General features: G+C 45.1%; 9 protein-coding genes and 3 long non-coding RNA genes across 79 annotated transcripts; 6 read left to right on the forward strand and 6 right to left on the reverse strand.

Annotated features, from left to right (window-relative positions):
* Positions 1 to 18211: 18211 nt before the first annotated feature.
* Rnf4 (ring finger protein 4) lies at positions 18212 to 39486 on the reverse strand. 3 transcript variants are annotated; one of them, NM_019182.2, is made up of 8 exons: positions 39365 to 39486; positions 32176 to 32333; positions 30194 to 30320; positions 27478 to 27557; positions 21920 to 21929; positions 21436 to 21595; positions 20891 to 20939; positions 20142 to 20399 (listed from the first exon to the last, which is right to left on the reverse strand). In NM_019182.2, exons 2-8 carry the CDS (start codon positions 32182 to 32184, stop codon positions 20250 to 20252), a joined length of 585 nt encoding a protein of 194 aa, NP_062055.1. In that variant the 5' UTR covers positions 32185 to 32333; positions 39365 to 39486; the 3' UTR covers positions 20142 to 20249. The 3 variants fall into 3 exon arrangements, 2 of the variants coding, with proteins under 2 accessions (XP_063129062.1, NP_062055.1); XR_010057355.1 differs by lacking the exons at positions 21920 to 21929; positions 39365 to 39486 and having other exon boundaries at positions 18212 to 20399; positions 27466 to 27557; positions 32176 to 32316; XM_063272992.1 differs by lacking the exons at positions 21920 to 21929; positions 39365 to 39486 and having other exon boundaries at positions 18212 to 21595; positions 27466 to 27557; positions 32176 to 32316.
* Positions 18212 to 85101, reverse strand: Cfap99 (cilia and flagella associated protein 99). 15 transcript variants are annotated; one of them, XM_063273837.1, is made up of 22 exons: positions 84890 to 85101; positions 77388 to 77516; positions 73507 to 73651; positions 72431 to 72525; positions 68568 to 68680; positions 67135 to 67312; positions 64750 to 64830; positions 64494 to 64568; positions 63448 to 63519; positions 63134 to 63222; positions 61645 to 61849; positions 51455 to 51596; positions 51082 to 51233; positions 49352 to 49557; positions 47318 to 47486; positions 46410 to 47172; positions 39359 to 45495; positions 32176 to 32333; positions 30194 to 30320; positions 21436 to 27557; positions 20891 to 20939; positions 18212 to 20399 (listed from the first exon to the last, which is right to left on the reverse strand). In XM_063273837.1, the coding sequence occupies exons 2-16, from the start codon at positions 77499 to 77501 to the stop codon at positions 47053 to 47055; spliced, it is 1956 nt and encodes a 651-aa protein (XP_063129907.1). In that variant the 5' UTR covers positions 77502 to 77516; positions 84890 to 85101; the 3' UTR covers positions 18212 to 20399; positions 20891 to 20939; positions 21436 to 27557; positions 30194 to 30320; positions 32176 to 32333; positions 39359 to 45495; positions 46410 to 47052. The 15 variants fall into 15 exon arrangements, with proteins under 15 accessions (XP_063129907.1, XP_063129906.1, XP_038948755.1 ...); XM_063273836.1 differs by having other exon boundaries at positions 39359 to 44394; positions 45338 to 47172; XM_039092827.2 differs by adding an exon at positions 78055 to 78155 and having other exon boundaries at positions 39359 to 47172.
* On the forward strand, positions 47406 to 64103 carry LOC103693090 (uncharacterized). Of its 2 annotated transcripts, XR_005493371.2 has the most exons (3): positions 47406 to 47545; positions 49498 to 49737; positions 63335 to 64103. It is a non-coding gene; the product is annotated as an uncharacterized LOC103693090 (long non-coding RNA). The 2 variants fall into 2 exon arrangements; XR_595877.4 differs by lacking the exon at positions 63335 to 64103 and having other exon boundaries at positions 49498 to 50808.
* Positions 85102 to 85344: 243 nt separating the features above from the next.
* Positions 85345 to 170954, forward strand: Zfyve28 (zinc finger FYVE-type containing 28). 5 transcript variants are annotated; one of them, XR_005492958.2, is made up of 14 exons: positions 85425 to 85558; positions 127026 to 127166; positions 132563 to 132700; positions 134213 to 134415; positions 135291 to 135380; positions 136416 to 136505; positions 142516 to 142617; positions 148590 to 149894; positions 165112 to 165147; positions 166101 to 166252; positions 166906 to 167022; positions 168159 to 168263; positions 169041 to 169187; positions 169736 to 169781. XR_005492958.2 is itself a non-coding variant. In XM_006251256.5 (14 exons), the coding sequence occupies exons 1-14, from the start codon at positions 85520 to 85522 to the stop codon at positions 169865 to 169867; spliced, it is 2754 nt and encodes a 917-aa protein (XP_006251318.1). In that variant the 5' UTR covers positions 85425 to 85519; the 3' UTR covers positions 169868 to 170935. The 5 variants fall into 5 exon arrangements, 4 of the variants coding, with proteins under 4 accessions (NP_001100697.1, XP_006251318.1, XP_006251320.1 ...); XM_006251256.5 differs by having other exon boundaries at positions 169084 to 169187; positions 169736 to 170935; NM_001107227.1 differs by lacking the exon at positions 165112 to 165147 and having other exon boundaries at positions 85345 to 85558; positions 169084 to 169187; positions 169736 to 170954.
* Positions 170955 to 179115: 8161 nt separating this feature from the next.
* Positions 179116 to 193138, forward strand: Mxd4 (Max dimerization protein 4). Of its 2 annotated transcripts, NM_001394732.2 has the most exons (6): positions 179129 to 179348; positions 179430 to 179529; positions 182589 to 182618; positions 188003 to 188117; positions 189250 to 189412; positions 189878 to 193138. In NM_001394732.2, exons 1-6 carry the CDS (start codon positions 179285 to 179287, stop codon positions 190033 to 190035), a joined length of 630 nt encoding a protein of 209 aa, NP_001381661.2. In that variant the 5' UTR covers positions 179129 to 179284; the 3' UTR covers positions 190036 to 193138. The 2 variants fall into 2 exon arrangements, with proteins under 2 accessions (XP_017454805.1, NP_001381661.2); XM_017599316.2 differs by lacking the exon at positions 182589 to 182618 and having other exon boundaries at positions 179116 to 179348.
* Positions 193139 to 196505: 3367 nt separating this feature from the next.
* LOC120096643 (uncharacterized) lies at positions 196506 to 197132 on the reverse strand. Its single transcript, XR_005493374.2, has 2 exons — positions 196998 to 197132; positions 196506 to 196898 (listed from the first exon to the last, which is right to left on the reverse strand). It is a non-coding gene; the product is annotated as an uncharacterized LOC120096643 (long non-coding RNA).
* A 251-nt stretch (positions 197133 to 197383) lies between these two features.
* Haus3 (HAUS augmin-like complex, subunit 3) lies at positions 197384 to 369360 on the forward strand. Of its 25 annotated transcripts, XM_063273601.1 has the most exons (28): positions 197437 to 197517; positions 198028 to 198079; positions 198388 to 199428; positions 200345 to 200784; positions 203340 to 203568; positions 218411 to 218555; positions 238732 to 238811; positions 241459 to 241947; positions 248149 to 248339; positions 251575 to 251687; positions 264542 to 264699; positions 267087 to 267155; positions 268342 to 268402; positions 269083 to 269147; positions 275291 to 275374; positions 275942 to 276037; positions 280115 to 280171; positions 281981 to 282034; positions 283367 to 283432; positions 312526 to 312583; positions 313500 to 313577; positions 314438 to 314552; positions 340201 to 340283; positions 347995 to 348126; positions 362228 to 362338; positions 363021 to 363099; positions 367690 to 367751; positions 369028 to 369360. In XM_063273601.1, the coding sequence occupies exons 3-28, from the start codon at positions 198520 to 198522 to the stop codon at positions 369216 to 369218; spliced, it is 4215 nt and encodes a 1404-aa protein (XP_063129671.1). In that variant the 5' UTR covers positions 197437 to 197517; positions 198028 to 198079; positions 198388 to 198519; the 3' UTR covers positions 369219 to 369360. The 25 variants fall into 25 exon arrangements, 17 of the variants coding, with proteins under 17 accessions (XP_063129676.1, XP_063129672.1, XP_063129679.1 ...); XM_063273606.1 differs by lacking the exon at positions 198028 to 198079 and having other exon boundaries at positions 197384 to 197517; positions 199237 to 199428; XM_063273602.1 differs by having other exon boundaries at positions 197386 to 197517; positions 198028 to 199428.
* Positions 369361 to 372976: 3616 nt separating this feature from the next.
* Nat8l (N-acetyltransferase 8-like) lies at positions 372977 to 379612 on the reverse strand. The gene is made up of 3 exons (NM_001191681.1): positions 379246 to 379612; positions 377920 to 378084; positions 372977 to 375723 (listed from the first exon to the last, which is right to left on the reverse strand). Exons 1-3 carry the CDS (start codon positions 379610 to 379612, stop codon positions 375356 to 375358), a joined length of 900 nt encoding a protein of 299 aa, NP_001178610.1. The 3' UTR covers positions 372977 to 375355.
* Positions 379613 to 385044: 5432 nt separating this feature from the next.
* Nicol1 (NELL2 interacting cell ontogeny regulator 1) lies at positions 385045 to 386561 on the reverse strand. 2 transcript variants are annotated; one of them, NM_001401543.1, is made up of 4 exons: positions 386517 to 386561; positions 386187 to 386329; positions 385943 to 386031; positions 385045 to 385156 (listed from the first exon to the last, which is right to left on the reverse strand). In NM_001401543.1, the coding sequence occupies exons 2-4, from the start codon at positions 386305 to 386307 to the stop codon at positions 385091 to 385093; spliced, it is 276 nt and encodes a 91-aa protein (NP_001388472.1). In that variant the 5' UTR covers positions 386308 to 386329; positions 386517 to 386561; the 3' UTR covers positions 385045 to 385090. The 2 variants fall into 2 exon arrangements, with proteins under 2 accessions (NP_001388472.1, NP_001388473.1); NM_001401544.1 differs by having other exon boundaries at positions 386442 to 386561.
* A 39256-nt stretch (positions 386562 to 425817) lies between these two features.
* Positions 425818 to 449894, forward strand: Nelfa (negative elongation factor complex member A). The gene is made up of 11 exons (NM_001008339.1): positions 425818 to 426086; positions 436795 to 436966; positions 437845 to 438006; positions 444668 to 444757; positions 446053 to 446183; positions 446271 to 446340; positions 446778 to 446866; positions 447610 to 447721; positions 448537 to 448808; positions 448957 to 449056; positions 449170 to 449894. Exons 1-11 carry the CDS (start codon positions 425877 to 425879, stop codon positions 449352 to 449354), a joined length of 1593 nt encoding a protein of 530 aa, NP_001008340.1. The 5' UTR covers positions 425818 to 425876; the 3' UTR covers positions 449355 to 449894.
* Positions 449895 to 450074: 180 nt separating this feature from the next.
* Nsd2 (nuclear receptor binding SET domain protein 2) lies at positions 450075 to 528214 on the reverse strand. Of its 20 annotated transcripts, XM_039092432.2 has the most exons (27): positions 528074 to 528214; positions 527226 to 527295; positions 524348 to 524392; positions 518700 to 518741; positions 515337 to 515370; positions 512957 to 513068; positions 502201 to 502826; positions 499769 to 499931; positions 493058 to 493224; positions 491987 to 492469; positions 486214 to 486358; positions 482688 to 482806; positions 479141 to 479222; positions 477923 to 478047; positions 467763 to 467894; positions 466839 to 466962; positions 465838 to 466038; positions 464879 to 465058; positions 464364 to 464520; positions 464031 to 464236; positions 462423 to 462526; positions 461835 to 462104; positions 460180 to 460296; positions 456355 to 456496; positions 455986 to 456092; positions 454230 to 454434; positions 452533 to 453119 (listed from the first exon to the last, which is right to left on the reverse strand). In XM_039092432.2, the coding sequence occupies exons 7-27, from the start codon at positions 502795 to 502797 to the stop codon at positions 452848 to 452850; spliced, it is 4098 nt and encodes a 1365-aa protein (XP_038948360.1). In that variant the 5' UTR covers positions 502798 to 502826; positions 512957 to 513068; positions 515337 to 515370; positions 518700 to 518741; positions 524348 to 524392; positions 527226 to 527295; positions 528074 to 528214; the 3' UTR covers positions 452533 to 452847. The 20 variants fall into 20 exon arrangements, with proteins under 20 accessions (NP_001178481.2, XP_038948360.1, XP_038948362.1 ...); NM_001191552.2 differs by lacking the exon at positions 512957 to 513068 and having other exon boundaries at positions 450075 to 453119; positions 528074 to 528212; XM_039092434.2 differs by lacking the exon at positions 524348 to 524392.
* Positions 456492 to 477106, forward strand: LOC134481859 (uncharacterized). Of its 2 annotated transcripts, XR_010057723.1 has the most exons (3): positions 456492 to 457090; positions 459942 to 461494; positions 467653 to 477106. It is a non-coding gene; the product is annotated as an uncharacterized LOC134481859 (long non-coding RNA). The 2 variants fall into 2 exon arrangements; XR_010057722.1 differs by having other exon boundaries at positions 459942 to 477106.
* Positions 528215 to 558566: the final 30352 nt, after the last annotated feature.

The following is a 558566-nucleotide window of genomic DNA, read 5'->3' on the forward strand; positions in this document are numbered from 1 at the left end:
GATACTTAAAGGAGCGCTTCCTCAATCCATCGTCCGTGCTTTTCATCATTTCCCATTCACCACATAGCAGGAGGACTTTAGATGAGCCCAGAACTATGGGCCACTACCTAGAAACCTTGCTCCTTGGAGCCTGGCTTTTCTATTGCCTACAAGGACCCAAACTAAAGGGCTTCCGCGCTTCCTACCTATTTTTGGTCCCATCAGTGGAACCAAATGTTATCTGTCGAGCTTAGCATTACGACTTATAGACATGCACTCCTGAACCTGTCCATTTCCCATTACCTCCTATTAATCCTGGCCCAGTACAGCAATTTTGACCCAATTTTCACCCCAACCTGAGCAGCCCAATGTGATCAACCCCGTTTCACTGACTACTTTCCCAATAGAATGAAGGTCCCTCACCCAAACAGGTCTTGGATAGCCCTGACACTAAAATGGGTAGGATGCCAGGCTGGACCTCCCTCAGTACTCCCTAGGTGGGCAGTGTCAGGACTGCCCCTTCCCTCCCAGTTTCATCTAAGGAGTCCAGTTGAATGCCTCCCTTCTCCCATAACCCCTTTGCTTTCTTCTGTTCTTGGAGCATTGGCATGGAGTTGAAATTTTTAAGTGTCATCGTCATCAGTATCTTAGAGGACACGAGGATATAGAACTGCTTGCCTACTACACCATAAACCCAACCCCTTCCAGGCAAGGGGCTGGGCATGCAGCACTCCAGCATTTGCTAGGTGAATGAATGACATAATGACCATTTGTCCAACAGTGCACACGGTGCTGCCATGTCTCAGTTCACACATACAGTCTCCTGAGAGGTGCTATTAGCCATATTCTATGGATAAGAAACAGGTTTATAGATGCTAAGGACGTTGCCCAAAGCCACTCTAGTTTTCAGAGTCAAGGCCAGGATTCAAGCCAAGGTATAACTTTAGGTACCAACACAGTGTATATACAAAGACATTTTGTTTCTAGAGCAAATGAATTCACAGAATCTCTAAGCCTCTATAAGGCTGAAGAGGGTTTTTTTGGTTTGGTTTGGTTTTTGTTTTGTTTGCTTGGTTAGTTGGTTGAGTTTTTATTTGTTTTGGTTTTGTGTTTTTGCTTTTGTTTCTGTTTTTCAGACAGCATCTCACCATGTACTTATGGATGGCCTTGAACTTGATATGTAGACTAGACTACTCTCAGAGATCCTCATGCGTCTCAGCCTTCCAAGTTCTGGGACTAAAAGTTTGTGCCACTGCCTGTTTCATTTTTATTCCAAACACCTGGGAGAGCCATGCAAGGCTTTAAGCATAGAATGCCATGGAGATACAAACTTCCTTTTATATATTTTTTTAATTTTATGTGAATAAATATTTGCTTATGTCTGTATGTGCATGCACCACATGTATACCTGAAGCCAACAGGAGGCAGAATATCATATTATATGCATAATATAATGTAACATATATGTAACATAAGTTATATTATATACTACACTTAAAATATATGATTTGTGCAATATATATATACATATATATATGTATATCGCCTAAAATATATAGGCAGACCCAGGTAGTAATGGCACATGCCTTTTATCCCAGCACTTGGGAGGCAGAGACAGGCAGATCTCTGTGAATTTGAGGCCATCCAGGTCTACAGAGTAAGTTCCAGGACAGCCAAAGCTACCCAGAGAAACCCTGTCTCCAGGGGAAAAAAAGATAAGATTCAAAAAGCAGAAGATAAATCAACTTAAACATCATAACTATGAGCTATAATTTCTCTATGAAATCTAGAGAGTGTTCTTTAAAATGTTTCAACAAGTTATTAGCATAAAATTAGCTACCTTTGAAGTCCTGATCCTCCTGCCTCAGCTTCTGTAATTCTAGGATTAGATATAAAAGTCTTTTCACATTAAGTTTTTGGAGCTTCTATATGTTTTATGCTTTTAGCATATGTCTGTTGAGATTCACCATCTTTAAAGTACTTAAGAGCCACTCAAGGCTTATAAATATCATACTCAGGAATCTTTTTTTTTTTTTTTTTGGTTCTTTTTTTCGGAGCTGGGGACCGAACCCAGGGCCTTGTGCTTCCTAGGTAAGCGCTCTACCACTGAGCTAAATCCCCAGCCGCGGAATCTCTTATTTTTAATCTCCCTTTGAAACAGAATCTTACTGTGTCACCTAAATTGGCCTTAAACTCATGCTCCAATTCTCTTAGCCTCTGAAGTTATAGACATGTGTCACTGTACCTGTTTGTATCTGGTTTCTTTAAGAAAACAAACAAAAACAAACAAACAAAAAAAAAAACAAAAAACAGTTTTAACTATTCCAGATCATGTGTATTTGATATGATTGGTTTTTTTTTTTTTTTTTTTTTGGTTCTTTTTTTTGGAGCTGGGGACTGAACCCAGGGCCTTGCGCTTGCTAGGCAAGTGCTCTACCAGTGAGCTAAATCCCCAACCCCCTATGCTACAAAAGTATTGGGTTTGAGATAAAGCCCAGAGTGGCCTAGAAATTGCAGTCATTTTATGCTGGGGGTTTACAGAACCATCCTGCTTAGCTATTTGGCTTCCTTAAAAAAACACTTACACATGTGTTTGTGTGTTGTGGTTATTCTGCCTGCATGTATGTCTATGCACAGTGTGCACATCATACCCATGGAGGCAAGAGGAGGACATGGGTCTCCTGGGACTGCAGTTAGAGACACTTGGGATGCACCATTTGAGTACTGAGCATTAAACCCAGGTCCTCGGCTGGAGAGATGGCTCAGTGGTTAAGAGCACTGACTGCTCTTCCAGAGGTCCTGAGTTCAATTCCCAGCAACCACATGGTGGCTCACAACCATCTGTAATGGGATCTGATGCCCTCTTCTGGTGTGTCTGAGGACAGAGACAGTGTACTCACATACATACAATAAATAAATCTTTAAAAAAAAAAAAAAAAAAACCCAGGTCCTCTGCAAGGGAAGTGTCCTTGTCACTTTTCTACAGACATAATACCGAGCATGACCAAATATCTTATTTAAAAAAAAAAACAAAACAAAAAACGGGGTTGGGGATTTGGCTCAGTGGTAGAGCGCTTGCCTAGTAAGCGCAAGGCCCTGGGTTTGGTCCCCAGCTCCGAAAAAAAGAATAGAAAAACACACACACACACACACACACACACACACACACACACACACACACAGAAAAGACAAAAGCAAAACAAAAATTTGGAGCTTCCATTGCAGAGAGGTAGTGTAGGCTTCGATTTCCAAACCTACTTTAATAAGGGTTCTCATACACTTCAACTTCCCCTCTATCCCACCAACCAAAGGTAGGGAAGAAAGATGGCCAATAAGACAAGGAAGGAAGGGAGCCATGTCCTAGCTCCAGCAAGCAGCAGAAATTTGGCAGCTTCGGCCATATGTATCTGGCTTTGTAGTGAAAAGAAGGAGACTACTGGGACAATTGATGCTAGCTAGCTAGAGCTAAGAAACTTGCTATGATAAGAAGAGACCAGCATCACCCAGGTGAAATCTTCTGGGAAGTGTTTTCTCAGAGCACAAAGAAGCTGTGTTCCAGAGATAATCAAGGTTGTACCTGGTGCTGCAGCTGTACTGGTTTTGTACTGGTGTACCATCACCCAGATGGTACTGGTTTTAAAGCATGAAGGGGTCATGAAGAGCAGCTGAGGCTGGGCACTGTGAGAGCCAAGGAAGGCCATTGGTGAAGGTGCAGCCTCAGTTGTAGTTGACAGCCCAAGACTGACAGGGTCATGACAAGGTTTGAGGCTTGGCACCATGAAGAGAGCCTATGAAAGGCTATTGGTGAAGCCTAGTTGCAATGGAAGACCCCAGTGTATTGGAGATGCCAGTACCATGGGATGGTCACCAAGGGAAGCAGCAGCAGTGGAGTGGTGTCAATCAGAGCCTAGAGTGCTACAGAGGGCAGAGCTGGAGAAGTGACCCATGCCCTTTAGAGGAGCCCAGAAGATCAAGTGTAGATCCCAGACTATAGAAAAGGATGTGGGGGTTGGGGATTTAGCTCAGTGGTAGAGCACTTGCCTAGGAAGCGCAAGGCCCTGGGTTCAGTCCCCAGCTCCGAAAAAAAGAACCAAAAAAAAAAAAAAGGATGTGAAGTTTAAGTTGCCTTAGGGACCCCAAGATGTTTGAGATGCTGGAGCTGTAGGATATCTCCTGAGAAAAGCTGCTAACAGGGAGTGGAAACAGCTCAGGAGAGAGAAGTTTGTTGCAGTCAACAAGATGAAAAAGGAGTTGGAGATGTGAAAACCTCAGACATGGAGATGTTTGGAGTTTGCATAGCTCATCTCCTGTCTTGCTTTGGGGATTACAGTTAAATGATTGGATGAATCTCAGAAGGCACTTTAAACTTTGGATTTTTAACATTGTTGAGACTGCTATAGACTATAGGGTCTATGGAATTTGGACTAAATATATTTTTTATTATGCTATGTGTAGTTATGGCCCTCAAAGACTCCTTTGAACAAGCCTATGGGACGAGGGAGTGGAATAAGAGGGTTTGTATAAGCTTGGGCCAGGGAGTGGCACTATTAGGAAGTGTAGCCTTGGTTGGAGTAGGTGTGTCATGGGCTTTGAGACCCTCATCCTAGCTGCCTGGAAGCCAGTCTTCTCCTGTTTGCCTTCAGATGGAGATGTAGAACTCTCAGCTCTTCCTGCACCATGCCTGCCTGGATGCTGCCATGTTCTGGCCTTAATGATAATGGACTGAACCTCTGAACCTATAAGTCAGCCCCAACTAAATGTTGTCCTTACAAGAAAAAAAAAAAGACATGGAGGATGTGGACCTGTTTAGAAGTAGTTCTTTGAGGATATTCCAATCTTCCTAGTTAGGTTATATCAGCAGTCCAGTCCAAAACATCAAACACAAATCAGTAGCCTCAGTCCATTCCAATCGGCAAACACCAAACATAAATCAGTAGCATGGCTCAATCCAGAAAAAAAGTGTAAGACTCTGCTGAGTTAGCAGGAGTCCATGGAAATAGCAAAAAGCAGCCAGAATACCACAAGAAGTTCTCTACAACATCATGAGAAGCAAGATCAGAAAAGATCAGTGAAGTGTTGCAAGGTGTGCAAATGCAAGACCATCATCAGCAAAGACCAGCAAAGCATTCCAAAGCAAATCAATGCAACAGTGATGTTCACTGTGTGTGTTGGATTCTATTTTATACTCTTTCCAAACATCAGACATCCTCTCACTTTTCTATTTAAGCAAAGCATCCTCTCATAAGACAGCTTCATGAAAAACATCACATGACACAACTAAGTCTCCAAATAAGCCAGAAAATTCCACTTCAAGGTAGAGTCCATGATCCTCTTGGCTGAGAGCACGGCAGCAGACACAGACAGACAGGTATCACTGGAACAGTAGCTAAGAGCTTACATCTTGACCAGCTATCATGAAGCAGAGAGCTAACTGGGAAAGGGTTGGGCTTTTGAAGCCTCAAAGCACAACCCCATTGGTAGCCCTCTTCCAACAAGGTTATATCTCCTAATCCTTCCCAAACAGTTCCACTAACTAGGGACCAAGGATTCAAAATTATGACCCTATAGGGGCCATTCTCATTAAAACCAAGACAAGCAGTAAGTTCTGACAACCACTGAGCCACCTCTCCAGCCTTGTTGATTTTTAAAGTTTATTTCATGTGTCATGTGTGCACACATGCATGCACATACCCACATGACCTATACACTTGCTCAGTAGACAACTTTTAGGAATTGGTTCTCTCCTTATACCACATGAATCCAAGGGACTCAAACGTAAATCCTCAGGCTTGGCAGCAAGCCATCTCAGCAACCCAGTCTGACAAGTTTTTAGATTGTGTCAAAATATACTCTATCGAAACTTACTACGTTGTTTTTTTCATTTTTTGTGGGTTTTTTTGTGTTTTATTTTGTTAATGTGTATGGGAATTTTGCCTCCATGCATTTCTGTGTACCATCATAGAAGCCAGAAGAAGGCATCAGGTCCTCTCAAACTGGAGTTACAGTTGTAAGCTACATGTGGTGTTGAACTTGAACCGTGGTTGTTGGGGTGCACTGTGTGAAGGCTGCCTTTGTATTCAATTGTTAATTCTGTACCAGCAGAGAGCTGAGTACTGGCTGGATTTGGGCATTGTTATTCTTCCGGCTCATACACCTTCCTCACTTCTGATTGGCTGAAGAAAGTACTGAGGTCAATAGGTGAAGTAGGAAGGGAAAGCAGAACATCTGGGCAGAGAGAAGAATTTAGAGGAGATAAGATTGGCCAGTGTAACTAGGAAGTTAGATGTACTGGGAGTGAGAGAGAGGTAACAGGCCAGGTGGCAGGATGTGGATTAGAACAATTGAGCTAATTAAGTTAGACAAGCTAGCTGAGAGGTAGCCTAAGCTAAGGCCCACGCTGTAATAAAGATTAACAAGTCTCTGTCATTATTCGAACGCTGGCGGGTCTAAGGCCAGCAATACCTGGTCTTCTGGAAGAGCAGTTAGAGCTCTTAACTGCTGAGCCATTTCTCTATCCCACTTGCTCCTTTAATCTTGAAATGTAAAATTCACCGACATGAACTACATTCAGAAGGCTGTAAAACTATCACTGTCCATTTCTGTGTTTTCTTTATTCAACACAGAAACTCCGTATCATTACAGAGGTGGTTTTTGTTTGTGTTATTTTCTATTTATTTATTCATTTTATTTATGAATGCTCTATCTGCATGTACACCTGCATGCCAGAAAAGGGGATCAGGTAACATTACAGATGGTTGTGAGCCACCATGTGGCTGCTAGGAACTGAACTCAGGACTCTGGAAGAGCAGCCAATGAGCTAAGCCATTTGAACTACTGCGCAGGTCAACCCCACAGTGTTTCCTTCTATTGGGGCTCCTTTAACTATTATGCTAATTTTTCTCTACAAATTTGCCTATTCTGTGTATCATTCTTCTTTACTTTTAATTTAAAGGTTGAGAGAAGGCCGAATGCATCCTCTTGTTTCCATCCCATAAATGGTGGAATCACAGGCCTGTGCTATCTACCATGCTGGGGAGGATTTCATCTTTTATTTATCCAATCATCTGCTGGTGGATATTGGGGTTACCACCATCAAAACACTGTGAATGCTAGGAACATTTGCGTACAAGTACATCCAGTCTTTTGATGGATATACATAGATGTATTCTACTGACCCATAGCTGTAGCCTGTAACTTTAATTATTTCAAACCACACTTTTAATGATGGTTCTTAAATGCTTTAACCTCCCTTTCGTCCCACCACCACTACCAGAGGTAATGGGAATAAAAGGATGGGGGCAAGTGGACTTGTTTAGAAAGATTCTTTGGAGCAACTTCCGTCTGTGCTGTCTGGAAATCGGCAGTTCCGTTCACAGGTTAGCAGGCAGTGGCAGCTCGATCCACTTACAAACACCTCATGGATACACCAGGAATCCAGTTCAGTAGAGCAGGGTTAGCAAAGGTAGTGACACGACCTAGCAGAGACAGCCAGGCCTCGGCTGGCTCGAGTCAGCAGGAGGGACCAGCAGGAACACCGAGAGTTCTCCACTGTGTCTTTCTCAGGGAAACAAAGACTCAAGACCCACGTGTGTTGCACAGTGTCTTGGTCAGGGTTTCTCTTCCTGCCCAAACATCATGACCAAGAAGCAAGTTGGGGAGGGAAGGGTTTATCAGCTTACACTTCCACATTGCTGTTCATCACCAAAGGAAGTCAGGACTGGAACACAAGCAGGTCAGGAAGCAGGAGCTGATGCAGAGGCTTGTGGAGGGATGTTTCTTACTAGTCTTGCCCTGGCTTGCTCAGCTTGCTCTCCTATAGAACCCAAGATCACCAGCCCAGGGATGGCACCATACACGGTGGGTCCTTCCGCCTTGATCACTAGTTGAGAAAATGCCTTACAGCTGGATCTCATGAAAGCATTTCCACAACTGAGGCTCCTTTCTCTGTGCTAACTCCAGCTTGTTTGTCAAGCTGACACACCAAACTACCCAGTACACACAGCTAGCTAGCTGTACCAGCAAGCCAAGCCCCATGAGGTCTTATTTTATACCCTCCAAACATCACATGTCTTCCACATGCCTTGCCTCAGCACATGCATATGATCAGCCCAAGACCTTGGAAGCTGCAACAAACTGCAGCATACCACCAGAAGTTATTTGGTGCATTTCTCTCTATGGAGTCCCAGCAAATGTAGCTCAACTACGAAATGTAAGGTGGATTAATACATGTATATCATTAGCAAAGGATCTTTCATCACGTGTCCTTTCACATGCTTGCTTTAGCAAAACATTCTCTCTCCTGTGTCTGCTTCAGCAAAACGTTCCATCACCAGTCTGCCTTAGCCTTTCACTCCTGTGTCCACGTTCCTGCACGTGTTTACCTCAGCAAAACATCATCCAACTGACTTTTAAAAATTTTTTTTAAGATTTTATTTATTGTATATGAGTACACTGTAGCTGCCTTCAGACACACCAGAAGAGGGCATCAGATCCCATTACAAATGGTTGTAAGCTACCATTTGTTTGTGGTTGCTGGGATTTGAACTCAAGACCTCAGGAAGCACAGTCGGTGCTCCTAACCACTGAGCCATCTCTCCAGCTGACTTTTTTTTTCTTTTCTTTTTTTTTCGGAGCAGGGGACCGAACCCAGGGCCTTGCACTTGTTAGGCAAGCGCTCTACCACTGAGCTAAATCCCTAACCCCCACAACTGACTTTTTAAAGAACCCTTTAAGTTTCCACTTCAGCAGCCTAATAATTAGGCTGCATGAAAAAACTAAAAAAAAAAAAAAAGGGCTGGAGAGATGGCTCAGTGGTTAAGAGCACTGACTGCTCTTCCGGAGGTCCTGAGTTCAAATCCCAGCAACCACATGGTGGCTCACAACCATCTCTAATGAGATCTAATGCCCTCTTCTGGTGTGTCTGACAGCTACAATGTATTCATATAAATAAAATAAAATCTTAAAGAAAACAAAAGGGAGGGGTTGGGGGATGTTGGCCTGGAAACCGGGAAAGGGAATAACAATTGAAATGTAAATAAGAAATACCCAAGTTAATTAAAGATAAAAAAAAAGAAAAAGAAAAAGACAAAAACAAAAACAAACATAAAAACAAAAGCCCCAGAAATTGGAGGTCTCTATTTCTAGTGCAAATATAAAATAAGGAATCTGCTCTTGAGAACGGTCATGTGCTGATCTCATATAGGCTAAGCTGTGAAATAGACTCTGAAAATCTAACCTACAAAAAAGACTGAGGCCAAACCAGCTGCGTAAAAGAAACAAAACCCAGCAGAGCTGTTTGGAACAGGTTTAGACCAACTGAGTCATTTAGAAAGGACACTTTTCAACTAGTTGAGCTGCATATAGACCGTGTAGTGTGCTGCAGGTCTCCAGTGTTTTTGAGATGTTTGTTACCTGTGGGGTAGGCTTGGATGATAGTTTTCAGTCATTTCTGCTCCTGTAAGTAATACATCACCCATATGTCTGTAAGTAACCGCAATAAAACTCATTGGTTCACCAACTAGGTTGGACTAAAGTAGTCTCCATAGTTTTGTCTGCTGTGGAATCCCTATCTTTTGGGAAGTAGACATATGTTGCATCTCCCCAGAAAAAAGTTTTGTCACACAACTGGCACCCAAAGAGGGACACAACAGAACCAAAGATAAGTCGGGGAAGAATGAGTATATTAACCTGGCTATGAGCAGCAAGACAAGCAACTAAAGCAAAGCAGCCCGAGGAGGAAGCATCCAAAGAGAAAATTTGACACAGTTGTGCTTTTCTGTGGGGTTTTTGTTAATGGACCTTTGTGCTATGACAGTGGTTGCATAGGTCTTCCTATGGTTAGTGAGACGTGCAACTAAAGCTGAACTGTCAGGATTAGGTGGGTATTTGGGAGGAATCCCAGGATAAAGCTATGAGTGGGGTCCACCATGTGTATGGAGACACTCTGAAAACAACAAAGAGTCTAGAGAAAATCTTTTGGTCTTTGAGATTAGTACACAAGTTAAGATTGTCAGTAAGCAGCAGCAGAGCTTATCTGGCTTCGGTTGCGTGTAGCTAGAAATGCATCTGAGGCCAAGAAGGCATTCAGTCAGAACTTGTTTGTGTAAAGGAGCAGCTGTAACAAGAGAGATACATCTAGTGTCCTCTATGTTAGCCTCTGATTTGGAAAGTAAATTAGATAAACAAGAGGATGACGGTAGTGGTAAAAGCTTTGAGAGAGGGTTGGGGATTTAGCTCAGTGGTAGAGCGCTTGCCTAGCAAGCACAAGGCTCTGGGTTCGGTCCTCAGCTCAAAAAAAAAAAAAAAAAAAAAAAAAAAAAAAAAAAAAAAAAAAAGCATTGAGAGAGCCTTCAACTCCAACCTTTAGTAAAATGGAGAGAGAGAGAATTTGAGAGAATGAGAATCTACAATTCACCATACAGAAGGGGCCTCTTACAATGGTCTGGTACAAGGTGATCATGAACTGCTGAAATTAGAAAAAATTTTTAAACAGTGAAAGAGCCTGTTGCCTATTGTAAGGTGTAGGACATGGGAGCAGATGGAATTCGTCTGATTGTAGTGGAGTCCAAAAGAACTAAGTAATGTAACTACATATCCACCTTTAAGGCAAAGGCTACATTTATGACCTGAGACAATATGCAGAGTCAGTCCCTAGTGGACTGGCTTATTAAATCATTAGGAACACTTGGTTGTCTCCACCTGAGGTCCCCCACAAATAGCATGGGTTAGAAACCACAGAGGAGAAACAGCCACTAAGGAAGAATCTAAAAATAAGAAAAGCTTTGTTTGCACCCCAGTTCATTGGGCCGCAAAGAACTATGTTCATAAGAGTTAAAGAACAGGTTGATCCAATAGGGACTCAAGGATGTCATAGAGTTTCAATGGCTTCACTGAGTGAGCCCTTTGAGGGGGCAAGACTTTATAAAGAAGAAAGGCATTGGCAGACCTCAGTGTCTTAGGCCAACACATAAAATGTGTCTGTAAAGTAAAAGAAACTAGAAAAGATTTTTAAAAAATGGCAAAGCAGGGTTGGGGATTTAGCTCAGTGGTAGAGCACTTGCTTAGGAAGCGCAAGGCCCTGGGTTCGGTCCCCAGCTCCAAAAAGAAAAAAAAAAAAAAAGAAAAAAGAAAAAAGAAAAAAAATGGGGGTTGGGGATTTAGCTCAGTGGTAGAGCACTTGCCTAGCAAGTGCAAGGCCCTGGGTTCGGTCCTCAGCTCCGGAAAAAAAAAAAATGGCAAAGCAGAGAAATAGGTTCAGATGTGGTGAATTTATGTTGACCTGATAAAAAGTCAAATTCTGTGCTAAGGAACTTCTAGAAGAAGCTGGAGGAACAGTTCACAACATCCATCAGTGATGAAAACAGGTAAGATCAAGTCTGTTTCAGCAATGGATAATTATACCCCTAAAGGAAGAAGGGTACATTTTTCTCCCACAAGAGGTCGTGCAAGGGTAGAGATGGTTCGCCCAGTCAGAAACTGTAGTATTATGTGAAGCATCAATTCTCATTAAAAACCTGATGGCCTATTTAGCAGAAGGCAGGAAGGCTGGGAGTTCCAGTAGAGGGATTGTTACCTGGAGCTAGTCAGAGGGGGAAGATTCGTCCTGGACTCTGAGGAAACCGAGGAGAGGTAACTATCCCTGAGGCAGACACAGAATAGTTTGAGTTACAAGCTAGTTGGAGAATGAGCCAAAGCTCATGGCCTAGGCATTGATTCATAAACAAGCCTACGAGTCGTTACCTGGGAACTGAGATGCAGCTGGAGAAGCCAGCAGGTAGGAGAACCTCCCCCCCAGGTATGGTGGACAGAGGGACAACAGCTACAACATATCCACAGTGCCAACCCTGGGAGCCATCAGCTACAACAGGGGATGGCAGGGTCACACTCACCTTTGGCCCTGAGTAGAGCTGAGTAGATTGTCAGGTCCACTAAGTTGATCAGAACTAGTAATTTAAAAAATGTAGGGAGGCTCTGTGAAAGAGCTCCAGGATAGGGATATGTAATGGCTCAGAGGACATTTCTGAGAGTTACAGGGAGTGAATTAAGTTAGGACTTCCCATCCATGATTTGTCCCCAAACTTTGATCTGTGGAGAAAACAATTAATACAAATGGATGGAACTTTTCCATTAGACCTTGACTATTACGTTCAACTTTACTGTCTTCTTAGTTGTGAATCATTGAGATCGCCTGACTTTGAGAATAGGTGAAAACAGATGTTCTGAGTGCTTCACCAAGGTTATCTTTGTTTTGGCTGAATTTTGTTAAGGGATTGTAGTTCAGCATGTTGACTTGTCCTGCCTCTCCCCAAATACATCCACCATTTATTATATAGATGACATGATGCTAACCTCTGAGCGTTTTACAGATTTCAAAAGCCACTGGAGAGACAATCAGGTGCAATGATACTTCTGGTTACCTTACAATCCTACTGGGGCTAATTAAAAAGAAAAAAATTCGAAATGGTATGTGATTTAAAAGGAACACTCCCAGAGGCCATAAGGTTACTGACTGAAAACAACAGTGCCAGGGGTGGGCTTACCTCCCTGGGAGTTGTTAGGCAGGAAAGCCCCTGAGGTCCCAGAAATCAAGGGCTATAGCTACAGCTGTTGGTTCTATGGCAGAACTAGATAGTAAGACCCTATGGCTAAAGACATCACACAATTTGATTGCAGGGCATGGAAAAGTAAGCTAGAAATTCCCATCAGGGGCCATGCTGGTTGCTAGTGGAGAACTGTCACTAATATTTTTGCTCAGCTCTGGACCCTGAGTGCTAAAAGATCAACATGCCAGGTAAGAGGTAGTTGCTTTTATAATAATGGCTCTGTTATCATGACTTCTGACTGAATTTATGGCCTACTCCACAAGAGGGAATTGATAGCTAGTACTGTACATCAGGCCAAAGACCTGGGGCCAGAGATGTTGAAAGTCCCAATGGGAAAACTATTTCATTGTTTTCCTAAATGGATATGATGTACCTGTCAAACTGCCTTCTAAACATGTGCTCCCATAGATCACTAGTGTCAACCTCAACTCACAACCACTGGTGATCCTCTTAACCAGTGGCTGTGGCTATGAACAGTGGTTATAATCCTAAAGTCAGTGGTTCTCAACCTGTGGGTCACAAACCTTTTAGGGGTCAAGCAGCTCTTCTACAGGGGTCACCTGTTTTCACAGGAAAACAGATATTTACATAATGATTCATAACAGTAGCAAAATTATTTATGAAGTAGCACAAAACAATTTTAGGGTGGGGGCTCACTGTAACATGAGGAACTGTATTAAAGGGTCACGACGTTAGGAAAGTTGAGAATCACTGTCATAGGTAAATATCTATAGTTACCCCTCTAAGGATCAAATATCATTACAAAAGGGGGAAAAATAAGGAAAAAAAGAGAGAGAGAGAGAAAGTAAGTGGTGGAGTGCAGTACAGTACAGTATGACAGTTTTTTTAAAAGATTTATTATTTTATATTACTACACTGTAGCTGTTTTCAGACACAACAGAAGGAGGGCATCAGATTCCAATTTGGATGGTTGTGAGCCACCATGTGGTTGCTGGGAACTGAACTCAGGACCTCTTAAAGAGCAGTCAGTGCTGTTAACCACTGAGCCATTTCTCCGGCCCCCAGTATGACAGTTTTGAAGAAGACTGAACCATTCCATCCTGCAGGGAAGCTTTTTTTTTTTTTTTAAAGATTTATTTATTATATATGAGTACACTGTAGATGTCTTCAGACACACCAGAAAAGGGCATCAGATCTCATTACAGATGGTTGTGAGCCACCATGTGGTTGCTGGGAATTGAACTCAGGACCTCAGGAAGGGCAGTCAGTGCTGTTAACCGCTGAGCCATCTCTCCAGCCCGCAGGGAAGCTTTTTAAGCATGAACGTGAACAACTTAAAACACCTTCAGAAAGTCCCTGAAACCAACCAGATTCACTAGGCCCCTCCCTTTCAGACAAACCAAGTTGTGAAATAGACTCACACAAACTAAGCTTTAAAAAAAAATACTGAGGCCAAACCAGCTAAGCTGTCTGAAGAGGTTGACAAATGAAGTCACTTAGGATACTTCAATATGTTGAGCTGCCTATGGACTGTATTGTGTGCTCCGGGTTCCCAGTGTTTGTGACATGTCACCCATGCTGAGGGAGCTCTAGTGATGCAGCTATCTTTCAGTCATTTCTGCTCCTGTAAAGTAACCAATCTTCCATATTCCTGTAACCCCAACTATTTGCTCAGTTCTGGACCCTGAGTATTAAAACACAACATGCCGGGCTGGAGAGATGGCTCAGCGGTTAAGAGCACTGACTACTCTTCCAGAGGTCCTGAGTTCAAATCCCAGCAACCACATGGTGGCTCACAACCATCTGTAACAGGGATCCGATGCCCTCTTCTGGTGTGTCTGAAGACAGCTACAGTGTATTCATATACATGAAATAAACAAAATCTTAAAAAAAAGAAAAAAAAATCACAACATGCCATGTTCACCAACGTGGTTTGACTTTGGTGGTATCCATACTTCTGTCTGTTTTGGGATCCTGATCTGTGGTAAGTAGACGTGTGTTGCATCTACCAGAAAGTTTTGTCACACCATCCCATGTACTGTAAACCTGGGCTGAACAAGAAAGTAAGCTAAGCACCAGATTCCTCACTTTCTGGTTTCTGTGGAAGCATTGTCAAGAGCCATCTCCTGAGCCTACTTCTGTAATTTCCTTGGTATGATAAACTATATCCTGTGAGAAGTAAACTCTGAAATTGCACAATTAGAACATGCTTGTTTATTTGCATACTTTGGTGAACTAGTCCTTCAACAATTTATGAGTAGTATTACATGTATATGGGTACACGGGCCTGTGCATACATGTAGAGACCAGAATGTGTCAGGTATCTTCCATCATTCCCCAACTTACTCCCTTGAGATATGGTATCTCATTAAACTTATGAGCGAGACAGAGCAGCCAGCAAGCCTCAGATTCTTTTGTCCTAGCCCATCACATTGAGTTACAGAACAAACACACATTCCTATTTATGGGTGATAGATCTGAAGGTTCTCATGCTTACACAACATGCACTCTTATTCACCCATCTTTCCAACTCCTATGTCCATCTCCTTAAACTATTTTAGTTGTTACATCTTCTAGACACTGGTCCTTAATAGATAACTTGCCTTTTTGCTTATTTAGGGACAAGGTCTCACTGTAGTACAAATTACCCTGCAACTCACTACTGGTCTTGAATGTATGGTTGTCCTGCCTTCCGATTCAAATGCTAGGATTGCAGGTGTACACCAACACTCCAAAGTAAACATTTTGTTTTGTCTTTCCACTAATTTTAAATTGTGTGTCTGCATGTGGGTATATACACAAGCACTGGTGCCTGCGGAGATCTGAGATGTCAAAATCTCGGGAAGGAGAGTTACAGATGTGATCTGCCTGATGAGTGCTGGAAGTTGAACCCAGGTGCTCTAGCAGAACAGGCAGTGCTCTTAACTTCTGTGCCATAACTGAGCCTTCTTTTCATTCTATTGGTATTATCTTGTGGTATCGGCTTGTTTTTTTTTTTAAAAGACTTATTTATTGTATGTATATAAGTACACTGTAGCTATCTTCCGACACATCAGACCAGGGCATCTCATTACAGATGACTATGAGGCACCATGTGGTTGCAGAGAACTGAACTCAGGTCCTCTAGAAGAGTAGTGAGTTCCCTTAACCACTGAGCCATCCTCCATGGATCTTGGTTTTTGGTTTTTTTTTGTTTTTTTTTTAAAGATTTATTTATTTATTATATATAAGTACACTGTAGCTGTCTTCAGATACACCAGAAGAGGGCATCGGATCTCTTTACAGATGGTTGTGAGCCACCATGTGGTTGCTGGGAATTGAACTCATGACCTCTGGAAGAGCAGTCAGGTGCTCTTAACCGCTGAGCCATCTCTCCAGCCCTTGGTTTTTGTTTTTTGAGACAGGATTTCTCCCTGTAATAGCTCTAGCTGTACTGGAACCCCCTTAGTGGAACAGGTCTTGGACTCAGAAAGATCTTCCTCTGTCTGCTAGGATTAGAGATGTGGGCCACCATGCCTGGCTGGCTGATAGTCTAACTTTGTTTTTTTCATTTGCTCCCAAGACATTTCCTGTTACACTCAGAGTCCTTGCTATGCAAGCATGAGGACTTGAGAGTCTGTACCAATATGCATAGTTGTATTTGTAACCACAGCTTTGGAATAGGGTTTGGGGAAGGAACAGGCAGATCCAGCCTGCTGTTAAACCAGCCTAGTTGTATCTGAAGCTTCTGAGGAACCTTGTCTCAAGGCAGTAAGGTGGATGGTGTTAAAGACTACATAGTTCATCCCTCTATGGTACATCTATATACTCATGTACACACAAATCTTCTCTTTCTCAGAGTCCAGAGGATATCAGGTCACTTTTCCAGTTGGTGGAAACTGTGGGTGCTGGAAACTAAACTCTAGTACTTGTAGTGACAGATTTCAAATTATGGTTTCTTTTTTGGTTTTTTTTTTTTTTTCGGAGCTGGGGACCGAACCCAGGGCCTTGCGCTTCCTAGGTAAGCGCTCTACCACTGAGCTAAATCCCCAGCCCCAAATTATGGTTTCTTTAAGGACAGGAATATAGTTTCATCTTAAACCCAGGTGTGGGATACCGGGCTGCTTCAGACTGTCCACAGCAGTTGATTCTATCTGCCTCATGTTCTAGCAAGGGTGTGACTTTGCCAGCTGCAGATAGTTTCTAGGATTGTGTGATGTTCAAAATTCTGAGGGTTTACAGCTGCTAGAGCCCTGAGTGGTGGGGTGGGTTGTTGGTTGCATTGTTAAGTAGCCAGGCTCAAAGAAACAATAAATTACATTTCCAGTTGATGAAGATCCAACTTGACCCAATCATGCTACTAATCAGCAGGAAGTAGTCCAAGGAGAATTTAGCAAAACAAGTCTGAGAGTTGAGGACAAACCATTTAGTTGTAGATCTGTACCTAACTGTAGATTAAAATAGACACAGCAAAGCCAATTAACAAAACTAAGCTACGGACATCTTTTTGTAGTGTGCCTTAAGGATTCCTCCTTTTCTACACCAAGCTAAGTTAAGGCCAGCCTCCCACTAGGCTTCCCCTCTCCGTTGAAGAGTGTCTGTTTAGGCCTCCTTCACTTAGCTCTTAGCTTAAAGAAGGACTTATCTGTGAGTCTATGTGTGCTGGGGACTGCTACTGGAATTTGTGGTCTATCACTAGCATCAGGTACATATAAGTCTAAAGGGTCTACTACCTCTTGCTGACAAGTTTCTTTCAACACCTTGCCACAGTGGTGGGTTTGGGAGGGCTGTGCTTGAACTCTTTCCTGTGTTCTTTTTGGGTATTTAATGATCCTTTCACAGGAGTCACCTAAGACCAGAAAACAGGTATTTACATGATTCATAACAATGGCAAAATTAAAGTTGTGAAGTAGTAACAAAATAATTTCAGGGTGGGGGGGTCACAACATGAACTGTACTGAGGGGTCGCAGCATTAGGAAGGTTGGGAAGCACTGTGTTGAGTGTCTCCTGGACTGCATCTTCTGATTTCCCATTGGATCCAAAGACTGTATCCTCTAGTAAACACACTCAGAGAAGCAATATAGCTGTCTCATCATCAACCACAGCCAAGCATGACACAGGAGTAGTGAGGAAGCAGTAGACAGCACAATGCAGCAGCTCTTTTAAGGAGACATGCACACCGTTTCCTTACACCTGCTTCTCTGACAGGGCTTTTCTATGGCAGTGAGTATGGACCATATACTTTGGAATTGACTTTCCTGCCTCTAGCACAAATTCCCTAAGTGGTCGGGGCAGTTTACACTGCAGTATCCCAAAGGCAACCTTGGTCATGTTTGTTCACAAAGTCTCCAGAACTTTCATTTCCAGCCAGCAACACTTCTCAGAGTAAACTACTCTTTTTGTTGTTGTTATTGCTTCTTTGTCAAGACGGGGTTTATCTGTATAGACCAGGTTGGCTTCAAACTCAGAGGTACACCTCCCTCTGCCTCTGAAGCGCTAGGATTAAGAGTGTGCACTGCCACGGCCCCAAAATAAACTATTTTTGGACTCTGCCAGGCCTGAGATGTGGTTCTGTTACCTTTTGGATGAGCTGAAATTCTCCCGCCCATACCAGGCACAAATCACACTGAACGAACAGCACACACTTTAGCAAAGAGTTCCAAAGAATAACTGAATAAATAAAAGATACTTGGTTCAAATTGTTTATTTCCATCTTTAATACTAGTCCAAAACAGACTGATACCCATGAGCATAGTTTAAATGTAACAAAGAAAAGAGTTAAACTATATACATTAAGGAAAAAGGAAAGAAAACCTTTTTTTATACCAACCTTTTCCTATTAATGCAGTTTCTGATTAGAACTAAACATGTCTCTTTCTCAATTTAATTTAGGATGAAGTAATAGAACTTTTATGATCAACTTCATAAACTGTCTTTAAGGAGAAAACGAATTTTTAAGTGGGTGTCACCATATTTACCAGTGAACTGGCTGCATGGTTGCCTTGTCTCCTTGAAGTCTGGCTATCATTAGAACTAACAAGATCAAGTCCATGAGGCCCTCGGGGAACTCAATGGCTGTGACATCCAAGGGGAGGGCACATACCATACATCACAATGATGAAAGTTAATGCTCTTACCCTCTGAGTCCATGTAAAAAAACTTATTACTCTCATTCAAACTAACTGAAGTCAAACAGTTAAAAAGTCAGAATGAAGAATAAAACTATTTTCTTTTCACAGAGAGGAGGGACACTCCTTCAGCTCCATTTAAAGTGAATTCTGTGCTGAGTCCCTGCTCCTTCAGAACAGTAAACTGAAAGTCAGTTATTGCTAGCAAAGCTCCAGTGGTCTCTTTCCTACCTCAAAGATGTTCCACACAAAAAGGCTATTGGTTTGACTTGAAGCCCTCTGAGGAAGTAGTGTGGAGGTGGAGGCAGGCTGGCATTCAAAGCCTATCCTATCCTTTATGAGCTACCCTGTCCTGGTGTCCCCAGTGGCAACTGACCACCTTTGCTATCTCCGAGAGCACCAGAGCAGAGATTGTTATGTGGTCCCACTGGGAAGAGGAGGCACCACGCTTTGCTGACCAAAACCTACTGAGCAGTCAAAGTCCAGAGGATCAAAGCTCAACTGGCCAGAAGAGCAGCTTTGGAAATATCTATCTATTCAAGGGGTGTGGGAAAGCCAGGGCAGTGGTAGGTTGAGTAGGGCAAGACCTCTGACACATGGGCAACAGTGACTTAGGCAAAAGCATGTAAGTGAACAGCTGATAAGGCCATTGTTACTGCTACCACCTCCTGGTATCTATGCTTGGGCAGACATTAGGCAGTGGGAACTGAAAAACTGAGGGTTGGAGGGCATTGTAGACAACACAGGACACATCTTAGCAGAAAAGAAAAGACACTCAAATACTTGCTTGTCCTATTAGCTTTGAATGCTCTGTGCCAGGCAAAGAACTTTGGAGCATGGGTAGGGTTCCTGAGAACAGTTGGTGAATAGAGATGGGGTGGGATGGGCACTGCTCCCACAGGCAACACTGGGCTGAGGATACTAGCAGTGCTACATCTTCCAGATTGCTGAAGAGCAAGTGAAGAACAGGCTTTATTGCACTTTCTCATTCTTAGGAAACAGGTTGCCCTGCAGAGTCTCTTGATTTGCAGAAAACACTGCACATCAATGATAAGTTTCAGGCATAATCACAGGTCACCTCTGCTCTCATGGGAAGGAAAACTAAGTCCACCAGCTAGGCTGTTTCACGGGCAGTTTATGTACTGGTATCCTTGGACTAGATGGACTGTCTGGCCAGGTCACTGTTTGGCAGGCAGAATAGCTAACTGGCAGGTGCCTTGGGAATGTTCTGCACCCACAAGAACTGGGGCAAACTTTCCCAACAGGGAAACTTCTTGACCAACACATAAGCTCCACAAAGAGGCTAGAGCCATGATGCTCAACTGCAATATGCCTGACTCCTTTTTTCCAACTCTGGGTTCAGACCACCCAGAGGGGCAGAGATGCTGAGCTGATCTGGGAGGATCCCTGGATCGTGCTCCATAGCATCAAACTGGAGATAACAAAAGGATGTAAGGGGTTGGAAAACAAAAGACCAGTTTACATCAGACATTGATTTTTGAAAGTCTTTTTGAGCTCAGGAAACTGGAGGCAGATACCATGCAGAAAAGCCAGCCCGGTTGTCTGTCCATTGGTCTATCCTGAGCAGTTGTGAACATTTCATATATAAATGGGATGGTACCGTTTATGGTTGATCTTTTTCCTACAAGTTGGGCAAGTGTTAGCATTCTTAAGGGAATCACGGAGGCACTGGCTACAGAAGACGTGGCCACATTCTGTAGAAACAATGAGACGCCCATTCTGCACAATCTAGAAGACATTAAAAGAACAGCCTTTAATAAAGATTTAAAAAAACAAAAAAAAACAAAAAACCAGCCTTAAAGTATCCCCTTTTCTACAAGGAGACCAGTAAAACAAAGGAGCTGGGTTATACCAGAAAAGGCAGAGGCATATACAACAGTCTCATTGGACAGGACTTCGCCAAGTGCAGTAGTACAAAGTGATTATGAGGAACCTCAAAAAAAAGCCAGCAGCGGGGTTGGGGATTTGGCTCAGCGGTAGAGCGCTTGCTTAGCAAGCACAAGGCCCTGTTCGGCCCCCAGCTCCGAAGAAAAAAAAAAAAAAAAAGCCAGCAGCTTCTAGTTAAAGCTGGAGTGGAAACATCAATTTGCACAAGGGCTAAAGATAAAATGTGCCACCACCACCGACACATACACTTGCAAATTAGCCTCATGACAGGTATCAAATTCCACACAATGCACAAATCCTCCAAGTTCTTTTGAGTGAAGTAGGTTGCTTACCTCAGAGTATCCATCCATGCAGATCGGACAACTGACGGTGCCCGAGGGCCTAAAATCACAATGCTTTGCATCAGTTTCTAAGTAAAGTACTCAATTATACCCTGTAAAGCAACTTCAAATACACAGTCTATATCTTCTACCAAATCTCTCATTTTTGCTGAGTTAGGACAGGCACCCAAAAAACAAAGGTAAAGTAACTGTAGGTTTGGGCTCCAACGGCCATTGAAAAAGGGAATGAGAGAAGGTCTAAATAAAAGATGTGGTTAAGTAGGCTTGCCCACCTCTTTTACTTCCAGCACTGTTGCTAGTGGCACCTGTAACACCTTATAGCCACCCCCATCTGTGACAACCTGGTAACTGTGGATACGTCTGGCTCCTGCTCTATCTACCAACTGTCTATCCTGAGCAGACAGCTGAGCCCAACCCTGTATTCCCAATGTGCTCACCTGCTTGGAAGATTGTGCTCTGGAGCAAGAGCTAACATACCTGTTTGCATATGCAGTAACCCTGGCCTCTACCCAACACAGTAACACAGAGCACTTTACCTAAGTCCAGTAGTTCCTTCATCCTTGGTGCTTCGAGGAGTATGGGTAGTCACGTATACATCTTTGTCCTTAGACAGTTCTTCATCATCACTGCTCACCACACAGCTGTCAGCATGGTCTTGGCGCAACCTCCTCCCATTTCTCCTTGGCCTTCTCCTTTCTAAGGAAAAAGTCACATTTTCAGCCACCTTCACCTAATCCCATTTACTCTTATGCCTCTGAAGACCTTCTCTCCCCTTGAGCTCTCCAGAGAGAAACTGCTACATAGTAGCTCTGCCCTCAGGTCCTATCAAGGCATAGAGGCCCATCATCACTTGCCTTCTTAGAATAAAGCTCAGCCCCTGGTAGCATGGCAGAGATTGTCAGTAAAACAGCAAGTCTGACCAAAGGCATCTTCCTGCCGAAAGGTCTTGGAAGGACAGCCTGCAATGCTATGGCATTTATTCATAACAACCCAGAGAAAAAAGAAATTAAACCAGCTTACCTTCAACAATCTGAAGATGGAGGGCAGGGGAGGGAAAAAGAGAAGAGTGTGTTATAAACATTCTGACATTTTCTCTGATAAAACACACCTTGCATCTAGTATATATGTATGGCTTCCCAGTGCTCCCTTACTCCCAGGGAAGGGAGATGATGTACGTGTACTTCTACAGACCACCTATAGACATCTCCAGGTCAGTGCATCTGTGAGTCAACATGCCTCTCTGAGAATAATCAGCAAAGCTCATTGCTACCAACAGACAATAACAGCCTTTGGAGAAGGATTTGTGCTATTAACATCATAAAAGATCAATTAGGTATTATCGTGAGTCAGCCTTTTGTTAACAAGAACTAGACAAACACTTGTTAGGTAGCTCAGAACACACATTAATGTAGCCAAAGATGATCTTGGTTTCAGACCCAACTTTGCCTTTCACCAAGTGCTGGATTTGAGGTGTGTACCACCACATTCAGTTTTTACACTGACAATTTCTACCAATTCAACTCAGATTACTGCCACATTCTAGAAAAGGAGAACATTCAAGTCATGGGAGGAATGGCTGTAAGTTTTTCCTTTTCACCATACAGGATGCAGCACTTCTGAAAAGCACAAAACATGAGTCCCCTAGTGTCCATCCAACCCTGTGTCACTCCGTCATACCCTTCATCTGGACTCCTTTGCAGCAAAACTGTTGGCCTTAACTGGCTGTGGTGGTGCAAGGCTTCTTAATACTTTTAACACTACCACTTAGGAGGCAGAGGCAAGTGGATAGGAGTTCAAGGCCAGTCTGGTCTATATACCAAGTTCCAAGGCAGCCAGGACTACAGAGAAACCCTGTCTCAAAGTCCCAAGGTCAGTTCCCACCTTCCACATTTTATCTGAAGGACTCAGCTCAGAGAAAGGTAGCCCACACCACCGTCTCCTTAAGCCCAAAGATTCTAGTACAGGGGTGAACTCTGCTGCCTGCTCTTCAGTCTAGAGCAGCACATATAAAAGCTCACCTGGTAGGCTGATATTAGTAAGTCCTAAGTTATTTCAGAATCAAGTCTGGAGCTTCTTCTAGGCTTTTTAATACCAACTCACCACCCGTCTACACACACGTGCACGCGCATACACAGTTATTGCTGTTTGGTTAAACTAAATATAATGGCCAATCACAAACAGAAATCAAGAGTAAGGTAAGAGTGGCAAGCACCAGAAATGCCAGCACTGGGAAGCAAAGACAGAAGGCCCAGGAGACAGCTAAAGGGAATTTTTTCTTTTTTTTTGGTTCTTTTTTTCGGAGCTGGGGACCGAACCCAGGGCCTTGCGCCTCCTAGGTAAGCGCTCTACCACTGAGCTAAATCCCCAGCCCCAGCTAAAGGGAATTTAAACATAGGTTACATGAGACACCCTCAAAACAAACAAAAAAACTAGATTAAAAAAATCCTCTCGGGGCTGGAGAGATGGCTCAGCAGTTAAGAGCACTGACTGCTCTTCCAGAGGTCCTGAGTTCAAATCCTAGCAACCACATGGTGGCTCACAACCATTTGTAATGAGGTCAGATGCCCTCTTCTGGTATATCTGAAGACAGTGACAATGTACTTATATATAATAAATAAATCTTTAAAAAAAAAAATCCTCTCTCTGCTCCTGAAGACTAAAGATGGTGACTGGAAATGTGGAGACAGTTTCATCACTAGGGTAAAAGTCCCTAGAAAACTATAGGCTGGCACAATGGAAGTCTTCCCAAAGTCTCTTCTAAGGCCCCAAAAAGGGAAGATCTAGCAACAGTGTTGGTATGCCCAGAATCTGGTTAGTAGAGCCACTGTTGCCCAGGGTAGATTACTGACTAGAGCAGATATACTGCAAAGAACACTACATTCTCAGTTCCCTAGGAGCTATGGTATACAAACTGATTCTCAATACTATGTAAGAGTCAGAAGAATTTCAGTGCTAGGCTGTGCTCAATTCAGGGCCAGACCTGGACTCTGAGCCATCAATCAGGAATATATGCTCTACTATCTCTAGGACCAGGAAGCTGTGGTTAGGCAGCCACCACTATACCTCAAAAGTGTCCAATGCTGTAAATCCCCCCAATCTCCTAGGATAGCACAATGCTTGCTAGGCATGGGAGAATAAAGCAAGGCAAAGAGTTAGCAGGGTATCAGGGATGTTTAATGGAAGAGAGATGAACAAGTACAACACAAACTTGGAACTCTGACCTACTAAGGGGCCTTTAAAAGAAGAAAAAGTCACTATACATGGACTGACCCTGGACTCTGACCTCATAGGTAGCAATGAATATCCTAGTAAGAGCACCAGTGGAAGGGGAAGCCCTGGGTCCTGCTAAGACTGAACCCTCAGTGAACTAGATTTTTGGGGAGAGGATGGGGAGGGGAACACCCATAATGAAGGGGAGGGATTAGGGGGATGTTTGCCCAGAAACCGGGAAAGGGAATAACACTTGAAATGTAAGAAATACTCAAGTTAATAATAATAATAATAAGAAGAAGAAGAAGAAGGAGGAGGAGGAGGAGGAGGAGGAGGAGGAGGAGGAGAAGAAGAAGAAGAAGAAGAAGAAGAAGAAGAAGAAGAAGAGAAGAAGAAGAAGAAGAAGAAGAAGAAGAAGAAGAAGAAGAAGAAGAAGAAGAAGAAGAAGAAGAAGAAGAAGAAGAAGAAGAAGAAGAAGAAGTCGTCAGGTGGGGTGTGCCAGTTTAAACATGGAAAATTAAAACTCTTCATCAAGGGGTTGGGAGTTTAGCTCAGTTGTAGAGTGCTTGCCTAGCAAGTGCAAGGCCCTGGGTTCGGTCCCTAGCTCCGAAACGAAACAAAAAACACGACAAAAAACAAAAACAAAAAAAAACCCTCTTCATCAAGACAAAAAAAAAAATCTGTTGATAATTTTTTTCCCTTTCATGTTCAAATGGAAAACCACACTAATTTATAGTGACAAGCCAGGTAAGATTTCTGTGTTGCATTTTGGGCTCTATATTACTGTTAAGGTCCTGGTCTAAGGTGGCCTCCTTAGGGAGAGCAATGGCCATCTCTGGCTAGGAGAAATAAAGGCCACAGAGACACCCAGTATTGTTGGAATGAGTGAACCAAATTAACGTGTAAAGAATGGATATCAGCCCAAATTGGGGGTGGAGATATATTAATATTTATTTTCTGTCAGAGTATTCTATCTATCTGGTGCCAGAAGATGGCACCAGATCTCATTATAGATGATTGTGACCTACCTAAGTGGTTGCTGGAAATTGAACTCAGGACCTTTGGAAGAATAGTCAGTGGTGCTCTTAACTGCTGACCCATCTCTCCAGCCCAAGGGGCATATTTTTATGTATATGCAACCTGAAGTGAATTGGCTAATTGTACTAAGATGTTACTATCACTGTCAAGTGTCCGGATACTTTTGCCAGTTCACTGTCAAGTGTCCGGATACTTTTGCCAGTGTTATAATAGTAATCAGTGTTTGTACAGGAGGCACATTTTTTGTGTGCTCATTACACTGTTGTACGTTAGAGTTTTCTAAACTAAGCTCAGTGAAAAAGCACTTTCATGGCGTGTATGGATCCCCAATTCAACTTCCAGTTGCTATGATGAGACTCTCAATGCAACTATTTATTCATTTCTTTTAACTTTTTGGGGTTTTGGACTCCTTTAGAGTTGGAACAGCACAAAAGGAATCTGCTTTCAGGGTTCAGGATATGTTGAAAATTTCCCCCAAATTGTGTTCAAGAATTCCTATCCCAGAGATACACCAAGGCTCAATCAGTGCACTCAACTTGTCTGCTCTAATAGTTTTTGGTACTATCAGCAAGTTCATCTAAATGACCTCCCTCTTACTGTGCTTCAGTAGGAGTCTAAAGACAGTACAGGATACCTCACAAATATGGCTATCTAGGCCTTTAGTTAATATTAGTAATTTAATCAATTTAATGGCCTCTGATAAAATCATTATAATCAACAAATGGAGAGTGATTGGAAAAAAAGAGCTGTGAAATCCATGCAATTCTTTTATGTCTGAAACAAACACTAGGAAATTTCTGTAATAAATCCAAGAGTAAATAAATCAGAAAAACCCAAGCCTCCTGTCTTCACACTACTGCCATTTGGCATTAACATGTACTCCTGTCCGTTAGGTCACTGTCTGCAAAGTTCCCTCACCCCACTCTTCCTACCCCAGGCTCATTCGAGGACTCCTCTGCTCATATCTGTCCTTATAAATGGAAAGGTAGGAAAGCCAAGGAAGAAACCTGTGCAGCAAAAGCAGTCCAGAGGAAGGTACAAAAGGGAAAATACTGATCTGCCCCCTAGAAGGTAACTACTTTCTTGGAAGTAGATCCCTCCCCAGCTCCCTTGTCAGGACCTAGCCAGGTACATGATCAACATTCAAGAAAAGAGATTTGGAAAAAAAAAAAGAGAGAGAGATTTGGAGCTTTCTGAGCCCTTTCCCAGTTCACCAGCTCCTTCCTATCCTTGAGAATATTTTTTTAAAAGATTTATTTATTTTTATATGAGTACACTCTAGCCATCCACAGACACACCAAAAGAGGGCATCAGATCCCATTACAGATGGTTGTGAGCCACCATGTGGTTGCTGGGAATTGAACTCAGGACCTCTGGAAGAACAGCCAGTACTCTTAACCACTGAGCCATCTCTCCAGCCCGAGAATGTTTTTCCTCAATAAACTGTATCTATTTCTATTACTTTGAGATGGGAAAAAGAGGAAGAAAAAGGATTTGGTGCCACTTTCCAGCATTATTCAGCAAATGGAGTGTAGGGAACTCTATGGAATTGACAAGGAATAAAGTAAGAGTCAATGTATAGTTTTGTTGTAGAGGTGGCCACTTAACTTGTTCTTGTTTTGTTCGACAGTTCTAGTCCACTTTCAGGGAAGTCATTGATTACATGGGAGTCAATGTCCCTTAAATTCACCATAGACTTTGTGAGAATACCAGGGATATTAGTACAACTTAGTGATTTCTAACTAAAACCACACCATCTCTTCCGTGGAAGCGCTATAGCATCAATGTTCTTTTCTTTTCCCCCTTTGGAGACAATGTTTAACCACATAAGCCAGAAACTCTGCCCCTCAAAAGTTCAGATCACAGGCATGTACCACAAGACCTGGTTATTTACCCTTTCAACTTGTTTTTTTTTGAGACAGGGTTTCTCTTTGTAGCCCTGGCTATCCTGGACCTCTAGACCAGTGTGGTCTCAGAACTGTTTGCCTCTGCTTCTCAAGTGCTAAGATTAAAGACATGGGTCACCATGCACCTGGCTTTTCTGTGTTATCTTTTTAAAAAACATTTATTTGTTTATATGAGTACACTATGGTTGTCTTCAGACACACCAGAAGAGGGCATCAGATCTTATTACAGATGGCTGTGAGCCACCATGTGGTTGCTAAGGAATTGAACTCAGGACTCTTGAAGAGTAGAGTACTCAGTGTTCTGAACCTCTGAGCCATCTCTATAGCCCCTTTCACAATCTTTCCAACCCTGACCAGTGTCCCAGACATCAAATGGGCCTAGAACTCCTATCCAAACCAGCCAACTCTCACCCAAATGCTTACCACAACAGAGTCATTGTGAGTCAGGTCCACAACCACAGGCTCTAAAGATTCACAGGTGAGGTCCACGATTTCATCTCCAACTTCAAAATAAAGCAAAATATTAGGATAGTAAGGCTGTACTCTGTAGGCGTGGTTGGTATTACACAGTATAGACTTGTGTCAGAGTATAAAAACCCTGACCCAAAAAAAAAACAAAAAAAAAAAAAAACAAAAACCAAAAAACAAAAAACTAACCCCCTCTCAAAAATGATATTGAAAAAATGCCCCTCTAGCATTTTGCTAAGTGGGCTGCATGAATTGTAGAAGTCCTAGAGGTGTCACCCAACAAAGTAGTTCTGTCCCACCTGCAGTCATGCCAGGCGCCACCACAATTTCATTAATTAGGGAGGGCATGCAAAAAAGCTTAAGTATTTTTCTTCCTGATTGCCAGTAACATTAAAAAATATGAGGTTTAGAATTTTATCCACAGTATGGGTCTAACACAGAAACTTGTTTTATCTGCTTCTATTGAATTTCCCAGTGTTAGTTGTGGTGGCACACATTGTAATGCCAGCACCCGACAGGCAGATCTGTTTGACTTCAAGGACAGCTTGGTCTACACATAGCAAGGTCCAGACTACTGAAGGCTATGTAGTTACAGTAAAGACTGTCTGTCTGCCTGCTTCTTCCCCACACTCCATACCTATATACACACAGATATTCAATGCTCTTTAGACCAATTACCTCTCACTCTTCACGAAAAGGAATGGCTGCTACTTAATGATCATAATTTATGGGTCCATAAACTTATGGGTCTTTTCTTTTTCAAGACAGGGATTCTCTTGTGTAGTCCTGGCAATCCTCGAACTCAAAGAGATCCACCTGCCTCTGACTCCTGAGTGCTGGGATTAAAAGTTTGCACCACCACCCAGCTATAAGCCATTCTTTTTTTGGCAGATACAACTGGCTCTTCCAAAAGGTACCAACAGGCAGCTTGTGAATACCATCTTGCAAAGGTGACAGGACTGCCAACAGTATGACAAATGCCACCTTGGAAGCAGCTGCAAGTCCTGACATTGAGTCCATGTTTGTGTTCAGTGTCACAGTAAGAGAAAGGGACCTCCTTTGGGTATAGAGGTCCAGAGTCCTAATCTGTAGGTAAAGAGTGAAGATTTTGAGGAATTCACTGTAAGAAGTGAAACTGAATCCAAACAGAAAATGAACACTACCCTGGGAAGTCCAGGAAACCCATCTTACATGAAGTAGCTTCTTTTTAACTCTAAGATCACTGAAATCAAGTTCCTATTCCCTTAATCATTTTTCTCTTTGCAGTGCTAAGGACTGAACAAAGGTCTTGTGCATGAAAGATATGCTGTACATTACTAGGCTATGCCTGTAGCCCGCTGCTACATGAGTTATAAAAAAACAACAGAGCAAAAGGGTTTGATCCAAGCCACCTGACACTTCTGAGAAAGCACAAGAAAATCCAATCTGGCCTCTGCCTAAACCAAGCTTTAACAATGATAGCTGCTGACAAGTTTGTCTTTATAAGTTTTCTCTTAATGAAACCTAGGGCTGGAGAGATGACTCTGAGGTAAAGAGCACTGAATGCTCCTTCAGAGGTCCTGAGTTCAATTCCCAGAAACCACATGGTGGCTTACCACCATCTGTAACAGGATCTCATACCCTCTTCTCCTGTGTCTGAAGACAGCTACAGTGTACCCACATACATGATATAAATAAATCTTAAAAAAAAAAAGGGGGGGCTGGGGATTTAGCTCAGTGGTAGAGCACTTACCTAGGAAGCGCAAGGCCCTGGGTTCGGTCCCCAGCTCCGAAAAAAAGAACCAAAAAAAAAAAAAAAAAAAAAAAAAAAAAGAAAAGAAAAGAAAAGAAAACAAAGTCCAAAAGAGGAAACTCTCAAGTATTTCACCAAGCTAAGCAGGGTGAAGTTCATGAGCCAAGTGACTGCTTCAAAACCCATTAAGATACCACAATACCTTACTCATTGTTGCTGTAAGCAGTGAATAGTAAGTCAGTCTTAAGACACGCACATAAAGGGCTGGAGAGATGGCTCAGCGGTTAAGAGCACCCGACTGCTCTTCCAGAGGTCATGAGTTCAAGTCCCAGCAACCACATGGTGGCTCACAACCATCTGTAATGAGGTCTGATGCCCTCTTCTGGTGTATCTGAAGACAGCTACAGTGTACTTATATATAATAAATAAATAAATCTTAAAAAAAAAAAAAAAAGACACGCACATAAAGAAAGTACAAGAGTTTCCAACAGCTAGCATTTGTAGCATACAATCTGTCATACATGGTCCCAAAGGCTTTGTGGTACAAATTCAACTTGCCATATATACTAACATCATTCCCGACATCAGTTCCAGGGAATATAATGTTTCTTCTGACCTCCATAGGCACCAGGGACACATGTAGGGAAGACATAGAAGCTAAACACTCATACATATAACATGGACAGAAAAAAAGGTGTGGGGGCTGGGGATTTAGCTCAGTGGTAGAGCGCTTGCCTAGGAAGCGCAAGGCCCTGGTTCGGTCCCCAGCTTGGGGAAAAAAAAGAACCAAAAAAAAAAAAAAAAAAAAAAAAAAAGTGTGACTTCCCCTAAGGCCTCAAGTTGGCATTAGCATAAGCTGGTCCAATTCCCATGCATGTCCACTATATCGCACCATGCCCACTTGTCAACATTACAGTCTAGTGTTTCTGGCTCTCTTACCGGTTTCCACAAGTTCTATGGGTTCTGCTTCCAAGGAAATCTCAGGGGTTGAAGTTGTTTCCCGAGTTCGCTTCTGGGTTTGTCTAGAATTCACAGCTCCACCACGCCGCTTTCTTTGAGGATTTCTCTAAGGTCATCAAGGGAGAAGGAAGCAGTCGCATCAGCCCCAGATTTGACGGGGTTTCAGGAAGAATAAAAAACAGGGGAACGGTCCAACTTGGTTGCCCTCTTACTTGTCTGTGTCTGCCCACACAAGCATGCACACCCACCCACACAGGAGGTGTAATTTATCTTTATAAAACCTGTGGTACTTATTCTATCCTGAGTTCAGGTACTTGCTGGTTTATGTCAGTCTCCCCTCAGCTTTCTTGTATCTCTTATACTATCACTATTTCCCAAAATTCTTTCTCTTCCTGCCAGTGTCCCACTTCCTATGTCCTGCCTCAGCTCATTGGCCATCGGCTTTTTTTTTCCCCTTCTTTCTTTTTTTTTTTTTTGGAGCCGAGGACCGAACCCAGGGCCTTGTGCTTTCTAGGCAAGCGCTCTACCACTGACCTAAATCCCCAACCCTGGCCATCGGCCTTTTTTATCAACAAATAATGTTTGTAAGAAATTCTGAAGAAGGGGCTGGGGATTTAGCTCAGTGGTAGAGCGCTTACCTAGGAAGCGCAAGGCCCTGGGTTCGGTCCCCAGCTCCGGAAAAAAAAAAAAAAAAAGAAATTCTGTAACCATGCATGGCTAAATTCACTATTTAAAAAAAAAAAAAAAAAAACATTTATCATGTGCATGCATGTACTTGTGGCTACTATGCACATACAACAGAGGACAACTTTCAGCAATCAATTTTCTCCTTCTACCATGTGGGGCATGGAGTAAAACTCAGGTTGTTAGGCTTTTCAGTAAGCCCCTTAACTTGATTACCACCTTTCCACGCCATAACTAATTAATATATGTAATATATAAAAATAAAAATAGCTTTTACTTTAATAAGTTTAATAAACTTAGTAAAGTTACATTTATACCAAATTATTTAGAATAAGCAGAATTTGTTAACAAATACTGGATCTGCATGCACATCTATGTCAATACCTGAACCCAAGTGAATCCAGACTGTACCTGCCTTACACCGAACCAAGGATGATGATAAGTGAACCAAGGATGATCAAAAGTGAAAAATCATTCTTTAATTAAAAAAATTTTAAGTTGGGCTAGAGAGATGGCTCAGTGGTTAAGAGCACTGACTACTCTTCCAGAGATCCTGAGTTCAAATCCTAGCAATCACATGGTGGCTCACAACGACCTGTGATGGGATCAGATGCCCTCTTCAGGTGTGTATATACAGTAGACTTATATACAATAAATAAATCTTTAAAAAAATTGTTTTATTATACATATACAAGTATTTTGCCTGTATGTACATATCTATGTACCACTTGAAAACCAGAAGGGGTTATTATCTCCTGAACTGGTGTTACAGATAATTCGGAGCAGACATGTGAGTGCTGGGAATTGAATCCAGGTCCCATGGAGAAGCAGCAAGCGCAGTATGAGCCAGCCCCCTAGACCCAGTTTCTGATCGTTGTAAATAGTAGTTAATACATTTATAAAGGATAAAGTCTGATCTCAGTGAATTCTTGAATTTGGCCTTGAACTTAAAATTCTGATCTTGCCTCAATTAATCAATAGATTATAGGTTTATTTACCATCTACTTAGATTATAGACAAGTGTATATCTCAACACAGATTTTTCAGTTATGCTGGGAAATGTAATCAGGGCTTTGTGCTAAGCAACAGAGACACATCCTCGGGTGTTTTCATTTATTTTTAGAGACAGAGCACTGTGCAATTCAGACTGTCATCAACTTCCAGTCTTTGTAGTTCAACTTCCCAATGTCTAGAATTCGAGACCGGTACTATCTTTAATATGCTGTAAGGGAACAAGGTAGTTACTGTTGGTAATAAAATATATGAAGAAAACTTACTGTACTCATTGTGCTCTCTGGCTTCAATCCACAGAATAGGAAGTGATCTACACCAAGGTTTATGGTGTGGTAGAATGTTCTCAATCTCTCATGCCCACTGAATACTCATCCTGTGGTTCACAATTTGGAGCCAACTAGATGTTCAGAATGTCTAAATTCTGAAAAACAAAAGATACCAACTTGATAAATGTTGCTATTTGTACTGTTGAAAAAACTCACATATATACATACACCATACACAATTTACCAGTTTTTTTCTGCTACCTGGATGCTTTCCTGAACATTTTATTTAATTTGTATCCTTACCCTACATTCATTTTAGAAGGAAGATATTGTTGAATATAGAATTATGTAATCCCAAAGTATACAACCCAAACTATCATAGCATCTTCTGCTCAAGCTCCTTTTAAGTGCTTGGGATTGAATGGAAGGCTTCCTGTATTCTAACACTGAGCTATATACTCCTGTATTCCCTCCAGGCCTCCTTTTTCTAGTTGCTTCAAATGTAGTAAAAGTATTGTGGTTAACTCCAGGAGCTTAAAGACAAGTAAGTTTTAGGTGCTTAACTGGAATACACCAGCTCCTTAGCAACCAGGAAAGGGACTAGAGCTTCCTAAGCCAATCAGTCTCCCATGACTTCACCATCCTCCCAAGGACCTGAGGGGCTAAGATGCAGTAAATTTTTGCAAGTTTCCCAACAGACTATTCAGACCATAGTAATTGCTAGATTCCAGTGTACATTATCCTTCTCATCTTAGGAAGTTTCTTACATATGAGTGACCATCTATGAAATGTATCCCTCACCCCGCATAAATTTTCTCACAGGCATTATCTTATTTCAGAAGAATATAACAAAAATATCTTGACAATGAATGAGCTAAAAAGGAAAGGAAAGCCTCATGGATTAGAGGACTTGCGGTGAAAGGAAGAGGAAGGACTTGAGTTAAACTTCTACAATACCCACATAAAAGCCAGACATGGCACCATACCTGTAACCTCAGTGCCCAGCCACCTCAGTTCAAAAAACACTTCAGATTTAGTAAGACTTCAGATTTAGTTTCAAAAAAGGTGAAGGGCAACATAGGAAGACTGTCCTCCTTTGGCCTCTACATGGGCAAAATACAAAACACACACTGTGCATGCAAAAGGGAAAAAAGAGCTGTTTGCTGAGTGCTGAGAAATAATGGGACACACATATTTTGACTGTTCCATTAGCCTCTTGATTCACTCTATGATATTTAGGCTTCTAAGACTGGCTACTACGCATTGCCCTAACCTGTATGCTTCTTACCAATCTGAGACCAAGTCTCCTAAAAACCCACTAAAGCTTCGCTAGGAGCTTTCCTCAAGTCTTTTCATACTCCACATTACTGGTGACCATACCAGTTACATTCCAAATCTGTTTTTTTTCTTCAGAGATAACCAAAGCCAAGTCTGAGAACTCTATGACAGAAACCAGTCTTTGAGAATCTAACTAGAGAATCCAGGCAGAAAGGGGCATCCATTACATCAATCTGAAGATGTAGAAAGGAAGTGTGAATTCAGAGGTTATATCAGAATATCCTCACCAACTGCAAAGGGTTGGGGGTATCAGAATATTGATAACCAATAAATACCAGAACCCACATTTTTTGTTTTCTGGGATTTTTCCCCCATCTTTCAGTGGTGATGGAATGTAGCCCACAGCTTTAGTCCTACTCCATCTCTGAGTTACCTTCCTAATTTCCAAGAAGCTAAACGTATAAGTGTGTATATGTGTGTGTATACAGGTTTTTGGTTTTTTTTTTTTTGATTCTTTTTTTTTTCAGAGCTGGGGACCGAACCCAGGGCCTTGCGCTTCCTAGGCAAGCGCTCTACCACTGAGCTAAATCCCCAACCCCGGTTTTTGGTTTTTTAAAAATGTTTCTTTGTACCCCTGTTTGTCCTGGAACTGGAAGAGATCTACCTACATATGTCTCCAGAGGTCTGATTAAAGGTGTGTGTCATCATGCCTGGCAGAGAACCTATACAACTGTTATGCTGAGACCAAAATTAGAAGTATCATAGAAGAAAACTGTAACATGGAAATTTAGTGTCAGGGAACTCTTAATTCCTTTCTTCCAACAATCTTCCAGCACAATGAACTCAACAAGAGCCCCACCATCCTTTGGGGCAAAGGAAGCCCTCAATGTGACAGGACTTATCTACTTTCCACCTCCCTAGTATTTTGCATATTAACAGAAGCTATGATAATTGTATGAGGGCAAATTCCTTTGAGAGTGAGTATCCTTACCATTAAAAGATCTATAGAACACTGACCACTCCGGGGGAAAGGACAGACAGCCAGGCATTTCCAAACCTCTAAGAATGAGAAACATTCGGGCTGGAGAGATGGCTCAGAGGTTAAGAGCGCTGTCTGCTCTTCCAGAGGTCCTGAGTTCAATTCCCAGCAACCACATGGTGGCTCACAACCACTTATAATCAGGTCTGGTGCCCTCTTCCGGCCTGCAGGAATACACGCAGGCAGAAAGCTGTATGATGTATACATAATAAATAAATTTATTAAAAAAAAAAAAAAAGAATGAGAAACATTCATTCAAAGGTACCCAGCTGTTCAGTCCAGGAGAGTGATTCCATAAAACCAGTAAGGCAAAGAATGTTGTTAAATATACCTATAATCCTCAAATTTGGAAGAATGAACCAGAAAGATTAAGATAGAGACCAGCCTGGAATCTTACATAGCAAACCTTAAACAAAACAAAGGGGTTGGGGATTTAGCTCAGTGATAGAGCACTTGCCTAGCAAGCGCAAGGCCCTGGGTTCAGTCCCCAGCTCTGGAAAAAAAGAAAAAGAAAGAAAACAACAACAACAACAAAACAAAAAGAAAAACAAAAACAAAATATCACAAAACCAAGAGATAGCAAACTAAATCAGTTTAGACCAAAAACTAAAACCAAAACCTCCAGAATGTTACAAATATTGTATGTGAGGAATTCAGGCAGAATGTCCCTGGAAAATTGAAGAGAATCAGAATAAGGTAGAGATTCAGAATGAGTGAAAATTAGGAACAAAAACCTCAAGTTGCTTGTTTTCTCTCACTTCCAACAGGTAATCTACATTCTCTATTGGCTGTCTCCTGCTGCCACTTGTTCTCATTTTCACAAGGTAATAAATAGGGTTACAATATTCAGCTATTAACAGTTCCTTATAAAAACATAGTATTACAGGCCCAATACTCAACAACTTGGCCAATGACTTTTAAAAACATGTAGTAGTGGGGTTGGGGATTTAGCTCAGCGGTAGAGCGCTTGCCTAGCAAGCGCAAGGCCCTGGGTTCGGTCCTCAGCTCCGGAAAAAAAAGAAAAGAAAGAAAAAAAAATGTAGTAGTACCCTTCTCCAAATGTCATCTGGCTAACAAAATTAACTATGATACTGTCAGCTTTGCTTGTGGGATTGAGTCTTAGATGGTCTCCCACATTCAAGTTATTGTGAAACCTGCATAACCCTGGCTCTAAAACAAAGCAACAGAAGTACCTTATGTAACTCAGTTTAGCTTGGAGTAACTTTCTGATTTTTCCTTCTATTTTTCAATGAAGCTGTGAATAGAAACAACTTCCTACTTCTCCCTATTGTATCAACACCACTAAAACAAACATGATTCCAAACATGTCTGTATGTCACTTTCCAGTATCCAGTGAGTAGGTATCACTCATTCACTCAGGGATCTTTTCCAAGACAGTGCTTTACATAGTGGAGGCAGGCAGGTCTCAAAGTTTGAGGCCAGTCAGGAATACACAGTTGAGGTCCTATCTCAGAATAATAAATTTAAAAACTATCATATGGGGGGCTGGAGAGATGGTTCAGTGGTTAAGAGCACTGACAGCTCTTCCAGAGGTCCTGAGTTCAATTCCCAGGAACCACATGGTGGCTCCCAACCATCTGTTATGGGATCTGATGCCCTCTTCTTGTGTGTCTGAAGACAGCAACAGTGTGTGTGTGTGTCTGTGTGTGTGTGTGTCTGTGTGTGTGTGTGTCTGTGTGTGTGTGTGTCTGTGTGTGTGTGTGTCTGTGTGTGTGTGTGTGCGCGCGCGCACTTAAAACCAACCATATGGGCACACATAGTATATATATGTGCCATATAGTGTGTGTAATGTAAAACTCAGAGGATAACTGTGGATTTAGTTCTTCCATCCACCTTTACATAGTGCAATGGCTATTCTTGGCTGTCAACTTGACTACATATGGAATTACAAAACCCAAATGTCTGGGTATGCCTGCAAGGAATCTTTTTCTTTTTGAGACAGCGTTTCTCTGTGTAGCTCTAGCTATCCTGAATTCCCTCAGTAGACCATACTATACTGGCCTCAAACTCAAGAGATCCACCTGCTTCTGCCTCCCAAGTGCTTGGGATTAAAGGCCTGCACCACCACTGTCCATCCATATCTCTAATCAAATACTCCACTGCATTTAGTATACTTGTCAAAACCAAAAAATAAGGTTGTGTTTTTCTTAATGAAACTGCATTTAAATTATGTTGCTCATTAGATGCTTTGAAGAGATAGCAAGTTAACTGGGGAGAAATGGCAGGAAAGGTATTTTAATTTGAACCTAGGGCTTAACACATGCTAATACGTGAACTATCACTGAGCTACATATCTCCATTATATAAGAATCTGAGTTCAGATTCCAATATACAAATGCTTAGGCACAGCAGAGTGCTCACCTGTAAACCCTACTGAGTGAGTGTGTTTGTTGGGGAGATGGGGTAGACAGGAAGCCTAAGGCCTAGAGACCTGGTCTCTGGAGGCATATGTACCCCACACCCACAGAGAGGAGAGTGAGGCTAACTCACTTGCCCAGAACTCATTCCTCAGCCCAGTTATTTGTGATCCTCTTGCCTCAGCTTCTTGAATAGACAGGATTACAAGCATTAGCCACCAGTTTGGCTATACTTTATTTCTTGAGGGATATGAAGAGTTTCAGATCTGGGGGGGGGGGGGATGGATTCTTTCAATATATGTAAAATTATAGTCTCTATCAGGAAACAAAGAGGCAAGGTAGTAAGATTCTTACAGGCTCTGATGCTATATAATCCCATGATCTCAGTTACACCAGAAGCTGAGTCAGGAGGACTGCCAAATTCAAAGCCTGCCAGGATTATCAAAGAAGTTCAAGGACAGCCTAGGTAACTTAGGGAAATGCTATCTATCTCAAAAAGTAAAATGAGGAGTTGGTTTACCATACATAGCAGGTAAAACATTTGCTATATAGAGACCTGATAAATTAATTGAAACCGAAGTAATCTCATAAAAAAACAGAAAGAGGGGGTTGGGGATTTAGCTCAGTGGTAGAGCGCTTGCCTAGGAAGCGCAAGGCCCTGGGTTCGGTCCCCAGCTCCGAAAAAAAGAACCAAAAAAAAAAAAAAAAAAAAAAAAAAAAACAAACCAGAAAGAGTAGACTTAGCAAGTTGTCTTCTCACCACCAAACACACATCAAGGCACACGGGTGCTCACATCATATACACACATCAGTATTGGCAATGAATACAAAGAGGGCCAGAGATGTAACTCAGCAGTAGAGGAGCTGCCTAACATGCATCAAGCTCTATGTTCAATCTCCAGTCCCAACAAAACAATACCCCTTGACTGTTCAGGAATGAAATAAACATACTCACCAAGAAATCAACTTTCCTTAGGGGAAAAACAAAACAACCAAATAAGCAAGGAAACAAACAAAACCAGAACTGTTTTTGCAATGGGAGTCTCGGAGTAGCCCAGGCTAGCCTCGATTCCACATAGAACCCAACAAGAATGACCTTAGATTCCTGATTCTACTTCCCCTACCTCTGAAAGGCTGGAATCACAAGCACTCTTCAAAGTATTTAGAAAATTGTTATAAGAGGTCCCCTGATAGAAAAAAAAAAAAACTCATTATTTGAGAACTGTAAAAAATGTAGTCAACCGTGTCTTTAATCCCAGCACTTGGGAACCAGAGGCAGGGGGATTTCTGAGTTTGAGGCCAGCCAGGTCTACAGAGTGAGTTCCATGACAACCAGGGCTACACATAGAAACCCTGTCTGGAAAAGCCCCCACCCAAAAAGTGATTAGCACTGTTTAAAAATGAGGCTTTTTAGAAAATTATAGCTGCGGGCTCAAGTATAAATACAAAGGTTAAGCAAGACGACTTTGCACTCATTTCATATCGAACTCACACGTACACCGGATCCCAAGTGTTTTCTCCATCCATTAAAAAGAAAAAGCACCAGGTGTGTGTAGGGTCTGGGTTGGAGAAGTTCCCTCTCACTATTGTCAGGAACAAGAGTCAATCTGCAGGCTGAAAGACCTCAGACTACCTAGCTTTTGTAGACCTCAGTCTCCCCAATCACTTGGGCAACCTAAACGGAGGGCCAGACCGAAGAAATGAAGCTTAAAACGCCCATGGGTAAAAACGAGTTTTTTAAAAAAAGGGGGCAGAAACGCCCAGCCCAGATCTGAACTCCTCCCCCCTCGAATCAAAATGTGGACAATGGCGTCCACAGGAAACAGTGTTAAAGGTTAAGGATCATGTGGTTTCCTATTCCTGAGTATATATGTGCCCTGAGGGAAGACCCCGAGAGGGCTTAAGGGCTGGGCTCTAAGTCTCAAACGCACGCCTTACTAACCATAGGGGGCCGAAAGCGGCTTCTGGAAGCCCAAACCCCATTCAGTTCCAAGGCCCGCAAGCGTCCTCGGCTCTCTCGCAGCTTAGATAAGGCCCGCCACGCGGCCTGGGTGCCCCAGCAAACTCGCAGGCCTCAAGAAGGCGGGGCGCGACGCCAACACACAAAGGCTGCGTCGTCAGCAAGGAACAAAAACCTAGCTCAGGTTTTCGCCGATCCGCCCGCCCAGCCAAATGGGTGACCTTGGGCGCCCCCCCTCCCCTCGTTGAGCCTCAGTTTCCCTTCCTACTTTGCAAAAAAGGTTCTCCGGCCAGGCTGTGGGTTGGTGAGCGGAGCCCCACACAGAGATTTCCCTACTTCCGATGAGTGCGGCGCTCCATGTTCCGACAATCGCGCGCTCTCCCGGACAGTAGGCAGAGGGCCCAACCCCAAGAGGCGCGGCTCCGCGACAGGCGGGCGGGCACCAACCCCAAGGCAGGCCAAGAGGCCGCCCGCGCTCCACGCCCGCACAGCCCGCACCCGCCGCCTCCATCCTGCGAAGCTTACCCTTACTTGGAGTTGGTGTTATCAGCCAAACGCCTTGGCCACCGCGCTCGAGCAAGGACGCACCTAATCCAGCAGCCGCTGAGGAGACCCGCTCAAGCAAGACTCCACCGTCTCACGAAGACCCACTTCCGCTCGTCCGGCACCGGCCCGCCCTCTCCCGCCTTTACTCTCGTGCTCTACCGGTTTAGGAAGGAGAAGTTGCAATTTTATTGGGTGAGAAAACCATCTATTACCACTTTGAAATGCACCTTCTTCCGGCCACGCCCCCGCTTGCTTGCGGGAGCTTCCACTTCCCGCGAGAGTACCGCCGGTCGCGCTCCTCCCACGAGAACTTGGCGGAGTCGTTGCTGGGGCATCCTCGTGAGCTTGCCTACTGGTTGTTTTACTTTTCGTTTGACTTCTGACCTGTTTTACTATAGCCCTCCGGCTGCACCTAGCACTAAGCCACAATCCCTATCAGTCATTCCATACCCTTCTCAGTCTCCTTTGTCGTTAATGAGGCCTACGGGAGACTCGCATAAGGTCCCAATTTTCTGCTGATCCACAGGCAACCAGACCCGGATTTGCACCGTAAATGCCAGACTCTGAGTGGGCATGTCGGTTCCCGGCTCTCCTTCTCACGGGTACCATCATCCGGAGGCCAGGGGCTCACCTATAGGTTTGGGAGGCCTACCTGGAGGAAGCTTGAACACTAGACGGAAGAGAACGTCCAGCTAGACATTTTGTGTGCTAAAGCCGGGGGAGAGTAGAGCTGTGCAAGTCCAGGAGACTGCTGGTTAGCCGCCCAGTGTGTCAGGAGCAGAGGCGAGGGGTGAGGAAGGCACGGCTCAAATGAGAACTCAAACACCACTGAAGAATGGCTAAGAAGGGCAGGCCTCAGGCAAGACCTTGGCCTGGAATTGGGTCTGAGGGCATCTCGTGTTGTAGATGAATCTCCCTTACCTCAATCTGAAAACCAGTATAATGATTTTAGGCAAATCTCAATATCCTTTTTACTTCTGTGAAAGAATGTGAGGGCTAACAGGTAATATATGTGCATGCTAGGTCCTGCTGCAGGGCAGCAAAACAGAATGCTGCTAGAACGCTGTTTTTCTTGAGCACCTGCCCCTGGGCTAGGTTGAGGCATGGGTTTAGCAACTGGAAAATGATCTATCCATAGATAAATAGTAACTAGAAAGAAAGGGATGGGGACCCTCAGACTATCTGAAGATTGTCCTAAATGTGGTTGAATTGCTTCTATGGGGGTATACATCCTGGGAGATTTGATTAGCATGGCAAAGCAGATTAAAACCGGACTGTTAGTATTTGCAATATTACAACCTCTGAGGTCTTGTGGAATTATATGAATATATATATATATATATGAATGATAAAGTGTATGAAAAAAGTGTATGATAAATAACACATCTGACTCCAGTGTAAAATGTGTTTTGATGTTTTGAGCATGTTTTCTAAATGTTATAAATTGGAATAAAGAGAACTTACATTTGTAAGAAAAATGTAGATTTTTTTTATTAAAAAAAAAGTTTTGAATACTTAAGTGACACCAGAACAGGAATACACCAAAACAAGAATACTATACCTTATAGGTTAAAGGTTCTGTTTGCAGTAAAACAGTTCTAACTTTCTAGCAGACAGTGGTGGCCCACACCTTTAATCCAAGCACTCAGGAGGGAGAGGCAGGCAGATCTCTTTAAGTGTGAGCCAAGCCTAGTCTATAGGCTAGTTCAAAGACAGCCAAGGCTATACAGAAACTCTGCCTCAAACAAAACAAAACAAAAAAACAAAAACAAAAAATCAAAAAAGTTTTATTTGTCCTATGTTAAGTCCTTGCAAGTTAAAGTTTCTATCTGTAATTAGTAAGTTTCTGTTTCTTAGATCTGATGTGAACTGCTTGCAACCCCATTCACACGACTTATAAAGATCCTTACCCTTGCTCCATCCCTTTAAAGGTATCTTTCCTCATTTTGTGAATTTGTGTTTTTCCGGTGTATGTGTGTGTGAGGATATTGGATTCCCTGGAGCTGGAATTGCAGTTGTGAGCAGCCAGTTCACATCTTTCCAGCTCTCGTTTATCTAACAGTGTAACAGTCAGCTCTCTTGCCCCTCTGAACACATCTCTCCCAGACGCTGCTTTCTCAAATCCTAGACACCTACCTGGCTAGTCTGAGGCACACCTTAAAGGAAAACCCAAAATAGCAGGGGTTCCCTTTTGACCTTGATTAGGTGGCACAAACCACACCTGTTTTCACAGAGAACCCCTCTAATAGGTGAGGAAAAAAGTTCAAGGGACTGCTTTGACTTAGTATGAAAAACAGAAGCAAAGGACCTCATAGATTTAATTTTTTAAGATGAGGAAAAAGGGGGAAGATCGGGTCGGGGATTTAGCTCAGTGGTTAGAGCGCTGGCCTAGCAAGCGCAAGGCCCTGGGTTCGGTCCCCAGCTCCAGAAAAAAAAAATTTAAAAAAAAAAAAAAAACAAAAGGGGGAAGATCTGTGTTAGAATGGGCTAGGAAGTGGTAGTATAATTGGGCATATTTTGTTTGTTTGTTTGAATGGAAAGGGATTTTTTTTATATTCTTTCCAATAGTGTTTCTCTGTCTACCCCCAGCTGTCCTGGAATTTGCTCTGTAGACCAGGCTGGCCTCCAGCTCAGACATGGGCCTGCCTTTGCCTCCCAAGTACTATTAAAGGCAGTGCCACCACACCCACTGTAGGTTTTATATTTGTCATCTTTTGGTTTTTTGAGATAGGGTTTGTTACATAGAACAGATTGGTTTCTAACCCGAGGTCTCTTGTCTCAACTTCCTGAATTCTTGGAATATTTGAGATTTTACACATTTTTTAGTTTACTTTTTTTGAGGCTGGATCTCATGTAGTCTGGAACTCAATTTGTAGACCATGCTGGCCTCAAACTTCTGTCTGCCTTTGCCTCCCAAGTGCTGGGATTAAAGACATGTGTCACATCACCTGGCTTGTTTACTTACTGAGTGCACATACATGTACCACAGAGCACATGTAGCAGTCAGAGGCGGGCTGGTCTGAGTCAGCTCTTTCCTTAAACTGTGTGGGTCCTGTACGGTCTGAGGATATGGAAGCTTCTAAGAAGTGTTTGTGGTCCAGGAAGGTGTTCTGGGGTTGGTAAATGCAAGTTCTGAAGGTTAAAGGATGTGAGAAAAAACAAACGTGGATGATGATAGGAAAGTGATAAGATATATGGGAGGAATGAAAATTGAGGGTCTAGGATGGTGTTTTGATGTTGGTAAATGCAAGTTATAAAGGATCTTTTTATAAATTTAAAAAGATTCTTGTAAGCTTCAGGGAATCCACTCAAATCCACTTCCTATAGGTCAAATGGACTCCAGATAAGTATTGTCAATCAACAGCCTGTTTCTCTCTTCCAGGTGAGATCTTTTCCCTGGTCCCAAGACCTCCCCACCCCTCCTCCAAATACTAAGACTATGGGCCTAAAAGTTTCAAATGAACATCCTCCCCAAACTCCTTAACTTTACCTTCTGCCCTTAACATACATACATACATACATACATACATACATACATGTTCTAGCATCTTGCCAAGTCCACATATTTCCTCAGAACCTGCATCCAGGAGGACATATCCAAAGCAATTACTCTCAGGTGTTCTCTGGCCCAGCCTTACAACAGCCTGCTTCAACTGGGCACGCACACTCCTATCCCCAGATGGTCTCACAGCCTGGACAGCTATGAAACAACCAGCTCTTCCCAGACTTGGCCAACATCCCAGCTTTTGTCCCCCACCCCCACCCCATGGCAACACCCCAATGTCAGTAGGAGTAGTCACAGATGATTGTCTCCCCTTATTTATTTTCTATCAACAAAAAAGTCTGGGATGTTTGGTTTCAGACCATGGGACAAGGGACTGAGGTGCATATTTAACTTAGCAAAGCAGACCTGCCCTCCAGGTTCTCCCGGCATCCCTCAGTCCCCACCTGTCATACCCTGCCCAACCCTGAACTCTCCAGCCTCGGGGCTGGGCTGCCCTTCCCCCAGAGGCTCTTCCCTATATAATCTAGACATTTTGGTTTCTTCTGTTTTCTCTCGATGCTTGCTCTTTCTCAGTTTCTCTCTTCTCTCTTCCCTCTTCCCTCTCCCTCCCTTCCCATGGTGACTTCTCTGGTATCAGTTCTTAGGCCCAGTGAACCCCCACCCCCTAGAGCAGCTTCCCCTAGAGCATGCATATATAATCTGGCTTGAATTGGCTCATTTCAGCACTGGAGAAATAATTTATCAGGTCCCAAGGATTGAACTCAGGGTTGAACAAGGATTGACCTCCTGAGCCGTCTGTTAGCTTCTTGTTTGGTTTTGAGACAGTGTCTCTATCTTTATAGTTTAGGCTGTCATGAAACTGTGTAGCCCAGGCCAGATTAAGATTTACCCACACACATGCTGAGATCACAGCATATGCTACACCTGGCTTTGGGTAAATTTAATATGCTGAAGATGTATTAGTGAAAGTCAACTACAAATAATTTCATGCTCAGAAACAAGTTTTCTCTGAACATCACTTGACAGTGAACTTGCTCCCTCACAAATAGTGTCTCCTTGTTTTAAACATTAGCTTGTGGAGAAAAACTGGCATTATCAGTGCTTCCATAGGTTCACACATGTGAACCACCAAGAAAGGTCCAGAAAAAGCATTCACAGCACCCTGTGGGCCTTAGATCTCGGGCTGACCAGCCACCATGTCAAAAAATGCATATAAGGAGAAGGCAGTGGGTCTTTAATATTGTGGTGTTTGAATAGGTACAGCCCCCCTGTTTAAGTGCTTGAACCATAGGGAGTGGCACTATTAGGAAGTGCAGTCTTATTGGAGGAGGTCTGTCACCGTGGGGGTGGACTTTGAGGTTTTATATGCACAAGCTATGCTCAGTGTTGCACACAGTCTCCTGCTGCCTGCAAATCAAGATGTAGAAGTCCCAGCTCCGTCTCCAGCACCATGCCTGTCTGCACACTGCCATGTTTCCTCCCACGACAATAATGGACTGAACCTCTGAAACTGTAAGACAGCCTCAATTAAATGCTTTCCTTTATAAAAGTTGCTGTGGTCATGGTGTCTTTTCTAGCAATAAAACCCTAAGACAAATAGGAATGCCCTGACTAGAAGGTATATTACTTCACATTTACTTCTGAACAAATATCTCAGATCTCCATACTTTAACAGCATGTCTTTAATCAGTCTACAAGAAGAGCAAAATGCTTGCTCTGTCTGTCCCAATCTATTGGTTGTAGCATGGTCTAGGATGGACTCTCAGGGACAGCTAGCACTCCTTCACATGGTATCATCTCAGCAGGGCACCCTGATCATGTTCACCTGAGGCCAGACAGGCTTCCAAGAGAGCAAGCAGGGCCTCAAGGCCGCCTGACGACTGAATCTAAACTGGCACACTGACACTTGTATGCTATTGGCCAAAGAAAGTTATGGTGCCAGGGATGGTTCAGATGCTGAGGGGTAAACTGCCTCTGTGTTGTAATTTTCTTCTCAATGGGGGAGGGGCATGGCAGGAGAGGTCACGTGCCATGGAGCATCTGTAGACATCACTGGATAACTTTGTGCAGTTGGTTCTCTCCTTCCACTTGAACGTGGGTTCCAGAGAGCTCAGGTTGTCAGGTTTGTATAACAACAAAAAAACTGAGCCATCCTGCTTGCCCTCTCTCTTGTTTTGGTTTTTGTGGGTTTTCTCTATGTTGTGCTGGCAGTCTGGTACTCAGTCTGTAGACCAGACTAGCCTGGAACTCACAGAGGTCCACTGCCAATCCTCTACCTCTTTTTTGTTTGTTTGTTTGTTTTGTTTTTCGAGACAGGGTATCTTTGGGTATCCCCAGCTATCCTGGAACTTGCTTTGTAGACCATGCTGGCCTCGAACTCATAGAGATCTGCCTGTCTCTGCCTCCCAAGTGCTAAGCTTAAAGGTGTGTGCTACCACTGCCCAGCACTCTACCTCTTTTAATGCAGGTTTTGCTACGTAGTTGGACTATCTTGAAACATGCTACATTGTCCATGCTGGTCTCAGCTCTTGCTTCTGTTTCCCGCCTCTTCTTCCCAAGTGCTCAGATTATATGAGTGCATTGCCAGGCCCAGCAAGACCAGGGTATGAAGCTGCAAGGCAGTGGATATTGATATGTTAACATCTGGCCACGGTTCTATCACACACAGCAGCCACTTGCCACAACATTAGTAGCTGTGGAGCAAACACCCTAGGTGCTCTTGCGCTGTCTCTGAGCAGCAGCTCAGTCCAGAAAAACAAGGCAAAGGGAGACCTTGCTGACTGCCAAACTGCACTGAGGCTAGGACCACCCCCTTTGCTGGGCTGGCCAGAGGCTGGCCTTAAAGTGAGAGGTAATCCCCATGGCCAGTATTTGCTTTAGGATGCCATGCACACTTGCTTCTCTGCAGGGGCTGGACCAACAAGAGCTGGTTCAACCTAGAACAGTGACAATGGTCATCTTCCCAGTTAGCCTGGTGACAGCACTCATGTTCAACACATCCTAAATCCTGCCTTTGTCTTTCCTCAAACCACTAGCATCATTCCTCCATTTTAAATGAGTTTGAATCACACAAAATCTGTTTTAAAAAATGTGATTCTTATTTAAATAAAACTGAATCTGCCTCCAATTCTAATTCAACAGGGAGACAAGGATTCCTTTGTTCCTGAGCAGCCCCTAAACACCTCCCACTCCCCTGCCAGGGTTCTACAAGAGCCTTGGAATTCTGTTAGTTCTACAATACTTGAATAGAACTCTGAGACTTTAATTTGTTTCTGTCAATGCTAAGAAACTTTCTTGGCCTCAAGTACCCCCGGGGAACAGCCTTATCTCCTGAGGGACCTCTGCAGGCCTAAGGAGGATGGGGGGGGGTGTCATCTCTCTCCTGAATATCTACCCATCTAGTAGTTTCCCCCTGCCTTATTCCCTCCCCAAGACTTATCACCATCTTCTTCCTAAAAACCAAACATCACAATGCAGCTTTATTCGTCCGGCTACGTTTCACCAGCAGGCATTCATTCCACACACCTGTTATTAAAGTCCAGCTTCCCCCAGCACAGAACAGCACCAAGGCCAGGAACTTAGAACTCATCTGATCTGCCCTGTTGAGCCGTTGTCCCCAAGGTCTCCTATTTTGTTGAATTCGGCCTCTTGATGACAATGGTGAGAGGACCCTGAGAAGTACCTGCAGTTAGCTTAAGCCAGAGTCACTTCTTTAAGGACAGGTGGCCTCATTAGCAGAACAGGAGACAAGTGGGGTATAGTTGCTGCGTGAAGTGATCTCTGATGATCCACGTGAGACATGAGAAGAGCCAGTCCAGAGCCTATGCTTAAGAAGCTGACGGCATTGGCCATCTCACACTTGTGTGAGGGTCCCAGACATATCCTCTGGCTCTGGGTGGAGAGAGGCGCTTCCTGTCTTAAGGAAAGACATGCAAGGCATAGGAAAGAGCCAAGTTCAGCATATAAAAACGTGGCAGCCAGTTGCAGTCCAGAGGAAGAGTACATTTGTTTAGAATTTCTAAATGCCACCACACCTTTTTTTCTGGAGCAAACATATAGGGGCAGGCTTTGTGGCAGGGGTGCAGGAAGGGAGCCACTGTCGGAGGAGTAGGGGTGGGGGCTGACGTCGGCAGCCGCACGCAGTGTAGGCGTGGGGCTGCCGGCTGGCTCAGGAGGCTTCTAGGTGATGATGGGTAGGGTGGCAGGGGCGATTTGCTTCTTGCCTTTCCCTCAGCCTGCGCTCGCGACTCTGATCCATCTCCACCCAGTGCTGTAACATCTCCTGCGCCTGCGAGCGAGCGGTTAGTGAGTGGGCGGGCAGTCAGTCGATGGAGGAGGCACTGCGTCTTGCACCCAGGCGCTTAGGCATCAGCTTTCCCACGCAACAGCCCCCAACTTCTCAGACCCGAAAGGTTGCTTCCCTCTCAGCTCACCCGCAGTTGTGGGCGTTGGGTCCTAGGCGGTGACACGACCTGCTGCGGTGCTGCTGTCTGCCTGCGGCGTTCAGCTGCCCTCTCCTCCATTTTGCGCTTCAGCTCCAGCACACGCTCATCCTGGGAGGGTGTCGCCAGGCTTGTCGCCTGGGCCTTCTTTTCCTCCCACCTGGACCACAACACCACAACAGCACTAGCTTAGAAGAAGACTGAGTAACGCCCAGGAAGGTTGGTTTTATTTATTTATTTATTTATTTTGATCCGGCCAGTACACTTACCCTTTTAATCTTTCAACTTTTTTTTAAAAAATTTTAATTGCATTCTAATTGTGTATACAATTGGTGTGAACATTCTTTTTGCCTCACACCACTCCCTCTGGCTCTCTCATGTCCCCCAACCCCAGGCGACAGCTGCTGGTACTGTACATTTCTACACACCCCCTCCTTAGTATGGGTCACTTTACCTGTCCAATGGCAGGTCTTCCTGCCTGGAGCGTTCATCACTGTATACATCACAGCATGGGGGGCATGGGGGTGGGGGTGGGGGCATGAACACACGATTTCCTTGCTTTTCAGCTCTTGCTCAACTGTCCTGACCCTGTTCCTCATCAACAATTCTCATTAAATTCCTGTGGTAGAGGCTGGCTGTTCGAGTGGGGATGGAATCCAAGAACTTTGAATCTTGACAGGCACTCCAACACCAACTAGTGCATTTGGGGTCTGCCAGGGTGAGGCCAGCATCTGGAAACTGGTGCGTTTCCTGAGACATGTGTCACTCTAGAGTTGGGTGTGGCCAGCGAGTCCTTTCTGAGCAGTGGCATTGCTTCCTCTGAAGTCCAGCCAGGGCAGCAGGTGCTCAGAGGACTAAGAGTGAGGCATTCTCTTCCGCTGGCCATGAATTAGGGCCCTTCCTCTGACCACCCCTCCCCAGTCACATGAAGGTACTTCCTCTGGAACCGTGGGTACTGTTGTAATAGGCCCGGTTACCACCTCCCCAGGAACCGTTGTGACCACAATACCAACCTGGTTTCTATTGGACACTGGCCTAGATACAGATGTTCTCAAACAAATAAAAGGTCTGAGCATATATACACACAATTAAATGTGATATAGACACTAGTTTGAAAAGAAAAAATAGCAAAGAATGTTTTAAAAGTCCTAGCAGTGGGGTTGGGGATTTAGCTCAGTGGTAGAGCGCTTGCCTAGCAAGCACAAGGCCCTGGGTTCGGTCCCCAGCTCCGAAAAAAAGAAAAGAAAAAAAAAAAAGTCCTAGCAGTCTTGGGATAATGGGAGAAGTGTGAGTTCAGGCAGGTGTTTGAATGATATTGAGAATTTTGCTTATTTTAGATAGTTATGTCATGATGTTATGGTTTGTGTAGGACAACCTACTTTTTTTTTCTTTTAGAAAATACCACAGGGGCCTAAAAGATGACTCAGTGGTCAAGAGCACTAGCTGTTCTTCCAGAGAACCCAGGTTCAATTCCCAGCACCCACATGGAGGCTCACCACTGTCTGTAACTCTTGTTCAAGGGGATCAATCCAACACCTTCACACAGACACACATGCAGGCAGAACACCAATGCACATAAAATAGAAAGAAATTAAAAGAAAAGAAAATACACACTACAGTTTCTATACTTAGTGTAGAAAATACACTGCTGAAGTATACAGTACAGGCAGCCATCTCTATGGTAACTGTTTCTATGGCAACCATTTCTGTGGTAACCATTTCTATGGTAAGCATTTCTAAATGACTTTGAAGACAGAAACAGCTAGCTAACTAGGTAAAGCACATACAGCATAAAGGTTGTGCTTGCAACATTGATGATGTTGTGTGTCATGGACATGAAAGCCATTGCCACAGAACTGATGATTCTTCCATAAAATGAAAATGGTTACGGTTACTGTAGAGGATTGTCTGGCAGGGACTGGTGGTTGTAGCAAGGGTACCCACAGAGAAAGGTGTATAGCAGGCTTGTTGCTCCTTCACTCCTCCCACACATGGAGGTGCCTTCCCTGGGACCATGGTACCCACCTCAAGGCTGCGGTCCTGCCCATGGCTGCACGGCACAGTGAGATTTGCTCCACTGTGTTCTGTAGCATTTGGCTTTTGGCTCGTTTGCTCTGGATGATTTGATCCCGCTTCTCCTCTTGCTCTCGTTTCTGGGACTCTTTGAGCAGGGCCAGCCGTTCTCGAAGTTCCACAACAGACATCTCACCTTCCAGACCATATCCTGGGATCTTCCAAATGATAGGAGAGACCTCAGAGCTGGCAGCTGCACAAGCCACTTGCCCTTAATGTCCAAGAAGACTTTTCCTCTGCTTCAGTCTGCCTGTGAAGCCCACATCAGCAGCTCCAGCCTAGAGCCCTTCAGTAGAACTGGACTTCTCAACTGGATACACCTTGCCCTTTGTGTCTAGGTGAGACCCAGCAGTCAATTTGAAGAGTCTCCCAGACCTGCCCTCATGTTCCTGTGAACCTAGCTCTTCTCTGCTTTCTCATGCAGGCTGCCGCCTCCTCCACCTCTCTTCTTAGCCCTTGGCTTTTTCTGGCTCTGGACTTTTATACACTTGGGTGCACCTTGCTCTCATCTGGAGAGTTCAGGGACCTTACCCTTCTACATGCAGCTCCCCAAATGTCTACCTCCATGCAGTTTAGCTCTCTCCCCTTCAGAGATCCATCTCTGATAGGTAGCTCTTTCCTCAATAAAAACATTCCATCCTGCAGGTAAGAGGGAGGCTCCTAGGACTCAGGAAGCAAAGGAAACTTACAAGGCTTAGAAGCTTAGGAAGTTATAGGATTCACAAGGCCTGGGGGTGGGCTGGGCTATGGTTATATAGCAAAGATGCTTGCTGGAAAGAGAAAATTCTTGGGCAAGTGCTGTATGGTAATTTCCTCTAAAGGCAAGCAACCAGTCCAGGAGGTATGTGAGGGGAGGCTCGTGAGAATCAAGATTCTCCCCTGCTTTATAAAATGAGTGCACAGCTGCTGAGGAGGAGATACTGACCAATAGGGCTGTCAGAGGAAATTCTCAGACCTGTCAACCTGTCAGGTTGCCTGCAGATTGTGCAGAGAGCTCTTGGGATGCAGCTTTCATGAGCTGTTATCTGTGTTGGGGTAGGTTTTCAGTGACAATAATGCATATGAGCCCTCCTGGTGCCTGTAAGTAACCCCCTGCTGTACCACTGGTAGGAACCCCAACAAATATTGGTTCACTGGGTTGGATTTCATTACCTTGGTCTGTCCAGGGTTCCCTTTCATGGTAAGTAGATGAGTGTTGCATTTCCTCAGGAAAAAGCTCTCATACAACAGCAGGCTGAACTGCCTGCAGATTGTACAGGGAGCCCCTGGGGTGCAGCTTTTCTGAGTTGTTCCTCCAACTGGGGTGAATATTTTGGTAAGCTCACCTTTGAGACATCTGTGCCTCCATAATTAACCCTTCCCCATGCTCCTATATGCAGTCTAAATAAACTCACTGGATCACTAGTTTAGATTAGGGTTGAATTGTTTCATTGGTCTGTGCTTGGTACCATATCAAGGTTAGTGGAAAGGTCAGAGAAGAAACTCACCGCCTGTCTTGCTGTAGCACATCCCATAAGCTGAATTCACCCATAGCTAAATCCAACTACCATACTGGGTACCCAAGTGACTAGGGGATTATGGGTAGAAGAAGACCAACCTTTGGCCTTGATGGGAATTCTGTACATGCTGTACCACACAAGGAGGTACCCTGATGTTGAGATCTCCAAGGGCCACAGTCTCACCTCGGTAAGGTCCACCAGCTTCTCCTTGCGTGTGGGCTGTGTCTCCAGTGCACGCAGCTGAGCAATGAGCTCACAGCGTCGCTTCTGCTCCTCTTTGGCTGCCTTTGTGCTATTCTGTAGCAACTCCCGGCTCTCCTCTATCACCTCCTGAACTTGGGAACAAAGTGGGGTGCTGATGAGGACAATGAATGGTCTAGTGGACATTGGACAGGGAATATACCTCCCAGGAGTGTCTTCTTCAGCCCTTGTCCCCTACCCAGTCCTAGCCTACCCTCCAGGGGCAACACTGCTCACTGAATAAAGTAGCATGTTTGTAATCAAGGAGGACGTAGGGAATGGGGAAGGCCTTGTGGCATCTGACTCCCTGAAGTACCTATCTGCTGCCGGCCCTTCACAAGCTTCATCTGGACTATCTTGACATTCTTCTGTGCCTCCATGACCTGCTCCACCAGCTCTTTCATGGCCTTCTCCTCCTGCAGGCGCCTCTCAGCACACTGTAGCATTAGCTCGGCCGACTGCTCAGACAGAGGAACCGAAACAGTGAGAACCGGACTGGGCTGGGTCTCCCCTTTAATCCAGTCCTAGCCTACACCAGAATTTAGAAGGGCAACCAGCCAGCCCTGCCCTGAGTTCATCCCAGAGCCATCAGCCCCTGGAGAACCTAGTTCCTTTTGAAGTTGGGCCTACTGGGGGAAGTTCCACCTCGTGTCCTTCTTCCTTCTTCCCAGGGTTGTCCTGGGGTTGAGTCTCCACTATTTTGTTGTAGCAGCTCTAGAACCTGATAAAGTAATGTGCTCATAATGAGGAGAGCCTAGTGGGGAGGGTCCAGTAAGAAGCATATGTGCTTAAGATGTCAAAGTGCCTGGGTTTGATCTCCAGAACCAAAGGAAGTGGTGGTACGAGGTTGTTATGTTTTGAGGCACCCTCAAGTAGCCTACATTCCCTTGGTTATCCAAGGGATGACCTTGAGGTCCTGATCTTCCTAGTTTTACACAGGAGTGCTGAATTACATGTGTGTCCCACAACTGCCTGGCTGGATAGTTATTGTTCATCCCGAAGATTGAAATTCAGGGTTTCTTCATGCCCTCTCACTGATTTAAACCCTCTGCCCCACTTTTGGAAGGTCACGATTAAGTTGGAGAAATGCTTATATGGAAATATAAGGTATTAGAGACTGACTGTCTAGCAGGGCTGGTGCATGCCTTTAGTCCCAGCACTTGGGGAGGCAGAGGCAGGTGGATCTCTGTGAGTTTGAAGCCAGCCTAGTCTACAGAGTGAGTTCCGGGACAGCCAGAAATATACAACCTTGTCTCAAACAAACAAACAAAAACTAGCAATGGCAACAATAACAAAAGCCAAAGCACACACAGAGAAAGTTGCTAATAGAATATATAGTCACTTATATTATTATATTTATATTATATATAGTGATCTCACCAGGTGGTGCTGGGAATCTAACATGGGTCCTCTGGAAAAGCAGCCAGTGTTCTTAACCACTGAACCACCTCTCCAGGACCAACCACCAGCTTTTACAATGTGTAGACCATTGGCATAGCAACCAAGAAGCCTCTGGTCATTGTTTTAACCCTGAGATCAACTTCATCTTGCCTGCAATCACAATCACGTTGGAGTCCAAAACAACAGGTCTAATGTCTAAACGGTCTGTTGCAACTCTAAGTCAGGTCTTTCCTGGCCTGGGCCCCTAAAACAGATACAGAGATTTTTCATGGGACCTGAGGTAAGTTCTCCCACAGCTTCAGTTAAATCTTTTCTTTAAAATGTTTTTTGTTGTTTGTTTCGTTTCCTTTGCCAGGCCACTTCCTCAGCTGCACTGACCACAATGAGCAGCTTGGGCAAGGGCTCAAGAACGGGAGTCACCATCAGTGACGGGAACTGAGAGTCAGCCGAGCAGAGGGACTGGTGGGGAAGATGAGGCGCTGGGGCTGGGGTGGGCAAGGGGATTGGTGAGACACATGTGACAGATCCACAGAAAGACGTTTGTTTTGTTATTGCCTGGAAAGTGAGTGGCAAATCATGTTGCTGGCTGAGTCTAGGGGTAGATACCTGGCTGTCTCCTCTGATGGAAGCCTCAGACGTGGGTTCTGCCTGGCGTTGGTGAAGGGCAAGAGGCAATGAACACATCCTTGGTCCAGCTCTTGAGTTCCACCCCAGATCCCCTCAGCACAACAGGATAGTATCCAAATAAGGGGCGTTCTTCCCGGGGCTGGGGATTTAGCTCAGCGGTAGAGCGCTTGCCTAGCAACCGCAAGGCCCTAGGTTCGGTCCCCAGCTCCGAGAAAAAAAAATTACTGTTGTTGGGTGTGGTGGCACACACCTTTATTTATTTATTTATTTATTTATTTATTTATTTATTTGGTTCTTTTTTTTGGAGCTGGGGACCAAACCCAGAGCCTTGTGCTCTGCCCCTGAGCTAAATCCCCAACCCCTGGCACACGCCTTTAATCCCAGCACTTGGGAGGCAGAGGCAGGCAGATCTCTGAGTTTGAGGCCAGTCTAGTTTACAGAGCAAATTCTAGGATGGCCAGGGTTATGCAGAGAAACTGTCTCGAAAGACAAACAAGAAGATCATTGTTTTTTGGTTTTTTTGTTTTTTGTTTTTTGTTTTTTGTTTTTTCTTTTTTTCGGAGCTGGGGACTGAACCCAGGGCCTTGCGCTTGCTAGGCAAGTGCTCTACCGCTGAGCTAAATCCCCAACCCCAGAAGATCATTGTTATAGCCATGATTTTAAACACATCTTTTCCACACTTGTTGATAAGAGTTCCTGATTTTGGTCACCATGAATGAAACCAGAGCTGGTACTTGGTCCCCATGGTGAGGCACAGGGACTTATTGGAGAATAATCAGGTCATTTTTAAAGATAATGTTCCCCTGTGTAGTACAATCTGACCTTCAAGTCCTAGCCTTCCTGCCTCAGCCTCCTGTGAGGTAAAGTTGAGATATGCATTGCCACATCTAGTTATTAACTGGGTCTTAAGCACAGAAACCCAAGGTAGGCCCAAGAATCTTATCTCTCAGTATAGAGGAGGCTTCTGAAGGCTCTGGAGCAGTGCAAATGCATCAGAGATAAGTCAAAGGGTGCTGTGGCCAGATGGGAGTAAGGGGACCTTGCCCTGAACAAAAAGCTGTAGTTGATTGCCACATGCTAGAACTATAAAAAACAAAACAAAGCAAAACAAAAAAAGACCATCAGTACGGTGCACAGTGCACAAGAAAAATCAAATTCAATTTTATTTTCAAATATCCATCTAGTGTGGCTTTCATTAGGCAAACATTTTAGCCACAGGAATAAATGTGTGTCCTGGACATGCTCAGAACCAACAGCAAGCCCCCTGGGTATACATAGTTAGGCTGCAGGACAGTTCTGGGTCTGGGATGACAGCCTCCTGTGACCTGACTGTGAAGACAGTTACGTTGTGGAAGTTCAGGGTTTGCCCCTCACATGCCCCTTAGGGTTGGCTGGCTGTCACTCTCATCCTTGGGTTCTACCTGTAGCCACTTACTCATAAAACCTTTGGGTGTCAGGAGAGACCTTGTTAGGTTGTTTCTAAGCCTGGAGAGGAAGCCTGTGAGAGCTTCCGGTGTGTGGCCAGGAAGACACAGATGTAGCAGACACTCCTGACTCAGTACCCAGAAAGCCACTCTTGATTCAACACCCAGATGACAGACCTTTCTGGAGTTACTTGTCAAATGTAGGAGATGGGACAGTAAAGCTAGCTACTGTGAAGGTAGAGGTGACTGTTGAACTGTTGAGGGAAGAGGTGACTTCAGTAGCCATCAAAACCTAACCTCCCTCCATTACATCCATGGGAAAGCCCAGGTGGGTGGGACCTGGGTGCTACTTCCTTCCTAACACTGCTTTTCCCACCATTAGCTTCTTCTGAACTGCTCTTTGCCCACAGTTAAAGAGATATGTATGGAAATATAACTAGAACCCTGGCCTTAGCAGGAATGACACCACCCTCCTCACCCCCCCCCACCCCCGCCACGGATAGTAGAGGTCACCTAGGAAACCTGGATTTTGGCACCTACCTATTGAAACACAGAGGCACCCTTCCAACCCTGCCACACTGGTTTGCGGGAGCCAGCCAAAGTGGAAAGTTTAAAGATGACCCGCAGTCTCGTTATATCATGCCCCCAAATGCTCAGGTTTCAGTAAAATCCACTTATCACAGAAACCCAGGGCGGTCTTAAAATAAACAAGGAGATGGTGACTAGACTTCAACAGTAAGGTGACAGCTGTTAGGGCTTGAGATAAAATAGCCTCAACAAAAGAAAACAAAACAAACAAACAAAAAAAAAACAAAAGAAAACAAAAATGAAAAACAAAGCAAAACAAACAAAAAGAACGTAGCAAATATAAAATACATGAAAAGCCAAATAGAAATGTTATCATGGAAAAACAAATTTCAGTAGGGTTGTTTACAGAAATGTCCCCCACACACTCGTGTCTGAGTATTTGGAGACACTCTTTTGGGAAGTTTTAGAGTCTAGACTGTGGCCTAGCTAGCAGAAGCTGGTCACTGTAGGCAGGCCCTAACATGGCAGCCAATCGGTATGGCCCAAGCTTTCTGCTTCCTTCCACTCACACTCCTGTGATGGAGTTGGCTTCCTCACTGTGGTGAACTTTAGCCTTGAAGCCAAAACTCCAAAATCAATCTTAAATGTCCACTAACTGGGGGCTGGAGAGATGGCTCAGTGGTTAAGAGCACTGACTGCTCTGCCAGAGGTCCTGAGTTCAAATCCCAGCAACCACATGGTGGCTCACAACCATCTGTAAAGAGATCTGATGCCCTCTTCTGGTGTGTCTGAAGACAGTTACAGTGTACTTATAATAAATAAATAAATAAAAATGTCCACTAACTGGCCCATAAGTCAAGGCTTGGTCCCCAGCCCATGGCAGTGTTAGGAGCTGGCCTAATGGGAAAAGGTAGGTTAGGAGGGGAAAGGGGTCCTCTTTATCTTTTTTTTTTTAAAGACTTATTCATTTATTATATATAAGTACACTGTAGCTGTCTTCAGACACACCAGAAGAGGGCATCGGATCTCTTTACAGATGGTTGTGAGCCACCATGTGGTTGCTGGGAATTGAACTCAGGACCTCTGGAAGAGCAGTTGGGTGCTCTTAACCCCTGAGCCATCTCTCCAGCCCTATCTTTTTTTTTTTTTTAAAGACTTATTCATTTATTATATATAAGTACACTGTAACTGTCTTCAGACACACCAGAAGAGGGCATCGGATCTCTTTACAGATGGTTGTGAGCCACCATGTGGTTGCTGGGAATTGAACTCAGGACCTCTGGAAGAGCAGTTGGGTGCTCTTAACCCCTGAGCCATCTCTCCAGCCCTATCTTTTTTTTTTTTTTAAAGACTTATTCATTTATTATATATAAGTACACTGTAACTGTCTTCAGACACACCAGAAGAGGGCATCGGATCTCTTTACAGATGGTTGTGAGCCACCATGTGGTTGCTGGGAATTGAACTCACGACCTCTGGAAGAGTAGTCGGTGCTCTTAACCGCTGAGCCATCTCTCCAGCCCCCCTCTTTATCTTTTGCTTCCTATAGTTTTGCTACACCATGAGCTTTTACCCCATGTAGAGCTACAGACCCAAAAGAATGGAGTCAGTGTACTGCAAACTGAAAACATTTAAGTCAATTTTTTTTTCTTTTGAAGTTGATTATCTAGGTATTTTGTTACAGTAATAGAAAACTGGCTAATACACAAATAAATATTTTGAACAATAACTTTTTTTTTTTTTGGTTCTTTTTTTCGGAGCTGGGGACCAAACCCAGGGCCTTGCGCTTCCTAGGTAAGCGCTCTACCACTGAGCTAAATCCCCAGCCCCTTGAACAATAACTTAAAAAGCTAGGTGTGGTGATACTGGTCTCTAATCCCAGCAAATGGGAGGTAGAGGTAAGTGGCTCTATGTGAGTTTGAGGCCAGCTTGACCTAAATAGAAAGTTCCAGGCCATGCAGGGCTACGTAGTAACCCCAATGAGAAGTGATCTGCTCGGCCCCCGAGTGCTGGGACTACTAGGTTTCTTGACAGCATATCCCTTGCTGAGTTGTTGGTTTTGTCTGTGACGTTGTCTTGCTGTGTGTTCTGTACATGGTGGGCACTTGAGAAGAATGCGGGGTCTTGATGCGGTCTATGAAGTCCATGTCTTCTGCCTCAGTAATAGTACTATTGAGTTCTGTTCACGCTAATTTTCTGTCAAGTTGGTCTGGGACTGAAGTTTATTCACTGACCAGTACTGGAGTGGTGTGAAGATGTGACTCTGTCCTTTCTTGCCTGCCTAGGGTACCTTCTGATTGGTTAAAATAAAAAGCCTATGGCCGGGGTTGGGGATTTAGCTCAGTGGTAGAGCGCTTGTCTAGCAAGCGCAAAGCCTATGGCCTGCAGTAAGGTGAGACTTCTGAACAGCAGCCTCTGAGAAAGGAGTCAGGTATGGGAAGATTAGCCACTGAGACAAAGAGGAAGTTGGATGTAGAAACTGAGAAGTGGTAGCCAGCCATGTGAGTGGTCATAGAAAGGCTCATGGTTACAAAACGGCCTAGCCAAATTGATGAGTCTTGGGTTCAGGTAGAAACCTTGTCCTAAAAATGAATGTGGAAGGCCCATAAAATGGCAGAGTGGGTAAAGGCACGTGCATCTTAAGCCTAGCCAACTGAGTTTGGTCCCTGTGACTACATAAGGCTAGATGGAGAAGTGACTCCACAAACATGTCTTCTGACTTTCACATGCCTACTGGGGCACATCCTTTTGCCTAAAATAATTATAGAGAAGTGAAAGTTAAAAAAAATAAGTGACGGGGTTGGGGATTTAGCTCAGTGGTAGAGCACTTGCCTAGCAAACACAAGGCTCTGGGTTCGGTCCCCAGCTCCGACAAAAAGAAAAAAGAAAAAAAAAAAAGTGACAATGTTGACCTCTGACCTCTACATACATGTGTACACACAGGCACCTGCATTCACAGGTACATAAACTCATATTAGCAAGTATATAAGACACACACACACACCATACATATGTACAAATAAACAACAAAATAAACAAGAGATTTAACATAGCTAAAAACATTATTAATAAGATGGGATTCTGAAAAAAAACTTCAGTAACCTATAGGAAGGTAAGGAAAAGAAACCGGAAAAAAAGAGGAAGAGATGACTCAGTGGGTGAAGTGCTGTGGACAGACCTGATGATCCGATTTCAGACTTCAGAATCCCACAAGGCAGTAGAAGATAACTAAGTCCTCAGAGTTATTCCCTGACCTTTACCCTCATGCTCTGCATAAAAACCCAGGAATGGTGGACAAGCACTACTAAAATAATTGTGCTATTTTGGTCTGTACATACTAATTAATACATTAGAAAACAAGGTTAGGGGTTAGGGATTTAGCTCAGTGGTAGAGCGCTTGCCTAGCAAGCGCAAGGCCCTGGGTTCGATCCCCAGCTCCAAAAAAAGAAAAAAAAAAAGAAAAAGAAAACAAGATTAAACACAAAACACAAATATATAAGAAACTCATTCCAAATACGCTATAAAGAAGCTAAACGCCACAGGATAGAAAATATGCCCTGTGCTAGAGCCTACTTTGGGATTCCAGCATAGAGCATATACTCAAAACCAGCTGAGACACACGGCTCATGAACTGAACAACTATTGGATTCTTGGACTTTCTGTCGGTAGACAGCCATGACTGGACTTGCTGGAGCACAGCCTGAAAGTCATTATAATAAATTCCCTTATAGATAGTTAAATAGGCAGGTAGGTAGGTAGGTAGGTAGGTAGGTAGATAGATAGATAGATAGATAGATAGATAGATAGATAGATAGATACATACATACATACATACATACATACATACATACATACATACATACATAGTCTACCAGAGAACCCTAACTATGTTCTATTCAGGTTCTATATACTAGATTCTATTTAGAGAACCCTGACTAATATAAACAGACTCTCACTATGTATCCCTGGCTGGCCTGCAACTGGCTATGTAGACCAGGATGGCCTTGAACTCACAGAGATCCACCAGTCTCTGCCTCCCGAGGACTGGGATTAAAGGTGTGTCTTTGTTACTGAGAGTAATTTTACTGTTGGGACCTGGCCCAAGATGATAAGGTGAAGAATTTCAGAATGTGGCCTAGAGACTGTTTTTGTGGTATTTTGGAGAAAAATGTGGCTGCCTTTTGCCATTGTCCAAAGAATGTGCCTCAGGTTAAGGTGAAAAGGAAGTCTCAAATCAGCCTGGTGTAAATTCTGTTGTGTAGTTCTAAAATTCACTCTTTTTTTTTTTTTTTTTTTTTGGTTCTTTTTTTCGGAGCTGGGGACCGAACCCAGGGCCTTGAGCTTCCTAGGTAAGTGCTCTACCACTGAGCTAAATCCCCAGCCCCCTAAACTTCACTCTTATGAAAAGCATTTTAATGAAAAAAAAGGAAGCTGAGAAAGGAAAAATACAAAGTATATGGTTCGATTATTAAAGGGAAGTGAAATACAGCTGAATCCTGTGTTCAAGAATAAATTGAATTAAGGGAGTAGTGACCTTGGGGCAAGATGGCACCCAACTAAATTAACTACAGGCAACTTAGTACAAACCTTTAATCCCCGGAGGCAAAGATAAGCAGATCTCTGAGTTCAAGGCCAGCCTAGAACAGAGCAAGTTCTAGATGAAGAAAAACTTAAATCCAGGTGTGGTGGTACACACCTTTAATCCCAGGAAACGGCATACAGATCTCTAAATTCAAGGTCAATCTACAGAGCAAGATCCAGGACAGCCAAGCTTAGGCAGTGAAGGAGTTAGGAAAGATGAGGCTAGTGATAATGTAATAGAACAAGGAGGCCATGTTGTTGCAGCTCCTGCAAGCAGCAGAACTCAGCAGCTTCTGCCATGTGTCTCTGGCTTTATATTTAAGAGGAGAAGGAGATAATTGATGCTGGTTAGCTGGAGCTAAGAAAGAGAGCGGTATCACTGAGGTGAAATCTTCAGGGAAGTTTTCTGAGAGCACAAAGAAGCTGTGTTCCAGAGAAAGCCAAGGTTGTACCTCATGCCGCGACTGAACCGGGTAGTGTGTAAGTGGCACTGGTTTTGAAGGCAAGAAGGGGTCATGGAGAACAGCTGAGGTTGGGCACTGTGAGAGGCCATGGAAGGCCACTGGTGAAGTTGCAGCCTCAGTTGCAATTGATGGCCCAGGACTGAAGGGGTCATACAAAAGAGTTGAGGCTTGGCACCATGAAAAAAGCCTAGGAGAGAGGTTACTGGTGAGGTCTAGATGCAATGGAAGACCCCAGTGTATTGGAGATGCCAGTACCATGGAATGATCACCAAGAACAGCAGTGGCAGTGGAGTGAATCAACCTGAAGTTAAACTGCTACAGAGGACAGAGCTGGAGAAGTGAAGCCTGCCCTTTGCGGGGATCAAGTGTAGATCCAAGACACTGAAACAAGGTGTAACACTGAAGCTGCCTTAGAGACCCAAAGATGTTAAAGATGCCAGAGCCTCCAGCTGTCTGCTGAGGAAAGTTGCTAGCAGGGAGTGGAACCAGCTCAGGAGAAAGAAGTTTGTTGCAGTCAACAAAGATGAAAAGGGAGTTGAAGATCTGAAGATCCCTTTAACATCAGACATGGAGATGGCGGAGTGTGAAGTTTGCCCAGCTGGTTGCCGGTCTTAATTTGGGGATTACAGTTAAGTGATTGGATGGATCTTGAAGAGACTTTGAACTTTAGACTTTTAACTTTGTTGATACTGCTATAGACTATGGGGACTTTGGAAGTTGAACTAAATGTACTTTTTATTATGCTAAGTTTAGGTATGGTCTCCATAGACTCCAGTGTTTAAACAAACCTATGGAGGTCAGGGAGTAGCACTATTAGAAGGTGTGGCCTTGTTGGAGGAAGAGTGTCACTGTGGGTTGGGCTTGGAGACCCTCCTCCTAGCTGCCTGAGGATGCTCAGTCTGTTCCTGGCTTCCTTCAGGTGAAGATGTAGAACTCAGCTCCTCCTCCACTATGCCTGTCTGGACGCTGCCATGTTCCCACTTTGATGATAATGGACTGAACCTCTGAACCTGTAAGCCAGACCCAATTAAATGTTGTCCTTTATAAAACTTGCATTGCTCATGGTGTCTGTTCACAGCAATAAAACCCTAACTAAGACAATGGATGACCTCCAAGTCCAGCCTTTGAGCTCTGGTTCTCAGTGAGACACATTCCAGGAGAGAAGAAGCTGAAACCGTTGGCCATGGGTGGCCCCTTCACACCAAGTCCATCAGCCCAGATAACATGGATGGCCCCTTCACACAAGAATAAGCACCTATCAGCCCAGCTAACATGAAAGTCTTATGGACCCCTGGCTGTTGAGGCAGGGATAAAGAAACCATGTCTCTGAAGGTCTTAGTGGGTGGTAACCCGGGGTCACTGCTGCTGCCAGACTAGAGCTAGACATAGCACAGGTGCATGATTTCTCCGATGGCCACAGCTCATGACTCTCAGAAGTCACAATGTGACCACTCCTGGCCACTCTACACAGTGTGCATCACCTCTTCCTTCTGCTTGTCAGCCTTCTGCTTGTTTTCCTGCACGAGGTTCTGCCGGGCCAAGATGGCCTCCTCGTGGCTCAGCTTTCCCTGCAGCCGCCGGCACTCGCCTGCAGCCAGCTGCTCCTCCAGGTCCTTTGCCTGCATCTTCTTCTGCCACTCAAGGAACTCAGAAAAGTCCCCAGCCCCATCCACAAGTTTGTCAACTCTGGGGAAAGAGAGACAGAGGGGCAGCTATTTTTCCTCTTGTGTTCAGGACCACTAGGAGGCTGCTGGTCCTTCTCTCAGGAATGGCATACTTCAAAGAACTTTCAGCCATATCATTCACCCCCATCCACCACCTACCTGTTTCCATCTGCAGTCTCTCCTGTGTACCCACCCACCTACCAGTCATCTCCCTGCCCTCCCTTCATCTACTTCTCTGGCTGTTCTTGCTCGCTCTGTCTGTCTGTCTGTCTGTTTGTCTGTCTGTCTGTCTGTCTACTTACCAATTCTGCCCACACTTTGTTGCTCATATACTCATCTTTCCAGTCAGCCACCTGAGCTCTCTACCACAGTCCAACTTGTGGACACGAAAGGATACTCATGGGTGGGGTCCGAGGAGCAGAAAAATAAAACAACAAATGTATTAGAGGATTACAATTGGCATCTTGATGTGTGCAGTCTGGAGGACAGAGCCCTTGGCCTAAGACATTTAGCATCACCTCTAGGTAGAAGCTCCCCAGCTGCTGTCCATTGCTGGAGCATACTTGCTGGCTGGTGAAGAGAAATTGTGTCCTGGTTTGAGATGGTGGTGTTGAGTGAAAACAGGAGACAAAACAGTAGGATCGGGTTGTGTGCTCACTGTGTGCTGACTAGTGGGGAGAAATGTGTTACTGACAGCTTAGGGAAAACTAAGGTGACTTGGCTTGTTTATTTTGAGACAATCTCTTGCTGTAGTCCAAGCTAGCTTAGAACTCTCCATCCTCCTGCCTCAGCCTTCGGAGAGCTAAGATTAACATGTGGATCACCAAGGGGTTGGGGATTTAGCTCAGTGGTAGAGCGCTTGCCTAGCAAGTGCAAGGCCCTAGGTTTGGTCCCCAGCTCTGAAAAAAAAAAATGAAAAAAAAAAAGAAAAAAAAAAAAAACCAAAACCAAAACCAAAACCATGTGGATCACCAGACAGGTGGTGGTGGTGCACGCCTTTAATCCCAGCACTGGAGAGGCAGAGGAGGCGGCATCTCGGAGTTCAAGGCCAGTGAGTGAGTTCCAGGACAGCCTGGGTTGTACAAAAAGACCCTGTCTCCACAAAATCAAACCAAAGCAAATGAACAAACAGAAATTGGACCGCCATGCCACGCCCTGGCCTTGCTTATTTCTCAGCATAATCAGCGCTGCTCCCTCCTCTCTGCGGAGCATCCTAATGACAGGCTCCTACTCGAGGCTTTCTCTCAAGGGTAACATTCTTGAGGGTGGGAGGGAAAGAATTAGATAACTCCATCTGCCCCCTCACCTCTGCAGCTCCTTCTCCACCTGCCGCTGGTATAAGGCCCCTTCTCGAAGGATGGTGGCTGTGTTCAGCTTGACCGGTAACTTGTTAGGCTGTGGGAGAGGGGAGGGATGGATGGTAGGTGTCTCAGAAGCAAGTGTCCTGCTGTCAGCTATCAAGCCCTTCCAACATGTCCCCCACCTAGGCATTTCTCTCTGCTTCAAGGGTGAAGCTGCCTGTGAGGTCCTCGATCCTCCACCCCCCACTCAGAGCCTTCCTTGGGTAAGGCAGGTGGGGAGACCCACGATGAGACCTGCTGGACCGGGAGACCCTCTCACCTTGTAGAAGGTCAGATTTGGAGTCCTGCGTATGCTGGGTACGGACTGATGCCACAGCTTCTTCTCTACTTCCTGCAAATCAGGCAGAGGGAGTCTGGCCTCTGGGCCTCCCCAGAACCCCTGGAAAGGCCACCTACTCCTCTCCTCTGTCCCCACTCAGCTCCCCACGCATATGTGCCTACCCTCAGGATATCATCAGTCTTCTGTTGCACTCTAAGCCTTGCTAGGGTGCTGGCTTTTCTGAGCAGGAACATGGAAAGGAAAGGGTGAGCCAGACCTAGGTACAGGGGTCCCTAGAAAGGATGGCTAGCCTTCTCCAGATTCAGGATCCCTTTCCTCGGTTATCCACCAGGACTGAGTTTTTGCTGGCCACATTCCTTTTCTTGGGCTAAATGACTGCAGCCTGCCGCTGACTGGGTGGGGTACATAGCCCAGGCACTTCCCAAATGATAGATCCCAGGGTAGATTAGCTGCCCCAGATGGCCCTGCTCCTAAGTGAGTTTCTCTGGAGGACAACTCTTCTTTGTATTGGTCCCTAGTCACCTTTATTTTAGTTTATTTTTTAAGACAGAAACTCACTATGTCGACCAGGCTGGCCTCAAACTCAAAAAGATGTGGATTGTTCCTGCCTGCCGGAATTAAAGCGGTTCACCACACCCAGCCTTTCTTGTCTTTCTGTGTGGGTTTGAGGAGATGCTTCAGTGGGTAGAGGCACTTGCTGCTGAGCCTAAGGCTGAGTTCAATCCCTAGGACCCATAGGGTAGGAGAGAATCCATTTATGAAGCTGTTCTCTAATCTTCCCAAGAGTGCTGTGACACATGAGGCTGCAAGGCAAGGGTGACCTGAACTACTGATCCTTCTCTCTCTGCCTCTGTGTGAGGATTACAGCACCTGCTACCACACCAGGTTTACGTTGTGCTAGAGATCCGACCCAAGGCTTCACGAACGCCAGGCAGATACTCTGCCAACTGAACGACATCCTAGGCCCCAGAAGGAAGAGGTTTATGGTATGAAGTAAATACTACCGTGAAGAAGCTTGACATTACCTGTGCTTGTGGCTCCTTCTGTAACCGGGGCATGGCACACCGTAGCTCTTCCATGTTCGCTTTCAGCAGCAGCTCCTGCCAGGACAGCACGTTGTCCTTCCCCGCCCAGCTGAAGCCCTGGGTCCTCAGGCCATTGTGTGTGTGGGTTTGATGGAAGAATGTATGTACTGTCTAAGGTTCCCCACCTTCTCCCTTTCCCCTATTCTTAACAGCCTGATGGGGGTCTGTAGGGAGACAGGGGGTCCCACATGGCCACCTCAGCTGTCCGGCGGTTGTGTGTCTTGATCATCTGCAGAAGCTTCTGCTCCTTGGGCTCCTGATAGGTACTCTGAGGGACCTGGTGGAGTGGCAGAGGGGTGAGTCTGGGCTGAGTGACCATAGAAGAGAGGGTCAGACCAGCAGCAGGCATGGGGTCTAGAGTTAAGTATGGGCTGAGGTGGACAGAGGGAGCTGTAAGGGAAGGGCACTGAGGGCATGCCATTAGATGGATGAGATAGCTAGGGTAGTCAAGGTGTGGGGGGAGGCAGCCAGCTCTTAGGACGCAAGGGGTTAGCAGAGGGTCGGAGAGTGTCAGACATGGGCGCCAAGTACTGACAAGGCTGTGGATTCTTACAAGCACTGAAGTGGACCTCCTAGGTAAGCTGCCTGTGAACGGACCTTAAGGCTTTGGTCGGTCCTCTCAAAGGAGATTCTCAATGCCCCTACCGTAGCTGTGTCCACCAGGGTGAGGGGCCATCCTGTCAGCCTTGAACCCAAGATTCCTGAACCTGACCCCCGAGTCCTCGCCTTCTTTCTTCTCTGCATGTTGTACAGATACAGCCAATTCAACTCCTACAAACACACGCCCTCATCTTCCTCCAACCGTCCTGTCCCCAGGCTTGATGATCCTCACTGGAGACCCTGGTGCTGTCTTTTCATTGCCCACACTAAGGCCTCTTTCTCTGTGGCTGTGTTCCTCACACCCATAGCCATCTCCAGCCTTGTCCACCTGCTTCAAAACGTTCTTCTTTCTTCCTGGCAGCTAGGAGGAGCTGTGTGGCTTCCAGCCCACCTGATTGTGTGTCCTATCTCTGCTCCTCACAGCTGGAGTCTCATCTCTTGCCTTCTTCCCTTCCTTGCTGCTCTGTGACCTCTCCTGGCTGCCCTCCAACTTTGGGCATGGAAGGCCTGGGGCTAGCGCATATTATTGGCTCACACTCAGGAGGGGGAAGGGAGTCATGGCCATGGGTCAGAGCATGGAGGGTGTTGCATATGGGCTTTGCAAATACAGAGGTGAGCTCAGGGAAGCTATGTCACAGTGAGGGGACAAGCAGAACTGTCCCTCAGCCAAGCAGAACAAACAGAGGGAGAGGCAGCTGGCAGGACTGGTTCTTGAGGAATTGGCAGTAAAAACATCAGAGACCCTGAAGATGGGGTAACTGTGGAGTTGCTTAGCGACAAAGCCCTGGTGACCTATCTACCCATCCATCCATCTGATTACTCATCATCTATCTACTACCCATATAGCTGTTTCTCCATCTCTCCACTCATCCATCTGCATCCATCCTGCAAGTATTTACTGAATGTCCTCTCTAAGCCACCTGTGTTGGGAATATGACAAATAAAATGGACGTAGAGCCAGATGGTGAGGTAAACAGTAGCCAGAGGTATGGAGAAAAGACAGGTCAAGAAGAAAACCGAGCGGGGACCCAGCGGAACTGAAGCCTCATGAAAAAGCTTCTGGAGTTGAGAGATGTTCAGTGAGTCCTGAGAGATGGGAGAGCCAGGCTGAGAGGTGGATGCTCCATCTCTAGTCCTTCATTCTGTGAGGACCGCACTGACCTAGGAGGTCCACGTCAATGCTTTTGAGAATCCACAGCCTAGTCAGGATTCAGCACCCAGAAAGACGGTGAACAGTTCAAGCAGGCATGAGGCCTGAGCTGGACCAACCAGACTTTTCTGAATAGTTCCCGTCCTAGACAATGTTCAGTGTAGACACAAGGCCTGGATTAATTTCTTTAAAACTGAAATGAGACTAAGTTAGTCTAAAGATGAAATTCACTTACAGAGGAGACTAGGGTACAGGCAGTCACAGAGAAATAGAGCTGGAACCCTGATCAACCTCTACCTGAAGCCTATCTCTAATACTAGTTCTCTATTGTCTAAGCCAGTTTGAGCTGCACTTTTCTGTACTTGCAGTTCAGAACATCCTGACTGCTAAGTTAGAGACAAACAGGAGATCGAGAGGCCTCCAGCAGAGGAGGTAGACATGAGCTTCCCTGAGAAGGAGCTCATCATTTCTGGGGCTCATGCTGACACGCCTCATGCTGACACACCTCATGCAAAGCAGAGACAGTGTGACTTTCAAGTGTACTATCTTATGGGGAGGGTGAACACCATGGCTAATGGTGAACTCTAAGCATAATCCAGACAGGTCTGAACCGATGGCTAGGCAGTGTATCCCGTAGCACCTCCTGTTTAGGTCCAGAATATGACAGGCCAAATTCCCTCAGTGTGTGTGTGGGATGTGGATGGATTGGGGGTTACCGAATGTTCCCGTCCAGTCCAGTCCACCCTTGACCTTGGAGAAGCCTAATGACCTTTACAGCCTGTTCTCCCAGTCTGAACATCCTGGTGATACAGGAACAAATGTCCAACTCACAGGTTTTGACTTGGGGATAGTGGGGACAGGCTCAGGCATTGTAATGGCGCGGGGCCTTGGGACAGTCAGGTTGAATTCCTTGGGCACTGTGAGTTTGGCCTTGGTCTTCAAGAGAGGAATATGATCGGATGGCCCTCCCTCCAGTTGTTTGATCAGCTCCTGGATCTCTGGCTGCCATCTGGAAGGGAGAAGTGGAGAAGGTCTTAGAGTCACATCCTAAGCAGGTCACCAAGAAGCTGGCCCCTGGGATCTGAAGGACCCCAAGTGCTCGGCTGTCCTTCAGGGTGAGTTTTTCACTGATTACCTTGTGGGCACAGTTCAACCACACCTCAGTACATGCATTAAGTTTCTCTTTACACGGAGACCCAGGGGACAGAGGCACTGGGAGGCTGAAACGTCTCCACTGTGGGGATGTGGGGATCTCTGAGAGTGAGCAGGAACTGGGGTGTGGAGCGAGTCTGGGCAGTGCATGTGATACTGGTGGAGGTAGCTGGAAGCAGAGGAAAGAAACTGGGAATGGGACAGGGATGTTCTGGAGCTTCACTGTTGATGGCAGGGGAGTGGAACTGTGTGGGTTGGGTGGAGTGAGGGTCACATCGTGCTAAGGGACAGCCAACTGTCCTTGTGGAGCAGGGGTTTCAGAAGGGTCTTGGTAGGTGGTCCAGAGGTCTACAAACCCCCTTTCACTACCCAAACCTTGAGTGGATCCAGCCCACCATCATCAGCCTATTCAGTGTTTCCTCCTGTGGGGCTCATCAAGGGTGACTTGAAATACTTTTCTGCCTTATCCTCAACCAGGACAACCCAGCGCAAGTGAGGCTGCCATGAGGGTTTCCAGCGAGGGGCTCTCAGAAGGCCATGGCTGGACTTGGCCTCCTAGAGTAGGTATGGGGAAGCAGCTGTAGGCTTGGTCCCAGAGAGGGCTGGGAGGCCTGTGCTAAGTGTGGAACTAGCAGTCCCCCCATTTTGGGAGCTTAATTGCTAACAGTGGGGATCAGTTGGGACAGAACAACTCTCCTTGGTAAAGGATTAGCTCGGAGGACCCCCACTTTGGGACCACAGCCTCCTAAACACAATTGGTACATAAACAATTGGCTTGGGCCCAGCCTATCTGTCTGCCTGTCCCCAGGAAGACAAGATGATGTTCCTTCTCAGAAGGGAGGAATCTGGGAGATTCCCTTGCCTTCTCAGAAGGGAGGAATCTGGGAGATTCCCTACTTCATCTTGCTGTCCCTGCCACAGACTGTGGTAGGTAGATTTACTACACCTCTGACCTCTCATCCTAACCTGCAGCATGATCTAGCCTCTCACAAGACTTCGGTGAGCAGGAAAGGGATGAGGAGACCCCTGCCTCATGCTCTGAGGCACCTGGAGTGGACACAAGATGATTTTCAGAGACCCAAATGCCACAGCTGACCCCACAGCTGACCCACCTCATCAGAGGGTTAATCCAGTTCTCTGTCACATGGTCCGTTTCGTAGATGAGGCTCCACTCGTCTTTGATCCATGAGCACAGGTTCAAGGGGTTAAAGAAGAATCTGAGGAACTGAGGCAGGAAACCCTGAGCAGCTCAACAGTGCTCTACCACCCACTGCTCCTCCAGCCCCTCACAGGAGCCAGAACAGACGTGATACTGTTGTGATGCCCACTGACGGACACTCATCAAGCTTCTAGTCCTGGAATGCCCCTTGCTCACTCCTGGGCAAGATGCTGCAGGGAGACATGGAGGGCTGCCTGCCATCACCCGCCCTGCCCCATTACATGGGCATCTATAATTCCGGGAGAACTATTTCCTGTGCCCCGTAACCCTGCCACTATAGCATTGCTGGGGCAGGGTGGGGAGAGCCCTCAGACCTAGGAAGGTGGGTTTCACTCAGTCCCACAGTGAGTGTCGGATCTCAGCACCAGGACTGAGGCTCCAGCCCTAGTCAGGGGCTGCACAGTGTGAAGCCTATGATGCCTTCAGACGGCTCAGAGCCAGTCCTAGGAGATTACTAGTGCTACAAGCTTCCCCTGGCGGCTTCTCAGCTTTTGGTTTTCAAATCTGAAGTTTTGGCCCAGGGCCAGTGCCTTCCAGCTTCTTGATGGAGTCAGCTGCTGTAGGGAGCCGGAAGGTGACTTTACACAGCATAGAGCTGTCAGCAGGTCAGGAGGGATGGGCTCAGTCCTATGAGGGTCCCTGCTGTCTGGGACAGTCTCAGGTCTTCAGCCCCCAACTGAGGGATGACCAGGCTTGAATGCCCTGCAGCTGCTCTTAGAGGGACCCAAGAAGCTGCAAACATACCCAAGCCCAGAGGGTATAGTCCAGTTTAGAGGATTCCTGAAGACTATTTGATGCAGACCTTTCAGAAGCAATCAGAAGGGGCAGCCAAAAGCTATGGTTACATTTATGCCATTATCCTGTTTGCAGGACCAAGGACCACATGTCAAAGCCCAGGACAGCTTTGTAATGACACAAAACATGCAGCTAGTTCTTGGAAGTCCCAAATGTACTTGGGGGATGACTTTGGAAGTGCGTGACCACTGAGAGGACCATGCTGAGCAAGTTTATGACCATTCCGTGCCTCTGGTCACACTGCCTCCCCGTGTAAGCACTGTCCTCCCCAGCTTCATCCTTACCAGCCTCGAGCTTCCTTGTGGCCTGTAACACTGTTCTTCACAGAGGCTTCCAAGGCCTCCTTCTAGAGCTTTCTACAGCTCCCCACATGGCAGCCTGCCCACTCTCCTCACTCATCCCTGTGGCCTCTCCCACCTTCTTGGCCCTTGCCCATGACCAGTGTCCTGTCACCCTTTTCTAATCTCTCAGCTGTCAGCCATGCACCTGAAGGTGAGACTGGCTTCTACAGCTGCCCTCTGGGGTTCCTGCCTCCTTCCTGCTGGCTCAATCCAATTTGGGCACATCCTGTGTTTTTTTCTTCCCATTTCCTCATTCCTCCCCTCATGCTCACATGAGCATCTCGGCAGAGCCAAAGCCATCTTTCTCACTGGGATGTGGTAGGACAGTACTATTAGAGACCACGCAAGAGTGAGAAATGGGAGTGGGGGCGCGGCTGGAGAGATGGCTCAGTGGTTAAGAGATGGCTCTGACTGCTCTTCCAGAGGCCCTGAGTTCAAATCCCAGCAACCACATGTTGGCTCACAACCATCTGTAATGGGATCGATGCCCTCTTCTGGTGTGTCTGAAGACAATGACAGTGGACAGTGTACTTACATAAACCAAATAAATGCATCTTTAAAAATATGTATAAGTATATAAAATAATATATAATTTGATATTAAATATATGAAATAATAATTTTTAAAGTAGGGAATGGAGCTTCCCATGGGTCTAAGAAAGCCCTCTGATTTGGGAGGAGGAGATGGCTCACTAGTTAAGAGCAAATATGGCTTTTACAAAAGACCAGAGTTCTGTTCCCAGCACCCATGTCAAGTTGGTCTATAACTCTACTCCAGTTGACCAAGGCTCAGGAAACTCTGAGGGCTCCCAAATGTGCGCATATCTATACACTGATATATATACATATATCTTCAATCCCAGCAATGGAGAGGCAGATCTCTCTAAATTTGAGGCTAGCATTATTTATATATTGAGTTCTGGGGCAGCCAAACTACATAATGAGATTCTATATAAAAAAGGAAAAAAAGGGGTTGGGGATTTAGCTCAGTGGTAGAGCGCTTGCCTAGCAAGTGCAAGGCCCTGGGTTTGGTCCTCGGCTCTGAAAAAAAGAAAAAGGAAAAAGAAAAAAAAAAAAAGGAAAAAGAAGGCTTTTACCATCTGGCAGGTTTTGGTGCACAGGTGTGGGGTTCCTGGGTGCTAGAACTTCTAGCTCTTCCACCTGCATCCCCTTTGGAAGCCACAGACCAAGAAACGGCCTTCCAACCAACCGAGGCCGGAGATGCTCACAGCTATGTAAGACCAGAACACAGCAGCAGCAGCTCTTGAGACAGACCACACTACTGCCAACTTCACATGGCTTCTTCTAATCTCCAAAACAGGTAGAGGGACCCTAATGGGACCAGACTCGCCCAGTGGGGCACGGAGTATGGAGGGGGGAAGAGGAAGGCCTTGTACTGGCCACCATCCAACCTCTGCTGCTCTGGTCCCCGGAGTTTTCTTTCTCTTTGGACCTCACACAGGCTAAGGAATTATTATATGGCTGAGGTTTCGCTTCGGTCCTTCTCTTTTTTTCATTTCTCCTTTGACACAGTGACTCAGGCTAGCCCTCCTCGCTCGGCCTCCAGAGCACCTGGGATTACAGGGGTCAAGGCCTGGCTCACATGAAGGTTTTGTGGGTTATTGGCACGAGTCTGCAGAGCTCCATGGGGTGGTCAGTGACCAGGTTCTGGCCTGGGGTCACTATTGTGGGTTGTCCTGGTGTTGCTCATGTTCTGCTGACTCTGCTTCCTCAAGAGGGGCTGCCCCACAACGAGGAGTACATCACATACTCAGGTGATTTCATGTGAACCTTCTCCCCATTCTAACTGGTCAAACAAGGCTGGAGCCTGTGCTTGGGCAATGGAAAGGAGAGGTGGGGCTGGAGGTCTTGGAGGGACTGTGGCCGAAGGAGACGGGAGGGAGGAAGAGGAGACGGAGGCCAGTGTGGCGCAGAACCATATGGCTTCGAGGAATCGCAAGTAGCAAGGGTCTCAGAGCTGGGGAATGAATTAGTAAAGTGGTAGGTCTGCCCAATCTAAGCGTATAGCTTTCAATTATAACTGGGTTGTGTGTGTTTTTATATGGGCTTATTGGGGTAAGAAACTACTGCAAATGGTCACTGCACATCCCGAGAACAAACAGTATGTGGTCTGTACCCCCAAGCGTTTGGTGAGTCACCACTGCGGGACCAGGGCAGGAGGTAAGGTGGAAGTTTGCTCAGTAGTCATTTTGGATTCCAGCACAAGGCAGCAGAGACTGAGCCAAGTACAGGTCATGCTGAGTGTGGCGCTGGCCAGGGCAGTCCCAAAGCATCCCTCCAAAGATGCCATCGATTTTACTTCTTGCTCATAAGAATGAGGTCTTTGCTTTTTGCTTGAAATAGTTCTGGTTGTTTATCTGTCATGGGATACTTATGTTTATATGCAGGTAGGAAAGCCTGTCACTCACAAACCAACCAGACAGACTTCCCAAAGGCAGGCAACATTGTCCTGGGGGGGGGGGGTGTCAGCTGGTATTAACCAGTTTCTCCAGCCAGAGGATGAAAGGTGGGACAGGTCAGACACACATCTGGCTCTGGTTCTTGTTTCCCCGGGCTGGCAGCCTCATCCACAGTACAGTGGTGGGGACAGTGGGGCTCACCTTGCAAATCTTACCCACAGGCTGGGACTTGATGATGCTGCAGAAGAGCTGGAAGCCGAGCTCATCCAGCTGGAAGGTGGCCAGGTAGCAGATCACTGAGGAGAGAGGTGGTGTGAGGAGTGCCCAGCTGCCCTGCAGAGGGGCTCTGTGTGTGACCTTGGGAGAATGCTGCAGCTGCTCAGAGTCTTGCTGGACCTCATTCTGTCAGGGCACATAAAGACAGGCCCACATGGCAACTAGCGCTTCATGCTCAGTGATCATAGACCCTGGCTGCTCCGGGCTTTTAGCCTTCACACACACGGCACCGCATGTGGTCAATTCTCAGAAATCCTGGGATCTCTCCGGGCTAAGGTGATATCATCTCCACTTCTGTCCATTTTGTGAGCTGAGTCACTTTGAGCCTTTGGGTGTGGAGGCTCCTCTGAGAAGGTGGCTCATTCTCTATCGGAGCCAGGCAGTTAGGGCCAGCCCAGCTTTGCGTCCAGCGCCCGTCTCAGCCCACCAGTATGCAGTAGCCCTTAGCTCTCCACTTCCCTAGGCCGCAGCAAGGCCAACAGTAGATCCCAGGGCTAGATCCCTATCTGCTCTATGGGTAGCCCTAGCCAGCGACCACAGACACTGTGTTCTGTAAGTGTGGACAGTGAACAAAGGTGTCTCTCATATTGAATCTCTCCCTGGATATCCAGAATAGCATAGGCCTATTCTCTTCACAGGCGACAGACTATTTTGGCCTAAGCTGCCCTCAGGGGCATTTTCTCCCAGGTAAGTGGCTGGGAGTCCAGAGTTTGCAGGGGGCAGCAGGATCCATGTCTGCTTCCCCTAGGCCCCAGTTTCCCCATCTGTGAAGTGAGAAAATACATCTAAGCTGGGCCAGACACTTATGGGCACCCAGGAATCAAGGAGGGAAAGAACTAAGGCAGATACAGGAGGAGCTGCTGTGTCCTGAAGCTTGCCTGCTTGCTGGCCTCTTTCAAGTCAGCCTGTCAAGGGTCTGTGGCTAACTTCCTCTCGAGTCCCTCTCTGCAGTGGGCAGCGGGCCTGGGCCTCATGGACATGTGGAGAGCGGATACACGCACCCTCAAAGAGGCTGTAGTCAGACCACAGGCAGAGCCGGCCATCCCGTGCGTAGAAGGCATCCACCACGATGGTCAGTAGCTTCTGGTATTCAAGGCAGCCAGACAGAACCTCCAAAACAAACCCAAGCTTCTGGGGGGTCAGAGTCTGAAAAGGAAAGCCAAGAGAGAGAGCCCTCTAGGACCAGGAGATCAAGGACAAAGGTAAGGGACAGATACTCCCACATGGCTGAATAGAGGCCAGATAGTTCAGCTGCCCTAGAAAAGTGGACAATGACCACAGTGATGGGGAAGGCAGGACCTCCAGGGTGAATGGAGGCAAAGTGGTTCTAAAGACAAAATGAGCACGGAAAGCAATGAGACGGTACAAACACACAAGGACAAGTGTTGTGCAAATATTCTCCTACATGAGGATGGGTGAATCCACAGAGACAGACAGAACGGCAAGCAGGTGGCAGGGGAGGGGACAGGGAGCCAGGCAGCTGGTATTTCCTGGGGATGGAGTTTCAGGTCAGGAACATTAGAGGTTATGGAGATGGGTGGATGTGATGGCTATACAACCCCATGAATGGGCTTTGTGCCACGTGAAAATAATCAAAACTTGGTCAAAAGTATGTCTTGTGCATTTCAACACAACTTCATTTCTAATGAGGAATAAAACATTCTCCAAAAGGATGCTGCACGATTAAGGGAGATCTGCGAGAGCTTGTCTTGAATACAAAGCGGGATGGGAAGTGCTAGTTAGTCGCAGTGGGAGTTCTGTTCCCCAGGCCAGGCCTAGTGGTTGGTACACACCTTTAATCCCAGGACTTCGGGTGGAGGCAGGCTGAGTTCCAGGCCAGCCAGGACCACAGAGGAACCATCAACCATCAGGGTGCAACCATTGCCCCATCGCCCCACCTCTAAGCAGTGCACTGCAAGACCTTCACCACAGAAGCCTCTGGGGGACAATTCAGACCCAAATGAAGGGGTGACCTCTGTGTGTGTGTGTGTGTGTGTGTGTGTGTGTGTGTGTGTGTGTGTGATACATGTTAATTATTTTTAAAAGTAATTAGGGGTTTCAAAATGAGGTTTGAAAAGTAATTAAGTTTTGGTGGAAAAGGAAAATGAGGTGGTGTCTATAGTGCTAACACTGAGAGGGTTGGTGGACGCTCGATGCTGAGCCTTTCCATAAAGCAATTCAGGGAACGGGCTTCACACTTTAAATCATGACCCTTAACAGAGACCCTTAACTTCTGGGAACTTAAGGGAACCTTCCACAACCTGAAAGTGTTCATGTGCACACATCAGGGGAAGAGGTCTGGACAGCAGCATGGACAGGAAGCAGGGGCCAGCAGCAGGGTGACCAAAGGGTCAAGCATCATTGCTCCATCCCACAGACCAGTATGATGCAGTCATTAAAACAACCTATGCTAAGATTTACAAGAGGATGGCAAAGTAGCACAAACCACAGTGAAACTATGGGCTATGACTCTATGTCCATTGAATGCATCTGCCCCTTCTCTCTGCTCCTCTGCACTCATATTTCCTCACAGTTGGCCACCTCTTTAAACTTCTCCCTTTCTCATATTGCTGCAAACCCCAAAGCTATCTGGCTGCCTGTGTTCTTGTTAGTCCAGCCCCACAGCATCTTTTTATGCTAATACCCATTTGTTCACAGTCTGGGCTCAGACAAGACATTTTTCTGTTCACAACCAACCTCCCCATGGGCTAGCCACACAGACCGAGCAGCCAGGTCTGAAGGTTAGGCACACAGGCCCTGTTGGCCTTCCTGTCTATTCACTCCCAGTGACAGGTCCGGACCCTGGGCTGTTGGGGTCTCCTCTTGGTAGGTCCCTCTGCCCAGGAAGCCCTATCCTTCATCCTGCTGCTTCTCAAAGTTGGACTCTTTGCCACTTCCTGGCCGCCATGCTCTGTGCTGCCAGCCAAGCTGGCCCAGGTGAACGCAGGCAAATGCAGCTGAACCCATGCTCTGTGCTGCCAGCTGTAACTTAGCTTCATTTACTAGTACATCCAAATAAGGTCATATCCACATTAAGACGTTTCATGTACTTAAGGTATACAGTCTGCCTCTCATATGCCCTGTCCTGAAGCCTCTGTCAGCCTCTGCCTAGCGGTCTAGAGGTTGTGTAACTTTCTGGCAGGTGGCATCTCTGGCCTTGACCTGACAGTCAGTATATTACAGCAGGTTTCTGACGGCTGGAGATGAAAAGTATTGTTCAAACTGGGTCAGTACCCAGGGCCCCAAACCATGTTGGCTTCAGAAGGGCTTTGGCAGAACCTCAAAGACCAACGTCTGAAGCAGGAGCTGCCTCTGTGCCTGAGGTAGAGATCAGCTCCCTCCACTGCCGCCCGCTCACCGGATGGCGTCATGGTGCTAGGCTTCCCATAGAAAGGCACACAGATGGTCACCACTTTGTGAATTGCCAAGTTACAGCCAGGACCCATTTATGTTAACCTATTGGTTGTTAACCGAGAAAGTGCCTCAAACTAATTATCAACTGCTAAAACTCACTTTTCTGCAATGGTCATCAAAGACGAACAATACTAACTTCTCTCTGCCTTGCTTGAAAGAAAAGGCTCTTCTTCTAGAGAGCCCTGAATGACTCAGCAGTTCAGGGAGCATGTCAGGGAGTCCAAGTGGGTGGGGGGAGTGGCGAGGACAGCGGAGGAACAACTGGATGGCATAAAAAGGACCAGAAGGCAGTATGGCCAGTGGAGGGGACATGAGGATAGGTGGGTGAGCTGGGAAGGCACAGAGGAGCAGAGAGGCTCTGCAGAGAGGACACCTCTGTGTCATGTCTGTGGGGACATGAGAGTAGAGGAGGGCAGTGCTCCAACAGAGAGGCAAGAGGGAGCTTTTGCGGTGCATAGGACGAGGGCTATACCAGGGCTGAGGTGGGGTATGGGGATAGGGGATGCCTCACCTGAGTGAAGAAAGGACACAGTTCTTGATGACTGAGGTGAGCTGTCTGGGGGCCCATGGGGACCGAGAGACTATATATGCTCTAGACCAGACATATATGCTACTTACCATTGGATGAAACAGTCTAGGGTTCGGGAGAGAGGTCCGTGCTGGATGGAGGAACTGTACCTATCAGCAGGTAGGGCGACTCTCTCCTGAGTACCCTGACAAGGAGAGGCTGAGGCCTCTGTGGGAAGGAGACTCAGAACAGTTAGTGTTCAGAGAGGCAATCAGAATGCTACAGAGCTGCTGTGTAGGAAGGCAACCTGGGCAGAGTCGGATGGGGGTGGGGGCGTGCTCTGGAGATTTAACCATCCGGAACTCACTCGGAAGTGTAGCTGTTACTGTGACAGGATCAAGTGGAATATTCCAGAGCCATGCTCTGCCTGTCTGCCTGTCTCACCTTTTGCAGTGGGACATGCTGCTGCTGTCTGGATGGCTCAGCTTCCAGAACCTTGAGAGCTACATTCTGTACGGTTTTCCCAGCCTCAGGCCTGTTATAGCAATGCTTATAGACTAAGGGTGGAAGCACTCAGTAGGGCCCAGACTCTCTACTGGAGGCCTCTTCAGCTAGACACAACACACCTTGAACTGTGGCCTTAGGTAGGTCTCTGCCTCCTTCACTGCTCCTGTCCAGTCACAGTTCTTCCTATGAGGGGCTGCCTGCTATAATCCATCAGGGAAGTCCTGCAGCTCAGGGTAGAGCTAGGTCTCATGTGCATTTTGGATGCTGGGACCCTTCTCATGGCAAAGGGTTTCTACAGAAGGACCGCTGCCCTTCTAGAGAGCCTTGCCTGACACTTCTCCCCAGAGGCAGGAATGGATCTCACGCTGTTCACTAGAAAGTGAAGTGTGGACAACACATAATGTCACTGACGTGGTCTCCCAGGACCCTGTGTCTCTGCCACCCTGACCGTACCTGCTGTAAGGAGGTGAACACTGTCTCCAGGAATTGCTCAGGATTGTCCTTCTCAGGCTTAAATTTGTCAAGCTGCTTTATCACAGTCTCAATGCATTTTTCATAGTAGGCCATCTTTGGAGGAGGGTCCTAAAAGAAACCAACATGAGTCACATCCTTCACAGCCTCTGAGTTGCCCGTTTAGCTGTGGGCAGGAGTGGTCGAAGGCCCCTTACCTACACCAACAGGAAGCCCATGAGGGTTCTGGGTTGAACAGTGAGATTTTGGAGGTAGGGGTTTGGACTCAGGTGAACTCAAACTCACTATTTGATTAGTTCATCTCAGGCCTCTGTCTGTTAGGCCTTGGTGAGCCCACAGTTAAGTCATTGACTGCTCAGCCCTAGCCTTAGACCTCTCTGCCCGAGGTTTCAAGGCAGCCAGCAACACCCAGCTGTGTGCAGGGTGACTCCTGGGATGGGCTCAGGTCAGAAAGCAGGCCAGGTGGGTGGCTGGTTCAGCAGGTTCTACCCAGAGCAGGCAAAGATGACAGACCCAGGAAAGGCTGTGGGGTTCTTAGGCGCTGTGGCATGTGAATAACATGGCCCATGCTCACACACACAATAAACAGAAACGGTAAGACACATTTGGCTAAAATAAAAAAAAAAAAATAGAGGAGAACTGAACCCACCCTGCATCCACCCCTCTGTTTCCTCACTGCACTTGTGATATGGCCGGCTGCTTCAGGTTCCTGCCGCCTCAATCTCCGCTCAGGATGGGCCGCGCCTTGAACTGTGAGATTAAATAAAACCTTTTCTCCCTCAAGTTGCTTTTGTTAGTACTTATCATAGTAACAGGAAAAGAAAGCAAGGTCCTCAGTGTGGAGGCCAGTCCTGGCCAGCCACGCTGGGCCTAGCGCAGATCTTTGAAGATCAAGGAGCTACTCTAAACACCAATGAGAGTTTAAGAAAGACAGACAAGAGAAAGAGGACAGGAATATGCTCAGAACAGAAGGATGTCCAGTCAGGGCACGTCAATGCTCTTGGTAGGCATCAGGATTAGATCCAGGGGGTCATCTGCCAAAGGTCCTGCTTGACCCCTGAGCAAGTCCAGAGAGGAGCAGGCATAGTCTGGGAAGCTGAGGTTGAATCCAAGGGAATGTGATTGTGGAGGAGATGCAGATGGCTCTGTGTGAGGGCTCTCATCCTAATGCTGCAACCCTTTAAACCCCAACCATAAAACCATTTTATTGCTATTCCATAGCTGCAATTCTGCTACTGCTACGAATTGTAAGTATCAGGATATCTGACGTGTGATCCTGTCAAAAGGCTGTCCTACCTCCAAAGGGGTTGAGACACACAGATTGAGAATTGCTGCTCCAGGGTCACAAGATGAGGAAGCCAGAGGAAGACAATGGGGTTTTCCTGCTGTCTTTGTGGGGGAAGCCTCTCTGTGGAGGAGCTGCCTGGGAAGCTTCACTGAATAGTTAGAGGGGGAAGGCTGGGATCACTGAGGGCCAGAGCCCCCATGTAACCTGGCTGCATTCTGGGGCAGGGCGACCACCATGGGGCTCGACAGGGTTGCCGACACACAGGTAACACCAGCCTCCCTGAGAAAGGCCTCATGGAGTCTGGAAACTGGTTTGAAGCCCTGGTACCATTAATAGGCTCTAGGGGTGCACCAAGGATGTTCCATGGGCACCCAGGAAAGGCATAACTTAGACTCCTTTTCCTATGCCTAGAAACCCTCAGGGCCATCTCATGGTAGATTCCTCATGGGTCAGTGGGGCTTTGATAAGAAGCTGGAGGAGATAGTAGTCTTCTGTCTTAGACAATGTCAGATTCAATCCACCACACACATCCACACCTGCCAAATGCAGCCAGCTATGGCGTTGGATATAGCGAGAGGTCTGGGGTCGACCTGCACCCTGTGAAACCTACCTTCCTGGAGACTGAGCACTGGATGGTAGGAGAATGACTCTGAGGGCTCTTAGCATCCTCTCCCTCTCTGGTCACTCAAATTACCTTTACTGAGCTTCCTGGTGAGAGATTTGAATGCTGAGAGAAGGCTTCTGGGAAGTCCTGCCCACTCTGCTCCCCATTGCATGATCACTCTGAATGAGCAATAGATGGGCTTCATGCACAGTGGCCATTCTACCCTCTCTTTGAATATAGCTTCTCTTCGGAGGGACAGAGAAGGCCAGACATTTAAGTCTGCTGACATGGGTAGATTCAAGCACAAGAGGCCAGGATCATTTTCTGGGACTTGCTCTGTAGACTGGGAGACTTGCAGTTTCCCTTCTGGCTGTGTGTGTGTGTCTATGTGTGTGTGTGTGTGTGTGTGTGTGTGTGTGTGTGTGTGTGTGTGTATGTGTGTGTGTATGTGTGTGTGTGTGTATCTCCATGCTGAGTGAGCATAGTGATCTGGTGTGATTCTAGGTGTTGGAACTAGAGCCCCTGTCTGAGACCATACCTGCCAGGCAGTGCCCTGGAGGTCAGTTCCTGCCCTGGCTCTGCCCCTCCTCTGGCCAGTTCTGCAAGCCCTGATGTCATTGGCTATGCACGACCTTTGCCCTCTTTATCTGGAACGGTTCTTGGGGCCCTTTGTCCCACTCTGGATCTCTCCTAAGAGGAAAACAATCTCAGACACTCCAGGAATCTTGGCTAAGGGCAGCCCGTGGGTGTGGGGAGGTCCTTCCTCGTGTGTGTGTGTGTGTGTGTGTGTGTGTGTGTGTTTGTGTGTGTGTGTGTGTTGCAGGGGATAGGAGGGAAGCTGGACTCCTGGAAGCACTATTTATCAAGTTCTTCAACTGCTAGTTGTTGGTGTCTTGGTGGCAAACATGGTGCTGTCAAGTGGCTCTAAAGAGAACATTAGTTCTGATTTTCCATCTCTATAGTTTTCAGTATGTGCCCCAGCAAAACAGTTTTTCCCAGCCAGGTGCAGCTAATGGACAAAAGGCGTGTCTAGACACAGCAAGGACTGGCTCTTACTGCCCATGCCTCTGACAGCGTCAGAGTCCTTGCTGGGGGTGGCAGGGTGCAGGCTGCCGACTCTTCCGGTGTGGGTGACTCGTGTGCAGGGAATCTTTTTCCCCTGGCCTCACTTTTGAGATAGAGGATGCTTCTAGGTGAAGTCTTAATTCCATTCACTTGATCTCTCAGCCCAGTCCCTCCCAAGGCACCAAGACTAGCTGAGGTTCCTGAGGGCGTTGGGTGGGGTGGGAGCAGCAGTGGCTGCAGGGCTTTGGCCCTGGCTGCTCTGGGAGAAGTGGAGAGGTAAGGTCTTAAGAGTCTATTCCCAGGTTCTGTTGCTGTGGGACCTGGAGGGGTCTCTCAGTATGTCCCAAGCTTCAGTCCAAAGTCTCCTCTTTCACTGGGGTCTTTCACTGGCTTAGAAGCCTCTTTGCATATGGTTCCCGAACCTCAAGTCCTCCACCCTTTCTCTACTCCACAAGCTTAGGAATCTCTCAACATTGAGTTAATGCTCACGCACCTGAGGCCTGCCTTCTTCGCTCTGATGTCAACTAAACGCTCATTAAGTCTTGGCTAAGGTGGTGAGCAGGTCCCTGCCTCCCACCTGAACCTGGCCTCGGTCTAGAGTGATCTAAGAAAGATGAACACAAAAGTAGAAAAAAAGGTGTAACTAAAACAAAGTTATCTGATCTGAAAGACAGTCACAGGTGGCCAGGATAAAACTGGCCGGAAGAGCACACTGACTGAACCTAGGACTCTGTCATCTAGGCTTCTGTCACAGAGCTTCATCCAGACTAGACTGACTTTTTTTTAAAAAAAAAAAAAAAGAAAGAAAGAAAGAAAAAAAAAAAGTCAGGGTTGGAGAGATGGCTCAGTGGTTAAGAGCACTGGCTGCTCTTCCAAGAGGTTCTGAGTTCAATCCCCAACAACCACATGGTGGCTCACAACCATCTGTAATGGGATCTGATGCCCTCTTCTGGCATGCAGGTGTACATGCAGGCAGAGAACTGTGCATTGACTGCATTCATCCCACACAATGACTTTATAAAATTATCTGCTTTTCTAAACGTTTGAGTTCTTTATACTATACATTTCAGTTTCATTGTCCCATTTAACAGGGGGATAGATGTTCGGATAGTATTTTCTAAGGAAACAAGAGAACAAAGTGCAGGTTGAGGAGTTTGGGGTGGGGAATCTGGTTCCCTATGCACAAAGAGATTTCCTTTCTGTGAGAGCCTGGGGTCTGGTCTCAAAAGTCTCACTTGCTGTCAAAGATGTGAGATAAAGAAGAACAGTACACACATAGCCCAGGACCCAGAGCGGAGAACAGGCAGGCGAACCCTGTGTTAGAGGGCTGGGGTGGGGCTCAGGCAGGAAGCACTAGCCTAAAACGCCAGGTCTTGGATTCCATTATTAGCACCATCAGCACCAAGGAAAACAGAACAGAACACAGACCAAATATTCTGGACATGGTGCTGAGTGGCTGCTCTTCCCCACAGGTTCAGGGCAGCAGTCAGTGAAGGCAAGGCAGCCACGGTAGGAGAAGACTGGCCAATGACCATGACACGTGCAGAATGTGAAAGGAAATGAGATGCATGCATCCCATGCACAAAGGAAAACAGAGATGGCTGCATTCCGGAGCTCAGCTCCCCTTCTCGGGAGTCATCATATACAGCCCAGGATCCCTAGTAGGATCCCCGACTCCTGGAGTGGTCCTGCCCACAGTTAAGAAAGGTGAGACTTTCCACACAGTTAATCACTCTCCCACCCAGGCGGGCATGTCCCGAGGTCTTTCAGGTGGTCTAGATCCTGTTGACACACTAGCCATCATTAGATACTCTGATGGAAATATTAGATTTTCCTTTTTTTTCCAGGAAGTTTCTAATATGGAGGCCAAGGTCTTGGGCTGAATTTATGTGGATGGGTTGCCCAGGGTGCCAGGGAGCAAAGACTGCTTCTTGCTTCCCTGCTGTGGAGCCAGAATCCCTCAGCAGAAAGGGTGGGTCAAGCGCCCTAGGCTGATCTGAGTCAAGGAGGATTGAAGAAATCAATTCAAGCCCTCTCCAGACCAGAATGGACCTCGGTAGAAAGATTCAAAAAGAATGAATGGAAGAACCAAACTGAAGGTGGGAGGGAGCTCCTGGGGGCCTAGTCTGCTTCTAACTATCCAGCCTGACCCCTCTGCTCACTGTGGGGTGAAGGTTGCCTTGTAGGAATCTGCACCCCCACCTGTGGCAAAGAGCCGGTGCACCCTGAGGGTGGGTAGACCCTGAACCCCCTCAGAAACTCACCTAAAGCTTGATCAAAGCTATCATGTCTATGGCTACAGAACAGGCACAGGCTCGGCCAACTATGAGGCATGCTTCGAGTCCCTCAACTTTACTTATTTCCAACTTATTTTTGGTTTTATTTTTGTCTTGTTTATTGTTGTTTTGGGGAAGGTGGTCTTGATATATAGTAGAGGATGGCCTCAAACTCTCCATCCTCCTGCCTCTGCTTCCTTAGTGCTGGGATCACATGCCCACATAGTCACACCTAGACTCAGCTTTACTTAAAAGAATGTATTTGTCTGTGTGCTTGCTTTGCGAGGGAGAGACAGAACCCACTCATGCACTGGGTTCTGGTCCAACACTGAGGCACATCCAAGTGCCTCAGCTTTTAGTTTACAGGTGAGCATTGAGACCTGGTTCTTGATCGATTTCCTCTATATGTGGCTCTTTAACTCCCTTCTCCAGTAAGGGCTCAATGGTCTGGCACTTTAGGTACCCTGGAAGGCAGGCTGAAGCAAGCAAGGAGGGTTCATTTCTATCAGATACAACCCACTACTACAGTCTCAGCCACGCCATCTCTCACGTATGTTTGAAAATGTCTTCTTTCCCCGGAACTATGGCTGCTCTGCTAAGTGTTTTGTCTTACCCCGTCGAGGTTTTGTCTTTTACTGTGTATCATAATGCTAAGTGCGGTGGGGGGGGGTTGGGAGTTGGGAGTTGTGGAGTCTGCACACAGACCTAAGTGACCCCGCCCCCCACATTATTTCTGATTGGTAAAGAAAGATGTCAACAGTCAATAGCTGGGCAGAAGAGTCATAGGTGAGGTTTAGGTTTCCTGGGCTTGGGGTCAGAGGAGGAGGAGGAGGAAGAAGAAGGTGCAGGAGGAAGGAGGAGAAGCCACCATGGGTTAGGTGAGCCCTAAAAATGTGTCCCTGAGGGCTGGCCAATTGGAGGTAAGAGCAGCCCAGATGACACATAGTAAGTAATAGTTCGTGGGTATCAATAGGAAAGTAGATTCTAATTGCACATAAGGTAGGTATCTGCCCAGCTCTTGTGCTGTTTAAGGCTTACTGTAGATATAAAGGTTGTGTGTTTCTTTTATCTGGGAACTAAATGGTTAAAGGCTGCTTAGAAACCTCAGGATGGAATTAAAACTTTCTACAACAAGCTATGAAGCCACTCCTTGCAGCTTTCTCTTTCCTCCTGAATAACAAACCCTGACTCTCGCTTGGACCTATTGCTACCCAACTGGTTGGTGACATTTCTCAGCCTCCTCGGAAGCTGGCTATGGCTACGTGTACAAGTCCTTCCATCTCTGAGAAATACTAGAGGATACACTTTGGGAGCGTTAGCCTGAAGTGTAGGACATTCCTTTCTTCTCTTTTCCAGTGGGCTAATGGCTTTAGGAGGTGACAGCTAGAACCAGGGCAGCTGCATGTATCACACACATGCAGGGCCTATGAAGTCCAGAAAAGGGGTTTGGTTATTTGGAAATGGAGTAACAGAAAGTTGTGAGCAGTCATGGAGGTTGCTAGGAAGTGAACCTGGAGTCTTGCCAAGAGCACCCAGCATTCTCAATCACAGCGCCATCTCCAGTCCCATGCCTAGCTTTTTTTTTTTTTTTTTTTCTTTTTTCCTGTGAGTTCTGGCATGCTGAGCCTCCTTCTTCTAACAGGGCAGACACTTTACTGACTGAGTTATCTTCCCAGCCTCAGAAGCAGTTTTTATGATGGGAGAGCATACTGTTGTGGACATGTTGACTCTAAGGTGATCTGTTAGTTGTACAAATAGTGAGGGACAGGCAAACAGGTCTGAATCCAAGTTGGAGCGAAAAATGTTTGTTTGTGAAACCGCGTGGCTGCCTGGAACTACACAGAAATGGATGGAGAGCAGCTTACAAGGAGTAAGAAGTGAGCTACAAAGCTGAGCAGGTCCAGGGCTGAAAGGCTAAGGGAAGATGCTGGAGCTGCTAGAGGGTGCACACACTGTATTATCTGGGTCACCTGTTGTTAAAAGTAGGAGGGGGCTGGGTTCGGTCCCCAGCTCCGAAAAAAAGAACCAAAAAAAAAAAAAAAAAAGTAGGAGGGGGGGAGGGGGGATATAAATCGGAGGTGGTGGAAAGCGCATTTTATTTTAGGACGTGGGAAGAAGAGCGCAAAGGAAGCCTGCTAAGGCCAGAAAATCAGCAAAGATTTAAGAACTGGAGAAAACGAGTTAGCGAGAAGTGAGGATGGGCTGCGCCTGGCTCCCTATGGCGGTCCCTCACCTTAACCTGCTCGCCTACCTGCGGGCCTCTTGGCCTCCTTAGGCCTCCACCTGCCCCCGCGTCGTCTCTCCAGGCACCGCGGGCGGGAGCGCTCACTGGCCAGCTCCTGCACCCGCAGATCGCCTAAGCATCGTTTAGGCGCCGTCACCTAGCAACGCCGCTCAGGCCCTGCCCGCGGTGGGCGCTGGGACTTGTAGTCCTGAGCCGCCCTCCCTTGGTGCGCGTCTCGGGTGGGGTGCGGCTTGGCGCTGGGCGGGGATTGGCGGCCTCACCCGGCTCGCCCCATCCACCACTTGCTGCGGGCCGGGGGCGTGCGGCGCCTCCGGCGCATGTGCGGTCGTGACCAGCGGAGGCGCCGAGTGCTCGCAAGCCGTGAAGCATCGCGCACCCTGTGCCCGCGCCTTTCCGCGCGCCCGCCCGCTCGCGGGTTTGGGTCGGCCGCGCGCCGCTCGCTGAGCATCCTTCCGGCCGCGCACCTGCCCCGCGCACCTGCAGCCAGCTGCTCGGCGCTCTGTGCAGCGCTCAGGATCCGCTTGCTCAGGCAGGTCCCGGCCCTGCCTGCGTGTCCGCTCCGCGCCGCAGCCGGACCGGGGCGCAGCGCTGCAGAGGGCGAGGGCCGCCCGGAGCGTGGCCCGAGCCGGCGCGGCGATGATGAACAGATTCCGAAAGTGGCTGTATAAACCCAAGGTGAGCGGCTCCAGCTGCGGACCATGTCCCGGCGTCGCGCTTTTCCCCCTCCAGGTCCCTTACCCTGCAGGTCCCTCCTCGATTAGACAGACCTCGTTTCCCTGGCCCTGTATGAATCCCTCTCTCCGGTTCCTGCGATACCCTGTCCCTGCATTCCGCGACTTGGACAGACCATGAACCTGGCATGCATTGACCGCTCTTTTCCAATACCAGACAGGGCTCTTTCTTTCGGGCCTGGGTGTACTGGCCTGTTTCTTCTCGTCTGGGTACTAGATGGGCACCAGCCCGCACCCAGCGGTCCCAGACTGCGTGCTCAGAGCCCCTACTTCTCTTGGTTCCCTCTTGCCTCACCGCAGATGCTCCTTCATCTTTTCGCACCACAATTATTCTGGCCTAGAATAGTGGGTCTCCCAGCTTCCCTTCGCACTTGTGAACCGACCTTCTCACTCCCCTTTCTCCAATCCCTAGGCTTTGGTCAGACCCTTTCTTCCCTTATCTTTGAGGTCCCTCGCGCCGCGATCCGGTCCTCTATCCCAAACCGGGTTAATTGGATCTTGGTTCAGTTTGCATCCCTATCCTCGTCCGGTAGCCGCCTGCACCCTTTTGGATCTCCGACCAGTCCTCTGTCCAGTCTCCAGATGAGGCTCCTGGAGCCTGCAGCTTCTGTGGGCCGGAGGTGCGATTCACTAGCTAGTTCGGGTCCGGGCGGCGCGCCCTGAGCCTCGGCAGCCGCACCAGTCGCACTGCGGGCGCTGCGTCCCGCTGCCTGCCTGCCTGGGGCTGTCGTCTGGGAGCCGGACCCGGTGCGCTCTGCTCCGGGGTGGGCGACGCAATGCTAGGATCCAGCGAAGATCCAGGACACATCTGCAGCGCCCAAAGCTGCCTGTTGGGGGTCGGCGGAGTCTGGGGGACGCCAACGCTGGAGGTCTTCAGAGGGTCACGACCTGGGTGGGGTCACTGCAAAGACTAAGGGCGGGAGCAGTGCAGCCTCCTTCTCATTGGCCCACCCAAGCCACTGACCCTTCTCCCGCCGTGACTAGCCACATTTCTTGGTTTAGGGTTTCTTCTGTCCCAGACTCTGTGAATGGTCTCTGAGGTGGAGCGAGCGTTCTGGAGAGACAGCTAGTGTTTGGAAGACTGGCATTCGAGGCTTGGGGGACGTTCAGAGACCTGAAACTCTTATGTTTTTTTGTCTGCCAAGGTCGGGAAGTTTTTCCTCGGGTTAGAGAGTGTTGGGGTGAAGGCTTACAAAGCATGGGGCCGCCCTTGATCAGCCTTGGACTGACCAGAAGGTATTCTGGATTCTTGTTCGCTGGTGCAGCAGCGCTTCGCGCTCCTGTCTTCCTGGTAGCCGGCAAATATGGTGAGGGTGGGAGGGGGCGACCCTTGCAATGGGTGGGGGCGACCCTTGCAATGGGTGTGGTTTGAGTCTTTCTTGCTTTTAGCCACGCCCTAGGCGTCTGGCCCTCTCTTTGCTGCAATCCCTTCAGTGTGCTCAGTCCTGCCTGCGGTTGATTAGTGGGTCTGCTAGCGGCTGCAGCCGCTCCTGCCCTGCTTATCTGTACAAGGAGTGGTTTTCCCCACTGAGTGAGTTTTTAGCGCAAGCAAAACCAAACCAAACAACAACAACAAGACAAGTTTCAGTGCTGAAAAAGTCGCTGCAGGGGTGGGATTTACTTTTTCAATAACAAATGTCAGGGGAGCAGGTGGCACTGTTAGCATGCCAAGCTACATCCCTGTCTCTCAGAACGCTTGTGGAGCGCTCGGGCCTCCAGGTGCCATTTCCAGCAGAGCCACGGTGGGAAAGGTGTGTTCTGTGACCCTCCTCACTGTTGGAAAGGAAGGAGCAGTGCCTATGTACCGGTTGGTTATCGCCTATACCTAATTCACAGTGGCCTTCCTTTGAAGTTGTGCTTTCTAGGTGCAGACCATGGCAAGTGGAGCGCTGAGTTAGTAACTCTGGGTGATTCAGCCCAAAGCCGTGTACTTTTTAGAAGGGAAGAGATAGGTTAGATTGCCCCCCCCCCCAGCCCTCACAGCTGTTCTGTTCCTCATTGTCATTTCTCTGTCTGATACTGTCCTTGACCTCTGGACTTGAGCCACATCTCTGTCTGAGATCTTGCTCTGGCTATGACTTTCCCCCGGAGCTGGTGCCCTGAGGCCAGTCTAATCGTGAGGCATCTCTTCTTTGAGATCTGTCCTTGAACGTCAGTGTCTTGATTGTTTGAAGCATTTGGACTGTGTTAATGTCTTCCTAGTAGTTTTTTTCAAACCAAAGTTTAGATTTTTTTTTTTGGCCTCCGATTATGAACGATTATGTTTCTCCTTCCTACTGATTTGAATACGTTTTGACACAAGTGAGTTGAGAGTCGGTCCTGAGATGATTCTGGGCCTGGCAGAGTTAAATGTTAGCAGTGTGGGATGTCTGGGGGAGATTGCTTCAGACATGATCCCCTTTCACTTCCTATTTAGATACACTGCTTAAACAACATTTAAACGTAACTACTGCTTTGGTTTACATTTGGGGCTGGGGACCGAACCCAGGACCTTGCGCTTCCTAGGCAAGCGCTTTACCACTGAGCCAAATCCCCAACCCCCTGCTTTGGTTTAAAACTGAACACATACAGACCGTGTTCATAACTTGTGGTAGAAATATTTTGAAAAATGTTGTTATTCCTACAGTTCACCAAAAGCAAGGCTTAGATTATTTCCTCAGTGACAAAAGCTTTGGTTTCCAAAGCACTAAAATCTATTTGAGTTGGAGGGAAAACATACCCAGTGACAAATATAATAATGTTAAAATGATGTCTCAAAGCGTTATATCCTCATTGATTTTCTCAAAGTCAGCCTTTGAACAGCTTTCTTTTTCCTTGCTGAAGCACTCTCAGACTCCTGTGACCCTGGGTTTGGGTTTTCTCATGGTGTCTGTGAGAAAAAGGCTGTGGCTAAGGCTCAGAGGCTGAGCTGTCCATGTTGCTTAGAGAGTGCAGGTAAAGTCTTCCTCAGAAAGAATGTATGCTTCAGAAAGGTGAGGCAGTTGGTGACTGTCTCTGAAACAAAGGTCCAAGCTTGACTTTTGCTTGGCTGTAGCTTTCTCTGACTGACTGGGATGATATTGCCGGTTACCAAGAGGGAGGAAGTTGTCCTAAGAGGATAAGGGCTCTAGGCTGAGGCCCTGCCTGTGCTGGAATTCTTGGCTGTCATGGGCGAGCCTATTGTTGTACATGGAAGAACTGATTGGCAGGCAGTGCTGCTTGTCAGGGGTATGGGAGCGGTGGGCGTGGTATCTAGTTTCTGCACTTAGGCATGCACCCCACAGAGAGCCTTCTTGTCTCAGCTCCAAACCACTGCCAGGGGAGTGGCTATTGCCCCGCAGGCCGCTCCTTTCCAGTGGAGTTTTCTTGAAGTCCTTCACTGCCACTTCGTGATGTGGAGAAGCTGTTTGCAAACACTTAGGGTCAGATTACAGATGAGATGGCCCTCACCAAGGGAAGCCAGTGAGACTTGCTGGGTGTGTTTTCTATTAACAATAGTTTTTTAAAAAAATATTTATTTATTTATTTAGTGTGCAGGGGTCTGTGCTTGCCACCGTTCATACATGGAAGTCGAAGGACAACTTTCTCCATGTGACATATGTAGATAGAATTCAGGTCTTCAGGCTTAGTGGCAAGCGCCTTTCACATTGAGCCATCTTGCCAGCCCTTTTAATTAATTAATATGTATATATTATATGTGTGTATATATGTATGTGTGTACGTGTGTGTGGGGTGTGTATGTGTGTTTGTTGTGTGAGCATGTGTGTCTGTGTGTCTGTGTGGTGTGTCTGTGTATATGAATGTGTGAGTGTGTAGGAGTGTGTGTGTATGTGAATGTGTGTGGTGTGTGTGTGGTATGTGTGTATGTGTGTGAGTGTGAGAGTGTGTGTGTGTGTCTGTGTGGTGTGTCTGTGTGTGTGGGTGTGTGTGAGTGTGTAAGAGTGTGTGTGTGTCTGTATGGTGTGTGTGTGTATGTGTGTGTGTGGTGTGTGTGTGGTATGTGTGTGTATGTGTGTGTGTGGTGTGTGTGGTATGTGTGTATGTGTGTGAGTGTGTATGAGTGTATGTGTCTGTGTGGTGTGTCTGTGTGTGTGGGTGTGTGTGAGTGTGTATGAGTGTGTGTGTGTCTGTGTGGTGTGTCTGTGTGTGTATGAGTGTGTGTGTGTATGAGTGTGTGTGTGTGTGTGTGTGTGTGTGTGTGTGTGTTTGGGCCAAACATTGACCTTGATCATCCTCTTTGATTGCTTTCTGCTCTGAATTTTGAGATAGGGAGTCTCGGTGAGCCTGGACTTGATGTTTTGACTAGACTTTCTGTCCACGGAACCCTGAGGACCGTCTTGGCCCCCTTCTCCCAGCAGAATAGTTGGAGGTGTTCAGTTCTATACCTGGCTTTTATGTGGTGCTGGGAAACCAAACTCAGGACTTCATGGTTGCACAACAAACTCTTTCCCTCCTGCCATATTCCATAGCCTTAGTTGACCAGGGTCTAGATCCACAGTGAGGGGCCTTTCAAGTTCTCACGCAAATGCCAGCCCACCCTACCACAGACCATCCTGTTGGCTGCCTATCATTGACCAACTTCCTCCCCACATGCCCCACTCCTACCCCATGTTTCTTGACTAATGGCCCACCTGTGTGTTACCTGGAAGGTGGTAGGTGGGGGCAAGTCTGGGGTTGGGGCAGGAGGATAGTGGTTCCCAGCACCTGCCTTCATCTCCCACCCCTTCCAGAGCCTTTCTTCAAACTCATCATGCTCAGGCTGTTCTAGGGCAGGGTAGGGAGCGTAAAGTGGCTTTTTAGGTCTCCTCCATGCAGGGCTCTCAGCAGGAAGCTGGTCTCACTTCCCAGGCTTTCCTGTGGTTTCTGTAGTGGGGAGTGTGGGGTCTCACTGCTCCTGTTGTGAATCTGCAGGGTGAGAGAGAGGCCGCACAGGACCAGTATTGGTTTCTGAGGCACTCTGTCGGTGCCCAGGCTCCATTCCCATCAGAGCAGCAGACTTACTGGAAATGTGTGACATGATTTCTGTTAAATGGGCAAGTCATGGCTGGAAGTCCTAAGCTCCACTTAATTGATATTTGGAGTTGGCATCCGGGAAGGTCATGTGGGGGAAGGGAGCCAGGGGTGTGCACACTGTGAGGCAGTGGTTACACTCATTCAGCCTTAAGAAGAGAGCTGATGTTTGAGGTGACTTAGTGCCTGCACTGAGAGCCACTGGGATAGCAGTACAGAGATAGACACTGAGAGCCCACCAGTGCAGCATACTTCTGTCTGGTGGGGACTCACAGTGACGTGGGGCAGGCGCCTTCTGTGCCCTGCAGAGGTGACAGTGAGCCAACCCCAGCTCAAAGAGAAAGAAATGATTGGAATTCTGGGAATTATAAGTTTTTTTTTTCTTTTATTTTAAGTTGTCCTGAGTCTTTGTCCTGGCCATGGCTTCTGTGACTATAGCGCTGGGTCCAGAGACAAGGCAGCAGGTGCTTCCCCACTAGGACCTGAGTGAGGATCCTTTACCCATCTCTCCCACCTCTCTCTGTGCCTTGGTTCCCCTAGGCGTTAGGTGGAGGTGATGGGACCTGCCAGGCACAGCTGTTGGGAGTAAAGGCCCCAATGGCTGCCAGTATGAACAGAATTCATGGTCAGGGTAAGAGGGCGTGGCCTCACTGCAGGAGCCCCAGAGGCTGTGAGAGACCCTTCAGCTGCTTCTCTCAGGTCCGTGTGAGGCTGAGTGTCCACAGTTGCACACTGCCCTGCCCTTCCATTCTTAGCGCTGAGAGCAGACCCTGGAACTGGCAGGTTCAGACAGGGATCCTGAAGGCCTTAGCCATGGAGACCTGTAGCACATGAGACCCACAAGGCACATCCTTTCCCCATGGGTGAGGATGCTGGCTGCCAAGTTTTGTCCTAAGCAGGCACCACCTTCCTGTAATTGGGATGGCTATGGCTGAAAGGCAGCCACCAAGACAGCCACGGGCCACCCTGTCAAGCTGGGTCCCAAGTCTCTCAGGTCATCCTTTGATGGCTGTGTCCCTTGCTTGGTGGCTGGAGGCTCAGGGTCTGGGAGGACCCCAGAGCCACAGGGTGGCAGGTCTTAAGGGGTAAGGAGTCTGGTGTTAGTGAGAGCTTAGCTTCTTTCCATTTCTCCAATCTGGTTGGCCATGCTGAGCCACATGGTAGGTGGCAGAGGCAGACTTCTGTTGACTAAACACAGAGGTTTGGTGTTGTCTTAGCAGTTAGATGATCCCCGTGGACTTCGTTTTTACAAATGATGTCTAGGAAAGGACCAGTGAGCTTGACGCAGGCTCACAGCCATGCCGAGGCAGAGCTGAGGCCTGTCAAACCCCAAAGCTGAAACCCTCGCTGTCCTTCCCATGTCAGCCAAGTCCCATTTTCTGCGGGAAGGAAGTGCGGCTGTTGTCGGCTTTTAAATGGATCCCATTTGGCGAGACAATTACTTCTGTGCTTTCCACAGTTGGGTTGCAAAGAAACTTAGATATTGATGGGCAATCCAAGTGTTCAAAGGGGAAAGACAAAAACGAATAGATTTTTTTTCTCAAGTGATCTGAATAGATTAAGGAGTAGAATAGAACATCTTCTATTATGGTAATTCATGTAGAGTAATTGGATGGGATGAATGGATGGTTTTCCCCTTACTGTATTTGAAGCTCTTCCTTGTCTCACTGTTTTCATGCTGGGTGGAGGTCCTCCCAGCCCCGCTTGGCTCGTACTGGGTCTCTGTCATGGTCAGTTTCTCTAGCGGAGCCCCACCCCGCATGCCAACCGGACAGGGCGCCGCGCTGTCTTCTCAGGGAGTTGGGGGGCAGTAAACGTCAGTGTGTGAGAGTGTTCCAGTTATTTTTAGGGATATTACGACTAAGAAAACCACGTATGATCATTATTAACTGCGTGAATGCCAGTCAGGCTCTTATAAAAACTGCATCCATGTTCTTAGTGATGTTACAAATAGTAAATAGCCAAAAGGTCAACAGGTCAGGTGCCTGTGAGTAGGCAAGGGTGGATCCCTGGGACTGAACTCAGGTCACCAGGGTTGGTGGAAAGTACATTTTCACTATTGTGAAATAGCCATCTTGCTGGCCCCATAGCACTTTTTGAGGTGAATGGATAACCATGGTAAAGGTGTGCAGAGTCTTGGTTCTGGTTTTCCAGCTGACTGTCCCCTCCTCTGGAAATGATTGTTGCCATTCCTGATGGGGGCGGGTCACCTGTAGCAACTCGGAGGAGGGTCCTTGCCTCCCCGCTTATCCACTCTTTCTGCTTGGGCAGCGCTGGGCCTTCACCTAGGGCTTCTAAAAGATGCAAGTGCGCTGGTGATGTGTCTTGGATCAATTGTTGTGGGCTTAATCCCATCAAATCTCTACAGCCACACTCATAAGTTGCTCAATTGAGTGTAGCTTAGCTCTGTTGCAGTTTGTCAGGGAGTAGGGCAGGAATGGAAGGTGCTGGCTCCATAGGAAATCTGGGGGTTGTTGGCTCATGTGGGCCTGACCCCGAGGGAGGGGGCAGGGCTCACATAGGTGGACCTTCAGCTGGGATAGTGGAAGGACAGACAGCAGTCAGCAGAATGAAGGTAAATGGCTTAGAGCCTCCCTGCAGGGGCACCTGAGATGTAGGTGGGTCTGGCTGAATTGCTCTGTCTGGAGCACTAGGGTTGAGGTGGGACCACAGAGGAATCAGCTTTGCTTTTGGGGTGGTTCCTGATAGACTGGGAACCTGGGCAGGGGTGGGTGGGGTCTAGACATGGAAGAGGGATAGTTAGGGATGCCGTTTGTAGAATGGGGGGCATGGACGAACTGGTTGATAGGATAGGAGTTGGAGTTTGGACTGGGATGTTTGAGGGACCAGGGGTCGATACTGCAGATGGACAGCCCAACCACAAATGGTCTGAGGAAAAGGCACAGGACAGTTATAGGTTTAGATTTTTTAAAATCTATTTTAACAAGGGTTCTCAGATGCTTTGACCCCATTTCTATCCCACTATCCAGCAGTAAGGGGAAGGAGATGGTAAATAGGACAGTGGGGATGCAGACCTGTTTAGATGTAGTTTTGGGGGCATTTCCAATCTCTGTTGTCAGGATACTAGCAGTCCAGTTCAGTAGTGTCACCAAACACAAATCGTCACCATCATCACCATCATCACCACCATCACCACCACCACCACCACCACCACCACCACCACCACCACCACCACCACCACCACCACCATCATCATCATATCATCAGCAGCAGCAGCAGCATAATCCAGTGGAAACTGCCAGGCCTCCACCAAATCTGCATGAGTCAGCAGAGTGACCAGAACCAGCAGAGATGCCAGGAGTTCCCCGCTGTGCCTCTCTCAACGAAGTGCAGATCAGTGAAAATTCGAGACCAACAAAGCATTGCAAGGCTAGCCATGCAAGCCGGCTGTCACTGTCCGTTGGGTCCTACTTACACTCTCTCCAAACATCATGCGTCCTTTCAGGGGTCCTGCTTCAGCTAAACATCACATGAGTCTGCTTCAGGAAAGCCTCACATGACACAACTAGAAATTTCCACTTCAGACGGGTTCTAAGTACTGAGCTGGCAGGAAGAAGGTTAGTCTTCTAGATCCAGGAGTGAGAGCCAGCTAAAGCCCGCATAGGTCTGGTGACATAGGTCTGGTGGGGGCGGGGGCGGGGGTGGTTCCTATAAAACTCCATATGAACAGCATAGCTAGTGAGTGAAGCTTCTACTGTGCAGGATAGTGGAGCCAGGCACCACAGGATGATGGAGGCTGGCAGGATGGCTTCTACTGGAAACACAATTGAGATTTCCCCCACCGCCCACCTCCAGTACTTGGAATGGAACCCAGGATCTGTGTGTGCATGCTGGGGTGCACTCTACTGCAGAGCTACACTCCAAGCACCGGAGATCTTCTGAGGGGAGATTTTAGGTAGTAGAGCAAAGGTGGCATTGCATATCCCAGGCTCAGCACGGAAATCACACAGCACAGCATCACTGTGGTGGCACTCACGGGGCCAGTCCTTGCTGGGTTGGGGCTGCCAGTCACCAAAATGTGTGTACACAGAAATGTCCTGGGAACCATTTGGAGTGTTGTCTTGGGCTGAGGGATGGGAGGTTAGAGTTGGGGAGCCCTTTCAGAGTGCGTCAAACGGGATTTCAGGAGAGAGAACAGAGTGGAGAAGGAGGTGCTTTAACCTGTCGCTGGGAGTTTCATGAGGTGAATGATGGAGTTGGGGTAAGGGGTACCAAGCAGGTCCATGTGTGGGAATGTGGGTAAGACACAGCAGCTTCTTAAAGAGACAAGGCTTATGTGGCTTACAGTTTTGGAGGTTTAAATCCATGTTGGTTAGTTTGTGTCAGCTTGACACAAGCTAGGGTAATCTGGGAAGAGGGAACCTCCATTGAGAAAATGTCCCCATCAGATTGGCTTGTAGGCAAACTTGTGAGGTGTTTCTTGTTGTGAGAGGGCCCAGCCCATTGTGGGTGGAGTCATCCTGGACAAATGGGTTGTCTAAGGAACAAGCTGAGCAGGCAACATTTCCCCAAGCTTCTGTTTCAGTTCCTGCCTTGAGTTCCTGTCTTAACTTCTCTGGGTGATGGATTATAAACTGTAAGGTGAAATAAACGCTCTTCTCACCAAGTTGCTTTTGGTCATAGTGTTTATTATCATAGTAACAGAAGGCAAAGAAGAACTAGAGTAAGACCCCATTGGTTTAACCACTGATGAGAGTTGTGAATGACAGGCGCTTTATGGTGTGTGTGTGTGTGTGTGTGTGTGTGTGTGTGTGTGTGTAGGGACTTTCATTGCCAATCATGCAGTCAGAGAGGCTACTGTCTATATAGGCTTAGATTTTTCGAAACCTACTTTACTAAGGGTTCTTAAATGCTTCAACCTCCCTTCTAGCCCACCAGAGGTAGGGGAGAAGAAAGGTTACTAGGGAACTAGGGTCGTGGACCTGTTTAGAAATAGTTCTTTGGGGCTTTTCCCATCTTCACTGTCAGTAATCCAGTTCACTAGGCAATCACCACTCATGATATAGCAAAGGCAGTTCAGTCTAGAAACTATGAGGCTCTGTTGATTGGCCTGAGTCTTTGGAAGCAGCAAGAAGCCGCTAGAATATCATGAAAAGTCCTCTGGTGAGTTACTCTTTGTGAAGTCACAACAAGCAAAGATCAGCAAGGCAGCATAAAGCAAACCAATACAAAAGCACTGTCATTGAGGACTCGTGAGGTGGAACAAGGCCAACCAACATTCAAGCCTTGTCCCACTGTCGGGGTGTGTGTGTGTCATATTTCTATTCTTTCTAAGGTGTCTGCTTCAGCAAAATGTCCTCTCATCTGTGTCTGCTTTAGCAAAACATCCCTTTATCTGTCTGCCCCAGCAAAAACATCATATGGCATATTGAGTTTCCAAAGAAACCAGAAATTTCCATTTGAACTCTCCTGTCAGTGGTCCCGATGACTTAAGGACCTCCCAGCAAGTCCCACCTCTTAAAGGTCTCATCTCTCATGTTTTCAGTTGCCATGGATACTTGGAGGACACTACCCATACCTAAACCTTCACATTGCAGAACACAGAAATCTAAGGAGACAGAGGGAAAGACGCTGGGCTGGTAAAAGTTTGTCTCCTCTTGTGTTAACAGCTGGGTTGGGTAAAGAAAGACTAGAGGCCCAGAGGTCTGTGGGTGAGATCTTTTTGGGCTAGAGGAACAGAGTCCTGGTCTCAGCTAAGCTGTAGTTTTGAAAGAAGACTGGAATGGAAGACAGTTTTAGATGAAGATAAAAAAAAAAAAAAAAAAACCACCCCCAAATCCTTGCTGAAAAAGCCCTGGAAAATAGTCTCCAAAAGAAATCAAAGTCAGAAGGAAGGAGTGGGAGGCAAGAAGTGCTGGTGGGCTGGGTTGCCTGAGTGCATGTGGGCACAACCAAATAGCAGTTGCTGTGTGGAATGATGGGAGCCCGTGCCTCTCAAGAATGAGATGAAGGCCTGATGGGTTTGAGCAGGTGTGGGATGTCTAAGATGGCCGACTGCAGACCATGATTTCATTGTATGAATTAATGCAGGGCAAAGACTGGGATAACGGGTGCGGTAACTTCCGGAGAGGGGAGGGAGATGCTGTCAACTGAAGCAGCAAGGAAGGGGCAGGGCAGTAAGGCAGAGCATGGTGAATCAGAAGAAACAGCAGTGCTGTGAACTAACCACACAGCCATTGGCTGTTACAGATGTGAGCAATGCTAGCCCACCTGGCCAGACTCTTGGATGGTGTTTCAAAATCCTACTGAGAGCTGTAGGCTGCAGATGATCCCTGCAGTCTACAGAGTGATGGTGCTTGCCCCTTCCCTAAGCAAAGGAGCGAGTCTTTGTTAGTGTTGGCAAACTGACTGCCTGCTACAGTGCTTGGTGCACATGTGTGTGTGTGCATCTGTGCCTGTGTGCATCTCTGTGTATGTGCTTCTCTCTCTCTCTCTCTCTCTCTCTCTCTCTCTCTCTCTCTCTCTGTGTGTGTGTGTGTGTGTGTGTGTGTGTGTGTGTGTCTATGTGTGCTCATTGGCCTTCTGGGGGAGCTGGCTCTGAGAGAGATGTTGGTCTGCAGGACATCTGCTGAAGCCTTTCAGAAGGAAGGAAGAGGCAAGGTTCAGTATCATGAAAGTGGGGCTTCAGTGTAGGCTTAAGGGAGGCCTCAGCTGACCCAGTAGTTTCTAGAAGGTGAGATGACTCTTCAGGGTAGCCTACATCTGGACCAGGCTTCTCTACCTTTTTTTTTTTTCGGAGCTGAGGACTGAATCCAGGGCCTTGCGCTTGCTAGGTAAGCGCTCTACCACTGAGCTAAATCCCCAACCCCCCCACCTCTATACTTTCTTAAAAATTTTTATTTATTTATTTATTATGTATAAGTACACACTGTAGCTGTTGTGAGCCACTATGTGGTTGCTGGGATTTGAACTCAGGAATCCTGGCAGAGTAATCTGTGTTCTTAACCACTGAGCCATCTCTCCAGCCCACTTCTCTACTTTTGATTGACAGGTTGTAGATGGGGCTACCATGCAGGAGGTCTTCCCTAACTGGGGATCGGTGGCAGTATTGGCTACAACACTAAAACGCTACTTTGTAGTGTTGGTTACAACACTAGAAGCTCCTGGGAACAAGGCCTTTGTTGTAGACACGATCTGCACAAGCATGCTGTGTCACCTGTCCTTGTTACCGCTGGAATATTTCTCAAGGATATTGACCTCACTGCCTCTTGCGTTGACTTGAGGATTCTGAAAAGGCCAGGCTGACCTGAAACCCAGCAGGAGTTTATCAGATCAGGGCTGTTCAGCATGGCAAATCAGGAGTAAGCATTCCTTCCTCCTGTTTGGATCTGTGTTTGGAGAGAGATGGCCACATCTAGCTCATAGTGGCTACTCTGTACTCAGACCTGACTCTTGATGTGACTGGAGGACTCTTTGCTCCATTGGGTGCTTGTTATTTTGTGGTCTTAACAACTTTAGGCTATTGACTCAGCATTGTGAGCAGGCCTCGGGAGTAGCTACACTTTCCAAGGCTGATGGGATCCTGACGGTTGGTTTTATCTATGCAGGTCTCTTTCCCAGCTCTGGATATAAACCCCTGGAGGCTGTAATTGCTGTGCAGGCTTTTTGCTGAAGGCTCACCCATGGCTTCAATTTTGTGGAAGATGGGTGAGGTTAGACAAGCCAGCATTCGGTGCAGGGCTCTAGGAACTGTCCTGGACTCCCCAGCGTCTCAGGTTCTTCCTCTACAAGGCCACAGTCAGATCCCTTGTGCTTGAACCAAACACAGAGGCTCCCAGAAGACCCAAGGGCTACCCTCTACTCCAGCATCTGGTACTGGCCCTTGGGAGCAGGCAGTTTTGCACTAAAGCTGTTCTCAGCCTTATCAGCCAGGGCTCTGAGCTGGGGAGACTGGGACCAGGTTTCGTGGGTCAAATGGAACTCCTTACACCTGGCAGGTTCTGTAATTTTGTTGTTGTTGTTGTTGACATCTAGTCCTCCTCCATGTGCCTCTTGAGCAGTGTTGGCGCTGGCTGGCTGCCTGCTCGCTCCCTCTCCCTGTTGCTTCCTGTGGCTCTTTTCCATCAGGCCCGTGGGTCCCTCTATAAAACAGCGACAAAGACAGAGTGGCTATCTTTCTGATAGCGGCTCTGGCTGGAGAACTTCATTTGTTGGGTTTCTCTCCATTGCTGGCGCTATTGATTAAGCCTCAATGGCAGCCCTTCAGCATCTGCCGGATCAGAAGCTCCACTGTGTTTGCATCGTGTATGTAATAGTTGGGGGGTTCCAGGTCGCAGCTGGAGTGATCATATCTGAGTGGAGAGGGGAATTTCAAGCTGACTAGGAGTGCTGGATTCTTCCCAGCTCTGTACAGATGGTGTTTCACACTGAGAGGCCACATAATTTCATCCACTTCTTGGAAGGAAGATAGCTTTTCACAGCTGAGTGACGTCGTAATGTTCATGGGAAAGTTAGCAATCATGATGGCTGGCCATATTCTTGGCACTGGGTGTCTGTACTCTGCCACCACCGTGAGGGGGGCTGCTGGGTGGTCTAAGGAGCAGACTCTGGTGCCTTGGTGGATATCAGCATGAGGACACCGACTCAAACTCTGTGCTGTGTGGTGACCATTCATATACCAGGAGTCCACGTGTACCCAGAAACCAAGGCTCCTGTCCTGTCTTGGGCTATGAGCTGGCTTACAAGCCTTCTCCTTTGTTAGGAGATGTGGTGTCTTTAGAATGCCAGGTGTACATAGCTGTCCTATTGAATGGCGTCTGACTCTGCTCACACCCACCTCAGACAAGAAACTCAGTGGCTTGAGGGGTCCTGGGACCACCACCAAGTCACCCCTGCCCTTCCCCCAAGCCTTGTGAAGTCCTTTGGGCCAGGCCCTAGAGGGCCTGAGCAGAGTAGTACAGCCGAATCTGGTATAACAGTGGCCCTCAGGCCCTCCCCTCCCCTCCAGTCCCTAGAGACCGTGACTACATTACACTGTGTGGAAGGTGAGCTAGTGGAGCTGTGGCTGCTAGTCAGGTGTCCCTCCATTAGTGGGATTTCTCCAGTTAATTGGGAAGGTGTCTGATGGTAATGACGGGGTGGGATGGGGGAGTGAGAGTAGACAATGGGGGTCAGAGGGACTTGGGACAATGGAAGGCCAGAGAGGCACTGTCACCTACTGTGAATGGAGGTGGAGGCTGCCCTGTGCGGTGCCCAGATCTAGGGCAGGAGAAAGCCCAGGGCTGCCTCCCTGCTCTCTCGTCTTCTATACAGGACAATGCTCAACTGTTCTAAGGCACGTTTGCCACAGTTGATTAACAGCAGCTGCTGGAGTTAGCTGTCTCCAGGGATACACGGGGGTCCACGAGTTCAAGAAGCCCTGCGCAGGACAGTAAGAACCCAGAAGTCCCAGGTGTCCCTTAGGGCGTGGCTGAAGGACCACCATGGAGTGTCCACTGTGGGGCTGGGCTGTGTGGTATGAGTCACAGTGGAACCGGGTGTGAACGAGTCTTTGCAGCATCGTGGTAAGTGCAAAACACCAGCCTCGAAATATCGCATACGCACGACATCCTTTTTATAGAGTTAAAAACAACCCAAAATACATTTTAGGATGACATATGGCAACAAGCAAGCTGTCTGGAGGGGCCAGAAGAGCTGGGCTCAGGTGAAGTCTGCACTGTGAGGTGGCTGGTACACGAGGTGGTTGGACATGACTTAGAGAGGTCCAACATTTGTATGTTGGTGATGGACTCGGGCCCCTGCTCTGAAATAACCTTCATAACCTTTAACTTTTTTTTTTTTTTTTTTTTTTGCAAAGTTGAGAAAGAGTATATCTTCAGTCTGGGCATCCTCCCTTTCAGGGAGTTCCCAGGTCAGGGATTTAAAAGTAATTGTCGGGGCTGGAGAGATGGCTCAGTGGTTAAGAGAACCGACTGCTCTTCCTGAGGTCCTGAGTTCAAATCCCAGCAACCATATGGTGGCTCACAACCATCTGTAATGAGATCCGATGCCCTCTTCTGGTGTATCTGAGACAGCTACAGAGTACTCATATACAATAAATAAAATCTTAAAAAAAAATTAAAAAAATAAAAGTAATTGTCCACAGCATTGTGTGAGAAATAGCAAGGTTTTTGGAGAGTAAAATTATCTGTAATTAGCCAGAGGCACAAGTTGATGTTTGACTGGGGATCGGCTATGCAGAAGTGACCTGATTGTTCACATCCCTCCCCAGGCTGCATGTCCAATGCCAAGGAACTGTGCTGGGAACCTGTGTAGGCTGCTGGGTGCCTTACACCAAGTTCCTGGGGAAACTTCCACAAGCCTTGTGTCACAAGCCTTCTGGGACACCCCGGGCCTCCTGGGTGCCTTATGATGATGATCTGTAGGATCCTTGGAGTGCTCTGAGTTGAGTTGCTGTGGTGGCTGTGGGTGCCCAGAATCTGTGTGGGCGTCCAGGTCCCCTGAACTGAGTTCCTGGGGAGTCCTTTGGGTGTCCTGTGTCAAAGAGTTGCAGGGACTCCCAGTCTGTGCAGATGAGAAAGAATAGACTGGCTCTAATCAATGAGACGTCTTTGGTGGTGAGGAAGATGCAGCCTGTGGTCCTTTTAGGGGGAGCTCTGTAAATTCGCTTCCTTCCAAGACAGGAGCGAAAGAGCCTTTTTTTTTTTTTTTTTTTTTTTGCTGAATATAGAAAGGCATAAAAACTCTTTTCTCGGAACGTCAGGATCGATCTAGTGGACCCATTTATCCACATTTCGCGAGTTCTTCCAGCCGAGGTGTGTAATGCATGACTCTCATTAAGCTGACAGGTCAAAACTCCAGGGATGTCAGTTTAAGTACTGGGTAAGGGGAATGCCGGGTAGGCGTTTTGACAAAATAATTAAGGAAACCTGATGTCATTCCCCTCCATAACAGTTGTGTGAAGAGTTCAGGGAAGGGAAGAAAGCTATAAATGATGCACCATGAGCTGCGGGTTTTAGCTGTATTAAAATAATTTTAGGTGATGTGGGATGCTGCACACCTGTAATTCCAGTCCCCTGGGAGGACGAGGCAGGTGGATTCTCCAGTTTGAGGCCAGCTTGGACTAGGTAGCAGGGTCCTCTGTCAAACACATTTTCCTTTTAGATGCATGAGCCAGTAAGACACAGAAAGGTGGTCTCATTAAGAGCGGCCCTAAACTTGGGACTGGAGAGAGGGCTAAGAGCATTGGCTGCTCTTCTAGAGGGCTGGATTCCCAGCACCCAGGCACCTGCTCTCAAGTCTATAACAACGTCAGTTCCAGAGGATCTAGTGCCCTCTTCTGGCCTCTTCAGGCACTGCATGTGTGGTGCACAGAGATGCATGCAGGCAAAGCAACCACACACATAAAATGCAATTTAAAAAGGCCTAAGTTTATTTTCTTCCACCGTAAACCTGTCCTGTCCAGCTTTGTGAGCACTGAATTTAAATGGTCTCTTTCCTAAATGATTACACACACTGTACATATGGATTAAAAGAAACTGGTGTAACCGACTTGTCTGTTTCCTACCTTTTGGTTCATGTCCATTTGTTTCTGCTATAACATGGAGTTTACTTGGTTACTGGATTTTTGGTGGGGCTGGGAAGTGATTGCCTGGTGATGTTTATTTATGGCGAAGGTGGGAGGCATCAAATGCATCCACACCGAGCTCTTCGAGATGGGCTGTACAGGAGGCAGCTCCTCCAGGCTGCACCCTCAAAGGAGAGCCATGTTTCCTGTCTAAGACCTCCTCCTCCTCCTCCACCTCCTCCTCCACCTCCTCCTCTTCCTCCTCCTCCACCTCCTCCTCTTCCTCTTCCTCTTCCTCCTCCACTTCCTCCTCTTCCTCCTCCTCTTCTCTTCCTTCTCTTCCTTCTCTTCCTCCTCCTCCTCCTCTTCCTCTTCCTCCTCCACTTCCTCTTCTTCCTCCTCTTCCTCCTTCCTCCTCCTCCTCTTCCTCCTCTTCCTCCTCTTCCTCTTCCTCCTCTTCCTCTTCTCCCTCCTCTTCCTCCTCTTCCTCTTCCTCCTCCTCTTCTCTTCCTCCTCTTCTTCTTCCTCTTCTCTTCCTCCTTTTCTTCCTCCTCTTCCTCTTCCTCCTCTTCTCTTCCTCCTCTTCTTCTTCCTCTTCTCTTCCTCCTCTTCTTCCTCTTCTTTCTCTTTCTCTTCTCCTCTACCTCCTCTTCCCCCTCTTTTTTCTCTCCTCCTCCTCCTCCTCCTCTTCTTTTAGACAAAATTCAGAGTTGGAGCGGCAGGTCGGTGGTTAAAAGCACGTGATGTTCTTGTAGGACTGAGGTTAGATTCTCATTATCCACACAGGCAGCTCATAGCTACCTGGCACTCTAGCTCCAGAGGATCTGATCACTCTCCTGAGCTATGTAGACACCCATGCACATGTGGCATACAATTACACAGATACACATAACACATAAATAAAAAAATTTAAAAAAATCTTTAAAGAGTAAATTCCGGGTAACATAAAATTTACTTTTTTGTCTTCCCCCTCCTCCTTTTTTCTTCCTTCACTCTTCTTTCTTCTTCTGTGCTAGGAGTGAGAGGCAGGGTGCTATGCACTCTGGCAAGTGTCCTACCACTGAGCCTCCAAGTAATCATTTTAGTGAGAATTTTTTTTTCTTTTTTTTTCGGAGCTGGGGACCGAACCCAGGGCCTTGCGCTTGCTAGGCAAGTGCTCTACCGCTGAGCTAAATCCCCAACCCCTTTAGTGAGAAATTTAAGCATTTAGCACAGCCACAGCATGTAGCTGCCCCCCTTTATCTAGTTCCCCACATTGCTTCTTCCCAAAAGGAAGCTTTGTGCTGGTTAAGCAGCCTCTCTAACCTTGAACCTTCCTGAGTCCTTCATGAGCATGTTTTCTAGGGAGTTACAGTGGGGAGAGGTTAGAAAGATGGTGTTATCATGTGATGACTTCTCCTAGGACCTGAGGTGAACAGCCCGGGACAGCAGGGAGCAGGACTTGTCCCACCTAACCCATAAGTACCAGGAGCCACTATATAACTTTGACCAGAACTTGGCCTTTCTGTTCCTCTGTTTCCCAGTCCATCAATGACGTTGGCTTCAGCACCTCTGACCATGAATTAGGTGCTTGGGGAATGGAGCCCAGTGTACAGCTCTGTTGTTGCTCCCAGAAATGTGAAGCGTTGTGATGGGAAATAGAGCCCAACACTGAAGAAAAACACACTGTCTGTAAACAAGTTAAAGACATAATACACTTGAGAGTCCTAGATACAGCGGGAGGATCGTCGCTTGCACCAAGATGTGGATGAACCTTGGGGAAACATCACATTTCCCTGAGGAGGGGAAACCGATGACAGCTTGTACATCTTGAGTTTGCACAGAGAGCCGAGCTCCTGAAATTGTGCACTCTGGCTCTCTTGCCCCTGAAGTATATGCGCATGACCTTTAGGCCCAACTTCATCATGTTGTGACCTGGTACTGAGTCCTCGTAGCTGTCCAGTGAGCCTGCTTCAGTATCAGTCAGGAACCGGTGCTCTCTCCAGCAGGGGGTAGAGACTGGAGACAGGAAGTGTGTTAGGTTGCTGCTGAGGGAGGGGCACATCACTGATCCTGGAGGATCAGTAGCTCCTGACAACCACTGAGCAAGGGAACCTCACATGTGCAACCACCTGGTATCTGATTCTGCCAGCTCCCCAGGTGAGCCTGGGCGTGATGTCTCTTCATAGATTCTCACAGAGCAGAGAACATGAGCATGTGGTACCTGGCATCTGACCCACGGAGCTATGCCCTATAAAATGGGTCATTTCAAGCAGCAAGGTGCGTGGCAATTTGTTACTTGGCACAGAAGATATTCAGGGCGGCAGATGGACTGACTTCTTTTGGGGTAGCAAGCCCTTCCTGTAAGTGAGCTGCCCGGGGACCCATTCACCTGGGCAGAAAAGAGAGAGGAGACATTGCCATAGCCGTGGGTAAGAAAGAAGCAGAAGCCAAGTATCCCACTTTAGTAGTGGCTGCTTTATTCCCTTGTGGTGGCTGCTTGACATAGCTGAAGGAATGGAGGTCAGCACATGGATTCATGGATTCAGAGGGTTCATTCCCATAGTCCTTTGGTCCCATGTGGTTGGGTATAGTTTCATGGTGGCAGAAGATAAGACGGAGTGCGTGGTGTCATTTCATATCCAAACCGTGTCAGTCTTTCCTTCCCTTCCTTCTTCCCTCCTTCCCTTCCTTCTTCCCCCTCCCTCCCTCTCTTCCCCATTCCTTCTTTCCTTTCTTTTGACAATATCTGATGGCCAGTTCTGTAGCCCAGCCAGCATGGGCCCTGGGAGGCCATGTCCACAAAGGCTAAAGCAAGCAGGCTGACCTTGAACTCACTGTGTAACTAAGGGTGTTCTAAACTTCTGCTCTACTCTCTCCTCCTGGTGTTGGGATTATAGGCACACACTGTCCGTCCTGGCTTTTGCAGTGCTGGGGTTTGAACTCCGGGCCTTGTGCAAGCGTTCTACCAACTGAACTACACCCACGCACTCCATAGCAGGCTCCTGAACACCTGGCTTGCCGGTAAAACCGTGGGGTCCTTGGGAGCATTGGATTCAAGCCAGCGGTCGACAGGATGCATTTGCAGGGTTTTTACTGCTTCATGAAGTCATTAAAACGGACAACTCTGTCGAGACAGAGCAGAGGTTGCAAGGGGCTGGTGGGAGCAGGGCGATGAGGAGTCCCTGTAGGGAAACTGTTTGATTTTAGGATAGAGACAGGGTGGGGAGGGTGTTAGACAACTGTGTGAACTGCTTCACAGTGAGGAACTACATGCTTAATGCAGTTTAAATGGCGGGCCTTGCTGTTTGCATTCATGGCTATGAGAAAAGAGAAGGTTGAATTTTGTGAGAGTTGACCTTAGACAGAAACAACCATTACCTCTGGCTTTGTAACTCCCGTAGAAGTGGATGTATGGCTGCAAAGGCCTGAAGCAGAGGGAAGTGCCCAGTAATGACGCTGTGGCCTTGCCTTCTTTAGGGACTGTACACAAGTCTTTCCTTTAAAGAAATAACAAAAGAAGACTGTTACCACCGCCCTGCCTGGGAGCACCCCTGGAGCATGGAAAGGCTGGTGAATCTGAACAGGGGCTGAGGGAACTTCGGGTGATTTAAACCCCAGAGCAGCCATCCAGAAAGAGCTGCAGCCAAACTGCCAGTGGGAATGACGTGGCACTTGATGGGGAAAGTGGGGAAAGAGAAGGTCAGAGAATGGCTGGGGCGGTGGAGAGCGGAGTTGGCGGTGGGGTGGGGTGGGCAGAGGTGGATATGGCCTGCCAGTGGTCTTTCAGGACCCCAGTGTGGGATCATGGGGTGGCACTGAGCACCTGTTGATGGCCTCAAGTTTGCTTCCTGTTCTGAGACAGCCTTCCCGTATGAAATGACTCCAAGAAGGGAAAGAACTGGCCCAAGGACTGTCCACACGAGGACCCATGATCTAGGGAGTCCTAAGCTAATGTAGTGTGGGGCCTGTTTTCTTCCAGAAAGAAAATCTCCCTTAGTTAGGACTTTATGCTTCCTTTTCCCCCAGAGCATATTTTAAGAGGGGCTGTAGCTCAGCCACAGAGCCCTTGCCCTTATGTATGATTCTGGATTCGATTCCATGCATCGCACAGGAACAAGGATGAAGCACCCCCCCCCCCCCCCACACACACACACACTGGGAGTTGAAGCAGCTGCGGCTTGCTTTCTACATTGTTCGGGTTCTAGTGCTGACAAGCCTCAAGCCTGGTGCTCTGTAGCGGTCTCAGTGTGACCCCTAGGAGCTGATCTCTGAGACCTCCGGTGTGTCCAACATCTAGGCATCTAGTAACATCCACCTCTCTCACCAGTCATTTTAAGGGCATTCCACTCCCCAAAAGCCTTTCTCCAGATGTAGCTGTCCCGTGAGCAGGAAGGGGGACGGCTGAGTACAGACTCTGGCTTGCTCGTCAGAGGTACTCACTCCTTCCATTGTGTAGGTAATGGGAGGAACATCCTTCTGAGGAGAGATTTAAAGCTCGTCTGAGAGACTCTGCTGTCTCATTGTTGTCTGTGACCTTTTTCTTTGCTCCTGGGATTTTATTCCACGAGACAATTGTGCTGGGAGTCAGCATTATTAGGAGTGACCTTGTGGAACTAACTGGGGAGTTGACTTTGTGAGAGGTTTTTCATTTACCTCACTTGAAGGGATCTGTGTTTAATATCCTTGTAATTGCTGGGTTTTATGTGTCTTGATACCTTAAAAATGTATTCCTGGCCTTGGATTTATTGCAGCACCGCCATGGGATTAAACCAAGACAGGCTTTCTCCATGGCTCGGGGCAACATGAGCCGTGTCTGTCTTTCTGGGTTGGATGTACACTGAAGGGAGCCCATTGCAGTCCCGTGCTTGGGTGTCTCACGAATCAATGCTTAATCTGTGAGGAAAACAAACAAGACCAAGTCAAGACCATGCTTTGTAAGAAAAGTATGCTCTAGATGGTTAAACATCTCACTGTCCCAAAAGACAGCAAAATTATGACAGAGAGGTGCACAGACAAGTGTATCTGTCTTGGAGCAGAGGAGCTCTGTAGACACGTGGGGTTGGAAGTGGGAGAGGCATCCTGAGAGAGGATTAAATGTCACGAATCCTGACAGTTTAGACTGGGAGAAAACTACCACATAGTTCAAAGGTGGGGTCAGAGACTGTACCATAACAATTGCAGAACTACCAGCGGCCTCTTCGAAATGCAGCGGGGAAGCACAGACAAAGCTCAAAGCCTCCACAAGTCAGGCTTAGTGGCACACAGTGCAAAGCAAAAGGCAGCCCAGGGCGCCATCACCCTCAGCTTGTAACATAGTTTCTGAGACCAAGATGGTTTCTGAGAGCTGTCAGAATCCAAGGCCACACCCAGGCTGAGGCTGAGGCAACAACTTCAACCTCTATTTCAACTTTGTTACTCATTCCTTGTTATCGATCTCCATTTTAGGTTCCAAACATGAGTTCTGTAGTTTGGATGTTGCTCACGTTAGTAAACTTTCTATCCTTATAACAAAATGCATGAGGTAACCAACGTATACAGAGAACAAATAGACTTGGCTCACGGTTGAGGCTGCAGCCCACCGTTTTTTGTTATGTTTGTGTTTTGTTTTGCTTTGTTTTCCAAGACAAGGTTTCTCTGTGTAGCCCTGGATATCCTGGAACTAGCCCTGTAGACCAGGCTGACCTGAAACTCAGATCCACCTGCCTCTGCCTCCTGAGTGCTGAGATTAAAGGCCTGCACCACCACTGCCGGGGTGATGGTTTGTTTTTAAAGTCGTATTTTTATTACTTTTAATTGTGTGTGTCTGCAGGTGTGTGTGTGAGTGCGGGTACCCACAGAGGCCAGAAATGTCATCTAGCTGAAGACTGAGTTATAGATTGCTAGTTAGTTGTCTGGAGTGGATGCCAGGCCTCGGTGCATGCTCTTAATAATTGGCCCCCGTGGCTGATTCTTACAGTGAGGCTGCACATTGTGGCAGACGGCCCCACTCCCTCAGCTGAAAGCAGAGGAAAATAGATGTTAGGATCCCACAGTTCCCCAGGGGGTGTACCCCAGTGACCTGAACGCCTCTCACCAAGCCTCACCTCCTAAAGATTCCTCCTTCTCCTAGGAGGACACCCTGGAGGCCAAGACACTTGGGTGCTTGGGGATGGTCAGTATCCAACCTACGGCTCTGATAGATGTAAGCACCAGTGTGCAGACAGGCCAACTGTAGATCAGTGAGTTCTGTTCAACTCTGGCAAGTGACCTCAGTCACAGCTTCCTTCTCAAAATCTATTTCTAAGGAAATGGCCATGTAGGGAGGACATGGGACAGGTTGTTCAAACTCCTTTCTGTCCACAATTACATCCTCCCTTCGAAAGCTCTGTTAGTGGCCTGGTTAAAAATTAATTACGAGGGTTCTGTCAGTAAGCATGAGGACCCAAGTTCTATCCCCAGCACCCACACTAAAGAAAATGAAACCAACCAACCAACCAGTAGACCTGCGTACAGCGGTGCTGCGATTGTAATTCCAGCCCTGGGGAGGCAGAGAGCGGCTAAAACCTATGCTCGCTGCCCAGCTACTCTAGCCTACTTAGCGATCCCCGGGTTTAGTGAGACATCCTGTCTTTAAAAGAAAAAAAAAAAAAAAAAGAAAGTAGAGAACGGGGCGGGAGAGAATGCTCAGCAGTTAAGAGCACTCACTGCTCTTCAGAGGATCTGAGTTCAATTCCCAGCACCCATTAGTTATAGACTCACAATTGCCTGTAACTCCAGCTCCAGGGGATCCAGCACTTCAGGCCTTCCCTGTTTTTTGCAAACACATGGGCACACTCACGTGGGCACACTCATGTGGGCACACACATACACATAATTTAAAGACAAAACAACTTAAATCTTAAAAGTGGAGAGGGCAGGAGAAGGGTACCTGATGTTGACTCTGGCGTGTGCACATCTGTGCCCTGGTGTGTGTGCATATGTGTGTGAGTGCACACATACACACACACACCTGCATACACATGCATGCACATAGAAATGCACATACATGCACACAAAGTTTCAACACTGCTGTGGAGGAAAGCTTCATGGAGCCGAAGTACTAGTGTGGTCCAGAAAGCTGGTGAGACTCAGATTGTACGGCGTAATTTAGAGAGCGTGCTCGCCCTGTGCACTGAAGACGACTCTCCAGTTGTACCTCTTGATGTACATTTGTTTTTCCTCCTGCGGCAGTGTCGTGGATAATCTTGTTTTCTTGTATTAATAAACATTTTGTATCAATTATATCTGACTTGTGTAGAAGAGCACTAGACAAAGAAACAGAAGGCTTTCCCATTGCTTCCAGCACAGGCATTGTCTTCAGAGCTGGTGAGGGACTCGCTCTTCTCTCAGGCAGTCAGGAGGTGCTGCTCCCTGCTAGGGCAAGCCTGGAGCAGAGACCACATGGTATGTTCCTTGTGGGTGGCAGGCAAAAGCAGTTCTGTCCTGACGACAGGTCTTTTTGTTCCCTGCTTCTGTTCTGGCCTCTCCGTATCCTGTCAGTTGACACCAGTCATCAGTTTTCCCTGCTGCTCAGATCTGCTTCTGTTCTGAGGAAGGAGCGATGGCATGGGGTGTGTCTCGGGGACCCTGCACTGTGGGTCCCCAGGATCTAGCTGAAGCCAATCGGTCTTCCCTAGAGAATTGTATGTATGGCTGTCCAGGCTAGGTCTTTGGAAAACCCATTTTACTGTTTGTTCCATGCCCTCGGCTGGAACCGCTCAATTTTTAAGCTTTTTTTTTTTTTTTTTCCGGAGCTGGGGACCGAACCCAGGGCCTTGCGCTTCCTAGGCAAGCGCTCTACCACTGGGAACCGCTCAATTTTATAATAAACGTAAAATAATCCGGACAGAGTCCCTGCCCAAGACGGTAGGGTTCCAGGACCCGTTCCCACCTGCAGCATTTCTTGAAAAGCTAGGATTCTGTTTTGATTCTTGTCAGGGTAGGGTTGTTCTGGGTAGGCCAGAGAATGATATACAATATCTGTGCTTTTCAAATTGCAGCTAATGAGTCTGCTAAGGATGGTCAGCCATGATAGAAGAATGAATAGTGAACAGCAGCTGAGAGAAGAAAATATCATGACAGCAGGTGCTTGTAGCATCCAACAGAGACAGTGGGCTCACAGAGAGTAAACAGCCACACCATCAAATCAGTCTTAAATCATCCAGCAGAAATGAGGGGAGTCCCATGGAGGCTGCCACTGGGCATTCCCCACGGAGAACACAGGGAACCCAGTGTCCCCTGGGTGAGGCTTTAAAGTGGAACAGAAATCAGCAAATGTAACACCATTAACTCATGCATAAGGTCACCCACCATAAGGGACAAGGGAAGGCTGGAACAGTCAGCCGGCATCCCATTGAGAGTCCCAGGCAGAACAGAACTTCTGGCTTCTTTTCCCCACGGCAGGCATTTGTATCTCACGGGATAAACAATATTAGTGTCTGTTGGAAGGTTGCCTTCCACTGTTCTCAAGCCTACAGTCTTCTCCCTCTGGCTCTTTTTCTGTTCTACACGCAGCCTCCCACCCCTGCCTGCTATTAAAGATTTGGGGACCAGCCGGACAGGGTGTTTGGGAACCTTTGAGAGTAAAATGCTTGGGTCTGATGTAGGGAGGGGAAAGACCAGCTTTCAAAGCCGGCTTCCCAGTGAGCTCAAATAAACAGGACAATTTACCAATGAAATGTACATTATAGGGGTGAAACTTTGCAGGGGTCTTGTGTCCTGGTTGAGGGAGATGGCTCTAGGCCTTGGTCTCCTTTGCCCCTGAAGAATTTTCAAAAGTCATAAGGGTGATCCACTCCTCTTTCTGTTCACAGTCTTTTTTGTGTTGCTCTGGGCTCCCTGGGCTGCTGTTCCTGAGGCACTGCAGAGAGCTTATCTCAAGCCCACTCCTGCTCCCAAAGGGCTTGTCACAGTCCGACCTCTGCATGTCCTGACCCTGGCTGCGTAGAACACTGTTCCTTCTCTTGTCAGGGTGGCCATTTGCACCTGACTATCAGCAAGGCCCAGAGGTTCTCAAACATTGTAAAAAATGCTTTTCTTTTCTCAGATGAGGAGGATTTCTTCTAGAAAGTTCATTGCCAGCCTGGGTTCCTGAGATTTCCTCTAAGATCCTGAGGGAAGGGGGCTCTTGGGAATAGACCCTTTACCAGTCTTGGCAGCTATCTCCCCTTAATGGGTCCCGACTCTGATGCTACATCTTCTGTGATCCTGTCTCCTTAAAATTGCTCTGAGGGGTGATGGGGTAGGGACGGACTGGAGAGAGTGTTTAGCATTTAAGAGCTTTTGTTGGCCTTCCAGACACTCTGCTTCAGTTCCCAATATTACATACATAGACACACAATACATAGAATTAAAAATAACATAAATAAATCTTTTAAAAATTGCTTTTCAGGGCCTGGAGAGACCCTGAGGAATGGCTCAGCAGTTAAGAGCACCGGCTGCTCTTCCTGAATTCAATTCCTACAACTACATGGTGGCTCACAACCATCCGTATGAGGGATGTGATGCCCTCTTCTGGTGTGTCTGTAGAAGCACACTCATAAATAAAATAAATAAATCTTTAAAAAAAAGTTGCTTTTCAGGGATGTAGGCCACAGCTCCCACCTTGACACCTCCTTCTGGAAACTCCTCCGTGCAGGATGGCAGGCCTGGGGAAGGCAGGGCAGCCTTCTGATGGTGCTAAGCTGAAGCCTCTGAGTCTGTTGGGGACTGGCAGCGTGCACATTGCTGGGAACAGTCCTCCTGCAGCTTTGCTGAGGAATGGTAGTTTACCAAGGCTTGTCCCACGCTGTGGCCTGCCCAGCTGTCTGCTAATACTCTTATAATAACTCAGTGTAGAAGATCTAACAGTCATGAGAGACTTTGAAAGAAATTTAATTCCATTTAAATTTGTGTTGCCAAGAAGTTTGATCGACAATCGGTGAAATACTTTTGATTATATAAATACAGTTCTTGAGGATTATATGAGCCAGGAAGAGAGCTGGAAAGGAGACTTCCAGAAGGCAGAAGGGCTGAGTCCATCTGCTTCTGGGAATCTCTGCTCTTCAACCGCTGAGGAATTTTCTGGCAGGATAGAGGATATCAGAGGGCAGCAGTAAATAGGTAAAGGCATGTGTGCATGTGTATGGAAACAGTGGCTCCATATTAGCTCTGTCTGGTCTCAGACTTCCTATGTGGTCCAGGCTGGACTCATGCATTGGGTAAGTTTCAATGCTAAATGTTAGTAGTGTAAATCCCCCAGAGATCACAGCCTCTGCAATTTTGGAATCCTAATTGAACGTTTTGGCGGATGGTGTGATTTTTTTTTTCCCCGATTCTCTCAGAAGAGGAGGACATCTGGTTTGAGGTTGGCATGAGGGACAGACTCTTCATTCTCGTACAAGGCAAAATGCCCCTGTGGTCCCCAGCTGCACCCCACTCTCCACACCCTGGGGCCTGGGCAGAACTTTGGATTCTCAGTTTTGCTTTTATTGGCTCTTGAGGAGGATGTGATCCCTGCACTTCTGTCTTGGCTTCTGAGGACAGATTTCTGTTGAGCCACCATATGGGAGGTGGGACTCTAACCAGGTCCTTTGCCAGAGCGACCAGTGTGCTTAGCCCTTGAACCACTGCTCTAGCCCAGCAACCTGCTTTCCTAGGTGAACACTGACTGCAATCTCTCAGGTGCTAATGCACTGCCTTTCTCAGGTGAACGTCACACTGCTTGTCTTTGCTCACTCCTTTGACTCTGCTTGACTATGGGACTGTTTGGCAAAACATCTGGCATCTGACCTTGACAAGTATCCATGGAGATCCTGTGCCTTTCTTCTCACAGGCCAAGTGTGTCTGGGGACTGACTGATGGTGTCCCTAGACTTCCCACTGGTTCTCTAGGCCTACCAAGGTGACACCTAACCACCATCATCACCACTGTCATGGAGGCAGTAGCCTGACCTAGCTGCTGACTCTACTGTTTCCTGCTGTTTTCCCTCCATAGCAACCATCGGCTGTGGGCCCTACAACCCAACCTTTCCTGTCACCCAGCAGGCCTGGCTCTTTAAGCCTCAGGGTTGAGTGACCTGCTGCTGTTGTACTGAGGAACCTCTGAGCACTTTTCCATTGTACCTGCGGCCAAAGCACAGAACCGATGAACTGTGCCCCCATCTTCTGCCCCTCCACTTCCCTTCTCTTTATTTTCTTGAGATAGTGTTCTATGTAGCTCAGGGTAGCCTCAAACTTGCTGTGTAGCCGAGGATTACTTTGAACTTAGCACCATGCCTACTCCTAAATGAATCCTTTCCCACTGGGCTTCAGCCTTTAAAGACACCATATGCCACTAGCTTCCCTGCCTGCTTTTATTTTTCTTGTCTTAGAGGTGGCAGCTTAGGTCTTCAACCCAGGTAGGGACAGCTGTACCTCTGGAAGAGTTCCTGGTGGGTTAGGCAGACTTACCTCATGGTTCTTGGTCCCACACCTGGAGACATCTGAAAATGGCTTGAATGACAAATGTACCCCAAAGGTTCATGTGTGTGTGCTGGAGAGATGGCTCAGTGGTTAAGAGCACTGACTGCTCTTCCAGAGGCCCTGAGTTCAATTCCCAGCAACCACATGGTGCCTTACAACCATCTGTAATGGGATCTGATGCCCTCTTCTGGTGTGTCTGAAGACAATGATGGTGTACTTATATACCTAAAATAAATAAATCTTTTTTAAAAAGGTTCGCGTGTTTGAAAACATGGCCCTCAGGTGCAGACTTGGACTTGGGGGAGTTGTGGAAACTCTAAGAGGTAGGGCCAGCTGGAGGACATAGGTTTCTGGGCAGCATCATTGGAAGGTGTAGTCCGGTCCTGTCGGAGTCTAAGATGTAAGAATGGTAGCTGTGGACGTTACCATGCCTTTCCCACCATGAAGCTGGGCTAAAGTGTCTTTCCTCCCCTGAACTGCCTCTGTAGCTTATCCTGTCAGTTACAAGAGAAGTAACTAATATAGTCCCCAACAGGGGTATGGACCCTAACCCAGGGTGTCCCACTCAGGGACAGCCCACTCCTGTACCCCTTCTCAAGAACCTAGAGCCGGTCTCTGTGGCTCCCTCTATTGACGTAAGACTGTGTGGGTAGTACTGACCTGTCACCTCCGTCCCACCACTGATCTACACATGCAGTGTGCGTGCCTTTCGGTGCCGCCTTTTATACGACTTGAATGCATGTTTTGGGATTCATCCGTATTGTAGCCAAGTCAGTCATCTATTGCCGAGCCAGGCTGGATGGACGTCCGTCAGTCTGTTACCCACCCTTATACTGAAGTACATTTTGGGTTGTTTCTTAGGCTGTATAAATAGTGTGGGTGTGTGCATCCACTTCTCTTGGGGTCTCCAGAGTAGCAAATTATTCAGATTGTAATGAAATAGGATTTCTTGCCGTGAAAATGTCTGGTGTTTGCCTTTTCCCGAGGCGTGCTCTCAACCGTTGTATCTCTGCACATCCACAGTGGTGGGTCGCTAGGTAGAGTTAGTTACTTAAGTCTTTAGTACGTCTGAATTCAGTTGTTAAAGCCAGGAGGCGGTGGTGCACGCCTTTAAACGTAGCACTTTCCAGGCAGAGGTAGGTGATCTCTTGAGTTCAAGGGCAGCCTGGTCTACAGAGAGAGTGCCGGGACAGCCTGGGGTACACAGAGAAACTTTATCTTGAAAAAAGAAGTTCAGTTGCCATGTTAGTTCCTTGTCCTGTTGATGCCACAACATACTTGACAGAAGCAGAGTCAGGAAGGAAGGGTGGCTTTGGCTCACAGTCTGAGGGCACAGTCTGCCATGGCACAGCAGTGGAAGGCATCCGGTCACGTTGTAACTGTAGTCAGGAGGGAGGGGAGAGGGAGAGAGACAGACAGAGAGCAAGCGGTGTGCAACCCCAGCCCGTGGGCTCATGCCACCCATATTTAAGGTAGGTCTCCCCTCCACAATTAACCTAATCTAGAAAATCCCTCCCAGATGTGCCCAGAGGTTTGTTTCCATGGTGATTTGAAACCTCATTAAATTGACTATCCAGAACCACGTTTGTTCGGCAGGTGAGATGGCTCAGTGGAGAAGTGCTTGAGGCGCAAGCTAGATAACCCAACTTCAATCCCCAGAGGGAGCCCATGGTGAGAAGACAGCACTGACTCCCAGAAGTAGTCCTCCGACTTGTATGTGCACATGCACGCAAACAACAACAACAACAACAACAACAACAACAACAACAACAACGGCCAGTGAAATGGCTCAGTGGGTAGAGGCCTAATGGCCCATGTTTGTCTCAGATTCCACAAGGTGGCAGGAGAGAACAGACTCTGACTGTTGTCCTCTGACCTCTGTGTTTGCTATGACATCTGTATGTCTGCGGTCACAGCATACACACACACACAATAAGCAATAAATAAACAAAAGATTAATTTTCATAACTTTCTTCCCACTAAATTATATTTCCCTGTTTCTGTGTATTGTGGCTGTTATGCATGTGTGTATGCATAACACACATGTTTTGGTATGTTGCACATGTGATTCTGGGGGTTCGAAATCTGATCCTCATGCTTACATAGCAAGGGCTTCAGTTACTGGGCCCTCCTCCACCCAGGTTGTATTTTCAGAGTGTGAGTCTGAAAAGGTTTGGCAGATCAGTACATAGTCTGTGGCTTCTCGTTTCTTAACAGAATTTTCAGAATCAGACCTTTTAATGGTGATAAAGTCCAATTTCCTGGCTTTCCCCCTCCACACTTTGTATAAAGTTCATGGATTTCTATGTGACTTAAGACATCTTTTGGGAGACAGGCAGATTTCTGAGTTCAAGGCCAGCCTGATTTACAGAGCAAGTTCTAGGACAGCTACGGTTACGTAGACCTGTCTCAAAAGACTAAAATAAGCAGATAAATTAAATACAAAAGGAAATCTGTATCAGGCTGGGTGGAGAGAAGAACCGGCCTGTGGCATCATGGGGCCAGGAAATGAGGTCATGGGAAGAGGTAATTGCAGGGAGGCCTGAGGATGCAGAGCAACTCCCTGATGCACACACGGGCCTGCCACCTCCTAGCCCTCTGTCTGCAGATGGCAGAGGAGGCCCCCACCTGCCTCTTCTGCAGCGTCCTTTCATGTCACGGCAGTTGTTCACGTTGTCATAAATAAGATAAAATTTGAGGCACCTGACTTCAACTGATGTTGTCTGGGAGATGACCCAGTATCCACAAACATTAAAACATGCAGAATACATACATACAGACAGCAAACAGGCATGGTGGTATGTGCAGGTAGGATCCTCATGCTGGGAGGTGGAGACAGGAAGGCCCCTGGGACTCATTGCCTGCAGACCTAGCCGACTTGATGAGTTTTAGACCAGGGACAGACTCCAGGGAACATCCCCCACCTCTCCCTCCAGGCACTGAGATTACAGGCACACACCATCATTCCCGGCTTTTGTGGGGTGCTGCCAACTGAACTCAGGAACCCATGTTTGCTCACCAAGCACGTTACTGACCGAGTGACGCTTCCCCCATTCCTTGTCTTAAAAAGCAGTTAATGCAGCTCTGGGCTCCCACGCATAACCTCGCCTAACCCTAGTTACCTCTCAAAGCCTTTTCCTTCAAATGCCACTAAGGTAATACTTGGAGAATGGTGTTCAACCTGGGAATTCTGGTAATAGACACTCAGACCATGGCATGCGTCATGGCGGATAAACCTTTAAAGAAGCCAGACCCAGAGGCGGTATATTATATGCTTCTATTAACACTACTGCCCAGAACAGGCAATCCACAGACAGCCCTTTTGGGGCTGACAGGAGAGTGACTGCCAAGTGTTGTGTGGGTGTGTATGGTTTCTCTCTCTCTCTCTCTCTCTCTCTCTCCCTCTCTCTCTCTCTCTCTCCCTCTCTCTCTCTCTCCCTCCCTCCCTTCCTCCCTCCCTCCCTCTCTCCCTTCCTCCTTCCTCTTTGTTTCTTTCGAATGCTGGGACTAAAAGTGTGTGCCACCATTGCCTGGCTGTGTGTGGTTTCTTTAGGATAATGAAAATATTCTGTAACTAGATCGTGGTGACAGTTGCATAATTAGAAATATGCTGAACCCCATGAACCGAAAGTTCTAACTGGAGGAATTTTGCAGCATACAAGGTACATCTTAATAAGCTGTTTGCCAAAGCAGGTTTTGTCCTTTTGGGGACTGGCTGCAGGGCTTGGTATCTTAGTCTATTAGACTGACAATTGAGTGGCCTTGGGAAACGTTGCAGAGGATGGGCTCCTGGGGGAGGGGTTTAGTGGCTACTGGAGTTGGTAAGTTTAGCAGTAAGTCTGTTTAGCTTGCTCACCGTGACATTGGTCTGCTAACCTGCCCTGCCTCCACTAGTGAGGTTTCTGTGAGTGCTGGCTTCTGGTAACATGTCCCTTACTCCCCTTGAGTTCTTTTCTCTGGGTTGTAGCATGGGCTGAAGACCCAGGCAGGGTCATCCCAAGCCCTTTCCCCTTCATTATGGGATAGGCCTTTTCCAATCCACTGCATCCTAGGCCTGGGGACCTGCTAGGTACAGAGCATGGGGCAGTCCTAGACAGCTGGGCCTGAGCCCACAGAGCGACACCAGGCTGCCTGAGCTGGCTACTAAGCCCGACTTCAGTAATCCACTTGTCTTACCTCGGGTTGCAGGCTTGCAACAACCCCTGTATCCACTAGCTGCCTGCACAGTCCCATCAAATGCACTGTCAATGTCTTTTAAACTATTAAGTTAAAACATATGATCTCCCCCAGTTTCTACACCCACCTGCCAGGCAGGCCGCTCATTTACTGACAGCATCCTCCTCCATGGCCCCTCACTGCCTGCAGTCCTTCCCTGTGAGTGGTTCCTTGGCTTCGTGCCAGTCCCACACAACTGCTTGCTGAATTGTTGGCAGTTAGTGTATGAACAGCCCTTGATGGGGAGTTTCATTAGAAAATTAATTTTCCTTTTGAAGACCCTTTGCTTAGCCAGCTTCAGTGCACAATGATAGTGTGGGTTGCTAGGGAAGCCATGACAGGAGAACCACTCACTCGAGCCCAGGAGTTTGAGTTCATCCTGGACAATACAACAAGGCCCTGTTTCTAAAAACAAAACAGGATGAAAAGGACCGACTTTTCTGAGAGACCTGTGGTGGCTTTCAGAAAAAAGCACGACAGCCAAGCCAGGGTTATCACTTGTCCGGGTCAGGACAAGGGTTAGGTCCTTGCCCGGTAGCTCCGTGGCTCAGGATATCCTAATAAAAGAGGGCTGTTCATCCGCATGTGATCAGCCCACCCTGCAGGGCTGGCTCGCTCTCCCAGATGGGGTCTGTCTCCAAATCATAGAGTAGATTGAAGTTGCAAAGGCTCCTTTGTTCACTGGCAGGGTGGAGGCCAGGGCACTTGGACACCAACTGCTGCTGTCCTTGAGCAATTAGCGGCTATGGGGAGGCTGCTGGCTCCCCCACATTCTAGGCCTTCTGAGCTGGCTTTGGTGCCTGTTGCAAGCAAGAATGAGGCTGGGAAAAGGAACGTATTCTGGAGAGACAGTGGGTACAGGGGATTATTCTTATTCGGTGTCTAAGCTAGACCTCAAATCCTAATTTACCAGGTTGCTGAGAAACCAGAGAGGCACAGCCGTGCCTGTAGGGAGGCCGTGTGCAGCTGTGCATAAACACTATCTCATGGATTAGCCTATTGGGCAGCACTGGCTATGAACCATTTTCAGGCAAAGTAGGGTTCTAGCTCTCAGAATTTATAGTGAATCTCTCAGGTATGGACAAAGTTTCACAACCATCATTGCATTGGCCAGAATTCTCCATCCTCAAATCTTTCTGATGTGGCATATTTTGGAGACTGTCCCTGTCTGGTCCACCTTCCGCTGGTGTGTTTGGCAGGGGCCATGCTGGGTCTGTCTTTATTTATTATCAAGTGAGATTGTGTGACCTTTTGGTTTGGTTTCTGCCGTGTTCAGCTGAGGAGGAGGTACCGTCCTCTACTCCCGGCCTGTACGCCTACACAGAAGTAGAGGGGTGCTCTTCCTGCAATGTAATGGACCACAGGGGACAGAAACAAACACATATAACTTCTCTTGTATGCCTTCCCTTTCTGGAATTCTGTATGCATCCACTTGTGTTGCTGGACCCAGAGTCCAGCCAAGACTAAAGCTGGAGGGCCCCACTGGGCATATTGGAACCAAGACCTAGGTAGCCAATGCTGGCCATCCTTGAGCCTGAGGAAGAAAAGCTCTGTGGCAGCACCGGAGGGGTCACTTGTCCCCAGGTCAGGTTCAAAGCTCTGAAAAGTCATAGATCAAAGATGCTGAGTGGACCAGGAAAGCCTCAGGTGCCTGCCTACACCCTGAGGCAGCACACGTGGAGGTGGGGTATGGTGGCATGTGTAGCGTGTGTGCATGGGGCAGTCCCACCTGGCTGCTTTCCTGCTCATCCTTCTGGGATGTCTGTCTTTCTCCTTTCCTATATGACTCCACGGGAAGGAATCGGCACCGCCCCTCACTAACTTCACGACATGCCTCCTTTCCCAGGCTGTGGGACTTTGAGCTGCCCTCCACTCCGCCCACTTCTGCTCAGGGATACCCCAGCCTCTCCCTTCCCTGCCTTTGCAAACCCTAAGAGTTGTAAGACTACTTTTCTGTCCCTTGCTCTGTCCCACTTGTTACCCTGTCCGTCCTTTCGTGAGGAGACCCTTGGGCCTCTATCCAGGACTGCTGTTGCAGTGGGTAGGTGGATACAGAACCCAGGGGCTTCCTGCCGTCCGCATGGTTCTCGGGTTCACTCCTGAGAGGATGACGGTTTTACTGTGAATCTTATCCCTCATGCAGCCCAGCCCGGTCATCCCTGGTTCGGGTCATGGCTGCCTTGTGGGGGGTGGCGCTCCTTCTTGAGGGAAGGTATATAGGATTTGGCTCCTTATCCTGGCCGGCTGGTTGTTGCTGTCATTTTTGTGCACACTAATGAGGACACTAGGGACTGTACATGCACCTTTCCGGGCATTCATGATGCCTGTCACAGTGTTGCAGGGGTACTTAGCAGGGGGTGGGCCATGGAGGAAGGGTTTGGGATTTGAGCTAGGAGCCAGCCCATCTGGTCCCTTCAGAGTCTACGCTGCAGATTATTCTCTTCCCATCGCTGGAGTGGTTTATTTGTATTTTACCACAGAGATGGCGTTTTTTGCTAATGTGAACAAAAACAAAAGTATCACTCGCCCTTCAGAGAGTGCTGTGAGCGGCTTTTGAGAGGTTGTGCTGTTACTGAGGGACATCAGGGCTCCCAGTGCCCCCATACCTCTGAGGACCGGCCACCGTAGAGCTAGGTCAGGCCAGAGGCATATGAGGGATGCTGGCTGTCTACTTGTGGGAATGAGTGGGACAAGGGTACCCTGGGTGAGCCCAGGTCAGTGTTTGGAAGCGACAAGCAGTTCCAGCCATGTTGCCTGTGGGCTGAGCAGCTGTCGGAGTGGTAGTCGTTGTGGGGAGCAGCTGAGTTAAGGCACCTTCAGAGGCTTGGTTTTCTGTGATGCTTTAGGATTTGGAGGATTGGAGTGCAGAGCTTATGGCTCTCTTGGAGACCTGGTCCAGGAGAGGTCAGGGCCCAGGATGGCACTATGGGTGACTGTCCCTTCGTTGACCTCTCCAGTCTCTTCTTGAAGTCCATGTGTGACCACTGTCTGGGGACAGGCTGAGACTGAAAGGTAACATAGCAGGGTTCTGTGTTCCGGATGTTGGGGCAGTGAATGGCTCAACTGGTTATGTGGAAGGGCTCTCAGAGGTATTCAGACCCTAGCTGACATTCTGACAACATCTGCTTGAGGAAGAACTGCCTAGGCTTTGTGCCCCTCATGGGATGACCTGGGGCAGGAACTGTCCTCTCTGGCGCACCATGCTTCCTGGGCTGCCATCTGTGCAGACCGCATATCCTGCTGCCTGCCTGTCATTCTCTTACCTGGAGCCTGACCGAGACCATGAGCTTGCTCTCTAGAGCTACAGGGCATCAGTTAGTGTCCTCCATCTGCAGTATGCATGTCATATTTAGGAAGCAGGAGTGTGGACAGGGTCTAGCCTTGGCACTGGTCTACCCTTTTCTTCCACCAGAGAGGCCTGGGGATTCTCACCATGGCTCTGGGCAGAAGTCCTAGCTTCATGGCTTCTAACATGCAAACCATGCAAACCAGGCCACTTGTTACTTTCACACGCGTCAGTCTCCCTGCCTGGTCCATTGCACATTAGACTCTGATGAGCGGTGCCTAACACAGGGCTGGGCTTGATTCCTCTGGAGTGGCTCATGGTGAGCAGGACCCAGGTGCTGTGATCTCTGATAATGTCCCAGCCCCACCAGAAATCCTCTGAACTAAAGGGAAACACTTCAGAGTCACCCATGGCTACTCAGAGGGCCCCTGCAAGGAGGACCCAACCTCGCCCACACTATGAGTGTGTCCACTCTGACAGCCACACTCATCAGGGCCCAGGCTTCTGAGAGAATAAATAATGCAAGCAACTTCCTGTAGTTAGTGCTGTGTTGGTCCACCCTGTATTGTGACTTAACTTTATAATTGCTCGGTGTATCTGCAGAGTGCGTGTGAGGACAGGCACAGTCACACCACAGGGAGATCAGGGGACAACTGTCCCTCCTTGCCACCCACCTTGTTCGAGTCAAGGTCTCCTCTTTGTTGTTTGCCACTGCACACACCAGGCTAGCCAGCCTGTGAGCTTCCGAGGTTTTCCTGTCTCCACCTCTCTTCCCTCCAGAGAAGCACTGGGATTACAAATGTGTGCCACCATGCCTGGCTTTTTAAAGTGGGTTCTAGGGATCTGAACTCAGATCCTCACCTTTGCACAGAAGAACTTTCTCCAATGAGCTGTCTACCCAGCCCTCAAAGAATTGTTTTAAAATAAAATTCTTTTTTAAAAAAATTATTTATTATATCTAAGTACACTGTTGCTGTCTTCAGACACACCCAAGAGGGCATCAGTTCTCATTACAGATGGTTGTGAGCCACCATGTGGTTGCTGGGATTTGAACTCAGGACCTCTGGAAGAGCAGCCAATGCTCTTAACCACTGAGCCGTGTCTCTTCAGCCCAAAATTCTTTATGATTAATTTATGAGTAAATGTTTGATTTGTATACCTGTTTTATGTACTTATATAACCAGGGTGATATGGAGGTTTCTTGGGAAAGGGATCACTAGTGAAAAAAGAAATCCAAGACCTATTCTAACCTTTTTCCCTGCCCTCGGCTGTGGATATAGTTGAGACAGTATCCAGGCAGTATTGTTTTAAAGGCATTCCTACAGTTCGGGTATGATTTTACAATGTTGCAGTTTTTACTGCATACTTTTTAACAAAGTACCTACCTCCTCCTACTCACGATGATCCCTTTGTCCTATACAGTTTCTTTTGGGACATCAAAACACTTAAAATCTGGGCTGGAGAGATGGCTCAGTGGTTAAGAGCACTGACTGCTCTTCCACAGGATCCAGGTTGAATTCCCAGCACCCACATGGCAGCTCACGACTGTCTGTAACTCCAGTTCCAGGGGATCTGACACCCTCACACAGATAAACATCCAGGCAAAGCACCAATGCACATAAAATAAAAATTAAAAAAAAAAACCCACAAAATCAGTATGCTGACTTCCTGTGTCAGACCTGTGAGCCAACCTGCATGGGGCCAGTGCCCACCCCGCTGGTACAGCACTGAGTAGTGAGCTGGTGAATTGGCTCTTTGGGCTCTACTCTGCAAATTACAGACTTAGTAACCAAAATTTTCTCTTGGATCCTTTAATCAGGACAAATTGAGTCTCATTGGTTTTGTTAATTCATTTCCTGGGACACCTGCCTGGAGGCTTCCTCCTCACAGCACCTGGGGCCTGGGATAGGCGTGACTGACATAGTGATTTAGGATCCGTTCTGCACCCACACTGTGGCCTGTGGGGAACACAGAAGCACTTTGGTTCTTTAGTCTGAGGGGCCTAGTGCTCCATTGGCAGCTGAAATTTAAAACAGCACGGACATCATTTTGTGTTTTTGTAATATTTTCTGAACATTCTTACACTTTCTTTTAGGCGTATGTCTATGCCTGTGTGTGCATTATACGTGTGTGTGTGTGTGTGTGTGTGAGAGAGAGAGAGAGAGAGAGAGAGAGAGAGAGAGAGAGAGAGAGAGAGAGAGAGATTGAGTCCCACTTTGGTCATAAATGGAGAATGTAGGGCAGACGGGGAACCTTGACTCTAGCAAGGGTTGTGATTTAGAATGCTAGCAGGTGTAGGCCTCTACTTTAGGTCCTCTCCATACTGAAATCACACATTTGTACATATATAAATGCATGTACACACTAGTAGAAATGCATGCAGTGATGCACATGCACAATGCATACATACACAGGCCATGTGCACACTCAACCATGAACATATGGGTGCTGTTGGTTTCCGTAGAGCACAGGCAAGAGGGAGGTGGGAGGGCCAAGAAGACCACATGTAGCCCTCTTGAGGCTGGGTCCTTTCCTTGGTGATGGGTGGGCTGCCACCTAGGAAACTGACAGACGGGACTTTCCTGACAACCCTAGCCAAAGTCAGCTGCTCTGCGCCTTGTCTGCCAAGCCTTCCCTTTCTAGCATTTCTTGCTGGGGAGCTGGTGGGGTTGAGGTCAGAAGGGAACTAGGCTTCTGTTGACCTAGTTGACCACTCTAAGCTGGCTGACAAGTAAAGTGGGCCGTACCGTTGACGAGGTGTACAACACACGTCTCTTGGGTGAGCATAAGTTTGTCCCTGCTTGAGAAGGAGCCAGATGCCTTCCAGGAGAAAGGGGTAACAGGAGGAAGCTATTTCTGTCTGCTGGGAAACGGGTGTGTCTATGACTGTTCCTCCTTCCCCAGGGAATGTCAGGAGCACCTAGGAGAAGCTAGGGAGCAATGCAAGCCAGAATGGGATCCTAGGGGCTGTCAGAGAGTGAGTTGGCCTGTGAGAGCCATGTCCATTAAAGGGAGGAGCAGGGCCAGGACCCTGCCAGAATTGTGTGGTGGGAAGAGAGGAATAAATGTGTCTCTCGTCTCCCACCCTGCCTTTTTCAAAACTGATTTTTATTTTATTTGTACATGCATGCAGAGGTCAGTTTGTAGAGCCTGGTCCTTTCCTTCTACGACCGGGGTCCAGGGGATTGAACTCTGGATGTTGAACTTCATGAGCTGAGTCCTCTCAGTTGTTTGTGCATGAGCACATGGGTTGGTGCAGTGACATTTTTGACAGTTCTGGAATCTTGGCTTCTTTAAAAAGAAAAAACCCACAGAAACATTGTAAGAATGTGCTTTCGATTTCATCCCAGGGGTGGGATGTGGGGCTGCTTCAGACGGTCTGTAGCAGCTGACCTCGGTTTGCCTCCTGCTCAGGCAGAGGCATGGTTTTAACCAACTGCAGATAGCTTCTGTGACTGTGTGACATTTGGAATTCTAGGAACTTTCCAGAGGGCCCTGAGAGTCTAGGGGGGCGGTTGTTGGTTGTGGTTTGTTAGTAGCTGTGGTCAAAGAAGAAACAAAAGGGAAAAATGAGATTCAGGGAGTTTTCTGGTTGCTCCCCATCTATCCTTGTTTCTCTTCCATTTAGTGGGGAGAGGGGGAGGGGTGAGGGGAGCAGGGGATAAAGGGTAGGAGAAGGAAGAACCCACAGAGTAGCATAGACCAGCTGCAGGTTGGTGTCTGTGCCATGACCCACACGTGGAGGTCGGAGGGCAATCTTGGACATTAGTCCTTGCCCCTGATCCTGTTGGGGATTGGGTCTCTGTTATCCTCTGTGCTCAGACTCACTGGCTTGTGAGCTTCCTGACTCACGAGCTTCTAGGGCCTCTTATCTCTGCCTCCTATCTTATCGTAGGAGTGCTGTGGTTACAGATGTAAACTACCATGTCTTACCTGGGCTCTGAGGATCTGAACTCAGGTCGTTATGCCTGCATGGCAGACCTGTACCCACTGAGCTCACTCCCAGACCCAACTATACCCCTGGATCTCATCTCATCCCAGTCTCCGGTGTGTCGAAGCCCTCCTGGGTGTGGCAGTAGCTGAGAAGTCAGCCCAGGTGTGGAGGGGTAGGGGGCCAGCAGTGGGTGCAGCATGTGGCACAAGGGACCTTTCTCTCTCTGCGTATGGGGTGTCACCAATCAGGTAAAGGGGAAGGTGCTGCATCTGCATCTAGACCCGATCAGGCAGGTCTGGGAGTCCCCACTCAGCTCTCTGCAGGATGTCTTGGGAAGGTCTGCTACCCATCTTGATTTAGCACTGTAGCTGTCTGTGACGTGCTATGCAGATTCTGATTGGTGACTTAGCCAGCCCCATAAGGGGCTGTTTGACCACACCTCGGTGTTCCCTTCCTTCCCCGGTATCCTTGACTAGTTGGGAGGTTCGTGTTTGTGATCAAGGCCTTGTAGTTAAGGAAAAGCCTCCTTGAGCCTTTTTGGGAGTCTTGGGGAAGGGGCAGAGAAAGGGACTGTGAGGGAAAGGCAAGGCAAGGAAGGGAAGGGGAAGGGGAAGGGGAAAGAAGGAGAAGGAGAGGGGAGGGAAAGGAAGGGAAAGGAAGGGAAAGGAAGGGAAGGAAAGGGGGAAGGGAAAGGGGAAAGAAGGGGAAGGGAAGGGAAGGGAAGGGTAGGGAAGGGAAGGGAAGGGAAGGGAAGGGAAGGGAAGGGAAGGGAAGGGAAGGGAAGGGAAGGATAGGGAAGGATAGGGAAATTACAGTAATGCCCAGAAGTTAACACACTGAGGTGTAAACACAGCCACATGCATGGGTGGAAGAGAGTGGGCCAGGTACCAGCACGTGTTCTCTGTGAGCATGTGTGCACCCATGTGAGCCGAATCACAGCAAATTAGGGTTGGTACATTTGTATGTATTCTACTCTCTTGGGTCTTTGTTTCTTCCCTTCTGGTTTTGGAGGCTGAGCCAGAGCCTTGTGCATGCTAGGTGAATGCTCTGTCTTGAGCTGTGTATCTGTCCTCAGTCCTCTCCCATGTCTTTCTTCCTGCAATCATGAGCGCCCTTTACCGGAACATGCTGGGGCTTCACCATTTCTCCTTCATTTCTCTGAACCCTGGACTGACAGCTCTAGGGAAGGAGTCCTTGATACCTAGGAGCCCAGGGGACCATTGTGTGACCCAGCCAGTGGGCTGCAGCAAAGAGACAGTGGGCAGATATCAGGCAAATGGAAGAGACAGGGAGCCTGGGTTCTCCTCAGAGTTTGGCTGTTGCAAAACCAGAACCAGAGCACCTATGAGTTAGTGGAAGGGAGGCCTCTGAGTTGAGGAAACTGGTGTTCCCCAGTATTAAGAAATGGGGTTGAGAGGGCAGGGAGGTCTTCAGAGGGCAGGGAATGGAAGACTGATCACAAACTCTGCCAATCATTTTCATTTCATTGGAGTGAAATAATAATAATAATAATAATAATAATAATAATGGCTCCTTTCTTCCGTGGCTGTCTTTGTCATTTCTGTTTAGACTTGTAAATGAAACACCTTTTCTTAGACAAAGTCTCAGGCTCATATCAAATACATAATCCTCCTACCTCAGTCTCCCTAGTGCTGGGATGGCAGGTATGTGCCAATAGGCCTTGTTTATATAATTTTTATTTTTCCTAAGAGGTTTTCTGTCATCCCTGGGCCTCTCTCTTCCTCTTTTCTGGGATTCTAACAAGGGTCTTTTGTGTAGGGTGAGCTAAGCGGGCATTGCCCCAACAGCCTGGCTTTTGCCTCGATTGTATTCCTAAAGGTTCTTATGGAGAAATCCGATGAGATGGCTACTGCTTGGGATAGAGGAGTCCAGGTTAGAGGCTTAGCCCTGGGCGTCAACACAGGGGCAGCCTGCCCTGCAGGAACAAGGCCACCAGCTATCAGGTCTCCTCCAGCAGTTACCACCTCCTCATGTTTCTGGTACCTCTCTCTCCTGCAGAGGTCAGACCCACAGCTGCTGGCCCAGTTCTACTATGCCGATGAGGAGCTGAACCAGGTGGCTGCAGAGCTAGACAGCCTGGATGGGCGGAAGGAGCCCCAGAGGTGCACACTGCTTGTCAGCCAGTTCCGCTCCTGTCAGGTGAGTGGGACGGTGGGGGCGTGGGGCTGTGTGTCCATCTTTGGGAGTTCTTAGGGGAAGTGCTGGGTTGGGTAAGTGTCTGTAACCAAGGATGGGTGCTGTGACCTGTCCTGGTAAGCATGGGGCTTTGCCACCTGATCTCACCCTGTCAGGATGTAATTGGGACCCTGGAAATAATGAAGAGATTAGACCCAAGAAGAGGGTAGTCTTGGGCAGGGCAGGATCATGGGGGATGGGGAGCTAGGTTGCAAGTGCACAGGGTGCCTGGGAAGAGCAGAAGCTGAGGCTAGAGCTAGGTGGAGGGCAGCTGGCTTGGGAAGGGAGGCCCTGGCTCTGGCTGCTCTGGCTGCTGTGGCCGCTCTGGCCGGGTATGTGTGCAGAGTTAGCTGTGGGGGATGTCACTGCACTTGGCTGCTGACTCACGGTGCTGGGAGCTTTTGCTGCATAATTCAGAGACAGCTCTGGAAGCTGCTGCTAAAAATACCTTACCAGCAGCGTTTTCTTCCAGCGCACCCAACGTTCATGAGGCGCTTCCAGCAGGGACAAAGTTTTGTCAAGTGACAAGCACAGTCTTTCGAAAGTTCAGGAACTGTCTTTCTGTATTTCGCCTTCAAGTTCTTCCTGGGTCCTCTATTCTGGGAGGGGTGGGCTGGTGCGTACTCACCCGACAGAGAGCCCGCCCATAACTGTCACTCAGGTCCTCAAAACCTTGCTGCACCTGCTCTCTACAAAGTAGCCAAACTAATCACACTCCAGGCTGCCTCTAGGGCATCCTTTTCTCCTCACGCCCTCGCGTATGGCCTGTTCCCTTGGAGCTCCAGTGTAAGACACCGTGAGTGTCTGTCTGTGGGTCGTGATCTGTTCTATCTTTCTTTGGGCTCTCTGCCTCTGAGCTGTTCAACACAGCCTTCACCTACCATGTGTCTGTTTGGATGTTCCAATAGATACCCTCGGCTCCTCCAAGGCCAGCCTCCCTGCCTCCAGGAGCAACAGTTCCTATGAGGGCTGTTACGAGGGAGCTGCCTGCAAAAGTGAAAAGCTCCACAGATGCTCAGGACTGGAGACTCCATTCCCTCTTGTTCTCCTCTGTTGGGAAGCAGGACACTGGGGACATGGCTATGACCAGCCTCCTGTCTCACTCTGAGCTAGGTGTTCATTGGTGTGTCATGGACAAAGTATTATTTTAGGTAGGTTGGGGGAAGGTCGTCCCTTCTTAGGTCAAGGGTCAGGGTTCACAGTGAATCTTGTGCTGTGAGAAGGGTCTGGGGGGAGCACTTAGGTCTAGGTGCTCTTTTCTTGTCTTGGGGTCTGGGAGGGAACATGGGGACAGGAGGTTGTACACACCCATCACATGGCTCACAGGACCCTGTCCCCTGTCTGTCCCCTGTCTGCCCTCCTCCGCTGTCACTTCTTCCACACTCTCCAGCCTCTAAAGTCCAGGATGCAGCTCCCTGCTCTTTTTGGCTCCTCCATGGTCATGCTGTCTGTGTTGACTCAGTTTCTCCCCTGCCCCAGTCCAGACACACACCCCGCTGCTTCCCGGCCTGACTCCAGGTCTCATCCTTGGCGCCCCATGCAAGTTTTGCTCGTGAACCAAGAATTTCATGTCTCCTCATGGTGTTCTACCTGGCATTGCTTTACCAAATTTAGTCTCTTGAGTGCTTGATGCTGCTCTGTAGAAAGAAATGGGACATCTATAAACTCATCTTGTGACCTGAGGCCTTACGGTCACATGTGCTGTTCTCCCTGCTCCCTGCCCTCCATTCTTACAAGGTCCCTCACCACTTCTGACAGTAGAAACGTCAGATTCCCCCTATACCAGCTGGGTGCCCTCAGCCCAGTGCTTCTGATGCTTTCTGTCAGAATCGAGGAGAGTGCTTCCTTCACATGTTGTGTTTGTGATAGGACATGTATGCACATGTGCACATTCCTGAAAAGTGCTCAGGGTGATATTTGGTCATTGCCTGAGCAAGACATTCCTGTCTCTATGGAGCTGGAAGATGGTCCATCCTAGATTGCAGGTCAGTTTGCCAACCCAGAAGCCCTGTGGACCCTGTGGGTTCTTTGTTTATGGAGGTTTCATGCATAGGTATGGCTGATGCCCTCTCCTCCCTGCAGTTTGACAATTAAAGTTGAACATCTAGGCCTGTGTTCTATAATGGCCAGCCTCACCCTAAAGCTACTCAGAGCCTGGCTACCTGTCATTTCTTTAACGTAAGATCTATATTACCTCAGAGATTGCAAGAAGTTTAAGAATTGCATGTCAAGAAAATGAGAGGAGTTGGGGATTTAGCTCAGTGGTAGAGCACTTACCTAGCAAGCGCAAGGCCCTGGGTTCGGTCCCCAGCTCTGAAAAAAAAAAAAAAAAGAAAATGAGAAAAGGGCTAGAGAGATAGTTTAGTGGTTAAGAACACTGGCTGCTCTCCCAGAGGTTCTGAGTTCAATTCCCAGCAACCACATGGTAGCTCACAACCATCTGTAATGGGATTGGATGCCATCTTCTGGTATGTCTGAGGATAACTACAGTGTACTCAGAAACATAAAATAAATAAATTAATCTTAAAAGAAAGAAAGAAAGGAAGAAAGAAAGAAAGAAGAGGAGAAAGAAAGAAGAGGAGAAAGAAAAAATAAAAGAATGCACACACACATAGTTTTGAGGCAGCGTTCTCTGTATGTTGCTTAAGCTGGCCTTGAATTTTTAGGATCAAGTAATATTTCTGCCTTGGCAAGTAGCTAGACTGTGTCTGGTTCCCAGCTGTATTTCATGGATCACTTTCTTTTCCTTCCTTCCTTTATTTTTTTTAAGAAAAGATTTATTATATATCAGCACATTGTAGCTGTCTTCAGACACACCAGAAGAGGGCATCAGATCCCATTACAGATGGTTGTGAGCCACCATGTGGTTGCTGGGATTTGAACTCAGGACCTTTGGTAGAGCAGTCAGTGCTCTAACCACTGAGCCATCTCTCCAGCCCATCATGGATCACTTTCTAACTCACTAATTTCGACATCATTCTTTTAGAGACATTTTATAAATGTTTTCTGCAAATAAAGTTTTGTGCTTCTTTTTTAAAAGGTTTATTTTTATTAGATTGTGTGTATGGATGTGTAGTGCACGTGAGCACAGGTGCCTGTGGAGGCCAGAAGAGGGGGTGTCAGATCCCCCTGGAGCCAGAGTTACCGGCCACTGTGACCTGCGTCGGCGGAATTCAGAGAACTGAACTCGGGTTCTCTGTAAGAACAGTGTGCACTCTTAACCTCAGGGCCGTCCCTAACTCCAGCCTTATTCTCTTTCTCTCTTCCCTGTCTGTCTGATTTTGTGTTGTGTGCCATGCCCTGCTCCCTGACAACCTGACTGGCTTTCCAGTCCAGTGCTTGGCATAGGTAGTGAGCAGACTTGCTCCTACCTTGGGAGAGTCAGCCGTCAGGCTTTTGTCTTCAAGCGTGTTAGCTGTAGGATTTCTGCAGACTCCCTTCATCATGGCAAGGGAGTTGCCTGCTATTCATATCTTGCTTGAGGGCCCTTATCAGGGATGGATGCTGGAGTTTTATCACATACAGGTTTCCCAGTAGAGAGAGGGTGAAGAAAGCAACTTGGCATCACACATAAGCCAGAAAGATAGGACAGCATTGACCCTACTCATTAGCAAAGCGGACTTCTCAAATTGTAGAATGGCGGAGATATAGCTCCAGGATAAGAACTCTTGTTTATCGTGTGTAAGGTCATGGGTTCAATGCCTGTGACCAGCCACAAATAGAAAAAAACAAAGCAGAAGCCGTCAGACGTGCTAGTAGGGCTTCTCTCTCTACTCTCACGGCACAATACACTTTTTAATGCCATTATTTTTATCTGCTCGAATTCTGTTAAGTATTTTTGCATGTAATATAGTTAGGTAGGCTGTCACATACCTGTGACCCAGCACCTGAGAGACAGAGAAAGATTAGGAGTTTCAGACCAACCGCAGCTGCACTGTAAGTTTGAGGCCATTCTGGTATATATAAGTTTCCGTCTCAAAATATGAATTTAAAACAGCAGAAGTTCTGTATCTGTAGTCATGAGGATGACTCACCCAGCCTTGTTTTGGTATCAGGATATAGTGTGCACCTATACAGTGTGTTGGAGAGACTCTCACTTCTGCATTTTGGGGGTGGAGGGGGTTGTGAGTTTGTGTCAAATTGGTGTTATTTTTCTGTTTGAATCTAGAGGTTTCTCTGTGGCAATGTTTTTACTTCAGCTTCATTTGACTGAATACACACTAGACTTTTCAGGTTTTCTTTTTTTTTTTTTTTTCTTTTTTTCGGAGCTGGGGACCGAACCCAGGGCCTTGCGCTTGCTAGGCAAGTGCTCTACCGCTGACTTTTCAGGTTTTCTAAGTCTTCTTGAAGAGTTTTGGTAGTTGGTCTAGTCCAAGGAATTCCATCTAAGTTGTCAGCGTGAATTGTTCATGGAGTCGTTTTTAATGTCGGTAGGACGTACAATGATACCTTCTCTCCTGGTATAAGCTTTGTTGACCTGAATATGTTGGTTGGTAGAACTTTGTCAGTTTTATTCATCATCTCAACTGAACTTTGTTGATTTTTTTTTCTTTCGTGGGACTCTATCTTATAGTGAGTGTCTATAGAGAGAACACAGCTATCCCTAATGACCTGTTCCCCAGGGAAGCTCTACTCCCTGAGTTTGTACAACTTCTGCAATAACTACCATCTGGGACCCCTTGGGAGGTCTCACATTCAGCCTTAACACTTAGCCACTCAGGAGGTGCCCCTGATTTCTTAAGATCTTAGGCTGATCAGAGCTGTGTTAGTCCAAGCTCTACTCACTGTGGTGAGGTACTCAACTGCTCTCCACCGTATTTCTTGAGATAGGGTCTCTCACTGAAACTGAAGCCAGCAAGTCCCCGGGGTTGTCCTGTCTCAACACCCACCCCCTGTGCTGGGGTAATCTGTACCCTGCTTTTAAGAGTAGGTGCTGGGGATCCAAACTCAAGCCTCAGGTTTACACAGCAAGCGTTATGTGCTGAGCTTTCTCCCCAGTCCCCAAATTCAAGATTTTATAGGAGTCCATTGACCTAGTGTTTATGAGAACTTGTTTGGGTGTTCAGAGGCACCCAAGATAGCCATGGCTCCAGGCATTTAGGGGGATAGGCAAGGAGGAAAGTTGAAGTTCTTTTTCCCTAAGAAGATGGTTCAGTTGTTATAAAGAGTGGTGTGAAGTCCACTCCTCAGCCATCAAATGAGCTGTCACAGGACTGTGCCAGCAACAGAGCGCTAGGGGGAGTTGTCCCAGGAGGGATGGTTTGGGCGATTCCCTCTGTTCGAGCCTTCTTGTGCTGAGGCAGGATGTGCTGCTAGATCACTTCTGTTGTCTGGGTGAGCAATCTTTCTTTCTGTTTCAGGACAATGTGTTAAACATCATTAATCAGATCATGGAGGAGTGTATCCCCCAGGACCGAGCCCCTCGGGATTTCTGCGTCAAGTTTCCAGAGGAGATCCGGCACGACAACTTGGCTGGCCAGCTGTGGTTCGGGGCTGAGGTAGTGGGCAGCTGCTGGAATTGTGGGCCCTAGCATTGAATATCTTTATCCAGCCATGGCCATGTGAAGCCTGCTGTCTCTTCCAGGGGTTCTGTTGCCTTTTGTTTCCAGAAGGTGTGATCTGAGCTTCCTTGGCCACCAGCCCTAGACACATCATGTGGAGCTGTAACCCCGTGCTCCCCACTACCACGGGTGCAGAGGAAGTTTCTCGTGTGATTGTTAGGAAACTCTCAGGTCCCCAGGCATCCAGGATCCTGTCACTGCTCCTCAAATACCAGTGGGCATAGTTCTCACCCACCCACTGCCGTGACGGCATCAGGGGACACTCTTCAGGGGGCCTTACTCCACCACATTCTCACTTTAGCTTATCTTCTGGTGACACAGGAAGATGGCTTCCCCATAAGGTAGTAGGATCACTGTTACCCATTCCTGGAAACTTCCTGAACCCCTCAACAAAGTGAAGTCCCAGCATTTCTCCCTTGACTGTGTTCTCCCTTGACTGTGACTTGGGATCCAGGGCTCTGACTGCAGCTGTCCTCATTCCTCTGTGCTGTCCTCCCTGACATCCCTCCCTCTGCAACTGTGGACTTTACCTGCCCTGTGCTCCGTCTTGTCTCATCTCCCCCCACTCCACTCCTCTCCTCTGAACCCTCTGGAGATTCTGGCTGGTTTGGGAGCTGCAGCAGATCGTTCTCATCAAGGTTTAGTATTCACTCTGTACGGCCTTGCCCAGGGCAGAGGCTCCTGTGAGGGCCTGTGAAAGGAGACAGGTCCAGCTCAGTTAGCTTAGCTGGTGTGCATGCACGGGGGGGGGGGGGTGCTGCTGAGGGGAATGGCACGTGGAGTTCAATGCTCTCCTTCAGGAAACACCTGGAAAGTCAGTGGCCCCTTCCCTCAGCTGACAGGAAATTGCTCCTTGTCCTGATTGATGCTGACTGATTGGCTGGCGGATTGGTTCTGGCCTAACTGGTGAAGGTTAGCTAGTGGACCGAGCATCTGCACTGGAAGAAGCCAGCTGGGAGCCGTCCGTTCTTCTTGGTCCACATCTTGACAGAAGCAGGCAGACTCCTATGTTTCTGAGCACAGGATGGGGCCTTTCACAGATGTGGGGGTTTGAGGGTGCATGGAAGCCTCTTCACCAACTAGGAGTAGGATGCCTCTTAAGTAAATGATTATGGTTATCAGGGAGATCGTGTTCCCCTTATCGTAGATGTGTGTGTGCAAGAGATGTCTATGACTTCCCCGAGAGGGCATGGCCTGAAGGGTGGCTGGATACTTGCTTCTATCTTGTTCCAGGACACAACCCTGAGTGTGGCCTTTAGCCACTCTTGGCTCCTTCCAAGCAGCCACCCTGGACCAGGAGGCGATGAGAGTCACATCCCTGGGTCCCCCGTATTGAATCCCACACTGAGCACTGAGGCCTTGAGGTGCACAGGGTCAGGTTCCCTGAGGACGTGCAGCTTCTCAGAGCTCCAGGCCACTCTGAAGTCCTCTCCTGCCTCCTGCCCACAGTGCCTGGCAGCTGGCTCCATCATCATGAATCGTGAGCTGGAGAGCATGGCCATGCGGCCGCTGGCCAAGGAGCTGACGCGCAGCCTGGAGGATGTGCGGGGCACTCTCCGTGACCAGGCACTACGAGACCTCAACACCTACACGGAGAAGATGCGGGAGGCGCTGAGACGCTTTGATGTTCTGTTTGCCGAGTTTGAACTGAGGTGACCTTGATGGCCCCATGCATACGCTTTAGACATGTGGAATGGTGGCTTTTGCTCCTAATTTTGGGATGCCAACTCTTTGGGGCCACGTCTTGATGTTTCCATGTAGAATGATGAGGGAGGGGTTGGTGGATAACTCCTGGGGATCTTTGTGGGTGGGCGTAAGGGAGCCTTCAAAGGAAGAGGGAAAGCAGAGGGTATAGAGTCCAGCAGGGCTCTGGCAGTCACAGCCCTTGGGGGACAGGGCTCAGGACGGGCTTAAGGGAGAGAGAGGCCTGGTGTGCTCTATGCACCAACTTTGTGATGCTTGCAGACAGGAAATCCATGCCTACTGATGGTAGGATACCATGACTGGCCTCTAGAAGGAAGTATTCTCTCAGAAGTCTGAGTGCAGACGATGAGTACGATTTTCTTGTGTCTCATGGCAAGGAAAAAAAAATAGAGTTGCTAGTTTAGAAGGTGTGAAAATGTTCTTACCTGGGATCAGGTAAACAAACACCCCTGGCTGCTCAGCCACTCCTGGGCAGCTGAGATAGGTACACGGGGCCTGAGTTTTTACTCCGTGGGAAAAGGGTTCTCCCAGAAGCCTGCTCCCCTTGTGGGTCTACATACACCAATGCGTTACTTGCTCATAGCTGGGGCTTGGGTGGAAATAGTCACGTAAGTAGGTGTGGTGGTTTCATGGCAGCCAGGGCTGAGCTGGGGCAGGACTCGGGGCTCTGGTTTGAATGGTTCCTGTAAAGCTGGGAGCTGTGTATTTATGAAACCGATGGCACGGGCAGTGGTGGTATTGAGCTGTGGATCTAATTTCATGTTCTTGTTTGGGGAGGCCTGGGAAGCTGGGGAACAAAGATCTGACTGCCTCTGCCTTGCAGCTATGTCTCAGCCATGGTGCCAGTGAAGTCCCCCAGGGAGTACTATGTGCAGCAGGAGGTCATCGTGCTGTTCTGTGAGACGGTGGAGAGGTAAGGGCAGCTCTTCAGGGTAGCATCTTGTCAGGGATGCCCAGGTGGGAAGGCAGCAGCCTGCTGCTTTCCTTTCTCCTCATGCCTACCAGTGCACAGAGGGCAGAGCCATCACTCTCTCTAACCCCAGGTTCCCTCTGCTCTGGGCTCACAGGTCAGTGGAGTCATGTGACAGACAGGCAGCTGCTGTCTAGCCCCTCCCCCTCCCTGTCCCCTTGTCCTCTGCCTCCCTCACTTCTCTCCTTCCTCACCCTGCCCACCTCCCCACTTCTGCTGCTGCTCCCCTCAGAGCCTCTGTAGGCCTATGAGGGCTCAGGCCTATTCACCACGGGTGGGTTATGAGGACGGCCAGCCATGGGCCTTGTTTGGCAGTTCAAAGTCAGATTCTCCAAATAGAGTCTGGGGCCAAGATTCACCACAGAGTGTCAACTGTGGTGCTCATCTCGAAACTGATTAAGTCATAAGTAAGTTGTTATTTTTAAAAGGCAGATTTATCAGCAGTGTTTTGAATTGCCAGAAAACAAGGTGTCTGAGTCTACGTTTGCTTTGAAGTCCTGCTGGCTCGGCTTAGCACCTGCTTGTGGGCTGTTGTACTGGGAGAGCCACCTGCTCACCATGGGGGAAGGGAACTAACCTGGATTTCACAGGAGGCACTAGGTTGGGGAATGTTCCTGCCTCGTGCTTGTACGTGGCCCTGAGTTGTCTTGGCTTTCGGGTTACTCAAAGTACTGGTAATGACAGACAGACACCTGACAGAATGACAGCTATCTTCACACAGATTCCCACACCTCCTGCTCTTCCTTTCCTTATTGGAACAGAGGCGGAATAGGCAGGAAAACACACTGAGCTATGGCCACTCCTCTGGGGCTTTCTAAGCAAAGCATGCCTAGTCTTCTGTACGTGACTGAGGTGGCACAGGTCGCCCTCCTCACCTGACCCCTGAGTGTGAGTCCTAGAGAGGGTGGGGTACTCTGCTCCCCACTGTACTAGGAGTTTACCCATGGACACCCTCTCCCTCCCCTTTCCCTCTGCCAGAGCCTTGGAGTTTGGGTATCTGACCCAGGACATGATTGACGACTATGAGCCTGCTCTCATGTTCACCATTCCTCGGCTGGCCATTGTGTGGTGAGTGTCCTCTGCTTCCTGGGTTCTGGTAATGGTCCTCACACACTGCAGACTCTGCTGTGGTCAGCCCCCAGCAGTCTACCCGACTGGCTTCCTCAGCAGAGAGGAGCCAAGTGTTCAGAGAACTTCCTGTTTCCCTGGTTGGGGAGGGTGGCGCTCACATTGCAGACTGAGCCAGTGAGTCCTGCTGCCTAGTGCTGGGCAGGTGAGGTGGGCACACACAGTGCAGGGCTGTGGGAGGCAGGCTCTGTGGGAAGACTAGGAGCCCTCGTTCCCAAAGGAGAATGTGGTTTGAGTGAGTGGTTTCTGCTCTGTAGGAAGGTGGAGCCCATTAGCTCAGGTGAATACACAACCCAGGAGAATATACTATGATGGCCAAGGGCTGGCTTCCCTGGGAAGCTCTGCAGAACCAGCTGCCATATTGGGCCATGTGCTTCCTCCCTCCTCTGACCACTGCTCTCCTGGCTGAGTTCAGGTGGGGTTGGGGGAAAACTTATTCAGAAGCCCTTGGGAGCACCCTGAAGTTTATCTGAGGCAGCACACTGGTTTTAAAATAAACAGAGGTGTCAGACAGCCCCCACCTGTGCTGTTTCCAGATTTAAGTCTGGAATCTGTTTTCTTTCTTGATGGTTGGTGGGTTAAGACAGTTTCATACAGTCCCAGCTGGCTTTGAACTCATCCTGTAGCCAATGATGACCCTGAACTTCTGATCCTCCAGCCTCTACCCCATGAGTACGGGGTCACAGTCTACCCCACTATGCTGTTTTATTCTGAAGTCTGTTTTCCATGTTTCTTTTCCACCTTTTTTTTTTTTTTTTTTTTTTTTTTTTGGTTCTTTTTTTCAGAGCTGGGGACCGACTTTTCCACTTTTTACCAGTGGTTCCACACCCATCTGCCTGGACAGTGGCTACTCCTCACTGGCCACTATCATGGGTGCCAAACTGCTGGCAACTGGATCAGTAGCCCACCCAGAACACTAGTCCTGGAGTGGAGTAAGGCCACTGTGGATGTGGGTTTTATTCTGGGTAGCTTCTCCTAGAGGTAGACATGCAGCTCCTTCTCCTCAGGGTGGAAGGAAGGCCTAAGAAAGAGCTGAGAGGATTGACGGGATCTCCACAAGGTGGAGTACATCCAGGGCATATGGGAAAGGAGAGCAGACACAGGGACAGGGAACTCAGAGCATGAAGGAGCTTTGGCTCCTGACAGAACATTGTGCTGTCAACTGATAGGGTCCTCAGGAGCAGACCTCTAACCTCAGAGTCAGGTGTGGATCTGAGGGACCAAGAGGTGCAGTGTCTCTGACAAAGTCCACCCAGGCAAGCCCCACTGTGGGAGCTTCTCTCCCACCACCACCCTTGATGCTCACCAGGCCCACACAACCTACAACCCCGCGCTCTCTTGCTTCTCACGCTTTGCAACTTCCCAGGAGGAGGCCCAGGAGAGTCCTCCCTGTGTTCACATGGTGAGCGTGTTTTGCTATTATGTGGCTACGGTGTGCCTGGCTGGCCCTGCACTCATCCCAGGGCAGGAGGGGCGGGGCCTGGAAAGCAGCTCCCCCTTAGGTTCTGATGTAATTTCAAGGCATTTATCTTTAAAAAACGGTTCCTTAAAAGAATAAAGACACCAAAACCTATAGATTCAGGGGTGACTCTCCAGTCTGCCCTTTTGGTTGACCGACATGGCCTGTGTCACAGGGTCACTATTTCCCACCAGCCCGGGATCCCACTGGCCTCATCTGGGTCAAGTGGGCATCATCTGTAGCTCCCTAGAAGGCCTGTCCACACCACAGCAAGCCCTGTAGCTGGCTCCAGCACGTCTGTCCTTAGAGCCATCTGTGTAAGCCTGGCCCTTGGCCCCACCTGCTGTTGGTCAGAACAATGGCACCTCTTAGCATGGGGTACCAGTAGTCCTGGAAATTTTCAATTAAGAAGGTTACTGCTCCTGTTCGTACCCTGCCAAGGCCTCGCCTCCTGGATAACAAACCGGCCCCCAGCTGTGGATGCAGCGGCCTGGCCTCTGCCTCAGTGACCCCTTTCTGTGTATCTACCTTCTCCCCAGCTCCTCCTTCATTGTTCCTTACCTCCAGGTTCACGATATTATACTCACTCTATTTGGTCTTTAACATTCTACAAGTACAGCTTCCCACTATCCGACCCATCCGTGAATTTTCAGATCACAGTTACAGCTCAGCCAGACTTGGGTACTGGTTGGCACTAACTTCAGAATGCTTGGATCACAGACAACGCACACTCCTTACCCTTTGTGGGTACGAGTGCCACCTACATTCACACATATGCCAGAGTACATTCATTCATTCATCCATTCTCTCTCTCTGTCTCTTTTCTCTCTCAAGCCTAGTTTTTGTTTCTGTAGGGTTTGTGTTGTGGGTGTGTATCCTCACAGGAAGGCAGGCTCCCCTCTGGGGCATGGTGGGCTTTGGTAGAATTTTGCCACTTTGGTCTGACAAGACTCAATGCATAGTTATACAGATTACCCATAAAGTAGAACTTGTAATAAAAACATTTGAGGAGATGAATATCTAAAACTAAGGCACTGGTTAGAAACGATACTTCTGTCACTAAAATATGAGAGAGAAGACGAGTGTTAAGGAAACATCCTCACTGTGATCACTATGGAATCATAGCCAAATGCTGCTAGTGCAAGATAGCTTTTAACAATGACTTACTTCCTTCATGTGCATTGCCGTCTGTCTGCATGTATGTCTGTGTGAACATGTCGGATCCCCTGGAGCTGGCGATACAGCAGTTGTGAGCTGCCATGTGGGTGCTGGGAATTGAACCTGAGTTCTTTGGAAGAGCAGCCAGTGCTCTTAACTGCTGAGCCATCTCTCCGGCCCACCGTTTTTTTTCTTTAAGACAGGGTCTCACATGTCTCAGGCTGACCTGGAATTTGCTGTGTATCAAAGGATGACTTAGAACTGTTGGTTTCCCATCTCCACCTCCCACATGATAGGTTCACAGGCATGCACTGCTGGGGGTTGGAACCAGGGCCTCATACATGCCAGGCTAGTTACCTGCATACCATGCATACTAACTGAGTTACAGCCCCAGCCCTCTGTAAAAATTAACACTTGTGTAAACAGAAGGCAAAGAAATAAGGGTTTTACCACGGTGGTAAACTACACATAAAATAAAACAACATTTTAGCCCTTTAAAAATTTTTATTAGTGGTGTGTGTGTGTGTGTGTGTGTGTATGTGTGTGTGTGTGTGTGTCTGTGTCTGTGTGTGTGTCTGTGTGTGTGTCTGTGTCTGTGTCTATGTGTGTGTATCTGTGTGTGTGTGTGCATGTGTGTGTGTGTGTCTGTGTGCGTGTGTCTGTGTGTGTGTGTGTGTGTGTAGGTCAGTGGGCAGCCTGCAGGATTCAGCTTTCCTTCCATGATGTGTATTCTGGACATTGAGCTCAGGGCCTGAGGCTTGGCAGTGAGTGACTTTACCTGCTGGGCCATCTCTTTAATCCTTTCTGAGTGATCACTTCAGTGTTGTCAGACACTGCCCACCTCCATCCTAAAAATCCCTGTCTGAATGGAATTCCACCATCCTGTCCCCTCCTGGCACTCACTGCTCTTCTTCCCATGTGGATCTGACAGTATGAGGAATTTTCTGTGAGTAAAAACCACTCGGAATTAGCTTATTTTCTCTCAGCACATTAAAATGGGTTGGGATTTCTTTCTCTTTTTTTTTAGGGTTAATATTCCATTGAATGTAATTAAATGTTACTTGAAACATGAAGTTTTTAGGTGCTTATATTTGTTGTTTGTTGTTTGTTTTTCCAGTTCTGGGGATTACCCCTGGGCTTAGGGCTTGCCAAGCAAATGCTGTCTTACTAAGCCATACCCTCAGCCTTAAGTACAAGATTTAAAAAACAACATTCAAAAGGATAAAATGCCCATGAATAAATTTAGCCAAGGAGGGCAAAGACTTAGCACTGAGGACTGCAGACCATTTGTGGGGGGAAAAATAGAGAAAAAAGTCTACCACGATAGAAAGGCAGCCCATAGCCTATGGTCATGAACTGGGAGGCTCTCCGTGCTCTCTCCAAAGTGACTAGTCACATTCTGTGCAGTCCCTGCAAGCTTCCTTTCCTCCTTTATGGAAGAAATAGAAAGCCATTCCGTAAATTCTTATGAAGCCTCCGTGGGCCCTACAGAGCAAAAAACAACTTCAAAAAAGAAACACAAAATTAGAAATGATTCACATAAAAAAAATGATTCACATGGTCTGTTTCAAAACTTACTGCAAATAAAAATGGTGGCCCTGCCCACTCAGAAAGAAGTGACAGCCAGTGAAATGGAATTAAGGGATCGGAAACCCTTCTATCTGTGCCCAGATGATCCTGGGCCAGGATGCCAGGAGCATTTGAGGAAGAAGGAATTGCTGTCTTCAGTGAACGCGGCTGGGACATGGCTGCTGCATCTTGAGTTATCACCGATCCTGTGTGTCAGCACGGTCTCGGTAACCAGATATTTTAGCATTCCCACCAGAATGTTGTGAGTGCAGTTTAAAGATGAGTTACCATTTAAATGAAGAGAGTTCTGAGTTCAGCAGATTACCCTCTCTAGTGCAGTGGACCTCACATAATCAGTTGAAATCCAAGGAGAAAACAGGTCACGATCCCCTAAGTAAGAAGGGATTCTACCTGTGACTGTAGTGACCACCCTTCCCCATGTCTCCAGTCTGCTTGTCCCCTGCCCCATGCAATTGGAAGTTACCATGCTCTCCAATCTTGTAAGCCAGGTAAGCCAGTTCTCTCTGTGTGTGTCTCCGTGTCTCTGTCTGTCTGCTGCTCTGTCTGTCTGTCTGTCTGTCTGTCTCTCTCTCTCTCTCTCTCACACACACACACACACACACACACACACACACACACACACACACAGAACCTCCATGTCTTCTCCCTTTTTCTGTTTGGTTTCCTGTTTCTACAGTCCCCACCACTCAGCAGCACCAGAGCCCAGAGGAAGCACAGTATGTTTCTACTATGACTTTCCATTCTTGTTTTGCACACAGAAGCCAACCTTTCCAGGGGAAAATAGTGCCTTTGATTCCGCTGGTCACTTTCTTACCAAACTGTACCCAGTTAAAGAAGACTGTTACAAATGGACAGGGACTCTGTCCGGGATGGTGGCAACTAAGACTCTGCGGGCAAGGAGATCATGTCACAGTGGTAGAAACAAGTAGGGCCCTCCATGAGGGAGCAGAGGCACAGGCGAATATTCTGTGGGCTCCCGAGACGCACCAAACCTGAGCATCTCAGCCCCAGAAACAGGGGAGGAGTTACTGGAGAAGAGTCCTAACCTCATGTTCCTAGAGAGAGAAGAGCTGGGATTTGGTTGACTTTGGTGCTCTCAGAGCCCGGCAGAAGGCCTTGGGGCTTCCAGAGGGTGAAGGTGGTTGTCAAGGGAATGAGGGCTGCCCAGAGGTGGCCCCCGAGTGGAATTGGCCTTCAGCAGGTGTTGAGCTGGGTGCTGGGCTGGGACAATGAGGAACGCTCCAGCCTGAGGAGAGGACATCCAGGGAAGGGTCAGTCCTTTCTGTGGGTAGACAAGTGGCTGTTTCCTGCCCTGAAGGGTGATAAGAGACCCACATGGGTCTCTAGCGCCTGCATGGGTTTCAATATGACAATCTTAGGCTTGGTTCTAGACGAGCCTCCTCAGATCTAGTCTTTCAGTTTCAGTGAGGTAGATGTTATAATGAATCTTGACCTCACCTATCTGCAGCATCGAGGCGAGCAGATATACTCTGTGGTTGTTAGAGCCCTGCTGTGAACCAAGCCATTAACTGTGGTGGTAAAGTCTGGAGAGTAACTGTGACCACTTTTTCCTTGACTTGTTGAAACTTTACTCACAGGAAGCTATGACTTTGCTAAGTGTGGGTGCCTCAGGTCCCAGCTGGCTGTCAGTCAGTCTTCTTGTAGATGCTGAAGCTGAAATCACAGGGCTCGCTCAGAGGCCTACAGAGCCTAACCACACTGGCTTGTGTGTCTTGAATACAGTGGCCTTGTGGTCTATGCAGATGGACCCCTGAACTTGGACCGAAAGGTGGAGGACATGTCTGAGCTGTTCCGGCCCTTCCACACGTTGCTGCGGAAAATAAGGTGAGGACTGAAGATGGTTGCTGAAGTCACGTGCCCAGCCTACTCCGAGTCATGACGGCTGGGAGGTGGCTGTTAATGTCAAGCGTTCAGCCTCCTCTGAGTCAGCAGAGCTGGCCACACATCCTCCTGTGTGATACCTCTGTGCCCACAGTAGCTGAAGCTAGCCTTTGTCTGTTCTTCCTGGGCCTCAGAGCAGTTAGCAGCTCTTGAGTGCCAAGTTCTAGGAAATCGTAAACTTCCTACTGAGGGTGTACCACACAGTTCAGTGTTTGCTCTCGGTTCATAAGAGTTCCAAAGCTCCCTTTAGGAAGCTCATATGTCAGTCCTGGTTAGCTAGGCTCCTGAGGATGTGTTGGAGCCCTTCTGCTATGCCAGACCCTTCTGTTGGACACAGCACTGCCCAGGAGCTGCGGGATGGGGTTTTCATGCCCTAGGGCTAGAAACAAGGTGGAGGGCATGAGCACTCATTTTCTGGGTGCCTTACTGGTGTTTTCTTCTACATGGTGAGTCCTGGGTGGGTCCTTGTAGCACCCTGTGAATCTGGCAGTGTATCTAGAGCCTCCTTAGAACCTTTCAGCACAAGGTAGCCTCGGGTATAGTCAGTCAGGATAGAGTTAATTTGTGGACACATAGAACTTAGAGCTATGTAGAACAGATTTAAGAAGACACTCCTATGATCTTTTCCTGTGGGTAGCCCTGAAGTCTTGGAACCTCTTCGAGTCAGCAGACTGGGAGCCCAGTCTATTTCACAGTTCAGTTTATCCTGTAGATGGCTCTTGGCTGTTTGCCTCTCACTCTGGGTGCAATCCAAACCCAAGGCTTAGAAGCTGAGGACCTGCTCTTCTTGGTTCCAAGACAAGGGGTGACAGTAAATGAGGAGAGATCATAAACAATGCTGAGGTCAAAATGGTAAGTGCAGCTGGGCCTTAGCTGAGGAGGCTCTTATAGGAGGGATGGGGTGGGTGCTGGGGTAATAAGAGGATGTTCTGTGGGCTCAGGAGAGAGCTAGATCCAGAGATCCTTAGGGCTTCTTCCTAGAAAGCATCTGAAAATTCAAGGCAAATGTTTTCTTGCTCAAGGTTCAGGCTGGGGTGCAGAGCCTAGGTATAGTGGTCCAGTGGACCTCATCAACACTGGGGTCAGCCAGGCAGTACAGCTCCTGTGGTCAAATGTAGGAGGAGTCTGGGCACAGAAACCCTCAGGAGCAAGGGAGGTTTCTCACAGTCCTGCAGACTTTCAAGAGACACGTTTGCTTCAAGCTCATTGCTAGTGTACGCTGGAGATTTTTGCCAAATGTTGCAGTTCATGGAATGGAGGGTTGGAAAATTGGAGGCTGAATTAGAACTCAGAGGGCAGAACACAGTGTCTGAAGACTTTGGTGTGTGGGAAGATAGAGGCTCACTAGCCTCAGAGCAGCAGTAAGCCTGCTGGAGGTCTGGGCCAGGGTGATAATGGATCCTACCACCACTAACCAAAGACCGAGAAATCCCTTTAGCACAAGACAGCATCATTTGCCACTGTTAGAATATTTTCTGATGTCCGTCATGCAGTTCAAACATGAAGAGACAAGAAAATGATTTGTGGTCAAGAGAAAAACATGTGACTCATAAGGTAGACTTAACATACAAGGACATGAGCACAATGATCAGTATTATACTGCAGAACATACAATAAAGAGGGTGTTAGAGAAGAGGAAGGAGAGTTTACCAATTTAGGATCCATTAAATTATCCTATCTGGGCAGTGATGGTGCACACCTTTTAATCCCAGCACTTGGAAGGCAGAGGCAGGCAGATCTCTTTGAGTTACAGGCCAGCCTGGTCTACAGAGCTAGTTCCAGGACAGCCAAAGCCACCCACAAAGAAACCCTGTCTTGAAAACAATCCAAAATAATCATTAGTAATAATATTGTTCATTATTATTTTTGAGAGCTAAATGTTCACCGTCTGAAAATAAAAAGCAGTATATAGACCTGAAAGCAAATCAGACCCAGCAGAACATAGAAGTAACGAACCCAAGGCTAGACCAACAAAGGAAGCACAAACTGAAGCACAAAGGCAAACAGGAGTGAGGAAGCAACCGGACACAAGCATCAGTAGGAGACACGTGTGCAACACACTCAGATGTCTAGCACATGTCACTGGAATCCCAGAAGGGGAAGAGAATCAATGAGTAGAAGCAATATTAAAAGAAAATGGCCTGGGGCTTCCCAAAACTGATGAGAAATCTACTCATACCTTCAGGAGACTCAAATCACAAGCCAGATAAGCACAGGACATTCCTGTCATAATAAAATTGCCAACAACAAAGACTCTTAAAAACTGTAAGAGGAGGGAAATAGCATAGTACTGTAAAAGCAGCATAAAATAGACTCCCCTTTTACACACACACATAAACACACACAGAAACAGACAGACAGATACACACACACACACACACAAACATAAAACAAAAGCATGAGCATGGTGGCACATACCTATAATTCCAGTATTTGAGTTCAAGTCCAGCCGGTGCAAAAATAACGAAAAAAGAAAGGAAATGAAAGAAAGCAAGAAATAATGGACAGGAGCCATCAGTACAGACTTTACAGACAAAGAAATTATAAGAGGATACAATGAATAATTTTATGTCAATGAACTTGACAATTTGAATTAAAGTAACAAATTTTACAAGAAATAATCAAAGGTGGCAGAAGCAAGATTTATGGCACAGTATGTATCAAGAGAACTTAATCCATGATTTAACCCTTCCCGCAAACAGTATCAACAGAATAGTCCATATGCATCAAGATGCAGTTCTCCAACTTATGGCTATGAAGCGTTGCAGAAGAGTGGGACACTTTTTTCTCTAGTAAGTGGGGTGAGCTAATAGGTGTCCATATGAGAAAACGGTCTCATTTATGGATGCTGTATGTATTACTACAATCACATACAAAATCAATTCCAGATAGAGGAGAGGTATAAATGGGAAACCCAGATAGAGGAGAGGTATAAATGGGAAACCCAGATAGAGGAGAGGTATAAATGGGAAACCCAGATAGAGAAGTATAAATGGAAAACCCAGTGGGAAATGAGAAACTACTCAGCTTTTCGAGGAAAACAGTCAGGATCATCATTGTAACAATGGAAGAGGCAGCTGTTCCCTAAATAGGACACAGAGGGCCAACGGTAAAAACAACAACAAAAAGCACAAACAACAATGACAACAGCAACAACAGACCAATGTGGTTGGAGCTACAGTGCAGGAACGAGCACTTAACATATGTGAGTCCTTGGGTTCAATTCTCAGCACCACTAAAAGTGACACGTTAGGCTTAATTATATTAAAAAGTCACATCAATAGACTCCTGCAAGAGAATGAAATGTGGGCTGAAGAATCGGAGAATAAACCCGTCAAGAATCTAACTCCCAAACACATAAAGAGAATCAACGGAAAGAAAAGCTGGTGTAAGTCTTGAGTAGGTGTCACATAAGGTGTGTGAGGATTGTAAGTGCAAGCTGGTGTTCAGCTTCATTCCATGATGCTGAGTGAGATCCCATTGCACACGCACCAAGGGGGCATGTTTGTACTGCCCAGGACAGAGCTGCAGCCAAGGCCACAGACTCAGAGTGTCCAGTCTGTTTACTGACTGTGTCGTTGGTCTTCATTGTCAACTTGATGGGATTTAGGATCACCTGAGATACACATTGCTGGCTGAGTATGTCTTTCACAGAGTTTCTAAGGAAGACCCACCCTAAATGTGAGTAGCACCGTCCGGTGGGGCTGGGAATCTTGGACTGAATAAACAGGAAAGGGAGAGAAACCCAACATCACTGTTTCAGGTTCCCAACTGTATATGCATTTTGAGCAGCCAACGCACATCTCAGCTGCCATGCCATAATGAACTGTTTCCCCCCAAACCACAAGCCAAAATAAACCCACTTGTCCTTTCCCCACATCAGGTTTTCTTGTCATAGCATTGAGAACAGCAAGTCACGCACCAACTCTGTGAGCCAGTGGTCTCTCCCTGTGTGGTGGGAATGGCACATGATATTCTTCAGGAGAGGTGTGCAGCAATGTCAGACTGTGGAAGCTAGATTTCATCAGTAGACACATCAGCGTTTACACTGTGTCAGTGGACAATGCCTGCCACCACAGCCTAGAGGTTGCAAATCCTCATTTCTCTAGATAATGAAGACAGACAAAAAGCACATCTGCTCGTGAAGTCAAGATGGCAGCAACTAGGGGAAACAGGAGGCATGGAAGTGTACTGGAGGTCCTGGTTGATTATTTTGGGGTGTGGATACCGTCTGTGAGTGTGTTTGGCTTAGGAAACTCAAGAAACCTCACAGTTTTTTTTTGATATAATATTTTAATGCATTCTCTGAGAATTTCATACTTGTATACAATGCATTTTGATTACACGCACCCCAGCAATATGGTCTTATCATTAAGTTCTAGTGGACAAGCGAAAGCAATGACAAAAACTTGAATCATCCCGGGGGTCTCTGGGATCTTCCTGACCAACAGCCTAAGGGGAGGAATCCTGCCTCTGACACTGGGTGCTTTTTATAAGTCTCGCAATTCTGAGAATTACCTGGACCTTTCTTCCTGTCCTTGGATACATTGGTATCTTCACTATGAGATGCATTCTTCAAGTACATCCTGGGCTTTCCCTTGTAGAGGGCAGTATGCAGTTGGCCTGTTGGCCCCGCCTTAGGCTCATCCTAGTCGCTGTCACAAAACCAGTCTTCATGTTCAAGGCTCAGCTTCAGTGTCCTTTCCTTTTTTTAAATTTTGTCTCTCATATATTACATCCTGACCACAACTGTTCCCCCTCCTCTTCTCCCAAGTCCCCCCCCCCCCAGTGTCCCCTTCTTGAGGAAACCATCCCAAACTCAGCCATGGGCCCTACTGCTCTCTCCTTGGCTTGTGTTTCCTTCCTCGCTGTTGTCATTACTGTAGAATGTGCATTGTTTGTACAAATGCTTCCCTACCTGGAAGGGAACCCAAGAAAGGCTGGGCTAAGCTTGCCTTCTCCCTGCAAAACCACTGGTGTCCAGAGTGCAGCAGGGGTGTGGTTGGTTCTTAGTAATATTTAGTTTTGAAAAGGTAGAAGTTCCTAGGTAAATAAACATGTATATTAATTTTATCCTTTAAAGCAGAGGTTCTTGACCTGTTGGTTGCTACCCCTTTGGGGGTTGCAGATCAGGTATCTTGCACATCAAATATTCACATTATGATCCTCAACGGTAGCAAAATTACAGTTATGAAGTAGCAATGAAATAATTTTATGGTTGGGGGTCACCATGATATGAGGAGCTGTATTAAAGGATTGCAGCATTGGGAAGGTTGAGAAGCACTGCTTTAAGGTTTTTATTGGGGCGGGAGAGACTGCTCCTCAGAGTTAAGAGCACTCACTGTTCTTTTTGAGGACCAGGGTTTGATTCCCACCCCCTACGTGGTGGCTCACAACCATCTGTTACTCCAGTTCCAAGGGATATGATGCCCTCTTTTGGCTTCCATGGGTACCAGGCATATACGTTAAACAGATATACATGTAGGTAAAGCACCCCTACCCACAAAATAAAAATAAATAAATCTTTTAAAACAGTTTTTATAATAGACTCATGATATTCTTACGATCAGGGCCTCATGCATGGCAGATGACCGCCCACCACTGAACTACATTCCCGTCTAACCAGTGAGTGCTTGGCATCGCCAGTGAGTGCTTTCCAGCATCTCATGTTTAAATATGATTTACAAGTTATAGCTATTACATCTTTATAGTTCTTCCACTCTTCATGACATAGAAGAGAGCTGGTGACTAGGTCTCCTTTTGAAGCGGAGGGCACAGTGAGTGTCAGTCACAAGTGCTTCCTGCTCCACTCTTCAGTGTGGGTGTCAGCTTCAGGGGATGGCCTGCGCTGTCTGTTGGTGGAGGCGGCTGTGACATCTGAGACCCTCAGCCTTTTTTCTGTCGTGACCCCGTAGGGATCTGCTGCAGGCACTGACTGAGGAGGAGCTGCACACCCTGGAGCGGAGCCTCTGCGTGTCTCAGGATGTGGAGCTTCCCATCCGGGCAGACGCCCAGGCACCCAGTGCCCTGGCACCCTCCTTTTCTGCATCCCTTGCCCCCGAGGAGACACTTTCCGCCAGTGCCAATAACCCAGAGGAAGAGCTGGCCTGCTCGATGCAGTATGATGACCAGGAGCTGGAGGAGCTCAGCCGCATGGTCCACAGGGCCGGGGATGAGATGTCTTCTCTGCTTTCACCGCCCAGTGCCTGTCAGTCCCCAGCCCATAGGGCAGGCTCAGAGGCTAGCCCTCGAGGAGAGGCCTCTCCAGCCAGAGCCCAGCTGAAGTCGGGCAGCGATGAGGAGGAAAGGGTGTTCTTCATGGATGATGTGGAGGTGACAGAGTCTCCTGCCAGGCCCGAATCCCCAAGGAGCACATTTGAGTTGACGCAGGGTAATGTCCAACAGAGAGGACAGGATGGCCAGAGTGGAGAGGTGGGGGTTAGGGCACCTGCCCTGGTAAAGGAGGAAGACTGGAGCAACAACAACATTGAAGGTGACAAGATAAAGCTGGCCAGCCTCGCGGGCTCCACTTCCTGCAGTTGCCTAGACTCACAGCTATACCTGGATGGCTGGGAGGTGAGCGCAGAGGATGCCGAGACTGCAGAAATGATTGCACACCGGACCGGGGGAATGAAGCTGTCGGCCACAGTCATCTTCAACCCCAAGTCTCCAACCTCCTTGGACTCAGCTGCGGCAAGCCAAGAAGTCCCGGGCCATAGTATTTCCCCATTGGAGCCCAGGGCCGAGGGGACAGGGGACAATACACACAAACTCAGCACTACAGCCACCAACTGCCTCCTCCACTCCTGTGTGTGCTGTGGCAGCTGTGGGGACAGCAGGGAGGATGCTGTAGAGTGCCTACGGGAGAAGTGTGGCCCAGGAAGTGTCCTCAGTGCCTCTAACCCTTCTGTAAGCTTAGCCAAGGGTGGTGAAAAAGAGCCTGAGAGACTAGAGGAGGCCCAGCCTTCTGATGTCACCCTGCCTGCAGAAGATGCCTCCAGTAGGCAGGAGCCCAAAGCCCCTGCTTCCAACAAGTGCCTGGCACACACCTCAGGGCCTCAGGTGGACACAGCAAGCAGGTTGCAAGGAGAGAGTGAGGTCAAAGGCCAGCCAGAACCAGAGGCCAGAAAGCAGGACTCTGAGAAGTCTCCTGTGGTCAGTGGGGACAGTCCAAGAGGGGACACGGCCCAGACAGAACCCCAGCACCTGTCGGGCTCCAGGTAAGGGCTGATTCTGCGCTAGGGACCGGACACATTCTCTTTTTTTGCATTCAGGACATGTCCTGTCTGATTCTCAAAGCAGTGAGGTGCTTCCTCTTGGAGTTTCTTGGCGACCAAACAGGTTCTGGACCCAGGGCAAGTATGCAGTTGACATCTGAGAGGTTAAGGTATGGACTGCCCGGGTTCCCATCCTGCACTAAGCTAAGCCGTCTTTCAATGAGCTCTAGGGGCCCAGTGAATCTTTCAGGTAATGTTGGCACAGGGTCACCTGCTTTCATCTTGGTAGTTTATTCTACCCCAATGTAGCCCATGGTGTACTGGCCAGTGGTAAGTAGGAAGGAGCTAAGCACACAGTCCATTCATCTTTGCTCACCACCATACATGCTGGGCTCTCACAGCAGAGAAGAGTTCCCAGAAACCCTGACTGTGTACAGAGCCATGCTGAGCTCTTGAGGCTACCCTGGGGCAATTTCTTGGGCAGTATTTGCATGACGCCTGCCCTTCCTCAGCTCCGTGCTTTCCCTGTTCCCTGTGGCTCTTCCCCCACTAGGAGATCCTTCTGCCATTACTTGGTGATGTCAGGGTGGGATGGGACATGCCTAGTTAGAGCTGAGGCTTCTCTCTTTGCCTCTCACCTGAGTGTTCTGTCCATAACAGATTTTGACAAGCATTGCTGGTGTTGACTGTATTGTGTATTTTGTCTGTAAAGTTGGGGTGAGAGGGAGGGGGAAAGACGTCCCCCAGCCTGAGTGGTTTCATACATTGTTGTGGTGTCCCCAGAACCCTGCCTTGTGGAGACATACTTGGGCAAGGCAAGCAAGGATGGAGGGCAGGAGTGGAAGGGTCTCCACCTGGAGGTCCTGGATACCAACATACGGGTGGGAACAGGTTGGGACAAGGCAAAGGACAAGATAGGCAGCAGATGGAGAAGGAGGGTACTTTCAACCCAGGAGGCAGGAGTTCTGGCCCTCAGCAAACAGTCACCACTTTTCCTGGAAGCATGCATGGGAGAACCCGTCAGGATCTTGTGTCTGTCATAACTCTGAATGCTCTCCCACTCACTACATAGCTCTCTGCTCTGCTACTGGCTGTGATGGCAGAAGTTCAGAACCTACCTGTTCCCTAGGCCCTGGCAACCTCTAGTCTGCTTTTGGCATACGTGATCTTCCGACTGTAGACATTGAGAATAAGCCATACAGGGCAGGCACTTCCTGCGCCTCATCTTTTCCTGTCTTCAAGGGTCATCCACACTGCAGCCAGAGCAGCACTTCACTCTTTCCTACAGCTGCGTCACCCCCATTATGACGCGTGGCCATGCTGCAGCTCTCCCTTCTCCAGCTGTAAGAGGTTTTATGGCTGTCAAGAAGTCAGCGGCCATGACATTCTATTTCCAGTTTTGTGTGGACATGTGTTTTTATTATGTTTCAGTCTCTAATAGTAGAACATGGAGGTCATATGTCAGCTAACCATTTTCCACATACCTGAGGTTACATACATCCTACAAATTGTGTGTGTGTGTGTGTGTGTGTGTGTGTGTGCGTGTGTGTGTGTGTGTGTGCGTCCGTGCGTGTGTGTGTGTGTGTGTGCGTGCGTGTGTGTGTGTGTGTGTGTGTGTGTGTGTTTCAACTCCTTCACATTGTCTATGATTTTTAAGCAACTTTCTATCCTTAGGGTAGGTATAATCTATTAATGTGTATTCAGTCAATTACTTGTTGGCTGAGTACTCATAATTTAAGCCCAGGCTGGGGCAAGAGAATGGCAAATTTGAAGCCAGCTTGGGTCACAGAGTGAGAATGTGTCTCAAACCAAACCAACCAAACAAGAACCAAAGTCACTTGAAAATGTCCTTTCTTAACTTTGCGTTCGGTTTATAGAAACTGTTACTGACATTTAACTTGGCTTTATAACTACATAGGGCATTTCCATTCTTTCCACACAAAGCTAAACAAATAGATGTACGTAAAGGTGTCAGCCTGAAGGGGCTTTACTCTTCAAACTTTTGTGACCCAGAGGTAGGCTTTGAGGGCACACACTCCTGATATCAGGTAGATGGCTCTGAAACTTGTACCCTCTTCACCTTGCCCCCTGACCTCAGGTCAAGACCTTACCAGAACTCTTTTTGGAGACGTCCCAACTTTCCCTTACTGGAAAGCAGAGCCCAGACGTGGTTGGGCCAGTGTGCACTCGCTCAGGCCTGACATCTCAGGCCTACATCCACACTCCCGCTGTTGTAGATGGTGCCGCCGAGGCCGGCTGTACAGACGTCTCTCCTGTTTCCATAAAGTCTGTCCTTGGAGGCAGCCCCAGCTGCATAGCCATGTCAAATGGAATGAATTGATTTCCCAAAGACTGCTGATGGCTACCTTGAGGCCTCTGGCTTTCTTATTGGTGAGTGAATTATTTTTCTACAAGGCTGATGCAAAAACCCTATAAATTCCTTGATAGGGGAGGTGTGGGGTTTTCTTTGTTTGTTTGCTTTGTTTTTTATCTGTCCTATTTCTTATTTGTCCAGGTAACAGCAGAAGACAGCTACCATTTAGAAACTTGTCCTACTCTGGGAAGGGCCCTTCACAACATGCCTCTGTGTTTAAACCCAGTCCAGCTCTGGGTACATTCAGCACTCAGCTATAAAATGGTGAGAAAACCTACCTGGTGGCTCAGAAGACCTCCCACCTTCCTGGAAGCCAGTTTAGAAGATGCAAAGGGTCTGAAGAGGAAGCACTCGGCAGGGGGCCAGCACCTCGGACAGAGGCACGACAGCCCAGCTCTGTGCTTCAGGGAGCTGGAAGAGGTCACTCCTGTCCCAACACTGACAGAACCATCCTAGGAGTCCCGGCCCAGTGTTCTGTGTCATGGCACCGAATCCACCCAGGAACCAGATGGGTGTGGCAAGTCTTTCAGGCTCTGCACGAAGGTGATACAGCAGCGTGTTTTCAAACAGAAGCAAGCAAGAGGCCAGTCACACACAGGCAGAACGTTTGCTGAAATGTGGAAAGAGACATCAGGAGGTCTGGTTAGTGTAACAGCACTGTGACAGAGCTATCTCATGACACATGTGGTCTCATGCACAAGGTGGTGTATTAGTCAGGATTCTCTAAAGGAACAACACATATCTATCACATATATAGATTATGAATCTGTAAATATAAATTATATAAATATGTACATAATATAATATCTATTGTGTTATTTTAATTGTAATATATATATTATATATTATATATTTAATTGTAATATATATATATAATATCCTATATTAGATTGGGATATATCTATATAGGATCTAGTCTGGGTACCCCCAAAGTCTCACGTGGGTAAGGCTGAGAACCTGGTAGTTGTCCGGTCTGGAGGCCGACGTCTCAGCAGTTGCAGTCTGGTGCTGTGGTCCTGAAGGGTTCCTGGGGAGTAGCTGATCTCCAGTCTACGTTGGAATCCTGAAGAAGTTGTTTCCGATACCAGTGAAGGAGTAACTGAGCAACAGGGTAGATGAAGTTGCCAATGAGAGTGAGGACAAGCAGGTAAAAAGCAAGTTTCCTTCTTCTGTGGCTTTTCCTGTGGGCTGAAACCGGGTGCTGTTTGCATTTACTGGGGGTCTTCCTGCTCAAATAATCAGATTAAGGAAATCCCTCACAGGAGTGCCCAGCATCTTGGGTTTCAGTTGCCTTCTGCATGCAGTCAAATTGACAACCAAGATTATCTGTCACAAGTGGGGTCTGCATCTGGAAGACAGATGCTAATGGCTGCCTCAGCCCAGTGTCCCTGAAAGGGACAGTTACCTCCACTCTGCAAGCAGCAGGGTCCATTTCTCTGCTGTTCCGATTTGATCGTGGGCTTCTCCCTTCATCTGGCAGGCGCCTCTGTGCCTCCGGTGATGCTTGGCATGGAAAATATAATGACCAGTGGTGGACCCTGTGCTCACAGGCTTCTGTCCCATGTGCGAGTCCTACCTCTGTGAAAGTGGAAGAAAAGCAGGGAACTGTGGCAAGAGACCTGCATTCGAGGCCGGAGTCCTCCACATTCCTGGAGTGTGTGTTGCTAGTCAGGTAGAAGATGACTCCACATAGACATAAGGTTATTCCTGCCAAGGGACCCGAGGCTGAGAGTGTGGGGCCACTAGAGAAGCCCCTCTTTGGGTGGCCTTCTGGCCTTGGCTGACTCTCCCAGCCCCAGCATCCAGGGTGGTGGGACATTATCAGTGCTCAGCATGGATGCCCTGACCCTGCTGAGTGAATATTCTGGAACCTGGGCTCTTTAGTTCTTTCTGCTGGCTTCTTTCCTATCTGTTCAGTGATCAGAGATGAATATTTTAGGGGAAAGTTGACATTTTTAAAAGTTGGTTTTTCCCCACCCAGCCTTAGCTTCCTGACTCAAAGCATTCTTTTATGTCAACACCATTGTCTGCTTGTCAGAGGACAAAACCCACTCAAGCCCGTCTCCCACCTTGGTCAGGCAGGGATATTTGCTGTAGAAACTATATTAATCTCCCTTTCCCCTTCTGTAAGTGTGGCCCCTGATCATTGTAAAAACTTTAGAAACATTAAAAAGACCAAAGGAGGTAAATAAAAATTTTCCACATTTTATGGATAGTTTTGATTTTTCATAATCAAAAATAATGCTGTGAGCATTTCCCACAAAATTCCTGTGAAACACAGCTCTAGGGGCTAGAGAGATGGCTCCGTGATTAAGAGCACTGGCTGCTCTTCCAGAGGTCCTTGATGTAGTTCCCAGCACTCACATGACAAGTCACAACTTTGCAACTCCAGATGGGGCTCCAGTGCCCTCTTATATCATCTATGGTGTCCCAAGCAAATATATAATACATAGACACACATGTAGGCAAAACACCATACACACAAAATTAAAAAAAAAAACCAAAACCAAACCCACAACTCTAATAGACATGGTATTGTATCACAGTCTATTTACTCTGTATTTTCAGTTTATGTTTCAGGTTAGTCTTGTGCAGTTTCATTTTTTTTTTCTTTAAACTCAACCCCAGGGTCTAGAACCAGCATCGCAGAGGTCAAAATCTCTCCAGAGGAGCGCTGACGTACGCATACACGGCATACACGTACACGCTCCAAGGTGATCTTTATCAACCTAAGCGCCCACTGCACATCCTGCTAACCTAGGAAGCAGAGCCCATATTCTGTGTGTGTGTGTGTGTGTGTGTGTGTGTGTGTGTGTGTGTGTGTGTGTCCTGTGAGACATGCTGCCCATCTAGATAATGGGCTTCCTGCTGGTGCAAACAGGCCTGGCCAAAGGGATGGTCATGACCAGAGTCCCCTGTAACAGTCCTTTCTGCCTGCCCTCAGCCCTGACTCCAGCTTCTCTCTCTAGTCTGATCACGTGGTAGCTCCCATGCCTCGTGATCACATCCTGCTCCTTCTGCAGTCGCATCCTCCAGCAGGTGCGTAGAAGAACCCAGCTGGTTCCTAAGGTAGAGACCAGCTGGCCAGGGATCCTCAGTTGCCTTACCTCATCCCGCACGTGTTCTCTGCACAAACCAGATGACTTGCTTCTCCATCCCCCAGCGATCTGCCTCTGGTCACTGTTTGCTTCCTTGCCCCTGTGCATCTGTCTAGATTATTTTCATTGTCCAGTCTCTTGACATTGCAACATGACATTGTCTTCTACAGCATTCACACCTAAGAACTGTAGTTGGACCAAGTGTGGTGGTTCACACCTTTAATCCTGCCACTCCGGGAGGCAAAGGGAGGCAGATCTCTGAGTTTGAAACCAGCCTGGTCTACATGGTGAATATTAGGCTAGCTAGGCGTACACAGTAAGACCCTGAATAAATAATAGTGTGTGTGTGTGTGTGTGTGTGTGTGTGTGTGTGTGCACGCGCGCGCGCGCCAGATGGTGGTAGCTCACACCTTTAATCCCAGCACTTGGGAGGCAGAGTCAGGTAATCTCTTGAGTTCAGGGGCAGCCTGGTCTACACAGTGAGTTCCGGGACAGTTAGGGCTACACAGAGAAACCCTGCCTTTAACAAACAAACAAACAAACAAACAGAAAACAAAACAACAACAAAAAGAACACAGACAGAAAACAAAACCCACAATATTTAAATAAGCTTACAGTTCTGGGCTGCAGCTTAAGCATATCTTACGCCATGCCTTTAGCACAGTTCCAGTTACTGCCTTTGTTGAGCCAGTGGGGCACTTTGCCAGTGTGGTCTTGTGGGGGATCTGTGGCTGCCTTCTAGCAGGGATTTCTTTCTTTTTTTTTTTCCCCCCCAGAGCTGGGGACCAAACCCAGGGCCTTGCGCTTGCTAAGCAAGCGCTCTACCACTGAGCTAAATCCCCAACCCCCTCTAGCAGGGATTTCTATGGTTCCCCCTGGTGGTGGGTGGCTACACTGGTCTTCTTTAACTGATTTCAGCTGCTGGGCCACCTGCTAGAACCATCCACAGCATCTCTCAGCAAGTCCCATGTAACTTGTAGCATCTCCCATGTATCTGGATAGGACTTAGAATCCTTATTTAGGGGAATGCACTGCCTGAAGACCAAGTGGAAATTAATAGCGTCATGGGCTGGAAGGCAGTGGGCCTTCAGATGTCGCTAGCCCCAGCACTGTTGGGACTTGAAGTCTCATTGTTAATGTTCTCACTTCCTCCATCCTTTTCCCAGTTTCTGCCCTGTTGTCTTCTACCCAGTGTAGCCCCAGTGCATGCTGGTAATGGTCCAGTCCTAATTTTACAGGGCACACATGTGATGGTTCCCTTGGGGGAACCTCAGATCCTCATCTGGGTATCAGTGGGTGTAAGGAAGGAAGGCGCAATGTTGGGGACATGACTTGGCAGAGTCCAGGCCTGAAGTCTCAAGCAAGCCTTATGGTACCATGTCCTGTGCTGTTCTGGAGAAGGGTTGCAGGCTGATCCTGGCTAGCACATGTTCGTGTTAGCACATGTTCGTTCTATCCATATGAAGCAAGACCATTTCCAGTGCAGTCTTCTTGCTTCTTCCTACCTCAGGGAGCACAAACTCACCAAGTGAGCAAGAGAAAGGCTCAAATAGACCATATGCAATCAAATGTGCCCATCCTCAGATGCCAGGAATGGGCTTCCCCTGTTTAAATTACAGGAAGTCCTCAGTCACACTCACCCACTTGCTGACACACAGTTTCTTGGAAGCATTTAGAAGCAGCAGGAGCTCAAGGAAAGTCTGGCATGCATGACAAGAGTGGCAGTGTGTTTGGTGTGTGTGCGCCCGAGTATATTGTATCTGTGCCTGCACGCACATGCATATACATGTATGTATATGTATGTATGTATGTATGTATGTATGTATGTATGTATTACATCTGTAAGTGCACTTTTGTTTATCTGCATCTCCATACTTTCTTAGTGCACACACATATTGCCTCTTTAATTAAAATAGTAACATGGAGGTTAGAGTCCCATACTACAATAATGAGGTCTTCCTGAGAACTTGGGTGACTGCTACCCTGGTCTTGACTCTGTCTCTGAGCCCAGGTATCTCCTGAAGGTGTGAACAGTGTTGTAGGTGATATCCAGATGAAACTGGGCAAGGCAGATGGCTTCAGGACCTGGCGGGTAGACAAGAACCACGAGAGTAGTTGTGGCATCTATGGAGGGATATCTATGACCACTTAGTGGCCATAGCTCTTCATACTGGGCACGATTGCACTCAATCCAGTGGAGGAGGGACTGCAGACTTGGGCTCACATACCTCTGGCACAATGGGTTTGGTAGACATGAAGCTTTCCCTCTCTCCTGGGGTGAGGTCATGGGGATCCTGCATGGGTAGAATTTCCTCCCCAACTGATCCTGCACATGCATTCATCTGGTCACAGCCTTCTGGCCTTCAGTGGGTAGAGGTGGCACTTATGGGACGCAGGCTCTGCCTGCTCGTAGAGGCCATTCTAGCATTGTTGTCATCAGAGTTGGGCTCTGTGAGGATGGAGCTTCTCAGGCCCACCTGATGTCTGCGTCTCTCCTCCCTTTGGATATCCAGGGGCCAAGTGCAGTGACTAGAGCCTTCCAGTTACCCTCGAGTATGGCCGTGGAATCTTGCTCACTGTGTGTCTTTCACAGTCAGATCTGGAGATATTTCTAGCTCAGGCCTCAGGAAGTCTGGGATCTGTCATCTTGCTATAAGAGTGATGTGTCCACAGAGCATGAGAAGACACTTGGTCACTCCGTGCTGGGGCAGCTTCATTCTGTTGTCCTGTCTTGATCATCAAAGGGCTCCCACTTTGACAATGGCAGATTGAGGCAGCCTGTGATCTCGAGGGCTTTCCTGATGGCCTCAACTGTGCCCTCCCCATTAGCCTGATGATCTATGTCTCAGCCCCATGTTACAGGTCTAGAGTCTCACAGCAGGAGGACTGAGCGCCTTAAGCTCATCCCTCCACAGTGTGTGCTGAGTGTCCCTCTCTTAAGGTCAGACAGCATCATTTCTCCATTATGTAGATTAAATTAAATGGGCCCTGACAGAGATGGCAAAGCCTGGGAACCTTCAGCTCATGCTGTCTAATTTCCTGAGAGTCCTTCAGGATGCTGGGCCCCACCAATTGACAGCACAGGTGTGAATGCAGTTCACAGACTAATTTACCCCGTGTCTTCAGACAGGCAAGCCTGGGGCAGGACACTCTGTACTTGGCCTCCGCAGAACCTGAATGTGTGGTCTTGGTCAGGAGTAACTGAAAATGTAAAGAATGTTCTATCTAGATGAGTGCCCTGCCCATCTCAAAGGCCAGAGACCTCATTGCTGCCTAGAGGGAAGGGAGCCTAGTTCATTTTACACTTGCGGACCTGGTGCCTGCCTTGTTCACATTCAGGTCTGTTTGCTGTTCCACAGTGACTCCTCTACCTCTCGGTTATCCTTTGATAACTGTAGAATGTGGACTAGAAATCTGACCCTTCCCCTGCCTCAGAGAGAACCTCCAAGTGGCAAGGAGAGGAGCGGGTGGCATGGGAATTTCAGAGGTTTGGGGGAGGGGGGGTCCCCTCAGCCTCAGCAACCCTCTCAGGGTTGGAGTCACTAGCCTGGGATGCTGGGGTGGAAGTGAGAATCCACCTTCCTTCTAAGTCACCCTGAGAGGCTTGGCAGAGGTAATGGGAGAGGGGGCAGCTAGCATCTGTAGTGAAAATTGGCCATGCCAAGAAGCCCCTCCTGCATCCTCGTGTGTGTGTGTGTGTGTGTGTGTGTGTGTGTGTGTGTGTGTGTGTGTGTGTGTGTTCTCTTAAAGAGACCTCAGCTGTCTTCCTTCGTTCCCTGCAGTTGGTCTCCAGGTGCTGTAGCATTCTCAAAGCCTGTACTCAGAAGCATGAATTGAGACCACCTCTTTGCTGTTCAATTTGTGGAATGAATGCATCTGTAAACACTCTTTGCAGAGCACTTTCCTAGATGTATAAACATTGATTACAAGCTCCGACTCCCCTAAATGACTTAAGCTATAATTATATGTTAGGTATGACTGTTTCCTCTGACGGCATCAAACACTTTAAGTGTGCTGTGCTTGTGTGGACAGCTCTTTGCTGCATGAATATCCCCTCCCTGCAAACCACTCTGTGTATTAGTGGCCTGAGGCAGCTGTGCTGCTCTCTCACAGACTGGATCTTTATTTAGTCATCAGGACATTTGACTGCCATTCTGTGGATGTAAGGACCAGTAAGTAACTCATCAGGGCTGTCCAGCAATTGTGGAATGGTTCTAGGAGGAGGTCAGAGATTCTACATCCCACATTAGTGTGAGTGGAGACCTAAACTCAAGATTGAGAAGCTAGTGGTCTGGGGTCATAGTGCACTCCAGCTGAAGGTTCTGAGCCTTCCTGCCTCAAGTTCCAAGGGCTCCTGGGCATTTCCTTGACTTATGGAGTGGAAAAATCTCCTTTTATGTCCCTCATAAGGACACTTACTGATCATCCAGGCTGGCCTCACCTTGAGATCCTAACATTGATGAATCTATAAAGTATCTTCACTCCATGTGTAGTCTTTGGTTGGTGGTTTAGTCCCTGGGAGCTCTGGTTGGTTGATATTGTGTTCCTCTTACAGGGTTGCAAACCCCTTCAGCTCCTTCAGTCCTTCCCCTAACTCCTCCATTTGGGGAATCCCCGTGCTCAGTCCGATGGTTGACTGCGAGTATCTGCACCTGTATTGGTTAGGATCTGGCAGAGCCTCTCAGGAGACAGACAGCTATATCAGGCTCCTGTCAGCAAGCACTTCTTGGCATCAGCAATAGTGTCTGGGTTTGGTGGCTGCAGATGGGATGGATCCCCAGGTGGGGCTTCTTTAACAATAAGCAATAGTTGCTGAAGAGGGAAACTGTCATCTTGCAGTCTTGACAGCAAAAAGTCAAGATTAGGGAGTCTCAGAGCTGGTTCCATCAGGAGCTGAGAGGGACAGCCTGTCCCAGGCTACCTTCCTGCTCCTGGTGGTGGCCAGGCTTCTCTGCAGTTTTTTGGCTGTGGAAACATCACACCCAACCCATGCCTTCATCATCTCATGCTGCTGTTCCTTCATGCATGACTGTGTCGACTTACTTTTTATGGAGACACCAGTCCTACTGGATCAGGGCCTACCCTGCTCTAGTATGACCTCATCTGAGTTCATAATACCCACGAGGATGCTGTTTGCAGGCTAGGACCTCATCGTACATATGAATGGATACCATTCATCCTAGGGCAGCATACATAACTCTCTGCTAAAGCCAAGCAGGTCTGTAAGGTGCCCGATGGTCCTAGCTTGCTGACCACCTGCTGCCGTTCACAGCTGCTCTGCAAAGCGGGTGTGACCTTGGTAGATGTTTTTAGAGTTTGTTATTAGAAAGGTCTCATTGCTCTAATGAAACACCATCACAGCAGCTTGGAGTGGGGGTTGGTTTATTTCCATACAACAGTTCACCATCGAAAGGTGTGAGGGCAGGAACTCAAGCAAGCAGGAACCTGGAGGCAGGAGCTGATGCAGAGGCCGTCGTGCTGTTTACTGGTCTGTTCAGCCTGCTTTCTTATAGAACCCAGAACCACCAGCTCAGGGATGACTCCACCCACAAAGAGCCAGGCCTTCCCACATTCATCACTAATTAAGGGAGTGCCCTACAAGCTAGCCTACAGCACAACCCTAAGGAAGTGATTGCCTTAAGTGAGGTTTCCTTCCTTCAGATGACTTGAGCTTTGTCAAGTTGACAAAACTATCCAGCACACTGCCTGACCTCTTGACTCATGGCAGAGCCAGGGCATGCTGTAGTCATTTCAGCTCTCTGGAGCTTTACTCTTGGGGACTGAGATGTCCAGGATGGTGGGACTGACCAGGTGCAGGGCCTGAGTGTGGGCGGCGAGACCATCATGTCTAACTTCTGGACAGGCCGACTTGCTATTTTCATCTCAGGTGTCAAATCTTCAGCAGGATGTTTCCTCCGTAGATGGTCAGGCGCCCACTGTGCCCTGGCCTATTTCACCACCTCTTTCCTCTTAAAGCCTCTTGCTGCTGCCACCATGTGCAGGCCCAAGGCTGCCATCTGCTGCCGGCTGCCTCTTCTTTCTCTTCTTGGAATTGAATTTCTGTTTATTTGTTTGTTTATTTATTGACACTGGGTCTTACTGTGTAGCATAGACTAGCCTCAAACTTACCTTTCTCCTGCCTCCTCCCCTAAGCTGGGATTACGGAAATGGACCACAATGGATGCTTCATTTATTCTTCTGACCAGTAAAGAGAGGCTTGGTATTTCCTAATCTGTCATCTACATTTGTATGATACTATAGGGGTTTTCTGTTGGTTTGCTTTGCTTTGGTTTTAGTTTTCAGAGACGGGGGTTTCTCTGTGTATCCTTTACTGTCCTCGCAAGTTGGCCTGAATTTACAGAGATCCACCTGCCCATGTCTCTCGAGTCCTGGTATTAAGGGTGTGCACTGCCAATGCCTGACAGCATTTATAAAAATATTTATAGCTATTTATTATTTTGTGGTTTGGAGGCAGGGGCTTGGAATGCCTACCACAGTCCATTTGTGGAAGTCAGAGGACATTTTGTGGGTTCTATCCTCTCCCTCCTCTGTGTGGGGCCCAGGGCCTAGACTCAGGTCCTCGGACTTAGCAGTGAGTGCCCTTACCTATGTAACGTGTTTCCAGTATGTTCACGTCCTGCCTGTTCCTCCCTCCTTGCCTGCTGGCCTCAATGCCTCTGCTGCTCTCTCCAGTGCCCTGCTTGTTTGTCTTGTTGGACTTCCACTTACTTTGACAAATACATGACACCGACCCCTTGTGCTTTGAGCTGCACTGTGATGCCACGCTTGTAGCCTTAGTCAGCCACCATTACCTTCATCTCCAGCAAGTTTTCCTCTCCTAAGCTGAATTCTGTCCTTCATTTGCCTGCCCTGGCCCTTGGCCCCTCCCCACACCATCTTCTGTCTCGTTGGACTCTCTAGCCTTAGAGACCTCGCATAATGACGTCTCGTACAATTTGTCTTTTGTATCTGCTTCCTTTCACATAGCGTGTTTCAAGGTTCGTGGACACTGGAATGTGTGTCAGAGTCTCTTTCCTTTTGAGGGCTGGACAGTATGTCACTGCCTTGTTCTAATGCCCATCCCCCTTCATGGAATTTCGGATTTGCTTCTACCTCTGGGTGTGTGAACATCATGCTCAGAACATCTCTGTCCAAGCATACGCCTGAGTCTCGATTTCCAGTTCTTTTGAGTGAGCTGCGCATAGTGGGATGTGGCTGTAATCCTCTCACTTAGGAAACCAAAGCAGGGGGATAATGTGGTTAACCTGGCTTACATAGTGAGACCTTGTCCGGAACAGTAAGTTTAGGAAGGTATGGCGGTCACGATTGTACTCCCAGCACTTGAAAGGTAGAGGCAGAAGGGCCAAGAGTTCGAGGCCTTCTTCACTGCAATACCTAGTTTGAAGCTGCTGCAGTCTTCATGAGACCCTGTTTCATCAAAAGATCATTTGAGCCAGGTGTGGTCCTGCCTTTAATCTCAGCATTCAGAAAGCAGGGGCGGACGTATCTTTGTGAGTTCAAATCCAGCTTGGTCTCGACTGGTGAGGCTGTCAATAACAGCTAGGGAATTTTGAAAAGAAGTCTTTTCCTCTTCCTCAATAATCAGCCCAGAGTCAACAAGGCCCACATCCTCAGACTGAAGTCAGGAACTTTACCTGCAGAGCAGAGGACTCTGCATTCACTAGAGCGAAGGAACCCATTAGGCTCTACAAAATGAAGCCATCCAGATGTGGGGGCCTGGAGCTCATCCTAAGGATCCCAGCAGAACAGAAATTTCTTTGGTTGAGCATGCCAGCTCTGACTCCAGCTTCCCAGACTTTCTCTGTGTGCCAACAAACAGTTGCTGTAGTAGAGCGTGCCAACAGAAGGCACATCTGTGAGTGTCCCATCCAGTAATGAAGGAACCCATTGGGTAAAGGGCTCCTTCTAGGACCAGTATAGTCCTTCCTGTCAAGTCCTCTGTTGTTGAGTGTTGATAGTGTCTCACCTTTGTGGTCCCAAATGCTTCTGTACCTAGGCTTGTATTGATGAGAACAGCCCTGTGCATACCCACTGCTCAGACAATAGGTAAGTCATGCCTATAGTGGGCTGTGTTGGGCTGGTCCACCCCTACCTTGGTATCCATGACAGTGGGTTTGCAGCAGACTCTGCATCCCATCACGGAGGTTGGAACTCCTTCCCGATTTTCTCCTGGAGCGTGGAGTGCTGTCACAAAGATCATTCGTGTCATCAGACATCAGACAGAGGTTCAGAGCCATGTCGAAAATGGTTCATTGAGCTATAAAATTGGGAATATATACAATTTTATTTTAATGGCACCAAGGTACTTTTCCAGGGTGTTTGCAGGAGTTTACACTCCAACAAGAAGACGAAATACATTTTCCACTCCTGTCGGATACATTTCCTCTGAAATACACCAAATAATCTAGTGCCCACAAGCACTTGGCATAGAAAACAGACCAACAAATTAATCAGTTTCCACCAGAAGGAAAAGAGAGCCAGTAAGAGGCCACGAGTTGCTATCAATCAACTGAGTGGGGTTCTTTTACTCTGCCTGGGGAGAATCTGCACTAGGCAGGAAAAGCTCTCCCAGAGCTGGCAGTCCTGAGCCCTTGAGTTTCAGAGACTGGAGTGGCAGACCCAGAGGCTAACAGCTTATAATCAGGGCTTATTGTTAGGGGGTACAGATGCTGCAGGCTTGTGGCCCTAAACTCTGATTAGAAGCTTATTGCACTGGGCTTAAACCGTCAGAAGCCCTGCCTCTTGGTGGCCAGCTGCTGGTAGAACTACTGAATGGTTGGGTGCTGGTGTGCTCAGGGCCACAGTGAGTAATATTACAGCCTCGGGTGACAGACTCCTGGCACTCATGGCTTGGCAGCTCTCTGAAACTTCCAGCAACCAAGGCCTGTAAATTCTCTTCTCTGGTTCTTACCAACCTTCTGCTTTTCACGTGTTTATTCAATGCATAAAAGTGTTTTGCCTGCACGTCTGTTTGCACACTATATGCATGCCTGGTGCCTGTGGAGGCCACAAAAAAGGGAGTCAGATCCCTTGGAACTGGAGTTAGAGACAGTTGTGAGCTACCATGTGGGTTCTGAGAAGTGAACTCCAGTCCTCTGTAAGAGCAGCCATTGCTCCTAACTGCTGAGCCATCTTCTTAGCCTCTTCTCTTTCTTTGGCCTCAGCTCATGACCTTTCCTCCCTCACCTCATCTCTACGTTTCCTGTCTCTTGTCTGTGCTGCCTCATCAGCCATCATCCCCACCCTGTGAGAATACTTGTCAGCTGCCCCGGCTCTGTGGCCAGTGTGCTGGAAGTTTAGCACCCCTTGCTCCACATAGCGTTTAGCGCCCTGACTTTTCAGAGATTTGGCTATGAGTCCCCTGTGCACTGTCAGAATGAATCCCTGAAGAGCAAATCTAGTAAAACAAGCCACCGGGGAGGGAAGGGGCAGGTATTAGGAGGGGGAGAATATTTGCATATCCTGTTGCTGCTATTACAAGGTACCACAGCGAGTGGCCTCCGTTGTCAATAATTCATCCTCTTATAATCTCAAGGCCAGAGGTCTAAAACCTGGCAGGACTGTTCTCCCTCCAGCAGAGTCCTTCCTGCCTCTTCCAACGGTAACCCTGGGCTTTGGACTGCATCACTCCATTCTAGACTCTGGACATAATGGTCTCCTCTTCATTTTGAGTTCCTGTGCCTCCACTTCTGTGTCTTACAAGGACTTTTTTTTTTTTTTTTTCCAGAGCTGGGGACCGAACCCAGGGCCTTGCGCTTCCTAGGTAAGCGCTCTACCACTGAGCTAAATCCCCAGCCCCACAAGGACTTTTGTGTTTGGATTTAGGTCCTACTGAATAACCCAGGGCAGTCTCAATACCAGACCCTTCACTTGATCACATCGGGGAAGATCTTCTTTTCAATAATGTGCCCCTCACAGATCAGACGGTCAGGTGTGCCCACATTTCAGGGTCTGTGTTTCGTTCCCACAGAAGGCATGAGAGGCAAAAGGGTCTTCATAGAAGCTGGGGGATTATGATAAATGAGGATGCAAAGTGGAGAAGTTCAAGCTCTTGATAATGCCACATTAGCCTCCCTGTAGGGGTAAGTGCAGGGAAGAAGCAATCAGAGGCTAGAGCAAGGCAGGACCGGAGCTGGGTCTGTCAAGTTCGCTGGTTTTTAACAGTAACACACTGATGCATTTACATGCTAGGAAACGTCATATGCAGGTAACTCAACTCCTTGTGTGTGTGTGGGGGGGGGTTTGTGGACAAACTGACCCCTGACCCACTGCCCTCAGGCCTCAGAGGCCCTCTGCTATTTGGTTTCTGTCACCTTGACACAAACCTAGACATTTGGGAAGAGGACATCTTAATTGATAAACTTGGCCTGTAGGCAAGTATGTCGGGGCATTTTATTAATTAGTAATTGATGTGTAAGGCCCAAGAACACTGTGAGTGTTGCCAGCCATGGATAGGTAGTCCTGTACTGTATAAGAAAGGAGACTGTGCAGCAGTGTTCCTCCCTGGCCTCGGTTCTTGGCTCAGTTCCTGCCTCGGGTTCCTGTCCTGACTTTCCTCTGTGATGGGGAGACTTGAGAGTTGTAACCTGAAATAAACCCTTTCTTCCCCAAGTTGCTTTCTGTCATGATTTTTATCACAGCAATGGAAACCCTAAGTGAGACAGGTCCCTACTGGTGACCTCTACTCACCTGCCCTGCCTCTCCTCTCTGCATCAGCTCCACGACTGGTTCCTGCTCCTTAGACAGCACCAGGTTGGAGGTGACCACTGCAGTCATGCCTGTCACCCCCATGGCCACCAGAGAGAAGATCCGGTCCAGGTTCCATGGCAGCCATGACCTGATCCACCGCCTATTTGTCTGCATTTCAGGTGCGAGATCTAGGCTTAGGACGTGAGCTTGGGGACAAGCAGGGCGTGCCTCAGGAGAGAAAGAACAGCGGGCTGTCCCAGCTTTCTCTGGCTAAAGTAGAGTGTGGTCTGAAGAGCAAGCCTAGGCTGGGGCTAGATCTGTCCTACAGGGAGGAAGGGCTTTCCTCTAGGGGTGTCTGGGAGTGGTGGGCTGGAGTGATGGACAGAAGAGCAAAACAGCCAGGCCCTGGACACCACCTCGGAGTGGGATTTACTCTGAGACCCATTGCTATGCAGAGTCTGCACTGTGATCCTACAGTCAAAGTCACTCAGGGCAGTGGAGTATGGGGTACTGGGAGAATGCAGACATATCTGGACTTCCTTGTTTCTATGATGCCAACTGGTACTGCCATAGACATAGTGTTATGGGGGCCTCTGTGAGTATTTCTTGGTGACCACCACAGTTTAGTTGTGGTTGAGGTGGGGTTAGGTAGGAAGCTTTCTTTTTTCCCTATCTCTTGATTCCCAAGTTTATACTTATCTCAAGGGAATCCTCTCCCCAGGGGTTGGCACTTGCTGGTCCATGAGCACTGGGTGTATCCTATATAGCATGTGGCAGTGTGGTCTCTCAGTGTGGTTGGCTCACCCCAGTCTTCCTGCCACTTTCCTATCAGGTGTAGCTGACCAGCTGCAGACGAACTATGCTAGCGACCTAAGAAGTATTCTCAAAACACTGTTTGAGGTCATGGCCACAAAGCCAGAAACAGATGACAAAGAGAAGCTAAAGAAGGGTGAGTAGACTTACAGGACAGGCTCTGGGGCTCAAGCCAGTCACCATGTGCAGAAAACCACACCCCCCAGGGTCTCCCCAGGCAAACATGCCGGGTTGTTGACTTGGGGAGTTGAGTATAGCCTGTGAAAGTGGCATGGAGAGCAGGTGGGTCCCTGGCTCTGGTTCTTGCATGGGCCATCCAACATTGTACTGCAGACAAAGGTTGGGAACTTGCCTTCTATCTTATACTAGACCAGATGACTAGATGAGTTAATTTCACTTACCTGTCAAAGTACTCAGAGACCAGCCCAGCCCATGTGAAAAAGAGGGGAATGGCCCATCTCTCTAGGAGAGGGTGGCAACACCCACTCTCAGCTGCCTCATATTTACATATGTTCAGCTCACGAAAGTCACATGTTTGCTCTCATATTCACACATAGGTGCACATACATGTACACACTTTTCTGTATATGCAAATAGGAAAATAGGTATTTGTCGAGGAGGGGAGTTTGCCCTCTGTCGCTATAGGGTTCCTGGTAGGAAATGGCCCCTAGACACCTTCTCTGACCCCTGGTGCTAGTCTGAGGTGCTTGCTTGGGGAGAGCTACATGTTCACACAGGGGCTTCTGCCCGTGAGGTATGAGTATATGGAATAGCCCAGCTGGTCCTAGAAGTCCGGCTTGACAGGGCATGTCCTGGTTGGTGAGGAGGAACTTCATCTCCGGCTCTGCCACTGGCCAGATTCTGACTGGCAATTCAGGCAGAGCTGCCTCTGGAAATCATAAGTCAAGTTGGGGGTGTGGACCTGGGCCACACTCTGGGCAGGGCTCTCAGATGCCAGGGCTTTAAATCCCTGCTCTAGGAAATCTTACCAGTTGGTGCAGGGGCCTCAGGGTTAGATGCTCATTCGGAGGCTCTACCGAGTGTCTCCAGGGTCCACCATGCTACACAAAGAATGAAGTCGTTAATAGGGGGAACTTTGCCAGCATTGACATCCTGCCTACTGAGGTGACTTGTTCTGTGTGCTGAGAGATGACTGGGGGGGGGCTTGTGGGGAGCTGGAGAATTGGGGGCACCCAAGTGCTCACTAGGGATAGTCATTTGTGTCTACTGCATTGCCTACCCCCACCCCAGCGGTTCCCCTTTCTCTCTCAGTAACCCAGAGCCTGCGGAGCGCGGCCTTGGAAGACTGTGCATTGTGCCAGGAAACTGTGTCATCCTCAGAACTGGCAGCCAAGACCCGAGATGGGGACTTTGAAGGTATGTGCGAAGCTCTGGTGCGAACCTGGCATGTTGTCTGCTGAGCAGAAGGAGCTACTCTGTATGTATCCATCTGCCCACCGGGCCATCTGGAGTACAGCTTCCTATGGGCCATGGCCACCCACTCTACCTCCTCCTTAGTACTAGGTAGCCACAGCCCCTTTACTGCTGTGAAGCCTTGGGCCTGGTGATTGGCAGCTCAGCCTAGTAGGTGCAAGCTCTAGGAAGTGGGGCAAGGACTGTGCCTACAAGTGACTGATCTGATCAATATCCAATACCTTAGCATTTGACCTGCACTGAACGAGCCTCACATAGCAGCCCCAGGACACTCTGGGACATTAGTGGGGGCTTTGAGGGATACAGAATCCTTCCTTGTAAGGAGATCACATGGAGACTTCCCAGAGTGGGCTGGAGGCTAGGCCCCTTGGTTATCAAAGGAGAGGAATCCTGGCCTGTTTGGGAATACTGCAGTGCATCTATGGGAGAGGGGCCAAGGATGGCGCAAGAACGGGGTAGTCAAGTGTTGAATGCGTCTGGATCATGGAGGTCTGGATGGCTCGATAGAGCGAGCAGAGATGGCAAGGTCTTAGGGCATGATGATTGATTCTGCCATACATGCTGAGCCCAGATGACCTGGTCACTGGGGTGTGACCCTGTGCACCGACACTGTCACTAGTCACTGGGTGTGACTGACAAGCCTACAGTGAGACCAGAGGAGTAGGATGAGAGGTGTCCATCCACCAGCCAGGCCTCAAACCTTTCCCTGCCCCCGCCCAGACTGTTCTACCTGTCTTCCATTCTGTTACGTTTGCTGCGACAGACCCTCCCGAGTGGGTGCCAGATGAGGCCTGCGGCGTCTGCACCTCCTGTAAAGCTCCCTTCACCGTCATCCGCAGGAAGCACCACTGTCGCAGCTGTGGGAAGGTAGGTGGGGCCCTGCCAGCCCTCTGCATCTTTGGAGTCGTATGGGGACTGTCCCCAGGTATAGCATCAAGGTTTAGGCGTTAGAGCTGATGTCCTGGGAACGCTGTCCTGTTTTTGTGGTCCTTGTGTTAGAGCTCTACTCTGAGTCCATGTCTTAGGCCATTCCTAGGTAGTGCCCCGGGCACGATCCTGGCCTCTCCAAGGTGAGAACAGGAAGGGGCAGGGGTTTGAGAAGGAGTCTGGGGGCTGGGGATTGAGCTCAGTGGTAGAGCGCTTGCCTAGCAACCGCAAGGCCCTGGGTTCGGTCCCAGCTCCGGGGGGGGGGGGGGGGGGGAAGAGAAGAAGGAGTCTGCAGTAGCTCTGATCAAAGAAGCCTGACCTCCTGGGCAAGCCCTACCAAGTTTCCTGAAAACTCCAGCTCCGTAGACTGTAGGGTCTGGGCCAGGCAGCCTCCTGCCCGTGGTTTTCCTGCCTGTTTTGGGTGGAGAGCTGTGTAAAGGGTTGACGAGGCCGTCTGCTCACCGCCCTCTGCCCTCCTTGGCTTCCAGATCTTCTGTTCCCGCTGCTCATCACACTCAGCACCACTTCCGCGCTATGGCCAGGTGAAGCCTGTCCGTGTGTGCACGCATTGCTACATGTTCCACGTCACGCCCTTCTACAGTGACAAGACGGGCATGTGACGCTGTGCCTGGCATGCCCCAGCTGAACAGGCTGCCCAGGGTCCTGTCCAGGGTCTCCAGGAAGGAGGTGCTGTGCCTGCTGTGCGCCCTGGCCAGGCCGTGCTGCCGGAGGGAGGGCCTCATTGCATCTCATCAAGCCTGGGCTGCTGCAGGCCTGCCCGGCTTCCAGGATGTCCAGCCTGTCTGCTCTCCCTGGCCCCTCCACTGTGGAGACACCAGTCCTGGCATGGGCCAATGAGAGGTCAGCTTTATTCAGAGGAGGGACCCGGGGATGGCCAGTTGCTGCTTCCAGGTCAAGTTACCTGGCGGGCAGGGTCGAACTTTCTTCTCTTGCCTATCCAATGGCCCTTTGCTCCAGCTGTGCGTACCAAGGCAGGAGAGGGCCAATTCTGTGTGTTCTCTTCTGGAGCCAAGAATCTGGAAGCAGAAGCCAGGGGGCACTAGGTCTCAATGCCACAGCAGGACTCCCTGCTGTTTACCACACACCTCACTCCCTGGGGCTCACACCTGCCTCACACCCTCCTCAGCTATACACATCTCATTTCTTTTTGAAGGGGGAAAAATAGGAAGCAGACACAGCGGTCTCCAGGGAGAGGGACAGGCTCTTGGCATCTATACCATTGCCACTTGCTGGCTGAGCAGGGGCTGGCCACCCACTGATACTATAGGCCAAGCGAGCTCTCAGGTGTTTGGGACTGGACCCATCAGGCAGCTTGGCTAACATTCCCTTCTTCCTCTGCACCCACCGGGACTCTAACCCACTTCCTCAGACCTCAGTGCAGCCTGGACAGGCTGAGACGCACAGACACCTCCTCAGGCTTCAATCTCAGGCTTCACGTTGCAATGATGATTACAGTTTTATTTTTAGAGAGATGACACACCTACTGCTTCTTTTATAGGATGAAATCCAATCGCTGTTCAGCAGTGGAATACACACGCACAAAAATGGCTTCTGTGCAGGGGTGGGGGGAGGTACATAACAGAGGGAATATTATGTATTGAGATTATTTTTATTTTCTAAATGCTGTTAATTCGAAACCATTTCCATAAATCTATTTAAGGATTGCACATGCTCTGGCGTCTTCTATGAACACCAAGTCCTTGACTTTGTCGGGTAGGTGATGGTGTTGGTGCTGATGTGGCTTTTCTTCTGGAAGACTGGGGCATCTGTGCCTCAGGGACAGTCGAACAGCAGAACTTGTCCCCCTGTCAACACTTAGGAGTGGCTGGCTGCTCTCTGCCCCTGTGAGCCCATTCTCCATCTTGGAACGATGTCTGGCTCCCTTACTGCTATTAGGTGTCTGCGTCTTAACTGTTACCCATCCTGTAGCTAAGACGTCTGGCCTATGGTAGGGGAAGGGGCCCAGCAGGTACTTCTGGCCACTCCACACTGGTGATGTTGGTCTCAGGTCTGTGCTATCCAGCCGCCTGGGGGCTGCCTCTTTGACTTCTCAGGGGAGAATACAAGAGGCTGGTCAGGATTGCCATGGTGACAGAGCCATTGTCTGCTCTTGGGGCCCCGAGTCCTTGAGTCTTTCTAAGTACCCAGTTCCTTGAAAGTGGGTACTTGGCTGACAATGGGTAGGGAAGCAAGACTGAGAGACAGTAATAACTATCATACCTTTTCTGGTGTACGATTTAAAGCGAGGTTCCTTCTGAGTGGAACAAGCCTAGGGAATATAAGAGGGGAGAGTCCAGCTTGGTTGCTGACTCTTACTTCCCAAGGTTGGACCCCATTGTTCTGCCCAAGTGGGCAGAATGCAGAAAAATTACTCTTCCCTCAATCGTCTCCACCTGCGTCTGTGTCACTGGCTAGACAGCTGTACTACAGTGGCCTTATGAGCTCTCGTAGACGGCTTTCTGCTGCTACTGAGCAGGAAGCCTGGTCCTGCAGGAGCCCATGTGGAATATACAGTGGTGTTCACCTCTCCCTGCACAGCCATTTATTTCCCAGACCTGAAATATGGTGTCCTTCTCTCCTTCCATGTCAGAGGGAGAAAGGAGTGAAAGTCAGAAACAGTGTGTGTGAGTGAGTGTGTGTGAGTGTGTGTGTGTGAGTGTGTGTGTGAGTGTGTGTGTGAGTGTGTGTGAGTGTGTGTGAGTGTGTGTATGTGTATGTGAGTGTGTGTGTGCATGTGTGCAAATGTGTGTTCATGTGAAAGTGTGCATGTGTGTGAGTGTGAGTGTGCATGTGTATATGTGTGTGAGTGTGTGTGAGTGTGTATGTGTGTGAGTGTGAGTGTGCATGTGTGCAAATGTGTGTGCATGTGAAAGTGTGCATGTGTGTGTGAGTGTGCATGTGTGTGTGTATGTGTGTGAGAGAGTGTGTGTGTGTATGTGTGTGAGTGTGCTTTCCCCCATGTGATCTGCTCATGAGTGCCCTTCTTAGGCAGCTTTGGCCTACCTCTATGAGTTGGGTAAGGGGCATTGCCCCATTAACTGTAAGGCCTGGGGCCATAGGTGCCTTTCTTTCTTTTTCTTTTTTTTTCCTTAAGATTTATTTATTTTATTTATATAAGTACACTGTAGCTGTCTTCAGACACACCAGAAGAGGACATCAGATCTCATTACAGATGGTTGTGAGCCACCATGTGATTGTAGGGAATTGAACTCAGGACTCTGGAAGAGCAGTCAGTGCTCTTAACCGCTGAGCCATCTCTCCAGCCCCATAGGTGCCTTTCAATGAAGATGATCGACTGTCCCATTCATTCATGATGAAGGGATTTTGGGTCTTCATGATAAACTTAGGAGTATCTAGTCACTCTACCCTTCTGTGGAGCTATCCCAATACCAAGAGCAGAGCCAGGATTGAGACACTTCAAGAAGGCTCTAGAAACCAGGCAGTGGTAGTCGTGTGTGCCTTTAATCCCAGCAGAGGTAAGAGAATCTCTGAATCAAGGCCAGCCTGGTCTACAGAGCAAGTTCCAGGATAGCCAGGGTTACACAGAGAAACTCCATCTTGAAAAAAGCAAAACAAACAAACAAACAAACAAAGGCTCTAGAAGCCTCATCTATGGTTGGGGTTCATGTCTGGGAAATCTTGGGGAGCAGAGACTCAGAGCATGCTTAAAGATCTAGGTATGAAGTCAGCTCTTTTGAGCGAGCCTCAGACTTCCCTCAGGTCCTCCTGAGCCTTAGTTTCCCTGCTCTCGCCATCACTGTTGTTCCAGATTTTTACACACCCTTGATAATCCTCCTGGGCATCCTTCAGGGAGCAGGGTCCCCTGTCATGGATAGGTCGACTGAAGCTCATGAAGATCAAACAGCAGCTAAGTTTGAGCTTCGAGCTTCAGGGAGAAACCATCAAGAGGTGGATGCAGAAGTGGCCAGTGAAGTGAAAAACCCAAGAACTGGTCTAAGCTAGCCGAGCTGGTATCCATCCTTGGAATTTGGGAGTCATGCCAGCTTTGAGTACCTCACCACACTTGGCAGCTGGCAGCAGGGTTCTTATTGGTCTCTGGCTACTCACGTAGCCCTGGGAAGGGACCTCCGGCAATCTCCAAAACTTCTAGCCCAGACTGCAGTGGCATGCAGGAGCCCACAGGTACTCAGGGACCAAACTTTCTATAGCCCTGCCTAGGAGAACCTAGCGAGCTGAGAATGGGTCTAGAGCAGAGGTTGCTGTGCCTAGACTTGGGAGATAGCATGGGTAGAGGGAAGAGGAAGCAACCTCTAGGTTCATGTCTGGTGTATTAGCTACTTTTCTGTTACTGTGATAAAACACCATGACTGAGTCAGCTTACAGAAGACAGTTTATTTGGGCTTAAGGGTTCCAGAGGAATAAGAATTTATCATGGTGTGGAAGCATGGCAGCAAAGCGAATGGCTGGCATGGTGTCAGAAAAGAACTCCAAGAGCATACATCCTTGATCACAGCAGAGGGGGTCGGGGGGAGAGAGAGAGATACAGAGAGACAGAGAGAGAGAGAGAATTGGACATGAATCAAGACTATAAACTTCCAAAGCCCACATACTTTGGACAAGGCCACACCTCCTAGACCTTCCCAAACAATGCCACCATCTAGGGACCAAGTGTTCAAGCCTCTGAGACTATAGGGGACAGTCTCATTTAAATCACTGTAGAGTTCTACTCTGTCACCTCCATAGGGGTCTACTCAGTACCCACAGAAATGCTTTTAGGGGGTCCCACCTGTACACGTGAGATTTTGGAGGTTGCTTTGATGCATATCCCCCTTCTTTGTGTCTCATATGTATAGCTAACTTGTCTTCCATCCCTGTCTGCCTACCCCAAGTAGCCCTGGGTAGCCCTCTCCACTGCATTCTCAGCTGAATTCTAGGCTGAGTCTTGGAGAAAAAGGATCTCGAAGCCAGACATATAGTGACCCTGGGGCATATGGCAGGACATGGGACTCTGAAGGACTTCTGGTGTCCTGTGGTAGTGCTAGCTCTTGTGGCCAAGTGAAGCATGGACTTGAAGCCTGATTCTCCTCTCCATTCTCTGTCTTTGGCCCAGCCAGAATTCTAGCTGCCACTAGAATTGCAGCCTCTAGTTGCCACCAGGGGGCACTCCATGCCTCTTCAGGAAAGCTTGTGTGGTGTGTGGTGTGTGTGTGTGGTGTGTGTGTGTGGTGTGTGTGTGTGTGTGTGTGTGTGTGTGTGTGTGTATGTGTGTGGTGTGATGTATGTGTGTGTGTGTGGTGTGTGTGTGCGTGTGTGTATGTGTGTGGTGTGATGTATGTGTGTGTGGTGTGTGTGGTGTGTGTGGTGTGATGTATGTGTGTGTGTGGTATGTGTGGTGTGTGGTGTGTGTGTGTGGTGTGTGTTTGTGGTGTGTGTTTGTGGTGGTGGTGGTGGTGGTGTGTGTGTGTGTGTGTGTGTGTGTGTGTGTGTGTGTTGGGGCAGGGTGCTCCCATGCAGGAGTCATTCCACTGTAACTTGCACCCTAAGTCCAGACAGAATCCCACTAGCGGTGCAATGAGTACAGGGCCCAGAGGGGTCTATAGCTGGCACAGCAATGGCAGACAGTAAGGAAGACATGTCCTGGAAGCTCTGGGAGGCCAGGAGGAAGAGCCCAGGCTAGAACTGGGTCCTTTTCACAGGCAGGGTTTGGATGGAGTTAATAGCACCCGTGATTAGGAGGTTCTATGGCCTCTGTGGGCCAGGTGCTGTTGGGATGTGCAGAGAAAGCTGGAGGAGGCAATAAGGACCCAAGTCCCTACCCATACCATCCCTAGTTCCAAAGCCTGTGCTTCCTCCCAGGCTCATAGGAAGCCGTGTTCCATAGCAGTGCTGCCTCCCATCTGAAGCACACACAGATCAGAATGCAACTCCTACGGTTCACGTCTGACCTCTAAGAAGGAGGACCCCAGAGGCCCAGCCTGGGCCCTTCCTATTGTGGAGATCCCAAGACATTCTTCACACATCCTTCAATCCTGAACTTTAAAACAAATTTTTTTTCATCTGTGAAAGCATTGGAAAGATTTGGACCTTTGGTAGCTACAAAATTCATTTAAATAGATAAACTGTTATTTCATGCGTGGCCTATTAGCATAGTAGGGGAAACTTGCAATAAAAAAGTACTCCACAAATCATTCACAAATACAATGAACTGTTTTATTTTAAATTTAAACACAATATTGACATATTAGTTTCTATAGACAGTTAATTACATTTTGAAGCATTTCGATTTTCCTGTCTTCCTTTTGTATTCTGAACACAGTGGGTTTTGTTTTTTGGTTTTTTTTTTTTTTTTTTTTTTCATTTCAAACTTTCTGGAAGGCCTCCAAGTGCTTGGAGACCAGGCCTGGTGCTTGTGACTGGCCAGCCTGGCAGCCTCAGCTCCACCCCAGATTCTGACCGGTTGTGGCTGGGTAAGCCTGCCCCTATGGGCTCCATTTCCCCATGGGCGTGGCCAGGGCTTTGCAGTGCTTCATAGGAGTGCTGTACATATCCCTCCTGCTATCCAGGCACTGCCGTGTATGGGAGCCTACTATGGCCTAGGGTTTTTCATGCATCCTTCAATGTGTCACTAAGCCCCTCCAAAAGCTAGAAGTTGTCATTCTTATTTTATCATTAGGGAAACTGAGGCTTAGAGAGCTAAACTGTCATAGCCATACTTGGATCCAGAATGGCCCTCAGGAAGGGACTTAAACAGAACCTCCATATAGTTATCCCTGCCGTAGGCACACAACTAGCCTGTGTGTGCAGGTAGCAGAGGCTTCTGGAAGACTGAGCTCATCATGGCTTTCCATGCTGGGCCTACCATTCTACAGATCCAGACCTCTCTTGTAGGAGCTACCTACTGATGGGCTGAGGAGAGGCAGGTGCCGGCTGCAGGATTCTGACAAGTGGGCCAGGGCATAAGCAAAACAGGATGCTAGGGCTGAGGCGTGATGGCTGTGGGTGTCTACCATAATGACTGAAGTAGCCAAAGGTGAGAGGAGAGGGAGCAGGTCAGGGTCAGGTAATCAGAGGGAGAGCTGGAGTAGGCCTCACCAACCTTTCTACTCTGGCTATGTGGGACACTCCCTGGTCCTAAGAAGCCTGGGGAATGTTGCCATACCTGGACAGGAAAGTATGAGGGTGCTGTCTACTGTAAAGCTGATGATTCTGGTCCCAGAGAAAGGAAGTCAGGGCTGGGTAAGTGGAGAAGGACCTACGAGCAGCCTTCTAAAGGTTTCTCAGCACTTTGAAACTGGGGGTGGGGTGGCAGCCCTTTCTCATACTAGACCAAAAGCTCTTTGGTTAATCCTCCAGATGTCCCAGAAATAGGTGCTAGCCTCATTCCTAGTCAGAGAAATGGAGGTAGGGAGGCCAGCTAGGGAAAGGCCAGACAGGCAAAGACTTGCTATCCCTGGCCATCTACCCAAACCTGGGGAGGCCCTATGTCCTTTCTCCTGGGTCATGCTGACTTACCATTTGTGAGGGAAGATGGCACTGAGGACTCGTGGCAATGCACACTGCCAAGAGTGGAGGTGTCTTGCTCACCACCTTGGACTCTGCAGTCTCCAGCTGCGAAAGTCTGGGCTCTGTCTATCTGAGGCACTGGCCTTCCCTGGATGGGCCTGGCAGGTCACTATGACCTGTGATGAAGAAGGTGGCCTGGGTTGGCTAGCCTGATGCCTTCTTTTCCCAAATCCTGGGAACTCTGGGACACAGATGCACAGATGCTGGTGCCCCCACCCCATTGGGAAGTCATGGGTGTAGAGACCCCTCTGTCTGTAGGGGACAAACTTACCCTTTGTACTTGCAAGCATTTCCTGTTCTGAGCTGCGGCTTCCAGATCTCCCCAGGGAAGTCAGCTCATTTTGCAGCTTCCTTGGGCAGCAGGCCATAGGACTCCTCTACGGCCGACCTTCACTTATTAGGTCACTACTACCTGCTCCTCCCAGCTTTCACATGTTCTCAGAGAGGGAGAGCACTTCTGGCACTGGAACATGCTTTGTCTTGGACGCAGCCAGTGGGAGCTAGTGTGCTCAGCTGATATTAAAAATCTCCCAGGCTAGGAGGCTATGGTCACCCTTGTGGTCCACTTCAGCACACTGGGACATCCCGTTCCAATAGCAGGAGGCAGCAGGCTGGGGAGGTCAGTTTTGCTTTAGTACTTGGAGGCAATTCGCCAGCCCGCCAAAGCAAGGGTGTGCCCTTCCAAATGCTGGGCCCCCACGCTAAGCTCAGGGGCCCTAAGCTCAGCATAGAGCCTGGGCCTCAGTGCTCCAGAAAGATGGACACCTTTCTCCTTTACAACACTGGGCAGTTCTACAGACTGGTGGGCTCTATCTGCCGTGGCCCCAGAGTGCTTGTGGGGCTGGTCAGGGAGGCACTTCAGCCAACACCAGGGAGTTCTTTCAGTGCCTATACAGGACTGTTTATGGCAGCATAAGGTTCCTCTTTTGTTTTTTGCAGGGCTCTGTCTGAGCACCTGTTATTCTTAATCCTGCCCCACAGGTCAGACATCTGTGGCTCACACCCAGACTGGGAGGGAGGTGGCTCTGGTTTCCACATTCCCAGATTGTTAACAGCCCTGAGTGTGGGAGCACTAATCTCCATTTTTCTATTTCAAGGGGGCTCTGCAAGTTTCCTTATCTGCATATTGGGCATATGGAGATCCACAAGGAAGCATGTATAAGGCTGGTCATAAAGTAAAGATCAATGTTAATTTTTATTGTTTGCTACAGTAGCCCCCTTCCATTTTAAGGGTTGCTGTCTAGCCACCTTATTTCCCACACACCTCTCCTGCCTGCTGTTTTGTCCTCAACCTAAAAACACGGAGAGGATCAAGAGGTGGGAGGGGTTGGATACAAAGATGGTGTTAAGGCATCTTGAGCTTCCCTTCCCCCATGCATCTATCTATAGGCCAGTCTGAGGAGTCCGGGTAATTAGGGCTTAGAGTGACCAAGACAGCCAGGAGCTTGCTGAAAAGCTCACTCTCTTATCACCATAGCCTGGCTCTTGGAATGGCCCTACCCTCAGACCAAGCACCGTAAGCAGACTACACTCCCGGATCCCTCTCGCGCAGTAGTGTCAGTAGGTCTTGGTGCCTTTTCCTTAAGCCTGGTGACCTTCCTTTTCACCCCTGATTGCTGATCCTACCTACTTTGGGTCTGATATCTAAGAGGCTTTTAGATTCCAAAGGTCTGCGTCCCCGTCCCAAGTTTTAGCCTCCCCCAGAAGCCACTATTCAAGCAGAGACAGGTGTCATTTGCAGTTCTTAAGCAAGATCCCAGCTCCCGCCCCAATCAGGCCCCAAGCCCAGTCCTCCACCTAGACTATGGTACAGCTGACTCCCGGCAACAGGTCGTTGCGCACGACATGCATGGGCACGACAAAGCGCCGGGGCGCGTGTCCGCAGCGCATCCTGCGGGGTGTCTCCCGAGACACGGTCCACGTCCTCCTGGCCCCCGCGTAGGCCGGGCAGCAGTCCCACCGCGCAGTGCTTCCTCTCGGCAACCCGTCTTGCCCGGGCGTCCTCATTGGCCCCACGCCCCGTCGCCCGCCATTGGTCCGGGGACCCAATTTACATAGACCGATCTGGCCCAATCGGTGTGCAATGCCTACTTAACATGCACGATGGCCGCCAGTCAGCGAACACTGGGGCTGGGCCACCACGTGCTGTTGCTAAGCTTGGGCTTCTAAATTGTTACTACTGGAGCCAGCCTATCCCAGTCAAGCTTCGCATCTGTCAACATTCTCAGCCCTGCCCGAGGCGTTCGGCCAGTCCCTATTGGCCAAGGCTTGCCAAGAACCCGCCCCCTAGGAAAGAGCGCACACACCCATTGGCTGTGTCGACTGCTGCTCTACTTATGTGTCAATTTGAGGGCCTGAGGCGGAGGGTGGCGGCCCAGCGCTGGAGTCCGCGAGTCGCGCTGGTGTGCCGCCAGGCGCGGGGCGTGCGGCGAGCAGAGCCGGCAGGAGCGCGCCGGGCAGCCGCCGCCGCCGTCCCGTGCGCGGGCGGCAGGATGGAGCTGAACTCTCTGCTGCTGCTGTTGGAGGCGGCCGAGTACCTGGAGCGTAGGGACCGAGGTAGCCCGCGCCCCTTTGTGCCAGGGTGGGTGGGCGGCGGGCGGGCGCAGGGGGCTGCTGACCGCACCGTCTGTCCCGCAGAGGCCGAGCACGGCTACGCCTCGGTGCTGCCCTTCGACGGTGACTTCGCCAGGAAGAAAACAAAGACGGCCGGCCTGGTGCGCAAGGCCCCGAACAACAGGTACCGCCCCCAACCCCCACCTCCCACCCCCGCGCGCTGTGCCAAGCCAGCTCAGGCCAGCCCCGCCCGAGTGTCCCCCGTCCTCTCCGCGTCCCCAGTGTAGTCCTGCGCGCACCCGGGCGGCCGGCCTGGAGGAGGTGCCGGCCCCGCCCGCGCGTCGCCATCTTCCCGCGGCCGCGCCTCCCCGCCGCCGTAAACAGTGCCACGCGTACAGCGGCCGCGCTCGCCTATAGCCGTTCTGGACTTTTCCAGACCGGAGAGGAGTTGTCAGTTGGTGCCGACCGCTACTCCCTCGTTTGGGCCGAACTGGGGACTCCTCCCTCCCTTGCACTTCTCAGAGCTGGCATTGCACTTAGGCCCTGCACCTTATCCCCAGGAGCCTGGACAGAGATCTCTCCCTTGGTACTTACGGGTCCTGCGCAGCCTATTGACAGGGAAACTCCAACTACAAGTATAGGGCTGTCTTTGTCGCGAAGTGCTGCAGGGAGCTACTTCTCCCAAAAGTCCCCAGGCCCAACTACACTCTCTTTGCCTTGCCCTTGTGCTTGGAGGAAGCCCTGAAGCTGAGGTTTAGGGACTCCTAAAGGTTCCACCTTCCTGGCTGCAGTGGGGGCCATGGCACACCTGACACTGTCTAGGGGGCCAACCTTGGCCCAGCTACTCCTGTGTGGTCAGTGTGAGAGCTTCCCTGGCAGGCTGGGGGCTTCAGGGCCCCTTGGCAGAGGGTGCGGCTCATTCCTGTGGCCTGTCTGTTCTTGGGAAACAGAGAGGCTGGCACAAGGACCCATTTCTGTGGTGTCCTGGGCCTGGCAAAGAACTGGTTGAATTAGCAACTGCCTGAGCCCCAGCCCCTGGTCTCCTGCTTTGGGCAGTTTGCAGAAGGACATAAGTGTGCTGGATGCCTCACTGTCCCAAGCTTCCACAGTGAGATGGCCTGGCCCCAGCTTCTGTCTGCCCCGAAGCCCAGATTGAGAGCTCAGGTTCCTGTGGCATGGAGTACCCACAGCTGATAGGAATGGTAGCATTCCTGAGCTGAGGCCCTTGAATGCTTCTGCCATATACACAAGTAAGCAGTCTGACCCAGCCTTGTAAATGAAGCCCTATTTTGATCTCCATTTTACAACTGAGGAAGCCAAGGCATAGACAGATGCAATTACTCGTGCAGGGCCACTTAACCACCTTTGTTCCCTGTTCCTGGATGAGGTCCTAGCCTTCCATTTTCTGCTGGGGTGGAGAACTGGGTGCAAGGGGCAGGGGCTGCAAAGGGCCTCTCTGACTTGACTTGGGTGCACCTCCCCTAAAGTTTCCTTGGACAGAATGTACTCCCTCAAGGCCTAAAGCCTGAGGGGTGGCAGGCAGACACAGCCCTTCCCTCCTCGGTCATTGCTCAGAGTCTATTCTCAGCCAGCTCAGTTGAAAAGCTGGGATTCCAGATGTGGAAGGGAAGTTCTGAAACTATAAGGCTTCTGTGTCCTGGCAAATTGAAGGACAGGCCCTGGTATGGCAGGCTAGTGTGAGAGATGGATAGGTCACCCATGGGAGGGTGCCTGAGTCAGCCTTTAGGGTGAGGTTCTTTGAGAATGGAAGCAGAAGGGTCAGATCCAGGTGGTGCCCAGGCAGCATCTGACACAACCATGGCCTCTCCTCGGGCACAGGTGCTTTTTAGAATTTGTGTGACAAACTCAGGACGAGTTCCAAGAAAGGTCAACCCCCATGCTGCTAAAAGGTGGCCCTCTAGTCCAGGATCGGGAGCTGGCAAGACAAGTAGTATCTTCTAGTACAGGAGTTGAGGGAGCTCCTCAACACCGAAGGCTCCTTCTGCTGACCCTAACCTGCTACACAAACTAGTAGACCTACAGACCCAGTCAGGCTGCCATTTGGAGAACTGAAAGGCAATTCTTCAGAGGCCATCGAGCAGTTTCTGCACTGCCTTCTTGGCTCTGATTGGCCTGTGGAGGGATTCTGAGGCTCTGGGCTGGTCCAAGTGACTAGCAGGTTTTGGGAGAGCCTTGGAAGTACCCGGGAGAGCCCAGGAATCAGCAGGGCCTGAGGGAAGATGGGTGAGCTTGTACCCTAATGGCTCCAGTAGATGATGGGGCAGGTGGAGTGTGCACACTTTTAAAAGATCCCAGATCCAAGCTCTAGAGCAACAGAGGAAAGGACAGGTAGGCAGTAGCAGAACACAGGGAGAGCCTAGGGCTGACTGAGTGTGTCCTGAGCTTTCTGCTCATATATGCAGCAGCCTGGGGACCTTGTTGGTCTGTGGCATTCCCTTAGATTGAGAGAGCCACTTGGAAACCTGAATGACAGCTGTGGTGTTCGGAAGTCTGGTCTGGGGGAATGGGCTTGGCCAGTGGGGTTCAAACAGTCCCTGGAGTCACTGTTCCCTGGGAAGGTAAAGTTGGTCTCAGGGTTACATGTTCTAGCATGATGCAGCTCCTGAGAGAAGGGGGAGTGGCCATCGTCTGTGTCCTGCTATGTACCTATAGGCCCAGAAAGCATGCATTTCTCACAAATGCCCCTGCAAGCTGACTTGGCTTTAAAAGCTTTCTTCTGGATATTCCTATCTGTATGACAGAGCGGCTAGGGGAGGACAGGATCATCTTGTCTTCTGAGGGCCGGCCTTCGTGTATCGTGCTCCTCTGCCATTGGTTCTCTGTGTGTGGCTTGTATTACTTATAAGGACACAGCTGGCCTCAGAGAAAGAGGAGCAGAGAAGGAAAGGTGGCTGGGCACCTGGGCATCCCCAATGCCAGCTACAGACACCATAGGCCTCACTGGGTGGTCTGTGTGGCTATGGGACCCTTAGATCTACTTGTATCTCTGTGCCTTTCTCCCCCATCCCCTGACCCCAATCCTCACAATTCAGTGTAAGGTTCCCCCAGCCTTTGATGGACAGCTGTATACCTGCCCTAGCTCTCAGCATCCAGAAATATCCTGGACCTACGTCCTCCTAGCCACTGTGTGAGGGTTCCTAGCCCTCTACAAAGAGCCACTGTTATTTATGCTCCTGTTGTTGGGCCTCGGAGTGAGCCCTGTCTTTCTATCTCTCTAAACAGGTCTTCACACAACGAACTAGAAAAGCACAGGTAAGTGGTACCCCCATTCCCATGTGAGCTGCCTCCCCAACCCCCACGCTGAAGGGGGTACATTTGTTGGCCTGGGTTGCCAGGCCATTATGCTCTAGGTTCTGGAAAAGCCAGTTCTAGAGGGGACTAGGGTCCTATCCTCAGACATTTTTGGATTGGCAGGCAAAGGCTGGGCTCAGGCCATATTCTTTGGTGTTTAGCTTGGGGTCAGAACTGGATAGGTACCAAGGACTTGAAGCTCCTTGTGCTGGTAGCAGTCTGAGTTGGCTCCCTGGAAGAGGACACGGGTGTGATTGGGTATGCCTAAGCTCCATTTGGAAACTTTGTTTCAGCTCTCAGTACCATGGAAACTTTGTTTCAGCTCTCAGTACCATGGCCTTGGTAGGGGATTCATCCCTTTTCCCCCTTACCTCTGTGCTTTTTGGGGTCTGTTTTCTAAGGAGCTCTGCATGACTGGAGCATCATGGGAAGACAGCAGGCCCAGGCTTTATCCCTGTACCCTGGTTCTAGTCACCCCCTGGTATGGCTGGTGGCCCAGGAGGCTACCTCATTTTGTCATTTGTCTTCCTCTGTTAGTAGTGGCAAGGTGTGGCTAAACCCTGGGAGTTGGGAGATGAAGGAGATACTTGTGGCTGCCAGTAGCTGTCTAAGTGGAAGCGGTATTTTAGGCCAAGTAGTCCCATAAGCAGTAGACCCCATGCCAGGACCAGGGAAAGCCCCTGAGAGATAGTAGGCAGTAGCTCTATCCTGACCTCTGCTTTTATTGATAAAATGGACCAGTTCTGTCTTGCCTTCTCGGTGTTTGGGGGGTGGGGTGGGATATGTAACTCTGCATCCTAGATGATCCCTCCTGGGTACACTGGAAAGGTCTGGAGCCCAGCCAGTTCTTTCCTTTTCCCCTCCCCCTCCCCCATGTCTGCGCCCAGTGCAGCGCCAACTTCCGCTCTCCCGGGATTCAGGACTCTAGTTGGGGCGGGTGGCTGGGCAGGGACAGAACACCATGTTCCCTGAGGAGATGCATTTCCTGCAGTGGCTTGTATGTTTGGGGGGTTCCCAAGGGGCCAGGCCACAGGGATGGAAACCAGAGTGAGGCAGGCTCGGGGTTGCTCATAGGTCAGAGGAGATCAACCCACCTTGTCCAGACTCAGGCACAATGGCCTGGCCTATGTGAGGACTTCCTGGAAGCAGTGTTTGGGAGGACACCTGATAGTGAAGACAGATGAGGAATGCCATTGAAGCAAGAGTGGGTAGTAAGGGTAGTAAGCAGCCTCTAGGGAAGATAAGGGTTGACCTCTGACCTCTACAGATATCTGTTGACCTTAGTCTTGGTCTCTGCCATCCTCTACAAGCCTATAGTTAGACTAGGTCTCATGGAGGCTCTTAATTTAAGACAGGGTAAGATTTGCTGGGCATCCTGGGGCTCTCTGACACCCAACTCAGAGCAGGGTCTTTCTACCTAGCTGATCGGGCCATAGATGTGGACAGCTCTGAGCAGTCCACAAGCCTGGAGTTTGGGCCCTGGTAAGGACACCAGTCACAGCTGGCTGTAGATCGATGCCAGGTGTTCCTGGATGCTGGCTGAAGGAAGGGCTGTGTGTTGTCCTGAGGAAGGAAGGAAAGACCTGGCTAGCTGCCCAGAAGGCCATAAGAGGCATACCCTTGATGCTGCCTTCACTGGAAGTGTCTGTCTTAGAGACTCAGGTGGGCCTGTGGGCCGTCCCCTTTTGGAGCTTCAAATAGTATTCACCCATACCTATGCTCACTACCCCTGTAGGTCAGTATTTCTGGTAGATTTGCCAAGGTGGCACTTGCCGCTGACCTCAGGGCCAGGCAACTCTCCTAGACTCAGCTCTAATCTTTGGTCTTCATCATGATGAGAGCTCTAAGTTTTCTTCCTGGCCCTTAGCACTCCTGGAATGTCTCGGTACATGAAATGTCAGAGGTCGGATCTAAGCCCTCCACTAGGCCCGAACCCTAACCCAGGCACACAGTGGTTTTCAGGCCTGCCGTAGTACCCTTGGCATGCTCTTGCATGGCTGCCCACAAGTGCATGATGCGGCCATGTGGAACCACACAAAAGACATGTTTATTAGCAACAGCTAGAAGATGCTAATAAATAGAAAAGGACAGGGATTCCCTTTCTCCATCCCACTGACTAGTGAAACTTGCCACTGCCTTTTTTCCAATAACCTGGCCTGGAAGCTACCTCTGCCATCCAGTCAGAACTCTGGCCACGTGCGCTAGCGGACCCTGGCATGGAGCCAAGCTCCTGCCCCCAGCTCTTGGACCTTCCATTGAGAGTAGGGGTTTTTGGTGAGACACTAGTTGTGGCAATGTCAAATGGCTGAGTTGTGAGGAGAAATGGGACTGTTGCTGATAGAAATGCAGGAATTTCAAGGGAAGTTCCTTTAGAAGCACAGGGGTTTGACAGGTTTGGGATACATAGGGTCAGCCATGAGTGTCTTGAGTCTGGTGTGCTATAGTGAATTCAGGGAGAATATAATGAGATCCCAGATTCTAGGACGGTGGTGCTCATAATCGGTGGTGGGGGAGGACCTTCCCACATCCCCTCACCAACCACAGGCTCAGCCCAGGGTGTACACCCTTCTGGGTTTGGGTTGACATATTAGTTTTACATTGCTTGTGTATGGTCAGGTGACTTTTCTTGTCTCTTGAAGAAAAACTTTTTTAAAGTATTCCTCCTGTGCTACCTGCACCCCACCTAGAGACCTTACCCTTGGCTACCTGGAAGCCCCTGAGATGATAAGGGGCCTTTGTTACCCACTCTCCCTTCCTGGAATCTTCACCCATCCTATGTAAGTATTCCAGACCTCTGTCCATGTACCCGTAGCCTCCCTGGCCTCAGAGCCTGTAGAAGCCCAACCACAGCCATTGGATCCCTGGCTCCCTCGGACCTGAGCATTGTTGAGCTGAATTTTTAGATGCCCGGGGATGGTTCTGTAGAACCCAGATTCTAGAAGTAGACTAGAAGTACTGTTCAGTGGTCTGACAGAGAGGCGGTGCTTCTCCCACAGGAACTGTGACAGATCCCAATGCGCCACTAAGTGACTTCCAACCACCTCTTTACATTCCATTTGGTACCAAGGAGAGAGTGAGCATTTGCTCATTTGTTTGTGTTTTCATTGCCGATAACTTGTAGGATGGAGTCCGTTGTCATGTTAGATTTGCCCTTTGTCTTCTGCAACTCTGCTCATTGTTACATGGAGGCAATACTCTCTATTTTTGATGTGTATGAGCTCAAAGTATCACTAATAACTAACCGTTTTGTCTTTTGTATGTATTACAAGTGCCTTCCCACTGTTATTTGTCTTTCAGCTGTGTTCCTTTCTTGTACAAATGTTGTCTTTCTCTGATTGTAAAAGTAAATGTGGGGTTTTTTTAAAGCATAGAAAACCTGGAAAATACAGAAGAGCACAAAGCTAAAGAAATAAACGTTGCCAGCCGCATCCCTGGAGATGCACGCTTCCTGTGCCTCATTGTGTTCTGTTGAGTCTCTTGTGTGCGTCTGCTCTTTTTATTTTTTAAACAAAAGTGGGTCACTGGTCACATATGTGGTTCTGTATCCTAATGTTTCCACTTAACACTAGTGAACTGGAAAGACAGATACACTGAAACAACAGTGTGGTCATATCTGTAACAGGGAACTTGGGGATACTTTGTTTCTTGTCAACTCCCACTTTCTGTCAACTTCCAAAAAGCCACTGCTGCTGACATGATTAAGTAGTTGCAGGAATTGCTATTTTCTGTGTAACAAATACACCTGGTGAGAAGAGTTCATGGCCTGGGCCTACACCTGCCCTATCCCAGCGCTGGCCTCAGAACAGTGGATTCTATCTCCGTTCCCTAGCACAGCTCTATTCTCTAGTCCCTTCAGTTCCTAGGGTTGGATGCTCATTCTGCTGAAAGCAATGAAGCTGGGATCTGGACTCTGTGAGAGGGCGGCCATGCCTGCTGTAGCATGGAGCCAGGAGCCTCTGTGTATGGTGAGATTGAAGATCCTCAAGCCTTGCGACAGAGTCTAGGGCTTACACAACTCTCACTCACACCCTGCCTCCTGGCTAAGCCCAGCCTTCTGTGTCTAAGAAGTTCTTCCAAAGGTCTAACTCCAGTTCACCAACAGGACCTCTGGGCCTCAGGGTGCTGGGCCAGGATGCTAGGTGAGAAAGTGATTTGTCAGCAATGGGTGCATTTGAAAAGCATAATGACCAGGGGTGGCGCCCCACTCAGTGTGTGGCTGTTAACATCTCTTTACAGTCTCTTCCTGTTTCCAAGTGTCCTGCCTACTGTCTGTCCAAAGTCTCTTTAGACTGAGTACATCTGTGGGTGTGCTTGGGCTCTGTGACTACGGAACAGATATGAAACTTTCTGTATGGTGCCACTCTTTTTAATTGAAAATTGTTTTTTTTTTCCACACAATATATTCTAGTCATGGTTTCCCCTCCCATCTCCTCTTAGATCTTTCCCACCTCTCCACCCACCCAACTCCACACCTCCTTTTTCTCTGTCTTTACAAAATGATCAGGCAAATTAAAAAACAAAACACTGTTAAAAGGAGTATGTGTGGGTGCTGGCCATGAAAGGCCAGTTGGGCAGTAGGCTAAATCCTCAAAAAAAAAAAAAAAAAAAAAAATCTGTTCTGACCTGCTAGTCACGCTTCTAAGAGTCTGTCCAAAGCAAGCCATGCTGACTTGGAAACTGCTTGGCTTTCTATAGGGTCTGGCTAGCTCCATAATCAGGCATTACCTGGGCAGAACACGGGGTTCCTGCAGTACTGGCGAGGTGGAATGTACAGACGTAGCAGCAGTGCCTGTTATCATGGTAAAGCCAGGCAGATCAGGCAGGAAAGCTGTGCAGCATATGAACAAGGACTGTGACTGCAGTTCCCATTTTGTGAAAAAAGATTCACACAAATGGGTACAGGAAGAAAAATCTAAGACAATTTCCAGTGAGACCAAAGACTCTGCAGAGAAAGCCGGGCCTCAGCACCCCCTTAACCTTATCAATCCATGATTTTGTGATGACAAGAATGAATAGAGCACACTGCATAGGGCAGAATAGATGACACAGATGTTTGTTCCCTGGGCTCTGACGTCCTGTGGAAGGAATCATGTAGACACCATATCCACAAAGGCTACTCCGGAAGGGAAGTATTATCTAGCCCAGGAGGGAATTCCTGGAGAGGGATCCAGATACTCCAGCCTTGAGGCAGAGTCTGGGGCAATTCCCAGGCCAAAGGCAGGCCTACAGCAGTGCAGAGGCCTGTGGAGGCCCAGGGGCCACTTCCCACCTTACACCAGCCACACGAGCCACAGTTCTGTGGGGTTTGCTGCCCAGCTTGATAGTCTTGTCTCTGCCTCTTTCAGACGAGCTAAACTCAGGCTCTACTTGGAGCAGCTCAAGCAGCTGGTACCCCTGGGCCCTGACAGCACGCGCCACACCACTCTGAGCCTCCTGAAGCGTGCTAAGATGCACATCAAGGTAAGCATGCCGGGTCCCATCAGCCACTCCGATGTCCCCCAGCTCTCCTCACCCTTGGCAGCTTGGTTCAGAGGACCTGGAGGTGGGCAGTGGAGTCACCTAGCAGGTACGTGTCAGGAGCTTATGGGGAGATCCAATGGGAGCTGATTGGTGGTGTGGAGGTTACGTGACTTGTGTTGAGGGGTGATTGGCAGGGAGATGGTGTAGTTGGCTAGACTGGCTAGACTCCAGGCTGTTATAGATCGTTCTCTAGAACACTGGGCTATGGAAGGCCAGCAGCTGAAGAAGAGGTGGAGTTGAGGGAGGAGCAAGGGGCCATTGCATGTCTACATAGACGGTCTGATTGGGAGTAGGCAACGTTTCAAAAGAATGGCGGTGGTGGGGGTGGTAGAGGCTTTTCTTGGGAGTTGATATGGGGTTATGCTGAGGGAGATATTACCCAAGGCAATCCCTCAAGGCTTTCAGACTGAGATCTGCTTATTTAGTGTTCTTAGGACACTAAGTTTGGACATTTGGGTCAATCATGGTAGATCTCTTTCTCTTAGAGGGACTCTCACAGGTGTGGACTTGCAGGTTGTTGGGTGGTCATAGCTTTGAAAGAGTTATATCCGAGGCCCTGGGTTTTAATAGAACAACAGTGTCTCAGGTGGGCCCCTACACAGGAGGGTTTAGGAAGGTAGGAAGGTCTGCCTTACGGGATACACCAGGCCTCCTTGCCGGCATTTTCCTTACAATTTTCCTGTTGCTTTTTCATTCTCAGATGTGCCTGGTAGACTCAGGGAAAGCCCAGTCTGAGGGCAGGTGGAACTCTCTCGAGTAGGGCTAGAGAGAGGTGCCTGCCAAAGTTTGGATGACACTGTTTCAGGGCATGTGTTTCCACTTCCTGAGGCTAGATAACCGCACTGGACATTCCGTAGCTAGTCATCAGGCCGAGCATGAAAGACTATGATAAGTAACTGGTCACCTTGCTGGGATGAGGAGGGGCATGTTAAGCCTTTGGCTGGGCACCCTGTGGCTCTGTCTAGCAGGCCATGTTATAGGTAAGGATCCTGCCTGTGAAGCTTCTGGGTTTATGCCCAAGGGAGCTTACTCCTTCTTGGCTATGGGTTCACGGACCACCCTCTATTCCCAGAAACTGGAGGAGCAGGACCGCAGGGCACTGAGCATCAAGGAGCAGCTTCAGCGGGAGCATCGCTTCCTAAAGAGACGTTTGGAGCAGCTATCGGTGCAGAGTGTAGAGCGAGTGCGCACTGACAGCACTGGTTCTGCTGTGTCCACAGACGATTCAGAGCAAGGTGAGTACCCAGGCAAGCAAGGTAGAAGCTGGGCAGCCCAATCCTGGCCTCTGGGTGTAGGTATCCACAACGTTCCAGGGGAACATGGAAGCATCTAAGGTGGGATGGTGCTAGTGGTGACAAGGTGCCCATGCCTCCTGAGCTGGCTGTACTACAGTAACCTCACAGCCTCACATGAATAAGGGATGGGATGAAGACAGTGTGGCACAGAGGCCATGACAGGGCTATGTGAAGGCAGAGGATGACTGGCCACTGGGCACCATGTTGCAGTGTTTGGGTTCATAACCCAAGACTTTGTCTGGAAGCATCTCGACATCCTCCACCTCAGGGCCCAAAGGACCTCCTTTATCTCTCCCAACCCAGGCTCCATTTCCATAAAAGGGAACTGTGGGCTTTAACTTGGGAGCCTCAGGCTGGCTTCGTTAGAAGAGGCCACCCTGACGCATCCTCTCTCTGTTCTCTCAGAGGTGGATATAGAGGGCATGGAGTTTGGCCCTGGGGAGCTGGACAGTGTTGGCAGCAGCAGTGATGCCGATGACCACTACAGCCTACAGAGCAGTGGCTGCAGCGACAGCAGCTATGGGCATCCTTGCAGGCGGCCTGGCTGCCCCGGCCTTTCGTAGGCTCTATGTCCTTTGCTTCCTGGCCCACCTGCCTGCTCACCTAGCCAAGCGTCTCAGCCTTCCAATCCTCCCTTGACTGAAGCCAGCCTCATCATGGGCCTACTGCTGTGCCATTCTCCAAGCTACAGCTGCTGCCTGGTCTGCCTGCCTCTGCCTGCCCACCCTTCGGTCAGGACTCAAGTTGCCTGTCCCTTCTCCGCAGGGCAAGACCCCATGCAGGGAAGCAGGATCAGGCTCTCACATCCTGGAGCCCAGGGTAGCCACCCACAATCTGTTCTCAGATTCCTAATCATTCCAGAAGTATTAAATATCATTTCTACAAATCTCGGCAGGATCCGTGTAGGGGCCTTAATGACCACCATGGGGAGCTTGAACCCCAACAACGGATCCCAGGAGAGAGGAGTGGACTGAGGAAGGAAGGAAGAAAGGAAGGAAGGAAGGAAGGAAGGAAGGAAGGAAGGAAGGAAGGAAAAGGAAAGGAAAGGGAAGGGAGGGAGGAAAGTGCTGCTGTCCGTCTATCCATCTATCCATCTAGCTATTGGTCCACATAATCTGAGGTGTGGACAGAGGGATCTGTGAAGGGTAGTAACTTGAATGAGCATCCTGTGGGTGGCCTCCTTTTCCATGGTGTCAGGAGCCATGGGGATGTTCCTGGGGTCTGGCTGGACCACCTCAAACCAAGTTGGGTGGCTTCTGCTCTTTTAGACCATCAGATGTATACACACATACCTAGGCTCACACCTACAAGCACAAATACGCATGGACGTCAGAGAATGTATATCTTGAAATAGTTGGCCTGAGGTCACTTGGAAACAGTGGCCCTAACCTGTGCCTGACTTGTTCTCAGGCCCCGCTCACCTGGGCCAGTCCAGATGGCTCTGCCTGGTCTGCACAGGAAGTAGATAGGGCTTTTCTTCCTGGCAGGGGACTAGGATAAGCTGGGTGGCAAGCTGAAACCACTGGGTCCTCTGAGCTTCCTCAACTTCCTTTCTTAAGAAAAGAAAAAAAGAAAAAAAAAGTGCAACAGGGAGCTCCCAGAAGGGGCCTCACAAGCCCTGCCCAGGGCAGCCTCAGCTGGCCGAGGCTTTACCCAAAACACAAAACAGAAACATTTTTAAAAAGAGAAAAAACTCTGAAGACTCGCCAGGGGACATGAGTGTGTGCGCCTCTATTTCCTGTATGAGATTTTTGTACTCTATTTTCCTAGCCATTGTTGTGTCCTTGTTTGCTGAGGGGTGGGAGCGACCCAGCGTCTCAGGGACCCATCCTCTGTCACATTGTCATAGTGTGCCTTGTGTTCCCCGTCTCAGATCACCCACTGCCACCAGCATGCTCCTGTGGCTTATGGGATGCACCAGGCCTCTTGGTAGGTGCCCCCCTCACTGCTTTCCTACAGGTAGTCCTTCCCAGCAGCTGCAGCCTCCTGGGAGGGACATGTGCACGCCTGTGCGTCTCCCATTGCTGATTCCTGTATCCTGCAGGGCTATGACCTGGTTTCCAGTGGTGCCTCCATGGTAACTGGCGGGGTGGCTGTGCCTGAAAGTTCGGGGACAGCAGGCCTGCTAGCATAGGGCCCTGTCTCTGGACCTTAAGCAAGGGCCTGGAGTGTCAGCCATGGGCAGTTTATAAGTACAGCAGTTCTGGAGTAGGACAGGCATGACCAGGAGGCTTCTGCTGGCCTTTTAATACTAGAAGACCTTGTTTCTAGGGGCACCACACAGCAATATTTGGGTAGTGGCCACGGGTTGGTCCACAGCACCACCTGCCCCCTCCTCTGGTGCATTTTAAACCATTTCCAAACTGTGGGGAAAATTCTTGTCCATCTTCAGTCATGCCAATGAGCATCCTAGGATGGGTGGCCTACTGATAGGCAGAACGAGGTTCCTGGAAACAACTCTGGCATAGAACCTGCTCTGTGGGCACTCAAAGTGACAGGTGGATAGCAGGCCTGGGTAGGAGTCCCTGGAGTAGAAACATAGCCAACATCTTAGTAAGCTGGTTCTGTCTACATTTTCTGCCCAACTGGGGGCTTCAGTGTCCGCCTAAAGCATGTCCCCCAGGCATTTGTCTTGAGCACACCCACCCTCAGCACAGAACGGAGCTCTGTTTAATGACTTTGCTCCAGGGCTCCTGCCGCGCCCTGAATTCTATCGTCACCTCCCTGCTCCATCTCAGCTTCTGCTTCCACCCTGCCAGCAGCATCCACTCCTGGTGACCAGATTGGCCCCCTTGGCTGAATTTTGTGGCAGCTCAGCCCTTTGCCTTTTCAGGCTATGGATCCCATGTAGCCTAGGGGTTGGCCTCCTTGGTCACCCAGGGGTGTTAGCCAGCTGCCCCTCCCACTAGCAGGCATGCAAGGGGTGGTCCATGGGCATGGGGGCTGGTGCTAAGAGTTACATATCCATTACTCCTTCTCCTGCTCTCTACCATTTGCACAGTGTGGACATTACTGGTAGCCGTGGGATTCAGCCAAGGCTATTGTGTATCTGTAGAAAGAAAGCTGGACCAAAATAGCTGCTGCTATGTCCTCCACCTGCACCTGTCCATGTGAGCCACGTGGTGCTCCATAACAGAGTCTGCAACTCCAGGCTCAGGCTTGGGCCTCTTTCCTAGGAGGTGGTCCAGATGTACCAGACCCACCATCCTGCTGCAGACCCAGCTTGTCTAGCAGGAGAGGACACGGAGGTTTTGTCTCCATATGGGCCCTAGGTCTGCCTCTGTATTTCTAACCTGCAGGTGCTTGAGCTTGCTCTTCTAGGCAGATGGAGTTGTGCACCAAACTGTGGCTGGACAGCCCCCACCCTTCTGTGTGCCCCAAGCCTTCCCTGCCTCTGGTGGGTCAGTTAGCCTCTCACCCCTTGTGCCTGCACAGAGGGTCTTGATCCCAGGCCAGCAAGCAAGTTTTCAGGCCTCTAAACTAGGGCACTAGGGCAGGTTCCGTGCCAGAGTCTGGGGCTACACAAGGGGCCTGGTGCCAGTGCAGTGGGTGAGTTATGAGACCTGAGCTGCAGACTGGAATGGGACCCCATCCCACCTGTCTAACAGATGGGGCTGTGCTGTGTCATTATGTCATTGTAATATAAATACAGATTTTTATACCTCATTTTCTGGTTTCTAGTTCTTTCTATCTCTGCTCTGCTCCCTTCTCTCTAGCTTCAGCTAGAGGGGCTCACTCACTGGAGCCAGGGTCATCCTGGTCCTTGGGAATCAACCTTCACTGGGAAGCTGTCCACTAGCCTCTGTGTGAATTGGGGGGAAGTACCATACATCCTACTCTATGCCAGGTGTTCTTGTTGCTGGAACTAGGACACTGTGGGCCCACAGATAGCTCAGTCCTTAAGGGTGCTATGCTGGCCAGATGCACTCTGCAGAGAAGCTGCAGGGTCTCCAGATTACATACACCTCAGGGACCCCTCCCTGGGTCCATCCCAGCCTCAAGCTGACTCAGGCCTAGCTTCTGCCCTTAAGACCTACACTGCTGAGGTGGACCCGTAGGTAGCTGTGCTTCAGTGCTAGCATGGGGATTTGGGGTTCTGAACTGCCCTCACAGAGCAGCTGTAAGGTTGTTAGAACACACACTGGAGGGAAAACAGTATAGTATCACTGACACTCCACTGCCTACAGGGAGATTCCAAGCCATTGGCAGGAATTCTGGTTCTGGTTCTTGGAGCACTCAATGTCCTCCTAGACAGATGAGTACACTGAGGCCTGTCCTTCAAGGTTTTGCCACCTTGAGGACTGTAGAAGGCATGGATCAGGACTTCCAGAGAGCATGGAGTTACCACACTGAACCCTCTGTAGAGCCGGTTGGAGATGGCCTAGTGGTACCTGCTAGAACGTTTTAATGTGGAACCATGAAACCTAGGGAGGGTTTAGTCCTCCCACCAGGCAACAACTGTCTCTGAGTTCTTGAAATGTGGATCCCTGCCTCCTCTACCTTCGGTTGGGTACAGGGTTGGGATGGGCAGCCTGAGTGGTGGCTGAAGGTAAGTAACTCAGAGAAAAAGGAGTTTTCTGATGTGAACACAATTGGAACTTCAGAATTGGTATGACTTAGGTGTTGATGTCAATGTGAACATTTAAACTCCAAATACTGTGTTTCAGTCTCCCCTGCTACCACTTCCTGTTGGAAGCATTGGGTGCCAGGGGTCTTTGCATAATTAGCACCTAGTACTGTCTGACAGGGTCCATCTCGTGCATGGTACTCCTTCTGTACTTTTCTGTCCCCACTCCAGTCATTACACACACACACACCCTAGCCTATCTCTCGATTCCTTCATGTTTGCCCCTACCTGAGACCCCTGCATGAATCCTAACCCTTGCAAGAGTGGTTCCAAGATGGCCCTTCTGTTCCTCCTCCTCTTCCTCCCCAGAGTTAAACTCAGATGCCTGCTTCTCGCCCTTCACCTCAACCCAGCCTCCCTTCTACTCAGCCCTTGTCCTTACCCTCTCACTGAGATCTCACTGTTAGTTCATGCCCAGTCTCCTCTGCGAGTGGTCCCTGAGTCCTTCCTCCCTTCACCTCTTTTGTCCCTTTGTCCTCTTGCTGAGATTATGGCTGTATAAATTAGAGGCTGGGCTAATCTGGACTAATTGCTAGTAGGACATTTTATGTCTCCCTTTCCCAATCTTTAGTCAGAAAGTTAGGACACTGGATGTTTCCGGTGTTAGGCCACTAGCTGAGAAGGGAGCTGCAGGGAAGGATGGGTTCTCATCCCAGTTCCTCCTCAACTGACCAAGCCTTCCAGGCAACCTGAGTGAGGTCCTGCACTCCTCAGACCCCTAAACTCTGCCAGGTCACTTGTTCCAGGCTTCCAGCTCCAAAGACTCCTGTCTACCCACCGCCATTGTGACCCCTTCCTAGTAGTGTAGACCCAAATGCTTCTGAGTTTGGTACCTAGTTTTCACCTTTGTCACATGAGTGTAAACACAATGAAAAGCAAATCGCCCTCCCCCAACTCCACGATCTTAAGGAAAGTCAACTTTCTTCTGGAAGAACAAGACCAGTAGGAGGAAGGAGCCAGACCACATGGAAGGAGTCAGTGGCTGACGGCCCCAGGGCTCTGCCAGCTCCTGTAACTCCCTTGCCTTTACCCATTCCTGAATTGTCCAGTGCCAATTTCTCAGACCTTCTGTGACTTAAAACAATTTTTGCAGAGTCAAGCTAACACATGTCTGAGGCTGTCACTTCCCTCTCCGTGTTGTCTTCACTTCCACTAAACTGCATCCAAAAACAACCTTTAACATCATAGTTGTATACAAAGGTTTAAAACCGTCTGAAAAGATGCTGTATAAAACATAAAATAATTTTTTAATATTGATGACGGGAGAGTAAGGCCAGCAGAAAAGACCCACTCATCACCCTGCATTTAGGTTTGCTTTGGCCGTTACATTCTCACAGGCTTGCTCAGGCCCCGTCAGCAACTCAGTTCCCTTTACCTTTTGACCCCAGTAAAACCACAATTGATTTTGAGTAGAAGAAAGCAAGCTTGTCTTGGAAATAAGTTTAACATACTTGCCTTCTTAAGTTTCTAATCCAGTCCCAAGAACTTTCCAGCTCTGTATAATTAACGCCATTGTGTTTGCTGTTAGGACTCAGGGGGCTGATCCTGTTCTAATCTTTATGTTTTTATGGCTTCTTATAGCCTCACAAACACCTTTCAAACACATAACTCTGGTCAGCAGTTCAGGATGGAGAGCTGGGGGCTGGGAGCCACTAAGAACAGTGGCTTCTCTAGAAGGTCTCATGGGTTCCAGGTTGTGCCTGGGGGGGGAACCTCATCCTGTAAAGTAGCCCTTTGTCTTTCTGGCATCTTTAATTCTGTCTCCTCTGAGCTCTTCCGCACAGTCTATAAATATCCTCCAGTTCCTCCCACTTTAAAACAAAACAACACCAAAAATCCTCTCAGCCTCGCATTCCCACCCCCTCATCTTGTGTCATTTGGCTCTTTTTCTCCTCAGTCTTTGCCTCCTCAGCAAAATTTCCCAAAAAGCACTGCCTGCACTTCCTCTGGCCAAACACCACTCAACGCCAGCTCCCTGCTGAGCCCCTACCTCCAGCTTGGCATCTGGGGTCCTTCTGGGCCAATCCCCTGATTTCCTAACCCCATTAGGCACCGTCCTGAGAACTTTTCCCCCTGCACTGTTTATTTTTATTTACTTTCAGGTTTATTGACACTCAAAAGGAGGACAAAAGTTAAATAAGAATAGCCTAGAACATTAGTTTTTCTCTCTTTGAAAACACTAATAGCTGCTCGTGGTGATTCATACCTGTGACTCCAGCACTTGGAGATGCTAAAGTAGGAAGATCTTGAGTTCAAGCCCAGCCTGGGCTGTGAAGCAAATCCTTGTCTCACAAAACAAATAAGCCCCTCAGGGAGGAGGGTGGCGGCAGGTGGGAGGGGAATCCAGAAAGAATTCTACCTAGTAGTCACTAGACTAGAACTTTGTCTAATAAATCACTCGGTGACTGGAGGAGGGGAATACTATTTTTTAATGATCAAAGCCCACTCCTTACAAATTTATAAGTCATCTTAAGAGACTGGTAAGTTGCAAATGCTGTCTGATAGAAAAAAACGAACAGTTTATAACCCATACAGACAAGTTGTTACCAATGCCAACTGTAACTCCAAAGGTCAGTTTTCTGGACCATAGGACATTAACTAGGCTTGCATCAGCTTTAGCATCAGTTCAGCATTCTGTCATTGAATGACAGCGGGCATGCTAGCATCCTCAGAATGTCTGTACTTCAGAGTTGAATGTACTCCTTCCACAGCATTCCAAAACTGATGTACTTTACACCTTGACACTTTGAAGATGGGATCTTGGAGGAAGTCTAGCTTTTGCTTGTAAGTCATCAAGGCCTTGGGAGTTAAGTGTGTTTTTCTAAATAACCATTGTAAAAGATTCAATAGCCATCAATCCTACCCTGCGAGAGGCCTGATAGGGACTGGGCTACTGACCTGGTTATTGGCACCACGTTGGGTCACCCTACCAGGGGTGGTGGTGGTGGTAAGAGCTGTTGGGAGAAGGAGGGGTCTGCTCGGCCTCAAGTTTCCGGTCCCCCAGTGGTGTCAAGACTGCCAGCCATACTTAGGACAGGAGGCCTAACTGAACTAGACAGGCCTGAATGCCCAGCAGCCGGAAGATACTCAGACTTCAACTCTGGAGCGGGGGGCGGGGTGCGGCGGAGCGAGCGCAGAGCCTCTAGTGAGAAAACCAATCCTCTTGAGCCTAGCGGGAAAGATGGCAGGCTAGGGGCGGGGTTAAGGGGCGGTGCATCTGGCAGGAGAACCAGTCACTTTGCCCTGGCTTCTTGGAATTGGTTGGTCAGCGGTTACTCCTCGGTCTCCCGGACACCTCGCCGCCTGCGCAGACACTACGGATGGTGTAATCTGCGCGTGCGCGCTCAGGTACTCCCGTGAGGCATTGCGGGGCGCGCGGTTGGAGGCTGGAGGAGAGCAGTGGCCCGGGCGCCCTGAGGTGAGGGGCTGGCGTTCGGGTCTGGTGGGGCCGCCGCTAGAGGCATCGATAGAGGTCGCTGGGCCGGGTTGCGGGCTGGGCCGGGAGGCTGAGGCTTCGTGCCGGGGGTGGGGGCGGCGGTGCTTGGCTGGTCAACCGGCTGGGGTTTTTTTTTTTTCTGATGCTGCGGATAAAGCTCAAGGCCTCAATCATACTAGGCAAACGTTAAACCCGAAATATACCCTTATCTATTATCCATCTTTTAAAAACAGCGACTCGGTACTTTTGTGGGTATGTTTTATTAGAGCTTCTTAAGTGTCATAGCTGAGTACTCAGAAACAAACAAAAACCAACCCAGAGATTTTGCTACCAGAGTGTCAAACGTATCGTGATGTTAAGGCCTGCAATTGCCAATGACCTTCGTTTGGCTCAAGTCGTGGTTCATTGTGCTCTGGTAGAAAAAATTTTTTTTTACTTGATGACTGATGGGTACTGAAACCTGCCAACTTGTTCTGGTTTTCTCTGCATTAGGCTAGTTATATCTATAGATCGAGTCGTTTGAACCTGATGAACGCAGATTGAGGTAAATATTTAGTTGATTCTTCCTTAGAAAGGTAGGCATATTTTTCCTAAACGACAAGGGGGAAAACTATTCTGCAAAATGTAGTTTAAGTAATTTCATCATTGGGGAAAAATTAATTTTTTTATCGTTATATCTTCATTAATTAGATTCTTCTTTACTGTTTGATTGCTTCTGTTTTGCTTTGTTTTAATCAGATATTGCACCTGCATCTGCCTTTCTCTCAAGTAGCCACCTGATAAAATTGTCTGTATTTTTAAAATGCATTTTCCTTGTTTGTGGTCTAATACTTGTGTTTTTTCCCTCATTAGGAAAACATATTGTAGATTGTATTTTTTTTCCTTCTTCTATGGACTTAGTGTAAACATTTTTTTTTCTGTTTGAACTTAGTTTTAAAAAACCATAAATTCATGTCAAATATAAAACACAGGAGTAGTTAAACCATGAGTTGTGGAAAAGAGTTTGTGGAAACATTGAAAAAAATTGGTTATCCCAAAGCTGACATTCTTAATGGAGAAGATTTTGACTGGCTGTTTGAGGCTATTGAAGATGAGTCATTTTTGAAATGGTTTTGTGGGAATGTGAGTGAACAGAATGTATTGTCCGAAAAAGAATTGGAAGCCTTCAGAGATCTTCAGCGATCAGGCAAGCCCATCCTAGAAGGAACAGCATTGGATGAAGTTCTTAGAACCTGTAAAACTTTTGATTTGAAGACATGTAAACTGGATGACAAAGAGATTCAGAGATTAGAGGATGAGGTTCAAACTCTGCAGAAATTAAATAATTCAAAAATTCAGCGACGGAATAAATACCAGTTAATGGCTTCTGAAACTAGCTACAAGTCTCTGTCATTAAATGCCAAACAAGAGGAAGCCACTAAGAAGCTGAAACAGAGGCAGGGGTCCCTAAATGCTGTGAATACCAAGCTCAGTAATGAACTCCAGGTTCTTACTGAGGGGGTTAATAATTTGATGATGTTCTTTAGAAATTCTAATTTAAGTGAAAGCACAAATCCAATGGTGTTTTTATCTCAGTTTTCCTTGGGAAAGTATATAAGCCAAGAAGAGCAGAGCACAGCAGCCTTAACCTTATATACAAAAAAGCAATTCTTTCAGGGTATACATGAAGTAGTCGAAAGTTCAAATGAAGACAATTTTCAGCTTCTAGATATACAAACACCATCTATTTGCGATAATGGAGAAATCCTTGGGGAACGACGCCTGGAGATGGCTAGACTGCAGATGGCATGCATCTGTGCCCAACAACAGCTCATATACTTGAAAGCAAGTAATTTGAGCATGAAGTCAAGTGTAAAATGGGCAGAAGAGAATCTTCATAGACTAACCAAAGAGGTAAACATAAGAAATAAGACTAAATTCAAATTGTAGTTAGAAATATAGAGTTTAATATTGCTACTGCTTTAGAAAAGGGGACTCTAATTTCTATATTTGTTCAGTACTTATTTGCAGTATGTGTTTCATACAAATATATTAATTATTACTAGAATTTAATAATTCTATCCTCACTCATATTATCTTAATTTGCATTATGAATTTGAAAAATCGTGTCATTTCAAACACAGATTAAACTGCCGTTTGTCTTTTATGTCATACACCAAAGAAACTACTTGCTTGACTCTGGTATTCTGCCTTGTTTCCTCTGATGAGAAGATGCTATTAATGAAGTCCAGTGTTCAGTGGAGCCAATTTCTCTTTCGTGTTGAGAGTTTATAGATAGATTGCAGTTGTTCATCTGCACTCTTTAGAAGCCTGCTTTCTTGATAATATAACCACTAGATAATTGAATAAAAATGTAGAGGTTTCTGAATCAATACCTGCATTAAATTAGTTACTGCAACAGAAAAATTTTGAAGTAATAAAATAAGTCTGGTAAATCTGTCTGCTACAGTCAGCTCATGAACTAAGAAAATACCTACTACATAATTTTAAGAAAAACTAAAAATCTTCATTTGTTATAATAAGTAATACACTTTTTAAAGTTATGATTAAGATAACGATGAGACCTTCTAGTTTGTTAGCCATTGTTGTATACATACCTAGTATAAAAGCACTGATGTTCAGTAGCTCGTGCTGACTTTTTCTCTTGACTTAGTTCATTTTTTTTCCTTTAAAACTAGTTTTGGTTTATACTAATAAGTTAGTTTTTATTCACTGCATATATTATCTGACCACCTAAAACAAAAATGAAAATAATTTAAAATAAAAGTTTAAACCTACAGTTTAAAATGTTATTGCTTTCTTTGTGTAGGTTGTTGGGAAAGAAAATTTGGATGCAAAAATTTCTAGCTTGAACAGTGAGATTATCAAACTTGAAGAACAAATCACTCATATAAAAGGCAGAACTCTGCCTGCTTTGGTAAAGGAGAATGCTCAGCTGTTGAACATGCCAGTTGTTAAGGGCGACTTTGATCTGCAGATTTCTAAACAAGATTATTATACAGCAAGACAAGAGTTAGTATTGAATGAGCTGATAAAGCAGAAGGCATCGTTTGAGCTGGTTCAGTTAGCATATGAGATTGAGTTGAGAAAACACTGGGATACATATCGACAATTGGAGAGTTTGGTTCAGCAGCTCAGTCAAAGAAACACAGTGCTCTGCCAGCACTTGGCCTTGTTAACAGACCTACCAGCATCTGAGCAGTTAAACTCAAGGACTCCCATCGACACCAAAGACCATTCTACTCATAGGTACGTATATGTCATTGCTTCCGTAGCATTTTTTTCTTTTTGTGAAATACTGGAGAGATGGAACAGAAATTTTAAAGGTTTAAAAATTACTTGTATGTAGATTTGGCCTTTCTGCTTTTCTTTTTCCTTTAAATTTTTTGTTCCCTTTCTGTTCATGTTAGGTCTCAATGTAGCCACTGTAGAGCTGAGGTCAATGAGTTGGGGGAATAAAGTGATAAAATATCTCCTTCCCACTTAGACACCTAGATTTGGGACAGGAAATTTGAATACAGCTTTGTATTATAGGTATTGTTGGGCACAAAACTGATTGATTGTAGTGGTGGTAGTAGGATGGGGAGACTTTAGACTTTATTTCCCTATCTGATGAGGTAGATCGCTAAAATGAAAGCTGGTCCTTCCTGGATATCTAAGCAATTGATGATAACAGGATACTGGGATTGAAGACTAAAAGTATTAGACTCCACAAGTCTGTACTTGGCCCGATGTGGTGGCTCGTATCTGTAATCCCATCACCTAGAAGGCTGGGGCAGAGCTATACTAAGTTTGAGGCCTTTATGGGCTGTGTAATGAGAGTGTTCAGCGAACATTTGTGTCTTAAATCCTGTGTGGTGATAGGATTACATATTTAATTTCAACTCTCTGGAAGCTGGGGCAGGAGAATCTTGAATTTGAGGTCAGCTTGGGATACATAGCAAGAATTCTAGGACAGCCTGAGTTGCACAATGAGACTTTGTATTTTAGAGAAAGAAAGAATTGGCATGGAGACTGGAGAGGGCTGGGGAGAGAGCTCAGTCACTGCAGTGCTGGTGTTCAAGTTTGAGAACCTGAATTTGATCCTCCAGAAAGTACATAAAAAAGCCAGGTGCCGTGGCACACTCCTGTCATTTCTACACTGGAGAGATAGAGGCCGAAGGATCCCTAGTGCTTGCTGGTTAGCCAGTCTCATGGAATGTGAGCTCCAGGTTCATGAGAGACTTAAAAGTGAGGCAGAGAGTGGTTGAGGAATACCCCAACATTAACTTTAGGACTCCTAGTATGCATGCGGGGACACACACACACACACACACACACACACACACACACACATTTTATATACTACTCATTTTTGGTAGGACCAGAATAACATATTTTAACTTTTAATCCCAGAACTTGGAGGCAGTTTGAGTCCAGCCTGGCCCATGTAGCAAGTTACAGGATAGCCAGGGCTACACAGAGAAACCCTATCTTGGGGGAAATTTTTTTTGTGTGTGAACAGAGCAGGCTGTGTGTTGATGTATGTGTAGTATGAGTAAAAGGAGCATGTCCTTTCTGTTTTCTTTCTTTCTTTTTTTTTTTTTGGAGCTGGGTACCGAACCCAGGGCCTTGCACTTGCTAGGCAAGCGCTCTACCGCTGAGCTAAATCCCCAACCCCTGAGCATGTCCTTTCTAAGGCAGGCATACCATGCTGCTTTAGATTTATCTTTTGTCTTACAGGCTGATGGATTTTTCTGCCATTAAGTGCAGTGTTAAAATGGTTTTGTTAATTACCAGGATTTTTTTTTTTTTTTTTTTTTACTTTTTTTTTTTTTTCTTCTTTTTTTTTTTCAGAGCTGGGGATCAAACCCAGGGCCTTGAGCTTGTTAGGCAAGCGCTCTACCACTGAGCTAAATCCCCAACCCCAATTACCAGGATTTTTACCAACCAAATACTGAACAAATTAAAATAGCTAGTTGTTGTTAATGGCCATTTATATAGGTCTTACATTTTTAGTTTTTCTCTTTTTTTTTTTTTTTTTTTTTAGTTCTTTTTTCAGAGCTGGGGACCGAACCCAGGGCCTTGCACTTCCTAGGCAAGCGCTCTACCACTGAGCTAAATCCCCAACCCCAGTTTTTCTCTTTTAAGCCCACCTCAATTTTGTGAAATAAGCATTAAAGATTGATTATTCCTGTCATTGTTGCTGCTGCTATATCATAGATGTATTCTGTAAAAGAAGCATTTTCTTGGGACATATCATAAAAGCTCCCTTTGAAGTAAATTAATGGCAGTTATGAATCAAGATGAAGTTTATATCTAAAATATGGAAGATGGAGAAACTGGAACTTGAGATATTGCTTTTAAAGAATTATTTATCTTTTGAGTAGTGTCTTACTGGCTTTGAATTTGCTATGTATCCTTGAACCTCAGGTCCATCTACCTTAGCATCCTGAGTGCCAGGATGACAGGATTTTATAACATACTCAAATTTAGATATTTTTCCTCTGAAATAATATTATACCTGAAGGGTTGGGGATTTAGCTCAGTGGTAGAGCGCTTGCCTAGCAAATGCAAGGCCCTGGGTTCGGTCCCCAGCTCCGAAAAAAAGAAAAAGAAAAAAAAAATATTATACCTGAGATGGTTTCAATTGCTCAATATTAGAAACACATAAATTACTACTTTTCAGTTGTTAATTAGCCATCACTATCTGTTTCCCAATTTGGCGGGTTATAATTTTGAAAACAACTAACATGAACATTTTTCTTTTTAATTTTAATTAAATTTAATTAATTTTAATTCTTGTTAATATTTTTGTATTTTAGGCTTTATCAACTTTTAGAAGGAGACAATAAGAAAAAAGAATTGTTTATAACCCACGAACAGCTGGAGGAAGTGGCTGAGAAATTGAAACAAGATGTTTCTGTAACACGAGATCAGTTGGCAGTATGTACTCAAGAGCATTATTTCTTTTTGTCTAAACTGAATAAGGACGTGGACATGCTGTGTGACGCTTTGTATCATGGAGGGAGTCAGCTGTTGCTTTGTGATCAGGTGGGTGTTACCTAGAAATTTAAAATGCTTTAAAAGTTCTGTTTATTGTAGGAGCTGGCGAGGACTCAGTAGTTAGGACACTTGGTGCTCTTGTAGGGGACTCACATTGCATTCCTAGCACCCACATGGCACATGGTGGCTCACAACCATCTGTGACTGGTTCTGATGTCCTCTGCTTTTGTGAGTACGAAGCACACATGTGGTACACATACACATGCAAGCAAAAATACTCATTCAAATGAAAAAATAATAGCTTAAAAATGTTTCATATAAAAATATGAAGAAAAGATTATCCTATTTCATCAAATTAATATAATATTTACTTGAATTTGAGAGACAGAGTCTTGCTATGTAGCCTATGCTGGTCTCCAACTCAAAATCTCCAGGTACTAGGATTAGGGGCTTGTGCCACCATATAAAAATATTATGACTTTTTACATTAGTGAAGTCTATTTCTTTTTTTTTTTTTTTTCTTTTCCTTTTTTTCGGAGCTGGGGACCGAACCCAGGGCCTTGCGGTTGCTAGGCAAGCGCTCTACCACTGAGCCAAATCCCCAACCCCCATATTATGACTTTTTAACTCCTAATATATATATATATTTTTTTTTTCAGATGATTTTGAGTTTCATGTACGGAATTTGAAAATTTATAGTTTTCAGACACTATAAAAGGATATATAATATTGATACTATGTAAAGAAAGAAAACTTGTTTTTAGCAAATAGTTGTATTTAAAATCTATGTGTATGGTACATGCTTTCTTTTTTCCTTTTTTTCACATAGAATATATATGTTAACAGCATATATACATAACAAGGCAGATTGAATACATATACTAAGAATTCTTATATAGTACATGTAAAAAATAGGGAGGCTTTGGAGAAAGGTTTTGTCAACTGTGAATAATAGATGGAAGGAGGAAAAGAAACAGTCATCTGTGATGAGCTGGAACCTGAGCAGTGCTTATTTACAGCTCGGGTCAAATGTGTTTAAAGCCATCTTTTCAGACTCTTAGATTATGGTGTCTCTCCTTTCTTTTGTTGAATCAGTTATTTCTGAACAGAACAGGATTTAAATTGTGTTATAACAAATCTTGGACACAGTTTTGAAAAGTAATTGCCAGTAGAAAATATAGCTGCAGAGGAAGAAGCAAACTAAAAATATGGACCACCTCACGAATCTGCATGTCATCCTATATAGGGTCATGCTAACCTCTGTGTCCTTCTGGTCTTAGTCTATGTGCTGATGAAGTGACACAGTACCTGGCTTTTTCTAATGGAATTCCCCAACCTTCTTTGAGGAGTGCTGCCTCTAAGTTTTATTATATAAGTAAATTAGATTGTGTATTAATTTCTCTGTTTTCAAATTTTATATGCATTCAATTGGACGTTTCATTAACTTGTTTGTTCTCACTCTGTGTTAACAGTTATTTATCTAAACCCCAGCCTGAGGCTTCCACCCCACCTTTGGTATTTTCATTCTGGATGAAAGACACATTGACAGCCTTTATATTTACAATAAACCTTTAACAGCACAGGAGCTGGGCAGCGTCCTGCCCTCTGTGTTGTTAAGAGTCTACTTTCCTATCAATAACCCCGAGTTATTACTTACTACTTACTGTGTTTCATCTGGGCTGCTCTCTACTCCAATTGGCCAGGCCTCAGGGTCACGTTCTTATGGCTTACCTAACTTACCGCAGCTTCTTCCTCCCCTTCCTCTTTCTCTTCCTCTTCCTCCTCTTTCTCCTCCTCTCCTTTTCATTGTGGTCCTCCCCAAGCTCTGGAAATCTGAACCCCACCTATTTATCTTCTGTCCAGCTATTGGTTGTTGGCATTTTTATTTATCAGTCAGAAATAACCTAGGGGCAGGGTCATTCAGGGTGTTACTTGTGGTCTCTTCTCTCTGGGACAACCAGTTATGGGGGCCCAGATTAGCATTAGAATACAAGCATTAGGCTAGCATACTATATTTCCCCCCTTTTGTCTAATTAAAAAGGCTCTTTCTCTATAGTAACAAACAATACATACTAGGAACTATTTTGAAGCAATTATGAGAATTATTAAGTATGAATTACATTTAAAAGTTCAGTCTATATTTTGTAACTTAGGTGAGGTATTTAACCATCTAGCCTATCTCAATGAGTTTATAATTTTGTACCTAAAACATCTTCTGTTTTAACTTGTATTACCATCCTAAAACTTATCTTTTTAAATCTAGAACATCTTTAGTGTTAAACAACTTAAGTTTAATTGTAAGACTGTAACTATCTAGTTTTTAACCTTGTTAGAGATTTCTGAAAGGATTAAATATTACCTGAGTATGAAATATTACCCAAGTATGCAGGAAGCATAAAGATACAGCTTTCAAAACTATAGAAATGTCAGAGACAGCTGACCACTTGAACAGTTCCCAACATTTCTTATAATGGTGGGGCCTCTATCTTTAGCCTTTGGCCCAGAACATGTGACAGACCTTATGGACAGCATTCTGCCTGCAGATAAAATTAGGACATTTCTTGCCTAGTGGCTAGCTTGCCACAGTTGAAGCAACTCCACATGGAGATACTGATACTCATCACCTTCTTTGAAGGGGAATGGGGATACTGTCAGGAGCACACATGTCTCATAGTCAAAAGATCTTTTAATAATGAAATAACATTAAATGTCATATTCTATGGATCTCTGATGCTTTTGAAGGCCATCTATCTATATATAGCATAACTGAATTGTTAAATATTGATTACTTTTAGCTGTTTACTATGTGAATAACCTTGAAAACATTTTATAGTAATTAGTATCTTATATGATCATGAGTTTAATGATCTGACTATTAACTTGCATTGCTTAATTATTTTAAACAGTTTGTAATAGCAGCTATTAAAAGGAGAGTCTTGTATTCTTAAATGAGTTGTATATGCACAATGCTAAGAGTAACAAAATTAATTTAAAATTTTATATCACTACATAAAGATATATGCCAATAAAAAACCTTAACTTGTATCAATATATAAATTACCAATATAAGAAAATATAACTTCAATTCTGTATCAAAATTTAAAATTTCTATCGGTTTAAGATTATGGCTATAAAATATTTAAGAGTAAATTTAATAATCTATCCCTATTTTTCTAATTTGTTATTACTGTATCCTCCTTTTTTCTTTTTTCTTTTTTTTTTTTCGGAGCTGGGGACCAAACCCAGGGCCTTGCGGTTGCTAGGCAAGCGCTCTACCACTGAGCCAAATCCCCAACCCCTCCTCCTTTTTTCTTTTCACCCCCCTTCCCTTTACCTAAGAAAGAAAGAAGGATAGCGAAGAGGAAAGGAAAAATAGAAATGTGAGTCTAAGTTCTCTGTTTTATTTCTTCCCAGTTCAGAACTATAATTGTTTGCAAATTATCACTTAAAAATGACAACATATTTTATAAAATAACCAAAACCAGACACCTCAAATGAAAGGATTAGGGTGATGATTTTCTTATGATTGCTTCCTGTTGAATTGGGGCAAAGGATTCTTTTTTTTGGGGGGGTGGGGAAAGAAAATTAGAAAAACTGCTTAGTCTCAAGAAAGCCAGCTATAACATTTGTGAGAAATTTCATTTTAACTGAAGTCCTGACCAGAGCCATCTGAAAGGCTGCATGAACTGAGATCACAGGGGATTAGTAATCTTTTCTGAAGCTGTTGAGGAAGTAGGTCTCTGGAAATAACATCAGTTGAGGCAGGATCATGCAGGGAGCTGTAATAGTGAGTCATTTCAGCATTCCTGAGAGCAAGGCTTGTCAGAGCTGTCCTATTGGTACTTTAGTTTGTAATATATGAACTTAATAACCAATATTTAGTTCTATAAAGATACTTGTATGCATTGTGCAAGGTGCATAGATCAGTTAAGGATGAATTTTTGTTTCTTGTTTGAGCAGGTGAAAGACAAGTGTCTCTTTTTATGAGTTAGTTTGGTCAATAACCAAGTTGTAATCTTCATTCATGCCATATGAAAGGATGACGTGATGAATTTTGAGGATTCCATAACCAACAAGATTTATAGGCTGAAGTTTTGTCTAGAGATAATTTTATGTCTCAGCCAGTTTCAGGGCTGCTCCCATGTAGAGGAATCACCTGTCCTGTTTGGTCTTCTTGATCTTTATTTCCTTCCTGTCTGTAGCCAAGATCTTCAGCTGGTCTTCCTCTATCATGTCTGATCCACATTACTTTGGAAGGAGTCCAAAGCCTTTTTTCTTTCCTGTTTTAACACATTAGGCAACCCACTACAACCCTGTACTCCTCAACTTAGTTAGTATTCAGTCACTGAGGCTGTTGATAAAACCTAGGGCCTTCTACGTCCTAGGGAAGGACTTCATCATTGAAGTACAATCCCAACACTTTTTTTTTTTGAAACAGGTCTCATATGCCCAGGGTGGTCTTTAAAAAAGCTGGCCCTAAACTTGCAGTCATTCTTTTGTTTATAGAATGCTGGATTACAAACACGCTTCTCAGTGACTAACATTTGCTTGCTTTCATTTCATTTCCTTTATTTATTTATTTATTTTTTTCTTTTTTCTTTTTTTCGGAGCTGGGGACCGAACCCAGGGCCTTCCGCTTGCTAGGCAAGCGCTCTACCACTGAGCTAAATCCCCAACCCCCTTTATTTATTTTTTGAGACAGCATCTCATTGTGTATTCCTTGCTCAACCGGGACTCACTCTGTAGATGAGGCTAGTCTCAAGCTCAAATTGATCTGTCTGCTTTTGCTTCGCCAGTGCTGGGATTAAAGGTGTGTGCCATTGTACCTGACATGTACATATTTTTTAATATTATTTTTGAAACTCATCTATGTAGACACATACTAGTTTTTTCTTTTATATAATTACTGTTTCATTATATAAAATTTCATAATTTCCTGTTCTCTTGACAGATGTTAAAATAATTTCTAGTTTTCTGTGGTTAGTTTTTGTGTTAGTAACTCATATATACATACTTTTATGCAGATCAAATACCTAATAGAAGCAACCTAAAGTGGAAAAGATTTATTTGGCTCATGATTTCAGAGAGTTTAATTCATGATCATTTGACCCCATGTGCTTAGACAAAACATCCTAGTGGCAGACAAGGTTCTCATTTTGAGCACAAGAAGAAGGAAGACACTCAATCACTCTGTCTCTCTGTGTTTGTCTTTCTGTCTCTCTCTCTCACAAGGAGTCTTTTAAGATGTAGATAGACATTTTTTTCTCATTTTTAAAACTATACTTACATGTGTGTTGTGTGGGTGCATGTGTGCCATGGTGCACAATTTATAGGAGTTGGTTCTCTTCTTTCTACTATATGGTCCCAAGGATTGAACTCAGCTTGGCTGTAGGTACCATTATCTACTGAGGTGTCTCTCTGGCTCATTAGTTTGTTACTCTTGAGCATATTTTATTTTTTTATTATTCTCTTTTTTACAGTCCAGCCATTGCTCCCCTCCTGGTCCCTCTTCTCACAGTTCCTCATCCCATTTCTTCTCCCCGTTGTCTCCAAGAAGATACCCCCCTCCCCTCCCACGCCTCCCCACTCCCTTGGCGTCTCAAGTCTCTCAAGTGTTAGGCGCATCTTCTCCCACTGAGGCCAGATCAGGCAATCCTCTGCTGTATATGTGTTTGGGGCCTCAGACCAGCTCATGTATGCTGCCTGGTTGGTGGCTCAGGGTCAGAGAGATCTCAGGAGTCCGGGTTTGTTGAGACTGTTGGTCTTCCTATGGGCTCTTCCTCCTTCTCAGCTTCTTCCAGCCTTTTCCTAAATCAACCACAGGGGTTCCTGACTTCAGTCTAGAAGATGGGTGTAAATGTCTGCATCTGTCTCAGTCAGCTCCTTATTGGGCCTCTCAGAGGACTGCCATGCTAGGCTCCTGTCTGTAAGCACACCATAGCATCAGTAATAGTGTCAGGCCTTGGAGTCTCTCATCTCTCAGGTTTCCAGTACTTTCTAGAGTCCCCCCTCCCCCACAAAGTTGCATATTTCCATTCATTCTGCTGGCCCCCAGGGCTTCTCTCCAGTCTCCTCCCACCCTCATACCTGATCTTGTTCCCCTTTTCCCTCCGCCAGGTCCCTCCCTCCTTCTGTCACCCGTGATTTTTTTCTTCTTCCTCCAAATGGGATTGAAGCATCCTCATTTGGGCCCTTCTGCTTGTTAACCTCCTTTAGTTCTGTGGACTATATCCTAGGTATTCTATACTTTTTTGACCAATATCCACTTATTAGTGAGTGCATACCATGCGTGACATTTTGGGTCTGAGTTACCTCACTCAGGATATTTTCTAGTTCCATCCATTTACCTGCAAAACTCATGATGACCTTGTTCTTAATAGCTGAATAGTATTCCGTTGTATAAATGAACCACATTTTTTGTATCCATTCTTCTTCTTTTGTGTGTGTTTTATTTAATTAATTCACTTTACACTGCCCCCCCCCTCCTGGTCACTTCACCCCACAATCCTCCCTGCTTCTCCACTTCTTCTCCTTTGAGAGGGTGGGCCCCCCTGGGTATCCCTCCACCCTAGCATATTAAGTCTTTGTGGGGCTAGGTACCTCCTCTCCCCCTGAGGCCAGAGAAGGCAGCCCAGCTAGAGGAATGTATCCTATGGTCAGGCAACAGCCAACGTATATTCTTAGTCAAGTTCTTGAGTGAGCAATCAGCATGAAACATGTGGGTTCTTAGGGGTCATGGAGGCAGGTGTGCTCTTCATCTTTTGTCTTCTAACCCACTCAGTTGCCAGCTCTAAGGCTGTCTTGTCGAGGCCCTGAGTTATCTTGAAGATTTCAGCCTCAGTAGCAATTCCTGGCTCTGAAATTAGTCTCAAAGTGGAGCCTAATGAATCCTATGCCTATTGGGAGTCCTCTGACCCTACCTTCCTCTCTTGGTCCAGTACATACTTAGCTCACTTTTCATGACATCTTGCCAATGTCCTCAGCTTTGACCCTATCTTGCCAGGCTGATACCTAGATCATATAAGTCATTTGCTTCTCATCGAAAGAGTAGAAAGAGTGGCTGTGTCTGGGAAGGTAAAGGTATTGGTCAGCTGAAACCCTAAAGACATTTTTGGATTTGGTGTCAGGATCTTAGAATCCACATTGCTGTAGATGACAGCAGTCAAAAGTGGCTTTGATATTCTTTCCGAGACCTTATGGTTCATGTATATTTTCTGACTGCAGAACCAAACTAGAACCCAGATGACATGGTTGTCGTGTGCTTCTCAGGATCATAGCCCTGATATCATAGAGGAACAACCAAACACATTTGGCACAGTGTGGAAAGAGCCCAGGTTCTGATAGTTTCAGCTTCAAATCTTGGCTTTGCTTTAATGATCTTTGACAAAAGTACTTAATTCCCTCAACTGAATTTTCTCATCTTAGTAACAACTTCCTCACTAAAGCATTGTGAGGCCCAGTTGAGATTATTCATATAAAGTGCTTGACCCAGCCTTATCCATGGGATGCCAGCTACCGGGGCACTCGTGTGTTTAGTTCATACCCTCTTCATATACAAATAATCCTTTGCCCCTTGAACTACTAATCTGTTTTCTCAGCCATCACATATCAGTGTCTTAAGGTCTCCACCTGTGAGAACATTGAAAATGACCCAGGTCTTTGACAGGTATTACACATTTAGACAACACCTTTCCACCTACACCTACATTCTACTTTTTCTTACTCTTCATCTGAATTTCCTGGCAATTCCAAGAACATTAACAGGGTTTAAACAGAAGTGGAACATGTTCACTATGTGCGCACATCTGTGATCTCCTTGGCAAACCTTAAGGTCAGGATTCTCCATTCCTTTTCTTGGAGGAGGAGACAGAAGCCTAGAGATGCAGAGCCAGATAGTGCACCTCCTGCTTTCCACCTCCTGGTGTCTGCAGCGCTGCAGCGCCTCGTGGCAGGAGTAAAGAGTAGGGCTGTTTCATTGGTGGGGAGCTCAGCTCCTCTCAGCATGCTTCCTAAGCACCCACAAGTAGTGGGCACATAGTCAGAACCACTGCCAAGATCTCCAGACTGTATTAGAAGCAACTTTTCTGAGTTCCTCCAATGCCCATCTCTTCTTGACATAGTCCTGATCCAGCTGTGATGTCTTTGTGGCTCCATATCTGCTTCTTCTGATTGAGATTACTTCTAGGCCGGCTCCTTGGTCTGACCTACATGTGTGGGTACTTGATTAACTCATGTGATACAGGATTGCATTGGAACCAGTTCAAAATTGCATTTTTTTTTCTTTTTCTTTTTTTCGGAGCTGGGGACCGAACCCAGGGCCTTGCGTTTGCTAAGCAAGCGCTCTACCACTGAGCTAAATCCCCAACCCCTTCAAAATTGCATTTTTAAGAGCCAGAAAGCAGAATAAAGACACCAGATCCAATTTCTCCAGAAGTGGTTTGTGCACGGCAAGAGGAGCATGAGATGCTCTTTTTCACACCATCCTCTTCCTGCTACAGCCCGTCCATACCACAAGAGTATCCATTCTTCTATCGTGGGACATGTGGGTTGTTTCCAGTTTCTGGCTATCACAGATAAGGCTGGCTATGAACAGTGGAGCTTGTACCTCTGTGGTATGGTATAGTGGGGCAATCTTTTGCATATATGCCTAAGAGAGGTATAGCTAGGTCTTCATGTAGATCTATTTTCAATTTTCTGTGGAACCTCCAGAGTGGTTGTACCAGTTTACAATCCTACCAGCAATGGAGGAGGGTTCCCCGTTCTCTACATCCCCGACAACATGTGCTGTTACCTGAGTTTTTGATCTTAGCCATTCTGATTGGTGTAAGGTGGAATCTCAGGGTGGTTTTGATTTGCATTTTCCTTCTGACTAAGGACTTTCAGCATTTCTTTAAGTGCTTCTTTGCCATTCGAGATTCCTCTGTTGTGAATTCTCTGTTTAGCTCTACACCACATTTTTTTGATTGGGTTGTTTAATTTTTTGGAGGTTAGCTTCTTGAGTTCTTTATATATTTTAGATATTAACCTGCTAGTGCATGTGGGTCCTATTGACTGTATCTTTTGCCTTACAGAGGTTTTCAGTTTCATAAGGTTCCATCTATCAATTTTTGCTCTTTGAGCATGAGCCATTGGCGTTCTTTTTAATAAATGTCCCCCCCAGCCCCCATGCTACTCTCCAGCATATTTTAAAAGGAAAAAATAAGCCAATTAAAATGAATAGAATACTTCTAAAGCCTTGCATTTAATTCTGAATTGCTCTAAATTATTTTGTGATTCACAGTTGACTTCATTTTCTATATTGTACATCAAGAATATTGGTGGAAATGTTTGGGTTTTTTTGTTTTGTTTTATTTTGTTTTTGTTTTTAAAAACAGTCTTACCATGTTACCCTTGCTTCTCTGGAACTTACTATATAGACCTTGTCTTCTTGTCTTTGCCTCCAAGTTGTGGGATTATAGTTCTGAGTCACCACGATCATCTTAGAAATGGTGCTTGCCCATCAGCAGCAGCTACCTCATGATAGTCTCTACTATAAGGTGCATCATTGCAGATATGTGGAGATGTGAAAAAGCATTGCAGATTCCCCAGAAGAGCTTTTATTATAATCTCACTATTTGGCATCATTGATGTTTTTTACTACCTCATTAGGGTATAAAAAAATCAAGTTGGGTTGTTCATAGTGGTGATCACCTTTAATCCCAGCACTTGGGAGGCAGAAACAGGCAGATCTGTGTGAGTTCAAGGCTAATCTTGCCTACATACTGAGTTCCAGGACAGCCAGAAATGCAGAATCCTGTTCCCCTCCTCCCCAAAAAGGAAATTTAAAAAGTCAAATCAGTTTTATTAGTGAAGTCGAACATATTTAGTATGTGCTATAGGAATATTAGCACTTTAAGATCATTAGGGTTTAATTAAAATTAAAAGTGAGGTTATTAGTATACCAAATTTTTAAAACATTAAAAATAGTAATGTCAAAATTAATCTTTTTTAAAAATGTATTGAAAAGTACTAATCTGTGAAATAGGCATATGTGGCAGGTCAAAAAGCAGTCATTTTTTAATTTGTACATTGGAATCATCAGGGAGCAAAGTATCGAAACGTTGATTCCTGGTTCTGTTGCAGAGATTGAATAATTTAGACCGAATTGAGGCCAGGAAGTGTAGTTTTATAACAAGCACCCAGTTGCTTGTGGGCCATGCACAGAAGCTCTGGAATGTTGCAGGTAGTGATAGCTACAAATTTTAGGAGACCCTGTGCTGCTAACTGGCTACAGTTTTGAAGAGTAGAATGCTTGATTGGATAACTCTAGAGACTTGTTTAAATCCTTTAAATGTCAAAAGTAAAGAAATCAAATGTATTAAACATAAGGCATTAACAAGTCTGAGTTCTTAGACAGAAGAATTATATATGCTAGCATGGTTTTCACTAAGTATTCTGTGTAATTCATTTTACAAGACAGGAAAAAAAAAGAAATTTCTGTGAGGCAGGTTTCTTTTTTTAATGGTTGAAGATTCAGCGTGCCACTCTGGATTTTTATTGTCAATGTGATTATACAATATAGTCAAGTAATCTACATTACCATTTCTAGAGACCTCAGCAAGATTGTGGTTCCATGTATCCTTTAGTCAATGTGGAGGCAGACGTAAACCAATGGTTGGTGGTCTGGCTAATGTCCCAAAGTCCACCCCACTGATATTTCTAGTTCTTCAGGTGACGTGAATAAACCATCTATTCACCTAGCTGAGGCTCACCAATGACAGAAATGAGTAAAGGATTCCACCCGAGTCTAGGTTGGTGAACCAGAATTGCAATTAATAGGATTTAAATGAGAGGCCAATTACTTAGAGCATGGGCAGTTAACTTATTGGCAGCTCTACTACCCAAAAAAGTCTCCCTCCCAACTGTTAACTGCCTGGAGAGACAGAAGGGAGGGCTTCCTGAGCCCCTCCCACCCCCAACAAAGCATTTGTGGGTCCATACTGAAGCAATTTTGTTTTATTTTTTTTAAAGACTTATTTATTCACTTAATATGTATGAGTATACTGTAGCTGCCTTCAGACACACCAGAAAAGGGCATTGGATTCCTTTATAGATGGTTGTGAGCCACCATGTGGTTGCCAGGAATTGAGCTCAGGATCTCTGGAAGAACAATCAGTGCTCTTAGCTGCTGAGCCATCTCTCCAGCCCATGATTGGTTTTTTGTTTGTTTGTTTGTTTTTTATTTTTTATTAGATATATTTCTTTACTTACATTTCAAATGGTATTCCCTTTCCCAGTTTTCTGTCCATAAGCCCGAATCCCCACCCCCTCCCCCATATGGGTGTTCCCCCCATCCACCTCCCTTACCCCACCCCTACCCCCGACATTCCCCTGCATTAGGGGACCAACCTTGGCAGGACCAAGGGCTTCCCCTTCCACTGGTGCCCCAACAAGGCTATTCTCTGCTTTTTTTTTTTTTTAATTAGACTTCATTTCAAGGTTTTTCCTGCACTTACATGTCTCAGGCACAGATTAAGCTACAATGAAGTTTCATTAATAAGACCTTCATGAGGAAGTTTTTGTTCATTGTTTTTGTGTCAATAGTTATAAAACAGTGTTTGATACAAGGTAAGCATTCAATAATATTTGTTGATTATATAAAGACATGGAACAGATCAGATACACTTTAGGAAGTGAGAGTTTGCATTGAGTCATTCAGAATTGCCTATTAGATGTTATTATAGTTAATTTTTGTATTGACTATAAATCTGGTGGAAACTTTCTTGTTTGCTTGCCATAGGGTCTCATGCTACAGTACAGGTTAGTGTGGAATCAGTATGTATTCTAGTCTGAGCTTAAACTTACAGCAATCCTGCCTCAGCTTTCCTACTACTGGGATTACAGACATGAGCACATGCCCAAAACTTTTCATTGCATTTATTTTTGTGTAGGGAGTGGTGCGCACCTGTGTACAGATCAGAAAGATCAGAGGACAATTGGAAGTCTTGTTTCTTTCAAGCTTGTATGCTTGGGGGATCAAACACATCGTTAGGGCTTTAGAGCAAGCACCTTTATCCACTCAGCCATCTCTTTAGCCCAGTAATCTTTAATTACAGATTTTTGTTATTCTTTATTTTTTTTAAAGACATGATTTCATCCCCATTTATTTTATGTGAGTCCACTGTCGCTGTCTTCAGACACACCAGAAGAGGGCATCGGATCCCATTACAGATGGCTGTGAGCCACCATGTGGTTACTGGGAAATGAACTTGGGATCTCTGGAATGTCAGTCGGTGCTTTTAACTGCTAAGCCATCTTTCCAGCCCCTCGTTTATTTTCTTTCTTTTTTTCTTTCTTTTTTCTTTTTTTTCGGAGCTGGGGACTGAACCCAGGGCCTTGCACTTGCTAGGCAAGCGCTCTACCACTGAGCTAAATCCCCAACCCCCCTCATTTATTTTTTAAAGACAGGATCTCATTGTGTAGTCCTGCCTGGTTTGGAATTAATTATGTAGATCTGGTTAGCCTGGAACCAGATATTTCTGCCTCTGTCTCCAAGCATTGAAATTAAGAGTGTGTGATATATGTTTTTATTATGAGGAGTTACTAAGTCACAGAATTTCCTTTTATATTTTAAATTTCTAGTTGGTGTTTGGAATAAATATTCTTGAAATAAGGCTTTTTCTTCCCATTTCAGGAGCTAATGGAGCACTTTCATCAAGTTGAATCTCAGTTGAATAAACTAAATCATCTCCTTACTGATATTCTCGCTCATGTGAAGACAAAAAGAAGAATTTTGGCAACTAATAAATTGCATCAAGTGGAAAGAGAATTATATGTATATTTTTTTAAAGATGAAGAGTATCTAAAAGATGTTGTGGAAAATTTAGAAAACCAGTTAAAGATTAAGGCCTTGGGTTTTAAAGACTGAAGACTTCTGAAAACCGAATCTTTCCTATGCCAGCTGTGTTTTAAAGTACTGGACTATATCTAATAAACTACTAATTTTATTTTACATTTGTATGCAGGGAGGGATGTGTATGTTGTGGTCTTGCACATTAGTGTGTACTATGATGGCTATGTGAGATAAGAGAACAACTTGGAAAGTCAGAATTCTCCTTTTACCACGAGAGCTCTGGAAATGGGAATCAGGTCACCAGTCTTGGGGCAGTGATTAGCTCGTCTTGTCAGCCTCAATGCTGCTACGTTTATAAGTTAAGATCAATGGAACTTTATATTTTAATAGATTCAGTGTTAAGTTGAACTTCACTGATCTGAAATTTTTGTTTTTGTTTTTGTTTTTTTCTTTTTTTTTTATGGAGCTGGGGACCAAACCCAGGGCCTTGTGCTTGTTAGGCAAGCGCTCTACCACTGAGCTAAATCCTCAACCCCGATCTGAAATTTTTAAATGGTCCCAAATCTTAAACTTTATAAGTAACTGGGATGATTCCATGAGTGAAAAATTCTGCATCTAATTTTATATAACAAGTCAGAGTCACAAAACAGATATGCTAAATTATAAAACAACCTTCCGTTTGTCTGAAATATAAATGAATTTCACATTTCAGCTTGGGTTCTATCCCTAAGATTGCTAATTGTATATGTACAAAAATTAAACTATCTGAAACACTTTGGTCCCGCACGTTTAAAGTAGGGTGTGTTTAGTTTGCGTCAGTTTGGTTGTTAACCCCTGTAATCACTGTTCAGAGTGCCTGCTTGCCTTTGCCTCTCTCTGAATCCATAATCCTGCATTGACTATGCTGGGATTATCAGCATGCATCACCATATTAGAGTGCTTATCAGTTATCAAATGCTCCCAAAGAGCTCACTTTATGATATTTTTGTGTTAAATACTAAATACCTTAAGAGATCAGCTGTAGTAAATACCTCTAAGAATATTCTTTACCTTTGGTATATGGAATGCCAGTTTTAAAAAATGACATATCTCAGAATGTTTTATGGTCACTTTTAGAAAGAAAATAATGTTGGAAAAGATATTAACTGCTTTCCTGGTGGGTGGTAGCAAAATCGTTTTAAATTGGCACCAGGTGATTTAGATGTGTGAACCAGATGCTTGTTTTATACTTTCCACCTAAACCTTTACCTGCTCAGGGGTCAGTATGGTGTGTCAGTGCCAAGATGGCAGGTTGTCTGCTTTGATGACCCAAGCCAGTTTTAATTTCCATATTTATAGTTAGCCATATGCTTGAAAATTAATAATAGGTAGTTTTCAGAACTGAGGGGTATTTAAGTACACTTTTTACTTCATAAATGGTTAATTAGGGGTTGGGGATTTAGCTCAGTGGTAGAGCACTTGCCTAGCAAGCGCAAGGCCCTGGGTTCGGTCCCCAGCTCCGAAAAAAAAAAGAAAAAAAATGGTTCATTAGAAAATGAGGGGTTTTTTTTCCCTCCTCTCTAAAACATGGTGTTTCTATGTAGTCCTGACTGTCCTGGAACTAGCTCTGTAGGCCAGGCTGGCCTTGAATTCAGAGATTCACTGTCCTCTTCCTCTCTAGTGCTGGGATTAAAGGTGTGTGCCACTGTCACCCATCAAATTGAATCAAATCTAAGGCTTACACATATCAAGCTAATGCTGTCTCTGCCACTGAGCTCTATCCCCAGCATTTTTTGTTTGTTTGTTTTTGTTTTTAACTTTAAAAATATTTGAGATTGGGTCTTGTTAAGTTGCCTATGCTGTCCTTAAGTTCGCTCTGCCTAGGCAGGCTTGAACTGTTCTCCTGCCTCAGCCTCCTGGTTCAGCTTGCATCAACATGTCTCCTCATTTTTCCACATCCTATTTGTGGTACATAATTGAAACCTGTAACTTATAGTTATTAATTACCTTTTAAAAATAACATACATAAATCCTGTTAAAGTCTTAAAATTAATATATGGGTACTTATCTTATATTTAGGGCTTTATGAAAATGGAAAATTATGAGGCATGTGTAGGTTTTGATCTCTGTGAGACACCCCTCTCCACTGTTGCTCAGAAGATTATGTCTGCTATGCGCTCAGGTGATTTAATGGCTTCTAGGAATGAGGGAGAGAGGACAAAGAGTAAGTAATTTTACAAGCCTTCCTTTTACTGTCTTGAATATTAATTATTTTAAAGACTAAGACTTAAGTGAAATGAATATTATAAAATTATTCCATAGAACTATATTTTGTAGGGATTTTTGTTGCCTACAAAGGAAGTGGTTTCCAATATGCTCCCTCCCTTCCTTCCCCATTCATTATATGACCAAATCGCTTGCTGAATTCGAAGTCCTTTAATCCCATTGTTTTAATACACACACTCCTCCTTGTTTCAGGTGTTCTAGTATCTTCAAAGGAGATGAGCTCTTTTATAATGCCTCTTGCTTCACTGTCAGATTATTGAATTTGTACATAGTAGTTGCTGTTGTATATGGTCATCAGAGAAGTGTTTCTGTCATTGTACTGCTATAAAATGTATAAACTATGGGCATCAAAGAAGAATGGGTTTATCTATATGGGTTTATGACGTGGTACAATAGTAAAAAGCTGTGGCATATATTCTCAGGTTCAGGTGTAGCTGAAAGGTTGTGATAAGCTGGTTTTTTTTTTTTTTTCTTTTTAAACCAGCCAAGCTAATAATTTTGCGGCTTATTTCTTTTCATACAAAATAAGTTATAAGTGATACTAAGTGAGGATGTTGAGATGAAATAATTGAGAGTATTACCAAGTATTAGCACAAATGCTGTCCATAAACACATTTTTTTTTCATTTAAGAGATAATAGTACTTGGGGCTGGAGAGATGGCTCAGTGAAAAAGAGGTAACAGGCTTGATCAGCTCAGTTTGAATCCCTTGTACACAGATGGAAAAACCAGCTACAGTGTCTATAACCTCAGCATTGGAGGTAGAGGCAGGTAGATCTGGGGAGTTCACTGGCCAGCCAGCTTAAGTGAAAATTACTGCTTACTTTGCTAGAACCTCAGTTTTTCTCAAATCCTCTTTTATTCAAACGTCACCACTACCTGACTTATAATGTTTATAATGAAAAACACTTTATATTGCTTCAAAGACCTTTTGTCAGAGATTACTTAGCTATCTGTAGGGGTCCAGACTTCCTGTCTGGGGCACAGAGGTCTGTGCATGGCTCAGTTTCATTGCAATAGGTCTCTGTCAGCAAAGTGTGAACTCAGATAGTGAGTGTCCCTTCCAAGGCATGTTTGAAGACTATCAACTTGCTTGTAAATTGGATTACCATTGGAACTCAGGATAATTTCTCTTCAGTCCTAATCTAAGTAACAGTATCATAGAGGTGGGGGTGAAATAATGTGCCAGAAGGACTCTGGGCCTGTGAATGCTTCATGAAGCATCTTTACCACCAACTGAGACCTTGTATCTCAGAACATGAAAGAAATACATTTACAATTTATTCTTTAAGTCCATTGTATTAGAAGCTTTTGTGCCTGTGGGTTTTTTTTAAGCCTTAATTCCCTTTATATTCAGAGTTGGGTTCATCTATAACTTTTTGGCATTATATTGTTCAGTAATGCTGTTAAAAGATGTGCCAGTTTCTGAGGTCAAAGGAGTTTTTAAGGTTGTTAGTTGACTAGATGCTGTCTTACACTTGAAATTAACCATTTTTTATCAGTATGTATGTTTATTTTCATATAAAAATTCCAGCACACATTTATTAGAACTTTTAAGTTAGAGTTTAGTGTATTATATTAAAAATATTTTACAAACATGAATTCATAAAAGACTGATTCCCTAAAAATTATTTGTTAAAATCCATTTAATGTGAAACTCATCTTTATTCCCAGTATCTAGTAGAAATATTTTGTAATATTGGGGACAGAATAGAAATGAAATGACAAAATAGACCTATGATGATTGCATTCCTTCTAATCAGGAGTAAATTAGTAAACATTTTTATGTGTAAAATTATGTATGAAATCCTTACTTCAGATCATTTGTGTGGCCCTACAAGCCTTTAGATTTTAGTTCCCAAGGTCACTGCCCTCATTCAGGCCCCTGCCTCATGGAGATTTTTATGGTAGCTTTCAGGTTGCTTTTTGTTTTCATTTAACTTCCACTTTGGGTGTTTTTGTGCTATGGTTTGAGGTCATTTTTTGTCCTTGCTCTCTGGAAAGTTTGTCCCTAGAAATGTTACCAAGTATTCCTGTGTATCATCTGGCTCCAACTGCCCTTTATATTCTATTCTATTGTTCTCTATTTTCCATCTGACTCTGCTCCATTGTCCTTCCACCTCTCTTCATCTTCCCTTCCTCCCTCTCCTACTCTTCCCCACTCTCCAAAACTCCAGCCCTACCTTTTCCTTTCACTGCTCAGTCACAGGTTCTAGCCTTTATTTGACCAGTTAAAATGCGGAGAAGGTTCACATGAAATTAACTAAGGATGTGATCTTATCGGGTCAGTCCCTCTTGAGGAAGCAGAATTATCATCAGAATGAAAACAGCACCAGGGGGGCTGGGGATTTAGCTCAGTGGTAGAGCGCTTACCTAGGAAGCGCAAGGCCCTGGGTTCGGTCCCCAGCTCCGGGGGGGAAAAAAAAAGAACCAAAAAAAAAAAAAAAAAAAAAAAAACCAAAAAACAACAACAACAAAAAAAAAACAGCACCAGGGCAATCCACAGCATTTCCCCCTTTTTGTCCAATTAAAAGGCTCTTTCAGATATAAATTGAGCACAACCATTATAATTATGCAGATTATAAAGTATAAGATAGATTTAACACCCAGTCTCTCATATTTGTCAATTTGGATAAAGCATTCTACAGTCCTAATTTAAGAAGCTATAATTCTATAGCTGAATTATGTTCTGGTTTTAGATTGTATTACCATCTGAAAACCATCCTCTCAAATCCATATCTATCTCAATGCTAAACAACTTGTGTTGACTATGAGACTATAACTAGTCTTCAATCCTGTCAGAAATCCCAGAGCGACTTAAATATACCTTAAAATATAGGAAGCACAAAACATAGCTTCCAAAACTTAACCAATTTGTAGAACTCACAAACTACCTGGACACTCTCATTCCTCAATTTGTTGGAACATCAATCTTTAGCTTTCTGGCCCAGGATCATCTGACAGAGCTTTGCAAAGCAGATTTATTAAATTATTAAGGGCTGCTTACCCTGTCTTGGCAGAGTGATCAGTCAACTATTCTGCATAGTGTGTCCTTTTCTTGGACAGTATTGTTCGTAGATGAATGGAGGCAAGTCTTACCTAGTGGCTGTCTCATCACAAATGGAGCAACTAACTCCTGTGATGCTCACTATCTCCTTTGAATCAAGAAGGAGGTGCTGTCAGGTGCAGACTTGTCTTTAGTCAGATGATCTTTAATAATGGAATGGCCTTAAATGTGGTATTCTGTGACCTTCTGACACTTTTGAAGACTATCTATGCAAAGTATATCTGAACTGTTAAACCTTAACTATTCTTAGTCATTTCAGTTTGAGTAAATTAAAAACACTATTATAATTAAATCAGAATCTAATACAACCATGAGTTTACTAACTGGCCCCTAACTTGTGTTACTTAATCATCCTAAACTGAAGTGGCAATTATTAGAAGGACTGGGTTAAGCCTTGTATTCTTAGATGAGTTGCATAGGTACAATGCCTATCAAAGAATAACAATAATAATTTCAAATTTTGCATCCATATAAATAATTCATACCAGTGAAAACCCTAAATCTGCATCAATCTATAGATTGTATACCTGTGCAAAGTTATAACTTTAAGTTACATTTTTGTTGTCATTCCATTTGGGTTCTAACTATGCCTCTGAGCATCTTTTCTGTCTTCCTCTGTACTCATCATTTCCTTTTTGACCTTTCTTCACAACTCACAGTGCCTTAATGCTAGTTTCCTTTATGAACATGGATGCAGATTTTCTCAATAAAATACCTGTAAATGGAGTTTTAATACATTAAAAGCATTGTACATGATCAAGTTAGTTTTATTCCAAGGATGTAATGGTGGTTCAAAACAAGCAAATTAGTAAATTAATATAGCACATAAATAGAATCAGGGACAGAAATCACATGGTCATCTCAATAGATACGTAGCATTTGACAAAGTTCATTACCCTTTCATACCTGTCCTACAGCAACTAGGTCTAGAAAGACCATACCTTAGCATAGTAAGATAGCGTCAGGTAGCAGCACTTCCCTCCAAGTTTGACCACCTGAGTTTAATCACCAGGATCTACCTGGTGAACTGTGATAATTCCTCCTGCAAGTTGTTTCCTGACTGTGTGTGGCACATTTGCACACAAACATAAGTAAATGCATTTTTAAAATTTGAGGATTGTGAAGATGATTCCATGGTTAAAGTACTTATCATACAAGTGTGAGGACTAGAATTCAGATTCCCAGAATTCATGTAAATGTGCTCTTGTGCTCTCAGGCTCTCCCTCCACCCCCCACTCCACCCCACTTCTTTCTCTCTCTGTAAAGGTGTGTCTGTAGTGAGGCTAGCCTTGTCTGTGAACTCTGAGTTTGACTGAGAGGTCCTACCTCAATAAACAAGGTAGAAGAGTGATGGGAGGTTTCTTACATCAACTTTGAGTCTCTCCTTGCATGAGCACTCATGTGTTCATGCACCTACTCACATGTGTGCCTATACTTGCAAACATGCATATACATACTTGCACACTACACGCATGAAAATGGAAAAATAATTTTAAAAAATTAAAAGAAAACCTATAACAAACACTAGATTAAGTTGAGAAAAATAATAGAAAGCATTCTCTGTAAAATCAGGAAAAAGAAAACAATGTCTAATTAGTGAGATAAAGCAGCATGTAAAGGGCTTACACTGAACCTGACAAGTGGAGTTCAGTCACCAGGACTCATGTGGTAGGAGAACAGAACTAACACTGAGAGTTGTCCTCTCACCACTCTTGCATCTTATGGCAAGCACAGGTCACCACAAAATAAACAAAACAGCTTTAAAAAGAAAAATCTGTGTTTTCCCCATTCTCCAGTGTACCTTTTGAATTCTTAAGGCAGAGCAGTAAGGCAAGAGAGAAATAAAGGATAAACATGGGAAAGGAAGATGTCCACTTCTCCCTATTTCAGACTGTGATCTGATCCTATACTTAAAGACTGATCCTACCAGAAAACTCTTACCTAAATCAACATTTCATCAAAGTAGCAAGATACAAATCAATATCAGTCACTTTTCTAAATAATGATAAAGAACATATTGAAAAAAAAAATCAGGCCTAGTGTAGTGGTGCATGCCTTTAATTTCAGCACTTGAAAGGCAGAGGCAAGATGTTTTGAGAGCAGCCTGGTCTATATAGCAAGTTCCAGGTCAGTCAAAACTACATAGACACATCCTGCCTCAAAGAGAAAGGAAGAAAGGATGGACAAACAGATATAGAAATGAACCTGAACAAAGTAAGAGATTTTTCCAGTGGAAAGAGTAGCACCAAAGGAAATTGAAGACACTAGAAGATGGAGGAAAAATACGTTCATCAACTGGCCTGAGGAACATGACGATTGCCAGAAGCAGTCTATAGAGTCAATGCAATCTCAGTCAAGAGTCCAATGACAGTGATGACAACTAAACTCTTAAAATGTGAACTAGACCCCTAAAACCACAGACGACCTCAAGCTGTCAGAGCATCCTGAGCAAAAGCAGCGCTATAGGTATCACAGCTGATGTCAGATTTTACCACAAACAGCAATCTCAAACCAGCGTGGTGCTGACCTGAGGCCACATAGAAACCAACAGTGGCAGAGAATTGTGGACCCTGGAGTAAACCCACGGAGCCACAAACACCTGGATTCCAACACAGATGCCAAACACGCTGCAGAAACAACAGCATCTTCAGCTGGTGCTGGGAAAAACTAAATATAACACCTAAAAGAAGAAAACGGAAAAAACTTAAAGGCAACAAAAGGCCTTTCTAAATAGGACTCTAACCCAAGAATCATCAAGAAGTAACCAGTGGGATGACATAGAATGGAGTTTGGGCATCTTGGGGAAGCAGTGGAGAGGCAGCCTACAAAAGGGGAGAAAATCCTCGTGAACCATTCATCCAATAGCACTGGCATCTAAACATTTTTAAAACTCAAGAAATTAAAAAGAAAAAGATGCCAGTGAATAATGAACAGATAAATTGAACAGAGTTCTGAAAAGAAATACAAGCAGCCAATAAATACATACAGATGAATGTTTTTAACTGTCAGGAAAATTCAAATCAAAATTTTATCGAGATTTAATCTTACCCCAGTTAGAATGCCTGTCATCGGTAAGACAAATTTGGGACTGGATAGTTCCAATCCGCGGGTTAATAGTACTTATTGCAAAGGACCTGGGTTCTATTCACAACACTCATAGGGAGGCTTACTACCTGTTCGGGCACCAGGCATGTGGTGCCCACAGGTAAACACAAGTAAAACACTCATAAAAACAATCTTTAAAAAAAGTTTTAAGAGTTTTTTAATTTTAATATTTTCTATTCAGGATATGGGGGAAAGGAACCCTTAAACAACACAAATTAATAGATATGTAAATTAATGCACCTATCTTTTTTTTTTCTTTTCTTTTTTTCAGAGCTGGGGACCGAACCCAGGGCCTTGTGCTTGCTAGGCAAGCACTCTACCACTGAGCTAAATCCCTAACCCCTTAATGCACCTATCTTAGAAATTAGTATGGAAGTCCTTTAAAAGAAAATAAGGGGTTGGGAATTTAGCTCAGTGGTAGAGCGCTTGCTCAAGGCCCTGGGTCCGGTCCCCAGCTCCGAAAAAAAGAAAAGAAAAGAAAAAAAAAAAAAGCCATACCCTCGGATCCTGGCCCGCAGCAGCTCTCTGCTCCCAGACACCGTGGGAGAGAGACCCGACCGCCTGGTCAGGTGGGCACTCCTGAGGCTACAGAGCGGAAGAGACCACCAACACTGCCCACCCCTGCCCACATCCCTGGCCCAAGAGGAAACTGTATAAGGCCTCTGGGCTCCCGTGGGGGAGGGCCCAGGAGCGGCAGGACCCCTGCCTGAGACACCGCCGGACCCTGAAGGAAACAGACCGGATAAACAGTTCTCTGCACCCAAATCCCGTGGGAGGGAGAGCTAAACCTTCAGAGAGGCAGACAAGCCTGGGAAACCAGAAGAGACTGCTCTCTGTACATACATCTCGGACGCCAGAGGAAAACACCAAAGGCCATCTGGAACCCTGGTGCACTGAAGCTCCTGGAAGGGGCGGCACAGGTCTTCCTGGTTGCTGCCGCCGCAAAGAGCCCGTGGGCAGCACCCCGCGAGCAAACTTGAGCCTCGGGACCACAGGTAAGACCAACTTGTCTGTTGCAAGAAGGCTGCCTGGTGAAATCGGGCCACACAGAGGCAGAATTCCTCTAGAACCGGCACGTCCTGTGTTTACCGGAAGTCCCACACCCGCGGATCCCGACCTGCAGCAGCTCTCTGCTCCCAGACCCCGTGGGAAAGAGACCTCTCCGCCTGGTCAGGTGGGCACTCCTGAGGCTGCATAAGCTCTCGGAAGGGGCGGCACGGGTCTTCCTGGTTGCTGCCGCCGAAAAGAGCCCGTGGGCAGCACCCCGCGAGCGAACTTGAGCCTCGGGACCACAGGTAAGACCAACTTTTCTGCTGCAAGAAAGCTGCCTGGTGAACTCAAGGCACAGGCCCACAGGAACAGCTGAAGACCTGTAGAGAGGAAAAACTACACGCCCGAAAGCAGAACACTCTGTCCCCATAACTGACTGAAAGAGAGGAAAACAGGTCTACAGCACTCCTGACACACAGGCTTATAGGACAGTCTAGCCACTGTCAGAAATAGCAGAACAAAGTAACACTAGAGATAATCTGATGGCGAGAGGCAAGCGCAGGAACACAAGCAACAGAAACCAAGACTATATGGCATCATCGGAGCCCAATTCTCCCACCAAAACAAACATGGAATATCCAAACACACCAGAAAAGCAAGATCTAGTTTCAAAATCATATTTGATCATGATGCTGGAGGACTTCAAGAGAGACGTGAAGAACTCCCTTAGGGAAACACAGGAAAACGTTAATAAACAAGTAGAAGCCTACACAGAGGAATCGCAAAAATCCCTGAAAGAATTCCAGGAAAACACAATCAAACAGTTGAAGGAATTAAAAATGGAAATAGAAGCAATCAAGAAAGAACACATGGAAACAACCCTGGATATAGAAAACCAAAAGAAGAGACAAGGAACTGTAGATACAAGCTTCACCAACAGAATACAAGAGATGGAAGAGAGAATCTCAGGAGCAGAAGATTCCATAGAAATCATTGACTCAACTATCAAAGATAATGTAATGCAGAAAAAGCTACTGGTCCAAAACATACAGGAAATCCAGGACTCAATGAGAAGATCAAACCTAAGGATAATAGGTACAGAAGAGAGTGAAGACTCCCAGCTCAAAGGACCAGTAAATACCTTCAACAAAATCATAGAAGAAAACTTCCCTAACCTAAAAAAAGAGATACCCATAGACATACAAGAAGCCTACAGAACTCCAAACAGATTGGACCAGAAAAGAAACACCTCCCGTCACATAATTGTCAAAACACCAAACGCACAAAATAAAGAAAGAATAAAAAGCAGTAAGGGAAAAAGGTCAAGTAACATATAAAGGCAGACCTATCAGAATCACACCAGACTTCTCGCCAGAAACTATGAAGGCCAGAAGATCCTGGACTGATGTCATACAGACCCTAAGAGAACACAAATGCCAGCCCAGGTTACTGTATCCTGCAAAACTCTCAATTAACATAGATGGAGAAACCAAGATATTCCATGACAAAACCAAATTTACACAATATCTTTCTACAAATCCAGCACTACAAAGGATAATAAATGGTAAAGCCCAACATAAGGAGGCAAGCTATACCCTAGAAGAAGCAAGAAACTAATCGTCTTGGCAACAAAACAAGAGAGTGAAAGCACACAAACATAACCTCACATCCAAATATGAATATAACGGGAAGCAATAATCACTATGGCTTAATATCTCTCAACATCAATGGCCTCAACTCCCCAATAAAAAGAAATAGATTAACAAACTGGATACGCAACGAGGACCCTGCATTCTGCTGCCTACAGGAAACACACCTCAGAGACAAAGACAGACACTACCTCAGAGTGAAAGGCTGGAAAACAACTTTCCAAGCAAATGGTCAGAAGAAGCAAGCTGGAGTAGCTATTCTAATATCAAATAAAATCAATTTTCAACTAAAAGTCATCAAAAAAGATAAGGAAGGACACTTCATATTCATCAAAGGAAAAATCCACCAAGATGAACTCTCAATCCTAAATATCTATGCCCCAAATACAAGGGCACCTACATACGTAAAAGAAACCTTAAAGCTCAAAACACACATTGCACCTCACACAATAATAGTGGGAGATTTCAACACCCCACTCTCATCAATGGACAGATCATGGAAACAGAAATTAAACAGTGATGTCGACAGACTAAGAGAAGTCATGAGCCAAATGGACTTAACGGATATTTATAGAACATTCTATCCTAAAGCAAAAGGATATACCTTCTTCTCAGCTCCTCATGGTACTTTCTCCAAAATTGACCATATAATTGGTCAAAAAACGGGCCTCAACAGGTACAGAAAGATAGAAATAATCCCATGCGTGCTATCGGACCACCAAGGCCTAAAACTGGTCTTCAATAACAATAAGGGAAGAATGCCCAAATATACGTGGAAATTGAACAATGCTCTACTCAATGATAACCTGGTCAAGGAAGAAATAAAGAAATTAAAAACTTTTTAGAATTTAATGAAAATGAAGGTACAACATACCCAAACTTATGGGACACAATGAAAGCTGTGCTAAGAGGAAAACTCATAGCGCTGAGTGCCTGCAGAAAGAAACAGGAAAGAGCATATGTCAGCAGCTTGACAGCACACCTAAAAGCTCTAGAACAAAAAGAAGCAAATACACCCAGGAGGAGTAGAAGGCAGGAAATAAACTCAGAGCTGAAATCAACCAAGTAGAAACAAAAAGGGCCATAGAAAGAATCAACAGAACCAAAAGTTGGTTCTTTGAGAAAATCAACAAGATAGATAAACCCTTAGCCAGACTAACGAGAGGACACAGAGAGTGCATCCAAATTAACAAAATCAGAAATGAAAAGGGAGACATAACTACAGATTCAGAGGAAATTCAAAAAATCATCAGATCTTACTATAAAAACCTATATTCAACAAAACTTGAAAATCTTCATGAAATGGATAATTTCCTAGACAGATACCAGGTATCGAAGTTAAATCAGGAACAGATAAACCAGTTAAACAACCCCATAACTCCTAAGGAAATAGAAGCAGTCATTAAAGGTCTCCCAACCAAAAAGAGCCCAGGTCCAGACGGGTTTAGTGCAGAATTCTATCAAACCTTCATAGAAGACCTCATACCAATATTATCCAAACTATTCCACAAAATTGAAACAGATGGAGCACTACCGAATACCTTCTACGAAGCCACAATTACTCTTATACCTAAACCACACAAAGACACAACAAAGAAAGAGAACTTCAGACCAATTTCCCTTATGAATATCAACGCAAAACTACTCAACAAAATTCTGGCAAACCGAATTCAAGAGCACATCAAAACAATCATCCACCATGATCAAGTAGGCTTCTTCCCAGGCATGCAGGGATGGTTTAATATCCGGAAAACCATCAACGTGATCCATTATATAAACAAACTGAAAGAACAGAACCACATGATCATTTCATTAGATGCTGAGAAAGCATTTGAGAAAATTCAACACCCCTTCATGATAAAAGTCCTGGAAAGAATAGGAATTCAAGGCCCATACCTGAACATAGTAAAAGCCATATACAGCAAGCCAGTTGCTAACATTAAACTAAATGGAGAGAAACTTGAAGCAATCCCACTAAAATCAGGGACTAGACAAGGCTGCCCACTCTCTCCCTACTTATTCAATATAGTTCTTGAAGTTCTAGCCAGAGCAATCAGACAGCAAAAGGAGGTCAAGGGGATACAGATCGGAAAAGAAGAAGTCAAAATATCACTATTTGCAGATGATATGATAGTATATTTAAGTGATCCCAAAAGTCCCACCAGAGAACTACTAAAGCTGATAAACAACTTCAGCAAAGTGGCTGGGTATAAAATTAACTCAAATAAATCAGTTGCCTTCCTCTATACAAAAGAGAAACAAGCCGAGAAAGAAATTAGGGAAACGACACCCTTCATAATAGACCCAAATAATATAAAGTACCTCGGTGTGACTTTAACAAAGCAAGTAAAAGATCTGTACAATAAGAACTTCAAGACACTGAAGAAGGAAATTGAAGAAGACCTCAGAAGATGGAAAGATCTCCCATGCTCATGGATTGGCAGGATTAATATAGTAAAAATGGCCATTTTACCAAAAGCAATCTACAGATTCAATGCAATCCCCATCAAAATACCAATCCAATTCTTCAAAGAGTTAGACAGAACAATTTGCAAATTCATCTGGAATAACAAAAAACCCAGGATAGCTAAAGCTATCCTCAACGATAAAAGGACTTCAGGGGGAATCACTATCCCTGAACTCAAGCAGTATTACAGAGCAATAGTGATAAAAACTGCATGGTATTGGTACAGAGACAGACAGATAGACCAATGGAATAGAATTGAAGACCCAGAAATGAACCCACACACCTATGGTCACTTGATTTTTGACAAAGGAGCCAAAACCATCCAATGGAAAAAAGATAGCATTTTCAGCAAATGGTGCTGGTTCAACTGGAGGTCAACATGTAGAAGAATGCAGATCGATCCATGCTTATCACCCTGTACAAAGCTTAAGTCCAAGTGGATCAAGGACCTCCACATCAAACCAGACACACTCAAACTAATAGAAGAAAAACTAGGGAAGCATCTGGAACACATGGGCACTGGAAAAAATTTCCTAAACAAAACACCAATGGCTTACGCTCTAAGATCAAGAATCGACAAATGGGATCTCATAAAACTGCAAAGCTTCTGTAAGGCAAAGGACCCTGTGGTTAGGACAAAACGGCAACCAACAGATTGGGAAAAGATCTTTACCAATCCTACAACAGATAGAGGCCTTATATCCTAAATATACAAAGAACTCAAGAAGTTAGACCGCAGGGAAACAAATAACCCTATTAAAAAATGGGGTTCAGAGCTAAACAAAGAATTCACAGCTGAGGAATGCCGAATGGCTGAGAAACACCTAAAGAAATGTTCAACATCTTTAGTCATAAGGGAAATGCAAATCAAAACAACCCTGAGATTCACCTCACACCAGTGAGAATGGCTAAGATCAAAAACTCAGGGGACAACAGATGCTGGCGAGGATGTGGAGAAAGAGGAACACTCCTCCATTGTTGGTGGGATTGCATACTGGTACAACCATTCTGGAAATCAGTCTGGAGGATCCTCAGAAAATTGGACATTGAACTGCCTGAGGATCCAGCTATACCTCTCTTGGGCATATACCCAAAAGATGCCCCAACATATTAAAAAGACACGTGCTCCACTATGTTCATTGCAGCCTTATTTATAATAGCCAGAAGCTGGAAAGAACCCAGATGCCCTTCAAGAGAGGAATGGATACAGAAAATGTGGTACATCTACACAATGGAATATTACTCAGCTATCAAAAACAACGACTTTATGAAATTCGTAGGCAAATGGTTGGAACTGGAAAATATCATCCTGAGTGAGCTAACCCAATCACAGAAAGACATACATGGTATGCACTCATTGATAAGTGGCTATTAGCCCAAATGCTTGAACTACCCTAGATGCCTAGAACAAACGAAACTCAAGACGGATGATCAAAATGTGAATGCTTCACTCCTTCTTTAAAAGGGGAACAAGAATACCCTTGGCAGGGAAGAGAGAGGCAAAGATTAAAACAGAGACTGAAGGAACACCCATTCAGAGCCTGCCCCACATGTGGCCCATACATATACAGCCACCCAATTAGACAAGATGGATGAAGCAAAGAAGTGCAGACCGACAGGAGCCGGATGTAGATGGCTCCTGAGAGACACAGCCAGAATATAGCAAATACAGAGGCGAATGCCAGCAGCAAACCACTGAACTGAGAATAGGACCCCCGTTGAAGGAATCAGAGAAAGAACTGGAAGAGCTTGAAGGGGCTCGAGACCCCATATGTACAACAATGTCAAGCAACCAGAGCTTCCAGGGACTAAGCCACTACCTAAAGACTATACATGGACTGACCCTGGACTCTGACCCCACAGGTAGCAATGAATATCCTAGTAAGAGCACCAGTGGAAGGGGAAGCCCTGGGTCCTGCTAAGACTGAACCCCCAGTGAACTAGACTATGGGCGGGAGGGCGGCAATGGGGGGAGGGTTGGGAGGGGAACACCCATAAGGAAGGGGAGGGGGGAGGGGGATGTTTGCCCGGAAACCGGGAAAGGGAAAAACACTCGAAATGTATATAAGAAATACTCAAGTTAATAAAAAAAAAAAAGAAAAGAAAAGATGACTGGCAGTGGTGGTGAATGCCTTTAATTCCAGCACTCAGATGTAGGCAGAGTTCAAGGCCAGTCTGGTCTACAGAGTGAATTTCAGGACAGCCAGGGCTACACAGAAACCCTGTCTCCAAAAACCAAATAAATACATACATACATGTGATCTAGTTATACACTTCTAGGTATATATCCAGATACCTACACACCTATACACAACAGCCAGGCTACAGACTCAATACATGCCTATTGTTTTAGGGTTTTCTAGAGGAACCAAGCTAACTGACAACCAGCAATGGTTGTCTGCCAATGTAAGGTCCAAGAGGCCAGTAATTGTACAGTTCATGAGGCTGGGTTTTTCAACTGGTCTTCAGTATATACCGGAACCCCGAAGAAGGAGGCTCTAATGTCAGTGAATGGGCTTGCAATGAGAGTAAGAGTAAACAGGCAAAAAGAGAGCTTCCTCTTTTCTTTGACTGTCCTGGAACTCACTCCTTAGACCAGGCAGGTCTCAAACTCCTATCTCCCTCCCAAGTGCTGGGATTAAATGTGTCCACTACCACTGTCTGGGTGCTTCCTTCTCTATGTCCTTTATATGGACTGCAGCAGAAGGTTGCCCAGATTAAGGGTGGATCTTTCCACCACAAAAAAAAAAATACAGTTTAAAAGTAGATATTTCTACTTCAAATTATTTACTTAAGAAAAAACTCAGTTGGGCTGGAGAGATGGCTCAGTGGTTAAGAGCACCCAACTGCTCTTCCAGAGGTCATGAGTTCAATTCCCAGCAACCACATGGTGGCTCACAACCATCTGTAATGGGATCTGATGCCCTCTTCTGGTGTGTCTGAAGACAACTACAGTGTACTTATATAATAAATGAATAAATAAATAAAAAAAAAGAAAAAACTCAGTTATTTCTGTGCTTGGGTTTTAGTCAGTTCTAGATGTAGTCAAGTTGGCAACTAAGAATAGCCACTGCAAGTCCACCCCTGTCAATTTGACACACAATTATATCTCCTTATATCACACTTAATTTCCAAATGAAAACAATAACCTGATAATTATACTTAGCATGATAACAACCATCCCATGTATAGTCAAAGACATTACATATTTAATCAGCTCATAATTATGCCTAATGTGATATAACAATCTCTCATACAACCCCAAACATATTACAGGTTTTTAGAATTGGCAGTAGTAGTTCTTGAGGGAAGTTCTTTTAGTATCTTGGACTTAAATATGATAATCACTGATAGTCTCTTAATTGATATTATATTACATGTTAAAGACATTGAAGAAAGAAAACACAAATATCTGTACTAATATTTTTTTTCCAGAGCTGAGGACCGAACCCAGGGCCTTGCGCTTGCTAGGCAAGCGCTCTACCACTGAACTAAATCTACTAACATTCTTTTTTTTTTTTTAAGATTTATTCATTTATTATATATAAGTACACTGTAGCTGTCTCCAGACACACCAAAAGAGGGCATCAGATCTCTTTACAGATGGTTGTGAGCCACCATGTGGTTGCTGGGAACCGAACTCAGGACCTCTGGAAGAGCAGTCGGGTGATCTTAATCGCTGAGCCATCTCTCCAGCCCCTGTACTAACGTTCTTCAAGTATGACAGAACATACTACTTACAGTCCTCATTTCTTGAACTGCTCATGTGGCCTTAGCTAGTATTTATAAGGACCTTCTACTACACACTCAGTATCTCCTCCACCCTTAGCAAGGTCTTGGCACTTTTCCTAGAGGAGTAACCCATACCTTCATTCCTGAAGGGTCTGTGCCTTTTCTCATCCTGTTTGGATCAGGTTTTTGTAGTTTCCCATTGACTAATCGTAGGACATGGTAGCACCAAGAGACACCAAAGGAGCTTCTGAATTCCAGATAGAATCTTTTCTTATTTCTGCTATGGAGAAACAATTCGATTTCCTCCTGGTAATCTGTCCTCAGCCACCCTCCTAATTACCTCACTCCTTTCTTAGCAGTTGGTTTAAGGGCATCAAAGCCCAAAGTGGCTGCAGGGAATCTTGCGCTTTCAGGGCAATAGAATATCTGTTGTGGCTCCTGTCAGGAGCACTCCCCAGGGGAAATCAAAACTTTAGGGCAGCAGAACTTAAGATTGAGGGAGCAGCCATCCACAGATGGGTAAAGGAAATGTATATGTACATGGTAGATCTTGCTCAGCCATAATAAAACTTTAATTTGTAGGGAAACTGGAGACCATAGTAAGTTAAAGAAGCCAAACTCGGACAATGTTTTCTTTTTAATCTTGTGTTCATAAAGTAGAAAGAAGACTTTGGGAAAGGGGGTAGCCAGAGTAGGTTGAAATGGAAGACAGAGTGAATTATCAAGTACAATAAAGGACAAAACCAGATGGTACAAAAAGTGTGGTCCTGGAGGCTTTGCCATCCGGATATACAAAGGCCAGAAGCCCTTTCCCACATAGCTAATCCATGTTCATGTTGCCTGGATGGCTGAAGATACAGGGCCTACTGTCCCTTTGCTTGAAAGCAGTGCAGGGGCATCTGTCTTAGAAAAACCCAGCATGTTTGTTTATTTTGTAATGTTAGGAACACCTAAAACTAAACTGATATCTTATTACTCTCCTTTTTCTTAATTTTTTTATGTACTCACATTTTATCTGAAACTTTGAGAGTTTATATGTACTTTTACAGTATAAGTTAAATGTTTTTCTTTCTTGGGTCCCTTTCCCTTACCTGTTCTTTTTGTTAAACTGGTCTAGCAGAACCAGGTTTACTAAGGGAGTATTTTCTTCCCCTTAGGAGACAAAAGTCACGCAATAATTTGAACAGGGAATGTTTAAATTGTTATTGACTAGATGGATTTTAGCCACCATAAAGAGAACTTTAGAAGGTCGAAGTAGGGAGCAGCTTCCTCAGGCAACACTGGAGTAGAGTGCTGAAAAACGGAGAGGTGTCCATCCTCTGGCAGTGTTCCTCCAGCACCCTCTGCTGACTACATTTAGCATTGTGCTACGCGTTTACAGGGTCAGCTCCAGGATCACTACCAGCTAGGTCACTTAGGATGGATGATATAAACCTTCATCTTGCCCCAGGACTGTTAAGTGTTTCGATGGCAACATGCTAGTCCAACAGCACAAATATTGTCTGTTAGAGCTCTTGCTGTTCAATGGTTGGGAGATAAACTCTAAATGATTCAGAAGCCTTCAGGGATATAGTAGGATACCCCTTTCAAGTAAAAGACAAATTATAGCATTTTATGTCTCCTACCACTAAGAAAGAGGCACAGACCTGATAGAAAACTTTGAGGAGAATAAAGGCATATATCTCACACTTGGAAATATGTTTTATTCCACACAGTAAATGTTACGAAAATCACCTGCTTCGCGTAGGGCCTAAAGTTTAAGCAGTGAAGCTACTGTTCTAGCCATATATATTGCCAGCCCAAATAGATCCGATGATATTAGAGGCAGAAAAAAAAAAGATGCATGGCTTTGAAAGCTTTAACAAAAGAAGAATCACAATACAGACTCCAAGAATATGAAGCAAGGCTATTGCATCAGCATCAAAGAAACATAAATCTTTTAAAAGATTAAAATTAAATTAAAAATGCCTGAAGTGGAAACTTAAGGGTTCTTTCAAAAGTTGAAAGTCAATTGGATGGTGTTTTGCCTGGGTAAGCACATGAAGGAACATTTCATTAAAGTGGATGCAGGTGTGAAAGGCTAAGGCTGACTCATGAAGGAATGTTTTGCTGAAGCAGACACAGGAGTGAGGATGTTCTCTTAAAGCAAGCATGTGAATGGACATGTAATGAAGGATTTTTGGCTAATGACACACATGTATTAGTCTGCCTTACATTGTGTAACTGAACTGCATTTGTTAGGACACAATAGGGAGAAACACACTGAAAACCTTGTGGTGGTGTGCTGCAGCTTCTTGCTGCTTCCAAGGATTTGAGCTGATTGGATGTGTGTGCTGAGGCAAGGCATGTGGAGGACGTGATGTTTGGTGGGTATAACTAGGACTCCACAGAGTGACAGAGACAGAGCTTGGCTTGCTGGTACCTCTAGCTGTGCAATGCTTGTGGGTCTTGAGGCCTCGCCTCCCTGAGAGAAGCACAGCTGAGAACATCTCCTGGTTCATGTTCCTGCTGGTCCCTCCTGCTGACACATGCAGAGACTGAGGCCTGGCTGTCTTTGCTAGGTTTTTGTCACTACTGTTGCTAACCCAGCTCTACCAAACTGGACTGCTGGTGTGTCCGTGAGGTGTTTGTGAGTGGATGGATCTGCCCCTGCCTGCTAACCTGTGAATGAACTGTTTATTTCCAGACACACGGACGGGAGGTGCTCCAAAGAACCTCTCTAAACAGGTCCACTTCCCTTCCCCGTATTATTTCTTTTCCACTACCTCTGGTGGATGGTGGGTTGTTACAAGGAAGGTTAAAGCATTTAAGAACCATCATTAAAAATAGGATTTGAAAAAAATTAAAGTTACGAATACTGCCTGCCATGCTACTAGCCCTGGAGCTTGAGACTCTGAGGACGTCAAGTCACCTTGAGTCTCAAACTGTCAAATATTGTCAAGTTCTGTCAGAGCATCAGTAAGAGGGTCTGCAGCAATTCATTGTATGCTGGAAGTGGTTTGTTTGGTTCAGGTACAAGCAAGCCAGTAGACACAACTGGCTACCTGAGCCAGTGGTTCAGAGCTGCGTGCTTGGCTTAGAATGTATTGTCTCAGTGTACAAAAAAGGACTGCAGATGTACCATACTTCAGTTCAGGCACCCTGAAAGACATGTTAATATAAATCCACATGGTAAAATTTTGGTTGATTTACTTGATCATCTACATTGTATGGTTGGGAAAACCAAACTAGAAAACTTTGAACCTATAGACAAAAGTTGACTAATTGGCCAATCTGGAATAAGAAAGATCAGAAGATCTGGCACAGGGAGTTGTTGACACAAGGCATATGATTAGATCCAGGGTACAGTTGAAGTATCTCTCACCTATGACTTTCTACCACAAGGCTGCATCAACAGCCATGTTATTAGAATGACTTGGCCAATTGGCACATACCAGTCTCTGTCCCATAGTATCCCAGTGCGAATGCATGGTTACTTTGAATTAAGTAACCATGGGAGTTGGGGTAGAGGCTGCATATGGGCCCATTAGCCAGGACTGATTTAAGTCCCAAGTCTTTGTCAAACAATCAACTTCCCAATAACAGAGATTGGGCTCGGAGTCCCCAGGACAGGATCTTTTATGAACAGTCTCCTGGTGGCAAGTTGGCAACACTGACTCCCCATCCTCTGAAAGGTAGAGTGATAGGTTTTTGTTTTTTTTTTTTTAATCTTTTAGAGAGTGTATCTCACTGTGTTGCCAAGGTTGGCCTTTCTACCTTATCCTACCAAGCACCTGGACCACAGATATATATCACCATGCCCACCTACAGAGTAACTTATTTGAACAGGATCAACACGTGCTCCAAGCATGGATTCCCCTTCTCAGTTCTCCATTTTCAGTTGTCAGCTCCATTTCTCATGAGTACTCTTGGAGCTTTAGAATTACACATGAGCAAGTGGGGCCATGTACCCAGAACACCTGTCAAAGTGGTTCTGAGCACAGATGTATAAGTTATACTGCTTGGGATTGAGTCTATGCAGCTCAAGTCAGTCAGTCAGTCAGTCAGTCAGTCAGTCAGTCAGTCAGTCAGTGTGGTTTGTGTGAGTGCACAGGTGTGTGTGCGTGGAGGCTGTAGGTTCTCAGGAGCCAACTACTTATCTTTTTTTTTCTTTCGAGATAGGGTTCCTCACCTTAGGCTAGGCTAGATGGCTAATAAGCCACAGGGATCCTATCTCCACATTAGCCAGCATTGGAATTATAAGCTCGCACCACAGCTGGCTTTCTACATGAGTTCTGGAAACCAAACTGAAGTCCTCAGTTTTACTCATGAACCATTTTATACACTGAGCCATTTATGCAACTCTCCAACTCAGGGTTATTAAAATTAAAATCTAAATTAGGTGTTTGCATCAGTGATGTTTTCCTGAGCTCCTGATTGTTCTACTGCAGTATTACTCATTTTAACAATCTCTTCAATCCTTTAGTACTTATAAGGTGACTACAGAATGTTAACTTTGGATTTTCTTTTCTCTTTTTTTCTTTTTCCTTTTTCCTTTTTTTTGTTTTTTATTTTTTGTTTTTTGTTTTTTGTTTTTTTTGAGATAGGGTTTCTCTAGGGCCTGGGAGTCCTGGAACTAGCTCTGTAGACCAGGCTGGCCTCAAACTCAGAGACCCACCTGCTTCTGCCTCCAGGTTGCTGCCATTAAAAGGTGTGCACTATTACTGCCCGACTAATTTTAGATTTTCAAAATAAAATATTCAAGTGCAAATTACAAGTAACCACAAATAAACATCTCATAATTCTATAGATCAGCCTTCTATTAATTTGAAGACACTTTGTGTAACTGCTTACTGCAATGGTCCTGTGCATTTTGATTGTGTTGATAGTGGCTAAATAGCATATTAATCATTTTCAATTGTTAGCTAATTCTAGAGTTTTTTGGTTTTGATTTGTCTTGTGAGAGGTAGGGTTTCTGCAGTCTGTTCTGGAGCTGGGTATGTATAGACTGGCTTTATAGCCACAGAACTCCACCTGCCTTTGCTTTCCCAGTGCTAAGATTAAAGAAGTATTGTACCATGCCTGGTTTTCAATCTTAAATTTTTGTTTCTTTGTTTGTTTTTAAGCTTCAGAAGTGACAAAGAAACCCAGTGTTCATTTCTCAGTATTAGCTGAGCATGAAAAGACTCAACCACTAGAAACAAAGGTAAGTCTTGGCAACTTGGAGGACTTCTAAACAGATGATCCTCATTTGTTAACAGTTAATAAGTGTCCTGGTATTTGGTAAAAACTCCTGACACTGCTTTTAAAAAGTTCTTATTCTCCAGAACACATGGTTTAGTGTAGACAGGTGGTGAGGAGGCGGGCACATGTGCTCCACGTGTGCAGTAAGTGCTGTGTAGCAGTGGGTTTCATGATCTCTCGGTCTGGGAGGAAGGACACTGAATCAAGCTTTGTGCTGTTGCAGTTTTCATTTGGGGGCAATAGGAGCAGGATCTTGTGATACCTTTAGGAAGTATGAAAATTGTATCTGAGTTGAAATGTAATGGATGACCAGGGTTGGACAAAATGAAGCTCCCACATTTCAAGTGTAGGGAAAGGATACTGAAATTTTTTAAGAGAAAAGAGCTTGAAAATTTTCAAGTAAGTTAGCCAGTTTTGGCAATACAAGAAACAGAGGTCATGTCAGGAAAGACCCTGTGTAGCAAGCCGTGGCAGAGGCTGCCTTATGGTGGAGAAAATGGACTCTGGAGCGAACTGCTTATTCATGCTAACCTAAATTTTTTTCAAGGCAGGGTTTCCTGGCTATTCGCAAGTCACTCTGCAGACTAGGCTGGTCTTGAACTCACAGAGCTCTGCCTGCCTGCTCCCAAGTGCTGGTATCGAAGGGATGAACTACCATTGCTGGGCCCCTTTTTAAAAAGCTATTTTATTTTATTTTTGATTTTTTGAAAAGGTTTTACTGTATAGCCATGTCTGGCCTGAAACTCACTATGTAGACTGGACTTGGCTCAAACTCACAGAGATCTGCTTGCCTCTGCCTTTCGAGTCCTGGGATTAAAGGCATATAGCAGTACACCTAGCAAAAGCTATTTTAAAGTTTTATTTAACTTTTATTTACTTATTTTTGCTGGGGAAGAGGCACATGCCCTGGATCACGGGTGCAGGTCAGTGGACAACTTGCAAAAGTCGCATAATTTTTCCACCATGTGGGCTCCAGGGATCTACCTCAGCCCTGGTGGCGAGTGAGTCATCTTGCCAGCCCTAACCTAATTTAAAATTAAGTTCCCTGTAGTAAAGTGGAGATACTGTCAGGACCTATCCCTTGGCTGATTCTTTGGCCCTAAGATTTTGAAAAGTTATATCCTTCTTGAAATATTTTAAGGTTGAAATATAAAATATTCACCATAAGTTTCTAAAGTTGCACTTTAATTCATATTGACATTTTAAAAACTGTCATAAAATTTAAAATACATCCACTGCAATTCAAAGTACACTGTGGCAATTTGATATCCACTATCACCTGTTTAAGAAACACACGAGCAAGATCTTCAGCAGTCTAAAATCTTATTGAATTCCTTTTCTTGAATACTCCGCCACAGAATTTTTTTTTTTTTTTTTGGAGCTGAGGACTGAACCCAGGTCCTTGCGCTTGCTAGGCAAGCGCTCTACCACTGAGCTAAATCCCAACCCCAGAATTTTTAATGAATATAATTTTATGCCTAAAGTCTGTTCTTAGAATCATACACTATTCTTCTGCAGTAAAAATATGAATAAATATGCTAAGTTTTCTGTGATATATGACCAAGTGTTAGAACATTTTCTTTCAAAATTTCTTTCTTTCTTGTGTTTCTTTTCTTCTTCTTCTTCTTCTTCTTCTTCTTCTTCTTCTTCTTCTTCTTCTTCTTCTTCTTCTTCTTCTTCCTCCTCCTCCTCCTCCTCCTCCTCCTCTGCCTCCTCTTCCTCCTCCTCCTCCTCCTCCTCCTCCTCCTCCTCCTCCCCCTCCTCCTCCTCCTCCTCCTCCTCCTTCTTCTTCTTCTTCTTCTTCTTCTTCTTCTTCTTCGTCTTCGTCTTCGTCTTCGTCTTCGTCTTCTTCGTCTGTCTTCTTCGTCTTCTTTTTTTTTTTTTTTTGAGATTGGGTTGAGCCCTGGCTGTCCTGGAACTCACTCTGTAGACCAGGCTGGCCTCTGCTTACTGGGTGCTGGGATTAAAGGCATGCTCTACCACCACACAGCTCAAGATTACTTTAAAATTAATATTAATGTGCAGTTGTGAATAGCAAGAAGTAAATTATCAATTTGGAAATGAACACTAAAGCACAAAGTATCATTGTAAGTAACTGTATTGAAATGGGTGGAGATAATTTTCTCCTGCTAGTGGAAGGGTCTGCCAGCGTTGACTGCACACTGCTAGAATGAGGACAAGCATTGCTGAACTATAGTTTTCTTAATTTAATAGGTCAATTAACATTATCAAGTATTTTTTATGATTTCATTTTTCTCTATGACTGACCTCTACTTGGAGCTGTCAATTGCAGGCCTCACACTTGATCATTATCTTCTGAGATGGATCACTTCTAGTACAGGGCTTAGAAGAAACATTTTGAGCTTGTACCTGCTCTAGCTCCAGGATCATGTAGTCTAGAAACACTGTCTAGCTCTGTTGAAAGAGTGGTTCTAGGCTAGAACATGGTGCTAGGGTATGCACCAGAGAAAGAAAAGAGAAGGATCACAGATAATTTAAGATTTGTGTGCTCTCATTATCTGTGATAAGCTGTATCAGAAATGCACTTGGTTTCTAGACATGTCTTGTGAATCCATGTTGTGATGAAATATTTTTCCCTTTTTCTGCAGAACCCCAAGTCATTAATAAACCAGACACCAAGAGGATCTGTTGAGCTCTCTTCTCAACCCTCCATTACCAAGCTCTCTGCTGGTCAAGTACAGAACAGCATTAGCTCATCAGGCCTTTCCAGTTATTTAATTCCACAGTGTGATCAGGAAGCTTCAGTTTTACAGAACAGAGAGCATAAGAGAAAGCATTTCCTAAAGGAAAATATAGGCAAAGAAGATAAGGACAGCTTGAATCTTAAAAGAAAATATATTACATGTAGTAATTCCCCAGAAAAAGCAAGTAAACACACAGCGCTGGGAAAAGAGACTGATGGGACCGAATCCTGGCAAAATTCCGAGGACACAAGAGCTTTGGGGAAACAGCTGTGTGATGTTAGATATTTGGGTGATTTGGCAAAAGTCCAGCTGATGGATGTTCTCAAGCAGGCAGCAGCCCTGGTGGTGACATTGATGTACAAGGACGGTTCCACACAGCTCAGTGCCAAGCAGGTTAGTAAACAGTTGTACCACATGCTTGAGACACTAGCACTTGAGAGACATAGGCCAGGAGGGTAACTTGAACTCTGGAGTTTGGGTTCAGCCTGGGAAACATAGTTAAAACCTCATTTCAAAACAAATCCTCTTTGTTTTTGATAGGAGAGCTAGAAATAAGATTTTGCATCTTACTTCCTCTACTTTGGGAAGTGATTGTGACAATGTAGGGTTCCTGTCAATTCTGGGCAACCGACAGACTGTTTTCTAATGGAGTCCTCCATTCTACCTTCCACCAGTTATGCCTGAGGGGCTCAAATTTTCCACCTGCTGGAGATTTTCTTCTATTTTCTACTTTAACCATTCTTGTTGGTGCAAGTGTTACTTTGTTGTACTGCTGAAGTGCATTTGCTCAACAATGGTGATACTGAGCATTCTTATGTATTTATTGTTCTTTTTGTATCTTCAGTGAAATTCAAGGTGTTTGCCTATTTTTGAATTAGATTATGATTTTTTTCTATTTTGGATATATAAGAATTCTTTATATGTTTTATATGATTCTGATTCCTAATAAGATTTGTGATTTGCAATTTTTCCCAATAGGTGGATTTTAATGCAAATTTCTTGAGAAATTTGAGAAAAAAACTTTAAATCTAAAAATCCTATTTTGTGCTTTTATTAGCATATTCGGAATGCTTGGGGCTTGGGGAGATGGCTTAGTGGATAAGAGCATTTGCTCTGCCTGAATATGGAACTGAGTTCCAAGCCCCAGTAGTCACAGAAAAAGCAGGGCACAGCTTTGCATACATGTAACCTCAGCATTGGGAGACTGAGAATGGGGACCCTGTGCACTTGCTAGCTAGCTAGCCTAGCTAAAAGACTGAGCTGTCCTTTCAGTGAGACACCTTGTCTCAAAGCAAAAACATAGAGTAATTGAAGAAGATATCTGACTTTCTGCTCAGGCTTCCACCATATACTCACATATTCACATGTCTGTCTGTGTGTCTGTGTCTGTCTGTCCCCCCTTCCCCCTGCTTTGTCTTCCCCAAGTCAAGCAGATTTGCCCAGGTTTTATTCTAGGCTGTGGAAATTCACCCTTTGCAGGTGACAATCCAGTCATCCCAGCTCTATTTGTTGAAAATACTCTTCTCATTTAAATCTTTTTTGTTTAAGATTTAACATTCATTTTGTTTATATTAATACATTTAGCTGTCTTCAAACACACCAGAAGAGGGCATCAGATCCCATTACAGATGGTTGTGAGCCACCATGTGGTTGCTGGGATTTGAACTCAGGACCTCTGGAAGAGAAGTCAGTGCTGTTAATCACTGAGCCATCTCTCCAGCCTTTCATTTAAATCTTTTAGTGCTTTCATTAGTTACTTTTCTCATTACTGTGAGAAAATCTCTGAAAAAAAAAACCGATTGGAGGGGGCAGGGGAGATTTATTTTGCTCAAAATTTAAGAATATAGTTCTTCATGGTGGAGCAGGCCTGGTAACAGAAGCTTGAGATAGTTGGTCATATTGCACTCACGGTTGAGGAAGCAGAGACAAATGAACACTTGTCTTGTCTGACTTTCTTCTTTTTACTATATTCATTCCAGAACCCAAATCCATGGGATGATGTTGCCCACATTCAGAGTAGGTCTTCCGGGGTTGGGGATTTAGCTCAGTGATAGAGCGCTTGCCCAGCAAGCGCAAGGCCCTGGGTTCGGTCCCCAGCTCTGGAAAAAAAAAAAAGAAAGAAAGAAAAGAAAACAGAGTAGGTCTTCCCTCTCAATTAAGCCTTTCTAAAAGCATCCTTATAGACATATTATCGAGGTATGTTTCCATAGTAGCTCTAAGTCTGAACAAGTTGACAATAAAGTTAATCTTCATAACACTTTCATTGGAAATCAGTTGGCTGTAAATCTAAGGGTTGATTTCTGTTTACCCTGGGCTTTTGTTTTGTTTGAGACAAAGTTTCACTATATATCCAAGCTGACCTTAAACTCATGACCATTCTCCTGCCTCAGCTTTCTGAATGCTAGGGTTATAAGTGTATGGTACATTACCTCTAAGGGTTGATCTCTGTATGTTTGATTCTTTCCTTTAATCTTTGTTTCTGTCTTATATTAGAAAGCATACTATCTTGATTACTGAGATTTGTAATAAATTTAGAAATTAGAAGGAAAACGCTTCCATCATCCAACTGAGTTAGTCTTTTTCAAGGTAATTTTTGCTATCAGGGTTCCTTGCCTTTCCATATAATATTATCTTTGTTTTGTTATGTCATCGTAATTTCTGTAAACATCCAGCTAGGGGCTTGATGCAAATTATGTTGAATCTTTATGTTTTGTTTTGGTGGGGAAGCCTTTTTTTTAATCTCAAGGACAATTTAGTGTAAAAGAAAGACCTGAAGGTAAGAAAACTGTAAATCTTGGCAACTGTCCAGAGGATGGAGAAAGAGAAGAGGAAGAGAGAAAGTCATGACATTTGAATGGGCCAGTATGGAGCTCAGGCACATAGTGAATAAGCTGCCATGTGGTGCTTAGAGAAATGGTATGGAATCCAAAAGGATGGGAAAAGCATGCTTAGAACAGAGACAAAAAAAGGAAGGGCTTTTTTTGAGTAGTTCAGAAAAGAGGAACTGCCCTCTAAATGTATATCTCTAAATCTACAGACTAGTGCAGATCTTATCAGAGAAGACTTCTGGATGGTGGTTAATGGAAAAGTACACAACTGACCAAAAATATGAGAGAGTAAGAGTCTGTGGAATTCTCAGCCACAGATGGGACATCTGTATCACCCCCTACAAGGCTCATGGGCCATTATGGAATAGGGGACCGAAAGATTGCTAAGAGCTACACCTTAGAGAAAACTGGATTGAAGTAGTGTCTTCTGGACATAACTGGATTATAGCCCTCCTGAACTATAACAGCTGTGGTTGCCACACAAGACCCCTGGAGGATCAAGCAGCCAACATTTCACATGGAGGCAGAGGAGCTCACAAGTTCCCACGTCTAGGTGAGGAACTGTTGACAAATGGTGAGGGAAAGAAAGTCAAGTTTCTGTAAAGGTGTGGCCCTGATAGGGTTGACCATGCTCCAATGGAGGCCTACACCCATGAGTATATGGGCAACACAAATTAGACTCAGTGTGTTATAAAATTAAAAAATAGAACAATATGGAGTGGGAAATGGGATTAGATCTGGGCGGAGCTATAGGAAAGGGTGGTATGGTGTTTGAATAGGAATGGACCCCACAGACTCATGTGTTTGAGTGATTGGCCCATGGGGAGTGGCACTATTAAGAGATGGCCTTCTTGGAAGAAGTGTGTCACTATGAAGTCAGGCTTTGTGTCACTGTGGAATCAGGTTTTAAGATCTACTATGCTCAAGTTCTGCCCAGCATGGAATCCATTCTTCTTCTGCTGCCTTTGGATTAAGATGTAGACCTCTCAGCTCCTTCTCTAGCACCATGCATGCCTAGACAATGCCATGATTTCTCACCACCTCTGAAACTGTAAGCCAGCACCAATTAAATATTTTCCTTTATAAGAGTTGCCTGGGTCATAGTGTCTCTTCACAGCAATAAAATCCAAACTAAGACAAACGGGGTGAGTATGATCAAAATATAAGGGGTTCATGTATGAAATTCTCAAAGAATTAGTAAAAACATTTAAGAAAAGCAGGCAGACTTAAAGCTGTATAGCTGTGGTTCTTCTGTATGCAACTGTGCTAGAAGGAGGGAATTCTGGGAAAGAAAGTACATTATTTCATTAAAAGGATGATTATTTGACCTGCCTGGGACCTGCTGGCAGGGACGGCTGGAAGAAAGACACTGAAGCGCTGCTGTGGTAGATGTGTGATGGAGAGATGGAAGAGAGCACAAAGCCGGGAGGCTTCTGCACTGTGGAGAAAGGGGAAACTGCTGTCTGGATGGTCGTGATGAATAGGCAAACGTGAGGAAGCCTGGGGAGGTCCTGGCTCAGACTGTCACCAAGGACCATGTCTGGGTCTATAGTCTTATGGCAGCCAGGATTGTGTTGATGTCCCAGACTAGTGTTACTACCAAAGGCCATGCAGATGTCCTGGCTCCTCCCCTTGCCTAGGTAGCACAGAAAAGCTGACCTGGGTGGGGGAGCAATGGGGAAGGTGACTCCTAGGACATGAGTTAAGGAGAGCTGGCTGACCCTAATTTGTTGTGGGATGGCTTGGGCAAGGAAGAGATACTCTCCCCTGCCCTTGCCCTCACCACCGGCAGCAGGCAGGATAACTGGCCCTGAGGTCATGAGAGTGGGAGAGAGCTGGCTTTGCCCTTCACTGGCTGCAGCACTCAAGAGAGCAGGCCCAGCAACTCACCTGGGCAGCACAGTGGAGCTGTGGTTGGGGGTTAGGGGAGAGAGAGCTGTCCCTACCCCTTATCTACCATGGGGTGAGCTAGCACCAAAGCTATGAGACCAGGAGAGCTGGCTCCACCCTTCATTGGCTGCAGCACTTAGGAAACAGGCCCTGTACCTTTCCTGGGCAGCAGAGTAAAGCTGGCTTGCTGGTGAAGGCCCAGACTAGCAGGTCCTAAAGAAATGAGAGCAGGAGAGCTGACCCTGCCCCTTGCTGGTTGCATTATTGGGGAGCTAGCCAGGGCAGTGCTGGAGAGCTGGCCCTGGTGGTGCAGTCTCAGGATCACTGGCAGGCTGACCAACTCAGCTACCTCCTAGGCTCAGACACAGGGCTTTGAGTTGGCCCACCCCATATCTACCCCATCTGTGATCTGCTGGAGCACATAAAAGGGCTGGCCCTGCAGATCTAAAGCTTCAGGATCTCTATGACACAGGGCAACAACAGGATAGCCTATGGATTCCCCGCGAGGACCCAGTATTGATAGTGTAACAGAGGCCAGAGGCTTGAAACAGACCAATGACTCATATTGCAGTGAACATTTACAAGTAAAGATGTGTGGACAGAAGCTGCACACTGCAACTTGCATAACAAGATTTTTAAAAAAAATTATCTTATTTTCTTTTCTTTTGGCAAGGGGAGGGAAGATATGAAGGGCGTGGGACTGGGATAAATGATGTGACATTCACAAAGAATCAATAAACAGTTAAAAATACAAATAAATGATTAAAGTTTGAAAATTATAAAAAATAACTGTGTGTTGCCAAGTTTTATATCCCCACCAATGAAGAAAAAACATAAAGAAAAAAATTTTTTATTTATTTTATTTATGTGAGTACACTGTAGCTGTCTTCAGACACACCAGAAGAGGGCATCAGATCCCATTACAGATGGTTGTGAGCCACCATGTGGTTACTGGGAATTGAACTCAGGACCTCTGGAAGAGCAGTCAGTGCTCTTAACCACTGAGCCATCTCTCCAGCCCAAAGAAAATTTTAAAAAGATAATTATTTCTTCTATATATTTAGCATGGCTTAGGTGAACCTGCCTTCTTGAGAGATGGTCCCTTGCTAGGGGTTGATTTTCTGGCCCAGTTACACTGATTCTCTTGTTTTGGCTATTGTGGAATGTTAGGACTCCACCCAAGCCAGAGAAATAGCTTTCCCTTCTGGACCTCCGCAGAGCCCTGATCAAGGCTATTGTGACATGCCTTTCTCTGAAAGATAACCTTGAAATCATTTACTAACCAGACGAGGAATCCGAGCCCTGAAACACTTTGATTTCTATTTTTGAAAAGTTTCTTGTAGAGTACAGAATATTAGTTGAGACCAAGATGTGATAACGCATGCCTATAATCCCAACACTTTGCAGGAGCAGACATTCTAGGCCGGCCTAGGCTATGTAGATGACCCTATCTAAAAATAAAACTCGGAGGATGGGAAGATGGCTCGGTGGATAAAGTGATTGCTGTTCAAGCATGAAAGCCCAAGTGTGAATCCCCAGAACCTATAAAAGCTGGATGCCATAGCATGTGTTTGTAATCCTAGGGCTCCTATGGTAAAGTGGGAGGCAAATACAAGAGAATCAATCACCTGAAGCTTGGGGTAGTGAGCCTGGCATACACAGTGACAAGCAACAAGAAACTCTGTATTAAACAAGGGAAAGATGGAGATCAATATCCCAGTTTGTCTCCTAACTTATGCATGTGTGCCACGGTGTGCCCATACTTGGACTTACACATACACGTGCACAGATATTTTTAAAGATCATCATAGATTTTAGTCTTGTCTTACAGCTAGCTCTCATTTGTGACTTTGCATTCATTACTGTGTCTTCACAGGCTTTAACTTGTCCTGTTAAAGGAATTGTGGTGTTACTAAAAAGCCATGTAGGCAGCAGCCCTCTGATTCTCCCAGCCCATGGTGGTGCTCTGGGCAAGGATTTCACATCCACAGATCACTGTATCTACATACATACCGAGCAATCCCCTTTCTGGGACCCAAAGCAAGAAGCACATAGTCTATTCGTCAGGTAAGAAATCTTTATCTAGTACATTAAATGTAAAACCTCCCAAGCTCCAGTTTTAATTATTTAAACTTTTAGTTTTTTATGAATACATAAAATTATTTTAAAGGAGAACAACCATGAAAGCAGTGGTTTCTTCCCTCAGAGTTTATGGAATGGAGGCTCCATCCTGATGCCAAGGAAACCTGTTCCAGTATTGTGGCAGCTTTGCAATGATCTGCTAGGGGGGAGCCTCATCCTCTAGCTTAACCCAACTAATTCTGGCACTACATTCTGCCACATGGTTAGCTCTACCTCTCTGCTCCGCTCTGGTCTGTCTGCTGGTGAATCCCCACGTCTTATTTATCTTGTCTGTCTGTCTGTCTGTCTCTGTCTCTGTCTCTGTCTCTGTCTCTGTCTCTGTCTCTATCTATCTCTCTGAACTTCCACCCTCCACTTCTCGCCCAGTTATTGGTTATCAGCTCATTTTTACAGTCAATCATATAATTCTAGATTGCCTCTAGGCTAGTGAGGAAGGACAACTATTTACAAAATAGGGACTAGTGTTGAACCTTAGAAATAACCATACCAAGATCCTGCCAGCATTTACTCTCCGCCAGTACAGAATTAACTATTGAAAACACAGAGTCATCTTCACACAATGTAAAAAAGGTTACCCAAACATGTATAGTCTCAGTCCCTGGGGTTGCTGTTTTGAGGTGATAGAACCATAAGAGAAGGAACTCAGCAGAGAGTAGGTAGGTCATAGAGTCTCCTCCTTCATGAATGAATTAGTGTGATCTTGCTAGAGTGAGTTTTCAAACTGGTGGGCTGTTATGAGGTGGAGCCAAGCCAGTGCCATGCTCTTTGGACTTTGCTGCTGTAATTATGAACCAAATGAACTTTATTTAATTGTGCCTAAATATGGTAGAGACTTTCTAGCTCTTTGGTTTTCTTTACATTTATTAAAGCTTTCTGTGAAGAGCTTTTCTTTATCAACTAAACTTTGTTCACCTTATCATAACTTCATTTATGTCTTATTTTTATCACTTAGGCCTTTTCTAAACATCTGGATAAAACAGTACCCTAGCCCAGCACATATACAATCACTATCTTCACATTTCCCTTGTACGTTTTCATTTGAAAGCCTAACCTTTAACAGCCAGACTGTCACTCTAGCCCACATTTCTCTATAATGTCTATCACAACGACCATTTATACATCTTATTTTGTTTATTGTATTGAGCTACTAAGCTCTATGAGGGTTAGGGCAGGATTTGGATTCTTTGCAATGTCATGATCCTATACCCAGGAGCACTGCCACAGTATCATTTTGAAGCATGGTAAGTTCTAGGAAAGAAAGTCCCTCATGTACTATAAAACTGGGAAAATAGTCCCAATTCTACAGTTGTGTATTTAGGATTCAAAATCAATTTTAACCATATTTTATAAATATATTCATAAATATATAATAGGAAATTTTGCATGTGTATGAGTTGTATGTAAGTGTTTACACATGTATATATATGCACATGTATGTATGCCTTTTATTTTATTGAGGCAGAGTCTCTTGTTAAATGTAGAGCTCATCTATTTAACTAGTTTAGCTAGCCAGCTTGCTGTAGGGTCCTTGCCTCCCCAGTGCTGGATTACAGGAAGGACACAAAGCATTTACATAGGTTCTGTGAATCTGTCCTAGGTAGCTTCAGCTCTCAACCTGATGCAAACCTAGAGTACCTGGGAACAAGGTAACCTCAACTATGTATTTGCCTTGATCAGATTGGACTATGGCCATGCCTAAGAGGCACTTACTGATTGATATTGGAGAGGCCAGCCCATCTTGGTTGGTACCATCTCTGGACAGGTGGGTCTGGGCTGTATAAAAAAGGGATCTGAAGATGAGCCTGGTGCAAGTGAGCCAGCAGTCATTCCTTTATGGTCCCTGCTCCAGTTTCTCCCCCAGGTTCCTGCCCTGACTCCCCCATAAGATTAAATAAACCCTGTTCTTCTCCAGTTGCTTCTGGTATTTTATCTCAGCAACAGGAAGCAAATTAGAACAGAACCTGAATTCCAGTCTTTGTGTTTGTGTGGTAAGTGCTTTTTCCATTGAGCCACCTCCCAGCCCATAAGAAACTCTTTTACTGTTTGTCTTACCAAGATAGTCGTTAGCCAGCCTGGATTTCTCTCCAGGTGAAGACAGTGTAGCCATTAGATCATGTCATCCTGGATGTATGCCTCAGCGTGTGTCAGTGAGGTCCCCATACCCCATTTTCTATCATTCTTCTTCCTTCTCGTTCTTGGGTCCCTTACCAGTCTTATCTAAGCCAAGACCCAGTGATGTTGACACTTTGACCTCTCTACCATCTTGGTCTCCTGTTCAAACAAATCAAGGCCAAGCCACATAACTTTCAAAGCACTATACAGTGTCTATCAATGGAGCAGGACAAGCAGACACATCACTCAGTGTGCATATCTACTGGGCTCCTATTTCTTCCTTTCTTACCCAATCAAAGAGCTCTTTTTAATGTATTATTGTACTTTTTCCTCAAAGAGGAACTTAGGGATTAGTTGTTTAGGGCTTATCTTCTGGCAGTAGCAAAATATAGTATCAGAATTCGACCTTACCATTTATTTAATGTGACATATCTGAATCCAAGTCCTTTCATCTGCATACTGGATGGAGTGACCGCCCTGTAGCACTGTGAGTAGGTTTCAGTGTGGCAGCCTTGTGAAATGGTAGCCTGGTATCTGCTATGGCAAATGTTAACTGTTATTCCACATTCAGAAGCTCATAAGGTGAAGGAAGAAGCTGCAGTTCAGCACATGTGGGTCCTATGAAAGGTGCATGGGTAGGCTGCTTGCCCAGAACGTCTCTCGAGTAGGTTGCACAAGTTGTGGGTGGAGAAGAGTAGACATGCAAGGGCATATGCCATCCCCAGCAGTACGGGTAGAAGTGGCACAGTGAGATGGCAGAAGGAGAGACCTGGCATGCTGAGAGATGGAATGCTCGGAGGGGATTGAACCAGGTCCAGTGTGTGTATTCTGCACAGGAGCTTCAGGAGTAGAGGCTTTTCTCAGAGTTAAGCCCTGAGTCAAAGCTTCCTAGTGAATGAACTGTGCATAAGAAGTAATGCCCACCTCATGGGGATCTTTAGTTAATCGAGGCATGAATGTGCTGTGTAAGGACAGCTAGCCATTTGATCTTACAGTATGTTTCCAAGACCCATATTACTTTCTAAATGGTGAATTTTCTCTTTTCTAGGAACATACTGTTTTGGACACTTAGGTGTAAATGCCCCGTTGTTTGTTTTAATGCCAAGGACTTTGTGAGAACAGTACTGCAGCTTTATGGTGAGGATGGCAGTTGGAAGCATGGTAAGTCACCATTCTCATTGTCTCTAAGACTTAGAAAAGTGGTCAGGCCACCATGTCACCTGCTCCAAGGGTTCCTGGTCACACAGACACTGCTTCTTCACTTGCTACTGTGGTATTTGGGTTATTATTATATTTGTACCAGTTTATACTCCTTCAGTGTAAAGAATGACCTGAAACATAGTCACAATGGGCTTTGTTATTGCCATCAATGGCCAGAGACAACACAAGAATTACAACACAGAATGCACCAAACAAGGCAGGGTATGTAGTATCTTTAAAAGAGTAGGGAATAGCTGGTGAATGCCTTTAATCCCAGTACTCAGTAAGCAGAGGCCAGAGGGTCTCTAACTGAGGCCAGGTTGGAAAAACCAGAGAGAGAGAGAGAGAGAGAGAGAGAGAGAGAGAGAGAGAGAGAGAGAGAGACAGAGAGACAGAGAGAGAGAGAATGAGAATATGAATGAATATAAAATCAAATGGACTACAAGTATTCACTGATAGATCCTTCAGTTGATCTTAGCCAAAAGGCCAAGAAGTGATCACTGATAGATCCTTGAGTTAGTTGTGCATTTTTCTCAAGTTGTCTGCATTTCAAAATATTCATAATAAAATGTTGAGAAAATTTTTTTATTTTAATCAATTTCTAACATATACAAAATTACTTATCTAAGGTTGACCAAATTGGACTTACAGTTGGTGTTTTCTTTTATAATTCTCCATTTTTCAAACCAAAGACTCCTTAGTATTTTGTAACAAAATCTCAAACACTGTAAGATTAAGCTCTGACACTTCTATTGTGTGAGGATCCCATGAACAAGGCAATGTCATCACTCCCCAGAGTGAGCAGTAATCTCTTTGCATTTAGCTGTCCTAACAGTATTTCACCTCCCACACTTGTCCTGTGATGTTGTTATTTTTTTGGGTTTTTTTGTTTGTTTGTATGATGTTAGAAGCTATTGCCCGTCAGTGTGTAGGTTCCTTAGTTGCAATCTGGTAAGATCCAAAATCCATTATATTTTCTTTACTTTTTTTCTTTTTTCATTTTCATGTATATATGCTTATCTATTTAGAGGAACATGTGGGGGGGTGTATGCATATATGTGGAAGCTTGAAGTTGATGCTGGGAAAGGCTTTAATTGATCTTCTGCCTTATTCATTGAGGTATGGTCTCAGTCAACCAGAGTTGGCAAATGTAACTAGCCAGCTTGCTCTTTGCCTTCTGAAGCTTGGAAGTACAGGCATGCTGCCACTCCTACCTGACATTTACATAGGTTTGAGAATTTGAACTCTGCTACTCAGGCTTGTAAGGTGAGCACTTTGACCACTGAGCTATCATCCCAGTTCCTTTCCTTCATTTATTAACTAGACTAGTTCTATAGAGAGAATCCCTTCATCATCTGCCTCGGTAAACTTGAGATGGTGACTCCTGTATGGAAATTTAGGATTTTTTCTTTACTTCAAAATAATGAATTGCTCCACAGAGTCAGCAAAACTTGACATAAAATACTTTTAAACTATGGTTATGGTGAGCATGTGGGTATTATTTAAATAATATATACTTATATATGTACATTACTATGATAGGAGGTTCCTTGGGAAATGGCGAAATTTAAGGCAGCAGATTCTTAGGGTGAGTATGTATCAGCTCAAAGCCCCTCAAGTCAAAGTTCACCTTTATAAACTATCAAAGATATGTGCATCAGAATAAAACAGACAGAAGAAAAATCTATATGACCACTATGGAGAACTCTATGGACAGACCTCAACAAACTAAAAGTAGGAATTTGTCCTGGCAGGCTTCTTTCTGTTTGTCAGTTTGTAAGCATTTACAGGGATCAGTACCCAGAACATTCTGGTGCTGTCCAATTTCCAAGGTCCTTTCAAAAGGTCTTTCTGTAGAACTCTTACCTTTGGAATGTCAGAGGTCAGCCAGTGTTACCAGTGTCATATGAAGTCAAACATTGCTGTCCTGGGGCACAAGCAGCCAAAGTTCCAAATCTGCCAACATTGGTTGTCTTGGGCATAATATAGAAAGGTGTTGACACCGGCTGCCATGGTAAATATACATCTCTCTGGTTGATGTAATAACTTAAGGATGCCAGACAATCTGGCATTTAGTGTGATGTGATCCAAAACTATAGTTTTATTTAAAAGCCAGTCTCTTTTGTTTTTAGTTGTCTCACTGGAATGTATTCTGTCAGGGAATACCATTCTGCTTTGCCTGTACTGCCTGCTTACTCAGACACAGTGACAAGGACACTACGTGAGTTGAGGTAGCTCCTACCATTATCCCTTGACTCAGGAGTCATGATTCTGAGATCATGATGGAGCATTATGAATGGCTTGGGAAGACAGGATTCAGAGGAGAAAGTAGAAGAGAAAATCTACTATAATGGCTGAAAAAACCCAAGTGGCAAGAGAACAGTTGAGGGACAAGAAAAACAGGGACCTAGACCTAGGTTTCTGATTAGAGTCTCATATTTAAAAAAAATTTTAATGGTTATTTTATTTACATTTTATTTTTTTTAAATAAATCATCATTTTTTTTTTGTTTTTTTTTTCTTTCCCGGTATCCGGGCAAACATCCCCCTCCCCCCTCCCCTTCCTTATGGGTGTTCCCCTCCCAACCCTCCCCCCATTGCCGCCCTCCCCCCACCAGTCTAGTTCACTGGGGGTTCAGTCTTAGCAGGACCCAGGGCTTCCCCGTCCACTGGTGCTCTTACTAGGATATTCATTGCTACCTATGAGGTCAGAGTCCAGGGTCAGTCCATGTATAGTCTTTAGGTAGTGGCTTAGTCCCTGGAAGCTCTGGTTGCTTGGCATTGTTGTACATATGGGGTCTCGAGCCCCTTCAAGCTCTTCCAGTTCTTTCTCTGATTCCTTCAACGGGGGTCCTATTCTCAGTTCAGTGGTTTGCTGCTGGCATTCGCCTCTGTATTTGCTGTATTCTGGCTGTGTCTCTCAGGAGCGATCTACATCTGGCTCCTGTCGGTCTGCACTTCTTTGCTTCATCCATCTTGTTTAATTGGGTGGCTGTATATGTATGGGCCATATGTGGGGCAGGCTCTGAATGGGTGTTCCTTCAGTCTGTTTTAATCTTTGCCTCTCTCTTCCCTGCCAAGGGTATTCTTATTCCCCTTTTAAAGAAGGAGTGAAGCATTCACATTTTGATCATCCGTCTTGAGTTTCGTTTGTTCTAGGCATCTAGGGTAGTTCAAGCATTTGGGCTAATAGCCACTTATCAATGAGTGCATACCATGTATGTCTTTCTGTGATTGGGTTAGCTCACTCAGGATGATATTTTCCAGTTCCAACCATTTGCCTACGAATTTCATAAAGTCGTTGTTTTTGATAGCTGAGTAATATTCCATTGTGTAGATGTACCACATTTTCTGTATCCATTCCTCTCTTGAAGGGCATCTGGGTTCTTTCCAGCTTCTGGCTATTATAAATAAGGCTGCAATGAACATAGTGGAGCACGTGTCTTTTTAATATGTTGGGGCATCTTTTGGGTATATGCCCAAGAGAGGTATAGCTGGATCCTCAGGCAGTTCAATGTCCAATTTTCTGAGGATCCTCCAGACTGATTTCCAGAATGGTTGTACCAGTATGCAATCCCACCAACAATGGAGGAGTGTTCCTCTTTCTCCACATCCTCGCCAGCATCTGTTGTCCCCTGAGTTTTTGATCTTAGCCATTCTCACTGGTGTGAGGTGAAATCTCAGGGTTGTTTTGATTTGCATTTCCCTTATGACTAAAGATGTTGAACATTTCTTTAGGTGTTTCTCAGCCATTCGGCATTCCTCAGCTGTGAATTCTTTGTTTAGCTCTGAACCCCATTTTTTAATAGGGTTATTTGTTTCCCTGCGGTCTAACTTCTTGAGTTCTTTGTATATTTTGGATATAAGGCCTCTATCTGTTGTAGGATTGGTAAAGATCTTTTCCCAATCTGTTGGTTGCCGTTTTGTCCTAACCACAGTGTCCTTTGCCTTACAGAAGCTTTGCAGTTTTATGAGATCCCATTTGTCGATTCTTGATCTTAGAGCGTAAGCCATTGGTGTTTTGTTTAGGAAATTTTTTCCAGTGCCCATGTGTTCCAGATGCTTCCCTAGTTTTTCTTCTATTAGTTTGAGTGTGTCTGGTTTGATGTGGAGGTCCTTGATCCACTTGGACTTAAGCTTTGTACAGGGTGATAAGCATGGATCGATCTGCATTCTTCTACATGTTGACCTCCAGTTGAACCAGCACCATTTGCTGAAAATGCTATCTTTTTTCCATTGGATGGTTTTGGCTCCTTTGTCAAAAATCAAGTGACCATAGGTGTGTGGGTTCATTTCTGGGTCTTCAATTCTATTCCATTGGTCTATCTGTCTGTCTCTGTACCAATACCATGCAGTTTTTATCATTATTGCTCTGTAATACTGCTTGAGTTCAGGGATAGTGATTCCCCCTGAAGTCCTTTTATCGTTGAGGATAGCTTTAGCTATCCTGGGTTTTTTGTTATTCCAGATGAATTTGCAAATTGTTCTGTCTAACTCTTTGAAGAATTGGATTGGTATTTTGATGGGGATTGCATTGAATCTGTAGATCGCTTTTGGTAAAATGGCCATTTTTACTATATTAATCCTGCCAATCCATGAGCATGGGAGATCTTTCCATCTTCTGAGGTCTTCTTCAATTTCCTTCTTCAGTGTCTTGAAGTTCTTATTGTACAGATCTTTTACTTGCTTTGTTAAAGTCACACCGAGGTACTTTATATTATTTGGGTCTATTATGAAGGGTGTCGTTTCCCTAATTTCTTTCTCGGCTTGTTTCTCTTTTGTATAGAGGAAGGCAACTGATTTATTTGAGTTAATTTTATACCCAGCCACTTTGCTGAAGTTGTTTATCAGCTTTAGTAGTTCTCTGGTGGGACTTTTGGGATCACTTAAATATACTATCATATCATCTGCAAATAGTGATATTTTGACTTCTTCTTTTCCGATCTGTATCCCCTTGATCTCCTTTTGCTGTCTGATTGCTCTGGCTAGAACTTCAAGAACTATATTGAATAAGTAGGGAGAGAGTGGGCAGCCTTGTCTAGTCCCTGATTTTAGTGGGATTGCTTCAAGTTTCTCTCCATTTAGTTTAATGTTAGCAACTGGTTTGCTGTATATGGCTTTTACTATGTTCAGGTATGGGCCTTGAATTCCTATTCTTTCCAGGACTTTTATCATGAAGGGGTGTTGAATTTTGTCAAATGCTTTCTCAGCGTCTAATGAAATGATCATGTGGTTTTGTTCTTTAGGTTTGTTTATATAATGGATCACGTTGATGGTTTTCCGGATATTAAACCATCCCTGCATGCCTGGGATGAAGCCTACTTGATCATGGTGGATGATTGTTTTGATGTGCTCTTGGATTCGGTTTGCCAGAATTTTGTTGAGTATTTTTGCGTCGATATTCATAAGGGAAATTGGTCTGAAGTTCTCTTTCTTTGTTGTGTCTTTGTGTGGTTTAGGTATAAGAGTAATTGTGGCTTCGTAGAAGGTATTCGGTAGTGATTCATCTGTTTCAATTTTGTGGAATAGTTTGGATAATATTGGTATGAGGTCTTCTATGAAGGTTTGATAGAATTCTGCACTAAACCCGTCTGGACCTGGGCTCTTTTTGGTTGGGAGACCTTTAATGACTGCTTCTATTTCCTTAGGAGTTATGGGGTTGTTTAACTGGTTTATCTGTTCCTGATTTAACTTCGGTACCTGGTATCTGTCTAGGAAATTGTCCATTTCCTGAAGATTTTCAAGTTTTGTTGAATATAGGTTTTTAATAGTAAGATCTGATGATATTTTGAATTTCCTCTGAATCTGTTGTTATGTCACCCTTTTCATTTCTGATTTTGTTAATTTGGACGCACTCTCTGTGTCCTCTCGTTAGTCTGGCTAAGGGTTTATCTATCTTGTTGATTTTCTCAAAGAACCAACTTTTGGTTCTGTTGATTCTTTCTATGGTCCTTTTTGTTTCTACTTGGTTGATTTCAGCTCTGAGTTTGATTATTTCCTGCCTTCTACTCCTCCTGGGTGTATTTGCTTCTTTTTGTTCTAGAGCTTTTAGGTGTGCTGTCAAGCTGCTGACATATGCTCTTTCCTGTTTCTTTCTGCAGGCACTCAGCGCTATGAGTTTTCCTCTTAGCACAGCTTTCATTGTGTCCCATAAGTTTGGGTATGTTGTACCTTCATTTTCATTAAATTCTAAAAAGTTTTTAATTTCTTTCTTTATTTCTTCCTTGACCAGGTTATCATTGAGTAGAGCATTGTTCAATTTCCAAGTATATGTGGGCATTCTTCCTTGATTGTTATTGAAGACCAGTTTTAGGCCGTGGTGGTCCGATAGCATGCATGGGATTATTTCTATCTTTCTGTACCTGTTGAGGCCCGTTTTTTGACCAATTATATGGTCAATTTTGGAGAAAGTACCATGAGGAGCTGAGAAGAAGGTATATCCTTTTGCTTTAGGATAGAATGTTCTATAAATATCCGTTAAGTCCATTTGGCTCATGACTTCTCTTAGTCTGTCTACATCTCTGTTTAATTTCTGTTTCCATGATCTGTCCATTGATGAGAGTGGGGTGTTGAAATCTCCCACTATTATTGTGTGAGGTGCAATGTGTGTTTTGAGCTTTAGTAAGGTTTCTTTTACATATGTAGGTTCCCTTGTATTTGGGGCATAGATATTTAGGATTGAGAGTTCATCTTGGTGGATTTTTCCTTTGATGAATATGAAGTGTCCTTCCTTATCTTTTTTGATGACTTTTAGTTGAAAATTGATTTTATTTGATATTAGAATGGCTACTCCAGCTTGCTTCTTCTGACCATTTGCTTGGAAAGTTGTTTTCCAGTCTTTCACTCTGAGGTAGTGTCTGTCTTTGTCTCTGAGGTGTGTTTCCTGTAGGCAGCAGAATGCAGGGTCCTCCTTGCGTATTCAGTTTGTTAATCTATGTCTTTTTATTGGGGAGTTGAGGCCATTGATGTTGAGAGATATTAAGGAATAGTGATTATTGCTTCCCGTTATATTCATATTTGGATGTGAGGTTATGTTTGTGTGCTTTCATTCTCTTTGTTTTGTTGCCAAGACGATTAGTTTCTTGCTTCTTCTAGGTATAGCTTGCCTCCTTATGTTGGGCTTTACCATTTATTATCCTTTGTAGTGCTGGATTTGTAGAAAGATATTGTGTAAATTTGGTTTTGTCATGGAATATCTTGGTTTCTCCATCTATGTTAATTGAGAGTTTTGCAGGATACAGTAACCTGGGCTGGCATTTGTGTTCTCTTAGGGTCTGTATGACATCAGTCCAGGATCTTCTGGCCTTCATAGTTTCTGGCGAGAAGTCTGGTGTGATTCTGATAGGTCTGCCTTTATATGTTACTTGACCTTTTTCCCTTACTGCTTTTAATATTCTTTCTTTATTTTGTGCGTTTGGTGTTTTGACTATTATGTGACGGGAGGTGTTTCTTTTCTGGTCCAATCTGTTTGGAGTTCTGTAGGCTTCTTGTATGCCTATGGGTATCTCTTTTTTTAGGTTAGGGAAGTTTTCTTCTATGATTTTGTTGAAGATATTTACTGGTCCTTTGAGCTGGGAGTCTTCACTCTCTTCTATACCTATTATCCTTAGGTTTGATCTTCTCATTGAGTCCTGGATTTCCTGTATGTTTTGGACCAGTAGCTTTTTCCGCTTTACATTATCTTTGACAGTTGAGCCAATGATTTCTATGGAATCTTCTGCTCCTGAGATTCTCTCTTCTATCTCTTGTATTCTGCTGGTGAAGCTTGTATCTACAGCTCCTTGTCTCTTCTTTTGGTTTTCTATATCCAGGGTTGTTGCCATGTGTTCTTTCTTGATTGCTTCAATTTCCATTTTTAACTCCTTCAACTGTTTGATTGTGTTTTTCTGGAATTCTTTCAGGGATTTTTGTGTCTCCTCTCTATGGGCTTCTACTTGTTTATTTATGTTTTCCTGGAATTCTTTCAGGGATTTTTGCAATTCCTTTGTGTAGGCTTCTACTTGTTTATTAATGTTTTCCTGTGTTTCTCTAAGGGAGTTCTTCACGTCTTTCTTGAAGTCCTCCAGCATCATGATCAAATATGATTTTGAAACTAGATCTTGCTTTTCTGGTGTGTTTGGATATTCCATGTTTGTTTTGGTGGGAGAATTGGGCTCCGATGATGCCAAGTAGTCTTGGTTTCTGTTGCTTGGGTTCCTGCGCTTGCCTCTCGCCATCAGATTATCTCTAGTGTTACTTTGTTCTGCTATTTCTGACAGTGGCTAGACTGTCCCTATAAGCCTGTGTGTCAGGAGTGCTGTAGACCTGTTTTCCTGTTTTCTTTCAGCCAGTTATGGGGACAGAGTGTTCTGCTTTCGTGCGTGTAGTTTTTCCTCTGTACAGGTCTTCAGCTGTTCCTGTGGGCCTGTGTCTTGAGTTCACCAGACAGGTCACTTGCAGCATACAAGTTGGTCTTACCTGTGGTCCCGAGGCTCAAGTTCGCTCGCAGGGTGCTGCCCACGGTCTCTTTGCGGCGGCAGCAACCAGGAAGACCTGTGCCACCCCTTCTGGGAGCTTCAGTGCACCAGGGTTCCAGATGGCCTTTGGTGTTTTCCTCTGGCGTCCGAGATGTGTGTGCAGAGAGCAGTCTCTTCTGGTTTCCCAGGCTTGTCTGCCTCTCTGAAGGTTTAGCTCTCCCTCCCACGGGATTTGGGTGCAGAGAACTGTTTATCCGGTCTGTTTCCTTCAGGTTCGGGCAGTGTCTCAGGCAGGGGTCCTGCCGCTCCTGGGCCCTCCCCCACGGGAGCCCAGAGGCCTTATACAGTTTCCTCTTGGGCCAGGGATGTGGGCAGGGGTGGGCAGTGTTGGTGGTCTCTTCTGCTCTGCAGCCTCAGGAGTGCCCACCTGATCAGGCGGTGAGGTCTCTTTCCCACGGGGTCTGGGAGCAGAGAGCTGCTGCGGGCCGGGATCCGCGGGTGTGGGACTTCCGGTAAACACAGGACGTGCCCGGTCCTAGAGGAATTCTGCCTCTGTGTGTCCCGATTTCACCAGGCAGCTTTCTTGCAACAGACAAGTTGGTCTTACCTGTGGTCCTGAGGCTCAAGTTTGCTAGCGGGGTGCTGCCCACCTTATTTACATTTTAAATGTTTATTCCCCTCCCAGTTTTCTTCTTCGAAAACCCCCACCCCACGCCCTCTTCCCTCCCTCCATAAGGATACCCCCCACTCCTGCCCTACTTCCCTAGTATTCCCCTATTCTTGGGTATCAGGCTTTCACAGGACTAAGGACTTTCCCTCCCTTTGATGCCAGACAAGGCCATCCTCAGCTACATATGCAGCTGGAGCCATGGATCTCTCCATGTGTAGTTGTTGGTTGGTAGTTTAGTCCCAAGGAGCTTGGGAGTATCTGATTAGTTGATATTGTTGTTCTTCTTATTGAGTTGTAAACCCCTTCAGCTTCTTCAGTCCTCCTCTAAATCCTCCATTAGCTTCCCCCTCCTCAGTCCGATGGCTGGCTGCAAGCATCTGCATATGTATGGGTAAGGCTCTGGCAGAACCTCTCAGGAGACATCCATAGGCTCCTCCTGTCAGCAAGCTTCTTGGCATCAGCAATAGTGTCTGGGTTTGGTGGCTGCTGTATAGGAAATTGAACAGAGGTGTGTAGCAATGGGGGATGGGGAAAATCCCAGATGATAGGAAAACAAGAGACTCCCAGGACCCAACGGGGATGACATTAGCTGAAATACCCAACAAAGGGGAGAGAAAACCTGAAAACAATATCCAGAGGTTAGGCACAGATCCTGGTTGAGGGATGGAGCCACTTCTCAAAATTTTAACCCAGAATTGCTCCCGTCTAAAGGAATTACAGGGACAAAGAGTAGAGCAGAGACTAAAGGAAAGAACATCTAGAGACTGCCCCACCTGGGGATCCATCCCATATGCAGCCACCAGTCTCTTATATTATTGAGAGACCCATGTTCCAAGTGAACTTGAACAGCTATCCCTTCTTAGCTGCTTAGGTTCTAGTTCTTTAATATGAAACTCACACTAACCAGCCATGTAGGACCTGGATGTATCCGGCCACCTTCCCACAAGGTAGATGTTCTTGAAGAGGGGAGGAGATATGGCTCAGAGGGTAAAGTGCTTACTGTGTGAATGTGAGTTCTGCTCCCTAGTTCCTATGCAAATGCTGGGTAGGTGTGATGGCATGCCTGCCTAGTACACTCAGAAGGTGGAGACAGGACCTCCAGAACAAACTGGCTAGCTAGAGAGTAATACTGAGGAGCTCTACGTTCAACTGAGGGACCTTGCCTCAATAAATAAGATGGATAATATCTGAGGAAGATTCCTGACAGCAGCCTTGGGCTTCTGCATATATGCACCTATACACATACAAATAGATACACACAGACATGCCACACACACACACACACACACACACACACACACACACACACCACAGATAAATACCCAAAAAATATAAAAATTAAATATAAAATTTAATTCTGTAATTTGAGAGGATAGCAAAATATTATTCATTGGAAATTAATCATCTTTGTTTCTTTTTATTTAATTTTTATATATAGTATATTTTGATTATGTTTCCCCTCCCCAACTTCTTCCAAATCTTCCCCCACCTCCTTACTCACCTAATTCTATGCCCTTTCTCTCTCTTCTCTCCTTAAAAAATATTTCCACAAAACACAAAATGAAAGTCAAAACAAACAGAAAAACCTATAAGATAAAAAAATTCATCGGGGTTGGGGAATTAGCTCAGTGGTAGAGCGCTTGCCTCGCAAGCGCAAGGCCCTGGGTTCGGTCCCCAGCTCCGAAAAAAAGAAAAAAGAAAAAAGAAAAAAATTCTAAAACAAAATGAAGCAAAAAGTCCACAAAAACCAGAGCAAAACAAAAGTACTCCTGCCTATGAGGCTTGTCCTGGAAAGTGGTTGATATACCCAGTGACAGTGCATTTTACAGACACCAATCACAGACAGTTTCTTGGCTCTGGATGAGACCCCTGTCCACTTCTTCTTCTCAGTGGTGGAACCCTGTCTGGCTTGAACTTGTACAGGCCCTGTGTATAATGCCACAGTCTCTGTGAGTTCATACATGTGTCAGCCCATTGTATCTGTAATACACTGTTTCCTTGGAGTCATTCCTCATCTCTGGTTCTCAGAATATTTTTCCTTTCTCCAACTCAAGGACCCCTGAGCCTTGAGGGGACAGTTTTGATGAAAATGTCCCATTTAGAACTGAGTACTCCAAAATCTCTCACTCTGTGCACATTGTCTAGTTGTGGTTCTCTCTGTTAATTTCTATCAACAACATCGAGAAGCTTCTCTAATTAGGGTTGAATGAGGTACTGATCTATGGGTATATCTGTTTTGTATTAGGAATCATTTACTGCCACGTTCCTTTAGCAGGGCCCCTGGCCTGTCTAGTTTCAGGTTGTTGGCACTTTAGCAGTGTCATGTATGGGTTCCATTTAATGGAGTTGGCCTTATCCAACTAAAAGTACTTTCATAACTTGTGTGCCAGTCTTGTATCAGAGTATTGTGTAGGCAGGTTGCTGTTGTAGATAGCAGGTTTATAGCTGGGTGATGTTGATGATTGTCTTTAACCCTTGGTAAAGTGCAAAGTACCTTCCAGTACCACGAACACAGTAGCAGTTAACCTTCTAGTTTGGCGCCAGCTAGACTTCTCTATGTTCAGTAAAATAAATAGATGATGTTTGCAACAATAGGGCTTTACCACCTCACTATGGAAGCAATCATGACCTTGGTAACAACTTCTGATGTTTGGGGGGGATTCCAGGGGACCCCTTTGGAATCCTTGGCACTGGAAATTTTACTTGGTGGCATAAAATATCTACTTGGGATCGCCTTGTATGGTGATTCTGTTTAGATTCATTCCATATATATTTACAATAGGAAGCTTCTACAATAGTGGGTTTCCGTATGAAAACCTTTAGTGTCAGGTGTTCTTCTCATAGCCCCTACTTGACTTGGATCTCCCATCCTCTGTGCCTTCGATTCCTTTAGTCTAGTTCCTCCTCTTCTTCCCACAACACTATATTCTATTCCCCTTTCTTGGAAGAGCCTCTCCATCCCACTGCCCCTTACTAGATATCTAATGTCTGTGGTTATTTGAATTTTAGTACACATGTCAAAAGCATAAAAGCTTAACATCCACATACAAGAGGAAGCATGTAGTATTTGTCTATTTTGAGTCTGCCTTACTCACTAGGAAGTTTCTTTTCTCTAGGTTCATACATTCACCTGCAGATTTCAAAAATTCACTGTATTTTTTAACAGCAGAATGATATTCCATTGTGTAAATGTACCATATTTTCATTGTCCATTTATCAGTTTATGGACATCTTGACTGTTTCTAATTTCTGACAATTATGAGTAGTGCAGCAGTGAACAGAACTGAGGTAGTGTCTCTATAGAAAGACGTAGAGTGCTTTGGGTATATGCCCAAGAGTGGGATATCTGGATCTTGAGGTAGATCTATCCTCAGCTTCTGAGGAATCTCCACATTTATTTCCACACTGGCTGAATTTTTACTCCCTCAGCAATGAGTAAATGTTCTCATTTATCAGAATTCTTGTCAGCATTGTCAATTGTTTTATTGATATTGGGCGATGTGACTGGGGTAAGAAGAAATCTCAGTGTAGTTTTAATTTAATTTCCATAATGGCTAAGGATGTCGTACATTTCTTTAAATGTTTCTCAGCCATTTGCATTTCATATTTGGAAAACTCTCTGCTTAGTGTAAAGATGGGAAACAATTGCTTGTGACTTGAATAAATCCTAAATAACCTTTTCCTCTGCAGTTGCTGGTTTTGTAGGACTAGATCCCAGAGTTGCTGCATGGCTCATAGATCCCAGTGACACTGCACCTTCATTTGAAGATTTAGTAGCAAAACACCTAGAAAAGTCCATCATAGTCAAACCAAGCAGCACATTCAATGATGCGTCAATAAATATTGTGGTAAGATGCTTAAGACGAGGTTCTGTCTACATTAATACAATCCTGACTTTTCCTACTTCATAGATCATCTAATAGTTACAAGAATATTGCCAGCACCCATTTTTACGCCATTTGTTCTATCCAAATTATTTTTGCTGAGGTTTCTGGTAGAGGCCAATGTATAAAGATGAGAGATTTCTAGGAATATCTCATTATAGTGTAGTTCTTGTATGGATTCTCTAGTGTCAGTAGAATCTCCTCTGAGCAGACGACTGTCCTTTTCTAAGTCTTTAGCACTAATGACAAGTTCTTGTTGGCTGACTTTTTGGGGACAGCCTCCTCAGTCTAGGTAGAGAAGACACGGTGAGTTTCCCCAAGCCCTCTTATACTGCTGATAGCCCTGGTCTTCAAAAGCTACCTCTCCTGAAGGAGATATATCCGGGAGCAGTGCAGTCGCAGCCATGGTGTGAACTACTCAGCCACATGGCGGAACACTACAAATGAACATTCAGATGCGAGAGCCTGCACACCCTGCCCTTCATCCTCATAACTACAAGGTGTAGAGTGAGGGTCTGTGTCACATAAATGGATAGACTGTAAATACCAGAAACACTGTATTCCTGAATTTAAAAAAGAAGTATACCAGAAGATCATGAAATAGATTGTAGAATCAGAGAAGAAATTCTTACAAAAATGGGAATCTGGTCCTGGCAGCCTGGGGAGTGGTCATGTAGGAGCCAAGATTCCATTTTAGCACTTGGAAAGTATCCCTCTTCCCTCACAGGTGATTATAATCCTACTCAGTACAGCAAAGATTCCCCAAACAATCTGACTGTAAGAAATTGTCCACCTCAGATTTATCAGTCCCAGTTCGCATATGGGGATATTAGATGTGCACATGCTACTGTTCCTCATCTCAACCAAGGTATATTTGATGGTTCAGTTTGGATTCATGACTTTAAGCCAAGTTTATTATTATTATTATTATTATTATTATTATTATTATTATTATTATTATTATTCCCACATATTATTGAAGGATAAGATGGCTGCAAGGAATAAAAATCAGCTCTAGAGGGTATGCTCTTTTAATGCAGACTGGAACAGATGCTTAGTGATGCTGTTAAGCCTGATCTAGAGCTTCCACTCTCTATTCCTGAGGAACCTTGTTCTTGCCTCATGAGGATAAGCTTTAAATGCAGTTCCAATCATGTTTGTTGGCCTGATGGGGTCATGGGAGAGCCTTGTAGTATTTGAGAATGAGAAATGGAAGTTGGACCTTTAGTTTATGGGATCTGCTTATACGCCACTCTGAAGAGGTGATTTGAGTTCCTCAGAATGAAAGGGAGCTCAGATAGGAATAAATGAATACAAGGCCTCTTAGAAAATTAGCTCCTTAGTGGGACAACAAGGGCGGTTTGGGAAGGAGAAAGGGGACTCTAGAATCCAGGTGCATGCAGAGCTCTCATGGGGCTGTACCATGCCAAGGAACTGGCCTGTCTTAGGGCGGTTCAAAGTGGAAGGTTGTGATTACTTTGAAGTTGAGAGAGCTGCAGGACACCATGTATGGTTGTTCCAGGTGCTGGCAGAGATGTGGTCCTCCGCTTCATATCTCCTGAGTTGTTCAAGGGAAAGCCAAGTTCATGAAGACTGAAGAACCATGCTGGCATACATCCAGCTAGTAGCCACATACTTTTTAGCTACGTTAGGAGTTTCTCCTGATGTGAGGATTTAGCAGAGACATAATTCCGAGCAGCCTGGAGTTTGGGGCTATTTGGCAGAGTGGGATGCTGAATAAAATGTTGTGAAGACCCTGTTAGGAAGAGCACAGATTGTGTGTTGAGGGACTGCCTCATTCTATCTTCCCTCTCTGTTCTTTGAACATAGCCTCTGCTTATGACTTCTTAGGGTTTTCTTTTTCTTTTTTTTTTTTTTCGGAGCTGGGGACCAAACCCAAGGCCTCACGCTTCCTAGGCAAGCGCTCTACCACTGAGCTAAATCCTCAACCCCCCTTCTTAGGGGTTTTATATTTACCTGTCCCAGGGCGTTAATGGATAAGTTAGTGTGAATGTCACACTCATTAAGTGGTTGCTGTATGGTAGAGCAGAAATGAGATGCTGTGAGGTCTGAAAATCTGTTTCTGGCTTCATTACCCCAGGCATTAGGAGCTCTATTTCTATCTATACAATGAAGAAAATACTGGGCTGGGGAAGAGTCTCCTTGAGGACAGCCTGACTTGCCTAATGGAAGTACTTTTCTATGGGGACCTTGTTTATGGTGATTGGCACAAAAGTTAGCAGGAACATTTTCCCATGTCACTACAAATACTTTTGTAAGTGATATCAGTTCCCAGTCTGTGATGAGAATTTCTGCTAAGTTCATCTAACTTTAATGTCTTCATTTTAAAGAGTCAGAACGTATGTGTGAACCTGAAGATACTCTACGACCTTACAATGGATCTTTGTTCTAAGTTGAAGGCAAGTCCTTTTTTTAATACTGTAATTTCTAGCTGTGTAAGACCTGTGTTTTCGTTTGTTACCCACACTCACACTTAGTGTTTTGAACATGAATTGAGATGTTTTTCCTAAGACCAAGTTCACCTGTGCCTCATTTAGAAAAGGAAAGACTAAAATGATAACTTCTGCAGTTTTAAAGTATGTCTTATATATTGAAAACGATTGTTTCAAAGCCTTATATGTGTTTCTGATGCCAAGGGTTTATTTTAGTTAGTAGTAGAATGGTCCCAACCTGTTTCAGTTAGATTCTTATTGGAGGGACAACTGAGGAAAACTGAAGGAAAGACTGTCAGAAGCAATGGTGTTGGATACTGGAGAGATGAGAAGCTTCCGAGGACAGATTATAGCTGGAGGCTTTTTCATTCCTGGCTCTAAATCAAGCTGCATCTCTCCTCTCCTGCCTTTAGGAACGGCCCACACAGGAAAACTGTCTAAGGGTTGAAGAAGAGCTCATTTGATGTGTCCCAGAGAGGATCAGTCTGCCCTAGAATGCAGGGACAGACAGAGAAATTGAGGGGAACTAGAAGATTAGGCCCAGCACTCTTAGGCAACAGCAGAAAAGACTACAGCAAACATCATAGAAAATCTGGTATGATGGACATGCCTGGAACCCAGCACTTAGAAAGTGAGAGTAGGAAGAAGTTCAAGGGCAGGCTCATCTATGAAGTTTGAGGACACACTGGGCTACATGACACCTTGTGTAAAAATAGGGGCCGATAAATAAACAAGCAACCTGGAAGGTAATATGAATACAGGAGAAAGGATTCATGTTCTTAAAACAGGTGGCCTAACACAAAAGGCTCCAACACCCCTGACTATCTGGAGGGGCAGTAATGCAAGACTGATGAAGACTGCGTAAAACGATTGGAACTCAGTGAGCCATCCTGTAGTTAAAATGTAAGACTCCGGAAAGTGAGAAAGCAAAGGCCTTGTGAAATTTTGGAATATGTCTACCAGATATTCATATGGTAAGGAAGTAGTCTCTGTGATGGAAATAAAGGTTTTATCAAAAAGAATAAAGATAGGATGAGAAACCACTTCAGAGAGAGGTTGCTTCAATCCCAACACAACAACGCCAAGTTGCTTTACAACAAAATGAAGATAAAAACTCAAATCCACAGTTATATTCTCTCTTCCTGTAACACAGGCTTATGGCTTATGGCAGCTATTTTGTACTTTGGAGCTTCCATTGATACCAATTTTGGCAGGTGAGTTACCATAAACACAAAGCATAGTCATCTTTTTGGAGAGTCTTTAAATTGTTCAGGAATGCATTTTCTATCTACCCTATAATAGAGTGGGTACTATAGTTCATCCAGAGAGGTTGCTAGCAAATGGCTTTCTCTTCTGCAACAAGAGGGTTTGGGCTGCATCATTTCCTCGTCTTGAAGGACTTGAAGACCTGGCTTCAGCCATGACGATCCTCCCTGTTCTTTCTAGCCAGAAGGAGGTCTCATTGATATTTACCCACCTGTGTTATCTTAACTTAAGGCTAATCCTACAGTTCTGTGCTTTTCTCCTCTAGTACTTAAGACCCTCTCTTTAAGCATAATACAAGACTTTCGCCCATCTGCTTCAGGGCCAGGAGTGACTCTCCATCCAGAGTATGCAAAGAACCAGATTGGGACTACTATAGTCCCGCATCCTTCATACCTGGGAACTGAGCCCAGGACCTGGCTTGTATTGGGCGAGTGTTCTGTTACTAGACTGTATCCCCAGCAATCCAATTCTTTTGATGCTTCTGTTTCCTCACAGAACAGAGGTTGACTTACAGTGGGACCTGAGTAAATGAGCATTGTTATCATTAGGTTATCAAAGAGTGAGGCTCTTTAGTCTCCAAAAAAGGATTGATTAATGCAATACAATATGATTTGACTTTGACTCACAGTGATGGAAAACCACAAGATTTCAATTGACAAAGAAGAAATGGAGAGGACATCGGCACTCCTTGGGGTAAGCTATTATTTCAGAGTTTGTACTTGTCATTGCTCTCAGTAGAGTCTGATTTTCTTCCCTTCACTATTGGCCTTAGAGCAGTATTGGTACTGTTCCTCCATCTCTTGTAATCCTAGAGGGGAAGATCATATGTTGAAGTGTTTATACCCCACTGACATCTACTGCACTGAATGGTTTGAATAAGAATAGCACTAAGACTTACATACTCGAATGCTTAGTTACCAGGAATGGCACTGTTTGGAAGAATTAGAAGGATTAGAGGCCTTGTTGGGGGAAGTGTGTCACTGAGGGTAGGTTTTGAAGTTTCAAGAGCCCATGCTAATCCCAGTGTGTGTCTGTCTGTCTCTGCCCCTCTGTCTCTATCTTTCTGTCTCTCTGTCTGACTCTCTGTCTGTCTCTCTGTCTGTCTCTGTCTCTGTCTCTCCTCTCTCTCTCTCTCTCTCTCTCTCTCTCTCTCTCTCTCTCTCTCTCTCTCAGACTGTGGGTCAGGATATAGAACTCTCAGCTTCTTCAGCACCATATCTTATTTCAGCATATGACCTATATGTCATCATGCTCTTCATAGTGATAATAATGGACTAACCTCTGAAATTGTAGGCAAGCCTCCAATTAAATGCTTTCTTTGATAATAGTTGCCTTGGTTAGTGTCTCTTCACAGCAATTGAACAGTGTCTAAGACAGAAGTTGGTACCAGGGAGAAGAATATTAGCAAGTAACCTAGAAGTCGTTCTTGTGATAATTTGGCAAAGAAAGTGGCTGCTTTTTGCTTTTGTCCTAAAAAAATCTGTCTGAGGCTAAATTGAAGAATTTTGGATTGATGGTATTGGCAGAAGAGATTTCAAGATAAGCTAGTATTAACACTATATCCTGTGGTTATTAGTAATCACTCCTATGTAGATCTATACTGAAAAGGAGTAAGCTGGACAAAGACTAATATAAAACATATATTGTGAAGAGAAAAAGAGCACCAGGAAAGGTGATGTTGGAGTCAGGTCCTATGCTCAAGGAGTTAAAAAAGCTTAAAAAAGCCAGGTAGTGGTGGTGCACACCTTTTAATCCCAGCACATGGGAGGTAGAGGCAGGCAGATCACTGAGTTTGAGACTAGCCTGATCTACAGAGTGGGTTCCAGAACGGCCAGGACTACATAGAGAAATCCTGTTTTCAATAAACAAAAGCTTAAAGAAAAGCCTGATACTAAATGAAATAAAGAGAGTGGTGACCTCAGGACAAGACCTCATCCAGCTAAGCTTCTAATTTGTAAAAAGAAATTAAAGAAAAGCTTAAACCATAAGGAAACCATCAATAATGGAAAGCTGATGCGAATGTAATTGAACTTGGAGGCCCAGTTCCAGACACAGCAGCAGCAGAACTTGGCAGCTTTGGCTGTAGCCATGTATTTCTGGCTTTAGAGTCAAGGACACAAGAAGGGGTTATGGAATCTTTCTCCACAGCTAAGGAAAGCCACTGAGGCTAGCCATGTGTCAGGGGTGTCAATTCAAGGAGGCCCAGAGAGGTCATTTCTTGAAGCTATGAAGATGAACCCTGGTTTGTGTTGGCAATACCAAAATGTTGGAGATGGCCAAATCGTGGAATATCACTGGATGTGGAACCAGTCCAATAGAGAGAACTGGGTTGCAGTCAATAAAGCTAAAAGGAGTTGCAGAACACTTTGATATCAGGCATGGAGATACAGGTTTTCAGTATTGCTCTGGTCCAGTATTTCCTTACCTATGCTTCTTTTCCTCCCTTTTGGAGTGGTATGTATATTCTGTGCTATTTAATGTTGGAAGTATGTGATCTACTTTTTAATTTTGATTTTAAAGGGGGTTACAATTTAGAAATTGCCATGAATTTCAGAAACTTTGAATTTTGGATTCTTAGGCAGTGTTGGTAGACACTTTTGAAATTAGTCTGAATGTGTTTTTGTGTTATGTTATGGTTACAAGCCTATGAGGGCTAGGGACTAGAACATTATTGTTTGTATAAGAATGGCTTCCGTAGGCTCTTATATATTCATATCCTTTGTCACTAGAGAGTAGCACTATTTTAAAGGACTAGAAGAATTTGGAGGTATGGCCTTGTTGGAAGAAGTATGTCATTTAGGGGTAGGCTTTCAGGTTTCAAAAGTCCACGCTAAGCACAGTGTCTGTCTGTCTCTGCCTTGTCTCTATCTCTGTCTCCTTTCCTTCTCACTCTCTCTCTCCGCCCCTCCCCCTCTGTTTGGCCTGTGGATCAAGAGTAGAACTCTCAGTCAGGTAATAGTGGCACAGACTGTAGTCTCAGAACTCTGGAGGCAGAGGCAGGTGAAGTTCTGAGTTTGAATCCAGCCTGATTTACAGAGTTTGTTCCAGGACAGTCAAGACTACACAGAGAAAATCTGTCTTGAAAAGTCAAATTAAATACTTCACCTTATAAGTGTGATCTTGCAGGGTTGGGGATTTAGTTCAGTGGTAGAGTGCTTGCCTAGGAAGCGCAAGGCCCTGGGTTCGGTCCCCAGCTCCAAAAAAAAAAAAAAAAAAAAAAAAAAAAGAATATTTGCTCCTATGGTTCATCCAAGGAATTGGTAGATTTCCTAAAGAATGAAAATATAGAAAGGTACATAAAGAATGAGAAATTTTTTTAGTATTTGTGATTTTTTAAATATATTTTTATTGGATATTTTTATTTACATTTCAAATGTTATTCCCTTTCCAGGTTTCCCGCCCATAAGCTCCCTATCCCATCTCCCTCCCCTTCTTCTATAAGGGTGTCCTCCCCATGCCAACTACCCATCTTCCTACCTCCCTGCTCTGACATTTCCCTACACTGGCGTGGGGGTCCAGCCTGGGCTTCTCCCATTGGTGCCCAACAAGGCCATCCTGTGCTACATATGCAGCTGTATCCATGGGTCTGTCCATGTATAGTCTTTGGGTAGTGGTTTAGTCCCTGGAACTCTGGTTGGTTGGTATTGTTGTTCTTATGGGGTTGCAAGCCCCTTCAGCTCCTTCAATCCTTTCTCTGACTCCTGTCAATGGGGACCCCGTTCTGTGTCCCCATTGACACAGCATTGGCTGTGAGCATTCGCCTCTGTATTTGTCATGCTCTGACTGAGCCTCTCAGGAGACGGCTATATCAGACTCCTATCAGCATACACTTCTTGGCTTTATCAATATTGTCTAGTTTGGGTGACTGTATATATATATGGGCTGGATCCCTAGGTGGGGCAGGCTCTGAATGGCTATTCCTTCAGTCTCTGCTCAAAACTTTGTCTCCATGTATCCTCCTATGAATGTTTTTGTTCCCCCTTCTAAAAAGGACTGAAGCATCCACACTTTGGTTGTCCTTCTTGAGCTTCATGTGGTCTGTGGATTGTATCATAGGTAATACAAGCTTTTAGGCTAATATCCACTTATCAGTGAGTGCACACAATGTGTGTTTTTCTGTGATTGGGTTATCTCACTCAGGATGATATTTTCTACTTCCATCCATTTGCCTAAGAATCCCATGAAGTCATTGTTTTTGATAGCTGAGTAGTACTCCATTGTGTAGATGTACCACATTTTCTGTATCCATTCCTCTGTTGAAGGGCATCTGGGTTCTTTCCAGCTTCTGGCTATTATAAATAAGGCTGCTATGAACATGATGGAACGTGTGTCTTTGTTATATGTTGGAGAATCATTTGGGTATATGCCCAGAAGTGGTATAGCTGGATCCTCAGGTAGTACAATGTCCAATTTTCTGAGGAACCTCCAGACTGATTTCCAGAGTGGTTGTACTAGCTTGTAATCCCACCAACAATGGAGGAGTGTTCCTCTTTCTTCACATCCTTGCCAGCATCACAAAAATACTCAATAAAATTCTCGCAAACTGAATCCAAGAACACATCAAAACAATCATCCATCATGATCAATAGGCTTCATCCCAGGGATGCAGGGATGGTTTAATATATGGAAATCATCAACATAATCCACTATGTAAACAAACTCAAAGAAAAAAAACCACATGATCACCTCATTAGATGCTGAGAAAGCATTTGATAAAATTCAACACCCCTTCATGTTAAAAGTCTTGGAAAGATCAGGAATTCAAGGCCCATACCTAAACGTAGTAAAAGCAATATACAGTAAACCAGTAGCCAGCATCAAACCAAATGGAGAGAAATGTGAAGCAATCCCACTAAAATCAGGGACTAGACAAGGCTGCCCACTCTCTCCCTACTTATTCAATATAGTTCTCAAAGTCCTAGCCAGAGCAATCAGACAATGAAAGGAGGTCAAAGGGATACAAATTGGAAAGAAAGAAGTCAAAATACCACTATTTGCAGATGATATGATAGTATATTTAAGTGATCCCAAAAGTTCCACCAGAGAACTACTAAGCCTGATAAACAACCTCAGCAAAGTAGCTGGTCATAAAATTAACTCAAACAAATCAGTAGTCTTCTTCTACTCAAAGGATAAACAAGCTGAGAAAGAAATTAGGGAAATGACACCCTTCATAATAGTCACAAATAACATAAAATACCTCAGTGTGACTGTAACCAAGCAAATGAAATATCTGTATGATAAGAACTTCAAGTCTCTGAAGAAAGAAATTGAAGATATCAGAAAATCAAAAGACCTCCCATGCTCATGGATTGGCAGGATTAATATAGCAAAAATGGCCATTTTACGAAAAGCTATCTACAGATTCAATGCAGTCTCCATCAAAATTCCAACTCAATTCTTCATAGAATTAGAAAGAGCAATTTGCAATTTCATTTGGAATAACAAAAAACCCAGGATAGTGAAAAATATCCTCGATATTAAGAGAAATATTTTTTAATTTCATTTAAATTACCCAAAAGATAACTCTGATGTCCATCACCCAAGTTAAAGCATGGGATATCCAGAGCCTTATGTGCTTTTCCTGGCAGAAGTGTATTCTGCAACCCAGAGTAGCTACCACCTTAGAAGGCATTTCATTCTTGTTATTCTTCATATGTTCTCCATTTCAGTGTCTAAGCAGTATGGTTTGGCTTATTGTTGAATGATGAATAAATCATTAGTTTGTATACAGTCTCTCAATTGTCCACATCTTAGTCTTGATGCTACCACTGTATTTTGCTCAGTGCTACCATGCTCTGCCATGGGTGATGTCTGTCCCAGGCAAGAGGTCTGGTTGTCTACAGGTTGCAAGTATCATAAACCAGGCATGAGTTCAGTCTGTTTTCCTTATTACTGATGAAGTGAATTATTTTCTATCATCGTTGGCTACTAGTTTCTCTTTGAAAACAATCTGCCCAAGTCTCTAAAATGGTGTGTGTGTGTGTGTGTGTGTGTGTGTGTGTGTGTGTGTGTGTGTGTGTGTGTAGAGGTCCTCAGGTTATCAGGTTTGTGCCTTTTACCCACAGCCAGCCCTTCATCTAAGTCTTTTTTTTTTTCTTTTTTTTTCTTTTTTTCGGAGCTGGGGACCGAACCCAGGGCCTTGCGCTAAATCCCCAACCCCTCATCTAAGTCTTTTATATTTCCTTTTACTGACTCATAGAACATCTTGATCTATTGTGGGTGTACACCTGTAACTCATACATTTTCTTTTTCTGTCTTATTTCGCATAATAATGGATCCCTCCTAGTTCTAATAGTACTGCTCTAATTTTGCTGTACTTTTTTTAAAAAAATTATTTGCTTTATTTATATGAGTACACTGTAGCTGTCTTCAGACACACCAGAAGAGGGCATCAGATCTCATTACAGATGGTTGTGAGCCACCATGTGGTTGCTGGGATTTGAACTCAGGACCTCTGGAAGAGCAACCAATGCTCTTAACCTCTGAGCCATCTCTCCAGCTCCTTTGCTGTACTTTTATTTTTGCCTCTTTAAGTTTTAGCTAGGTTTAGGGAAAAATATGGGCCTAAAAGTTCTACTACAAGTCAATATGTATGCTTTTAAATGTTCATTTTGGGGTTGGGGATTTAGCTCAGTGGTAGAGCGCTTGCCTAGCAAGCACAAGGCCCTGGGTTCGGTCCTCTCAGCTCTGAAAAAAAAAAAGAGTTAAATGTTCATTTTGATAAGTTATAGATGACTTTTTATTCCACTAAAGGCTTTTGTTGAGAGTTTCTTGATGTGAAGATTAAATTATTTTAAATCATAAAGTCTATGAATACTGTTTCAATTTTTCAGGCTCACCTCAAGAAATTGGAGCAAGAAGCCCATTTTGTTGCAGGAGAACAGTTTCTTATAATGAGTAATAATCAACTTCGTGAGGTAAGGCTCGATTTCATTTTATTTTTGAGACAATGTCTCATTCTATAGCCCAGACTTGCCTAAACTCCCCATTAGTGCATGGCTGTATGCTCACTCCAACCCACGACAGTCCTCCTGTCTCACCTTCCAAAGTACTAAGATTACAGCCATGGACTACTACTATACCTGGCTGGTAATGTTAAATTTTGACCTTTCAAAAACTATGTGTCTTTCTCAAGAATTTAAAAGATGGTTTATGGGGCTGGGGATTTAGCTCAGTGGTAGAGCGCTTACCTAGGAAACGCAAGGCCCTGGGTTCGGTCCCCAGCTCCGAAAAAAAGAACCAAAAAAAAAAAAAAAAAGATGGTTTATTCTGAATTTATCATACTGTCTGAAGGTATTCATGTTCTCACAAGTGATGAACATTATGAGATACATTAAGTCAAAGTATAAATGAGGAGCTAAGCCTGTTGTACTATCTGTTCAGGTGTGTATGTATCTTCAGAGTAGTGGCTATAACTGTGATGGTTATGTTTCATTTTTTCAAATCTGGATCTTTTTCACACACATGCATTGTTTTTGTTAAAGATCCTCTTTGGCAAGTTGAAGCTGCACCTGTTGAGTCAGAGGAAACATCTTCCCAGAACTGGGCTGCAGAACCAGCTGTCTACATCAGAAGCCATGGTAAGAATTTAGTTTCCTTGTCTTTCTAACATGTACATGTATCTCCAGGTATAAGCTGCCTTCTGTGCTGGCAGTAGACCCTTTAGAAAAGGTGCTCTCGGCCGGAAGTCCCACACCCGCGGATCCCGGCCCGCAGCAGCTCTCTCCTCCCAAACCCCGTGGGAGAGAGACCTCACCGACTGGTCAGGTGGGCGCTCCTGAGGCTACAGAGCGGAGGAGACCACCAACACTGCCCACCCCTGCCCACATCCCTGGCCCAAGAGGAAACTGTATAAGGCCTCTGGGTTCCCGTAGGGGAGGGCCCAGGAGCGGCAGGACCCCTGCGCCTGAGACACCGCCGGAACCTGAAGGAAACAGACCGGATAAACAGTTCTCTGCACCCAAATCCCGTGGGAGGGAGAGCTAAACCTACAGAGAGGCAGACACGCCTGGGAAACCAGAAGAGACTGCACTCTGCACACACATCTCGGACGCCAGAGGAAAACACCAAACGCCATCTGGAACCCTAGTGCACGGAAGCTCCCGGAAAGGGCGGCGCATATCTTCCTGGTTGCTGCCGCCGCAGAGAGCTCGTGGGCAGCACCCCGTGAGCAAACTTGAGCCTCGGGACCACAGGTAAGACCAACTTTTCTGCTGCAAGTGACCTGCCTGGTGAACTCAAGACACAGGCCCACAGGAACAGCTGAAGACCTGTAGAGAGGAAAAACTACACGCACGAAAGCAGAACACTCTGTCCCCATAACTGGCTGAAAGAAAACAGGAAAACAGGTCTACAGCACTCCTGACACACAGGCTTATAGGACAGTCTAGCCACTGTCAGAAATAGCAGAACAAAATAACACTAGAGATAATCTGATGGCGAGAGGCAAGTGCAGGAACCCAAGCAACAGAAACCAAGACTACATGGCATCATCGGAGCCCAATTCTCCCACCAAAATAAACATGGAATATCCAAACACACCAGAAAAGCAAGATCTAGTTTCAAAATCATATTTGATCATGATGCTGGAGGACTTCAAGAAAGACGTGAAGAACTCCCTTAGAGAACAAGTAGAAGCCTACAGAGAGGAATCGCAAAAATGCCTGAAAGAATTCCAGGAAAACATAAACAAGTAGAAACCCATAGAGAGGAGACACAAAAATCCCTGAAAGAATTCCAGGAAAACACAATCAAACAGTTGAAGGAATTAAAAATGGAAATAGAAGCAATCAAGAAAGAACACATGGAAACAACCCTGGATATAGAAAATCAAAAGAAGAGACAAGGAACTGTAGATACAAGCTTCACCAACAGAATACAAGAGATGGAAGAGAGAATCTCGGGAGCAGAAGATTCCATAGAAATCATTGACTCAACTGTCAAAGATAATGTAAAGCAGAAAAAGCTACTGGTCCAAAACATACAGGAAATCCAGGACTCAATGAGAAGATCAAACCTAAGGATAATAGGTATAGAAGAGAGTGAAGACTCCCAGCTCAAAGGACCAGTAAATATCTTCAACAAAATCATAGAAGAAAACTTCCCTAACCTAAAAAAAGAGATACCTAGGCATACAAGAAGCCTACAGAACTCCAAATAGATTGGACCAGAAAAGAAACACCTCCTGTCACATAATAGTCAAAACACCAAATGCACAAAATAAAGAAAGAATATTAAAAGCAGTAAGGGAAAAAGGTCAAGTAACATATAAAGGCAGACCTATCAGAATCACACCAGACTTCTCGCCAGAAACTATGAAGGCCAGAAGATCCTGGACTGATGTCATACAGACCCTAAGAGAACACAAATGCCAGCCCAGGTTACTGTATCCTGCAAAACTCTCAATTAACATAGATGGAGAAACCAAGATATTCCATGACAAAACCAAATTTACACAATATCTTTCTACAAATCCAGCACTACAAAGGATAATAAATGGTAAAGCCCAACATAAGGAGGCAAGCTATACCCTAGAAGAAGCAAGAAACTAATCGTCTTGGCAACAAAACAAAGAGAAGAAAAGCACACAAACATAACCTCACATCCAAATATGAATATAACAGGAAGCAATAATCACTATTGCTTAATATCTCTCAACATCAATGGCCTCAACTCCCCAATAAAAAGACATAGATTAACAAACTGGATATGCAACAAGGACCCTGCATTCTGCTGCCTACAGGAAACACACCTCAGAGACAAAGACAGACACTACCTCAGAGTGAAAGGCTGGAAAACAACTTTCCAAGCAAATGGTCAGAAGAAGCAAGCTGGAGTAGCCATTCTAATATCAAATAAAATCAATTTTCAATTAAAAGTCATCAAAAAAGATAAGGAAGGACACTTCATATTCATCAAAGGAAAAATACACCAAGATGAACTCTCAATCCTAAATATCTATGCCCCAAATACAAGGGCACCTACATACGTAAAAGAAACCTTAATAAAGCTCAAAACACACATTGCACCTCACACAATAATAGTGGGAGATTTCAACACCCCACTCTCATCAATGGACAGGAGCCGGATGTAGATCGCTCCTGAGAGACACAGCCAGAATACAGCAATACAGAGGCGAATGCCAGCAGCAAACCACTGAACTGAGAATAGGACCCCCGTTGAAGGAATCAGAGAAAGAACTGGAAGAGCTTGAAGGGGCTCGAGACCCCATATGTACAACAATGCCAAGCAACCAGAGCTTCCAGGGACTAAGCCAATACCTAAAGACTATACATGGACTGACCCTGGACTCTGACCTCATAGGTAGCAATGAATATCCTAGTAAGAGCACCAGTGGAAGGGGAAGCCCTGGGTCCTGCTAAGACTGAACCCCCAGTGAACTAGACTGTTGGGGGGAGGGCGGCAATGGGGGGAGGGTTGGGAGGGGAACACCCACAAGGAAGGGGAGGGGGGAGAGGGATGTTTGCCCGGAAACCAAAGAATTATTATTAAGTATTAAATAAATTTAAAAAAAAAAGAATAAAGGAAACTCGGAAAAAAAAAAGGGAAAAAAAAAAAAAAGGTGCTCTCACTCAAAGTTATGCTCCTAGCTGTACACCAGGAGATGAGCAGGTATTGCCCTCCATGAACATCTAGCTGGCTATATACTTCTGGAAAAGGATGATTGGGGGCAATGTTGTGCTTTTAAGTGTGTGTGTGTGTGTGTGTGTGTGTGTGTGTGTGTGTGTGTATGAGAGAGAGTGTGTGTGTGTGTGTGTGTGTGTGTGTGAGAGAGAGAGAGAGAGAGAGAGAGAGAGAGAGAGAGAGAGAACCTATGTGTGTATTTATGTATTTGTATGTCTGGGCATATGAGCATATTTGCCTGTGAGGCCAGGAGAGAAAGTAAATGACAGGACAAAGGTGATGAGGCAAAGATGGGAGGAAAAAGGCAGACTTTGGACATACTTTGTAGGGAGAAATCATAGGACTTGCTGTGAGTGATGCTGGAAGAAGGTCAACGGTGATTTCAGATGTGACTGATGTTTGCATCTTTAGTAATGGTGGGTGCTCACAGGCACATATAACCACTTCCCATGACAACACCATGTGCCTGCTTCCATGGCAAGGAATAACTATCCCACTTTCCTAGTAGTCCTGCTCCTTCTTCAGACCTGAGCTCTACAATGCTGGCCGCTCTTTCTTCTTCTTGAACTTCACATTAACAGATTAGGATCAGTAGCACTGTGTGTTCAACACTAATACTATGGCTTTAGGGTTTCACAGCCTATGCCAGCTCCCTGACGTCTCACCCAGTCAAATGTTTAGGTGCTGCTGTAGCATGGATTTTATGTTTGGGGCACTTGATTTATCCCTTTATGTGAGATTTGGATTTTGGTAATTTTAAGACTCTCTTCTTCTGACTCTCACTTCTCGCTCATATAAAGTAATTTTAGCTCCTGGGTAAATGTCATAATGATTTTATGAGGGGTTGGGATTAAGGTACTTGATACTGGATTAAGATACTTTGTTATTAATCTTCATTTTTTATAATATGTTAAATTACATCATTTATTACTAGCACACTCTCCAATTGAAAGTAAACATTTGGAATATTGAAATGAAGAAATTATATTGGTAATACATATTTTCATTTCTAGTTAAATTCTCTACAAGACCTTCACCCATTACCCAAGATAATTCTGGAATATAGACAGGTAAGTTGATTCCCTCTCTCTCTCTGTGTGTGTGTGTAAATGGTTTGTGATGAAGAACTATCCAGCCTGTCTCTTTACAACGCCATATTTGTTGTTGCACATTAACAGAGTTCTAAGGAAATAAAATGTTCTCAACCAACTTTTTCATGTCTCCTGATACATACTTGTCCTTTATTTCTGTTCTGTATTTATGTTCTGTATTAATCACATTTATAAACCAAGCAACAGTGCAATTATTTACTGTGCCCTTGTCAGCCCCACTTCTTCTTCATTGAGTGTCTTCCTACCCATGTCCAAGTCTACTCTGCCCAACACTGGGAACCCAAGGAGTCATATGGGGAAGGAGACTGATGACCTGTACCCAGTCTCTTCAAGTGACAATGAGACATCTACCATTTCTCATAACAGTCTTGTCATTCCTCGAGTTTTCAAGTTCCAAGACAGTGATACTTTCTGGGGGTTTACTGGCATGCCCCATTTCCTCTCATAGTTAATCACGTTTTCTTTGTTCATATACCTGCCCTTTAATTCATGTTTTCTGTTATCCATTAACCACATTTACAAACCAAACAACAGTGCTCTTGTTTACTGAGCCACAGAAATACATTGGTACCAAATTAGTGATCTTCCCAAAGTGATATGAGGTTGGGGAAAAAAACTAGAAAAGGCCCACTGCTGGGGACACTGAGTATTTGTGCAATGAAGTGGAAACTTAAGGGTTCTTTGGAAAGCCAGTTGTGCTGGATGGTGTTTTGCTGGGATAAATATGTGAAGGAGTGTTTTTCTGAAGTGGAGACAGAGCAGAGGCTAAGGCAGACTTATGAAGAAACATTTAGCTAAAACACAGGTAAAAGGATGTTCTGCTAAAGCAAACACATGAAAGGACACATGAAGGATTCTTTACTAACAACACGCGTGTATTGGTCCGTCCACCTTATATTGTGTAGTTGAGCTTTATTTGTTGGGACTCCGTAGAGAGAAATGCACCAAAAACCTCCTGGTGGTGTGCCCAGGCTTTTTTGCCACTTCTGAGGTCTTGGGCTGATTGGCAGAGTGATGTCAGCTAAGACAGATGCATGTGGAGTTTTGCCAAGTCAGACTCGTGTGCTGAGGCAAGACCCATGGAGGACACATGGTGGGATATAAAGAGGACTTGATGGAGAGTGACAGAGGCTGAGCTAGGCTTGCCTACAGAGCTGGCTGTGAATATCTTATTGGTCTCACCTTTGTTGATCTTCTCTTCATTGAGAGAGGCGCAATGGGAGAACTTCTCTTGGTGTTCCTGCTGGTTCCTCTTGCTGTGCCACTGCTGCTGATTTGTGTTTGCTCTCCTGACTTGACTGAACTGGACTGCTGGTGTGTCTGTGAAGTGCTTGCCAGTTGATGCAGCTGCTACTGTGAACCTGTGAACTGAACTGCTGGTTTCCAGACAGCACAGATGGGAATTGCTCCAAAGAATCTTTCTAAACTGGTCCACTTCCCCAGTGTCCCTTTTTATCACCACCTCTGGTGGGTGATGGGCTACAAGGGAGATGAAAGCATTTAAGAACCATCATTAAAAATAAGATTTAAAAAAATTAGAAGTTGCAGTGCAATTTTGTAGTATCTCTGTAGCCTAGAAATCCTGCAGGATGACAAACTGGCATCTTTCTTTGTCAATCTTGTCATTCAATCCTGGCACACTTAAGGTTGTCCAAGGTGAATTCTACACCACATGCCCATGCCTATGTGAACTGCTGCTATGGAGTTGGCCTCTTTGAATGCTTACACAAGTTTAATAACATAACTCTTCTTGTCTTTATGATATAGGTTCACAAGATCAAGTCAACTTTTATAGATGGATTACTAGCTTATATGAAAAAGGTAACTAAGCCTTAACAAAAAAGAAGTTGGGATTAGTAATAAGGTTTATTTTGATACACACACTAGTTTTACAGGAAAGGAGAACTTGTTCTTGGAACTATGTGGATTGTGGTTGTATTGTAAAATCTCCACACAGTGCAGGTTGGTTTGGGTTGTGAGCCTAGCCTTTAATAGTTGAGCTGTCTCTCCAGCTCTGTGCAGGCTGGTTTTAGGCCATCAGATCCTCCATATAAGGCAGTTCAGCAGCTGGCCTGCTTTCACATCTGTCTTTCACACTGTCTGTCTTTTTCTGGAGCCATGTGAGGTAATATATTAGTCAGAGTTCTCTAGAGGAACAAAACTGATAGGATGACTATACATACATACATACATACATACATACATACATACATACATACATACATACACACACAGACATATATATGTACACACACACACACACACACACACACATACACACCCCGGGTTGTAAGAGGGTGACTTATGGGCTATGGTCCAGCTAGTCCAACAATGGCTATCTAACAACAAAAAGTCCATCCAGTAGTTTTCAGTTCATAAGGTTGGGTGTCTTGGTTGGTCTAAAATATATGTTAGATCCAAAGAAGTAGGCTCTAATTCCAGTGACGGAATGGACTTCCTAGTGAGTGTAAACAGGAAAAGAGAGTAAGTTTCCATCTTTTGTGTCCTTTAGATAGGCTGCCACCAGAAGGTATGGCCAAGGTTAAAAGTAGATCTTCCTTCCTCCAAAGATCTGGATTAAAAGTGTTTCTACCCACCACAAAAGACTGGGAGGTTTTCCCACTTCAAATTATTAAGAAAAACATCCCTCACATGTGTACCCAGACAATTGGGTTTTAGTTAATTGCAGATATAGTAAAATTGGCAACCAATAATATCTATCACAGGTAAAACTACAGTCAGAGGTGTCTGTGACTTGTAAGACTGCACAAGGAGGGGCTGGGGATTTAGCTCAGTGGTAGAGCGCTTACCTAGGAAGCACAAGGCCCTGGGTTCGGTCCCCAGCTCCGAAAAAAAGAACCAAAAAAAAAAAAAAACTGCACAAGGAGCTGCAGAATGTGTCATAATCTCACTTAAGTTTATGCTGTCTCTACAGCCCCTTAACCCACATATACAGTTAATAACTGACATGGATCTACTTGTCCTAGTGCTGCTTCTGTTTGGGTTAGAGGGGAACATCCTTCAGCTGACCCTGATCCCAAGGCTGTTTTGTAACTTTCAAGAGGAACAAGGAGGGTTGTTGGTGAAGGGTCTGTGTGTTTTTCCTCACACCATATTGCATAGGTTTAAACTGATTCTTCTTAATTGATCAAGGGCTCCATCTCTTCTACATGGAATCAGACTGGAACTGTGACAGGGAGACTTTCAGCCAAGCATCCTGTAAGTTACTTGTTCATTTCCATGCCATTGTACGTCTGCGTCTGCACATTCTGTTCCTAGAAGAGAACCTTATGGCGCTAATTGTGTTTTACTCTATATGTTTATTTCTCTGGTATTGGGGCATCAACTATGTGCTCTGAGAACAAGAATGGCTGTTTCTACCCAGTAACTCAGACACTTTGGTGATGAGGGCAGAGGGTATCTTGGAAAGATGACTCCTATAAAGGTACTACCTGATGAAAACCATCTCCAGCTCATAATTACTAAAGATTGGCTTTTTTATTTATTTTGTTGTTTTGTTTCGATAATTTTGTTTGTTGAGTATAGCCCTGCTTGGCCTCAAACTCACAGAGTGATCTGCCTGCCTCTGCCTCCCAAGTGCTGGCACTAAAGGTGTGTGCCACCACCACCTGACTCTAATGACTGTTTTTAATGGAAAGTTATAAATGCCCTTGCATTTATAGTAACACTTTTTGGGGTAATTTTTAAAGATAAGGTCTTGCTTTATAGCCTAGGTACAGCCACCTGAGTCCTAGGGTCACAGGTGCGCACCACTCCCAGCAAGATAGTTTTCAAAATGGCTTTATAGTTTTGATGTAAAGGAGATGTTGAACTGGATAATATACTTGAAGCCAAGCATGCGGATCTGAGTTCAATCACCTAATACCCAGATGAAAATGCTGGGTGTAGTAGTGTATGTTTGTAAGTTCAGTGTTGGAGAGATGAGGACAGAAGGATCCCTTGGACTTCATGGGCAGCTGGCTTAGCCTATTAGGTGAGTTTGGGGCCAATAAAAGACCCCATTTCATAAAACAAAGTGGATGGCTCCTGAGGAATGCTACCCAAGATTGGTTTCTTGTTTTCACATGCACACACCCATACAAACATGATTATATACACGGATTTGTTAATTTCTTATAGAAAAGTTCAAGTGTAGAAAATAAATGCAAAATAACAACCACACCTTTATTCAAATTGAAGAGTCCCCTGTCTTCATATATTCTATTAAACACATGTACTTATAAAATACTATTAATCTTTAATTTTTAAAATTTTTATGTTTGTTTTTTTGAGAGAGGATTTCTTGGTAAAGCCCTGGTGTCATGAAACTCACTCTGTAGACCAGGCTAATCTCAAACTCAGAGATCTATCTGCTTTTGCTTCCCAAGTGCAGGGATTAAAGGCGTGTGCACCACCACTACCTGACCTCAATTTTTATTTTAACATATCTTGCTATTATACTTTAATCTGAGTTCTCTTAGATTTAAATACATGAATTACATATATGAATAATTAAAATATAGACTAATGTATATAGTTAGAAATATTTGACATAAAATAATGTGAACTTTTAAGGAATAAGAAAATATAAGTCATCTTTCCCTGTTTGTTCTTCCCATAAGTCCCTAATTAGTAGTTAGGATTTTACCAGGTACATTAGTTAGTGTTCTCTATCTAGAGCAATGGTTCTCAATCTTCCTAATTCTGTGACCCTTTAATACAGTTCCTTATGTTGTGGTAACCCTTAACCATAAAATTATTTTCATTGCTACTTCATAACTTTTGCTACTGTTACGAATCTTAAATATCTGTGTTTTCTGATGGTCTTAAGTGACCCTTATGAAAGTGACTGCTTTGGGTCACCACTCACAGGTTGAGAACTAGTGCTCTCAAAGAATAGAATTGAAAAAGCAAATCTATATATAGATATAGAAAGGTTGATTTATTACAATGGCTTACAGGCTGTAGTCCAGCTAGTCTAACAATGATTGTCTACCAATGGAGAGCCTAAAAATTCAGTAGTTGCTCAGTCTAGGAGGTTGGATGTCTCCACTAGTCTTCAGAACACTGAAGACGTAGGCTTTAATGCAGTGAAGAAATGGACTTGCAAGCAAGAATGAGTGCAAGCAGGCAAAGAGCAAGCTTCCTTCTTCCATGCCCCTTACGTAGGCTGCCACCAGAAGGTGTGGGCCAGATTAAAGCTAGCCACCTCCAAAGATCTAGATTAAAAGTGGGTCTTCCCAGCTGGGTGGTGGTGGTGCACACCCTAATCCTAGCACTCAGGAGGCAGAGGTAGGCAGATCTGAGGCTTGCCTTTGGTTACTTTGTGGGTTCTTTTCTCCACCCTTCTCCACCCTTTTTCTCCCACCCTTTTAACCTTTTAATACTAGATAGAAGAAAGGATAAAAAGGAAAGAGGGCGATGTTATTGTTATTCTACTTCCTGCTGATTAGGGGCTCAAGTTCCTTGGGGCAAGTTTGATCTTTGCTGTCAGCATATCTTATTTCTTCTTCTTTCTTCTTTGCACACAACTACTTAACAAACCGACCAACAGCCAACAGCCAACAACCCCTCCTGCCTTTTCAGGCTCTAGCATTTATACACCCTCTGAAAAGTCCCCAGAATCCCAGACATCACACCACTGCAGAAACTATCTGCAGCTGACAAAAATCACACCACTGCTAGAGCACTAGGCAAGTCATAGTCAGCTGCTGTGGACCGTCTGAAGCAGCCCTGTGTCCCCACACCTGGGATTAAAACAAAAACACAGTCATATAATATTTCTGTGGTTTTTTAAAGAAGCTAAAATTCCAAGATTAGCATTACATGGATTTCTGAGTTTGAGGCCAGTTTGGTCTATAGAGTGACTTTTAGGATAGCTAGGGTCACACAGAGAAACCCTGTCTCAAAAACCAAAACCAAAACAAAACAAAGAAGTGGGGTTCTCCCATTTCATATGATTTAATAATTAAGGGGAACCCCTCACAGGTGCACGCAGACACTTGGGATCTAGGTAATTGCAAATATAGTTAAGTTGTATCCATTGACACACACAGAAGAGGCACCTGCTGATCTAACTGGGGTGACTGTGCAAGAAGAAAGAAACTGGCATTATGTGGATGCTGCCTTAGGTTCAGGGACCCTGCTCTGGGACTATAAATTCTCAGGTCAGTTGTCTCTCAGACTCCTCTCACTTGATCTAGGAGCTCATCATGTGGATGTCAATCTTTTAGAACCCTTTTGTGGTGCAGGCCCACCTGGGTACCCTGCTACAGGTTCAGGCCCTCATAGAGTGTCTCTGTAGCGCCCATAGGGTGTCTCTGGCAGGTTCTTTTTCTGTTTCTTGCTTTTCTCTATCAGCATCTGCTTGTGACAGATTGGGATCATGTCACTCTTGGATTGGCAGATGCCTATGAAAGGGAACCATGAGCATGTGCTTCTCTCTGGGCTTCGTGAGCTCAGGCCCCACTACAAAGGGCATTCTGAGTGTGTGTCCTGTCAGAGGATACTCAGTTTTGTCTTTTACAGTTTTCTAGGATTATCTCCTGGTTTTGTTTAGCCCTCAATTCTGCCATGACTCATGAATGATGGTGCTCCCCACTGTCCATGGTGCTTTCCCCAGCTTGTAGTTCCTGATTAGTCATGTCTTCAGATCTTCTGACAGGTTTTCCTTTCGCCAAGACTAATTGAATGTTTGCCTCTAATTTCCCACAATATTAGTATTTTCATAATTTTACACTTAAAAATTGAATCCAACTATACATTATTTAACCAGATATCATCATTATATTACCAAGATGACTACAGTTTGAATTAGTTTTCCTTAAACTGAACAAAATTCAATTGATGAACTTTGCACCTGCTAGAAGAATGCCCCACTACTGAATTTTAACTGATCCTTGAGAAATATTTTTAGACTTACTTACTCTATTATTTATGTGTATTGTGTACCACTTGTGTGCTTGGTGCCTGCAGAACACAGTGGATACCCTAGAACTAGAGTTACAGACCATTGTGTGCTACCATGTGGGTGCTGAGCAGCAAATGAGACTTTTATTAAAAAAATTACTTTTTTTCAAGACAAGGTTTTACTATATAGCACTGGCTATCCTGGAACACACTAAGCTGGCCTCAAACTCAGGTTGATCTACTCCTGACTGAGAGTGTTGGGATTAAAGGTGTGGGCCACCATGCCTGGCATTATGAATTTTTTTTATTTTTTGAAATTATAATATGATTACCATTCCTTGTACTTCCCTTTCCTCCTTCCCATGTACCCCTCCCTCCATGTAGCTGCTCTTGCTCCCTCTCAAATTCATGGCCTCTTTTCTTTATTGTTACACACTTTTCCTAATCTGTAAACACAACCTGCTCAGTCTGTATTATGTTACTTGGTATTGTATAACCAGTTGGGGGAGTCTATTTCTTCTGCTCTTTGCATTCCTTAGTTGCCTGTCATTCTTTGTCTAGCAGAGGGGCCCTATACAAATTCCCCCTTTCACGTTAGCATGTCTATCTATTGATGTTGTCATTGTTTAGATTCTGTTTAGGCATCCATGTTGATTAGACTTCATAGATGGAATTTTTTGTGACTTTTCTAGGGGACATGATCTCACAACAAACTTCCTGTTCCTCTGATTCTTCTGTCCCTTCTTCTGAAATAATCTGTGAACCTTTGTTGCAGGAATTGTGTTTTAGATGTGTCGGTTGGAACTGGGCACCACAAATCTCTTTTTTTTTTTTTTTTTTTTTGGTTCTTTTTTTTTTTCGGAGCTGGGGACCGAACCCAGGGCCTTGCGCTTCCTAGGCAAGCGCTCTACCGCTGAGCTAAATCCCCAGCCCCTACAAATCTCTTATTCTTTGCATTTTGACCAGTTATGGTTTTCTGTAATAGTCTCAGTTGCAAAGAAAAAATTTTTTGATGAGCAGTGAGGACTACACTTATCTATGGGTTAAGGATACACATTTAGCATATAAATAGGGACTGTGCTGGTTTAGTAAAGTGGCAATAATAGGTTCTCCTCCAAGATCCATCTCAAGTCCTCTCTGGGTTACATGTTTAATGTACATGGTGTCTTCAGCAATAGCAACTTAACTTCCATCTCTAGGAATCAATTAAGGGTAACAACAGTATTTAGTCTGTGGCTTCTCATGGCTAGTGTCGGAGTTTTAGTTAGATTGTGTACACATTGCCAGCCCAGATGGGAAATTTTCATTTAAACTATGTATGTATAAGCATACCCTGATTTATATATGCATTATGTGTAATTTTAGATAATATCAAATATTCTTACTGCTGTTTTACCCCTGTCTTCCTTTTGTATTTATCTCCTTCCTTACGGATAGCCCCGTTTTCCACATTGGAATCACTTGTCCCCTATTGCTCTCCCTTTCTACTGCGCCCTCTACTGTGGCTCCCTTTTGCTCTCCTGGTTTCTGGAGTCACTCCACTTTATTCACTCACATCTGAAGTCCGAGAGCTGGAAGTCACAGGTGAGAGAGAATATATGACCTTTGTCCTTTTGAGTCTCCATTACCTCACTCAGTACAATCTTTTCTAGTTCCATCCAGAATTGCAAAATTCATGATTTCAACTTTCTTTACAGCCGAAAAATCTTTCCTGGTGTATGTGTATCACGTTTTATTGTCTCTTTATCGCCTGGATGGCATTTAGATTGTTTCTTAGTTAGAGTGAGGAGAGCAGCAGTGACATGGCTGAGCAAGTGTCTGTGGAGGATGGTGTGGAGTCCCTTGTGCAGATGCCTAGAGTTAGTATCACTGAGTCACATGACAGATTGATTTTAGCCTCTGGAGGTTCTCTACATTGATTTCCAGAGGCTGGACCAATTTTCAGTCCCACCAACAGTGAACAAATGTTCCCTTTCTTCCATATCCTCGCCAGCATTTGTTGTCAGTTATTTTGTTGATCCTTGCCAGTCAGCAACTGTTCTTAATTGCTGAACTATCTCTGTAGTCACTGATTAATATTTTTTAAAACTCAGCTTTAACTGCCATATTGTCAGAAAATTGGCTTTTTTCCCCCAAATACCCCTTCCGAGACAAAGTCTCTGCCACCAGCTGAAGTAATTTCTACCCATTTCTGTGTTATTCTGCGTCTAATGACAGAAAGTGTAAAGTATTTTGTCTCTTGGTTCCCCTGCATCTTTTTCCATATTTTGACATTTCAATGGAATAATATGTAATGGTTCATTCAAAATTACAAAAACATTGATTTTTAATTGATTATGCTGAATTTTACCATTCTATGTAACACAATCACATTGGCACATTTTTTTTTTTTTACATCAACTGCTTAAAAGTGTTGTTAGGGGGGTTGGGGATTTAGCTCAGTGGTAGAGCGCTTGCCTAGCAAGCGGAAGGCCCTGGGTTCGGTCCCCAGCTCCGAAAAAAAGAAAAAAGAAAAAAAAAGTGTTGTTAGGCTGGAGAGATGACTCAGTGGTTAAAGAGCACTGATTGCTCTTCCAGAGATCCTGAGTTCAAATTTCAGCAACCACATGGTGGCTCACAACCATCTGTGATGTGATCTGATGCCCTCTTCTGGTGTGTCTGAGGACGGCGTCAGTGTCCTCACACATAATAAATAAATAAATCTTTAAAAATGTGTTGTTAGAGAAAATACTGCCAGGCCTAGTGGCACAGACCTTTACTACCAGCAACAGGGAGGCCAAGACAGGCGGATCTCTATATGAGTTTGAGGCCAATCTGGTCTACATAGTGAGTTCCAGGACAACCAGGGCTATGTAGTGAGGCCATGGAAAGAGGGGGAGATAGAGGAAGAGGAGAAAGACAAATATTTATATCCTCCTGGTACAACATCTTTGGGTTGTTTTTTCCCCCATGTGACTTGAGATTTCCTACTTCTTTGTGCCAGGCATTTTGATGTTATTTACTAGACATTTTGAAAGTTTGAGTCTTATCTTGAAAATCCACTAAAATGGTGATGCTTTTGTTTTCGTTCCAATGTCCTGGTTTAGCTTAGGTTTCAAGTTCTGAGGACTCTGGTGCCACTGTGTCCTGCTTTCAGTCTTTGAGGCACCGTTTAGATAGTTTCACATGACAGCCACCCAGTGGTTGATCTAGGAATTAACTGAGCAGGATTCGATGAGCCTAGATGGGTACAGTGATTTTTTTTTTTTTTTTTGAACTGCTGTCTTTCTATGATTTCTCTCACTGTTTCTGGGTCTTTGCCATTTTTTTGGGGGGGGTCTTCTAACCAGAAGCCTGAGGCTTTAATAATCTGAGGCTCCTGTACACTCTCTGCCACTAACCACATGTACAGTACCAAGCATACCCCATGCTTGAGGGGAACAGACGATAAACTTGCTGCCTGTCTGGTAATGTTTCAGGCTCTGGTCTGCTTCTCTAGTCTGTGTCCTGCTCTATTTATCAGGTCTTCAGATTGTTGCCCTGTGCATACTGTCTAGTTTCATAGCTGTGGTCAGTGGAATGTATTCACTATATCTCACCAGAAGCAAAAATTCACCTTTGCTTTTTTCATTTTTTTTCATTTTTTCTTTTTTTTTCAGAGCTGGGGACCGAACCCAAGGCCTTGCGCTTGCTAGGCAAGCGCTCTACCACTGAGCTAAATCCCCAATCCCTGTTTTTTTCATTTTTAACAGCATTATTGAGGCAAATTTAAAGAAACTTCATATGTTTTGATACTTTGTTCTTTTTTATTGCTGAGCAGAATTGCACCAGAGTTTGTTTATGAATTCCTTTATCAATCTATTTGGGATTGTGTTCTGTTTGGAATGTAAACATGTGCATTTGTGCATGTTCTTTATGTACAGATGTAAAATCATATATAATAATATAATAATAGTTGGGTCATACACTAGGTATGTATTGCTGCTTTCCTTTTTTCCTTCTCTCTCTTTATTTCTTTCTTCTCATTTTTTGTTTTTTCTGAGAGGCAGTAATCACCACGTCTTAGCTGAGCTAAGGGCTGGACTCTAACTTACAGCGATTCTCTTGCCTCTGCCTCCTGACCTCTGGGATTAAAATGCTCCTGAGCTGCCTCCTGAGCCAGGTGGTTGTGCTTTGCTTCCTAACAGGTAGAGCTGCCACTTGACATTCTTACCAGCAGTGGGGAAGAGTCCTATGCTCCACTCCCCATCGCCAGTTCTACAGTTGATCCTGAGATGGAGGGAGGGAGGGAGGAAGGGAGGGAGGGAGAGGAAAGAGAGAGAGAGAGAGAGAGAGAGAGAGAGAGAGAGAGAGAGAGAGAGAACATGCACATTGCTCCCTAATGACCTGTCAGTGAAGCTCTACTCCCTAACTTCTACAAGTTCTGCAATAGCTGTATCATCAGCTCTTCAGGTGGTGCCTCTTATTTATTTATAGTTAGACAATTCATACCTTATATGATGTACTTTTTATCGTTCTCACTTCCCTTTCATATCCCCCTCAGATCCCCCTGGAATTCTGTTTCCTCCCAACCTATCCTGCTTCCATACATTCATATCTTTCTCTCTCTCCCTCCTTTCCCTAACCCACTGATTTTATTTAGGGTTGCTAACATGTGTGAGTACAGGGTTAGCAACTGGACCATGAGCAACTTAGCTGTAACTACACCCCTGAAGAATGATTCCCCCATCCTTCAGAAGGTGTTAATTGCCATAGCTCTGTTACCATGGGCCTTTCTATGCCTGTCCTAGCTCTTAATAATGACAGAGACTTACTTTTATTTATTAATAGCTTCTGGCCTTAAGCTAGGCTTATTCTCAACTAACTCGTAACTGAATTATTCCATTTATACTAATCTAAGTTCTGCCACGTGGCTGGTTGCTTCTCCTCAGTTTTATACATCTGATTTCCTTCAAGTCTCATTGGCGAATCTTCCAGTGCCTGACTTCTTCCCAGAGTTCCTCTCTCAGCCTGGATGTCCCATCTTACTATTTTGCCTTCTGCTATAGGCCATAGGCTTTTTTATTTTAACCAATCAGAAGGTGCCTTAAGTGGGCAAGGAAAGACAAATATATCTTCATACAGTGCAAATAAACATTATCCCTACAGCCCCTCAACAAGAGGTGGGGGTGTCATGTGCCCCTTCCCCATCGTGCCATGGTGATGAGTTCAGATATTGTGTAGGTGTTGTCCAGATAACAATAGCTGGTGAATTCATGAGTGGAGTCACTATGTCATATTCAGAAGGCAGTGTTTCATAGTACTTCTCCTTATCTTCCATCTTTTACATTCTCTCCCCACCTTCTTCTGGGATGGTCCCTGACCCTTGAAAGGATAGTCACCTATTCTTAGCACTTTGACCAGTTCTGAGTCTTGACATTACTGCTGCTCACTGTAAAAGAGAAGTTTCTCTGATCAAGTTTGTCAGCAGCACTAATCCATGGATAAAAACTAAACAAATATTTAGAAGATGGTTTGACAACAGTTTAATAAAACAGTAGTAGGTTCTTCTGTGGCCTAGCACCTACCTAAAGCCCAGGAGCTTTTGACCAGATTATTAGTACTAGCCATGAATTCCTTCTGTGGAGTAGGCCTCAAATCCAACCAGGAAGCAAAGGTGGCTACACTGTTGCACCAGGGAACACATCTTACCTGGCAGACAGCATTGTACCATGCAGGGTCTACCTCTGGCAAGATCAGTAACGACTTTTCTCCTGAGTAGTAGGCATTATAAATACTAGCTAGCAGAGAGGAAGTTTTCAGGTGAGCTTTAACTGTATTCCTTTATGCCCTGCAACCGAAGTATGTGATGTCTTCAGCAACAGGATTCCACCTTCCAGTGAGGGGGAATAAACCAAGTGTCTCACCCAAGAGCACACTGCGAGAAGCAGTAGCCTGTGTGTTTGAGGGGTGGGGACTTGAGAATCTCCTTGACCAACAGCTCATAAGGGGAATTCCATAGCTGACACTGGAGCTTTCATTTAATAATCCATGGCTTCTGGGAACCACATACTGCAATTCAAACTTATTTATTTATTCATTTATTCACTCACTTTACATCCCAATCACAGTCCTCAATCCTTCCTCTTCTCTCAGTCTCGCCCTCACAACACCTCTCCTTCTATCTCTCTCTCTCTCTCTCTCTCTCTCTCTCTCTCTCTCTCTCTCTCACACACACACACACACACACACAACCCTTTTTAAGCTTGAGGAAAATACTACCATTTAAAAGAAAAAGAAAACGGTGCAGGGATGTTGTAAATCTCAATAGCTGCCCAGGAGAGGAGACTAGAGATGAGAAAGAAGCCAGGCAGAGCTGGGCAAGGTGGTGCACGCCTTTAATCCCCACAGAGGCAGGGGGGCTGATTTCTGAGTTTGAGGTTAGCCAGCTCTACAGAGTGATTTCTGGGACAAGCCAGGGTTACACAGAGAAGCCTGTCTCAAAACCAAAAATAGTTAAGAAACAAGCCATGCCATTTGAATTAAGCCTGTATGGAGGTGAGCTGGCAGGCAAGCAGCCACAAAGCAGAGTCAGAGAATTAGAGAAAATGTCAGAAAGCCCCAATACTAGAGAAAACGCATTACTTAGGCTCTGGCCAGCATCCAAAAGAGAAGAGAAGGAAAGGGAAGTTATGCCTTTCTGAGTTAAGACTCAACAGGATCTCCTGGCAGATTCAGAGTGACTGTGCTAACGGGTAAGAATTCTGACATGGAGAAGTACATTATCTCTTACAGGGTAATTGTCTCTCCTTTCTCTTTAGTATGGCTAAGGATGAGCACCGGTTCTCGGGTGGGTGGCTCCTTGGGCAGGTGGTTGGCTTGCCTGACTGGATTGATTTATAGGAGGAGGCACGTTTCCATATAGAACTGGGTTACATCCTTTCCTGTGACATCCCCTTCTAAAAAGAGAACCCTAAAATCACTTAGGACATGGAGTATTGATATAATCCATTTCTGCTGTGAAAGTCTAGAGATCCAGTTCCAAAGCTGTTCCCTAGAGGGATTATTCATGTCTGGCCAGAGTGCAATTCCTTTTTTGAAAAAAAAAAGTTATTTTTATATGCATGGTTGTTTTGTATGTCTGTGTACCACATGTCTGTGGAAGCCAGAAGAGGGTGTCAGGTCCCTTGAGAGTGGTGTTACAATTTTCAGCTACTGTGTGGGTCCAGAAATCAAACTCCTGTCCTGTTAACTGTGAACCAGCTATATAGCCACTCCTTTTTAAAAACTTTTTTTAAAATTAGTTTACAAAGTAGTGGGTAGCCATAAGGCTTTTCAAATGTCTTTAGTTCCCCTCCCCCATTCTCCCACTGTCATCCCCACTTCAACCCCGATATCCCCTCGTTTGCTTTCATATCATGCATATTCTGCTACCTGCTCTCCATCTGAAGGCTCTTCCCCATCATGGCCTTTGCTAGTTTCCTGACCTCTACAAACACTCCAGATCAAACACACAAATCTAAAAATTTACTTCACTTCACATATTGCCATTTCCATCCATTTCCTGTGAACTTCATAATTTCTTTTTTTTTCACAGTTGAGGGAAGTGAATCTTTTTTTAAAGATCTACTTTCCTTCTTGTCTTTTACATTAGGCCCCTTGACTTTCTCCCATAGCTCACTATGGGACTCATCTTTTGACATTCCCTTGAATTTATTTCCTGTTTTCAGCTTTTTTTTATATCACTGTAACCAAACACTGGTATAAGCAACTTAAAAAAGAGAAAAGATTTATTTTGACTCAGAAGAGAATAGATGTCCTGACAGTTTTATGTCAACTTGACACATAAGTCATCTGGGAAGAGCAACTCTCAACTGAGGAAATGCCTCTATAAGATTCTATAGGCAAGTCTGTAGAGCATTTTCTTAATTAATGGTTAATATGGGAGGGCTCAGTTCACTGTGATTGATATGGGAGGGCTCAGTTCACTGTGATTGATATGGGAGGGCTCAGTTCACTGTGATTGATATGGGAGGGCTCAGTTCACTGTGATTGATATGGGAGGGCTCAGTTCACTGTGATTGATATGGGAGGGTCCAGTTCACTGTGGGTGGTGCCATCTCTGGCAGATGGTTCTGGGATATATAAGAAAGCTGGTTAAGCAAGACATGGAGAACAAGCTAGTATATGGTATGAAATGTGATATGATATATAAGCACTAGTATATGGCCTCTGCTCCAGGATCCTGCCCTGATTTCCTTGATGGTAGGATGTGGAAGTGGAAGTGAAATAAATCCTTCCCCCCCCAAAGCTGCTTTTGGTCATGGAGTTTTGTTTTGTTTCTTCTTCATAATATTTTTATTGACTATTTGGGAATTTCACATCATGGACCCGGATTACACTCACTTCCCAGTCTTCTCAGGATTGTCCCCCAACCCTTGTGACCTACCCCCATAGGCTTATGTTTTTCAAAACCTACTTTTTTTTTTTTTTTGGTTCTTTTTTTCGGAGCTGGGGACCGAACCCAGGGCCTTGCGCTTCCTAGGCAAGTGCTCTACCACTGAGCTAAATCCCCAGCCCCTCAAAACCTACCTTTAATAAGGGTACTTAAATGCTTTAGCCTCCCTTGTAGCCTACCATCCACCAGAGGTAGTGGAAAGGAAAGGTAATAGGGCAAAGAAGAATGTGGACCTGTTTAGGGATAGTTCTCTGGAGTGAGTCCAGTCTGCATTGTCATGATATCAGCAGTTCAGTTACATGGATCAGGAGCAGCAGCTCGAGCTACTCAAACACCATTCACAAATCAGCAACTGCAGTTTGACCCAGAAGAAACTGCAAGGCTCTGCAGACTGGCCTGTATCCATGGAAGTGGCAAGAAGCTGCCTGACCACCACCAGAAGTTCTTTGGTGGCATTTCTCTATGAAGTCACAACAAGCAACGACCAGTGAAGAGTGCAAGGCGAACCAGTACCATACAGCAGCATTCACTATCTGTTGGGTTATATTTATACCCTTTCCAAACATCACAGGCTCTTTCAAGTATCCGCTCTACCAAAACATCACATGTCCTTTTTCCAGGCAGTTTCTAGAAAAATACCACATGTCTGTTCTCAGCAAAACATCCTTTCACAGGTCAGTGTCAGCAAAAACATCCTCTCATAATTCAATTTCCAGAAAACATCACATGACCCAACTGAGTCTCCAAAGAAACCAGAAATTCCTAATTCACCCCACCTCCAAAACCCCACAAGTCCAATTTGTGTTGCTTATATATTCAGTAGAGCACAGCCAAACCTCCAATAGCCATCCCCTTAAGGGTTTCCCAACCCTGCTGTCAGAAGCCTTCAAATGTGGTGAGCAGCACTTCAGTATCCTTATCACAATTTTTTTTGTAACTTAGCAATTAGATTTACATGTTAAATTCTCAATCCACAATACATCCACACAATAAACTTAAAACCAGTTGATAAGGATATAAACTACCCACCTAGATAAGATAAATTTGTCTACAGAAATCCATCCCAGCTCCCTTGGCAATTCAGGACCACCTGGATGTGGGTCATCCTTCTCTGTCTCCATCTTGATTCTCCCTCCTTCTCCTTCCCTCCCTCCCTACAAAAACTTTATCCCCACCTTTTTCTTTTACTGTTCTATCATGGCCTTGATCTAACTTGTGCCAGCCCTCACCGGCATAATGACATCAACCTACACTCCACCCTTTCTGTCTAATTAAGAAGACTTTTCTCTCAGATATAAACTGAGCACAACTATTATCATTTTGTAATTTAAAAGTATAAAATATACCAACATTTTATCAGTTAAACAGAACATTTAGTTATCTATTCCAGCTTAAGAAAGGCTTAAAATCTATGTTATATCCTGGCTAGCCTGTATTCTATCTGATAGCTATCTAATTAAATATGTACTTTCAAAGTTAAACAGCCTGAGTCGGTTATGAGACCATAATCAGTCTTCAGCCCCGTCAGAAATCTGAGAATGACCAATATAGCTGTAAATATAGGAAACCTAACATGGCTTCTAGAACTGAGACAGGTTATAGAGACAATTTTCTACTGTTGCACAGTCCCCTGTCAGCAACACGTGAAGTCTTCAGCCTTCTGGCCCAGGATCATCTGACAGACTTTTGAAATACAGAATTTTGAAAGGCTGATCACTCTGGCTTAGCAGAAATTATCAGTCAACTATTCTGTAACGTGTCATTTTCTGGACAGTATTTAGTCTGTAGATGAATTGAGGCAATTCTTGCCTAGTGGCTGTCTCAACATAGTGCATCACCTTACCTGGAGGTGGAGATGTTGTTCAATTTCTTCTTTGAATCCACCAAAGGGGAGCTGTTAGGAACAGATATGTCTCAACAAATGATAAATTACATTAAATGTCATATATTGTGGACTTCTGATGTTTTTAAAAACCATCTATCTATATAAGGTAATCTGGACTGTTGTCTGTTAAATATCTTAATATTTTATCTTGAAAGCACTCTAACAACAAACTAGGAGCCATGAATTTGTTATTTGGCCCTTAATTCCTGTCTGATCATCTTAGACCAGTTTGTAATAGCATTAATAGGAGGACTAGGCCCAAGCCTTGTACTTTAAAATTTTTGTAACAGTAGAGGAAATTTATGTTAATGAAAATCACAAACTTGTATCAAAAATTCTATACCAATGTAAAGATTATAGCTTTAGCTTAGTAACAAATATAAGGATTTCTACCAAATGAGATTGTGGCTGTATAATCAATTCTAGCTAATTCCTCCCTATTAAATTATGACTATTTCTAAATTTCTCATAAAAACAACCTTAAGATAACCACCTCTAGCCCCCCACAGTCCAGGGCATTGGGGTGATGACTCTTCAGTGGCTTCTTCAAGCTGTACATGGTCATTGAGATATCTTTGGGCAGTGTAGGGAAAATGGGGGAGTTGTTTGGCCTTAAGAAGGCCACCCAATGATTGTTGTGGCCTCTGATGGCTGCCTTGACTGGATCTGGGTGAAAGTCCCTGAGATCAGGAATCCAAGCAGGCCAATTCAGCATTCTGATGATGAACTTCACCAAGCTGTACATTCTGCAATATATAAATCTCAAAGCAAAATGTTAGCATCATCAAGATAACTTTTTGTTTGATTCTCTTGAATCTAGTTTTTCAGGTGGTCTCCCTCTATCAAATCTGGTCCATATAACTCTGGAAGGTGTCCAGAGCCTAATCACCCTTTTTAAAAATACAAAGACAAAATCTTTCTTCCAAAATACCATGTTCTTTAGTCTGTAACCAGAAAAGCTTGTATTTGTACTCTTTCCCAGAGGAATAATATAGCAAGGCTCAAAATCACACCCATTATGAAAATTAAAACAATTTTTTAAAAAAGAAGTGAGCTAAACAATAGTGTATGAGCCTGTTTAGGCTTCTCTAATCTGGCTTATCAGGAAATTAACCCCAAATTCCCCTGGAGCCCACATTAAGAGAACCTGAATTTCCTGTTGTAGTAAATACCAAAAATAACCACAAACCCTCACTAGCCAGCATTGTCAAGCCATATGGCCTTTAACAGGGTAATTCATAAAACAAATTAAACACCTTCTATCAATTCCAATACCAATAAGAAGTAAGAAACTTATCAAACCAGGACTTCAGCCCAAAATACATCGATCTCTATCTAGAGTGTCAGATTTTTATTTATTAATAACTTCCATAATATATGTCTGTATTCACTCTGCCTGGTGTACAGACTTCTTTTTTTAATAACCTTATTAACTTGTAACTATCACCACTCTCTACTTGGAGTCAGTGACTGATTTTCCCTCTCTAAGTTCTGAACCTCAGGTGAAAATCCCCACGTGATTCAGGTAAACTCTGTACTCTATTCTTCTAACTACAAAAACAAACTAAATCACAATTCCATTAATACCTGTCATTAAGAAGCAGGCAGCTTGTCTAACTATGATTTTAACCCAAAATTCCCATGGAGCCCACATACAAAGAATATGGGCATCCTGAAAGACTAAATAGAGCATTAATTCTTTCTACTCTTTAAAGCAATTAAATCATTTTAAATTAAATCTTTTTCCAAACAACTTTTGTTAAAAACACAAGCAGCTTCTTATCTCTAACTCTCTGGTATTTCTTTTGTTTAAGGTTTCTGAGCTTGAGACATCACATGACTCAAAATGGCACTGGCCCCCTCTTACTTAGAAAATAAAATTTTGTCTCCAACTCTTAGGCCGATAATCTTAACTTTCTAGTGTTTTTTTGCCTAATAATGTTGGTTCACCACCTGTTGCGGTAAGATTAAAATGGAATGTTTTCTGTCAGTTCCCGCAAGCCTGATCCACTCATTCCGGCTGCTACTCTACCATGTGGTCACCTAGGTGGTAGTTACTATGCCTGGCACACACACTTATCTTGTTCTGTGGGCCCTTGCACACTGTCATTCCTCGAGGGCAACAGAACCAGATCTGCACGGTCCAACAGCCTCTCAGCCATTTCTTTCACACACTGCCTCTTTAGCCTGGTAAAAATCAAAGTTCCAGAAACATATAATTTAGCAATCAGATTTACCTGTTAAATTCTCAACCCACAATACAACCACACAATACACTTACATACAATTGATAAGGATATAAACCGCCCACCTTGATAAAATAAATTTGCCTACAGAAATCCATCCCAGCTACCTTGGCAATTCAGGACCACTCAGATCTGGGTCATCCTCAATCTCCATCTTGATTCCCTTATCACTTTTTAAAGGGATCTCTTTGATGGTTTCCTGTCTATTCTGTTACTTTTTTTTGGGGGGGGGGTTGTCACTGAAGCCTTCTAAGGCCCTCTTTCTAATTTTTAAAAAGATGTGTGTCCATCTTTCTTAGCTGTGAGTTTGTAGTCATCCATCCCACTGCAGAAGTAGTTTCCTTGCCCTTTACAGTCATCAGGAGCATGGATCATGGACTTCCTCTTGTTTTCTGGCAACAGCAAGGATCATGGACACAAACATGGCCTCAGAGAGCTGCACAGGCTCATGGAGTTTTGCCTCATCAATAGAAAGCCTAAGAAACTCAGTAGACATGGATGAGTAATAGATCTTTATGTTACCCTTCTCCCCACCCTGGGATAAGGTATTTGTGAATAGTTTATCTTTTTCTGATTTTGTTTTCATGAGTTGTCTGGGAAGTCAAAATAAGTGTTCCAACTATAGTTAATTATTCTTTACCCTTGAGAAAAAACTTTTTAAAATATCTTCTAAGTGTCTGTGAATTCTAAGCTTCTCACAAATACCTGCTAGGAATAGACAGGATTCCTGGCCCTTTGTGACCTGAACTTTGTTCTCTAGTCCTTTGGATGGCTGTCTGCAGGTGACGGTAATTTCTTCATATGCAAGCAAGGATCAGCTCTCTGCTGAATAGTTAGCTGGTGGTGGGCTCAAAAAGTGATGATTTTTTTGAATTATCTGACTTTTTCATTATGGGAATGAATTTGTGTAAATATTTAGACATTTTAATTTGTCTAAAATTCTATCTTATGTTCTGCATTGAAATGGCTTGTCAAGCACCCTTTACTCTGTCAGAGTCAGTCTTTTGTCCTTAGTCTCCCTGGTCACAGTGCTTATGGCACAGCATTTCTAGAAGCCCCAACACTTGTTTTTATCTTGTTAGCTCATAAGTCCATGTGAATAGAAGCCTTTCAGCCTACTTCTCTGTTATGGAATGTGTTGCTTGCCTCTGTTGCTCTGGCATGGGGTCATCACTAGGATTTCAGAGTGGTAAAAAACATGGCTAGGTCTCTTCCTCACCTGAAACCTGAACCAGGAGGTCTTTAGTTTTCTTCTAAGTTCTTTTTTTCTCCCAAATCAGGCCTTAGGACTTAGACCTTTTAGTCTCTTTTTAAGTCCTGTTCAGAACCACTATTTTCTTTCCAGAGGCCTTCTCATGGGAGGAGTAGGACCTTTGCTCTCTCTGTGCTTGCCAGGAGCTACATTATTCCATCCAATACCTCTTATCACACATGGCTTAGATGTCTGTCTAGTATTTCTACATTATCAGGGCCAGTTTTTGTCAATGCCCTTATTTCACTGCAGTACTACTCGTGATGCTGGCTCAGAATTTATCAATGTTACAAAATTCAAAAATTCTGACCTTTCACATTGAGTTTTTTTTTTTTTTTTTTTTTTTTAGTGTCCTGAGTTCTTGGTTTTCTTCTGGTTTTTTTTTTAAGTTTATAACTGAATAATTAGGAATATTAACATCACAGGTATGATTAAATTGGAGTTTTACTTTCATTTCTTTATGAGTACTTTTTTCCCTAGTGTTTGTTACTTAAGTGTCCTCCTGGCATGTTTGTACAGCTCTGTAGTACCTGACTAGGTTGCTACTGAGTCAACTGAGAAGACCTATGGTACCTTTGCACTCTAGCCACTGCTCCTATTACCTCTGTTCCTTTTCTGCCCTGAGTCTCTGAGCATATCCTCCAGAGTAGTCTTCTTTCCCAGTCAGTGGTTCTGAGCTCACACAGACCACCTGCCTTAGCGAGCCTTGTTTCAGGTCTCCATCCCACTTTATCGGTCCCCTTTATTCCTGTACACGAGGAACAAAGCCTGCTGTAGTTCATCATGTCACTCATTCAGGTTAAAAACTTAATGTCATCTGGTGGCACTGAAATCCTGTTTATTCTTTCCTAGATATTTCCTTCCCAAGACAGTGTTCTATCCCAAATGCAGTGTTTATTGTCCCACTTATATGCCCCTAAATAGTAGTGTGCCACTTAAACACATTAGTAATAACTTCAGAGTATCCAAAATTCATGAGTGTCACATTAAGGAAAATAAATCAGAGGACTTTCTCTTGGAGTGCTTTTACCAAGAGCACACCTAGATCTAAATCTCTACTTCTGTGCCTTCAAACACATTGCTTCTGGTCTATCTGTAATCTATCTGCTGTATGAGTCTGAATCCATGCCTGCCTGAATCTTGTCATGTCTTGTCTATCCCTGTGTCTCTGTGTGTTCCTCACAAAGGTATTTGTTCTGTGTTTATTGAATAGCACATAAAGTATTGCATGGAGAAAGATTAAGGATACTTTACAGTAATCTTTAATAAAGTTTTACCAAGGATGAAATATTAGTGACACCAAGTGACACAACTGACCTCCATTCAAATGGACTTATCAGTCTATATTTATGTTGCTTCCAGGACTTATGGTGGATATTTGTTTTATAAGGTTGCTTTTCATGTTTGCTAGTTTCAACTTTTCTTACCGAGGTCAGAGTTCAGAGTTCTCTAGAGGAACAGAACTTATAGTGTGTGTGTGTGTGTGTGTGTGTGTGTGTGTGTGTGTGTGTGTGTGTGTATTACATAAACTTGTGTACTCATGGTTCAGAGCCATGAAAGAATATAACTTAAGATGTCAGCTATGCATTAGTTTATGTAATAATTGATTACATGGAAAATCCAAGGCAAGTAAGATTGTTACATCAGTCTCTTAAAGGTGGGTTAAATGAACAGGCTGAGTATATTGCAACATGTCAGTTTTAAGTCCTAAGTACCTCCAGGCTGTACTATTAACTTTGGCTGTGACGTGCAATAAACATTACAATCTCTTTGAATGTAAGAGGTATTTTCATAATGATGTAAAACTACATGATAGTGAGGCATTTGTTACTTTAAATTTTATGTGAATAGTAACAGATAGTACTTATCCTCTTAATGAGTGCTGTTTTCTTTCAGTATTGTTTTTCAGTTATTTGCCCATTTAGTCTTTTATCTAATTTCAGTTTGGAAGTTTGCATCATTTTTGTTAATTTATGAAAGTTCTTCATATGTTATAGGTATTTTCTTTGTTTGCTTATAGGTATATCTTTAGTCTACAGTTAGTTTCCTGTTGTGTAGTCTTTGATTTTTTTTTCAATATCAAGTTTAAAGTTTTTTTTTTTTTTTTTGGTTCTTTTTTTCGGAGCTGGGGACCGAACCCAGGGCCTTGCGCTTCCTAGGCAAGCGCTCTACCACTGAGCTAAATCCCCAGCCCCAAGTTTAAAGTTTTTATAGCTTACATATTCTTGGTTTTTTTGTTTCTATTTTGAGCAGACAAAGGCATGCTCAAGTGATCCTCCTTCCTCATCCTCCCATGCAGCAGGGACTACAAGTGGACAGCACCACAATACGTGATGTGCTGTGCCGTTTAAGGAGTCTTTACCTGCATGGCAATTATAGAGATGCTCAAATTCTATATTTTGCATTGTGTCTTAATCACACTTAATCACAGGTGTGGTGTAGAGCTGTGAGCATTTTCCATTTGGATAACTGCTTGTTATAACAGTCCTGTCTTCACAACTCACTCTGTAATCCCTTCTCATACAAGAGTGCCGACATGAATGGTCTGATTCAAGGCTCTGTTCTGTACTCTTGGTGTATTGGTCTCTCCTGACGCTGAACCTGGTACAGTCTCATTAGAGACTATCCCTGTGTCTCCTTCATGCAGCCCTGATTCAACACTCTCATCCTCTCCCCAGTTTCACCTTCACACGCAGCATTTTAGCCCCAGAAGTGGGCATGATGCCTGTCAGATATTGCAAATGTCACTAAAGGAAAAAACAGTATTGGGAACTTGGGTCTTAAATATAAGATGCTAGATATTGCTGATGAATCATGATAAGGAAGAATATTTAATATATTAGCTCTTATAGCCCATACTCATTATTAAGGAAGGAAGCTTTTTACAGCAGCATATGTATTACAACAGTGTTAGTTATTTGGAGGTTGAATGCAGGAAGAGCTAGCATTTTTCACTATGGCTCCAATATGGCAGGAGTCTGATAACATATTGAATGAATTCTAGGTAAAAGTCCTAAGAATATTTTTGACAGTGAATGTACATTTTAGAGAAGACCATATTATAATTTTAAGGAAATAATTATTTTATTCAAAACAATATGGTTAAAATACTTGATGTTTTGACAAAAGATATTATGTTCCTATGGGCAGTTCAATCACTACTTGAAAATCTGAATGTGACAGTTTTCATCTGAGGGACATCTGGATTCTTTCCAGTTTTCAGCAATTATAAATAGATCTGCCATAAACATTGGTACACAAGTTTTCGTGTTATCTTACATCTTTATCTCTCTGAAATAAGCATCTATGACAGCAGTTGTTGAATCAAGTGTTTTAGATATATGCCTGAGGTCTGTATGTTGATATTCTAAAGGATTTTTGTGTGTATTGATGAAGAATATTAATCTGTGTCTGGTTTTGGTATCAGGGTAATAATACTAGTGTTATAAAATGAATTTGAAAATATTCTTTCTCTTATAATTTCTGGACAATAATGTGTGATGCTGTAAGTCTGAATATTTGGTAAATTCCTCATGAAATAGCCTTGGCTTAGGAAGAGTATCCTTGTAACAAGGTGAGTTTTTGTTTTTTCTTTTAAGATCTGACTGCGCAGTTCTGGCTGCTCTGGAAGTCACTATGTAAGCCTGGCTGGCCTTGAATTTATACAGGTCTACCCACCTCTGTCTCCTGAGTGCTGGGACTAAGGGTGAGCACCACCAGGTCTGGCCGTTAACAGGGATTTTCATTTCCCCATTTCATAGTGTGTTTTTCTCCAGTCTGACGTTCACACACACGTTGCTGACAGCATCCTCTGCACTTTCTGTGCAGCAGCGAGCCATCAGTATTGATGAGTTTTCTTCTTTCCATTTTCTTTGACAGTTTAATGAGAGTTTTGTTTGATTTTAGGGATATTTTCAAATAACCAAGTACTTTCTTTATTGACTCCCCCCCCCATTTTCAGTTGGTTAGTTCTGTTCCCTGTTATTTCCATTCTTCTGCTTGATTGGGTTTATTTTCCTTTCCTTCTAATTTCTTGAGCTTAGATTGTTACTGGAGACTTTTTGTGTGTGCTGCAAACTTCCCTTTTAGTGCTGCTATAGCTACTACATCCTACACAGTTTGCTATATTGTATTTTGTCAAAGAAAAAACCTGAAACAATCAGAGTTAGATCATCCAGGAAGACTACATCTAAGACTATTGCAATAAGATGGGGAGGCTGAACTCAACTCTGAATACAAACAGGGGCAGCAAGAGACTTAGAGCACATAGGCAAGGGGAGGGTCAGTGGATGAAAAATGACAAAGAAGAATTTGGCTGGGTGTCTAGGTAGGAGGGGCCAAGCTAAACTCAGTAACAAATCTTTTCTTTTGTGTTTGACAGGAAAAAAAATTCTGTTTGTCTAAAGGTTTTTGGTCTTGTAAGGCTACAGATATCAGTGGTCTTTTGTTAGATGTCTTTTGTTTGCTTTATTTGTTTGGGTTTTGTATGTGGATATTGGCTTCTTCAGCATCCAGTTTGAGACTGAGAAGAATTGTGGGCCTCAGTTCTGTGTAATTCTATGGACTTTGTAGTCCATAACCATTCTTCTTTTGATCCAGCTTTCAGGGTTTTTCTATTTCCTGGATGCCTAGAGTCCAGGGTTTTAGTTGTACTTAATGACAGAAAGAAGGAAAATATGTTTATGCCACTTTCCTGGAAACAGAAGCAGCTTTAAACAAAATATTTTATAGCACAAAGATGGTTTTGAAATACCATCTGATATGTGATCATTCCTGCCTCTTTTGCTCTTGAGAGGCTGCCAGCCATTGGGCCTGAGCCTTGGTCTCTCCACAGAATGAGGTGATACAGTTGAGACTAAAGGAGTTCTGCTCAGCTCTGGCTCTCAACTAGAATGACAGAGAGAGAGAGAGAGAGAGAGAGAGAGAGAGAGAGAGAGAGACAGAGACAGAGACAGAGACAGAGAGACAGAGAGAGAGAAACAGAGAGAGAAACAGAGAGAAAGAAAGAGAGAAAGTAGAAAGAAGAGCATTATGCTCTAAAGACCTAATAGTGTTTTACTCTATATTTCTACCTTAAATTTCAGAAGTTTTCCTGCAGTGCCCAAACTTAGCCTGGCATTTGTTAATTTAACGTAAGGATACATTGTAATCTGCACCTCCCACTTGTTGGGAAAGGGTTAGCTGCTCCTTTGGACTTGGGAGAGGTTCTGAGTGGGAAGAAACAGTGGAGATCAGAGTTGAGCTGGGTGGCGGGGGAAGGAGAACTCTGAAAAGGTCATATAACCCTGCCTGTGTGGTTAGAATCCAATGAGGGAAGAGCCAGAGGAGAGAATACAGCCCTAACAATGGTGCATCTGAGTTCAGAGGAAGCAGTTTATAGCATGGAGTTAACACATAGTACGTGTTTTTTTTTTTTCTTTTTTCTTTTTTTCGGAGCTGGGGACCGAACCCAGGGCCTTGCTGCACTTGCTAGGCAAGCGCTCTACCACTGAGCTAAATCCCCAACCCCATAGTATGTGTTTCTTAAGTAAGATCTGTAGTTGTTCTTCTGCACCGTGTCCACCAGAGCAATATGCTCCTGGGTCATGTATACCTCTAGTGTAGAAAATAAAGACTCCTACATCTTGCCACTTTTGTCTGCACCCTGGAAAGCAGTTGTGACTGGTATAGTCCAAGGCTGGCTCTAAACGGAAAGCACGGCTGAGTTTCAGAACACAGTGATATCACCAGGGTTAAGTACAGGACCACAATAGCAGACAGGGACATCAGGTACTTGTTGCAGTGAGCTCACAGACTGCAGTCCTGTTGTGGACACTTTTCTCTTGTAGAAGTGGACAGGTCGTGGGGCCCAGGCAGCAAGATGAAGTAGTCCCAAGCTGGTGGCATGGGAGCTTCCTCCTAGTGTCATGGAGTCTTGAATTCTTCTACCACCTTACCATTGACACCACCTTACCATTGACACCACCTTACCATTGACACCACCTTACCATTGACACCACCTTACCATTGACACCACCTTACCATTGACACCACCTTACCATTGACACCATCTTACCATTGACACCACCTTACCATTGACACCACCTTACCATTGACACCACCTTACCATTGACACCACCTTACCATTGACACCACCTTACCATTGACACCACCTTACCATTGACACCACCTTACCACTGACACCACCTTACCATTGACACCACTTTGGGAAGGAGGAGCACAAGCAGAGAGAGAATAATGAGGTGGGGTGAACCACACTGAGTGTCTGCTGTTCCCCAAACCCTAACTTGAGTTTAAAGTGCTGCAGATCTGTGTCTTCATTCATCTGAAGCAACACAAAAGTGAACTCAAGCTGATCTACACAGCTAAGGGTATTCCTCATCCTTCCTGTGCCAGATGTCTTAGGAAGGAAACACCTTCAGACACAGTCTACAGGAAGGAAGGGGCCCAGCACATTCTTCTCCTTCCTCATTGCCAGTGTGTGTGTGTGTGTGTGTGTGTGTGTGTGTGTGTGTGTGTGTGTGTGTGAGTTCCTCATTCTTCTACCTTATTCTTTGAGGCAAGATCTTTCACTTCAACTGAGAGCTCACCAGTAAAGCTAGTTAGTCTCCCTATATGGTTTGCTGTGGGAATCTTTTGTCTCAGCTTTCTGAGCCTGAAATTACAGATGAACCACCATGCCCACCTAGCATTTACGTGGGTTCTAATCATAGGAATTCTAGGAATTCAAATTCTAGTTGTCATGGTTGTATGGCAAGCCCTTCTAACCACTCCTCAGCACTTGTACCTGAATTTAAATTTCTAAAATTTACTATTTGTGTGTATTGTTGTAGTGTATATTTGCATGTGTATTTGTCACAGCACGTGTGTGGAGGTCTGAAAACAACTTTGTATAATCTGTTCTCTCCTTCCACTTTACATGGGCTCCAGGAATCTGATTCAGGTCATCAGGTTTATATGACAAGTGCTTTAGCCACTGAGCCACCTGGCCAGCCCACCTAGTAGCTGAAATGTTCTTTAATTGTTTAAAAAGGTTTACTGGTAAGGATATCGAACAATAGATATTCTCATTTATTGTGAGAGTGAAAAAATACAGTGATTTCTGAAGTCTGGCAGTAAAATGTAGACTTTAATAATTATGTGTCACTATTGGTCCAGTAATTCAAACAACACACACTTCACCTTAGTCAGTTTTTCATCACAGTGTCAAAATACCTGCAATTATCAATTTAAAGGAGGAAATATGTAGTTTTTATTACATTTATTTATAAGTGTATGTGTGCATGTACCACAACATACTTCTGCAGATCAGAGGACAGCGTAGGAATTGGTTCTCTCTTTTATCATGAAGTTCTAGGAGGTGGAACTCTGGTTTCAGGAAGGCCTGGTAGCAAACACCTTTACTTGCTGAGCCAATGTATAAGCCCCATCCAACAGTTTAGTACAAACTGCCATTTCATCCAGTCACCACACTCCAAAGCTTATCAATTTATCTGAAAATTTATATATGTAAAATCTTGCACTAAATACACATGATGGCAATTTTATTAATTGTTGCTAAAACATGAACGCAAACAAGGTTTTCTTCATGGATTAGTGAACTATGTTATATTCATATAGAGAAATACTTTTCAGTGATAAAAAGGAGTAGGCCATGAAGCCAAAAAAAGACAGGACGGAGGTACTGGGTCTCCTCAATGGTTAAGAGACTTTACTGTTCTCGCAGAGGACCCAGATTCAGTTCCCAGCAGCCACATGGTGACTCACAACTGTAGATAACATGTGTGAATGGGAATCTGAAAGTCTCTTCTGACCTCCCCTGGTATGCACTCACAGGCAAAGCACTCGTACACAAAGAGTAAAATAAGAGAACTTACAAACTAAAAGGGGAAATGACTGAATCAGGATACAGGTGCCTGAGAAGTAATGAGTCGAAGCCAGCCTTGGCTATACAGTGAGACACCGCCTGAATAGGAAATGCCTAAGCTTACTGCAGTGATGATGGTAGAGAGATGATGCAATGTGGTCTTTCTTCACAAGCCCTATTCCCAGAAGAATCACGAGATTAACTGTAGGGATCCACCCTGAGCGTGGACAACACTATGTCATAGTCTGGAGGCTTAGGTAGGGTAAAAGAGGGGAAATGACTAAAAACTAATCAAGTGTTGACATCCTGTTTGTCAGCTTCCTGCCTGACCATGCTGTAAACTGTTCACTTCTACTGCACTCTTTCCAAGATGCCGTGATGCAATGAACCCTTTGAAATTGGAAGCCAAGATAAATCTTTTCCAAAATATGTTTTTAAAAATCAGGCCTTGTGGTGCCACAGAAGTAACTATCCCAGTGTGATTGCCTTTACTTTGGGCTCTGCTTAGTGAACTACTCTTCAAATGTATAGTATAAAAAGGAGGAAGTTTTAAAAGTAACTTTATAGCATCTCAAAATTTTTAATGCAGAAATGTTCCTGTCCAAAGGAAAGACAGGGACAAAAAAATGGAACAGAGACTGAAGGAAAGTCCATCCATACCTAGGAATCCATCCTACCTGCAGACCCAAACCCCCATGTTATTGCTGATGCCAAGAAGTGCTTGCTGACAGGAGCCTGGTATGGCTGTTCCCTGAGAGGCTCTACCAGCATCTGAGGAATACAGATGCAGATACTCACAGACAACCATCAGACTGAGCCCGAAGACCTCAGTGGAAGGGCTAGGGGAAGGACTGAAGGAGCTGAAGGGGATTGCAACCCCATAGGAAGAACAATATCAACTAACTGGACCCCCAGAGCTCCCAGAGACTAAACAACCAACAAAAGAGTACACATGGAGGAGTCCATGGCTCCAGATACATATGTACAGAGGACGGCCTTATCTGACATCAGTGGAAGGGGAGGCCCTTGGCCCTGTGGAGGGTTGATGCCTCAGCATAGCGGAATGCTAGAGCAGTGAGGCAGGTGGGAGCACCTTCATAGAGGCAAAGGGGAGCCGGAAGAGGAGGGATAGGATAGGAGGTTTGTGAAGGGGTAACTGGAAAGGGGGATATCATTTGAAAATGTAAACAAAATGATTAATAAAAAATGTATTCTAAAAACAAGTAACTTTGTAAAAAGAGGCCTAGAATACTGTGTGGAGATGGATGCCAGCAGCAAAAAGGCTCTGCAGACAGCCTGTGTCCTGACAGAGCAGTGTGAGGCTGGCACCTCACTTCGGTGATCTTCCCAAGAACATCACTCTACAAACTCCACCCGACCCTGCCACCAAGACAAATCCCAACTTGTTGGGGTGGAGTTCCCTATCTAACCAGCATTCCTCAAGATCGTAAAGCATAGTGAGACACTGACAGCCAACATGTTGACTACATGTCATACAAAAAAGAGATTAGGCTTAAAAAAAATCGATGAGAACAGAGGTTGTTTTACCCAAGAGGAAGGTGCTAAGCACAGAGCTTAGTGGATGGTTTAGCTGTGGCCAACTCTAAGATGTTCACAGGGGAAACTGGATGAGGTCATGTGATAGGCCTTATATCTTTACAACTTTGCTCTAAAACAAAGAGGTTATTTTTCTTTAAAAGCCATTCCATACAACAGACAATTCCATGGATGCTCCTGGTGTTCTTTATAAAACCAAACCAAAACAAAACAAAAATACCAACTTGTTTTTATTTTAGGAGTTGATTTATTGGGTTTTAATAGCTCTGCTCTGTAGACATACTGGGGACTCTTTATAGAAGCAATTCTGGCTGAAATGCCTCTTCTTGTTCAGTGATTTTATATTCCTTTAGCATTAGTTGGAGGGCACCATATGGCAGTGCTGTGGTTGCTGTTCCTGCCCCATCAGCTGTAAAGGCACTGATTACTGGCGAAAGTGGGTCCCAAACTCCCATTCATGCCTCAGCAAGTCCGTATTGGACAAAATATCCATCACAAGGTATCAAAATATAGGGCACCACTTAATTTATCTTAGTACCTGTTAGCAAAAGTGGAAGAGGAAAAAGCTAAAATCTTGTCTTTCAAGGAAGAAAAAAAGGTTCTTCTTAGGATGACAGTCTTTCATATGACCAAAGATAAGATGTATGTTTTAACTTTTCTTGAAATGGTTAAAGTGTGCTGTGTAAATTAAATATCTAGTGAGTTTTCTTTCATCCTGTTACTTGATATATTGTAAAAACAAAACTTAATTATCAAAAATATTCCTTTACAATTCATCTAAGCACAATAAACTTATCAAAAATCATATATTTCCTTTATTTTGGTAAAACAGCTGTTATTAAAACTACTATGCTGTGTTCTGTGGGAAATAATGTTAGGACCTGAGCCCCTATTTGCTAGTTGCTCCTGACCATATAGTGCTTTCCAAGAGCTGCCAGATGTGTGTGTTAACTACAGTTTGGTTTGATGATAGCCTGGTTCTGATAGGTGGGGAGCACCAGTCAATTTTAGACAACTTTAGGCAGTGAAATTACTCAAAATGAGTAAGCTTTCTACATACTATTTACTATGTTGGAAAAAGAACCCCCATTCATAGTTGGATATTTCAGTGTATATACTGTATGCAGTCTGAATGAACGTTGGATTTTGTCATTGCTTTTTTTCTGCTCTGTACAACCTGTGTTTCAAAGTCCTTTATTCCATGAATGCTATGTATTAATTGTTTTGGATTTTTAAACCAATCTTCCATTCCTAAGACAGTTATGTCTTGGTTATGATATATAACCCCCTTTCTGTGTTACTGGGTTTTGTTTGTAGTAGATGTGCGGCTTTGTCTTCATGTGGAGCGGGGGCTGTGTCTGACTTGGTCTTTGCTGCCTGCCTTTGGATCCCTTTCCCTGACTGGGCTGCCTTGTTTGGCCTCAGGGGGAGAGGATGCACCTAGTCCTGATGCAAGTTGATGCCAGTGTGGGTTGGTACCCGGGGGAGGAGGGAGAGGATGGGGCAAGTGGGGTGGGATGGTTGGACTCAGGGGAGAGGGAAGGAAGCTGTGATCAGGAGTAAAGTGAATAAATAAATTGATGAAAAATGAGTACTTTTTTTTTCTTTTTTTTTTTTTTTTGGTTCTTTTTTTCGGAGCTGGGGACCGAACCCAGGGCCTTGCGCTTCCTAGGCAAGCGCTCTACCACTGAGCTAAATCCCCAACCCCAAATGAGTACTTTTAAATGAAAAGAATAAGGGACAGTTTTCCTAGAATCTATCTTTAGCATGTTGTGATTTTTTTTTTTTTGGTTCTTTTTTTTCGGAGCTGGGGACCGAACCCAGGGCCTTGCGCTTCCTAGGTAAGCGCTCTACCACTGAGCTAAATCCCCAGCCCCTGCATGTTGTGATTTTTAACAGTTAAGAAAGTTAATAATTTGGGTTACTGTCAGGTCACTGTATGTATCACAGGCTCACACAGGCCAGGTCAAGGGAGGTCTCATACCTGCTGATTGTCATTGGTGGTATCTCCATCAAGACTTTCATATTAGGCAGTTGTATTATATGATAATATATTTTTGCATGGCATATTGACATAAATTTAGTTAAATATTTAATAAATACTATATATTTTAAATGCCCTGAATGGTACAGATTAAGAAGAATACATATTTCAACTAAAATTATTATTTTTATTATAGAATATCCAGGGTATCTCCAAGCACCCAATCCAGATTTCTAGGCCTCGGAATTTTAAAGGTAACACATTATTTCCTACTTGTTACACTCTTCAGAACATTTCTTAAAACCCACAAGTGTTTACAATCACTTTCTTACAATATAACTGTTACTCTTTTCTGAAGTTCTCCTCTCTGTTTGCATGACCAGTATTTAAACCTATATTGAAAAAACTAAAAAGCAGCTGAAGTGATATAGTACCTCCCTCTTAGCAGTTTATACATTAAAATAGATGATAATTATACCAGGGAAATATATCCCTTTCCACTGTCCCTCCCCCACCAACTTCCCAATAAAGAACAAACAAACGCACACACAATAGCATGGCTTTTAATTAGATGGAGACGGAGGGTTTTTTAACTGGAGATGTTTATAAGAGCATATGAAAACTCTTCTTTCTTTTGAGCTATCCCACTTGTAATGCTGATGGTCACATTCCTTAAGAAAATTCCCACCTGGTAAAGGGTGGCAGGATGTCCACTCCCAATGAGCTGTGGCCAGGTCAGTGCTGCTGCTGTGCTGTGGGCATTGATCCAGGAGTCACAGTAATAGCACCAAAGCTACGAGCACTCCTTTCTAAATACACATCACCGCGTTGAGCAGCTGCCCTTTCATGGTCTCTCCGGGGGAACCACATAGCTTCCAGTCAGTGGGGCTTACTCTCCAGTGCTTCGCCAGAGTGGCTTTGGATGTCAGTGTCTGACTTCTTACTTTCTTTATCATAGTTGTAGACAGAGCGTAGAATTTTGATAATAGAAAATTTTGTTATCTTCCAGTGGTATTTATTTTTTAACTGAATTACTAGAAATAGTAAAAAATTAAAAATTTTAGACACAAATTTTATTTATGGATGATATTGAAATATCTCTGTATAAAGAATTACTGCAAGTCAGCTGATACTGAAACTCACCACACGCTCTTAAAACGACCATTCAAGGTAAAGAAGAGGAGACTGCCACCATCTCTCCAAGAACTCTGTTTGTGTCCTCTGAAGGCTACACCTTCTTGGCAGCAGGTACATGCATAGGATGGTAGAGGGATGCCACTGTCCATGTAGCTTGATCTGTCATTTTTATGCAGCTCAAATATTTACCAACAAATAGTGCAAAGATACATTTAGAATTCATTCACTCAAATAAATCCTGATGCAAACACGTATCTGAAACAAAGAGTTCTTATATACATTAAGTAATAACTCGTCTTTATCTTTCAGGGTCCCCTCATTTTGCTGTATTTTGATCCCAGATAATTCCTGAGTAACTCATTCAATCTGCTTCCTCCTCCTTTGTCTTCCCCTAGTCCCTCCCCTTGCCCACTCAAGCAGCCCTGCTAGCTACTGTTCTCATGTACTTCAAGTCCCTACAGCCCTTCCTTTCTTCCTCTTCTGTGTTCATTGTAATTTTCTTAAGGTCTAGAAGCAAGGGAGTTGACAACCCCATCATGACACCAGCTTCCACATCCACACCACTCTCTCCAGAACAATGCCTTGATCCAGTTTTCCATTCCTCTCCTTCTGACATACAAAATGATTCACTCAGAATGTCTGCTAGATATTAATTAGATTCCATGGAGAAAGGGTTCACTAACATATCCCAAGGGGATCCTGGAACACAAGAGGCCCTTCATAAAGTTGTGTTAAATGTAGAGAATGAGTGAACACTATCCATTTTGGAGGCTTTGTTGACCTTGCCAGAGGAAGCACAGGTCTTTGGAATTGCTGGCATAGAAAAGAGCCTATATTCCTAAGGCTAAGGGAGTCTGGCAGATAGGAAGAGGTGTGATGACCTTGAGCCCCACAGAGAGGCAGACTGAGAGTGGCCTGGAGTGCGTCAGTGATGGGGGTAGCATAACCTAACTGAGAACTGTGTCTTACAGACTTTTCACAGATTGAATTGCGCATTCTTGCACATTTATCTGGGGATCCAGAGCTTTTGAAGTTATTCCAGGAATCTGAAAGAGATGATGTATTTTCGACCCTGACTTCACAGTGGTAAGATAGCATAACAAGGCACAATAGTATCAGATTGGCAGGAGTGCTAACATGATTTTAAAAGTTATTCCAAAGCTATTTTCATTAGAAAAAAAAAGTTAAAATTTTCCGTATTGTTAATCATTTCAAAAACAAGAGTAGATGACTAGGATGCTGAAAGTTTCCTAATTATGAGAGAACTTATGACTCGTCCCACCATAAACAAGGGTAAGAGGAATAGAAAGTAAGAAGTCACGGGTGGAGAAGGAGCTCTGCTGCTATACGTGTGATCTGTGGGCCTCCTACCCACCCCTGCCTTTCACAGGGCAGGGACAAATGGGCCTCAGGTGGCAGCCCCCAACTCTATGGTTCACTCTGGGAATCCCAGCAGCCAGGGACTTCAGGTTTTGTTGAAGTTTGCCTCTCTGATATCGGAGTCTACCTTTTTTTTTTTTTTTTTTTTTTCTGAATCACCATTCATGAGCAGGATTCTCTCTTAGATTCTCTGTTCTGGAGTAATAGGGTGCTCCATGTAACCCACTGCAGTCATCTGCTATATCTTACTCTCCACTTAAAGGGAGGCTCTGCTCTGCTGTGGAAAAACTAGACACTGCACCTGGGGTGCTCAGCTAACCAGATATGCCACTGCATCAGGATTCTGCTATAAGGGAGAGAAGGGGCAGGTTGCTGCTGGTGGAAGGTCCCTGACTCAGCTGTCACTGCCCCTTCAACCACAGGTGCTGACTTCCTCTCACTGGGAGTCTTCCATCAGACTGTCCCCTGTTACTTCCTCCCTCACTTTTATCTCACCTCCTGAACACTTCTTGTGTCAGGAATCTTCCAGAAAGTGTGATCCTGCCCCCATACATGGCCCTGCCCTTGCCTCTCAAGTACTTATTTCTTTTGTTGTTAAGTCTTCCCCAGGGCGTGTGAGCATCATGGGGACAGGACTGCATACCTTCAGATGAGGCTTCAGCTTCTATGGCCCACTTACCGGTCTTCTCTGGCTAATCTCCACCACAATGGTGTTCACTTTACTCAAGCCTCTCATTACTTTGTACTCAGGAAGGCTGTCCCCAACTTCATCCAAGCATGCCCTGTACTCATAACTTCAGGAGCCCTTTTTGACACACCAACTTGACTTTTCTTAGCTTAGTTGCTCCTTGTCCAGTGCAGCACCAGCTCTCTTCCCTGCTGCACCCCACTAAGCTCTGGAGCTTGCAGAGCATCTGCTGAATAAGTGCAGAGAGCAGAGTCTAGGCTTCCCTGAGCATTCACCAGAACACCAGCACTTCAGGCTCTTATTTGAGTAATAAAGGTTAGGAAATATTCTACATGAAAGAGCTAGAGTTGGGGGTGGGAATATAGTACTACTGTTTGCTACCCATGGAAATTGTGCTTGATAGGAGCAACAGGAAAATAAGCAAATGCAAGGAATGAACAGTATGGGGATTTGAGTAAGAATGGACCCCATAGTCTCATATATCTGAATGTTTAATCACTTAGAAGGAATTGGTAGTGTGGCCTTGTAGGAGGAAATGCGTCACTGAGAGTAGACTTTGAGGTTTCAAAAGCCCTTGCTAGGGCTATTCTCAATCTCCACCAACCTCCCTCCCTCCCTCCCTCCCTCCCTCCCTCCCTCCCTCCCTCCCTCCCTCCCTGAATCAGGATGTAGCTCCTGATTTTTTTTAAAGATTTATTTATTTATTATATATAAGTACACAGAGGGCATTGGATCCTATTCTAGATGCCTGTGAACCACCATGTGGTTGCTGGGATTTGAACTCAGGACCTCTGGAAGAGCAGTCAATGCTCTTAACCACTGAGCCATCTCTCTAGCCCCAGGCTGTAGCTCTTAACTACTTCTCCAGTACTATGCCTGCCATGCCTGTGGCCAGGCTCCCTGCTGTGATAATAGACTAAACGTCTGAAACTATAAACAAGCCACCAACTAATGCTTTCTTTTATAAGGGTTGCTGTGGTCACAGTATCTTTCCACAGCAATAAAGCATTGACTAGGACAAACAGAATCCTTACTAAGTACAATAAGAGGGGTTCTGGCTGGAAGTGAGGATGTGATCAGGAGCCAAGTCTAGCTTCTCAGCTCAGAGTCTTGCCACCTACCATCTTCCAGTGACTCTCTTTCTTTCTGACCCCATTCTCTGCCCTCCTCCTTAGCTGTGCTCTGATATTCTGTAGTGCTGCCACTTTAATACAAGTGGTTTCTAACTGGGCCAGGGCCCTCTCTCAGATACTGCCTTCCTGAATCCACCAGATGTGCATTTGGTCCTCACTGGCCTGCTCCCATGCTTAGCAGCCCAGCACCTCCACCTGATGTCTGGCTGTGGGCTTATTCACCTGCTTTCGTCTGCTACTGGGATGAAGCCTTTCAGAAGACCTTTATGCTAGCTCCTGTCTGCAAGCATAGCAGAGTATTATTAATAGTATAAGGAGTTGCTCTCTCCCATAGGATGGGTTGCAAGTTGATCAGTCATTGGTTGGCCATTCCCTCCATCTCTGCTCCACTTTTTATCCCTGCACATCTTGTAGGTAGGAAAAATGTGGGGTCAAAGCTTTTGTGGGTGGGTTGATGTCCCCCTCCCTCCACTGGAAGCCTCACCTGGCTATAGGAAGTGGCCACTTTGGTCTTTAAATCCCCTATCCACTGCTAGGAGTCTCAGCTATGGTCACCCCCATAGATTCCCAGGAGCCTCCCCCATCCCAGGTCTTCTCCATCTAGTTTCAGAGATGCTCCCCACTAATTCCCCCCACCTCTCTGAGTCCTCTCCTCCCATGCCTCTCCACATCTGATCCCCACATCTCCCCACAAATCCCCTTTCCTACCCAGTCTCCTCCCTCCATCAACCTCCAGTGTCTATACTTTATTTCCCCTTCTGAGTGAGATTCAAGCATCCTCCCCTAGCCTTTCTTGTTACTTAGCTTCTTTGGGCCTGTGGATTGTAGCATGGGTATCCAGTACTTTATGACTAATATCCACTTATGAGTACATACCACGTGTGTCACTCAGACTGATATTTTCTAGTTCCATCCATTGGCTTACAAAGTTCCTGCCTTGTTTTTAATATCTGAATAGTGCTCCATTGTACAAATATACCACATTTCCTTTATTTATTCTACAGTTGAGGGACATCTAGGTTGTTTGCAGTGTCTGGCTGTTACAAGTAAAGCTGCTATGAACACAGTGGAGCAGTTGCTCTTGTTTTATAGTGGGCATCTTTTGGGTATATGCCCAGGAGTGGTATAGCTGGATCTTGGGGTTAGAACTAGTCACAATTTTCTAAAAAAAAAAACCAAATTGATTTCCAAAGTTTGCACTCTCACTAGCAATGGAGTAATGTTCACCTTGCTCCACATCCTCACCAGCATGTGCTGTCATTTGAGTGTGTGATCTTGGCCATGATAGAAGTAAGATGGAATCTCAGAGTCATTTTAATTTGCATTTCCTTGATGACTAAGGACAGTGAATATTCTTTAAGTGATTCTCGGCCATTAGAAATTCTTCTGTTGAGAATTCTTTGTTTAGATCTGTACACCATTTTAAATTGGGTTATTTGGTTTGTTGATGTCTAATTTCTAGAGCCCTTTATATATTCTTGATATTAGCCCTCTGTTGGATGTAGAGTCGGTGAAGACCTTTTCCCATTCTATTGGCTGCCAGTTTGTCCTATTGACAGTGTCCTTTGCCTTACAGAAGCTTTCCAGTTTTATGATGTCCCACTTATTAATTGTTGATCTTAGTGCCTACATTATCTGTTTAGGAAGTTTTCTCCTGTGCCAATGAGTTCAAAGTTATTCCCCACTTTCTTTTCTTTTTTAAAAAATATTTATTTATTATATATAAGTACACTGTAGCTGTTTAGACACACCAGAAGAGGGCATCAGATCTCATTACAGATGGTTGTGAGCCACCATGTGGTTGCTGGGTTTTGAACACAGGACCTCTGTAAGAGCAGTCTGTGCTTTTAACCACTGAGCCATCTCTCTAGCCCTCACTTTCTTTTCTAATAGGTTCAGAGTATCTTGTTTTATGTTAAGGTCTTTGATCCACATGGACTTGAGTTTTGTCCAAGGTGATATATATGGATCTATTTGCATTCTTCTACATGCAGACATCCAGTTAGACCAGCACCATATGTTGAAGATGCCTTTTTTCCATTGTATGGTTTTAGCTTCTTTGTCAAAAATCAGGTGTCCATAGGTGCCTGGGTTTATTTCTGGGTCTTTGATTCTATTCCATCAATTAACCTGTTTGTTTCTCTACCAATACCATATGGTTTTAATCACGATTGCTCTGTAGTACAGCTTGAAATCAGAATGGATTCTTTTTATCCACATAATTGTTTTAGCTATCCTAGTTTTTTTTCCCCCATATGAACCTGAGAATTGCTCTTTCAGGGTCTGTAAAGAATTGTGCTGGAATTTTAATTGGAATTGCATTGAATCTGTAGATTGCCTTTGGTATGATGGCCATTTTTACTATGTTAATTCTACTGATGAGCATGGGAGCTCTTTCCATCTTCTGGTATCTTCTTCAGTTTCTCTCTCTAGGGTCTTGAAGTTCTTGTCATTCGGGTCTTTTACTTGCTTGGTTAGAGTTATACCAAGATATATTATTTGTGGCTATTATAAAGTGTGTTGTTTCCTTAATTTCTTTTTCAGCCAGATTATCATTTGTATAAAGGAGGGATACTGACTTTTTTGAGTTAATTTTGTATCCAGTCACTTTGCTGAACGTGTTTATTAGCTGTTGAAGTTCTCTTGTAGAATTTTTGGGGTCACATCTATACTGTCATATCATCTGCAAATAGCAATACTTTTGTTTTTTATTTCCAATTTGCATTCCCTTGATCTCCTTTAGTTGTCTTATTGCTTTACCTAGAATTTCAAGTACTGTTTTGAAGAAATAGGGAGGGAATCGACAGCCTTGTCTTATCTACAATTTTAGTGGAATTGCTTTAAGCTTCTCTCCATTTAATTAGATGTTGGCTATTGGCTTGCCATATAGTGTCTTTATTGTGTTTAGGTATACACATTGTATCCCTGATCTCTCCAAGACTTTTAACATGAAGTAGTGCTAGATTTTGTCAAAGGCATTTTCAGCATATAAAGAGATAATCATGTGATTCTTTTTCTTTGTTTATATGGTAGATTACATTGGTGAGCTTTCATCTGGTGAGCTGTCCCTGCAGCCTTGGCATGAAGCCTGCTTGATCATGGTGGATGATGTGTTTGATGTGTTCTAGTATTTGGTTTGTGAGTATTTTATGGAGTATTTTTGCATCAATATTCATAAGGGAAATTGGTCTGAAATTCTCCTTTTTGGTGAGTTTTTGTGTAGTTATATATCAGGCCTTATAGACTGAGGCCTTATAGAATGAGTTTGGCACTGTTCCTTCTGTTTGTATTTTATGAAATAGTTCAAGGAATATTAGTATTAGCTCTTCTTTGAAAGACTGGTAGATTCTGTGCTAAAACCATCTGGCCCTTGGCTGTGTTTGGTTGGGAGACATTTAATGACTACTTCTATTTCCTTAGGAGTTATAGAACTGTTTAAATTATTTACATGATCTTGATTTAACTTTGTTAATTGGTATCTATCAAAAATTGTCCATTTCATTTAGATTTTTCAATTTTGTGGAGTACAGGCTTTTCTTAATTTTGGCTGAAAGTCCATTTTTATTAGGTGTTAGAATGGCTATTTCAGCTTGCTGCTTGTGTCCATTTTATTGGATAACCCTTTTCCAGCCCTTTACTCTGAAATAACATCTATTTTTGTTGCTGTGGTGTGTTTCTTGTTGCAGCAGAATGATGGATCCTGTTGTCTCATCTATTTTGTTAGCCTGTGTCTTTTTATTGGTGAATTGAGTCTATTGATGTTGAGAGATATTAATGACCAAAGATTGTTATTTCCTTCCATTTTAATGGTGGTGGTGTGTGTGTGTGCATGTACCCACACACATGTACTTCCCTTCCTTTAGTTTGCTGGTGGTAATTTTTTTCCTGTGTTTTCTTAGGTGCAGTTAACCTCCTTGGGTTGGAATTTTCCTTCTAGTATCTTCTGTAGGATGGGACTTGTGGATAGATATTGTTTAAATTTGGTTTTGTCATGGAATATCTTGTTTTTTTTCCAATGGCAGTTGAGAGTTTTGCTGGGTAGAGTAGTCTGGGCTAACATCTGTGGTCTCTTGTGCAAGACATCTGCATAGGTCCTTCTGGCTTTTAGAGTCTCTGGTGAGAAGTTGGATGAAATTCTGATAGATCTGCCTTTATATGTTACTTGATCTTTTTCCCTTGCAGCTTTTAATGTTCTTTCTTTGATTATTATGTAGTGAGAGGATTTTCTTTATGGTATAATCTATTTGGTGTTGTGCAAGCTTCTTGTATGGTTATAGGTATCTCTTTAGGTTGAGGAAGTTTTCTTCTATGATTCTGTTAACTATTTTCTGGGCCTTTGAGCCAGGAGTCTTTTCCTTCTTCTATTCTTATTATCCTTGGGTTTGTTCTTTTCAGATTTCCTGAATGTTTTGTGTCAGGAACTCTTTAGACTTAGCGTTTCCCTCCACTGATTATCAGTTTCTTCCATCACATCCTCTACACTGAGATTCTCCCTTTTATCTCCCATATCCTGCCGGGGATGCTCACATTTATAGCTCCTGTTCTCTGTCCTCAGTTTTCCATCTCTAGGATATACTTTCTGGTCTTGAACAGTTTTATTCATTTCCTTCACTTGTTTGGTTGTGTTTTACTGTATTTCTTTAAGGGATTTATTCATTTCCTCTTTTAGGACCTGTATTATCTTTCTGAGATTGGAATTTAGGTCATCTTCTTGTACTTTCACTGTGGTAGGATACCCAGGGCTTGCTGTATCACGATACCTGGGCTTTGGTGGTGCCTTTAGCCATCTGGTTGTCCCTGATGTTGACTGGATGTTCCTGATACTTGCAAGACTCCTTGGGGAGGCAGGCAGAGCTGTGGGCCTGACAGTGGAGCTCAGGGAATAGTACAGTGCTCACTGCTCGCTACTGGCTGTGCCCCAGGTGGACCGGAATGTTCTGGGGCTCTGAAGACCTTCTTAGGAAGGCAGGTAGCGCCACCTTGGGCTAGACAGTGGAGGTCAGAGGACAGCATGCAGCTCACATCTGCTGTGTCCCAGGTGGGCCTGGCAGGCAGGGGATTTGGGGCAGGGGCAGGTCTAACCGGGATGTTCCCAGGTCCTGCAGGCTTCCTCTGGGAGGAAGGCAGAGCTTGGGCAGGACAGTGCAGGTCTGGTAGAACACTTTCTTTCTCCTGGGAAACACTTATGAAAACTGCATGGTAAGGTAAAGAAATGGCAGATGGATTGGAAAGGAAGAAACAACCCCCCACCCCGATTTATAGAAAACATGATTGTTATTCAAAGGCTATAACAAATAGGTGTTTTGATTTGTTTTGTTTTGGTTTTTTGTTTGTTTTGTTTTTTGGATTTTTTTGAAACAGGGTTTCTTTATGCAACCCTAGCTGCCCTGGAACTCACTCAGTAGACCAGGCTGCCTCAAACTCAGAGAGATCTACTTACCTCTGCCTCCCAAGTGCAGGTATTAAAGTCATGCCTCTATCACCAGGTTCTAAACAGGTTTGTTTGTTTTGTTTTATTACTAGAACTAATATATGAGTTCAGCAAAGTCATAAGGCTCCAAATCAATACTCAAAAATCAAACCACATTTTTAAAAACTGACAACAAATATGTAGAAAGTAAAAGTAAAACAATATTATCCATATCCTCTGTAGAGAGATTGCATCCCCACCCACTTTACTCTGGTGTGAAAACCACACAGACACAGCAGACATCAGAGTTTGGAGTTTGATAGCTTTCCTTCCTTGTGATATGAAGTTTGGTACACTCTCCACAGTAGGCAGTGGTGGTGAGAAGTTGTCCGTCCTCAGACAGGCCTTCGGTCACAGGGACAAACACCATTCTGCTGTGGGCTGTGCTGCTAAGCTAGGGTGTACAACAGTTTAGCTGTACAAAGTTCATTTCCAACTTCAAATACTTTTCAGTCTTAAATGGACTTTCCAGGATAAAACCCACTCATAACCAGGGCATATCTGTTCTTAATCATTTAGTCAGCAAACACTTATGCCTAAACTTAGGAAATGCTAATCAAAGGAAAAGACTCAAAGATCGAATAAATCAAGAGTATTGTATTTGTAGTATGGACAACTCAGGGTACACACGTCAGTCTCACCAAATAGATCCATATGTTCATAATCAAGTCTTTTAAAGCCTAAGTAGTCTGTTTATACACATGGAGGAGCTTTTTCTAAAGTGAGAAAATCATGGGGAGAGAACACTAGACCAGCTAAAACAGTCCCTGCGTAAGAAGTGTTATCCAGTGATGAAGGGAGCGTGAGTTTGTAGAGGGCTGGAGACATAGATCAACAGAGCAGGAACGAGGCGATAGCAGCCCCTCACAAATGTGCCCAGCTGACTTTTGGCAAAGGTTTAATGTGAGGCAGAAAATTATCCTCTTCAGACTTGTGTCAAGTTTATCACACATAAAGCTGATGTGAAAAGTTCATGTCTGTGTTGGATATTATATCTTTTCTGTGTTTTATTAGCTTGTAATAGTTCAGGAAAGGACTTCCAAAATAAGAAGCTTTTAGTATTTGCATGATGGTTGCTTCCAACCTCCACAGCAGTAGTAATCTGGCATTTGTGACTTATACTATAATTAGTTGCTGTGGAAATGATTTTTATGTTCTAAGCAGAGGACCAGAATAGCACATGGTAAAAATGCAGATCAAAATCACATAAAAAATGCCTGCACCCTGTAAAATGCTCTGTTGTTCCAAATGCAACAAGCAAAAAAAAAAGCAAGTAATCAAAAATATGTAGTAATATCTTTCAAAGTAATAACAATTTCCTAGGAAAACTTTGGAGGTTGAATAATTACACACAAACATGGGGACATGGAGTTTAGAAGAAATCATGGAGGTGTCATAATGGCCCTCACAAATGTGCTCAACTGATTTTTGGCAAAGGTTTAATGTGAGGCAGAAAATTATCCTCTTCAGACTTGTGTCAAGTTTATCACACGTAAAGCTGGTGTGAAAAGTTCATGTCTGTGTTGGATATTACGTCTTTTCTGTGTTTTATTAGCTTGTAATAGTTCCAGGAAGGACTTCCTGTTCTCACCTTTTCTCATCTGTGAGGCCACAGCCAGTGATGGAATGTAGTAAAGACAAAAAGAAGCCGAGACAAACTGTTCTTGCTGTAGGCAAGAAGTCTGTAGGACATCCTGTTTACCTGGTATACCAGGACTCAGTCCCTTAAATGCTATAGTAGCAAATCCTAAAACATGGGTTTAGCTTAGGCCAGGTGCCCATCAGTGAGGAGCTGGCCATTGCAGATGGAAGGTGGAACTGGATAAAACCATCACCTATGAGACCTAACAAAGATAATTGCACTAATAAACTTGTGACTTTCACGCAGGCAAAACAGGGCAATAGAAGTCAAGAAAATGCTTTGATAACTTTGTCTGCTATTGACAAAGTACTGTGAGAAAGATGCTATGGTAGTTTGAATGTGCTTGGCCCAGGGAGTGGCGCTATTAGGAGGTATGATCTTGTTGGAGGAAGTGTGTCATTGTGGGGATGGGCTTGGAGACCTTCCTCCTTGCTGCCAGGAAGCCAGTCTGCTCTTTGGTTTCCTTTGGATGAAGATGTGCAACTCTCTGCTCCTTCTGTGCCAAGCCTTTCTGGACATTGCTGTGTTCCTGCCTTGATAATGAACTGAACCACTGAGCCTGTAAACTAGCCCCAATTAAATGTTGTCCTTTTAAGACTTGTCTGTCCACAGCAGCAAAACCCTAACTAAGACAGAAGCCAACTCAAGAAACAAGTGGCCAGTATACAGGAGGACATGAAAGAGAAATGTGGGAGTCAGAAATGTGAGTCTTGCTAATTTAAATATAGCAATAATCCTCATCTGTACCCACTCTATCTGGCCTGTGAACTAAAATTCAAGTAAAGGGTGTGCCTCTGATGCCTACTTGTGGTACCCACAATATCTAGAGAGGGGACATATCTCTTGGGTCGTGAGTATGTTGTAGGTAGATAGAGCAAACTGGAGTTAAGTGGGAGGACTGATGACATTTCTGAGAGATGCATTTCATATATAAACATCAATGCTGAGTAAAATATTCTGTGATTATTTGAGCCATAATCCCTAGGCTTCTAGTTGTCTATAGAGAAGAAGCAAGCTGCACTCCATCATTCCATGCTATACTTATACATCCAAAGTCCTCCTCCATACCCAGTACTTGCTTTTCTACAACCTGAAAGATCTAGCCTGAGTCCACATCCTATACCCTTGCCCAGTCCCACCACTTCCTCCTACACTAGGCTTCCGCCAGGATCTGTATCCACCCCAAGACCACTATCTCCATTTCATACCCAGACTTCTCATTTCCCCCTCCAGGGTCTAGCCTGGTGAGTACTCCTGATCTCCTCATCCATGCCTTTTTTTTTAATTTACTAGAGTTAGCTTGGGTCTTGGAACCAGTGAAAAAGCCTACACTGGGCTTCTCAACTCCACTGCAGAAGAACTCTTGTCTTGAGGCAGTATAGTCCATACTTGTCCACCATAACACAAAACTCTCTCATGCCTATCCAGCTTTTCCACTCAGACCCATCTAGCCCCACACTCCCCAATTAGAACAGGAAACACATCCTGCAAACCAGCCCAGTCCCCTTTGCCCACCTGACTGTATTCCACCTAGGACAACCCAAGACACCTCAAGATGCCCCCCATTCTTTCTCTCCCACCATGATATAGCCATAACAAACTCAGAACTAACAAAGGGAGTCCGCATGCTCAGATCTCATCAAAGGAATACCAGTAATATGAAAGATCAAGCCAGTATCTTCTCTTGCCAATGGGAATTACCTAGGCCTCCAAACACAAAAGTTAAAGGAACAATCACAAATCTCAAAAAAATCAAGTGTTGAGGAGGCACAAAGAAACAGCTCAATGAATCAAGGAGAAAGAACTGAAGGAGAATAAACGCCTGATTGATGCCCAAAAAACACAAGCATTAGGCCAATGGTGAAGACAATGTGAGACTTGAGAATAGAATTCAATCAGGAAATAGACACATTGAAGAAGGCTGAAGATGGAATTGAAAAACCCAGAAGCCCAATTAGAAAATTCAAAGGAATCAAGCAGAAGACAGAATATCAAAGGTCTCAAAGATAGAAGAGAATCTAGATCAAATAGTCATAGAATATGAAAAAACTATAAAGACAAAACAAAACTTACTAAAAGCTACAAAAGAAAAAAAGATTAGTCACATATACAGGGAAATCCACCAAAATAATAGCCTATTTCTCAGTGGGAACTTTGAAAGTCAGAAGAGCCTGGAGCGATGTATTCCAATTTCTAATACATCCATCAAAACCATCTGCCATGATTGAAGGAGAAAGAAAAGTTCCCCCATGACAGAAACACCATGAAGAAACTTAGATCCAGCAAATCAAACCTAAGGAAAACACAGGAAGCAGTATTTAAGACTGAAGAGAGCTATGAATGTAGGAGAGAGACTATAGAAAGAAATATAAATATATTTATTTCAACACAAAATGTCACTGAGAACACAGCAGCATCCTGAGTAAACCATGAACATCTCAATAGTAATTTTAAATCTTAATGACTTCGATCATAAAACAATGACTGAATGGATCAGAAACAAAATCCATCTGTCTGTTGCATACAAGAAACACCTTTTAAAACCATAGGTCTAAAGGAAGCTACCTACCACCTTAGAGTAAAAGGAAGAACAAAAGTGCTCCAACCAAATGGGATTCCAGAAAGTGATGAACCCTTAAAAAAAAAAAAAAAGAGCCCATTGTGAGTGACTCTAATCCCTAGAGGAGGGAAGAGGCACCACCTAAATTTTTAATTAGCTTGTAGTCTAGCAAGGCATACTAAAACTCAAAAGAGCCCCCCTCACAGAGCACACTCTTCATTATGTCTCCTACGAGTCTGAGTTCCAGGAAATAGAAATCAAGGCTGAAAGCAGTCTGACAACTATAGGAAATCAACAGAAGACCTTCTGGATCATAGAGAGCTCTACCCATCTCAAGTGTTCTGATGGGATTTAACTCAAGATGCAGAAAGACAAGGTAGGACTAGAGGGCAAAGTGGCTTTTTAAAAACTCAAAAATTTGCACTTGGTTTGTCACAAGGAGAGAGCTTTTCTGTGATATAAAAAGCTGACAGCTGGTCTAGAAAGCTCCAAGAAGTCCTTTATCTGTATAGTTCTCATACTACTGACCCCATAGAAAGAGAGCTTCTGGGCCCACTCATAAACTGATTGCAAGATTGCAAAGAAGTCAAGGCCCAACCTCACCACAGATCAAATCGACTTTGCTCCCAACTTTGTGATCCAGCAGGAATAGTGTGCCTTTTATAGGTAGTAAATGTTGCTTCAGTATCCACTGTTATTTTCTGTAAAATGTGCAGAATATAGTAATTCAGGTAAGTGGGAACAAGAAATATGCTCTATAAACAAGAGAGTAAACATTCAACAGAAGTCAGCCGAAGGAACAGTCCAGGTATGAAGCTGTGAAAGAGAGTGCTTAAAAACCGTAATGAAGATGCTGAAGTGTGTAGTTCTTCACAGCTGATGGTTTCTGGTGGGGATGGGCAGCACAAATTAGACTTGGTGGTATTTTTTAAGGGCACAAAAGTAGGAGGATAAATTTGGGAAGAATAGGAAATGAATGTGATCAAAAACACATTATATGAAATTCTCAATTAATAAAAATATATTAAAAGGGATTGAGGATTTATCTCAAGGTCCTTGGATTGGTCCTCAGCTGCGGAAAAAATTATATATACTTTGATAAGGTTTTATATATATATATATTAGATAATACACTGCTGTGCCTGACATATGCTAAAAAATATCAGGCACGGTAGTTCCTGCCTTTAATCACAGCATTCAGGAGCAGAGGCAGGTGGATCTCTGTGAGTTCAAGGTTAGCCTGGTCTGCATAGTGACACTCAAAAGACAAAACCAAACCAAAAAAACCAACAATATTTTAGATGAAAAGGGGGCTCTAAGTGCTAACTTTAAGAACTTTAAGAAGAACTTGAAGAGCCAATGAACACTGTAGATAGGAAGAACATCATTAAAGTGACAAATACCATATCAGAACAGTAACCAAAAAATGTAGCATGGGCCAAGTGTGGTGATACACACCTTTCATCCCAATACTTGGGAAGCAGCAACAGGTGGATTTCAATGAGTTCAAAGCCAGTATGATGTACTTAGTAAATTCCAGACTAGCCAAGATGACATAGTGAGAACCCGAATTTCAAAAAGAAGAGGAGTGGGAAGAGGGGGAGGAGACAGAGGAAAACAAGAATAAAAAGGAGGAGGAGAAAATTCACCTGAGAAAAAATCCATTAATCTACACCAGTATACAGAGACAAGAATGAGACACAGAGAAAAAGAACATGGATCACTTAAAACCCATACATGGGATAAAATAAAATAAGTCAACTTTCACAAGGCGAGAAGAGAATGAAGGTAAGGTATAATAAATATGACTGAAAACTTTCAAATATTAACAATAACCTATATATCCAAAAAACTTTAAATCATTTCAAATCTTTACTGTAAAACCCAAAGATGGAAATCAGCAGTAGAAGACAAGACAAGATACATTGGCAAAGGAAGAAAATATAATTACAGCAAATACAGAGGTAGAAGATAATCCCCGAGTGCTCAAACTGTCTGGGATTTATCATCTAGAAAATTACAAAAATTAAAGCAAAACAAAAACAGTCCTCAGATATGCAGAAATGTGAAAGAATTTGTCTAAGTACTTCTTCACTAGTAGGATGACTTAAAGAAAGTTCTTCAGGCTGAAGAGAAATAAGATCAAGCCCCGAGCCTATAAGACTAGCATACTACAGTGAGCAGAGATGGAACATGCTGCTCACTTTTATTTTACATATTTCATGTCTCTATTAATGTAGTTTACATATAATACTTGAATTCTGCAATACCTTTTTTAAAGTTTCAAACACAGATGAAAGTAAAAGATAAAGACACCCAAAGTAAAAAGGGTAGAATTCTGCTGGTATAAGACCTTACAACAGCTATGAAGTACAGAGGTACTTAGGTGTAGGCTATCAGGTCTTAAAGATGCATATGTAATTTCTAAGGTAAGACAGTGAGTACTAAAGGAAAGCCAGCTAGAATATTAATGGGAGAAGCAAAATGAGGCACTAAAAAATCTTGTGGTTCACCTAAAATAATTCAAACAAGGAGAAACAGAAAACAAAATGCAGATAGTTTAACAATAAACATTAAATATAAATAAGACAAAAACTCCAGTTAAAAGACACAAATAAATATGTATTATGTAACCATAACTATATTATGCTTCTTACTGCCCAAATGTAGGGATGGAGGGACATTCAAAATCACCAGCAACTAAAAACATATTTCTCTCTCTTGATAAAGAAACCTTCCCCTAACACCTTGTGGTTACTGTATTGTTGGCTCAGTGTTGCTTTTCTGCTGGATAGACAGAGGCACTTAGACCCCAGATAGGCTGTACACTCCTCCCTGCTTTCCAGAAAGCTGTCAGGAGAGTGGCAGCTGATGTGGGATCTGTATTGCCCATTCTCTGTGTCAGCCAGGTTTGATGAAAGAGCCATTCTGTCAGTGTTCATTTCCAACAGAGCTAGAGAGTTGCTCTGTTCATGGGCTGATGGTTTTCTTCCCTTGCTTGGTCTATCCTCATCTCTGTTTCTCATACATACTGTAAGACCTTAGTAGAACAAGAATTCCACAATCACACACTAGGGATATATAGCTTACTTCATAACCTACTCACAACCTATAGCCAGACAGGAGGACAAGAAATTTGACTTGTGCTTACCACTTTCTGCCCTTCAGTGTTCCATTGTTGGCTGAGTTTCAGAAGTCAGTGCTGTAGAAACGGTGCTCTGCAAGGATCCAGTGGTGCAGAGACACAGCAGTGCATAGCACAAGAGAAAGTGGTCAGGAGTCAGAGGAACAGAATTCAAAAAGAAACTGGTGATTACTGTTGATTGTGAACTAACTGAATCTTAGAATCTCTGAGGAGACATACCTTTGAGTGTGTCTAGGAGGGCATTTCTAGACAGCTGAGAAAGGAGACTACTCTAAGTGTGTGCCAAACCATCCTATGGGTTGGAATCACAGACTGAATGGAAGGAGAAGGCAGGCCGAGATCAGTCTGTGGGTGGGAATCACAGACTGAATGGAAGGAGAAGGCAGGCCGAGATCAGTCTGCTGGGTGCTTTTATGTCTACTTGACACAGCTGAAGTCATCTGAGAGGAGGGAACCTCATTTAAGAAAATGCTTCCATAGGATTGGGCTGTATACAATCCTATAGGCCATTTTCTTAACTAGTGATGGATGGGGAAGGGCCAAGCCCATTGTGACTGGTACCATCCCTAGACTGGTCCCGGGCTCTTTAAGAAAGCAAGCTGAACAAGCATGTTACACAACCAGTAAGCAGCTCTCCTCCATGGCCTCCAGTCAGCTCCTGCCTCCAGGTTCCTGCCCTGCTTGAGTTCCTGTGTTACTTCCTTTGATGATGAATAGTGTATGCCAAATACATCCTTTCCTCCCCAACTTGCTTTTTGATCATGGTGTTTCACTGCAGAAATAGAAACCTCTCACTAAAACAATCAACATTTGTATGTTTCTGCATCCTGACTGTGGACACAATGTGACTAGACATTTCACACTCTCACCTCCATGCTGTCCCCACCATGATAGATAGAGTCTATCTCCTCAACCCTAAGCCAAACTAAGCTCCTCCCTTAACCTGCTTTTGTCATGTATTAGTGTCACAACAAAATACTACAGAAAATTTGTACAAAGAGGTGGAGCTGGTAGAGTGACAAACCTGACCATGTATGTATGTATGTATGTATGTATGTATGTATGTATGTATATATGTATGTATGTGTGTGTGTGTGTGTGTGTGTGTGTGTGTGTGTGTGTGTGTGTATAGCTTTGTTTGGCAGGATTAATGAGGAAGAGTATAGACATGAAGACTAGAAAAATCCCTAAAATGCTGTAAGAAGAACTTACAAGTCCATTTTAGTGCTTGTGTAGGAGACCAGAAAGCTGAAAAAAATATGGGCAGTGGAGGCCTTGCTCCTAAGGTTTCCGAGGTGAACAGCACTCTGTTGGAAACTGGGGTAGAGGCTACTAGTGTTACATTTCTGGCAAAGGATCTGGCTGCAGTTTGTCTGTGTCCTGAAAATTTGAGTGAGGCTGAATTCAAAAATAATGGGCTAAGTCTCTTGGAGGAACTTTTTTTTTTTTTTTTTTTTTTTTTTTTTTTTTTGGTTCTTTTTTTCGGAGCTGGGGACCGAACCCAGGGCCTTGCGCTTCCTAGGTAAGCGCTCTACCACTGAGCTAAATCCCCAGCCCCTCTTGGAGGAACTTTTAAGGAGCATAGTATTTGAGTTAAGTCATGGTCCATGTTCTCTCCACTTGCTGAGGTTTCGAATGAGGGTAAAGAAGAAAGGTAGAGAAAATGGGAAATGTGGGGAACAAAGAAATGAGTGAGTATAAAGTTGCAGACAAGGCAAACACGGAGAAAGCAGCTGTAACTGATAGAGTGCTGATAAAGAGAAATCTGAGGTTCTACATTGGAACAATGGGAAAGATGCTCCTGGGCAAGACTCCACTGATCAAAGACATCACTGTCCTCTGAAAACGCAAATTCATCAGAAGGAGAGAGTGAACTGAACAGCTGAAGGGCTTCTGTACTGGAAAACAACAGTTCCAGGAAGTCTTTTTCCTGATTCAACCACCAAGGCACACAGAGACTACTACAGTTATGGTAGAAGGGAGTCAGACTACATCTGGAACTGGCAAAAGAACTTGAGCAGCAAAATGCTGGGATGAGGGGGTCATGGAGGCTTCCATCAAGCAGGGTCAGATCCTACAAGAAGATTCTGAAGCCACTGTGGAAGCCTGTAAAAGTAAAGCCTAAATTGTAGCGAAGACCCAAGTATATTGGAGGTCTTAGGACATCTACTGAGAAAAGCTGTATAAATGGAACTAGCCAGAGAGTGATAGGATAGTACTATAGGGGGTAAAACTGAGGGGTGGGGCTACCCAAGCCCATTGAATCCAAATAATGCCAGCAAGTGTCCAGATACAGAATATGGAGATATAAGAATCGATGTTTGCCTTGCTGGATTCTGGTATTCCTTTGTCTGATCTTCTCTGCTTGTCTTCCGTCCCCTGTTTTACCCTCTGGGAATGGGAATGTTAACTCTGTGATATTTGTATATTGAAAGTATATAACTTGGTTGTTGTTGTTGTTGTTGTTGTTGTTGTTGTTGTTGTTGGCTTATAGATAAGAGATTGCCTTGAATTTCAGAAGAGTATACTTTTGAATAATGTGGAAACTGTTAAGAGACTTTCGAAGTTGGTCAGAGGGAAATTTGCATTATGAGATGACCATGAATCTACTGGGCCAGGGATAGAATGTATGGTTTAGAAGTGATATATTTGGGTGTCAGGTTGACAAGGAGTGGACTTGAAGCTAATCTCCATGGTTTGGAATCACCCAGGAAACATAATCTCACCAGGCAAGAATGAAACCCACCATTCAAATGAAAGCCAATTAAGCTTCAGTACTATGCATAGGACTGACTCTCTAAAACAGCATTTGTGTGAGTTAACTTTTCAGGCCTCCTTTTATAGGGAGAAAGTGTAAACTGGAGTTTTGTAATGAGGATTTTGCAACCAAATTTTACAGAAGTGGATAGCAGATTAGATTATTCGACAGGTCATCTTGGCAGAACATCTCAAGGTTCCTTGACAGAACACCCTATCTTATTAGGGTAGAGTACATGTGAGTCAAACTTTAATTTTGTAGCAAATAGAAACAACTTATTCTGACCTTATAACAAAATGGCTTTTTACCTGAAGATGGAATCCGGCTGGTACATCACTGGTATATTTGTGAGGTCACTTAAAAGAGTTATTTGATTGAAGAAGTAAGATCTGCTAATGTGAATGGAAGCATGTGTAGATTGGGGTCCCCACTAAGGAGAAAGCTATGTGAACATTTGTCTTTCTCTGCTTCCTGACCATGGAGAGGATATAATCAGTTGCCTCACACTTGTGCAGTATGCCGTCCCTTCAGATCATTAGCCAAGATGAACCTTTCCTTACATCGCTTTTGTCAGAGCAATAAGAAAAGAAATTAACACAGGAACCATGAAGGTTCTCCCACTCCCATGAAGCCCATGGGAGAGTGGCTTGCATATACTCTGATAGGCCTGTCCTAGTTACCTTTAAGGTGGAGAACCACCTTAAAGCCCCTACTGCAGAGGTTGCCCTGCTTGCAGGACTGACACTAGGGGAAGAACAGAGTAGAAAGCAATGCCTCTGTAGGCAAGCAGCCCTAAAAGAATCAAGCTGGGACTGAGCAGGTAGCAGCCCTCACCCAACTAGTCACCCAAGTCTGTTCTCTGAGGGTAGCAACTAGAAACTAATCGCTCTGCCCTACAGTGAGGTGCCCCAAGGTTGTGCATGGTCTGTCCCTCTTCCTTCTCCGTGGCTCCCAGAAGACCCTCTCTCCAAATCTGGTTCTCTCTGGGCTCCAGATCAGCTATGACATTTACTACTTGTATGACTGTTTTGTTTTGTGTAGAAAGAACTTTGCAGTTGTAGCCCAAGCTGTTCTTGAGCTCTCAGTCCCCTTGGCTCTCAAATGACTTCTTTGCCACAAGCCAAAAATCAGGCATCCTACTTGAGCATAAAATACCAGGGTATTCGATGAAGTTCAGAACCAGACAAGCCACTGTCACTGTGAGAGTCCTGCTTGCTCTAGCAAAATAACATAAACAAACACTACAGAGTAGGAAACAAGCTATAATTTTGTGAACACTGTGATTTCTGCCTAGGAAGCTGAAAGAATCAATAAAGGGAAGCCCTTAACAACACTTGGGTCCAGAAGCTAAACAGGATAAATTAGTGCACAGAGTCCAGCTCCTAAGTATAAACAGTCATCATTGTAGAGAATGAAATGGGAGAAAAGATACAGTGAAGAAAGTAAAAGTGCCTATGGTATGATGAATTTTGAAAGTGCAAGATTCCTGTGGGAAAAAATGAAAATAAGAAAAGCACAAAAATTTCCAGAGAAAAACCTGAATTTTATTAACACATCCTCTGTTTTTACATTGACATAGAAATGCCCTACTAAACATGCCCAAAGATACGGTTATTTCTAGTGACCTACAGCTAATCTCCAGCTTATGATGAAAGTCACAAACAAGGTTTAATAAGACTGATCTCACAAATATTAAAATATAAAAGCATGGTTGCTAAAAACATGATCACTAGAAAACTAACACTTGGGGTTGGGGATTTAGCTCAGTGGTAGAGCGCTTGCCTCGCAAGCGCAAGGCTCTGGGTTCGGTCCCCAGCTCCGAAAAAAAGAAAACTAACACTTATATCTAGATCCACATCCCCATTAAACTTTAGTATGCAGTAAAGCAGATGCTGACTTAATGAAAGCTCAAGTGATTGGTTAGATAGGCAGCAACAAGCTGCGGTTCTTCTGTTTGTTTTGCACTGGAGGTTTAACCCAGGACCTTTCCATGCTAGGCAAGCACTTTACTGGGAGCCACAGCTGCAACTCATGCTGTGCTGTGCTGTGTTCTCAAGTAGGGTCTCATAATGTAGCCCAGGCTGGCCTTGAATTGGAGATTCTCCTACCTCAACCTCCCAAGTGCTGGGATTACAAGCATGTGCTACCCAGCAAGCCATAGGATTTTGTTTAATCCATCTAGAGTGTAGGAAGAAATTACCAGGTACAGCCTTCTTGTTGAACTGAAAAGTCTCTCAAGTTTTGATAAAGTAAAAACCTTTTTAATGGAGTTACAGGAATCTTTCAGGACAGTTTTGACGGGACATAGAAACATTTAACATCTGGGAGTCTTTTTCCAAGAGGAAATGTGTAACAGGGACAAGAAGACCTCAGCAAGTACGATGCTCTCCACTCTAGCACAGCACACCAAGGTCTCACATGACAGTTCCTGGACCTGTGCACTCTTCCCTTCTCAGCTATAGGCCAGAGGAATAGTCCCTTCATTTCTTTCCTAAATTCCATGTTCTTAAACTATTAAGACTGAAGTTTTGAAAACAGACTGTAATTTGTAAGTTAGCATTAAAGCAAAAGGGAAAGTCACAGAGATCACTCTTGCTAGGAGAAATAAGGAAGGCCTGAAACCTGCTGTGTCTGCTCACACGAGTGAGCAGCATGCGAAAGCTTTCCTCCTTGTGAACATCTTGTGTAGGCAGAGGGCTGTGGGGTGATTGTATTTTAGCATGTCGAAGCTGGTTAGGGAGCTTGTCAGAACTATCAGAAGGAGCTTGGGCTCATTTCATGACTGTCATTATCACTGTGGGGACGGGGCAAAGTCTCACTAGATTCATGTTTTAGATTTGGGAGGTAGAGTGACAGGTAGTTAGAAGACTATATACATGTGCTAGCCACTCTATATACACGTGTTTAATTCATGCGTTCTCTGTTTCTAGCTGCATCTTCTGCCTTGGGTTGAACCTAGTCCTGCTGGTTCAAATCTCCCCATAGCTGCCACATGAAGGCATGCACACATGCCTTCACTTGTGCATAGGCACACATGAACCCACACGTGTTTTGTACTCATGCACACACAGCTATTTCCATAGAAAGAGTGTTGAACTCTCTTGTATGCTAAACATTCCTCTCTTCTTATGCTCAGATATACTTTTTCCCTTCGCTTTATTTCAGTGATCGAAGGGGGAAAGATGTGTCATCTTTAATCAAATGTTCACCAAATGTCTTTCAGGGAGGCACTCTGTGTTGCTCAGTGGTTGCTATCAAAGAAGTATAATAATACAGGAAAGGCTGAGAAGTTCTGGACCTCATCCAGTGAGCGTTTGGAGCCATCAGAAGAGATGGTGGGAAGGTCCAGACTGCAGTGATATTAGAAGATGGAACCAACAAGAGCTAGTAATGGCTGGATGTGTGAGTGTAGGGAAGGGTCATGCAGGATTAGTAGTGAGCAGTGGTGAGCGGGGTGAGTCCCACCAGCATTCCCATTCCGTCCTCAAATGACAGATAGTTATGGTGACAAGACTCAAGCTCAGAGAAATACCTCAGAGAGAAAAGCTGGGAGAAATACATGATATGACAGTGACGACCATAATCTACACATCAGTCACTTCCTCCCATGGCCACAGATACAACTGTCTCTGCTCATGTGATCTCAGGGGCAGGAGTGACCATCTGAAGTTCTCAGCTGCACCAGAGAGACAGAGACAGTCGCCTGTGTGGCTCCCTCTGGGAGCTTTATTATTTGCTAGGGACTCCAGACCTGGATTTGATGGGGGTGGGCATGAAGAGAGCTCAGAGTGGGTGTTCATGTTTGCTTTCCTGCAAGATGGAATCAGCACATTCATCCACTACCAGTGGATAGGTGGGCCATTGTTGTCAAGACATTCTGGAAGTTCTCAGATGTGACCTGAGGGAAATGGCAGCATGCCCATGGAGACGTGGGTGTGAATATCCTTAGAGGTATCATTCGTTCTGATGGTTTTGGCCAGCAGTGAGTCCTGGCCAGATATATCTAGGCTGCCCCTGCTTTCACACTTGTTTTGTGACCTTCTGGTGCCAAACATGGAGGAAGACCAGTCTCACGACCTCAACTGTAGGATACTCTTCAACAGAATTTTATCAAGGTTGATGTTGACCTTTGTCACTGGACTCCAATAGTGCCCGTACTCTGCGGGACAAAATTATGAAGCACTGTCTGTAACAGGGGTAGGCAGTGATGCCTTGTCTTCTGAAGTTCGCAGTGTATACAAAATTTGTACCTTTTCTACATAGGAATTTGTCCGCTCTTGTTTATTAATTTATTCAGTCAATTATTCATCAGCCTGGGTTCAAGACGAGTCTATTTGAGGTTATAAGACAGGAATACTTTGTTTTGTTGTTTGATTTGTTCAGCTGGTTTCTGTGTTCCTTTGATTGCAACTCTTTAAGTGTGTGTGTGTCCCCTGAATATACATATCTATAAGAATTTTTATATGTGAACATCTGTAGCTATATAGGGATTGAGAGGTGTTGACTAGAGATTTGGGGGTCTTTTTGGCATAAGGACAATAGAAATAAGACCAAGACAAATAAATGTACAGGAAGTACTGGCAAGGCTGTAGGGCAGCGGGTCTCAACCAGTGGCTTACAACCTCTTGTGGGTTGCATATCAGATACTTACATCATGACAGTAGCAGAATTACAGTTACGGAATAGCAATGCAATAATTTTACGGCCGGAGCTCACCACAACATGAGGGAACTATATCAAAGGGTGCAGACATAGGAAGGCTTGTGAACCACTGCCTTAGGGGGCGGCAGCTCTGTGCTGACATGGCGGGCAGTTTTCTGAAAAAAAAAAAGGCTTTTCTTGATGTGCTAGGTGGGCTGTCAGCACTCTTGCCTGAGAGGTTTGGGTGCTAAAAAGGACAAATGGAAGCAGTGGCTGCAATGTAGAAAGACCATGTCTTTCTGCAGTATGAATTGAGTCTATGTCTAGAAACTAAAATTCACAGAAGAAGAATTGTGAGGTAAAGAGTCCATATATACTGTAAGGATTTCTCTCAGAAGGTTACTAATTTGGCTTTTGTATCAGAAGTGTATCAAAAGCCCCAACCATTGCTATCTTTGCTCTATGCTTCAAGTTAATTTAGTATTTGTCAGCTTGGTAGATGAGACAATACATATATTTGCATTTGCCTGATTGTTTCAAGCCTTATTTTTACTTATCATTGACCATTTACTTTTCTTTTGTTAATTGCTCATTTTGTCACTCTTACTTTTGTGGTGTCTTCTGCGACTCATTAACCTTTGGCAGACACAATGCTGATATTCCCTCCAGTTTTTACTGGCCTTTATTCATACTCACCTCTTTTGAGGAGTGGGAGTGGTTCTTGATTGAATCCATAGCCTTACACATACTAAGGAAGCATTCTATCACTGAACTATCTCCCCAGCCCTTTAAAAAGAATTGTTTTTTGCCATGGTCTCACTAAGTTGTCCCAGGTTGGCCTCAAACTCACAGTAAAAGCCTAGACAGGCCTTGAAGTTGCCATCCATCTACCTGAAAAGTCTAAGTAGCTGGGTAATGCAAATATTTTATTTTATATCATATAATCTATTGGCTTTTTGATGCCACCCTTTTATGCTGGGGGCAGGCAGGTTCTCACTGTGTTGCCCGAGCTGAGCTTAAGTGATGATCCTCCAGCCTTAGACTTCAAGTAACTTAGATTATGAGTACACACCACCATGCCCAGTGTGATGGCTAATATAGATTGCCAACTGGACAGGATTTAGACTCACCTAAGAGACAAACCTCTACACACATCTGTGAGGGACATTCTAGATTGGGTTAATTGACATAGGAAAACCTACTATAGATGTAGTCAACACTATTCTGTCGACTAGAGTCCTGGACTGAAAAGAAGGAGAAAGTGAACTGACACAGCATTCATTTCTCTCTGCTTCCTGAATGCAGGTGTACTGTGTTCGTTGCCTCAAGTTCTTGCTGCCATGCCTTCCCACCAGATGGACCACATTAAATAAACCCTCCCTTAAGTTGTTATTCACAGGTATTTTATCACAATAAGAAAAGCAAGCAATGTATGCAGCTTGCTTTTGTCACAATATCTTTTTGTTTATTTGTTTGTTTTGAGACAGAGTGTCTTTGTGGAGTCCTGGTTGTCCTGGAACTTGCACTGTAATTCAGTGCCTCCTGAGCCCTGGGGATTAAAGGCATGTGCCACCACCAACCTAGGCACCCATGGTGTTTTGATGACACAGTTCCTTAAACATTTTCTCCATTTCTTCAATAGATACTGGTCTGTTTAACATGTTCCTAAAAGAACTAGATGTTGAATCCAAGACCTCATGCTTGGCAAGTGTTCTCCTAGTGAGCCAACCTCATTAACTTTCATCTGTAATGAGGTCAGTTTTTCTTTTTTTAATAGTTTTGATATATTCCCTAGGCTGTTCTAGAATTCAGAGACTTCTTGCCTCCACCTCCTAAATCCTGAGATTATAGGAATATGTCACTACATTTAGTGCAAGGTCAATTTTAATTTTTATTTCAATGCTGAGGATGAAACCCAAGGCCTTGGAAATGCTAGGCAAGGCCTCTGCCAGCAAGCTGCTTCCCCTGACTCTACAACCAGTTTGTATACTAATTTTCCTATGCTAGTGTCCATATAACTGGGTTTTCATTTCTTCACACCAAGAGTTACTCTTCTTTGTAGTTTCTTATTTTGTATATTTGTGCTTATTCCTTTTTTGATGAAATTAATTTGTCTTTTTTTATTTGCTGTAAGAACAAAGACCCTGCTTTCCAATTTGACCTCCTGTTTTCTGCTCCTTATTTTATTAAGGAGTACCTTGTCTTTATCATTACCTTTCTATCACATTATTTTGATTGGCTTTCTTGCCCTTTTTTAAAATGTATTTTGAAATGAAAGCACTTAATTTTTATTATTAATTATTTTATTTATTGACATCCCAAATATTACTTCCCTCCTGGTCCCCCTCACAGAGTTCTTCTTCTCATCTCTTCTCCCTCTTCCGCTCTGAGAGGGTGCCCCTTCCAGGATCCTCCCCTCCCTGGGTCGTCAAGTTGCTACAGGTATTACACAAATCTTCTCTATGTATGCTCTTTGCTTGGTGGCTTAGTCTCTGGGAGCCCCCAGGTGACATACTAGGAACACACCACACACACACACACACACACACACACACACACACACACACACACACCTGAGCCCTCACCTTGATGTTCAGTGTAAACAGGAAGTGAAGGCTAAGACAGAATTGGGTTACTTTGATCACAACACCCCAACACAAACCCACAATCACAAAGACTGAAAGATACTTCTGTCCTTTGGTGCATGACTCTGTGCTTACTCTATCATTCAGACTGGGTGTAGATGCTGTGAATGTTTTCAAGAGCAACAGTCAGGGGGAGCTCTTCTTAGGCACAGACAGTTTCCCCTATGAGGGAGGAGCAACCCTTAGGGCTCTGCTTCTCCACTATTTCAGTTTTCTTCTCTGGAATACCAGTCCACATGTGGTCCTTGAGCTGGTCCTTACTCTGAATGCTGTAACTGCAGAGCGGGATTCACCCTGCTCTTTATGGGAGATCAAAGCAACAGCTGCTTATTCAGTCCTGTGAGGGACTACATGGGACTAAAACTAGCTCGCCCCACAGTGGCCACAGTTGTGGCCCAGGACTTATCAGGTTCCTCTAAAGCTTTATGGACATCCGTTTGTGAAAGCAATATTTAGTTTTGATTTATGGTTTCCCCAGAATTTGAGGGCCAAGACCTCACTGTCTCTTTGGGAGCCTAGGGAGAGCTGAATACTGTCCACATTACAAGTGTCTGCTGCCTCCTGGACAGCCCTGCCTTGAATTAATGGAGGACCTCCAGGGAAGGTGACAGGATTCTGTACCTCCGCAAACAGTGCCAACAATGCCAGATAACATGCCATTTTTCTATACAGGAAGGACATTCCCATAGAACGTGTGACACACATGGACAGAGAACAGACCAAGAAAGTGGTGTACTCCGTGGTCTATGGAGCCGGTGAGCTATAGGGAAGGACTGGGTTCTTGGTATCATCCATTAGCCAATGCCTGTATTCAAGTGTGCCATGCTTCAGAGAAGTCATTCTGTGAGTCATTGTATGCTGTTTACACAAACACCTCAGTGGTAATGCCATAAGACATCAGTCAAACCACTCCATGCCATTGACTTATAATGCCATCAACCCTCTAAGACAGTGGTTCTCAACCTTCCTAATGCTGTGACCCTTTAATACAGTTTTTTATGTGTGGTGACCCCAACCATGAAATTATTCTTCTTGTTACTTTATAACAGTAATTCTTCTAACATTATGAATCATAATGTAGGTATATTTGTTTTCTGATAGTCTTAGGTGACCCTGTAAAAGAGTCATTCAACCCCCGCCAAGAGGTTACAACCCACAGGTTGAGAAGCAATGCTTTAAGAGCAGCAATAGCAGTTCAGAGTCTGACCAAACCATACCCCACATCTCACCCCAGTGATAGGCATCTTCTCTGCTTAGAAACTCTCATCCCTAAACATACACCACCCAAAATGGGCTCACATACTCAATAATGAACTGTCCTTCTCTTTCTCCTCTTCCCAAAACCAGGAAAAGTAGTCCTACTTTGATCCACTCTCCTCTCTTCTCTTTTGCACTCTCCTGATTAGTCCATCAATAGTGGGTTTTTAAAAAAATATTTTATTTATGTGCATGAGTGTTTTGCCTGCATGTACTCTGTGCACCATGTATGTCACTGCCACCCCCGCCCCCCAGAGGCCAGAAGAGAGCAAAGGATCTTTCAGGGCTGGAATTAAAGAGATTGTGAGCTGCCATGTGTGTTCCAGGAACTAAATTCTAGTCCTCTGGAAGAGCAGCCAGTGTTTGTCACCACTGAGCCATCTCTCCAACTCCTTGAATGTGTTCTCCCCCAACCCACGGGACTAGTTCCCCTCAGAAGAGCCCTCCATTACTTCCTTGAGGAGCAGTCAATCTGCTGTCACAGATCCAGGCCTGCATGGATCTCCTTGCTTTGGTCAATACTGCTTTGAGCACATTGGAGCTTGTACATAGACCCTGAAGAGATTAGTCTCCTGACCACTGAAATCCAATGTTCAGTCAAGGAAAACCATAAGCCTCAGTGTAAACTTCAGCATGGTGCATGCTTGTCCCTCCTAGTTAACTCACAGTCTAACTGCAGTGCTTTGGACGTGTGCTTCAAATGTTTCTTCTGGATCACAGACATCACCTCCCCAGTGCTCAGGGCTTTGCCCTTGCCCCCCTGTCACAGGAGTGACGCCGCATGCATAAAACTCACCCATCTTCACCCACCTCTCCCTTCTCAGCACCATCCACCACTGGAATAGTTACTCATACCTAAGGCAGTAGCTACCACAGAAAGCACATCTGTTATCTCATGGCTCATGTGGTGCCTGCTACAGTCTGCTAACTGGAGCTGTGGTGTCACCTGAGGCTCCACTGGTACTCTTCTCTCCTAAGCTTATACTTCCTGCTGGCTCCATGGGTCTCTGGCATGAACACCCTGCATTGTGACCACTTTACACTTCAAAGCCAGCTGGCTGCCAAGTACCAGCTGTGTGCCAGTTTGTCTGGTTCAGGATAAAATGCCCATCCTGAGAATGAGCCCAAGAGGCCAGGAGGGCCCATCAGTTCAGTTCTGCATACTAACTAACACAGAGAAGACAAAGCACTCACTGAGCGAGTAACAGTGCTTTGAGAGCATCAGACCCTATAAAGTATCTAGAAAGCAATGTGTAAGCCAGTAATCAAACTCAGGGTAGGAGTACAGTCATGATACGGGTGGTTTTTCTCAGTGTTGCCTGTCCCATTTCCTCCTCAAACTCCTCCCTACTATCCCCGAGACTTCAGGGGCTTCTGCCCTGGGGTAGGGGAAGCAACATTCTGCCAGAGCAGAACTTGATATCTTGGATCCTCCTGCAAATCTGCCATACCTGGGATTCTGCACCCCCAATGTTGCCCCCCACCCCAGGCCTCAAATCCCAGTTCTGTTCACCTCTTGACCTGGTAGCCTCACAAAAATCCTTGTACCTCTTTGCCCACCCCTTTTCCTTTAAAGGCTCCCGTGGGGTTGCTGGAGCCACAACTGGTATAGTTAACTTGCATCTCTGTCGTCTGCTTCCTGTTTATCTGGCTCCCATTTCAGGTGTGAGCTGTGTGGCTAAGTTTCCAGAGGTCTCCTGGCCCTCCAAGCTGGAGCTGGCACAGGAGGGAGGAATGCAGGATGAATGGGTAATTGTCCTAAGTGTTACTTGGCCTTGGCCTCTCCAGTAATAGAGTCAGCACTCGCCTCACAATAGTTGTTTCCCAAAGAAACATGGCCTTACTGCACCCACTGGCTCTTTCTGAGTGTTCACGTGGTGTTTTCTGGAGAAGACTGTAAATAAGTAGTGAGTCAGTAGCTGTGATGCTAGTGAAGGGGGTAATTTGCTGCTTTTAGCTCTGGTGGTGACAGGGGCTCCCACCCTGAGCTTCTATCTCGGTTGCTCCATTGTTCCTGCTCTACCTAACAGCTGGAATTACTGTGTACTTCTATTCAGTTCATGATGTCTCTATCCCTCCCTTATTTGAGCCAGACTTGGTTGATGAGCAGCCTTAGGGCATAATAAAACCACCAGGCTCTAGTGCTTCCGGAGCCTTGGGAAACCCAGTGGAGGAACCTTGGACAGGCAACTTATGATGGCATATAGGAGTGTTTCCACAGAAGCCATTTCTGAGTAACCCAGAAGCTTTAGATAGTAATGCCTAGCCAGGGAGAAACATAGCTCTGACACCACCTTTAGAAAATGGTTAGAGCTGTGATGAGAACAGAAGGGAAGACCATGGGCTATGAGACAAGCAGAGAAGGTACTTGGAAGAGATGTGGGTGTGCATGCCCAGTCCCCTGCAGCATGCATGGCAGCCCCTTCTATCACCTAAGATGTGTGTATCCCCTGTGTTATCTAGGATCTTGAGCCAGAGCTGGCTCACAAGCGCATTGCCTCTCCCATATCCAGCTAAATCCAGCGTCTTCCAACTCACTGGGCACTTGCCCATCTTGCTGGGCCTGCTTAGAGCCATCTGTGCTAGTGGATTTTTGTAAACTTGATACAAATTAAGACATATCCAGGAAAAGGGACTCTAAACTGAGAAAGTGCCTCCAAGAAACTGAAGCCAAGTCTATGGGTATTTTCTTGATTAATAACTGATGTGGGAGGCTCCAGCCCACTGTGGATGGTACCACCCATGAGCAGGTGGTCCTGCATTGTATAAGAAAGCAAGCAGAGCAGAACAATGGAAGCAAGCCAGTAAAACACACTCTTCCAGGGTCTCTGCTCCCATTTCTGCCTCCAGGTGCCTGCCCTCAGTGAAGGTCTGTTACCCAGAAGTGTAAGATTAAATGAGCCCTTTCCTTCCCAAGTTGCTTCTGGTCATAGTCTTTATTATAGCAATAGAAACCCTAACTCAGACACTATCTCTGAGCTCAGCAGGACTCTAGTCCCTACAGGAAGTCATCCTAATCCCCAGGCTTGTTGGGCTCCTGCTTTCTGAGGGTTGGCCCAATGCTGAGTCCTCCCCATGATTCCTCAGTGGACTCCATATTCAGCTGTTGTACAATCAGCAGGAGCTCACTAGATGCATGCAGAATGCCAGGCCTACCCTGCAGCAGGAGGATAAGGGCTCTCACCTGCTCCTAAGGGACCTGGTCTCATACTGAGTGCCCTGGGGATTGTACTAATGATGGAGCCTCAGAACCTGGGAAGCTGCCCAGAGCAGCAATACCTGCCTGGACTGTGTGGAGAGGCCTGTTCAAGTAGACCAGACAACATTCTTGGAGCTCTCTGTGGGTAGGCACTTTCTCAGTGCATGAAGCAGAAATGGCCTAGTTAACACTTGTGTTGCTGTTATAAAGTACCCTGCAGAAATCAACTTAGGGAAGAAAGGGTTTATTATACTTACAATTTGAGGCTACAGTCCATTATTGCAGGAAAGTTCAGACAGGGACATAAGCATCACATCCACAGTTAAGAGAAGAGAGAAGAAACACATGAACCCTTGCTTGCTCTTCTTTTATACTGTCCAAGAGCCCTGACTAGGGAATAGTACTGCCTACAATGAGCTGGGTCTTCCTTTGTCAGTCAAAATAATTCTCTATAGACATGTTCACAGACTAACCTGATCTTAGATAATTCCTCAACTGAGACTCTCTTCCCAGGTGATTCCAGTTTGTGTCAAGTTAGCAGTTAAAACTAAGGAGCATAATCTGCTCATTTACTTGACATGCAAACACTGGAACTTTCCACTCCATAACCTCAAAGTCAAGAAGTGACTTACTTATATTTATTTTATATTCATTAGTGTTTTGCATACATAATATGTCTGAGAGGATAGCAGATCCCTTGAAACTGGAGTCGCAGGCAGTCGAGAGGTGCCATGTGGTTGCTGGGAAATGAACCCAGGTTCTCTGGAAGAGCAGCCAGTGCTCCCAACCACTGAGCCATCTCTCAGCCCCTCATATTAATTTTATAATGTAAAATACAATCCAATTCCAAAACCTCAATGTTTTAAAAAATTCAGCACTTCTGAAGTCCAAAGTCTCTTGTAAATTCTCTTAACTATAGGCTCTTCTAAAGACAAAATCTATTTTCATCCTTAAATGTTTTTCTTCCAAAAAGGAAACACTGGGACATAAATGAATAAACAAAAGCTAAAATTTAAATTTTAGCAAAACTAAAATCTAGCATAAACCCAAACCCTATAGTTCAGCACTCATCTGAGATTCACTCATAGTCTTCTGGGCCCCAAAGGCCCTGGGGAGCCCCACTTCTCCAGCTCTGCTGTCTATGGCATACATAGTTTCCCTGTTAACCAGCTCCATTTTTGTACCCACAGGGTACAAAAGGGGGAGGTATACAGCCCACAGGTCTGGATTCTTCAATATATTGGGGAGAGGGTTAATTGCAACTGAGGCATCACCATCAGCAATGTCCATTCAAGGTCCTTCTTCAGGGACTCCAACTTTGTCACAAGGTGCCAAGTCTCAGCTGTTCTCAAATCCTCCCTTTAAAGCCTTCAGAACCAGTACTACATGGACAACTCTTACGTTACTAAGTCTTGCTGAGGTGTGACCTCACCTGCTGACACTGAGAAAACACTCCTCTGTTGTCCCAGTGCGTCATAGGTTCACCTACTCCTCTGTTGTCCCAGTGCATCATAGGTTCAGCTACTCCTCTGTTGTCCCAGTGCGTCATAGGTTCACCTACTCCTCTGTTGTCCCAGTGCGTCATAGGTTCACCCTCGTGGTGCTCATCTTGTTGACAACCACAAGATTCGCTGATTCTTCAGCCCACAATCAGCACACACAGTTTTTTAGTCAAAACGTTATGCAAATAGCCTGAGTCCAGTTAATAACAAAGGTCCCATTTCCCTCTGGAACATGATCTGGGCCTCTTCTGTCTATATTACTTTCAGCAGTCTTATCTTTGAAACTCCTACAAGAATGGCCCGTTAATGTCCAGGATCTAGGACATCCACCACCCTCACTTGATCCTCTGCTCTCCACAAACACCAAGCATGCACATGGTTCACAAACATACATGAAGGCAAAAGTCTCACACATAAAATAAAATAAAACAAAAAAATTATTTTAAAAGAATGGCTCATTAAGTTCTTCCCAGATAACTGATTGGCATTTTCAAGCCCAAAGTAACAAATGCTTTCACATTCTGTCCATAAAAAACAGTCCAAGCTACGTGGTCAAGTCTGCTATAGAACACTCAGCTAACGGCAATAGTTTCTGTCTGAGTCACGCTTTCGTTGCTGCAATAAAACACCCTGGGAAACTGCTTACTTGGGATGTAGTCCAGGATGCTAACATGTAAAGAAATGGGGTACCTTGACCACAGGCCTAGCCTGAATGACCCAGATGTCGGAACTGTAGACAAGGACTTCAGAGCTGCTCAGGGCATAAAGACAAACATGCTCACAACAAACGGGGAAACAAAAGCTGCCAAATAAGAGCCAGATGGAACCGCAGCTAGCAGCATCTGAGATGAAGGTCCCCGTTAGTTAACAGCACATTGGAAATTAGAAAAGAAGGCAATTCCAAGTCCCTCTGACTGACTGCATGAGGACCTCAGCCTCTGTTGAGTCCTTTCTTAAAACCAATGGACTTGTCTATTACAGTGTTGTAGTGGAAAGTAATGATTAGAATTTGATGGAAGAAAGGGATTTTGATGAAAATTTTCAGTAAAATGAAGCAAAGCACTTAACCGTATTGTGGAGACACCACACTACCTTCATTAAGCCCTAAAGGGAGTTTAAAGAGGACTGCGCCCCCCCCAAGCAAAATTTGTGTCAGGAAGGCCTGGACACGCGCAGAGGACCCAGGCATTTGTCCCTCTCTATTGAGAAAAAAAAAAAAAAACAGGGATTGGGGATTTGGCTCAGTGGTAGAGCGCTTGCCTAGCAAATGCAAGGCCCTGGGTTTGGTCCCCAGCTCTGGGGAAAAAAAAAAGAAAAAGAAAAGAGAAAAAAAACGGAGCTCTCCACTCCTCCAAGCAAACCTGCTTTGTCACTGCTCCAAGTGTTCAGTGTTGCTGCCATTAGAACTCCTGAACGTTTCAGCTGCTGAAGACCAGGGGTGGCCTCACTAGAAGGGGAATCAAAAGGTGATTCTGAGAGGTCAGATAGCTCCTCTCTTAAGGAGGCCTTCCTATCTTCACAGACATGGAGTTTAAATGCTAGGCCTGAAGGCTTCTTGGGTACCCTTTGCGAGTGGAGTTGGCCAGTTCAAAGCTCAATGAACCTCCTCTTGCCCTCGTATGACTCTACCAAGAATCAGCTCTTAGAATTCTTCAGTGTTATTCCAAGAACACAGAACTTTCTCCTTAATACTGCTGTTAGGAAAGGGCCTGGTACCCATTCCTGAAGGAGAAGAGAACATTTACACATTAAACCTCAAGTAGAAATCACACTGGCTTAGAGTTTGTTTCCTAGGATTTCTGACCAGGGCTAAGGATTAGGCTAAGAAATGTTCCCAATTCACAATTGAAGAAACAGATTTATTGGGAGCTAAGCACCTTACTCCAAGACCACTAGAACCTCCTGTGGATGGCAGAGATGAAGTCAGACCCAGGTTTGTATATCCCAGTGTCTGGACCCAGCAAATAAGAGGCTCATATGCTAGAACTTGGTGCCACCTCTACCAGAGACTTACTACTTCACTGTGGCTACTTCACAAAAACTATGCCTCTTTGGGAGCAAAATATTGATCTAGGTCAAAAGCATGTATTCTAAATAAGAATGCTAAGTAAGCATGGGTGCCCCTAAATACCATATTTCCCCATTTGCCATCTACTCTGCCTTCCTGTTCCTGTGGGCCCACAGCTTTTCCCAGTCCTACAATCAGATCTCCTATTGACTAAACTGAGAGTAATGAGTCTGCCTGTTCCCAACTTCACATGCAGCTCCTGGCAGACAGTCAAGACTACTGGGAGAAATAAGTTTTAAATGGCCCTGTTCAGGTCAATGGCCACCCAATGTCCAGTGTGTGAAGCCCAAAGCTAATATTATCCAAACCAATCACATAAGGCCCACACCACAACCAGGCCCTTTGTCCCTTTGGCCTACAGTTAGCTCATTTCCACACACCATATTTTCACCTGATACAGTTTAGGCCTAAACCTGATGCTATGTCTTCCTGACTCACAGGGAAAGAACGGCTTGCTGCTTGCCTTGGAGTCACTGTTTTGGAAGCAACCCACTTTTTGGAGCAATTTCTACAGAAGTACAAGAAAATCAAGGACTTTGCCCAGACAGTTATTGGCCAGTGTCACAGTGCAGGTAAGCCAGCTGCAGCCAGCCCCCTCCTCTTAAAACAGACAGTGGTATCCTCTCTTTGTTGCTGAGTGGATGGACAGATAAATGAGTGTCTGTATGGTTTGTGTATGACTTGGTGAAGTTGGGTGGAGGTGTCTGAAAGAGCCATCAGCACTACTGGATCAACAGAGCTAAAAGATTACTGAGTGGATGGACAGATAAATGAGTGTCTGTATGGTTTGTGTATGACTTGGTGAAGTTGGGTGGAGGTGTCTGAAAGAGCCATCAGCCCTACTGGATCAACAGAGCTAAAAGATTACATGTGGAAAGGAGGGGCTAGAACTGGTTTCTACCTGTAGCAACAAGAAGAATAAGCTTGAATTAACATGATAACTACACTTGCGTAAAAATAGACAAATAACTGTAGCTATCTTTTGCTACTTTGTAGATTCTTCTTTCTTCCACACTTCTTCACCCTTTCAATTCCCTAACACTAGATAAGAAAAAAAGGAAAGATACCCCTGAATAAGTCAGGGGTCGGAAAGGGGGCAATATTATCATTAGACTACTTCCTGCTGACTAGCAATGTTGAATTAATTGGAGCAAGTTTGATCTTGGCTGTCAGGATATCTATTTTTTCTTGTTTCTTCTTTGCCCCTGCTAGAGCATGAGGTAAATCATAGCTACTGTGGACACACTGAAGCAGCCCCATAACCCACACCTGGGGTTAAAATGAAAACATATTCTTATAATAGTTCTGTGTTTTTTAAAGAAATAAAAACTCCAAAATTATCACTACAGATAAAACACTACACCTAGGCTGTGCAGTGGTGGTGTATGCCTTTGATCCCAGCACTTAGGCAGAGGCAGTCAGATCTCTGTGAGTTCAAGGCCAGCCTGGTCCTCAGAGTGAGTTCCTGGACAGCCAGTACTATTAAACAGAGGAACTTGTCTCAAAGAACAAACAAGGGAGCTGGAGAGATGGCTCAGCAGTTAAGAGCACTGACTGCTCTTCCAGAGGTCCTGAGTTCAATTCCCAGCAACCACATGGTGGCTCACAACCATCTGTAATGAGATCTGATGCCCTCTTCTGGTGTGTCTGAAGACAGCTACAGTGTACTCATGTATAATAAATCTTTAAAAAAAAAAAAAGAACAAACAAACAAAGCCCTACACCTGAGAGTGAAGACCATATACTCCTCCGTTCTGGCATTCTTTACATGTTTATATTTTTATAGTATCTCCACAAGTAAAGCATGTCTCCACACACACAATGTGGGTGTAGCTTTGCATGCACTCTGTAAGAATGGCTCTGTCTACATATTTGTTTGGAAATGCACTGCAATCCCATTGACTGTACATTTTTTAAAAGGCTATCCCAATAAAACAAGTCTCACCAAAAATGTGAGACTTAGACACATATGCTTTAATTGGAAATAAGAGGATAAAGAGCATTACTTTTTAATATTTATTTATTTTAATTTTTATGTGGATAAGTGTTTTACTCACATGTATGGTATATAGCATATGTGGCTGGTGTTGTGGAAGCCAGAAAAGTGCATCCCTGAAACTGGAGTTACAGATGGTTGTGAGGTACTGTGGGTGCTGGGAACCAAATGCAGGTTCTCTGCAAGAACAGCCAGTGCTCTTAAACACTGAGCACCTCTCCAGCCCAAGAGTATTTGTAAAAGAAAGAGATTTGTAACTGTGGATGAGTTGTATTCAACACACATGCAGCAAAAAAAAAATGAATAAACTGTAGGAAAGAGCACAGCGGAAATCACAGAAGGAGAGAAAGGAAACAAATGGGGGATCACATGTGAACAACAAGCAGAAGGGTTACTAGTCGGTGCAGGGATAGCATTAATAAATCAGTGCTAGCGAGATGAAAATGAAATCTGGACTGGACTGCAGGACTTCCTGTCCCTAAATGTGAGCTCTGGAATGTGCCCCATGGTGCAGCAAACACCTGTAGTCCCAAATTTTCTCTGGGGCTCAGGAGATTATAGCCTAGAGCCTGAACTTCATGGACTCTGGGCAGTACCCACAGGCTTGTTCTTGCCCTGCCTGCAGATGCCACCAGGCATCTTAGTCCAGCAGCACTGTTGCAAGAGATTTGAAGAGTCTGGTATCAGAGCTATAACCTGAAGACAGTCTATGAGCAGTGAAGGTATTAGATCAGGAGCAGAGGGGAACTGAGGGGAAAAAACGGGAGAGCCACTCAGGGAGAGTCCAGGAAGCTGGGACCCAAACAGTGAAAGTGGGTTCAGGCTTTAGATGTCCATGCACTCTATCTTCCCCAGTTCAAAAGAATCCCGACCACACCAGCTGTTCCTAAGTCCCCCGGGGAGGCCAGGTCCACAACTTGTTCATGTAGCTGTATCTTAACACAAAACTCAAAATTGTCCAAACCAAGATATGTCAACCGCAGTCAACCGAGACTGCTGCTGCTTTTGCTCCTCTACCTCCTTCCCCTGCCTGGTGCCCTTACTGTGACCATAGCCATTTTTAAAATTTACCTGGGGGTGGGTGGGTGAGGGAGTAGATTCCTGTACCAATATTCCCATGGCTTACCATTTACTCCTAAGTACATGGTGGAGGCATGCCAGGTATCCTGACATGAGAATGACTGAGAGTGCTGCCTCAACCCTGAGTACCAGTATGAAGTGGCAGGGTATCAGGTCCTTTTGCACTATAAATAGGAACTCAGCAGCAGTGCTGGAAATGTTGGGTAGAGTAAAAACAAAGCTTGAAACATATTTGGTCAGATTATATCTACTTTTGACCACAGTGGAGTCACTCCGTGGACAATTACAAACCAGGCCAAAGGACATGAGTTTTCAGACACTCTGCCTATTGCTGTAGTTACCAAGAGAAAAAAAAAACCCGAGGTGAATAAAAGTGCCTATGTCTAGAGGCACACAGTGCAGGTCAGGAGGAGACTTGCACAGAATTACCACTGGAAACAGCCAGCAGGATGGTCCCAGTGTTCATAGGCCAGAATAAACTCACTGGTTACCTGATAACATCCAGTAAAGGCCTCACAAGGGCTGCACCTTGGTTGTCAATCTGACTATATCTACAAAAAGGCTACTCTAAAGTCCTTACCCCCAGCATAAAGATAGGTCTCAAAGACAAGGAGATACACAAGTGGCGTAAACCTGCCAAGATAGCGGCAGATAGAGAGCAGTCATACTTATGCCAACAACATGACCTCTGTGATGCCCAACATCCAATCAAAATCGATGTATGTGTGACGGCATGGGAAGCAGATGTGCTGACCTAGACACACAGTACCCTGTCCTTGTATCACATATCTCCCAGGGAACCTCATCACTTCATGACGATTACACTGGGGCAGCTCAGGGCTTACCTAATGTGTGCAAGACTCTGAATTTCAGTACTTAACACCCTACCACCACCACCAAAGAGTTACAGATACTTTTTTTTTAATTAACTTGAGTATTTCTTATTTACATTTCGAGTGTTATTCCCTTTCCCGGTTTCTGGGCAAACATCCCCCTCCCCCCTCCCCTTCTTTATGGGTGTTCCCCTCCCCATCCTCCCTCCATTGCTGCCCTCCCCCCAACAATCATGTTCACTGGGGGTTCAGTCTTAGCAGGACCCAGGGCTTCCCCTTCCACTGGTGCTCTTACTAGGATATTCATTGCTACCTATGAGGTCAGAGTCCAGGGTCAGTCCATGTAATCTTTAGGTAGTGGCTTAGTCCCTGGAAGCTCTGGTTGCTTGGCATTGTTGTACATATGGGGTCTCGAGCCCCTTCAAGCTCTTCCAGTTCTTTCTCTGATTCCTTCAACGGGGGTCCTATTCTCAGTTCAGTGGTTTGCTGCTGGCATTCACCTCTGTATTTGCTGTATTCTGGCTGTGTCTCTCAGGAGCGATCTACATCCGGCTCCTGTCGGTCTGCACTGCTTTGTTTCATCCATCTTGTCTAATTGGGTGGCTGTATATGTGTGGGCCACATGTGGGGCAGGCTCTGAATGGGTGTTCCTTCTGTGTCTGTTTTAATCTTTGCCTCTCTATTCCCTGCCAAGGGTATTCTTGTTCCCCTTTTAAAAAAGGAGTGAAGCATTCACATTTTGATCATCCGTCTTGAGTTTCATTTGTTCTAGGCATCTAGGGTAATTCAAGCATTTGGGCTAATAGCCACTTATCAATGAGTGCATACCATGTGTGTTTTTCTGTGATTGGGTTACCTCACTCAGGATGATATTTTCCAGTTCCGACCATTTGCCTACGAATTTCATAAAGTCGTTGTTTTTGATAGCTGAGTAATATTCCATTGTGTAGATGTACCACATTTTCTCTATCCATTCCTCTGTTGAAGGGCATCTGGGTTCTTTCCAGCTTCTGGCTATTATAAATAAGGCTGCGATGAACATAGTGGAGCACGTGTCTTTTTTATATGTTGGGGCATCTTTTGGGTATATGCCCAAGAGAGGTATAGCTGGATCCTCAGGCAGTTCAATGTCCAATTTTATGAGGAACCTCCAGACTGATTTCCAGAATGGTTGTACCAGTCTGCAATCCCACCAACAATGGAGGAGTGTTCCTCTTTCTCCGCATCCTCGCCAGCATCTGCTGTCACCTGAGTTTTTGATCTTAGCCATTCTCACTGGTGTGAGGTGAAATCTCAGGGTTGTTTTGATTTGCATTTCCCTTATGACTAAGGATGTTGAACATTTCTTTAGGTGTTTCTCAGCCATTCGGCATTCCTCAGCTGTGAATTCTTTGATTAGCTCTGAACCCCATTTTTTAATAGGGTTATTTGTTCCCTGTGGTCTAACTTCTTGAGTTCTTTGTATATTTTGGATATAAGGCCTCTATCTGTTGTAGGATTGGTGAAGATCTTTTCCCAATCTGTTGGTTGCCATTTTGTCCTAACCACAGTGTCCTTTGCCTTACAGAAGCTTTGCAGTTTTATGAGATCCCATTTGTCGATTCTTGATCTTAGAGCATAAGCCATTGGTGTTTTGTTCAGGAAATTTTTTCCAGTGCCCATGTGTTCCAGATGCTTCCCTAGTTTTTCTTCTATTAGTTTGAGTGTATCTGGTTTGATGTGGAGGTCCTTGATCCACTTGGACTTAAGCTTTGTACAGGGTGATAAGCATGGATCGATCTGCATTCTTCTACATGTTGACCTCCAGTTGAACCAGCACCATTTGCTGAAAATGCTATCCTTTTTCCATTTGATGGTTTTGGCTCCTTTGTCAAAAATCAAGTGCCCACAGATACTTTTATGTGGAGAGTTCTACCAGTTCTCAGACCTATGAACCCACCAGTGAAAGATTTGCTTCTGACCCACAGAAGTCTTCACTGCTTAGGAACATATGTAACCAATTGTATGGCTATTCTTGGTTGTCAATTTGACTACATCTGGAATTAACTAAAACCCAAAAATGGAGGCACAGCTGTGAAGGATTTTTGAATTATTGAAGTAGGAAGATCCATTTCTAATCCAGATCTTTGAGGTATGAAAACTCACCTTTAATCCAGATCATTTTAGCTTCCCACCTCTAATCTGGGCCACACCCTCTGCTAGAAGCCTATATAAAGACATGGAAAAAAGAAGTTTTTGCTCTTTGCCTGCTTAGCAAGTCCATTCCAGATTCCAGAGTCTACTGAAAAACACCTCAGACATCCAGTTTCATGGATTGAGCAACTACTGGATTCCTAAACTTTCTGTTCACAGCCAGCCATTGTTGGATTAGCTGGATTGCAGCCTGTAAGTCATTAGTAAATCCTCCCCTGCCTCTCTCTATATATATGAAGAGAGGAAGACCTTAATCCAGATCGTTGATGTATGAAGACTCACCTTTAATCCAGATCATTTTAACTGGGGAAGTCCACCTTATAGATAGATAGATAGATAGATAGATAGATAGATAGATAGATAGATAGATTCATTCTATAAGTTCTGTTACTCTACAGAACTCTGACTAATACAGAGTTTGGCACCAGTATTGATTCTAGAGCAATCTGTGTATAAAGATGAGTCTTTTAAGTATCTGGAATAGGCTTTTCAATTTGGTAACCTACAGTTACCAAATCTCTCTAGTTAATGAAGCCTCTCTTGGGAGATCACAGAGTACTGAAAGCTCATGGTGTGAACTACATTACAAACCTAAAGAAACAAATATATTGATTATCCTGTTTCACCAATTGTAGTGGCAATGGATTTAGTGACCCTATATACAAAACTTTTGACAGTTTGGAGGAAAAATAAGGACAGTCATAAGGATGGTCAGTTACTCCTGGCATCTCTGGGTAATGACAAAGGATAGGAGTGAGCTCCATGATAAAACTAACTCCTAGCATCTCAGAATATGGTAAAAAAACAACAGTGAACTTAGGATAAAACTGACCAGTTCTAGATTCCCATCAACAATCTAAAAGATTGCTAAGTGTGTCCTGGAAGGAAAAGAATCTTCTTTCCACAGCCACAGAGCTCAAGTGGTGGAAAATCAAATTGACGCCTTCAGTATACGGTTGCCTGATTTACGGTGAAAATTCAAGTGCTAGCACCAGAGGTAAAGAATGAGATCTTGTAATGTGGAATAGGGATGTATGGAAGGAAGCTATTGAAGCTGAGAACTTGGAACCCTCAGATTCTGAAGGGTTTATCTCTCCTGAAGTAGTCTCTCTACCCTTAGCCACAGTCATTGAAATACTGCCTTTTGACCTTTTGAAATTAATCCTTCATTGTTTGCTGCTAAACCAGAAGAGCCTTTCTGAAGATGCCTGAGATGCCAGGCATGACAATGCTGATGTCCCTCAGAACCTAACAATAATTGCTTCTAGACCAGTGGTTCTCAACCTTCCTAATGCAAGCAACCCTTTAATACAGTTCCTCATGTTGTAGTGACCCCAACCATAAAATTATGTTGTTGCTGCTTCATAATGTAATTTTGCTACTGTTATAAATTGTAATGTAAATATCTGTGTTTTCTGATGGTCCTAGGCAACCCCTGTGAAAGGGTTGCTGGACACTCCTCTCAAAGGGATTGTAGCCGACAGGTTGAGAACCACTGCTCTAGACCTATAACCAGACTGAAAGCATCTGGTTATGACACTCCTAGAGGGGAGGGAGAAGTGTAGTCCATGAGGGGTATACTACACTACTCTCAAGCAGAAGTTTAGGGAATATGTGTGGGAATGGATTTTAAAGGTACAAAATAATGGTGGAAGGACCATAAAACTAGATCAGGCTGAGTTTATTGATATGGCCCCCCTGAGTGGAAATTCTATGTTTAATATGGAAACTAGCATAGTTTCTAAAAAGAGGTGTCAAAAGTTTATTTGAATGTTGATTGGAGCGTTTTTCAAAAGATGGCCTACTGGAAAGGGGTTGGAGATGCTTGGTAGTCTTTGACTCAGTGTGGATGAAGGGGTTTTATGGCTCAGGAAAACTGCAGTGCTAGAGTTGGCAGGTACAGTGTGTAAAACCCAGTCTCCCACAATGGACAGGCGCAGAAGACATGCCTTCACTAGTCCTGTCAGAGACAAAATGGTGGAGGTGCACCAGCACAGTTGAGGAGCTTTGTTTTTGCCTTTTTTCTTGTGCCAGATCTTAGGGTCAGAGATGCTGCTGTCAGTTGCATGAGTTCAGTGAAATGGATTTAATTGGTCCCCGAGGTAACAGGCCTGGTGGCAACACCGAATCACCAAAGGCACGGTGATCGTGGTTACTGTAATGGGCAGCATAGACAAAGTAATGTCCATAGTGGCCTGACCCATAATGGTCAGCACATGCAAAGTAAATTATATGATGTCATGACTCATGTGGATCTTTGGTAATGGTTAATCAATCATAATGTTTCCAGTCATGAAATAGATAAAAAAAAAAAACTACTGGATTTTTATTTGATCTGTGTAAGTGGAAAAATTCTGAAACAAATGAAACAGGCTTCATTGGACTGTGGTAAAAGGCAATTTCTGTCCATGAATTGATTTGCAGACTTGAGGTTAGAGTGTAGATCCAGAACCCCTTGAATGAAGGGATGGCAAAGTTCCCCTGAGGAAGGACCCTGATAAAATACCTAAGAGTTTACTGTTTGTGTATCTCCAGTCTTTCCCCTAGAGTGACCTACAACCTTTTGGATTTTTTTTCTTTTCTTTTTTTCGGAGCTGGGGACCGAACCCAGGGCCTTGCGCTTGCTAGGCAAGCGCTCTACCACTGAGCTAAATCCCCAACCCGACCTACAGCCTTTTACAAGAGAAACCGTACACTGGGAGAAGGGAAACAATCAGACTTTACAGGTCTATTGGTTCTGAATTAATGCTGATTCCAGGAGATCCCAAGAAACACCGTGGCCATCCAGTTAAAGTGGGAGTTCATGAAAGTCAGAATTTGGCCTGAAGTCCTACACTCAGTAAATCCAGGGGGTCCCCAAACTCAACCTGTGGTAGTCCAAGAATTATAATTGGGGTAGATATAAGTTGGCACAGTTCTCACATTGGCTCCCTGATCTGAGGTGTAAAGGCTATTATAGTTGGAAAGGCTAAATGGAAAAAGCCTTTAGAGTTGCCTCCACCAAAGGAAAATAGCGAACCAAGACAAGCATCATGTCCTTGGAGGAACTGTAGAAATTAGTGACTTGAAAGATGCAGAGGTGGTGGTTTCCACCACACCTCTCTTTAACTCACCTATCTGGCCAGTGCAGAAGACAGAGGTCATAGGGTATGACAGTTGATTATGAAAACTAAATCAGAATGACTCCTATTGCAGCTACAGTTCTAAAGCTGGTGTCCTTACTTGTAACTTTAATTTGTTTAATGTCTACTTTTAATGATGACCCTTAAACACTTTAACCTTGTAGCCCACCACTCACCAGAGGTAGTGGAGAGAAAGGATACAAGGGGTAAAAGGGGGGAGTGGATCTGTTTAGAAGAATTCTTTGGAACAACTCCCGTCTGTGTTGTCTGGAAGTCAACGGTTCAGTTCACAGGTCAGCAGCAGCAGTGCAATCCACTGGCAAACACTTCATGGATGCACCAGCAGTCCAGGTCAGTAGAGTTGGGACAGCAAACACGAATCAGCAGCAGTGGTGCTACCTAGCAGAGACAGCCAGGCCTCAGCCTCAGCTCCAGTCAACAGCAGGTACCCAGAGGGATCCCAGGAGGAGTTCTTGGTTGTGCTTCTCTCAGGGAAGTCAAAATCAGTTAAGATGTGAGCCCCACAAGTGTTGCACAGTGAGCTCTATAAGATGTGAACCCCACAAGTGTTGCACAGCTAGCTCTATGAGCAAGCCTAGCTCAGCCTCCATCACTACCATCGAATGCTATTTAAATCTTCCAAAGACCATGCGTCCTCCACAGGCTTGCCTCAGCGTGTGTCTTGCCTCAGCGTGTGCATCTTTCTCAGCTGACACCACTCTGCTAATTGGCTCCAGTCCACTAAAGCAGCAAGAAGCTGCAGCAGATCACTAGAAGTCTGTGGTGTGTTCCTCTCTATGGAGTCCAAGAAATACAGCTCAACTATGCAGTGTAAGATAGACCAGCACATGCATGCTGTTGTAGAAGAATCCTTCATCATGTGTCCTTTCATGTGCTTGCTTTAACAGAACATCCTCTCTCCTGTGTCTGCTTCAGCAAAACATTCCTTCACAAGTCTGTCTTGGTCTTTTCCTGTGTCCACTTCAGGAAAACACTCGTTCACATGATTGCCCCAGCAAAAAGCCATCCAATACACTGACTTTCCAAAGAACCCTTAAGTTTCCACTTTACTTACTTGAACAAATTGCCACATCTAGTACCTGGTATGTAGCTATTGATCTAGCAAATGCCTTTTTCTCAGTACCTGTCCATAAGGACTACCAGAAGCAATTCGCTTTCAGTTGGCAAGTCCAACAATAAACCTTTGCAGTTTTACTCAAGAATATACTAACTCTCCAACCCTGTGTCATAGCCTGGTCAGAAGGGATCTTGATCATCTGTCTTTTCCACTAAATATCACATTGATAGACTATATTGACAACATTATTCTGATTAGATCAAGTAAACAGTAGATAGCAACCACTTTGAACTCATTGGTTACAAATGCATATCAGAAGATGGTAAATCCAATTAGAAATTCACTACCTCAGTGAAATTCTTAGGAGGCCAGTGATGTGGGCCATGCAGAGCTATTCCTTCCATGGTGAAGAACACATATTGGACCTGGCCCCTCCCACCACAATGTTTAGTGGCCTGTTGGATTCTAGAGATCTCACAATCATTACTTGGATATGTTACTCTGGCCTATATACCAAGTGACTCAGAAAGTTGCTAGCTTTATACAGGGACTGGAATAGGAGAAGGCTTTTTAACAAGTCCAGGCTGCTATGTCACTGTCACTTAGACCATATGATCCAGCTGACCCAAAGACACTTGAGGTTTCAGTGGCAAATAGGGCTGCTCTTTGGAGCCTTTGACAAGCCTGTATAGGTGAATCACAGAAGAGTGCTTCGGGATTTTGGAACAAGGCTATACTATCATCTGTAGACAACTGTTCTCCCTTGGAAAGCTGTTGGACTGCTATTGGGTCTTATTGGAGCCACCAAGTTACCATGTGACCTGAGCTACAACCTCATGAGCTGGGTGTTATCTGACCTACAAAGTCATTAAGTAGGATGGGCACAGCAGCAGTCTATTATCAAGTGGAAGTGAAATATTCATGATCAGGTCTATTCATGATCAGGTCCTGGAGGCACAAGCAAGTTATTCGAATAAGTTGCCCAAAAGTCTATGGTTTCTACTCCCATTACAATGCCTTCTGCTGTGCTTCATGGGGTGTTCCCTATGATTAGTTGACACTGGAAGAGAAAACTGCCGCCTGGTTTATTGGTGGTTCTGCATGCTATACAGGCACCATCCAGACATGGACAGCTGCAGCATCACAGCCCCTTTCTAAGACAACCCTGAGAAACCACAGAAGGGAAGTCTTCATAGTAGGCAGAACTTTGAGCAGTACACATGATCATATATTTTGTTTGGAAGTAGAAATGACCAGATATATGCATTTGATGCATGGGCTGTAGCCAGTGGACTGGCTGGATGGTAATGGATTTGGAAAGAACATGGTTAGAAAATTGGTGAGAAAGGCATCTGAGGAAGAAGTATGGGATAGATCCTCCAAATGGGTGAAGAATGTGAAGATACTTGTGTCCCGTGTCACCAAAAGGTGACTGCAGCTAAGGAGTTCAGTAACCAGATAGATAAAATGACTCGTTATGTGGACAGTCAGTCTCTTTCTCCAGCCATTCTTGGCATTGCCCAATGGGCCCATGAATAAAGTGACCGTGGTGGCAGAGATGAGGTTATGCATGACCTCAACAACATGGACTTCCACTCATCAAGGCTGACTTGGATACAGCTACTGCCAACAGTAAATACCAACACTGAACCCCAGATACAGCATCATTCACCAGTATGAGCAGCCAGCAATCTGGTGGCAGACTGACTACATTGGACCACTTCCTTTGTAGAAAGGACAATTGTTCTTACTGGATACTTATTCTTATTATTGATTTGCATTTCTTGTATATAATGCTTCTACTGTAAAAACTTTCATAATGGACTTATTTACCATCATAATATTCTACACTGTATTGTTTCTGACCAAGGAACTTCACAGCCAGAGAAGGTTAACAGTGAGCCCGCAATCATGGAATCCACTGGTCTTCCATGCCCCCCACCACCCTAAAGCACCTGACCTGAAAGAAAGATGGAGTGGCCTTTTGAAGACACAGTTACAACACCAGTTAGGTGGCAGCAGCATGGAAGGCTGGGCAGAGTTCTTTAGAAGGCAGTATATGCTTTGAATCAGCATCTCCCATAGCCAAGATTCATGGGTCCAGAAAGCAAGGAATAGAAAAGGGAGTAGTTCTACTCACTATAACCTGGAGTGACCCACTAGGAAATTTTTTTCTTGTTCCCTCAACCTTAAATTCTGTTGTCTTAGAAGTAATGGTTCCTGAATAGGGAGTGCTCCAGCCCGGAGACACAGCAAACATTCTACTAAAATAGAAGTTCAGACTTCACCCTGGCCATGTTTGTGTTTCTAATGCTCTTAAGCCAACAGGCTAAGAAAAGAATAACAGTGTTAAGAAGGGTAGTTGATCCAGATTACCATAAGGACGTTGGATTGTTTCTCCACAATGGAGGTAAGAAAGATTATGTCTGGAATGCAGGATATCCTTTAGGGTGTCTCTTGAAGTTACCAGGTTCTGTGATTACAGTCAGTGGGAAACTACAATAACCTAATCCACAGGCCTGCCAGAAATGGGAGTCTGAGTAACTCCTTCCTGAACAGAAGGGCCTGCTCAGGTTCTTGCCTGAAGGTAGAGGAAATACAGAATGGGTAGCACAGGGAAGTAGTTATAAAGACTAGCTAAGTCCACATGACTAGTTACAGAAATAAGGATTATAATTGACATGAGTGTTTCTGCTGAATTTTGTTAAATATGCGTTTGTACAGATATTTATGTTTTCTTTCCTTAATTTCTTTATCTTATGATGTAGTATCAAGAGAATATCATGGTTGCCATATTAAAGTTTGAGACAGTAAAAGAATATCCCTTGAGGGACATTGCCACCTATTCTAAATTTAGTCTGTATTTATGGTTGTGCAAGGGATGGTTATATCATTGTAGGTGTAATTATGACCCATTAAATATAGAATGCATTTGTAATTATATGTTGGGTAGTTATATTGTGTTTAGGTATTATTATGACCTGATTATTTTTTATTTGGAAATGAATTAAGCATGATATAAAGAGATATGGTTGTGTGTCAGGTTGACAAGGAGTAGATTTGTAATGACTATTCTATTCATTTTTTTGTCACCTTGACTACATCTAAGATTAATTAAAACCCAAAAATGGAGGGTACACCTATGAGATATATTTTTGCTTATTTGAAGTAGTGCAATCCATGTTTAATCTGAATCTTTGAGATATGAAGACACACACACCTCTAATTCAGATCATTTGAGCTGGGACCCATAATCTGGGCCAAACTTCTCTGGAAACCCACATAAAAACATAGAAAAAGAAAAGTTTTACTCTTTGCATACTTGCTCTGGCCTTGCCGGTAATTCCATTCCTTTACTGGCATTAGAACCTACCTCCTTGGGATTCCAGCATCTACTGAAGACCAACTGAGACATCTAGTCTCATAGACTGAGCAACTACTGACTCCTGGACTTTGTGTTCAAGTCAGCCATTGTTGGATTAGTTGGACTGCAGCATATGTGTCATTCTAACAAATCCCCTCTATAAATAGAGATTCATTCTGTAAGTTCTGTTATGCTAGAGAACCCCAACTAATACCCCAACATAGTGGGATTTTATGTGCTCTTATATTTATTTATTTATTTATTTATTTATTTATTTATTTATTTATTTATTCTTGTTTTGTGTGTATAATTGTTTTGCCTGTATATATGTGCTTGTATATATGCCTATGAACCACAAGCATGCAGTACCCTCAGAGGCCAGAAGAGGATGTCAAATCCCCTGGGCCTAGAGTTACACATGGTAGCTGTGATGTGGACGCCAGGAAGTAAACCCAGATCTTCTGGAAGAATAAGTGCTCTTAACTACTAAGCCAGCCCTTCCCTACCTTTTCTGCATTTCCTAAGAGCCCCAAGCCATGTAAGCTTAGCCCAGAAGACCTCGAACTACATTCATGTGAAGTCATACTCACTGCTTCTTGCTCTATATTCCAGCTGTCATTCACTCTTTTTTTTTTCTTTTTTTTCGGAGCTGAGGACTGAACCCAGGGCCTTGCACTTGCTAGGCAAGTGCTCTATCACTGAGCTAAATCCCCAACCCCTGTCATTCACTCTTGAATGGCTCCTGTGCCTAATACCTATATATGGCTTTGGACTTCCATAGAATAAAAAAAAAAAAAAAACTGCCCTTTTTTGTTTTGTGTGAGATCTTAGTGACAGAGGAGAAAAGAGTAAGCCTGACAGCTGGGTCTTACTCTCCTACAGAAGCCATCTGCCCTGGGAATACTTGGGACAGCCTTGTGAGTGGTAGAGGGGAGAGTGAGGAGGCACAGTGCTCTCGGTGCTACGCCACTTTTCCTGTCTCTTGTCTTTTCCTTCCTCTACCCTAGGCTATGTGGCATCCATCTTGGGTAGAAGGAGGCCTCTCCCGAGGATCTGTGCACAGAACCAGCAGCTTCGGGCACAAGCAGAGCGACAGGCAGTAAACTTTGTGGTACAAGGTACCAGAGCCCCTAGCCTGCCACTGTGTGTGGCTCCTTCCCTGCAGGTCTGTGTTTCCTGCTCCTCGGGTATTTGGAGGTTTGTTGTGGTATTCATTCTCTGAAACTCTCCTGCATGGGCCTCACCACCCTCACCTGCCCTACCTGGCAGGAAGTGTCATCACAGCTGTGGACGGGTGGCAGAGCTGTGCTTGTGTCTAAGACGGTTTTGGAAGGATCTGGTGAGGCACACCTCTAACACTAACCCTAGGATTGCAAGCTAAAACAGAAACATTGAAGCCATCATGAACTAAGTAAATAGCTAGACCTGTATAGGAAAAAAATGAAATAAAGAGATGGCCTCCCATGACCCATGGAGGCCATTCTGTTCCCCCTCTAAAAGCAGAAATCTGAGTCTTTAGGAGCTTCATGAGCAACACAGCCAGTCCTAGAAATGGGTTACTTGACCTGGGTCGAGACCCCTCTATTGTACCTGAGAATCTGGCTGGTGTCAAGTTTTCTCAGCACTGAGAAGCAAGCAACTGCTGCCTGGAAGAAACGTGGTTTGCTTCCACTTGCAAAAACGCCTTCATTGTTAGCCAGGAGAGTAAGCAGTGTCTTATGTGGGAAATGTCTCTGTAACAGCTCAGACACTGTGTGCCACATACCTCAGGCACTAAAACAGAACCCTTTGTGTCCACAGGCTCAGCCGCAGACCTCTGTAAGCTAGCCATGATTCGCATCTTTGCTGCAGTAGCCACATCCCCGACCCTGACAGCCAGGTCAGTGAAGTAGTCATTTTTTTTCTGGGCCCAGCCTTGAACTTCTGCCAGAGAGATTTGTCAGGTGCCAAAAGGGCATTATTCCTTCTGCCTACCATACTATCTACCCTCCATCTTACCCTAAGGACCCCAAGCCCCTCCCATGGGCCTTTGCACACCAGGGTGCCCATATCACTGCCTAAGTGGGTCAGCACCTTTGCTCCCGGGAAAGCTCCTGTAGGAAGAACACAGCTTCCCTAGGTGGAAATATGAAAAGGGTCTCATGGACCCCTCCCTATGTAGTGGCCCCAAGAGGGCTTTGGGGACATGGAAACCTACTTGCTATGGGCATTCCTCACCACGCTCACCATTTTCTATTGGCCTGAAATATACTTCATACTCAAGGTATTAATTTTCCCTATCAGCATTCTCTCATCTTTCTTTCAAAACTTTATTTCTTCAAACATTTCCTCTGTCCTTTTTGGCCTTGTACCTGTGTTCTTGGGTGATTTTCACACCTTGGCACAGGAGTGTGCACTATGGGTTGGTGCCATACATAGCTGAAGGCAGGAGGCCTAGCCTCAAGCCCTGTTGTCCACTGCCTTTTGCAGCTCTATTCCAGACATGTTTTTACTAAAAAGAAAGAGGTTAGGAAGCTGCAAACTTCCTCTGGGAAGTGTCTCAGAGGGAGGTGCAGACACTACAGCACAGCATTGCTCCAGGCATGGCCAAGAGTTAGCTGGGAGCAGACTATGCAAAGTTTGAGCCCACCTGGTTTCTCTTGTCACCCTTCCTGTCTTCTGCCTAGTAGTCTCAGTGATTCCCTCCCAATTCCCTGCAATTCCTGAAGGTCTGTACATCTACCCACTCCCACTGTTCTGGAGATAACCTCTAGCTTCTAGCTTCACTTGGGCTGTGCATGTTGTATTCTGAAATTTCCTAAATTCAGAAAGCATCCTTCTTTCAGTTCTTGCCTGAGGTGTGTGTACTGACAGCACATAGCACGGCATCTACCACATGCAAGGCTAGCAAGGTGCCTTTCTGTTGCTGTTTTGGAATTGTTGAAAGGTGTTGGCATATTAAGGCTTAGGGTCTCCTTGGTGGGAATACCTTTCCAAAATGTGAGCACAGAGAATCTGACTCAGGAATACAGAGAAGAGGAAATGAGACAATAAGCAGCATGTACCTTGTCCAAATCCAGGCAGAGCCAAGCTAGGGCTAGGTGTCCTCCCAGGCCTCAGAGTCTCCTCCCTTATACTACCACACAAATGTACTTCTAGGAGGGAACCACAAAGAACTCAGTATGGCTAGAGTGTGCTATAGGAGGGAGCTTCCTAGCAGGCTCTTGTCAAAGGGATGAGATTAGTCCCTTCTGGAAAGTTCTCTCAAATGAACCAGGATCTGTCTGCCTGTGTCAGGTCAACCAGATGCAGATACAGTAGCTCTGTGCCCTCTGTAGAGCAGATATATGCTATGGAGGCATGCCCTCCTTCTGGGAGCCTGGGTGGTCTAAGCCTGCATTCTTCTGTTTCTCCTGTTCGTCCCTGTGCCCCAGCTTCCAATGAAAGTGTGATGTCTCTGTGTCTGTGATGGTGGTGTGTGAGTGACTAACAGTCACACTTATTAGGTCCTGCCACACTGGCAGCTCAGATTGCACGGTGTGATTTCAGGAAGTGTGAAGGCACTTCTGCTAAATCTGGACAGAGTTGCAAGTGCCTCTTCTGGAGTTTCTGCCCATTTGAAAAGTATTCCACTTGGGAGCCAAGGCCTGCCAAACACCTTGATGTTAGTTTAAGGAAACACATCAGTACTACAGTTTAGTCCCTGTCCTGTCCTGCTACAGTCGGACTTCTGGAAGGGAAGTATTGGTGCCCTAGCCAGAGGCAGTACATAAGACACAAAGATACCCCTGTGAGAATGTCTCTGAGGAATAGCGAATGTATACTTCACTATTCCATAGTCTGCTCATGCCTGCACACTCTTTAGGATGTGCATTTGTTGGCCTCTAGTAACAATGGCCTGGCTACAGTAGCCTGGGCTCAAAAAGGTATACTGTTGTCCTGCCTGAGAAGTCCAAGGCACAGAGGTTGCTGGCTTTATTTTTGAAGCTCAGGCCCTTTCCCTTTGATGTCATGATAGACGTGGCTGCTCTGATGATCATAGCACCTTCTAGGCAAGAGAAAGGTAGTAATGGTCAAAGCAACCCTTTACATGTCTTCCTGGGAGTGGGAAAACAGATGACCTCTGGGACACCCCACCATAGAAGAAATCTATGCATGCTGAGAATGTAGCCCTTTCTCTTTCCCATTCATCAGCAAAAGGGTAACAGAGAAGACAGATGGACAGTTCAGCATAGAACTCTGCTGTCAAGTACCATCATGGCTACTCTACTCAGACATTTAAAGGCTGCTTCTTCCTTCTTGCCAGTGAGCACCATCAGATCCCAATATCACTGCTGTCATAAGGGAATTGCTACAACTTCCCTGTGAAGCCTCAGCTTCTAGCTACCACAGGAGAACAGGGCAAACAGCAGTGGGAGACATATGGCATGTGATTGTTGCCTTCAGAGTCCCATCCATGAGACAGAGCAAGAACCATAGAGGACAGAGCACATGGGATCCTTCTATGCCCTCAACCCTTCCTTGAGGTCTATAGGTCCTGGTGACCATCCCTACCTCATGTACTACAGACTCCAGCCCTGAGTGTGCACCCACAAAAATGCTAGCACCAAGCCTGGGGAGTACACATTCACAGGATTCTGAAATGTCATCTCCCTGGGAAGCTTGGGCACTAGGATCCCACCCTTCAGGGAGCCTAGGTTTGAACAAGCTAGCACATGTGCTAACTTAGGTCTGGGTTGAGTACCCAGATATTCCCAGCATTTCACTTCTCATCCTGGGCAAGTCTGTGCCTGCTCCTCCAACATGCTTACTCAACAAAGCACTGCTTTCTAGATTCCTACTGATGCCAGAAGGAGCTAAGGAAGCCATACAGGACTGTGGAGAAAGGGAAATCTGGGCAGCCCTCAAAGCCAAGTTCAACTAGAGCTGTGGCTTGGTGCCCCAGAGTACATGTTCAATACTGTATGGACCACCCAAAATACCCATATCCGATGTGGCTTTGTACCTTAAAATTTTAAAGTTTTTCAAGTTCTGTTGAGTATTTTAAGACTTTTAAAAAATTTTTTTTAAAAAGTGCCCATCGCTTCCTCTAAGCTGGGGGTACATTCCCAACACATTCTAGATTTAGTCTCCCTGCTCCCAGCAGGAGTAGCTCTCCTAACCCTCCTCAGCACTGCTGCCCCTTTGTGCATCATCAAATCCCTGTCAGTGGAAAGTGGGGAACATGGCAGCTGGTGGTGGTGTGGTGGCTTATGCCTTTTATCCCAGTCCTTGGGAGGCAGAGACAGATGAATCTCTGAGTTCAAGGCCAGTGTGGTCTGCAGAGTGAGTTCCAGGACAGCCACAGGTATGCAGAGTAGGGAGGGAACTAGGGAACATGAATAGGTCCCATGTGTTTTGCTTTCCCTGGGGAGTTCTTTTTCTGCTCTACCAGTCTTCCATGAGCATAAAATGCTCAGCCTGGTCAGGGGCTGGACAGCTCTCCAGAAGTCGTGTCTCCTTCTCTCCTGGCCCCTCCTGTCTACATCTTGGAGCTGTCTGGTGGTAAGCAATCCCAGACCATAGTGCCAGGATGACTATAACCTATTCCACACAGAGCCACACTCTTTATAAGCCAAATACCAACCAACCTATAAGGAACGTTGAAGGACAACCTTAGGTCCAGTGTGGAGGTATCCACACTCCCAAGTGACTTCCTTCCTCTCCAGGTTAGTTGCCCAAATCCATGATGAGCTGCTGTTTGAAGTAGAAGATACTCAGATCCCTGAGTTTGCAGGTGCGTCTAGGGGAGCACAGTGGGTGGTGTATCCAACAGTTAGGAAATTTCCTATCTCCTTGAAGCTTCTCCTCTCAGTCTCTCAAGGCTTCTCCCAGCTGTCAGCTTACTTGGTGACCCTAGTAAGAGACGATATATGTCTAGTGCTCCAGAACAGCCATGAAGCTTCTGTGCACAAACATCTATGGCTCAAACTCCCACGATAGATCGCACAGTCAGGGCCACAACGACACCTTCAGAGGCATGACAAGAACATTAGGCCTTTGCCAAAAGCATCAAAGATAATGGCCTTCCATGCCCAGACTATTTGGACTAGGAAGAATAACCTGGTACCTCCTCCTAGCTCTACCATCACAGCCAGAACTGCTGGTGTGGCCACAACACCTACCTGTCTCAGTTGGCCTGCCACTTCTGTGAAGTGCTGGGGTAGAAGGGTGGGGCCAGCTCATTCAGTACAGTGACCAGAACGGTGGGCTGAGGGTCCTTTAAGCTACATTCTGAGCCATGGATGCGCACACTGGGAGTTGAACAAGCTTTTACATGAGAGGATCAAGGGTTTGAGTGACTTGTAGATCCAAGAAGCAATCGGGTACCTTGGTTCAGGCAGCATTAAGCCTGTAGGTTCCTCAATCCTCAACTCTTGGGGCCTGGAAGCCAGAAGGCTGGCCAGACCTTGACCTACACAGCCTGTAAGCAACTGCTTTCCTGTTCTAGCTCTTGTCAGAAGGATCATGGAGTCCTTGCAACAGGTACAGACCTTGGAACTGCAGCTGCAGGTAAGGAAACACATCTGCCCAGCATCGCTGCTCTATCCCTTATACCCGAGTCAGCTCAGGGTGGGCAAGAAGGCACTATCCCAGCCCCAGAGGCCAGGAGGGCAAGGAGGAAGGCAAATTTCAGTCTTATGCACCAGGACTACTGCCCTTCCAGCCCACACTTGCCCTGCTGAGGAACCCTTTCCTACTTGGCTGCTCCCTGGTAAGAAGCCACCACCATGGGTATCTGCTGTTTCTCCTACCAGCCTCTGGCTAAACCTCTTCCCTGAGACTCAGCATCACTGAAGGTGTGAGCACCAGGCCCACCTACTCCAAGTGCACCCCAGGACACGTCTAAGCACAAGCCCACTCTCACCTGCCTAGACACTGCTTAGAGGTAGTTCTGGGTTCTTGTCAAGAAAAGACCTTTGGATGTCTCAGCATAGGCTCCCCAGAGCAGTATGGGTAACCAGGCAGTGAGCACAGGTGGGGGCCTTGAAACCTGTAGAGCCACCCAGATGGTACCAGAAACACATCTTTTCATTTAGTAAAGAATCCAGCCCAGTGGATCCCTCAGAACTGAGCAGAGCCACAGAAGATGGCTGACCACCTTTCAGAGCAGCCTTGGCTTCTGCTCACAGGCTCTGAGATCTTCCTGGAAAAGGCTCTGCCTACTCACTTTTCCCTTTATTGAAAGACACCCTATAGCACACCAGACATGACACGCCTCTAGGTGGCCAAGTGGCAGAGTCAAGGAGCGACATATTTACCCAGTTGGTGGCAGGACTCCTCCTAACCGAGGTAGTCTACAACACCTACAATGCCTGTGGTGAACCAAGAAGTAGGTGCTGAGGGAGGAGCTTGAAGCCAAGGAAACTAAATTTAGCTGCCATCAGGGGGCCCTCATGAGGCAGAAGACTGTGGCAAACAGCTGAGGGCCAGCCCCTTTCTTCTGACAAGGTGGCTTTGTCTAATGCCTTGTGAAAAAGCCCACCTTTAGTCAGGGTCTTCTGCCCCCTGACAGGGTGAGCACATGTTGTACTAAGACATTCCTGCCCTAAAGCACCATGCCTGGGTGCCCTGTAGGCCTACACACTGGCTGAGACCTGGTAGATAGGGAGGTCCACCATGGTCCATGCATGTGAGCTTACAACAGGGAACATGGGACTTTACATCTGAGTGTCCATATGTATGCCGGGATGAGTGTCCCTGAGCACTGCTTCCTCATCAACCTGCATGGGGCCTGGGAGGTGGCTGGGTTTCTCCTTGGAGCTCATTTCTGGTTGTCACCCCACAGGTGCCCCTAAAGGTGAACTTGAGTATTGGCCGCTCATGGGGACACCTGACCCCACTGCAGGAGACCCTGGGCTCAGCCTGACCCATCTCCCAGCAACAGTCCAGCAACCAGTGAGGTCCCTGCTTCCTACCCCCATAAAGGGCTTTTTCTTTCATCCTGCGTATCTGTATCCCTGGGCAACAGTGGAATGAGAGAGTTTGTTTCCACCAATCCATCCTACAGCCTTTTCCCATGTCACAAGCTTGCACTCTATGAGGGCTAAACTATACAGGCTACATTAACCCTTTGTGGAACAACTAGGGTACCTGAAGTAAATGCCTAATGAGAAGCTGACTGTATCCATGTGCGAGTGGTTTCTTCCTATGGGTACACACCCATGTATACAACATACAGTCTGCTCGTCAAGAAGCTGAGCATTTGGCCCTTGATGAGTGTCCACCCAGGCCATATTCTTCTTTGTGCCAACATAATCCAGTATGGACCATGTCCAGTAAGGGAGCTGATGTCTAGCACTGGGAGGGCACCACAAGGTTTAAGATAAAAGGCCAGCTTCATGGCAGGTAGCCTTCTGCTTAGGTTTCAAAGATGGGCTTTGTTATGTCACCCAAGCCCAAGAAAAGATCACCGAGTCCCTCTACCTCTGGGAAGGGCAGCTCCTGACCACTGCCATGGTTACATTGTTCCAGAGGAAAGTCCTAGAAAGATGTCCAGGGGCTGAGCTTAGTGTCTGAGTTTTGGAAACCCTCCCCCAGCCTTCAAGAGTCTCCCTACTGACAAGACTGGCTGGTAGCTGCACAGGGTCTGACGGGTGTAAAGAATGCATGTCTTCATTCACTGAGACGTCTACCCCTCAACCTGGCCAACACTGATACCTGTGAAGATCCAAATCTCATCTTAGGATCCATTCCTAAGATGCATGTTGGTAGACAAGTAGACAGCAGCAGGGGTTATATGGAGCCACACAGCAGGAGGCTGCCAGCACCACAGAGTCCAGAAGAGTGAAACTCCTCATGGATCCAACCCCCATAAGCCCAGTGGTGAATATCTACCAGACCTAGGTCAGAACAGTAGGGCTGAGACCAGAGGTGTCTCAGCTGTACCTGAAGTTCAGTTGCCCAAAAACTATAGGAAACCAGCATATGGTAAAACCTTCTGGTTGCTGCTGGGCCTGAGGCAATCCCACCCCTCCACCCTCACCACCACTCCACCCCCACTACCTCTCCACCCTACAGCCAAGTTGTCCTATAGTCTGGCTGCTGCCTCTATATCTACCATGCTTAGGAAATCATGAAAGGCTACAGCCCCTAACCATCCCTGGAAGAGAGAAACTCAAGCCCCTCTTTCCTAGTGGGGGAGAGAGCATCATGGGAGGTTGAGCTTGGTAATAGTTTTGGGAAGGGGCCTCAACTCCACAAGGATACCAAGGCCCTAACCTTGCCTTAATAATTCCACTCCTGCTCCAGTGTCCAGCTCAGCCAAACACAGGCATAAAAAGCCCAGAGAAAGGGAAAGCCAGTACATCCACCCCAGGAGGTGCCTCAGAAAAGCACAGAGCCAGGTTCCTTCAATTCTGGTTTTATTGAAAAACAGCAGCATTGGGGGCCGTGCAGGCAGGGGCACACACCCACTTGGGCCCCCAGCCTGTCTTCTTGGGAACTCGGCTCTTCACCTGGCCCTAGGGGCTATTTTGGCACATCCTGGGGTCTCAGGACACCCCACCCCATCATGGGCTCACAGTACAAATTCAGGAACAAACCACAACAGTGAGACCTACCACTGTGCCATACCCTCTGCACCCTGGCCAAACCCAGTCCCTGTCCTGTCCAAGGGACCTCCAGCTCCTCTACCCTCCCCTCAGCTGTGGGGGAGAGGACAGAGGTGAGGACCAGCAGAGGTTCAGCTGGCCTGGTGGGGTTGTGCTACATTCACATGGAGCCGGGCAGGGCAGGGTAGGAATGGGCATAGTGAGAGACAACCACAAGACCCTGCTTCTTACCACAAAGTGCCTCCCAGATCAGAAACCATCCCCACAGGTTCCCTCCCACTGCTACTCATGTGCACATACAAACATACACATGCACACATTCATACATGGATGGAGATGCCCACACGTACTCACACCAGCTCACACACATGCAACACACGAATGTGATTTCTTGGGCACATATAGTCACATGAGCACATGATCACAAATGACATGTGCTTGTGTGTGTGCGTGCGTGCACCTCAGGTCAACTCTCGAAGGCTGCCCCTTGGGCCTGACAAGAAGATGGCCTCGTGGGTGCTGCACAGTTCCTACACACACACACACACACACACACACACACACACACACACACACACTCACTCACCATGCAAACACATACTCTCAGATGCACATACTCACATGTGCACAGATGCACATACACAATGGGCATGCACATTTATGCAGGTAAACCCCTTCTTTAAAATGGCTAATTATTGCTGTTTTAAAAAAAAATACATCCAACAGTGGTAAATCAAGGCTCATCTTCCACCAGCTTCAAGCAAGTTCCACCCACTGTCACGGACCCCTCCCTTGCTGGAAGCACAGTGATGGCAGCACCAAAGAGCAGCACAGCTCAGGGTCTGCCCCACATCCAGCATACAGTGTAGCCAAGAGACAAGGACAGAACCATCGCTGAGGCCACAACGGACCAAGAGGGCAGTAGCAACAGGTGCCAGCAGCACTGCTACCATGGACAGAGAGACACAATCATCTCAGGTCAACCCTCTCAGCCTGCCCCTTGGGCCTGACAAGAAGATGGTCTCGTGGGTGCTGCACAGTTCCTACCCAGCTAGAAGGTCACATCCAGCCCCCAAGAAGCCTGGGACACTAGCAAAACCCAAAAACTTTTGTACCCAGGCCTCTAGCCACAGGCTCAGCTCTGGAAGCCAGCTCCAGGAAGCTGTGACCATGGGGCTACCTGGGGCTGGGAAAGGCAAATAGGAATGGGCAGCATGTTTTCCAGCAACAAGTGATGGTCCTATGGTCTGTTGAGTCCCAGGCACCGGGCCAAAACCCAAGCTCACCTCAGGTGTATCCCTGATTCTGTTCTCTCACCTATCCCCTTATCTCAGGAAGGGCAACTGTGCAGGATGGGAACTGTCCAAGCCCCTGAGACTAACCTGTTATTCATGGGGCCTCCTTGCCAGAGCCAGTCATTTACCACCTCAGCCAAGTTAGCACATCCCTCAGCTGCTGCCCAGCCTCAGGACAATGCTAGAGTGAAGGGTAAGCACAGCGGTAAGATCAGGACATGGAAGAGGCTGCCGTGGCCACCAGGGCATGGCCTCACTACACTCAGGACTGTGCTGCCCCACCCTTCACGCGGCAGATCTTTGCACATGCAGGCCAGCCTCTTAGCCAAACAGCAGAGACTAGGCATCTGCAGAGACATACCTGGCAGTGGGAGCTGCCAGGGGACAGTCAAGCAATGGTATACCACATCTATGCTGTAGGGTCATCCAACACTGGCATTCTATCATCCCCCTCCCCCGGCCCTACTCTAGGGCAAATAGGACTCCTGGAAGCCACAGATCCTGAGCACAGGGCCCGACCCTAGGCTGGCTCCAGAGTACAGGTGCTGGCCACCTCGGGTGCTTGGAGGCCAGAGGGAGGGAGAGATGGCCAGCAAACTCAGAGGAGGGCCACCAAGCACATGCCCACCAAGTGAAGCAGGGAGGAGGAGGGTCTCCACAGAGGTAGAAGAAACATCAGAATCTCAACAAACGGAAACTTGACATCAAGTGCACATATGCAGAGCACATAGCTCTGGCTGGGATGATGGAGTGGACATGGCCAGGCCCAGTCATCAGCGCACTCGGCTTCCTCCGGCCCAGGGAGACAGGTATGTCTCCAGGGCCTCAGGCCCTACCAAGCTACGTACTGCCTGGTGAGGCTCCATCCTGGTGCAGCTGGAACCTACCCCACCATCCATTCCTGGAATCTCTACCAAGTCTTGGCAGCAACAGAAGGCAATGAATACTCGCGAGCCCAGCGCACTTCCCTTTATCCATGGGTTGTTCAGAGGGAAGAGATCCCCTTGAACAGATAGGTGCCAAGAGGCCAGAAGGACCACACCTCCCCCCAAGTTCCTAGGATGGAGAAATCTACTATGAGCTCATCCCAGGTCAGTATCAAAGAGACATGGGTGGCTACAGGGTCCCCATGCTCTGTGCACATGTGATCCCAGTGCTCTGCCATACCTTCCAACCCCAGACTGCAGGCCCCAAAGGCACAGGATCAGAGAAGCCTTGGCAGCTGGTGGTGTCCAGCAGACCTGGCTCCCACTTAGGCCCACCCAGGCCTCAGACACCAGCAGTCCCTACACCCCCACAACAACTAAAACTAGCCCCGAGCCGAGACCAATCCAAACAGAAAAGAGAAAAAAGGCACAACTGTTTGTTTTCCATTTTGCTAAAACACTTTACGTCTGTCTGTATAATCCAGATTAACAAAATCTGAGAGCTGCAAGAAAATAGGGTGCCGATTTCTGTACAGTCTACAAAACTCCCATCCCCAAGTGGGGACCGGGCACCACCAGGGAGGAATGTACAGGGGAGAGCGGGGTCTGTACAGTGTTCTGCAAATGCCTCAATTGCTAACAGGACAAAAGGCCCCTCAGGAAGCTGGGCTTGCTCCACCAACTCATTAACTCTAAAGAGCCTTTCTAACATTGCAGCCTTGGTGCCAGGGGCCCAGCTCTATGGTCTACCTAGCCTGCCACTCCTCACCCCAAGCCCCACACAGGAGAGTGTGTATGGGCCTTTATGCACCCCCTGCACTAAAGCTAAGTCCAAGTTTCAGCTGGCGCATGAACACTGCCAGCTACTGCCTCTCCCTGTCCTAGGCCATCCCCACCCCCATCTAGGCTGGATTCTAAATTGGACCTCAAAAAGGAGAAACGAGGAGAAGAGATGGCCTAGCAGAGTAGTCTGTAGTGGGAGGCTGGACCTACCCCAACCACCAGCTCCTGCCCCCAAAGCAGTGCCCAGCCCTTCCTATGAGGCTCTCAGACCCTCCAGTCCCCTCAGTCCTGCACACAAGGAGTCAAGGGGCAGCCTGAGCCTCATAAGCTTTGTGTTGTGAGAGCACTTTGGGGGCATTTACACTAAATTAGAGTCTCCTTCCATACTTCAAAATGAAATCTTCCACCTACCCGGCCACCCACCCCCATCAAATGGGGCCAGAGACCGTGCATATGCTAGCACCACACAGATGTGTGTCTGGAGGCTCAAACTACCATTTTGTCCCAGGAATTAAAGTCATGCAGAGTGCTATTCTGTCTACGTAACTTATTAGAGAATGGGTTGTTTCAGGCTGGGAGAAGCTGTGGCAGGCATTGCCAACAACAGCCTGGGCTAGTTACATTCACAGGGCAGACCCCACAGACAGCATGAGGCCATGGGACCTCAGGCAGCTGGGAGGTGGCCACCTGATCTAACAGGTATTGGGGGAGGTGTTCCCCCTCCCCATGAAATCCCCACCATGCTGTGCAGTGGATTGCTACAGGAGCCAGACCCAGGTGACCAGCCAAGTCAGCCAGAGCAAGGAGGCACAGGGACTGAAAAGGGAAAGAGGTAAGATGATTTCAAAGCAAAGCAGGAGTGAATAGAGCCAGGTTAGGCCAGGCCAGGCCCCACCAGAGAGCAGACAGGGTCAGGCAGGTAGGCCCTCCAGAGGCCAGCTCAGGACAGGACAAGGGAGCTCACCAGCTCAGGCCTGAAGTCCAGGCTGGGCGGGCAGCGGGGCAGGGGGCTGTGGCATGCGGCATGCTGCAGCCAGGCCATGTCCTTAGCATGCACAGGGCAAAGCAGGGCCTGAGGCCAGCTTGGCCTCCCATGGGGCAGTGGCTGGCCAGCCCAGCAGACCATTCTTCCAGAGGCCAATAGCTGGGCCTTAGCCTGGCTGGGGCCAGGGTTCTGCTCCTTGGGGGGGTTGTTGTAGAGGTTCTGTGCTTGATGGGCAAAGCTAGTCCTTCCCTGATGGAGGCAGGCTGGGCAGCTTTGTGGATAGTTCAGATGGTCCACAATGCTACTCTTCAAGGCATGATGAGCCACTCTGATGGGCTGGGGAGGCAAGGGCCATAGCTGCAGACAATCCACCCCACCAGAGTGCTGCTGCTGAGCACTCTGGACTGGGACCCTGTGGCTCCAGAACCAGCCAGGTGGTGAACCAGCAGGATGCTGAAAAAGGAAAACCCAAACAAACGCCAAGGTGAGCATTGGAAAGCAGGGCCGCACTAGGCAGCGAGCAGGAGGGCAGAGGTGGACGGGGGCAGACAGGGTGGTGGGCAGGTGGTGGTGGTCACTCCTCGCGCAGCTGCAGGCGGTAGCGGTGGTAGCGGACCTGGAAGAAGAGGCGCTCGGCCAGCGAGAGGGTCATGCCAGGCAGCACGTAGTGATCACTCGCGCCCATGTGTCTGAAGCCCAGTGACTCATAGAGCTTGTGGGCGGCCACCTTAACGGCTGTGGTGCCCAGTACCACTGCAGAGTAGTTGTGCAGCATGGCAAACTCCAACACCCTCCTGCCCAGGGCCTTGGCGATGCCTTTGCCGCGGAAGCGCGAGTCCACGGACATGCGGAGCAGCTCCACTGTGTTGTCTTCCTCATGGGCCCGAGCCGCCACGATGCCCACAACATTGCCGTCCAGCACAGCCACCCAGAAACAGGAACCTAGGAAGGACATGACAGTCAGGAACACTTTGCATGGAAGGCTGCAAAGACCTCAGAGCTGCCCATTCCAGCTGGGTGCCAAGTCAAGATATCACAATGATGCTCAATCCTCCAGTACCCAGATCCACCTTTTGGCTCTTTTGAACACCACAGGAGGCCATGATTTAGGATAACCTGCCTCGTGTACACCCTCTGAGCAGCAAGAATACTCCTCAAGCCTCAGTCCAGGCCAACCTGCCCAACTCTGCATGACTGGATCCCACATCACAAGCAGACACCATCAGTTCCAGCCCGAGTCTCTCTTATCCTGACCAGAATAGTAGTTGGAGGTGCCTAGGAGCTGGACAGGCCTTGATGAAGCAGGTTCCTAACCCCAGACCACCTGAAAAACCACAGACAACCACAGCCAGGGTCACAGGGTAGAATATGTCTTGCTGACATACTCTGAACCCCAGCCCTTGGCCTGCCGTACTCCTCCCCCAGTATCTTTGCAGGGATAGAACTGAATGAGACCCAGAAGAACGGTTTTATAACCCAGTGAGGGAGTACAGTCAGCCACACCCCCCAACCCCAGTAACCCAACCACCACAGGGCAATGAGCCAGGCCAACCATCCCCACCTACAGCGAAGCCATCCCACCCTCACCCCTACAAGAAGGGAAAGGGTGAGAACAAGGAGCTTGGATGGGAGAAATCCCGAAGGGCACAAGGCATGGGGAATCCAGTCACCATCAACTACAGGTCCACGGTCAAGGGAATACTCAGAGACTGTTCTGAAAGATGACAGCTCAGGGACTATAGGAGAGAGGGAGCGTCTGGCCTAGCCAAGAGAGTGACTGTGCTGTGTGTGATCTGGCCTCCCTTGGCCTTACCCACTCCACCTCCAGCCTCCTTCAAAGGACCACCTGTCCCCCAAACGCTCTGCACCGGTATTTGTCCTCACCCAGCAGCACTCCTTCCTAACTTCTCACCTCTTAGGAAGCCAGGTTTTCCAGTGCAGACTCAGTGCTCTACAGCTGAGGGTGCTGCCTGCTCGCCCTCCACCAGTATAGCAGAGAAAGCTGCCAACTCATGGAGGGCCCTGGTCCCAGAGCCTCTAGGACTTCCCTAACCCCATAGGCCAATTGCCCTCTTACCAGCTGCCCTCACACCCAACCACACAACCAGACCAGAGGTCAGGACTCCTCTAATACCCAGTTGTCACTCCTCCCGGGATTTGTTTCCCAACTTGCATAAGAATTTCCACAAATCTACACAGCCCAGTTAGCTGATGTCCAGTATTAGCTTTTGTGGGGTCCTGTATACCCAGCAAATGTTCAAGGGTTAGCAACCCTGGAGGGGCCTGCCGTTCAGACAGAACACAGGACAGGAACCTCTGACCACACCCATCTACTCATGCTATCTACTGAAGCCCGCTTCAGCCATTTTCCACCTTCTCTTCCCAAGCAGAGGCAGGTAGGTCGAGGGCCCTGCAGAGGACTGGAAGCTGTATTTGAATGTGGGTAAGGACTGAGGAGAACAGCAGGCACCAAGGCCAGCTGAACAGGACACTGGGGTACAGGATGGGACCACTGAGGAAGAACAGGCAAAAACTATAGCTGGCAAGGCCAGAGCAGCTGCCCTTCCTTGAAATAGACCTGGTTGCTGCTGGCCAGTCCCCTATGCTCAGCCCTTCACATCCCCAAAATGTCTCTCTCTTCTGGTTCCTACAACCCAGCCTGCTTCATGGCTTGCCTGGGAGAGAGAACAGTCTCCAGCGCCCATAGACCAGAGTCCCAGACTCTCTTTGTACAGAAAGCCTTGGGCTCTGGGATAATACCTCATGGTTCACTAGTCTAATCTAGCCAGGAGGCCAAGTAAGGCCTGGGCCCTGCTCAATCACCTGCTCCCTGGGACACCTCCTGTGCCACCCAGGATTCCCCGGCCCTGGGGCACTCTGGGCTGGCTCAGGATCCAGCCAGGACTTCACCCGCAACATACAGCAGGTACCAGGAAAAAGTATCCAACGGAGGACACGGTGGATCTAGGCCACCGAGGGAAGGACCTCTTTCTGGCTCTCCCTGCTGACACTCCACCCTTAGCTAGAGGCCTCAGTCATTCAGAAGGCTCAGGACATCAGGATCCCATAGCCCAGGCACTCTTGTGTCTGAAGGTGAAGAGGGAGGGAATAGGCAGAGTGGAGCATTCCAGAACTCACCAGGTGGCTTCATGTAGTACTGTTCAATGTCAGCCATGTCCGTGTGCAGCGCACACTCCAGGTAGGCCAGAATCACCTTGCGACTGTAGTAGTAGCGCAGGGCCAGGAGCCCGGCCGGCACCAGGCATGTCAGCAGCAGTGAGCGGGTCACAGCAAAACAGAGGGCTGCAGGCAAGGGAGCACAGGTGAGGTGGCAGGTGCAGAGGGGCACGCGGCCAGGCTGGACACGGGCAGGTCCCGCAGCACCCGGAGTCCAAACCACCTTGGTAAATCAGTGCTTAGGGATGCTCCCCACCAGGGACTGTTTCTCTTTGTAGCAGTCATGGCCGCAGTCCCTCTCTACGCTTCCTCATTTCCAAGCTCTCTGGCGTAAACACCTGCTACCTTCACAACCTGAAACAAAGGTCCACAATACAGCCTAGGCCAGACCAGTGCTGGTCAGCCCTTGGTTCCCCCAGTTTCCAAAGGAGCTCCTGCCTACTTCACCTATCCTGGTGCTAAGTCAAAGAGCTGGACAGAGACACCAGGGCACTGCCTAACCAAGCAGGTCATCCTGCGCAGCCGGGCTGTGAAGGAATCCAACTAGAGCCCTCCCTGGGCAGCTCCGGAGCCCACTAGGCTGACAGAGTCAGGCAACAAGCACCACACTGTTTCCAACTTCATTTATGCTGTGGAGGAGGAAAACGCGCAAGAGCAAAAGTTGCCTCCTTTGAATGACCTTGGGTGAGTTGCCTCAAGCTCCTCATCTGCAGAATGGGATGGCATGAAATGGGAGGGGGTGTGCTTCAAGACAGCAAAGGGTACCCTCCCTTTAGCCCTGACTCTGGCGAACAGTCTCCCTGGCTCCCCGCGGAGCTGGCTGTCTTCCCGTCATAAATTAGCACTTGAGCCTCAGGCGGCCTCCCCCGCCCGCAGATTATATATAGTTGTCGCGCCGGGCCGCAGCTGCAGCGCTACCTGCCCTGTCACGCCGCCCCCACCCGGGATGCCCCGCGACGGAGAGAACGGGCGCCGCGGACTGAGTTGCCAACCCAGTGTTTCCCAGTCCGCAGCGCCCTGCACTCAGCCCGCGCCGGTTCCCACGCCCGGCCCAGGCCCCTTGGCCGAAAGCCCGGAGCGCTGCGCCGCGGGTGCATCGGGTCTCCTCCCAGCCGGTCCAGCGCACGGACGCGGCACCGGGACTCCGACATGGGGACCCAGAAGGAAGGCAAAGAGAGTCTAGCGCGACGGTCCCCGGAGGGGTCCGCTGGACCGGCCCGCTGGAGCCGGACCCGGAGCGGGACTGCCGCAGCCCTGCCGGCCCCCCGCCCCGCGCGGCGCACTGACCCGCCAGCAGGGCGTAGAGCAGCTGGGTGCGCGGGTGCTGCCGCAGGCCTCGGAAAGCCGTGTTGGGGATGCGCTCCAAGATGCCGTCGTAGAAGATGCGGCGCGCCGCCTCCTGCTCGGCTGCGCGGAACTCGCGGATGCACACGCCGCGCCCCTCCGGCGGCCCCGCGCCCCCGGTGCCTCCGTGGGGCTGGGGACCTGCCGCGGGTGGGGGTGCGGCAGCCGGCCCGGGCGCGGCGGGCAGCGGGGGCCACATGGCTCCGGCGGCGGCGAGCAGCGCGTCCTTCTTGGCCCCCGGCAGTGCCTCATGGTCCTCCGTAGCCACGATCTTCGTCTCGCAGACCATGTCGGGAGGCCCACAATGCATGCACCCGGCCGGGCGGCGCAGCGCGGGGACGCGAGCCGGCGGCGGCGGGCAGAGCCCGAGCCCAGGGCAAGGGCGCGGCGCCCTCGGACCCGCGGCGGCGGCAGCGGCGGCAGCAGCTCAGGGGCGCAGGGCGGAGGCGGCGGGCGGCCGGGGCGCGCGCAGGGAGCTGCGCCGCATTTTGGAGAAGTATTTATAATGCAGCGGCGCCGGTGCAGTCGCGGCGCCCGGGGTCCCGCAGGGTCCTAGCGTCCACTGCATTGGCTGCCGAGGGTCACCATGTGATCTCGGGGGTGGGAGCAGACGCCGCCTCCGCGCCCGCCCGATGGCACACTTGGGCTGCGTGGCTGGCGGACCGCGGGAGCACAGCGGGGCCGAGCGGAGAGCATGCGAGGAAATGGTCTTCAGTGAGCTGCGAGTGAGCGGCAGCAGGGACAGGGTGCTCAGAGAGACGCTGCGTGGGGGGCTTGAGGCTCGCCCGGAGGGCGGCGAGTGATGGACGCCTCCCCACCCCGCCCCTGAGCTCCCGCAAAGCTGCCGCTGCGCTCGGGCCGGCGTTCCTGCAGCAATGCGTCCTCTTCTTCCGCGGCCGCTGTCAGTAGTCACGGAAGTGTCTCCATCTCCCACCCCTTTGTCTGTACGCGGCTCCGGGCCGAAGTCCTCGTAAGGGGCACCATGTTCCCTTGGCAGGCGCCCTTCGAGCCCGCGGCCGGGGCCGAATGGACTGAGAGAGAGAGGACGCGGCTGAAATGGGGTATAGTGCCCGCGCTGCCTGACGCAGGGCCGAACCCCACCCCACTCCAATCTGACACGCAACCGCTCCCGGCAGCAGACCTGCGGGATTGCGGGACCCCTCCCGGCTCGGCCCCCGCCTTCCGTGGCTCGCGCATGCGCCCCGTGGCCTTGGTGCAGGTGCAGCGGGGGCTCGCTTCTGAGCCGCGGTCTCATAGTCCCCCAGAGCAAGACGTGCAGACGCAGCAGACTGGGCGCGTTTGGAGTGGGGAATGCGTAGTGGCATATCCACTTTCCTAGGTCACGGGGATGGGCACCCCAAAGCCGAATTCATTCACGTGTTCGCGGAGACTGACGTCTCTGGGCCAGAGGACCCTCAGTCTGCGTTATGCCGCACCATAGTTGGAGCCAGCAGAGCAGCTAAGGTCACCTAGAGACTGAAGGCCTGTCTTGCAAACGGAACCTGGAGTAGGATATGGAGATTAAACAGCAAGAGTTGTCAGCGCAAGGGGACTGCGGAGGAGAGGACCAGGCTAGAGAGGATTTCCCTCACTATGTTTTCAAGATACGGGGGTGGAGCTGGGGGTTAACTGGTCCCAGCGGCGACCTTCCTAGACTCTGATGCTAAATCTCTAGATACTTCGAAGGAACTCACTGATAGTACCGGAACAGGCTAAGGGCCCTGAACAGCCACATTGACCTCTCCTGGATCCTGAGGTTGGCTGGGTGGTCTGCAGGAACAGTGCTGGCCTGTAAGGGCTGAGGGCAGTCAGACAGAAGAGCCCCGGGGAAAGTGAGGCTAGGCATTGAGGACCCATCTGGTGAAACCAAGTAGAACTTACTCAGGACCCTAGGTTTGAGGGTCACTGGAGCCTGTAAGCCTTAGAAGAAACAAAGTGGCCTAGAACATCGTTCCACCCCCTGACCAGAGCTGCTCCTTCGTTTCTTGCACCTCCAAGTCTAGGGGCCTTGCAAGACTCACATCAGCGCGACCTGAATGCTCCCTCTCAGTTCTGCAGAGGTCCCTTTCCCTGGGTTGCCTGACAATTCCCTTCATTGCCCCAGTTCTTCTATAATCATTTGCCCCCATGGCCATGATGGCAGCCTGCGCTATAGGCAACACATCAGAACTGTCTGAAAGTGTGGAAGGACCAGGACTGGAGCCACGGACAGACACTTTGAAGGACTTGGAACCTCATAGATGTTACCGTGGGAGTTGCGCAAACAACAGGGCAGTCCATGGCCCCGGTTAGCCCTGTTCTCCTTCCTGTTGTAGGGCGCCCTCTGCCGTTATCCCTTAGGCCATTCTTGGGTGGCATCAAGTCCTCTTTAAGAAAGTAGCAGCCTAGCTCCCCCAGGAAGGCTTACACACTCCTCTGAGGAAGACTCAGGAGACCCAGCTTGGCTTCCTCACACCCTACAGCTGAATGCCTGCCTACAGCCCAGCAGGGGTGAAGACGTCGGTCCAGATTTCAGAGACAGAGTGGGGACCGGTGCCCTGGACCCTACACCTGAACATTTATGGGTCGAGATACTTTCTTAGTAGGACAGCCCTCCACCGACGGTGTGTTCTCTAAGGATGTTGAGGACAGAGGACTTACATTTGCCTGGCATGACTGTCCCAGGGTCTGTTGGGGGAAGAAGAACCTCATGCTGAAAATGTGGAGAAAAGGAGTGGATACTGGAAAGATCCACAGCCAAAGTAATCTTGGGAAATGGTCCTGGGCTAGATGCTGAACGATATAAGCCACTGAGGACTGGGGGTAGGACAGGAGCCTTTAAGAGGGGGTGTAGAAGAGCCCAAAGTACAGAGAAGAGAAACAGGTCCAGCATGTCACTAACAGAAGCCACCAAAATGGGAATTCTGCAATAATATTTCCAGACTCAACTCACTCTGAGTGGGAAAAAAAACCGCCTCCAACAGTCTCCACCCTCCTTAGAAAAGTCTCCTCAGCAAGAGCCTCACCTCTTCAGGGCCAGCTGCTGCAGGGGCATGGCATTATTGCAGCTGCAAAGTGAACTCTCTCAGAAGCCATCCCCATACCATCACTCATCCTTCCTCTGAACACAGATTGAGAGTCCCCCACCCATGATGGGCATGACCAACTCAATCCCACTCAACCGTGGGCTGACAAAAGGAAAACAGTCTAGTGCTCCTTAGGAATCAACCCTACCCCCCCCAAGCTACATGAAACCCTGAGACCCTGCCACAAAAAAGGGAGGGACATAAGGGGCTGACTTGTGAAGCAGGTCATCAAGACTGAGGTGACTTGGCGTAGAGGAGAGCGAGTATGGGTAAATATGAGGGTGCTCCTGTGTCCAAGGTTTGGGTTCAGTGCTCAACAATAAGCAGACACCGAGGTCTGTTAGCCCAGGGAGGGCTAAATCTAAGAAAACAAAAGGCATCTCGGAAAGAAAGTGCATGCCTTGTGCTTGACCGTAACCTGAGCTACGTTTAGTTAATCTGAATGTCACATTAAGACAAACAGCAAGGCTGCACTGTGGATCCAGGGCAATTCGGGGCCCTTAGGAAAGGCTAACCCCTTGCCTGCTAACTGCTAGACCTCTCCATCGCTGCTCCTTCCAAGAAACTCAAGTCAAGCTTACCTACCAGTGACCCAAAATACCAAGTCTGCTGGTACGGTCCTGGTGTTTGCTTAACCACAGTAGCATGAAACACAAGCCATGCTCATCTCCTTAGAGCCCACAACACAACCTCCAGAACGTGCTTCATCTTTCCTCCCGTCTGCTCTTCTACTCCGAGGTCCCTCGCCTTACCTCAGTGTCTTCTCAGCTCCTCTTTCAATCACAGAGAACTCAACAGTTTAACAGTTCCACTCTACTTCCTCTGCTCCAGGTCCAAGTGCTTGCTTACAGCTTGCTTACAAGTCCTTACAGCTGCATTGACCTGTCCCTCTCCAAATCCTCCTGGCTCTATTTTCTTTCTTCCTTTCTTTTTTAAGGTCGGGGTCTCTCTCTGTATAGCCCTTGCTGTTCTATAACTTACTATGTAGACCAGGCTGGCCTTGGAGATCTGCCTGCCTTTCCCTCCAGAGTGCCAGGATGAAAAAAGTAGGTGCCCACTACACCCCACTTCTATTTTCAAATACATCTGGAATCCACAGGTGGCACTGCCCCGCTAGCCTCCATCCATGATGGGTGCAACTCTCTCAAGGGCCCATATTATCCTCTGGGCTATGTAGTGTCTCTAGCAACCACAAGTACCCTGTTCCCACAGACCTAGAAACTGCTGGCTCAAAACCTCACAAGGCCTAAAAGTGCCTGCCAAGCCTGACAAACTGAGCTCAATCCCTGGAACCCGCAGTGGAAGGAGACAATTATCTCTCCAATTGTCTCCTGTGCACACATATGTGCACACACACAATTCCAAAGACACTATAAAGTCCAAGGAGGGTCACCTGCCAAGCTTCCTCTTCTCTTTCCTTCCTCAGCTCCCTGTAGCCCCAGCTCCTGCCGGATGGGCTACCAACCTCCTGACACCTTCATCCTAGCCTTTCTGTCTGATTCTACTTCATACCATAGGCATGCCCCAAAAGAAAACTGTGCACCATACTTTTTTTGGCTATTTGTACCAAGGGCTAACCTAACAGAATCCATAAAATACAGGACAGTTAATTTTGAGTCTAGGGTAAACAATATCTTTAGTGTAAGTACATCCTATAAACATTGTATAAAGGGTACTAAAAAGTGTTGTTTCTGTATTTGACTGGTTAGATCTGGCAATCTACACCCACCAGGCACATTCCTGGTCTCTCCTACAACAAGGAATGGTCAGGACTAAAATCAACCAATGGGACATGAATATACGTCCACCTCCATTGCTCAGGAAGAACCCAGAACAGAATCCTGGTTGGTGCAACCCACCTGAACAGTGCTCAGGCTGAAGAGCCACCAAAGGTCTCAGCACTCCCCCAACAAGGCTTCCCCCAACCCCCATGATTTAACTCTTTGTGGGACATGGGGCTAATCAAGGAACCATGCCCCAGACAGGCCATGGTTGTGTCTAAGGCAAGGCAGGTACTAAAACCTCAGCCCCTGATGTTCTCCTGAAAGGGTTTCCAATAGTTGTGCACATGCCCTATCTTGATTTAAGGGGGGAAACTTTTAATTTCACTTGCACAAACTTTCCAATAAAAGGAGAGAGCCCCCTCACTTTGTCTGAGGTTTGCCTGATAGGCATCTAACACACATGTGCAAACATAAAAGGGACCACTAACTCCCATCCAGAGGTCAAGGTGCCCAGGAGCCAAGCCTGGAGCTGCAGATAGAACCATGCGTACTGCTCTCCCTCCTGGAAGGTTTACCCACTGCCTGCTGCTCCCTGGTGTTCCCTCCTGCAGAAGCCCCAGGTTAGGGTTCCAGAGCTCGGCCTCCACAAAGCCATGCCCACTCCAGTACAGAGAGGCCTTAGGGAACTCAGAGGGGACAGGCCAGTATCACGACCCCCTGACCCCCAAACAAGAGCATGCTGGCTGAGGCAGGTCTGAGATGGCCAATTCACTTCCCTGTCAGCAGCAAGTGTTTGCATGGACAGGCAAATGCGCCTCGGCAAGGTGCTTTTATGGGACAAACAGCTTCCTCTCACCTGTAACAGAGAAACCAAGACCTAGAGAGGACTCTAACAGGGCCACATGGGGGAGGAGGGGTCTCTGGTGGCCAGAGCAAAACACAGGACACAGGCATGCTAGCAGGCATTTATTGACAGGGAACATCACTGGCCAATGATCTTCAGCGTCCAGCTGGCCAGCAGGCACACAGAGCCCGGCGCTCAGCCTGCAGCAGGAGGGTCTCCGTCTGCAAAGGAACCAGAGCAGCAGAAAGACAGGTCAGAGCTCTTAACCGGACACCTTCCCAGGCCTTCCTGGTTCCTTCACTTTCATCTGGGTACCCTGCAGGGACTTCCGGGCCTCCTCATCTTGCCTCTCTGTGCCCTTAGGTGCCTTATCACCTCCATTCCCTTCAGAGCAGCTCCCATTGCTGGAGTCCCTCCTCACACTCATCCCTACGCCAGAACAACCACTTCAGCCATCTTTCAACTCACATCCATACTCAATGCATCATGGACTCTCACCCCACAACCCACAAAACAAGTGGATGCCTGCTCACTGGGAAGCGGAGAGAAACACCACTGTATGGAGTACCCTTCTGACTGTCCCAAAAGGGCTGGGTCTAGATGGGATCTTTCCTTCCTTCTGCTTCCAGCAATTCTCTTTACAAGAAGGTCAACTTCCTGGGCTACACCCCAGGGATTGAGAGATCCAAGTTCACCCAACCTGTGAGAACTTAAGACTCCAGGACAAACACCCAGATCTCTTGGTCCAACTTAGCTTTCCGTTTCTCCCACACCATAGCCTCTGTGCCCCAGCCTCAGTTTCTTATTCTGGGCTCATCGCTCACTGGAAATCCTGGTTTAAGAATACATATTCCTGGAGTACACAAGTCACAGGACACAATGCCCTGACACCTTGGCGCAGGGCATGGGGGCGTTTTCAGGTGAGACCTAGGCCCAGATCCCTAAAGTGGCTACATCTTGGGGTGCCAACCGGTCAAATCCAGACCTCCCTGACCTTGTGTACTTACCCGTGCGTCCAGGCTGTAGGCGGTTTTCCGTAGGTCCTGAAGGGCGCGCTGCATGAATTCAAATGCGTGACAGTCCACGCACGGACGGCCTGAGGGGACGCGAATCAGCGTCACGTGAGGGTGGACAGGCTGAGCCCCTGCCAGGGCGTTCCGGTCCCTGTCCCCCGCCCTCCAGTTCCCACCTAAGAAGTGACCGCGTAGGAAACAAAGACGCCTCCCGCACGCCCCCTCCGCAGGCACCTACTTTGCGCGGGGACAGCGCTCCCGGCGGCGGGTTCAGCGCGGGCGCCTAGCAGCGCCAGGCTCAGCAGCAGCAGCAGCAGCAAAATCGGCGGCGACAGCAAGGACCTGGGCGCGGGGGCCATGGCAGAGGGAGCCCAGGCCGCCCTGCAGCAAGTAGCGGTCAGCGGCGCTGCGCACCTGGCTGCACCCCGGTTCACTGGTGATGCCCCGACCACGCCCACCCACAGCCCGCCACCCACAGCCCAGCCCTACTCACGTATCCCGCGAGCTCAGGTGCGCTTAGCCCAGTCCCACCCTGCCGGTGCCCCCGCGGACACCACCCCACCCTTACCGCGGTCCACAGAACCGCGAACAGCAGCGCGGGCGACTCGGGAAAGACGGACCGCGACCCGCACGCGCGCGCATGCGCCCGAGCGGACCCCACCCGGGGGCCCCCGACGTCGTCGTCATGGAAACGCCGCGGCCGCGCGCGCTGGGCTCTGGTTGCCTTGCTTCTGTGCGATGCTCCGTGGCGCAACCGCGTAGGGGTGCAGCGGAGGACACGGGAGACCAGCTGAGGGTGCCAGCCGCGACCTCATCACTCTGGCTGCGCGCTCAGTCCTCGGCCAGCACCTGTTCAGGCCCCCGCATGCTCCGCCAGATCCTCCCTGCAGGGCCTGGGCGCTGGTTCTCCACCGTGACCATTTACAGTGTCTGGCCGCCACTGATTTCTACCTCAGGTCTATCCAGGGCTCATTCGTAAGGGAGACCAACCCTGGCAACCAACCAGACCTGAGCCGGTGGGAAATCGCGCGCCCAAACTGAGGGAGTGCGCCTTTCTGAAAGTCCTGACTAGAACCTGGGAGCCTCGTGATGGGTGTGGGGTGTGGGGGTAGGGGTCAGAAGAGGGCCTGGGGCGCTGCGCCATACTGGTTTGTCACTGTAGTGCCCTGCCCTGTCACGGTGTCTCCAACACCGTGCACAGCCGTGTCCGCAAGCTAGAGGAAGTCGTCTTTCCTCGGAAAGCAAGGCTCTGGAGAGGGTGTCCCTTCTGCAGCTTAGGCACATAGTCTCCCTTCCGATCTGTTTCATTCCAGGATCTAGACTGACCATGACCATGAACCACGCTGGAAGGTCCAGGTGAGTCACCCCGCAGTTGATTCTTCCCAGGCACACCACGCACACAGTCTTCAGAAAAACCGCTGAGATTTCTATTCAGATCACCCAAACATGCCCCCAAAGGTCACCGCTGACAGGACGGAACTGTGCTCAAAACCACTGGACTGCCCAGGGCTGAGATTGCAGATGCCGGACAAATTGGCGTATCTCCAGGTGGGATCTCTTCCATGAGTTTCAAAATTTGAGGCTCTAGTTTTATGCTTGGGAGACCCTCGGTGATATATTCTGGGAAATATATTGGTCACCGGGATGCCAAGTTAGACAGACAAGTTAGGGTAACTATTAAAGGACTTAATTAAGCAAGCCCAAGGTCATTTTGACTCTCAGTCTCCTCGCTCACCACCGGGGTCCATGAAGATTGTACCTCGGTCACTTACAGCAGTTAGCTGAGGCAATGTCTTCAGAGAACTTTAGTTCACACAAACCTGTCTGCTCCTCTCCTTTCTCTCTAGCTCCCACTCTCCTCCATCCTCACCCAGCCTGCTGCACCCCCCTCCTTCATCTGTCTTCTTGGGGTCAGCAACTGACAATCCTTTACCCCAAGGACTTTGACCCTGGCTAAGTGCCCCCCCGCCCCCACCTCTCTCTCCATCTGGCCTAACGTTCTCCAGAGACCATGGTGATCAATCAGAGCCCGGCAGAGCCACGGAGCCCCTCCCCGGAAAGCTTGCACATCTGGACTTGAAGAACAGTGACTTCTCCCAATATGGTGCTAAGCATCCCTGTTCCTGGGGCTGATGGTGGGGCTGAGTTCCTCTAAGCACGGCTGGCCACTCAGGGCCAGTCAGTACAAAGTGGGTTGGGACACACTTAGATTTAACCTGGATTTAGTTGAGACATAAGTGCTGTTGAGTTCTTGATCTTTATGTGGGCGTTGGAAGCTTTGGGGATTATATCGTTAATCTGTGCCTTAGGTTAAAAGACTAAGTTTCTGAAAAGCATTTTTCCTCCTGTTGATATTGCTCAGTGGTAGAACACTTGCCTACTATGGGTGATCCCTGGGTTCAATACTCCTATACTAGAAGGGAGGGACGGAGGGAGGGAGGGAGAGAAGGGAGGACGGAAGGAACAAACGGGATAAAAAGGACATACCTCTTGGTTTACTTGCCTTAGTGACATATGATCCAGACTCCGGAGACAAAGGAAGGTCAGCCCCATATATAAATCAATCTCTACATCAGCCTGAGCTATGGTGAGACCCTGCCCATCCCCCCTCCAAAAAAAAGTTTTGGTATACTTTTTTTTTCTTTTTTCCTTTTTTCAGAGCTGGGGACCGAACCCAGGGCCTTGCGCTCGCTAGGCAAGCGCTCTACCGCTGAGCTAAATCCCCAACCCCCATACTTATTTTTTTATCTAAAGAAAGTTTCTTTTGCAGGGTTATTAATAGTTTGTGAGGTGCATGTTAGAAATGCTGATAAGATAAAAGCATAAGCTATTGGTTAAAAAAAAAAAAAAGAGGCCAGCATGAGAGCTAGAGACATGGCTCAGTACGTAAGAGCACTGATTGCTCTTTTGAAGGACCTGGGTTCAATTCCCAGCAACCACATAGCAGCTCACAACTGCCTGTAGCTCCAGTTATCGGGGACTTGTCACGCTCGTCCTCATATAGACACTCGGGAGGCAGAGGTAGGCAGATATCTGAGTTCCAGGCTAGCCTGGTCTACAAAGTGAGTTCCAGAAAAGGCAGTGCTACACATAGAAACCCTGTCTCAAAGAAACCAACACACACACACACACACACACACACACACACACACACACACGGGGAGGGGTGTGAAAGTACTTGCTGACAACCTGGGCTGCATCCTGGGAGCCACATAGTGGAAGGAAGGACCCGAATCCTACATGTTTTCCTATGACTTCCACAACCTGCTCCCCACAATAAATATGTGTAAATTTTAGTAGGTCAAAGGAAGGCTTACTGTGTGAAATTCACATGAAGGTTGAGATATACTCTGATTTGAAACATGTTAATCTTGTGCATGGAACTTTTCTCAGAAAAGAAAGAAAACACAAGTGGCAAGTGGTCCTGTCAGCTGACTGTCAGCCAGCAGGAGACATAGCATGCTGTGGTGATGGTCTCCCTCAAATACCCTGCTGCCTTGCAGGCTCTAGGCTAGCCCATCCCACTTGGCCATCCCACTTACCCCAGAGCCACCCTGCCATTGCCCACCTGCCACCAGCCCAGGTGGGCCAATCTCATAGGAAACCGGTTACAAAAGGACAACTTAGGGCCAGCAAGCTGGTCAGCAGTGAAAACTGCTTCCCACGTGTGGTGGTTTGAACAGGAATGGCTCCACGAGCTCATACATTTGAATGCTTGGTCATCCGAGAGCGGCACTGTTTGAGAGGAACTAGGAGATGCGGCCTTGTTAGAGGAAGTGTGTCACTGGGGGTGGGCTTTGGGGTTTCAAAAGCCCAAGCTAGGCCTGGTGTCTCTCTCTCTCTCTTTCTGCTGCCTGCCGATCTGGATGTAGAGCTCGAAGCTACCTCTCCAGCACCATGTCTGCCCATGTGCTGTCCTGATGACAGTAGACTAAACTAACACTGTAAGCAAGCCCCAATGAAATGCTTATTATCGTAAGACTTTCAGTGGTTATCATGTCTCTTCACAGCCATAGAACACTGACTAAGACATCACAAAAACCTTGCTACCTGAGTTTGATCTCTAGAACCCATGGCGGAAGGAGAGAACTAACTCCAGAAAGTTGTACTCTGATCTCTGCATGCACACACCTATGCTTGTGCACACATATCATACATGCCCCCACACCACAATAGAAACTCCTTAAAAATGAAGGGAAAATACACCATGACTCCCTCATTAGAGGTCCCAGAGTCTTCAATCCCATAGAGACAGGAATGGACCCTTGGTGGGTGCCAAGGGTCATATAGAGGAGAAGTATCTATGCCTGGGAAGGTTACAGTTCTGGACACAGAGAAGGTGATATTTGCACAACCATGTATTAAGGCCACAGAATGAGATACCTGAAAAGGCAAATATATTCTATGTGTTTTTACCATATATTTTCTTTTGTTCTGTTTGTTTTTCAAGACTAGGTTTCTTTGTGTAGCCTTGACCGTCCTGGAACTAACTCCATGAACGTGGCTGGCCTCAAACTCAAAGAGATCCACCTGCTTCTGCCTCCCAAGTGTTGGAATAAAAGGCGTGCACCACCACTGCCTGGCTCGTGTTTTCATATATTTAAAACTTCTGTGTTGGGAGACTGGACCACCATGCTTGGTGGCAGATGGACAATGGCAGTATGGTTCTATTTCAGCTGAGGTAAGCAGGATGGCTAAGGGCTCTGGAGAGGAGACAGAGGAGCCTGAGAGGAGCCTCTCAGACTGTTTCACATCCATGCTGTAGTTTGTGATAGAATCTCATTCCTTGCAAAAGCTGAGTAGTATTCCACAATGAACGGGTCATGCCTTGTGCCTTAGTTACTGTTTTGTTGCTGTGAAGATACACAACCAAGGCCACTAAAAAGGAAGCTTTTCATTGGGGCTTGCTTGAGGTGTAGTTCACTATCATCATGGCAGGAGGCAGGTGGCAGTCAGGAAGGCATGGTGCTAGAGGAGTAGCTGAGAGCTTTACATCCTGGTCTACAGGTAACAGACAGACAGACAGACAGGGCCTTGTGTGGACCTTTGGAACCTCAGGGCTCATCCCTAGGGATATGCTTCCTCCACCAAGGACACACCTGCTGATCCTTCCATACAATTCCTTCGTTGTAGGCTAAGCATGCAAAATGGCCTGTGGGGGCCATTTTCATTCAGACCTTGCCCTACCCGTTCATTATTTGACCCCTGGGTTGCTTCCACCTCTTTGCTGTTGTGAACTGCTACTGTGGACAGACGGACGAAAGAACTTTTCGAATCACTGCTCCCCCACCTCTGTCCACATTCTCTGTGCGGTGGGGTGGGGAAGGGTGTGGCTCTGCAGGTGTCAGGCAGGGAACCATGAAGAAGTGACAATGAAACTCAGTTCAGGCTGACTATCAACCTGAATCAAACCTTCTAGAGGGCCTTGGATACTGTTCTATTGCCGTGAAGAGACATGACCAAGGCAACCCCATGCTAGGGGGTTTATCACCAGTATATTTAAGAAATAATTTCTTAATTATATGTAATTTGGACAACAGTTTCCTGCGGTAATACAACTCTCAGTGCACAGGGAACCATTATTACGTTGAAAATCAACTCAGGCCCATGTCATCGCTTCCAAGAAGATGGGTTCTAGGGATAAGCTGCCTGTCCTAGCTGAAGGACCTAAGGAAGGATCTGGCCTGGTCTGGGTCATACAGATAGCATAGAGGTCATCTGGGCTGTTAGCCACCTCTGGTCCTGGTTGTGGGAGCTTAATACGGCCTGGACCAACAGATAACACAGGTCACCACCAGACTGTGAGTCACCACCAATTCCTCCCTTTCTGGAGGGAAGAATATGTTTTTATATCTTTCCCATTGGAAAGACAATCCTGTGTGCTTGACCTTCCTCGTTTCTCTGGAAATCTGTGGACATAGGACCTTTGTGCTTTACCCCCAACATGTCTGCATTCCCATCCTATTTCTAGAAACAACCGTCTCTGACATAGCTTCAAAGCTTCAAGGTCACTACCCCATCAACATCTTTTCCCACACCTCCCCCTGCCCACAGTACACAGCTAGGGTCACCATCTACCTCACATCTCCCACTCAACTCTGCTACCCCACGCTACCACATGACCTCATCAGGACACTAATCCTAACAGGTCATAATCTCACTCACTCACTGTGCACGGAAGGAACAGTCACAAGCTTTGGTCTCCCTTAGAGCAACAGCACCCATGAAGTCTCATGCCACAGACCAGCATTTGTCCTTTGCTAGCATGGAATCCCCACATCTAACCACCTTGCCCTAAATCCTAAAAGTTCTACTAATAGCAGGGGCCAGTTCTCAGGTGGGTTCACAGGTCCCAAAGAATGAGGCCAGAGAAATCACCATGCAGGCAGGGAGACAGAGGAAAGGGGGTTGAAAGAGAGAGAGTATGCACTCAGAGAAATGCAGAGAGAGAGAAACAAAGACAGAGAGCACAAAATGTCTATATTATGTAGAGAGGATTTTTGTGTGCTGTGTGGAAACATTACCTGTCAATAAAAGGGCAGATCAGCCAATTAGCTGGGAGAAGAGATAGGGCAGGACTTCTGATCCCAGTGAAGGGGTCCCAAAGGAGACCAAAGCATAGAGGAGGACCACAAGAAGAAGGTTTGGAGAGACCAGGAGGATTCACTGTGAGGTCGCTATGAGAAAACAGCCATGAGGACACACATGGACCAGAACAAACCAGGGCAAGACTCCGATGCAGCTAATGGCTCATTTGGCTGTGCAGTAGCAGCCTGGTTGGGTTATAATGGATTGGAATCTGCCCAATTTTTATTAACCAATCATAGGTGATGGAGAACAATTTGTATATAACATTGAGAACAGAGATGCTTGACCGTACCACCATCTAGACTGCAACCAGATGTCTGGATAGAAACCAGCGTCTGAATACCCAGTGTACAAAACCAGCCTCCCCCATCAGGATTATATAGGAAAGAGCCTCTTAGGGAGGGGAAGCCTAGTCCCTGGACTGGGAAGTTCTGGGCACACCAGCCATACCTTGTAACAGGTAGGAACTGAGGGATGCTGGGAGAACCTGGAGGTTAGGTCCATTTTGCTGGGTTAAATGGGCTCAGCTGCTTGTTCTGGGTCTGAAATGAACATCTACCACCTCTAAGACCTCAGTCGGGCTGGATTTACAGAACATGGACTGTCAGAGGGTACCAAGTCATGCATACACTACAGCAGGCGTATGTGGGCAAGGAATGGGGAACCTTCATTTTTTTTTCTTTTTTTCAGAGCTGAGGACCGAACCCAGGGCCTTGCGCTTGCTAGGCAAGCGCTCTACCACTGAGCCAAATCCCCAACCCCATGGGGAACCTTCAAATACAGCTACATTGAGAGCCAGAGTTTCAATACAGGAGCCTGGGGTCCATAAACATTAGTCCACAGCATCCCTGCCCTCTCTCTTTCAACTTCCATCATCTCGTTTGTCCTCAGACAGTGTCTCACTATGTAGGATCCTAGCTGACCTAGGATCTCACACCTGCTTCTGCCCTTCCAAGTACTGGATAAAGACCTGTGCCACCATACTCAGATTCCTCTTATATTTTATAGGATAAGCTGACAGTTGTATCCAGTAACTCCCAAGGCTTGGGGGTGGGAGGGTGACATAGAAATTTCTGGTTTCTTTGAAAACTCAGTTATGTCATGTGATGCTTTGTTGGGGCAGACAGGGGAAAGGGTGTTTTGCTGAAGTGGACACATGAGAGGACACATGGTGCTTAGACATAAATATGACCTGACAGACAGTGGGAGGAAGCTCTGGCGTTGGTTCGCCTTGCTCTGCTTCGCCGTCGTGGCTGATGACGCTCTTGTATGGGTTCACCTTACACTGCGTTGCTGATCTTCACTTGACCTGACTTCATAGAGAGTGGCTCGCCAAAGAACTTCATGATATTCCAGTGGCCATTTGCTGCTTCCACAAACTTGGACCAATTAGTGGAACCTCAAGGTTTCTTCTGGATCAGACTGCCGTTGCTAATTGGTGAGTGGTGATTGCTGAACAGACTGGACTGCTGACAAGATCGGAAGCGCCCCCAAAGAACTATTTCTTTTTTTTTTCTTTTTTTCTTTTCTTTTTTTTATTTTTTTTCAGAGCTGGGGACCGAACCCAGGGCCTTGCGCTTGCTAGGCAAGCGCTCTACCACTGAGCTAAATCCCCAACCCCAAAGAACTATTTCTAGGTAGGTCTATGTGCTCCTTTTGTAACTTAAATGCTTTAACCTCTTTTGTAGTCCACCACCCACCAGAGATAGTTAGTAGGAAAGAAATGATTCAGGGGAAGTGGACCTGTTTAGAAAGGTCCTTTGGAGCAATTCCCATCTGTGTTGTCTGTAAATCGGCAGTTCAGGTCGGCCGCGAGATCCACTTGCAAACACTTCACAGACACACCAGCAGTCCAGTTCAGTAGAGTCGGGACAGCAAACACGAATCAGCAGAGGTGGCGCTACCTAGCAGAGACAGCCAGGCCTCAGCCTCAGAGCAAGTCAGCAGGAGGGACCAACAGGAACGCCAGGAGAAGGTCTCAGTTGTGTCTTTCCCAGGAAAGTGAAGATAGTGAAGACTCGAGATCTACAAGCATTACACAGCTAACTGTGCCAGCAAGCCCAGCTCTATCTCGGTCACTCTGTGGAGTCCTATTTATACCCTCCAAGCATCACCTGTCCTCCATGTTTCTTGCCTCAGCGCGTGCATCCAATCAGCCCGAGCCTGAGGAAGCGGCAAGAGACCGCAGCACACCACTACAAGTTTTTGGTGTGTTTCTCTCTATGGAGTCACGACAAATGGAGCTCAACTACGCAATGTAAGGCAGACCAATACATTGTGTTGTTAGCAAAGAATCCTTCATCATGTGTCCTTTCATGTGCTTGCTTTAACAGAACATCCTCTCTCCTGGGTCTCAGGAAAATGTTCTTCACGAGTCTGCCTTAGCCTTTCACACCTGTGACCACTTTAATGAACATTCCTTCACGTGTTTGCCCAGCAAAACACCATCCAACGGACTTTCCAAAAAACCCTTAAGTTTCTACCCCCCCTTTTCCCATTAACCTTTCTTTTCCTCAGGTGGGTGGTGGGCTAGAAGGGAGGTTGGAGCCTTGAAGAACCCTTAGTTCTTAGTAAAGTAGGTTTTGAAAAATCTAAGCCAACGGGGGTGGGATTGGTAGCAGAGATAGTTTGACGCTCAGGATGTTTGCCAGTGTCTAGGACACTCAGGACCATTGTGGGGTCTCTGGGGGACTGGGTATGGGGCCACCTGCTCAGAGAGACTGCCCGTTGTGTGATGCCCTGGGAGGCGAGCAGATGAGGGCGTAGTGTCAGATGTTTGCATTCTACACTTATTCAGGGAAACCGTCCTTTTGGAAGATTGTCTGTGCTGACTGGCTGCAGTCTATGATGTGAAGTCTGTGAAGCTTGCTGCCTATGGTACCCCAGGTAGCCCTGGAAACAGGTCCTTCCTGAGAGACCTGGCAGCCTCCCACGCTCACTGAGGCTTCTACTGCTGTAGGCTGGGAAAGACTAAGACCACTACCACAATTTTGAATCAAATTTGAATGAAGCAAGCTGGATTTTATTAGGGTTCACTAAAGACCTGGGTAGTAACTGCCTCCTAAGTTGGGCAAAGATCAGCCCCAAATCCATTTCTTGGGACCCTTCTAAGGAATAAAATCACAAGTTGTTGCAAAATAGGTGTAAAATATTTGTGAGAGAGAGAGAGAGAGAGAGAGAGAGAGAGAGAGAGACTACAGACTAAAGGAAATAGAAAAAAATCTCAAAAATAAAGATAAAAACAAAAACCACCATGTCACCACATAATTAGGGAGGGTCACAGAGGGTCAGGTGTAAAAAAAACAAGTCAGGGTCATGGGTTCAGGCAAGTCAGGCTCCAGGAAACATTTAAAAACAGAAACTCAGCTCTCTTAGTAAATGGAAACGGATTTTTTTTTAAAAACAATACAGCACAGTGGCTCCTGCCTTCAAAATGGAGTCAGGCAGGTTCCTCAGTTTATATCTGCTGCCAGGTAATGACTATTGAGTGGTCGGGAAGAAGTGAAATGGGGGCACATCAGCGATGGCCCTGGACCAGGAACACTTCTAGCTGTCAGCTACAGTGGGTCCTCATGGCCTTGCAGGCAACAGGGTCAACCAAGGCCTAGAAGATAAGTCTCTTGGGCATTGGGTAATGTGCAGAGAAATCAGACACCAAGAACAGGGCCCATCAGGGAGGCAAGGCCATGGGGAACCAAGAGTGTGTTGGCTTCAAAGTGACTGTGCCAAGTGGTTTGTAAAAGAGAAAGTTGAAAATATCAAGAAATGGTAGAAAGAAAACCAGACTGTGGCAAAGGGCTCAGCGTCGTGGTGCACACTCCCAGCACTCGGGGGGTGGGGGGGCTGAAGAATTACAACTAAGATCTACCTAAACTAGCAGCAGACCCTGTCTTAAACAGGCAGGGGAAACATAGTCAAAAAGGAATTGCAGAGCAGGCTAAGGACAGTCCCCAAGTACAGCAGATGGGCAGAGGGCCGGCAGTGAGGAGAAGACAGAGACCATCACTAGTTAATGCTGTAGACAAGTAGAGATGGTGGCAGTCCACAATCCCATGCCCATGTAGCTGAGAAGACTGCGTCTCCTGTGATGTGTTAGCTCTCAAACCCGGCACGAATGGCTGAGCTGCCTATCTAACATACCATAGCGGGTGGGACCTCTGGGTTCTCCCAGCATCCCTCACTCCCTACCAGTTACTGGGTATGGCTGGCATACCTACCCCATGCTGCCGGTGTTCTGGGTTACTTGGGATGGCTGATCAGGAAAGAGACACTGAAGGATGAATTTAGGCTTCATAGCAGCAGAGGGATCAGCTTCTCAAGGACTAACACCCAGGAGCTTGGCAGAGCCTCTATTGTTACATGGAAGGCACTTTTAGCAAGTCAATTTCTGCATAGGAAATTGTCTGATCTAGGAGCTGTCCGAAGGGACCATTACTTAAGAACTCTCAGCCATAGGAGACTTGGTGGTTTAGCAAGTATGTCTTGGGACTAAGCTGTGCAAAGACTTTGTGAATCCTCTGGAAGAGCAGGTGTCAGATAATCATCACTGACTATTTACAAAAGGCTGCTTCAAAGCCTAGGTGCTGTCGCTCTGGAATTCATGCAAGATGCTGTGGATGCATTTTTTTTCTTTTTTTTTTTTCTTTTTTTTTTTTTTTTGTGGATGCATTTTTAAAAGTGGCAGTTTTTCTCTATCCCTGGCTATGTCCCAAATGAATGAGACAGAGACTATAAGACTAATTTAATAGGCTTTACAACATAGTAACTGGGAAGTTAATATTCTATTCTAATCCTCTAAAATAATCGGGCTACCTCCCAGAATCCCTGAAATACTTGCATTTTAGTATCAGTCTGGCTCTCTGGGTGTCACATGGTTTTCCAAAGTCCCAGACTCCATTCTCGTGGTGAATCCTCTTTCCCTCCCCTCTCTCCCTCTCTCCCTCTCTCCATCTCTACCTCTGTCTGTCTGTCTCTCTGTCTCTGTGTCTGTCTCTCTGTGTCTGTCTCTCTCTGCCTCTCTCTCTCTCTCTCTCTCTCCTCTCCTCTCCTCTCCTCTCCTCTCCTCTCCTTTCTGTCTTTCTCTCTTTTCTTCTCCCTGCTTCCCATGGCTGGCAGAAGGCCAGCCCTACTCTTTCTTCTGGGCAGCCATTAGCTGACCAGCTTTTATCAACAACACAGAGAATAAATGGGGAGCGGTGTTTACACAAACCTGAGACAGGAATACATAGAATAGGCATCACAAGGCCATGTTCAGATCGAAACCAGATATGGGGGCAGAGAAATCATCATTTTTATAGTTTTAGAAGTTGCTTGCTCTGCACTCCCTGTTTGCTCAGGGAAAGATTTATTCTTTTTAGGTCTCTTATGGGGTTGTAGTTATAGCCTCACATTAAGCATCGCTGTTTAGAATTTCAGAGAATACTTTAAGGTCTAAGGGGATGGTTTAAGGTTGATAAATCCAAGTTCTGGTAGAAAGTGATTTAGGTACAGAACTCTGGACTCACCAAGATAGGGTAGATAGTGTAGTCCTTTCTCCAAGGTTGCCAAATACAGATGGACCTGACACTGTGAGTGTAATTCTTAGCACTACACAGCTTACTGATGTTATAGAAAGTTCTATTTAGACAAAGGGTGGGGGAAATGTTGCAGGATACTTGATCACATTGTGAACCCTGAGACTGTGAACTGGAAAAGCCTGTTTCTTGTTGTGGATCAGCCCTAGCACACACCTTTAACCCAAGAACTTTCTGTAAACAAGAAGTAAATCTAAAGGAGGAGCACACAACCAGGGAGCAAACACAAGAAAACCCAGGAAAGAGAAAGGAAGGTCTGTGAGTTGAAGGATACTTAAGACAGCATGGAGGAGAGTTTGGTTTTGTTCGTTTGTTTGGTTTGGTTTGGTTTTCCTCCTGGGACACTAGTTGAGGAGGAATGTGAGCTGGGTGCTTTCTCTGCCTCTCTAAGCTAGCAAGCTTTTACCACAGTGTCTTGCTTCTAAGTCTTCATTTGTTAAAATCATCAATTTAAAAACAGCAGTAAGGGAGCAAAGAAGGGTTAAAGATACCTGAGAGGGAGCAAGTACTCTCTGAGTGTGCAGGGGCGCAGGCCAGCAGCTTCCACAGCTATAACACTGTCCAGTTGGCTGTCTGGACAGCCCCCCAAATTCCTCTGAGTCCTAGGAGCATCATCTGTAGCCTCTAGCCCAGAATATCTGACAGGCCTTTTTGTGAGGCGGGAACTATAAAGGACTGCTTCCCTTGTCTAGGCAAGCCTCAGCAGTTGACTTCCCTGTGACCCATCTGTCCAGTTGGGACAGCATTCTGTCAGCATGAAGCAAGGGCAGTTCTTGCCCAGTGATTGGCTTGCCACATGTGACACAAACTCCGTAAGGACTTTGTCCAGTGCACATCATCTGCTGTGAAGTAGAATGGAGGTGCCACAAGGCGCAGATGTGTTTCATTGTCAAAACAGGCCTTTAAATAATAAAACATGGGCTGCAGAGATGGCTCAGTGGTTAACAGCACTGACTGCTCTTCCAGAGGTCCTGAGTTCAATTCCCAGCAACCACATGGTGGCTGACAACCACCATGTTATAAATAACATAAATAAATCTTAAAAAAAGAAAAGAGGGGCTGGGGATTTAGCTCAGTGGTAGAGCGCTTACCTAGGAAGCGCAAAGCCCTGGGTTCGGTCCCCAGCTCAAAAAAAAAAAAAAAAAAAAAAAAAAAGAAAAGAAAAGTTTCTCCTTCCCTTTAAAAATAATAATAATAAAACACCTTTAAGTGGAGGTCTCCAAGGTTTTTGTAGACCATCTGTCTATCTATCTATAGTATATCTGAATAGGCAAACACTGCTTGTTTCTAGCTATTTAATATCTGTTCAACCTTGGAATCATATTTCTGTAATAAACTAGACTAGTATCTAACATGACCATAAGTTCGATTCATTAACTATTAACTTGCATTTCTTAAATCTTCTAAAAAACAGTTTGTAATAACAGCTTTCAAGTACTAGAACAAGAATCGCGTTTTTAAAAGAATTGCATAGGTTTGGTGCCTTTGAGAAGAGTTAAAACATGCGTACATAGCATGTTGTATTAAAACATAACCTTAACTTTGTATCAACACACAAAGGTCTTTACCAGTGCAAGGTGTTTGGCTCATAGAGTTCTATAGTTAAAGAGTAGATGGTTCAATAATCTACCTTTCATTACTATTACTCCTGTGTTATTCCTATAGCCCCCTTTTTTTTCTTTTAAACATTCTCTCCCCCTTCCCTTCTATTACTAGACAAGAGAGAAAGAGGGAGAAAGGAAAGAAAAAGAAAGAGAAAATCAATCCCTGAATCCCACCTCACTTACTTTGTTTCATTAACAACTTGCAACCACCACCCCCCCTTTAACGACAACAAAGCCATCAAGTGACACTTGGCCATATAGCTAGGCTTTTCTCTTATTAGATCAAAACTTACATTACCCTTTTTACTCTAACCTACACTCTGCCACGTGGCTGATTGCCTGTGCTCAGGTTACATTTTGTTACGTATTTCCAGGCAAATCTCTCACCCTGGCTCTCTCCCAGAATTCTCTCTGTCTCCCAGATGTGAAGCCTGTAGGATTTTAATTGACAGGTGGTGCAGCCAAAAATAAACAAGATAGTCTCTCTACAACCCCTCTTTTTTAGTCCAATAAAAGGTTCTTTTTCTTTCAAATATAAATTGAATATAATTATAGTAATTATGAAAGTATATGGTCGGATATACATTAACAATGTTCAGTCCATAGTATTTGGCAGTTAAGGAAAAAATTCTATTATCTATCCTACCTTGGATTATCAACCTAAGAGCATCTTCTTAGACATAGAACATCATCTTAACTCCTAAACAATTGTAGCTTACAGTAAGACTATGACTTTCAGGTCTTTAACCTCATCAGAGACCTGAAAAGGAATAAGTATTACCTGCATATGTAGGAAGTGCAGGGGTGAAGCTTCCAAAAATTATAGAAATGACAGAGACAGTGGCCTGCCTGGACAGTCCCCAGTGTAATTTAAAATATTGGCATATCACCCTCTGCCTTCTGCCCCAGAATATCTGACAGACCCCTGTGAAGCAGTAGCTATGAAGGACCTGCTTACCCGGTATCAGTAGAGTCCAGCAATTGACTTCCCTACTCTGTTTGTCCTTTCTGGATAGCATTCTGTCTGAAGACGAAGTTAGAGCATTTTCTTTGCCTAATGACTACCTTAACAAAACCGAAGCCATCTCCAAATGGAGGTCCTTTGATACTCATCATCTTCTTACAAGTCTGAGGTGGGAACTTCTGGTTCTCTGGAAAGTCAGTTTTGTCAATGATGTTTTGCTGGGCCACGCGGGTGAAAGATGTTTTACTATAGCTGAGATGTGAAAGGATGTGTGATGTATAGAAAGAATATAACTATGACCCCACAGGTCGTAGGAGGACAGCAGGAACCAGAGCTCTGGCTTGTCTTGCTCCAGCCCGTGAATCCTCGCTGACGACGCACATGTATTGGTTCACTTACATTGCATTGCTGATCTTCACTTGCGACTTCATAGAGAAAAACTCACCAAAGAATTTCTCTTGAGGTTCCCGCAACTTCTTGCCACTTCAGCACTCTCAGGCCAAGGCCACCTGGCTAACCTCGTGTTTTCTTCTGGACTGAACTGCCCCTGCTGGTTCGTGTGTGCTGTCTGCTGAGTGGACTGGGCTGCTGCTTCTGGTTTGTGTTTGGTGTTTGCTGGTGGAATGGGCTGAGAACAACAAAGATTGGAATTACCCCAAAGAACTATTTCTTAACAGGTCCCCTCCCCCTTTCTTTTCCATTACCTCTAGTGAGTGGTGGGCCACAGGGGAGGTTCAACCTTTATTAAAGTTGGTTGAAAACAAATATATGCCTATACTAGTTGAATGGGGTTCTTGCAGGAACTGACATGTCTCAACGTCCAAAAAGCCTTAAGTTAATATCTTTAAATGCCATATTCTGAAGTAGAAACTTAAGGGTTCTTTGGAAAGTTGGTTGGATGGTGTTTTGCTGGGGCAAACATATTAAGGAGTGTTTTCCTGAATTAGACACAGGTGAAAGACTAAGGCAGACTCACGGTGAAATATTTAGCTGAAGCAGACACAAGGGAGAGGATGTTCTACTAAAGCAAGCATATCAAAGGACACGTGATGAAGGATTCTTCACTAAGGACATGGTCCGCCTTTCATTGTGTAGTTGAGATGTATTTGTCAGGACTCCATACAGAAAAACACACCAAAGAAACTTCTATCCCAAGAGTACACAGGGGTGGACCTATAGCTCCGTTCGCCTATGTAGCAAAGGACAGCCTTGTCAGGCATCAATGGGAGGAGAGGCCCTTGGTACTGTCAAGGCTTGATGAAGGCTCAATGGCCCAGAGTAGGGGAATATCAGGGCAGGGAGGTGGGAGGGAGTGGATGGGTGGGTGAGGGAGCACCCTCATAGAAGCAGGGGGAGGGAGGATGGCATAGCAGGTTTTTGGAGGGGAAATGGGGAAAGGGAATAACACTTAAATGTAAATTTTTTTTTCTTTTTTTCAGAGCTGGGGACTGAACCCAGGGCCTTGCGCTTGCTAGGCAAGCGCTCTACCACTGAGCTAAATCCCCAACCCCATAAATTTTTTTTTAAAAATCCAATAAAAGAAAAAACAAAAACTTCTGGTGGCATGCTGCAGATTCTTGTTGCTTCTGCAGACCCAGACCCGGGCTGATTGACAGAGTAACGTCAGGTGAGGCAAGACCCATGGAGGACATGTGATGTTTAAAGGGCATAACTAGGACTCCACAGGCAGTGACAGAGGCTAAGCTTGACTTGCTTATAGAGCTAAGTGTGCAACACTTGTGGGTCTCCAGTCTTTGCTGCCCCTCACTTCCCTGAGAGAGACACAGCCAAGAACTTCTCCTGGCGTCCCTCTGGTTCTCTTCTGTTGACTTGTGCAGAGACTGAGGCCTGGCTGTCTCGACTCTACTGAGCAGGACCGCTGGTGCATCTATGAAATCCGTGAAATGTTTGTGAGTGAAAGGAGCTGCCCCTGCTGACCTGTAAACCGTACTGCCAACTTCCTGACAACACAGACAGGAGTTGCTCCAAAGAACCTCTCTAAACCTCCACTTCCCCTCTGCCCCTATATTCTTTCTTTTCCACTACCTTCAGTGGGTGGTAGGTTCTTGAAGACCATCTGTTTATTCATAGCCTATCTGAACAAACAAACGTTGTCTTCTTCTAGCTATTTATAATTTGTTGTAATTACCAAGGATGTATTTTTTGTGAAAATCCAGGCTAGTATCCTACATGACCATGAGTATGACTGTCTGACCATTGGGTTGAATTTCTCAACCATCCCTAACAGTTTGAAATAGCATCTATCAAAAGGATTGGGACTAAACCTTCTGTTTTTTAAATGAGTTACATAGGCACAATACTTATGCGAGAGTTGAACCATACATACATTATGTTGTAACAAAATTAATCTTACATTTTGCATCAATATCAAAGACATACCAATGAAAACCTTAAACCTGTATCAGTGTACAGTAATCCATATCAATGTAAACAAAAGTAACTCTGAGAATAGCAAGAGCTCTAAGTTGAAGAGTAGATTCTATAATCTACCCCTTTATTCTATTATTTCTATATGATAATTCTATATTCCCCCTTTTCTTCTCAACTCTCTTCCTTTTCCCTAAGAAAGAAAGAATGATAAAGAAAAGGAAAGGAAAAAGATAGCATTTTCAACAAATGGTGCTGGTTCATCTGGAGGTCAGCATGTAAAAGAATGCAAATTGATCCATTCTTATCACCCTGTACAAAGCTCAAGTCCACGTGGATCAAGGATCACCACATAAAACCAGATACACTCAAACTAATAGAAGAAGACTGGGAAAGAGCCTCGAACACATGGGCACTGGGGAAAATTTCCTGAACAGAACACCAATGGCTTATGCTCTAAGATCAAGAATCCACAAATGGGGGGCGGTCTAGAGAGATGGCTCAGTGGTTAAGAGCACTGGCTGCTCTTCCAGAAGTCCTGAGTTCAATTCCCAGCAACCATATGGTGGCTCACAACCATCTGTAATGGAGATCCGATGCCCTCTTCTGGTGTGTCTGAAGACAGCAACTGTGTACTCACGTACATAAAATAAGTAAATACATCTTAAAAAAAAAAAAAGAATCGACAAATGGGACCTCATAAAATTGCAAAGCTTCTGTAAGGCAAAGGACATTGTCATTAGGACAAAACAGCAATCGACAGATTGGGAAAAGATTTTTACCAATCGTACATCCGGTAAAGGGCTAAGAGCCAATATATACAAAGAACTCAAGAAGTTAGACTCCAGAGAATCAACTAACCGTATTTAAAAATGTGATACTGAGCTAAACAAAGAATTCTCAGCTGTGGAATATCGAATGGCTGAGAAACACCTAAAGAAGTGTTCAACATCCTTAGTCATCAGGGAAATGCAAATCAAAACAACCCTCAGATTTCACTTCACACCAGTAAGAATGGCTAAGATCAAAAACTCAGGTGACAGCAGATGCTGGTGAGGATGTGGAGAAAGAGGAACTACATCGTTGGTGAGATTGCAAGCTGGTACAACCACTCTGGAAATCAGTCTGGAGGTTTCTCAGAAAATTGGACATAGTACTACCTGAGGACCCAGCTATATCACTTCTGGGCATATTCCAAAAAGATGTTCCAACATATAACAAAGACACATGCTCCACTATGTTCATAGCAGTCTTATTCATAATAGCCAAAAGCTAGAAAGAACCCAGATGTTCTTCAACAGAGGAACGGATACAGAAAATGTGGTACATTTACACAATGGAGTACTACTCAGTTATTAAAAACAATGATTTCATGAAATTCATAGGCAAATGAATGGAACTGGAAAATATCATCCTGAGTGAGGTAACCCAATCACAGAAAAACACACATGGTATGCACTCACTGATAAGTCAATATTAGCCCAAAAGCTTGGAATACCCAAGATACAACCCACAGACCAAATGAAGCTCAAGAAGAAGGATGACCAAAGTGTGGGTGCTTCAGTCATTCCTAAAAGGGGAAACAAAAATATTCATAGGAGGAAATACAGAGACAACATGTGGAGCAGAGACTGAAGAAAAGGTCATTCAGAGCCTGCCCCATCTGGGGATCCAGCACATATACATACAACCACCAAACCCAGACAATATTGCTGATGCCAAAAAGTGCATGCTGACAGGAACCTGATAGAGCTGTCTCCTGAGAGGCTCTGCCAGAGCATCGAGCTGAGAATGCTGTCCTCATTGGAGGAGTTAGAGAAAGGATTAAAGGAGCTGAAGGGGTTTGCAACCCCATAAGAATAACACCAACCAACCAGAACTCCCAGGGACTAAACCACCATCCCAAGAGTATACACGGACAGACCCATGGCTCCAGCTACATATGTAGCAGAGGATGGCCTTGTGGGGCACCAATGGGAGGAGAAGCCCTTGGTCCTGCCAAGGCTCAATACCCCAGTTTAGGGGAGTGTCAGGGTGGGGAGGTGGGGGGGAACACCCTCACAGAAGCTAGACGCTGGGGGAAGGGGGATTGGATAAGGGGTTTATGGGCAGGAAACCGGGAAAGGGGATAACATTTGAAATGTAAATAAAAAATTCAATTAAAAAAAAAGAAAAGGGGGCTGGGGATTTAGCTCAGTGGTAGAGCGCTTACCTAGGAAGCGCAAGGCCCTGGGTTCGGTCCCCAGCTCCGAAAAAAAGAACCAAAAAAAAAAAAAAAAAGAAAAGGAAAGATAGAAATCTCTGAGTCTAAGATCCCTATTTTGTTTTCTCCCTATCCAAGACTATAACTATTTATAACCATCTCCTTAAATGACATGTGTGTAACTCATAAAATGACCAAAACCATCCACTCCAACTTAAGAGATTGGGACAGCAGTCTTTTTATAATTGCTTCCCACTGATTTTGGATGTAGAATTCCTTTGAGGGGACCTAAGAAAATTAGAAAAATAATCAAGTCTTAAGAAAGCTAACTGTGGCATTTGCTGTCCAGTCTCTATTGCTGAGAAAGCTCAGGCTTAAGTGAAGCCCTGACTGGATCAGTCTGTGAGGCTGGACCATGTGAGCTAGCTATTTTGAAGTTGTTCAGGGAGCAAGTCTCCTGAGGAATGCCATCGAAGCAGTCTGAGGAAGATCAGGCATTCCAGCGTTCTCAAGGGCAGATCTTGTTAGGGCTGCTTCCTGGTTGTCGTTTTCTAAAAACATACTTTCTTACAAGAAATATGTAGTTCTGTACCAACCAGGCGTGGAATGTACAAGCCGTGAAGACCACCCACTTTCATCTGAGCAGGTGGCTTGTGAACCTCGGTAATGAGCAAGACCGATTAGGCATGCACAGCAAGTTTTGGCTGGAGTCGTTTTTATGTCCCAATCGGTTTTAGAATTGTTCCCAAATAGAGAGGCCAGCATATACATTACCTATCTTGTCCTTTTGATTTTCTCCTTGTCTGTAGCGGAGATCTTCAGGAGGTCTTCCCTAGTTAAATCTTATTTCCAATAATTTGGATAGAAGACATAGCTTTTCTTTTCCTGTTGGAACACAAGTAAAATGTCCTCACAACACAGCATACTTCCTTTCTTTCATTCTGGAGTTAGGGCTTTTTTTTTTTTTAATTTATTCATTTATTATATATAAGTACACTGTAGCTGTCTTCAGATACACCAGAAGAGGGCATCGGATCTCTTTACAGATGGTTGTGAGCCACCATGTGGTTGCTGGGAATTGAACTCATGACCTCTGGAAGAGCAGTCGGGTGCTCTTAACCGCTGAGCCATCTCTCCAGCCCCTGGAGTTAGGGCTTTTATAGGCTGATCTAATTCAGGAGTTCTTTCTAAACTCCAGTGTATCTTTGCAGTTATGCTATTTATCTCATTGACTTTTAAAACATTTAAAGTTAACAGAGCACATTTTAAACTATCTTTGGGAGATGCCATATCTCCCTTCTGTTCTATGAGCTCTTTCTTTAAAATCCTGGAGGACTATAAGGTATATCTATAACAGGTCTTATGTCATAATGTATCAATATTATTGTATTCTAATGGATGTGTATGCCTGAGTTTAATTTGCAAAGGCATTTTAAAGACAGCCATCACCCCTAATAAACGTGCACTGTCAGAATCATCTCCCCCAGAATTCAAGGCCAAAGTTCCAAATGTGTACATATCATATCACATCAACACGTGTACGTACCTCAATTCTCCAAACCCTGTAAAATGAGACACACCCATTGTGTGGCTTTTCTTTAAGCTGGCATCAATAATCAGAATCTGGATTCTTCCTTGCTTTTTTTTTTTTTTTTTTTTTTTTTTTTTGGTTCTTTTTTTTTCGGAGCTGGGGACCGAACCCAGGGCCTTGCGCTTCCTAGGTAAGCGCTCTACCACTGAGCTAAATCCCCAGCTAGAATCTGGATTCTTAACACGTTCTGTAACCTTCCAGTCTAGAACTATGTATTTGATGTTATTGTCAGCTCAAGATTGTATTTCTATTTTGACTTAAAGATTCTTTCAACCTCTGTTTTATAGCCTCTAATCTACTATCTGATTTCTTCAACTCGTCTTCCTCCAAGTCTGTGTCCTTCTGACCCCTCCCCAAGATGACATACCAAGCTGTAACCATTGAAAACACAGCCATTTGCATGCTATGTGGAGCAAGATCATATGGAATCCAGATGCCATGTGTCACTGCGTCTCCCTCCACCCCAAACATAGAAAATACTTTTGGTTTTTTTATCTCAAAACTTCTCCCTAAGGACTTTAATTTACCAATCTTAAATTCAGTTCCTTGCCAGTGCAGACACCCGGGGCTTTTTATTTTGTACCTTGTGATGTTGCTAGCCCAGGCCTCGCTGCAGATCAGATAGCTCGAGGCTCCTGGTCCTGCTGGACTGGGCCAGGACTTTCCAACTCAGTGTTTCTGCACTTCCTCAGGCCGTGGCTTCCGATCGAACTGGTTCTACTTTTAACTGTGCTGCTCTTGGGACAAGTCGCAGCTATTGTGCCCCTAGTCTTTGGCTGACTTTCCTTCCTTTAAAAAATAGGCCAGGCATCTTGTCCAGCTAGCCTGACTTTCTCCATTTTCACCCGGGCCTTTTCAGGCTGTGAGCTTGGGTTCTAATTGCTGCAAGCTGGGCCCCACTTGTTGAAGTTAGGTCTGGTTCTTCCTCCCAGTCTCACACTCTCAGAGATAAGATTCGGACTCAAAATATATTCATAAATACCATGGCTATATAGCTAGGCTCTTCTCTGGCTAGAATCATAACTTAAGGTTTACTTACTCTAACCCATTTATTCTACATTCTGCCGCATGGCTGATTACCATGCATAGGTACCATGCATCTGTCTCCTCACATCTTCCTGGGCAAATCTCTTGCCCTGGCTCTATTCCCAAATTCATTCTGCTTCCTGGATGTCCCACCTTCTATTCTACCCAGGTTTTAAATTAATTAAATTAATTAGTTTAATTAGAATTTTAATTAATTTAGTTAAATTTAATTAATTTTTTAATGCTGATGCATCCATACAATACATAATATATTCTTTCAACACCCAACAATTTTTGGATATTGGTCAGTCTTAAGAAAGCTAGCTGTAGCATTTGCTGTTCTGTCTACTTATGCTGAGAAAGTTCCTGGCTTGACTGAAGTTCTGTAAGGCTGGACAATCTAGCTAGCCATTTTGAAATGGTCCCGGGTACAGATTTTTGAGGAAACAGTGTTGAGGCAGTCTGAGGTAGGATCAGGCAGGATGCTGAAATAAATATGTCTCCGTGTATCAGCATCCCCAAGGGTGAATCTTGTCAGAACTGCCTTGACTTCACTGGTGTCTGTAAGCATATAAACTTCACAGATAATATCACTTCTGCAGTAGCATACGTGTGGAATGTGCCCCATGCATAATTCAGTCAAGAGTCTCTGCTCTCTGTTTCTTTATAAGTAAGTTTGGATTGTATAACCAAACAGTAATGTGAATTTCTGTCTATGCCATTTGAAAGGATGGCATGGTACGTCATGAGGACTCTGTCGCCAATGAGACTTATTGCTATGCGTAGATGAAGTCCTGGCTGGAGACATTTTCATGTCTCGGCCAGTCCCGGGGCACTTCCCAGATGGGGGGTCGGGGGATCAGCAAATCATGTTTCATCTTTTGTTCTTCTTGATTTCTTTCTGTCTGGGGGAACACATTTCCTCTCCTCCCTTTTGAAGTTAGGACATCCTCACATAAACAGCCTGCTTCAGCTCAGCAGTCTTTCCCATCGTCCTGTGCCTCTCGCAGCTGGGTTTGTTGTTGTTTAGAGTTGCAAAGTTTAAAGTTAATAAAGTACTATAAAGTCTATCTCCGGGGGTTTGGTTACCCCCTTTTGTTTGTTTGGCATCTTCTATAAAGTACGATTAGATTGCTCTACAACTGCTTGTCCTGTAGGATTATGTGGTAAACCTGTAATATGCTTTATGGTATAATATGCAAAGCTTCCTTCACTTTTCTAGTGATATCTGCTGGAACATTGTCAGTCTTAATTTGTACAGGTAGTCCCATAACTGCCATAAATTCTAATAGATGTGTAATTACCAAGTCAACCTTTTCAGAAAGTAAAGCAGTTGCCCGTTGAAATCCTGAGTATGTATCTGTCTATGGCGTGTTGCCAAGGAATGGAAAATCTTTCTTCAAACCTTTGCTTTTAACATGGTGGGGTTTTTTTTCTCTGAAATTCTGAAGCTCCTAGTGCATTTCCTATCAATAGCCGATCAACATCATCATTACCTTTTGCTAGAAGCCCCGGAAGGCCCACATGGGATCGGATATGTGTTACCAACAATGGACGATGTCTGTCTCTGACTATCTGTTATAGATGAATGAACTATGCTGAGGTTAACACTGAATCATCCTGGATAAGGTCAGCGATCTCTGTGTGCAGAACATCTGTCTGGATATGGAGAGTCAGTGGCCATATTAAGAGATTCTTGAGGGGTTGGGGATTTAGCTCAGTGGTAGAGCGCTTGCCTAGGAAGCGCGAGGCCCTGGGTTCGGTCCCCAGCTCTGAAAAAAAGAACCAAAAAAAAAAAAAAAAAAAAAAAGAGAGATTCTTGAAACTTTAATAGTACGATAAGAAGAGCATAGAACACTAATTGTGACCTGAGTTATAAGGGTGCTGGGCCACCTTATTTAATTTTTCTGACTTATAGCCTAACTTATTTGCATCAGTATAGAACGTAGGGGCTCCAGAACTTGGTGTCCCTTTAACTACATGAGGGCCCAATCAGTTCTTTTTATAAACTAAAGTTGCCTGCTTTGGGACATTTTTTTGTTCATTTCTCCCTCAAAATTACTGCAAGCCCTTTCCCAGTGTTCACTTTTTGCCAACGATGAGGCAATCTGTGCATTAGTAAAAGGTCCACAATTTCTTTTTCTTTTTTTTTTTTTTTTGGTTCTTTTTTTTTTTTTTTTTTTTTTCCCGGAGCTGGGGACCGAACCCAGGGCCTTGCGCTTCCTAGGCAAGCGCTCTACCACTGAGCTAAATCCCCAGCCCCCACAATTTCTGACGGATCTTTTTGTGCTAATTGACGAAGCCTCACCTTTCCTTTCAGAATCAATTCAGAAACTTTTTTTGGCTTTAATTTTTTTTGCCAAGTTTGTGGGATAAAAGTATTCATTCTAAGATATAAGTTTCTCTCTGCATAAGAATTTCTGTGGGAGAATGAATAGAAGGAAGAATAACTAAAATACAAGCAATCTTTGGAGACAAACGATCCAGGTGTGTATCTTGTAATCTCTTTTCTACCAGGGCCAAATCTCTCTCAGCCTTAGCTGATAATTTTCTTGGACTATTTAAGTTTGCCTTGTAAGGTTTGAAATGAATTACTTAGCTCTTGAGTAGTTAATCCAATCTGGGGCTTTCTTTATCCAATTGATTTCTCTCAACAATTTTTGAAACTCTTAATTGAGAATTAAGAATTCTCAATTGTTCTCTTCTGATTTGTATCTTTTGTAAACATATGTATATGCTAGATAATTAATAGAATCTCCTCTTTGTATTTTTTTTCAGGAACAATTTATAATCCCCAGCAAGGCAAAATTCTCTTTCCTTTGTCAAACATTCTTTCCTAAGGTATTTGTATCCGAATCAGCCAGTAAGATATCGTCCACATAATGGTAAATTATAGATTGAGGAAAGTGCTTATGAATTATTTCTAATGACTGTTTTACAAAAATATTGGCATAAATTGAAATTTATTTCAAACTTAGCAAGGTGATATGGATTTAGATAGTCCAAGAAAATTATTAGCTGAGGCTGAGAGAGAGAGTCAGCCCTGGTAGAAAAGAAATGACTATTAACATTCCCTTGTGGCAAGACTCTCCAGTGACATCTCTTTATTGGACAATTTTATTGAAAGTAGGTACTGAGAAAGCAAACCTTTCCCTATCATGCTCATGTACGGGATTGTGGAAAAGCAATCTTTTAACTCAATCACTATGATAGGCCACGCCTTAGGTGACAAGGAAGGCAATGGGATAAAGGCAACGTAAAGAGCTCATTGTCTGAATGGTTTTATTAATTGCTCTTAGATCTGTCAACATCCTCCATTTGCCTGATTTCTTTTTAGTGACAAAGGGAGGAGAGCTCCAAGGGCTGGTGGACTTTTCTATGTATTGAACCTCCAGCCGCTCTTGGTCTAGTGTCTGTAATATTTCTTTTGTCATAGGTCATTTTCCTATCCACACAGGCTTGTCAGTTCGCTACGTTAGTGGTAGGGCAACTGCGGATCGACCAACAGTGGCGCTCCCATATAAAGTTGAAGAATTGGCCTCTATTGTATCCTACCTATGGATAGTCTGTCTGCAGTAACATTTCCTATTGGGAACTTCTCATTGACAGCCTGTCTTTGAAGGTAGAGGAGTGCTAATCTGTGCTTCCCACTGTTGCAATCGGTCTTTTACACATAGATTTATGTCTATGTTAGCCACATATGGCCCTAATTTTCCTATTTGATCTTCTGGCCCAATGCACTTAATCCATTTAAAAATAGCTGGGTTTTGGGGGTTGGGGATTTAGCTCAGTGGTAGAGCACTTGCCTAGCAAGTGCAAGGCCCTGGGTTCGGTCCCCAGCTCCAAAAAAAAAAAAGGAAAAAAAATAGCTGGGTTTTTTGGGGGGGTGGTATCTTTAGAATCTCTTGTTTTGTCCGTAGGAGTGCCTCTGTCTCTGAGAAATGGTTTCTTTAAGTTTGGAGCAGCTGTTTGTCCTATCAGGCTTTGATTTTTTTGTTTTTTCAGAATGGTCAGGAAACAAAATGACTCATGTTGGTTTTTGTTGGGCCTTGAATGAAGCCCCTTAGTCAGTTTCCTGACATTAAGGAATTGCATCAAATATCTTGGGATAACCTACATTTATGAACCTATGTCCATACCCTCCACATGTTCTACACTTCACCGGAGACTTTCTCCATGAATTTATCATCATCATCATCATCATCATCATTGAAGAATGTATCTTTGAAACTGTTTGTCTCTGGTCCTTCAGGGAATGACCTGAACTTTGATAGCCACAACGATAAGCACTTTGTGTTTTTATATCTCCTGTAATTGTTTCTCCAATCATAGCTAAACTGTGAGAATTAGAGTCTATGTCCTCAGTAGTCTTAGTCCACTCATAAAGAGGTGTGACCCTGGCCCTCGATGGTCTAATAGACTTTCTGCATTCAGCATTGGCATTTTCAAAAGCTAAAGATTCAATCAAAATTTCTCCAGCATTTGGATCCGATCCTGCTCTATTCAGCGCTGTAGCTGATCTCTGTAAAAAGCCAGTGAACGATTCATCTGAACCCTGGGTTATCTTTGCAAATGATTCAGCTCGTCCCCGTTGTTCAACCTTGTCCCAAGCATTTAAGGCTACTGTACGATGACGTTGCTCTATGACAGAGTCATCAAGGGTAGTCTGTACTCTCGATTCAGAACTCGGACCTTCACCCGGTAACTGACCCCTGACATTATCGATGCCTCTAGTCAATGCTCCATCACTGAAGCCTCATCTTTCCACCATGTTAGCTATTGTAATTGAGCCAAGATGGCTGTCATCAAATCTCTATCTTTTGGGATTTTACAGTTTCGCATGGCTCAGTTACTAGGTATCAGTTTGGTGGATTGGTGACTGTAAGTCATAGGTCATTATTGCTCCCTCCACTCTCCTTCAGTCTTGTGTTGCTATAGGTTGACACCAACATTCTTGACAACCCTGTGGGTTTCTTTCATCCTCTTTAATTCTCTTAACAGGGCTGGGAAAGTCATTTTAGGTGTTCTAGCAGAGATAGACTGCCTTTTTCCAGTCTTGTTGCTGTGGATGCTGGTTTTCCTTCCTCTTTCTCTATCGTAGTGTCTTTCTCAGGTTTTTTTGTTTTTTGTTTTTTTTTGTTTTTTTTTTTTTTGGTTCTTTTTTTCGGAGCTGGGGACCGAACCCAGGGCCTTGCGCTTCCTAGGTAAGCGCTCTACCACTGAGCTAAATCCCCAGCCCCATCTCAGTTTTATTTATAGGGTTTTTGTCTAATTTTATTTCTAAGGTTTGTCTTATTTTTCATTTCTTCCTTTTCTTGTATCTCTACCATTTTAGTCTCTTTTCTCTTTTACTGTTTTTAAATTTAATACTTTTCCAGTTTTGAAGTTTGGGGCTTTTCAGACCCATTGCAGCTCCTGGCAAATCTGCAGACTCCTCAGATGGTTCAACACCACCCCTTTAACTCAGTCTAGCAGGCAGCTGGCTTCTGGTTCTGCCCTCTTCCGGTTGGTCCCTTTCATTAGGTGGTGTAGGATTCTCCCCCTAGGTAGCCAATTGGTCCATCATCTACGCATAGCAATAAGTCTCATTGGCGACAGAGTCCTCATGACGTACCATGCCATCCTTTCAAATGGCATAGACAGAAATTCACATTACTGTTTGGTTATACAATCCAAACTTACTTATAAAGAAACAGAGAGCAGAGACTCTTGACTGAATTATGCATGGGGCACATTCCACACGTATGCTACTGCAGAAGTGATATTATCTGTGAAGTTTATATGCTTACAGACACCAGTGAAGTCAAGGCAGTTCTGCCCTCTTCCGGTTGGTCCCTTTCATTAGGTGGTGTAGGATTCTCCCCCTAGGTAGCTAATTGGTCCATCTAGCTCTCTCTAGTGCACCTTTTGATCTTTCTCTGGAACCATGCGGTGCCTGGGAGAAGCCACAGCCACTGTGCCCTCAGGCTCAGGTATGAGAGAGACCATAGGGGCAGCAGCTCTGGCAGCTGAGTTCGTTCACAGGCATTCTCTTAAAAAAGCTAGGCATCGGGTTGGGGATTTAGCTCAGTGGTAGAGCGCTTGCCTAGCAACCGCAAGGCCCTGGGTTCGGTCCCCAGCTCCGGAAAAAAAAAAAAAAAAAAAAAAAGGCTAGGCATCTTCGGTCTGGCTAGGAAACTGCTCTGGGAAGTGTTTATTTGCATATTTTATGTGGGACTTTCCCAAGCTTAAATTCTATGTCTGACAGTGGATACCATTTGTAGCTGGAGGCTTTTCCACCAAAGCTCAAGTTCCTGAAACAATGACTCTGAGATCGAAGTATTTACAAATAATTGCCTAGACCAAAGCTTCAGCTCGCTCTTGCTAGCTTGTAACTAACTTATGCTGTTTATTCTAAGTCCAGCCAAGTGGTTGGTTACCTCTCCTCAGTTATACGCAACTGCTTCCATCAGCCTTCAAGGCAAATCTCTCCCTACACCTGACTCTATTCCAGAATTCCTCTCTCTCTCCCGAAACTCCCACCTCCTATTTCCTGCCTCAGCTTATTGGCCAGTCAGCATTTATTGACAGGCGATGCTTCCACATAATCCACAGATTCTGTCTACAATCAGGCCATCCATAAAAGCTCCATCTCTCCACCCCTTCAAGAAACCTTATATAAACTGTGTTCTCAGCAGTTCTCTGTTGCTTCTCGCCTGTCTCCCTCCTGGATTTTTTTTCCCTCCCAATAAATCTCTTGTGTGAGGCGTGTTGTGTAATTCCTTGGCTCCTGGTTGTTGTGATACATTTCCATCTGAGCTGTAACACTTACAGGAGGGAGTCAAGGGCAGAGCAAGGAGGAGTTGGGAGAAACTTTAGGAAAAGGGACAGCAGATGGGGAGGGAAAAGAGGATAGGAGAGAAAGTGGTGAGTGTCCTTTGGGGACATTTCCATCTGGTGCATCTCCAAGCCAAGTGGACCAGGAGTCTTGTCTTCTCAGAGTTCAAATTACAGAGGAGAGGCTTCCCTTCTCAGACGATAATTGTCCAGGCAGCGAGAAGCTGCCTGACCCACAGGTATGACTCTTGTAGCCCTTGTAGACTTCAAACCCTAAGGAGACAAGCAGAAACTCCGCGGTGAACCCAAGTTGGCCGTGAGAGACAAGTGGTTGGAGCAGGCGCAGAAGAAGCAGCAGGATAGGTAGAGTCTAGAATTTGAGAGTGGAAAATGGTGAGTGGCAGAAGCCAGCAGAAACAAATGATCCATACCTTATCTTGTCTTTTCACACAACTCAAGAGGCCGGGGCTCCCTTTGTAAACTTTGTAAATAAAGTTTGTAAGTTTTGTATACTTTGTAATCTCAGGATAGGGAGTGGCCAGGCTCCCATTGGAGGAGCTTCATATGCCAGGCCCCACCCCCAGACTTTCCTAACAGCTTTAATGGCTAATTTCTGTAAGAGCAGCTCCAGCCTTGAGGTGGGCTAGCGGCCAGGCTCCACTCTACAAGAAAAAAAAAATCTCACCCATCTCTAAGCTTGCTCCAATGATCAGACCCACACACACATTCCAATCCAAGGCCATCCTGGAAAGTTCTGCACCCCAAGAAAGCTTATATAAACCCTGCATTCTGCCGAGTTCTCTGCCGCTTCTCCCCGCTTCTCCCACTTCAGAGGCAGCCTCCTTCCTGGGCTTTTTCCCTCCCAATAAATCTCTCGTGTGAAGTTTGCTGTGTGGTGTGACTTTCCTTGGCTTCCCACTGCCAGGATGCCTCTGGGAGCAGAGCTACAACACCCCTGCTGGGGACCCTTGCCACAGACCCAGCACAGTTGTTCATTTCTGTGGGGAACCTTCCCTGGCAGCTGGAGCAGAGCTTCCGTAAGGGAAACCCTTTCCCTTCAGATCGGCTTTGGTTCTTGCCGAGCCCATTTCAGGTTTAACTAGAATTTGCTCTCCATCATGGAGAATGCCGTGGAAAAAATCACCCAACTCTACTCTAGAGACGCAAGGTTAGGTTTGCCTGGCTAACTTATTTTAGTTTCTTTTATATATAAGTACACTGTAACTCTCTTCAGACACACCAGAAGAGGGCATCAGATCTCTTTACAGATGGTTGTGAGCCACCATGTGGTTGCTGGGATTTGAACTCAGGACCTCCGGAAGAGCAATGAGTGCTCTTAACCGCTGAGCCATCTCTCCAACCCCTTTAGTTTCTTTTAAACTGCCTGTTTGGGTGGAAACCCTCCAGCTAACTGCTTAACTTAGCTTCTGTTAAACTGCTTGCTTCTGCAGCTGCCTAGTAAGAAGCCAAGATATTATTTTTGCCTGTGTTCTGGACGCTTAGGTCCCCAAATCCCTGGGTGTAATATCGGCTAGTTAGAATAAAGGTTTTGACTATAAATTGTGTCTGAGTGAGTTATCTCTGGTGAGCCACCTGTAAGAGCTGGGCCCCTTGGAGAGGGGTCTCTTGTGTACCCTTCCTGATGTTCAACTCCAGATGTGTCAGGAGCCATCTGCCTGCTTCTGAAGCAGAATAGAATCTGCCCGCTAGGCAAGGTCAAGACAGGTCAGGGTTTGCTGGCCTGGCAGTATGTTTTGCAGGCAGACAGATATCCTGGCTTGCTGGCACATGGGGCATTGGGAAGAGATAAACTTGAGGCTCAAGGTGAGGGGCTGAACATAACATTCTATTGACCTTGGTGGAAGGAACAGGGAGGCCTGGATAAGAAGAGATATCCTGTGTAAATGTCAGCAATTGTTTCTGCTACCCTGGAGGTTTGCTTCCCACAGCACTGTGGGGTATAAAAAGGATGTGCTCACGAAACTCAGGGCTGCAGTATTCACTGACCGTCCTCCTGAAACTGTCTCTCATCTCCCTGTCTTTCTTCTTTTCTTCTCTAATCCTCACTCCCCACTCAGGGACCATTCGACTTCTGCCAGCGTGCTCCAGCATAGCTGTGAGTGAGTGGGTGCAATAAAGAAATTGCGAACAACTAGTCCATGATAGGATTAAAGATTTTATTGTAGACATGAGACAGAGAGAGAACTGCCAGAGACATCTGGAAGAGTCCAGAGCAGAGAGAGAAAGAAGTAGACTGAAGATGGCCAGCGGACGACATGGCTGGGGCAAAGGAAGTGGGAAAATGGGAGAGAAAGCTAGAGATTGTAGGACAGTGAGACACAGAGAACAGAGTGTAGTGTAAGAGAATAGGATAACAAGAGAGGCTAGGATGCTGTCTTAGCTTTGAAGTATAAAACAGGGGTCCTAGAGCTAGCATGGGCTTTGATATGCAATCACAGGTGGCCATTGTGCCTTCTGCCAGAAGTAAGAGAAATTACTTTTTTTTTTTTTTGAAGTGGAAACTTCTGGTTTCTTTGGAAACTCAGTTATGTCAAAGAGCGTTTCATTGAAGCAGACACAGGTGAAAGGCTGTTTGGTTCAGGCAGATGCGTAAAGGAATGTTTCACTGAAGCACACGCACGTGAGAGGATGTTTTTCTAAAGCAAGTGTGTGCAAGAACTCGTGATGAGGGAGTCTTTGCACCACAACACACCGCACATGCATTGGTTCACCTTACATTGCATTGCTGGGCTCTATCTGTTGTGACTCCGTAGACAGGAATGCACCAAAAACCTTGTGGTGGTGTTCTGGTGGCTTTTTGCCACTTCCTCTGACTTGGGTCAATTGACAGAGGAATATCAGCTGATATAGACTCACGTGGTACTTTGCTAAGACAGACCCATGGGAAGACACGTGATGTCTGGAGGGAGCATAAACAGGACTCAATGGACAGTGACGGGGGCGTGCGGAGGTACCTAGCTAGCTGTCCAGTTCTTCGTTTGGTCTCTCATCTTTGGTTTTACTGATCTCCAGTTCGTTGAGAGATCCACGACCAAGAACTTCTCCTGGTTGTCCCTGCTGGTCCTGGTAGCTCCTGCTGACTTGTGCCAATTTGGCTGAAGCCTGACTGTCCCTGCTAGGTCCTGCCACCACTGATGATTGGTGTTCACTACCCCGACGTTTCTGGACTGCTGGCATAGGTGTGAAGTGTTTGTGAGGGTATCGTTGTCACTGGTGATTCCCGTGAACTGACCGCTAATCTTCTGACAGCGCAGATTAGATTTGCTCCAAAGAACATTTTCTAAACAGGTCCGCTTCCCCTGTACTCTAATAACCTTTCTTTTCCACAATTTCTGGTGGGCAGTAGGCTAGATGAGAGGTTAAAACATTTAAGAACCATTATTAAAAGTAGGGTTTGAAAAAAAAAATCTAAGCCTACACTTTTTCTGGCAGGTGGAAACCAATTTCACAAGTTCTTGAGTAATACTGACTCTCCAGGAACCCTGCAGTCCAGCTTGACCATTTCTAGATATCCGGACCACCTGTAAGACCAACACCGGGTAGATGCGGCAACCAGCTAAGCTATCTTTAAAAAACGGCAGCTGAGGCACCTGAAAAGGACACGTTCCAACCTGTTGGATGTCTAAAGGCTTGCCATGTGTTCCGCATTTCCAGCACTTAGCAGCTGTCACCCATGCTGGAGTGGGCTTGGGCAATGAAGCCGCTTTTGAGTCATTTTTGTTCCCATAAATAACCCCTGACCCATATTCGTAATCCCAATAACACTAATTGGTTCACCAAGTTGGACCTTGGTGGTACCCACACTTTGGTCTGCCATTGGTTCCTTATCTGGGGTGAGTAGATCTGTGTTATAGTTTGTTCGTTCATGTCTTTCCAGGGAATAGTATCACACAACACATCTGATGTTACCTCGGGCTTCCACATTAACAGACTCCCCCACAAATCTGACAAGAGAGTCTGATATAGACTAAACTGCATATATTAACTGCCCCTCACCTTCACCCTGGAAACCCTCTCCAGACCTCCTGGAGAAAGTCTGTAGTCCCTTACTGTGGCAAGGACCTTCCCCTAATGAATAAAGATTTCAGGGGACCAATCACTGGGCGAGGAGTAGGCGGGACTTCCAGGTTGGAGGGGGGAGGAGAAGAGAGACTTGCTGGATTTTTAGAGGAAAAGATTTTGGGGTACAAGATGTGATGAATTGGAGGCCCCTGGTTAGATGGTGGATCCACTAGATCGCCACCAGAGGATTTAATTTCGTATGGCTTACTAATCAGGATGTTAGCTGTTGTGCCCAGTGATTGTGTTACCTGTTGATCCTAAACTAAGATTGTGTGCTGTTTCCTTCTCGCAGTGACTCAACTGAGTTCCAGAGAAAGGTAAGGTGGCAGGGCACCACAAGCCAGTCATGGAATTTGGATGCGTTGGCCTAGTGTGACATCAACGCCCCCAGGGGACATAGCAAGTCAGGTGGAGAGATTTCAGGAGCTCTGAGCCAGAGAGTCTGTAAGATGAGAACAGCCTGCTGGTGTCAGTGGCCCACCCTGCCCTGTGTAGTGTGGGATGATGCATATTTTAGTATTTCCTGCTACACCTCACCATGCTGCTCTTTCACCCTGTGAATTGGTCTAAGAACCTGATGTGGTGGTTTGATTAGAAATCACACACACACACACACACACACACACACACACACACACACACACCAGGCTCATATATTTGAATGTTTGGTTATTAGGAAGTAGAATTACCTGATGGGATAGGAGGCTTGTTAGAACAGGTATGACTTTGTTGGAGGAAGTGTGTCACTTGGGGTTCCAAGTGTCCAAGTCAGTGTCCCTCTCTCCCTGCTGTCTGTAGATACAGAACTCTGTTCCTGTGTCAGCCTGCATTCCACCATGCTCTCTGCCATGTGTCAGCCTTGGGAACACAGTAATATTCATCCTTCTGCCAGATAGCTTTGTGTCGATTAAACGGACTCAAACTCTGAAACTGTGAGCCAGCCCCAGTTAAAGGCTTCCTATGTAAGAGTTGCTGTGTTCATGGGGTCTCCTCACAGCAACAGAACACTGACTAAGTGCCTGGGATCTGAAGATTCAGTGTCGATGTTAGGCCTGGTTCTACCTTCCAGCCCCATACTCGCAGAAATAAGACTCACACTCAAAATATATTCAAAAATACCTAGAGCCTGCCCCACATGTGGCCCATACATATACAACCATCCAATTAGACAAGGTGGATGAAGCAAAGAAGTGCAGGCCGACCGGAGCCGGATGTAGATCGCTCCTGAGAGACACAGCCAGAATACAGCAAACACAGAGGCGAATGCCAGCAGCAAACCACTGAACTGAGAATAGGACCCCCGTTGAAGGAATCAGAGAAAGAACTGGAAGAGCTTGAAGGGGCTCGAGACCCCATATGTACAACAATGCCAAGCAACCAGAGCTTCCAGGGACTAAGCCACTACCTAAAGACTATACATGGACTGACCCTGGACTCTGACCTCATAGGTAGCAATGAATATCCTAGTAAGAGCACCAGTGGAAGGGGAAGCCCTGGGTCCTGCTAAGACTGAACCCCCAGTGAACTAGATTGTTGGGGGGAGGGTGACAAGCGGGGGAGGATGGGAAGGGGAACACCCATAAAGAAGGGGAGGGGGGAGGGGGATGTTTGCCCGGAAACCGGGAAAGGGAATAACAATTGAAATGTAAATAAGAAATACTCAATAAAAAAAAAATACCTTAACCATACAGCTAGGTTCTTCTCTGACTAGATACAACTTCAAATATCCCATTCTAGCTTACATTCTGCCACGTGGCTGGTGACCTGTGCTCAGGGACTGTGAATCCTTCTCATCACATCTTGTTGCCCCTACACACACACACACACACACACACACACACACACACACACACACACACCCTGCCTGCCTCCCAGATGTCCCATTTCTACTCCCTGCCTAAGCCGTAGGCCACAGGCTTTTTAACTTGACAGGTGAAACATCCATGCAGTGCACAAGATGTTATCTCTATACTGCAGTGTTTCAGAGACCTGCCTTACAACAGTGCACAGCCGTGCACAGTGAAGTGAGTAGGCAGGCTCGTGTTTTTCTCACTTCCAACGCAGAGCAGTACTGATCCCTGCTGAGCGGCCAGAGTTTACTCTCACATCTTTTTTAAATAAGGACGTCATTTTAAAAAATATTTTTATTTTACACGTATGTTTTTCCTGCTTGGATGTCTGTGCACCACGTGTGTGCCTAGTGTCCAGAATGTCAGTTCTCCTAGAAGGGGAGTCACAGATGGTTATGAGTCGCTGTGTTGGATGATGGGATTCCCAATCAGGTCCTCTGGAAGTCCCGTCTCTCCAGCCCTGGCTGAGGTTGAGCGGTGTAGGTAATAATTGTGATGTAGCCCTGAGCACATACTTGAGACAAATGAGCGACCTTGAGACAAATGCTGGCTGCGGAGCTCCGTGTCAGAAGGCAGCCTCACAAACTTAAAAGATGGACCTTTCTTTGTCTGTGAACTTTTTATTGGCTTGTTTGAGGTGGGGGCTCTCTACATAGTCCTGGCTGGCTTTTTTTTTTTTTTTTTTTTTTTGGTTCTTTTTTTTTCCGGAGCTGGGGACCAAACCCAGGGCCTTGCGCTTCCTAGGTAAGCGCTCTACCACTGAGCTAAATCCCCAGCCCCACATTCTGATTTTTAATTCATGTTGGGCTGAGGTGGCACACAAATTAATCCAGCACTCAGGAGGCAGAGGCAGGTAGATCTCCAAGTTTGAGGCCAGCCTGGTCTACAGAGCTAGCTCCAGGACGGCCAGGGCTACACAAAGAAACCCTGTCTTAAAACAAACCAAAAACAATGTATTCGGGTATGTGGGGAGAGGTAGCATTCTCATCCCATTGCCTGCCAATGGTAGTTCGGAGGACAACGGTGGGAATCAGCTCTCCTTTCTACCATGTAGGTTCTGGGGGACTGAATGCAGGATGTCAGGCTTAGCACTGATTGTTGGGGTTCATTTTGTGTACTGTGTATTCAGGTGCTGAGTTCTGTGCCCCTAACCAGACTATAGCCTGATGTTGGGGCACTGTATTAACCAATGTATTGTAAAGAATGCTCCCCAGTATTCCCTGATTGGTTAATAAAAGGCTGAACCCTATGACTGGATTGCTATGAAGAGACACAGTAACCAAAGCAATTCTTATAAAGGACAACATCTACAGGTTCAGAGGTTCAGTCCATTATCATCAAGGCGGGAGCACAGCAGCATCCAGGCAAAAGTGGGGCTGGAGGAGCTGAAAGTTCTACATCTTGTTCTGAAGGCAAAGAGAAGACTTGTGGTAACTTCTTACCCCAATAAGCCCATATGAAAACACACAACTCAGTTATTATATTTATAAGTTGAATGTCTAATCTATTACTGTATTAATCTATCCCCCAGCTCTGAGATCCCTTGTTACTTGCAGTTTCGCCAAGCTATGTGGTTCTGCTCAATCTTCCTTCCACCTCTCCCCTCTGTCCTTCTTCCTTTCTTGTTCCCTACTCTTCCTCTACTCTCTAAAATGTCCAGCTCCACTTTTCCCTTCCACTGCCCAATCACAGGCTCTCGCTTTTATTTGACCAGTTAAAATCGAGAGAAAGTTCACATGAAATCACCCCAGTGGGATACACTCCTCGGTGAAGCAGCCTCTCTAGAGAAGCAGAGTTAACATCAGAATACAAACAGCACCAGGGAGACCCACAGCAATGACTGGCTTCCAGGCAGCTAGGAGGAGGGTCTCAAAGCACACCCGCACAGTGACATACTTCTCCTAACAATGCCACACCTAATAGTGCCTCTCCCTGGGCCAAGCCTATTCACACCACAACTGGGCAGACAAGATAGGAAGGTAGAATTAAGAATCAAGTGTGGAGTCTCAGGAGAACCACACAGGAGAGCAGAGGTGGGGAGAAGGGAAGAGAGGAGAGGAGAGAAAGAGGTCACTATTAGATGAGCTGGACCAGGAACACATGGCCAAGGATACCCAAAGGATAGGCTGATGGAGGAGAAGAGTCCAGAAAGACATAGATTGGCAAGTGACAGGTGTTTATATGGGTTTAACAGGTGAAGGGATTAGCATAGATCAGAACCTGCCCAGCATAGTGACTACAGCTTATTAATAAACTGTAGTGTCTCTGTCATTTACTCAGGAACCATATGGGCAAAAGTCGGGTTGAAACCCCAAATAGATATTTAGGGGTAAAAGGAGATATAGCCCACCCCTCTCCCTCCCAGAAAATTTCTTACAACAAATGGTTCTGAATATTCTTTTTTGTTGTTTTGGTTTTGTCTAACTTTAATTTTTCAAAATCTATTTTTAATGATGATTCTTAAACACTTTAACCTCTCTTTTAGTCCACCAGCTACCAGAGGAAGTGGGAAAGAAAGGATACAGGGGAAGTGGACTTGTTTAAAAGGTTCTTTGGAGCAACTCCTGTCTGCATTGTCTGGAAATCAGCAGTTCAGTTAACAGGTCTGCAGTGGCAGCTGGATCCACTTGCAAACACTTCGTGGATGCACCGGCAGTCCGGTTTGGTAGAGTTGGGAGAGGAAACTCAAATCAGCAGCACCTCCTGGCAGAGACAGCCAGGCAGGAGGGACCCAGAGGGATGCCAGGAGAAGTTTTCTCCTGTGTCTCTCTCAGGGATGTGACGATCATGAGACCCGCAAGCATTGCATAGCTAGCTCTATAAGCAAGCCTAACCCAGCCTCCTTCACTGTCCATTGAGTACTATTTATACCCTCCAAACACCTTGTGTCCTCCACCGGTCTTGGTCTTGCCTCAGTACATGCGTCTGTCTCAGCTGACATCACTCTGCCAACTGGCCCAAGTCCACTGAAGCAGCAAGAAACTGCAGCACACCTCCAGAAGGTTTTTGATGTGTCCTCTCTACCTCGGAGTCCTGACAAATGGAGCTCAACTACACAACATAAGGTGGAGGGATACATGTGAGTTATTAGCAAAAAAAAGAAAATCCTTCATCATGTGTCCTTTCATGTGTTTGCTTTAGCAGAATATTCTTTCGCTTGTGTCTGCTTCAGATAAACATTTCTACACGAGTCTGCCTTAGCCTTTCACCTTGAGTCCACATCAGGAAAACACTCCTTCATGTGTTTGCCCCAGCAAAACACCATCCAACACAACTGACTTTCCAAAGAACCCTGAAGTTTCCACTTCATTTCTGCAGACAGGCTTCCTCCATATCCTGGAACTTACTCTGTAGACCTGTCTGGCCTCAGACCCATCTGCCTGCCTCTACCTCCTGAGTGCTGGGATTACAGATGTGCACCACCACACACACCTGCATTTATGTGTAGTGGGAATGCTCAGGATTCTGGTATTTTGCTTTCTTTAAAATCACAGAAACAGTGTGTGTGTGTGTGTGTGTGTGTGCGTGCGTGCGTGTGTGTGTGTGTGTGTGTGTGCGCGCGCGCATGGGGCTGCTTTGTAGCAGCTGGCTATGATTAGCAGAGCCATGGTTTTGCCAGCTGTGGATAGTTTCTGTGATTGTGTGCCATTTGAAATTCTGGGAATTTTTCAGAGGGTATATAAATGCTCAAGCCCCGACAGGTGGAGTTGGTGACTGTTAGCCACTGGGGTGGTGGTGGTGGTGGTGGTGGCGGCTTGTTAGTAGTGATGCTCAAAGAAAAAACAAGAAGAAATCAGATTCAGGGATCTCTATCCCCCCCATCCTAATTTATCTAGTGATAGAGAAACAGTGATAAGAGGTGAAACAGATGGGGGTGGTGGTGAAGGATAGGAAAAAGAACCCACAGAGTAGCAAAAACCTACTCCAAGTACTTAAAGCCTCAGCAAAGACCACTACACTACAGCTGTCACCAAATGCTGGATCCCTGAGGTTTCCAACCCCTTGAATCGGGCAACTCCATGATCTCTTCTCTGTTAGTAACTCTTTAGAGCACTTTAGGAAGTGGTCTTGTGAGTCTTACACCTTTCCCTGGTACATTTAGTTACCATCCTAAGTCTTTTTTTTTTTTTTTTTTTGGTTCTTTTTTTTCGGAGCTGGGGACCGAACCCAGGGCCTCGAGCTTCCTAGGCAAGCGCTCTACCACTGAGCTAAATCCCCAACCCCACCATCCTAAGTCTTAAGAGCTGTTTTCCTCTCTTCATGAAGTAACATTTCATTAGGAGAAAGCAATATACATTTATATATTCTCATTCTGTGGCTCAAAAGGGACTGTAACTGGCGGCAATCCTCCTGTCTTAGTTCCCTGATTTCCAGGGATTACAGACATGAACCATGACTCTCAGAATACTTAATGTTTTAGAAGATGGGTTTTACTATTTTGCACAAGATGGCCTCTACCTCCTGCGCCCAACTGATCCTTCTCAATCTCACGAGTATCTGTGTCCAAGAAGTACCCTACTGCCACTTTTGCTGTCATTGCCCTGGGCTTTAATCCTAGTAGTTGGGAGACAGAGGTAGGTGGATCTCTGAATTTGAGGCCAGCTTGCTCTACAGAGTGAGTTCGAAGGACAGACATTGTCTACATTGTCAAGTGTTCTGATAAAGATACACTACAGGGTGAATTTAGGCTTCTCAGCAGACGCAGAGTATCAGCCTTTGAAGGACTGTACTTCGAACTACTTTGCAGTTCTCCTGATGATTAAACCGCAGGCATCTCACACTCGGAACGGACCTGTGCGCGGACCCGAGGCAGCATTGTCTGCTGGACAAGGGGAAGAGCATCAGGCTTGTGGAGAACGTGGTTAGTACCCTCTTCAGACCTTTATCCACTGGGCAGCATACCGGGAAACCGAACAGTCGCACCTCACTCTGGGCGATGCATCTCTAGGGCACACGGATGCGACACAACACAATGTCGGGCTACGTCATTGCCCGGCGCCCTAGTGGGTGCCGCCATCATGCGTTACGGAAACCCACAGTCCTTTTCGCGGAGACTCATCGCTCACTCCCGTTCTTGCGCCTCGGCTCGTAGCCTCCAGAAGGCGGGGCCATTTGCAATTGTATTTGTCTGTCACTCGAGGCCCCGCCCCACGCCAACGGGTGCCGCCATGTTGGGGGTCCTCGCTGGGGACACGTAGGCGTCCGCGTAAGATGCCGGCCGACGCGCGCTGCCGCCGCCAAGATGGCTTCCATGCGGGAGAGCGACACGGGCCTGTGGCTGCACAACAAACTGGGCGCCACGGACGAGCTGTGGGCGCCACCCAGCATCGCGTCCCTGCTCACCGCTGCGGTCATCGATAACATCCGCCTCTGCTTCCACCGCCTCTCATCGGCTGTGAAGCTCAAGCTGCTGCTCGGGACGCTGCATCTTCCGCGCCGCACGGTGGATGAGGTGAGGACGCAGGCCAGCCTCTCTCCGGCCGGAGCACCGCTCCTGCCTCCCGCCAGCACCTGAGCCGTACCTTGCCCTTCTCCCGCCGGCCCCGCTCAGCTCCGTGTCCGCGCCGTTGGTCTTGCCCACCCGGCCCCAACACCTTAGTACCTCCAGCCGCTGGACGCTGTCTGCGTTCGGGGGTCGTGGGGCCATGGCCACAACAACCCTCAACCAGGCCGGCCCCTCCCGGAGTGCTGGACACTGCAGTTCCGAAGCTCCTTTTGGTTCGGGACTGTCAGTGCAACTTTCCATGTGACTGCTGACCTTAATTTTGTTGCTTTTGCCTTACCAAGTATCAGTCTACTTGGCTTCATCTCTATTCTGTGGCTTCTTTTCAGTGCATTCTTGTTCCACATTGTATCTGTCTGTCTAACATATACGATATTTTGCAAATACATACACAGATAATGTGTATAGAGTGCCACTGTGTAGCCCAGGTTGATCTCAAACTTAGGGTTCTCCAGCCTCAATCTCTGGAGGGTTGGGATTGCAGGTCTGGGCCACCACATCTCATAGCAAAAAACACCGAAGTGCCTTAGTTTTAAACACTTCCAGTTATTATTTTTATATCATTATATCATTTTTACATCATTTGTTTTTGTTGCAGCGCTATATCGTGTACACAGAACTGCATCTTTATTCAGTTTAACAAATACTGATAATTAAATGACCCACTCCCGTTACCTCCACACAAGAAAACAAGGCTGGACCCTCCAAAGCACCTCCCTTCTTCTCTCTTTCCCGCAGGAAGTTTTTTGGTTTGTTTTTGTTTGGTTTGTTTTTTGAATTTACCATGTTATATTCATTCTCCAAGTGGTGTGGGTGTGTCTTCTGTTGATAGGCACCTGGAACAGATTCATCCAAGTTATTGCAGACAGAGTTTAATTTACTCTGCATTATGGGATTCCGTTCTTCAAGCCTCTCTTTCCCTGTGGTAGGTGGCTGTTTGGCCTTGTTCAGGAAGTACTCCAATTTTGAGGGGAGAGGGAGGCACCTGTGGTCTCTCAGCACTTACTATCTCTCTCTCGTTCTTCAGTCTGCCATTGACTGGGACTGATGGTTGTGAAACTGAGTTCAGTTTTACAAATGGCTGTGTGATGGTCCAGCACCACCTGACAGTCTTTTTCTGTCCTGTTGCTTCTGCCTCCCTGTCTGTCTGTCTGTCTGTCTGTCTGTCTGTCTCTCTCTCTCTCTCTCTCTCTCTCTCTCTCTCTCTCTCTTTTGTCATTTGTGTGTCTTGCTAATAACCAGCCAATAACCAGCCAAGCTACTTACTGTCACTTTATTGTTAGTGTGTTTTGATGTGTGACGTACTGGGCAAACCCTTTGCTTAATCTTCAGGAATAGTTTCAGCTTTTCTTGGCCCCTGGCACTCCTGTCTGTCAGTCTGTGTCTTAGTGTGTGTCATTTTTGTGTTTACATGTTCATTTATGTGTACACATCTCTGCAAGTATCTGTGAGGCCAGGGTCCGGCTTAGGTGTCTACCTCAGCTGCTCTTTATTTATTTATTTATTTATTTATTTTTTGGTTCTTTTTTTCGGAGCTGGGGACCGAACCCAGGGCCTTGCGCTTCCTAGGCAAGCGCTCTACCACTGAGCTAAATCCCCAACTCCTCAGCTGCTCTTTCGTTGTGAGACATTTTCATTGACTCTGGAGCTAACCAGCATGCCCCATCTCAATCTCTAGCATTGTATGTACCGACTGAGAAGGCTTTTTATATGAATATGGAGATCTGAACTTAGATCTTCAGACTTGACTTGGGAAACACTCTATCAACTGAGCCATGTCCTCAACTCATTGTGTAAATAAAATAGTCTCCATTATTAGTTGCTTTTTAGTAAGTGTTTGTTGCAGTTTTCCTCTTAACTCAGCTAGCTCCCATTTATTTAATCAGTTCTAAGGGCACAACAACTGAGCAGTATTACTCCATTTTAATCTTCTAAACTAATCTGGCTACCCCCTAGCCAAAATCCCTGAGATACTTGCATTTTAGTACTAATCTGGTTCTCTGGGCTCCAGGTCTGATCTCATGAAGCCTCCTGGACTCCCCATAGCAACTTCCCACTTCCTCTCTCTCTTTTCCCTTCCCTCCCTTCTCCTACTCGGTCATTTGCTGATCAGCTTTTATTGACAAATCAGAGAACAAATGGGGAGCAATGTTTATACAACATCGAGGAAGGAGATTCTTAGAATAAGAATTACAACCAATGTGGGGGGGGCATAGAAATTAGCATTTGAATAATACATGGATAATATCGACATAGTGCACAATAACATTATGCCTACACTTAACCTAGAGGTTTGGGGAGTTAGAACTGTTAAGTTCTGTGGTTATCCTATATTCATACATGTCTTTTTTTTTTTTTTTTTGCTAATGGTATATAGAAATACTCTAAGTAAGGATTGAAGAGCACCTGTGCTGAGAGCAGCCTGTAACTGTTTCGGTGTAATCAGGGTCTGTTGGTTCCTTTTTGTTTTACCTTATGCTCACTGTCTACTTGTACTGTTGACCTCCCTACTATAGTGTCCTGGATTTGCCTGTTCTCCTTCCCAGCTGTTGCTTTGAGCATTTTGAGTTCCTATCATAGGAATGCTGTCATTGTTACGGTTACCTTCTCACTGAACAGCAGGTAGAGAGCTCAGATTGTGCTAATGTTTTGTCCTTAGGCCTTTTTTTTTTAAAAAAAGTTCATATAAATTGTTTCACTTTATTTATTATTGTGAGGCTGCGGGGGGGGGAGGGGTCCCACTTGGGTTTCAATAATAAAGACACAGATATCTGTGTATAATAGTATATTGGGGTACTCCACTTTGTCTAGGCAAGGCAGGACAATCAACTCCTATGTATCCTGCTTGTCCACCATTTAGATGTGTGCTGTCAGCAGTAGAGATAAAGGGCAAATAGCTAATGGTTATCTTTGTTTCATTTGAAGTAAGCTCTAGGTAGAGTTTCTTCTATGCCCATCATCTTCAGAGGAGGAGATTAGGGGCTCTGCCAGGAGCTGATGTGTCTCTCTGTCACCAAAAGCCCTTTTTATTAAAACTTCTAAAATGTTATATTCTGCAGATCTCTCAAGTGTTGGAGGACCATCTGTCTCTCTAAAGTATATCTAAATAAACACACTTTGCTTGTTTCTAGTTGATTGTTTTGAAAATGTAACAGGAGGCTTCATAAGGCTTATGCATGAAATTACACCAGTACCTCACATGACTATAAGTATAGTTCTGAATGCATCAAAGAGTTTGATTATTTATAGTTTACTGACTACTGACTTGCAATTTTTAAATTTTCAGGCAGTGTAGACCAAGTAGTTTTTGGAAGACTGGGACCTTACATTTTTAAATGAGTTGCATGCTGAAGTTTATGCACATAAACCCTATCTACAAGATTTGAATCATATATACAGCATGTGGTAGCTAAAAAAATCTAAAATACTTGAGACTTACTGTTGCCTTTTTAGTTTAGAAGGAGTTAAAATAATCCACTCTTCTTTTTCCTTTCACCCCCATAAACCACTGGACAACTAGTAATCACCTGCCCCACCTCCTGGGAATGAGGGTCGTGTTCTTTAGATTGCTTCTTGCCGTCTGGGGCAACCACATATTTGACAACCCCAAAAAATAGGGATGCTGGCCAAGTCCTGGGAGAGCAGGCCGTTTGATCTGCTGTTCAGGTTCTGGGGTTCATCTGGGACTAGAAAAGTACAGGGCTTGGCTAACGTCCTGGCTGAAGCAGTGTGTTAGGCTGTGCCATCCAGGGCTAGCCACTTTGACGTAGTCCTGGATATGAATCTTGAGGAAATAGCAGAACCGGGCAGGATGCTGGGACAGATAGATGTCTCAGCAATTCAGCCTCTGTCAGCGTCCTCCAGGGTGAGTCTCGCTGGGCCACTTTAACTTCTGGTGCCTGGTGGTTTTGCTCTGAAAGCACATAGCTTATGAAAGTAACACTGTATATACATTTTTCTATTAACACAGTATGGAGTGCACAAGTCAGATAATGATTCTCTGCTCTGTGCCTAAGCAGGTGAAAGACGTCTGTAAGTCTGTCTGGGCTGCTGTGCTGCTTTGTATATGCATGGCTCAGGGAGTGACACTATTAGGAAATGCGGCCCTGTTGATGTAAATGTGTCACTATAGGCATGGGCTTTAAGACCCTCATCTGGAAGCCAGTCTTCTGTTTTCTTTCTGAAAAAATGTAGACCCCTCAGCTCCTCCTGCACCATTCCCCATCCTTGATGATAATGGACTGAGCCTCTAAACCTGTAAGCCAGCCCCAATTAAATGTTGTCCTTTTTAAGAGTTGCCTTGGTCACACTGTCTCTTCACAGCAGTAGACCCTAACCAAGCTGTCATAAAGTGCTATAAATCGCCATCTATGCCATGTGAAAGGAGGGCTGTATTATGAAGTCCTGAGGACCAGGCTACTGGAGACATCCAGGTCTCTTCAGTCTCTGAGCTGCCCCTGTGTAGAGGGATCAGCATTCACATTATCCGCTTTGTTGCTTCTCTGGGTCTCTTACTTGGACCTTCCATGTCAGCAGCCAAAATTTCTCATGGTGAAATCTGACTTTCCTTAACTGTGAAGGAATCCACAGCATTTTGTTTCCTATAGAAATAAAATGTAGCCTCTTTCCCAGTGCAACACATTTCTTGACTTCCATTCTGAGTGAACTCATTCAACAGTCCTTTCTTGAATCCAGTGTTTTCAGCAGCTGTGCTACCTATCTCACTGATGTCTTAAGAATTAAAGTTAGTGGGGTTGAGGATTTAGCTCAGTGGTAGAGCGCTTGCCTAGGAAGCGCAAGGCCCTGGGTTCGGTCCCCAGCTCCGGAAAAAAAAAAAAAAAAAAAAGAACCAAAAAAAAAAAAAAAAGAATTAAAGTTAGTAAAGAATTGTGTAACCTATCTCTGGGAGAGCCCATGTCCCCTTCTGTTTTGTGAGCTTCTCCTTTAAAGTGCCATTAGATCTTTTCACATCTGTTTCACCTGTAGAATTCTACTAGTTCCTTTTATAAACTGAAGTCATTTGGGGGGGGGGTTATTTGTTAATTTTCCCCCAGAAATTAGTTGCAGGCTCTTTGCAGTCTTCATTGATTATTATAGTGAAGGTATTCTGGCATAAGCATAAGGCACTGTAATCTCTGCTGTGTCTGCGCCTGATAATTGACAAAGCATTACTCTTCTTTTCACAGTTAAATCAGAAACCTTTTTTATATAGGTGCCTTAGTTAGGGTTTTACTGTCAAAAGACACCATGAGCAAGTCAACTCACATAAAGGACAACATTTAATTGGGGCTGGCTTAGAATTTCAGAGGTTCAGTCCATTGTCATCATGGCCGGAAGCATGGCAGCATCCAGGCAGCCATGGTGCCGGAGGAGAAGCTGAGAGTTCTACATCTTGATCTGAAGCCGGACAAAAGAAGACACTGCCACACTGGGTAGACCTTTTGCATAAGATCTTAAAACCCACCCCCACAGTAATTAACTTCCTCCAGCAAAGCCACACCTACCCCAACAAGGTCATATCTAACCGTGCCACTTCCCATGTGCTAACTGCATCCAATCCACCACAGCAGAGCTTTAATTTTTTACTCTGTATGTGCTAAAAGTATCCATTCTAAGATATCCTTGTCTTTCTGCATAAGAATTCCTGTGAGAGAATGATTAAAAAGTCCTTTGCCTAAAATATAACCAAGCTTGGGGTCCATATGACCCACATATGCATCCTGTAATCTCTCTTCTACCAGAGCCAATTCTCTTTCAGCCTCAGCTGATAATTTTCTTGGACTTTTAAGCCCAAATTAGCTTCTAAGGTTTGAGATAAATGACTTAACCCTTGAGTAGTTAACCCAATGGTGGGCCATAGCCAATTAATATCTCCCAGCATTTTTTGAAAATCATTAAAAAGAATTTGTAACTGATCTGTTTGGATCTGTACTTTCTGTGGTTAGATTTTCTTATATCCTAGATAATTGATAGAGTCTCCTCTTTGTAAGCTCCAGCAAAGCGAGAGTCTTTTTATTTCAACAAACATTTTCCCCTACGGTGTGTGGATTGGAATCGGCCAACAAGATATCATCCATACAATGATAAATTATAGAGGCAGAGGAAACTTGTTTGCAAATTATTTTTAATAGCTGTTGTACAAAATACCGACACAAGGTGGGGCTGTTTAACATTCCTTGTGGCAGAACTCTCCAGCTGCTCATTGTTAAATGTGAGCACAATGAAAGCAAACTTTTCTTTATCCTGTTGTTGCAGGGATATTGAGAAAAAGCAATTTTTTTTTAAATCAATCACTTAATAGGCCATGCTTTGGGTAACAAAGAAGTTAAGGGGACTCCAGGTTGTAAGAAACCCATAGACTCAATTACCTTATTGATAGATCTTATTCAGGTAACAGCCTCTATTCTTCAGATTTCTTTTTATTGATAAATATAGGAGAATTCCAAGCGCTGATGGAATCTTCCATATGTTGAGTCTCCAGATGCTCTTGGACCTAGGGCCTGTGGCTTTTCCTTATTTAAGGATCAGTGCTCTACTCAAATAGGCTTGGTAGTTAGCCATTTTAATGGCAGGGCAACTGGGACTCTGTCAGCAGTGGCTTTCCTTGTAACTTTGGAGAGCCAGCACCTGCTGTGGCCTGCCTGTGCACAGCCTGGGTAGTCTGTAACGGCTCTCTGTATCATTTCTCAATACCGTCATCGTTAGCATCTCCCGTTGTACAGCTTGTACCTCAAGTTGAAGAAATGTTGATCTGTGTTTCCCACTGTTATAATAAACCTCTTTCCTAAGTTCATGGCTCTATCTGCCGCACATGGACCTATACATTCAATCCGTTTTAGACTTTGTTGTGTTATCTGAGACAATGTCCCAATCTCCAGGAGATACATAGATACTTTTCAAAGTAGCCAGGTTGGATTTCAAGAATCTTGTGAAATTGTTGTTATATCTGCCCCAGTGTCTACTAGGCTTTCAATGCTCTCCTTATCTAAGTCTGATCCTGTGACTTCTGAGGAGGACAAGGAGTTTCTCTTCCCTTCTTTATTCTGATCTTTCTTAGGGCATAGAAAATCATTATTGACATGTTGTAATTAGCTCCATGATGAAAACGAAAATGAAACTATATGGGGTCCAGGTGCCTTCTGCTATAGTGTTTTCCTTTTTTTTTTTTAATAGATAAATATTTTCTGCATCAGCTCCAGCCTCCAGTTTTTTATTCTGCAAAAGCCACACTTCTTACTTACTCGTTTGAGCCAGTCAGCAGTAGGACAATGCCTAATCCATCTTTCTGTATCGCCTTTTGGCTTTGAGTGCTACTTGACCTTCTGATGGCAGCTTGATCTTTAACATGATGATCTCAGAGAATCATCTTTTGGTCAGGTGAGGAAGGACAAGCATTTACGTCTAGATAGCAGGTAATGGCCCTGCTATGGCAATACCAAAATCTGGCCAGCACCTGGCTCTGCCAGCACAGCAATTAACAACTGAAAATACAGGGCACGCCTACATAGCCTTGTGATACGATGTGTACAGTGCAGGTCTTCCCTACAAAATGCCTTAGAGCTCTATCTTTTGGAGCCATTTCCTCAGTTGAGGTTCTCTCAGAGTACTCTAGCTTGTGTCAGGTTCACATGAGACACACACTTTAGTCCCTCCCGGGTGTGGTGGATGATATACCCGGCCTTGACTGCAGCTTAATGCAGGGTAGGATGTTTGTCTTCCGTGTACCTTTCAAGGTGGTGCCCACAGAGGGCCATTCGTCTGTGCCTGTGGTAAGCACAGTGAGTATGGTCCAAAGTAGGTTTTGTTATGGTTTTATTTGGTGTGCAAATGGCTGTGTTGACTTGGGCTGCCATTACAGTCCAGTGATCGCTCCATATGGGGGCCAGTTTGAGCCCAGGATATTCAGGGCCTGTGTGTAACCTGTGTACTTAAATCATCTTTACAACATCCATGACCTAGTATAATTGTACTGCGTTGGGAATAGTGTCAAGTAAAAGCATGCCCACAGTTAGTGAGCACCCTTTCCTTAGAGTCTTTGCAATTGAATCCACACATGTGAGACTCATGGGTTTGAAGGGCTGACAGCCCTCGACACTACCGAGTAAGCTTTACCTGACTATTCCAGCCTGCGACCCACCAAGTGGCTAGTTTTTCCCCTTGCTGCTTTACTTCAGTCTGTGTCTGTTCCTTTCCTTCGTGTCCACTTCTGATTCTGCTATGTCTGCCTTCCTCCCCTGCATTCCTCTCTGCTTGGAAGCTCCACCCTCATACTTCCTGCCCCAGCTATTGGCGCTCAGATCTCTGTTACAGTCAATCAGCAGCAAGACCGCACCTGGTACCTCTCTTTGCCTTTAAGCAGGTGAGGAAAGGCAAACATTTATAAGTCGAAAACCTGGTGATGGGGCATCGAAACGACAGTACCACAATTGAAAATACAGAGACACACCTTCATACAGAGTAAGGCATGCCACCCATCAGGAGTACCATCGTGTGTGAACTGTTGTCTAGTGTCTGTCTCCCAGGTTGGTTCACACACTGATTCAGCAGGTTAACCCACTTAGCAGCATACTGAGAGACTAAGAAGCAAAATGGGATTGTGTCCCCATAGGACCATGGGATGTGTTTGGGTAAGTCAGAAAGCCCCGTTACACCAAAGTGGCTAGCTCTTGGCTTCCCATTTCCCAACTCTTAGGCCTGAGAAGTGTATATTTGTTTTTGAAACAAGGTCTCACTGTGCAACTCTGGCTGGCCTCAAACTCTACCAAGAGATCTGCCTGCATGGCGTGTGTGCTGTGCTTGGCCCGTGTCTGTTGTTTCGAAGCAGCTCAGTCTACAGCAATTTAAAGACATACTTCAAAACACACATTTGGAGGGCACATAAATAATTCAAATGTGTTCTTTCTATTTTTAACCCTATATTTTAGTGCCATTTGTTTTAGAGAATATTATCTGTTTTTTCTCTTGGTAAGTTGCCTTTCCAGGGCTACTGTCTTAGTCAGTGTCTCCACACAGGTAACTTGCAAAGGAAGGCATTTAATTTAGGACTTGTTTATACAGTTTTAAAAGGTTAGTCCATGATCATCATGGTTTGGAGTGTAGCTGCAGGCAGGCAGGCAGGAGGGTGCTGGAGAAGTGAGTAGTTGAGAGCTCACATCTGACCTGCAAATTACAGTCATAGAGACAGTGAGGCACAAGGCATTTGAAACCTCAAAGCCCACCCCTAGTGACACCCCTCTGTTTTGTTATACAGGACAGGTTGAGACAGAGACAGATGAATTCAGGCTTCTCAGCAGCCAGGAGATCAGCCTCTGAAGGACTGAATTAGGAACCAGCTTTACAGAACCTCTATTACACAAAAGGCATTTTTAGCAAATCAATTTCCGTGTACTCAAAGCTCTTATCTGATCTAGGAGTATGAAGGAACCATTGCTTAAGGAACTCTCAGCCATAAGGAGACTTTTTTTTTTTTTTTTTTTTCCTTTTTCTTTTTTTCGGAGCTGGGGACCGAACCCAGGGCCTTGCGCTTCCTAGGCAAGCGCTCTACCACTGAGCTAAATCCCCAACCCCAAGGAGACTTTTAAGTTACAAAGGCTCTGTGAATCCTTCAGCAAAGCCACCACATAAACCTCAGATAAGAATTAGGTAAAATAGATGACTATTTACAAAAGGCTTCTTCAAAGCCATCACACCATGCTGCACACCTCCCAACAAGACCACCCTCCTAATCCTTCCCGGACAGTTCTACTGAGGACCAAGCATTCAAGCGTCAGCCTATGGGAGCCATTCTTTTTTTTTTTTTTTTTCTTTTTTTTCCGGAGCTAGGGACCGAACCCAGGGCCTTGCGCTTGCTAGGCAAGTGCTCTACCGCTGAGCTAAATCCCCAACCCCTATGGGAGCCATTCTTACTCAGATCGCCACAGCTGCTGTAGCAAGGCAGCTCACACCGGGTGGCATTCTTACCTGTGGGTGACAGAGGTCAAACCACTCTTGTCTTCAGCCGCAAGCGCTCACATAGGCTGCATCAGGGACTCTTCCTGGCCCTTCTCTGACTCTGCTAGAGGTGCCCACAGCTCATACGCTGCATGTGTCATTCCACATGCTCAGCTTTCTGGGTTTCTCCTATGCACACTGTATCTTCACATACTTACATTCCTAGCAGGGGCAGTTATGCATGGTGCAAGCTCTTGCCCCCGTCCCTTCTTTGTACCAAAGAAATGATGGGTCACCCACCTGCTTTGGTGCTCCCAGTTGCTGAACCTGAGCCCAATTCTGTTTACCAGAAGAGCCCCCATTGACAGTACATATTCTGTGAGTATAGGCAGGGCAACCCTAGTTTTGTTTTATCTGCCCACCAGATGGAGTTAGGAAGCATACGCACAGTCTGGAAAGCCACGGGAGACCCTGGGTAATGGCCATCACAGCCTAACAAATGTGGCAGATCGGGGAAGCGGATGGGCCTTGGATTCAGCCAGGATAGATGGAGAAAGCAAAGTCCGGGTAGAGCTGTGGGCCCTGAGGGTTATCATAGGGCCACAGGCCACCCAGAGGCCACAATATGTAAGTGGGTAGATTCACAGCAGGGGACATTTTCACCATCACTGTTCCAGGAGGCCAAGTGGGGCTGGTAGCATATACTTGGTGTCTTCTCTCTCGGCAGATGAAGGGCGCTCTGATGGATATCATCCAGCTGGCCACTCTGGACTCAGATCCCTGGGTCCTCATGGTTGCTGACATTCTGAAGTCCTTCCCTGACACAGGCTCCTTGAATCTGGACCTTGAGGAACAGAACCCCAATGTTCAAGACATCTTAGGAGAACTTAGAGAAAAAGGTAAGAAGCCAAACTTTATTTTGTAGTAGGAAGCAGGGGCTCTAGTTTTAGAATTGTGTTGTCTTTACACTGTTGCTGTAGTGTGCCTTGTTCCTTAGACAATAGCTATCCTTACCCACATGCTTCAGTCTGACTTACCACAACCCTGTCCCCACTGCATGTGCTGTGTCTGCACTTGTATGACTCATCCATGATTTACTTGGCTGTTGCTGTCTCCCCATAAGTTCCTCAGGTTATATTTCTAAAACATTCTCTGTCCTAAAGTAGATACTCACAAAAAAATACCAACAAGTTAGTTTCTAGACTGTGAGGTGAAAACTGTGGTTTTGGAGAGCTGAGAGTAGGAATCTGGGCCTTTCTCAGAAGGATGGGGTTGGAGGCTTGAGGTCACACATTCCTACAGGGCTCCTTGTGAGGCCCTAGGACATTTTGAGGTTTTGTTGATTTGGAGTTGCAGACTGGGAGCATTGGTCTGCACATGTGCATCCCTCTGCTGGGGTGGCTGGTTCCTTGGCAGCAGGAGGATGAGGCACTCGCTTCTCTTTATTCTGCTTCCCTCAGTTCTATGTCTGATTGGGGCAACTCCTTGGAGTTTTTCAGGCTCCAGCCTCTTGGTGACCACATCAAACCAGGAAGCACATATGGGTGTCTTTATAAGGCTGCCGCTGACAAGTGTCAGGAGAGACCTGCCAGGGCTCTGACGTCAAAGGGGAAGGCTAAGATGCCACACACTTGTTCCTCTTGGTGTTGAGGCTGCTCTCCATGTTGCTGTGTGGAGAAAGCCATCATGGAGTTGTCTACATGTGAGCTGTTGGGGCAGCAACCTGCGTCCCTGGTGGTAAGAGCTACTTCCTTTAACACTCTCTGGCTCTCCACAGTGAGTGAGTGCGAGGCATCGGCCATGCTACCGTTGGAGTGCCAGTACCTGAACAAGAATGCCCTGACCACCCTTGCTGGTCCCCTCACCCCGCCAGTGAAACATTTTCAGCTGAAGCGGAAACCTAAGAGTGCCACACTGCGGGCAGAACTGCTACAGAAATGTGAGTGCCTGAGTTCCAACAGCCCTGCTCTTTTCTCTGTGGTGTTTTCTGTTAAATGCACAGTTTCCCTTCAATGAAGACTCTGAGACTCAAAATATATTTACAAACACCTTGGTCATAAGCTTTGACTCGTTCTCCGACTAGCTCATACTTCAATATCCCATTTATTCTGACCTAAGTTTTGCCACATGACTGGTTACTTCTTCCCGAATCACATGCTTCTGTCCTCCCCCATGCTACCAGGCAGATCTCCATGTACCTGGCTCTCTCCCAGAATCCTTTCTGCCTACCAGCTGTCCCATCTTCTAGTCTCCCTTTTCTATAAGCCATAGAGTTTTTATTGACAAGTTGATCTTCTATATAATACACAACATATTCTCTATAATTCCCCCCTTTAGTCCAATAAAAGACTTTCTTTTACATCAATAGACTGCATACAATAGTAACAAATATGAAAAACTATCAGGTAAGAATTTACATTTATGGGGTTGGGGATTTAGCTCAGTGGTAGAGCACTTGCCTAGGAAGCGCAAGGCCCTGGGTTCGGTCCCCAGCTCCGAAAAAAAGAACCAAAAAAAAAAAAAGAATTTACATTTATAAAGTCCAGTCCATACATATTTGGCAACTTTGGATAAAGTACTCTACCGTCTATCCTATTCTGGTGAGTTTAGAATTCTGTACCTAAATCATTCCCATACCATAACTTGCATAAACCTTAAAACATCTATAAACATCTATCTAGTCTTCAACTCTGTCAGAGACCAGAGGGAGCAAGTACTCCCTGAATGTGCAGGGAGTGCAGGCCAGTGGCTTCCACAGCTATAACACTGTCCAGTTGACTGTCTGGACAGCCCCCCAAGTGCCTCTGAGTCCTAGGAGCATCATCTGTAGCCTCTAGCCCAGAATATCTGACAGGCCTTTTTGTGAGGCGGGAACTATAAAGGACTGCTTCCCTTGTCTAGGCAAGCCTCAGCAGTTGACTTCCCTGCGACCCATCTGTCCAGTTTGGACAGCATTCTGTCAGCATGAAGCCCCATGTGACACAAACTCCTTAAGAACTCTGTCCAGTGCGCATCGTCTGCTGTGAAGCCCAGTAGGGGCACTGCCAGGAGCAGACCTGTCTCATTATCAAAGGCTTAAATTAATAAGCATCTTTAATGTTGTGTTCTGTGGGTCTCTGAGGTATTTGAAGATCATCTATCTATAGTATGTCTGAATTGTTTCTTTCTAGCTGTTACTGATTAACCTTGAGAACATCTGCCTCCGAATAAACCTAATTTTGTAAATAACTGAAGTAGTACCCACAAGACCATATGTTTGATTGACTGTTAACTTGCATTTCTAATTATTTTAAACAGTTTCTTAGACCAGGTTTTAAGCACTAGAACTTAACATTGCATTTAAAAATGAATTGCATAGGTAAAGTACCTTAGTGTGTTGTAGCAAAATATTATACTAAATCTGTATCGGTATACATAGGGTAAACAAATATAACCTTAATATGTATCAATATACAAAAATCAATACCATTGTATAAGATTTTTGGCTTATCAATATTCTTTGGCCTAAAAGTAGATTCAATAATCCATCCATTATTCCCACTTTTTCTTTTTATTTCTTTCTTCCCTCTTCCCCCCAACACTAGACAGGAAAGAAAGGATAGAGACAAGAAAAAGTAAGAGAAAGAAACCCCTGAATCCAGTATCTCTGTTTGTCTCTTCCCTGACCAGAACCATTAACATTGTAACCAACCCCTAAACCATCCACCTCTTGGGAATAGGGCTGTCGTCCTCCTGAAGCAGTTTCCTGAGGATATAGGGTTCCACTTTCCTTTTGAGCCTTCTCTCTCCCCCAAAACTTAGGAGAGTCTTAGGTGAGTCTTAGGAAAGCTAGCTGTAGCATCTGCTGTATTGAGAAGTTCAAGGCCTAACTGCAGCTCTGACTGGAACAGTGTAACGCTGGCGAAAGGGTGTGGGCTGCTCTCTTTGAAGCTGTCCTGGAAGGGCACAGTTGAGGCAGCCTGAGGCTGGGTCATCTGTGCTACTGGTCGTCTTGTTATCTGATGCTTTTGTCTGCAAACGGAAACGCTCACAGATAATATACATTTCAGCAATTACATATGTCTAGAAGTTACAGTGTACAAAGATGATTCTTTGTTCTTTGAGCAGGTGAAAGACTCTTTGTAAGTTAGTTTGGAATATATAACCAAACTGCAATATTAATTTTTCATCCGTGTCATATGAAAGAATGGCATGTAAATATAGGACTCTAGCCAGCAAGATTTATTCGTGTCTCAGCCAGTCTCAGAGGTCTCCCTGCAGAGATCATACATTATCTGCCTTGTTGGTCTTGTTGATCTTTCTGTCTGCAACCAAGATCTTCAGGGGTCTCCCCCTGTCAATTCTGATTTCCAACAGTTTAGATGGAAGACGTAGCTTTTCTTTTCCTATTGGAATAAATGCAAGATCTTCCCAGGACAGCATATTTCCTTTTTGCTGTTCAGAAATTGGGACTTCTATAAGCCGACCTAATTCAGCAGTCCTTTCTAAACTCCAGTGCTTTATCCCTGGGAGATTTTTTTTTTTAATCCTCCTTCTGATCTGTGAGCATCTCCCTGAAACTTTATTGTTAGATTGCTCCATAATTTGCTTGATCTGTAGGATTGTAAGTTATATCTGTAACAGATTTCATGTCATACTGTCTTAAAAAAAAATTGTTATATTCCAATGTATAGGTATGCCAAAGCACCATCAGTTTCCATCCATAAAGGCGTTTCCTTCAAAGCGTGATTAGATCTCTGCACAGCTGCCTGTCCTTAGTGGTATATCCCCAACATGCGTCCTTCATTTGACTAGAGACAAATACTGGAGCACAGTTAGTCTCAATTTATATCTCCATAATTGTCATAGCTTCTAATGATTGCAATCTCAGAGTCCTCTTTTGCAGACTCCAAGGCCCATCAGGATTCTGGATATGCACCAGCAGGGTGTGTGGATCAGCACATACACAGCTTAGTTCTCCAAAGTCTATGAAGTTATTGTAAGCCAGTGTTCCAAGGTAGCATCACTACGTAGACTCTGGAGTCTCAATATATTACGTTGTCTTGGGCTGCTAGTTTAATTCTTTAAGCCTTTGTGGATTTCTTTCATCTGGAACTGCCTTTTTTGATGTTATGGTAAATTCTAGATTGGATTCCTCGGAAGATTCCCTATGTTGATTCGAAGAATTTTCCAACCTCTGCTCTTGTCTCCATCAGCATCTGAGTCTCCATCAGCTTCTTCTTTCTCAAAGTCTGCCTTAATTTTCTCTTCCTCTTTAATTTTTATCTCTGATATCTTAGCCTTTTCTTTAGTCTGATTTATAAATTTTAAAAAATGTTTTTGTAATTTCAAATTCCACTTCTCTAATTTCCTTAATCTCTAATATTTTATTTTAACATTTTCCTTACTCTGATTTATAAGATTTTCAAAATTTTTGTATAATGCTTTTTTCTCTAAGAAGATATAGAAAGTCAATATTATTAAGGCAAAAATGGGGATTAGTAATGCAATAATAGTCATAATAAGTACTATGTCAGTTTCAGTTACGTGTATTTCTTTTTTGTTTTTGTTTTTTGAACCATTTAAAAGAACAAGTAAATTAGAAACCCTCTGTGTCACTGTGCCTCTCATATTTATCAATTTTAAATTATATGTATATGTGGAGTTTAAATCCAGTGTCCTTCCCTTTTAGTCTTAAAACATAATTTTTAACCTTCTCTGAAGTTCTGGTGCGCTCAGATTCCTTTTGTGTGTTCTTTGTCTCCCTGTTGTTTAGCAGGACACTGCGCGGCTGATAGGGAACAGAAAAACCAGATTCCGTGTTTGTGCTGCCACCGCCCCGAGCTTCTGTGTGGGCAGCGCATACTCACGCAAACCCCTGCTGTGCCTTCCCCCATTCTGGGAGGGTGGAGCCAGCCCAGCCCTAAGCCCTCGGGGTTTGTCCAAGGACTTTGTTCTGCACCTTTGCGTTCCTGCTCCCTGCTCTCTGGATGAGGGACCCCTACCATTGCTGGGGTGGTGAAATTCCTGTCCCGGGCTAGCTGTTGGTCCAAGATAGACTGCAGGCTCCAGGGCCACTTATTCTCCTCAGTTCCCCCCAGACTCCATCTAATAACTGAATATAAGATTCAGACTCCATGCCTACCTGAGCACTGTGTGTTAAATGCATGCTCTCCTGCCAGCCCCAGGCTCCTAGAGTAACAACTCTGAGACTCAATTATATTCACAAACACCTTGGCTATAAGCTTCGGCTTGTACTCTGACTAGCTCATAATTTAATTTCCCATTTACCTCTGCTCAGCTCCTTCATGGTCTCTGTTCTCCTCCATCTGCCCATGCCTGGCTCTCTCTGAGACTTCTTTCTGCCTACCGGATGCCCCACTTTGTACACTTTTCCTATAGGCCATAGGTTTTTTATTGACAAAAGAGGCTTCCCTATAATACACAAGATAGTCTCTCTGTAGTTTTCAGATATTTTTATTTTAAAAAAGACTAGCTTGTTTTCTCAAAAGGTCAGTCAGAGGTTTCTGTGTTAACCACTACTGTTTAGAGACCTCAGGGTTTTCAGACATGGTCCCTGTAATCTCCCTCACAGATACAGTCTGTGCCAGTCAGGCAGGGTATGGGTCCCTCACAATGGATGCTGGTATGAGGCTGCTGCTTGTATCCTCACCTGGTCTCTATTCTACGATGTTGGATGTTTGATTAAATGCTTTCCCAAATCATGTCTCATGAAAGTTTGTGCAGAAGGCTCTTCCTTGCTGGAGTCAGGGCGGGAAAGTGTCCTTTAGCCAAATCCCATTACAGCGTGGGTCTGAAGCCAGGTGTACTTGTACTTAGCTCACAGCCTCTCCAGCTGCTGAGACAGAACGATCGATCACGTGAACACAAACTGGCCTAATATCAGCCTGGACAGTGTAGACCTTGTCTTGGCAATACAATCAGTACAAACAAAAAAACCAACTCATGAAAAAGATTTTAAAAATTAAAGACTGATTTCCATAAACCTATTTTGACTTTGCAGTTAACATTTACTAGTATTTGTAAATAGCCCTTTTTTGTTGTCGTCGTTATCATCTTTCGGAAAACAGTCTCGCTGTGTAGCCTAGGCTGCTCCCTCCTCCTGCCTCAGCCTCCTGAGTGCTGGGATCATAGGCCAGCAAGTACCCTGTTTGAGGAGTCTAACGAAGAGCCTTCAGCAGGATGGCTCTGCGGACTGGGGGCTGTGCTGTCTGGTAGCTCTGTGGAGCTCAGGCCCACTGAGCTGCCCGGGAAGGTCTCTACTCAGTTGCCCTAGCCCAGCCGTCGGGAAGTCGGTAGCACTGCTGATGGACTCAGGCTAATCCTGCCCCCAGCTTTTGTGAGCCACTTCAGGAAAATCTCTAGTTTCTTATATTTATGTGTAACTGTATGAGGAGAATCTTGGCCTGAGCCTGCTGTAAATACAGTTGTGGGGCCTGAAAGATACCAGCACGTCAGGTGCCTGGTTCCCTGGGGCACAACAGGTGGCTGTCTATGACAGTGGATTCTGGAGCCACTTATGTGGAAGTTTCCCGACACAGAAAGCCTTTGCCGAGCTCCTCAGTGAACAGGGGGTAGCGAGCGGACCACATGCGGTGGGCTGTATTGTTGGTATTCAGTTCTGACATAACTGCAGTCATCTCATTTCAATGTTGCACTCTTTAACATAGTTGCCGTTCACTCTGTGCTGAGGGAAAGGTCTCCCTTGTTGCTATCTTGAATGCCCATCACTACCCTCGGTGGTGTTTGCTTGGATTAGGTTGTGACTTTAGAATGCCAATGCATACAGGTTAGAGGGGAATTTAGTATTTTTTAATAAGGAACACAAAAAGAGAAAACCTGCGATAGTAGCTGTGGTATTAGTTCCCCCATCACCACAGAGCTCCTGAGGGAAGGGAGCAGAGCTGAGCAGGAGTCTGAGAACTCATGATCTGACATAACAAAACAGTCAAGTCAGGGGCAACCCAGGAGACGGACTTAGCCCTGTGTTGGCTTCAGGTTTTCTGTCCCAAGACAACTTTGGTTACCAGAACAAAGGAAAGGCGAGAAGGCCTCAGTGGACTGGACTCTAGCCACAGTGCTAACCCTTTTGGAGGAGATGTAGTGGAGATCAGTGTCTTTAGCCAGCTGTTGCCCAGTCAGTAGTTTTCAGAAGCGTCTAGCACCTCGACGAGACGTGGCAGACGCAGAAGCCATGCATGAGCAATTGCCCCCTTTCTCCTGTCTCCATTCTGTCCATCTTGCTGCCTCGGGAACAATGATTGAAATAATAATAATTTAAAAAAGACTACATAGAGACTCTGCCAATTACAAAGCAGAAAAAAATTTCTACTTATTTCTTATTTTAATATTAAATTATATAGGCAGTGATTTATAAAAACAAATACCAGGAAACAGTCCTTCCTTTCTGTTTGTTTTGTTTTGGGTTTGTTTGTTTTTTTAAAGGAAGTATCAACTATAAAATTCAACATATCTGGGTGCATTCCTGCTGGGTCATATAAAGGAGTTACCTTGAGTGTTTTTAAAGTCGCTTTGTTATAGTTGCTTTATGGGCTGAGAGGCTGTAAATGACCTTGACCTTGTGGCTTTTATTCTCATAGCTACCGAGACAGCCCAGCAGCTGAAGAGGAGTGCTGGGGTCCCATTCCACGCCAAGGGCCGGGGGCTGCTCCGAAAGATGGACACTACAAGTAAGGCTCGAGTCTCAGGCGGGGCTGTTGTTGTTGCCAGGCAGGAGGGTTGGCCTGAAAGGTAAGATTTTTCCTCACCAGGAAAATCACTTGGACCTTGGTCCTAAGAGCTGAGGCCCACTGGCTCTGTAGTGGATAGGTGAGGACATCAAGGCCTGGGGAAAGGAAGGAGGCTTTATGTGGTGAGCCAGTGTCAGAGCAGTGGGGTGGGAAGCAGGCTGTAGCCTCTCTGTCATCTGTAGCTACCCTCTTGGGTGTAACAGTTGTAGCAGGTGGCACGTGCCCAAGTTTCCAAGTTGTTTCCAAGTTTCCAAGGTCACACAGTAGTTTGGCTCTTGAAGCATGTGCTGTGTTTATGGACACTTAGCAGTGTGTCAAGGACAAGAGAGGACTCCTCTAACACTGTGCTCAGGACCCAGTGGGCGAGACAGCTGTAGATGAAGGGAAGCCTTGCCAGTCCTCCCACTCATTTGGCATCGTGGAATACCAAGTGCCGTAACCACAGAGCTGGCACATCTCGAGTGGAGTCTTGGGATGGCTGACCGTTCTGCCATTACTGCAGGGCATGCTTCTTCCTTTTGTGGCCTGCTGCTGTAGAGTAGGCTCCACCTTGCTTCCCTTGCCCCTGAGAAAGGACATTGGGTGGCCCTCCTTGGGGGACAGAAAGAAAAGTGGAGTGTCACTGTTCTGAGGGACTTGATGCTGTGAGGTCACCTAGCTCAAGGTATTTGCCTTTGTTCTGAGCAAAAATGTCAGTCTGGGGTGTTATCCGTCACTCTCTGGGCAGTTTGATACCAGGGAAGTTCTGTACCACAAGGTCTAGAGGGCTCGGTTGTCCCCGAGGGTTGTTATCGTCGATTACTTTCCTCTTCTCAGAAAGGAAATGAGATGCACCTTCAAAACGTCAAGTCTGGGTCTTCCCAACAGACCCTTGAGGATATCATTAGGTTTGTAGGCTCTGAACTCATGTCCCTTCACCACAGTGATACTGACAGAGAGCCTCTGTGTGTGTGTCTGTGTGTCTGTGTGTCGTGTCTCTGTGTGTCCTGGGACTGGAGCTAATGGTGCTGTGAATTGAACCTGGGTCCTCTGGAAGAACAGCCAGTGCTCTGAAACACTGAGCCATTGCTCTAGCCCTTGAGTTCTTTTTACCACAGGATGAAATGTGCAAAGTCCAAAATGTGGTAGGAGACTTTCTGTGGGGTTTCTCAGAGACAGCCTTGCTCAGCCTGTACTCAAGAGGCTGCTGAGTCCCCATAAAACATTATTACTGACTTTTAGTGTCTTTTCTGTAGCCCCTCTCAAAGGCATCCCGAAGCAAGCCCCCTTCAGAAGTCCCACCACACCCAGTGTCTTCAGCCCTTCTGGGAACCGCACTCCAATACCACCTTCAAGGACGCCACTGCAGAAAGAAAGGGGTGTGAAGGTGGGCCATCCCTTCTCACAATCCTGTCAAGGCCAAGTGTTGATTCTTTGCTCTGTAATTAAGTGTGGCATGTGTTTATTTTGGCAGCTGCTGGATATTTCTGAGCTGAATACAGTTGGTGCTGGCCGAGAGGCAAAGAGGAGGAGGAAGACTTTAGGTGTGTGAAGCATTGAAGATCTGGAGGGAGGTCTGACAACACTGCAGCCTAGTGTGCTGTAGTTGTTTCTGCCAGTATAGTGTCTGGGTCCTTTGAGGTTTCTTTGTGCTTTCTCTTCCCGGTCTAGTCTGCCTGTGTCTTATCTCACCATCTTAGCACAATGGTAATGGGACTTTTCCCAGGGGTTTTTTTTCTTTTTTAGTGGGAGGTGTGGCTTCTTGAGACACGGTCTGTACACTGTAGTTCATCCTGGCCTCAAGCTTGAAGCTTTCCAACTGCTAGGATTACATTTAACACCATCCAAGGAATCATTTCTTTGCCCTGATACCCAAGTGCACAATGCCATTTTACATTTGGCTTTCACAGAGAACACTTGTGACTTCTGAACTGGGGCTGGGTCAGAGAGCCACTAACCAGCTCTCTTCATTTATCGGCAGACACAGAAGTGGTAGAAAAGCCCACCAAGGAAGAGACGGTTGTTGAAAATGCCACCCCTGACTATGCTGCTGGCCTGGTGTCCACACAGGTAGGACTTTCCATGCAGTGCAGCCGTGGGCATGCTCTATACCATTTCTAGCTGCTGACAGAGCCAAAATAATGTGCTCCCTTGTGTCCTGATTGATACTGATATGTTCTGTAAAAGTGTGTGCATACATATATGCAGGTGTGTGCGCATGTGCGAGCATGTGTGTGTTAGTGGCAGAGGGAGCCAGAGCCTGACTTGGGCACCAGTCTCGTGTTTGGCACAAACACCTTCCTCATACTAGGATTACTGCCTGGGGGTGTCCATACCACTGTTATATCATGCGCCTCACTGTCCGGTGCATATGGTTCCTGTTTGCCGCCCACCTGCTCTGAAGACCAGGAGCTGCATGCATGTGGGAAGGGTGTTTCAGCAGAGCGGCTCTTTCCCAGGGTCTGACTGTGGAGGTGGGTGTGGAGACAGTTGCACAGGTTGTGTGTGGAGGCAGTGTGGCCGTTTCATGGTACGGTCTCTGAGCCCACTGTCTTTGCAGTACCCTTTTCGTTGCTAAGCTTTTTCCCCTAGATGTCAGTTTGAGAGCATAGGGTGGTGGCCATGGCTTAAGTTAAAAGTCCAGCATCACTAAAATCAGGGGCTTATGGGCTAGAGAAGCCACTGTCCCTGCCCTGAGACAGCAGTATTTGCATTCTTGCTCTGTTGATGGGCAATGGCTGACTGAAAGTGTCCAGGCTACTCCCAGGAAGGTATACTGACTGCCTGGAGAAACTATGGTCTCTGCCTTCCAGAAACTTGGGTCTCTGAACAGTGAGCCAACACTGCCCTCCACAAGTTACCTGCCCTCTACACCCAGTGTGGTACCTGCCTCATCCTACATCCCCAGCTCTGAGACTCCCCCAGGTGAGTACCAGGCAGTGTTCTAACCAGTTTTCCTTCAGCCCACAGAAGCACTTGCCCTGGGGTCACAGGGTCACTTTGACACCTGGACTGAGCCTAGCAAAGCCACCCAGGAAGTAGCAGCCTTGCTCACACAGGGTTCTGCATTAAGGCACCTGTCCCATTGTCTTTTGGTCCCAGGGAGCAGGGAGAGCTCCTGGCCGAGAAATAAGCCAGAAGTCCTGATTTGAATGAAAAAGTAAAGGCCAAGACTTTGGCACCCTGCTCTTGGGGTGGTAGGTGGGAGGATGGTGGAAGCCAAGGGTTTTCTCTTCCCAGATGAGGCACACTGCAGAGGGATGATTCAGGGGCAGAGGTCGGTCACGAGAGTTCAGGGGTTGGCTCCACTGGGCTCAGCTTTGTACGTTGGCGGTCAGTTTTCTTCATGACATGTAAGGATCAGCAGCCTTGCTGAGGCTTGGGGAAGCTGCTTTCCAGGGTCCTGTAAACCAGTACCAGTACATGTCTGTCATAGGCCAAGGGCTAACCAGAGCCCTAGACAACCTAATCCCTGGGTCTAGAAATGCCAGAGGACATGAGCTTTGCTTTGCTGGGTAGTGCACGGGACTCCTTCCCTGTCTGTGAAGGGCAGCAGTGATGGGAGAAGACAGGAGGAGGATATGGGGTAGTTGTTGGGGCAAGGGATTGGAGCTGAGCCTGTTGCCTCTCCAGAAAATGGTGTCTGGGGCAGGCAGCCTGGGGGCCAGTCTGGGATGAGTAGATTAGGAATGAAGACTCGCTTTCCTGGACAGCTCTTAATAAACCTGCTTTGCCTGCAGCTCCACCCTCCCGGGAAGCCAGCCGGCCACCTGAGGAACCCAGCGCCCCAAGTCCCACACTGCCAACACAGTTTAAACAAAGGGCACCTATGTATAACAGTGGCCTGAGTCCAGCGACCCCAACACCTGCAGCACCTGCCTCACCTCTGACACCTACTGCTCCCCCAGCTGTCACTCCCACTGCTCAGACACCCCCAGTGGCCATGGTGGCCCCACAGACCCAGGCCCCGGCCCCTGTTCAGCAGCAACCTAAGAAGAACCTGTCCCTCACGGTAGGTCCCCAGGCAGGGCCCAAGGCCATTAAGTGGGTAGCACAGCTTTGCCATTTTTGCAACCCTGGGGTTATGGGATGAGTATAGCAGGGCCAGTGGTAGAGGGTAGGGCCTCAGCAGCCCAGACACCCACATCTTCCCTTCACAGAGAGAACAGATGTTTGCTGCCCAGGAGATGTTCAAGACAGCAAACAAGGTCACTCGGCCAGAGAAGGCCCTCATCCTGGGCTTCATGGCTGGCTCTCGAGGTGCGTCTGTGCTCCTAGGCTTGGGAGGTGTCCCCACCCCGCCCCCCGCCCCATGGATTGGGGAATGGGTTCCTTGGCCCTAGACACCTGCCCAGCAGTCCCTCTCCCTACAGAAAACCCATGCCCGGAGCAAGGGGATGTGATCCAGATCAAGCTCAGCGAGCACACAGAGGACCTGCCCAAGGCAGACGGCCAGGGCAGTACCACCATGCTAGTGGACACGGTGTTCGAGATGAACTATGCCACAGGCCAGTGGACGCGCTTCAAGAAGTACAAGCCTATGACCAATGTGTCCTAAGTGCGGTCTCTGCTGCTGACCGTCATCGCACCAGAGGACAAATTCTGCTGGTTCTGCTGTTTCCTGAGCAGATACCGGAAGGATGTGTTCCACCTAGCACTGCTGTCCACAGGCTCTGGGGCCCCAGCCAGTTCTCTGGGGAGTTTAGGCTTATTTTTTTATATTGTAATGAGTTAGTTTTTTGTGTGATTAAGATACTTTTTTTGGATTCAATATTATGCTTTGAATGCAAACCAAAATTTACTTCATAATTTTAGTGCCTGTTAGACTTTTACCTTTTTTACTTCTTCTTAAAATAGTACTGGCTAAGAGGGCTTTCTTTTTCTCTGCTTGTGCATGCCCTTCCTCATGAGGTTGAGGGGACCAAAGGTGACACCTGGCAGTCTAGGGTGTGAGGGCGGCTATGACCAGCCTTGATGCCACTACCTACCAGGGATTTGTATGTCTTTTGTACAGTTGTAAACTTTTCAAACCTGTGTCTGAGTTCCTATTTTCATTGTAAAATGACCTGAGCATTAAAGTTTAGTTTTTCTAAAGAAAGCCCACAGAACTGTGTTTAAGGCTGGCTTGACTCCCTGCTCTGAGACCAAACCCTTCCCTATATGGCTGTCAGAACCTGGGGGAGGACAGGCAGGGTTGGGAGATAAGGCAGAAGTAGGTAAATGGGTAGGGCAACTGTGGGCACCCAGGAAATGGAGTCAAACACAGTTACATATTAAATAAGTGTAAGAAAAAGGCCTTTAAAGTTTTTTAATAAAAAAATACTCATTACAGTTTTCCAAACACAACTTGCCACTTTAAATGCTATTTTCCCCCCAACTGATAATTCTCATCTATATTTCAGTATTACCTCCCCCCTCCCCCCAAACTTCAAGTTTTTAAGCCTTCACTATCAGACCTAGTGACAGCACCCAGCATTCCTAAAAGGAACCTGACTTTATATTGTATCAAGTTTAGACACCAATAGGCACATTTAAATTTAAATTTAATTTCTGATAGGGCATTTCACGTCTCAACAGGATGGTGACACCATGATACACATGGACACAGCATTTTATTCTGCTAACAGTCATCAGCTACACTCCATGTAGATGAAAATATTTGGCAATTGACAGGTGTTTGTGTTAATTTTAATCAAAACATTTTTATCTTTAACTCTGTGGAAGATGGGCACTTCACACATCATGCTACAGGGGTCACTTGGAAGTCATCAGAAATGCCAACCTGGGCGTGCCTGCCTGAGACCCTAGGAATCCTCACATTCAAGTGCCAGGATGTTCCTTATAGCACCTGGGTCCTCATCACTCTTGCCAGATGGACCACCCTACAAGTGCCAAGGTTTTAACTGCTACAGTTCCCCCACAGGTGTGTGCTGACTAGGGAACACCCTGTCTGGTTTTGGATGCCAAAGGCTCCTGAGGAGTATGGGACATGGGCAGCTTTCATTTGTTTATGTCACATTAAGGAAAAAGAAACTGGAGCAGATGTTCACAAAGTAGCAGTTCTTGTCAGATTCAGAACACCTTACATTCCAGTCAGCCCTAGGCCTGTGGCTGGTCTCTGTAGGAAAGGCCATCACCTCAGATTTGTAAATAGATCTTCAGCTGGCTTTCAGAGTTAGTGTTACTTGTTCATTAATACTTTTGGAAAGGGGAAATTGTCTAAAATGTTCACAATATTTCCTTCAGAAAGATCATAAAATAATTTGGAACCAAAAAAAAAAAATCCCAAGATTTTTACTTAAGATTTTTTTTAAAAAGTTAATTTGTTCAACAAAGTGTACTGCAAAGCCAGTTCTGATGCTTTAAGGACGGGCCCACCAGGGAGCCTGGGGACCATGGCTCCAAAGATCAGGGCGGGCCATGTGCGTGTGATGAGGCTGTCTGGCCTATCACTACCAGCAGTCTTCCAAACTTGGGCCATAAATTGCAGAAATTTATGAACCATCTAATATTTTTACAGAGCAGTTTGAGCCAGATTAAATTCTACTGAAAAGTGTTCCTGGTCTTGTCTGGTCAAATAGGTGTCTCCAGAGGTAACTGAGCCTGTGCCTAGGGAAGCAACAGGCTACCTGCAAAGCTGCCTCAACTTTGGGGTCTACTATAGAAGTGCCAAAGGGATGGTCACTGGTCAGTGCTCATGACAGGCTGGGCTTGCAGGTGTCATGGCTGGTGCTGACCACTATGAATAGTCAGTCCTGGTTCAAATGGAGACTGCAATTCTACAAGGCTAGAGGACAGCCGGACAGCAGTGGACAGCAAACCTCGGGGACTTAAGGCTACTTTAACCTTTTTGCCTTGAAGCTTTTCTAAAGCCATCTGTTGCTGATGCACTGCATGTATTTCCCTCCCAGTAGAAAGCCTGAGGTCTCCTTTCTGGGTGTCCCAAGCTCTCCAATGCCAAGATGTACCCCTGGGAGGACAGAAGCAAGTCTGCCAAGACAGTCCAGTAGTCCTTGGGCTGGGCCGTTATAAGAGATCACTTAACCTCATAGGGAAACAGGTACCATCAGACTTGACCACCATGAGACCAGGTGGTGCCCTGGTGGAGATAAGCGACAACTAGCTCAAGGCTCCACAGACAAATGCACAAAACAGAAAGCTCAGCCTAGGTTCACAGGCTGTCTTGTGTCCCCCCCAGGATCCTGTGGTTACCTCTTCCTCTGCTCAATAGCTTTTATCTGCCTGGCAACTCAACATTTTAGCTGGTAAATGGTAAAGTGTGTAAAAGTTTTAGCAAAGGTATGTTGGAAATAAAATGCCAGAAATAAATACCAAGTGAAGAAAATGTACAAGGTTCCCCCCAGATGGTGGTCAAAAGGCATTAGAGAAGAACAGGCACACAAAGGCAGCTGCTCTGCTCCACAGGCCGCACACGGCCGTCACTGTTCACGTCCACAGAAAGGAAAACCCCGAGAGGAACCTTACAACCACAGCCACTCAAAGTGCAAACAAAGCACTTTGAGGAAAAATTCACATTAATACAAAGAACATAGGCTGTTTCAAAACAACAAAGTAATTATCAATCCTGATTGGAAGGAGCCCAGGGCTTGAGTCCCAGCCTGCCCTGAGTAGAGGGCAGTGTGTGAGTAGAAGCCTGCACCATCAGGAAAGAGCTAATGGTGACCTTTAGGAAAGTCTTGATGTTACAGGTAAGATAAAAGCATTTCACATGCCAGTTAATCTTCAATCATAACTTTAATCTAAAATAGAAATGGGAGGGCACCTTGACGTTGGTCTCAGATTCAAGTGTAGAGGTGACGCTGTGTAGTGAGGCTTGCTTATCCTGGACCGCCAAGCATGCAGCTGACAAGCATCAGTGCAGACACAGCACAGCTGCTGAGGATGGCTCAGTGGTGAGAGGAGCTGCCTCCCACCCAAGTAGGCCTATACATAGAGCACTATGACCTGGGTCCTTGGGGTGAGTGCCGTGCTCGCCTTCCCACTGTAGGCAGGACTGGCTGCCCCACACCACCCCAGGATCTGACCAAGCGCTATTTGCCGTCTGTGACCCTTCGCCAGCACCGCCTTTTCTTCCTCTTCCCCTTCGCCTTGAGTGAGTCTAGAAAGGGTTTCTCAGTCTTGGTATTATTTGCAGAGTCTGCCCTCAGGTCATGCTCACAGCAGTAGGATTGCCCATCCTGGGTGGAGCGGAAAGCAGTCCCATCTTGGTGTTCCTTACAGAATGAGTTGGGGCAGAGGTGGCAAAATGAGGTAGAAGGTTTGCCACACACATCACAGTGATGCCAAGGACATTCCCACTTCCCTGCAAAAAAACACACCATCAGCAAATGGAAGTGACAGAATCATAGCTTCAAAATATCCAGGGTGGAGGATAATAAGATACACCCATCTCAGTATGTTTCCCTGAGTGACTGGGACCTTTAACTAGCCATCCTCCTGTTTCAGCCTTGAGTTGGTGGGCCAATGGGAACATACCAGCATACCTAACTTAAAATCATCTTTTTATTTGGCTAGTCAAATAAATGCAAATTAACACAAGAGTCTGCCTTTCATTCAGCTGCCAGAGAAGCTAGTAGTTGCTGCTCAAAGGCCAGGCAGGTACTTGGTGTTGCAGACTATAGCATACATCCCTGCCAACTGCAGCTGCACTAGACACAGGTCACTGTCACTAGCAGATGTCTACTTGAGACTCGGTTTCTCTGTGTACCTCTGAATGTCCTGGAACTCACTCTTTAGATCAGGCTGGTCTTGAACTCAGAAATTCCCAAGTAGTGGGATTAAAGGTGTAAGCTATCATGCCTGGCTTGTGCTTGCTTATTATAAAGGACCCGTTTTCTGCTTAGATATGAATCTCTGAAGCACTTCGTGAGGACTAAGATAGCTGTCAAATCCACCACAGATAGTAAAGCCATTATGAGGTTTATGTCTTTGAGTAAAGTCTTTCTATTTCATCCTGATGGGTCTCTCGAGTAGGTAGGGGTAGTAAGAGGAAAATCTGTGGCTCCATCTTAAATAGCAATTCCTGCTAGCTCTGTTATCTCCAGGGACAGTGCCTGTAAGTCCTGAGGAGGGAGTTAGGGGAGGTGCCTAACAACCAGGCCCTCTCCTCCAGTGACACGAGACTGGTCATGGTGAGGCTGCTACAGTGGAACCTGACTTTTCCAATAGAGTCCTGTCTGGTGCACACCACTTTGGATCTTGGTGCGTATGGAATGACCACTCTACATGGGCTTTGGAAGCTACTGCCTGACCCAACCTGTACTTCAGGAGATTCTCTGGACCGGAGCCATTCACCGCCTAAGCTTTCCATGAATTTGCAACCAGGGAAGGTCCAGTCAGTAAAGACCTAATAAGAATGGCAGGCAAACCCTCTGTAAGTCATCAGCAGTTGGCCTGGGTGCTGTGCACCTACCAAAGGGCCGCTTGCCCAAGCCCAAGCAGGATAGGTGGTAGGCCTTGGTGCAGAACTTGCGGTCACACAGCACCAGTTGTCCGCCATCACCACAGCGGAAGCATTCGTCCTCTGACTGCCGCTTTCCTTCACCCTTGGCTCTGCGCCTCCTGGTTTTCTTCTTGGCCTTTTTACTCTTTTCCTCTGAAGAAAGGGATGTTGATGTCTAGAATGAAGAATTAAGCATAGTTCCCATAAAAGAAGACAGACTGAAGCAATAAAAAGTACACAACTAGGGGCTGGGGATTTAGCTCAGTGGTAGAGCGCTTGCCTAGGAAGCACAAGGCCCTGGGTTCGGTCCCCAGCTCCGAAAAAAAGAACCAAAAAAAAAAAAAAAAAAAAAAAAGTACACAACTTTATCTGTATAGCAAACTACACAGATGCCCAAAAAGCAAGGCCCAGAGGGACATCACAGACCCCGAGGCTGTTCCCACAGAAGGGTGCCTGAGCTGGAAATGTAGCTCAGAGCTGAAGGTTCCATTCGTAGCACCACAAAAAGGTACCCTACACAGAGAAGAGGGTCATGGCCAACGGGATGAGCCACTACACCTTAGGCAACTCCTGCTAAGACAAAAGACACAATACAGGGGCTGGAGGGATGGCTCAGTGGTTAAGAGCACTGGCTGCTCTCCCAGATGTCCTGAGTTCAATTCCCAGCAACCACATGGTGGCTCACAACCATCTGTGATGGGATTGGATGCCCTCTTCTGGTGTGTCTGAAGACAGCTACAGAATGCTTATATAAATTTTAAAAAATTAAAAAAGTATAACATACAGACGCAATAACGCCATGCTTGGGGTCTGCTGACAAAGCCATGGCCAGAGTGTTGGCCTCTCCTCCTAGCTAAGAACTCAATTATGAGCACAACAGATAAGGGCAACCCAGTGTCAAAGTAGCAGACCTTCAGAAAATATCTCGAGGACAGGCTCAGTCTGCAGCCGGGGTGGAGCTGCTTATGATAGCCCTGGCCTTTTGCATGCAAGGGATGCCCCAAAATTCATGTCCTTGGAGACATGATTTCAGAAGTCATTGTGAATGTAATTACAATAAAAACAACACTGGCATCAAGCAAACATGATTTGTAATCAACTTGAAAGGGACTGGTGACAGAGATCATGACTCCGTGGGAGAGCACTGGCCTAGCAGGCATAGGCTCTGGACTCCACCTACAGCAGTGGAAACAACAAAAAGGACAGGATAATGGAGGCAGTGGTCAAGACAGACACATGGAACCAAACGGAAAGCAACAGACGCCAGGATAAGGCTTCAACCTGAGGAACACCACAGGTCATCAGTCATCAACAGGAACGGGAAAGAGGCCTGTGTTCAAGACCAAGACTATGGTCCTGATGTTTAAGCACACGTCTGTTGGTGCTTCGTTAGGATAGTTCTCACAGGAATTTCATCAGTGAGGAAGTCTTAACAAGTGGCCTACACGAACAGAGGGCCTCACTGACCCCTACCTGCACACAGAGGGATCCGGCCATGGTCACAGCAATAGTCTACTGGGCAGAGGTACTGCTTACCAGAAAGCCACAGTGACACCAGAGCTGTGTGTTTCAGCTTCACAGAAAGAAGCTGTGGGGGTTGGATTTAGCTCAGTGGTAGAGCGCCTGCCTAGCATGTGCAACCCTGGGTTCAGTCCACAGCTCCGAAAAAAAGAAAAAAAAAGAAAAAGAAAAAAGAAAAGAAAAAAAGAAGCTGTGATGCCCTTACCTTTGGTCTGTCTCCAAGGAACCCACTACAGTTGGAGGCTCCACACCGACAGACTGTCTTTTCATTGCCCAAACAATCGAGGTTATAGTTGAAAGTCAGCTCTGTACCTAAAGGAGACACGATGCTTTGTTAGAGGCCCCTGTCCTTCTGAGGCGGTGAATGCTGAAGTCAAGAGTCAGCCTCAAGGAAATGTGCACCCCCTTCAGGCACACACAGTGACGCCGTGACCCACAGAGCTCATCGTTCTACTTCATAAAACAGACATCCAAAACAGAACTCGCAGGCCCTTATCCTAGGTGTTCTGCACTCAGTCACACTAGATAGCAGCCATGCCCCTGCCTGTCCACACGGCACCAGAGAGTGATGTACCTGCAGGGATGTCGCACACAGCAAACAGGCCAACCCGTGTGTCCCCATTCACTGTCCACTTCAGGGTCTCACAGTTGGGCTGGCAGCTATGGTTCATGAACCGCGAGTAATTCCCTTTGGGGCCAGCATCAATTATGCGGTCCTGTAGGAAAAAGTCAATGACATTTTATCTTTAAAGGGAATCTGCATGCTGTAGGTTGTATCAGATAATAATGTTGCTAGTTACACTGAAAATCAAATCATGGTATTCTGTTGTCCATCTGGACCAGATACCTCTCAACCAGTCCAGATTATCTTGCTCAGAACCAGAACACAAAGAGAACCCAAGTGATCACTGGTAAGGACAGTGGGCTGGCACCTATAACATCACCCCTAGCAACAAACCCTAGCAACAAAGAAGCTAGGAGAAATACTAGTGTCACAGATGTAGGAGGGCAGCAAGAGCCTGTGGAGAACCAGCACTGCTAGGCAACAGCAAACAGCATTACAGATAGGCAGGCGGTGTCAGCTCCCGAAGAGCGAGTAAGGCACGATCACAGCTCGAGACCCCACCGTCCGGAGCAATGAGCCATGACACCACGCTATGCTGACGAGAAAGGGTCAGGCACGGGCTGACAGCTCTAAAACGGCAATCAGCACAGTTACAGATGTGAGCACACAGTGACACTGGGAACGGACTCCCTGAAATCCCAGTGCTCCCGTACAATAGAAGTAAGAACCCCCAGGACATGGGCAGGTGGGTACACAGATGCACCCGCTCCCTAAAACCTCTAGACCGACCACAGCTCAGCAGGCTCTCTGCTCTACTGTGTTAGTCCTGAGGTCCCTGATGTCTGAGCAGGATGGATCTATGCCAACAGCATTCCTAGCTGTGCCTGCAGACCACAGAGCACTTCGAGGCACACTGGGGAAGACCGTGCCTGTGCCACCTGACAGGTGCTGACCTTAGGGGGTTCTCTTGGTGGTAAACACTTGGGTCCTTTAAGAAACCTCCATGATTTGCACCCATCAGTTGTGTAAGCATAGAGAAACTTGGTGGGCATGCCTATAGTCTTAGGTAATTCAGATGCTAAGGAAGGAGATCACCTCAGCCCAGGACTCAGAATTCACTCCGGGAGAATAAAAGCAGAAACAGTTATCAGGGTGTAGCTCAGTGACTTGCCTCTTACTACACTAAATTAACACCAGAGCCAGTTCTGTGTGTTCTTGAAAATGGCAGATGAACAGTCGAGCCTGCTGAATCATGCCTTAGCTATATTTGTATACTTATCAGCTGGTGAAATAGCTTTACCACAAGATAAAGGCCTTTGCCATCAAGCCCCATAGCCAGAGATTGAACTCCAGACCCTACTCATGGAAGAGGAGATTGACCTCTGAAAGTCGTTTCTGACCTCTCCAAGTATGCCACAGTGTGCACAATCAAAGTAAATACATGTTTTAAAATGTGCATGCAGATATGTGACTACAGGCACATATGTGATGGTCAGGGGACAACTGTTTAGAAGTCAGTTCTCTGCTTCCACTTTGTCTGTGAGGCAAGGTCTCTGGTTTCTGATATTGTGCCATGTAATCCAGGAGAGTTGACCTAAGACCTCTCCAATTGAATTAAAAAAAAAAAAAAGACTTATTTGTATTTATGTGTTTGTGTGTCTCTGGGACTGTAATGTGTCATCTGAGTGTGGTTACTCACAGAGGCCAGAAGAGGGTGTCAGATCTCTTGGGGTTGGAGTTAGAAGCAGTTGGGCCTGATACGGGTCATATGAACTGAATTTAGGTCCTTCAGAAAACTAACAAGGTTTGTATACATGTGTATACACACAGTCAGAGGCCAGTTCAAGCCTGGGTGCTATTTCTCAAAGGCGTTCTATCTTGTTTTCTTCGTTAATAGCCATTTATTTGTTTGATGTGTGTGTGCCCACACTTATGTGTGCCATGGTACAGGTATGGAGGCTAGAGGACAATTTCTTGAGGTGATGCTCTTCTTTCTTTTTTCTGGAGATCTAAGAGGTCTTTTTCGGAGCTAAACTTGGGGACCGGTTACGAGCACTGACTGCTCCTTCAGAGGTCCTTAGTTCAGTTCTCAGCAACCACGTGGTGGCCCACAGCCATCTGTAGGGCATCTGTCTGATGCCCTCTACTGGCACACAGGTGTGCATGCAGATAGAGCACTCATACATAAAATATTTTTTTTAAAAAGTTAAAATTGGTTTAGTTATTGCTCTGAATGAGCCATTCTTTTCTGTTCTTTGTAGGACTTAGAATTTTTTTGGCTGAAAACTGGACATTTGACTCTAATAACATAGTAACTCTGTTAATCAGACCATTCTCACTGAGTTTTGTTTTTTTTTTTTTTTTTAAATGGGTGATGTCTGTGGATTTTTCTGAACCTGTGCCTTCTCCAGGGCAGGCACAGTTGTGAAAGTCTTGGTTGTTAATGTAAAGCTCTAAACGAGGGAAGGGAAAATGAGATGGGGTAATGAGCAACAGCCTCTTCTTGAGCCATCACCACAGGGTACAAGAGCATTTCTGGTGCAGCCAAGCATCTCTCCTTCTGCAGTGGTGACTCTTGGTGGTCTCCACAGCCCTAGCCTGTCAGCTTTCCTAGCAGACTAAAATCACCTCCTACAGAAGGCTCTGCGTGAGCCTGCTCTCAGTCCTGTGTCACACACACACACACACACACTCTCTCTCTCTCTCTCTCTCTCTCTCTCTCTCTCTCTCTCTTTTCAGGGCTAGCTGCTAACAGCTGCTGCACCCCTGTACACAGGCTTGCTTGCTCACTGGTTACCCCCAACCCCCTTGCCCTCTACCCCTCAGCTTTTTGAGATGTGGTCCCTGACCTCAAACTCAAGATCCTGCTGCCTCACTGTCCCAAGTGCATGCACTATACTTGGCCTCATTATCTTCTAAGTCTTTTTTAATTTTTTACCCTCTTATTTCTCTGACACTGACCTCACTAAATGGACAAATACCACAGTTTACAGCAAATGGAGTTTAAAAATGGTCGTTTCCAACGGGGACCGTTGGCTGAGGTGCTTGGAGCCACTCCTATTTCTACAGGGGCCTTTTATCCCCAGAGAGCAGAATCTGTTTGCTATGCTCTACTCAAAATGCCTGCTCAATAGCTATTTTCTATCTTCTTTTTAAGCACTATTATTAGTCTTGCCTTTGAAACAGAGCCACTCCCACTTTTCTGCTAGGTTTTCAGCTTACTGGCTGCAAAAGACACAGAGTACCAGTCTTTCTCTACCTAGGCCTAGTGACCTTCATTCTGAGAACACCAAAACCCTCTAGTATATAGGTTCCATCTGTTTAGAACTATGGCCTACAGGACTGTGGGGAGCGGCACACACCTCTAGTCCCACTTACTTAGGAGTTAAGGTAAGTGAGTGTTTGAACTCAGAAGTTTGAAGTCAGCCTGAGCAACAAACACACAGGCACACACACCTACAGGCGCGGGCACACATACACAGGGAATGCACAGGATTCACAAGTAATGGATCAATTCACAGCCAAACACGACTCTACGGTATAGCCCAGATAGTTTGAAATGCTTAAGGATATGCTTTTTTCCTTTCTTTCCCTAGTCTTAAGAAGACTCTTGGTACACTGTTTATACCATACTCAACATATATGGCTTAGGATGTTCTCTGCCAAGGAGCAGCTCTACATTCAGAAAAAAAAAATGCCAACGTTTGGAGAAAAAGGTTATTAAGGAGAAGAAATGAGAATGTCAACAAAATACAAAGGCCAATCCTACAGGTGAACTCTCCTGGTCCATGTTCAAGACTTCAGGAATGAACAGCAACACAGGCTTCCCGTTACCTTGTCTATGGTGAGCATGTAAAAGTGAGTGATGTCATTCTCATGTGCATATTTGATTCTTGCCATACACTCCTCTTCATCAATCAGTTCGCCAACATACTCATTAACAAATTCTCCCTGGAAATCAGAAGAATATCATAACTGAGTATATACTGAACAATTCTCACAATCAGGGTCCAAGACACCAGGACACTATCGATCAATACCAAATGACCTCGTAGGTATCTTATAAATAAGATTGCCAGTGGCAAATATATCATGGTTTTCTCAAAGTAGCAACATTCCATATTGCTTTTACAATGTCTTGCCTGTTAGGAACATATCTGGTCCATATAAGTAATCATTACATGCAGAGTCCCCTACCCACCCACCAAAGGAAAGAGGTTATGAAGACCTTGACAGGCAGGTTCTACAGCAAATCTACATGAAGCAACAGTGGTGACAGCCAAGGAAGAAGGCTAGAGAAGGGTATGTCTAAGTAGTCCTTTAAAAAAACATGGCTGGCAACGAATGCTACAGGGCATGCACTATCCATGCTGGACCCACTCTGGTCATGGACCCTGAGTCTGAAACTACTGGTCCCTACATCATGAAAAAGCACTTCAGGGCCAGTTTGTAACAAGGTAAACAACAACTGCACTTGTGTCTCTATGAAGGGGATATACTGGCAAGTGACTCTGAAAGCAGAAACAGGGTTAAAAGAAATTAACCCTCTCACCAATGAATTTATCTATTTTATGTATACGGTGTTTTGCCTGAATATATGTCATGTGTACACCTCATGTGCTTGGTGTCCTTGGAGGCCAGAAGAGGACATTATACTCCCTGGAACTGGAGTTACAGGTGATTGACAGCCACCGTGTGGGTGCTGAGAACAGAACCCAGGTCCTTTGAAAGGAACAACTAGTGCTCTTAGTCACTGAGACATCTTCCCAGTCCTGCCAATGAATTTTTTGATATCTAATTCATACTAGATTATGCTGAGACAATGTCAAATAGTGATGCCTCCTTAGCTCTTGCAGGATAGCCTGAGCACCTGACTGCCAGTCTGAGGAAAAGCAATCCTTTCACAGACTCTTTTCCTAGAGGCAAGCATTATAATTCCGACCTAAGACATGCTTCAAGGATATTTATTAGTATTAACTTTGATAGAAGTTATTTTTAAAACTGGTTTTGTTGCTTTGGTTGGTTTTTTTTTCTTTTTGAGGGGTGATGGGAGTCTCCACTGTGTTGCCCTGCCTGGCCTGGAACTTACAACAAAGACTATACTGTCCTTTAACTCAAGAGAGATCTGCCCGCCTTTGCCACATACCAGGTTTGTACCCTCATGCATACTTACAACTTTCAACTATAATAATTAAATCTGAACACCACTTAAAATATTTTATACAAATGCAAAAACAAAACACCCCCGCACACAATAAGCAGGGAGCCGTTAATTCTTATAAGGGGAAGGGAGGGTTAGTGAGATGATCCAGTAGGGAAAGACCTTGCCACTAAGCCCTATGACCTGAGAGAACGGACTCCCAAACGTTGTCCTCTGATCTACACACACATGCCATGGCACGTGCACATCCACATACATTCTAGGACTCGCACAAACACAAACTGAAGAATCACTACACAGCACAAAAAGAAGAAGACACATTACACACCTTTCTGATGTCCCTTTTGGCAACCAGGCCCCACCCTTTGCCATCGGTCTTGATGATCTTGGTCTCCGGGTACTGGCGCTTAGTGAAACACTGGTTCTGGCAATATTCCCCTGCAGGGCACACCTGCGGGTGGCACTCAAACATTAGCATCCTGTTTAGACACTCTGAATCAGAGCCACAGGGGTTCTCATCCGTGGGCTTACAGTTGCATTTTGGGATTTCAGAAATGTCAGCTGTATAGATCTGGACTTTACCATAAGGTTTATTCACCTGTAAGAGAAAAGCACGTTGCCATAACTCTACTTTGTAAGCAGGCAGCCTGGACCCTGCACACTCATACTGCCCCTCAAGGACCCACCTTGGAGACATGCACCCTAATAACCATCACCGGACCCAAAGAGACAGTTTCTGATAGACCTCTTAACAAACACACCTGCACTGTATAAAAATTCAGTAGTCCAAAAGTCACATTCACTACTCTGCTGAGAACACGAACACACACGAACACACACACGAACACACACACGAACACACACACACACACACACACACACACACACACACACACACTCCTGACAGGCCCAGCACCTTGATATGCTTGTATGGTGGAGGCTTTCTCTCACTCTCCTGTGTTTCTCGGGCTTCCCGCTGAAGTTTGATTTCATTAAAACGAGCTTCGGCTTCTTGCAATGCTAAAAAGTCAACAGAATATAAGGAATGCATTTCAGTGAATAAGTACATCTAACATTTATGCCCCATACTCATTGCTAAGTACTGTTGTTGGTTTTCAGGAAGCTATAGGCTATGCAACCCGTGAAAAGACAAGTGAGTCTCTAGTGGCTAAGAGCTCATCTGTGCCAGCTCAGCACAGTCCAGTTGTGTCTCTGTCAGGCTCTACCCAGTCTCTGTACTGAGCTCTAAGGACAAGGCTGGTGCTTAGAGCACACTGGACCAAGAAAAGAAGAGAACTTCTATTTTCTGTGAAAGCAAAAGTGTTTTGACAAGAAGCTCTGGTTCAGATCAGCAAAGGCTACATCAACACCCAAAGCTCACAGACTGTCGATGTCATTTTGAGGCCTGTCAGTGGATGGGCTAAGCTGGCAGCTGCTGACCGGTCATTAGTGGGCCCAACGTAAGAGCAGGCAATTATCAGGAGTCAGCAGCCTTGAGTCCCTCTTTCAACATTTGGAACCGTATCAAACTCACTAAGTTGCCTCAGTCTCTACCTGAATCTCTCCTTCCTGATAATTTTAAGAGTCTTTGGATAGCGATCCATTCTTACTAAGACTTCTTGAAGCTCCCGAATGTTGAGACATCAGGGAAAGACAACAGGGTGTGGTTGCTTGGTGCCTGCTCAACTCTCAGCTGCAGGCAAGGAAACAACGGCTCCCAAGACACAGATCTTCATCTGCCAGGGCAAAGCCCATCGGCCTGTCTTTAGTTCTCCCTGCATGAGCCATGGAAGCACTTTAAGCTTTTCCTACTATCCACACTCGCTCTGCACTTAGAGAAAATGCTCATTTTTCCTGTGCAAATGTCACACCTCTATCTCCTATTTCCTTCCTGTCAGACCATGATCCAGCTTAGCCACACTTTCTACACTCCATCTCTCAGACTGTACATTAGACACAGCATTCCTGTCAGTCTGGTTACTCTGACACTGTGTAAGGCACACAAGGTCCCACTATGTCTTCTGAATTGAAATGAATCAGTAGCTGAGGTCTAACCATGGGAAACCATCTCCAGAGATGCCACACAAAGGCCAGCTATGAAAAATAGCTATAATTAGGGCTAAAGATAGTATATTTTAGAAAGCTTTATTTCAGACAGGCATGGTGCTACCACACGCCTTTAATCTCAGCACTCCGGAGGCAGAATCAGGCAGATCTATCTCTGTGAGTTCAAGGCCAGCCTGGTCTACAAAATGAGTTCCAAGGCAGCCAGGGCAACACAGAGAAACCTTGTCTCAAAAAAAAAAAAAAAAAAAACAAGTTAATATTGGAAAAGTTATTTAATAGCTTAAGTATACTTCCATAAATACATCACCCTACAAAACCTTTTTTTTCCTAGTATAAAAGTAGAAATAAAATATTTAGTCCAAGAATTTTTTAAAATACCAAATTTCAAAAGAAGAGAAATTAAGATTAACAAGCCACAAGAGAGTACCATGTATGCTCCACTGGTTAATCTCCGTACCGTTCTTGAAGACTCTTCCAATCCCTCTGACCCCCTGGTAGCGGCTGCCCCGGTCCCCCTCCATGTATGGGAACACTCGTGCCTGATGCGTCCAGTAATAATCTTTAGACCCGAAGAAAAACACAGGGAATTCTCCAATCTCGTGCTTCATTTTCTGAATATTTGGGGGAACATTTTTGGGATGGCAAACTTCTGCTGGCCACCATCTATAATAAATATTAAAAACAGGATTCACACATTCTTTAGAGTGACAAACTTTTCAGTACTTAGCACTATAAAACAAAACACATTTGAACAAGAAGTCTCTGAGAAGCATAAACGTTTCCCGCATACCTGTAGTTCCCAAGTTTGACCCAAATGATGTCTTGAAAGTGGAGCTTCTTCCCAGCTCGGCAGTCATTGCAGAACCAGCTGCCATCAGGCATCTCGATGCTCAAACAATCAGGGTGGAAGGCTGCCGGACAGGCCTCGCAGCACAGAAGGCTTCCCCCTACAGGAAGACAACAGGCTAGCCTGAGTGTGTCTGTCTCTCCAGGTCACATTAGACCTTTTTTTCCTTGGTTTTCCCAAGCAGGGTTTTGCTATGCATCTGCCTGCCCCTGCCTGGGCTGATGAGTACAGGGATCGAAGGCGTGCACCACCACTGCCTGGCTAGGCTCTCCCTCTCCCTCAGCCTGTGACTGCCACAAACCCAACAGAAGCACGAGCATCAGGATATCAACCCTGAGTCAACGCTCAATGGCATCACCAAAGTCACCTTCTTAAGTCCATATGACCCTCTTAGTGCAGAGGACTGAGGTGACACCTTCGGCCTCTGCTGAGCTGATACACACAGAGCCCACCCTTACCTTTGGAGCACACGAAGCACCAGCTCACATTGACATGAGTGTGGTGCCGCTTCCCCTTGCGGGCAGTGAAGTGGCCTGTGCAGATTATGCTGTTAGAAGCAATCACGGAACATCCCGCTGCCAGGCAGGCATCCCCGCCATGATAGGCGACAGGGCATCGGACGCACCGCATCATTTTACCTGAAGGAAATAACATCCTGAGGACCACAAATACTTTATGATGGCCAACATCATCAAGCCTAAGAAAACTGGAAAATTTAAGATGGCAGACTCTGGAGCTATTTAGTAACAATACTTTCCAGGTAGGCAAAGGTTTCAAAACAGTGTTTGAAAAAAAAAACACCATTTAAACATCACATTCGAAATCAGAGTCGACCAGCATTTCTTAACCTAGTGCTGCTGTCATTTGGGGTTTGGCCACTCTACCTACTAGATATTGACAGCAAATTCTCCCTAAATATTGCAAAATGTATCTTGACAGATCAGCCTTATGACAAGGATAAGGCTACACTCTCCAATCCCACACAACGAGCCTTATCTTTCACGTACATAATTTGATTTAAAAATATTTCTGAATTGAGGACGAAGTTCAGTGGTAAAGCACTTGCCTAGGGTTCTACCTCTTGTATTACAAAAAAATTTCCCTGATATATGAAGTGCCTTTAAAAATAAGCAAACAGAATCCAGAAATAGCTCAGGTAGTATCCTTTGTTGAAAATCAAAAATTTGAATGTGCTAACAGATATGGAAAGACTGGAATGGAAGCAGGTCTTACGTTACGGGGGGAAAAAACACTTGACTCATCTTGTGATGAGTCAGCAGAAAAGCGGGAGGTTTTGGAGACTGTTAGAGCTCATAATCTGCTGACACGTGCTGGGCTTCAACCGGCCCGCTTTCAGAAGCACCCACACATTGCCAGTGAACCCACACCCAAGTTTTAAGGGCGCATCTATCTGTACCTTTTGATGGCCGCGGATTTGAAGGGTTTGAGGCATGGCAGCTCATACAGCTGTGGAGAGGACAGCGAAAGCCTCGGCTCTCAAACACAGTGAGAGGGTATTTTTTCACACAGGCTTCATGGTAAAACTTTCCACATTGGTTTACCATACAGCGTTTCACCTCCATCTTGCTTTCTTTACATACGAAGCATGAGTGAATCCCTAACAAGTGGTAAAGAGAAGATACAGGTACAGAGAACAAGAGTTAAATTGCAGTTGTGAGCAACTGGCACAAGGCAGCTAAAGCTTCTAGCTGTCTCCAACTATGACGACTAGTCTGAGTCTTCAGGAGAAACCCCAGTCATCAGAGTTCACTGTCATCTAATCTCCAGCTTCACCTAAATGCAAGAAGTCTTTCTCCTTCCTGGCCCACTCACCAATATAGCAAAGACTTGCTATGGCTCTACAAAGACTAGTATCTGACGTTTACTACTGCAGCACAGCTGCCTGGGCAGCTCGACTCTTCTTGGGACTAGTCAGTGGGGAGCAGGGGCTACTGTCCACTTCAACTTCTCACTGTGATCCTATGGTAGTCAGCTCCTCAGTTAACTTCTTGCTGAAATTAAGCTGAGTTAGATCGAGTCTTTGTAAAGAACTTAGAATTCTACAAACACCAGTATTCTCTGTCTACTAATTAGACAGGACTGTTTGAAGGTGCAATGCAACTGACCCGTGTAGAACAAGGCTCAGGCTAGCACCCAAAAACATTTGGAGAAGTGCATAGCCTTTTACCTCCTTACTCCACCAGTCACTGTATGCTGAACTACTTTGTGCAGTGATGCTGTGGTTCAAGTTAATACAGCACAGTGGGAGAGCGGCTCAGAGGAATCCCACACTTTGAGCCAGTATGTGTAGGATTTCTCTGCCAAATGAGTCACCTGCAACTGAAGAAAGCACAGAACAGGACAGCATAAACGTCCTGATGTCCACATAAACCCCCAGCCTTGGAAGCTGGGGCTTACCTGAGGCACATTCAGTGCAGGTGAATCTTCCTTCTGGTCTCTGGGAAAGTCCAAGGCAGGCTAAGTGGAATGCTCCACAACAGGGGCCTTCACACAGTAAGAGACTGCCTGTCTTCTCACACAGCTGTGGGGAGCAGAGGGTAGCGTGAACAGTTGGGACCCTCCTCACCACAGGGGACAATTTGATTCTGTCTCTGGCATGCCAATGAGCATAACCAGAGTGACTACAGACAGGTTAAGTTAGTTACAGTGTCAGGTCCTCAGCAAGAAACATACACTCACGTTTTCAGCTCACATGTGAATGTCAAAAATGAAACAGAACAAATAAAAAACAAGACCCATGGCATAGTCCCATTATAAACAAGCCATCCTTTCAAAGATGGGAACAATGGAGGCATTTTCCAACTATAAACGAATCAGCAGCCCCACAAGGATACTGACACAGACTACACCTCACAATGGTGCAGGGACTAAAGCACAGAGAGGTGAGTAGCTTTAAGATCACCAGCCCATAATCCAGCACAGGTAGGACACTGACCCAGGCAGTGCCACTGTAGGAATCTGGATCTATTACACCAACCCAAACCATGACTGCCTACCCAATGAATTAAATAGGCAGCAAAGGCACCATATCACCCTAGCACCTTACCTCTTACAGCATACACACACACACACACACACACACACACACACACACACACACACACACACACACACCTTGTGCTGTACATGAAACACATTCCACCTGGGAATGAATGTTAACTTAGGCAACTTAATACCAGAATTCTGCTGACACTCTAACTCTTCCAAACAGATATCTATGAGTAGTAACGGGGCAAGAAGAAGATGCTGGAAACTCAGTCTGCTGTTCTAGGACTTCATGAGAAGCCCTCACCAATATATCATACACCGCCTACCCCTCACCTGACACACGTACTCCTTTTTGGCAGCCATTCCTCTTTCAGATTTCTTAGATGAGACGGACGCTTCAGTCTGTGTTTCATCTGCACTTTCATACGGAGACTCTGACGGTTCATCTCCTGGGTTGTCTGAGACCTGGAGATGAAGGAGGTGAACCATAGTTCACTAGCCACAGAAAACAGGTGGCCACATCCTTTGGACATGGCCCACTTCTTGCCCTATCACCCAGTGGCTTTGGAAGTAATAAAACTTGTAAAAGCTGCATAGAGAACTTCAGAAGTGGACTTTATTCTACTCAATATTTAATACACATATGTACATAAGACATATTCCTTTAAATAAAGCAACTTAGGAAAATGCAATTATCTCTAAGTAAACTAATTTCTGGGATATTCTTGCCCTTTCTTACCGAATATATTCAGACCCAAATACCAGATGAATTTAAAAAAAAAAAAAAAAAGCGAAATTGCAAAAAAGATCTCACAGTAGCTGTTTCTCACTCTACTGAGGACACTGTGCTCCCCCAGAAGCAGGTTGCTCCCCTGGAACTGATTCAAGAGTCAGGAAAGTCACTGACACACATTGCAGCCTGACTGCTAACTGGTCCCACTCAATTCATCTGCTCTGCCCCACAGAAAGGTAAGAAATAATTTCTGCCTTCCTTAATACTTGAATCTAAGGAAAAGACTTGGGAGAAATGGTAAAGAAAGCACCTATCTTTCTGACTCCCTTCCACTGAACAGAAATTAGGATCTAGCTACAACCTTACCCTTGCTACACAATTCATCCTGTCCTCACTTGACAAGTACTACCAGTAAATGTTTAAATGTGAAAATAGGTAGTCCTTTCATCTATCAAATAGAAGTGCTTAATTTTTTTTGTCTTTATCTGATCTTAAAAAGTGTTGAAAATTGAATTTTGGAGATAAAACAAAGCCAAAAGAGTATTAATTGTTTCATCTTTACCTCAAAAAACACAAATAATTATGTTACAGGCTTATTATTTGCCAGTGAACACAAAGCTAGATAGTGTAATTAGGGCACATTAAAAAACAAAAACAAACTCACCAGGGACTCTGGCCCATTGATTTTGCAGCCTTACTGATTGATGAGCTGTCCCTTTATCTCATTGAAATTATTGGGAGCAATGAGAGAAAAAACATGTATTTTCTGATCCGAACTCAGTGTTAAAGTGGGATAAATTAACAAGGACTCCGGTGGCTCTGACGGGCCATTGGAGCAAGGGACAGCCTTAGTGTGATTCCATTCTAGTCTCACTAGACGCATAGCAGCAAAAATGTAACGAAGGAATAAACACAGGCCTTTCGATGTATTTTCTCACCTTTTTCAGGAAGATGGAAATAGCATGAAGAACACTAGCTTAATGTCACAGCGCAAGGTCTGTCACCAGGAGGCTCACTAGTTGGAACTACAGGGCCCATTGCCAATCCCTCTCCCATCAGCTCACCTCCCACTTCTTTAACATCAACATCCAGAAAGAGGCAACGTGAAATGCTCAGAGTTCAAACTCCAAATTTAATACATCCATCAGATATGAGGGTCACAGGTGGGGTCTGAGTACTTCTGAGATGAGACAGGAGAAAGTACTAGGGAAGCCCAGGGCCTCAGGAAGCAGTGGCCACAAAGCTTGCCCTGGCTCAGAGAGCAGCTCCCATAGCCCCACAAGGATGACCCATCTGACTAATGGAGGAACTGAGACCCAAAGGGTGTTTAGCACATCATCCATGGAAGAGAGCCCATGCTCCATCCACCAACCCACTTCTTCCCTCAGTGTGGATAAAACAATTTTCAAAACTATAAAAAGAGAAAGGAATGGAAAGAAAGACAGAAAACACAAACCAGTCCTGGGTCAGAGGAAGGAACAGCACCTTTTATTTAAGATTTACAGAAAGTTAGCACGTTTCCACTTGGAGATATTTCCTAAATTAACAAAGTCTGTTTGAGGAAATAAACACTGAATACACATTTCGAATGGAAATATAAATGTTAGCGACACACATAAGGCTCGTTTCCTGATTGGGTCTGTTATCCACATACAGAATATAGACCTTACAATATCACAGTTCATGACAGATTGTGGAAGGTCCACTTTCACCACATCCTCCCCCACAAATGGACACACCCTACCCGGCCCAGAGGCCCTCAGCTCTCTGCTCAGCAAACCACCTGCAAGTAGAGTCAAGTGTGCGCCTCACTCCAGCGGCAGGCTCCACCTCCATGTGCACCACGTGACAGCTTACTTGGAGATGCCATTTGTGGAAGTGACATATCACCACCTGTATGGTCCCAACACAGTCCCAGACCTCAGTCTACAACATCTATAATCTATTCAGTATCCAACAGGATGTATTTGGAAAAAGAAAAATGCAGTGACTGATGGGACACAGACTGTCAAGAATTTTCCTGTGGCTTCCTGTGTCCACCAAGGTCATGCTTGTGGCACTGATTTCCAAGCAGCTTAGTTCCTGACTTTCCAAAGTTTTCTTGAGTCTGAAATACTTTCTCCACTCTCTACTTGGTATGTGATCGTGCCGAGGTGCCTACCTGCCTCAGACACACATTCCTTCAGGGACAGGAAGTGTGGTCTCGTCTATCACAGGGAGTTCAAGCAAGATGGCATTACCAAACATCACATGACCCAGTAGAAGTCTTCCAACCCACTGCCAGGAGCTATGCGGCCATCAGAAAGGCTCAATAACTGTGACTGTGGTTTACCCGACTGTGGCCACAAAGCAGACCCCTGCCCTTCTGTGGGCTGATACACATTGAGGTTTTAACTTTTTTGACAAAACAAATCCCTTCACAAGTTGAATACTACATCATTTTAAAATACAATTACAGACCTTGAACAATAAATATTTCTAGAACCAACATTATTTTCATGTTTTAAGTTATGCTTTCATAAAGGAAGACGCATAGAAGTGCGTTCACAGACGGTTTTAGATTTACAAATGATAAGAATCCTGTGCTCAGCAGATATAATGGTCTAAAATTAAGACTAATCTTCAGCAGGTCTTCCAAGTTAACATCACAGTGAAGTATTAAGAGTGGAATTAAGACAATTTTAAATTAAGTCAACCATTCTAAAATCCTAGAATTCAAAATAATTTTTATTAGAGTTTGCACAGACTAGAACCCTCCTAGCCGATCCTAATTCAAAGCCAGGTATGAGTTACTGAGGACATGAAAGAGGGGGGAAACCCAAAATACAAAAAAACCTTTTAGTCCACAGAATGTCATTGTGCTTCATAGTCATTTAATCTAAAGTCGGCTTCTACACAGTTAGCGTAAAAGGAAAGCAAAGTCTAAGTGAGGGATGTGGCCACTCAGCCATACAGCTGCTGCTCCCATAAAGGCATGCCCTTATCCAAAGTTAAGTGAGTCCTAACTGTTCTACTGACTCAACCATGTCCCAGGTGTGTCCTCAGAAGCAGCCATCCCTTGGGAGCAGGCTGCGGGGGAGCCTGGTCCACCCAGCTGCAGCAACAGGCCATCTGTCCTCATGTGAAAGGCTTGAGGACAGAGGAACAGCCAGCCCACTTGCTTCCTTAGCTCATGTGACTGGCAATGCCCCTGTACCAAAACTAGGACTCCACCTGATCCTAGTTGTTTTTTAAAAGTAGAATACCCCTGAAATGCTAGCATGTTTAAAATACTGTCATAGTTATTTGTTAAAAGCTGGACAACTACGTAGGCTAGAAAAAATATATATATAAATGTGGATACAGCACACAGGACTGACGAGATGAGATGCATCAGGTTACTGAAAGTACATCCTTGTTAGTTACACCCCAGAAAGCATTTCCCTTACCACGGTCAAACAAGGAAAAATGAAAATATACTTTTCTGTGTACTAAGGATGACCATTTTCCTTCACTGGCAGAAAAATTAGTGGGGGAAAAAAATCTAATATTCTAAGTAAAACAATAAAAAAGTTCCTAAAGAAACAAAGTCAATTGCAATTACCAAAAATGCTAAAATACATAGGAATCAAGATTTTTTAAAACAAAACCCAAAACCTTTCTGTCAGTATCAGTTAGAAGCATTAAAAGCTCTGATGTTAGGAAAGCCCTCCGCTTTATTCTAGCAAAAGAAAACTTGGAAATTATCTCTGAAATATAAACACAGTCCTTGGAACTGATTTTTCAAAAAGTGGATAATGGGTTAACTGAGGCTAAAATAAGGTGCTGCACACTAAACTTCCCAAAGGGCCTGGTCCCTAACAGAAGTCCACTTGGACATCAGGATGGAAGGTGGATCAGCAACCTGTATGTCTGAGTATGTGTGAGACCTACTGACCTTAGAGTCAAATGACAGAGAAAGAAAGCAAACTAAGGGCCACTGACCCTATAGTTAACCTGCCACTGGACAAACAGTTCCTAAAGAAGGGGGCGATGACCTCACAGGACAGCTCGGGCCCACCAGAGCAACTGAGGCCAACAAAGAACCACTCAGTCGGGGTTCTTCGTTCTGCCCAAGTGAGCTAGGAGCTTATAAAGAACACACACCAGTGCTGAAGGACAGACGGAAGGCCAGTTCTGGCCCTCACTCCAGGCTATATGAGATCCCTTGTCAGGAGCACTCTTTAATCATTTAAATTTTACACAAACACAGGCGTCATTCTTTGAGGAATGATATATTTACTTATCATCTTTATTTCCTTCTTTTTGTGTTATTTATGTTATAGACTCTTAATAGGTGCCAGTCACCTATATCATCCAGTCAGCCCACAGACTCCAGATACAACCCCGGGATGAGTCCATGAAGTCTCAGACATGTGGTTATCAGGTTAGGTTTTGTTAGGTTTTTTCTTGCTTTTCTTGTGACATGTTCTTTCATTAATGAAAAGGCCCCGTCCCTCATCTGGCTCCCAGCCCCAGAGAACCCTGTTTTAAGTTTTCTGGTGCTTCTGCATGAACTCAATTAATCCCATTATAAATATAACCTGACTGGGAGACCAACTTAAAAATCCGTCCACTCATGCCAGCAGCAGGCTGTTCTACACCTCCTCAGAGGCAGTGGATGGGATGGCTGCCTTCCTGCATGGAGCAAGGACTGTCTCATCTTAGAGCCTGTGTTTTACTTCCTTGTCATGATTAGATTTCAAGTTGGTTTTCAGGATATCCTCTTAAAAATACTGAAGTTGTCTTCTATTGGGAAACAGAAATGTAAATAGCTATGAATACTAAAAACCATTTTGAGCTACAACTACACTTAAAGGCATCATGACCAAAAGACAACATTCACTTTTCATCAACGCTGAGGAAAAGCTGCCAGGAAGGGAGGAGTCCACCTGCAGCAGAGGGGCTGATGAGGAGGAGCACCTGAAGACCTGGCTGCTGAGCACGGGTCTCCATCCAGTTCATGGACGCCCTGGTGCACTGCTCTGTTACAACAGCTACAGTGCAAACCTTTGTACATTCATTCACATAAGTCTTCACCTAGTTAGAATCAGAGCCTTATACAGAAAGCTACCTCCCCTTGCCAAGCAAATACAGTATACAAACAATAGTTTGAAGGCAGCCAAATAGAATCAAGTGGCAATAACTGTTTATACGGCAAAAGCGAAACTCATCTCATCAGCGGGCAGTTCAGAAGACCTAAGGCTAGAGGTAGCACTGCTTTTTTGACATCTTTATAGAAAATGAAGGAATTCCATGTTAAATTTATAGCATAATAAATTTGTCACATAATTTTTGTACTCTTAGCAGACAAGCTGTTGCTTCTTGCTAGACTCTTTTAAACAAGAGTCTCTTTTCTACTCACCTCTTTGAGGAGAGAGCAGCCATGAGCTGACACAGAACTCTGCTTATTTCCTGTAAGACTACCACTGGTCTCTGGGGCAGGAAAATCCTGCATGGAGGACTTTCACTCCACAGTCACTGCAGAATGCAGAGGACCTGCTCCAACCCCTGGTCCCAAAGTGAGTTCTGTCTTCCTCAGTGAAAGAACATTCCAGGATCCTGCCCTTGTCCCCTCATACTCTCGAATCTCAAATAGGTACTAACTATGCCACTCTGCGAACATCACCATTAATTCTGAAGTCCTCGCTTCCCCATCGCAGAGCGAAGTGCCTATCCTTAGCTGCTTCCTGGACACCCACTCAAAATTCATCATGCTCTAATTTCCAATGAAATCCCTTCATTTCTGCCCAAGACCTTCTGGGATAGTATCTTTACTTTTGAGAAATCACTTATTAAACCAGGGCCATTTCTACATCATCATAATTTCTTCATACTTTTTAATTTTGTAATTTATATTTTAGTTTTTTTTTTATTTACCTGAGATCTTTCATGTCTGTTAAGAACAGTACAACTTAGAATGTTCACACTAGGTATTCTCTGAGGTCATGTCTCTAAATACATTTAAGCAGAGCCAGCTAAGTGACTTACCAGACCACAACCTCATAGTCTAATACCCTCCTGTGTCACACAAACAGAGCTAGGGTTCTGCTACTTCTGGATTTATTTTTTTCCGCACATGCATGATGCAGTCAAGGGAATCATTTTTCATGCCAAAGCAAAATTTATACTTTTGGATAAAAATAGAATGATGGTGATTTTATTATTTTTATTGTAATAACCATTACTGTCACAATAGTGAACCACTGAGTCCTTGCACGGTGCCAGGCACTCTACGTGTTTTACATGCGTTACATTACTTAATGGTTTGGAACAAAAGTATTTCTCAGAAACTTTCATCACAGGTCCAACACTGAGGTGTCTGTGTGGAACGGCCTGGGCACCGCTCACACATCCCGTGCATAGCACAAGCTCTGCTTCTTGAGCTAAGGGCAGGTGGAGCCTTTCCTCCCATGCAGACATGCGGGCCCCTGGGTAGCCCCAGCTGGACATCCAGGACCACAACATTGAAAACATGATGCTGATGCTCTACAAAAGCAACTGATGATGTGGTTGTTGTAAGTAAACTGATTGTGGTGTCTTCTAGATATCAGTGACTAGATCAACAGTTGAATGGTTCACCATGATACTATTAATCGTATGTTCCCCTAAAAATCTACTGGGTCTAGTGTCATAGTAAAACTGTCAAGTAAAAAAAGGACAGAATCAAAATTCTTCCTGCCTTCTGTGTGGGAAAACTGGTTTATTATCTACAATACTGAATACATTTCATTGGCAATGAAAATAGCTGACAAAGAACCTTTAATGTGTCCTGCTTGTTCTTTCTTACTGATAGAACAGATGCTGACATTTTCCATAAAAATTGAGTAAGTTATGGATCAGAGGAAAAAATGAGCATTAACAGGATAACCCTTCAACATGGTGCATTGTCAATTGTCTGGGCAACCTCAATTGAAGGGCCTCCTCCTCAACGTGAACTTTAGACTGATCATTAGAATATGAATGTGTTTCTATTATGGGATGAATGTGATTGATTAAATGGCCTTGATTGAGTATCTTACCTTGGTCTTAAAATTTGTTATCTGTTTTCTTCATTGTATGTGTTTATTAATACCAGTAAAAACAGATTATCACACATCTTCCATAAAATGATTGTGATAGAAATGTCACTTAGTGTATACGATGAGGCACCACCTGCAGCAGACATCTTGGGGTATTACATCATTCTAAGTGCAGTACAGGGCGGCTGAGTTCAAGTCCAACTTGACTGATGTGGGCTCCCATAAAAGCTGTTACCAGTGAAGGCGAAAAAAATAAGAATTTGCTCTACTAAGGGAACAAAAAATGAAGTTACAAAACACTTATATCACATCAATTCCTTCACAGGCCTTTGTCATGCAAGTGTGCAATTTTAATCTCTTCATTGGGGTGATGTAATATCATGTAATAAATAATTATTCCAATATAAATTTATCATACATTTTTAAGAACTTAAACTACAACATGTCTTGAATACCAACCCTACATAATCCTCTTTCTTTCAATCAAGTGTGGTGAAGGGGAAAAAATACAAACATGCAGAACCTAAGTGTCCCAAAGTGAGGAGGGAGTCTGACCCCCAAACAGTAATTTCACATCAGAACCAGACTCGGTCCCCACAGCTCACGTGTTAGCAGGCACTCAGCACTACACACTCATAAACTCACTGTGCGGTTAGTAGTGCTAATGCATATAGATAAATCTACTTGGTCACCTAAAGTTTTTAAATTAACAGTGCAACTCTATAAAATAAGCTACAATGGAATATTTACACATAAGTAACCTAATAGAGAAGGTCTAGAAAGTTAAATTATTTTATTTAAGGAACAAAAAGTAAGATTTATATATCCCCTTAAAAATGTAAGAAGGGATTTGAATCCAATACATTTCCAACATAAAAGAATGTACTTAAATCATCTATCAGCCTCTGATATTGCAACTAAGTCTTGTCACAAAATGCTCCACCTTAGCCTTTCCTGGTGCAGACTACTGAGCAGCACCAGCAACTGCTCTCTCTCCCCCTCACCGTTTTCACCCTCAATATCAATACTGATGACCAGGAATAATAGATACAAGTTCAGTAACTCGATAATTTTCTCTCTCCCTTGTCCAACAACAGCATACATAAAATACCAACCGGATAAAAAGATCAAAATATAAAGCAAGAAAAACTTGTTTGAAAAATTTCATAGGCTGTAACTCAGAAATAGGACATTTGCCTGGACTCACAAATCCCTGGATTCTAACCCCAGCACTCTAAAAAAAAAAAAAAAATCATAAATGGAAAGTCCAACTTTAATGCCCAAATGAAAGGGTTTCTATAACAGAAACCCTTTCATTTTTAATATGGTTAACTTGAACTGTAGACCATCTTTAACTTTCTAAAATGCTAGTATAAATATGGGTAAAAGAAAAATGAAAAATAATTTATATAAAACTAGCCTTTTCGTATTTCAGTAACATTTTAGATAGAAGCTCAGCAGCGAAGTATATAAGAAATGCTTAGTTTTCTATATATAACAACTATAAGGAAGTCCCAGTCCCATGAGTATGAACACTTTAGATTATGACTGAGGTCCCACTAAATGAACAGTCTAAATTTACACCATACTTCAGAGCAGTGAGCAACAGAGTTCTCAAGGGTGTTCCTTGGGCCACCCAGGTCCCTAACCATCATGCAGTGGAAGGCCCAGCCCACCACCAGTAAAAAGAAGAGCAAGGACACACCCAACCCTACTAGGGGACACAGGTCAGATCAGGTCAGATGAGAAGAGCTCCTTCTGATCCATAAGGAGAAAGGGGCCTGCCTACTTCCCATCTCACTATCCTGCTAATGAAGACCAAAGTTACAACTCCTTACAAATACTGTGAAAATAAATCTCCAGTCTACAATGAGAAAAAAAAAAAAAAAAACCAAAAAACAAAAGCAGAATTACAGCGATCAAAAGAACAAGAAATTAAAAGTGGAAAGTAAGATCCATAAAGGTAGTCACTACAATCAAGAAATTAAAACTACCTCTGCACAAAATAGAAACAATAATGATTCCTGAATTTGTGGCTATTCCTTGTTTTTGGCATTTGCAGACTTTATATTTGGTAACGACATCTACATGCCATACGCTACAGTGATGGCGGCAGCAGCAGCCTATTACAATACCACCTACTCTTTGCTATCGTGTATTTTGCAAGACCAGAAACACAGGAATTCTAAATACAGTGACAGTTCTAACTTGCCTCCACACTCACACCTGAGACATGCCAGAACAAAGGACCAGAGACACGCAAGACAGAGGACAGAGAAACTGTTGGCTTCCCCACAGGCTGTAAGTGTCTCCATTCCACCAGTGTGGACGCACAGTAGCAAATGTCAGTGTGGCCAACACAGCATGTCCTGGGAGAGCCAGAGTGAATTTCCTTTCATGTGAGAAAACAGAGTCAGGTTTACAGAACATACCATTTTAAATCAGATTGCAACAATTCCTCTGCAACAAGAATGAAGTGTGTGTGTGCACCTACACATTCACCATGTGCAGTGTGCTTATATCCAAAGTGCTCAGTTCAAAATGAAACCGTGCACCATTTCTTAATTCTGTGAATTTTACATGGCTAAGAACACCTGAAACTCACCCACACCTATGGAGAACACCAGCACAATCCTTTTAAAATGGAATCTGCACTCACGCTGCCTTGAGCACCTAACAGCCTTCACGAAGGCCATGTATCACTATCATCATTATTTTACCTCATTCTCAGTTAAGGATGCAGAAGGAGATGAACTTTTGTTAAACCCAAGTGCTGAAGACGCTGTTGCAGAAGCCCGATTTCGCTTCTTCAGTGGTTTGCAAGCATCAGACAAATTTTTCGTTGCTGTAAAACAAGTTTATTTTATAAAGTTTAAAACCTTAAACTTCCCACCTCCTTACTGTTTTGAATGAACCCCTTCACACAAGTAAAGTCCTAAAGAGGAATCTTTTGGTTCCTTTAGCTGTCACTAAGGCCTTAACTTTGCAGCATGGAAAACTGACTTAAAAAAAAAAAAAAAAAAAAAAAGCAGACAAACTAATCAAAGACTCCTACCACCTATTCCACCCCAAAACCAACAATCCGGGGCCAATGTAGCTTTGTCCATACCTGGATCCACGACCCACTACAGGATTATTTCACACAAATTCTATAGATAATTTCATGCTTAAAATGCCTAGAGTATACCTCTAAAAACAGTATCACTTTCATGTTTAAATAGCAATCCTATGTTCAAATTTCACAAATGCTACAAATCCTTGCTTAAAAAACAGCTAATTTTTAAAAATGTCACCAACCTTGTGCAGCACAAAGAAAACAATCTCTGATCATCACGGCTTACCCATGGTGTTTCTGTGTTAACCTATCAGACAAGTGTCTCCACAGAATCATTCACACCGGCCAAAGGGTCTGATTTTTCCTTGTTACTGTTTAGCTAAGCTGTTTTTCACAGAAAGTCCTTTAAGCTGATTTCTTTATCATATGAAATAGAAACAACTAGTCATGACTTTTACTCTTGGCTGGTTAAGTACCATCAAGAGCCTAAATCAGAGTGACAGAACTTATGGTAACAACTCATCTCATAAAGAACTCAGAATTTCTGGTTAAAATTTCTCTTCTAATAAAATTTCAAACTGACAGATAATGAAGTCAAGTGAAAAATCAGTAGAAAAGTAACTTCAATATGACCGAATCCTTACAGTCTGCGCATTAAATCAGGTATTTTTCAATTCCACAAGATCTTTTCCATCTATTTTTGGTATTAGCTTAACTGATGACTCTTCTGAGGCACCCCTGGATCCCTCATGCCCAGCCCTGCTTTCATTTTCCCTGTCCCTCTCAGGTGCCCACACTAGACGGTCCCCAAGAGCAGAACCAGGCCTCCCTGCTCACCCACCCAGGCACCCAGAAGAGCCAGGAAGAAGCCTGAGCACATTACCTGCCTGGCTCTTGAGTGAGGAGGCTGCCTCTATAGCCTTGTACGAGCTCGTTCTGGCCGTTTTGTCGGTGATTGTCTCTCTCTGTTATTTAAAAAAAAAGGGGGGGGTGGACAAAGAGAAAGAAAACAAAGGAAAAAAATCTCCTAATGTGAATGAACACAGGCTGCTGAAAATTTACAAAATAGAAAATTCTTCCTTTGGAAAAGTATTCCTCAACAAGACCACAGTTGTCCAAAATGATTTTTTTTTTAAAAAAACCCTAAACCAATTCTCTCTAGAAGCTGTCAGAAGGGTAGATAGGCAGGGTTATGCTAATACCTGCTGTAGTTCTGTTAAGGTACCTTACATAAGTTATATTCATGTACTACCCAAACTTCCCACTGAACCCAAAGCAGAATAAAAATTAGGAGGAAATCTAGTTTTCTACTCAAGAGGCCCAATCAAATTGAAGTCACCTCTGCTCTGTCAATGCCAGCATAACTAGGGTAACTCATATTACTACTACACTAGGATTTCTAAATTTTGAGACAAACTCCACATTTACCTCACAGAGATCATCAATAAAACACCTTCACAACTGAAGATTAAGGGAAAAGTTTCAAAAGGCTGAAGCCTGTAATTTTAGCTATTTGATACTTGCTGCTCTTTCAGAAGACCCACATTTGGGTCTCAGGACCCTTGTCTCAAAACTCAATAACCATCTATAACTTGAGATCAAAGGTATTCAACACCCTTTTCTGGCTTCCAAAAAATACACTTAAACACACACACACACACACACACACACACACACACACACACACACACACACACAAATAAAAATAGATTGTTAAAAAAATATTCAAGGGGCTGGGGATTTAGCTCAGTGGTAGAGCGCTTACCTAGGAAGCGCAAGGCCCTGGGTTCGGTCCCCAGCTCCGAAAAAAAAAAGAACAAAAAAAAAAAAATATTCAAGGCTGGAGAGCTGGCTCAGAAATTAAGAGCACTGACTGCTCTCCCAGAGGTCCTGAGTTCAATTCCCAGCAACCACATCGTGGCTCACAACCTTCTGTAATGAGATCTGATGCACACTCCTCTGGTGTGTCTGAAGACAGCAATGGTGTTCCCACATACATAAAACAAATAAATAATTCTTTAAAAAATATATATATATCTTCAAAATAAAAAAGGGGCTAACTAGTTGTAGAACCTATGTCTATTATAACCTTGGATTCAATTCCTAGAAATAAGTAAAAAAAAAAATGGGAACTGGATATGGTGGTGAGGATATGTTAATTTGAGGCCAGCCTGGGCTACATAGTGAGAGATCCTGTCTCACAAAACTAAAGGTTTAGTATCACAAATATTTTGTGCTGGGATTTTGAAAAATGCAGTTCAATCCAGGCGTGGTGGCACATGCCTTTAATCCTAGCACTGGGAAAACCAAGGCAGGTGGATCCCTCTGAGTTTGAGGCTAGACTGGTATATATAGCAAATTCTAAGCCAGACAAGGCTAGTAAGACTGTCTCAAGCAAGTAAATGGATAGGCGGACAGATGGACAGTAAAAACAAAAGAGGAAAATACAGTTCAAAATGCCTTCAGTAAGATTGATGGCACAAGCCAGCCAGCCAGCCAGTAAGTAAAAACAAAAATAAAGAAAACTATAATTCAAAGTGCCCTCAGCAAGTATGTTAGCCACAGACAGACAGACAGACAGACAGACAAGACAAGACAGAAAACTATAATTCAAAATGCCCTCAGCAAGGTATGGTGGCACAAGCCTGTACTTCAAGTGCTCATGAGGGCACAGGCAAGAGGACTAGAAATTAAAAGGCCAACCTGGGCTACAGAGAAAATTCTCAACCAACCTAGCTACAAGAGGTCCTATCTCAAACAACAAAAAAACCAACCTAAAATAAACAACAGCACAGGAACAGTGCTGCCTAATAGTTACAGTGCCACTCCAAGAGACAGGGACCTCACACAGTACCAGACCTCAGATCTCATTCACTGATACCTATATAGCCAGAGCAGATAAAACTCCATTGAGAATAGTCACAAAAATTCTGTTTATAACTTTCTTAATGCTGCTGGCTCATTATATGTAATAAATACATATCAGGAATTATATGCAATATTACTTAGATTAATAAAGACCAAACCAGAAGGACAACACTACTTTTTGAAAGGCTCTCTTTGGCTGGCCTTGAACTAGAGATCTGTTTGCCTCTGCATTCCAAAAGCTAGGAGAGTAGACACTACTACTTTTTAATCATGTGCTACTTTCTAATCTGTTGAGCTAATATAAAAAATTATGCCTAAATGTTTGATATGAATTATACTATTTAAAATGTTATTACACATATTTAAAGGGCTTCTTCAGGTATGTACTTCTTGGTACTTTTAAACTTTATTAACTCAGTAATACTTCACCACTACATAGTCTGTGTGATGGCAAATGAATCCAAGAAACACGTTATACACCGGAAAAATGGATGAAACACTATAACTAGAACCTTAAAGAATATAAGTTATAAGTAGATAGACAGAAATAATTATAAACACTATAGTTTACACTTGAGCAATGTGAGATTTTTTATTCTTCAAAATTAGGGAAAAAAAGAAAGATGATAAAGGCAACTTGATCAGTAAAAGTATCAAGCTTGACTCAAAATCATAAATATATAACTGTGTCAGAATGCCTGAAAAATATAAATTCAAATATACAGTACAAAGCCTAATAAAGCTCAATTTACCAAAAGGTTAACTTGACAGTTACCTCAGACAGATGAAACAAGTGGTGCTAAAAGGCTCTCTCTACATGTGGGCGTCACATGTAGAGAAGCAGGCAGACTAACCCACTGCTGCTCTGCATACACAGATTTTGGTCTTGGTCAGTTTCACTTTCCTTCAATACTAGGCAAGTTGTCCTAACAGATGCTGGTAAAACTGACACTTGCAGCCCTGAGTTCCTTTTCAATCATTCTGTAGTTTCCCTTTTGCCTCAGTGCTGCCCACATTGGGTTTCCAGTGAATAATATTATGAATTACAAACAAAGTGAATAAATTCATATAATCCATTTCCAGTGTCCATCACAGATTCTTTAACTTCCTTTTGCAGTGAAAAGTGTCTTTAATGGGTTTCATATTCCTGATTTACACACTGAACGATAATCCCTACAGACAAAGCATGGCACCAAGTACTAGCAATGACACTGAAGGTCAGGACCATGCTCCTTGAGCAATCAACAACTGAGCTATGGCCTTCAATCTGAGTCATTTTTTAGCACATAAAATAAAAAAATCATTACTTAAAATACTACTCAAAGCATTTGGATGTTGTTTCCTTGAACAAGTTCATACCAAATAGTTCCTGTGCTAATGTTCCTAATTGTTAATGAACATTTCCTTTCTTCAGTGACCTTCTCAATGTAGAAAAAGAGCTAGCTTTACTACTAAATACTACTGTGGCAAGAGCCCAGAAAACTCCATTGCCTGTATCTTGTCGGGGTCTCAAGAATTCCATAGAATACACTCTCACAGGCCAGAGAAGCCCAGAACATTACCTTCCGAAGACTGTGCTTATCTGTCCTAAGTCTTTTCCTGGGTGCGTCTTCTACATCCACATCCTCAGGAGGGTCATCTGTCCTTTTTGTGTGGGTCCTTTTTTTCCCACTGGTATTTCCTTGGAATGAAGAATGAGAGTTGGAGTAAATGCACAGGAAAAGAATTCACATGCTGCTCTGGCATTCAGCGTGCAAACCAGTGACAGGTACTCACCAAACAGGCTCATGTCCAAGGCCTATATGTTACAAATCCAATCTTTTTGCAAAAAGGAACTAGGGACCCATAAATATTTTACCTAAAGATTATTATCTTGGTATTTGCTGTACTTTTAATGTGCTATAGAATTAAATTTAAGTACAGCCCAGTCTTTTTGTTTTTGTTTTGTTAAAACAAGTCCATTACAGGTGGACATGGTAATACCAGCACACAGGAAGGCTTAGTATGAGAGTGTTTGAGCTCAATGCCAGCTTTGGTTGCACAGCAAGACACTGTTTCAGGGTGGGGAAAAAGAAGTATTTATTTACAAGCATGCAAAGACAAGTAGTATTTAAGTTAAATTTCAAAAAACTACAACTTTGGGGTTAGAAAGGTGGTTCGGTGGTATAGAGCACTTGTTCTTGCAGTGGACCTAGGTTTTATTCCCAAAACCCACTAAGTGGCTCACAATCATCTGTAATTCATTTCAGGGGATCCAACGCCTTCTTCTGGCCTCTGTGTGAATATACACACATTCAGGCAGAACACTCACACACATAAAAACATCTAAATGTTTTTTTAAATAAATAAACATAAGTACAACTTGCTATTATGTATTTTCTTAAAAACTATTTTTTGTTTGTTTTTATTTGTTGAGACAGGGTTTTCCTGTGTATCCCTGGCTGTTCTAGAACTCACTATGGAGACCAGGTGGCTTCATACCCAGAGACCTTCCTGCCTCTGCCTCCTAAGTACTGGGATTAAAGGGAATGGTGCCACCACCACTAGGCTTAAATAACAAATTTTGAAGTAGCAAAGTTACATCTGCATGTGAAAATTAAGCCCTTCCTGCTATTCATTTGACAATACCTTATTTCAGGTGTCCCTAAATATCACTAATGTACAATAAAGTATTCAAATATCACTGAATTAAAAAGATATGATAGAAGAAAAAAATAAATTCTAGAACCAACTACTTTGAATACGCCAATGTTTATTTTGAATACAAATTCTTTATCTTCATGTGCACAACTGTTTGTTAGGGTTCTATTTAATCACACTTCCTTTTGTGAGTGAGTGAGTGAGTGAGTGAGTGAGTGAGTGAGTGTGTGTGTATGTGTGTGTGTTACTGAGAAAACCTGGGGTTTAAATTATATCCTGAGCCATCTTTTTCTTTTTATCTTGGATAAGAAAATTTTACTACATTGGCTAGAAATGCCTTAAATCCTCAGCCTCTTGAGTAGCTGAAACTACAAGTGTTTGCCATCAGGCCTTACTATCTAGAAAACTTAACAGTGTCATTTTCAATCTCATTATCGTTGTTAACACAGTACAGACATCTCCAGAAAGCCTCATGGGGAGGCCCAAGTTCCACACCTTGGGAGCCAACTACGGCATAAGACTGATCCTCAGTTCTGGGACTCAAGTTACTAGTGAAGGAATCAAGTAATCATAGTTAGCTCTAGGCTAGTATGAAGAGGCCTCTGAAAATCTGGGCTAGGCTTTAGTACTGAGCACACTACTGCAGACTGTCTGCAGAGGTTGGGAAGAAAGAGGTCTGTCTACAAGGCTGAGCAGGACATGAGGATTTCTCACTCAGTCACTATGGAGTCACAAGGACCCAACAGACACCTCAGCAGGTTTACACTCACAGGTCTAAGACTGAGCCCCAGGTATTGACCACCTGTAAGTCCACTGTGAGGTGCATGTTTGTCACTCTTTTTCATAAATACCCAGAGCACTGTCCACTTTACCTGGGATGACACACAGTCCTTCCTCCAGATATCTGAGTTCCCTAACACTGAGTCAGCAGAACAGCAGACGATGGAAGATTATACATCTTTACGGTCAACACCAAGCTGATTAGGAAGTCATGGTTCAAGGCATTTAGGAATAGCACTCACTTGACACAGTATGAGTGGAAAACCATCCTTATGTACCTACGGACTACAACTCCAAATACACTTATTATTTAGAGTAAGCTAATCTGGCTTATGCCTGCCCCTTTTATGTATACCAGCCATACTGAAAAGAAATGTTACTCAAAACTTATTGCATTAGCACACCATGAGGTGAATCTGCATTTTAAAGAAAAGTTCACAAACTCTAAACATTCTTGCTATTTTAAACTACAGCATCTAAACAAACATGGGCAAACTAAAAACCAGACAAGCCTATTCAGAATCAACATAATGAGCTGATCTGTAATTCTAGTGTTTAACTCAGACTAAGCCACACGGGCTCATGTATTTGGATGTGAATGCTTGGTCCCCAGTAAGTGGAACAGTTTGGGACTGATTAGGAGGTGTGGTCTTGTTGAAGGAGGTGTATTACTGGAGGGTGGGCTTTGAGGTTTCAAAAGCCCACACCATTCCCAGTTAGCCCTCTCTGCCACATGCTTATAGATCAGTTATCTCTCTAGCACCATGTCTATCTGCCTTCTGTCATGATTACCTCCCTGATGATCATAGAATCATGCTCTAAAATTTTAAGTCCCCAATAAACTCTTTCTTCTATAAATTGTCTTGGTCATGGTGCTTTGTCATAGCAAGAGAAAAGTAAGACACCTAGCAAACCCTAAATCAAGATAAGTATATTCCATGAGGGGCAGAAGGGCAACTAATGTATGTATGGTCACAATCTAATACTTGGCAGCTCTTCTAGGACTGCCTAGGATACTTTGGCTTTCATATCTAGCATCTCCAAAACTCAATAGTGAATCTTAGAAGTTACAAACTGTTTCTGTATTTTTCCTTAACATTTAAATATATTACACTTTATTTTTTCATTAACAGGATTTTTTTGGGGTTTTTTTGAGGTTTTTTTTTGGGGGGGGTGTCTTTTACAACTTGTGTGTCTAAGTGCTTATACACCACAAATCTGACCGACATTTTCTCCAGTTCTTCCTCATCTTGCCATAGCCCAAGCTGATATTTGATGTACTATGTCTTAAAGTTTTCAAGCTGAAAGCCTAGAAATGAGACACCCAAGTGAAGGTCAACCAGTCATTTCACAAGTACTCAAGCCAACAGGCCAGAAACTAACTGCTCTTACTGGGCCTGACCCATTCAACTAAGACTAAGTGCTAGAAGTACCCACCTTTCCTTCTTTCCTACACTAACCCTCAAGTACCACAGCCAGAATCCCTACTCTGTATAAACAGCACAGTAAAGGTTCTGTACACTATCCAAATCACCTGCATGCGGTGGGGGGGCGGGGAGGGGAGACAAGGACAACACACAACACCGCAGGTGGGGATTTGGTATTCTGTGAATGTGGTCACACTCTATCACACCCAAGCAGAAGACATATGTAAAGGTGTATGTTTACCAGAGTCTTCTTCAGACTGGGCAGAGATCATTAGGGAAAACTTTGTATTATATCGTGCTTTCTGCTTTTCATTGAGCATGCTCCATTGGGACCCAAGCAATTCTTCAATCTCCTCCTCTGAGGCATCTGGGTGTTCAGCTACGACCTATGAACAAAGAAAGGACAATAAGAACTCTATACTCACAAAATTTATTGTGAGTTACATAAAATCAAAGTTCTGTAGGATTGCATATGTAGAATTTTTATTCCCACAACAGAATTGTGTCCCAGTAAATTTGGTTCAAGAAAACTAACACATAACTGATACAGTGATTCACTAAAACTTTCTAAGTGAAAATAACTGATAAATGATGAGGAGAAAACATGTACTTTTCTAAAATCACTAAATCATTTGAAAAGTTATAATTTCCCGGACATCCTTGAGTGATTAATAGTCAGGCAAGCTGTGAGCATGGAGTGCGATTTTGATTTGTCATCTTCACCAACTACAATAGCCTAACTCCATCTTTCAATCCACATCACGGACAGACAAGTATACAACAAACAAGAGACACAGGCCACAGTCTACCTACAAGAGACACAGACCACAGTCTACCTACAAGAGACACAGACCACAGTCTACCTACAAGAGACACAGGCCACAGTCTACCAACAAGAGACACAGACCACAGTCTACCTACAAGAGACACAGGCCACAGTCTACCAACAAGAGACACAGACCAACAAGCAAACCCCATTTCTGCCTAAGCCAGCAGAAAGACAACAGATCTACACAGACAACAGATTCTCCAGTTACAGGGGATCAATACCTTCAGAGTATGCTCAGAATGCCCCATCCCATCCTACCAGCAAGGAATGCACATTTTCACAAGTCTAGGTGGTTCGGGTGCATAGTAACAATTAATCAGTAACCTCCAACTTTAACTGCAGATGGCAATAATCCAAGGGAGGTAAAGCCAACAGAGTTTTTTAGATCCTGCCTCAGGCTAGAGTGGAGTGCAATTGATGACTATGTAAGTGAACTCTAACTGCACACTATCACCTTGATCTATCCATACTGTTCTCACTATGGTGCCAATCTAAGCTTTCAGTTATAATGCTTAGCACTACAAGGGCTAACTGAAATGAATCTGGGTCCCAGAAAGATAAGAGTAGAAAAAAATCTCTAAGCAGTAGTCTAGCACCTACTTTCCTATGTGTAGATGCCCCCCACCCCCGTCAAAAAAAAGCCTAGAACTTGCTGGAATAAAACTAGCTAGAGTTCCTATCTGTCATAGCTCTGCCAAACGTCCAAAGGACACAAGCACATAGCTCCCCATCAGATCTGTCTCAGCTATGCTGTCAAATGCTTGTGGTATCCACTGAGAGCTCATCAGCTACCCTGCCGCAGAAGGTCTGCCATGATAACTGACCACACACTACTGAGTACTTTGTAGCATGTCAAGTTCAATGGTTAACTATGTTTCCTTAAGTGTTAACACTTAATGTTGGCCATAAAGGGCACCTGGGCAGAGGCCCACTTTCTCACATGACCACTTTCTCTTTTGGATAAACACAGTTAGATACTGTGGTACAAGTAAATAGGGGATATATCATATTCGTCAGACTTTATAGAAGCAAAAGGATCTACATACCATTCTACAGCTTGCTTTCTTATTCAACATCTAATAAATTCACTTTGGCATATTATGCACTATAAGAACAGATCACAACTACCACTGACAATTTTTTAGTGTTGAATATTGTGCTTTCCTTTGGTGAGATGCAAGGGTGAAATCATTTTAGAGTAAATACTTACGCATGAAATTATAGGAAAGAAACAAAGCATGTAGGTATTGTCAAACTTCTCTCTAAAACAGGTATGATAAAGTATTTATTCTCCACCAACTTTGTGTAAAAATTGCTACCTTGCTCATTTTCTCAAGCCCCAAGTAGCTAGCTCCAAGATGACTGTTGCTCGCCTGATGACTATGCAATAATGAGTCATCATGAATTCATGGGGTTGAACAATACCTCTTCATGTACTTATCAGTCACTGAAGCTCATCTGTAAATTGCCATTTTGTCTCTTAAGATTGACTGATGACAAATCTTCTCGTTTCAATTTTGTATGGTGTCCTTGACACACAAGAAAAAAATCTCCATTTTAAAACAGTTCCTTCACAATCTGTCGTCAGCTTAGCTAATTTCAAAAAGCCTTTCCTTGAAGGCTGGAGAGACTGCTCAGCAGTTAAGGGCATTGGCCGCTCTTTTAGAGGACCTGGTTTGACTTCTAGCACCAACATGGTAGCTTAGAAATGATTGTGACTCTAATTCCAGGGAATATAACAAACTCTTCTGGCCTCTGAGGCCAGCAGGGACATAACTGGTACACAAACATAAATTTTATTTATTTAATAGCCAAAAAATTTTTTTTTCTAAAAAAGGGACTAGAGAGACATCATGGAAATATACGTGAAACCCAGAGAGCCAAACCAATACTACAATGCAGGTGTCTTGGGCATTTTGTCTGGGAGGAAGCCAGGTGAGTTTAGAGGATTAGAATAGAACAATGGCTACCCAGTTACTTTAAAGCTAATTAATACATCTTATAGTCTGTCTCATTTATTTAGAAACTAGCTGCCATTTTTTTAATGCATTTACAGGGGTTGGAGAGATAGCTCAGTGGTTAAGAGCACTGAATGCTCTTCCAGAGGTCCTGAGTTCAATTCCCAGCAACCACACGGTGACTCACAACCATCTGTAATGGGATTCAATGCCCTCTTCTGGTGTGTCTGAAGACAGTGACAGTGTACTCACATAAGTAAAATAAATACATAATTAAAAAAAATGTTTTAAAAGAAACATTTTCATCTCTCCTGAGATGAAAAACTCCTCTTCCATATAGACAAAACTTTGTCTGCTTTTAACTTATTTTATAAATGCATATGCCTGCATATGTCTGCACACCATGTGCACACCTGGTTGTCAGAGTTCAGAAGAGTGTCAGATACCCTGAAACTGGAATTACAGTCATGAGGTACTACGTGTGTACTAGGAATTGAATGATGGATCTATTCTAAGTACTATTAAGGCTTTCCATTGCAATGGACTTAAACTATTTTTGTGCTTTTAAATATCCTTAACAGTCTGATGTATGTTCAGCTTGAAAACTAATACTTCTAAAACCTCAGGGCACTAATAAATGCTGGACTTGAAAGTTCTCATTCTGCCATGTCATTGCATTTGCTGTGCCTCCATTACTATATCCTCACTTTCATAGCCTGAGCTCTGGAAGAGCAGCTCGTGTGCTTAATCACTGAGCCATCTCTATATAGCACAGGCTAGCTGCCTGACTCTGCTGGCTAAGTGCTGGGATTAAAGGTATGTACCAGCACTTTGAGCTTTTGACTGAGCTTTTAAAACTACCCATGATTACAGGGCCTGGTAGTAGTATGTATCTTTAATCACAACATTCTGGAAGCAGAAGCAAGGAGATCTTTGTGAGTTCTAGACCAGGCAGAGCTACCCAGTGAGATCCTGTGCCTAAATAAATAAATAAATCTGTGTGCCCATAGATACATTGATCCCCAGGAGATAGAGTTGCAAATTTTGTGAGTCAATTGACATGGATGGTAAATATCAAACTATACCCCTCTGCATGAATAGTATGGGCTCTTAACCATTGATCCACCTTTCCAGTCTCAATAGATTTTCTAATTCTTAAATAAACCTTCCATTCCCAAGGAAGACGTTATTAGTTCTGTTTTGTCCTTTTATTGAGAATGAAGTGGTCTCTCTATGTAGTCCAGGCTATCCTCAAATTCAATCATTCCGTGTCAGTCTCCAAATGGTGTAACAGTACAGCTATCCATTACCATGCTCAACATAGTTTACAGATTCCTCTTCAAGAAACTGCTCCAATATTTTCTCTGAGAAGACTTCTAAGTTACCATGTAGGGACAAAATAGCATGTTCCACCGTGTTCTTATAATACCCATAACCATTCAGTTAATCAGCTCCTTAAATTCTTCATGATCCTGCACCAGGCCGTGCTGCCTGACACAAAACAGGGGCTGGTTTAACCCCCATATAATATTTGAATAAGAGATATTATTTTTTATTTTTAAATTAATTTAAGGTTAGTTAAATTAAGTTAGTTATTCATTGTGTATGTTGCATGTGTAGTCATCAGAGGACAACTTAGTGAACATGATTCTTGATGAGGCCTGCTCCTTTCAAGATAGCTGTAGCCATTTTATATTCGGTCTCCATTCTGCTCATAAGGTGAAATTAAGTTCAGGTTCCCAGACTCTACTTCCCAGAAATAATTATCCATAGCTGACACTAAAAAATGTTACTAATAAGCCAGAAAGTTATGGCTGAATCACTTGTACCCTGTTATCTCACTGTTCTGAAATTCCCCTGTTCACCACCTGTCCACCCCCCTTACCTCACTCAGGACCAGCCAGCGTGAAGGTTGTCTGATGATACTCTGTCTAGTTAGACAAAAATGGTACACCACTTCACTGCTTGCCTTTGAACTTTTGAACCTGGGTTTTCCTATAAAAACCCTGCCCTGAGGACTGGCTGGTGACACAATTAGGTTTTTCCTTCCTGTAGTCTTGGATGCCCAGTGTTATGGTGTGCGTTTATGAACTCTTCTTGCTCAACTGAGACTGGTGTGAGCATGGTTTATGTGGACATTTCCAGATCCCAACAGTGCTCTCCTTCCACCAAGTGTACCCCAGGGAATCGTTCTAGGGTCACCGGTTGGTGAAAATGCCTTAACACCAAGCCATCTCTCTAATCCAGGTGGTATCTCTCTCTCCTACTATTTTTGGGGGAGAGGGAGTGTTTCTAGACAGGATGTGTAGTCCTAACTATTCTGGAACTCGATTTGTAGACTAGGCTGGCCTTGAACTCAAAGAGACCCATGGGCCTCTGCCTCCCAAGTGCTAGGATTAAAGTTGTGTACCACTATCATCCAGTTTTCTCTTTATTATTTAAATACATATTTATTTTTATTTGTATGAGTGCTTGCCTGCATACATGTATGTGTAGCACATACATGTTTGGTAGCAAAAAAGGATGTTGGATCCCTAAGAACTGGAGTTATTAGCTGTGAGCCACAATGTGGGTATTAGGGTATGAGGTAACTATTGAGCCATTCCTCTAAGCCCCCAGATACTACTAATTACTGGTGACTTTAATATGTATTTGGAATTCTGAACAAAAAAAATTCCATGAAAGGAACATTTTAATAGGCAGGGCTTCATGACTAACACTATAAAGAGTCTTGGTTCCTTACAATGGAAATGAGACAATGGCACCAAGAGATGATATATTTCACAGTAAAAAATAAAAGTACTTAAATACTTTATTCACTTATATATTATTATCCTTTTAAGAATTATAGAAATAAATCTTCAACATACTTGGTGCTAACATCACCATCTTTATAAGTGAGCATGAACTGAACACTTCAAAATAGCTTAAGGGAAAATGCTCACCAAGAGCTGAATGTCAAGGTCTAAACCCAGCTTGCAGCAAAGGGAGGCCTAGTGAAATTCATTTCCCACTTCCCACTGCTACTGAAACTTTTTAAGTACTTTGAAGAACATAGTGGCAACCAAGCCTACAAATGTCTGTGTTCCAACAGTAACTGTTACACCTAAAAACTAAACTGTGTTTAACCAGTATACTAAGAAACAGGATTCTGCAATAAAGGGATGTTCATCATTTGGAAATCCTATGGCATGACAAAACAACTCAGAACCCATCAGAGTTCTTACCTCATCCCTGTGTTTTTGACAAAAGACTAAGAACTGGGCTGCTGAGTCTCCCTTTCTGCTCCGTGAGGCAGATCCTGTGGACCTTTTCCTCCCGGCAGGAGAACCTACGCCTCTCTTAGGTTCAGCATCCGCCATCTTTGGAGGTGTACTCTTTTCTGTGCCGGGGTCTCCTTCCTGGTTCTCAGCAGAACTAGACCTTTTGGCTCTTCGCCTTCTCTTTACGGGAATGTCCTCTTCTCTCATAGTCCCAGGGTCTACAGCAGCTTCTTCATTGGCCACTGAAGAGTCCACCATTTCTCCCAAAGGTTCTGTAGCAATGCCAGCCTCCTTAGCCACTTGAGGGTTGAGGCGCAGTTGGTCCCCCACATAAAGGAAAGTAAACTTGGCTTTCCGCTCCTCTACTGACATGCTAGCAGCTTCCTCAGCCTGGACAATGCCCATTTCCCACTGGGCTCTCAATCTCCCTGAAATAGGTTTCAACAACTGGAAAAAAAAAATTATAAATTTTATTGCATAATATAAAAGGTGACTCAATTAAAAACACTTTTACAATATTATCAGATAAGGAAAACCTATAAAAACCTAACTAAAAACTTGTTATAACTCTGATGACAACTATTGTTTCTTTAAACTAGCAATGAACTTTAATGGCTTTAACTAATATTTTCTTTCTATAAAAAGAAATAAAATAAGAAAATAAATTATTCCTGGGAGTCATCAAATGAGTAAAAGAAAAATCACATACTTAGGTAAAAGTAAATGACAAATGGAGGCTGGGCATGCCGGCTCACATCGGTAACTCCAGGGCTAGGGAGGCAGAGGCAGGGGGATCTCTATGTACTCAAGACCAGCCCGGGCTACAAAAAAAGACCCTATCTTAAAAAAAAAAAGTATATGACCAACTTAAGAAATCACTTAAGGGTTGGGGATTTAGCTCAGTGGTAGAGCGCTTACCTAGGACGCGCAAGGCCCTGGGTTCGGTCCCCAGCTCCGAAAAAAGAACCAAAAAAAAAAAAAAAAAAGAAATCACTTAAATCAACTATCAGGTCACACTAAAGGAATGTCTATCACCTTGATTTTCTCAGCTTTCGTGGGTGCCTGCTTGGCACTTTCTTGGCATAATTTTTCAAATTGTTCTTCTCCTTCAAAAGCAACAAGGCTCTTCTCAAATATCCAAGCTCTTTCTGGGGCATCACCAAAGAATTGTACATGATACTGGCGTGCACTTTTTTTCTGACCTAATTTTAAAAATAAAAAACATCAATATTAGAGTTTGGGGTTAAACTGGGCTTTGAAATTATTTTATTTGATGTTGTTTGTGCTTATTAATCTCAACATGAATTCTACCTTTTTATCCTCAATATACTCCATGCACAAGAAGAAAATCCACTAATCAAGAGATACAGAGAAAGCACAAAAGGAGACTCAGGGGGAAAGAATCTAAATAAAACCACATCTTCATCTTTAAGAGACTTTAGACAGGACAAGACATCACCAGAAGGGCACTTCCACAAAAGGCAAGAGCGTCAGTGAAAGAGCAGTACCCTGGGCTGGACCCGTCCCTACCCATTAATGACCTCGCCCACTGCCGGGGAATCTGATGCCCTCTTTTGGTTACCGTGGGCACAGTGCTTAAGTAAGAGCATTCAACCTCAAAGAGTCCCTGAGACCACAGCAGACCCCTCAGATATCCCTAACTGTCACTCTGAGCTGCAGGAAGAAGAGTCCCTGAGACCACAGCAGACCCCTCAGATATCCCTAACTGTCACTCTGAGCTGCAGGAAGAAGAGTCCCTGAGACCACAGCAGACCCCTCAGATATCCCTAACTGTCACTCTGAGCTGCAGGAAGAAGAGTCCCTGAGACCACAGCAGACCCCTCAGATATCCCTAACTGTCACTCTGAGCTGCAGGAAGAAGAGTCCCTGAGACCACAGCAGACCCCTCAGATATCCCTAACTGTCACTCTGAGCTGCAGGAAGTAGCAGCATTGCTCAGTGCAGCCAGAGGAATGAGCAGGAACTACTAACCCCTGAAACTTCAGATTTTACTGAGGTTGAAGGAGAGACAGACACAGATAAGCCAGCCAAAAGGTCAGATCTCAGTACCAAGAGAAGAGATCTTCAGCCTTTATCCTAAAGGAAATAATATCCAGGACTTCCTGTATAGCTACAACACCAAGAAGAAAAACCTCTTCTAGCATCTTAAGTAAAGCAGCTGATGGCAATGTCAACCCTCTAAAGCAGAGGTGGTCAGGTGTTGAAAACTTTATGCTCTAAATATTATGCTCACACACAAAGCTAACACAAGGACCCAGGTCCAGGAAGTTTCCCATAAAAATCAACCTAAAAATAGAGGTTCTGGACAGGCTCTCAAGGTTACAAACTCAAAAGTGCAAGATAAAGACACTGAACAGAGAAATATCCTTTTTGTTAGGGAAAGAGGGAGATTAATTTTTTTTATTTTTTAGTGAATTTAATATTTTCATTTTATCTTATTTTGTTTCTTTTGAGACAGGGTTTCTGTGTGTCACCCTGGCTGTTTTGGAACCTGCTTTGTAAACCATGCTGGCTCAAACTCAGAGATCCACCTGCCTCTGCTTTGAGAATACTAGGATTAAAGGAGTATGCTACCATGCCCTGCTATGTTTTATTTTTACTATTTTATGTATGTAGGTATTTTGCCTGTGCATATGCTGGATCCAACTCCCAGCACTCACATGGCAGCTCACAACTACCTGCTACTCCAGTTCCAGGGGATCCAATACCTTCTTCTGGCCTCCAGGCATTGCACACACAGTACACACAAACACATTCAAACATTCATACATATAAAATAAATAAGATGTATGTAAACATATACGCACACATACACACATGTACGTACGTATGTGTATATATAAAATAAACGTATGTATGTATGTATGTATGTATGTATGTATGTATGTATGTATAAAATTTAAGACCAAAGAGATGGTTCAGTGGTTAAGAATACTTGGTTGTTCTTGCAGAGGACTCAGGTCTCATCAGTCTACAGAACCCATATAGTAATGATAATTCTCCATAACTCCAGTTTCCGGGGATGGAGTACCTCTTCTGGATTTCTTCATCACTAGATACACACACAGTGCACATATATATATACACAGGCAAGCACTCATACAATACAACAATAAATCTTTTTCTAAAGGTGTAGCAGTGGCTGGGAAATGGCTCAGTGGTTGAAAATGCTTCTTGTTCTTACAAAGGTATTAAGTTCAGTTATCAGTACCCACATCTGGTAACTGATAAGTACCTGTAACTCTAGCTGGAAATCTAGAGGGTGCGCGCACACACACATACGCACGCACGCACACAAAAAGCACATATTTATACAGACATACATATATTTAAAAAACTTTAAAAAAAAGAAAAAAGTTTAAGATAAGAAATCTAGAAAAAAATTAATGAATAGTATTTACTCCTGTAGAAACCTACAGCATCAATCAAAGAGGTCCCGCACCCAGACAGCAGACTTTGGAGAGATGAACACAGAAAGAATTTACTCAGGCAAGCCTGGTGGTGCCCTTAGGAGGCAGAGGCAGGCAGTTCTCTGTTAGTCTGAGACCAAATTTGGTCTGTATATACAGTGAGTTCTGTCAGCCAGAGTTACATGACACACTGTCCCAAAAATAAACAAAAAGCTGTAACTTAATAAATCAGGTATCAACACAAAACATACCTGTAACTGCAAAGCTATTAATGGGACAGGGACAAAGAGATCACTGGCGTTAGCTGTCGACCTTGCTCTAGGTTGAGTGAGTTTTTCTCCAAGGGTGGAGAGAAATAGAGCAAGATACCCACCCAATGGCCTCTTACAGTTTCCAAACAGGCCTCTGTACCACACAAATGGATATAAATACCGTGTGTGTGTGTGTGTGTGTGTGTGTATAAAATACTCATGTACATACAGAAAAATCAACAGAAAGTATCTTAAGTAGTAAATAAAACAGCAGCAAATGAAACTAGACAAAAATAGTTAAGACTTAAAAGCAATTACCTATTAACTTCTCACTATCAATTTTTCATTAGATTTTTAAGACTACTTTTTAATCTTTTGTTGATAGTTTTTTGTTTTGTTTTGTTGTGAGACAAAGTCAAACTATGTAGAACTGGCTGGCCTTGAACTCACAGATTCATTTGTCTCTGCCTTCCAGTGCTGGAATTAAAGGAGTCACAACCAGGTACCTTTCCCTTTTCTTGTTGATACATATACACACAAACATATACATTCACATATACATACATGCACATGTATGTTTTATGATGCTAGAGATCAAATCCAGGGCCTTAAACATAGTAGGCAAATATTTATCACTCAGTATACTTTGATTTGTTTAGAAATATGAAAATTTGAAATTATCTCAAGATTCAAGAACAGTGATATAACTACCGTTAAAATATCTATGCTCGGGTTGGGGATTTAGCTCAGTGGTAGAGCGCTTGCCTAGCAAGTGCAAGGCCCTGGGTTCAGTCCCCAGACCAAAAAAAAAATCTATGCTCCTATAAATAACACTTTATGAACTCAAAGAGATCATCTGTCTCTGCTTCTTATAACCTATCCTATTATAAGCAATGCTAATTTATTAATTGTAATTGGTCTTGCTTTCCACCAAAAAAAAAAAAAAAAGACATTAAAGCAGGAGGACCAGATGGAAAGAAAGGGTAAGATAATGAGAGTGAATATCACCAAAATATATACATATGTATAAAAATGTCATAATAAAGCCCACTGTATATAATAGTTACTTTTAAGCTAATAAACTTTTTTTTTTTTTGGTTCTTTTTTTCAGAGCTGGGGACCGAACCCAGGGCCTTGTGCTTCCTAGGCAAGCGCTCTACTACTGAGCTAAATCCCCAACCCCGCTAATAAACTTTTAAAAAGCATAAAAGAACTCTCAGGCAGTTTGTTTTTTGCCAACACTTTAATTTTAGTAATAAAAATTAGCATAGATATGTTTCAAGTTCCATAGTGAAGAAAATCTATCTTTTTAAAGATTTGTTTATTTTATATATATATGAGTACACCATCATTGTCTTCAGACACACCAGAAGAGGGCATTAGGTCCCATTACAGATGGTTGTGAGCCACCTTGTGGTTGCTAAGAATTGAACTCAGGACCTCTGGAAGAGCAGTCAGTGCTCTTAACTGCTGAGCCAGGAGCTATCTTCCCAGTCCCGAAAAATCTTTTCTAATATATAAAACGAATTAATAATTTTTTGTTGTTTGTTTTTACAAGACAGGGTTTCTTTATGTATCCTTAACTGCCCTGGAACTAGCTCTATAGACCAACCTGGCCTCAAACTAAGAGAGCTGCCTTTCTCTGTCTCCAAACTGTTAAATTAAAGCATCTGAATTAATATTTGGTTTAAATAGTGTTTTAAGTAATAGTTACTGTCAGCCTGGAGAGATGACTCAACAGCTAAGAGCACGTGTTCTTCCAGAGGACCCAAGAGACAAGGACAGGCATCAGCTTAGGTTATGACTTAGACCTTGGTGGGACACCAAAGCCCCAAACTAGGTAAAGTGACAGCTGGCAAAAAATATAAGTAAAAGATGACAGATACGCTATCTCAGTAAAGAAAAACATATGCAATTTTTACATTTATTTATCTATCTGTGCTGTGTGTGTTTATGTGCATACATGTGCGCGTCACACTGTGCAGTTTTTTTCTAGCCACCATTTGAGAAACAAACATCAAATTCAGGTCATCAGGATTGGTAGCAAGTACCTTTTTACCCACTGGGGCATCTTGCATCCCTTGGTAAGAAATTTGAACACAGTTCTACATAAATAGACTGAGGGTTCCAGATACTATAGTATACAAATGATGCAAAAGTCAGAAAAAGAAATGGTAGCTCAAAACAACCCCCACACATGGCTGCACCAAGGCTATGTGACGTTCATGCTCCCTCAAAAGAATACACATCTCAGATCTGAAACTTTGAAGTGTGTCCCAGGGCTCCCAGAGCCCCTTGGGAAGGACTCACCTCATTCTGGAAAAATTAGATTATCAAGCCCAAAAGGAGTCAAAGACAAAACCAAACCAAAGGTTCCTCTCTTGCTATCAGCCTTATAGACTACAGTTTCTCATCACAGAGCAAAACTCCACACCCTTAGGACAGAGGCCAAGGAGGGACAAGTATGGTACTAAAGTTCCCTTCCAGTCCAAACTTGCTAGCACGTAAGGCCCTGTCATTCCCTCTAACTACCTGCACACAGCCAGTCAACAAACCTCTATGTGGCATGCAGGTGGCAATATGATGACCCAGAACCAAATGGGAACAGGCACCATTCCTGTCAGACCTCAAAACTGTGGCCAAAGGCCAGGTGGCACATGTTTCAGTGCACCACAAAGGACCATACAAGTGGTCAGCAGCAGTTCTGGGCCAGAATACCAACCTTGGACCATCACAGCTGTGGTTGTCCACATTTCTGAGGGGTACACATGTCAAGAGCGTAAACTTGTCTAGCCTAACTCTATACAACATACCTTACCTTCTTCAAACAAAATTCAAACTTTACTCTAGAAAAACTTTCCAAAGCCAGGCATAGTAGCACATATCCCAGCACTAGAGGCTGACGCAGATGGGTCATGAGTTTTATAAAGCCAACCTGAACTACAAGTCTCAAAAAAATAAATAAATAAATCAAACCACATCATCCTTTGTTACTTTTCCTCCCAAACCACTTTCTGTGAGTTGTTCTTACATAACTAACATACTTATAGGCTAAATTATCTTTTATTTTTAATTATTTGCTTTGTATCAATAACACATTTTAAATATGTTCTTTAGCTGTTTCATGAGCCAATTTATTCAAGTTTTCTTTAAAAAAAAAAAGAAAAGATTTACTTATTTATTTATGTGAGTACACTGTCACTGTCTTCAGACACACCAGAAGAGGACATCAAGTCATATTACAGATGGTTGAGAGTCACCATGTGGTTACTGGGAATTGAACTCAGGACCTCTGGAAGAACAGTCAGTGTTCTTAACCGCTGAGCCACCTCTCCAGTCCTTATTCAAGTTTTCTAAATCAGATTAACATTTCTAACTTTCTCCCTGCTTCCCAAGCCTACTGAAACAAATGGAGATTTTTTATAATTCAAAATTAATATATTACCAAATATTAACCTACAAATAATCAATCACTACTTAAATAATAATTGTCATAAAACTTGAGGCCAATACAAGGTAAAGAGTGTCTCCTCAGCTAGAGAGAGATGGCTCAGGGGTTTAGAGCACTTGTTCTTGCAGAGCTCCCAGGCTCAGTTCTTAGCATCCACACGGTACTTACAACCACATACAACTCCAGTTTCAAAGGAGACAATGCCACCTTCTGACCTCCACAGGCACCAGATATGCACGTGGTTCGTGTACATACATGCAGGTAAAAAACACATAAAACAGGGGCTGGGGATTTAGCTCAGTGGTAGAGCACTTGCCTAGGAAGCGCAAGGTCCTGGGTTCGATCCCCAGCTCCAAAAAAAAAAAGAGACTAATGTAAAAACACATAAAACATAAATACATCTAAAAAATTATTCTTAAAAGTTATTCACCTGTTAGTACCAGTTCAATCAGATAAACCATATATTTAGGAAATGGATATGTCACATCTGAATCAATCACCCACCTTAAGCAAAGCTGTAAAAGTAGCTAGTAAAGCATGGAAAAGAAACACACAAATTAGAAAGGTTTGTTGCAGAAGAGGAAGATGGAAAAACAGAGTCCAAATTTAGTACCTTTAAGTTTGGTATGATTGTGAAGGAGTGGATCAGCAGAAACCATGCAAGGCCACCAAGGGTAACCTGACACTTTGGACCACACCAAATCACCAACGTTGTATTTTAACAAGAGGTCTCTGTCTCTGCCACTATTTGGACAGGACTCCTTCTTAACTGGAATCTATAAGTGAACAAAAAACAAATATTAACATTCAGGAATTATCCTTAAATTCAACCTTCTATCTATAAAAGAACAGGTACTAATAAGAAGTTTAAAATAAGAAAGTTTAAAGGTTCAAAACATAGTATGGAGAGGACTGGGGTATAATGCACTGGAAGAGCACCTGTCTTCATGCTGTAGGGCCTGTTCTTCAGAGAATGCTGCCCTTATATATTTTAGATTTCACCTTCAATATTTATCACTTCTCATAAGCACTTTCTCTCATTCTCACCTAAAGCATTATCTTAAGTCCTGACAAATAGCAAGTTTTCAATATTACTAAGTTGATGCTTTATTCACAGAACCCTCAAAACATTGTGCCCCCTAACCCTAGCCGATACATATCTTATAGCTGGTTTTTGAGAACATACACCGAATCAACATATCGACCTCCTGTGCTGAAGCAGGGGCCCTAGCCCCACCATTAGTAGAGACAAGCACTTTGCACCTATGTGTGAGCATGTGCTATAAGTGTTCAAAGCTCTCTTAAGCTCAGTTTCTTCATCTCTGGAACATGGGCATATTAAGCATCCTCTCTTAGGGCAATTCCTCCTCTTGTTGCCATAGTTACCTACAAATCTCACTGGCTGTTACAGATTTGTAAGCACAGCAGAGTAGACTAGGAGATTTACATTATACTTTCAAGAGATGTTAGCTCAAATGACTGCACAGCGTTTCAGTATTACTTCACTGTGTAAGTAGAGAGCAATTTTAATCAAATCAAGCAGCACAACTAGGAAGAAAAGCCCAGTCTGTGATAATTATATTCATGCCTCATCAAAAAACTGTGAAAGCATAAGGTTCACTACATCTACAGGCACGTCCACAAACCTCTGAATCAGACCAGGTTACTATTCTGATCTTTTAAAATATTTACCTTTGGGCAGGAGTGGTGTGCAAACTGTTAATCCCAAATCCTAGCACTTGTGAAGCAGAGACGGGCAGATATCTATGAGCTCCAAGTCAGGGCCACATAGTGAAACCATACCCCACCTCTCACCACAAAAGGAAAAACAAAGATTTACCTTTGGAATTCCATTAGCAAGAATGAAACAGCTCCTCAAAACCACTACATTTAAATCCTAAAAGTACTTTATAGTTTTAAGGATTTCAAGGAAATTTCAACTATTCTTTGCCTTTGGTAATTTTAAACAAAATTTCACAACTACAATTTTAAACTAAATACTCCAACTGTCACAATGCCAACAATTCTTTTGAGTTTCAACTTACCTATCTTGAATTTTCTTACTATACCACCGGCTACAACTAAAGGTCAAAACACCTAGTACCCTCGAGGCCATCAGACTGAACCAGCAGGGATCTGCTTGGTGTCCCTATTTCTTTCTAGCAAGACCAAGGTCACTTAGCTGTTTTACCTGATCTATACTCAAGTGTCAGGACCATCCTGCACGTCACTTTTATGACACTGGTGACATAAACCGTCTAACAGAATGATAACCGCATACATATTCTTTGACCTGAAGTTGGGGCTTTTCCTTCTCAGCCTTTGATGAATGAATCAGTACATGGCTGCTTATACACAAAGTGCGGCGCTGGCTCTACAGTAAAATCTAAAACAGGAAGGTGTGTGACACAGCCAAGGAGACAGCCACTTGGTTGAAAAGAGCATTGAGTAGACAGTGGCATGTGTAGACAGACGGATGACAACAGCACCTCTCCATAGCACAGCTCTGCTCTACCATTCACTAAATGGCACAGACTTAATAAGCTTAATGTTTAATCTCCACGAGCAGTTAGCTTAAAAATACCTGAGAGATGGAACCCATAAAAACAGTAGACCTAATAAGGTCATGAAAATTGACAGACTTAGATTCAGAAATTATTGTTCTTGTTTTCAGACAGGATCTCCCTAGCTGGCCTGGAACTCAAGAGGTCTGCCTACCTCTGTCTCTTGAGTATTGGGATCAAAGGTGTGGACCACCACATCTAGCCTTTTTAGCCACTTTAATCCTGAATGATTACCTCATTTGGCTTCTCAAGTGGCACAACTTAATGATAGCAATGTCCACATATTTGGAAGCCCAACAACCGACCAGGAGCCAAGCCTCAACAGGTGTCACCTGCACAGGACCAAGGCAAGCCAGCAGCTGCCACCATCAGGGTTGTTTCTCAACCTTTCCACCTACTGTCATACATTTTAAGGTATTCTATACAGGTCTCATGCACACCATCAACTGTCACATAAACCAACAGAATCCTTCACAAATACCTTTTTATCTTCAGGACTTGAGATCTTGGACACTAAAGCTGCTTCCACAAGGCCCTGCTCCAGCAAAGAGTCATATTTTATGCTCCTCTTCCTGTTCCTCCTAGTCTTATTATCCGATTTTTGTCCATTTTCTTCTGACTGAGACATATCAGCAGCGCCATCACCACAAATTGAAGATTCAAAGAGAGGTTTCCCATTCATGTATGTTTTGGTGATTTTCAGTTTAATTTCTGGAGAGCCATTTTTGATAGGAGTAGTATTGGGTGGTGTCCCAATTCCTTTTACTTCCTGGGTCTCAAAACACAACTTAGTATCATGAGCACCAGGTTCTCCATTAAACACACAAGAAGTAAGATCTTTCAACTTCTCTGCTGGAAGAAAGGGGAGTGCATCATGCCCGTTAAATTTCTGCATGACCCCCTCCTGTAGGCTGTTAGAAAGCTGAGCTTTGCTGAGGAATACAGAACATTCGTGATTCACTTCACAGTTCTGAGTCTTTCCATTTGCACTGCCAAGGATTTCTGGTGCCTGCTTCATCTTCATGCACTTTACAACTTTCTGAACAGAAAGAGGACTTTTTCTGATGCTAAATTCCATCCAGCCCAGATGCTTTGGTTCTTAGAACACTACAACATTAAAAAAAGAAAGAAAGAAAGAAAGAAAGAAAAAAGAAGAAAAACAACATATTACATTTTAAACCTAGGGTGGGTATGTCAATATCTCTATAGTTTTGTTGACGTTGGGTTTTATTCAGTTTTGTCTTCTGAGATAATTTACAATGTTTTGTATAATAATTTAGTCTGTAGAAGGCAATTTTATTTATTTATTTTTTTTATTTTTTTTGGAGCTGGGGACCGAACCCAGGGCCTTGCACTTGCTAGGCAAGCGCTCTACCACTGAGCTAAATCCCCAACCCCAGAAGGCAATTTTAATATCACACAATAATACAACTGAAAAAAAGACAAGGAATCATTTGTAAAAGGAAAAATACCGACTGGGACAGGTATACCAACAACAACCAATATGGGACGATGTCCATTAAAATTTTAACGTGTGGACTAGAGTGATGGCTCAGTGTTAAGAGTGCTTATTGCTTTTACGGAGGACCCAGTTTCAGTTCCCAGCAACTACATGGTGGCTCATAACTACCTACATTAAGTTCCAAGAGACTAACACTCCCCGTGTAGCATTCACAGACACTAGGCACACTTGTCACCACAAATACACAGGCAAAATGTCTATACACATTTTTAAAAATTAAAATAAAAATTATGACAGAGAAGCAGATTTTATTTAAAAAGACTGTATGTAGCCATACCAAAATAGGATCAGAAGATTTTACCTGTCTGGGGCCTTTCTGGGCCACAGAATAGGTTCAAAACCCTCCTAGCTAACTTACTGGCACTCTACCTCAAAAGTGAAAAGTACAGTGAGCTAGGGATGTGCTCAGTAGTAGGGTGATGGCATGCATGCACCAAGCCCTGGTTCAATCCCACCTATTAAGGAAGATGAAAGGCAGCAGGAACAGAGTGGGAAATCTATAGCTAAGAGATACTACCTAAAAATAAAAATGTCAATGGATGGTCTTTTTAAATATGATTTATGTGTACCAGTGTTTTACCTATGTATGTGCGCGTGTGCGCACATGTGTCTTACAGAATTGGAATTAAAGATCATTGTGAGTGCTACATCATGACTGAGGTGCTCTACAAAAGGAACAAGTGTTCTTAACCACTGAGCAATCTCTCTAATCCCTTAACACTGTCTTAATGACACACTGGAAGCCAGCTGTGATGGTGTATGCCTTCAGTCCCAGAACTCTGGAGTCAGAGGCAGGATGATCTCTCTAGAGTTCAACCTGATCTACAGAGATTTTTATTTTTTAGTAATATTTTATTATTTTTATTCATGTATATTTCTGTGTGTGTGTATGTTGTGTGTGTGTGTGTATGTTGTGTACTTGCAGAGGTAAGAAAGTGTCAGAGCCCCTGGGACTCAAACTCAGGTCCTCTAGAAGAACAGTGCTCACCCTTAACCACTGAGAAATCTCTTCAGTCTATATAGTTTCAAGGTGAGTCTGAACTACAAAGACAAAACTTTTAAGCACATTTAAGAAAAGAGTCAAAATATGTGAAACTAGATTAAAAATATCCAAACTTTAAAAATAGGGGAAAAAAAGCAAAAGTGAGAATATAGTTTCACCATACTGTGGAACAAAATAAAGTCTGTATTCCTACCCAGAAAGTAAAGAGAGGCAGAAAAAACGTTTTGGGGGGTGTATTTCCCAATTTAGACAAACTAACAGTCAACTTAGCAAATCCCAGGCATGACGAAAATACAAGGAACTCACACCAAAGCATAATTCAAACTCCTAAAAAACAAAGAAAGAAAAAAATCTAAAAATAAATACATAAGTAAATAAATGTCGTTTATTAAGTCCAGGCTACATTAAGTTCAAAGACATCCTAAGTTACAGAGATTACCTTTCAAAAAATAAGAGCTTAGGCTGGAGAGATGGCTCAGTAGGTATGAATATTTACTGGGGGTTAGAGAAATGGCTCAGCTGTTAAGAGCACTGGCTTCTCTTTCAGAGGATCCAGGTTCAACTCCCTACACCCATACACTGCTTCATAACCACCTAGAAATCCAGTTCCTGTGGATCCATTACCCTCTCTTTTAACCTCTGTAGACACTAAGCAAACATAATAGCCAGAACCTGGAAAGAACCCAGATGCCCTTCAACAGAGGAATGGATACAGAAAATGTGGTACATCTACACAATGGAATATTACTCAGCTATCAAAAACAATGACTTTATGAAATTCATAGGCAAATGAATGGAACTGGAAAATATCATCCTGAGTGAGCTAACCCAATCACAGAAAAACACACATGGTATTCACTCATTGATAAGTGGATATTAGCCCAAATGCTCGAATTACCTTAGATGCACAGAACACATGAAACTCAAGAAGGATGACCAAAATGTGAATGATTCATTCTTTCTTTAAAAGGGGAACAAGAATACCCTTGGGAGGGAATAGGGAAGCAAAGTTTAGAACAGAGGCAGAAGGAACACCCATTCAGAGGGTGCCCCACATGTGGCCCATACATATACAGCCACCCAATTAGACAAGGTGGATGAAGCAAAGAAGTGCAGGCTGACAGGAACCAGATGTAGATCTCTCCTGAGAGACACAGCCAGAATACAGCAAATACATAGGCGAATGCCATCAGCAAACCACTGAACTGAGAACAAGACCCTTGTTGAAGGAATCAGAGAAAGGACTGAAAGAGCTTGAAGGGGCTCGAGACCCCATATGAACAACAATGCCAAGCAACCAGAGCTTCCAGGGACTAAGCCACTACCCAAAGACTATACATGGACTGACCCTGGACTCTGACCTCATAGGTAGCAATGAACAGCCTAGTAAGAGCACCAGTGGAAGGGGAAGCCCTTAGTCCTCCCAAGACTGAACCCCCAGTGAACGTGATTGTTGGGGAGAGGGTGGTAATGGGGGGAAGATGGGGATGGGGAACGCCCATATAGAAGGGGAGGGGTTAGGGGGATGTTGGCCCGGAAACCGGGAAAGGGAATAACAATCGAAATGTAAATAAGAAATACCCAAGTTAATAAAGATGAAAAAATTAAAAAAAAAATACATGTAGACAAAACTTGCATACACATAAATCTTTTTCTCAAAAAAAAAAAAAAAGAAAGAAAGAAAAAAAAAACAGTTCCTAACACTCACACTGGGCAGCTCACAATTTATAATTACAGCTTCAGAAGTATCTAATTTGGGAAGATCTGATGTGCCCAGCCTCCAGGAGAACCTGCATTCACATGCTTCAATCCATACACAAACACATACGCATGGTAAAAATAAATCTTTAAAAAAAAACAATAATGGGGGTTGGGGATTTAGCTCAGTGGTAGAGCGCTTGCCTAACAAGCACAAGGCCCTGGGTTCGGTCCCCAGCTCTGAAAAAAAAAGAAAAAAAAAAAAACAATAATGAATAGATAACCAAAGGTTGGAGGATATAGCTCACTAGTAGGATATTTGTCTAACATGTACAAGGTTCTAGATTCAATCCACTGCAACAAAGCTTTAAAATATCTATTTAAATACAGAACAGTAATATAGACTATGGCTTATCAGTCCAATGCCAGGGACTGGAGAGATAGTTCAAAAGTTGCATGCAGGGGCTGGGGATTTAGCTCAGTGGTAGAGCGCTTACCTAGGAAGCGCAAGGCCCTGGGTTCGGTCCCCAGCTCCGAAAAAAAGAACCAAAAAAAAAAAAAAAAAAAAAAGTTGCATGCAAGTGCACCGACTGTTCTTCCAGGAGACCTAGGATTCAATCGCCAGCACCCACATGGAGCTGTGGGTAGTAATTAGTTACTACAGTCCCAGAGGATACAGCATCCTCTACTAAGCTTCTTGGGTACCAGGTATACACATGTTACATAGACATACATTCAAACAAAACAATTTTTATTTGTTTTGGGTTTTTTTTTGAGACAGGGTTTCCCTGTGTAGCCCTGACTACCCTGAAATTCTCTCTGTGTAGATCACGCTGGCCTCCAACTGCCTGTGCCTCCTGAGTGCTAGGATTAAAAGCATGTGCCAGCTCTACCTGGCAATTCTATTTTTTAAATTTAAAAAAAAAAAAGGAAGAAAGAAAGACCAAAGTCAATGTATTAAAAGAAAAACTGTTAACTTTTCATATAGAAAAAATATCCTCCAAGAATAATAGCCAAATGCAACGAGAAATATAAACCAAAAGTTGTTACTAGCAGACATGTAAGAAATGCTTTAAAAGGAGCAGGGTAGGCTGGAGAAATAGCCCAGCCAGTAAAAGCACTTTACAGTTTGTGCTCTGACCTTGCCACAGACCTACAGATACATCTAAAATACAGAAACAGGTACAATAAAATTTTTTTTCTGAAGTTCAAGTTGAAAGCAAAGGATAGTATAGTAGTAGTCTGGTAGTACAGATCCTGGCACTTGGGAGGTACAGGCAGGCAGATTCGTGTAATTCAATGTCAGCCTAGGCTACATGGTAAGTCCCAGCCAAGTCTACATAATGAGATTCTGACAGAAATAATTCATTAAAATTAAAACAACATAAATATGCTTATTCCCACAACCTCCACCCCCACCAAGATCTTCCTATTTGAGCCCTGGCCTTAAACTAACTGCCAAGCTGACTCCGAAGTCACAGAAATTCCACCTGGTTTTTAAAAATTTGGTTATTTTGCTTTTTTACAGTGCAGGGATTAAAACCAGAACCTCATACATACTAGATAAAAAAAAATGTTCTACCACTGAGCTGCACCCCCAGGCCCATATATACACATTTAAATAGTCAAAATGGCAAATTTTATCAAATATATGTTAACCCACACATACATCTCTACTGGAAGTAAACAAATAAACAAAGGAAGACTGCTTTCAAGGAGTTTAAATCCTAAAGAGAATTTTTCTTAGGAAGCCAAGAAAGAATGAGAGAATGTCAATTTTCAAAGGGATGGCCAATAAAGGAAATGTGGCATTTAGGTTAAGAGCTTCCTATGGGCGCTGGAGAGATGGCTCAGTGGTTAAGAGCACTAACTACTCTTCCAGAGGTCCTGAGTTCAATTCCCAGTAACCACATGGTGGCTCACAACCATCTGTAATGAGATCTGATGCCCTCTTCTGGTGTGTCTGAAGACAGCTACAGTGTACTCACATACATAAAATAAATAAATAGATCTTAAAAAAAAAAGATATTTAAAAAAAATCCTCTGACCAACATGTGAAAAAAAAAAAACAAAACTTCTTTACTAGGACTTTATGCCCAGCTAAACTATCAGGCAAAGAAGAAAGGAATGTAACAAGTATGCAGCCGACAGGAGCTTTACACACGGCCCTTCACAAAGACAAGCTAGGAGGTACTCTAACAAGACTATAAACCCAGGAGGAAAGATAAGTCGGCAAAGGTGAGGAGATTGGAGATTCTAAGACAATTTTTATATTTTAAGATTTACTTTTATTTTTAATTACATAGGAATGTGGGGTGGGTCTGTGCCTATGTAAATGCAGTGCCTGCAGAGTCCAGAAAAGGGCAATGGAGTCCCTGAAGCTTAAGTTAGTTATAGGAGCATATAAGTCACCCAAATGGTGGTGTGAAAAACCAAATTCACATCTTCTGCCAAAAGCAGGAAGTGCTCTTAACGGTTGAGCCATAAGTCTTATCCTCCAATAGGGCCTGGAGTCCAAGTCCAAGCACCCACATGATGGCTCACAACCATCTGGAACTCCAATTGCAAGGGATCAAGCAGCCTCTTCTGGCCTCAGTAGGCACCAGACAGACATACAGAATACTCATATACTTAAATAAAAGCACTGAAAAAGAGTTTTAAAAAACGAGAGGTAGAGCTAAAGAGATGGCTCAGTGGTTAGGCTACTTGCTACTCTTGCAGAGAATCTGAGTTCAGTTACCAGCACCCACATCAGCCAGCTCACTACTTACCAAAGACCCTAACACCCCCAGGTACAGACATACACATAATTCAAAATAATAAAAGTAAATTTTTAAAAGCACTAAAGTACAGACTTGTGCTGATATGGATAAGCCTTGGGAGTGGGAGTGAGGTAGAATGGGGGCGGGGGTAAGCCAGACACAAAAGACTCTCTGCTGCCTTCCTGACTATATAGCATTCATGAGTCCATGGCAGCTGTGGTTACCTAAACAAGACTGCCCTTCAACACTTCATCACGGGGGAGGATCTACCTCTCCTGAGGGATTACGGTAAGTTAATGATTGCCGGGGAAAGTGTATCATTTTCTTCAATGACATGTTGATGCTAGTAACCATAGTTACATACAGTGTATCATACACACATACACCCAAAATGAAATTATGCAAAGAACTCAGAAAGTAGGGTTTTAGCAGGAAAGAGAAGTGGTTGAACAAGTATGAAGGATAAAAATGACCAAAATTCATTATAAATGTTTATTGTTTAATTCCACATACATAAACTCTCCCAAATATGTAAATGCATAGACAAATAGAGTGGATTAAAGAGCTGAGACGAGGTTAGCAAGGGAAGTGACTTAGTAGTTTTATACAAAGATAATGTCTAGGAATTAGTGATTATGATTGCACAACACGGAATAGACTAGAAATCACTAGGCCAGAAGAAGCACATGCCTATTAGTCTCAGCACTGGGGAAGACTGATACAGGAGGGTCCTGAGTTCAAGGTGCGCCATCAAAGCCTGTAAATACTGAAACTCTGCCCCAAAAAAATGGAAATGTTGGCTGGAGAGATGGCTCAGCAGTTAAGAAACCTGATTGCTCTTCTGGAGGACCCAGAGTTGGATTCCCAGTAAGTACATGATAACTTACAACTGTTTTTAACTCCAATTCCAGGGGATCTAAAACCTTCTTATGGCCTCAATGAGCAACAGGCACACACAGGTACGTAAACATACATGAAGGCAAAATAGCCATGCCCATTAAAAAGTTAATTTAAAGAAATTTAAATAACCAGATATGGTGATACACACCATAGTCCCTCCCCCTTGAGAGGCAGAGGCAGGCAGCTCTCTGAGTTTGAGGTAGTTTTGTCTACATACTGAGTTCCAGGCCAGCAATGCTCAAACCAAAAAAAGGAAGAAAAAAGATAAAAGCATTGTAGTAAAAGTGGTGCCAGGACCAAACTAACCTTAGCCTTCAAAACACTGCAGGAGCTAGGATACAAGTCAGCAGAAGGGTGCGCCTAGGATATGCAAGGTTTCTGTGCTCAATCCTCAAAGCAAGGAAAAAGGAGACCGAAAAATAAAACAAAATAAAGGCCTACAGAATCAGCCACCATGTTATAAGAAAATCCAAGCAAACTATTTCCATAGCTTATATTGGTGGAAAACAAGCCAATGGCTAATCATCCCTCGAGTACTCAGCTAAGAGCCAGTGCCAACAAGCCTGTCACATATGGTTGATAGCTCAAGGGAGCAATTAATAAGAAAATCCTATAAACAATATCCCAATCACAGAAGTATAAACTTAATGTGGCAGTATATGCCTGTAACCCCAGCACTCAGGGGCAGACAGGAGGATAATGAATTTGAGGTCACCCTAAACTACAGAGCAAGACTGTCTCAAAAAAGAGCAACAACAAAAAAGCTGGAAATGGGGGTACACAATGTTAATCCCAACACTTGGGAGTAAGTCTGAGGACTGCCTGGTCTTGTCTATACAGTAAAACCCTGTCTCGCAGACAAACAAGGAAGACAGTGAAGGAAGAACAACTGTGAACAAATGCCATCCTGTTGCTGGCCACGCCATGGGTGTAAGCTTCTCTAATAGAGTAACCGAATGTCAAAGCTTTTAAATTGGCAGCATAAACAACAAATGAAAGCAAACCCATCTTAGTAATAGGCAGAGTAAAAGGCCTATGCTGCTAATTTCATTATAACTGGCCTTTAGTGTATATCTTTTAGTTTGAAAAAGTAAAAGGTGAAGTTTAAATAATACCAAAACAGTCTGACTAATTTGATTATAAATTTCCTTCTATTTTTCAGTTATATAAATTTTCTCAAAGTGTTGTGACTCTAAATACTTAAATGTAATCAGGCTTTCTACTTCATCATCATGATATACAATTTTCAGAATGATGTGTCCAGAATTTGCACATTCTTGACAATAAGAATTGTGTGAACACTAGGCTGGATCTTACAGTTCAATTTTGCTCTGTCCTGTGCTCATCATTGCTATGCTGGAGAGCTAACAATCAAAAGGAGTACCAGGACTAGGGCAGCTCACAGGAACTGACTCTAGGATCACTGAAGAATGCAGAGAAGCGAAGCTGAGAGTGAATACCAAGAACTCTACAGCAAGGGGTTGGGGATTTAGCTCAGTGGTAGAGCACTTGCCTAGCAAGCGCAAGGCCCTGGGTTCGGTCCCCAGCTCCGAAAAAAAATAGAAAAAATAAAATAAAAAGAATTCTACAGGGCTGGAGAGATGGCTCAGCGGTTAAGAGCACCCGACTGCTCTTCCAGAGGTTATGAGTTCAATTCCCAGCAACCACATGGTGGCTCACAACCATCTGTAAAGAGATCTGATACTCTCTTCTGGTGTGTCTGAAGACAGCTACAGTGTGTACTTATATATAATAAATAAAAAAAAAAAAAAAAGAATTCTACAGCAAGCAACGTGAGAGCAAGACAATACTCATGGAGGACAAAGTCATCAACAGAACCAGGCTGGAGAAGTCAGCAGCTCACTGGAAACCTCAAGTGCAGGAAAATGGACTTGGTATTTTTCTTTAATCCTATCATCATCTCCCAAGTGTTGAGATTACAGGCATGTGCCACTACTTACCTAGCTAAAGAACAGGAAAAAACTGAGTCATCTGTAGAGAGAATCTCTTGTGTACTGAGTGCAAGCATTACCTGTCAATAAAAAGCTGGTGGCCTATTAGCAAAAGGCAGGAAATAGAAGGCGGGTGCTCTAGTAGAGGGACAGAAGTCTAGGAGATAGTCAAGTGCGAGAAGATTCACCACTCTGTTGTAATGGATGTATGAAACTGAGGCGGGGTAACCACCCATGTGGCAGACATAGAATATTTTAAACAGGTTAAATAAGTTACAAGCTAGCCAGAGAACAAGTGTAGCAATGGCCATATGCATTCATAATTCATAAATAATAAGCTTCCAAGTAGTTATTCCAGAACTGGAGTGTGCGTAGAAAAACTCATGGTTACAATCATTATTTACTATTTTAGAGAGGGTCTCTGTCATTATTCTAACCTAGTAAACTTCTGAATTATGTCTTGAAGACTCATTAGCTTATTAGAAATAAAATTTTGAGTAGGACTTTGTCTTTGGTTCTACATTTCTACCTCCAACTGAGTCTCGCAGGCTCCTTTGGCTGAGCACAATGTGACAGTGCCTGCCTGGGGTGACAGCTCAGTGAGTAAAGTGCTTCAGTACAAGTCTAAGAACCTGAGTACAGGGGTTGGGGATTTAGCTCAGTGGTAGAGCGCTTGCGTAGCAAGCGCAAGACCCTGGGTTCAGTCCTCAGCTCCAAAAAAAAAAAAAAAAAAAAAGAACCTGAGTACAGTCAAACTGTGATGGTATATACCTTTAACTCCTGCACTCAGGAGCCAGAAGCAGGCGGATGGATCTCAAGGCTAGCCTGAGAGCAAGTTCCAGGACAACTAGGACTACACTGAGAAATGAGAGAGAGAGACAGACAGACAGACAGAGACAGAGACAGAGAGACACAGAGAGAAACAGACACAGACAGAGAGACAGACACACAGAGAAAAACAAAGAACCTGAGTTCAGATTCCTAGAATTCAAGGAAACCTAAACGCAGTAGCACACATCTGTAACCCCAGCACTTCTGCACTGAGATGGGAGACAGAGCTTGTAAGCCAGCGTGTAAGCCTGGTATGCACAGAAGCAAACAAGAGACTGTCTCAAATAAGGTAGAAAGTGAGGACCAACACCTGGATCCGTCTCTGATTTCCATATGCTTACTGTGGCATACACACACCTTACACACCCATAACAATTAGAGAACGTGAGGCTATAAATATGAAAAGTATGTATATATGGAAGGGGTTTGTTAGGAGGAAAGGAAGATTGATGTAATTATATTATAATCGCAATTTGTAAAAATTATTTTAAAAATAGTAATGGGACCTGGGAGGTATAGTTCAGTGGTAGAGACCTTGTCTAGCATGCACAAGGCCCAGCTTTCATTACCTGCACAAACAGTAGTAATAGTCCAAAAGCCCACAGTAGGGTCCTGGACTGCCCTCCAGTAAACACCTGCTTCTGCTTCTTCACTGAGTTAGTCCACTAACTCATAGAGATCCTTGAAAGAACACATAGAGATCCCCAAGAGATTAATGGTAATGAAGAAACTGACTTGGGTTTAGACTCACAAGCTAGATACCAAAGAAAAAGCAATAGTATTTCATATGAATTTTAAATTGGCCGTGGTGTCTCACTCCTATGACTCCAGCACTCAGGAAGCAGAGGCAAGGGGATCTCTGTTAGTTTGAGGTCAGCCTAGACTATATATTGAGTTATAGAACAGCCAAGGCTACATATCGAGACCCTGATTTTAAAAACAAGAGGAAAGCAAGTGTGGTTATCATCTACATACAATCTCAGAACTCTCAAGGCAGAGGCAGGGTAGAGACAAAAGGATCCCAGATTCAAGGTCAGCAGACTAGAGTACATGAAATTGTCTCTCAAAAAGCAAAAAGACCAAAGAAGGAAAATGAAGGGAAGAGAATTTCCCTACATGCACCTTTTTTAGTCTCATTTGTAGGCTTAGATTTTTTCAAAACCTACTTTTAATAAGGGTACTCAAAACATCATGAGTCTGCACCACATGACATCTAGAAACTTCACTTCACTCATCTTATGAGCTTTTGCTTTTGGTAGTGCTGCTGCCTCTGCTGAAATACATTTCTCTCCCATTTTAGAGAAAGTTGTCAGGAATTAGACATTAGATTGTCATGAGAACTCCTCACTCTCATGACAGCTGCCACTGATCTCGGACTACTGTGTGAATGAGCAGGAACAAATAAGCAGCAAGGAGCAGACAGAGGGGGAATGCCCCCAAGCACCCTCTGGTCAGACACCAGACAGTGCTCAGCAGTATCTAAGTAAGTCACAGTCAAACAAAACACTAAAGTCCTGAGTCGCCACATTCCTCTTTGCCACCAGGTAAGTTTCTTTTGTAATCTGGGCAGAGTTGGTGTTGCTTTTTTCCTTCAGCCCACATATACTGTATATGTCAACAAATAACTCGGTTCTGGGGACATGTGTGAACACAAGCAAGTGCTGGACCTCAGAGCTTCCACATAAGCTGAAAAGGCAAGGAGAAAACAAGAGGTCTTTACTGCAATAGTGGGGGGCGGGGAACAACAGCTTAAAAGAATAAAGAGAGGGGCTGGGGATTTAGCTCAGTGGTAGAGCGCTTACCTAGGAAGCGCAAGGCCCTGGGTTCGGTCCCCAGCTCCGAAAAAAAAAAAGAACCAAAAAAAAAAAAAAAAGAATAAAGAGAGAAAAAGAATACACCTGAAGGCCTGATGCTGATAGAGGATAGAAGGGGTACCAGACCTGCTGGAACTAGTCACAGACTAATTACATCAGTGCTGGGAACTGTACCTCAGGCTTCTGAAAGAGAAGCCAATGCTCTTCAGCACTGAGCCATGTCTTCAGACACAGAATTTTTTTGGTTTGGCTTAGTTTGGGCTTGGGTTTTGAGACAAAGCTTCTCTCTGTATAGCCCAGGATGTCCTGGAACTCACTCTATAGACCATGCTAGCCTCAAACTCAGAAATCCACCAGCCTCTGCCTCCAGAATGCTAGGATTAAAGGCATGTGCCACCACCACCTGGCTTAGCCACACATTTTAAAGATTTGAGAGTTTGCCTCATATATATGCATGAAACACACATATGCCTGATGCAAAAGAAGCCACGAGGGTCAAATCCCCTAGATCTAGTTACAGATAGTTGTGAGCTACTATGTGTGCTAGAAACCAAAACCAGGTCCCCACCAAGGGCATAAAGGACTTGCCACCTCTTAAGCCCCCACAATTTTATTTTCTTAAGATTTACTTTTATTTCTATGTATGTATTGAGTATACACACGCACACGCACACGCACACACACACACACACACACACACATTAGAATACATACACACTTTTATGTACTGATACACACACCTATGCATACAAAAGAGGGCTTCAATAGTCACTCTGCCTGTTCTGAGGTAGAGTCTCTTCTCAAACCCTAGGCTCATGACTAAACTAGGTTAGAAGCCAACAAGCTCCAGCAGTCCTTCTATCTCCACCCACCTCAGTGCTGAGGTACAGGCATTTGTAGGAAATGCTCAGTTTGGTATGTAGATGTTAGGATCCAAACTCTGGTCCTCAAGATTGTGAAGCAAACACTCTTAACTGAGTTATCACTTTAACCCCCAGAAGTACAGGTTTAAATGAAGGTCTCAATGTGAGCTTGAGAAAATGGTATTTAAGCAAAAGAACTCAACAAATTGTTATTTCTCAGTTGGTTTCACAAGCTCTAAACTAGTCAATGTTAAATAAAATAATACTTTTACCGAGATAGTGAAAGGTACTTCGATCCATTTGACTCTGTCAAGAAAAAGACAGAAAAAAACTTGAGTCACCACTGAGATTACTTCCCTATTTCATTAACCCAAAAAACATATCTTAACGGTTTTACTCTAAAATGTTTCCTATTTAAGGGCTAGAAAGTTGATTCCATGGTTAAAAGCACTTGTTCTTACAAAAGAAAGGACCAAGATTCAATTCCCAGCACCCACATGAAGGCTCACTACCTACATGGACTCCAGGAATGAATGTAGTACACATATATGTATGCATGCAGACAAAAACATTCATGTGTGTGTGTGTGTGTGTGTGTGTGTGTGTGTGTGTGACAGACAGACAGACAGACAGACAGACAGAGAACTGGGCATAGTGGTGTGTGCCTTTAATCCCAATTTTGAAAAACAGGCAGATATCTGAGTTTAAGGCCAGCCTGATATACAGAGTGAGTTCCAGGACAGCCAAAGCTATATATCAACACACTGTCTCAAGAAAACCAAAAGTAAAATAAAATAACTTTCTACCTATGCCTCACTTCTCCATATTATATTACATAATCACTATCTCTTACCAGGGCTAACATTGCAGTCTCCTAACAAGCTTATCAAAAACTCCTAGGTGTGAGAACTATAGGAAGAGTCTGCCAGACCACAGAGGCTGGGCCACACTCCAGAGCTCATGTCTCAGTGACAGTCTAGGATGGGACTGAGGAGTCTGCATTTCTAACCAGTTCTTGAGTAGGTTGATACTGTTTGAGAATCACAGGTTCAAGTTATGGTACAACAGTAGACCCAAACATTTGTTATATGGCTCTCTTTCTTGTTAATGGTACACACCCATTTATTTCCAATAAAAACAAGGAAAATGTGGGGTGCGGGGTGAAGGGGAGCCTCAGTAGTTAAGAGCACCTGGCTGATCTTCCAGAGAACTGGGGATCCATTCACAGTACCCATACGGCAGCTCACATTTTTTTTCTTTTTTTTTTTTCTTTTTTTTTTTTTTCGGAGCTGGGGACCGAACCCAGGGCCTTGCGCTCGCTAGGCAAGCGCTCTACCGCTGAGCTAAATCCCCAACCCCCGGCAGCTCACATTTATCTATCTCTCTAGTCCCAGGGGAATCCAATGCCCACTTCTGGCCTCCACTGTGTATTGTATGCACGTGGTGCACATAAATACTGGCAAAACACCCATACAAATAAAAATAATGAATGAATGAATGAATGAATGAATGAATGAAATGTTAAAAAGAGATTTTAGGGGGACTGGAGATATGCCTCAGCAGTTAAGAGCACTGACTGCTCTTCCAGAGGTCCTAAGTTCAAATCCCAGCAACCACATGATGGCTCACAACCATTTGTAATGGGATCTGGTGCCCTCTTCTGGTGTGTCTGAAGACAATGACAGTGTACTCACATACATAAAATAAACAATTCTTTTACAAAAAGAAAAAGAAGAGAGAGAGAGAGAGAGAGAGAGAGAGAGAGAGAGAATGACTGATTGATTGATTTTAGTCAGGTAGTGATGGTGCATGTCTTTACTCCCAGCACCATCACTTAGGAGGCAGGTAGATCTCTATGAGTTCAAGGCCAAGTCTACAAGAGATTTCCAAGGCAGCCAGAGCTATACAGAAAAACTCTGTATAAAAAGAAAGAGAGAGAGAGAGAGAGAGAGAGAGAGAGAAAATAACAAGAAAATTATTTTTTAAAAGCCATCATTTTTTAAACTTTCACTCAAGGGGTTGGGGATTTGGCTCAGTGGTACAGCGCTTGCCTAGCAAGTGCAAGGCCCTGGGTTCGGTCCCCAGCTCTGAAAAAAAAAAAAAAAAAAAAAAAAAAAACTTTCACTCAAATAGGCAGGTGAGATAGTTCAGTTGGTAAAGTATTTGCTTTGCAAGCATGATCACCTGATGTCAGATCCCCAAAGTCCCTTAAAAAGATAGGTGCAATGGGTATATGCCAGTAATCCAAATAATGGAGTGGGTCCTTGGGGCTCACTGGCTAGTCAGTCTAGCCAAAACAGTAAGAAATTCTCAAAAAATAAAGTACAGGCAGGTATAAGTGGTACAGGCCTTGGGAAGCAGAGTTAGAAGTCTTCACAGAGAGTTGCAGAAACCAGAATACAAAGACAAGCTGTCTCAAAAAAGAGGCAGGGGGGTTAGAGAGATGCTTCAGTAGTTAAGAACATTTTGTTCCCACAGAGGAGCCAGGATTGGCTCCCAGCATCGGCACGGTGGCTCATAACTACCTGTTAACTGCAATTCCAAGGGGTCCAATACCCTCTCTAGCCTCAATGAGCACTGAATGGGTATGGTTCACAGGTGAACGTGTAAGCAAGCACCCACAGACAGAATAAATGAATAATAAAAATGTTTTCAATAGGGGCTGGGGATTTAGCTCAGTGGTAGAGCGCTTACCTAGGAAGCGCAAGGCCCTGGGTTCGGTCCCCAGCTCAAAAAAAAAAAAAAAAAAAAATGTTTTCAATAATGAAGTGAGTAATCAAGAAAAACAGCTGATGTCAACCTGTCATCCATTCGTGTACATTCACATACAAAGCGCACACGCATATGCACAAGAGACTGTGATTTGCCTGCTGTGATCAAATATTTTTTTAAAAACAAAAATAAAAACAAAACAAAAAACTTTCATTTAGAAGTGATATGCTGGGGCTGGAGAGATGGCTCAGCAGTTAAGAGCACCCGACTGCTCTTCCAGAGGTCATGAGTTCAATTCCCAGCAACCACATGGTGGCTCACAACCATCTGTAAAGAGATCTGATGCCCTCTTCTGGTGTATCTGAAGACAGCTACAGTATACTTATATATAATAAATAAATAAAAATCTTAAAAAAAAAAAAAGTGATATGCTGGACGGGCAAGGTAAAGATGCTTCCCAAGTCTAATGATCTGAGTTCAATCCCCAGACCCCTCTGGATTCCACAGTCAACCACATGCACTTAAATAACTATAAATATACACATACACACATGGAAAGGATATACTACTTTGCTTTTTTTATTATTTATTTTTATGTGTGTGGGTATTTTGACTACGTCTGTGTACCACACCTATGCGAGGCCAGCAGAGGACATCAGATCCTTTGAGACTGGAGTTACAGACATTTGTGAGTTTGTAGATGCTAGGACTGAACTTAGGTCCTCTGGAAGAACAGTCAAGTGCTCTTAACAGCAAAGCTATCTCTCCAGCCCACAATATGCCACTTTTCAATAACCAAAGCAAATCACACAGCCACATCAAATTTCAAAGGGATGAGATGTTCAAACATATTAGACATACAAAGCAGAAAAATACAGCAAGTGTCTAACCTAAACAAGCACAGTAGCAATTATTATACTTACTTCTCCCACCTGCCTGGTGGCACTAAGCACTGTCATACAGCACTAAGGAGACAGAAACAAGAAGATACCTGTTTGAGTTCAAGGCCAGCCTGGTCTAGATACCGAGTTCCAGAACAGACAGGGTTACATAGCAAGACCCTGTCTCAAAAAAACCAAAAACCAAAACAAAATATTCATCCCATCACCTCCATGTTGCACACATCACCTAACTCCCTTAAAATACTTGTAGAACCTAACCTTTCATTGCCTCAGGATGAAAATACTTACCAACATCTAAAAGACCCTCTCCAACAGCCCACATACATCTACCCACCTCATTTTCTCCTCTAGCCATACTAGGCTTCTTCTTCTTCTTCTATAATGTGACCTCCTGAATATGTACTCTTAACCCTGTATTGAGCTGACACCCCAAACCCCTTCTAGTTCTGCTCCAATCAGCCCATGAGGAAATTTTTCCTGATGCCATCCCTAGTAATATACCTAGATTTTTCCTTCAAGAGTTACTTTTTTTGTTCTGGGAATTCTGAAGACACATAAAATAGATACCTACATACTCATACTATCATCTAAGCCAGTTCTTATCTAACCTCACATTCACCTGTCAAAAGTGTGAAATAAATCCCACACCACAAATCATTGTTAATAAATGTTTGTATAAATGTTTAAAATATAAAAATCCTTGTGCTACTTATAATGACTCTACCAGAGAATTTTTTAAACATGTTTTTTCTAACAAATCTATACATTGTTCTAAATTCTTTTTATTTGGAATGATAAGGCTAGAGACAGAGCCCACAGGCTTTAATTTAAAGCTCTTTTACTAAGACACATCCTTAGCACTCAGTATTCTAATATCTAATTTCCTCAAATGTGATAAATGGGATTTAGCCATGTCTTTCGTTAACCAGACACAGATGCAAATAAACCCTACCCCTTCTCAGTGCGATTTCAACCTCTTGTCATCTACAGTCCTCTCCTGTCTTTCTGTAGAAGAAAAAAAGGCTGTTATGTCTTGAGGCTTCTGTCCTTACTCTGCCACTGGCAGTCCTGTGACATAGTCTAAGACATTCCTTTCTCCTCAGTAGTTTTATCAGCTGTTAAACATGAATATTTCATCAAATCTAGAGTTGATTTATTTTTTCCTCCAAGATTAACCCACAGGTTTTCAAAAACAAAATCTTTTGTCCTTTTTTTTTTCTCCTACTCACAAGTCCCTAAACTTCAAGGGATAAAAAACAAGGTCCCAGCTTATTACTGTCACAGGGCTAATCTGTTACTTCTTCAATAAAGAAATATCCAAAGGCTGGGGAGATAGCACAATTGGTAGTAGAGGGTTTACACAGCACACAAGCCGCCTGGGGCTCAATCCCTAGGACCACAGAAACTGAATACGGTGGTATACGCCTTTAATCCGAGCACTTGAGAGATGAACTCAAGAGGATTGGAAGTTTAATAATAACAATAAATACTAATATTGTTATTATATGTTTTATGTAAGATGTATGTTAATGAAAAGCCAAACCTACTCCATCTTGGGACCAGCCTCCATCTTAAAGAAAAATGCCTGAAAACTTGACCTGCAGCAGAACCCAAGCTGCACCTATGCACCCATGTACCATGTACCCCACGGCTTATCCTTGGCCAAAGTCACTCCCTAGCTACTTCCTAGCAACAGTTAATCAAAGATTAATCTGATTGCTTCAGATGTACTTTCAGACCATTTGTGACTGTGGTCTTGCTTCAGAGCACTCACCTGTTGGCTTATAGTCATTCTATTAGATGCTTACCAGACTGGGCACCCTCTCCCTCACTCCTATTTTCCTATAAAAACTTGTCCTGCTGAGGGTTCAAGGCTGTTCCTGCCTTCCCTTCTTGTCCTGCTGTGTCAGGGATGGGTTGGAGGAGAGCCCAAGCCTGAGGTTGTCATAAAGAGACCCCCCCCCTAATGTGATTACATCAGAAATGGCTCCTTGGTCATCTTTTGAGACTCAGAATGCTTCCTGGTACAACAATAGTAAGTGGCACAGCTGCCTTTAATCCCAGAACTCGGGAAACAGAGGCAAGCAGATCTCTGTTAAGTCTGAGGCCAACATGATGTACAGTGCTAATTCCAGGATAGCCAGGGCTACAGGGAAAAAAAAAATCCTTATCTGGAAAAACAAAACAAAACAACAAGAAAGTGGCACAGCATTACTTTCTGGAGTCAGTTCACTCTTTCCACTGTAGATTAGAGGATCAACTAAGGTCATCATACTTGTGCAGTAAGTATTTTTACCCAATCGGTCATCTCTCTGGCCCAAGGATGTGAAGCTCAAAGTTATCATCTGCTAGTTCAAAGCCAGCCTTGACTACGTGAGACCCTGTCAAGGAAGGAAGGAAGGAAGGAAGGAAGGAAGGAAGGAAGGAAGGAAGGAAGGAAGGAAGGAATCAGTCAATCAATGAATCAATCAGGTAGGTAAGTAAGCAGGCAGCCAGGCAGCCAGCCAGCCAGGCTAGGGAAATAGTCCAGTAAGTAATAGCACATACCAAGCAAACCTAACCTGTGTTCCTCTTTGGAAGCAAAAAAGGCTGCAACAGGGAACAGATGTGGTGTTACCTATAACCCCAGATAGGCAAATCTCTTTGAGTTTGAGGCTAGTCTATATAGTGAGTTCTAGACCAGCAAGGGTTATACAGTGAGATGCTGTTTTGTTTTTTTAAAGCTACAGTGGCCCACATCTATAATCCTAGCACCCTTACAGACATGAGAGGAGGCAGAGACAGGACAACCACCTGGAAGCTCCAGGGCCAGCTAGATTGATGTATGCAGAGCCACAGAAACAGCAAAGAAGACATTGCCTCAACAAGATAGGAGAGAATTCATCTCTATGTGCATCCTGTAGCACAAGGATACCTGCTCTCACACACAAGCATCACACACACGCATACATACACACACAAATAATAATAATGATAATAATGATAATAACAACAATATTATTATTAAAATAAACAAGGAATGAATGGCAGGAGTTGGGTATGGTGGTACATGCCTGCAAGGTTATACAGCAAGACTGTCTCAAAAACCATAAGTAAACAAACAAATAAGAAAATGAGAGTCGCAAGTACAAAACTGTAATGGCCTTTCCCAGGCCCTTCAAAACCCAATCATTAAAGCATAGTGACTTAAGGATAGTGACTTTGGGCAAGTAATTTAACTAGTATCTTTGAAATTTCCTGCTGTGATTTAAGGTAAAATAAAGAAGACTTATAGGGGCTACAGAGGGGCTCAGTGGTCAAGAGATCTTGCAAAGGACCTGGATTCTATTCCAGCATCCAAATGGTAGCTCACACCTATGTTAAACTCCATTCCACGTCCTCTTCTGACATCCTTGGCACCAGTCACACCCATGCTATCTCTACATACATGCACCCAATACACTCACAAACATAAAATAAAAAAAAATAAAAAAAGCATGGAGGTGGGAGTACAGCACTGAGACAGGAACAGGAGCATCCCTGAGTTCGAGGTCAGCCAGGCCCACAAAGAAAGCTCCAAGACAGCCAGGACTATACAGATAAACTGTTTCAAACAGAAAAAAGAAAAACAACAATAACAAAAAAAAAAATTGCAACTCAAAAACCTTGTAAAAGGGCCAAGATGCACAGGGCAGGAGAACTGACTCCTCAAAGTTGTACTTATTCCTACATGTCAACCACAAGCTACGTCTGTCTGTCTGTCTGTCTCTCACACACACTGCTGCATAGAGAAACTCTACACTAAATTCTAATCTTTAAAAAGGAAGCAATACAAACTATTTCTAATTGATAAATAAAATCTAAACCTGCACAATTTTATGAAATGAAAATTAAGAAAATATCAAATAATACCCAAAATCTGACTCCATTTGTTAACTGAGTCCCTTCTACACGCAGCTATTAAAGGTACCAAGGTACCAGTCAGGATCCTCCCTTCGCAAAACTGAAGAGGATGAAAACCTGGGCAATGTGCTGGCAGCCCGACACAACGCCATGACAAATCAGGCACGAGTACACCCTGTGTATCTGGGCTTTGGTTCCAGAGTTGCAACACCAGTGAAAGCAGGCTTCCCAGAGACAAGAGCTGAACCATCAAAAACCACCACAGGAAACTGGAGAGATGGCTCAGCAGTTAGAGACTTGTTGGTCTTCCAAAGATCTAGGTAGAGTTTCAAGCACCAACATGGTGGCTCCCAACGTAACTCCAGTCCCAGAGATCTAATAATGCCCTCTCTGGGCACACACGTGATGCATGTACAAACACGCAGTCGAAACAGCCATACACAAAATAAAATCTAACAAAACAAATAAACAACAATAAAAATTTTTTTAAAACAGCACTAAACCTCCAGAAATAAGTCAGGATGTTAAATGAGATGGGCAGCATGACAAAGGGTTGACTAGAGGACAGTACAGAAGGACAGAGAATGCTCTAGACCTAGAGATTCTTCTGAGTACCAGGAACACCAGGTGAGTTCTTGGGTACTTTCCAAAAGAAAGACACCAAAGCCTCCTTTCAGAAAGAACAAAGGCAGGTCACAAGCTAGGCCCTTCTCCACTCTCATTGGCGGACAATGTAAAAATGGGGCCAGTAATTACCAATTCTCATACTGTAATTACCATAGTATCTGGGCCCCTCTCCTCTTTAGCTTTCCAGTCTGTCAAAACCACATCAGAGGTCCAAAAGATGGCTCAGCAGGTAAAGGTGCTTGCCACCAAGTCTGACAACCTGAGTCTGATTACTGCAGCCCACAGAGCAAACAGAACTCCTGAGAACTCCTGCTGACTGTCCTCTAGTGGATACATGCACACACCATGGCATGAATCTAAACATGGGCACATACATGCACGCACACACGCGCACACACACACACACACACACACACACCACACACAACACACGAGTAAATTTAACTTAAAAACACATACACATCAGCTCCTACTCTTGCATCTGTCCTCTATTCCTACCCCGACCTCTCATTTATCTAGTACTCTATTCTAGTCCTGATCTACAGGCCTCCTCACTGACCTCTTGCACCAGTCCTTGTTTCTCCTCTTTCTCAAGTATGTTCACACAACCTCCTTCATCAACCGCACTCCATCATCATACAAGCACCGAATGACGGTTTACCAGTGTGTATCTGCCAGTCTTCGGATATCATTTTAGTTACTGAGGATAAAAACTAAAAGACGAAATCCCCATCTACAGCTATCTCAATGGAGACAGGAAGGACAAACAAATAAAACACACAGAGCTATGGAGAAAATGCTAAGACTGAATGAAATGCCAAAAAAGTGTGTTTCTTTTTTGAGAAAGGGTCTCACTATGTAGGCCTGACTGGTCTAGACCTCACTAAATAGGCCTAGCTGGTCTTGAACTCAAAGACCCTCCTACCTTTGCCTCCCAAGTGGTGGGATTAAAGGAATGAGCCACCATACCCAGGACCAAGGGAATATTTTTAACTAGTAAAGTGGGTAAAAACCTCTGAGAAATAAAAATCAAGTCACACACTTAGAGAATACTACAGACTAAGGCACAGTGGGACTAGGGTTCAGGGCAAGCAAGAGGTATAGCTAAAACAGATAATAATAGGAAAAGATGAGGGAAGTCACAAATACTGAAATCTTACCTACACGAGCCTTCCAAAACAGGGTACTTCCAAAACAGAGGCTTCCTGTATGAGGTTCAAGGTAAGACATAATTGAAAGAAGAGTGAGTCCACGCTTACGTGGCAGAGCATGTATAAAGTGGAAAAGAGGAATAAAAATTAACCATGCAGGGGCTGGAGAGATGGCTCAGTGGTTAAGAGCACTGACTGCTCTTCCAGAGGTCCTGAGTTCAAATCCCTGCAACCATCTATAGTGGGATCTGTTGCCCTCTTCTGGTGTGTGTGAGGACAGTGACAATGTATTTATATATAATACATTTTAAAAAAAAATTAATCATGCAAAGGGGAAACATGGCCAAAAGAAGATGGGGCTGACACAATGGCTAAGCAAATAAAAGCCTGGGGCCCTGAGTTCAAATCCTAGAACTCACAACAAAAGAAGTCCTGGAAATTGTTTACTGACCTCTACCTGTACATGGACTTTCACACTTGTGCACACATACACAGACAAATAAATAAAAGACAGATGTGGGACCAAAGAAATTACACAGTGGTTAAGAGGGCCTGCTGCTCTTCAAGTGGGCCTCAGTTTGATTCCCAAAACCCGTGTTGCGAATCACTTCTAACTCCAGCGCCAGAGGGTCAGATGCTTTCTTCTGGCCTTGTTGAGCACTGGCACACACTTTATCATTGAGCAAGGAGAGATCAAAGACAGCTACAAGAAGTCAAACCATAACTACAAGGACCTTCCAAAACTGGCAGGAACCACGGGGCTTGGCTTCTGCCATAAAGCTCAAGCTAAGATGCACTTAAATGGGGCCTCAGTTCAACTCTTTCTCTTGCTGAATATTCAGCTTTCTCCAACTTTTCTATTCCAAAAATGGGTTGCTTACCCTAAAGCATGTCCACTTAATAGTACGTAACTGAACTTCTGATCTGAAAAAGTGAAACGCAGAAACCAGGGTGCCCAAAACTAACAGAATACCACTTTCAAGAATTTACCCAAAAAAAAAAAAAAAAAAAAAAAAAAAAAAAAAAAAGAATTTACCCAGAAGATGAAAAAACCCATTACAAAGTTGTATGCTGTGCTATATAGAACAATCAGTGGCCCATACCCAACAACAACCTGTACAAAAGCCTGGAGTGAAGACAAATCGCCACAAATTTGGGAAGACAGATACTCTGGTTATACTGACCCAAGAGAAAGAGAGTGCAACCAGGGGTCTACAATACTTACATAAAAGTTGTATGTATTCTATAGTCTTGAGCAATTTGCCAGAAAATAAAACACAATATTGGAATATGTAAACATAAGGACTTGTCTTCAAGCTAAAGGCATAGCTCAGCAGTTGAGAGTTTGCCTAATGCTCAAGGTCTAGGGCTCAGTCTGCAACCGAGACACATGACACCTGGGCATAGCCCTTCATGCTTCCAATCTCAGAACTATGAGGATTGCTCAAAGTTCAAGGCCATCCTAGTCTGCACAGTAAGTTCTAGGCAGTCACAGTGACTTACCAAGACCTTGTCTCAAAAAAAAATAAATAAATAAATAAATAAATAAATATAAATCTGTTTTAAATTATCACTAATTAAAATACTCAAAGTTATTTGATGGGTTAAAAATAATAAATTCAAATTATATTCATGAGCTCATTTTAGCACAATGTTTTTACATGTGCTATTACTTGGTAAGGAGATTCAGTCCCTACAGCTCATATAGGATGTATTTAACTAGTGCTTCCTATCTTCTCACCAACACTTCTTAGTCTAATTCCATCTACATTCATGGTTTACACTGAATTGTCAAAACTGTAAAAAAGGAAGTAACTAATTAGTTCTCATTCTGCCGTGTGAGTAAACCTTTTTAAGCCTGAGTACTTCTTGGAAGGATGTTTGAATAGATGAAAGGCTAGACTCCTCCCTTAAGTCACCCACGGGGTCTCTAATGCCTGACTCATTCTGCAGTTCTGACTTAAGTCTTCTTTTGGTTCCTCACATTCTGCAGGCAGTGGCTTAACAGTCCTGTACAGCTTGGTTGCACTAAAATAACCTAGTAATCTCACTTGTACTTATACTGTCTTTCTCGTTGTCTCCACAAACTTCAAATTATACTAGTTTATAACATTACAATGAACATATCACATCTGTGAACACATGACAATTGGCCATTATATTTTTTTAAATTCACTATATGTTGACCCTTAGAATCAGAGGCCAAAAGTCGGGAGGATTTTTGTTCTGAATATGTAAAAGTTATTCACAAAAGCTTACACAAATTCACAAGCAAATATTAAATCCACAAACTATGAGCCATCAAACCAAAAATGAAGGCTGCTGGGCAGAGAAGAAAATGGAAGGAAAGAAAAGGAAATGACTCAAAAGTAATCGAATGTATAAGGTGTGAACCCTCTTCATCTCTAGCCAACAGTTATGATTTGAACTCTGAGTACTAGGGAATGGGAGAACACATAGAAAGCTGTGTTTACAGGACTTGCTCTCTCCATGCTACTCTGTGTGTCTGTGTGTGTGTGTGTGTGTGTGTGTGTGTCTGTCTGTCTGTCTGTCTGTCTCTGTCTATCTGTGTCTGTCTGTCTGTCTGCCTGTCTCTATCTGTGTGTGTACACCAGAACTTAAAACATGGAAAATATGCCAGTTAAAAGTCTCAGTTTCCAAAATGAGTTGTTTCCTAACTTACTTTCTACGGTGATATCTTATTTCAAATACATAAAATAGAAACAACATCTTCGAATTTAGTTCCTTTAAAAGTCAAGGCCTTCAAAGTCTGAGATTAAACTAGCAGTACTTAGGAACTTCTCTAACCTAATTCTGAACTCGCTCAGTATCGAACTGGTCTCTTTATGGGTTCCGTTATAAAAGACACCCTCCCCCCATTATCTACCTGAAAATGATTCCCGTCAGAACATCCGATTTCATACCGTTTCGTCGTCAATGTCAAACCTCGTCCTGAGCTGAGAAGGGAGAAAAGCTCAGTGTTGCAACCGGTCCTATGCAACAATCTCATCCATTTTCTTGTCACCAAAACTCAAACCAAACATCTTTTAAATGCCGAGATTTAAAACCAAAGCAGTAGCCAGCCGCTTGGTCGTCACGGTCCGGCTCGCCGCGCCCTGCGCCTTCTAGGCTGAGAGCTGCATCCCGAGCGAGGGAGCGCGCCCTGTGAGGCGCGGCCACAGCCCCGGGCGGGTCCGCGGGTCCAGCTTGCCTCGTCTCCACCTGCGAGGCCCCGCAAGGGCCGGCGACCGCGGCGCTGCGCTGACCAACGGCCGGCGTCCCGAGTGTCAACGCCGGACGCTTCCGCACACAAAAAGCGCCTCTCGGTCCACCCGGCCGCCCCTCCCACCGTGCCACCCGGCCCCGCGCCCCGCGCCGCACAAAGGCTCGCTCGGCCCGCTGGGCGCCCCGGGAACAAAGGCGGCCGCCCGCCGGCCGGGCACAGGTGCAGCCCCGGCCAGCGGGCCCAACATGGCCGCGCGCCCGCCGCCCCGTTAGCCGTCGCCGGCCGTGCGCGTCCGACCGGCACTTCAGGCCGCGTCTTCCCAGCCTCCCGAGATCCTCCACCCTCGCCTCAGGCCGCACATCCTCCGCTGGCCTGGCCCGGGCACCGGGCCCTCAGCCCCTCAAGCCGCCCCTCAGCCCTCGGGCCTCGATCTCCCGGCCTCCCGGCCCGGCCTCCCTTCCCCAGCCAGCGGTTAGTTCCCGCGGCGGTTGGCCGGCGGCCCCAGTGACCTGCGCAGCGTCGCATCCTCCGGCTGCTGTCCGGCAGCGGCTGTCCGGCGGCGGCGGCGGCGGCGGCGGCGGTGGCAGCGGGCGCGAGGCCGCGGAGGGCAGGGAAACAGGAGGGGGCGGCGGCGGCAGCGGCGGGCGCAGCGCGGCCAGGCCGAGGCTCTCCGCGCGCGGCGCCGACCCCGCCCCCGCGCCTCCCGCCCGCCGCCGCCGCCGCCGGGGCCGCCGCCGCCCCCAGAAGCCGCGGGAAAAGTGCGCTCCGCTGATTGGCTGCCGCCTCAAAGCGCCCGCGGACCGGGCTTTTCAAATCCGCGCCGGGGCCGCGCGCGGAGAGCGGCAGGCGGCGAGCGGTAGGGCGCGCGGGGTAGGCAGCGATCCCGAGCGCGGGTGTTGGGGAGCCCGGCGCGCGCCCGCTCCGCTCGCCTCCCGCTCCCGCTCCCGCTCCTCGAGCGGCGCGCGGGCGGCGGCCAGCTCCGCAACCGCGGCGAGCCACGGCGCGGTGACGTCACACCCACCGCCCAATCGCCGCGCGCGGCCCCGGAGCCCGGCGTGGGCGCGGACGCGGGCACACGGCCTCAGGCAGCTGAGGAGCGCGGGAGGCCGCGGCCCCGCCCAGCGTCCGGGCCTCGAGCTCCAGCGGCTGGCGGGAGCAGCTCGTGGCGCGCCGGAGCCTGCCCGCCTCCGTGCGTGGACAGCTGGACACGGCGGCGCGGAGTCGTCTGCAGGCGGGGCGCGCGTCACTGATAGCGTTCGCTGGGCGCTCCAGGTTCTGAGACGCCCGGTCGGGCGGGCTGTCAACCACCGGAGAGAATCACTTGTCAAAAATGAACCGCTTGGCGTCCTGGGAAGGCGTCGGGAGGCAGAGTCTCCAGAGATGCGTTGCTACAGCGGATCAGAACGCAGCCCCAGCGGGTCGGGGTAGCTTGCGTGCTTTGCGCGGAGCGCGTCCGCGTGACGCAGAGTCGGAGAAGTGTGATTAGAGACGGGAGAAGGGCGGTGGTCCTGGGAGGTCCAACTCGCTTTTTGCGAGTTAGGTCTCTAGCCTTTCGGGAGGCCAGGACTCTGGGCCTTATCTCCTGGAGTTTTCTAGAATGAGCCAGCCGCAGAATGTTCTCAGCCCCTGAGGACAGCTCCCAGAAGCATCAGAGCGTGGGACTGAGGCGGGCTCCCTTTCGGATCACTGGCTGCTGGTTGCCCACTGCTCCCTGCTGTCAGCTCTCTGCCTGACACCGCTTCCTGTCAGGTTCAGGTGGTGTCCAGACTCCAACTGGGTTCTACTGTGTGTTGTGACCAAGGACTCATCCCCATTCCTTTGCTGTATACCTGAGGATACTTACTTTTCACAGCCTACAGACCCCCAAACCCTAATTCTCAGAAATGTTCCTAGTCTATGCTTTGGATGGAAAGGGCTGAGGAAAAAATAAATTCAAGCTCAGGCATTGTCCACGGAGACCTAAAACCCTGAGACCTGAAACCCTGAGACTCTTAAGACCAGGAAAGGCCTGGGGGCAGGATTGCACAGATGAGCTGGAACAGACTCATCTGCTTGATACTTATCCGGCTAGCCAAAGGCACAATGGCTCCAGAAGACTTTCCATCCACACACTATGATGAGTCAGGCAGGATGTGTGTGACTTTAAGATGCTTAGCCAGTGCTTACCATGTGCTCCTGGAACCTAATACAAACTCTCCTGACAGTGGGGAGTAAATCTCTATTTCACTAGGCCCACTGCCTTATTCCCCAGCACCTTTTAGAGTCCTGCAGCTCATGTGGGATACTATGTAGCTTACTTGATGCCAGATGTGTTTTCAAAGAAACCAGCAGTCCTGTAGTCAGCATGTATTTAAAATATGCAAGTGTATTTGGATTATCTTGGATGTTATTTGACACTGTTCTTTTCCTGTCCTGTTTGAGCTTTCACAAGCCCCCTTTAGTAAATGTAGCCAGCCTCACCCAGGGGCTCCTGACCACTAGTGGTATTTTATGTTATAGTAGTCCCAGACAGAAAAAGGGCCTACATAGGATTCCATAAGTAGAATCCTGAGGAAAAAGAGAATCATCCACCAGGTTTACACACTTCCCATACCAGGTTCCCAGATGATCCAAGACAATATTTTCATTCTATAGGTCGCCTGTTTAGATGCACGGGCAGCCTTGGGGTTCTGAAACTATCAGAGGAGATATTTTGATTCAAACCCCAGGTGGGCCCTGAGTGGAACAGGACACAGGAGCAGCAACAGCACAGCTAACTCTGTGGTCTCTTCAAGGCTTGTCCCTTCTCGAAAGACTCCACATTTGAGCCTTTGTACTCAGTATTTTCCTACCTGGTGCATGCAGTCCAGAAAAGTCCAGCCTGCTCTTCTGCTCCATGTGTCCCTGACTGAAGTCCAACTTGTCTGCCTGCTCCTCCAGACCTCGTGGTACTTTGTAAGAGCTGCTATCAAAGATAGGCCTAGGCCCCTTAGTCAAAAAAAAAAAAAAAAAAAAAACCTGAGACCCCCTACTATGCCTAGGGTCCCCTAGGGGCCAGGCTCATTGCTGTTTCCATGGAGATGTGTGCACTCTGACCCCAGGCTTTCTCTATCCCAGGCCAAATAAAGAGGGCTTCCAAGTGGAAATACAGCTTGGGCTGCCCCTCCTCCCATGCCCCAGGTGGCCCCTATCCCCAAAGAGGGGTTTGGTGGAAGGCCCAGAACCCAGGCAGAACCGCTGAAGGACCTCCTACTCCAAACTCCCCAGAACTGACCATTCTCCTTTCTAAACTGGAGGGTTACTTCCCCAGGCCTCCAGCTGAGGTCCCACCCAGGCAAAGGCCACAGGAATTCCCGAGGAATGCTCTCGGATTCCTGGGCAACTCTGCAAGGCTTTTCTGTTTACCTAGGATCCCTATCAGATAAAAACTACACAGGACAGAAATGTGGCTCTCCTCTCACAAGTCCTGACTCAGAGGCCTGAGGTATCACCTGTCACTGGGGTCCAATTGTCACTTTCAGGTACAAACCACCAGCCCAGAACAGCTGCAGACTCACCTTTCACCAAGGATACTTCCTAGGGTGATAACCCAACCCACCAGAGCTCTTGAGACAACCAACATCCACTGGATGTCCTTCAGAAAAACTACACCTTCTTCCAGATCTTAAGTGAAAGACTATTTTTTCCTACTTTTTAAAGAAGGATTTATTTTATTCTTAACTGGGTATAGCGGTGTATGCCTTTAACCCCATCATTAGGGAAACAGGATCAAGTGGGTTTCTGTGAGTTCAAGGCCAGCCTGGTCTACAGAACTTGTTCCAGGAGAACCAGAGCTATCAACACAGAAAAATCCTGTCAAGAAAAAAATTATTTTAGAACCAAAAAAAAAGAAAAAAAGAACCAAAAAAAAAAAAAAAGAGTGCAGGTATGGACATATGAGTGAGTGCACGTCCAGAGGAGGCCAGATGTTCAGGCACCTAGCATTAGAGTTACAGGCTGTTGTCAGTCACCTGTTGTGGGTGCCAAGTACTCAAATAAGGTATTCTGTAGGACTTATATACAATCTTGACCACTCAGCCATCTCTTTGGCCCGCTTTTTATTCTTTAATTTTATGCATATGACTACTTTGCCTGCATGTGTATAATTGTGCCATACGCATGCCTGGTACCTGCAGATATCAGAATAGCTTGGCCATCATGCAGGTACTGGAATTCAAACTCCAGTTCTAGGCAGGAAGAGCAAGTGCTCTTACTCCTGGCCATCAGCCTCCTTCCTTTTCTTTTTCTTGTTTTGTTTTGTTTAGAGACAGGGTCTCACTATGTAGCCTAGGCTAGCCTCCAGCTCTCACACATACCAGTGCTGAGATTGCAGATAAGCCCCACCAGGCCTGTCCCCAAAGTCTTCCTTGATAGCCCTCTGGACTTATCTGAGACCCCTCTGCAGCTACTCATCCTCAGGTAGTATGACCTTTGGATTTGGACAGCTGGTTTTCCTATGACTGGTTTCTTAGACACTGAACAACTGAAAGTTTACAGTTGTGGAGGCTAAAGCCCCAAAGCCTGGGTGGGGCTTTCCTGCCTCTTCCCAACTATCTTGTGGTTCCCTACAATCTCCTATGAACATCATGATCTCTGCTCCTGTTTTCATGTGGCCTTTCGTAGTCTGTCTATATCCTTGTTTCTGATTTTTCTTCCAATGAATACATCTGCCTACGGCCTTATTTCCAAGTAAGGTCACAATGACAGATTTCCTGATTAATCGTTGAAAATATCTTTGAAGGAACACAATTACACAATTCTAACCCATGGTAAGTAGGATGTTGGGACTCTGTAGGGTTGTGGCAATAATCAGTATTTGTTTCTCTAAGGCTCCAGAGGAAGAGGGACAGATAAGGGCCATGCCCCTGCAAGCTCTAACTCTTGCCTGCCTCTTCCTACTAGAAGAAACATAAATATAGTGGCACATAGTGGGTATGTGCCTTCCCAGACAAAGTATGCTCACTTTCCCCAAGCACATGGCCTGAACAGTGTAGGGCACAGACAGGCAAAGCAGCAAACTCCCTCAGGTTGGTTAAGGGATAACAGGAGAAAGGCCTATGAGATGCGAGGACACCCACCAGGCCACAAGAACAACTTAAGGGTAAGTGGGAACCTTAAGGGAGCAGCTCTGGCCACACCAATCAATTGATCAATAGCCTATCCAGGTCCCACCACTGGGGTTCCACCTGGTTCAGACATCACCATTTAGGGTCTGCTCCACCCATAACCTGGCCAAGCCCTTTGAGAGAGCGAAGAACAGTTCTTCCATGTCAGACTGGGTTTGGGCTTTCCTCGAGCCCCACAGAGGAAGAGAGCCTGGCCGCATCTCCCCTGCTCTGTGCAGAGGAAAGCCACAAGCTCAAGGATCAAAGAAGAGCAGGGCATGGGCCAGCTGCCCACTCACTCTGCTTTTGCCTAAGAAGAGGAGTTCAAAGTGCTAAAGTAGCACTTCTTTTTCTAGTTATGAAAATGACAGGGAGTTAAAATCCATACTAGCAGAAGGAAGGCAACTAAGCCCCTCCTAACCCACGTGCTATGAGCCACAGTTTCCAGACTAGTGAGAGGCTCCAAACGTTTGAGTCCAAAAATTGAGATGACTGGCCTGTGGATGGTGATTTAGATCACCCAGCCTGTCCCAGCCCTACACCATCCAGGGCAGATTCCTGGGTCGTTTTTGTTTGATTGGTTTCATTTTATTATGTTATATTTATATTTTTATATTTTATTACATTATACTCAGTGTGTCTCTGTGTGTGTGTGTGTGTGTGTATGCATGCATGTGTGTGTGCATGTATACACATATGCACATTAGGGCAGGCATGAGGAGATCAGAGGAAAAGTAAAAGGAAGCAATTGTTCCTTCCATTCAGGTCCCAGGAACTGACTCTGGTGCTCAGGGCCTTACCCATTGATCCATCTCATTGGCCCTTGGTTTGGTTTTTAAGACAGGGTCTCACTTTGAAGCCTTGGCTGGTCTAGAATTCACTCTGTAGGCCAGGTTAGACTGGAATTCAGAGATCCACCTGCCTCAGTTTCTCAAGTGCTGGGATTAAGGACTAAGCACCACCACCCAGCTTTTTTTTTTTAATTATGATTATGGGGCTGGAAAGATAGCACAGTGGCTAAGTGCACATAATACTCTTGCAGAGGACCTGAGCTCAGTTCCCAGCACCTATATCAGCCAGCTCACTACTGCATGTAACTTATTGGAGAACCTAATGCCTCTACCTTCAAGGTACAGACATGCACACATAAACATGGTTAAAAATAATCAAAATGCCTAGCAAGCGCAAGGCCCTGGGTTCGGTCCCCAGCTCCGAAAAAAAGATAAAAGAAAAAAAAATAAAAATGGCCAGGCAGTGGCGGTGTATGCCTCTAATCCCAGCACTCAGGAGGCAAAGGTAGACAGCTCCCTGTGAGTTCAAGGCCAGCATAGTCTATAGAATGAGTTCTAGGACAGCCAGGGCTACATAGAGAAACCTGATCTGAAAAAACAAACAACAACAACAATAATAATAAAGGTAGGGAGTCTTCATGAGTTCAAGACCAGTGTGGTTTACATACTGAGTTCTAGGACATCCAGAAATACATAGATAGACCTGCCTCAAAATAATAATATAAAAATTATATTTATTTAGAATGTGTATGTAAGAGTGTGCACACATGTCACAGAATTCATGTGGTAGTTGAAGGACAGCTTGTAAAAGTCAGTTCTCTTTGTCTAACATGGGGTTCCCCAGACAGAATTCAGATCATCAGCCTTTGCAGCAGACACTGTGTCCACTGAGCTATGTTGCTGGCCCAGGAGCATCCTTTTTCCCCATTAATTAATTTATTTAATTTACAGCCCAATATCAGCCACATTAGGTGGCCCAAGTAAGGGAATGGGAATCACAGGCAGGCAACAGAGTCAGGGACAGCCACCACAGGAGCGTTTTAAATTTTAGATTTACTGAGATGTTTCAAAGGTAATAGAGATCCTTTACCTGTTTTTCTTATTAACGATACATGCTGTACCTCCAGAGAACCTTTGTCAAAACCAAAGACCACGGCTGGGTGCATCGCAGGGGTGAAACATTTGCCTTGCATGTAAAGCCCTGGGTTTCATCCCCAGCACCCAGGAAAATTTAAGAGATGACTTTGGCCTGCTACTGTTTACTAAATACCAAACTTGACTCGGAGTGGACCTGTCTCATCATCACTTATCTCTGTACCCTGATAGGTTTTTAAGAGCTGGGTATGTGTCATCTGCCTATATCCTGGACCTTAGGGGGCAGAGGAAGGAGAATCAAGAATTCCTGGTCAGCCTCTGACCAGTTCTTTGATGTTGGCTGTCATAGAAATCTGTCCTGGACCAGCTGTAACCATGTAATATGGACAAAACAGAAGTGATGCCTGTTTTTAGGTGGAAACACTATAGTCGCCATGCTCAAAGCAGGGAAATCTATGAGTGAGCCTTACTTTTCCCAGCTGTTCTGAGCAGAGCACAGAAGGACTAAGTTCATTCAGGGAGCTGTGCACTCTCTGAATTGAAGGGCAAGGGCTAGGAATATTATAACTTCATTTTTTTATTTATTTTTTAAAGGTTTATTCATTTATTATATATAAGTACACTGTAGCTGTCTCCAGACACACCAGAAGAGGGCATCGGATCTCTTTACAGATGGTTGTGAGCCACCATGTGGTTGCTGGGAATTGAACTCATGACCTCTGGAAGAGCAGTCAGGTGCTCTTAACCGCTGAGCCATCTCTCCAGCCCAAAATGTGTAGCCCAGGCTGGCCTCAAACTCGTGATCCTCCTGCCTCTGCCTCCTTCAGTAAACTCTACCGGCGTGCGCCACCACAACTGGCAAATTTATTTTTAATGATGGTTCTTGTACTGGCTATTTTTGTGTGTCAACTTGACACAAGCCAGAGTTACCACAGAAAAAGGAGCCTCAGTTGAGGAAATGCCTCCATGAGACCCAGCTGTAAGGCAGTTTCTCAACTAGTGATCAAGGTGGGCCTGGCCCATTGTGGATGGTGCTGTCCCTGGGCTGGTGGTCCTGGGTTCTATAAGAAAGCAAGTTGAGCAAACCAGGGGAAGCAAGCCAGTAAGTAACATTCCTCCATGGCCTCTGCATCAGCTACTGCTTCCTGACCTGCTTGAGTTCCTGTCCTGACTTCTTTTGGTGATGAACAGCAATGTGGAAGTGTAAGCTGAATAAACCCTTTCCTCCCCAACTTGCTTCTTGGTCATGATGTTTTGTGCATGAATAGAAACCCTGACTAAGACAGTTCTTAAACACTTTAACCTCCCTTTTAGCTCACCACTCACCAGAGGTAGTGGGAAAGACAGGATACCAGGGAATTGGACCTGTTTAGAAAGGTTCTTTGAAGCAACTCCTACCTGTGTTGTCTGGAAATTGGTAGTTCAGTTCAGAGATCAGCAGCAGCAGCAGCTCAATTCACTCACAAACACTTCATGGATACACCAGCAGTCCAGTTCAGTAGAGTCAGGTTAGCAACAGCGATGACACTACAAAGGAGAGACAGGCCTCACCCTCAGCACGAGTCAGCAAGAGGGACCAAGAAGAAGGACCGAAGAAGTTCTCTGCTGTGCCTCTCTCAGCAAAGCTCCCTGAAAAAAGATTAACGAAGGCCCGAGACCCACAAGCATAGCACAGCTAGCTCTATAAACCATGGTTGTTGGTATTCTGTCTAAGTTTCAACCCCACAGCTACCTGGCAATAGCCAGGTATGCTCTGCCCCACAATTGCCTGGCAACAGCCAGCTGTGCCTAACTATGAAGGGGCTGCTTGCCCCCTCCTGTCTCTCTTGCTCTTGCTCTTTGCTCTCTTTTCTTCCCTGTTCTTCCCCTCTGTCCCTTCTCTCCCCATCCCCAACCCTTCCCTCCATGCGTTCATGGTCGGCCTTTCCACTCTTCTACTCTTCTTCTCTCATTAAATCTTTCCACGTGGAACCATGTTGGTTTGGTGTGCTTTGTCCGGGCCTGAGCCAAGATTTCCACCCCAACATTGGTGACCAGTACGCAGTTTTTGATCTCCCTGTGCCTACATGGCCTGGCACCCCGCAGCCTGCCTGCTGCACGCCAGCCGCAGCGGGACTGACCGCATGGCAGAGAATAGGCCATTCCTAACGCTTACCTCCGCTACCTGCCGCTGCTCAAGCAGAGCTGTGGTGGGGAGAGATGGAGCCCAGTGCACCCACCTCAGCACCTGAAGGCCCACAGCCCACCCTGGGCCCAGGGAGCGGTCGCAGTCACTCAGCCAGGGCCAGGCACTCTCAAGGGACTGTGGCGGAGGAATGGAGACATGCGCCACTGCACGCCGCCGCGGCTGCCTGCCCCACCCTACCTGATTGCTGCAGTGCTTCCCGCCCCTGCATCCGCCGCATCCGCTGCGAGATTGGACACCGCCACCTGCTGGCTGTGTGAGACCCAGGGCTTCCACCACGTGAGTTGCTGCTTCATCTGGCGCACATGCAGACTTCTGCATGAGCCGCTGCCCTTCGTGGTTCACTACGTGGAGGCCAACTCTTGCCACTTAGACAGGCCCTCATCAACCACATGGTCCCTCTTCTACTGCTACCAGAAATTCCTCAATTTTACCGGATCCTCCCAATCACAGTAGTCTGGCAAATGGAAAGTGGTTGTTTATGCCCAAACATTCATATACTTTTGCTCTAACCCCTCTCTGTGTTTTGCTTCCCGTGGCAACCCGCTGAGGTAACCTGTGTCCCAGGTACTGGCTGGTCAGTCCAGCAGGCCTCCCCATCGCTGAGATGCCCTGCGTGCAGCTGCCTGCCAAGGAGAACGCCCTCTTCAAGCACGTGCTGGTGAGCGGTGACTTACTCGATCTCTGTGCTCTTTCTTTACCTCAGAGCTTGACTTTCCATGATGTACATATGGTCTCAGGGGAGTGTTCTTGAGCTAGGAGCTACCCCTGTGCTGCCCTTGGGGATGGATCCTTTCACTGACCCTCCTTCTAGGACATTTACCCTTGGGTGAGATTTTTCCTCCCTTTTTTTTGAGACACTTTTAAATGCCAGGCCAGGCCTGGGTAAATTGCTCTCTGGCTCAGGAGCACCAGCTCTAAATGCAGTCCCAGCACTGGTAGAGGCAATCAATCCCTATTCTCGCCCACTGGTCTATTGGTCTTCGCAGTCTGTCCCTCTTTCCGGGGATATTTTGGTCTAATTTACACTAAGCAGAAAACAGTATCTCTGTCTGGCCCTGTCCCCAGGCCTCGCCTTCCTCCCTTCCTCGTGAATGCTGCACGACTGCAGCCCTGGTTCACAGCAGCAGAAAAGCAGGTCTTGCTCTGTCCCTCGTGTCCACCAGGGACTTTGTCTGTGAGACCTGCTTTCCCATGCTCACACCCCTAGGCCTGTTCCTTCTGACCTGTCCTCAGATGGTTCCACAGACCCTGGACAACAAGGAAACAGCCAACTCTTAAGACTGGACAAACATCCCATACCCATTTTTCTAGGTTCCCTGGTGTGATGGTTTGCATATGCTTGGCCCAGGGAGTGGCACTATTAGAAGGTGTGGCCTTGTTGGAGGAAGTGTGTCACTGTGGGGGTGGGCTTGGAGACCCTCCTCCTAACTGCCTGAGGATGCTCAGTCTGTTCCTAGCTTCCTCCGGGTGAAGATGTAGAACTCAATTCCTCCTGCTCCGTGCCTGCCTGGATGCTGACAAGATCCACAAAAGAGACAGTTTGTAGTTGACTCTCAGAAAGTTAGAGAGGCATATGAAATGTCTTAGACTCTCCACAAAGATGATCTGACATGGCATACCAAAAGGTTCCACTGTGGCAATGGAGCTGCCTGCTAAGGAGGAAAGTCAGCCCTTGTTAGAGACAGAGAACAACTCAGAGTTACCTCAATATCGAGCCCTTCACAAAACAGGTGTATAACCAAATCCCTAAGCATACAAAGGAAAGAGAAAACAAGGCCTTAATAAGAAAGCAATGCAGAGGGGTTGGGGATTTAGCTCAGTGGTAGAGCGCTTGCCTAGGAAGCGCAAGGCCCTGGGTTGGGTCCCCAGCTCCGGAAAAAAAAGAAAGCAATGCAGAGCAATAAAAACCAGGCCTGAAGCTAGACATTGTGGCTGCAAGCCTGAAATCACTTTGCCTGGAGAGCTGAAGCAGGAAGCTTATAAGTTTGAGGGCTGCCTGGGCCACACAACAAGACCCTGTCTCAGGAGTAGAGAAATAGGGGCTGGAGAGATGGCTTAGTGGTTAAGAACTTTGCTGCTCTTACAGAGACCTGGGTTTGGTTCCCAGCACCCGCATTGCAGCTCACTGCCATTCTGAACTCTGCTTCCCGGGGATCTAATGCCCACTACTGGTTCTGTTTACACCAGGTACACACACATACATGATCAAAACATGCATACGCATAAGTTATTTTTAATAGGTAAACATATTTGAAGACTTCTTACTTTTTTTTTTAAATGTGTGTATGTCCTTGTATGCACATGCCATAATGGAGGTCAAACAATAACTTGTAGAGTCAGCTCTCTCATTCCACCATGTGGGTCACGGAGATCAAATTCAAACTTGTTAGGTTTGCTGTCAGCACCTTTGTTTGCTGGATGCACATCTTTAATCCCAGCCCTCTGGAGTCAGAAGCAGGAGGATCTCAGAGTTCAAGGCCAACCTGGTCTACAAAGTGAGTTCCAGGACTGCCAGGGTTATACCAAGAAATCCTGTCTCAAAAAAACAAAACAAAACAAAACAAAACAAAAAGAAAACAAGACAAAACAACAACAACAACAACAAAACTCCACCTGGGCTGCAGAGATGGCTCAGTGGTTAAGAGCACTGGCTGCTCGTCCAGAGGTCCTGAGTTCAAATCCCAGCAAACACATAGTGGCTCACAACCATCTGTAATGGGATCTGATGCCCTCTTCTAGCATGCAGGCATACATGCAGATAGAGCACTCATATTCATTAAATAAATTTTCAAAAATTAAAAAGAACCCCCCCCCGCCCAGCTGTAAGGTACTTTCTTAGTGATTGATGGGGGAGGGCTTAGCTGATTGTGGGTGGTGCTACCCTAGGCTGGCGGTCCTGAGTTCTATAGGAAAGCACACTGAACAAGCCATAAAGAGAAAGCCAGTAAGCAGCATCCACCATGGCCTCTGCATCAGCTCCAACCTCCAGGTTCCTGCCCTGTTTGAGTTCCTGTCCTGGCTATAATGTTGAAGTGTAAGCCTAATAAAACTTTTCCTCCCTGGTCTACAAAGAAAGTTCCAGGACAGCCAGGGCTACACAGGGAAACTTTGCCTTGGAGTGAAAAGTCTCACTTTGTAGCTGCCCTAGAACTCTGTGTAGACCAGGCTAGCTTTGAACTCACAGAGACCTGCCTGCCTCTTTGCCTCCTGTGTATTGTGATTGAAATTGTGTGCTGACAAGCCTGGCTACATTTGTTTGTTCAGTGTGTGTGTGTGTGTGTGTGTGTGTGTGTGTGTGTGTACTGCACACATGTGAACACATGCATTTGTGAGTGGCATGGTATGCATATGCAAATTAAGTACATTTTAGAGTTCTTTACAACATGTGGATGATACATGACCAAAATCCCAATACCCGAGAGGCTAAGACAGGAAGATCAGGAAGGACTGCCTCAATTAGCTACCTGACACCATCTCAAAACCAAAATAAGTATTTTCACCCAGCTAATCCTTCTATTAAATGTGCATACACCCTCCATTTCACTGTGCCTCTTCCCTCACTTCCTGTCAAAACACCATTAGGCTAATCCACCTGTTCCATACCATTAATAGGGATGGCAGCTCCCTGCCCTACATAATCCTCCAATGTGATCTCTAAGCCCTCCCTAGTGATACCGCTCCCTAAATACCTTTCTTTCTATGGGATAGCCTGCCCTGTTTGTCCATCAGTGTAAACAATGGAAGATTATAGCTTTTGGGAAGTGTAAGGAGGAGGAAAGAGAGCTCCCCCGAAAAAGAATCAAAGAACTTTGTAGAGATAATCTATTGTACACTGTGTAAAAGCACTCACCTGTCAATAAAATGCTGATTGGCCAATGAGCTGAGGCAGGATTAGAAGGTGGCTCATCTGGCAGAGAAAGAGAGGAGTTCTAGGTTGGAGTCAGGAGCTGGATGATTTGCCTGGACACAGAGGAAGACTGCTGCATGAAACCAAAGACCAAGTAACTGTCCACACGGCAGGACCTACACTAGAATAAACGGGACAATCAAGTTATGAGCTAGTCAGGGAACAGGCCCGAACTTATGGCCTAAGCATTTATTCATAAATATAATTAAATCTCAGAGTTGTTATTTCTGGAAACAAAGAGGCCAGGTGGAAAAGCCCAAAGTTACAAAGTTACAGAGTTTTTGCTTTTATAGTTTTGGAATCCTACTCCAGTAATCCCAGAACTTCTGATGCCAGAGTAAACTGGCAGTTTGGGAATTTGGTTGTTTTTTTTAAAAAACACACACACACACACACACACACACACACACAGAGAGAGAGAGAGAGAGAGAGAGAGAGAGAGAGGGAGAGAGAGAGAGAGAGAGAGAGGGAGAGAGAGAGAGAAATATTATAAGAAAGTGTCTCATTGACATTTTTTCAAAGTTAATTAAAGCATTATTTACTCTATCCTTGGGAGAGCCCATATCCCACTTCTGTTCAATGAACATCTCTCTCAATGTGTAGTTAGATCGTTTTACAATTGTTTGACCTGTAGGATTGTGGGATAGATCTGTAATACGTTTTACGCCATACCGTATAAAAAGTTGTTGTGTCCTACTACATACATAAGTTGGAGTATCATAAGCTTTACTCTGCAAAGGCATCTCCAAGACAGCCATCACTGCCTGCAATAAGTGAGAAATCTCAGAACCAACCTTTTTAGAACTCAAGGCAGAAGCCTTGGAGTTTTTGGTACCTATCCATAGTATGATGTATCAACATATATGTACATATTGTAATTTTCCAAACTTTATAGAATAAAACATATAACTTATTGTGTGACATTGTTCTAGGTGACATCCTTAAATAGAATCTGTGCTCTTTTTTATAAATTTTTAAAGACTTATTTATTTATTTATTTCATGTGAATACACTGTAGCTGTCTTCAGACACACCAAAAAAGGGCATCAGATCCCATTACAGATGATTGTGAGTCACCATGTGGTTGCTGGGAATTGAACTCAGGACCTCTGGAAGAGCAGTCAGTGCTCCTAGCCGCTGGGTCAGTGTTTCCCATTTTTTTAACATGGAAAATATTCTTTTTTTTAAACTTTTCTCCCTCCTTTCTATGGAGACTTTACTTTATTATCCACATTTATGGAACATTTTTACTTATTTTCCTTTCTCCTTCCTTTGGAGGCTTTACTTTGTTTATCTTTTTCCCCATCCTTTTGAGATTTATTTCTCATTCTCTTCACTTTCATTGGAGACTCTATTTTATTTCTCTTACCACTTCAAAACTTGATATTTATCTCTATATCTAAGCTTAAACTCTTACTTTTGGGGAGGTTTGTCTGTGATCTGGACTTCTGTTACTGCCATGTGCTCACGGCTTGCTTGTCTTTGTTTTTGTGTTCTCTAGAAGTATACTTTTCCTGGCATGCCTTCTACCCTGACAAGCTTCTCCAAAATGCTGCCTTCTCTGCATGTACAGGGTTTTGTTTGTTTGTTTGTTTTGTGGCCCTGCTAGCACACAGCACTGGCTCTGGTTCTGCCCAGTTGGCTCTGTCTAGCCCTTCCTGCTGGAGTAGCACAAACTGATTTCAGTTACTCTACTGTCCCAGATTTGGGCAGAGGGACAGTCTCCCTCAAAGTGCAGTCAGCTTTGGCTAGCAGCTGCACCTTATGTACCCCAGTCCCGCTCCCAAGCTTGCATTCCAAGTCATGTTCATCCATGTGTCTCGGCTCCAGTGCCCTGGTACCCTGGCCACTTAGATATCTCAAGCACATGCTCCAACCCTTCTCTGGTATAGGTTGATGTCATTATGCAGGTGAGGGCTGGGACAAGTTAGATCAAGGCCATGATTGGACAGTAAAATAATAAGGTGAGGACTAAGTTTTTGTAGGGAGGGAGAGAAGGAGAAAGAAGAGAAATCAAGATGGATACAGAGAAGGATGACCCAGATCCGGGTGGTCTTGACTTGCCAAGGGAGCTGGGATGGATTTCTGTAGGCAAATGTATTTTATCTAAGTGGGTGATTTATATCCTTATCAATTGGTTGTAAGTTTATTGTGTGGATGTATTATAGATTGAAAATTTAACATACAAATCTAATTGATATAGTTTGTTGAGTCTTGATGTTACCCGGTACCTGAGAACAGAGTTCCCAGCAGGTCAAGGCTAGTCAGAGCAACAGAGAGACCCCTGGGGCTAGAAGATAGCTAGGCTAACATGGCATGGTACCACACTGAAGCCAGCCATTGCTGAGATAAATTAATGTTAGTTCTATGTGGCCCTACCGTTGGGGTTTAAATCTCAGCTCTCATCCAGACAGAACACACCAAACCAACATAGTTCCACATGGAGAGGTTTAATGAGAGAAGAGTAGAAGAGGGAAGACATACAGGCCAGTCATGAGCAGAGCAAAGCAGAGAGAGAAGAGAAGAGAAGAGAAGAGAAGAGAAGAGAAGAGAAGAGAAGAGAAGAGCAAGAGAGAGAGAGAGGAGGGGGCAAACAGCCCCCTTTATAGTCAGACACAGCTGGTTGTTAACCGACAACTGTGGGGCAGAGCATACCTGGCTGTTGCCAGGTAGCTGTGGGGGTAGAGCTTAGACAGAATACCAACATTCCCCCATTTTGGTTTAATTAAAAAAGAAAAATTAGAGGTGACTGTAAAGCAGGAATAGGGTCGTTGTGATCTCTGACTACTTCCTGCTTGCTTTGGGGTGATGTGTCTCTAGGGAACCTAGAAAATTGTGTATGGGATGTTTTACCAGTCTTAGAGTTGGCTGTTTCCTTGTTGTCCAGGGTCTGTGGAACCATCTGAGGACAGGTCAGAAGGTACAGGCACAATAGAAGCGTCTGTGTCTGTGAGAGGCGATTGGACATCTGGAGGTCGCGTCTCTGGAGCTGTCCTGGGTATAGTAAGCGCCTGAACTTGACAAGATGCTGAAACATATATAAATAAATAAATATATATGTATATATATATATATATATGTATATATATATGTATATATATATGTATATATGTATATATATATATATGGAAGAGAATAAGGTTAAGTGCATTTGGGAGAAAAGAAAATAATTTTTTAGATGTGCATTTGAAACCCAGAGGAATCCCACCCTTTGGAATAAGGTAGCTATGTAGGAACTTTAGGCAGATGTACTTATCTGGGTGGAGTCTATTTGGTCCATGAGAGGTAAGTAGGTCTGAGCGGTTTCCTGTAGCTTATGAGTTTATGAAAAGTCAACCTCTGAGATAAAGAAAGCGCACAGAGGGGTTGGGGATTTGGCTCAATGGCAGAGCGCTTGCCTAGGAAGCGCAAGGCCCTGGGTTCGGTCCCCAGCTCCGAAAAAAAGAACCAAAAAAAAAAAAAAAAAAAAGAAAGCGCACAGAGGTGGAGTAGGTCACCGCTCACCAGCACGTGCTTGAAGAGGGTGCTTTCCTTGGTGGGCAGTTGCAAGCAGGGCCTCACAGCGATGGGGAGGCCTGCTGGACTGACCTGCCAGTACCTGGGACACAGGTTACCTCAGTGGGATGCCATAGGAAGCAAAACACAGAGAGGGGTTAGAGAGAAGGTATATGAATGTTTGGGTATAAAGAACCTCCTTTTGTTTACCAGATTGCTGGCAGTGATTGTGAAGATCCCGTAAAATTGAGGAATCTGTGAAACTGTGTGGTTGCAGGCCTGTCTAAGTGACCCACGTGTCAAGAGCTGTCACCACAGAGGGCAGCGGCTCACGCAGAAGTCTGCATATGTGCCAGCTGCAGCAGTGACTCACATAGTGGAAGTCCTGAGTCTTACAGCAGCCAGCAGGTGGTGGTGTCCAATGGCACAGCTGAGGCCTAGAAGGCACAGTGATCCAATTCGGGTGGCGTGCACCTTGGCGGCAGATGTACTGGTGAGACAAGTGGTGTGGGGCGGCAGCAGTGTGCGTCTCCATACCTCCTTGCCAAAGCCTGCTTGAGCTGGAGGACCAAGCTAAGCGACTGTGACACCACCCCAGGGCGGACTGGGGGGTGGCGGGGCGCTGCCAGAGCAGCTGCAGCTGGGGGCAGAGGCCCTCGGTGGGTGTCTCGATCCCTCCCCACCACAGCACCATGGTAGCACGCAGCCCAAGGTGAGCAACTGAGACCCTGCCAGAGATGACGCTATAGGCTGCCACTGTGACCTGTGGTGCACAGTGTTGGGGCAGTGGGGCACTGAGCCAGGTAGCCATGGCGAGATCCTCCTCTCTAGCCCACCACCCACCAGAGGTAGTGGGAAAGAAAGGTTATTAGGATATGAGGAAAGTGGATGTGTTCAGAAATAGTTCTTTTGAAAGAATAAAAGAAAAAGCCCCTAAAGTTTTACAAAGCCCCTAAAGTTTTACAAAGCTAAACATAAACCTCTGAAACTTTCCAGGAAGAGGGCCGTTGGCCAAGGACATCTGGTACTTGATAAACAATTCTTGGAAATTTAGAGATAGGGCCTGGAGCTGTCAGAGGGGCAGGGACGGTTCCTTGAACCCCGGTTGTAATTTAGAGATAGGGCCTAGAGCTGTCAGAGGGGCAGGGATGGTTCCTTGAACCCCGGCTGTGGTAAGCTGATATTTGCTTAAGTTTAAATGAGCCAACCAGGTCCATTCCCTCGCTCCCCTCCCCATCTGCGTTTTTTATGCTTAGAAATGCAAGTGCAATGCAGCTCCGGGCTCCTCTCCTCTGTTCCTGCTTGAGTTACGGGTTGAGCCATAGTATACTGAATAAAGCCTCTTGCTTATTTCATCAAGAACCGCCTCCGGCTGGTGATTGGGGGTCACCGATATCCCGAGTGACTGAGTGAGTGTCTCCCTTTGGGGACCTCTTATACTTTGAGGTGATTCCAATCCCTCATGTTCTCAGTGCAGTCCATTAGCAAACACTAACACAAATGAGCAGCCGCAGACCAGTCCATCCGGCAGACACCACACATGAATCAGCAGAAGAAACCTTGAAGAACTAGCCTGAGTCCTTCACAGAAGCTACAAGAAGCTGCAGGAACCTCATAAGAAGTTCTTTTACAAGTATCTCTCTATGAAATCACCACAAGCAAAGCTCAACAAGGCAAAACATAAGGCAAGCCAATATATGCATGTCATCAGTGAAGAATAGCAAGGTAGAGAGAGTAAAGTGAACCAGGGCTGGAGCTCCCACTGTCTGTGGAGTCATAGTTCTATTTCTTCTACACTTCAAGCATCCTTTCACATGTCTGCCTTAGCAAAACACCCTTTCATCTGTGTACACAATAAAACATAATTTGACATAATTGACTTTCCAAAGAAACCAGGAATTTCTACTTCAGAAACCTTTTCAATATAAGTATTTTTTTTCTACTCTTTCTCTCTGATGAGAATTCCTATGAGAGAATGAGTAGAATGCAAAGTAACCAAAATACAATCAAGCGTGGGGTCCATGCTATCCACAGGTACATCCTGTAATCTCTTTTCTACCAGAGGCCTTTTTTTTTTTTTTAACTATTTAATTCCGAATCACCTTGTAAAGTTTGAAATCAATTACTTAGCTCTTGAGTACTTAACCCAATTATGGACTGTAGTCAATTAGTACCTACCAGCAGTTTTTGAAAATCATTAAGAGGTTTTTTTTTATTTTATTTATTATGTATACAGTGTTGTGCCTGCATGTCTGCCTGCAGGCCAGAAGAGGGCACCAGATCTCATTACAGATGGCTGTGAGCCACCATGGGGTTGCTGGGAATTGAACTCAGGACCTCTGGAAGAGCAGTCAGTGCTCTTAACCTCTGAGCCATCTCTCCAGCCCAGCCACGGCATTTTTATTGCCAGGTTATGCTTATAAGAGATTCTCTTCTCACTCTTGAAATAGCTCTCATAAATTCATGGATGTATCTGCCACATATTCCTTAATCATTTTATCTGACCTTCTGGTCTTATGTATTTAATCTAGTTAGACCTATTTTACCTAAGATAATGTCCCAATCCCTACAAGCTGTGTAGATACTATTAGATGGGGCTAAGCAGGATTCCAGGAATATTGTAAATTATTGTTACATCAGCACCTGTACCCAGTATGACTTCAATTTTAATTTCATCTAATTGTAATTTCAACTTTGGTCTTCTATTATTTATAGCACTTTACTAATTTATTTTTTCCTGGTAGCATCTGAATCTCTTGTCTATCCGTTTAAGCTGCTTTACTTTTATTAAATGGTTTATTTACATTTAAAGCAGTTCTGTCTGTTATATTGGGGCTTAATCTTTCCAGTTGCTCTCTAGAACATTCTCTTTTTGTCTGGCAGACCAAATGGTGTCAAAGTAATTCTGGCTTTTCTATGCCCAGTCTAGCTCCCAAATAAAGACATTTATTTATTTAAAAAGCTTCTTACACGATAGCAGGTCAGGGTTCTCGTCTATTCTAACCTATTTACATCTGCCTACTACACAGACATGTGTCACATTACTTACCACCTTACTCTTGTCCTGGCTGTTCCTGTTCCATTAGTGTCCTCATGGCCACTGTCCTGGTAACCTGCTCATAGAGAATTTTCTGGTGAATCCTCTCTCTTTCTGGTCCCTACCAGAGACCCTCTCACTGGAATCAGAATTCCTACTCCTCCTTTTTTTGCCAACCTATTGACCGATTTTTATTACTCAATCAGAGGTGATGGAAATTTATTTTTACTCAACATTAAAACAGAAGATGTTCCAATAATGCTAACATCCATACTGCAACCAGATCTCTGGACACAGTAATCAGCGTCTAAATAACCACAACTATCCCACAACATTTCCCCATCTTAGTTCAATAAAGGCTCTTTCTTTTACACTAAATAATATATACATAAGGACAATTATGAAAACTATCATATAAAATTACACTCACAACGTCCAGTCTATTTATATTTGGCAACCTTGGAGAAAACACTGTAATCTATCCTAACTTGGTGAGTTCACAGTTCTGTACTTAAATCACTCTCTATTATAACTTGCATTTAACAATCTAAAGATATCTTATTAGACCTCAAAACATTTTTTTTAAATCCTAAACAACTTGCTGTGTTTGAATATGCTTGGCCCAGGGAGTGGCACACTTAGGACATGTGGCCTTGTTGGAGTAGGTATGGCCTTGTCAGAGGAAGAGAGTCACTGTGAGGGTGGGCAATGAGACCCTCCTCCTAACCACCTAGGAGACAGTCTTCTCCTGTTTGCCTTCAGAACAAGATGTTGAACTCTCAGCTACTCCTGTGCCATGCTGGCCTGGACACTGCCACATGCCCACCTGAACTTGTAAACCACCTCAATTAAATGTCCTTATAAGAGTTGCCTTGGTCATGGTGTCTGTTACCAGTAAAACCCTAAGATAGAAGTTGGTACCAGGGGGTTGGGGATTTAGCTCAGTGGTAGAGCGCTTGCCTAGGAAGCGCAAGGCCCTGGGTTCGGTCCCCAGCTCTGAAAAAAAGAACCACAAAAAAAAAAAAAAAAGTTGGTACCAGGAGTGGAGTTTCGCTTTGATAGGCCTGACCATGTTTTTGTTTGGAGGAATATGAATTTGGGGATTGTGGGACTTAGGAAGCAGCAGAATGCTTTAAGTAGTGGGCTTAATGGGTTATCCTAGTAGGAATATGGAATATTTTGTTGCTGAGGGTGATTTGAACTGTGGAACTCTGGCTCTACAAGCATGAGGCTAAGTCTAAGGTGAAGAGAATCAGATTAATTGCATTGACAAAGGAAGTCTCAGGAAAGTCCAGCATAGACTTTGCCCTCTGGTTTACTCTCATGAAGAGCATTCTTATCAAGCATAGCAAGCTTAAAAAGAAAAAAGAAAAGAAAAGAAAAAACTGTATGGTTCAAGCAATAAGGAGGCATGAAGATGTGAAATGGAGCTGAATCCTGTGTTCAAGGAGATAACGAGATTAAGGGAGTGGTGATCTCAGGGAAGGATCCCACACAACTAAGCTTATTGTTTGTGTTTGCAGTTGAACAAGGAATAGTTTGGGGTTTTAATCTGGAATGAACTACAGTCCAAAAATGATTGTGATCTGTATTTTGAGGCTGGAAGACAAAGGCTTTTGATCTGGATCTTGAGGAATAGTGGCCATGAAAAACTTAAGCCCAGGTATGGTAACACACCCCTTTAATCCCAGGAAACAAATCCAAGTAGATTTCTGAGTTCAGCATCAGCCTGAAACAGAGCAAATTCTAGGTGAAGAAAAGCTTAAATCCAGACAGAGTGGTACATTCCCTTTAATCTCAGAATTCATGAGACAGAGCCACTCAGATCTCTGAGTTTAAGGTCAATCTACAGAGCAGGTTCCAGAAGCTTAGGCAGTGAGTGAGTTGGAAACAGAAAGCAGGCAATGGAATAAGGGGGATCATGTTTCAGCCCCAGCAAGCATTGAACTCAGCAGCTTTAGCAATATGGCTCTGGCTTTACAGTCCATAATAGAAGGGACTACTGGAACAAATGATGCTGGTTAGCTGGAGCTAAGAAATTAGCAGTAAGGAAGAGACCAGCTTCCTGAGGTGAAATCTTCTGGGAAGTGTTTTCTGGGATCACAAAGAAGCTGTGTTCCAGAGATAGCCAAGGCTGTACCTTGTGCTGCAGCTGGACCCAGTAATGTGGAAGAATCACCCAGGTGGTACTGGTTTTGAGGATATGAAGGGGTCATGAAGAGCAGCTGAGGTTTGGCACTGTGCAAAGTCAGGGAAAGCCGTTGATGAAGGTGTAGCCTCAGTTGTAGTTGATGGCCCAGGACCAAAGGTGTCATGCAAAGTAGTTGAGGCTTGACACCATGAGGAGAGCCTATGAGAGGCTATTGGTGAAGCCTAGTTGCAGTGGAAGACCCCAACATATTGGAGATGCCAGTACCATGGGGGTGATCACCAAGAACAGCAGCACCAGTGGAATCAACCAGAGCCTAGAGTGCTACAGAGGGCCAAGCTGTAGAAGTGACTCAGGCCCTTTGGAAGAGCTCGTGTGTGTAACAGGAAGCCTGGAAGTTGAAGTTGTCTTGGAGACCCCAAGATGTTAAAGATACCAGAACCATGGGATGTCTGCTGAGGAAAGCTGCTAACAGGGAGTGGAACCAGCCCAGGACAAAAAAAAGTTTGTTGCAGTCCACAAAGATAAAAAAGGAGTTGGAGACCTGAAGACTGCTTTGACATCAGACATGGAGATGCAGAGTTTGGAGTTTGCCCAACTAGTTTCTTGTCTTGCTTTGGGGATTGCAGTTAAGTGATTGGATGAATCTCAGAAGAGACTTTGAACTTTGGACTTTAACATAGTTGAGACTGCTGTAGACTATGGGGACTTTGGAAGTGGAAATAAATGTACTTTTTATTATGCTATGGCTAGATATAGCCCTCGTAGACTCATGTATTTGAACAAGCCTACAGTGGCTAGGGAGTTGAATGTGGTAGTTTGAATATGCTTGGCCCAGAGAGTGGCAATATTAGGTGGTGTGGCCTTGTTAGAAGTGTGTCGCTGTGGGAGTGGGCTATGAAACCCTCCTCCTAACCTCGTAGAAGACATTCTTCTCCTGATTGACTTTAAAACAAGATGTTGAAATCTCAGCTCCTCCTGCACCATCTACCTGGGATTGAACCTCTGAACCTGTAAGCCAGCCCCAATTAAATGTTGACCTTATAAGAGTTGCATTGGTCCTGGTGTCTGTTCACAGTAGTAAAACCCTAAGACACAACTTAAGTTTAGTTTTTATTAATTAAAGTAAATCAAAATTGATTAAAAGTGAGACTATAACCATCAAATCTTCAACACCATCAGACCTCAGAAGGAATAAATATAGCTGAGAAAACAGAAGCTACAGAATGGGCAGCTTCCAAAACTGTAGAGATGACAGAGACAGCTGGCTGCCTGGACAGTCACCAACATTTTCTCTGCAACACTGGAGCATCATCTTCAGCCTTCTGGGCCAATACATTTAACAGACTTTTCTGTGACGCAGGAATGATAAAGGACTTGCCCACCTGGTCCTTGAAAATCTTTGCAGTTGACTTCTTCCATGCCTCGCATGTCCAGTTTTGACAGCATGCTGTCATTAGTTGAACGAGGCAGTTTCCTGGCCACTGTTAGTTTGACACATAGACGCAAACTCTACGTGAGGGTTCTTCACTGATCACAGTGTTCTTCGAAGTGGAACAGAGATGCTGACAGGAGTCGACATGTCTCACTGTCAAAAAAGCCTTTTATTAATAAAAAACATCATTAAATACCATATTCTGTAGGTCTCTGAGGTGTTTGAAGACCATCTCTGTGTATCTAAGTGACTAAGCACAGATTGCTCCTTTGTAGCTATTTATTATCTGCTTAAACCTGACAATATCTACAGAAGGCTAAACACCTCTGTTTTTGTAATTAACTAAACCACGACCTAACATGACCGTGAGTTTGACTGACCCATTACCAACGTGCATTTTTTTTTTTTGGTTCTTTTTTTCGGAGCTGGGGACCGAACCCAGGGCCTTGCGCTTCCTAGGCAAGCGCTCTACCACTGAGCTAAATCCCCAGCCCCACCAACGTGCATTTTTTAATCATCCTAAATACTTTACAATAGTCACTTTCAAGGACTAGAACGTCACATTACATTTTTAAATGAGCTGTATAGGTACCATACCTTAAACGAGAGTTGAAACACACAAAGTGTTGTAACAAAAATAATTTTAAATTTATATTACCATACAAAATTGAAAGTTGAGATTTTGGACGAGTCTTAGATTTTGGAAAGCTAGATGTAACATTTGCCGTCCAGTCTCTGTAATGGGAAAGTACAGGGCTTAACTGGACCTAGCTGGAACACTCTGTGAGTTTAGACCATCTTAACTGGCCATTTTGAAGTTGTTCTAAATTCAGATTCTTGAGGAAACAGCCATTGATCTAGTCTGTGAGGTTGGATCATCTGGGCTACCTGTCTTGTCTTCTTTGGTGTCTGGTTCTCTTGGTCTGTAATCATACAAATGTTCAAGGTGACATATATTTTAGCATTGACACGTGTATGAAATGTGCATCACGCACAGTTCAGCTAAAGATAGCTATTCTTTGGGCAGGTGAAAGATGTTAATATCTATAAGTCCATTTGGACTGTACTCTCAGAGCTGTCCCCATGTAGAAGGACCAGCATTCATGTTACCTGTTTTGTTCTCTTAGTGTCTTTCTCATTTCTGCAACCAAGAGTTTCAGGGGATCTCCCCAGTCAAATCTGATCTTTATTAATTTTTAATTAATCCATAACTTTTTATTTCTTGTTGAAAAAAGGTCTATACTTCTCTCCCAATGCAACACATTTCCTTTCTTCCTTCCTTTCTTTCTGTAATTAAGACATCCTTAAAATAAATAGGATGGTTTACTTCAGCAGTTTTTTTCCCCCACAGTTCAATGTCTCTCAACAGCTGTTGTTTTTTTCCTCATTAGCATTTAAAAAATTTAAAGTTGATGAAATATTATGTTGTCTATCTGTGGGGTTCTGTCAGTCCTTTCTGTTTATTAAGCATCTCTTTTAAAGTATGATTAGATCTCCCTATAACTGCTTGTCCTGAGAGATTGTGTGGTATACCTGTAGTATGCTTTATTATGAAATAAGCAAAAAACTGTTTTACTTCATTAGAGGCATAATCAGAGACGCATGCTGAAGCATTGACAGACTTAATTCGTACAGGAATTCCCATAATTGCCATTACTGCTAATAAATGTGTAATTACAGAGTCAGCCTTTTCAGAACTGAAAGCAGTGGCCTGTTGGAATTCTGAATGAGTCTATAGAATCGTGCACATACTTTAATTTTCTAAGCTCTGGAAAAATGAAATACATCCATCTGCCAAATGTCATTTCTTTGGGTTACTTCCTCCATGTGTTGGAGTTTGGTTATACAAAGAACACATAGGACATTTTCTTATAATTTACTTGGCCTGTCGTCAATCGATATAAAAAAATCTCTCTTTAAACCTTTTCTGTTAACATAGTGATTTTTTATATAAAATTCTGAGGCTTCTAGCACATTTTCTATTAATAGCTGAAGTGGAAACTTAAGAGTTCTTTGGAAAGTTGGTTAGACACAAGTGTGAAAGGCTAAGTTAGACTCTTGAAACATTTTGCTGAAGCAGACACAGGAGAGAAGATGTTCTGCTAAAGCAAGCACATGAAAGGACATGTGATAAAAGATTCTTTGCTAATGACACACATGTATTGATCTGCCTTACATTGCATAGTTGAGCTGTGCTTTTTTGGATGCCATAAGAGAAATGCACCAAAAAAACTTCTGGTGGTGTGCTGAAGTTTCTTACCACTTCCGTGGACTCGGGATGATTGGACGCGTGTGCTGAGGTAAGACATGTGAGGGACACATGATGTTTGGAGGTATAAATAGAACTCAGTGGAGAGTGACAGAGACTGAGCTAGGCTTGCTTACTGTGCAAGGCTTGTGGGTCTCATTTCTCCCTGATCTTTGCTTCACTGAGAGAGAGGCACAGCTGAGAACATCTGGTGCTCCTGTTGGTCTCTGCTGCTGACTTGAGCCAAGGCTGAGGTCTGGCTGTCTCTGCTAGGTCCTGTCACTGCTGTTGCTAACTCGACTCTACTGAACTGGACTGCTGGTGTATCCGAGAGATGCTTGCAAATGGATCAAGCTGCCACAAACACATGAACTGAACTGCTGATTTTCAGACAACACAGATGGGAGTTGCTCCAAGAACCTTTCTAAACAGGTCCACTTCCCCTGTATCCTTTTTGTCCCCTACTATCTTTGGTGAGTGGTGGATTAAAAAGGAAAGTTAAAGTGTTTAAGAACCATCATTAAAAATAGGATTTGAGGGATTGGGGATTTAGCTCAGTGGTAGAGCGCTTGCCTAGCAAGCGTCAGGCCCCTGGATTCGGCCCTCAGCTCTGGAAAAAAAATAGGATTTGAAAAAAATTAGTTACAGATAACTGATCAATTTCATCATTAGCTTGTGCTGCAGGGCCTGGTAGACCAATATGGGATCTGATATGTGTTATATACGATGGATGGTCTCTATTTCTGATTACTTGTTGTTGAATACATAGTAAAGATAATTCTGAATCATCTGGAATAAGTTCGGTGGTTTTAATATGTAAAACAACTTGAAGTGCAAACTTCTAGTTTCTTTGCAAAGTTAGTTATGTCAGATGATGTCTTGCTAAAGCATACACAGGTGAAAGGATGGAAGGACCTGTGATAAAGGAGTATAAATGTGAGCCCACAGACAATGGGAGGCGAGCACTGATTATTGGTCTGCTTTGCTCCGTCTTGCTCTTCTTCACTAAGTACACGCATGTATTGGTTTGCCTTACTTAGCGTTGTGGAGCTCAACTTCTGGTAACACTGTCATCGAGAGAAACTCGCCCAAGGACTGCTTGTGAGGTTCCTGCGGCAGCTTGCTACTTCTGCAGCCTCACTTCAGGCCTTTCGTTGAGCCTAACAGTTCCTTCAGGATTGAACTGCAGCTGCCAGTTTGTGTGTGCTGTCTTCCTGCCCAGAAGACTGGTCTGCAACGGACAGTTCTTGTGTCCTGTTTGCCTGCCTAGAGGACTGGTCTGCATCTGCTGACTCGTATCTGATGTTTGAAACCAGACTGAACTGCTACCCAAGAAGATCGGATCACCCCCAAAGAACTCTTGCTGAACAGTCCACCTCCCCCTTATCCTAATAGCTTTTCTCTTCCACCACCTCTGCTGGGTGGTGGGCTAGAGGAGAGGTTGAACCCTTATTAAAAGTAGATTGCCGGGGTTGGGGATTTAGCTCAGTGGTAGAGCGCGTGCCTAGGAAGCGCAAGGCCCTGGGTTCAGTCCCCAGCTCCGGAAAAAAAAGAACCAAAAAAAAAAAAAAAAAAAAAAAAAAAGTAGGTTGCCAAGCAACCAGAGCTCCCAGGAACTAAACCACTACCAAACACTGTACATGGACTGACCCATGGCTCTAGCTGCATATGTAACAGAGGATGGCCTTGTTGGGCACCAATGGAAGGAGAAGCCCTTGGTCCTGCCAAGGCTGGACACCCCAGTGTAAGGGAATGTTGGGGAGGGAAGGGTGGTGGTTGGGGAGGGGAACACCCTTATAGAAGAAGGGGAGGGGGATGGGATAGGAGACTTATGTCCAGGAAACCAGGAAAGGGAGTAACATTTAAAATGTAAATAAAAAAATATCCAGTAAAAAATTAAAAAAAATAAAAGTAGGCTGCAAAATATTTTTGCCTACAACACTCATTCTGCATATTGAGAGTCAATAACTACATTAAGAGACTCAGGAAAGGGATTGGGGATTTAGCTCAGTGGTAGAGCGCTTGCCTACCAAGCACAAGGCCCTGGGTTCAGTCCCCAGCTCCGGAAAAAAAAAAAAAAAAGAGAGACTCGGGAAAATCTAATAATGCTGTGAGAATGGCATATAGCTCTGACTTCTTAACTGAATCATAAGGGCATGGAGCCACTTATTTTTCCTGACTTATAACCTGCCTTCTCTCTTATTTGTGGCCGTTTAGTATGTAGGGGCTCCAGAAAATGGTGTCCCTTTTATTGTTGATCTCTCCAAAAAATGACTGCAAACTCTTTACTGGTGTTCATTTTCTGCCCCAAAATGAGACAATTTCAGGACTAGTAAAATTTACTGTGATTTCTACTGGGTCTTTTCCTGCTAATTGATGATGTGTCATTTTTCCTTTCAGAATCAACTCAGAAACTTTTTTTTTTTTCGGAGCTGGGGACCGAACCCAGGGCCTTGCGCTTGCTAGGCAAGCGCTCTACCACTAAGTTAAATTCCCAACCCCTCAGAAACTTTTTCTACTTAGGTCTTTTTTTTTCTTTCTTTCTTTCCTTCTTTCTTTCTTTCTTTTTTTGTCTGTTTATGTTGAAAATATCCATTCTAAGAGATAATCTACTCTCTGAATAAAAAGTCCAAGGGAGAATAAATAGAAGGCGAAATTAATACAAGCCACCTTCGGATCCAAACAGTTCACCTGTGAGGTAGAAACCTAAGGGTTCTTTGGAAAGCTGTGTTGGATGCTGTTTTGCTGGGGCAAACACGTAAAGGAGTGTTTTCCTGTTGCAGGCACAGGTAAGGCTAAGGCAGACCAAAAGCTTCCTGATGTGCTGCAGCTTCTTGGCCCTTCCTCAGTCCACCACCCACCAGAGGTAGTGGGAAAGACAGGATACAGGGGCACCGGGGGACAGGAAGTGGACTTGTTCAGAAAGGTTCTTTGGAATAATTCCCATCTATCTGGAAATAAGCAGTTCAGTTCACAGGTTAGCAGTGGCAGCTTGATCTACTCGCAAACACTTCGTGGACACACCAGCAGTCCAGTTCAGAAGAGTCGGGAGAGCTAACACAAATCGGCAGTGGTAACACAACATAGAAGAAACAGCCAGGCCTCAGCCTTGGCTCCAGTCAGCAGAAGGGACCAGGAGAGACGCAGGAAAAGTTCTCAACTGTGTCTCTCTCAGAGAAGCAAAGATCAGTGAAGAAATGAGGCCCACAAGCCTTGCACAGCTAGCTCTGTAAGCAAGCCTAGTTCAGTCTCTGTCGCTGTCTGTGGAGTCATATTTATACCCTTCAAACATACCATGTTGTCTTAGTCAGGGTTTTTATTCCTGCACAAACATCATGACCAAGAAACAAGTTGGGAGGAAAGGGTTTATTCAGCTTACACTTCCACATTGCTGTTCATCACCAAAGGAAGTCAGGACTGAAACTTACATAGGGCAGGAAGCAGGAGCTGATGTAGAGGCCATGGAGAGATGTTACTTACTGGCTTGCTTCCCCTGGCTTGCTCGGCTTGCTTCCTTATAGAACCCGAAACTACCAGCCCAGAGATGGAACCACCCACAAGGGGCCCTCCCGCCCTGACCACTAGTTCAGAAACTGCCTTACAGCTGGGTCTCATGGAGGCATGCCCTCGACGGAGGCTCCTTTCTCTGTGATAACTTCAGCTTGTGTCAAGTTGACACAGAAAACCAGCCAGTACACGTGTGCTTCGTGTGTCTTGTCTTAGCAAGTGCATTGTCTAGCTACATCACTCTGCCAATCTGCCCCAGTCTGTGGCAAGAAACTGCAGCACACCACCAGAAGTTATTTAGTGTGTTTCTCTGTATGGAGTCCCAACAAATGCAGCTCAACTACAAAATGTAAGGTGGACCAATACATGCGTGTCATTAGTGAAGAATCCTTTATCACATGTCCTGTCACAGAAACATCCTTTAACAGAACATTCCCTCTCCTGTGTCTGCTTCATTGAAGTTCCTTCACGAGTCTGCCTTAGTCTTTCACTTGTGTCCACTTCAGAAAAACACTCCTTCATGTGCTTGCCCCAGCTGACTTTCCCAACTGACTTTCCAAAGAACCCTTAAGCTTCTACTGGGTGGGGGGTGGGGGGGATGGATGCTGATTCATAGGATAATCGAAAGCAAACCTGGAGTAAATTACTAGATTGATATGTAAAATAAAAGACTGGGCTTATGATCTGCAAGAGATGAGCTATCCAGAGAATTTTTTAGAACACCAAAGGAGAACTGATTGGAGAACTGTCTTGAGCAGAACATAGAGAGAAAGCAGATCAGAGAGAGAGAGAGAGAGAGAGAGAGAGAGAGAGAAGAGAAAGTAGGCTGAAAGGCTGTCTCAAGCAGAGCATAGGTCAACAGCCTCAATCCATGATTTGATGTAGCAATGAATTAGTTAAACCACTTTGGCTCCAGGTGGGTCACAAGTGCACACTGCGCCTGCCAAGAGCTCTCTGGATTTATTAATCAGACACACACACCCCAGCTAATTTTTATGCCTTGACTAGCTCAATGACTGGGCATTTCTGAATCTCTCTGTGGCTAGCGTACATTCTCCCCTCCAACTTTCCTGAGTCAACTTGCTAAATCAACATTTCATCTCTGGTAACCCAGACCCAATGGGGGGAGTGGCCCCTTGGGCCACTTTCCCAGATCATCTTTCTGCTTCCCCATCTTGGCTTTTCTCCCACTCCCCTCTCTCTAGGTCCCGCCCTATTCTCCCAGCTCAGCCAATGGTTGTACAGCAATCCTTTATTATCAATGGAAGCCAACTGGGAGCAGGGACCCTCATGTCTGGAAGCGTCAGTTTTTTGGGAGCTGAAATAAGACAAAGCATTACAATCAATTCCCAACAGTTTAACTTCGAGTCATTTGTTTCGCTGCTCCCAGACATGCCTTCCTCAGAACCCTCTCCAAGATGAGGCTGGGCCTTGGCAGTAATATATTTTAAAGCTTAGGGCATTTATGTCTTTTGCTAGGGCAGTCTCCCAGTTACCATTTAAATTTAACCTGGCTATTCTAGCCTATGACAGAACACATGGTTAGTTCTTTACCTCCCTCCTCTGTTCCAATCCATCTCTGTTCACCTCTGTATCCACTTTAGATTGTCTCTTCTGCTTCCCTCCCCTGCATCACTCTCTGTGCCCAGAAGTTCTACCCTCAACCTTCTGTCCCAGCTATTAACCATCAGACCTTTATTACAAGCAGTCAGCAGTGAGACAGTACCGGATACATCTCTTCGCTTGCCTTTAGGCAGGTAAAAAAGAACAAACATTTACAAATAAAACCCGTTGATGGGCCATAGTAAAGAAATATTAATATAGAATCCTACCAGCACTTAGCTCTCTGCTGGTACAGAATCAACGATTGAAAATGCAGAGACACACACACATTAACACAATGTAAGGAAGTTCACCCCAAGATGTTCTCAGTAATACTTTGGCCTTTTTTTTTTTTTTTCTGGTCGGGTAAGTGTTCTGTTGGTAGAAGTTTTTCAGCTTCCATAAGGTTCTTTGGTTATTAACCC

The sequence above is a fragment of the Rattus norvegicus genome, chromosome 14, assembly GCF_036323735.1.
Source record: "Rattus norvegicus strain BN/NHsdMcwi chromosome 14, GRCr8, whole genome shotgun sequence".
Lineage (NCBI taxonomy): Eukaryota > Metazoa > Chordata > Mammalia > Rodentia > Muridae > Rattus > Rattus norvegicus.

What these genes read in the sequence shown, in the direction of transcription:
- Rnf4 (NM_019182.2), bottom strand. An exon ending in CATAGAACTTGTGGAAACCG is followed by an intron (nt 27,558 to 30,193) that starts GTAAGAGAGCCA and finishes TTTATTTTGAAG; the next exon opens with TTGGAGATGAAATCGTGGAC. An exon ending in GCATGGATGGATACTCTGAG is followed by an intron (nt 20,400 to 20,890) that starts GTAAGCAACCTA and finishes AATGTCTTCTAG; the next exon opens with ATTGTGCAGAATGGGCGTCT.
- Cfap99 (XM_063273837.1), bottom strand. Translation starts at nt 77,501, where the DNA reads ATGGCCTACTATGAAAAATGCATTGAGACTGTGATAAAGCAGCTTGAC. An exon ending in GTGGAGAAGGAGCTGCAGAG is followed by an intron (nt 61,850 to 63,133) that starts GTGAGGGGGCAG and finishes CTCTTTCCCCAG; the next exon opens with AGTTGACAAACTTGTGGATG. An exon ending in CTGACAAGCAGAAGGAAGAG is followed by an intron (nt 51,597 to 61,644) that starts GTGATGCACACT and finishes CTGTCTGAGCAG; the next exon opens with TCGGCCGAGCTAATGCTACA.
- Zfyve28 (XM_006251256.5), top strand. Translation starts at nt 85,520, where the DNA reads ATGATGAACAGATTCCGAAAGTGGCTGTATAAACCCAAG. An exon ending in AGCTGTGGTTCGGGGCTGAG is followed by an intron (nt 132,701 to 134,212) that starts GTAGTGGGCAGC and finishes TCCTGCCCACAG; the next exon opens with TGCCTGGCAGCTGGCTCCAT. An exon ending in ACTGTCGCAGCTGTGGGAAG is followed by an intron (nt 169,188 to 169,735) that starts GTAGGTGGGGCC and finishes CTTGGCTTCCAG; the next exon opens with ATCTTCTGTTCCCGCTGCTC.
- Mxd4 (XM_017599316.2), top strand. Translation starts at nt 179,129, where the DNA reads ATGTGTCAATTTGAGGGCCTGAGGCGGAGGGTGGCGGCCCAGCGCTGG. An exon ending in CCTGGAGCGTAGGGACCGAG is followed by an intron (nt 179,349 to 179,429) that starts GTAGCCCGCGCC and finishes TCTGTCCCGCAG; the next exon opens with AGGCCGAGCACGGCTACGCC. An exon ending in CACAGACGATTCAGAGCAAG is followed by an intron (nt 189,413 to 189,877) that starts GTGAGTACCCAG and finishes CTGTTCTCTCAG; the next exon opens with AGGTGGATATAGAGGGCATG.
- Haus3 (XM_063273602.1), top strand. Translation starts at nt 198,520, where the DNA reads ATGAGTTGTGGAAAAGAGTTTGTGGAAACATTGAAAAAAATTGGTTAT. An exon ending in GGATGGCAGTTGGAAGCATG is followed by an intron (nt 251,688 to 264,541) that starts GTAAGTCACCAT and finishes TTTCCTCTGCAG; the next exon opens with TTGCTGGTTTTGTAGGACTA. An exon ending in TCCCCGACCCTGACAGCCAG is followed by an intron (nt 363,100 to 367,689) that starts GTCAGTGAAGTA and finishes TTCCTGTTCTAG; the next exon opens with CTCTTGTCAGAAGGATCATG.
- Nat8l (NM_001191681.1), bottom strand. Translation starts at nt 379,612, where the DNA reads ATGCATTGTGGGCCTCCCGACATGGTCTGCGAGACGAAGATCGTGGCT. An exon ending in GCTCTACGCCCTGCTGGCGG is followed by an intron (nt 378,085 to 379,245) that starts GTCAGTGCGCCG and finishes CCTTGCCTGCAG; the next exon opens with CCCTCTGTTTTGCTGTGACC. An exon ending in GTACTACATGAAGCCACCTG is followed by an intron (nt 375,724 to 377,919) that starts GTGAGTTCTGGA and finishes TGTCCTTCCTAG; the next exon opens with GTTCCTGTTTCTGGGTGGCT.
- Nicol1 (NM_001401543.1), bottom strand. Translation starts at nt 386,307, where the DNA reads ATGGCCCCCGCGCCCAGGTCCTTGCTGTCGCCGCCGATTTTGCTGCTG. An exon ending in GAGCGCTGTCCCCGCGCAAA is followed by an intron (nt 386,032 to 386,186) that starts GTAGGTGCCTGC and finishes GCGTCCCCTCAG; the next exon opens with GCCGTCCGTGCGTGGACTGT. An exon ending in CCTACAGCCTGGACGCACGG is followed by an intron (nt 385,157 to 385,942) that starts GTAAGTACACAA and finishes GTTCCTTTGCAG; the next exon opens with ACGGAGACCCTCCTGCTGCA.
- Nelfa (NM_001008339.1), top strand. Translation starts at nt 425,877, where the DNA reads ATGGCTTCCATGCGGGAGAGCGACACGGGCCTGTGGCTGCACAACAAA. An exon ending in AGGAGAACTTAGAGAAAAAG is followed by an intron (nt 436,967 to 437,844) that starts GTAAGAAGCCAA and finishes GGCTCTCCACAG; the next exon opens with TGAGTGAGTGCGAGGCATCG. An exon ending in GGCAGAACTGCTACAGAAAT is followed by an intron (nt 438,007 to 444,667) that starts GTGAGTGCCTGA and finishes TTATTCTCATAG; the next exon opens with CTACCGAGACAGCCCAGCAG.
- Nsd2 (NM_001191552.2), bottom strand. Translation starts at nt 502,797, where the DNA reads ATGGAATTTAGCATCAGAAAAAGTCCTCTTTCTGTTCAGAAAGTTGTA. An exon ending in AAAAGGAGTACGTGTGTCAG is followed by an intron (nt 466,963 to 467,762) that starts GTGAGGGGTAGG and finishes TGCTCCCCACAG; the next exon opens with CTGTGTGAGAAGACAGGCAG. An exon ending in TGTGTGCGACATCCCTGCAG is followed by an intron (nt 456,093 to 456,354) that starts GTACATCACTCT and finishes TGTCTCCTTTAG; the next exon opens with GTACAGAGCTGACTTTCAAC.